General features: G+C 45.8%; 1 protein-coding gene across 7 annotated transcripts; it reads right to left on the minus strand.

Annotated features, from left to right (window-relative positions):
• Positions 1–194,337: 194,337 nt before the first annotated feature.
• fbln2 (fibulin 2) lies at positions 194,338–444,957 on the minus strand. 7 transcript variants are annotated; one of them, XM_086001702.1, is made up of 22 exons: positions 444,869–444,957; positions 444,151–444,260; positions 439,992–440,173; positions 437,280–438,554; positions 434,393–434,509; positions 397,179–397,361; positions 313,703–313,814; positions 298,176–298,305; positions 296,087–296,285; positions 268,373–268,579; positions 262,721–262,810; positions 261,021–261,122; positions 260,665–260,802; positions 256,597–256,731; positions 253,270–253,407; positions 243,355–243,498; positions 242,718–242,846; positions 234,691–234,816; positions 232,099–232,218; positions 226,520–226,648; positions 198,504–198,627; positions 194,338–196,102 (listed from the first exon to the last, which is right to left on the minus strand). In XM_086001702.1, exons 4-22 carry the CDS (start codon positions 438,421–438,423, stop codon positions 195,745–195,747), a joined length of 3,825 nt encoding a protein of 1,274 aa, XP_085857828.1. In that variant the 5' UTR covers positions 438,424–438,554; positions 439,992–440,173; positions 444,151–444,260; positions 444,869–444,957; the 3' UTR covers positions 194,338–195,744. The 7 variants fall into 7 exon arrangements, with proteins under 7 accessions (XP_085857828.1, XP_085857827.1, XP_085857826.1 ...); XM_086001701.1 differs by lacking the exons at positions 444,151–444,260; positions 444,869–444,957 and adding exons at positions 441,398–441,522; positions 443,176–443,469 and having other exon boundaries at positions 440,047–440,173; XM_086001700.1 differs by lacking the exons at positions 444,151–444,260; positions 444,869–444,957 and adding exons at positions 441,398–441,522; positions 443,176–443,469.
• Between the last annotated feature and the right edge of the window lie 131,759 nt (positions 444,958–576,716).

Consider the following 576,716-nt stretch of genomic DNA (forward strand, 5'->3'; position numbering starts at 1 on the left):
TTCGGGGTTGTAGTCCCGCCTCCATCGAGATGTGGCCAATCCATGCGATTTTAACTTGATTGACCTTGTTGAGCCCACCCAGCAGGCTCAGCAGGCCAATTAAGGGTCACCCGGCATCAGATGACATCACAGACTGAAATTTCATCTGTCAAGACATTTTGACAGATGAAATATCAGTGCTTCACAGCTGTTTAAAGCTGTCAAACACTGACAGTCTTACTTCTAACCTGAGTCCTTCTACACAGGCTCAGTTAGAAATCTCACCGGCAGAGAAAGCTGCAGGCTGTCACTTTTGACAGATCGCAGCCATTCTGCTTTCTGTGCCGGTTAGATGATGGACTCCCGAAACCTAGAGGAAGGAAGGCTGTAAAGGTAAGTACAGGTAATTTAAACTTCTTTACACACTTTAGACACACTTACCTTTGCACTCATGCACACATCACTCACCTGAACACTGACATCTCGACCCCACCAAGTCCTTCAACCCGACGGCCCGACTCCTCTAACTTGGCGTGGTTTGGAGCCGTCGGGAATCCCACACTTCAAGCTTTAAAATAGGGATTAGGCTAAAAACTGCCTGTTAACTACCTGTTAACAGGCAGTTAATTGGCACTAATCCCTTCCCGCCTAGAGTAGGCGGGTCCCAGTGCGGGGCAGGTACCCGCCTCCTTTGAAACTTACATGGAGGCTGGTTGGGGGCGGGATGGTGTTAGGACCCCCGAATTCGGAACTTTAACCCCCCGCACGCCTCCAATCCCGACTCCACGGGTCAATGAAAATCGACGCCAAAGTATTTATTTAATTTCACTGCCATTTCCTCATTCCCCATTATAAATTCTCCCATCTCTGACTGTAAAGGACCTACATTTACCTTCGCCAGTCTTTTCCTTTTCACATACATATCGAAGCTTTTACAGGTTGGAAACTTATATTGCCTCTTTACCCAACAGGGTCAGAAATAACAGTTTCTGAACTACGTTTTGCTCTTTTATCATGGAGGCCTGTTGCTTTTATGAATACATTCATGAAAAAGGTGCCAGGATTTTGCCACTTGAGAAACGAAATTTCGTTTCTTCCAGTTGCAAATGGTGCCCTTCAAAAAACTGCAGAAATGCAACGTAATATGCCATCTCCAGAGAACAAAATCATTAGCATTGCTTACCATTGCAGCACCATATATCAACAGGATTTTTGTTTTGATCAGTTGGGTTTCCATATGTGTCAGACACCCATCACTGTGTTTTAAGAGTCTCCAATTCAAGCTACGAAGAAATCTGTACCCATATATAAGGCTTTTTATTTTTTATTTTATTCGTTCATGAGATGTGGGTGTCCCTGGCAAAGCCAGCATTTATTGCCTATCCCTAATTGCCCTTGAGAAGGTGGTGATCAGCCGCCTTCTTGAACCGCTGCAGTCCGTGTGGTGAAGGTACGCCCATAGTGCTGTTAGGGAAGGAGTTCCAAGCTTTTGACCCAGCGACTATGAAGGAACGGCGACATATTTCCAAGTCAGGATGGTGTGTGACTTGGAGGGGAACTTGGAGGTGATGGTGTTCCCATGCAACTGCTGCCCTTGTCCTTCTAGGTGGCAGAGGTCATGGGTTTGGGAGGTGCTGTCGAAGAAGCCATGGTGAGTTGCTGCAGCGCATCTTGTAGATGGTACACACTGCAGCCACGGTGCACCGGTGGTGGAGGGAGTGAATGTTTAAGGAGGTGGATGGGGTGCCAATCAAGCGGGCTGCTTTGTCCTGGATGGTGTTGAGCTTCTTGAGTGTTGTTGGAGTTACACTCATCCAGGCAAGTGGAGAGTATTCCATCACACATCTGACTTGTGGCTTGTAGATGGTGGAAAGACTTTGGGGAATCAGGAGGTGAGACACTCGCCGCAGAATACCCAGCATCTGACCTGCTCTTGCAACTACAGTATTTATGTGGCAGGTCCAGTTAAGTTTCTGGTCAATGGTGACCCACCCAGGATGTTGATGGAGTCGGGGGGGGGGGGGGAGGGATTCGGTGATGGTAATGCCGTTGAATGTCAAGGGGCGGTGGTTAGACGCTCTCTTGTTGGAGATAGTCATTGCCTGGCACTTATGCGGCACCAATGTTACCTGCCACTTATCAGTCCAAGCCTGAACGTCGTCCAAGTCTTGCTGCATGTGGGCACGGACTGCTTCATTATCTGAGGAGCTGTGAATGGAACTGAACACTGTGTAATCATCAGTGAACATCCCTACTTCTGACCTTCTGATAGAGGGAAGGTCATTGATGAAGCAGCTGAAGATGGTTGGGCCTAGGACACGCCCTGACAAACTATTGCAGTGATATCCTGGAGCTGAGATGATTGGCCTCCAACAATCACAACCATCTTCCATTGTGCTAGGTATGACTCCAGCCAATGGAGAGTCTTTCCCCTGATTCCCATTGACTTCAATTTTACTAGGACTCCTTGATGCCACACTCGGTCAAATGCTGCCTTGATGTCAAGGGCAGTCACTCTTACCTCACCTCTGGAAGTCAGCTCTTTTGTCCATGTTTGGATCAAGGCTGTAATGAGGTCAGGAGCCAAGTGGTCCTGGCGGAACCCAAACTGGCCATCAGTGAGCAGGTGCCGCTTGATAGCACCGTTGACAACACCTTCCATCACTTTGCTGATGATTGAGAGTAGACTGATGGGGTGGTAATTGGCCGGATTGGATTTGTCCTGCTTTTTGTGGGCAGGGCATACCTGGGCAGCTTTCCACATTGTCGGGTAGATGCCAATGTTGTAGCTGTACTGGAACAGCTTAGCTAGAGGCACAGCTAGTTCTGGAGCACAAGTCTTCAGCACGACAGCCAGGATATTGTCAGGGCCCATAGCAGTTGCTGTATCCAGTTCGCTCAGCCGTTTCTTGATATCACATGGAGTGAATTGAATTGGCTGAAGACTGGCTTCTGTGATATTGGAGACCTCAGGAGGAAGCCGATATGGATCATCCACTCGGCACTTCTGGCTGCAAATGCTTCCATTTTTTGCATTCACGTGCTGGGCTCCGCCATCATTGAGCATGAGGATATTCATGGAGCCTCCTCCTCCCGTAGGTTGTTTAATTGTCCACCACCATTCACAACTGGATGTGGCAGGACTGCAGAGCTTTGGTCTGATCTGTTGGTTGTGGGATCACTTAGCTCTGTCTATAGCATGCTGCTTCTGTTGTTTAGCATGCATGTAGCCCTGTGTTGCAGCTTCCCCAGGTTGGCACCTCATTTTTAGGTATGCCTGGTGCTGTTCCTGGCATGCTCTTCTACACTCCTTATTGAACCAGGGTTGGTCCCCTGGCTTGGTGGTAATGGTAGAGTGAGGGATATGCCAGGCCATGAGGTTACAGATTGCGGTGGAATACAATTCTGCTGCTGCTGATGGCCCACAGTGCCTCATGGATGCCCAGTTTTGAGCTGCTAGATCTGTTCTGAATTTGTCCCATTTAGCACGGTGGTAGTGCCACACAACACGATGGAGGGTGTCCTCAGTGTGAAGATAGGACTTTGTCTCCACAGGGACTGTGCGGTGGTGACTGCTACCAATATGGTCATGGACAGATGCATCTGTGACAGGTAGATTTGTAAGGACGAGGTCAAGTAGGTTTTTCCCTCGTGTTGGTTCTCTCACCACCTGTCACAGGCCCAGTCTGGCAGCTATATCCTTCAGGACTCAACCAGCTGGGTCAGTAGTGGTGCTACCGAGCCACTCTTGGTGATGGACATTGAAGTCCCCCACCCAGAGTACATTCTGTGCCCTTGCTACCCTCAGTGCTTCATCCAAGTGGTGTTCACCATGAAGGAGTACTGATTCATCAGCTGAGGAAGGGCAGTAGGTGGTAATCAGCAGGAGGTTTCCTTGACCTGATGCTATGGGACTTCATGGGGTCGGGAGTCAATGTTGAGGACTCTCAGGGCCACTCTCTCCCAACTGTATACCACGGTGCCGCCACCCCGGTGGGCCTGGACATACCCAGGGCTGGAGGAATCTGGGACATTTGCTGAAAGGTATGATTCTGTGAGTATGACTAGTCTGTGGGAGAGCTCTCCCAATTTTTGGCACAAGTCCCCAGATGTTAGTGAGGAGGACTTTGCAGGTTCGACTGGGCTGGGTGTGCTGTTGTCGTGACTGAAGCCGGTTTTAATCTTATTATTGTTTTGTGTAGTGGTTTGTTATGCCATTTCAGAGGGCAGTTAAGAGTCAACCACATTACTGTGGGTCTGGAGTCACATATAGGCCAGGCCAGGTGAGGACGGCAGATTTCCTTCCCTAAAGGACATTAATGAACCCGATGGGTTTTTACGACAATCCGGTAGTTTCATGGTCACCATTACTGACACTAGCTTTTTATTACAGATTTATTTAATTAACTGCATTTAAATTCTCCGGCTGCCATGGTGGGATTTGAACTCACATCTCCAGATTATTAGTCCAGGCCTCTGGATTACTAGTCCAGTTCATAACCACTATGCTTCCCTTAGCTTCCCAATATGGAGCACACACCCTCTCCCTGTAAAGACATCTCAGCTACCTAAAGCCAGAGAGGTTATGTGCTGTATACTACCTATACAGCTGATACCAGCTTACTCATTGGGGCATTGGCTGAGCAGCATGGGAAGAATCACAGCACCAGTGACAGATCTACCCCTCCAGATTCTGCTAGTGAGCCATGCTGGCTGCTTTATCATCAATAATGTCCTGGAGTACTGCGAATCTGTCTGACTCAGGTATCGGATTTCCAAATCTGTCAAAGGGTTCACTTGGTTATGAAATTCCATCTCCGGATGCATCATGTTGGAGCCGCTTCAATCCTAAAGAAATCCTGACTCCCTTCCCCTTACCCAAAGAGACCCTAACAACACAAAGAGTATATAGCAATTGAGACAAGTGTGGGTTTGCACTTTTGCTAGATGGACAGCAGGGGCAGGATTTTCATTGGGCTGTGGAGGCGGGATTGGAGGCATGTGAAGGTTTAAAATTGCGAAATCGGGGGGCACGAACCCATCCCGCCTCCATGCCAGTTTCAAAGGAGGCGGATACCCGACCTGTGCTGGGAGCCGCCTCCCCAAGGCAGGAAGGGGATTAGTGCCAATTAACTGCCTGTTAACAGGTAGTTAACAGGCAGTTTTTAGCCTAATCCCTATGTTTATCCCTGAAGTGTGGGATTCCCGACGGCTCCAAACCACGCCAAGTTAGCGAGGCAGACCGTCGGGCTGAAGGGCTTGGAGGGTTCGAGATGTCCGGTGTTCAGGTGAGTGATGTGTGCATGAGTGCAGAGGTAAGTGTGTTTGGTGTGTGTAAAGTGTTTAAAGAAGTTTTACTTACCTTTACAGCCTTCCTTCCTTCAGGTCTCGGGAGTCCCTCATCTTACTGGCACAGAAAGCAAAATGTCCGTGAGCTGTCAAAATCTGCAGCATTCTGCTTTCTGTTCTGGAGAGATCTCTAAATCAGCCTGAGAGGAAGGAATTAACTTGGAGTACAGATTGTCAATGTTTGACAGCTTCAAAGAGCTGTCAAACGCTGATATTTCATCTGTCAAAAGCTCTTGACAGATGAAATGTCAATCTGTGACATCACCTGTTGCTGGGTGGCCCTTAATTGGCCTGCTGGGCGGGCTCAACAAGGTCAGTCAAGTGAAAATCGAGTGGGTTGGCCACAACTCGATGGAGGCGGGACTATAACCCCAAAAGTTGTAGTCCCGCCTCCTACACGCCTCCAGTATCAAAATCCAGCCCTAGGTAACAGGAGCTCTTCATAAGCGGCATGGTGAGAAGCACAACTCAGCATAAACGGTGTGAGTGCATTGCCACCATCCTCCTAACTACAGCGTGGTCACACATCATAGCCCACTGAATGCTGGTTCCACCATTTGGATGTGCTGCGTGCCTTTCTGCAATCCAATCATGGTAGGCACCTGGATATACAAGTGGCCACCTGGTAATGCCTTCCAGCAGTTGTTGTCCCAAGTCTCAGATATGCAATAAACATCTGTCTGCAGTATAATGGTAAAAACTACACAGGGCATCTTGCGTTGTGCCAGCCATTTTGCTGCTCTAGACGTCCAATTCCCGTGATGCATATCAGGCTTACACATCACCAAATTCTTAATCCAGGTCCTCATGTGAGGGGCTTTGGCAAAAAGCAGTGCCCAGCGTGAGGCAAATTTCCCTTCTAGGTTGCTTAGTGACAGGTCAGTGTAGGCTCGAGCTCTCTCTCCATACAAATCACTAAGGTTTCAATCCTGATTTTTTTACTGGGAGTCTAATCCAGCATAGAAAAAAAAAGTAAAACATATTGGTTAAGAGACCTAGTGCAATACACATCACTGGTGGTGCAAAGCTTCGGAATATCAAGAACTGGCCGGTTTACTGAAGTTCTTGGTTCCCACGCCCCAATAATTGGTTTGATTGCAGCTTTTAGGCCACTGGTAGTATTGTTTCATGTTAGGTTAGAATATGTGGTATGATATCAAAGTGAGCTTTAACACAAAGCGTATCATTTTTTATCTTTACGCTGCCTTAAAGATGACACATTTAGAAAATATGGTGCATGGTTATTGCACATACAATCCAAAGATTGTTCAAGAGAAAACTCCCTAAATTTACAATATAAAATGTAAAAATAAAAGATCAGTAAATTAGCACAGGTGAAATGTAGGAGGCACCCACAATAAGAAATAGAACTGCAGAAGTTTACAGCACAGAAGGAGGCCATTTGGCTCATTGTGCCTGTGCTGTCTCTTTGCAAGAGCAATCCAAAACGAATCCAGTGACCTAATCTCTCTCTGCATCATGTTATACAAATTAAGGGACGACACCCAAAAAGCTAAACTACCTTTTCATTTTTCAGATGCTGACAGACCTGGTTTTCTTTTAGCTTTTATTTCAGTGTTCCAGTGAGGAGCCCAGTTCTAGCATAGACTGTTGCAATGACACATTTTCCTATTTGGCAACACGCTGACTCATGCAGATGCTTAACTATTTTGTTATTTGTCCTTTCTATGTATTTAGCATGCAACACAACACATGGGATCACATACACTGTTATCCACACATCAAGGGAGAGGGGTTTTGTCTTTGGTTTTGCTGAGAGTATTGCGTAGGCTAATCCCTCTTTTGTATATGGTTTTTATCTTAAATTCATCTGGAATCCTTTTACAAGTTTTTTTGCCCAAACACACTGTTGCCAACACCTGTTTGCTCTGCACAAAATGGATATTTGCCATTATTTTAGTAGCTATTTATTTCCACGTCAGTTTCCAGCCGCCATTCTCAAGATGCCTTACCACAGGGTTTTGCTACTGATGGGATTATTGGATTCCAATTGCAACTACTGATCTACAATCATTTGCTTTCTGAAAATGTTTGCTTTAATGGAACAAAAATCTCTGTAAGGCAATTTTTCCCTACACTCTCTTTTTATGCTTGAAATGGATTTTCAAGTGCAGGCTGATTATTATTTAGTTTCCTTACTGTGGCATGCATTTCATCTAAAAAAATCTCCAGGTGAAGAATTTTGGTGCTAAGGTGAAGAAAGATTTCCTCTGTGGGTGATCTTTTTAAACAGGCTTATGATTACATGTATCACAGAGGAAATCTTTCACCATAAGGGGGAAATGAGGAGGTTTTTTTTTAAAACTCAGCGAGGTGTTATGATCCGGAATGCACTTCCTGAAAGGGTAGTAGACGCAGATTCAATAATAACTTTCAAAAGGGAATTGGATCTCTACTTTAAAAAGGAAAACTTTGCCGGGCTATGGGGAAAGAGCAGGGGGGTGGGACTAATTGGATAGCTCTTTCAGAGAGCCAGCACAGGCTCGATGGGCCAAATGGCTTCCTTCTGAGCTGTATGATTCTATGATAATCGCTCCAGTAAATTGCATGTTTGGCACTGCTCTTTGCATTGCACTGATACCAGGCATGCACTATGACTGCCAATCTTTGCATAAATCTGAACTTTAGCACCAACAGTGAAACCATCTGGAAATAGCGTTCTTACACTGCTGGTATTCGACATCATCTGAAGCAGAACTGCAGCCAGTATGCTGCTCACCTTTCAAACTTTACTTTTTTTAAAGTTTAAAAAGAAAGTTAGCAATTCACTGTACCACCTTTACTTTCCAACAACTAAAAACAGGTAACTGGCTCAGCTCTTTTAACCATGAGACAACTCACTGGCAGTTGGAAGCTGGTGCTCAATGCTCTGAACACACCTGTGGGGAGTTCGGGTTTCCACCACCTCCCCAGGATACAAGTCAGCAGTGTGACACTAGCTGCCTGCTTGTACCGCTCCTAAAATTGCAAGCGTTGGTGTAATATTACTGGAGCATAAAGCTAGGATTCAAGGAATAATAGATCTGCACACCGAGATAAAAATAAAGAGTAATAAATATAGAAAAGGACCAGGTAGTTAGGTTGAAAAGGAAATCTGAAGGCAATCAGTCAAAGCCTCCTAAGAAAATGAAGAAAACGCACTTATATCAATGAAGTTAAGAATAGGGTGAAAATTCTCAACTACAGAAATATAATATGTACAGGATAGAAAGCATATGACATCCAACATTGCATAATTAGCAGCCAATCAAATTATAGGATTTAAAGCATGGGCACGTATGATTAGCAATGAATAGCATATTAGACAAATGATTTCCAGGCACAGTTGTTACTATTCCAGGGTTTTATGGAATCCTCTCTCAATGGCTTAATGTAGTTCCCAAGAACGGACCTATCTCCCCATGATCTGCAAATTTTACCTTTTCTACTTTGCCTTTGCAAAGGTGTGTAGCTGAGGAGTTAACAATGACACCATTTGCAATAATTTTGCAATGTATTTAATGTGGTCTTGCACTAATGAACATTATTTGAAATGGCATTACCATACAGACTAGATATCGACACACTATAGCTATTAATATTTTCATTTACAATTAAATGAAGCACAATGATCAGCAAATACTAAGGGGGGAATTTTGCCAGCCCTGGGGAGGCGGGTATGGAGGTGGGACAGCCGGGAAAATCACATAAACTGGGAGCGGGTACCGAACCCGCTCCCAACCCGCCTCCGTGCCATCTTCCCGAGAGGCGGGTCCCCGAGTCGCACAGGGACCCGTCTCCTTGAAGCGGGAAGGGGATTACAGCCATTTAACTCTCTGTTAACAGGTAGTTAACAGGCAGTTAAGAGGATTATCCCCATTTTACCCCTGCAAGTGCGGGATTCCCGATGGCTGCCAGGGTCAGCAAGGCGAGCAGTGGGTCTGCGGGGGTGAGAGGGATCAAAGAGTCCACTGTGGAAGTGAGTGATGGGTGCAAGTGTAGAGAGGTAAGTATGAGAGGTGAGTGTAAAATTTTAGAAAAAGTTTACTTACCTTTGTTTCTTCCTGCAGGCTTCAACCCTTGGGGATCCGGAGGTGCCTCATTTCAACGGCAGAGATGACAATGGCTGCTGCATTCTCAGATGCAGCAGCCATCTGATTTCTGCTGAGGAAAGAGGTTTGGTGAGTCTTCAGTACAAGGACTCACCTTAGAACAGAGATTGTCAGTGTTTGACAGCTGAAACGTCATACGCTGATGTCCTCTGTCGCCGGCTTTCCCTTAATTGGCAGGCCAAGCCCGCAGGGCAGGCTTAACAAGGTCAATCAAGGGAAAGTAGCGTGGGTTGGCTGGACGTCGTTGGGGGCGGGACTAAAACCCGAAAACCAGCAGTCCCGCCCCCAACGTGCCCCCATTGACAAAATCCAGCCCATAGAGTACAATATCTAGTGAGAAAGTCCAAAATTAGTTCAATGCCCTTCACAAGAACATCCTCAAATTAAATGAGTCTCTGAAAAGTGTCAAATAATGAATTTCAGCCACTTAATCCTCTCACAAATCTCCAGTACGAGTTTGCTCTCGTGCATCTTTTAAGCTGGAAGTGACTATTATTTTTGGTTCTGAAAAATCAACAGTTTCACACACCCAGTAGGTATCAAAAAAGACTTTTGTTGACTGTTTTGAGGTCAAAGTTTTCAGGTAAACTCTACAATATTTCATACCATTCACAACACAGAACGGATTTCCCATCTATAATGCTGAATATCTTGAAAGAAATGAACGCTTCACATGTCTGTATCAACCATATAAAAATCTATTCAATGGAATAAACCATATGGAAAAATGCTTTATACCCCAACATGATATTTACAAAAACACCCCACCCAAAAAAGAATGCATAAAATATGCAAGCATATGGGCTGTTCGATTAACATAGTTCCAAAATAAATTTCCATAAATGACATTTAGTGCTTTTGCATACAATGCGGCCTGTCCCGCTCAGAATTCTCCAGCAGCTGCCAACGAAAGGAGAGTTTGTTTTATTTTAATTTAAATTTAAAAGCTTGGCCAAGGAGGTGGGTTTTAAGGAGGGTCCCGAAAGAGGAGGTTTTAAGGAGAGAATCTTGAGCCTGGGGTTTCGGCGGCTGAAGGCACGGCACCAAATGTGGGACAGAGATGGGGATACACAAGAGGCCAGAGTCGGAGGAACGGAAATTTTGAGGGGCATGCTTGTAGGACCCGAGGAAGTTCGAGATATAGGGAGGGGCCGGGCATGAAGGGATTTAAACACGAGGATGAGAATTACAACTGCGAGGCATTGGCAGACCGGGAGCCAATGTAGGTCAATGAGGACATGGTGATGGGCGAGCGAGACTTGGTGCAGGATAGGATACGGGCAGCAGAGTTTTAAAGTATTTTCTAAGTGTAGCAATAATGTTTCAAAGTTTGCAGTATTGATTACTGATGTTTAAATTAGTATAAAACCAACCACATCACCTGGCCTAACACAGAAGTCTCTGCTGTCTGTAGATTCAGAACAAAATAAGTATGGCTTGTAAAGAGTAGCACTGGCAGGGTAAGATCTGTTCTAGTAGTAGCCTATTGCATCTGAATATAATTTAGATTTTAAAAAAACGCACAGAAAGAAATTTTGATTTGGAGATTTCTTGATTACATGATTCTGTGAAACCGAGCAGGATGAATGCAAACAGTAGAGAGAGTGGCATCATCAACTGATCGCAGTTTTCCATCTTTCCCTAAACCTTGAAGATTAATTGTTCACCTAAAGGAAACATTTCTTACATTTGGAATACCGGGAATAACACCTATACTGTTTTCTTAGTCTGTGGTGGGTCTGTACTTGATTTGTTCACAAATATATACATCAACAATTGAAATTAAAAACTTTGAAATGTAACATCTGTTATAGAAAATTGTGAACTGCACCTTTTCAAAATAATTTTAGTTTAGAGTACTACAGATATAAATCTAACAAAAAAATGGGGTCATGTAGCTTTAAAGTGTGCCAATTTGGAAAATGACTGATTTAGATTCATATAGAAAATAGTTATAGAACGTTATTGCCATTTTATACATTTGAGCCAAGAACAGTCTATGTTGAAGTATTCTTTCAACGCATTTAATGCTTGACTGCAATATGGAATATAAAGACGCCTGAAAAAAAAGAGTGGCATAAACCACATCTACCTTAGGGCACATATACTAATGTTAACAAAGAATCATAATTTATTTTTCACTATTATGTGCATCCAAGATCTAATCTATTGGAAATAACAACAGAAAATGCTGGAAAAACTCAGCAGGCCAAGCAACATCCGTGAAGAGAGAAACAGAGTCAACGTTTCAGGTCGAAGACCCTTCTAATCTATTGGAATTGCACTTGGGCGCATAATTAGTATTATATACCAGAAGGAGATGGAAGCAGTCAAAATAATAGTTCAGAGACAACAATATTTGCCGTGTACTAAAACATCCCAGAAACTTTGGGGATTCAAACTCCAGATTAACGGCAGGGACAGTGACTACAGGGGGGGATTCAAACTCCAGATACTAGCAGGGACAGTGACCGCAGGGGGGGATTCAAACCCCGGATACCAGCAGGGACAGTGACTGCAGGGGGGAATTCAAACCCCGGATACCAGCAGGGACAGTGACTACAGGGGGGGGATTCAAACTCCAGATACCAGCAGGGACAGCGACTACAGGGGGGGGATTCAAACCCCGGATACCAGCAGGGACAGCGACTACAGGGGGTGGATTCAAACCCTGGATACCAGCAGGCACAGTGACTACAGCGGGTGGATTCAAACCCTGGATACCAGCAGGCACAGTGACTACAGGGGGGGGTGGGGATTCAAACTCCGGATACCAGCAGGGACAGCGATTCCGGGGGGGGGTGTGGGGAATGCCAACCCCGGATACCAGCAGGCAGAGTGACTACAGGGGGGATTAAAACTCCAGATACCAGCAGGGACAGTGACTACAAGGGGGATTCAAACTCCAGATGCCAGCAGGGACAGCGACTACAGGGGGATTCAAACCCCGGATACCAGCAGGGACAGTGACTACAGGGGGGGGGATTCAAACCCCGGATACCAGCAGGCACAGTGACTACAGGGGGGTGCGGGGATTCAAACCCCGGATACCAGCAGGCACAGTGACTACAGGGGGGGTTTCAAACGCCAGATACCAGCAGGCACAGTGACTACGGGGGGGGATTCAAACCCCGGATACCAGCAGGGACAGTGACTACAGGAGGGATTCAAACCCCGGATACCAGCAGGGACAACGACTACAGGGGGGGGATTCAAACCCCGGATACCAGCAGGGACAGCAACTACAGGGTGGCTTCAAACTCCAGATACCAGCAGGGACAGCGACTACAAGGGGGATTCAAACTCCAGATACCAGCAGGGACAAAAAATAATCCAGTAACAATCCAGCAGTCATCAAGATCTTCAGACTCGGATACAGTACGTACTTTGAACATTTGAAAGTGTGACGTCACGGTCTCCTCGTGTACGCAAGATAAGGGCTTTGTTATGCAAGGGCTCATGGGGTTGCGGGGGGTAAAATATTAGCATTGATAGAGAATTGGTTAACGGACAGAAAACAGAGAATAGGGATAAACGGGTCATTTTCTGGTTGGCCGGCTGTAACTAGTGGGGTGCCGCAAGGATCAGTGCTTGGGTATCAGCTATTCACAATCTGGCTCAGATGAAGGTGATCTCATTGAAACACAAGATTCTGAGGGGGATTGACAGAGTAGTTGCGGAGGGGTTGTTTCTCCAGGCTGGAGAGTCTAGGACTAGGGGGCATAGCCTCAGGATAAGGGGTCGGCTATTTATGACTGAGATGAGAGGGAATTTCTTCATTCAGAGGGTTGTGAATCTTTGGAAGTCTCTACCCCAAGGGCTGTGGATGCTGAGTTGTTGAGTATATTCAAGGCCGAGATAGATAGATTTTTGGACTCTAGGGGAATCAAGAGATATGGGGATCGGGTGGGAAAGTGGAGTTGAGGTCCAAGATCAGCCATGATCTTATTGAATGGCGGAGAAGGCTCGATAGGCCTGTCCTTTGGGAGCAAGTTATTTTGGACTGTCAATAAGTGTCCATTTTCTACAGGTGTCTGTTTATACAGATTTCACTGTATATAGTATCAGTGGTAACTGGAACATGCCACAGAAGTATGCAATTTCGGATATATAATTGCTCAGTAAACCATTTGTGAATCAGATCACAATGGGCCAGAATTTACAGTAGCTGACAACTTGCCTTTGCCTGTTTAATTTCTATGACCTTTTGCACAGCAAGTTGCTGTAGATTAGAGATCCAAATGACGCAGCGCCCAATACGGGGGGGGATCTGGGACCTGTGTGAACAGGTCAAGCAACTACACGACTCCTTAACCAGCCAACCAATCAGATTGAAGAATTGTTAATGAGAAGCACAGTGTCTGAACCAGGAAGTAGAAGTTAGAATTGTGAATTCCATGTCAAATCAGGTCCAGAAAGCGAAATAAAGTGAGGGAAAGAAAGGTTGCATTAAGAGAGGGGGGAAAAAAGAGACAAAAAGAAAATGTTTTTAAAGTATTAATTTTTGTTTAAAATCTCCAACAACAATTAAAATCTGAAGGAATGAGACTCCACACTTGTAAAAGTAAATTTTCAGTGCCAGAGGGGTTGTTTGCCAATGATTAAGACTTAACATGCCATTAAAAAAGGTACTCAGACTGAAATGGACAAGCCCAAACTTTCTGCAGTGAGTTTAGTCCGTATCTACCACATAAGTTCAATATATTTGAATGGGGAACCAGACAGCGAGATGCCGTTGTCGCACAGTTTGCAGAGGAGCGGCGCATCTCGGATAGCAACTTAGGGTTTTCACCTTTAACTGCGCATCTGCGCTCGCCTGAAGTAGCTGTCAGATTTGCACATAAATAACGACGAGGGCCGTCAGCCTCATCGTTATTTTTACAATAAATTCTGGCCCATTATTATTCTGCCTTCTGAAACCCACTACTTTTGTGAATTTCAGTAGGTCTGTATCAAGTGTCATGGATGAAATTCCTTCTTAACGCACCTGACCTCAGAATAATGCTCTGTGGCAATTGTATCGATGAAGGTTAAACTGTTTAAAATAAGCAAGTTAATGATTTTGTTAAAATGGAGCACAAATTAATTCAGAGGAATGTGTTAATGTGTTTGCTACTAATATCACACAGTGCTACTTCAAGGCATGGTTCTCTTGAGGACTCCAGTTGCAATGATGCTATAAATAAGTCTCAGTTTACAACATCAGAATCTTCTGACTGATTTGCAACCTTGTAAATTCTTTTCACAACTTCTTTTAGGCTCAATGTAAATTGTGTCATAGAAATAGATAATATATATTAATGTGTATATATTACATACAGGGGGAGATGAGGAGATTTTTTTTTTAAATGCCCCAAGTTATTACGATCTGGAAAGCACTGCCTGAAAAGGCGGTAGAAGCAGATTTAATAGTAACTTTCAAAAGGGAGTTGAATATGTACCTGAAAAGAACAAAATTGGAAGGCCTATGGGGAAGGAGTGGGACTAACTGGATAGATCTTTCAAAGAGCCAACACAGGCACAATGGGCTGAATGGCCTCCTTCTGTGTCCTATGATTCTAGGGGGGAGAAATTCATTATAGCCCAGAAATGGGCGGTAACTTCAGAAAAGTTTGAGATTTAGCACCAGGCACTAATGAATCACGCTGCACGCAAAATTAAGTCTCATCGCTCAAAGAAAGGATTGGAGTGCTAACTCAAGCACCAATGGCCTAGCTCAGTGGCGCTACACTCAAAACGCTAACCAATATCAGATGCAGTCTAATCGCAAGTCATCATTGTAACAGGCTCTTTCCAGTTCTTAAAGGGGAGGCTCATTGATGCTGCAAAACCTCATTCTCAGCATTGTTGGCTGTGAACCTGTGTCAGCAAGCAGGAGCATGCCAAGCCCAAGGAGCCAGATGAATCAAGCAGGTGTCATGATGGTAGATCCACGCCCCAGGGAGAGAGTCCACAGATTTTAGATCCAAACATTGGAGACGTTTGTGTCTGCTGTGCAGAGAAGGAGGACGGTGCTCTACCCGGCAAGTGGCAGAAGGCCCTCGCCGCAAGTTTTCCGTGCCATGTGGAGGAAGGTGGCCCAGCATGTCTTGGGCAGCACTGTGGTCCCCAGGACCCACACGCTATGCAGGAAGAAATTTAATGACCTCACTCAGGTGGTCAGGGTGAGTCAATGTTTCAACAAATGCTACATACCACCGTCTGAACCATAGTCTGTGCACACTTGCCAAAGCACCACACCAGCGCTCACCCACCAACAATCTCTACCTACCAACACTCACACCCACATCTCACACCTTGCACACAATGATAGCTATTCAACTATGGCAGGCACATCACCCAAACACATTGCTCCACACTCACACACTTTCCTTTCTCTTTCAGGCCAAGGTGTCTCACAACAGGAGGGAGCAGGAGCGCACAGGCGGGGGCAAGCCAACATCCAACCACTGTCTGCACTGGAAAATAGAGTGCTGGAGATTATTGTGTGCCAGGTGGTGGGTGCTGTGGCCACCGGCGACGTTGACCTCCTTGGGGACAACAACGCTATGTTCATCCCTACTCCTTCTTACATCCCACTTCCCCTCACCCCACAAGCCTTTCGCACTTTCCAGCTAATCATGCTGGATGCATGCATTTCTCACTTCCTGCGCCCCTCCCCTCACCTTAGCCTGACTATTATGTGCTTATGCTTTCAGATAATGAGCAGCCTGTCCCTGAGGGCACCGTTGAGAGTGAGGCGGGAGAAGAGGAGGAGGAAGAACACACCGCGTCACTGCATCTCTCACCTGCAGACACCAGCTCAGATACTGGCACTACGTGTTCTTTAGAGGCTAGTATAGTAGAGGGATCTGCACAGGGTGATGCACCGGGAACAAGCAGGCTGCAGCAAGGCCAGGGGGAAAGGGTAGCTCGGGTAGCCAGCTCCCCGGAGAGCGACATCGCACGCGAGTTCTGCTGTACAGGACTCAGATGAGGACCTCGATGGGAGGACTTTAGAAAAAGGATGATGGGCATACACACAGAGATGATAGGTGCAATGGCAAGGGTACCCGAGAGCCTCTCAGCAATGGTAAGAAGCGTGGAGGAGTCCGCCTCCAACATTGCACAAGGCTCTGCACACACCATGGAGCCCTTCATTTCCAGTCTGGAAAGGATGGTTGACTCCCAGAGAGACCATGGCGACCCAGATCTGATGCCGCGTGTGATGGGCGAACTGGCAGCTTCCATTGCAACACAAGCAGAAACGACGCAACGTCTTACTGCTGTAATTCAGTCTATGGTTGGTGCCATCCAATCTCAGACTGCTCTCATGCAGTCTCAGCTTGATGCCACGCAAGCTCTGACTACTGCCATTGTGGCTGGGTCTACCACCGTCGACCGGGGCTTTCACGTTGTCGCAGCAGGCCAGCAATCTGTGCTGCAACAGATTGCTAGGGATGCTGAGGTACTGCCCCAGGGAGTGGCAGTGGGTCAGTGGAGCAGGAACCTGTTGTCCTCTCTCAGGACGACAGCATTCCTGCTCCCACCGATGGCACTCTGCCATTGCCCTTGTCGCTGCCTGTCATCCAGCCAGCCCAGACTGCTGCTGCCCATGCTGAGGTGGTGCAGTCTACAGCAGGGCCTTGTAGGCCCAGAGCTGGTCGACTACGTCCTGCAAGGCCATCTGAAGTCTCCCGCACGGACACTCAGCAGCCTTCCGCCAGCCATGCTGCAGCCACTGGGCCAACACTTCGTAGGAGCACTAGAGTAGGCAAAGGCACAGTAACGAGAGGCACTAAAGGATTGCACAAGGGTGAATAGTTATAAAAACAGAAAATGCTGGAAATACTCAGCAGGTTAGGCAGCATCTGTGGAGTTTCAGGTCGATGAACTAGAAAAAGCTGGAGATGGAACAGGTTTTTAAGCAAGTGCAGGGGCAGGGAAAGGGGGGGGGAGGGGAGGAAAGAACAAAAGGGAAGGCCTGTGATAGGATGGAAGGCATTAAGAGATGGTGCAAGGCAAAAGGAGATAGTAATGGGACAAGTTAAGAAACAAAAGATGGCTCGAGATGAAGAGTAAATGGCGATGGCAGAATGAAAGACAGCTGCCATGTGGGAGAGAGAGAAAAAAAAAGGAAAAAAAGGGATGGGGCCGAGGTTATGGTCTGAAATTGTTGAACTCGATGTTGAGTCCAGAAGGCTGTAAAGTGCCTAATCGAAAGATGAGGTGCTGTTCCTCGAGCTTATGTTGAGCTTCATTGGAACAGTGTAAGAGGCCTAGGACGGTGAGATCACAGTGGGAGTGGAGCGGAGAATTAAAGTGAGAGGCGACCGGAAGCTCGGGGTCACCCTTACGGACTGAACGGAGGTGTTCCGCAAAGCGGTCGCCCAATCTGCGTTTGGTCTCCCCAATGTAGAGGAGACCGCATCGTGAGCAGCGAATGCAGTATACTAAATTGCAAGAAGTACAAGTAAATTGCTGTTTCACCTGGAAGGAGCTTTTTCCAGTTCTGACAAAGGGTCATTGACCTGAAACGTTAACTCTGTTTCTTTCTCCACAGATGCTGCCTGACCTGCTGAATATTTCCAGCATTTTCTGTTTTTATTTCAGATTTCCAGCATCCACAGTATTTTGCTTTTGTGTGAATAGTTAATATTGTTGTTGTAAATATGTGTTAACTGATTATTGATAAATTTATTAATTCAATTTGGATTATTTTTGGTGTGTCTCATTTCATCTTTGCGCTGTGATTGGGCTGGAATGATAGGGATCTGGTGAGCAACAGGGATCTGGGGTTTAATTTATTCAAACCGCAGTTTGATGAGGCGGTCACGGACTGCCCTTCCAGAAGGCCGATTGAGTGTCTGCCTCCTCTCTTGCTCCTGTTCCTCCTCCTCCTCCTCCTTGTCTTTCTTGTCCTCCTCCTGAGGTGGTCCCGCAATCCCTGGTGGCAAGTGCTGGGCCCTCATGATGGCCAAATTGTGCAGCGTGCAGCAGACGACGACGAAATGGGACACCCACTCAGCCGAGCACTGGAGGGCTCCTCCTGAGTCGTCAAGGCAGCGGAACTGTTGCTTGAGCACTCCGATGATCTGCTCGATGATGTTCCTGGTGGCAGCATGGCTCTCATTATATGAGTGCTGGGCAGGAGTGTTGGGGTTGCGGAGGGGAGCTTGATGTGGTGGCTGGAAGAGTGCTGGCACACCGATCTGGTGCAGGATGAAGGCATCGTGGCTGCTGCCAGGATAACGGGCATTCACATTGAGAATTCACTGTCCGTGGTCGCACACCAACTGCACATTAAGTGAGTGGTAGCCTTTGCGGTTACGGAAGATCTCAGGATTGTTATGCAGTGCCCGCAAAGTCACGTGGGTGCAGTCAATGGTGCCCTGCACCATGGGGAATCCCGCTATCCTGGCAAAGCCACATGCACGCTCGTCCTGCTTCTCTCTGGTGATGCGAAAGGAAATGTAGTCCCTTCTCCTACTGTAGAGAGCCTCTGTGACCTCCCGGATGCAGTGATGGACAGCGAGCTGCGAGATGTTAGCTATATCTCCTGTTGCAGACTGGAAGGATCCGCTGGCGAAGAAATTGAGGGCATCGGTGACCTTGACTGCTACTGGGAGAGCCGTGGTCATCCTGATCCGAGGCCTGAGGTCTGGTTGCAGGAGGTGGCAGAGTTCTGTAACCACCTCCTTGCTGAAGCGGAGCCTTCTAATACACTACTCCTAGCTCAATTGAAGGTAGGAGAAGTGCTGTTGGAATACCCTAGGAGGACAAGGCCTCCTGTTGAGAGCCCTCATGGCCCTCCTCATCCCTCTGGCCACATCTTTCTCGCTGCCTGCGCTCCCTCCACTGTAGATCCTGGAGGGTGAGGTCGACTGCCAGTACAGCCCCCATTATTGTAAATAAGTGTAGCACTTTGATATGTTGTGAGAATAAACATAACTAATTTTTAGTAGCCACAACGCTCTGGAGACTAAACAACCTTTAAATGACTGTGCAACAGTTTAATTCAATGTCAAACTGACAAGGAAGCAGTGAAACAGCACTAACCTGAGAGCTGCGACTCATTACACATGATCCCTTTAAGTAGCGCCCCTGGAGCTGGCTACCGACTGCTTCACACCTCCTCTCCCAGTCGCTGTCGGGGCGAGACGCTAAGGCAGGGGACAATAATCAATTTTGCAGATCGGGTGCCCAGTGAGCGTTGCACGCTCACTGTCGTCATGATCTGCCTGGTGCCGAAGTCCCCAGCGCTAACGTGTAGCAGCAACGCTATGGGGCTGCCGGATTTGGCGTACATCGTTGGATTCGCCTCACCATGGCGCTACTGCCTCGGCGCCCCTGCTAGGAGCTAACTGGAGACACTAAGGTACCGAATTTCTCCCCCTTTGTGTTCAAAAATACTTAGTGGTCACTTTGTGCTTTGATCTGATCCTTTTTAAAATGCTAATATACATCAGGTTTTCCTCAAATGGCTGCTTGGTTGAAGTTTCCCACTGTGTTAGCTTCGCAAAGTTAGGCTGCAAATGCAAAATGCTCTCAGTTACATTAATCTGACAGGACCAAATGACCTCTGATAGTTACCCCAGGCCTGCATTCCTTGATGCTTTGTAGGGAACGATATGGTAGCTGCAAATGTCCATGGGCTAAATTTTCCACCATTTATTACAAATGACCAAAAGCCCACGTTACATAACGTCAGCATTTGAGGGCTAACACTGCAGGAAATATAGAGAGGATGAAGAGAAATTCGCTCAAAACCTAACGTCTTATATCCTGAATGCGATCAAGTGACTCAAGATTTTAATTATTTTGAAAGGTTTAAAATTAGGAGGTGCAACATGATTTTTAAAAATGTCCAATTGAATAAATCAGCATTCCAATCTGAATATATCCCATCACAATTACATAGCTAAAAGCACAATACTGCAAATGCTGGAAATCTGAAATAAAAACAGCAAATGCTGGAAACACTCAGCAGGTCAGTCAGCATCTGTGGAGAGAAGAAGGTGGGGTTAACTTTTCAGGTCAATGACCATTCATCAGAACAATTCCATAGCTCTCAGTTACAGTGAAATCTCATTTGTAAGGCTTTGTTTTGTGTACAATGTCATGGGAACCTTCCCAAGCACACAAAATGTGTAGCTCCTGAAGGTCATATTAAAACAACACTATTTTAAAAAGGTACAATGTTGCTTCTTATGGTGAGTTTAAAAAATATATATAGCAGACAATAATTATGTTGCTCATCGCTTATATAATCTTATCATATCAAAAAATCACTGTAGTAAATGAGACCATCATTACATTATGTGGATTAGAAAATACAAAGTACTATTAGGGGGAGAAATTGGGTATAGCCCCGCTCGGGGCGCTAGAATTGGCGATGCACAAATTTTATCGCCAGGCGCAAATTATCGCCACCTCGAGCGATATTGGGTTGCTGCGCCCCTGAAGGTGATTGCGGCGTTGATTCAGGCGCTGCACGGGAGTCTTAAGGCGCTAACCCGGCGGCGCTACTCAATATGGCGGTGTCCGGGCGCAGCGCAGGTGCTGTCACTAATCGATTACCCCGAGGCATGCTGGCGCCGGCCAGCTCTTAAAGGGGCGGGTCAATTAGGATCAGCAGACACACGCTGCGCCTTGTAGGCCTCAAAATCGGCGCTGTGCTTTCTGTGGCGTTACAAACTTTGAGGATATGGAGAGGGTGAGGCAGAGAGCGGAGCGCTTTACCGATGGGGCATTGGATGCTTTGGTTGGCGAAGTGGAGCGCCGACGAGCTGTGCTGTACCCCGACAATGGCAGGAGGCCTCATCAGAGCGAGTACCGCAGGGCTTGGAGGGAAGTTTGTCAAAGAGTCACCTCAAGCAGCGTGGTGGCCAGGACTCCTGTTCAATGCAGGAAGAAGTTCAATTACCTCATTCGGGTCGTTAGGGTGAGTGCCTTTTTCGCCATCTTCTTCATCCCTCCATCTGCACCTGACATTATGGCCAGAGGATGCTCGAAGCCCCAATGGCCATCTGTCAGCCAGCATCCATGGCCCTTTCTGGAAACACACACGCACATTCTGCTCAATGCATAATGAAAGGGCTATTCTACCATGGGGGGCATGTGATGTCAGCTCAATGCATAATGGAAGGGCTATTCTACCATGGGGGGCATGTGATGTCAGCTCAGGCCAGCATGTTTCATCACTTCCCATCCTTTCTCCTGCAGGCCAAGCTGGCCAGGAACCGGAGGGAGCAGCATCGTACCGGTGGAGGCCCTCCTCAGCTGCTGACACTGACGGCCCTGGAGGAATGAGTCCACCAGATTGTTGGAGGCCGGATGACTGGTCCTGTCACCACTGGAGCTGCCGACCCCATTGTGCACAGCGATGGTAAGGTCATCACCTTTTGGAACTCTCTCCTTCCACTTGTTCCCCCCACCAGCATGCTTTTTCACTCTGGACCCATGTCAGAGCATTGAAGCACTCATGAATCCCTTGCTGCCACCCTGTCCTTTCGCTAAAGCCACTCTTCAACCTCCCTGCTTTCAGATGCTGCATCACCAGCTCGGGAGCCGGGCCCTCAAGCTGCCACTGCCACTGACTCCGGAGGCGACGAGCAGGAGGAAGCCGGACCATCCCTGCTACCCTCAGACGAGCCAGCCCCTCTGCAGACTGGGGAGACTACTTCCCTGGAGTGGAGCGGGGGGGAATGCTCTGAGGAGGAAACAGTTCCAGGAACCAGTGGGCTGCAGCAACGCAAGTGGGGTAGGGAAGCTCGGGGTCCATCTCCCCGGAGGGTGAGTCAGGCCGTGAGTACTGCTGCACAGAGCGCAGAAGAGGTGCGTTCCCTCGCAGAAATGAGCACCCAGGCTCGGCTCAGGCACACTGAGCTCATGGCTGCAGTGGCAAGGATGCCTGACTCCATCGAGACACTGGCAAGGAGTGTCCAAGACTTCGGGGCAGCACAGGCAAGGAGTGCGCAGGACTTCGGGGCAGCACTGGAAAGGAGTGCGCAGGACTTTGGGGCAGCACTGCAAAGGACTGTCAAGGACTTCGGGGCAGCACTGGAAAGGACTGTCCAGGGCATCGGGTCATCACTGGAAAGGACTGTCCAGGGCTTCACTGAAGCACTTGCACCTGCCACGCAAGTGCCGAGTGCTGCCACGCAATCACTTGCTGGTCTCATGCAGACGCATATTGACGCCATGTGACCAATGACTGCTGCCACCCTCGATGGATCAGGCGGTATTACCCGGGGCCCATGCAGCACCACCGCAGGGCATCAATCTGTGGACCAGCCAATTGGTGCGCATGCTGCGGTGCTGCCCCGTCAGAGTGCCAGTGTGTCGGTCGACCAGGGAGCTGCTGTCCGCTCTCAGGATGTCAGCATTCCTGATGCCACCGCTGGCACGTCTCCACTGCAGCTGCCACCACCTGCAGGACAGACTGCTTCCACCCATGCACAGTTGGAACAGTCAGCATCCGGGCCCTCCAAGGCCAGAGGTTGTCCAGGACGTCCCTCAGGGGCATCTGCGCTTTCGTACAGCCAGCAGGCCTCCCCCAGCCTTGATGCAGCCACTGGGCTCCCATTACGGAGGAGCTGCAGGGAGGGAAGGGGCCGATCTCGCAAGAGAAGTAGATCACCATCAAGGGGGAAAGAGTAGAAGGTGCTGCTGAGACGTCTTATTTGTAGAAATCAAGGCCGTGGATGCTGGTCTGAATGTTAGTTCTGTTATGGATAGTCTCCCAGGTGTGCGAGTCCCCTGGTCTGAATGTTAGTTCTGTTTTGGATAGTCTCCCGGGTGTGCGAGTCACCTGGTCTGAATGTTAGTTCTGTTATGGATAGTCTCCCGGGTGTGCGAGTCACCTGGTCTGAATGTTAGTTCTGTTTTGGATAGTCTCCCGGGTGTGCGAGGCACTTATGTGTTAGAGTGTTAGTTTTGCTTTCTGTAGCCATTGCTTTGTCATGTTGGAAGGAAGCACATTTTGCCAAATAAACAACTTTTTTTATTTACATTGCCCATGTCTGCTATTTACATTCATACTGCCCTTCATAGGCTTTGGGTTATCCGACCGGTTCCATTCGTGCTCCTCGAATGGCACCAAGCATTCCGTCAGAGGGGCCTAGAAGCGGCCTGTTATCAGCCTCTGACGGACGGCCCTTCCAGTTTGTTCCTCCCTCCCGTCTTGCTCCTCCTCCTCCTCCGCCTCCTCCTCCTCCTCCTCCGCTGGTGCTTCCAAGTCTGGTGGCATTGGCGGTGTGCGTAGGATAGCGAGGTTATGCAACATGCAGCAGACAACAATGAAGTGGGAGACTTGCTCTGGTGAGTACTGCAAGGCGCCTCCGGAATGGTCCAGACAGCGGAACCGCTGCTTCAACACACCGATTGTATGCTCCACAATGTTCCTTGTCGCCTGATGGCTCGCATTGAAGCGCTCTTCAGCAGGAGTGCTGGGCGAACGGAGCGGGGTCATCAGCCATGGGCACAGAGGATAGCCCTTGTCACCGAGAAGCCAGCCTCCTGGGTGAGCCGGGGCCTCGAAGAGGTCTGCAACTGAAGTCTGGCGCAGGATGAAGGCGTCGTGGCTGCTGCCAGGGAACTGTGCATTGACTGCGAGGGTCAGCTGTCGGTGGTCACAGACCAGCTGAACATTCAAGGAATGGAACCCCTTGCGGTTGCGGAACTCCTCCGGATTCAAAACAGGCGCCCGCAAAGCCACGTGCGTGCAGTCAATGGCGCCCTGCACCATGGGGAAGTCCGCTATTGCTGCGAAGCCCTCTGCACGCTCCCGCTGCTTCCTCCAGTGTCACAGGGAAGGAGATGTACTGCCGCCGCCTTTTAAATAGGGCATCTGTTACTTGACGGATGCAGCAATGCACCGCAAACTGCGATATGTTCGCGATGTCCCCAGTTGCGGCCTGAAAGGAGCCGGTCGCATAGAAATTCAGGGCAACAGTCATCTTAACAGCCACCAACAGAGAGGTCCTGCACCTTATCTGAGGCTGCAGATCTGGCTGAAGCAGGTGGTACAGCTCAGTCACCACCTCCTTTCTGAAGCGCAGCCTTCTAAGACACTGCTCCTCTGACATGTTCAGGTAAGAGAACTGCTGTCTGAAAACCCTGGCAGCGTAAGGTCTGGTGTGGCGACGTCTGTTGGCCCTCCTCCGTCTGGCCATTCCTGCCCCTCTCTCCCTGCATCTCTGTGCCCTTTCCAAATGGTTCAGCAGCAGGATGTTCCCCTCCAATGCAGCCCCCATAATAACAGTGCACAAGGAATTGAAAGCGTAGTAAATGCTCACCAGCAGCAAGGTGAAGGTCAGAAGGCTGAAGTTCCTCTGGCCAGCGCTGGCTCACTGGTGCAATGGCTCTCAGAGTGCAGCTCAGCAACTCTGTGAAAGTCTCGAGGAAGTTGTGCTCCCAAAATGGCTGCCGCTTTTATACCAGTGCAGTCCCCTTTAAAGAGCGCCCCCCAGCCCGAGAGCGACTGGGTAACGTTCCAGGTAAGCAGTCCTTATTAGCGCCAGGTGGAACGAAGGGGCGCACCACTGAATTTCCGGTCCGGGGCGCCAAAAGCGCGTTGCACACTGAAATGACTGATGTCATGATCTGCCTGCGCCCGCGAGCGGGCGCTAAGATTTAGCGCCGGTGCTAAAACCCACTCAATATAGCAAGAGGTGCTGGGTTCACTGCGCCCGGGTGAAAATTGGCTAACGCCCCACTTCTCGGCCTCTTTAGGCGCTAATCGCTGGCGCAACCAACCGAATTTCTCCCCCTATACCTCTATTAAAGAGAGTCAGCTAATTTGGGATAATTAAGCATATTCCCTATTCAGAAGCTGCTTTCTTTCGCTATCAGACAAAATGAACAAAGTTACATAAAGAAAGTGCCACCACCAAATCAATGAACTAAAGAGCAAACATGGAGTGTCTGTAACACATTTCACATTTTCGCCTATTCACATTTTTCAAAATAACAGCTGCCACAGCATAACTTCCACTCACTAGTTTGACATTTTTTTTACTTATTCGTTCATGGGATGTGGACGTCACTGGCAAGGCCAGCATTTATTGCCCATCCCTAGTTGCCCTTGAGAAGGTGGTGGTGAGCCGCCTTCTTGAACTGCTGCAGTCCGCGTGGTTAGGGAGGGAGTTCCAGGATTTTGACTCAGTGACTAGAGCCGGCTTCTTTGTGCGGGGCCCTAGAGCCAGCTTCTTTGTGTGGCGCACTAGAGCCAGCTTCTTTGTGCTGGGCCCTAAGCTAGCTACTTTGTACCATCTGATGGCTTTTTAACATTAAACATCAAATTTCACCCAAGTGACTACCCTTGTGACTATTTGTGCAGTATCTTTCTCTTACGCGTGCTCCTACATGGTGCTTCCCCTGTGGCTTCAGCAGATGTGGAGGCCCCTTGCTCACTTTCTTGCTGCTCCTGTCTCGACAACTTTGGCGGGCGTCCTCTGGGGTTGCGAACCTGTGAGGGCTCGCCAACAGTCTGCTGCTCCTGCGGCTGTGCAGGGGTTGAGACGCCGATCTCAGTTGGGTGTGGACTCTGGTGGGGCTCTGACCGAGGGCTCTGCAGTGGCATGGAAGTGTGAGCACTTGGAGAGGAGCCCCCACTTCCTTGAGGGGAAACATCCTCTCTGCATCTACCCTGTCAAGCCCCTTCAGAATCTTATCTGTTTCAATAAGCTCCCCTCTCATTCTTCTAAACTCCAATGAGTATAGGCCCACTTGCTCAACCTTTCTTCATAAGACAACCCCTTCATCTCCGGAATCAACCTCGTGAACCTTCTCTGAACTGCCTCCAATGCAAGTATATCCTTCCTTGAATGAGGAGACCAAAACTGTACGCAGTACTCCAGGTGTGGTCTCACCAACGTTCTGTACAGTTGTAACAGGACTTCCCTACTTTTATACTCCATTCCCTTTGCAATAAAGGCCAACATTCCATTTGCCTTCCTAATTACTTGCTGTACCTGCATGCTAACTTTTTGTGATTCATGTACAAGGACCCCCAGATCCCTCTGTACCTCAACATTTTGTAATGTCTCCCCATTTAAATAATAATTTTATTTTTTATTTTCCTACCAAAGTGGATAACCTCGCATTTTCCCACATTAAACTCCATCTGCCAGATTTTTGCCCACTCACTTAGCCTATCTGTATCCCTTTGGTGACCCCCCAGGATGTTGATGTTGGGGGATTTGGCGATGCTAATGCCGTTGAATGCCAAGGGATGGTGGTTAGACACTCTCTTGTTGGAGATAGTCATTGCCTGGCACTTGTGTGGCGTGAATGTTACTTGCCACTTCTCAGCCCAAGCCTGAATGTCATCCAGGTCTGGCTGCATGCGGGCATGGGCTGCTTCATTACCTGAGGAGTTGCAAATGGAGCTGACCACTGTGCAATCATCAGCGAACATCCCCACTTCTGACCTTATGGTGGTGGGAAGGTCATTGATGAAGCAGCTGAAGATGGTTAGGCCTAGCACACTGCCCTGAGGAACTCCTGCAGTGATGTCCTTGGGGCTGACATGATTGGCCTCCAACAACCATAACCATTTTCCTTTGTGTTAGGTATAACTCCAGCCAGTAGAGAGTTTTCCCCCCAGATTCCCATTGACTTCAGTTTTATTAGGGCTCCTTGATGCCACCCTCGGTCAAATGCTGCCTTGATGTCAAGGGCAGCCACTCTCACCTCACGTCTGGAATTGTCCATGTTTGGACCAAGGCTGTAATGAGGTCGGGAACCGAGTGGTCCTGGCGGAACCCAAACTGGACATCAGTGAGCAGATTATTGGTGAGTAAGTGGCACTTAATAGCACTGTCGACAACACCTTCCATCACTTTGCTGATGGTTGAGAATAGACTGATGGGGCAGTAATTGGCCAGAATGGATTTGTCCTGTTTTTTGTGGACAGGACATACCTGAGCAGTTTTCCACATTGTCAGGTAGATGCCAGTGTTGTAGCTGTACTGGAACAGCTTAGCTAGAGGCGCAGCTAGTTCTGGGGCACAAGTCTTCAGCACAACAGCCGGGATATTGCCGGGCCCATAGCCTTTGCTGTATCGAGTGCGCTCAGCCGTTTCTTGATATCACGTGGAGTGAATCGAATTGGCTGAAGACTGGCTTCTGTGATGGTGGGGACCTCAGAAGGAGGCCAATATGGATCATCCATTCGGCACTTCTGGCTTAAGATGGTTGCTTCAGCCTAGTCTTTTGTGCTTGTATGCTGGGCTCCACCATCATTGAGGATGGGGATGGACATGCTCATGGAGCCTTCTCCTCCAGTTAGTTGTTTAATGGTCCACCACCATTTACGACTGGATGTGGCAGGACTGCAGAGCTTTGATCTGATCCATTGATTGTGGGATCGCTTAGCTCTGTCTATAGCATGCTGCTTCCATTGTTTAGCATGCATGTAGTCTTGTGTTGCAGCTTCCCCAAGTTGACACCTCAGTTTTAGGTACGTCTGGTGCTGCTCCTGGCATGCTCTTCTGCACTCCTCATTGAACCAGGGTTGGTCCCCTGGCTTGATGGTAATGATAGAGTGAGGGATATGCCGGGCCATGAGGTTACAGATTTTGATGTAATACAATTCTGCTCCTGCTGATGGCCCACAACACCTCATGGATGCCCAGTTTTGAGCTGCTAGATCTGTTCTAAATCTATCCATTTAGCACGGTGGTAGTGCCACACAACAGGATGGAGGGGGTCCTCAGTGCGAAGACGGGACTTAGTCTCCACAAGGACTGTGCGGTGGTCACTTCTACCTATACTGTCATGGACAGATGCATCTGCGACAGGTAGGTTAGTGAGGACGAGGTCAAGTAGGATTTTCCCTTGTGTTAGTTCTCTCAGCACCTGCAGCAGGCCCAGTCTAGCAGCTATGTCCTTTAGGACTTGACCAGTTTGCTTAGTAGTGGTGCCATTGATCCACACTTGGTGATGGACACTGAAGTCTCCACCCAGAGTACATTCTGTACCCTTGCTGCCCTCAGTGCTTCTTTCAAGTGGTGTTCAACATGGAGGAGAACTGATTCATCAGCTGAGGGAGGACAGTAGGTGGTAATCAGCAGGAGGTTTCCATGCCCATGTTTGATCTGATGCCATAAGACTTCATAGGGTTGGGAGTCAATGTTATGGACTCCCAGAGCCACTCCCCCCCCCCCCCTGACTGTATACCACTGTACCGCCACCTCTGGTGGGTGTGTCCTGCCGGTGGGACAGGACATACCCAGGGATGGTGATGGATAAAGTCTGGGACATTGACTGAAAGGTATCATATTGTGAGTATGACTATGTCAGGTTGTTGCTTGACTAGTCTGTGGGACAGCTCTCCCAATTTTTGGCACAAGTCTCCAGATGTTAGTGAGGAGGACTTTGCAGGGTCAAATGGACTGGGTGTGCTGCTGCCGTGTCCGAGGTTGATACCAGTTGTTCCGTCCGGTTTTATTCTTATATTGTTTCTTGTAGTGGTTTGTTCCAACTGAGTGGCTTGTTAGGCCACTTCAGAGGGCAGTTAAGAGTCAACCCCACTGTTGTGGGTCTGTAGTTACATATAGGCCAGACCAGGTAAGGATGGCAGATTTCCTTTCCTAAAGGACATTAGTGAACCAGATGGGTTTTTACAACAATCTGATAGTTTCATGGTCACCCATTACTGATACTAGCTTTTTATTCCAGATTTATTTAAATTAAATGAATTTAAATTCCCCAACTGCCGTGGTGAGATTTGAACTCACGTCTCTGGATTATTAGTCCAGACCTCCAACATCACATAAGCATCAAATTTACACTGTACCATCTTGCCTCTACTCCTCTGTAATGAGCCATTTAAAAATTAGCTCAAATACGAAACTAAAATAAACAACAGACCGGATCTTGCTGGAAAATCAATGTCTGTTAACGATGTGTGTTAATGATGCACATCGTTTTATTAATATGCAAATTCAAGGGATTAAGAGATACGGTGTGAGTTGTGAATCTTCAGAATGTGCTGGTCGATTTATGCTGCTCCACCCTTTGCTTTGCACAAACAGCCTCTCACCCTTAGCCTCCACATCATTTTTAAGAACTTGCTGGATTTGCACATTATTGCCCATTAAACTAGCCACAGAAAGTTAAGCCTGGTAATTATCAGTGTAAGTACCTTTTTAACAATGTGATAATTGTTAATACAATGCCAATTAACCTCTCTGGCCCAGAATGGGAACAATTTAAAGTGTTTTATTTCATGCCTGCATGTAGGCAATTGTTGAGAGATTTTTAAAAAAATCAAATTTAATTTAAATTTTCTCTCTTGCTTTTCCTTTCTGTCTCTTGAACCAATCTTTCTTTCCCTCTCTTTATTCCTCTTTCTGTACCTGATTTGACTAATTCACCATCCTTCCCTCATCGCTCCTGTTTCTCAATCCTTAAATCTCATTGGTTAAAGAGATACACAATTGGTCCTTAGCTAAGGTCCCAGATGCCCTGTTGCCCTTGCCACGCCTTTATCAGCTCGCACTTCTAGCAAGTTACAGCGCAAAAAATTTTAGTTGGAGAAAAAAGTCTAACCAACAGGTGCCCTGCTGCAGCAAGACCCGGCCTAATATTTCTGACTATTTTGTACATGTACTTTTTTTGAATCTCTACATTAGAAGGGCTTGGTGTTTCAATACTGGTAACCATCTGTAATTTGTAGTAATGAAATGTTTGAAATAAAATTCACTATCATCCAGAAGTAGAATCATTATTAGTTGAGTGTTAGTCTGGGTCCAAGAGCCTCAGCGGCCCATAAAGAGAAATCCTTGTGAAGCTCATACTCCTGTCATGTGATTCAAGACAGTGATGGCAATGTATACGGATTAAACCTTTTAAATCTGCAGTAATGAAACAGTACAGTAAAGGCAAGTAATTGCAGTTATCATTTGCAAACAAAGGATGAGGATCGGAGACAGGTCGCAAATGTAATTCAAGGACTAGTAATGAATGGGATTTCAGATATTATGACAGATAGTAGAATAGTCAAATCCAGAATGGAGCAATAATGGCCTTTAATGGATGGGAAATAACAACAGTAGAGTCTGTAACGTAGGTTGGATGTCTCACTGAGTTGTGTCAAAGTTAGTAGAGGGATTATCGGATTAAAGATTTATGTAATTCTAAGGATTGAGAGCAGAAAAGAAGTGATGTTTTTGTATTTTTTCACATTAATGGTGAAGGTTTCCTCTGTGTGTTATTTCTAAAAAAAGTTGAAATTTATTTAGAAAGAATGGGTTTTCAAATTTGCACAAATGCATCAGAGGAAATCTTCCCTCCTCTAAGTGCTATAACAATAGGCGCAACTCTGACAAAGTAAAGTGTCTTTAAAAATTGATACTAGTAGTTGATGAGAGCAGAAAAGGCTAAAGAATTTATGCCAGGTGCCAAAGGACAAGGCACAGTCTTCTTGTAACCCAGTACATGCTTCAACAACCCCCAACTTGGCACATTATGATTTGCATGTTTGAACTTCTGTGTTCAAGGATAGAATTCAAGATCATAATGATATCTGGGAGAGGGGTCATAAGTCTGAGAAGTGGTGTGTAAAGCTTTACCACTGGTATTCCCTGTAAACCTTTTGCTTTGATACAGAATGTTAAAGATGCAGCAACTCTTGTGCATCGGATATAAATGCAGAGGGTTAGCCTAAGCACTACCAAAACTCATGCTAATGATTGGTAGAGAATTGATGCCTCTCTAACATTGTAGAGGGTGAACTTTAGCATGAAGTAGATCAGCCTTATTCAATCCTGAAGTCTTAATTGCTTGAAAGTTACTGAGCTAATGTACAAGAGTTGAGTGTCTCTGCAGTCTACCAAAAAGGGTGCTTTTTTTTCTTGGGATGTGGGCCACAATTTTATTGCCCATTCCTAGTTGCCCTGAGATGGTGGTGGTGTGCATTCTCCTTGTAGTCCTTCTTCTGATGAATTTTGACCCAGCAACAATGAAGGAACAGTGTTATATGACTAAGTTAGGATGTTGTGTGACTTGGAGGGGAACTTGGAGGTGATGGTGTTCCCATGATCTTGCTACAATATTCTATTATTGGGAAAACTGAAGTTTCAGTGATCCATGTCTAAAGTACATCTCATAGAAGATAGTTCAGCTTGTTTCAGATAACTCCTTTCTTCACTATAACTTGTCTATTCAAATATTATTGCATACATTTACCCCTAGCTGTTAAAAGATTCATGGACCAATTCACTATATCTTAATTTGCTGCTTAAGACATTCAACCATTAGACAGTAGCACTAATCGCAGTTTTGTATCTGAGCAAGCAGGAATATTATATCCTTGATTCTTGAAATGAACTGTACATTAATACCATAACACGAGAAGAGAAGAACACAAAATGGTGACTAGAGGAAAACTCAAGAAAGCTAAGATTTTCCAAATAAGAGAACGGTTTTGTGTGGAGAAACCTAATTGGGGAGGGGCAGAGAGAGTCACAATATAGTATTTCTAAGAGCAAAGTATCCCCACACTCACAAGCAGGAGGGATGTCTAGGAGGAGGCTGTTGCTGGTGGAACACAATCTTGAGGAATAAAAGGATTGGATCAGGAAAAGATTCAACAATGTCAAGAAAACCGTCAAGAAGATTTAATTCAGCTACCACGCTGAATAAACAACTGGTGGAAGACGCCAGAAAATGACAGCATCTGAAAAGGGGGCTACCCAGCCATTCAATTTGAAATGGTTGAAAAGGACTACAAAAGCAGAAGTGGAAGCCTCCATTTCTAAATAGTAAAGATTTTTCTGTACAAAATATACCCCAATTATGGTATGATAATCTGTCAGTGTAAAAGTAAAATAATACAAATACAGTCATAGATCATCAATAAATGCAAATATTCTTTATAGTTGGCATGGTTATTAATGTGATGTAATATATTCTTCATTTTATACTTTTCCCCCTTTCCACTGATGCGGCTCAGACACAGAAGGGACAAAGTACACTATACCACAACTTAAACATTACTCTTGTGGTATAAGCAGAGAATGTAGATCCTGAACTAACTAACTGTTCTACTGTTGTTATGAGTACTTACCTGGCACAGAGAGCGTCCACTACAAGAACAGCAAGGTAAATTGGAAAGACAGATTTGAGAGCAGAGACATCACAGGCCTGAGTCACCAGTGGAGGAGATGTTTGTAGCACAATGCAGTGAATCAAAGGTCAGAGAGTCTTGAAAGCTCCCGCTGCTAGTTACAGGCTGTGCCGGACTACAGGATGCTTCCAGTCTACTCCACTATGGAAGGAATGTCAATTAACATGGGGGCTGTAATTGAATCTTCAGTGACTCGTGGATTCAGCAATATAGGGGCAGTAATGCAAACTGTTGTGTTTTTTTGGCTGCAGTTGACGTGGAGTCAACTTTCCAAGCAGCTCTGAAGGCAGAGCTGGTATATCTTGGCAAGAGATTACAGTCATCTGAAAGGGGCATTTTGCAGAGCCCAGGGGTTATTTCAGAATGGTCTCCGATAGATGGTAGCCATCCAAATATGATGTCAGATGATATCATCCTGAAACTCCAGCCAGAAGATATTGAGCGCTCTGTGGAAACTGTTCAAAACATTCCGTACCCTGATTTAAGAGTAAGGAATCAAAGAATCAATGCACTTAAATCCCTGTTTTAACAAGCCAACCGTTTACATGACAATGAATGGCATGCATTTGTGTTCCTTGATCTACCCTCAAAGTAGTCAACTGTCAAAGGAAACATACATGTGAATCTTCCTGAAACACAAACATGCAGCTGTAGCAGAGGCATTTTGTGAAGACTTTTAGTGAAGAAGCAAGTCCATGTCGAGGTATCTTGTACTGGTAACACTTGCTGTCGTTTGGACGCATTGATTCTTTATGGATAGCTATGTCAAAATTCCCTTGCTTCAGATCTATGGCAGTTAGCTAGGCTCCTGGGCATAGTGCCTGAATAATTAAGTGTAGAGCAATCATCTTGAACTCATCCTTTTGTAGGAACTTGTTTGGATTTCTGAGCTCGCAGCTTGATTACAATACTCCTCTTCTGTTAGTAGTTATGAAGTAGGAAGAATGAAAGAACACTCCTTTCTTAGCAAATGCAAATACCTTGAATTAGGATTGGCACCCTTGAAAGTTTAGGAAATATTCCCTCAGTAGTTTCCAGGATTCTAGCATCAACAGTGATAGCTTCCCACAAACTGGAGAACCAGTATAAATGGCTCCCTACCACAGTGTCTGCTGTCAAAGACATTTGGCTGAAACTTTCTATACACCATTTTAAAAGGATAGACTAGAACTTGTTTTCATGGCTTTTGTTTTTTAAAAAAGATCTACCTTCTCTCCTCCCCACCCACCCCCCCCCAAAAAAATCCTGCTATCAATAGACAAGCTGACAACTAAGTTCTAATAATGGGTGGAAGGAAAGATCTTCTTTATCCAGTATCAGGTGAAAAGGATAAGTGCATGGCTGCAAAATAAAGAAAATTAGATTTAAATGTAACTTAAGGAATAACTATTTCACATTTATAGTTGTTAATTTATGGATCAGACTGCCATCTAGTGCAGTGAATGCAGAAAGGCCTCTGATTAAATTGTTTGAAATTCTAGCTAAGTTTGGCCTGTTTTTGACCACATTTGTGTTTAGTGTCATAAGCCATAGCTAATCTAGGGGTAAAGTTACGGAGTATGCATCCCAAAATTTGCATATGCATTTCATAACAGAAAATGATTCATGATTGCATGCACTGTGTTACAACATGTAAAATGTCTAGCTGCTGAGGTTTAGATTATAATGAGCATTGGGTATATACATTGTCTACAAACTATTAATACAAGTATTAGGCTGAAAACTTTCTTAAAACAGTTCTGTATTTAACAAGAATTTTTCAAAATTACTGTGGTTCAGAAATATTCTACTAATTTAACACTATCTCTGCTAAAACCCCTTTTGAAATGTGCTGCAGTTTTGAAATTATTAGATTTATTTTGCTTACATTCCTAACAAACATTTTACGCCTTAGCTGAGGATGCTTAGATGTAAAACTGCACCTTCTCTTAATCAGCTCATATCAATCCCACTTCAATTCAGTACGGATGACTAGAGTCCCATATATCACATTTTGAAAGCCAGATGAACTAATAAATATTGGACCAGACTTTGCAATAGGAATAACAGTGAGGCTTCCGCACAGGAGCAGTTAAACATGGAAATCCAATTTGCCCTGTTCCTCCACAAGATTCGTTACACCGGTATCTCACCGAGAGACTTGGCATTAAAATACATGAAAGGCATGAAGTTGTGGTACTTACCCATTAGTTACCCATAAACATCCCAGAAAAAGTTAAGGCTGGTGCATTCAGGTGCAAGTGAATTTTTACGGACGTGATACGATTTAGTTACTGCCAAACAACCTCTCTGGCACTGAAAATTTAATTTTACAAGTGTGGAGTCTCATTCCTTCAGAATTAATTAGTGTTGGAGATTTTTTTAAATTAAACATTTTTTTAAATTTAAAACTTTTTCTTTCTGTCCCTTTTATCTCTCTCTCTCGCTCTCTCAATCTCATCTTTCTTTCCCTCACTTTATTTTGCTTGCTGTACATGATTTTACATTAAATTAAATATTCTAATTTAGACTTCCTGGTTTAGATTCTGCGTGTCTCATTGAGGATTCTCCGATCTAATTGGTTGAAGAGACATGCTGTTGCTTTCCTTGCCCACACACAACACAGATCCCCTGTAGAGGGAGCCGTGCTGGAAATGGATCTCTAAGTTGCCGCGCAAAAGCCCACGAAGACCCTGTGCGCAGCTGTAAGCGTAATTCCTTTGTAGCTGAACGCCAAATCCGGGCCATTAAAAATTAATCTTCAATCTTTCAGTTGATCCGGTGATCCCATGCAGTTGCAGAATTTAAAATTGAACACAAAGTGTACACATGCAGTCCACATTAAAATGGTGTTACAGTGCGGCAGCTGACAGTAGGTATTACACCCACACCTACACAGTTAAGCATCATTTACAATTGGAGCAATGAATAGTTTCTTGAAGTGCCTAGCCATAGAAAATTAAATGATGCAGGGACCCAAGCAAAATAAAGGAGTGCAGTCCAGAGGATCACCAGTCTAAAAGGAGCTGATTGAAAATATATAGTAATGTAAGTCTAAGATAATAATTTGTGTTGAAATAAGTGAGCATATTTTTCTTGATCCAATCTGCTTTTTAAAAATATAACTAATGTTCACAAATCTTCAAAACTGGATATTAGCTAAAATGCTTAAACTGCATTATTAGCTTCTAGAATGGCCCTGAATTTCCAATCAGAGGCTTCCTGCGTACAGATGCCTCCGATCAGAAAAAAATCTATGCACTTACCTGCTGGCTCCATAGGTCCCGAAGCTTCCGATCCTGGGCCTCTCCACCACGAAATGTGCAGAGGCCCAGGTATCCCGTGGGCGCAGGCGGTTCGCAAGCGCCCCTGGGATCACGTGGGCCATGGGGAACCAATCAAAGAAGGGAATCCCCCTTCACACTTTTGACAGGTCTCTACGCACAGATCTATCAAAAGTATGAATGGGGATCACATTTAAAAACATAGTAAAACATTTTTTTTTTAAATTTTAAATCACATCTTTAAAATTAGTTAAAATTACATTAAATTAAATATTTTAAACAAAAATTAAACTTTTTGAAACAAATAATTAAAGTTTTTTTATGGGGCTAAAAATAAACTTACCTTTTTTAAAAGTAGTTTTAAATTATGAGTGAAAAAAATTCAATTTTTAATTTTTTTAAACTCTTACGCTGGTAAAAGCAGGCCTTACGTCTGCTTTTACCAGGCGTAAGATTTTTAAAGGTTTTCAGCGAGCAGAAAGCAAATGTGTTGCGTGTTCTTTTAAGACTTTTTGGCTTGTACGCACCTGTGGGGGTCGGAAAATCCGGCCCTATTTTATATTTTTTCTCTGATACTGTTAAGCCCACAGCTTGTGAGTTGCAAGCAGCACTTGCAGGGTTAATGTCTGCATCCACTGTCTTATCAATATATAATTGGTACTGATGCAACCTGTAATTACTATGCAAATAATCTAAATTTTGCACAAATATCTAAACTATAGCATTCAAACTGTGTGGCTATACATGCATGGATTTGAACGGAACCAAACATGCCCATTCTGGTGGTTGTCAAAAATCTACAACAAAATTAGTCAAGAAAATCATCAAAGGTTTGAAAGTAGAGTGACAGAAAATTAATGGTGCAATACGCAACCTGTTACTTCCACCTGAGAATGGAAAAAAATCCTAAAATGGACAGAATAAAGGCAAAATTCCTCCATAAATAAAAAAAAATAATGCTGTTTTTCTGTGTAATTGATGGCCCTCAAATAAAATCGCATTCTGTTATTTTATTAGCAAAGTTACTTATGGAAAAAAATCAGGTATTCCCTTAAAAGAGCAATTTTAGACTGACAGTATTACTTACAAATGCACCAATCAGAAATCATAATCCAGAAAAGTTCTATCAATTCCATATTTTATTTAGCAATAATGCTTAATCAAACCTTCCAAATCTGACATCCATTGTCTATTTGCCATACATAAAGCAAATGTATTAATTAGCTGCCTTCCAGAAAATCCGATTCTAAAAACTTCTTCAGTTCATGGATCCTCCAAAATCAATTTATAAAAATCCTTCCTCCATAGTTCCATAAATGATTCTTCCACATCTATGCTCGCAAAGTTTATATAAGGAGCCACCATCATCGTTTTGAGGGAGGGAGAAGATACCAGGACAACACTGAATGGGGGGGGGGGGGGGAGCACACCATCATCCTTGCGGGCAAGGGGTGTGGGATCCATTCCTTTGATGTACTGACAATCTTTGGCAAAACTCTCCATGGGACCATCTCTAGATTGCAATATACAAGCCAAAAAGTCTTAAATTGTACACGCAACACATCTGCAGCCTTGAATAAGTGCTGGCCTTTTCCTATCCCCACCATGCAGCCTGTGCATCAATGTGTGTAGTAAAATGACAATACTGCATCAGATTTCAGAAGGCTGCCAGTGACACACTGGTCAGAAATCAGTAGCCATTCTCCTCTGGGATAATTCAAGCCAGGTCTCTTTTGAATCCTCTGAAGGCACATATGTGAGGATGGTTGGGCCAGCAACCTATTCTACTGTGGATGGTGAGCCATTTCATCTAGAGTGGGATCTTTCTGAGTCATTATAGTGTGTTTTTTTAATTACGCTCCTCATTTCTTTGGCCAAGGCCTTTCTTATCTCCTCCATGTTGGTAGCACATTTGTATCTTGCATAAAACCTTACAACATGGTGCTTTTTCATCTGTGTACAACTCTTAAAGTTGTCTGAAATTTCCTGTCACACAAGGCATTCTTTAGTTCCCTGGGGCTTATCTTCTTGACTATATTCGTGCAGAAGGTGCCTTGGCTTGTACCAATTGAAATATAGATTGTATCAGAAAAATATTGTAACTGCAATCTATATTCAGAACAATACAAAATAGGTGTGTTGCATATATTTTGTATTACAGGTAGACTACCCTTTATCCGGACTTCCAAAAACCGAAACCCTCTAAAAACCGAAGGTTTTTTCGGTCAGCGTAAGTCGTGCGCACGACATGACCAGAGTGGCGCACGACTTACAGGCCTAGCCGGATAAGGGATAGTGTAGCATTTTTCCGCACTTCTGAAAACCGAAATCTTTATCCGCACATCCGAAACCAGAAAACCTCTGAAAGCCGAAAGTGGAGCAAAGCATGACTTCTGAAAACCGAAATGCGCACGACCACGACCCCTGCCGACCCCCACCCCCGACCCCCCGGCCGAACCCGACCCCCACCGACCCCCGACCCCCGACCCGTACCCCACCCCCGCCGAACCCCACCCAATTTCGGATAAGAGATAGTGTACCATCCTTTATCCACACATCCGAAACCAGAAAACCTCTGAAAGCCGAAAGTGGCGCAAAGCATGACCCGACGCTGCCGATGCTTGACCCACGCAGTTGTTATGCTGCTCTGTGTGATATTTGCTGCTCTCTTAGATATTTGCAGCTCTCTTAGATATTTGCAGCTCTCTTAGATATTTGCTGCTCTCTTAGATATTTGCTGGCTTTTAACAATTTGTGAAAATGCTAAAAAGAGCTGCAGATACCCCAATGGGTAACAGTGAGAAGCAGAGAAGGAAGCATCGCTCATTATTGATATCGCAGAAAGTGGAGTTATTGCAGAAGCTTGATCGTGGTGTGTCTGTGCGACATCTTACTGAAGAATATGGTGTGGGAAGTACCACCGTATATGACTTAAAGAAACAGAAAGACAAGTTGTTGAAATTTTACACTGACAGTGATGACCATAAACTAATGAAAATTAGGAAAACATTGCATAGGGCAAAAAATGAAGATCTTGACCGTGTGCTGATTGAGTGGATTCGACAACGCAGAGGTGAACGTGTGCCACTGACTGGTTTGATGGTCATGAAGCAAGCTAGAATATACCATGAAGAACTGAACATTGAAGTTGAGTGTGAATATTCAGAAGGTTGGCTGCATAAATTTAAGAAACGTCATGGGATAAGATATCTGAAAATCTGTGGTGAAAAAGCTTCTGCTGATCATGAAGCAGCTGAAAATTACATAGATGAGTTTGCAAAAATAATATCGGATGAAAACCTCGGTCCTGAACAAATTTACAATGCTGATGAAACAGCTCTGTTCTGGCGCTACGTTCCTAGAAAAACATTAGCAACGGCTGATGAGAGTGCACCAGCAGGTTTTAAGGATGCTAAGGACAGGTTGACTGTTCTTGGGTGTGCCAATGCTGCAGGCACACACAAGTTAAAGTTGGTAGTGATTGGAAAAAGCCAACATCCGAGATGTTTGAAAGGTGTATGCAATTTACCTGTGCATTATTATGCGAGCAGGAAAGCATGGGTAACCAGAGGAATATTTTCTCACTGGTTCAATAACCACTTCGTACCAGCGACACGAGCTCATTGCAGGCAAGTTGGACTGGAAGAAAACTGCAAAATTTTATTGTTCCTGGACAACTGCTCCACACATCCCCCTCCTGAACTTCTTGTGAAAAGTTATGTTTTCGGCATTAACTTTCCCCCTAATGTGACATCTTTAATACAGCCTTGTGACCAAGGAATTTTACGCTCCATGAAGAGCAAGTATAAAGACGTTTTTTTGAACTCTATGCTTGATGCAATCAACAGAGGCGAAGGAATCCAAAGCTTCCTGAAAGAATTCAATGTTAAGGATGCCATTTATGCAGTTGCTAATGCTTGGAACGATGTTGACAAACCAACATTAAAAAATGCTTGGCACAGACTTTGGCCTTCAACGATGTTTCATGAAGATGGACCTGCAGATGACGGGTTTGAAGGATTTCCTGTCAGTCAGGAGAAGATGATGATATCAAACCTCCTCACTTACGCCAAAGGTTTATCATCCGAAAGTGTAAATACGTTAGAGGAAGCTGACATCGAAGAAGTGCTGAACATTGACAATGATGCACCTGTTGTGAATTCGTTGAGTGATGGGGAAATTGCTGAAATGGTGTTAAATAAAGACAAGCATGAGGACAGTAGTGATGATGATGATGACATTGTGAACACAGGTGAAAAAATCCCCATAGACGATATGGTGACAATGTGTGATCAGTTAATTGCTGGCCTTGAAAAACGTGCATTTATCAGTGAGCAAGAGATTATGCAAGTTTACTCAATTAAAGAGAGACTGCTTAGACAGAAACCAATGTTAATGAGACAGATGACACTGGAAGAAGTCTTTAAAAAGGCTGTCTGTCGTAGTCATGCTTCATCACTTGAGAATCCTGTTCCTGGCCCATCTTCAGATGTCCAACTCCAACCTGATGACAATGATGACAACACTGATGTACCCTCTTCTCCAAGATCCTCAAGCCAGATGTAATGCTGCTTCATCACTTGAGAATCCTGTTCCTGGCCCATCTTCAGATGTCCAACTCCAACCTGATGACAATGATGACAACACTGATGTACCATCTTCTCCAAGATCCTCAAGCCAGATGTAATGTACCTTTATTGCATGTTTATGTACAGGTATTTAGCTTAGTTTGTACCTGTACATGTTTGAAGTTTTACTGAATGTTTTCCTTACAAATAAACTGTACTACAGTATTTATCCCTGTAACTACAGTATTTATAGTCGTTATTTTCGGATAAGGGATAGTGTATCCTTTATCCGCACTCCCGAAAACCGAATTACCTCTGAAAACCGAAGTGTTTTCGCGCACCTTCCGAAAACCGAAATTTTCCTAAAACCGAAACACGGCTGGTCCCGAGGTTTTCGGATAAAGGATAGTCTACCTGTACTTCATGATGAATCACAATGTATCATTGAGTATAAACACGCATTTGATATAGCAAATGTTATTATAAATTTAATACATTAAAATTTTGGCATATGTCTATTTTAATAAAGGCTGGCATTTATATCTTGCCTTAACACATCTCTTTAATATCTCAAAGTGCATCATATAAAATGAATTACTTTGAAATGCAGTAACATGTTATATAGGTAATCAAGACAGCTATTTTGCAGACAGTAAGAACTTACAAATAGAAATGAGAAGAACAGTCAGTTAATCTGTTATTGGTGGTGCTGTTTGAGGGAGAAGTGTTGGCCTGGATACATAGAAACATAGAAGATAGGAGCAGGAGTAGGCCATTCGGCCCCTCGAGCCTGCTCCGCCATTCAATGCGATCATGGCTGATCATCCAAATTCAGTACCCTGTCCCTGCTTTCTCCCCATACCTCTTGATCCCTTTAGCCTTAAGAAATATATCCAACTCCTTCTTGAATATATTTAATAAATTGGCCTCTACTGCCTTCTGTGGCAGAGAATTCCACAGGTTCACCACTCTCTGGGTGAAGAAATTCCTCCTCATTTCTGTCCTAAATGGCTTACCCCTTATCCTTAGACTGTGACCCCTGGTTCTGGACTCCCCTGTAGTGTATGTACCTTTAAGGGGAGAACTACTTTTTACAGCTCCTGTATACTGTAGTACCGGCAGTGACCACACCTGTATATAAACCCTGAGTAGGGATCTGTACTGTTAGTTTTAGAGTAACCCTCATCCAGTAAACACCTGTTGATTGTTCCCCTGCAGTCTCTGTCGAGTTATTGAAGGACACACAACATCAAGATACACGGATTTAACATTGGCGACGAGCAGATTCGAACCTACCTGCAACTCTGCAGAAGAAGGCCGATTCCACAAGCACGGGCGTCGACCATCCAACGGAGACTCCAGCGAAACGGGCTGGCAACAGGTACGGCGCAGACCCTTCCCGCACAGCGGCGGCTAGAGCCGACCGACGGCACAGGAAAAGGCCGAGCAGCGTCGACGGGAGCAGAGAGAGGGTAGAGCGCACAGGGCGCAGCCGCTGTTCAGGACTGAGCGGCATCAACGAGAGAGAGAGGCGGTGTTCAGGGGACGAGCAGCGTCAGTGGGGAAGAAAGGAAGCGTGGGAGACGCCATTTGAGCTGCAGCGGAGACGAAGGGAGAGCGCGGGAGATGCCATTTTGAGCCACAGCAGAGAAGAAGGGAGAGTGCGGGAAGAAAGGAAAGCGCGGGAGACGCCATTTTGAGCCACAGCGGAGAAGAAGGGAGAGCACGGGAGCTGCCATTTTTAGCCAGTCTAACCACACCCAGGGATGCCGAAGAGTGGCAGTGTCACAGCGTTCGACAATGAAGTCGAAGATTGGACGACATATGTCGAACGCATAGAAGTGTACTGCAAGGCGAATGAAGTGCCAGATGACAGGAAAGCGCTGGTATTGTTGAATTCAATGGGTGCAAAAACGTATGGCTTACTGCGAAACCTAGTAATCCCAGAGAAGCCAGTGGAAAAGGATTTTGAAAACATAGTGTCAATCCTACAGGACCACTTAGACCCCACACCGCTGCTGATAGCGGAAAGATTTAAGTTTCACAAAAGGAACCAGCATAAAGATGAAAGTAATGCTGAGTTTTTAATGGAACTGCGCAAGCTATCGAAACACTGCCAGTTTGGAATGGGACTAGCAGATACTTTAAGGGACAAATTTGTGTGTGGGCTTCAAAGTGGAGGAACCCAGAAACGGCTTCTATCAGAAAAGTATCTTACGCTGGACAAGGCTTTCAGCATGGCAGTATCACATGAAGCAGCAGCACGGGGCACGGCAGAGATACAACGGAGACCGCAAGAATATGGCACAAATGAAATGTCATACGGAACAGTGAAGTGCTATCGCAGCGGCAGAATAACACATGACCATAAGGATTGCTGGTTCAAGGACCAAGTGTGCAGACAGTGTGGAAAAATAGGACACATAGCAAGAGTCTGCAGGTCGGAAAAGAAAACCAGCAGCAAGAAATCCCCACAGGAGAAGTACAAGAAGGTACACAAGGTGACGGAGAGTAGCGCAGACGAACAGAAAAGTGATACAGACTCTGGAAGCAAGGAGCTGGGTTGTCTGAAACTACATAATGTGATCAAAACGGAGGATCACAAACTATCTGGGTCACGCTCAAGATAGCCGGAGTCCAAGTGAAAATGGAATTGGACACAGGATCAGCCCTAACAGTCATAAACCGAAGGGACTACAAGCAGCTATTCTCACATATACCCTTGAGAGATACAGAGATTGTCTTGAAGACGTACACGGGGCAAAAAGTCTACCCCAAAGGAAAAATAAGGGTGAACGTTATATATAACGGCAAGGAAACATCAAAATGGACCTATATGTATTGCCAGATGGAGGACCACCACTACTAGGACGTGCATGGATCCGGAAGATACAGCTAGATTGGCATTCCATACAAGCACTGACTGTAGATGCCAAAAAGGATGACGACGTCACACCTGGCTGACTGTCAAAAATGCTAACTGACGCACAAGAAGTGTTCCAGGAGGGACTCGGAACACTAAAAGGCATAACAGCGACGATCAAAATAGAGGAAAATGCAAGCCCAAAGTTTTTTAAGGCCAGACTGGTACCTTATGCGATCCGCCCAGCCGTCGAAGCAGAGCTGGAAGGTTTGGAACGTTCAGGAGTACTGTCCAAAGTGGACTGGAGCGAGTGGGCTACACCCATCATTCCTGTAATGAAGAGGTCGTTGAGTAATACGCCTGGGGAACCAAAGAAGGTTCGCATCTGTGGGGACTTTAAGGTGACAGTGAACCCAGTCCTTCACATTGTACAATATCCGCTTCCGCGGATTGAAAATATTTTCGCCTCGCTATCTGGAGGGAAATGCTTCACTAAGATTGATCTGGCCCAGGCGTACCTGCAAATGGAGGTAGAAGAAGCCTCGAAACAGTACCTCACGATCAACACTCATAAAGGTCTCTACCAATACAACCGGCTGGTGTTCGGGGTAGCATCAGCTCCGGCTATTTGGCAAAGGGCAATGGATCAAGTCCTGCAAGGGATTCCAGGGACCCAGTGTTATTTGGACGACATCCTGGTCACGGGCGAAAATGACAGTGATCACCTCGCCAACCTGGAGCAGGTGCTCACTAGATTGAAGGAATATGGGCTCCGAGCTAATCGCCACAAATGCGAGTTTTTCCAGAAGCAAATCTCGTATTGTGGCCACGTTATTGATGAAGAGGGGTTACATAAGTCCCCTGAAAAGATTGAGGCAGTAGTCAAGGCTCCAGCACCGGAAAATGTGTCACAACTGAGGTCGTTCCTCGGGCTGGTGAACTACTACCATAAGTTCTTGCTGAATTTGTCTACATTACTACACCCACTGAACACCCCACTGCAAACGGGGGTACCATGGAAGTGGAATGACGAATGTAAACGAGCTTTCCAGAAGTGCAAAGAAATGATCACATCAAAAGAGGTGTTGGCTCATTTCAACCCAGCACTACCAATTCGGTTGGCGTGTGATGCATCACCCTATGGCATTGGAGCGGTGCTGCCGCACAAATTCCCGGACGGGTTGGAGAGGCCAATAGCCTTTGCGTCTCGGTCACTAACCTCAGCCGAGCGTAACTACGCTCAGATTGACAGGGAGGCCCTCAGCCTAGTGTGGGGAGTGAAAAAGTTCAACCACTATCTGCACGGGCAGAAGTTCACCTTGCTGACTGACCACCAACCACTTGTCTCCATCTTTAATCCAAAGAAGGGCGTTCCGGTGATGACTGCGCAATGGCTACAAAGATGGTCCCTTTTTCTAGGGGCGAACCAATATGAAATCGAGTATAAGGGCACGAAACAGCATGGAAACGCTGATGGGCTATCACGCCTGCCACTGCCTACTGTGGAGGAAGCACCAGCAGTGGACCCTGTCGAAATATTTTATTCGACTATAATTGAACGCTTGCCAGTAACTAATGCTGATATAGAGAAGGAGACCTGAAATGACCCGACACTGTCTCGGGTATATGACTTGACGGTGAAGGGATGGCCAACACATGGCGACTCACTGTTGCCAGCATTCTCATCCAGAAGAGAACAGCTGTCAGTATGTCAGGGGATCTTGATGTGTGGATCCCGAGTGGTAATTCCACCCAAGTTAAGGGAGAGAGTGCTCAATGAGCTTCACGAAGGCCATCTGGGAGGGGTGAAAATGAAAAGCCTTGCTAGGGCTTATGTGTGGTGGCTGGGGATCGATCAGCAAATCGAGGACCTGACAAAGAGCTGCTCAGGATGCCAGAAGGCCCAAAATGCACCACCACATGCCCCTCTACACCCATGGGAGTGGCCCTCCTCTCCATGGCAACGGTGCATATTGATTTTGCTGGTCCATTCATGGACTCAATGTTTTTAATAACCGTGGATGCGCACTCAAAATGGCCTGAGGTGATCAAAATGTCCTCCACCACCACGGAGAAAACGATTGCAGTCCTACGGACCATATTTGCCAGGAACGGCTTGCCAGAGCAGATTTGCTCTGATAACGGACCGCAGTTTGTGTCCGAAGAGTTTCGGAAATTTATGAAAAGGAATGGGGTAAGGCATTACACATCCGCCCCATATCATCCAGCCACAAATGGATTGGCTGAGAGGTTCGTACAAACCTTTAAAAAGGCAGTAAGGGCCATGTGCGATGACGACATTCCACTGCAGCATAAGGTGGACAATTTCCTGTTAGCCTACAGAAATGCGACACATGCAGTCACCAACCAGACCCCGGCCATGATGTTCTTTAACCGAAGGTTGAGATCTCGTCTGGATTTGCTCAGACCAAATGTACGAAGAGATGTTGAGAATAAGCAATTCCAGCACATCAATGAGAAGCCGACAAGGAGCTTCAATGTAGGGCAACCAGTCTTGGCCCGCGACTACCGAACAGAGAAATGGCAACCAGGAACGATATGCACACGGCAGGGGCCACTAATGTACACAGTGGATGTTGGGGAGAACATTGTGAGACGCCATGTCGACCAGATCCTAGAGTCACAGGAACGAGTCAACCCCATGTCTCGCGTACCTGGTGATGAACCCGACATACAGGTAGCATCTACCCCAGAAACAGTGGCATCGGAAGCTGATGAACCAACCGACGACAGGGGGCCAGAATCGCCTCCGCACCAAGAGCAAGACACTCAGGAAAGGCGCTATCCAGAAAGGATCAGGAAGCTGCCCCAAAGACTGAATTTATAAATGGACTATTTTCAGTTAATGTTGCATGTTAAAAGTGTTAATTGTTAAATGAATGTTATGGTACTGTTAATCTAAAAGGGGAGGAATTGTAGTGTATGTACCTTTAAGGGGAGAACTACTTTTTACAGCTCCTGTATACTGTAGTACCGGCAGTGACCACACCTGTATATAAACCCGGAGTAGGGATCTGTACTGTTAGTTTTAGAGTAACCCTCATCCAGTAAACACCTGTTGATTGTTCCCCTGCAGTCTCTGTCTAGTTATTGAAGGACACACAACATCAAGATGCACGGATTTAACATCCCCGACCATCGGGAACATCCTTCCTGCATCTAGTCTGTCCAGTCCTGTCAGAATTTTATAAGTTTCAATGAGATCCCCTCTCATTCTTCTAAACTCCAGCAAGTAGAAGACCAACCGACCCAATCTCTCCTCATACGTCATTCCTGCCATCCCAGGTATCAGCCTGGTGAATCTTCGCTGAACTCCTTCTATGGCAAAAACATCCTTCCTCAGATAAGGCGACCAAAACTGCACACACTACTCAAGATGTGGTCTCACCAAGGCCCTGTACAACTGCAGCAAGACATCTTTGTTCCTGTACTCAAACCCTCTCGCTACGAAGGCCAACATACCATTTGCCTTCTTAACCACCTGCTGCACCTGCATGCTTACCTTCAGCGATTGGTGCACAAGGACACCCAGGTCTCGTTGCACTTCCTCTTCTCCCAATCTATTGCCATTCAGATAATAATCTGCCTTCCTGTTTTTAACACCAAAGTGGATAACCTCGCATTTATCCACATTATATTGCATCTGCCATGCTTCTGCCCAATCATCCAACCTGTCCAAATCATCCTGGAGTTTCTCGGCATCCTCCTCACAGCACACACGCCCACCCAGCTTTGTGTCGTCTGCAAACTTGGAGATATTACATCTAGTTCCCTCGTCTAGATCATTAATATATATTGTGACTAGCTGGGGTCCAAGGACAGATCCCTGCAGTACCCCACTAGTCACTGCATGCCACTCGGAAAAAGACCCATTTATTCCAACTCTTTGCTTTCTGTCTGCCAACCAGTTCTCTATCCAAGTCAATACCTTGCCCCCAATCCCATGTGCCTTAACTTTACATGCTAATCTCTTATGCGGGACCTTATCGAAAGCCTTTTGAAAGTCCAAATACACCACATCCACTGGTTCTCCCTTATCTATTTTACCAGTTACATCCTCAAAAAATTCCAGTAGATTAGTCAAGCACAATTTACCTTTTGTAAATCCATGTTGACTTTGTCCGATCCTGTCACTGTTTTCCAAGTTCTCTGCTATACTGACAAAACACCTTGCTCTTATTAATAGTACCATGGGATCAATCCAAACAAGAAGTTGAGGTGGGGAGAGGGGGAGGGGGGAACCTCTGATAATGCAGAGGTCTCATCTTGGCTCTTGTGAGTATAAGGCCCACTCCAGATTTTGAGCACACAATCTAGGCTGACAATTCAGTGCAGTACTAAGGAGTACTACATTGTCAAAGGTGCTGCCCTCTGCATGAGACATTAAACTGAGGCCCCTGTCTGCCTGTTCAGGTGGACGTAAAATATTTTATGAACTTTTTTTTTTAAAGAACAGAGTTCTGCCAGTGTCCTGAACATTCACCCCTCAACCAACACCACCAAAACAGAACAACATTTAGGGCTGGATTTTGCTGGAAGCGGGAAGAGGGACTGCTGCTTGTCGGGTCTAAGCCCCGCCTCCAGCATGTTCTGGCCAACCAGTGGGACTTTCCCCTGATTGTCCTTGTTAAGCCCGCCCTGCAGGCTCAGCAGGCCAATTAGGGGGAAGTCACTGACAGAGCACGTCAATGTCTGACGTGCCATCTGTCAAGACTTCTTGAAAGAAGAAATGTCAGTGTTTGACAGCTCTGTGAAGCTGTCAAAACACTGACATTCTGTGTAGTTTGATGAGCCCTTGTGTTCAGGACTCATGAAACCTTTCTACTTTGTAGATTTCAGATGACTGTTGGTTCGGAGGATCCAACAGCCAGTCTGTGAAATCTATAAGGAAGATGTCGGGACTCCCGATCCAGAGCGGATGAAGGCTGTAGGCAGAAACAAAGGTAAGTGAACATTTTCTAACACTTAACACCCACCTCACATACTTACCACTCCACACTTGAACCCATCACTCACCTCTACATCTTACTTTCAGGTCCCTCCGACCCCCGCAGACCTCCTATTCGACTCCTCCAACCCAGTGGGGTTCTCCGAGTTCGGGAAGCCTTCACCTGAAAAGGTAAAATGGGACTAATCCTTTGGGATTTAATCCCTTTCCCGTCTCGAGGAGATGGGACCCGAAGCAACACATCTTCCCGCCTCCTGGCAAAAGGGCACAGAGGCGGGATGTGGGCAGGTTTGCCATCCGCCCCCACTTTCTGCTACTTTACCGGCAGTTCCGCTTCCATACCCACCTCCTCGGGGCTGAGAAAATCCAGCCCTTAATTGCTGTTTGTGGGACCTTGCTGTGCACAAATTGCCTGTCGCGTTTGCTTTTACAATAGCAGTAATTACAATTCATGGGCTGTGAAGCATTTTGGGATATCCTGAGACTGTGAAAAGTTATCTTTAAATGGAAGTTCTTTCTTCGTGAGTACTGCAAAGAAAAGGAACATTAAAAAAAAATTTTTTTAAACATCTCTAACAACAATGTAGGAATGAGGCTGCACAGTTTAAATTGTTCCCTTTCTGAGCTGGAGAGGTTGATTGGCATTGCAGAAACATAAATTTCATTAAAAAGATACTTACGCTGTTAAGTACTAGCCATAAATGCGCAAATGCAGATATTTCATGAAACTCACGTGGAGGTTGAGGGCGAGATGCTGTTTTCGCGAGGCTAACAGCAGAGCAGCACAAATCGCCCAGCAACTTGTGGTGAATTGCTATTCACGGGGTATCTCATCCTCGCCACAAGTTGCTGGGTTATTTTCACACTACTAACAGTATGCACAGCAAACTTGCCGTTATTTTGGCATCAAATTCTGGGTCATTAATTCTTTAAGTTAATGAACAATTTTACTTTGCACTATTCACATTTGTAAATTTCTTATTTTATTACAGGAGCCATTTTTAAGTTGGGTGAGCTTCAGTCTATGAATTTGTTATTTATTACCGTAACTGTAAAGAGTATACTTAAACAAACATGGTATTCAGAACTAGATCATAGAGACCAAAACATGGCATGTCTCAGTACACAAAAACATCAGGACTAGCTACTTTGGAACATTATCAAATGTTAAATACAGGCATAGATTCCTTAATGAGTTCCAACAACAAGCTCTGGCATGACCTTCTTGATTTAGATCTTTAACATTATGAGAAGTTTTGTCTTTCATGCCAAAAATGTGTTATGAACTTTAAATCTCACCACATTGAAAATAGAACATTTTTCATCAAAAGTATTAGGATATAAACAGGGCTTCCTCACTTAAAAGTCATTTGGTTTTGATTGTAATTTACCATCATCTCCTGTAACTTTGAACTAATCGCAGTAAATAAAACAAAATCTGCACAGAACCAACTTGAACTAATCTCAAGCTTTTATTGGAAAACTTAATTTACTCCAAAAAGGTTCTGTGGCATCTGCTCATTCAATTCAATGAGGCGTGCAGGAGCAAATCACATCTATCCACCCTGAAGCAAAACGTTTAAAAAAATGTATCTTGCACATTATTTATAATGGAATATATCATCTTAAATTATTGGCTCTTCCTTCATATTTTACTACACAGCTTCATATTTGAAATCAAAAGCCACCTAGTGAGTACAATGTTGTCTTTAGATCCAAATGAATCTTCCCAATCTTCATAATACCACACCAAAGCTTCTTTCATTCTGATCCTCATTTCACCAAATAAAGAGGAAGAAAAGACTGATGAAAGTATGTAAATTAGACATTTTATAATATATTTGATTAAATACATCAATATTTTTAAGTTGCAGATTCCCACAGCCCCTTTTTGCCAACGAGGAGTCTGTGCGTGACAACAACATTCTACAAACAATACTTCATCGAATGCCTGGTACTGCTTGTAAATCTCAGAATGACCAACTGACTTAGATATACTCCGTTAGAAATGTGAAAAAATGTAAGGTTTAAATGATTTTGTTCCAAATTCAAAAAGTCAGAATTTACATTATAGCTGATTTTGACAATTTGCAATATTTTCCATAATCTACAAAATGTCAAAAACGATCATGTGCAGTTCCTGAAAATAAGCACAATTGGAAATAGGAATATCTCACAACAGTATCAGTGGAAAATAGGACTTTGTTAAATTTGGTTAATCTATTCCAATCTCAATTAGAAATCTAAAACAAAAGCAAAATACTGCGGATGCTGGAAATCTGAAATAAAAACAGAAAATGCTGGAAACACTCAGCAGGTCAGGCAGCATCTGTGGAGAGAGAAACAGAGTTAATGTCAGAACTCAGATGAAAGGTCATCGACCTGAAACATAGGGCTGGATTTTCCAAGTTCCGAGGAGGCGGGCATGGAGGCGGGACAGCTGGTAAAATCGGAGAAAGTGGGGGCGGATGGCAAACCCGCCCCATCCCGCCTCCTTGTCCTTTTGCCAGGAGGCGGGAAGATGTGCAGCTTTGGGTCCCGTCACCTGGAGGTGGGAAAGGCATTTAATCCTTTCCACTGCCTCTTAACAGGTAGTTAACAGGCAGAAAAAAGGATTAGTGCCATTTGACCTTCACAGGCAAAGGCTTCCCGACCTCAGAGAACCCCGTCGGGTTGGAGGAGACGTGAAGGAGGCACCTGGAAGTAAGGTGTAGAGGTGAGTGATGGGTGCAAGTGTGGGGTGGTAAGTATGTAAGGTGAGTGATAAGTTTTAAAAAGTGTGCACTTACCTAATCATAATCATAATCATAATCAACTTTATTGTCATTGTTAGTGCACAAGTGCAGTACAACGAAATGTAGGCTTGCGGCTCCCGAGAGTGTACATTTAGATTAAGACATTTAAACATTCAACATTCATTTGGCTTGTAATACATTAACATAAACATAACCATAATAAAGTGCATTGGCAGATGTGCAGGCTTTAGAGTTTATTTGTGGAGTTCAGTAGGATGACAGCCCTGGGAAAGAAGCTGTTCCTAAATCTGGTCGTTCGGGTGCGAATGCATCTGTAGCGTCTCCCAGATGGCAGGAGGGCAAACAGACTGTGGCTGGGGTGGGTAGGGTCTTTGATGATGGTCCGTGACCTCCGTAAACAGCGTTTCTGGTATATGTGCTCTATGGTCAGTAGCCGGGTGCCGGTAATGCGTTGGGCAGTTTTGACTACCCGCTGCAGGGCTTTCCGGTCATAGTAGCTACAGCTGCCATACCATACTGTGATACAGTTCGTCAGGATGCTCTCTATTGTGCAGCGGTAAAAGTTAGAGAGGATCAGGGGTGACAGGTTACATCCCTTCAGCCTCCTTAGGAAATATAGGCGCTGCTGGGCCTTCTTCACCAGAGAGGAGGTATTGAGGGACCAGGAGAGGTCTTCCGTGATGTGGACTCCGAGGAACTTAAAGCTGTCCACCTTGTTTTCTTTCTACAGCCTTTAGCCGCGCTGGATGGGGAGAGCTGATATTCTCCTTGTCAATTTCACATAATGGCTGTTGGATCCTCCGATCTTACAGACATATGAAATTTACAAAGTTGAAAGGTTTCTCATCAAACTAAAGAGAATGGCAGTGTTTGTCGGCTTCACAGAGCGGTCAAACACTGTCATTTCTTCTTTCAAGAAGTCTTGACAGATAGCACATCTGACGTTGACGTGATCTGTCAGTGACTGCCTCTCTAATTGGCCTGCTGAGCCTGCAGGGCGGGCTTAACAAGCTCAATCAGGGGAAAATCCCTCTGATTGGTCAGGCGAGGATGCAGGCGGGACATTGACATGACAAGCAGCAGCCCCGCCTCCAACTCGCCTCCATTCACAAAATCCAGCCCATGAACTCTGCTTCTCTCTCCACAGATGTTGCCTGACCTGTTCAGTATTTCCAGCATTTCCTGTTTTCATTTTAATTATAAATCTGTTCAAATACCACCGGAAAGAAGGATTGCACCCATGTCACAAAAATAGCGATGGGACATTGACAAATTCCCCTAAGTATCACCCAGATAGATAAACATAAGAACAGAAGAAATAGAAGCTGGAGTAGGCCATTTAGCCCTTCAAGCCTGCTCCGCCATTCAACAAGATTATGGCTGATCTTCTACCTCAACTCCACCTTCCCGCACTATCCTCATATCCCTTAATTCCCAAAAATGTATCGACCTCTGTCTTGAATATACTCAACGACTGAGTATCCACAGCTCTCTGGGGTAGAGAATTCCAAAGACTCACAACCCTTTGAGTGAAATTTTTTTTCCTCATCTCAGTCCTAAATGGCTGGCCCCTTATTCTGAGACTGTGACCCCGTGTTCTAGATTCCCCAGCCAGGGGAAACATTTTCTCCACATTAACCCTGTAAAGCTCCTTAAGAATTTTATATGTTTCAATTAGATCACCTCTCACTCTTCTAAACTCTATGGAATATAGGCCCAGTCTACTCATTCTCTCCTCATAGGGCAATCCCCTCATCTCAGGAACCAGTCCAGTGAACCTTTGTTGCACTCCCTCCAAGACAAGTATGTCTTTCCTTTGGTAAGGAGACCAGAACTGTACACAGTACTCCAGGTGTGGCCTCACCAATGCCCTGTATAATTGTAGTAAGACTTCTTTACTCTTATACTCTAATCCCTTTGTAACAAAAGCTAACATACCATTTGCTTTCCTAATTACTTGCTGTATCTGCATGTTAGCTTTCTGTGATTCATGTACAAGGACACCCAGGTCCCTCTCAATGCAAACATTTCCCAGTCTCTCACCATTCAAAAAATATTCTGCTTTTTTGTTTTTGCTACCAAAGTGGATAATTTCACACTTCCTCACATTGTATTCTATTTGCTATGTTCTTACCCACTCAGTCAACCTGTCTCTATCTCTCTGCAGCCTCTTTGCGTCCTCCTCACAGCTTACTTTCCCACCTAGCTTTGTATTATCAGCAAACTTGGATACGTTACACTCAGTCCCTTCATCTAAGTCATTAACATAGATTGTAAATAGCTGAGGCCCAAGCAGTGATCCTTGAGGTACCCCGCTAGTTACAGCCTGCCAACCCAAAAAAGTCCCATTTATTCCTACTCTCTGTTTTCTGTCCATTAACCAACCCTCAATCCATGCTAATATATCACCCCCAATCCCATGAGTCCGTATTTTGTGTAATAACCTCTTGTGTGGCACCTTTTCGAATGCTTTTTGAAAATCCAAATACACTACATCCACTGGTTCCCCCTTATCCATCCTACTATTTACATCTTCAAAAAACTCTAACAGACTTGTCAAACACGATTTCCCTTTCATAAAATCATGCTTACTCTGCCAAATCATATTACGAAGTGCCCTAATAATAGATTCTGGCATTTTATCTACTACTGATGTCAGGCTAACTGGCCTATAGTTCCCCGTTTTTTCTCTTCCTCCTTTCTTAAATAGAGGGGTTATGTTTGCTACTTTCCAATCCTTGGGGACTGTTCTAGAATCTAGGGAATTCTGGAAGATTAATACCCGTGCATCCACTATCTCTGCAGCTATCTCTTTTAAAACCCGAGGATGCAGGTCATCAGGTCCAGGGGATTTGTCACCACTTAGTCCCATTAATTTCTCCAGCACTATGTCTTTACTTATACTGATTTCTTTAAGTTCCTCATTCTCACTAGATCCTTGGTTCCCCATTATTTCCAGAATGTTTTTGTGTCTTCTACCGTGAAGACAGATACAAAGTATTTGTTTAATGTCTGTGCCATTTCCTTATTGCCCATTATAATTTCTCCTGTCTCTGCCTCTAATGGGCCCACGTTTACTTTCACTAATCTCTTCCTATTTACTTACCTGTAGAAACATTTACAATCTGTTTTTATGTCTCTTGCTATCATATTCTTTTTTCTCTTTCCTTATCAATTACTTGGTTTTCCTTTGCTGAATTCCAAATTCCTCCCAATCCTCAGGCTAGTTACTACTTGATGCGCTATCAATTACTCAAAAGACTGAGGTTAAGCGAGTAACTAACAGGCTTTTATTAACAAGAGAATGAAGGTGTGCCTCGAGTGGTCGACCAGTCCAGAATACAGAGGGACTGTGGAGCAGTCACCTTTATACCTGGACTCGTGGGAGGAGTCAGCTGAAGCATGTACAGACATGTACACAGTGGAATACAAACACCCACACAGGCAGGTATAACAGTGGTTTACCACATTCACCCCTTGTTTAAAAATGAGTCCGGCGGGGTGAAGTGTATTAAAAGTTTGTGTATTGGAGTCTCTCCGGAGGTCTTGTCTGCCGCTGTGATCGACGTGGCGATGGCAGGGGTAGTGAAGCTTCTGGCGTCGAGTCCCGCGTAGGCTGGGGCACTGGTGTGTAGTCCTCGTGCGTGTCGAGCAGGTCGCGGGGCCCAGGCGTGCCGTCTGCTGGGGTTGGATATTGGATCATGGGGGGGGGGTGGTAGTGGGTAGTGGGTTACTGGGGCCCCCGAGGGTGCGAGGTCTCGTATGGAGACTGTGTCCTCCCGCCCGTCCGGGTACGCAATGTAAGCATACTGGGGGTTGGCGTGGAGGAGGTCGACCCTCTCGACCAGGGGGTCCGTTTTATGGGTCCTCACGTGTCTTCTCAGTAGGACCGGCCCTGGGGACGTCAGCCATGGCGGTAGCGATGTCCCCGATGCGGACTTCCTTGGGAAGACAAACATTTTCTCATGAGGGGCGGCGTTAGTGGCAGTGCAGAGCAGTGACCGAATAGAGTGGAGCGCATCAGGGAGCACATCCTGCCAGCGGGAGGTCGGAAGGCCCCTAGACTTTAAGGCTAGCAGGGCGGCCTTCCAAACTGTCGCATTCTCTCTTTCCGCCTGTCCGTTCCCCCGGGGGTTGTAACTGGTGGTCCTGCTTGTGGCAATACCCCTAGCGAGCAGGTACTGGCGGAGTTCGTCGCTCATAAACGATGAGCCCCGGTCGCTATGGATATAGTTGGGGAAACCGAACAGGGTGAAGAGGTCGTTCAGACATTTAATGACCGTGGCACTGGTCATGTCCGGGCAGGGGATGGCGAACGGGAAACGGGAGTACTCATCAATAATGTTGAGGAAGTACACATTGCGGTCGGAGGAGGGGAGAGGCCCTTTAAAATCAACGCTCAGGCGCTCGAAGGGGCGAGTGGCTTTTATCAGGTGAGCCCTGTCTGGTCTATAAAAGTGCGGTTTGCACTCAGCGCAGACTTGGCAGTTCCTGGTCATGGTCCTGACCTCCTCAATGGAGTAAGGCAGGTTGCGGGCCTTGATGAAGTGGAAGAACCTGGTGACCCCCAGGTGGCAGAGGTCATTGTGGAGGGCCCGCAGTCTATCGATCTGCGCGCTGGCGCAGGTGCCACGCGATAGAGCATCCGGGGGTTCATTGAGCTTCCCGGGCCGGTACAAGATCTCGTAATTGTAGGTGGAAAGTTCGATTCTCCACCTCAAGATCTTGTCGTTTTTGATTTTGCCCCTCTGCTTGTTGTTAAACATAAAAGCAACTGAACGCTGGTCAGTGAGCAGGGTAAATCGTTTTCCGGCCAGGTAGTGCCTCCAATGACGCACAGCCTCCACAATAGCCTGGGCCTCCTTCTCAACAGTGGAGTGTCTGGTCTCCGGGCCCTGGAGGGTTCGTGAAAAGAAGGCCACGGGTCTCCCCGCCTGATTAAGGGTAGCGGCCAGGGCAAAGTCGGACGCGTCGCTTTCCACCTGGAAGGGGATGGATTCGTCCACTGCGTGCATGGTGGCTTTGGCAATGTCTTTGGCTTTGGCAATGTCTTCCTTGATACGGTGGAAGGCTAAGTGGGCCTCTGAAGTCAAGGGAAAAGAGGTGGACTTGATCAGCAGACGGGCTTTGTCCGCATAGCAGGGGACCCACTGGGCGTAATAGGAGAAAAACCCTAGGCACCTCTTCAGGGCCTTGAGGCAGTGGGGCAGTGGGGCAGTGGGAGTTCCATAAGGGAAGGCATCCAGTCGGGGTCGGGACCGATGACTCCGTGTTCCACAACACAGCCAAGGATGGCGAGGCGGGTTGTGCGGAATATGCACTTCTCCTTGTTATACGTCAGGTTCAGGAGTTGGGCGGTGCAGAGGAATTTTTCGAGGTTTGCGTCATGGTCCTGCAAGTCATGGCCGCAGATGGTCACATTGTCCAGATATGGGAAAGCGGCCTGCAACGCATTTTGATCGACCATCCGGTCCATCTCCCTTTGGAAGACGGAGACCCCGTTGGTGACGCCAAAGGGAACCCTAAGGAAGTGATAGAGGCGGCCGTTTGCCTCAAAGGCAGTATACTGGTGGTCCTCAGGGCGGATAGGGAGCTGGTGGTATGCTGATTTCAGGTCAATGGTCGAGAAGACGCGGTACTGCGCGATCTGGTTGACCATATCAGCTATGCGGGGGAGTGGGTAAGCGTCCAGCAGGGTGTAGCGATTTATTGTCTGGCTGTAGTCGATGACCAGGCGCTGCTTCTCGCCGGTCTTAACGACCACAACCTGGGCTCGCCAGGGGCTGGTGCTGCCCTCAATAATCCCCTCCTTCAGGAGCCGCTCCACTTCGGTTTTAATGAAAACCCTGTCCCCGGCACTGTATCGCCTGCTCTTTGTGGCGATGGGCTTACAGTCGGGGGTGAGGTTAGCAAACAGTGGGGGGGGGGTGACTCTGAGTGTGGAGAGGTTGCACCTGGTGCGCGGCGGGCAGTTTGGAAGCTGCTGGCTGTGGACTGTGAGTGGGGGGAGGGGTCCACCGTACGCCATCGTAACACTTTTAAGGTGGCACTGAAAATCTAACCCCAGTAGAACGGCAGCGCAGAGGTGGGGCAGGACCAGAAGTTTAAAATTATCGTACACAGTCCCGTCTACTAAGAGTGTCACCACGCAGTAGCTGCCAATGTCCGCCGACTGGGACTCGGAACATAAGAACATAAGAACATAAGAACATAAGAAATAGGAGCAGGAGTAGGCCAATCGGCCCCTCGAGCCTGCTCCACCATTCAATAAGATCATGGCTGATCTGATCCTAACCTCAAATCTTCTATCACTCTGCATCCACCCGAACCCATGTGATCTCCCGGGAGAGGCGAAAAACCAGATAAAGACCCAATGGCCAATTTGGGAGAAAAAAATCTGGGAAATTCCTCTCCGACCCATCTAGGCGATCGAAATTCTTCCAGGAGATCACTCTGTCCCTATATTTTCTACAGTACTTACCTTCTGTAAAGGCGATCTCCACCCCAGCCAGGAACAGGAATAAAACTATCTCCTGAAATCTAACAGAATTAGAACAGAGTAGGAGCAGAACAAGGCTACACGGCCCCTGGGCCCACTCCACTACCCACAGGGCCATGACCATTCCGAACCCAGACTCATGTCCAATTTCCTGCCCGCTCCCCGTAACCCTTAATTCCCTTTACTTCTGGGAAACTATCTATTTCTGTTTTAAATTTATTTAATGATGTAGCTTCCACAGCTTTCTGGGGCAGCAAATTCCACAAACCTACCACCCTCTGAGTGAAGAAGTTTCTCCTCATCTCAGTTTTGAATGAGCAGCCCCTTATTTTAAGATTATGCCCCCTAGTTCTAGTTTCACCCATCATTGGGAACATCCTCACCGCATCCACCCGATCAAGCCCCTTCACAATCTTATATGTTTCAATAAGATCGCCTCTCATTCTTCTGAACTCCAATGAGTAGAGTCCCAATCTACTCAACCTCTCCTCATATGACCACCCCCTCATCCCCGGGATTAACCGAGTGAACCTTCTTTGTACTGACTCGAGAGCAAGTATGTCTTTTCTTAAGTATGGACACCAAAACTGTATGCAGTATTCCAGGTGCGGCCTCACCAATACCTTGTACAACTGCAGCAATACCTCCCTGTTTTTATATTCCAACCCCCTAGCAATAAAAGCCAACATTCCATTGGCCTTCTTAATCACTTGCTGCACCTGCATACTAACTTTTTGAGTTTCGTGCACCAGGACCCCCAGATCCCTTTGTACTACAGTACTTTCCAGTTTCTTGCCATTAAGATAATAACTTGCTCTATGATTTTTCCTGCCAAAGTGCATAACCTCACACTTTCCAGTATTGTATTCCATCTGCCAAATCTCTGCCCACTTACTTAGCCTGTCTATGTCCCTTTGCAGGTTTTTTATGTCCTCCTCACTCACTACTTTCCGTCCCATCTTTGTATCATCTGCAAACTTTGATATGTTACACTCGGTCCCCTCCTCCAAATCGTTAATATAGATTGTAAAGAGTTGGGGACCCAGCACTGACCCCTGCGGAACACCTCTAGTTACTGGTTGCCAATCTGAGAACGAACCATTTATCCCAACTCTCTGCTTTCTGTTAGAGAGCCAATCCTCCACCCACGCCAGAATATTACCCCCAATCCCATGATTTTTTATCTTGAGCAATAATCTTTTGTGTGGCACCTTGTCAAATGCCTTTTGGAAGTCTAAATACACTACGTCCACTGGTTCCCCTTTATCCACCCTGTATGTTACTTCCTCAAAAAACTCAAGCAAATTTGTTAAACATGACTTCCCCTTCATGAAACCATGCTGAGTTTGCCCTAATAAATTATGTTTATCCAAATGTCCCGTTACTGTCTCCTTAATAATGGACTCTAACATTTTACCAACCACAGATGTTAGGCTAACAGGTCTATAGTTTCCAGCCTTCTGCCTACTACCCTTTTTAAATAAGGGTGTTAGATTAGCAGTTTTCCAATCTGCCGGGACCTTTGCTGAGTCCAGTGAGTTTTGGAAAATTATTACCAATGCATCCACAATCCCTACCGCTACTTCCCTCAAGACCCTGGGATGCAAGCCATCAGGTCCAGGGGATTTATCCGCCTTGAGTCCCATTATTTTACCAAGTACCACTTCCTTAGTGATTTTAATTGTATTTAGTTCCTCCCCCCCTAGAGCCCCCTGTTTGTCCAGTGTTGGGATATTCTTAGTGTCCTCTACTGTAAAGACTGATACAAAATAATTGTTCAGTGTTTTTGCCATCTCCATGTTTCCCACCATTAATTTCCCGGTCTCATCCTCTAAGGGACCAACATTTACTTTAGCCACCCTTTTTCTTTTTATATAACTATAGAAACTTTTACTGTCTGTTTTTATATTTTTTGCTAATTTACTTTCATAATCTATCTTCCCTTTCTTAATCAATCTTTTTGTTATTTTTTGCTGTCTTTTAAAGACTTCCCAATCTTCCATCCTCCCACTAGATTTGGCTACCTTATATGCCCTTGTTTTTAGTCGGATACTATCCTTAATTACTTTACTTAGCCACGGATGGCTATCTTTTCTTTTACACCCTTTTTTCCTCAGTGGAATATATTTTTTTTGGAAGTTGTAAAATAACTCCTTAAATGTACACCACTGGTCATGTACCGTCTTACCCTTTAATCTATTTTCCCAGTCCACTCTAATTAATTCCGCTCTCATACCTTCATAGTCTCCTTTATTCAAGCTCAGCACGCTTGTTTGAGATCCAACCTTCTCACCCTCTAATTGAATATGGAACTCAACCATGTTATGGTCACTCATTCCAAGGGGATCCTTTACTAGGACATTTTTAATTAATCCTGTCTCATTACACAGGACCAAATCTAAGGTTGCTTGCCCCCTGGTCGGTTCAGTTACATACTGCTCAAGAAACCCATCCCTAATACACTCAATGAACTCTTCCTCAAGGCTGCTCTGCCCAATTTGATTTGTCCAGTTAATATGATAATTAAAATCCCCCATAATTATAGCTGTTCCCTTATTACAAGCCTCAACTATTTCCTGATTAATACTCCGTCCAACAGAGTTGCAACTGTTCGGAGGCCTATAGACTACACCCACTAGTGTTTTTTTCCCCTTATTATTCCTTACCTCCACCCAAACTGTTTCACTATCCTGCTCCTTTGACCCAATATCATTTCTCTGTATTATAGTGATTCCTTCCTTTATTAACATAGCCACCCCACCTCCTCTCCCTTCCTGCCTGTCCTTCCTGATTGTTAAATAACCTGGTATGTTTAATTCCCAGTCATGGTCACCCTGCAGCCATGTTTCTGTAATGGCCACAAGATCATACCCATATGTCATTATTTGTGCCGTTAACTCATTCATTTTGTTACGAATGCTACGTGCATTCAGATAAAGAACTTTCAAATATGTTTTGTAACACTTAGTTCCTGTTTTTTCCCTTTTTAGTACTTTACTTTTTACTCCATACCTTCTGTCCCTTCCTGACCCATTCTGTTTTTTAATTCCCCCACTGCTACCTAAGTCTATGACCTTCTCTGTTGTCATTTCTATTATTTGCTCTCTAGAAACCTCCCCCCCACTAATTAGTTTAAAGCCCTCTCTACAGCCCTAGTTATATGATTCGCCAGGATTCTAGTCCCAGCACTGGCCAAGTGGAGTCCGTCCCAACAGAACAGCTCCCTCCTGTCCCAGTACTGGTGCCAGTGTCCCAAGAAGCAAAACCCATTTCTCCCACACCAGTCTTTGAGCCACGCATTTAACTCTTTAATTTTATTTATCCTAGCCAAATTTGCTCGTGGCTCAGGTAATAACCCAGAGATTATTACCCTTGAGGTTCTGTTTTTTAATTTGACCCCTAGCTGCTCATACTCCTTTAACAGAACCGTCTTCCTTGTCCTATCTACGTCGTTTGTACCAACATGGACCACGACAACTGGATCCTCCCCCTCCCACTGCAAGTTTCTTTCTAGCCCAGAAGAGATGTCCTTAACCCTCGCACCGGGCAGGCAACACAGCCTTCGGGACTCCCGCTCTTGACTGCAGAGAACCCTATCTATCCCCCTAATGATACTATCCCCTACCACTACAACATTTCTTTTTACTCCCTCCACTTGAATGGCCCCCTGTACCACGGTGCTGTGGCCAGGTTGCTCATCCTCCCTGCAGTCCCCGCTCCCGCCCTCACAGGGAGTAAGAACCTCGATCCTGCTTGACAAGAACAAGGGCTGCGTCTCCTTCAACACTACATCCTGGATCCCTGTACCTTCCTCACTCGTAGTCACACCGTCCTGTCCCTGACCACGGACTACATCTGCAGTAATTAACTTCATAGGTGTGACCATCTTCTGAAACATAGAGTCCAGGAACTTCTCCCCCTCCCTGATGTGTCGCAGTGTCCGAAGCTCGGTCTCAAGCTCCATAACATGGAACTTGAGTTCCTCTAGCAGCAAACACTTGTCGCAGATGTAATCACCGTTAGCCTCAGTGGGGTTCACCGGCTCCCACATCTCGCAACAGTAACACATCACCTGCTCCATTCTATATAATTAATTTAATTTCTTATTATTAGTTATGAAGACCCTGCCCGGATATATATGATAATATCACACCACTATTCAATAGGACTTACCAACTTAAAGGTATGAAAGAGAAGAGAAGGAAGAAAACCAACCAACCAGCTGATCACCAACCTCCTCCTTGAATACTGTCTGTGGAGCCTGTTTGGTTGACTCGTCTCGCTGCTCCGCCTCCGCAGTGCCGTCTAAGCCTGGGAGTGGGGAATAAAACAGAGCAAAAAACACACCCTCACCTCCCACTTATCCGAACTCTCCCACTTAGCAAAACTCCAACAGCACTCAATGCACAAAGCACTCCGTGCACTGCACTAGCCCCTCCCCTTTTATACCCGGATTCTACTTCCTGTTTAAACTGCCCAAGAGTTTAAAAAAAACCTTAAAAAATTAAACTTACTTCAAATAATTGACTTCTTAACACACTAAAATTCACAAAATACACTTAAATTATTTTTCTCCCACTTAGCAAAACTCCAACAGCACTCAATGCACAAACCATAGAAATCCGCTGGTGCGCAGGCAGGACTGGGAGAGAGCAACGCCGCACCGTGTCGGGGTGGATGAAGCTCTCCGTGCTCCCAGAGTCAAAAAGGCAGGTTGTTTCGTGACCATTTACCTTAATGTCCATTGTGGACCGGGCCAGTTGGTGCGGTCTCGCTTGGTCCAGCATAACGGAGGCCAGCGTAGGGGTCGGTGTGTCGCTGCGGGTATCAGATGAGGCGGTGTTGGGGGCCTGCTGCGTCCCGGCTGGCGTCCAAGATGGCGGCGTCCATGATCCCCATGTGGCTGGAGGTGTCCAAAATGGCTGCTGTTCCGGTGGTTCGCACATGGCTGGGGAGGCCCAAGATGGCGGCCCGCACGGCCCACACACGGCGCTGCTGGGGTTCGGGGTGGCTTTGGCCCTGCAGACGCTGGCGTAGTGTCCCTTCTTCCCGCAGCCCGAGCAGATCGCATTTTTCGCCGGGCAGCGCGCTCTGGGGTGTTTGGCCTGGCCACAGAAGTAGCATTTCTGGCCTTGGGACACTGCTGCGGTAGTTGGGCTGTTGCTGGGATGTGGCTGAGGTGGCACGGCACTATGAGACGGTCCTACCGTGTCCCAGGCTGTCGTTCCCCGCGGCGTCCATGGTGCAGAGGAGTAGGCATCCATGCCCCGGTAGGCTGCGTCCAATGATAGTGCGAGTTCAGAGGCCTTGTTGAGGTCGAGGTCACTCTGCTCCAACAGTCGCTGTCGGGTGTAATTGGACCTGTGGCCCGCTACAAAAGCGTCCCGGATAAGTTCCTCTGTGTACACGGCGGCCTTTACATCCTTACAACCACAGGCCCGGCCAAGCACAGACAGTGCCTGAAGGTATTCCTCGGTCGATTCCCCAGGTTGTTGTTTACGACTCCCCAGGAGGTGCCTGGCATACACCTCGTTCACATGTACTGGTCCTTGAGGAGCTTGAGAGCAGCCGTGTATGAGGTCGCGTCCTGGATGACCGAGTACGCTCGGTGGTTCACTTTGGAGGTCAGGACATCCAGTTTGTCCTCATCTGATTTGACCGTTGCAGCGGAGGTGATCAGGAATCTTTCAAAGCACCTAAGCCAGTGAGCAAACTTGGTGGATGCGTCCGCCTCCCGATGGTCTAAGTCCAGGCATGCTGGTGTGAGGATCTTCTCCATTATAAAAAAACCTTGTTAATAAAATTGATGCGCTATCAATTACTCAAAAGACTGAGGTTAAGCGAGTAACTAACAGGCTTTTATTAACAAGAGAATGAAGGTGTGCCTCGAGTGGTCGACCAGTCCAGAATACAGAGGGACTGTGGAGCAGTCACCTTTATACCTGGACTCGTGGGAGGAGTCAGCCGAGGCATGTACAGACATGTACACAGTGGAATACAAACACCCACACAGGCAGGTATAACAGTGGTTTACCACACTACTCTTTTTGGCAACATTATAAGCCTCTTCCTTTGATCTAATACTAACTTTAACATCTCTTGTTAGCCACAGTTGGACCACTTTTCCTGTGGGATTTTTGTGCCTTAAAGGAATGTATATTTGTTGTAAATTATGTATTAATTGCTTAAATGCTAGCCATTGCTTGTCATACCTTTTAATTTAGTTTCCCAGTCTACCTTAGCCAACTCGCCCCTTATACCTATGTAGTTTGCTTTGTTTAGATTTAAGACCCTCGTTTCAGATTTAACTAAATCACTTTCAAACTCAATATAAAATTCTATCATATTATGGTCACTCTTCCCTAAAGGCCCCTTTACGACAAGGTTATTAATTAACCCTTTCTCAGTGCACAATACTAGATCTAAAATACCCTGTTCCCTAGTTGGTTCCTCAACATACTGATCTAGAAAACTATCTTGTATACATTCCATGAACTCGTCCTCCACATTATTACTGCAAATTTAGTTTGGCCAGTCTATATGTAGATTAAAGTCCCCCATGATTACTGTATTACCCTTGTTATATGCGCCTCTAATTTCCTGTTTTATACACTGCCCTACATTACAACTACTGTTTGGAGCCTATAAACAACTCCCACCAATGTTTTCTGCCCTTTGCTGTTTCTTAGCTCCACCCAAACTGATTCTACTTCTTGATTTTCAGAGCCAAGATCCTTTCTCTCTACTGTCTTTATCCCATCCTTTACTATCAGGGCTACCCCTCCTCCTTTTCCATTTTGCCTATCTCTTCCAAAAGTTAAGTATCCTGGAATATTTAGTTCCCAACCTTGGTCACTTTGTAACCACATCTCCGTAATGGCTATTAGATCAAACCTATTAATTTCTATCTGCACTATTAATTCATCTATTTTGTTGCGAATGCTTTGCACATTCAGATATCGTGCCATTAGCTTTGACTTTTTTCTATTTTTCCCTGATGTCACCGTAGTCACTGATGCTCTTTGTTACTCTCTCTGTCCCTTCCTGACCCACTCTGCTTATTTTTACCCAAAACTCTGCTCTGCTCGAGAGCCTTGACATTTCCCTTGCTGCTTTTAAATGTACTTTTTCCTGAATCCTCCCGCCCCCCCTTCATCAGTTTAAAGCCCTGCAAAGCCATCAGAACTACTGTAACATCAAAGTAGATGGTACAATAATGCACATTAGATCTGTGAGATTTAGTAAATGATTTGTAAATCAACATTAAATATATAAAAAATCCTTTTGCCCCAAGACCATGCTTACAAATTACTGCTTTTTAGAATGACTGTTTAAGACTTACAGTTTTAAGGTACTGAGCAATTTTGACATTTTCTTGATTGTTTCAGTTTTAATTGACAACGACAACAACAACTTGTATGTATATAGCACTAGCACCTTTAACGTAGTAAAACGTCCCAAGGTGCTTCACGGGAGTGTTATAAAACAAAATTAGACACCGAGCCACACAAGGAGAGTTGAGGGCAAATGACCAAAAGCTTGGTTAAAGAGGTAGGTTTTAAGGCGTGTCTTAAAGGAGGAAAGAGAGGTAGAGAGGCGGAGAGGTTTGGGGAGGGGATTCCAGAGCTTAGGACCTTGGCAGCTGAAGGCACGGCCACCAATGGTGGAGCGATTAAAATTAGGAATGCTCAAGAGGGCAGAATTAGAGGAGCGCAGATATCTCAGAGGGTTGTGAGGCTGGAGGAGATTCCAGAGATAGGGAGGGGCGAGGCCATGGAGGGATTTGAAAACAAGGATGGGAATTTTAAAGTCTAGAGGTAAAAAAAGGCATGGATGAGGGTTTCAGCAGCAGTTGAGCTGAGCAGGGGCGGAGCCGGGTGATGTTCCGGAGGTGCAAATAGGCGGTCTTAGTGATGGTGCGAATATGTGGTCGGAAGCTCATGTGATCCTGTACGGCCTTTGCTGTTGACCTTCTTGCAAGTTTATGAATCAGATCTATAAAAATACAAATAGCTCTTATCCTTTAAATTAAAATTACTAATTGGGCAAATTTAAAGTAGCTTGAAAAACATTTGCTTCTTTTTCAGATGATAAGACTTTACTATGGATCATATATTTTCTAATATGAAGACAGACAGTTTTATGCATTTCCCTATTCTCTCAAGGTGTTAACTCAAGCTGGGGCATGGTTCCAAAGGCATCAGTAGCCCTCCAGTACCTTGCCCAGTAAGTACAATCCCTCACATGAATAATATACATTAGGAACCTGTTTCCACTTTCATATTCTTCACGTTAGAACTTGACACTGAACGTAGGCAGACTATTTATTCATGTGGGGCATCGCAGTCTGAGCCAGATCCTTTTCTTACCCGACATCAACTTGCGCATTTTTCCAGCAGAGGCCAATGGCTGGACATCACGAGCAGGAACTTTAGCTAACTTTTCCCCTTCCTAGTCCAAGGTCATAGAGGCTAATTGTGCCTCCTCTAATGATATCATGGCTGAGATCAGCTGACTCATTAAAGACCACTAGGGAACTGAAGTGTATAGTACAGGAGGATTTTATATATACACACACAAGAGAGAACGTTATCTACAAAAAATATTAACTCCAACCTTGGTCACATTTAAATGAGTAATATAATTTATTGACATTTAGAACCTATGTCTTAGCTTTTTGCATTATCTTATGCCCTGCGAGTAGGATTTAAAAATATAAATTATTCTATATCGCCTTGGAATTCTCTGTCAGACATTGCTAATGAAGTATTATTCACTGCTTTTACTTGCTGGCATCTGTTGTGATTTTCTCTTGTGTATATTAAAATCACCTTTGTCCTGTTTGTTTTATTTACATCAACGCGCTCTTGATCATATAAATCATAGGCCATTTATTTTCAAATACTCAGTGATATTTTGATATTTATTTTTTTGCGTGTTTTAGTAGATATTAATTAACGCCAATCAACCACATTATAGAGCGTAATCCATGCACTAAATCTTACGTGCAATGCATGCAACATAGAAAGGCAAGAGGCTGAAAAGGGAACAGTGAATCTCCAGTCCCCAAATACTCAAACTGCTTCCTTACTGTTCACATCCAGTAAATAACACTGCTTCGCCTCAAGCCTGCAGCTACCTGCCACTAAATCGACAGTTATCTCTGCCTATACACAGCGTGATCAGGAGCGGAAAGATTGGCCATATTATTTATTACACACATACTTACAAGGCACTTTTCTTTTTGGTTTCCATTCCAAATAACCAGGGAGAGGCAAATACACAATTGAGAAGGCCATTGTTAGTGGCAAAAAAATGGGTGTGTCATAACAGGTGCAAGAAAACAATGGCTGTCTGGCACAGGAGGTGCAAGATTACAGACAAAACTGTACATTCTGATGTGTGAATATGTAGTCTACAGGGATATCAATTTCAGAAACATGCAGGGGATTGCATGTACTATTTGTGAAATAATGTTTTTAAAGCACCTTATAAGACAAGACACCTGCAGTACACTTAACAGTGCAGAACAGGAGTCGTCGCACTGTATTTTTAGTCAACGCTGAAATGGAATCGCTTACAGCCTGGATATATTTCTTTCATCAGCTTGAAAGAATGGTTCAAATCAAATATAAAAAGGCAGCTTTTAGCTGACACCCACAGTACACAGTACAGAAAAAGTAAAGAGCTAGTTGTTGAAGGGGAAGTCTTTGGAAAATTTTGTATCTACTATTTCTCCGTGAGAGCTTCTTTGAAGCTCATTGTTTCAGGTAACAGGAATTTGGATTACCTCTTATCAGCGAGTGTAATTTTTTTGTGTATCAGGCATGACAAATTAAAGTGATGAAACTGTGCAATTTGAGTATTATGTGTTCATAATAGATCTACAGCCATAGTGGCACCATTGTTTTGTTAGTATACCCTCGAAAGACCATCAGTACTGGAAAAAAAATTAAAAGTGGTCTTTAGTTTCAAAGCTGCTTATAAGAGAGCACTAGCTTTAACTTTCACCAGACTGGATGTGGACAGTATTCTGGAAAGTATTGTGTCCATTTCCACAAATGCAGGGATGTTGATAATAAGCTGTCTGCTTCCTTCACTAAGAAACTGCTCATTGCTGTCAACACTGCAATTTGCTGTTATTCTGTCTGTCATCTTTCAGCTTCATTGAATTTCAATAATTTGCATATTCACAAAGGGCTCTGACAAAATGCAGGACGCTTTGTTTTTAAAGAGATTCTTTGAACAACTCTTCAAGTTAACAATACCAGCAACAGTCGTGCCAAAACAAAGGAAAATTAACCATTTCAAGGCTGCGAGAGCTTTTTTGTTTTAAATCGTCCTTCTTTCCTTCATGCTTATCCCTCATCCCTGCTCCCTGCTGTTCTGAAGGCAGTGCATCATGCTGTGGTTTGTTCCATGTACATGGCAGCCCTCTGCTATCTCACCCTAGTGACCACTTGAGCTAGGAAAAAAGACTTGCATTTATATAGCGCCTTTCACAACCTAATGTAGTCTCTCTCCAAAAATAAAAAAGCAAATTATTAATTAAATGGAGTGAGACTACATAATGCTGCGGTACAGAGGGATCTGGGGATCCTCGCACATGAAACACAAAAAGTTAGCATGCAGGTACAGCAAGTAATTAGGAAGGCAAATGGAACTTTGGCCTTTATTGCAAGGGGGATGGAGTATAAAAGTAGGGAAGTCTTGCTACAACTGTACAGGGTGTTGGTGAGACCACACCTGGAGTACTACGTACAGTTTTGGTTTCCTTATTTAAGGAGGGATATACTTGCATTGGAAGCAGTTCAGAGAAGGTTCATGAGGTTAATTCCTGAGATGAAGGGGTTGTCTTATGAAGAAAGGTTGAGCAGGTTGGGCCTATACTCATTGGAGTTTAGAAGAATGAGAGGTGATCTTATTGAAAAATTCGGTTGCTTTGCGCCTCCCATTAGCGCCCGGGTGCAGTGATGTTTGCGCCACTCGCGAAATTGACCAGGCATTTTGTGGCAGCGCTAAACACTACCGCCATGATCCCCTGTGCCCGCAGATCGTGACGTCAGTCGAGCATGCAACGCCCCGGACCGGATATTGAGTGGCGCCCCCTGCCTTTCCGCCTGCCGCTAGCAACGACAGGTAGAAGGGAATGTTTTGCAGTCAGGAAGAGACTGGGGGAGCACTATTTAAAGGCGACCGCTTCCTGCTTTTTTTTGGCGGTGACATTTTTGCACCACGCATTGAGAGAGAAACATCTGGAGAGATTCAACGCCATGTGAAGGAGCTTGGGGTACTGAGCAGCACTTTGCAGGTTCATTTTGATTTGACCTTCCTTGCATCGATTTAGAACAGACTATGGGGGCTGCACTCCAAGCTCTTTCCCTGGGCCTCTCCATTGTTCTTTCCAGCAGATTTGATGTACAGATCTCTCCAGGCCGAGATTCAAGGCTGCAATGAGCAGGGTGTGGATGGAGAGCAAGATCTGTAGTGTATGTACCTTTAAGGGGAGAACTACTTTTTACAGCTCCTGTATACTGTAGTACCGGTAGTGACCACACCGGTATATAAACCCTGAGTAGGGATCTGTACATTAGTTTTTGAGTAACCTGCATCCAGTAAACACCTGTTAATTGTTCCTCTGCAGTCTCTGTCGATTTATTGAAGAATACCATACATTAACATTCACGGATTCAACAGTGGCGACGAGTTGATTCCAACCAACCTGCAAATCTGTAAAAGAAGGCCGATTCCACCAGTGCGGGCGTCGACCATCCGGAGAGGACTTGAACATCGCAGAGGAGGCTGTGGAGAGCTGGGCTTCGTTCCCTAGTCGAGACGATCCAGTACAGCGGGCTGGCAGCAGGTACGGCGCAGACCCTTCCCAGACGGCAGCGGCTGGAGCCGATCGACGGCACACAAAAAGGCCGAGCAGCGTCGACGGGGTAAGAGAGAGGGTGAAGCGCACAGGGCGCAGCCGGGGTTGAAGACCGAGCGGCGTCAACGAGAGAAGGGAAAACGCGCAGAGCACGGCCGGGGTTTCAGGGGCTGAGCAGCGTCCGCGGGGGAGGAAAGAAGCGCGGGAGATGCCATTTTGAGCCGGTGGAGAAGAAGGGAGAGCGCGGGAGATGCCATTTTTAGCCAGCCTAACCACACCCAAGGAAGCAGAAGAGTGGCAGTGTCACAGCGTTCAACAAGGAAGTCGAAGATTGGGCAACATATATAGAACGTGTAGAAGTGTACTGCACGGCGAATGAAGTGCCAGATGCCAGGAAAGCACTGGTATTGTTGAATTCCATGGGTGCAAAAACGTACGGCTTACTGCGAAACCTAATAACCCCAGAGAAGCCAGTGGAAAAGGATTTTGAAAGCATAGTGTCAATCCTACAGGACCACTTAAACCCCACACCGCTGCTGATAGCCGAAAGATTTAAGTTTCACAAAAGGAACCAGCATAAAGACAAAAGTAATGCTGAGTATTTAACGGAACTGCGCAAACTATCGAAACACTGCCAGTTTGGAACGGGACTAGCAGATAACTTAAGGGACAAGTTTGTGTGTGGGCTTCAAAGTGAAGGAACCCAGAAATGGCTTCTATCAGAAAAGGATCTTACGCTGGACAAGGCTTTCAGCATGGTAGTATCACATGAAGCAGCCGCATGGGGCGCTGCAGAGATACAACGGAGATCGCAAGAATATGGCACAAATGAAATGTCATACGGAACAGTGAAGTGTTATCGCTGCGGCAAAACAACACACGACCACAAGGACTGTTGGTTCAAGGACCAAGTGTGCAGACAGTGTGGGAAAAGTAGGACACAGAGCAAGTATCTGCAGGTCGGGAAAGAAAACCAGCAGCAAGAAATCTCCACAGGAGAAGTACAAAAAGGTACATAAGGTGACGGAGAGTAGTTCAGACGAACAGAAAAGTGATACAGACTCCGGAAGCAAGGAGCTGGGTTGTCTGAAACTACATCATGTAATCAAAATGGAGGATCACCAAACTATCGTAAGGGGAACAGATAGGCGTTTCTGTGGCCGCAAACGTGACTCCGGGATGGTTTGTTGCCTCCCTGGGGCCAGGGTCATGGATGTCACTGAGCGGCTACAGGGCATTCTTAAGGGGGAGGGTGAGCAGGCAGAGGTCGTGGTCCACATTGGGACCAACGACATAGGTAGGAAGGGGGATGAGGTCCTGCATCAAGAATTTAGGGAGCTAGGTAACAGATTAAAGGGCAGGACCTCAAAGGTTGTAATCTCTGGATTACTCCCAGTGCCACGTGCTAGTGAGTATAGGAATAGGAGGATAGTGCAGATGAATGCGTGGCTAAAGAGTTGGTGTAGGAGGGAGGGTTTTAGTTTCCTGGATCACTGGGCCTGCTTCTGGGAAAGGTGGGACTTGTACAAGTCGGACGGGTTGCACCTGAACCAGAGCGGGACAAATATCCTTGCGGGGAGGTTTGCTAGCACTGTTGGGGGGGGGTTTAAACTAACTTGGCAGGGGGATGGGATACAGAGGGGAGCTGAAATAGGGGGTGATGTGCTGCCAATTATAGAGAAAAAAACAAGTCAGCTTGGTAGACAGGGCAAATATATAAGGGCAAGGCTGGATGGCATCTATTTTAATGCAAGGAGTCTTGCAAATAAGGTGGATGAACTGAAGGTGTTGATAAACACATGGGAGTATGATATTGTTGCTATCACGGAGACATGGTTGAGGGAGGGGCAAGACTGGCAGCTCAATATTCCGGGGTACAGAATCTTCAGGCGAGACAGAGGGGGAGGTAAAAGAGGAGGGGGTGTCGCAATATTAATTAAGGAGTCAATTACTGCAGTAAGGAGGGATGATATATTAGCAGGTTCCTCTAATGAGGCCATATTGGTGGAGCTTAAAAACAAAAAGGGGGCAAGCACTTTGCTGGGAGTGTACTATAGGCCTCCAAACAGTCAGGGGGAGATAGAGGAACAGATATGTTTCCTCCCACAGTCCAAAGATGTGCGGGTTAGGTTGATTGGCTATGATAAAAATTGACCCTTAGTGTTAGGGGGATTAAATACGTGGGGTTACGGGGATAGGGTGGGATATGTGTTGGTGTAGGGGTTATGGGGATCGGGTGGGATATGTGTTGGTGCAGGCTCGATGGGCCGAAATGGCCTCTATCTGCACTGTGGGGTTTCTGTGATTCTGTGATTCTGATTCTGAAATGTGCAAATAATAGGGTAATAATAATGGGGGATTTCAACTTCCCCAATATTAACTGGGATAGTCAAAGTGTGAAAGGCTCAGAGGGTGTAGAATTCTTAAAGTGCATCCAGGAGAGCTTTTTGAGCCAGCATGTAGAAAGTCCTACAAGAGAGGGGGCGGTACTGGACCTAATTCTAGGGAATGTGGCCGGCCAAGTGGAAAAAGTGCTAGTAGGTGAGCACTTTGGTGACAGTGACCATAATACGGTGAGATTTAAGGTGGTCATGGAAAAGGACAGGGATGGGCCGGAAATAAAGGTTCTAAATTGGGGGAAGGCCGATTTTAATAGGATAAGGCAGGATCTGGCCAAAATGGACTGGGATCAGCTACTTGTAGGAAAATCCGCATCGGAGCAATGGGAGGCTTTCAGAAGGGAGATTGAGATCATACAATGGCAACATGTTCCCGTAAAGGTCAAGGGTGGTTCCAAAAACCACAGGGAACCTTGGATGTCAGGGGATATACGAGAATGGATTAGGAAAAAAAGGAGGGCTTTTGGCAGATACAAAAGGCTAAAGACGGAGGAAGCCCTAGAGGAGTACAAAAAGTGCAGGGGGATACTTAAAAAAGAAATTAGGAGATCAAGGAGGGGCCATGAAATAACACTGGCGAGCAAAATAAAGGAAAATCCCAAGATGTTTTATAAGTATATTAAGGGTAAGAGGATAACTAGGGAAAAAATAGGGCCCATTAGGGACAAAAGTGGCAATCTGTGTGTGGAGCCGGAAGATGTAGGAGGGGTTCTAAATGAATTTTTTGCATCTGTTTTCACTATGGAGGAGGACGATGTAGACATAGAAATAGGGCGGGGGGACTGTGATATGCTCGAACATATTAACATCGAGAGGGAGGAGGTATTGGCGGTTTTAGCAGGCCTAAAAATGGATAAATCCCCAGGTCCGGATGAAATGTATCCTAGGCTGCTGTGTGAGGCAAAGCAAGAGATTGCGGGGGCTCTAACACATATATTCAGGACCTCTCTGGCCACAGGGGATGTGCCAGAGGACTGGAGAACCGCTAATGTAGTACCATTATTCAAGAAGGGAAGTAGGGAAAAACCGGGGAACTACAGGCCAGTGAGCCTAACATCAGTGGTAGGAAAATTATTGGAAAAAATTCTGAGGGACAAAATTAGTCTCCACTTGGAGAGACAAGAATTAATCAGGGATAGTCAACATGGCTTTGTCAAGGGAAGATCATGTCTGACTAATTTGATTGAATTTTTTGAGGGGGTGACTAGGTGTGTGGATGAGGGTAACGCAGTGGATGTGGTATACATGGATTTCAGTAAGGCCTTCGATAAAGTCCCGCACAGGAGACTGGTCAAGAAGGTAAGAGCCCATGGAATCCAGGGTGCCTTGGCACATTGGATACAAAACTGGCTTAGTGGCAGAAGGCAGAGGGTGATGGTCGAAGGTTGTTTTTGTGACTGGAAGCCTGTGGCCAGTGGGGTGCCACAGGGATCGGTGCTGGGTCCCTTGCTGTTTGTGGTCTACATTAATGACTTGGATATGAATGTAAAAGGTATGATCAGTAAGTTCTCGGATGATACAAAAATTGGTAGGGTGGTAAATAGCGAGGAGGGTAGCCTCAGTCTGCAGGACGATATAGATGGGTTGGTCAGATGGGCGGAACAGTGGCAAATGGAATTTAACCCAGAAAAGTGCGAGGTGATGCACTTTGGGGGGACTAACAAGGCAAGGGAATACACAATGAATGGTAAGACCCTAGGCAAGACGGAGGGGCAGAGGGATCTGGGTGTGCAAGTACACAGATCCCTGAAGGCGGCGGAACAGGTGGATAAGGTGGTAAAAAAGGCATATGGGATACATGCCTTCATTAGCCGAGGCATAGAATATAAGAGCAAGGAGGTTATGATGGAGCTGTATAAAACACTGGTTAGGCCACAGCTGGAATACTGTGTGCAGTTCTGGTCGCCACACTACAGGAAGGATGTGATCGCTTTGGAGAGGGTGCAGAGGAGATTCACCAGGATGTTACCAGGGCTGGAGCGCTTCAGCTATGAAGAAAGACTGGGCAGATTGGGTTTGTTTTCCTTGGAGCAGAGGAGGCTGAGGGGGGACATGATTGAGGTGTACAAAATTATGAGGGGCATAGATAGGATGGATACTGAGGAGCTTTTTCCCTTAGTAGAAGGGTCAATAATTAGGGGGCATAGATTCAAGGTAAAGGGCGGGAGGTTTAGAGGGGATTTGAGAAAGAACTTTTTCACCCAGAGGGTGGTTGGAGTCTGGAACTCACTGCCTGAAAGGGTTGTGGAGGCAGGAACCCTCACAACATTTAAGAAGCATTTGGATGAGCACTTGAAATGCCATAACGTACAAGGCTACGGACCAAATGCTGGAATATGGGATTAGATTAGACAGGGCTTGATGGCCGGCACGGACACGATGGGCCGAAGGGCCTCTATCCGTGCTGTATAACTCTATGGCTCTATGAGTCACTGGCCTAGAAATTCAGTTAAGGCCCGCCAGCAGGCTAACGCCCAAAAGTTAGCGCTGCGCGTGGAGCCAGTTGCGCGCGCCAGAAATTCACTTTTAGCGCCCCTAGTCGGAACCGGGCGCTGTTCCAGGGTGTGCCCGCCTCCGCTTGGGGCGCTGAAAGTGAATTTCAGCGCTCCAGCTGCCGCTGCGCCACCCGATGCGGTGCGGCAGGCTGGGGTACTGCAGGCCTCCTCCTTCTCTTAAGGAGGAGCTGCCTGCAGCCGTGAGATCGCCGCTGGATTCTGCCAGCAAATGAGGCCGGCACCACGGAGAAGTGCCGGGCTCGCGGGAATCAGCCACCAATGCCGCGGGGGGGGGTGGTGTAGGAGGCCGGGGAGGGAGGTGCGGGCAGGCGGCCGCCGAAAAAGCGGCCGACCGCACCTCCACCTTAAAGCGCCCCAGTAGCGCAGCAGTACGGCCCCGTTTTTCAAACGCTGTTTGCGGCCACTGCAGAAGAGGCGGCCACAACTAAATATGGGGTTTGGCCCGGAAGCGGGGCGGTACCGGGGCACTGCGCACACCGATGACGTCATCGGTGTCGGCGCAGCGCTACCGGCTACCGCCGCCATTACCGCAGTGCTGAATATCAGCGCACCCTCTTACACTGGCGCAGAAACCCTCTTTGGGCGAAAAGTGGGCGCAAAGCCTACTGAATTTCTAGGCCTATGACTCTATCTGGGTCACGCTCAAGATAGACGGAGTCCAAGTGAAAATGGAATTGGACACAGGATCAGCCCTAACAGTCATAAACCAAAGGGACTACAAGCGGCTATTCTCACATATACCCTTGAGAGATACAGAGATTGTCTTGAAGACGTACACGGGGCAAAAAGTCTACCCCAAAGGAAAAATAAGGGTGAACGTGATATACAACGGCAAGGAAACACCAAAAATGGACATATATGTATTGCCAGACGGAGGACCGCCACTACTAGGGTGTGAATGGATCCGGAAGATACAGCTAGATTGGCATTCCATACAAGCACTGACTGTAGATGCCAAAAAGGATGATGACGTCACACCGGGACGACTGTCAAAAATGCTAACTGACGCACAAGAAGTGTTCCAGGAGGGGCTCGGAATACTAAAAGGCATAACAGCAACGATCAAAATAGAGGAAAATGCAAGCCCAAAGTTTTTTAAGGCCAGACCGGTACCTTACGCAATCCGCCCAGCCGTCGAAGCAGAGCTGGAAGGTTTGGAACGTTCAGGAGTGCTATCCAAAGTGGACTGGAGCGAGTGGGCCACACCCATCGTTCCTGTAATGAAGAGGTCGCTGAGTAATACGCCTGGGGAACCAAAGAAGGTTCGCATCCGTGGGGACTTTAAGGTGGCAGTGAACCCAGTCCTTCACACTGTATAATATCCGCTTCCGCGGATTGAAGATATTTTCGCCTCGCTATCTGGAGGGAAACGCTTCACTAAGATTGATCTGGCCCAGGCGTACCTGCAAATGGAGGTAGAAGAAGCCTCGAAACAGTACTTCACGATCAACACTCATAAAGGTCTCTACCAATACAACCGGCTGGTGTTCGGGGTAGCATCAGCTCCGGCTATTTGGATGGGATGGCCAGCACATGGTGACTCACTGTTGCCAGCATTCTCATCCAGAAGAGAACAGCTGTCAGTATGCCAGGGGACCTTGATGTGTGGATCCCGAGTGGTAATTCCACCCAAGTTAAGGGAGAGAGTGCTCAATGAGCTTCACGAAGGCCATCTGGGAGGGGTGAAAATGAAAAGCCTTGCTAGGGCTTATGTGTGGTGGCTGGGGATCGATCAGCAAATCGAGGACCTGACAAAGAGCTGCTCAGGATGCCAGAAGGTCCAAAATGCACCACCACATGCCCCTCTACACCCATGGGAGTGGCCTTCATCTCCATGGCAACGGGTGCATATTGATTTTGCTGATCCATTCATGGACTCAATGTTTTTAATAGCTGTGGATGCGCATGCGAAATGGCCTGAGGTGATCAAAATGTCCTCCACCACCACGGAGAAAACTATTGCAGTCCTACGAACCATCTTTGCCAGGAACGGCTTGCCAGAGCAGATTTGCTCTGATAATGGACCTCAGTTTGTGTCCGAAGAGTTTCGAAGATTTATGAAAAGGAATGGGGTAAGGCATTATACCTCCGCTCCGTATCATCCAGCCACCAATGGATTGGCTGAGAGGTTTGTACAAACCTTTAAAAAAGCAGTAAGGCCATGTGCGATGATGACATTCCACTGCAGCATAAGGTGGACAATTTCCTGTTAGCCTACAGAAATGCGACACATACAATCACCAACCAGACCCCGGCCATGATGTTCTTTAACCGAAGGTTGAGGTCTCATCTGGATTTGCTCAAACCAAATGTACGAAGAGATGTTGAGGATAAGCAATTCCAGCACCTCAATGAGAAGCCGACAAGGAGCTTCGATGTAGGGCAACCAGTCTTGGCTCGTGACTACCGAACAGAGAAATGGCAACCAGGAACGATATGCACACGGCAGGGGCCACTAATGTACACCGTGGATGTTGGGGAGAACATCGTGAGACGCCATGTTGACCAGATCCTAGAGTCACAGGAAAGATTCCACCTCAGGTCTCGCATACCTGGTGATGAACCCGACATACCGGTAGCATCTACCCCAGAAACAGTAGCATCGGAAGCTGATGAACCAACCGATGACAGGGGGCCAGAATCGCCTCCGCACCAAGAGCAAGACACTCAGGAAAGGCGCTATCCAGAAAGGATCAGGAAGCCGCCCCAAAGACTGAATTTATAAATGGACTATTTGCCATTAATGTTACATGTTAAAAGTGTTAATTGTTAAATGAATGTTATGGTACTGTTAATCTAAAAGGGGAGGAATTTTAGTGTATGTACCTTTAAGGGGAGAACTACTTTTTACAGCTCCTGTATACTGTAGTACCGGTAGTGACCACACCAGTATATAAACCCTGAGTAGGGATCTGTACATTAGTTTTTGAGTAACCTGCATCCAGTAAACACCTGTTAATTGTTCCTCTGCAGTCTCTGTCAATTTATTGAAGAATACCATACATTAACATTCACGGATTCAACAAGATCGACCCTCCCCTTTAAGAACTGGCCAGCGCCAGTGTGTCTGTGTTCCATTGCTGACTGACATCACATGAGCTTCGCCAGCGCTCTGAGCTAGCGCCTTGCTCCTTGGTGTTAGTGCCTTAAGAGAGGTGTGTAGTGCCTGATTTAGTGCTCCAATCACCTCCAGGGGCGATAGAAGCCAAGTTTGCAGTCAGAGGCGATAACTAGCGCCAGGCGCTAAACTTTGCGCCCGGCCGATAACGGCGCCCCAAATGGGGCGATACTGAATTTCTCCCCCATAAGATTCTGAGGGGGCTTGACAGGGTAGATGCAGGGAAGATGTTTCCCCTTGTGAGGAAATCTAGAACTAGGGGGCACAGTTTCAGGACAAGGGGTCGCCCATTTAAAACAGAGATGAGGAGGAATTTCTTCTCTCAGAGGGTCGTGAATCTTTGGAATTCTCTACCCCAGAGAGCTGTGAAGGCGGAGTCACTGAATATATTCAAGGTGGAGATAGACACATATTTGAGCTGCAGGGGAGTCGAGGGTTATGGGGAACGGGCGGGAAAGTGGCGTTGAGGCCAAGATCAGATCAGCCATGATCTTATTGAATGGCGGGGCAGGCTCGCGGGGCCAAATCTGCTCCTATTTCTTATGTTCTAAGGACACCCCATTGCGCTTTACAATGAAGTACTTCTAAAGTGTAGTCACCGTTGTAATGCAAGAGTTTGTGTATGTGTGGGAAGTATTTCGACCCGAGGGGGTCATCACCTCAGGCACAGTAAAGCACTTCCAAGCCAGGATTTCTAGTTAGTTTGTGGTCAGGAGTGGGAAACCTGGCCAATTAGTTTCCCCCCTCGTTACAATAGTGTCTCGCAGTGTCACCCTGCCTCAGGATAAATCAGTGCTGTAACCTTTCTGTCGAAGAAGAAAACACAAGTAACAATTATTTAGCCTTTTTCAAAAACATTATAAATTAAGGAATGTCCTTTGCCACTGTATTTGCTTTTATTCTACTTTGAGCTGCACGTGATTAGAATTTGTTTTGATGATCCATGGGTTTTGAAAGCTGAAACAAATCTTTCAGCACCCAAAGATTAAGTCACATAAAAGTTTAAAACAATCTTCTGTATTGAAAAGAATTTCTAGGTTAACAACTTAATTACAGGTTCGATTCTCTAAGCATCTGCAGTAGATGAAAGTACCGTATTAATGGTATCTAAGGAGCACAGTGAAATCCGTATTCAGTAGAAATGATTTATTTCTGTCCAATCTCCCCACAATGTCCACATGACGATTTTATTCAGCTCTACTAAAACACCAATACCTACATAAAACAAATACATTGTCTACACAAACCAGGTCAAGGTTGCTGGCTAGTTCCCAGCTCAGCAAAACACAAAAAATAATTTTGCCCAAGATTTATCAATTAGGTTAATTTTCAGATTCTGATAATAAAAACAATCACATTCAGATTTCATCAGTTCCCCCTTTCAGTTTTTCAATGAGAAACAATTTTAGCTTAAATAATAGTTTAGTTCACCAGGAATTGTAGAATATCTCAGAGCAAACCATAAATTATCAAACAAGAAAAGCACTAAATTGATTTTTGTATACTGCTTCTGGGGAATATTTTTCAAAAACTGTAATGAAAGATCCTGGTAACCCACTTTAGGACCTTCAGTAGGCTTCTCTGCAGCTCCTTTATAAGTCCCATTGTTCACTGAATGAAAGAGAATCACTTCCAGGTACAGTAGGTGTTAAACCTTTTGGTGTATTTATATGATGATTAGAGGAATGCAATGCATAAAATGGTAATGCTGTCAATAGATGTCAGATAGTAGGATATCCTAATCCAATGACTGAAAGCAGAGCATATCTGAGTCAATATTTTTGGTCTGTGGCTTTGTGATGTTGACACAAAACAAAATCACAATAGTCCACTAGTCCTACAGACACACTGCTCGTTTTAACTATCAGCTCTATATAGCCCAATTTGCACACTGTTGACTGTAAGTGGGTCCCTCTATTCCAAAAACATTGATTAAGGTTGTGGCCATATGTGTCGGAGGTGTGCGAATATTTAACATGGCATTAAGGTAATCGGAATCTTTCAGCAAAAAGGAAGAATGGCAAGAAATGCCATGCCAAATGCTAGTGTTTACAGCTTGCTGACATGCAGCAATATAGGCTGACAAAAGGTGATAAAAGGTATGCATCTTGCTTCATTAGTGGGCGTGTATTCACTCTACGGGTGGTCCTCCGTTGCTTGTGTTCCACTGATGGGCACAGGGGCAAACCTTTTTAGAAGCTGTAGGAATTCCCTCTGGAATAAAGTAGTACAGTGACTCAAAGTCAGTTGGCAAGCAACTGGGGTGAGGATATGACTTACGAGGGAAAGGACGCAATTTACATTATTTTGGTTTTCTGCTTGTGACAAATTCTAATATGCATGAGTATTTTATATAGATCTCAAAGTAATAAACTCAAAGTGGCTCCTAACTAAGAATTCTGAGACAAAAACAAAATGGGGCTTCCTTCATGCGACTGCAAGATCAGCCCTCGTCTATCAGCCCTTGTTCCTTTTCTCCTTTCCCTGGCAGGCACGCTGCTCTACTACACAACAAAAGCAAGCATTGTAAATTAATAGCTGCGTTGGAACAAAATGTGACAGTTTGCAAAAACATTTGTGACATTTCTTGCAAAATCCTTATCTAATCACCTGCCTTTAAACACCAGCAATTGCTGAATGTCCCCTGTGTCTCTTGTTAAGCCAGCATTTCAATATGATTTGCCAAGCGCTTTTGAACAAAACAAAAAGCAGGTTCCAGAGACCCAGCAAATACCAGGCTAAAATAGCCCAACATTACCAATTGAACATGAAAAAAAGACAGCCAAGACAAAGGCCACCCCCTTCCCCCAATACTCCACTCCTTTACCAATATGTGGAAACAAGATGGTAAAAAAAATTTAAAAGTCAAGGTGGGTCCAACAGTAAGCTTTTGTCCCAGCTCCTGAAGGAAACAAGCTGCAGATTTATTAACTACAGATATAATTATCTCTAATTACATAGAATATACAGCACAGAAACAAGACATCCAGCCCAACTAGTTTGTGCTATACTCCACACAAGTCTCCTCCCATTCCATCTACCTCACCTCAGCCTTTCAGCATTTCTTTCTATTCCTTTTTCTATCATGTACTCGTCTAGTTCCTTTTGAAAGCATCTAAGCTATTTGCCTCAACCACTTACTGTGGTAACAAGTTCCACATGATAATGTAAGTGGTTTTCTCAGGCGCACCGAAAACACGCCTCTTACTACAAGTTCTGGACAATAGGGATTAGATGGACAGATCAGACTCGGACACCCATTTGAGCTCAACCATATTGGCCCAGAAATTCGGGTCGGAGGCTTCCCGCGGGTGCAAGCCTCCGACCTACACTTACCTAGTGCACCAGCCGTTGTGCTGTGGGCCCACGCGGGATTCCGATCCTGGGCATGCTCCAACTGCCGGCGCACAGTGCTTGCATATCCCAGGGGCGCAGTTAGTTTGAAGCGTTCCCTGGGATCACGTGGTCCATGGAGAGCCAATCGTAGCAGGGAATCTCTATTCATAGATTTGACAGGAAGAGCTGTCAAATCTATAAAATAGAGATCGGCCCCAAAACATAACTAAAACTTCAAATAAATTTTTTTTAAACATTTTTAAAATAACTATAAATTACATAAAATAACTATTTTAAACAATAATTTAATTTTTTGAAAAAATTAATTACAGTTTCTAACGGGGCTAAAAATAAACTTACCTTTCTTTAAAGTATTTAAAAATAACAAACCTGTGGAAAAAATGTTTTAATTTTATTTAATTCACCACTTACCTTGTTAAAAGCAGGCCTTGCGACTGCTTTTTTAAAAGCGTAGCTGCTGGAGACTTACCCTCCCGAAAAAACCTGCAAAAAAAACGGAAGTTCCAGGCGCACGCGCTGCCTCTCCGGCGCACGCGTTCGACCTGTGAACCCCTTCCTTTAAGGGAACGGAAGTTCCAGTTTCCCGCGCACGACACCGGCACTTTCGTTGGGCCTATGCGTGAGTACTCAGCGCATACTCACCTGTGGGGACCCGAATTTCTGGCCCATTGTGTTTAATAGGATTAACAATAACACTCGCAACAGTACAAAACAACACAACCCTGGCTTGTCCAACAAGCCATACCATGCTAAATTACCACAGTCTAATAAAAGAACGTGAAATAAACTAACACAGGACCCCAGCACTAAACCCCTCTAAGGTTTGGTTGGGACTTACAATTACCCCCTCACACAGCTAAGTGGTCTTGTGAATGTGTAGGCGCAGGCAATATGATCACCCAGATTGTCCGTTGCCTTGCTTGCAGCTTCTTCCTGTACGTCTCGCGCCTGGTTCCGTACCGCCGACGCGGTATCCAAGTCCCAGTTTGAGTCGAGGTCCATTGATGAGGGATGAAGAGCAGCGCTCAGCTTCTGGCTGTGTTCTGTCGAGCCGAGCCCCACTCTGGAGACTGATGCCGAGGAGAAGAGGGAGAGCGAGCAGCCCTGAATGGCTCCTCATATACCCAAAACCTCTTTCTCCCGCCAATACTGATCGATGTATTGACTCAGGTGATCTGTCTGGACCCCCCTGTGGCCTGGAGTGACTCATGACCTTTGAAATCTTTGTGAAAAATGATATTCTGTTTCCCCGCTCCCAGGCCTGAAGAGACAATGAGTGCTGATTACTGGATGTCTGTTGTTTCCTGAGTTGATGACGCCCATTAGCAGGTAATGGGTTTCAATCTCAAACCGAACTTGCTTAACTGGCTTATCTCCTGGAAGACAATGGCCTGGTCATCTCCTGCTTTCCACCAGTTTCGGTCGGGACTGTGCTTTATTGATGTGAGGGCATAGTCTCTGAGTTACCTCTCGGGGTATTGTTCCCAGTAATCATGTTAGATGGTGATGACGTCAATCGGCCTGGGTTCCCTTCCACCCAGCCTGTCAGTGTGAGATGGCCATTTGCATATGAATGCACCTTAGTCGGGTTAGCCTGGCTTGCAATCCTATTCCCTAAGCCACTCCCACAAGCTTGCCCAACAGTACAGTTCTTTCTTGGGGTTTTGGATATAAAATATGATTCATAAAAATGGCCAGAAAGCTGGTGCTACACTAATCACTCTCTAAGTAAAGAAATATCTCCTTATTTCCCGATTGGATTTCTTAGTAACTGTTGTGTTTGTACCGCTATACACAACTACATAAAATAATAAAGTAGCAGAGACTGAGAGTAACTTCAAGTGATCTTTACTGGGTAACTGGAACTTCGGCACTGACTGTACAAATCGATACGCGTCTGTTATATACGCTCGCAACTAAGGATATACATCCGCAATACAAAGTAGTCCCTTCAATGTTCTATACATTACACTTCCTCCCCCTTTAGTTTAATAGTATATTAACGCAAAATTTCTATAATTAACATACAGAGCCTGTCTTTACAGTAACAAAATTCAAATTCCAACATAACATTTTATTTTGTCAACAGCCCTTTTACAAGTCAAGTCTCTGGGGAGGCCTCCTCTGCCTCTCTGGGTAATGTCTCTCCAGATTCTTTTGCTTTGGGGAATGAGACTGTACAGGTACAGTTGCATTAGATGAGCTATCAGCACAGGTAGAGCTCTCAGCTGAGGATGAGGCTGGTGCTGATGTTAATGAATCAGGAGTGTCTGTTTCCATGTCAGGTGAGTCTGGGCGAGGTATAGGGGTGTTTTCCACCTGAACGTCCAGAATTTGGTCCACATGACGTCTCAAAATGTTCTCTCCCACATCCACAGTATACATCAGTGGTCCCTCTCTTATGGATATTGTACCTGGTTGCCACTTTTCCGTCCGGAAATCACGAGCAAGAACTGACTGTCCCACACTGAAGCTTCTTGTTGGCTTAGCATTCAAATGTTTGAACTGTTTGTTCTCTACATCACGACGTACATTCGGTTTAAGAAGGTCCATGCGAGATCTCAGGTTCCTGCTCAGAAACATCATCGCTGGAGCCTGATTAGTGGCTGCGTGTACTGCGTTCCGATAAACAAAGAGGAATTTGTCTATCTTGTGTTGCAGTGGTAGATTCTCGCTGTGCATTGCTTTGATGGCCTTCTCGAAAGTCTGTACGAATCTTTCTGCCAAGCCATTTGTAGCTGGATGGTACGGGGCAGATGTGTAGTGCTTGATTCCATTTTTCCTCATGAAGCTTTGGAATTTGTCAGAGACAAATTGTCGTCCATTGTCTGTGCAGATTTGTTTTGGTAGGCCATTTCTAGCGAACATGGTCCTCAGAACTGAAATGGTCTTTTCAGATGTGGTTAATTTCATTTTAATGACCTCGGGCCATTTGGAATGTGTGGTAAACCACGTTCACTATCGTTAGCACTGTTCACCACTGTTCGTTATAACTGTATCACTGACCACTATTGTATCACGGTACGAGGTCGCCTCTTGCCACACTGCTATACCTGGGATGACCACTGCCGACTCCGCCTTGGCTCCACCCACCAGGCCAGGTATAAAGGTGAGCGACTGGCTGGTATTCCTCCTGCTTGGATCGGATCACCCACGAGAGTGGGCTGTTATTTAGTCAATAAAAACCTTTAGTCACCTTCGTAACTCTTCGCCTTTTATTGGAGGAATTGATAGGTATATCAATTTTATTGACTAAATTTAATGATGTCCGACAACGAGTCACAACCGGCGGAGGAGCCACCAGCGCAGCTCCCAGGAGCACAGCCACACCAGCCAGCTTGGCTGCGAGCCCTCAGACCGCCGTACCTGGACCTGAACCCACGAGCAGCAAACTCAGCCGCAGACTTTAAACACTGGCTGGTCTGCTTCGAATCATACCTGAGAGAATCCAGCGTCCCTCAGGCATCCAAACTAAGTGTCCTGCAGGCACAACTGAGCCCGAGAGTATACACTCTCATCGAGGACATGACTACCTACGAGACCGCCATCAACCTGCTGAAACAGAAGTACCGGACCCCGGTAAACTACATGTACGCTAGGCACCTCCTAAGATCACGGCCGCAACAGCCAGGAGAATCAGTAGCCGAATTCTCACAGGCGCTATATGCACTCGCCAGGAACTGTGACTTTAAATCGGTGTCGGCAGCCGAAAATACTGAAGATAATATCCGCGACGCATTCCTGAAAGGCCTACGGTCCGAGTACTCACGGCAAAGACTGCTGGAAGCTAAAGACCTCAGCATGGAAAAAGCTGAAGCCCTCGCTATCTCCCTGGAAGTGGCCCACCAAGATCAGGAAGCATTCACCAGGTACTGCTCGCGACCCTGGGACTCGGGACCGACCCCTACCACAGCACCCTTCCCAGCGCCGCCCCCGGGACCTACCTCTGCGTCGGCGTCCCGGACCCGACCGGCCCTGCCACCCCCGGCACCGGCCCCGACATCGGGCATCCGCGATCGGGCCGCCGGCTGTTTTTTTTGTGGCCAGGAGAAGCACCCGAGGTCGCGCTGCCCAGCCAAGAACTCCATATGTAGAACCTGCCTGAAGAAAGGCCACTTCTCCAAGGCCTGCAGGAGCGGATCCTCAGAGGCCAGCAGTGCCGCATGCGAACTATGGGGGCGGCCATCTTCGTTTAGGGCAACTGAGGCCAGCATCCCCACACATGAGTCATGGGGGCGGCCATCTTTGTTTAGGGCAACTGAGGCCAGCATCCCCACACATGAGTCATGGGGGCGGCCATCTTTGATTAAGGCAACCGACCCCAATAGTGCCTCATGGGGCCCTACCTCGTGGGAGACGCCATTTTACTCACCACGCCCGACCGCCTCGCCCGCAGATGACAACGACTCGCTCAGCTACACACTAGCTTCCGTCACCCTGGACCAAGCCCGCCCGCACCATCTGTCCAAGTCAATGATGGACATCAAAGTGAACGGCCACGCCACGACCTGCCTGTTCGACAGCGGAAGCACGGAGAGCTTCATCCACCCAGACACGGTGAGCCACTACTCCCTCTCTGTCCTACCAACGCGCAGCCGAATCTCGATGGCATCGAGGTCCCACGCCACGGACATCAGCGGCTACTGTGTCGTGACCCTGTCGGTTAAGGGCACGGAGTATAAAAACTTTAAACTCCTCGTCCTCCCCCATCTCTGCGCTGCCGTCCTACTAGGGCTGGACTTCCAATCCCACCTCCAAAGCGTAACCCTAGCATACGGTGGACCCCTCCCCCCACTCACAGTCAACAACCAGCAAACGTTAAACCGCCCACCGCGTAACACCTGCAGCCTCTCCACCCTCAAGGTCCCGCCACCCTCTCTGTTTGCTAACCTTACCCCTGACTGCAAACCCGTCGCTACCAAAAGCAGGCGGTATAGCGCCGGGGACAGAGCCTTCATTAGCTCTGAGGTGCGGCGCCTCCTGAAAGAGGGCATTATCGAGGGGAGCAGCAGCCCCTGGCGTGCCCAGGTCGTAGTCGTAAAGACCGGCGATAAAAACCGCCTGGTCATCGACTACAGCCAGACCATAAACAGATATACCCAGCTGGACGCATACCCCCTCCCCCGCATATCTGACATGGTCAATCAGATTGCACAGTATAAAGTATTCTCGACCATCGACCTGAAGTCGGCCTACCACCAACTCCCTATCCACCCTGAGGACCGCCAGTATACCGCCTTCGAGGCGAATGGGCGCCTATACCACTTCCTTAGGGTCCCCTTCGGTGTCACTAATGGGGTCTCGGTCTTCCAAAGGGAGATGGACCAGATGGTTGACCAGAACGAACTGCAGGCTACATTCCCCTACCTAGATAACGTCACTATCTGCGGCCGCGACCAGCAGGAACATGACGCGAATCTGGAGAAATTCCTCCGTACGGCCCAACGGCTGAACCTCACCTACAATAAGGAGAAATGCGTGTTTAACACCACGCGCCTTGCCATCCTCGGCTGCGTAGTGGAGAACGGAATCATCGGCCCCGACCCAGAAAGAATGCGCCCCCTCATGGAGCTACCCCTCCCCCACTGCCCTAAAGCACTTAGGAGAACCCTGGGGCTTTTCGCCTACTATGCCCAATGGGTACCCAATTACGCGGACAAAGCCAGACCCCTCCTGAAAGCCACTTCCTTCCCCCTCACGGAGGAGGCGTGCGCGGCCTTCTCCCTCATTAAGGGAGACATAGCCAAGGCCACGATGCACGCAGTGGACGAGTCCATCCCCTTTCAGGTGGAGAGCGACGCCTCCGACTTCGCCTTAGCCGCCACCCTAAACCAGGAGGGGAGGCCAGTGGCCTTCTTCTCAAGGACCCTACAGGGCCCCGAGATCCGACATTCGTCGGTCGAGAAAGAGGCCCAGGCGATCGTGGAGGCAGTACGGCGCTGGAGGCACTACCTGGCAGGCAAACGATTTACCCTCCTCACCGACCAGCGTTCGGTGGCTTTCATGTTTAATAACAAGCTGAAGGGCAAAATCAAGAATGACAAGATTTTGAGATGGAGAATCGAGCTCTCCACCTACGATTATGAGATCTTGTACCGGCCAGGCAAGCTGAACGAATCCCCTGATGCCCTTTCACGAATGACATGCGCCAGCGCGCATATCGATAGGCTTCAGACCCTCCACGACCAGCTCTGCCACCCCGGAGTCACCAGACTCTACCATTTCATTAAGGCCCGCAACCTGACCTACTCCATCGAGGAGGTCAGGACCATGACCAGGAACTGCCAGACCTGTGCGGAGTGCAAACCGCACTTCTATAGGCCGGACCGAGCAAGCCTGATCAAGGCCACCCGCCCCTTCGAGCGCCTGAGCATCGACTTTAAGGGGCCCCTCCCGTCCTCTGACCGTAATGTGTACTTCCTCAACATCGTTGATGAGTACTCCCGTTTCCCCTTTGCCTTCCCCTGCCCCGACATGACCAGTAGCACGGTCATTAAGTGCCTGAATGCCCTCTTCGCCTTGTTCGGGTTCCCGAACTATATACACAGCGACCGGGGCTCCTCCTTCATGAGCGAGGAACTCCGGCAATTCCTCCTAGAGAGAGGTATTGCAGCAAGCAGGACCACCAGCTACAACCCCAGAGGTAACGGTCAGGTGGAAAGAGAGAACGCGACGGTATGGAAGGCCGTCCTCTTAGCCTTAAAGTCTAAGGGCCTCCCAACCTCCCGCTGGCAAGAAGTCCTCCCGACAGCGCTGCACTCCATCCGGTCATTACTTTGCACGGCCACTAACACCACCCCCCATGAACGAATGTTCGTTTTCCCCAGGAAGTCGACTACGGGAACCACTCTACCAACCTGGCTGACCGCCCCGGGGCCGGTCTGGCTGCGGAAACACGTGAGGACCCATAAAACGGACCCCCTGGTCGAGAGGGTGAACCTCCTGCACGCCAACCCCCAGTACGCCTACGTGGCGTACCCAGACGGGCGGGAGGACACTGTCTCCCTACGAGACCTCGCACCCTCAGCCGATCCGGAAACACCGCCACCACCCCCCCCAACCTCAGTCCAGGTAGACGGCATGCCGGAACCCCACGAGCCCTCGCCGACCACGCAAACACCAGCATCAACACCGGATAAGGCACCAGCACCGGATAAGGCAACACCACCGCTGCGGCGATCGGAGAGGCTTACGAAGCCTCCGGACAGACTGACCTACCAGAATTGGTAGTACACTTCACCCCGCCGGACTTAATTCTAAACAAGGGGTGAATGTGGTAAACCACGTTCACTATCGTTAGCACTGTTCACCACTGTTCGTTATAACTGTATCACTGACCACTATTGTATCACGGTACGAGGTCGCCTCTTGCCACACTGCTATACCTGGGATGACCACTGCCGACTCCGCCTTGGCTCCACCCACCAGGCCAGGTATAAAGGTGAGCGACTGGCTGGTATTCCTCCTGCTTGGATCGGATCACCCACGAGAGTGGGCTGTTATTTAGTCAATAAAAACCTTTAGTCACCTTCGTAACTCTTCGCCTTTTATTGGAGGAATTGATAGGTATATCAGAATGTGCATCGACTGCAATCAAGAACATGGAGTCCATGAACGGTCCAGCAAAGTCGATGTGCACACGTTGCCATGGTGATGAGGGCCATTCCCATGGATGGAGAGGGGCTTGTGGTGGTGCGTTCTGGACCTTTTGACATCCTGAGCAGCTCTTTGTCAGGTCCTCGATCTGTTTGTCAATTCCCGGCCACCACGCATATCCACGGGCAAGTCTTTTCATCTTTACCGTACCTAAGTGGCCTTCATGCAGTTCATCTAGCACTCGGTTACGAAGCTTGGGAGGAATCACAACTTGTGAACCGCACATCAGTGTTCCCCGACACACTGGTAATTGCTCCCTCCTAGCTGAGAATGCTGGAAACAATGAGTCACCATGCGCTGGCCATCCCTTCACAGTGATGTCATAAACTTTTGACAATGTAGGGTCATTGCGTGTTTCTCTTTCAATGAGGGAGTTTGTCACTGGTAGCTGCTCAACTATCGTTGTGTGAAATACCTCTGCTGAGTCAACTGTTGTAGTTTCCTCTAAGGTCGGCAGTGGTAAACGTGACAAACCATCGGCGTTGCCATGTTGCTTGGTCCCCTTGTATTCAATATCATACAGGTGAGCCCCTAAGAAGAGTGACCATCGCTGCAACCGTTGTGCCGTCATCACTGGAATGCCCTTCCTTGGGTTGAAGATTGAAACAAGAGGCTGGTGGTCAGTTAACAGTGTAAACTGTTGACCATACAAGTAGTGATTGAATTTCTTGACTCCCCACACAAGGCTGAGGGCCTCTTGGTCAATCTGTGCATAATTGCGTTCAGCTGTAGTCAATGATCTTGACGCAAAGGCTATTGGTCTTTCTGAGCCGTCTGGGAACTTATGTGACAACACGGCACCAATGCCATGTGGTGAAGCATCACATGCCAGTCGAATAGGTAAGGATGGGTCAAAGTGAGCTAGCACCTCTTCTGAAGTAATGAGTCTTTTACTCTCTTGAAAAGCTTGTTCACAGCTGTCACTCCACTTCCATTGTGACCCTGTCTGTAGCAGTGCATTTAGTGGATGTAACACTGTGGATAGGTTGGGCAACAACTTGTGATAGTAGTTCACCAGTCCAAGATATGATCTCAACTGAGACACATTTTCAGGTGTTGGTGCATTAATCACAGCCTCAATCTTGTCTGGAGACTTGTGTAAACCGTCCTTGTCAATCACATGTCCACAGTATGAGATTTCCTCTTTGAAAAACTCACACTTGTCTCGGTTCGCTCGGAGCCCATACTCCCGTAACCTGATGAGCACCTGTTCAAGGTTGGAAAGGTGGTCGTTGTCATTCTTGCCAGTGATGATGATGTCATCAAGATAACATTGAGTACCTGGGATCCCCTGCAGGACTTGGTCCATTGCCCTTTGCCAGATTGCAGGAGCTGATGCTATTCCGAATACCAGCAGATTGTACTGGTAAAGGCCTTTGTGCGTATTTATTGTCAGGTACTTCTTTGATGCATCATCAATTTCCATTTGGAGATAGGCCTGGGCCAAGTCAATCTTTGTGAAGTGTTCCCCTCTTGACAGGGAAGCAAAGATGTCCTCAATGCAAGGCAATGGGTACTGTACTGTGTGGAGGACTGGGTTAACAGTCTGTAATGAAATCTGTTTGTCTTGATCCTGTATTCGTTTTGCACTCATGTATATTACCCTCCCCCGCTGTGTATAGTTTCACTTCCTCTTTCCCGACTAACCTGGGAGGTTCCAGGTCTTGGCTCTTGGCTCCACCCCTGACTTCTCTTACATAAAGATCCCAGGATCTGTACGACTCATTCCTGTGAACCACTCGGCGTGTTGAGATGTTAGCTCTGATCTAAGTGATTAAAAGCCAACTTGTTTAAGTCTATAACTTCTAGTTTTGTGGTTATTGAAGGCCCATCAATTTTAATCACTAAAGAATATTAGGATGGATCGACTCCTAAAACCAGAGCGTCTGGACTTGGATCCACATTCTGCTGAAGCATCAAATCAATTTGGACACTGGCTCAAATGCTTCAAACTCTTCGCGGGGGCCTCATCCGCTAGCGAGGTAGATAAACTGAGTCTACTGACTACTCGCGTAAGTCATCGGATTTATTCGTTTATCCGGGACGTCACCTCTTACACGGAGGCCATCACTATCCTGAAGGCCCAATACCAGAGGCCGGTAAACGAAGTGTACGCCAGACATCTGCTGGCTACACGCAGGCAGCGACCAGAGGAATCAATGGACGATTTCTTACAGGGCCTAAAGGACCTGGTCCGGGACTGTAACTGCAAGGCCGTGACGGCCAACGCGTACTCTGACGAATTGGTCCGCGATTCCTTCATCACGGGCCTCAAATCGAATTATATCCAGCAGAGACTGCTGGAGAAGGAGGTCCTGGACTTAAAAAAGGCAGTGGCCACTGCGCGATCGCTGGACGTGGCCCAGAGAAAATCTAACTCTTATTCTTCCAGCCATGCAGCCCTCACCGCCTCGTGCGCGCCGAGGGGGCCGCCATCTTGGAATCAGCCATCTTCCCCATCCAGGTCTCAGACCAGCTCTACGCCGCCAGAGTCCCCACACAGAAGTTCACCCAGGAGCCCTACTACAGCGGCAATGTCTCGAGGCCCAAAATGCTACTTCTGCGGCCAGGCCAAGCACCCCAGACAACGATGCCCTGCGAAGGACGCTACATGCTTCAAATGTAAGAAAAGGGGGCATTTTAGCAAAGTCTGCAGGGGGAATCCGATTTCCAACTCCGTCACCACCTCGTGCGTGCTGTGCGGGCCGCCATCTTGGGATCCGCCATCTTTTCCCGACTCAACGGCCGCCCAGGGCCCAACAGTGGCTTCGATCACGGTGGATCAATCCAGGCCACACCCGTTGACAAAATCCATGATGGACATACAGGTAAACGGGAATTTAACGAAATGTTTAATTGACTGTGGGAGTACCGAGAGTTTTATCCACCCTAGCCTGGTATGACGGCACTCATTAACGGTAACCCCTACACGGAGCAGAATTGCTATGGCTACTAAGCCCCACACTTCGGACATTTTGGGCTACTGTGTGGTAACACTGACTGTAAAAGGCACGGACTACAAGGATTTTAAACTCCTCGTGATGCCAGAACTCTGTGTTAATGTAATCTTGGGCCTGGACTTCCAGTGCCACCACGAAAGTGTCACGCTAGCATATGGCGGGTCCCAGCCGCCACTCACAGTCTGTGGCCTATCAACCTTAAAAATCAGCCCACCCTCTTTATTCGCTAATCTCGCTCCGAACTGTAGGCCCATAGCGACCAAAAGTAGACGGTACAGTCTGGAAGACAGACACTTTATCTAGGCGGAAGTGGACAGACTCCTGCGGGAAGGCATTATTGAATGCAGTACCAGCCCGTGGCGTGCCCAAGTAGTCATAGTTAAAAATAGCGAAAAGAAACAGATGGTAATTGACTACAGCCAGACTGTTAATATTTATACCCAGCTGGACGCCTACCCTTTACCCCGCATATCAGAAATGGTCAACCAGATTGCGCAATACCGAGTCTTCTCGACTATCAACCTCAAATCCGCGTATCACCAGCTCCCCATTAGAACGGAGGACCGCCCATACACCGCCTTCGAGGCGAACGGGCGCCTCTACCATTTTCTCAGAGTGCCCTTCGGGGTAACAAATGGGGTCTCGGTCTTCCAACGTGAGATGGACCGCATGGTTGACGAGAATAAACTACAAGCTACCTACCCCTATCTGGACAATGTCACTCTCTGCGGGCACAACCAGCAAGACCACGATCTAAATCTTGCGAGATTTTTAAAAACTGCCCTAAAGCTGAATCTAACCTACAACGAAGACAAATGTGTCTTCAGCACAACCCGTCTCTGTATCCTCGGCTGTGTGGTGGAAGATGGGGTAATTGGACCGGACCCTGACCGATTACGCCCCCTAAAGGAACTGCCCCTGCCACACAATCCCAAAGCTTTAAAAAGGTGCCTGGGATTTTTTTCGTATTATGCCCAATGGGTGCCCAATTACTCTGATAAGGCCCATTAAATCGACATCCTTCCCACTATCAGCTGAAGCTCGGGAGGCTTTCACCAGTATTAAACAGGACATTGAAAGGGCTGCAGTGTGTGCAGTGGACGAATGCATTCCCTTTCAAGTCGAAAGCGATACGTCAGACTTTGCCTTAGCTGCGACCCTCAATCAGGCTGGGAGACCTGTGGCCTTCTTCTCCCAAACCCTTCAGGGACCTGAAATCAGGCACTCTTCTGTCGAGAAGGAGGCACAGGCTATAGTGGAGGCAGTGCGGCACTGGAGACACTACCTAGCCGGCAAACGTTTCACCCTGCTCACCGACCAGAGGTCGGTGGCTTTCATGTTTAATAACAAGCAAAGGGGGAAAATCAAGAATGACAAAATACTCAGGTGGAGGATCGAACTATCCACGTTCGACTATGATATTATGTACAGGCCGGGAGCCCTTAATGAACCCCCAGACGCCCTATCGCGGGGAATGTGTGCCAGCATTCATACGGACAAATTACAGGGTCTCCACAACGACCTCTGTCACCCAGGGGTCACCCGACTATACCATTTTATAAAGTCCCGCAATCTGCCCCACTCCATCGAGGAGGTCAGGGCAATGACCAGAGCCTGCCGCATCTGTGCGGAATGCAAGCCTCGTTTCTACAGGCCTGACCGTGCACACCTTATCAAAGCCACACGGCCATTCGAGCGCCTAAGCCTGGACTTCAAGGGACCCCTTCCCTCTGCCGACCGTAACGTATACTTCCTCAATATCATTGATGAATATTCCCGCTTCCCCTTCACCATTCCCTGCCCAGACATGACCAGTGCCACGGTCATCAAGTGTCTCTGTAATCTATTCTGCATGTTTGGCATGCCGAACTACATACACAGCGATAGGGGGACGTCATTCATGAGTGACGAGCTGCACCAGTTCTTGCTCTCGAAGGGGATAGCCACTAGCAGAACCACTAGCTACAACCCCCGGGGTAATGGGCAAGTGGAAAGGGAGAATGCTACTGTTTGGAAGGCTGTCACGTTAGCCTTAAAGTCAAAAGGCCTTCCGACCTCCCGCTGGCAGGAAGTCCTCCCAGACGTGCTCCACTCCATAAGGTCTCTGTTATGTACTGCCACTAACGCTACCCCTCACGAAAAGATGTTCGTTTTCCCCTGGAAATCCACCTCGGGCATATCTCTACCCGCATGGCTGACGTCTCCGGGGACAGTACTATTGCGGGAGCACGTGAGAGGCCATAAAACGGACTACCTTGTGGAAAAGGTACAGCTCCTCCATGCAAACCCTCAGTACGCCTATATCGAATACTCTGACGGGCGAGAGGACACTGTTTCCATAAAAGACCTCGCTCCCTCAGGGAGCGGAGAGAACGATGGGAGACTACCCGATGAAGACCTACACTACAAAGAGACAGGACCCAGAGGTATCAATACCCAACTTTAACCTGGAGGACACTGCAGATAACCTGGAAGACACTGCGGAGGCTCGGACAGCGGAGGAACCAGAATCCACTCCCCTAGAGGCACCCCAACCGGCTTTGCGCCGATCACTGAGAACTGCAAAACCTCCTGACAGACTCACTTATACCAACTTTTAAGAAACATCACCCCGATGGACTAAATCTATAGAAGGGGTGAATGTAATGAAATCTGTTTGTCTTGATCCTATATTCGGTTTGCACTCATGTATATTACCCTCCCCCACTGTGTATAGTTTCACTTCCTCTTTCCCGACTAACCTGGGAGGTTCCAGGTCTTGGCTCTTGGCTCCGCCCCTGACTTCTCTTACATAAAGATCCCAGGATCTGTATGACTCATTCCTGTGAACCAGTCGGCGTGTTGAGATGTTAGCTCTGATCTTAGTGATTAAAAGCCAACTTGTTTAAGTCTATAACTTCTAGTTTTGTGGTTATTGAAGGCCCATCACAGTCACTTTAAAGTCTCCGCAGATGCGCACTTTTCTTGGCTTTCCTGGTTTTGTGCTGCAGGTTTTCTTCATCACTGGAACTATAGGTGTGGCCCATTCACTCCAATCCACCTTGGACAGGACCCCTAACTGCTCCAAGTTCTCCAGCTCTGCTTCTACTGAAGGGCGAATTGCATAAGGCACTGGTCTGGCCTTATGGAACTTTGGATTTGCATTCTCCTCAATCTTAATTTTTGCTTTCATGCCCTTAAGTGTTCCTATTCCCTTCTTGAACACTTCCTGAGAGTCAGAGAGTATTTGTGACAGTCTCTCAGGAGTGGCGTTACTGTCCTCCTTTGCTGACACAAACAGTGCTTGGATTGTGTGCCAATCCAACTGTATTTTCCTGAGCCATTCGCGTCCCAGCAATGGTGGTCCTCCGTTTTCCACTACATAGAGGTTCAATTGCGGTATTTTTTTTTCTTTGTATGTCACTCTCACTTTTATTTTACCTTTGGGGCACACTCTTTGTCCTGTGTATGTTTTTAACAGTACTTTAGTTGGCCTTAGCGGTATGTGTGAAAACAGTCGTTTGTAGTCATGTACAGAGATCACTGTTAAAGCTGAGCCTGTGTCCAACTCCATTTTCAGCCTAACTCCTGCCACTTCTGGAGTAACCTATATTATTCTGTGATCCTCTGTTTCTTTCACACTGTGTAGTTTTAGACAAGCCAGATCCTCTTCCTCTGAGTCTGTGTCACTTTTTGCTTTATCTGAACTGTCTCCAGTCACGTAGTGTACCTTCTTGTATCTATCTTTGAAAGGTTTCTTGTTTTCAGTCACTTGGTGTGCCTTTGTATCAGTTTTCTGCTTCTTTGCTTTGCAGACCCTTTCAATGTGCCCTCGTTTGCCACATTGTCTGCAATCTTTGTCTTTAAACCAACAGTCATTGTGGTCATGTGACATTTTACCACAGCGATAGCACTTCTTTTCTTGTTTCAGTGACATTTTGTTAGTGGAATATTCCAGGGATTTTTGTTGACTTTCTAAAGCGCCATGTGCTGCTGCTTCCATTGAAATTGCAATACTTAGAGCCTTCTCCAAGGTGAGATCTTTTTCAGACAGGAGCTTCTTTTGTGTGTTCACTTTGCATACCACACACAAATCTGTCTCACAATGCGTCTGATAAGCCCACTCCAAATTGGCAATGTTCTGCTAATTTGCGCAACTTTGCCAAATATTCAAAAATGCTTTCATTTTTGCTCTGGTTCCGTTTATGGAATTTAAATCTTTCGGCTATGAGCAGTGGTCTGGGGCTTAAATGGTCTTGGAGTGTGTCCACTATTTGTTTGAATGTTTTGTTTGCTGGCTTTTCAGGGGTTAATAAACTACATAGCAGCCCGTATGTCTTTGCGCCCATAACACACAGCAAAACAGTGGCTTTCTTTCCTACCTCCACTCCGTTAGCCTCACAGTACAACTCCACTCTTTCAATGTAAGTTGCCCAGTCTTCAATGCTGCTATCAAATGCTGCAATCGTGCCAATCATCGCCATTTTTTTTTCCAAACCCGTTTTTCTTTCTTTACTAGTTAGCTAGCGTCATGCAAGTCCTGTGCACTTTTCACTTGACTTACGTATCCCCTGCCTAGCTTAGCAAGCGTGCTCCATTTTCTCTGCCTTCTCGCTCCTTTCTTCCAAGTTTCGGTGTCCTCTGGATGCGATGCCAGAATAGGAAGACGTAGGTTCATAATTCTCGTCACCAATTTGTTGTGTTTGTACCGCTATACACAACTACATAAAATAATAAAGTAGCAGAGACTGAGAGTAACTTCAAGTGATCTTTACTGGGTAACTGAAACTTCGGCACTGACTGTACAAATCGATACGCGTCTGTTATATACGCTCGCAACTAAGGATATACATCCGCAATACAAAGTAGTCCCTTCAATGTTGTATACATTACAGTAACTATCCGTATAATGTTCTTTCAGGAGAAGTTGAGAACAAATGGTTACTAAGAATGCCTTCCCAAGCCCAGTTCAGTCTGTTTTTCGAGAGATAGATTGCCAGTCATCGCAGGGACTCTGAACCTATTGTCTAGAATACTGGTAATCCAAAGAGTTTAAACAAATTATATCAAATAGATTTTTGAACCCTAATGACTTCTATAATGGGAGTCACAGATCACTTTGATTTTCATACTCCATATGCTACTAGTGGTATTATTAGCCAATCACAATCACTAGAACCTCTACATCAAATTGTAAGAAACAGTTTAATAAGTAAATCAATAAACTGAATTTTGTTTCATGTTCATGTCCCCCTGTTTTTCACCATATCAAAATTGTAAACAAAGCCCTTTGGACTCCAAAATTTGGCCAGTTAATCTGAACGTCCAATAGCAGAGGGCCATTGGGTTTATTTAAAATTTACAGAGTACAGTTTCTTTGTATAAGAAAGGGATACACAAACATATCCTCAGTGAGGTAGCAATGGACCAATAAAGTTTGCCATCAAAACATACAAACTGTATGGTAAGTTTTCCTTCCAAACACCTGTATGATAACTCTCTGTACTCACCCCAAATTATGAATACTTTCTGTCTCCATGTTAGATGCAATTTGTATTTTTGCTTGCAGTGTTCCTTTCCTAAAACTGACTAAATCCCCTTCATGTTTTTTTTCTCTTTGAGGTGATGCATTGGCCTCTCAGCCAGGACCTTACCAAGTGCTTGATAGCATTAACTCTAGGATTATCCTCCCCCTGCTGGATAGTCTCAGTGTTAGTCACACTGCACAGAGTCAGGGCAACTTTTATTGAGTGCAGAAACACCTTACCTAGGATTAGTGCTGGTGCTGGACTGTATAAATTTACATGAATTTTTTCTTCACTTTAAATCACAAACTGTCAACATCAGACAAAGGGCCAAGTTTGCAAATATTTGCACTTTGTCATGATTTTTCTAGAAAGCCATGTTTGTGTTGTGATTTATAGAAAAATGTTTGCTGTAAAACTATATTTGATTTGCATATTTTTTATCTCTTCATCTTCCCACTTGCTCACATATGAAAGAATTAGCATTAATATTACGTCGTTCACATCCTCAGACTGTGCCAAAGTACTTCACAGCCGACAAATTACTATTTGAGTGTAGTCACTGTTGTAATGTAGGCAAACACACCAGCCAATCTGAACACAGTTAGGTCCCATAGACAGCAATGAGGTAAATCACCACTTAATCTGTTTTCAGTGGTGTTGGTTAAGGAATAAATGTTGGACAGGACACCGGGAGAACTCCCCTGTTCTTCTTCAAATGTTACAACGGGATCTTTTACATCCACCTAAACAGACAGTTCGGGCTTCAGTTTAATGTCTCATCTAAAAGACAGCACTCCCTCAGTACTGCACTGCAGTGTAAGCCTAAATTATTAAACCTATAACCTTCTGACCTTTAAACCCAGTAGGTATTAATATATAAATATTATTTTAGACTTCAATGTAGGAGGCATAATTCAGAAGTTTGCAGATGATACAAAAATTGGCCGTGTGGTTGAGGAAGAAAGCTGTAGACTGCAGGAAGATATCAATGGACTGGTCAGGTGGGCAGAACAGTGGCAAATGGAATTCAATCCAGAGAAGTGGGAGGTAATGCATTTGGGGAGGGCTAACAAGGCAAGAGAATACACAATAAATGGTAGGATGCTGAGAAGTGTGGAGGACAGGGGGACCTTGGAGTGCATGTCCACAAATCCCTGAAGGTAGCAGGACAGGTAGATAAGGTAGTCAAGAAGGCCTACAAGATACTTTACTTTATTAGCTGAGACATAGAATATAAGAGCAGGGAGGTTGTGCTTGTGAACTGTATAAAACGCTAGTTAGGCCACAGCTGGAATACTGCGTGCAGTTCTGGTCACCACATTACAGGAAGGATGTGATTGCACTAGAGAGGGTACAGAGGAGATTTATGAGGATGTTGCCAGGACTGGAGAATTTTAGCTATGAGAAAAGATTGGATAGGCTGGGGCTCTTTCTTTGAAACAGAGGAGGCTGAGGGGAGACTTGATTGAGGTGTATAAAATTATGAGGGGCCTAGATAGAGTGGATGGGAAGGACCTATTTCCCTTAGCAGAGGGGTCAATAACCAGGGGGCATAGATTTAAAGTAATTTGTAGAAGGATTAGAGGGGAGTTGAGAACTTTGTTCACCCAGAGGAAGGTGGGGGTCTGGAACTCACTGCCTGAAAGGGTGGTAGAGGCAGAAACCCTCATTGCATTTAAGAAGTACTTGGATACGCACTTGAAGTGCTGTAACCTACAAGGCTACAGACCAAGAGCTGGAAAGTGGGATTAGGCTGGATTGCTCTGTTTTGATCGGCACAGACACGATGGGCCGAATGGCCTCCTTCTGTGCCGTAAATTTCTATGATTACTAATATATAAATACTTTGGTTTTATGAACACAAATTGAAATAGCGCCATTGCTGTGCAGCCCTCTTTCCCCTATACTTACTGTTTGAAAATATTATGTAAAGTAGTCAAAGAGGGAGAGCGAAAAATGTTACCTTTAATTCAATTTGTTTATGAAAAATCAGGATTCATTACAAAAAGTGTTAATATTTGATTAATTGCATGTAACTGAAACTCCAGTAATTACTTGAATAACTACATTAGGTTCCTTTGTAATTGTAGGACTGGTTAAGAATCATGCTAGTAAAGTAGCAACTCCAATCTCAGACTGCTGGTTTATTAAACCATAACCATTCAACATTTTTTTTTTACATCAGAATATTGAGATTGGATTGATGTCTGAACAAAAGTTCACTTTAAAAGACTATTCTTATTAGCAGACTGACCAACAGCTAATATTTTTAAGTATCGTCTCCGTTAATAGTTTCTTCATGCAACAAATTTGATGCTGTATTTTGCTGTTGCTGAAGGAAAGATCATCTCTTTTTAAAAGTATTTTTATGTGCTTCCTCTTTTTTAAATTCTCCATCCTGTATTACCTGTATTAACCAGCATCTTCCCAGATCCCAACAATTGTGCTGTGAATTCTCTTGCTAGGAAGTGCACAAGAGCAGCCTGGGGTTGATTCTGGCACCTGGTCTCTGCTCAGCACATCTCCACAGTGGCACAGTTGAATTCAGAAAGTCAGCATATGAGATAATTGTGGGGCATAATTCAATATTGCACCTGTCCACAGCATGGCACAGTGCTGGTCGAACAGGCTACGCCACCTCATCGCCTCTGATGCTGCATTTCCAAAATAAGGGTAGTTGCTGGTATTTATACTGACCTGCAGGAAAGGTCAAAAATCTTGACCTTTCTCATCCTGCTGTTTGTACATGTATTCCTCTTTGTGCTTGCAGGGCCTTTCACTACAAAGTGTGCACTATTTACCTTGGGGGAGATGGGGGTCACCATGATTTGAGGTTGAAATCAGCAGGTATGTGCAAGCAAAGGTCACATTTCTGTTCCCTCCAGACCCTTGCCCCGGATTGACATTAATTTAAAAACTCATTAGTACCTGCCATATAAGATTAGGTATATGGAAGACTAATCACAATGCTGGAATCGACATTAAAAAAGCACCATCATTTAGCGTTATCATAAAAACAACTTCTGAGCAATCCTGCTTGTTGCAGTTTGAATGTCAAACATCTGACAACAGGAAGTCAGCTGTAATGATTTATTAAAAATTATTTTTGTAAACCACCAAATCATCAATAAATTACTTCAAAAGCAAAGCAGATCAATGATTAGATTATACATACCCGAAGAATTGATATATATTAGGTAGGTAGCAAGAATGCAGTTATAAATCTGAAAATGGAAAGGTTAATACCGACTGAATTATAAAAGTCTACAGACAAACGCAGATTATATTCTAAAATGACATTATAAGATTTGAATCACTAGGTCATCAACAAAAAGTAAATAAATTGCCAGTATAACTCAGAGAGGCAGTGGAGGCACAATCAGTCAAATGGCCTCCTTCTGTGCTGTAGTATCCATGACGAACTTACACGACTACAAGATTAATTATTTCTTAATTATACAATTTGTCTCAGTCAAATATAGTTATCAATTATCATCAGTTCAATTTCATATTAATGCAAACATTCCCATAATGAAAACAATGCTATTGATTTTAGAAATGTAACATTACTTGAAAGTATAGCAAAATAAGTCATCTGCACTGTTAACTTTCTGGGTCTTTTCTAGCTTTCTTACTCTAGATTTGTCAGCTCTTGTATCTTAGATCACTCTTATAGGTGAGTTCCAACTCCTTGGGGGTGATTTTCATTCAGAAGTCGGGAAGGAGGCGGGACTACAGCTTTCGGGGTTGTAGTCCCGCCTCCATCGAGATGCGGCCAATCAACGCGATTTTAACTTGATTGACCTTGTTGAGCCCGCCCAGCGGGCTCAGCAGGCCAATTAAGGGCCACCCGGCAACAGGTGATGTCACAGACTGAAATTTCACCTGTCAAGATGTGTTGACAGATGAAATATCAGTGTTTCACAGCTGTTTGAAGCTGTCAAACACTGACAGTCTTACTTCTAACCTGAGTCCTTCTACGCAGACTCAGTTAGAAATCTCACCGGCACTGAAAGCTGCGGGCTGTCACTTTTGACAGATCGCAGCCATTCTGCTTTCTGTGCCAGCTGAATGATGGACTCCCGAAGCCTAGAGGAAGAAAGGCTGTTAAGGTAAGTACAGATAATTTAAACTTCTTTACACACTTTAGACACACCAAACACACTTACCTTTGCACTCATGCACCCATCACTCACCTGAACACTGACATCTCGACCCCTCCAAGTCCTTCAACCCGACGGCCTGACTCCTCTAACTTGGCGTGGTTTGGAGCCATCGGGAATCTCACACGACAACCTTCAAAATAGGGATTAGGCTAAAAACTGCCTGTTAACTACCTGTTAACAGGCAGTTAATTGGCACTAATCCCTTCCCGCCTCGGGTCGGCGGGTCCCAGTGCGGGGCGGGTACCCGCCTCCTTTGAAACTTACATGGAGGCGGGTTTTGGGTGGGATGGTGTCGGGACCCCTGAATTCAGGAATTTAACCCCCCGCACGCCTCCAATCCCGACTCCACGGCACACTGAAAATCGATCCCCTTGTGTTTTTCCAGACTATTTAAGATCTAGATAAGCTTTGGCAATATGCCCAGGATAACAAACAGATCAACCTTTCTGATAATTATTTTTAGTTACTCGAGTTATTCTATGCCCCCACAGGATCTCTCTCCCATCTTCAAAAGAGGTAGAGCATCACAACATCAGGCCTTGTCTTTTAGGTTTAAAGTATTATTTTGATGATAAACAGCGAACAAATAACAGTAATACACTACATTACATCCTTGTGAAGAAAACAATAAAAGTTCGCAATCTAAATGCTAAGCATTTCTTTTGTAAATAACATAGCAACATTGGAACAGGAGTAGGCCATTCAGCTCTTTAAGCCCATTCAATGAGGTCATGGCTGATCTGTATCTTAACTCCATCTACCCGCCTTGGTTCCATAACCTTTAATAACCTTGCCTAACAAAAATCTATCAATCTCAGTTTTGAAATTGTCAATTGACCTCGCCTCAACAGCTTTTTGGGGGGGAGAGTTCCAGATTTCCACTACCCTTTGTGTGAAGAAATGCTTCCTGGCATCACCCCTGAATGGTCTAGCTCTAATTTTAAGTTTATGCGCCCTTTTTCTGGACTCCCCCAACAGAGGAAATGGTTTCTCTCTGTTTACCGTACACTAAAGGCTGGATTTTCATTGAGGAAGCGTGTAGAAGGCGGGACTACAACTTTCGGCGTTGTAGTCCTGCCTCCATCAAGTTGTGGCCAACCCACGCGATTTTCACTTGATTGACTTTGTTGAGCCCACCCAGCGGGCTCAGCAGGCCAATTAAGGGCCACCCGGCAACAGGTGATGTCACAGATTGACATTTCATCTGTCAAAAGCTTTTGACAGATGAAATATCAGCGTTTGACAGCTGTCAAACACTGACAATCTGTACTCCAAGTTAATTCCTTCCTCTCAGGCTGATTTAGAGATCTCTCCAGAACAGAAAGCTGAATGCTGCAGATTTTGACAGCTCGCGGCCATTCTGCTTTCTGTGCCGGTGAGATGAGGGACTCCCGAGACCTGAAGGAAGGAAGGCTGTAAAGGTAAGTAAATGTAAGTAAAACTTATTTAAACACTTTACACACACCAAATACACTTACCTCTTCACTCATGCACCCATCGCTCATCTGAACACTGGACATTTTGAACCCTCCAAGTCCTTCAGCCCGACGGCGCGCCTCGCTAACTTGGCGTGGCTTGGAGCAGTTAATTGGCACTAATCCACTTCCCACCTCAGGGAGGCGGGTCCCAGCACAGGTCGGGTATCCGCCACCTTTGAAACTGGCATGGAGGTGGGTTGGGGGCGGGATGGGTTCGTGCCCCCCGATTTCGCTATTTTAACCCCCCCCACACGCCTCACGGCCCAATGAAAATCCTGCCCAATGTACACAACGTTGTTGTTCTTTTACCACTGTGGAAGCTGTGTTCAGTCTTTTAAAAGACTGGTTTCCCAATCAGACGTTCCTGCCAAGGAGCAACACTTGCAGATAATGAAGGTTGGGGAATTTTGGGCCTACAGCCCCTGACTTTACATCGGTTTAAATTAATGGATGGAAAATCAGGTACTGGGGCTCCAAAATATCCAACGCAGCTGTCCCAGGGCGCACCACTCCTCGGTGGCAGTACCAAGTCAGGGAATCAGGCCTTAAATCTCTTGGAAGTTCCAAACTGACTCTTGCAAACTGATTGGATCAGCTACAGTTCCTTAAATATTCTTGGATGAGTTGCCTGGACTTCCTGGATTTCAACAACTGTCGACCACATTTGAAAATAACTGGCTGTCATGCACAAACCGCAGTCTGTGCTTGTTCAAAAGTAGCTTCGCTTTTCTCTTACGATTTACGAGATAACTGACAAAACTTGCAACATTTAGAAATGCCCCAAAGTGCTTTACAGCCAGTAAGGTACTTTTCAAATGCAACTGCTTTGCTATGTAGGCAATTTATATTAAGTTCAGCTTGGGACAAGAATCTAACTGTACAAGTGTTTTTTTTGTTATCTCCTTATGACTAGTTACTGAAGAAAAGGGACCTCCACAAAGCTAAAAACAACACTGCTTCATTATTGTCACATTTTACACCATCAGGAAAAAATTCTAAAAGTCATCACCCTTTACCCAAAATCCTGTATAAATTATGATTACTGTTCATGTTGCAGTTTTCTAGGGATGAAAAACAAAGTTTTATAATATTTATAATTTGGGGATGTTTATAATTGTTATTACAAATTATTTCCTGATGCTTTCTCTTTAATTTTGTTGTTTTGCTAAATTGCATTAAAAAGTTGCAATACATGCATTCCTCAATAACATTTTATATTTAATCGTAATAGAGAAATGTACAGAAATATAATAGAATATTTGTAATAGTAAACATTTCCATGTTGACATAGAGTAGAAATTATCTAATAAAATAATAATTGAAACACAAGAACTAGAGAGTACCATCTATGACTTAAACATGGACCACGGTTAGTCAAAGCTTACAGTATCAAATTAACTCAAATTATCGGAGTAAGTAGAGTTATTTAAATAGTTCGATTAACTTTTTGGAACTCGGATCATTATCTGCAGATAAGTTAAATTTTAAAGTTTGAAACTTCAAACTCTAATACTGTATTTGAAAATATCTGGATAAAATGCTCAATAAATCATCCCACCCAGGTTGCGATAAGAATGAATTCTTGGCCTTACCCCTCAAGCAGTAGATAGTTATCACATCACTACACAGGTTATAAACAGGAAAAGGGCCAGCAAAGGAACTAGACCCTGACATGTGTATCCAGACTTTTGATCCTCTTTTTCCTGTTGGGCAAATTCCACTTCATCCCCACCTGCTTGCTATATCACTTCTCATCTATCATGTTGTTAAACTAAAATTGAACCTACCTTCATTAGGAAGAAAGAGTTAAAGGTAACGTGCATCCAAAGATTATTTATTCAAAACAAATATCATAAGCAGTTTCATTGGATCTTGCTAAATCAAAAGACTACATTATCAAAAGAAATGGTTTCTCATATGGGCAAATGCTAAAGTAAATCACAAATTATGAATTTGAAATGAAGAAATTGACATGAAAACAAACACAGGATACAATATGGGAAGGAAACAAGCTTCCACTCTATGTCCCTTAAGATATAATTAACCTGAACTGATAAGAAAACAACAATAAAAGGCAGCATGAGCATGAAAACATGGCGCAAAAACAGTGGCGTAGGTAATAACTGACTATAAACAGTGTCATAAAATAAGATTCAATTTAATAGGCTATACAGAAGAATTAGAAACAGAGAAAGTGACTCTAAAAGAGATGTCAATAGTAAGGCAACCCCGTAACTATAGCCCTGGAGTCTGAGACTCCTGGCTAACGGACCAAAGCTTAATATCCAGGTTCCAGGGCAGGGGAGGAAGTGGAATGGAATTACTGACAGGCCAGTTACTCGCACTCCTGTAATTAAGGATTGTAGACTAGATGGGGGAGGAGGGGCAGGAGGTGCGGGGGTGGGGTCAGGGAAAGGGGAAAAGAAATGGAGATAAAATGTAGACAGGAATCGGTTTATTAAAATCAGAGCCTTTTGAGGACGATTTTAACTCTACTCCTTGCCTCATTTGTGGAGCAGCGGGTGAGTTTCTCGCCCGCCCAGAGCTAGCAGGGCTAAAATCGAGGCTATAGTTTTTGCTAAAGTTCACCACAGTTGTATTGTTCTTATTACCCTATTGAGTTTGAAAAATGCCACAAAAGTTTTTTTTAAATAAAAGTTGTCTAGCATACCTGAATGGCAACAAACACAAGCAACTTTGTTCATCCATCATGCATCAACAGTACTGTTATACATTAATTCATTTGGAAAGATTAAAGATCCTGGAATTCCAACAGTTTCCATTCAGAAAGCTAGCATTCAAACATAAACATGATTATTTTCTGCCCTCTGATGTTGATCTTTGTGAGTTTCAACGCGGCCATTAAACAAGACGACCATCCCACTCTACAAGACACACCTCCTTTCAGCTGATGTCATGAACAAGAACTATGGAGATTTTAATAGTTCAGTCCAACCCACTGTCCTGTCTCAAAGGACGGTATGGCTCAGCTCCTTTTACTTACAAAGGAAAGCCTACGGTTGCTATGCAGAATTCTTTATATTGCTAATCATTTTGTTGCACATGCCTGTGCTTTCCTATTTAAATCACTTTCTTCACCAACAGCCTCCTCTTCCAACAGCTCTAATTAGAAGTGTACCAACTCAGTGACGACTGATAATTTGAAAAATTAAATTAGAATCTAATTGCCTTCTGAGGTGATGCATATTGATTAGAAAGAGGGACTGGTTTTAAGCAGCGGTGATACATAAATGTAGTTGCACATTTCTTGAACTATCTGACATATTCTTCTTGTGAAAGGGCAGTTTAAGCATTCTTATGTTATTTTGTAAATGTGCTCAAGCATGCACCTCATGAATATTCAAATAATTGGATAATGATGCAAATGAGGCAGCACAGCACATCTTTTGTATTGTCCCCATTACTGCCAAAGACTAGGAAAATAGCATGAGAGCTGTGTCGGACATCTCGCTGGCTGTGAAAGGCATTCTTCCAACAAAAAGCACATTGTGGCCACCAGTCATTGGACCATTGAAGATTTTTTTTTTTAATTTGCTTGACTTGTTTCACCTTGCATGGGTCTACTCCCTTGACTGGCACCCAGCTCAAGAGGCTTAGCCGACTCCCAGAAAAATATATTTTTTAAGTAACGTGTAATGGAACTGTGGAAAAGTGAGGTATAAAAGATACTTTACTTCTCCAACTGTTTCAAGCATCGGGCGCTTCGGCCCATTGAAGACATCACAGCCCCAAAAGTGCAAGGCTCTGGTGGTGTCATGAAGTCTCTTTAGGGGCAAGGATGGATAGAGAAAGGATATGCATCGGATTTGTAGCACGCTGCATTTCACAACAAATAAAAATGTCAAAGGGAGGCTGTGCAAGCTGGACAACACAAGTTTCATTGCTATCCCATACTGTAATTTATGTTCTTCTGTTGAACTGCACCCTTAGTGCTCACCTAGTCCATATAAATGGCAGGCTGACTAATCCACCGGCCTGGTCTGCAGGAGTTGGATTCTTACTCTTCCAAGGTTGATTCAAAATTTGCGGTTTTTTGGAAAGAGACTTGATATTTAGTTGCCTTGTGAACCTTGCATTAGACTCCTTTGCTTTAAAGAGGCATATATTTTGCACAGTGTCAGCTGTGACTCAGTGGGTAGCACTCTCGCCTGTGAGTTAGAAGGTTATGGGTTCCAGTCCCACTCCATGTACTTGAGCACAAAAATCTTGGCTGACACGCCAGTGCAGTACTGAGGGAGTGTTGCCCTGTCGGAAGTGCCGTCCCTCAAATGAGACATTAAACCGAGGCCCAGTCTGCTCTCTCAGGTGGATATAAAAGATCCCATGGCACTATTTCGAAGAAGAGCAGGGGAGTTATCCCCGGTGTCCTGGCCAATATTTATCCCTCAATCAACATAACAAAAACAGATTATCTTGTCATTATCACATTGCTGTTTGTGGGAGCTTGCTGTGCACAAATTGGCTGCTGCGTTTCCTACATTACAACAGTGACTACACTTCAAAAAGTACTTCATTGGCTGTAAAGCGCTTTGGGACATCCGGTAGTCGTGAAAGGTGCTACCGACCATAGAGCACATATACCAGAAACGCTGTCTACGGAGGTCACGGTCCATCATCAAAGACCCTACCCACCCCAGCCACAGTCTGTTTGCCCTCCTGTCATCTGGGAGACGCTACAGATGCATTCGCACCCGTACGGCCAGATTTAGGAACAGCTTCTTTCCCAGGGCTGTCATCCTACTGAACTCCACAAATAAACTCTAAAGCCTGCACATCTGCCAATGCACTTTATTATGGTTATATTTATGTTAATATACTACAAGCCAAATGTATGTTGAATGTTTAAATGTCTTAATCCAAATGTACACTCTCGGGAGCCGCAAGCCTACATTTCGTTGTACTGCACTTGTGCACTAACAATGACAATAAAAGTTGATTTGATTTGATTTGATTTGATAATTGCAAGTCTTTCTTTCTTTCAACAAGAGCAGTTCAGAGGCTAGGTATTCTGCGGCGAGTGTCTCACCTCCTGATTCCCCAAAGTCTTTATATTAATGCCGTCTCTATACCAAATTTTACCACAGTATTACTGCTTGTTCCTGCAAAGTGCTGAGAATGGGAATTTCCTTGGGGGCTCCTGTTGCTCTCCATCATGAAGACAAGTTCATGGGGAGGCAAGTTCAGATGCAATGACATCGGACTGGATTTTACTTTGATTTAATGCACATTTTCAGGTGGTTTTGGGGCAACAAAGTCAGTAAAATGAGATGGTAGTGGCTACCACCTCAACTTTGCCATGAAAGAAAATCACCAGAATTCTCTCCAGAAATAGAGCCAATCTCTTTTAAAGCCCACCACTGCATTTAAATGGAGATAAGTGATCGTGGCTAACTTTCCTGCTCCATTTTCACCAACTTCCACCCAAACCCAACCGTAATTATGACTGTCAATATAAAAATGGCAGTATGAGCAGCAGAGCAATATGCCTGACGCAAAGACCACATTGAGAAGGCCATGTTGTTCAGCTCTGCTGAAAATACGGTTGTGGATTGAGGACCTGGATCTCCCAGTGGGAATCCCTCTATTCCACTGTTTTGAAGAGGAGGATGAGAATATAGAAGAGGATAGATTGGAGGCTCTTAAAGATGTGAAGCAAAGAGGTTTTACTTCGATTTCTCTCTACATCACTCTGCTTCCCTCCTGTGGGCTTCCGACCTCATAAACGCTCCATCACCAAGGCCACCTACTTCCACCTCCGTAACATTGCCAGTCTCCGCCTCTGCCTCAGCTCAACTGCTGCTGAAACCCTCAGCCATGCCTTTGTTACCTCCGGAATTGACTATTCCAATGCTCTCCTGCCCAGCCTCTCATCTTCCACCCTCCATAAACTTGAGGTCATCCAAAACTCCGTTGCCCATATCTGAACTCGCACCAAGTCCCATTCGCCCATCACCCCCTGTGCTCGCTGACTTACATTGGCTCCCGGTTAAGCAACGCTTCGATTTTAAAATTCTCATCATGGTTTTCTAGTCGCTCCATGGCCTCACCCCTCCCTATCTTTGTAACCTCCTCTAGCCTTACAACCCTCCAAGGTCTCTGCAATCATCCAATTCTGCCCTCTTGTGCATTCCCCATTTAAATCGCTCCACCATTGGCGGCCGTGCCTTCAGCTGCCTAATCTCTAAGCTCTGGAATTCCTTCCCTAAACCTCTCCAACTCTCTCTCTTCCTTTAAGACACTCCTTAAAACCAAGCATTTGGTCACCTGTCCTAATATTTCCTTATGTGACTCAGTGTCAAATTTTGTTTGATAACACTCCTGTGAAGCGCCTTGGGACGTGTAACCACATTAGCGGTGATCTATAAATGCAAGTTGTTGTTATTGTTGGGGAGGCATACCAACAGGTGACTGACGGGCTGGTGGCATTTCCAACAGGAGAACAATGTCTGTACCAGTCAAAGTCAAGTTCCAGAGATGGCTGAAGGCATGGTCACCAATGGAGGTGTGTGGGGCGGCGGGTGGCGGGGGGGGGGTGCGGATTGCACAAAAGGCCAGAATCAGAGGAACACAGAAATTGGGGATGGGGTGGGGAGGGAGGTGGGGGTTGTATGGCTGGAGGAGGTTACAGAGATAAGGAGAGCTAAGACATGAAGAGATTTAAGCAGCGGAAGCTGCTCGCCGACAGCAGGTAGGTGGCGGGATTGGCTGTGGCTTCATCCTGTGGAGATCTTGTAATCGATAAGGAGGGGGGAGCGAGTCTGTGGCAGGTGAGGCCTAATCATTCCTTGTGAGGTTCAGAGCAGCACTCCTGCTCTTACAGGCCCCACAAGGAAAGTAAAGCAAAGTTGAATAACTTGCCTGTTTGGGCTTCTTCTGGCCCTGGATTCTCTTCACTGTCCACCTGGTGAGACAGCCACTGCAGCTTCCCACTCAGGCCACCGAGTTAAAATTGCCTTCCTGCCTTCCACCCTATCACAGACCTTCCCTTTTGTTCTTTTCTCCTCTCCCCCCTTTCCCTGCCCCTGCACTTGCTTAAAATCTGTTCCATCTCTAACTTTTCCCAGTTCTGACGAAGGGTCATCGACCTGAAACATTAACTCTGCTTCTCTCTCCACAGATGCTGCCTGACCTGCTGAGTAGCATTTTCTGTTTTTATTTCAGATTTCCTGCATCCGCAGTATTTTGCTTTTGTATTTTTGTTTGAGTTAAAATTGCAGCCGGGTTCCAATGACATACTCGGGACCCAACATGCCCATCTAAAAAAGGACCCCGCCGGCTTTCGGCAGATGTCCTTACCACCTGCTCAGTAGGGCAGGTTAAAATCTCAACCGCTCAGATCACAGCGGCTCCAGGGCACTAAGTGACCTGGGTGATTTAACTTCCCACCAGCCCCGTTTCTGCTGGGCACGTAGGGTTAAAATAACACCCACTTGGGGGTAAAGCATAGGTATAGTACATCATAAGAATTTTGTTACAAGAAACACACAAACTGTTAATCAACTGATCGTAAAAAAAAAATCATTGCCTATTTCCACAACAGACTGTATAAAGGCATTGACTCGTATAATATCATACACTGAATTCATGTTTGAAATATTTAACTATTTTGACTGTGAGTGTTTGATATATAAAAAAGCCCCTTGTACTGTAAGTTCATATCACTCTTAATTTGGATAGCAGAGATATATTTGGCACATTGCACAGCTTTGTGCAATGCTTATGATTGAAATGAAAGTAATTCCTCCCAGGAAATGAATAAATAGCAAGGTCACAGTTCTGGAACACACAGTAAATAATGTTACATGGCATTGACTAAAGTACATGATTTTATGTGACTTAATACCTTTGTGATATATATACTATGGAAGCAAGTAGTGACTATTTATTTGCCTGACCAGTTGATTTACCACATGCACGCCCTGCAGAAGTTGGCCACTGTGCTAAGGATGGATGATTGGGCTTGGTTCTTTCTGATCACTGTTGAATGTACCTCTTCACACTTCAGTGTAACAAGACTTGCCCACGCATTAATAAGTGACTAACAAGCCATTAACAATTTTCATTTTGTATTTCCTTCATAATTTCCTTTTCAGCACTTGGTCTATGGCAGGAATGCACAAAGTAACAAGAATAACACACATGGGAGTAAATTTACAATACTGATCAGCATTCCTCACCAGTTTACTCATTCCTTCCTTTCTGTGTTGGCACTTTAATCCCAGCCCCCCAAATTTCCTCAGGACTGGAACAGACGTAAAAGGCGCAGGACAGGTCGGGGCAGGAAATGGGGCAGTATCCGTTAACAACGGATCTCTATCTCAAGGTAGACTCGCTGGAAATCCACCCTGGGGTTGAGGGTGGTGGAAGTTCTATCTGCTGCAGTGAAGGCTTAACATAAAGGAGGAGACAGAACCGATGGGATGGCATCACTCAAGCGTTTCAATTTTGAATCTGACTTATACTTATACCATAAAAATACATCAAAAGAAACAGAAAATACAGAGCCGGTCTCGGTGAGGATAACAGGTGTATCTGGGTGCACCTGTGGAGGAAACTCCAGGCTTCCATCTCTATTAAACATTAATTTTATGGTCACCCATGATTAGAGGAAGCAATTTGTTGCAGGGAGGTGCTTTGCTGTTACTCACACCTGCTCACAAACCAGTGTTCTTACTGCACCTTGGACTTCTGCAATGCAAAATGACAGTAGTTGTGGCAGAAAATTACGCAAGACTTGATAAGTAGAAATTTGTCGGACTTGCGTAATTGTGCCAAGTCATTTGTCCTACCCATGATCTCTACCTTAAGTAAGATAAAACAGAAATGTAAAGAAAAGCCTGAAATCCCACTTGGGCTCTTACTGTCACAATTTATCTGAAAAACTATTTCTTTGGATTGGATGTTACTGTATTTCCAAAGAGGGTGTTTAATGTGAGCTTAGTTGAAAGAGAAAGACAAAAGAATTAAAATAGATTTCCTGAGTTACGCACTTTGAATTATTCTATTAATATAAATCTTTTAAGATAATGCATTGAGTGTACTAACTACCCTTATTATTCATGTTTCCTTGATCAGCAGTCTTACATTTGTGCCAAGTCCCCTTCAGTATCAGCAGATATTTTCCTTAAAATAAATTTAAAGTAAGCTTCTCCTTGGCTCAGCGCACTTATTCAGCGAGTAGCTGAGCCAAAAGAGATGAGGAAGGTTATAGTTTTGATACAGTCTGTGCTGAATTAGCTGGTTATAGCCGGGGTGCTGTATTTAGCCTCAATATTCCTTGGTTAGGGAAAGGAAATCAGTCAGAGCTCCAATTCCTATTCAACCAGAAGTGTAGCAAAGGGGGCAGAAAACTAGGCAGGACCCAGACATGCTGGGTCCCAGCTCTGGTCGTGAGTTTCCATCAGGCCCTGTTTGGGGCGGAACTTTTGTCTGCTCCAAACATGTCTCTCATGTCAGAGGATGTGTGGGCAAGGGAAGGGTATTTCCACACTGGGAATTTCCTCAGCCCTAGCCTTTCTAAAGCCCATTGACCTCGACGCTGGGACGAACATGGTACACAGGTCATTGGAGAGGCCAAAGTGTGGGGGTTGAGGCCTGGTTCTGGCCTGGTCTCACTAGCAGAATACTGGCGGCTTATAAAAGGGGCCACCTGGGCAGAGAACACCAACTTCTCCCAGAGTGGCTAGTGAGAAGGTAGCTAATGCCAATTCTCCCAGTTCATTTCTCCTGATGAACACCCATAATGGTGTAGGCACCTGCCACTTACATGTAAATTAGATGGCCTCCCCTGACTAATAATGTGGTGGGGCCAAGACTGGCACTCACTCCACCGCAGTTCCCCATGTAAAGGAGCCTGAGCCCCTATTTACAGTGGAAAATCCTCAGTTTGGTGGAGAATCCAAGATGACCACCAAAAAGATTTTCAAAGTAATCCGTATATTAAAAAAAAATCTTGCATCCAGCTTGTTTTCTGTCCATCATCATGAGATGGCAAGTCACTATGCACAGTGGACTATCAAATAAAAGAGACAAGTTTTAATTATAATTTCAACTGTATTTGTACTAAGCTTTTCTCTAAGTTGAGGTTGCAAGGTTCACTGTGTCCATTCTAACATTGTTCAAGTACTTTTCAAGTAAGTTAGAGAATGGCGATGTCTGTGGATTGATCTCCTTACTGAAGAGGAAAGCATAGGTGCAGAAATCTTGGACAGCAAATGGGAGGAGGAAAGTTACATATGAATTATGAAAAGTATGAAAGAGGTCAAACCTGAATTTAATCAGTACACAGCTACACAAGCCCTAAACTCTGGAACTGCCTCCCTAAACCTCTCCTTCCTCCTTTAAGACGCTCCTTAAAACCTACCTCTTTGACCAAACTTTTGACCACCTGCCCTAATTTCTCTTTATGTGGCTCAGTGTCAAATTTTTTGTCTTACAATACTCCTGTGCAGCACCTTGGGACGTTTTACTACGTTAAAGGTGCTATATAAATACAACTTGTTGTTGTTGTTGTTGTTGAAGTTACAGCAGGAGGCAGGGGGAAGCCTCACACAATTTCATAGCTTATTATTCTTTGATTTTTAGAAAGCCTTTGACAAACTTTCACATTGACAATTATTGGCTAAGACAAAGGAGATCATTTAGACTTTGTGCGATAGTGTGATACAGGTGATAGCAAATCGGCAGCCCGGTTTACATCTCTCCTGGTTTTTATTTCCATTGAAGTCAATGACCCATTTTAAACTGGCGCACAAAGTCAAAATTACCCCCAAAGAGTTGCAGAAAAGGGGGCAATGTATAACATTGGATCGAGAATTGGCTTGAAAACAGGAAACAGAGAACACCCATTCTGAAGAGTTGCTCTTCATGGCTGTTCTCTGTTTTCCAGCCAATTCTCGATCCAGTGTTGGTCTTGGGCTGCCTGCTGCTTCTTAAATATATATTAGTGGCTTAGATGGGAGTTTTGTAAGCTCCTGCACCTGACCAGTGAGCTGCATCAAGACGCCCGATTGGCGTCTGTCGCACGCTGGTATTATGGAGATGAGTCCCGAGACCGAATTTGGAGTGAGCCTCGTGTGTGCAGGTTCTAAACATGTCACTGATTTCGTGCCAGTTCCCGGTGATAACCAAAATTCTCAGCTGACGTGACCAAGTTCAGAAGGAATTTTGTAACTGGGCCAATAAACGATAGATGCAGCTCAATAAAACGATAGATGCCAAGCGCATGTCCTGAAAATTTGACACCTCCGGTTGCCCTAGAGAAGGACCTCTGCGGGTGGAGAGTTTCGCTTTCTAGAGAACCTCCGCCCGCAGAAAACCCTTAGAAATCTTACGCCTGGTAAAAGCAGGTGTAAGGCCTGCTTTTACCAGCATAAGAGTTGAAAAAAGTTTTTTTTTTAATTTCACTCATTTATCATTTAAAAATACTTTTAGAAAGGTAAGTTTATTTTTAGCCCCGTAAAAAACTTTATTTTTTTCAAAAAATTACATTTTTGTTTAAAATATTTAATTTATTGTAATATCAACTCATTTTAAAAATGTGATTTAAAAAAAAATTATTTAATGTTTTACAGTGTTTTTGGGGTGATCTCCATTCATATATTTGACAGGTCTTCCTGTCAAGTGTATGAAGGGAGATTCCCTTCTCCTATTGGCTCCCCATGGCCCACGTGATCCCAGGGATGCTTTCGAACCGCCTGCGCCTCTGGGATACGTGGGCCCTGCGCATTTAGAGTTGGAGAGGCCTACAAACGGAAGTATACGCACCTTGGGAGCCCTCAGGTAAGTCTGTAGATTTTTTTCCAGATTGGAGGCCTCCGCGCGCAGGAAGCCTCCGATCAGAAAATACGGGCCATTGTCATCTTGAAGTGACATCTTGCAGATGAAACGTTAAAGTGAGGCCTATTTGGATGGATGCACAATATCCCATTCCACAACTTAAAAAGCAGCAGGTGAGTTTTCCCAGTGTCCTGACCAACATTTATCCAACAACCAATACAGTTTAACTGGTCATTTAGCTCATTGCTGTTCTTAGGACTTTACTGTGTGCAAATTGGCTCCTGTGTTTGCCTCCATAAAAGTGACTAGACTTCTAAAATTAATTAATTGGCTACAACGTGCTATGGGGTGCCTTGATGATCGGACTCCAGCAATCGGCCGACCCCCTCACCTCCGCAAATTAGCCAAGCCCCTGCCCAGCAATCGGACCCAACGCTCCCCGCCCCCCCAACTCCCCACAAACTTTCTGACCCACGATCTCTCCGGGCCCACCCCTCCCCAATGTCCGACCCGCAATCTCTCCAGGGCCCCGCTCCAATATCCAACCCATGATTTCGCCCTCCCTCCTCTCTGCTCCCCGGCTGGTGATGCAGGCCTACCCGCCCAACAGCATCTCAATCTGGCTGGCTGCGGCTGGGAAATGGATTCAAAAAATGTTAAGTAGGCCGTGCCGTTAAATTCGGAAGGACCTCCGGGAAACCTGTACTTCCGGGTTTCCCGGCTGCTAAACCTTACCCCCACCCCACCCCCCCAACTCCCCATAAATATCGTCTGTGGGTCTGTAGTGCCTGAGACATGTAGGCCCAACACCAGTTTCTTCTATCAACCATATTGTTTCCCAGGTGGTGCCAGATTCTAGGAGGTCTTTCAATGCAGTTTTGATGGGTTATTCTTGGCTTTCCACACTTCCCTCTTCCATTCAGTGGCCATTTCAGAGTTAACATGATTATCTGAGATCGTGCATACTGAACACATGACCTAGCCACCTGAAGTGCTTTTGCTTTTCAAGTTGGCTTATTAACAGCCACTTTATTCTTTCTCTGACTATGTTGTCATTATTTTATCTGTTCAGCTGATCTGAAGTATCTTGCAAAAAGCATTCAATGTCAAAACTGCCAAGCTCCTTCTTTGTAGCCTGTGCCAATGCCAGGTTTCAGTGCCCTATAGCAGGGAAGATAAAACATTGCCTATTGTAAAGTCAAATCTTTGTTTTAAGGGATAGTTTAGTATTTCTGAAGATGCTATCCAGTTTGCTAAAAGCACTTACTGCTTTACCAACTTGTAGCTGATAACTCTCTTCCAATGTTAACATTACTGCACATTGTACCAAATAAGTGAAGCTGTCTACGTTCTGCTTTGTCTCCCCTCTGAGCTTGATCTTAGCATTGATATGCACATTAGGGTTCCAACTTTTATGGTTTTTGTTTCCTTCTGCATGATCTATAGTCCAAATGGAGACATGTTTTCTATGCATTGCCGATTCTGTTTCTGCCGATAGGGCTGCATTACCTGCAAGATCTAGAAGGCCAATTTTAATGCTGCTTGCCTGCCGGAAGGCAACTTGTTGACAAGTGCAGCCAGGGCTAGAAGAGATCCAGAAAGGTTAGCTGTTTTTATTTTTGTTTTAAGTTTCCTTGTGGGTCAAGAGTGTTAAGTCTGTGTGTTCTAGTTATTGTTAATAAGAATCACTGCACACAGACCACAAGAATAAATTCAACAGGTCTTTACTAGTCGAAGGTCAGGCTGAACTGCCCAATAAATCATTACACAGCACTTATATACCGGTGTGGTCACCACCGGTATTACAGTATACAGCAGCCAAGATAAAGTAGTGCATCTCTTAAAATAGTTCTCTTAAAGGTGGAACGGTTACATACACCACAATCCTCCCTTTTTAGCTTAACAGTATATATTCCCCATTTAACATAACATAATAACATATATACACAACTTCATGTAAAAACAGTTCACAGATTCAGTCTCTGAGGAGGCCTCCTGATCCGAGACGGATAATGCCTTTCAGGGGTCTCTGGTTCTCGTTGCTGGGGTGACTCATCTAGTTGATCCCCTATGGATAGGACATCATCATCAGGTATATTCACTTCTGAGGTAGATGCTTCAGGTTCACTAACTTCCTCCACGGTTGTCTCTGTCGTAACCATGGGCTCGACCCTTGTTCTCGATCCCACCAGTTGGTCAGCATGACGTCGCATTACGTTTTCACCAACATCTACCGTGTACATCAGGGGTCCTTGTCTGGCCCGAATTGTTCCAGATTGCCATTTCTCATTTTTATAGTCCCTGGCTAACACTGGTTGTCCTATTTCAAAACTCCGAGTGGGCTTGTTATTGATATGCTGGAACTGTTTGTTTTCGACTTCCCTCCGCACATTTGGTTTTAACAAGTCCAACCTGGACCGCAACCTCCTGTTATAGAACATCATGGCAGGACTTTGGTTTGTTGTTGCATGGGTGGCGTTTCGATATGCCAGTAGGAAATTGTCCACCTTGTGTTGCAGTGGAATCTGATCTTCGCTCATGGCCTTTATTGCCTTTTTGAACGTCTGTACAAATCTCTCGGCCAGCCCATTCGTAGCTGGATGATATGGGGCAGAGGTATAATGTTTCACCCCATTCTTCTTCAGGAATTTCTGGAATTCCTCTGACACGAACTGTGGTCCGTTGTCTGAACATATTTGCTCTGGCAATCCATTTCTTGCAAATATCGTTCTTAGCACCGCGATCATCTTCTCCGAAGTAGTGGTAGTCATTTTAATCACTTCTGGCCATTTAGAATGTGCGTCCACCGCAATTAAAAACATGGAGTCCATGAATGGACCAGCAAAGTCAATATGTACACGTTGCCATGGGGTTGAAGGCCATTCCCATGGATGCAGCGGTGCAATTGGAGGTGCATTTTGGACTTTTTGGCACCCTGAGCAGCTTTTCGTCAGATCCTCTATCTGTTGGTCGATACCCGGCCACCACACATAAGCCCTAGCAAGGCTTTTCATCTTGACTCCCCCCAGATGACCTTCATGTAGTTCTCTTAACTTAGGAGGGATAATCACCCTTGTTCCATACATCAATGTTCCCTGACAGATGGACAGCTGTTCTCGTCTTGCTGAGAATGCCGGTAACAGTGGACCACCATGGGCTGGCCATCCCTTTACTGTCAATTCGTAGACCCGGGACAGTGTCGGGTCATTCCTAGTCTCCCTTTCAATATTTGCATTGGTGACAGGTAAACATTCGATGATGGTCGAGTGAAATAACTCCACCGGGTCAACCGTCGGTGCCTCCTCCTCAGTAGGTAGTGGCAGGCGCGACAGCCCATCAGCATTACCATGCTGCTTTGTACCTTTGAATTCTATCTGATATTGATGTGCCCCTAGGAAAAGGGACCATCTCTGGAGCCTCTGTGCTGTCATCGCCGAAACACCCTTCTTAGGGTTAAAAATGGATACCAACGGCTGGTGGTCTGTCAGCAGTGTAAACTTCTGGCCCTGCAGGTAATGATTAAACTTCTTTACTCCCCACACAAGGCTGAGAGCCTCCCTATCTATCTGAGCATAGTTGCGCTCAGCGGAGGTCAATGATCTGGATGCAAATGCGACTGGCCTTTCCAAGCCATTTGGCAACTTGTGTGAGAGTACTGCTCCAATACCATAAGGAGAAGCATCACACGCTAAACGAATAGGTAGCGTTGGGTTGAAGTGAGCCAACACTTCCTCTGAGGTGATCAATGCCTTGCTTTTGCGAAAGGCCTTCTTACAGTCCTCGCTCCACTTCCATGGTACTTCTTTCTGCAAAAGAGCGTTCAGCGGGTGCAGCACCGTGGATAGATTTGGCAGAAACTTATGGTAATAGTTAATCAACCCTAGGAACGACCTCAACTGGGATACATTTTCCGGAGCGGGAGCCTTCACAACAGCTTCGATCTTGTCAGGTGACTTGTGCAGCCCCTCCTGGTCAATGACATGACCACAGTACGAGATCCGTTTCTGAAAGAACTCACATTTCTGGCGATTAACTTGAAGTCCATATTCCTTCAATCTGGTGAGCACCAGTTTCAAATTTGCAAGGTGTTCCTCATCGTCATCTCCTGTAATCAGGATATCGTCCAAGTAACATTGAGTGCTTGGAATTCCCTGTAATACCTGCTCCATGGCCCTCTGCCAAATTGCTGGAGCCGAAGCCACTCCAAAAACCAGTCTATTACATCGATACAAGCCTCTGTGCGTGTTGATTGTGAGATACTGGCGCGACTCTTCCTCGACTTCCATCTGTAAGTACGCTTGCGCCAGGTCTATCTTGGTGAAGTGTTTCCCGCCAGACAATGAAGCAAAGATATCCTCAATCCGCGGAAGCGGATATTGCACCGTGTGAAGCACCGGATTAACCGTGATCTTGAAGTCTCCACAGATGCGGACCTTCCCCGGTTCCCCTGGTTTGTTACTCGATGAACGCTTCATGACGGGAACAATGGGTGTGGCCCACTCACTCCAGTCCACCTTAGACAGTACTCCTGAACGTTCTAGCCCTTCCAGCTCAGCTTCCACAGCAGGTCGTATCGCATAAGGTACCGGTCTGGCTTTGAAAAATTTTGGGTTTGCATGCTCTGCAATCTTGATTTTTGCCGTAATTCCTCTCAGTGTTCCCAGTCCCTGTTGGAACACCTCTTTAGCCTCACCCAATATTCTGGACAATCGTTCAGGTTTGACATCTTTTTTTCCGGAATCTACCGTTATTGCTTTTAGGGAGTGCCAGTCCATATTTATTTTCCTGATCCACTCCCGTCCCAGAAGTGGTGGACCTCCCTCAGGTAGTACATATAAGTCCATTCCTTGGTGTTCTTTGCCCTTGTGTACCACCTTGACTTTTATCTTTCCGATGGGGTATACTCTTTGCCCCGTGTATGTCTGCAATACTATCTCCGTATCCCGTAGGGGAATATGTGTGAATAACCTTTTGTAATCTTGCTTATTCATGACCGTCAACGCCGATCCGGTGTCCAATTCCATCTTCACTTGGACTCCTGCTATCTGAAGTGTGACCCAGATAGTTTGTAGGTCAGCTTCCTTACTCACATTGTGAATTCTCAGACTACCCAGTTCCTTGCTGTTGGAGTCTGAATCCGAATTCTGTTCATCCGAACTCTTCTCAGCCACCTTATGTTCCTTTCTGCACTTTTCCTGCGGTGACTTTTTGTTGCTGGTCTTCTTTCCTGACCGGCATACTTTAGCTATGTGACCAAGCTTGCCACATTTTCTACATTCCTGATTTTTAAACCAGCATTGGTTCTGATCATGTGTTGTCTTTCCACAACGACAACATTTCGCTGTACCCAAAGCCATTTGATCTACGCTGAGTACCGCTGCCTTCAGCTGCATTTCCGCAGTGCCTCTCGCTGCGGCTTCGTGCGATGCTGCAATAGTGACAGCCTTATCAAGTGTAAGATCATTCTCTTCAAGCAGCCGCTTTTGTGTTCCTTCTTTCGACAATCCACACACGAATTTGTCTCTCAGTGCCTCTGTCAGTCTTTCCCCAAACTGACAGTATTTCGCTAGCTTACGCAGTTCAATTAAATACTCCGCGTTGCTTTCCTCTTTCAGTTGCGTTCTCGCATAAAATTTAAATCGTTCCGCTAACATCAGCGGTGTGGTGTTCAAATGATTTCTCAGGACAGCAACAATATTAGCGAAAGCCTGATCCGCCGGTTTAGCTGGTGATAGAAGATGCTTCAATAACCCGTATGTCTTCGCACCCATTGAGTTTAGTAAGGTTAGTGCTTTATCTTCATCTGATATTTTATTTGCCTTACAATAAATTTCTATGTGTTCTACATACGTGGCCCAATCTTCAACATCGGCATTGAAATCGTTGATGTTACCACGCTTAGGCATCCTCGCAATCTTCTTGAGAAACAAAAAGAAATTTTTCTTTTATTTTTTTTTCAAAATGGCGGTTTCCCGTGCTTGTCTTCTTCCCCCGCCTATGAAAATGGCGGCTTCCCGCGTTTGCCTTTCTCCCCCGCTGGCTGTAATGGCGATTGCCGTATTGCTGCGTTCGCCCTCGCCAGCGGTTCTCAAATCGTGCCTCCCAGCCCCTCTTGCAGTCCGGTCCTTTCCCCCGGCTGCGGCTGAGTTCTCCGCGGTTTTTTTTCTTATTATTTTTATTTTCTCCCACGCCTCGCGGCCTCGGTAGCTGCCTGGCCTTTTTCTCCGGTCGCGGTCGAGCTCTCTCTCGACGCTGTTGCGTCGCCCAGCCCGCTTGCAGCCCGGTCTTTTACACCGGCTGCGTTTGCATTCACCGCGGCTCCCGTGCCTTACGCTGCCCCAGTCTCAGCGCCTCTGGCCCCGACTTCTGTCCGGCTCTTTTCCCCGGCCGTGGTCGAGTTCTCCGCCCTTATATCCTCCGTTTTTCCCTCCCCTACTTCACAGCCAACGTGGCCGACTTGCTGCTCATCGCTGATCAGCTTACCCACCACCGTGTAGAAGGGATGATCACTGCCTGTTGCTGATGGAAGGCTTCGTGTCAGGATTCTTCCTTGCTCTTCAGACCCGAGTCTTTTCTCAGCAGGATGATGAGGGCGGATGCCTCTTCTCGACGCCCGTTAAACTGCCTTGGATATATCTCTGCCGCAGGGTAAGATCGTCATCGTCGCCACTGTTAAGTCTGTGTGTTCTAGTTATTGTTAATAAGAATCACTGCACACAGACCACAAGAATAAATTCAACAGGTCTTTACTAGTCGAAGGTCAGGCTGAACTGCCCAATAAATCATTACACAGCACTTATATACCGGTGTGGTCACCACCGGTATTACAGTATACAGCAGCCAAGATAAAGTAGTGCATCTCTTAAAATAGTTCTCTTAAAGGTGGAACGGTTACATACACCACAAAGAGGAACAGGAGCACGCCTCCAGATCCCACAAGGAAACCTTAGTCCTCCACTGCCCCATGCTTCCCCCCCGCCCCTCACCCCTCACCCCCACACTTATCTGAGTTCCTTTGGGTCTCTGGCGGCAGCCTCCTGGCCGGGTGTGGGCGGGAGACTGGGGCCTTTGCAAATAGCCCCCTGGGCCTCACACGGTGTTGGGCCGGATGGTTTCTCACTTGCCTCGGCCCCTGCTCGCACAACTCCTGGCCGGGATTTCAAAGTTCAAGGGCAGGATTTTCATTGGGCCGTGGAGGAAGGATTGAAGGTGTGTGGGGGGTTAAAATCGACTTCTCTTTCTTATCCTTTTCTGCAAACAATCATTTCTGCTGCTTTTTTTGGTCTGGATGACGTGATTTGCAGTTAAGTCTTCAATATTCTCAAGTTCAAATCAGTGCTTGAAAGTGGTTCTGTATTTCCACTCCAAAACTACAGTTCAATTCTGGGTTTTTTGGTCCCTCCACAGAGGTGGTGTGAGGTGTGATTTAAAATTTATACATGAATTCATGGAGTTCTTATGATATGCCTTTAAGAAGAGCTTAACAAGAATTTTTTTGGATAATTTAAATTGGCATATTTTAGTGTGCAAGTAGTTATAGAAATGGAACAAATATCTGGTACGGCTTTCTATTAGCCTGGCTTTCCAGTTTATTCGCATTGGCTTTTTCATTATAGTTAACGTGCAGAGTGAAATATAGCTTAGTTTACAATTGAATCACTATTTTGCCACCTGGTGGTCGAAGCATGTTCAAGTTCCATCTGCCCAACATTATATCCCTGAGCCTAGAAACTCGTGGTCGCAACGAAAGTTGCTGGTGTCACCGTGGCCTCGGGTGAGCGGTCGCCGAAAATGGTTGCGGCGGTAGGAGAGAAAAATTTGCGCTAGGGCCTAAAGATTTTTAGCCCAGCGCTAATTCACCATGTAATGCCCTCCTGGTGGCATTAGTGCAGGCATCTCTAGCAAAGTTGGTGTCCAGAAGCGGTGTTCCATCTTCCAACATCCTCTGGAAGTGAGGCAATGAGTTCGCTTGGCACTGTGGGACATTAAAAGGGCAATGCCTTCTGAACTGATAAAAATAAAAATGTTTTAAAAATGCAGTTTTCAGCCCTTACTGCCTTTTAAAAATAGTAAGCATTAAGAAGAATTCCCAAATGGGAGTCTTCAGCTCTTAAAGCTGAATTGCCTTCCACACTTAAAAAAATGCTAAAAGTGCTTCAGCACTAACACAAATGGCACAGCAAGCCAGGGAAGGGGCACCCAGGGTCTCGCACACAGTACTCCAGCTTTGTGCAGGGGGTCAACACTGCAAGAGAGACCCTCTACCCACAGGGGCCAGGAGGCCCTCCAGAAAGAACGATGTGGGACCACATCACCAAGGTCGCCACTGCCACCAGTTTCACTCCCATGGCCTGGCTCCAGTGCCCAAAGAAGCTTCATGACCTCAGACCAGTGGCCAAGGTCAGTGAATGCATTTTCAAAAGCTGTCTCCTACCAACTGCACCACTAGCCTCACCCACTTCTCAATACATGACTCCGCACTCCCCCCTCAATCACTCAACTACCAACAATTTGTACCAAACATGAGGCACACCTCCCATTCGTAGCTTCACCTCACCCCCTTGGAGAAGACGGTGCAGGCCATTCTTGGCAGAGGCATGGCTGAGCCCTTGGCCAGCAGCGGGGCTGAAAGGATACAAGGATACAAGATGCTGGTATCCTCGTACGTTATCCTCCTTCTCGCATGCACCTCTTGCTTTCTTGCCCTCCCCTCACCACAACTCCACCCTTGTGCCTTCCTCTTTTCACACACCCAAGAAATGCAGCCTGCCCAGCCAGTGGGTGACCAAGAAGAGAGAGAGGAGAGTGAAGAAGAAGAAGAAACACAGTCACTTGATTTCATACTCCCAGACACCAGCTCCTCAAGGTCGACCAGCAAGGCCATTTGCAGTGTCCCCTACAGAAAGTCAGCAGCCTTCCACCAGCCATGCTGCAGCCACTGGGGTAGCACTGTGTGACATCAGTAGGATAGGCAAAGGCAGATGCAAGCCAGTCACTAAGGGAATGCATAAGGGTGATGAGTTGGTTTCTTGATGTCATATTGGATAGATAGATGTATAAAGTTGGATTGGAAAGTTTGCTCTTTGGTGGCTTTTATTTCAGCATTGTGGCCAAAAGGAGGCTGTGATGGTCAGTAATAGAGGGAAGGTAAGGTGTGGGATAAATGTTGAAAGGAGAATTTGGGTTGTAGTCACTGGTACCACAGGCGGATGATTCCATCCTGAATATTCCGGCCAGAAAGGGACTGTTTGGGTTGCATCCTTCCTTCTGCTTCCTCCTCTTCTGCGTCTTCCTATTTGGCGTCTTCCTCTTCAGCGTCTTCCTCTTCAGCGTCTTCCTCTTTCCTTTGCTAGCGGTTGCTGTAAATCTGAAATAAAAGCATAAAATGTTGGAAATATTCAGCAGGTCAGGCAGCATCTCGACCTGAGCCGTGAACTCTGTTTCTCTCTCTATGGATGCTGCCTGACCTGCTGAGTATTTCTAGCATTTTCTGTCTTCTCAGAGGCCTTGCAAGAGTCCAGCAGCACTCCCTGCACACTTAAAAAAGCTTTTAACATGTAGTGGCTTGGTGCAATACTTCAATAAAATTTTAAAAACCCAGTCCGAAAGCTTAAATGCAAACTTACCTGAAAGATGTGTGTGTCCCTTTAAGCAGTGTTGACAGCGTCTTTTCAGAGCGAGCTTAGGACCCAGTGCTAAACTCAACGCTAAGTTCGAAGTTTGCATAGCGTGGCGTTAAGTCGGCGCGCCGACTGATGTCACACTCTCCTCATTGGCATCTCCAGGGCCAGCACTGCTATCAGCAGCGCTCAGGCCCTCACCAAACTGGCGGCTGCTGATTCCCGCGCCAGAGAAGGGCGTTAAAGCGGCGGTTGCCATTTTTCACCAGGATTCCAGCGCGAACGGGTGATGATAAGTAGCCCAATTTGTGGGCCCTAGAATTTTCACAGGGATTCTCCTAATCTCCCAATGTAACTTCAGTCGAAGATCAGTGGAAACCCTGGGGAAACAACGTAAATGGCCTTTCACATTGTTTCTGCTGGGCTTCTGCCAACCATTTGCTGAAGTTATGTTGGGAGATTGGCTGAACTCCGCAGGAGTTATATTGCTGCTAATGCCATTTGTTTTCCCCAAAACATTGCTTATGGCAAAATAACTTCAATTAAAAAAAAAAGTACATTTTAAATAACTAAAATTGAAGGCTTCCTTGTTAACTCCCAATAGTCATTACTTCCTGAGGATGTGCTTGTCAGACTGGACATGGGAACAAACATTACATAGTTCAGGTGACATACAGAAAGGTAGAGCCCGATAAACCATTAATAGTTCATGAGTTATTGGGTCATGGAATAACTTGGATATTGCACTGTTCCCCTCTAGGTATCTTTACAAAATGGTAACCAGCCTTTGTAATGTATGAAGCTAACTACAGGTTGAAAGATAGAGGTTGCTGCCTGATTGACGTACAGGAAACTTTCTGGTATCCGGCACGGACGGGACCGATGTGTTGCCGGTTCATCAACAATTCCGGATAACCGAACGCTATAGTAAAAGATACGGAGCTCAGAGCTCCGTATAAAGCAACAAACCCTGTGCTTCAAAACAATCGTCACAAGTTGCAAGTGTCTCTGTAGCTTAGCAACAGCTTCAGCTACACCCTTGCACAGCAACAAATCAATTAAAAAAAGTAACTAAAAGTAAAAAAAGTTACCTGAACCGACTCCTGAATTTTGCCGGTGGATAGAGCGTTCTGGTTATTTAGGGGCCGGTTAATCGAAAGTTTCCTGTAGTATGTGACATCAGCACATTAAGATCTTAAGATGCAGTATGTTGAAGCCCCAGTGTGCTGTTCCACAAAGTGATAGGACATGAGATTAAGGGCATGAGATCAAGGCCTGCAGCTTTGCCACATGACTAATTCTTAATTTTAGCTATGCCATCTGGTAGAGGCATAGATCAGAAGCCTGATGTTTCCTACAGGAATTGAGAGAGAATTGAGCATTGGAGTGAACTGCACAAAGAGATTATAAGACAGAGTGACTGGTGCAGGTGTGACAGCTGTGGCACTGTGTGTTAAGATTTCTCAAATGTTTTATGACTGTCAATGACTTGCGTATTATATCATGCACAGAATTCAATGCATTTGATATTACCATATTTGGATGCTTCCTTAACTCAGCAAGCCCATGCTCTCAGCATGCAAGACTTTTAACTGATGGTTTAAGGATTAAGATATCAAAAAGTGCTATTGAAGTTATTGACATAGAATGATTAGTACATGCACTTGCATAATATTGTTATCTACCCAACAGTAATCAGATCAAACTCTTCTGACAAAGAGTCTCTACCTGAACATTAACCTAGTTTTTATCCATTTCCACCATTTTCTGTTTTCATTTCAGATTCCCAGCAATTGCTGTTTTATTTTTGTTTTATATTAAAACTCTAAAGAGTTCCCTTTCAACACCGTTGGCAACAGTAATGATCACATGCATAACATGCTGGCACTTTTCAGTGAGCAAACAGTCAGTAGTTAGTACTCAGAAGGTGCTTTTATTATATTATATACAAGACCCGTGCCAGCGTTGGCAAGGGGTAAGGCACAGTTGACTGTAACCTAAAGGCAAGCCTGCTGTGATTTGTTCAGACACATAGTTGGGAAGATCCAATTTTTTACTGGAGCTTTCCTGCCGACTGGCCTCAGCGAATCTGGCAAGTTTAGCTTCTGGTTGCACACAGCTCTTGCATGGTACAAAAGCAGCAAAAGTGGCCCTTTGCGCGTGGGGTGTAGCATCTGACTATATGGTTAAAGATTTTCAATGAACAAGCTGAGCAGTAAATCATATTCAATACCGGATCGCTAGCCTTTGAATCTGATCCTTCATTGAAATCACAATCCTGAATTTGTTTTTGATAAAGGATCCACGCCCAAAATGCCAGCTCCTGATTTCTCCACAGACATGGCCTGACGTGCTGAGTGTTTTCAGCAGTTTCTGTTTTTGCTCCTTAAATTTGTATCTTGCAATTAAAGGAAGAGTACTTCATGTTGTGACGGTGTGATCACGAAGATCAATCTTTGCCTTCTTGTACTGCAGGAATTTATTGATGAAAATTTTCCATGTATTTTACACTTTAGCTCCCTAACAATACAGAGAAAATATTGAACTTGGAAGGTTCTTACCACACTGAGGAACAATTTCTGGCCCGGATTTTCCAGTCAGTGACGAAGGAACAGCACTCGCCGTTCACCACGCTGACAGCTGCCCACAGACTTTTCGCGGGTTTTTGAGCGGCAACTTACTGTCATTGGGCATCTGATCCAGCGCAGCGCCCTCTACAGGGGATCTGTGGCGTGTGTCAGTAGGAAAAGCAACAGCGTGGCTCTTCAACCAATCAGATTGAAGAATTCTCACTGAGTCACACCGAGTCTAAACCAGGAAGTATAAATTAGATTTAAATCATGGTACAAAAAGCGAAATAAAGAGAGGGAAAGAAAGATGGGATTAAGAAAGAGAGAGAGAGAGATAAAATAGAAAGAACGATAAAGTAAAAAAAAACATTTAAAACATGTTTTTCTAAAATCTCCAACACTAATTAAATTCTGAAGGAATGAGATTCCACACTTGGAAAATAAAATTTCAGTGCCAGAGAGGTTGTTTGGCAGTAATTATGACCTATCACCCTGTTAAAAATTCACTTACACCTGAATGTACCAGCCCTAACTTTTTCTACCATGTTTAGTGGGTAACTAGTGGGTAAGTATAGCAACTTCACGGAATTACATTGATTTCAATGCCGAGTCTCTCAGCAAGGTACTGTTATAATACAGCCTGTGGAGGAGCAAGGTAACTCAGACAGCAACATCAGGATTTCCACGTTTAACTGCGCATGTGCGGACTCCAGACGTTTCTGTCCGATTTACTCCATAGTAACAGTGAGTGCTGTTTCCCTCATTGTTATAATCAATGCAAAATCCGGGCCAATATTTTTCCTAATAAAATCCACGAGTTACTGAATATGCTCACTTACAGCCTTGAATCCATTTCTAAAAGCATATTTTTAAAGTGAAGTCATCACAGTGCTCACCTCCAAAGAAGTTAAATAGCTTGGAGAATAATCTGAAGCATCAAGAGTGATGCTGGGAATACAAATGTCCTGCTATTTGAATAATAAAGATATTTTTCGAGAGTTTTCCAAGTGTACTCTTAATTTAAAAAAACTTTTAGATGAAAGTTATCATTTGGAACCTGCTAAAAACATCTTTACTGTGCTCATCCTAAAGAACGTGTTAGGATCAAGAATACACCGAGCCTGTAAATACAGCATTCTGTTATAAAGTGATGTTTTTAAATGGAAAATTAAAATGACCCAAATCTGTCACAATGTAAACAGCGCAAAGGCAGTACAATAACCTTCAGCTCAGATCATTGAAACACACTTATTCAGTTGCCTGAAGCAATGTTTGTAATTGTAAATGTTTTGGAGATTCCTTGTACCCTTCCAGTCAGGATGTCTCTAGCTCATTTCCCATCAGTTGATAGTGTGACAAAGTATCTGGCAAACAGTCGAAAAAGGGACAGCTTCAGTGATAAAACTGGCAGGGGAAGAGAATAATCTGTCAAATCATGCAACTCCTATATACAAGGTAGGCAGCACATCAATACCCGGAAGTGTATTGAGTTTGACTTTGACTACTAAAAGGAAGGGCAGCCCTGCTTTTTACGTCTCAACTGTAATTGAGTGAGAGTACACTCTTCATTATGTCTGACCCTGTATTAGAAAGGAAATGCAGTAGATATTACACACAGCTTTAAAAAAGAGTGGTGAGTATTTCGGCAAACTATGCCAAAGTTTCACCTTGATTGACAACTGTTGTACGTGGGAAATGGCTATGGTTCCTGTGATAGAGTATATACAATGAATATCAAAGAATATGACAGTTTCTTTAACATTCCCACCTTGGCACACATATGCCACATTTACTAACCTCACACACTCAGTGTACTTCCATTAATTTATGGATTAATAGATCTGTCCTTGCAGTTTAAGATTCATCTGGACCATTGCCTAAGATAAAGTTAATTTCCAGTCCTGATTACACAAGAGCTCACAGTTTACATTATAAATTATTGCAATAAATCAAAGAGTGTTGCTTAAGAGATGACAGGTAGTGTATCATTGTGACAAACCTCACACCTCGATCAATCTCTTATCAGAGTATTGACTTAATGTCAGAAGTTTGTAATACATAGCAGCACCATTAGCACATCTTTTGGCAAATATTGACATAGGCTGCTCCATTCAAATGAGATCTTAAAGTAAATTCAATTGCTCACAAAAAAGGAAGGCAGGAAACATTTGGATACCCAGGGGATTAAATTGGATAATCCCCAAAAATGGGTGTGGGGATCACGGTACGCATTTATCCCCCACCCATTTCTTGAGCTGCAGACAACACATAAATTTGTGCTGCCTGCTCTTTTACATGATTGCTGCATGCAGCCAGTGCTACCCGCACTGATCATTGGCTGCATGTATTAGCAGGGGGCCTGATATCACGAGTGGCCAGCACGACTTAAAGGCAGCCTGCATCTCTTAAAGGGGAGGTTATTGTGGCTGCAACAAGTGGCGGGAGTTTTTTCAAAATTCAGTCTGGGCTCTGATACTTTGAGCAATGGCTGAACACATGAGAGAGTGAGCACAAAGGTTTTCAGACAATGCTCTGGAAGTTTTGGTGGAAGAAGTGGAAACAGGAGAGACATACTGTATCTGCAGGGAGGCAGGAGGCCTTCCAGACATATGCTCAAGAGGCAGTGGGAACAAGTAGCTGCGGAAGTCAATGCAAGGAGGGTTGCTCCAATAATACGGATGCAGTACAGGAAGAAATTTAATGATCTGACATGAGTAGTCACAGTGAGCGAGTTCATCTTCAAATGGCATATCTTACCAATTGCACCACCAGCCTCATCCACTGCTCAATTCGTTAGACCCCCATAACCCACCTACCAACAATCTCCATCAATCAGTACTCAACCCTAAAATTCATGCTTTATCTTACTCTCCCATGCTTAGTACTGTTGCAAGTTTCACACCCACAACTCACAGCTTGCACACATTGGCAGCTATTCAACCATGGCAGCCACATCACCCAACTATATTACAGGATACTCACTGGCACTCTTCCCTCTTTCTTGCAGGAGAAGACGGTGCATAACAGCAGGAAAGAACTGGAGAGGACAAGCGCACCCGCATGTTTAACCCGGTGGAGGAGACAGTGCTGGCCACCATAGGAAGGGGCGTCACTGAGGCTGTGGCCACTGGCAGGGCTGGAGGGATCGATGATGGGGGTATCTGCATATCTAATCCTCCTTCTCTCATCCCATTTCTCCCTCATCCCACAATCTCTTCTGACTCACAAGCTGGTGTAAGCATGCATTTCTTACTTTCTCTTCTCCCCTCACCACAATCCAACCCTTGTCCCTTTTTCATTTCAGATACTCAAGAACTAGAACCTTCCCAGTTAGTGGAGGAAGAGGAAGAAGATAGTGAAAACGAAGAGACACCATCACTCAACCTTATACTCACAGCCACCAGCTCAGAGACTGACACTGAGTATTTTAGAGGATAAAATAGAAGAGGGATCTGCATGTGGTGAGATACCGGGCACAAGTGTGCAGGAGCCAGGGCAAGGGGAAAGGATAGGGCAGGTGCCAGCTCATCAGAGGGCGAGGTTGCACACTAGTTCTGCTGCAGAGGAGTCGAATGAGGACTTTGCGCCAGGCTACAGAAGAAGGCTGGCCACCTCCAACGTGATCCCACCACCAAACGCATCTTCCCCTCCCCTTTCAGCGTTCCGTAGGGACCGCTCCCTCCGAGACACCCTAGTCCACTCCTCTATCACCCCCAGCACCCCTTCCTCTTCGCCCGGCACCTTCCCATGCAAGTGCAGGAGATGCAACACCTGCCCTTATACCTCCCCCCTTCCCACTGTCCAGGGCCCCAAACACCCCTTCCAGGTGAAACAGCAATTTACTTGTACTTCTTGCAATCTAGTATACTGTATTCGCTGCTCACGATGTGGTCTCCTCTACATTGGGGAGAGCAAACACAGATTGGGTGACCGCTTTGCGGAACACCTCCGTTCAGTCCATAAGGGTGACCCCGAGCTTCCGGTCGCCTGTCATTTTAATTCACCGCCCCATTCCCACTCAGACCTCACCATACTCGGGCTCTTGCATTGTTCCACGGAAGCTCAGCACAAGCTCGAGGAACAGCACCTCATCTTCCGATTAGGCACTTTACAGCCTTCCGGACTCAAAATCGAGTTCAATAATTTCAGATCATAACCTCGGCCCCTATTACATTTTTATATATATTTTTTTATCCACACCTTTGTTTTGTGCCCTTCCCCCTTTTTTTCTCTCCCACATGGCAGCTGTCCCTCATTCAGCCAGCACATTTCACACCTAATCTAGAGCTGTCTTTTGTCTCCACTAGTCCTATCACCATCTCGTCTGGTTTTGAATACCTCTTACTGTCTCTTCACTTCTCTTTTGTTCTTTCATCCCCATTTCCCAGCCCCCAAACTGGCCTTTTAATCGGTTTCAGTTCCTGTGTTTTTTCAGTCCTGACGAAGGGTTTCGACCTGAAACGTTGACTCTATTTCTCTCTCCACAGATATTGCCTGGCCTGCTGAGTTTTTCCAGCATTTTCTGTTGTTATTTTGGATTTCCAGCATCCGCAGTATTTTGCTATCGTACAGAAGACACACACCCAAATGCTTGATGCACTGGAATCCTGCCAAAAAGTCTGTGTTCAATGTCAAGGAGCATGGAGGAGTCCAGCATCAACTTGGCACAGGGCTTTGTACAGAGCTTGGAGACTATCCTTTCCAACATGGTCACCTCCATCAGTACACCAGTACATGGCCGATGTCACCGCTTCCATTGCAGCACAAACAGCTTCCATCAAAGATTTGAGTGCTACAGTGGAAGCTCAGACTGCTGCCATCATAGCTGTGGATACTTCTGTTCAAAGGGGCTTCCAGGGCATGACAGCAGTCCATCTATCTGTTCTCCAACAGATAAGTGGGACTGTTGAGGTACCACCCCGGGACAGTGGCAGTGGCTCCATGGAGCACAAACCTGCTGTCCTCTCTCAGAGCGACAGCATTCCTGCTTCCACCCCTGCCACTCCGCCAGTGCCCTTGCTGTTGCCTGTCAGCCAGCCAGCCCAGACTGCTGTAGCCCAGGCCGAGATGGTGCAGTCTGAACCTGGAGAAGGCCCAGAGCTGCTTGAGGTCGCCCTCCAAGGCCATCTGCAGTCTCCTCAATTGAAGGTCAGCAGCGTTCCACCAACCATGTTGAAGCCACTGGGGAAGCACCTCATAGGAGCACTAGGAGAGGCAAAGGCACATGGAAGACAGGCACTAAGGGAATGCTTAAGGGTGATTAGTTGATTTTTGTATGCATTATGTCCTGATCAAACTTGGATTGGAATGTGCACTTTTTGGTGGTTTTTCTTTTTGTGTTGTCGGAAAGAGAACGATGCGATGGTCAGTGATAGAGGAAAGGTAAAGAGTGTGGGACTCTTGATGGATGGGGAGGTGTGGTTGAGGTTATTTGTATCGCTCATTAATTATTTCATCACCCAGAGCCTGGGCAGAAAGGGGCTGTCTATGTTGTAGCCGCCCTTCCTTTTCCTGTTCCTCCACTTCCTGTTGCACTTTCTCCTCCTCCTCACCTTCTCGCCTGATAGGTGGTGGTAAAGGCTGTTGCTTCATAATGGCGAGGTTGTGCAGCATGCAGCATACTACCACAAATCTTGATACCAACTCAGCTGAGTACTGCAGGGCTCCTCCAGAGCGGTCCAGGTGGCGGAAGCATTGCTGAGGATGCCGATGGTGTGCTCTATAATGTTCCTTGTGGATTCATGAGCCAGGTCATGAGTGGATAACCCTTATCGCCCAGTAGCCAGCCTTTGACTTGCCGTGGTGGGTCAAATACAGGTGGCACAGAGGACTGCCACAAAATGAAGGAATCGTGACTGCTGCCAGGATAACGGAGATTCACCTGCATGAAGCGCCGCCTGTGGTTGCACACCAGCTGCATTGAAAGAGTGGAATCCCTTTCAGTTCATGAAAATGGCAGAGTTCAGATGAAGTGCACGCAAGACAATGTGCGTGCAGTCAATGGTACCCTGCACCATGGGGAAGCCTGCAATCCATGCGAATCCTTGTGCTCGCTCTGCCTGCTTGTCTCTGGCAAGAGGGAATGAGATGAAGCTGTCTCTCTTTGTATAGACAGTCTCAATGACCCCCCTTATGCAGCAGTGTACTGCAAACTGCAAAATGTTGCTTATATCTCCAGCAGCAGCCTGGAAGAAGCAACAGGCAATGCAGTCCTTGTCCTACTTTGAGGTTGCAATCGTGGCTGCAACAGCTGGCAGATTTCAGTCATGACCTCTTTAGTGAAGCGAAGGCATCTCAAGCATTGGTCGACACTGAAGTTGAGGTAGGAGAACTCCTCCCTAAAGACCCTCTGCGGATATGGCCTCCTGCTGAGAGCCCTTCTCCCCCTCCTCCCTCTTCCAGTAGCTTGTCCTGCTCTGCGTGGCCTCTCTTCAATCTCCCAGTCATACTCAATTCCAAGAGGAAGGCCTATCAGGCCACCCATGTCTGGAAGCAACTTGTTTCAGCACAAGCTTTTAAATCAACAAAAAGTACTTCAGCACCAACCAGACTGCTCCCTGTAGACTATTCAAGCTTTAGGCCAGTATAAGAAAGTTCCAAAAACACATACAATTGCACCAGCGGCCAGAAGAAATAATCCAGCAACTAACCTGTAAGTAGTTCATGATCCCTTTAAGTAGTGCTGGTGGGGGACCCTTCATGCCGTTTAACGTCGTGTTCAGCTGTACGAGGTTAAGACAGGCCATAGGCTGGAGCATGGCATTCGAAAATGGCAGTGCTGGCGTCAAATCAACATTGCACACTGCTTGATGTCATAAGCTGCCTGCTATGCATGCTGCCGGCAGTCGTTAGGTGCGCGCCTGCAAACACCTTTACCAAGATGGCGTCCGGTGCACTTCCCATCAGAAGTGAGCATGCGCATCTTGGATCCCATTTTCAGGGATTAGGATGCCGCGTAGCCCTTTAAAAAAGAGTGCCGCCGAGTCCAATTTCTCCTCCAGAGTGTTTTCAGTCAGTTAACACACCAATCATAAAAAAATTACACCCACTGAAATCACTTTATTATCTAATAAGGATGAAAGTAGACTCAAAATCAAAACTCCAAGTGACCTGAATGAGCTATTTCAGGTCAATTAATGAACAATAGCAATGAGCGATGGCATTAATTTATTTTCAGTGTTACACACATTAAAGATACAACTAAATGTTGATATTTTATTTATCTGATCACTAGACATTCTTGCTGACTTTGATTTTCTGTCACCTTAATTGACAATGCTTAACAAGCTAGCTTTATGGCCTAGAAATTTGATTGCGCCGCGCCCGTTTTACAGGCATAACACAGGTGCCTAAGGATACAATATGGCGTGCGGTGTGCACACGCTCATTCCATGTCAGAAGGGCACCTGCTGCCATATTGGAATCAGGCTGTTCAGTCGGCGTCCAGAGCACATGCTGGAAGTATTAAAAAGCCTTATTATAATATTAAAATAATGATCCTATGCTTGTTCTAGGACCCTTTTGTGAATTTGGTCTGCCATGTGATAAATTCACCCAGCAAATCATGGCACTAACATTCATTAAGCACCCTGCAACAGCACTATTTGTAGGTCTCATCCACTCCACACAGGTTAGTTGTTAGTTTGTCCTCTCAGGATTCAGGTTAACTTCTCTGCCTTTTATTGGTCATTTTCTGCATTCCACAAGTGAATTCTGACTTCAGGGGGCAACTTTGTGCTGGTGCTGGGCTGCTTTGGAAACAGTTTTATTCCAATCATGGGTGGTCTTGTAGCACTGCCTTTGGGGTTGGAGGATGAGGGGGAGCAGCGAAGGAGACAGGAGCAAGCAGGAGCAGCTGGGAGAAGAGGGAGGAGGAGGGCACTGCGCAGGAGGCCATACCCACAGTGGGGCTTTAGGGAGCACCTCTCATAGCTCAACTTCACCGAGGAACAATGCGTGAGGCGTCTGAGCTTCACCAAGGAGACTGTTACCGAGCTATGTCACCTGCTGCAGCCATAACTGGAGCCCCAAACCAGGGCATAGACAGCGGGCAAAGTGTGTACTATTTACAGGATGTACTGCAGAAACTGCCCAAGGCTTCTTCAGCAGCACTTCCCAAACCCACGACCGCCATCTAGAAGGACAAAGGCAGCAGATGCATGGGAACATCATCACTCCTACCTTCCCCTCCAAGTCACATAGCATCTTGACTTGGACATATATCACCATCCTTCATTGTCACTTGGTCAAAATCCTGAGACACCCTACCTAACAGCATTGGGGGAGCATTTTCACCATATGGACTGCAGTGGTTCAAGAAGGCAGCTCACCACCACCTTCTCAAGGGAAATGAAGAATAGGCAATAAATGCCAGCCTTGCCATCTTCCTCCAGTGTGTAAAAGGTGTACAGGTGGGCTCGACCTCTGGTCACCACCTCCTGCTATGTGTGACCTTCTCCTACAAGAAAGAAAGGAGTATGTTAGTAACCACCTTCTCAAGGGCAAGTTGGAATGGGCAATAAATGCTGGCATTGCCAGCAACGCCCACACCCTGTGAACGAATAAAAAAACCAGCCTTGTGAGCTGCCTTGAGAACGTGCCAGTCATGGTGTATTGTGCAGATGTTGTGGGCAAGATGTGAGATATGGGTAAGTGAGGGTTGCAATAGTGGTGAGAGTAGGAGGTGCAGACTGTGTGAATAGGTGAATAAGGAGGTGAAGTGAAGTACGATGCAGTGAATGTAGGAGACTGGAGGTCAGCAGGGGAGGGGAGTGTTGCGAGTAGTGGGGCTGCAGGTGATTGAGGTATAAGGAGAAAGTCATTGAGGGGAGAGGTAAGATTCTTACCTTGATAACTCTGATAAGGCCAATAAACCTTTTCCAGCATTACAGCCATGTCCTTGGAGCTAATCTCTTGGCATTGACCTCCTCAGCAATGTGTTCCCACTGGCAGTGGAGGTGTTGCCTGTAGGGCTTTCAGCTCCATGAGGAGCAGGAAGAGCAGGTCCTCCCTCCTCCCGCCTGGACCAGGGCTTCCAACGCTGCATCCGAGAACCTTTGTGCCCTCTCGACTTCTTGCAGCCATTTTTCAACCCCGTAAATGTCCCTGCTGTCTGCAGCCACAGTGCACCTCCCCTTTAAAGAGGTGTTGGATGCCTTTAAGTGGTGTCAGTAAAGCTCAATTTTGTCCCGCCCCCCATTTAGGCACACAGCCAATAAGTAGCACCGGTAGCGGTGGCTTCACACCTGGCCTATTATAAATTAAGTCCCAGCACAAATGTCACATCCCTGTGCCCACATGAACAGACACGTGCAGACCGCGCCTCAACCTCTGCATGCCCATTTTCAGGCACGATCAAATTTCTAGGCTTATGTGTTCTACTTCACAGCATTAAATAAAGCAACCTTGGGGTGGCTCTCAAGCGCCACCCAGTGACCATTAATGGTGTTGACAATAAATATGTGGAATAATTTATCCTAATAATATTGAAAGATCTTTATATCTGTGTGAATGTGTACCTGTATGGGGTGCCACTGTGGTGTTGTAGAGTCTCTTTGATCAGTCAGATAGGCAAACCAATGGTCATTGTCCCTTTAATCAATCACATTGCATTAAACACTGTCCACCAGCATATCAGCTGTTCTGATGTCATGTTTTTTCTGAATGCTGAGAGTTACTGAGTCTTCCTATTCAGACTTTGTAAAACTCCCATTTTATAACCTCCCATTTCCCCAACTTATTGAAAAGAACACCACAGGAGATCCACTAATTATATGTTAAATATTTCCATGTTTCTATCACAGTTTTGCATGAATTTCTAACACTGTTAATGTGCACATTTGTTTGTTTTTATGATTTTGCCCTGTATTTAGGCAGTTTAATTTTATTTTGTATAGTTATTTTTCCCAATTCAATATTGAATATTGTAATAATTTTTAAACATTACCTTCAGAAGTAAATATTATCTGTGGCTAATGTGCAAAGTCAAATCATAGACAATTCATTCAAATAGTAGAGAAGTAAAAAGAAACACAAATAAATTATCCCATGAACTAGAAAATACACTCTACCTTTATTTTGCCTGTGGCTGTTGATGTTTTCGTAGCTTCACAAGAGTGTGAAGTAGTGGAAGAATTCATAGGCTGAAGAACAGGCCACGACATGCATGCTCCTACCATCTTTATACCAGCCGACACGATGGTTAGGTCTATACTGCGGGAGGGTTTTATGAGCTCACACAACCCATAGGAACAAGAATAGGCCATTTAGCCCCTCGAGCCTGTTCCACCATTCAATGTGATCATGGCTGATCTGCGACCTAACTCCACATACCCGCCTTTGGCCCATATCCCTTAATACCTTTGGTTAACAAAAATCTATCAATCTCAGATTTAAAATTAACAATTGATCTAGCATCAATTGCCATTTGCAGAAAAGAGTTCCAAATTTCTACCACCCTTTGTGTGTAGAAGTGTTAGCTAAATTTCATTCCTGAAAGGTCTGGCTCTAATTTTTAGACTATGCCCCCCCTAGTCCTAGAATGGTGTGGAGATGCCGGAGTTGGACTGGGGTGGACAAATGTAAGAAGTCACACAACACCAGGTTATAGTCCAACAGCTTTAGAAGGAGCAGCGCTCCGAAAGCTTGTGATTTCAAATAAAGCTGTTGGACTATAACCTGGTGTTGTGTGACTTCTTACATTAGTCCTAGAATCACCAACCAGCAGAAATAGCTTCTCTCTATCTACCCTATCTGTTCCCTTAATATCCTGAAAACTTCGATCACATCACTCCTTGGCCTTCTAAATTCTAGGGAATACAACCCTAATTTGTGTAATCTCTCCTCGTAATTTAACCTTTGGAATTCGGGTATTATTCTGAACCCATACAGGTTCAGAATGAGGGGGGCACTCTCACCCACCGGACACGAGTATCCCATTGGATTCAGAGCCAGAGCTTCATTCTCCACTCACTGGGATTGTCTGGAGTGAACCCGGTAGGTCTGACTCAGACGTTGGAATGGTAGCAATAAGCCAAAGACTCGTGACTTGGCTGTGGTGAGGGAAGTTTGGCATGAATGGTAACTGCGTGATCAACTAAAATGACATTGTTATGAATTGAACATGTCTGCCATTAAAGTCAGGAGTCAGAGGTCATCCTTCTTTAATAAAATAACTATCCTGTCTTTTAAATATATTAAAATTAATATACCCTTGAAGAAAGCAAGGAGTTCTCCTGGTGTTCAGGAGAGACATGATAAGGAAATATATTAAGGCAAATAAAAAGTTCTCTTTTGTTTACCCAATCTGATTCATTTGAAATCAGTTATTATTCTTTTGGTAAGATTTATAAGAAGAGATTTTGTTGGGTCTGTGCTCAGGTGCTCTTTAAATGGAAGGAAAATCAGTCAGTCAGTCAGTCAGGTTCCCTTACGGGCTTTCGCTGCCACTCAGACAATTTCCCCATATTTGCAGTGCCCAGGCAATCCAGGGCACCTAGGCACAGATCCAGGGAAAATCGGCCCTATATTGTGGATGAGCTATAATTTGTATAAATCTGGAACTGCTTTATAATTGCTATTGGATAGTGTTCCAAACCACGAGACAGTGGAAAAACTGAAAAAAACCTATCAGCACTCACTTCATAATCATCATATCATTAAACATGTGTTATCTGAAAACACGACGTCAGTTTCCACATGTACACTGGTGACACCTGGCTCTACCTCACTACCACCCCTCTCGACCCCTCCACAGTCTCTAAATTGTCAGACTGCTTGTCCGACATCCAGTACTGGATGAGCAGAAATTTCCTCCAACTAAATATTGGGAAAATCAAAGCTATTGTCTTCAGTCCCTGCCACCAACCCCATTCCCCAGCCATTGACTCCATCCCTCTCCCTGGCAACTGTCTGAGGCTGAACCAGACTGTATCTGACCCCGAGATGAGCTTCCGCGCCATTACTAAGATCACCGGCTTCCACCTCCGTAACATCGCGCGACTCCGCTCCTGCCTCAGCCTTTGTTACCTCTAGACTTAACTATTCCAATGAACATCTGGCCAGCCTCCCATCTTCCACCCTCCATAAACATAAGCTCACCCAAAACTCTGCTGCTCATATCCGAACTCTCACCAAGTCCCATTCACCCTTCACCCCTGTGCTCGCTGACCTACATTGGCTCCCAGTTAAGCAACGCCTCAGTTTTGAAATTCTCATCCCTGTTTTCAAGCCTTGTGACGTAAGAAAACTACTAGGCACTTGGTCGGAGTATTAAACAAAGCTTTAATCAACTGTTTTTCAACATGGAGATCTAGTTGTGTCCTTCACTAGTTCCTGTTAAAGAATGTCCTGCACAAGCTGGGCCCATGCCTGAGTATTTATACTCTCCCTGGACAGCGCCATCAGCAGGCCGCCCAGTATTACTTCATAAGTCATTTCCACATGAATGACAAGATTCATGTCACCTTGTTCCTCCCTATCTCTGTAACCTCCTCCAGCCGTAAAAACCGCCGAGATATCTGCGCTCCTCCAATTCTGGCCTCTTACGCATCCCCGATTTTAATTGCTCCACCATTTACAGTCATGCTTTCAGCTGCCTTGGCCCTAAGCTCTGAAGTTCTCTCCCTAAACCTCTCTTTCCTCCTTTACAACACTCCTTAAAACCTAACTCTGATCTGCCCTAATATCCCCTTATGTGGCTCGATGTCAAATTTTGTTTGGTGAAGCGCCTTGGGATGTTTTACTATGTTAAAGGCGCTATATAAATGCAAGTTGTTGTTGTTGTTAGTGATTCTATATTATTAACCTAAAGTGACACTCGAGTTGTATCTTTAAAAATCACATTGAATAATCCTTACTTATGGCTACATTTTAATCGCACACATTAGCCAAGTATAGTGCTTTGGTTAATGCTGAAGATATTCAATGTTTTTAGAGCATTTAATACATTTCAATTAGCATAAAATATAAAAAAACTGAAAGGTAAACAAAAGTAAGCTTGAACTGAGTATTTCAAGGGTTAAACATATAGCATTTCAAAATAAGTTACTGTTCATTCACAATCTCTAATGATTATTCTTCGTGAACATTTCAATGTTTATTTAGCTAGGACTCCTTGAAGACATAACCTAAACTGTACAACTAAGTTTTGGCACTGCAAACTAATAATGTAAAGACCATATCAATATTTCTGTCAAAATCTGATTCCCACCCTTTCCTATGTTTATAATATGTTGGGAAGTCTACTTTACTCAAGGGTGTGACTTGCTGGTGATATTAGCAAACCAGATGCACAATCTATTGGTGGAATATGATCTTGTGCAACGCAAGTGGGATTGTGACTATTTCATCTAATATTAAAACCATAACATTCCACAAAATGTTGAATTTCATGCCTACATTTCAGTTAGTCACACAAATAGTTGACTGTTTCATTGTAACTCATTTGTTTGATATTACCGGTTACTATTATTATTGCTTGGCATGAGTTCTTTAAAATATTTTTGGAGGCAGGCTCGATTGCCAGCATGCTGTACCAGAGATTGGCAGGATGCAGATTCCCGCCTGTCATTTCCTACTGGGTAATTTCCTGATCTTGGATGTGGTGTCAAGAGAAGGCCCTGAGCAGGGATTAAGAATTTCCCAGAAAGGGAGGGAGTATCAGAAGCTGAGTCACCCAGGCTTCTTTGTGAAGCTTTTAGACAGTTACAGATTGCCTGCCCATTTAATAGTACTCATGGCTACATTTTAATCACCCACATTAGCCAAGTATGGCCAGAGATAAAAGAGGGCCAAATAACAAAACAAGGAAGAAGGATGTTTTTTAATGTTTATTTGTATAATCATTAGGTCTGTACATGTGACATTTATATTAAAAGCATGAAATATTCAGCAGAACTATATTGAACTACAACAATTTTTCTAAGCAGTACAATATCTAAACCTTTGTTATCATTAGAAAGGAAATTGTTTTAAATGAATATTTAAATTGTACAGGTAAATCTTGCATGGCGTTACTTATAAAAGTGAAGGTCATTCACGTGGAAGGCAGGAAAAATAAAAAGACTTATCTTCTGAAAGCCAAACAAAAGCAAGCCTGAAATCTGTATTTCAAGGCGTTAAACATGAAGCATTTCAAAATAAGTTACTGTTCATTTGTAACCTCTAATGATTATTCTTGCTGTACATTTCAATGTTTTTTTTACATTCGTTCATGGGATGTGGGCGTCGCTGGCAAGACCAAGATTTATTGCCCATCCCTAATTGCCCTTGAGAAGATGGTGGTGAGCCGTCTTCTTGAAACGCTGCAGTCCGTGTGGTGAAGGTACTCCCACAGTGCTGTTAGGGAGGGAGTTCCAGGATTTCGACCCAGTGACGATGAAGGAACAGCGATATGTTTCCAAGTCAGGATGGTGTGTGACTTGGAGGGGAACTTGTAAGTGGTGGTGTTCCCATGCGCCTGCTGCCCTTGTCCTTCTAGGTGGTAGAGGTGCTGTTTACTTAACTAGGACTCCTGGAAGACATAACCTAAACTGCACAACCAGGTTTTGGCACGGCAAACTAATAAAGTGAAGATTATTTCTGTAAGTCTTCTTTAATGTATGCAGGAGCCAGGAAAACATCATACATGCCCTTACTGCTGAGGGATTAAAAAAAGTAGTAGAGAGGGGAATGGAGCATTTAATGAAGACACAGATTGTAGCACAATCTGAGGCTCAGAAGATCAAAGCTCTGAGAACATAGCAGAAGGCAAGCCGAAGGACCTTGGAGTTGGCAGGCCTGTGCAGGAATTGTTACAGGTATTGGGGGAATGGGATGGGGAAGTTTTGTTTTTGTTTGGATTGTTCATTATTTGTGTGTTTATTACTGTATAAGTTTTGTTTAGCATTATATAATAGGGTTCAAGATAACTGCTGAAAGGATTTCAAAAAAAATTAGAGGTATGATTCGGATTTTTTGAGAGATTGTGAAATAAGTGCTTTTTAGTCAGTTTGAAATTTGAGCCAATCGGCATGCTGTGTGCCTACAAAGCTAACATCACTGCTTTTCGAAGAAAGAAACTTGCAATTATAAAGCACCAACACACCCCCACAATGTTCCAAATTGCTTCACAGCCAATTAATTGCTTTTTGTAGTGTATCCATTTTGTAAGCAAACACAACAATCAATATGCACTCAGCAACGTCCCCACACATAGCAATGAGATAAATGATCAATTGGTCTGTTCTTGGAGGTCTTGATTGAGGGAGAAATGTTGTTCAGTTTATTGAAAAACTTCCTTGATCTTCTTCGAACAGCACTATGTAATCTTTTATATCCATCTGAACAGGCAGATGGGGCCTCATACAAAAGACAGCACCTTTTGTTAATGCAGAGCTCCCTTATTACAGCACTGAAGTGTCAACCTAGATTATATGCTTAAGTCCTAGAGTGGGCCTTGAACACACAAACTTCTGACTCAAAGTCAACAGTGAGACCACAGATGCAACCCAACACTTACATTCATTGGGTGTAAAGCACTTGGAGACATTTCTGAGAGATTTCATAAGGCACTGTATACATTCAAGCCTTTCTTGTGTGCCCAAAGGATATGTCAGACACTTTGCCTTCTGCACGTCAGACAGGCACCAGATCAAACTTTAATTACAGAGAGTGGTGTAGTGGCAATTTTATAAGTGGGGGCAATTCAATTTTTTGATTTAGTCAAGCAATATTCAATTATTCATCTTTGAAGGTAAACATGAGAATTCACATTTTCCTGTTAAGTCATGGTGAAATATTCCTTATTACTGCCTTGGATATATCTTTTAGACATTGGTTTCCATAGACAGCTGTTTGGCACATTGTTAACCACTAAGTATTGTTGCTGGGCGTGCATCTCTTTGCCTTCTGAAACACGAGGCATCCATTTACGTAGGGAATACTACAAAGTGAGGTGTTTTTGTTATGATTATTATTTGGAATTCACAAACATCATTTCGACAGAAGCGATCATGCACAATTCGTAATTTACAGTGGATATTGCTGAAAATTGGAGTTTAGAGAAAACCAAACAGGGAAATATTGCAAAAAAGAAACTCAACCTTTGATGCATAATGAATTTAATCTACTTTGGGTAATTTGGTTCAAATTTTGTTTTGAAATCATTGCTGCACTTTTATTTTTACTTTTAAACTGTTTAATTTAGTTGCTGAAGGTAATGAGTAGCTGATTCAGGAAAGTCTCAAATTCAAACCCCCATTTATGTTGAGTTAGTTGATCTCAGCACCGTAGGCCAGGAAAGGTGAAGAAAAGCTGGAGTTCTGGCTCCTACTTGCTATCCAACAACCCCTACTGGAAGCCCACCTGTGAATGCCAGGTGAGGACAGGAGCAGCCTTGGCTCGGATTTCTTCCCCTCTATAGTGAAATAAGCCGCCAACACTTACTGTCAAGACGCACACTTGGGCAAAGTACCAGCGGGCACCCAGTCCCCATCAAACCATGTTCCAACAATAAGTTAAAGCCTTCAGGAGAGGAGAGATGGAAGCTGACAAAATTGGAAGGAAAAGAGGTTTCTTTTACGAGCCCATGTTCTGCTTAGTTCCATCCAACAACTTTAGAGTCAACCTAGTTAATCCACAATGAAGTCTCACAACCCAGAATCAGCATACAAAATTAGAAGAATAAAGCACATAGTTCTGTATGAGTTTCTTCAAACAAAAAAAAAACGGCACAACTCAGCTCTTTGCCCCATAGTTTTTCGTCCCATCTTTCGGGTGAGACGTTAAACCGAGGCCCCATCTGCTCTCTCAGGTGAATGTAAAAGATCCCATGGCACTATTTCGAAGAAGAGCGGGGGAGTTATCCCCGGTGTCCTGGCCAATATTTATCCCTCAATCAGCATCACTCAAACAGATTATCTGGTCATCATCACATTGCTGTTTGTGGGAGCTTGCTGTGTGCAAATTGGCTGCTGCGTTTCCTACATTACAACAGTGAGCACACTTCAAAATTATTTAATTGGCTGTAAAGCATTTTGGGACGTCCTGAGGTCATGAAAGTTGCTATATAAATGCAAGTCTTTCTTTCTGATAGTTACGCTGAAACTTTCCAGGAAATTCCGGGTTGTAGAGGACTATGTTGGTGAGTGAGTGAAAACGTTTAAAAAAAAGTTTATTTCTCTTGTATGAAGAGAAATGGTTGCCTGCATAACAATAGACACCATCATGCAAGTGAAGTGCTTTGAGGTGTTTCTGAAACAGGTTTCTAATAGCACAAGCTTTCTTAGTTGCTGTATTAGTTGGTAAAACAAACTTTAATTCCCGTCATGTGGTACTCAAGGGAAACTGACCACCGCCCACCAACACAAAAAAGTAAATCAAAAATATAAAAAGATAAGAAATAACTGCATTTCTATATATTATAATGAATAAGGTTCTGGAGAATTTTGTAAGGCCCTCTCAAGACTGTGTTTTATAATATCTATAAAAGGTAGTGAATTTCCCATAATTCAATATTGAAGGTAATTTAGTGGTAAAGCATGTCTCAAGTCCGATATGCTTTTTGGTCTTGCATCACAAACCTATTATTTTTTCAGGCTCTTTGTCATAAACTCAATATCCCATCACATTCTATGTCATAAAATCAATATTCATCTGATCCGCTGTCACATGGTACCATAGAATAACTGCTCTAAGTGAATTACAGCACTGCTAAAATTAGAAAAATAATTGCAAGGAAATTGCATCATCTGGTATAGATTATAAACAATAACAGATAATTCTTAGTGAATTTAAAGCTGTAATCCACTGTCGATATTACATTATATGACTGGATTGTGAACATGAAAATGTTTACAACTGCAAAAAGCTGCCCAAGGCCATGTATTATTGGACCAGAATTTGCAGCATGCCCCGTGAGTTGGATTTTTTTCCCCTCATCCTTCAGCTCAAAAAATGTTTAAGCTGCAAGTTGCTAAAAGTGTGAGTTGATAACGGCGTGGTGAGGGCATTTGGTACCTCGGCGAATGATGGGACCAAGACTTTGGGGTCGATTTTCCCGAAGCTGTCGGGAAGAAGGCGGGACTACAACTTTCGGGTTTTAGTCCCGCCTACATCGACGTCCGGCCAATCCGCGCGATTTTCCCTTGATTGACCTTGTTGAGCCTGCCCAGCGGGCTCAGCAGGCCAATTAAGGGCCACCCGGCAACAGGTGACGTCACAGGCTGAAATTTAATCTGTCAAGAGTTCCTGACAGATGAAATATCAGTGTTTCACAGCTGTTTGAAGCTGCCAAACACTGACAGTCTGAGTTCTAACATGAGTCCTTCTGCACAGACTCAGTTAGAACTCTCAGCAGCACTCAAAGCTGAAGGCTGTCACTTTTCACAGATCGCAACCATTCAGCTTTAAGTGCCGGCTGAGTGATGGGCTCCCAACGCCTACAGGAAGTAAGGCTGTTAAGGTAAGTACAGGTAAGTAAAAGTTCTTTACACGCTTTAGACACACCAAACACACTTACCTTTGCACTCATGCACCCATCACTCACCTGAACACCGACATTGCGACCCCTCCAACTCCTTCAACCCGACGGCCCGCCTGCTCTAACCTGGCGTGGTTTAGAGCCATAGGGAATCCCACACGACACCCCTCAAAATAGGGATTAGGCTAAAAACTGCCTGTTAACTACCTGTTAACAGGCAGTTAATTGGCACTAATCCCTTCCCGCCTGGGGTCGGCAGGTCCCAGTGCGGGGCGGGTACCCGCCGCCTCTGAAACTTGCGTGGAGCGGGGTTTTGGGCGGGATGGTGTCGGGACCTCCGAATTCGGGATTTCCCCGCCCCCCCCCACACGCCTGAAACCCCGCCTGACGGCTCCAGGAAAATCAACCCCTTTATCTCCTGAAACCACTAAATTTAAGGATACAGAAGCTAAGCTATTGTATAGGAGGTTTCTTTGAGGTGTTATATAAGCATCGGCCATATCACATTCAGTTACCATTGTTCATTTCAATTGGCTTTCTGAATTCAAGTCATCTCAAAGAAAATCATATGGGCTAAAGCGACAGTTTGCATGAAAGACAAATGCAAGTAGGAAACATTATTTGGGAGCCTTCAAAATATAAATTATATTAAGGCAGGCAACATATAGAGTTCCACTTTTGTACCAGTATCATATCAATTATCTGGGATGGTGTGCAACACTTTAGAAAAAAAATTTACAATAAACCTACAATAGTTTAAAAAATGTTTTTTTTTTAATTCGTTCTTGGGACGTGGGCGTCGCTGGCAAGGCCAGCATTTATTGCTCATCCCTAATTGCCACTCAGAAGGTGGTGGTGAGCCGTGTTATACAAGTAAGTAGCTTGCTAGGCCATTTCAGAGGACAGTTAAGCGTCAACCACATTGCTGTGGGTCTGGAGTCACATATAGGCCAGATCAGGTAAGGACAGCAGATTTCCTTCCCTTAAAGGACATTAGTGAACCCGATGGGTTTTTACGACAATCCGATAGTTTCATGGTCACCATTACTGATACTAGCTTTTTATTCAAGGTTTATTTAATTAACTGAATTTAATGCCGTGGTGGGATTTGAACCCACATCTCTGGATTATTAGTCCAGGCCTCTGGATTACTAGCCCAGTAAAATAATCACTATATGCTATGAAGCAGTGGGAATATTGGCCTAGAAATTCAGTAAGGCCCCGCCAGGTCTTTAGCGCCCGAAATTTAGCGCTCGCCCGGATTCCCGTAGCGCCCGCCTGAAATTCAGTCGTGACGGGCCAAGATGGAGGCGGGCGCTATTGCAGGGTTTGGCCGCCTCGCTTGGGGCGATGAAAGTCTATTTCAGGCGTCCAGCTGCTGTTGCGCCACCCGATGCGGTGCGGCAGGCTGGGGTACTGCAGGCCTCCTCCTTCTCTTAAGGAGGAGCTGCCTGCAGCCGTGAGATCGCCGCTGGATTCCCCCGGCAAATGAGCCCGGCACCACAGAGAAGTGCCGGGCTCGCGGGAGTCAGACAGCAATGCCGCGGGGGGGTGGTGCAGGAGTCCGGGGAGGGAGGTGCGGCCATGCGGCCGCCGGGAAAGCGGCCGGCCGCCCCTCCACCTTTATGCGCCGGCCCCTCGGAGCTGCAAGGCCCCGTTTTTCAAGATAGGGAGGGGTGAGGCCATGGAGGGATTTGAAAACAAGGATGAGAATTTTGAAATCGAGGCGTTGCTTAACTGGGGGCCAATGTAGGTCAGCGAGCACAGGGGTGATGGGTGAACAGGGCTTGGTGCCAGTTAGGACACGGGCAGCAGAGTTTTAGATGGCCTTAAGTTTACGTAGGGTAGAACGTGGGAGGCCAGCCAGGAGTGCGTTGGAATAGTCAAGTTTAGAGGTAACAAAGGCATTGATGAGGGATTCAGCAGTGGATGAGCTGAGGCAAAGGTGGAGACGGGCGATGTTACAGAGGTGGAAATATCAGGGAGATTTTGAAGCAGAAATTCCAGTCCCTACAGGTGTGTATGCGCTGTGTACTCATCTGTAGGGCCAACGGAAATGCCGGTTTCAGATATGCACTGCGCATGCACTGGAAACTGGCATTTCCGATCTGTCAAGAAAGCTCTTGACAGATCAGACGCCTGCCCTGGAGCAGGGCCTCTGCGGGTGGAGTTGAAGAAATTTAAAAAAAAAAAAATTTCCACTGATTTATCATTTTTAAATACTTTAAAGAAAGGTAAGTTTATTTTTAGCCCCGTTAAAAATTTTAATTATTTTATTCAAAAATTAACTATTTTAAACAAAAATTTAAATTTATGTAATTTATAGTCATTTTAAAAATGTGATTTAAAAAAAAAATGTATTTGAAGTTTACTTATGTTTTGGGGGCCGATCTCTATTCATAGATTTGACAAGTCTTCCTGTCAAATCTATCAATGGAGATTCCCTGCTCTGATTGGCTCCCCATGGCCCACGTGATCCCAGGGACGCTGCGAACTACCTGCGCCCCTGGGATACGCGGGCCCTGCACACCGGCAGTTTGAAGAGGCCCAGCAACGGAATTCTGCGCCTCCCGGGATCCCTCCGGTCCAGGCGGAGATTTTTCCAGATCGCAGCCCTCCGCCCGCGGGAGGGCTGCGGACGGAATTTCTGGGCCAAACGTTATGATTATAGTGCGCCTGGCATATAACTTCACATAGCAGTAACACTAATTAGACTGTCATGGCAAAGGTTAGCACACCCAAATCATGACTTGCCCGATTTCCTGTCCAATTATTATTAATGGGAAGAAAATGAAATGAGCAGTGAATCAGGCATGCTAACCTCCTCACACAATTTTCTGCTTCCGTCACATGAAGCTCTGTCCCGGGAATGCTAAACTGTTACACCTACCTGTAGTCTTGTTTCCCACCTCTCAAAATTCTGTTCCCATAGAGTTCCAACCCTAATTTCACAGTCTGAGGTCAAACAAATCAGCTGTGGTATACAATAAACTCTGACCATGCCTCTGTAGAACAAGGTTGAAACAGTAGTGGGATAGCGCTGAAGGCACTCACTCCGTTCTTTAAGTTGTTTTTTTAAGCTTGAACAGTTTTTGGAGACACAAGCCAACTAGGACAAACTGAAACTCTCACAACCTGATGAGGCAGAGAGCCTGGCCATAGATGCTGTAATCTCATCAGAAGAGATTGTACAATTTAACTTGGACACGTAAACAGGCGAGGTTCCAGGCCTTGATGGATTGCATTCAGTGCTATGAAATAAATGATCCTGGATCTTGGACATGAGCTAGAATAAGTCCTTCTGCTGCACACCCATAACTTCTAAACCATGCAGCAGAAATCTTTGGTTTGTGTCGGTTATGACTGCATTAGGATCTTGCTGTCATTGAAGTAAAGAGAAAAAACAAAGCCTTTTTTGTCTGTTGTTAGCACTAATTGAGACTGTATTGGGATGCAAATTGTTTCTAAATGGTCAGTCTCATCCATAGAGCTCTAATACTGTACATCATGCAATTTGATCTTTAATTTTCCTTGACTGTAGATTAAAGATATGCTCCCTGACAGAATTGCATACTTGCTCTTTGAGGACTGACATTGCACCTCTTCATTCTTTAAAGTGCATTAGTAAAAAGCTGACTTTGATTTGCAATAAAATAGAAGTCATACAGCTAAGAATTTTAGAGCGATATGCTATGACACCCCAACGGTGCTTAGTAAAATTAGCAGCACATCCAAGCAGAATGTCAGATGCTCTATTGAGAACTGGGGTTAATTGTACATTTATTTTGGTCCTGTCCCAGGTTTGCCAATTACAGAACTAATTTGCTATGTATTTGTGTTAAATTCCCCAGGGATCTAATCTGTTGTTTCTTGATAAATTCCCAATGCAGATAGAGCAGGGCAGCTCACTCACATTCTTACTGGGAATATACTGTTTGCAACTATCAGGAATGTGGTACTGTAGTTACAGAGAAAGATGAGGCTCCGTCAGTGGTTCTTGAGCTGTCTACGGGATTGGCCGGAAAATGCATTATCTAAGTACATAGGTATTTATAGCAGGACTTTCTTTAAATTAAAGATTTAGTCCCACTTTTTAGTGTTTGTTAGACTTCAATCTTTTTCCCTCACCAGATTTTTGACAGCAGTTTGTTTCCCTCCACTTTCTTGAGGTATAACAATGAACCACTGATTACTGTGAGCAGCCAGTTTTCTCAAATACAATGCATGCCTTACCAGTAAGGACAAGTGTTAGGACATGAAGAGCATTCTGGGATTTTAAAGATTTTATCTGGAAGGGCAGATGGTTAGAATTAATTGACCAACCTATGCATTTGATTCATTGCTTTTGACAGAGTTATTCGATATTATATTACATTTCAATGCAGACCAATATTTTGGTTTTTCCCTCAGAAGGGTACGTCTTAGTCCAATCAGCTAACCAGTGTATTTGGTTTGGGAAAGTTGATATGTGGTCTTTGCTGCATATTAACAGCATTCCTAACAATTAAAATAACCTAGTTTCGACAACTGGTGATAGATAATTCTTACCTTATTGGCAACACCGAACTCCCTCAATGTTCTCTCCAGCAAGTGACCTGGAATAATTCCTTAATTGGAGTTTATTAAAAGCTAATTACTTGGGAGGCTGGGAGAGAAGTGGCATTGTTTCACTGAGGGTAATTAGTGTTTGTTTCTGTCTCTGAGATAAATACGATTGGAGAACAGTGATTTGTCAAAATAACAGCTTGAATCAATGTTGGCTCAAGAGGGAAGTGAAATGGTTAATTTTTTAATTTTTTGAGGGAATACAACTTATATAAATATTTTGTGCCTTAGAACATGTGCCCCAGTGATATAGGCACCAGCATTCTGAATTGGGTGGGTTTCTGTGTAAACTAATTGCCTAACTTAGATTAGAACTAATGTATGAAAATATACAATTATAAACAGAATATGGTCAGTAGATACACATGTTTGAACAACAATTAACTGCAGGAAGAAGGAGATGTAACATAACAGTATAAGTAATTACACACCTTTGCTCCTCTGCAGTCCTGAGGTGGTGGGAGAGTACTGCTGCCTGTGTGCCAGCAGCCCTCCAGTATCTCACTCAAGTGGCCGTTGTTCATAGGTGAGGTTAGGCAGTGAGTACCAACAGGCTGTTTTACCACAGAGGGAATCACACCAAAGCTGTTCATGCCCGACATCTGTAATCAAGAGTCGGCACCAATGTTCCCTTTAAGCAGCACTCTGGAGCTCCCACGCAGCCGGCTCACCGGCTTTTAAATGGGGAAAAACCGCGCATGCGTGGTATTTTGAATGGGCCGTGCAGTCCCTTAAAGGGGCTGTGCATCCAAAAAAATAATTAAAGGTAATATTGGTAGGTACCCTGGTCGATTTACTCCTCCATCCCCACAAAGGGCAGCACGGTGGCATAGTGGTTAGCACTGTTGCCTCACAGCGCCAGGGACCCGGGTTCAAATCCGGCCTCGGGCGACTGTCTGTGTGGAGTTTGCACATTCTCCCCGTGTTTGCGTGGGTTTCCTCCGGGTGCTCCGGTTTCCTCCCACAGTCCAAAGATGTGCGGGTTAGGTTGATTGGCTATGATAATTTGACCCTTAGTGTTAGGGGGATTAAATACGTGGGGGTACGGGGATCGGGTGGGATATGTGTCGGTGCAGGCTCGATGGGCCGAAATGGCCTCTATCTGCACTGTGGGGTTTCTGTGATTCTGTGAACCCAGGGGTGCTGAAGCCAATTGTAACACCCGAACTGAATTCAGTGAACTCCGCACAGAGCAGGAGGTAAGCCTTGGGCCATCTGGTCCATTTAGTTTCATACTTCATCAGACAATGGTCTAGAAATTCGGTAGCGTTCATTTTGGGCGCCTTACCCGCAGAGTGCTAAAAGCCTGCCCTGAAATGTGGAGGTCAGAGGTGCGTCAGATGTTGGTCCTCGGGCCTCATTATCATGTAGATGGCGCAGCGGGAGGAGTCCGCGCAGGTTGAAGCTCCGATTTCCAGGTAAGTGATTGGGTTGCATAGGGTGGGTCTGGAGGAGGAACGGGTGGGCCTTGAAGTCCGTGATCGGAGGTTGAGTAAGAAGATTGCGGGGGGGCCTGCAGCACTGTTGGAGGGTCGGCATTGCTGGGGGGAGAGAATCGGAGGGCTGTCAGGGGTCAAGTAAGAAGATTGGTATGGGGGGGTCCTGCAATACTGTTGGGGGGTCGGCATTGCTGTCGGGCAGGGGCGGGTGGGATCGGAGGGCTGTCGGGGGTCGGTAAGAAGATTGGGTGGCCTGCAGTATTGTTGCGGGGGTGGGGGGTCGGTATTGTTGTCGGGGAGGGCTAGGAAGTTGGGGCCGGGGTCGGAGGACGATCGAGGAGCCCGGAAGTCAGAGTCGTGAGTGAGGTTGGAGATTTCGGGACCGGGAGTAGTTACCATTTTATTAATTCTGTGCTGTTTAGCGTTGGTTTTCCCGGGGTAACCATCACTGGCGCTGGCTGCCTCAGACACAAACCAAATTTGCAAGAGAGAGCAGAAGCAGCCGTTAGACCCCTTATTTTGCCTGCTTCAGACATGGGTAAACGACACCTCTTGTTTGGCCCTTACCAAAATGGCGTTGGGCACGACCCATGCGGAAGTGGGCGGAAGCAAGGTGGCCGCCTTTTTTTTGCCGAAACTAGCCATAACTGCCGGCGCTAAGCAGAGGGATTTTGTGGCCAATGCCTTTACTGACTGAACCATCAGGGAGTTCCATGCTTTCTATGGTTGAACAGCTACTGGCACAGGGAATCCTTGTAAATCAGGTCATTGTACACTGGAACATCCAACATGTGCCAGAAAAATAAAGCATGAATAATATCAACTTATAGGAATCGGGATTCAACAGAAGAGTTAACACTATGGCTTGGAAACATAGGTCAGGAACCAAATGATGGAGATTGATTTTTAACATGAACAGGTGGCTGATGTTACTATCTTAAGGACTCGACTATTGCAGAAATATGTTATGTGGGTTCAAAGTGTAACTATTTAATCAATACATGAAGTCTATGCAGGAGAGGGCAGTTCTGCTACTGTATTTCACTGGCAAGACATAAAAGGATGTTTCAAATAGCCCTGAGGTAGATTTAATATTAATGGAATGGCTCATGGAAAGCGTATGAGTTGATTACTGGAAACAGAAAGTTAATTAACTGGGGGATTTGAGTAATAGTTCTGTGAGGGAATTTGGCAGCATTTGTGTGAAAAGTCAAACGCTCAAATTTATTGTAGAGGATGGTGGAATAACCTGCCTGTGATAATAGAACAATGGTGTCTCACTTACCATGTTCTAACACTTGGACAAGGGATATCCCCATTACATGTGGCTGATGACAACCCGCCTCTGACACAGACAGAGTGGCCGCATCATGGTAGCTGGCTTCATTCTGCACAACTTGGCATTGCAAAGAGGACTGGAGTTGAAGGAGGCACCGCAATAAGAGGCTTCATCTGATGAGGAAGAATCGGATGAATGCGAGGGAGAACCACAAGAAGGGGGGGGGGCAGCAGAACGCATTGCAGCTAGACAGGCCAGGGTGGAGTTGATCGAGCAGCACTTGCAGTGACCTCCTCAATCCCCTTACCTGATGATATACCTATCAATTCGTCCAATAAAAGGCGACGAGTTAGGAACGTAACTAAAGGTTTTTATTGACTAAATAACAGAGCCCACCCTCGTGGGTGATCGGGTCCAACAAGGAGGAATACCAGCCAGTCGACTACCTTTATACCTGGGCAGGTAGGTGGAGCCATGGGCGGAGTCGGAGGTGGTCAGCCCAGGTATAACAGCGCGACAAGAGGCGACCTCGTATCGTGATACAACAGTGATAACGGTGATAACAATACAACAGTGATAACTATAGTGTAACGATAAAAGTGGTTTACCACATTCACCCCTTGTTTAGATTTGAGTCCGGCGGGGTGAAGTGTACTACCAGTTCTGGTATGTCAGTCTGTCCGGAGGCCTCGTAAGCCTCTCCGATCGTCGCAGCGGCGGTGCTGCATTATCCGGTGTTAGTGCTGGTGTCTGCGTGGTCGGCGAAGGCTCGTGGGGTTCCGGTATGCCGTCTACCTGGGCTGGAATTGGGGGGGTGGTGGGGGGGGGTAAAGGTGGTGTCTCCGGAGTGCCCGAGGGTGCGAGGTCTCGTAAGGAGACAGTGTCCTCCCGCCCGTCTGGGTAAGCCACGTAGGCGTACTGGGGGTTGGCGTGCAGGAGGTTCACCCTTTCGACCAGGGGATCTGTTTTATGGGCCCTCACGTGCTTTCGCAGCAAGACGGGCCCCGGAGAGGTCAGCCAGGTTGGTAGAGTGGTTCCCGTAGTCGACTTCCTGGGGAAAACAAACATTCGTTCATGGGGGGTGGCGTTAACGGCAGTGCAAAGTAGTGACCGGATGGAGTGCAGCGCTGTCGGGAGGACTTCCTGCCAGCGGGAGGTTGGGAGGCCCTTAGACTTTAAGGCTAAGAGGACGGCCTTCCATACCGTCGCGTTCTCTCTTTCCACCTGGCCGTTCCCTTGGGGGTTGTAGCTGGTGGTCCTACTTGCTGCAATACCTCTCGCTAGTAGGAACTGACGGAGTTCCTCGCTCATGAAAGAGGAGCCCCGGTCACTATGTATATAGTTTGGGAACCCGAACAAGGCGAAGAGGTCGTTCAGGCATTTAATGACCGTGGTACTGGTCATGTCTGGGCAGGGGAAGGCAAAGGGGAAACGGGAGTACTCATCAACAATGTTGAGGAAGTACACATTACGGTCAGAGGACGGGAGGGGCCCCTTAAAGTCGATGCTCAGGCGCTCGAAGGGGCGGGTGGCCTTGATCAGGCTTGCTCTGTCCGGCCTAAAGAAGTGCGGTTTGCACTCGGCGCAGGTCTGGCAGTTCCTGGTTATGGTCCTGACCTCCTCGATGGAGTAGGGCAGGTTGCGGGCCTTAATGAAGTGGTAAAGTCTGGTGACCCCGGGGTGGCAGAGGTCGTTGTGGAGGGTCTGAAGTCTATCACTTTGCGCGCTGGCGCATGTAATTCGTGACAGAGCATCAGGGGGTTCGTTCAGCTTACCTGGCCGGTACAAGATATCATAATCGTAGGTGGAGAGCTCGATTCTCCACCTCAAGATCTTGTCATTCTTGATTTTGCCCCTCAGCTTGTTATTAAACATAAAAGCGACCGAACGTTGGTCGGTAAGGAGGGTAAATCGTTTGCCTGCCAGGTAGTGCCTCCAGCGTCGTACCGCCTCCACAATCGCCTGGGCCTCCTTCTCGACCGACGAGTGTCGGATCTCAGGGCCCTGTAGGGTCCTTGAGAAGAAGGCCACCGGTCTCCCCTCCTGGTTAAGGGTGGCGGCTAGGGCGAAGTCGGATGCATCGCTCTCGACTTGGAAGGGGATGGACTCATCCACTGCGTGCATAGTGGCCTTGGCAATGTCTCCCTTAATGAGGGAGAAGGCTGCGCACGCTTCCTCCGTAAGGGGGAAGGATGTGGACTTCATGAGGGGTCTGGCTTTGTCCGCATAATTGGGCACCCATTGGGCATAGTAGGCGAAGAGCCCCAGGGTTCTCTTAAGTGCCTTAGGGCAGTGGGGGAGGGGTAGCTCCATGAGGGGGCGCATTCTTTCGGGGTCGGGGCCGATGAGTCCGTTCTCTACTACACAGCCAAGGATGGCAAGGCGCGAGGTGTTAAACACACATTTCTCCTTATTGTAGGTGAGGTTCAGCCGTTGGGCTGTACGGAGGAATTTCTCCAGATTCACGTCGTGGTCCTGCCGGTCGCGGCCGCAGATGGTGACGTTATCTAGGTAGGGGAATGTGGCCTGCAGTCCGTTCTGGTCAACCATCCGGTCCATCTCCCTTTGGAAGACCGAGACCCCGTTGGTGACACCGAAGGGGACCCTAAGGAAGTGGTATAGGCGCCCATTCGCCTCGAAGGCGGTGTACTGGCGGTCCTCGGGGTGGATAGGGAGTTGGTGGTAGGCCGACTTAAGGTCGATGGTCGAGAATACGCGGTATTGTGCAATCTGATTGACCATGTCAGATATGCGGGGAAGGGGGTATGCGTCCAGCTGGGTGTATCTGTTTATGGTCTGGCTGTAGTCGATGACCAGGCGATTTTTATCGCCGGTCTTAACGACCACGACCTGGGCACGCCAGGGGCTGTTGCTCCCCTCGATGATGCCCTCCTTCAGGAGACGCTGCACCTCAGAGCTAATGAAAGCTCTGTCCCCAGCGCTGTACCGCCTGCTCTTGGTAGCGACGGGTTTGCAGTCGGGGGTGAGGTTAGCGAACAGGGAAGGTGGCGGCACCTTGAGGGTGGATAGGCTGCAGGTGTTACGCGGTGGGCGGTTTAACCTTCGCTGGTTGTCGACTGTGAGTGGGGGGAGGGGTCCACCGTATGCTAGGGTTACACTTTGGAGGTGGGATTGGAAGTCCAGCCCTAGTAGGATGGCAGCGCAGAGCTGGGGGAGGACGAGGAGTTTAAAGTTTTTATACTCTGTACCCTTAACCGACAAGGTCACAGCACAGTAGCCGCTAATGTCCGTGGCGTGGGACCTCGATGCCATCGAGATTCGGTTGCGCGTTGGCAGGACAGGGAGGGAGTAGTGGCTCACCGTGTCTGGGTGGATGAAGCTCTCCGTGCTTCCGCTGTCGAACAGGCAGGTCGTGGCGTGGCCGTTTACTTTGATGTCCATCATCGACTTGGACAGGTGGTGTGGGCGGGCTTGATCCAGAGTGACGGAGGCTAGCGTGTAGGTAAGCGAGTCGTTGTCGTCTGCGGGCGAGGCGGTCGTCGGGTCCGGGGGCCCGGTGGCAGTCGGGCGTGGTGTGTAAAATGGCGTCTCCCACGAGGTAGGACAAAATGGCGGAGAAGATGGCTGCCCCCATAACTCACATGAGGCACTATTGGGGTCGGTTGCCTTGATCAAAGATGGCCGCCCCCATGACTCACGTGTGGGGATACTGGCCTCAGTTGCCGTGAAAGAAGATGGCCGCCCCCACAGTTCGCATGAGGCACTGCTGGCCTCTGAAGATCCGCTCCTGCAGGCCTTAGAGAAGTGGCCTTTCTTCCTGCAGGTTGTGCAGGTAGAGTTCCTGGCTGGGCAGCGCGACCTCGGGTGCTTCTCCTGGCCGCAAAAGAAGCAGCCGGCGGCCCGATCGCGGGTGCCCGATGTCGGAGCCGGTACCGGGGGTGGCGGGCCCGGTCGGGTCTGGGACGCCGACGCTGAGGTAGGTCCCGGGGGCGGCGCTGCGAAGGGTATTGCGGTAGGGGTCGGGCCCGAGTCCCAGGGTCGCGAGCAGTACCTGGAAAACGCCTCCTGGTCCTGATGGGCCACCTCCAGGGAGAGAGCGAGGGCTTCAGCTTTGTCCAGGTCGAGGTCTTTAGCTTCAAGCAGTCTTTGCCGTGAGTAGTCGGACCGTAGGCCTTTCACAAAGGCATCGCGGATATTATCTTCCGTATTTTCAACAGCCGTCACCGCTTTAAAGTCACAGTTCCTGCCGAGTGCTCTTAGCGCCCGTAAAAATTCAGCTACAGACTCTCCTGGCTGTTGCGGGCGGGATCTTAGGAGGTGCCTGGTGTACATGTAATTTACCGGGCTGCGGTACTGCTGTTTCAGTAGGTTGATAGCGGCCTCGTACGTAGTCGTGTCCTGTATGAGTGCGTATACTCTCGGGCTCGCTTGGGCGTTCAGAAGTCTTAGTTTGGATCTCTGCAGGGCGCCGGATTCTTCCAGGTAGGATTCGAAGCAGTCCAGCCAGTGTTTGAAGTTGAGGGCTGCGTTTGCTGCCTGTGGGTTTAGATCCAGGTACGGTGGTTTGAGGGCTTGCAGCCAAGCCGGCTGGTGTGGCTGTGCTTCTGGGAGGGCTTCTGGCTGGCCAGTAGTAGACATCTTTAAAATTTAGTCAATAAAATTGATATACCTATCAATTCGTCCAATAAAAGGCGACGAGTTAGGAACGTAACTAAAGGTTTTTATTGACTAAATAACAGAGCCCACCCTCGTGGGTGATCGGGTCCAACAAGGAGGAATACCAGCCAGTCGACTACCTTTATACCTGGGCAGGTAGGTGGAGCCATGGGCGGAGTCGGAGGTGGTCAGCCCAGGTATAACAGCGCGACAAGAGGCGACCTCGTATCGTGATACAACAGTGATAACGGTGATAACAATACAACAGTGATAACTATAGTGTAACGATAAAAGTGGTTTACCACACCTGAAAAGTCAGGAAAAAGCTCCTCAGCAATAATAGTCCTTTGGTTCCCCTTCACCACTCCATTGATTCTGCATTTAAAAACATTCAGCCAACCCCCAAGTCAATGATTTTCTGACAATGCAGACTGAGAAGCTAATGAGAAAATACTATAGACCAAGTTGTAAGTGCAGTAAAGGTGTTGATTTTAATTCTGAACACAGTGGCCAGAGTTTTCTCAAGTGGTAGGTTGGGGGTTGGGGGAAACCGGGGAGAACTGTTTCCCAGAGGCCCTGCCGACTTTAACAGCAGGGCCTGATTTGCATGCGAGGCCTTGGATTCCTGCCCGCAGCCAGCCAGATTGAGAGATGGGTAGGCCTACAGATGCGGAGAGGGAGCGAGGGGTTGGTCCGGGGGAGGGATTGCGGTGGGGGGGTTGGGGATCAGCGGGGTTGGGGTTCGGGGGTCGGCTGGTTCGAGGATTGGCAGTGGGGGGTCGAGGATTGGGAGGGGTAGGTCGGCCAGGGATTGACAGGTAGTGGGGGGGAGAGAGGATCGGGGTGGGGTGGGGGACGGAGGCCTCATGGTGGGAATCAGAGGCCTGGGGAGGTGATTGGAGACCTCTTGGTGGAGTCTCCGATCGTGGGGTGTGGGTTAGTTAGGGGTCCTGGATCCAGGAGGTAGGTATAAAGCCACTTACCTCCTGGATGCAGCAGTCCCCGCCTCGGTTTAACTGCCGGGTTTCACGAATTGTGTGAAACCCGACCACATGCAGTTAAATTCAAAATAGAGGTGAAAAAAGAGGCTTCCAGCCTCATTATAATATTTAAATTGACATTCCGCCCCCTGGGAGTGGGTTGATCACCCGCCCCCTGTCCCGTCCCATCCCACCTACGTTAAAACCGGAAGTTGGTGGGTTGGAGGTGGGATCAGGTCGGGAATCCCATTTTTAACAATTTAACTTCCCCTCCACCCCCCCCACCCCCCGGCCCCCCGCCACCGCTCAAAACCCGCCCGTTTTTTTTTAAGCGGAAAATTCCGGCCAATGCTGTAGTGAATTTTTTTCACTCATGTGATCAACCCATAGTGCTTTTCTTGAAAGGCGGTTAACTAACTCTCCTACGAGGTGCTCCACCAGTGCCTTTAGCAGCCAATTACATTCAGGTCACAAGTTGAACCAGGACTTGTGATTTGTATGGCTCAGAACCACATCTCTTGATCTATAATAAAATAAAAACAGAAAATGCTGGAAATACTCAGCAGGTCAGGCAGCATCTGTGGAGAGAGAAACAGAGTTAACGTTTCAGGTTGATGACCTTTCGTCAGAACTGGAAAAAGTTGGAGATGTAACAGGTTTTTAAGCAAGTGTAGGGGCAGGGAAAGGGAGGAGGAAAGAACAAAAGGGAAGGTCTGTGCTGAGATGGAAGGCAGGAGAGATTAAGAGACAAAAGGGATGCTGGTGCAAGGCAAAAGGAGATGGTAATGGGACAAGTTAAGAAACAAAAGATGACTCTAGATGAGGTGTAAATGGCAATGGCAGGATGATCAACAGCTGCCATGTGAGAGAGAAAAAAAATGATAGGGGCAGAGGTTATGGTCTGTAAAGTGCCTAATCGAAAGATGAGGTGCTGTTCCTTGAGCTTATGCTGAGCTTCATTGGAATAGTGTAAGAGGCCAAGGACGGAGAGGTCAGAGTGGGAGTGGAGCGGAGAATTAAAGTGACAGGCGACCAGAAACTCGGGGTCTCTTGATCTATGACTCACTAAACCATGGAGTGAATAGCTTTCAAAACCAAAAAAAAAAAAATCCATTAATTCTCCCATTCCCTGAGTTTGTATCTCACTAAGAATTTGTGCTCATCAAGCACGTACAGAGCTCAGAGGAGATGACCCTGATTTAGTTTGAACTCAGTGTGATGGCTGTTGTTTGTACCTTACTTCTACATTTTCAGTCAAGCAAATCAGAACACTTTTTATGACTAATTGCTTGCATTAGACCACAGGCAGATGGCAGTAAAGTGCAAGCGACAGAAGAAAGTACGTATATTTTAATAGGAAAAAAACCTATCTTCCTCTCCTGGATTGACTGACAATTTAAAAAAAGATGAGTAGTTTATTTTATATTATAAAAAACATACCATCAGAAACAGAAAACACCAATAGTAAATGCTGTCAAATCTGATTATTTTATTAATCCATATGGGCCCGGATTTTGCAGGGCCAATAATGGCATACACACAGTGCACGCCGTCGTAAGCCTTGTAAAAGGCCCCGCAAGTTCCGGGTTTCCGCATGCATTGTGCATGCACAAAAACCCGGAACTTGCGATCTGTCAAGGTTTGCCTTGGTTAATATAAATGCTAAATAAAAAATCATCCACAAACATTTAAAATTCGCTTATGTAAATTTTGGCCCAGATTAAAATATTTAATTATTTTTCAAAAAATTACATTTTTATTGTAATTGCTTCATTAAAGGGACTTTATAAAAATGGGAACATTTATTTTTATTAGAATTGTGTAAATTCTTTACTTATTTGGGGATTCCATTGCTTGTCATTAGGGGATTCTGTTCGGAAATGACTGCAATGGAATCGTCCTTTCTGATAGGAGGACCCGGCCCACGTGATCCCAGGGATGCTTCCAAACTGCCTGCGTCCCTAGGATCCGTGGGCCTTTAGGCAGGCGGTAACTTTGTATTTTTTTTCGGGGCGGAGGTGTACTCCAGAGGTACGCCTCCGACCACAAATTCCCGCCCATGATTCGACTTCTGCAGGTCTTTTGACGGTTGCAACTATTGGGTTACGCTTCCTTCTCCGTGTCAATAAATCATGAAATACTCCATCCAGACATTCAATGAACATTGGTCTTATCAAAATTTATTATTTCAACATTGTAACTTTAAAAAATACCAGAAAATATACAAGGGATCTGCATTTGAAGTGCTAATCTATTGTTTCTCTTACTGAGCGATCTACTGTGTATTCATTGTTAGATCCGTGTATCTTGATGTTGTGTCCTTCAATAATTAGACAAGAGACTGCAGGGAACGATCAACAGGTGTTTACTGAATGAGGGTTACTCTAGAACTAACAATACAGATCCCTACTCAGGGTTTATATACAGGTGTGGTCACTGCCGGTACTACAGCATACAGGAGCTGTAAAAAGTAGTTCTCCCCTTAAAGGTACATACATTACAATTCCTCCCCTTTTAGATTAACAGTACCATAACACTCATTTAACAATTAAATATCAAACTAATTACAATTAACACTTTTAACATGCAACATTAACTGAAAATAGTCTATTTATAAATTCAGTCTTTGGGGAGGCTTCCTGATCCTTTCTGGATAGCGCCTTTCCCGAGTGTCTTGCTCTTGGTGCGGAGGCGATTCTGGACCCCTGTCATCGGTTGGTTCATCAGCTTCCGATGCTACTGTTTCTGAGGTAGATGCGACCTGTACGTCAGGTTCCTCACCAGGTACGTATGGCCGAGACATGGGGTTGACTCGTTCCTGTGACTCTAGGATCTGGTCAGCATGGCGTCTCACAATGTTCTCTCCAACATCCACTGTGTACATTAGTGGCCCCTGCCGTGTGCATATCGTTCCTGGTTGCCATTTCTCTGTTTGGTAGTCGCGGGCCAAGACTGGTAGTGCTGGGTTGAAATGAGCCAACACCTCTTTTGATGTGATCAATTCTTTGCTCTTCTGGAAAGCTTGCTTACATTCATCATTCCACTTCCATGGTACCCCCGTTTGCAGTAGGGTGTTCAGTGGGTGTAGTACTGTAGACAAATTTGGCAAGAACTTATGGTAGTAGTTCACCAGCCCGAGGAACGACCTCAGTTGTGACACATTTTCCGGTGCCGGAGCCTTGACTACTGCCTCAATCTTCTCAGGGGACTTATGTAACCCCTCTTTATCAATAACGTGGCCACAATACGAGATCTGCTTCTGGAAAAACTCGCATTTGTGGCGATTAGCTCGGAGCCCATATTCCTTCAATCTAGTGAGCACCTGCTCCAGGTTGGCGAGGTGATCACTGTCATTTTCGCCCATGAGCAGGATGTCGTCCAAATAACACTGGGTCCCTAGAATCCCTTGCAGGACTTGATCGATTGCCCTTTGCCAAATAGCCGGAGCTGATGCTACCCTGAACACCAGCCGGTTGTATTGGTAGAGACCTTTATGAGTGTTGATCGTGAGGTACTGTTTCGAGGCTTCTTCTACCTCCATTTGCAGGTACGACTGGGCCAGATCAATCTTAGTGAAGCATTTCCCTCCAGATAGCGAGGCGAAAATATCTTCAATCCGCGGAAGCGGATATTGTACAGTGTGAAGGACTGGGTTCACTGTCACCTTAAAGTCCCCACAGATGCGAACCTTCTTTGGTTCCCCAGGCGTATTACTCAATGACCTCTTCATTACAGGAATGATGGGTGTAGCCCACTCGCTCCAGTCCACTTTGGACAGTACTCCTGAACGTTCCAAACCTTCCAGCTCTGCTTTGACGGCTGGGCGGATCGCATAAGGTACCGGTCTGGCCTTAAAAAACTTTGGGCTTGCATTTTCCTCTATTTTGATCGTCGCTGTTATGCCTTTTAGTGTTCCGAGTCCCTGCTGGAACATTTCTTGTGCGTCAGTTAGCATTTTTGACAGTCGTCCAGGTGTGATGTCATCATCCTTTTTGGCATCTACAGTCAGTGCTTGTCTGGAATGCCAATCTAGCTGTATCTTCCGGATCCATTCACGTCCTAGTAGTGGTGGTCCTCCATCTGGCAATACATATAGGTCCATTTTTGGTGTTTCCTTGCCGTTATATATAACGTTCACCCTTATTTTTCCTTTGGGGTAGACTTTTTGCCCCGTGTACGTCTTCAAGACATTCTTTGTATCTCTCAAGGGTATATGTGAGAATAGCCGCTTGTAGTCCCTTCAATTTATGACTGTTAGGGCTGATCCTGTGTCCAATTCCATTTTCACTTGGACTCCTGCTATCTTGAGCGTGACCCAGATAGCTTGAAGATCCTCCGTTTTGATCACATTATGTAGTTTCAGACAACCCAGCTCCTTGCTTCCGGAGTCTGTATCACTTTTCTGTTCATCTGAACTACTCTCCGTCACCTTATGTACCTTCTTGTACTTCTCCTGTGGAGATTTCTTGCTGCTGGTTTTCTTTCCCGACCTGCAGACTCTTGCTATGTGTCCTACTTTTCCACACTGTCTGCACACTTTGTCCTTGAACCAACAATCCTTATGGTCGTGTGTTGTTCTGCCGCAGCGATAGCACTTCACTGTTCTGTATGACATTTCATTTGTGCCATATTCTTGCGGTCTCCGTTGTATCTCTGCCGCGCCCCGTGCTGCTGCTTCGTGTGATACTGCAATGCTGAAAGCCTTGTCCAGTGTAAGATCCTTTTCTGATAGAAGCCGTTTCTGGGTTCCTTCACTTTGAAGCCCACACACAAACTTGTCCCTTAAAGTATCTGCTAGTCCCGTTCCAAACTGGCAGTGTTTCGATAGCTTGTGCAGTTCCGTTAAATACTCAGCATTACTTTCATCTTTATGCTGGTTCCTTTTGTGAAACTTAAATCTTTCTGCTATCAGCAGCGGTGTGGGGTTTAAGTGATCCTGTAGGATTGACACTATGTTTTCAAAATCCTTTTCTACTGGCTTCTCTGGGGTTACTAGGTTTCGTAGTAAGCCATATGTTTTTGCACCCATTGAATTCAACAATACCAGCGCTTTCTTGTCATCTGGCACTTCATTCACCTTGCAGTATACTTCTATGCGTTCGACATATGTCGTCCAATCTTCGACTTCATTGTCGAACGCTGTGATACTGCCACTCTTCAGCATTTTTGGGTGTGGTTAGACTGGCTTAAAATGGCATCTCCCGCACTTTCCTTTCTTCCCCGCTGCGGCTTAAAATGGCGTCTCCCGCGCTTTCCTTTCTTCCCCGCTGACGCTGCTCGGCCCTTGCACACCGGCTGCGCTCTGCGCGTTTTCCTGTGCGCCTCTCTCCCCCGTTGATGCTGCTCGGCCCTTGAACATTGGCTGCGCTCTGCTCTCTTTCTCGTTGACGCCACTCGGTCCTGAACACCGGCTGCGCCCTGTGTGCTCTACCCTCTCTCTCTCCCCCGTCGACTTGTGCACCAAGTTTAGGGTTAATGTAATATAAGCCAACATTGTAAAACAAAGCCATATGTTAGCACACTTATCTTGCCAACCTTGTGTAGCCCAGAAATTTTCTAACCACAGGTTAGACAGCATTAACTCATTCTGTCAACTCAATCCATGCTACCCTGATGCCTCGCTTAATTGCCGGGTAGCCCTCACCTGAATAACCGGCCAGCCTTCTCTGCATGGCGTCCAAAGCAATGTCCTTTGTCTGTCTCCAATCATTTTCTTCCCTCCATTGCAAGACAGCTTTAAGGATGACAGCAGCCTTTCAGAACTGCTCTCATTGGATGATCCATCTCCTGACCCATGAGGCACGCAGCCCAGCATGTTTCTGTGTGCTGGCAATGTCAAATATTTATCATAATGAGCTAGCCTGGCATTGCAGCATGAGGTTAGCAGGAAGCACCACAGGTGAACGCAGCCCTCAAAGATCAGCTGTCCTGGTGTTGCTATATTGAGACTCCATTATCTGTCCAATGCAGTTTTCATGCTCATTGAAGAGGGAGATTAGGGATTTAACATTTTTCTGTTTAAGTCAACTGTAGCACAAGACCTCCCTGTACATTACTTTAAGAATGGAATCTGTTATATTCTGTTACACCACTACTAAATAACATTAGCTCCATAATCTCAGCACTGCTGCTATTTAGCATTCTGTTAAAATTATGGCAAATGTTAACCCTTTCCTTCTCATTGGTGATGCCACCAACATTTCTTGGCACAGCTCCTGAAAAGTAACACTCGCCCATATAAATTGGCATTTGTTACCAACCTAATTTAAATATTTTCTGAAATGACACATGTGATAATGACACTGTAAGATGGTGAAGCATCATTTCTATTCTACTGGTATATCATAGAGGAGAAAAGAATTGCATTATTAGCACCAAACACCGAGAAAACCTACACAGAAAATCAATATGATTTTCAGAACATGAGTAACAGCAACAGTTCTGAAGATGAATACAAATGAGCTCCAGCTTCCGCATTCATTACAAGTTAAAAGCCTTTTTGCTGGTTGACTGTGACTAACTTCTTCTTCTACCACAAGCTGAATGGCTTAATTTCCACATTTTGGACCAATTTACTGCAATCATTTATGTATAACATGTAGTCAAATAACCTTATGAACCAGAAATATATTTAAATAAGACTATAAATATTAATTAAGTTACAACAATCTCCACATTGTGCTACTGAATTAACTCGTTTTTTTTTCTAATCCCTTGGCAAACAGTAGAAATAAAATCTTTTCCAGTTTACATTAACCTCATTGCACCAGTGTGGCATTTCCATTTCCCACATCAGGCATTCCTATGACCGCTCTGGGTAAAACTATCAATTAGTGCTGAGTAACTGCCATTGGCTCATGCCTTTTGGGAGCGGAACTGAACTGCCCAAATTCACTCCGCTTATAATAACAAAGGGAGGTATTTAAACCCAGGTCTCCGATGTGAAAGCATATTGTTCTAAGCAATTGTCCAGCCAAACTCTAATAAAATTCCTTCAATGCACTATTCTCTAAAGTAGGATTAGAACTGGCTAGAGATTTATCACATCTCAAATTAATATACCAGACCGGCTGAACTGGAAACAGCAGGAAATTAAAAAGTGTAATTTAAAAGAAGTAGATAGCAAAAAATAGATGAGTAAATACAGAAGTAGTGCAACTCGGAGTAGACGTTCTTTAATTGGCACTTAACGTTATAAAGCTCCAATAGTGTGGCCACTAGTACATCTCTAGTCAATTATTTAGAACTAGCATCTTGTCTGAAAATTAAAAGTATAAGGAGACCAAAAAAAGTCAAATATGAACAAGTACACACTCCTGGGTGAGATCATCAATGAATGAGCAAGTGGCCAATTATTAGGATACAGAGAGATTTTCTTGAACAGGTTATCTGCAACAATAGTGCATGATATCTTCAACCTCAAGCCCAAATGAATCATTCTTAGTATTTGTAGGGTCCAATGTAGCTGCTCAGCTTAATGCAGTGGGGAATACTACCCTAAGCAGCACCCAACCCTCCCTTCGCTGGTCTTCCACCCACTATGACCTCATAATAACATCTTGCATTTATATAGCACCTTACACATAGAAAAAAATCCAAAAGCGATTCACGGAGGCATAAGGAAAAAAGAAATGCCGAGCCAAAGAAGGAGATATTAGGAGAGGTAACCAAAAGCTTGGTCGAAGAGGAGAGTTCAAAGGGGAGGGAAGATGATTATTGTGAAGATGCAAAAGGGGATGCTTTCCTTCAATCAGTGCTTAGACATATTCTTGGGGCAGAGTAGAAGGAGCTATGATCTGTTTCTACTTCAGTATACCCGTTGCTGGGGTGCCTGAAGCGGAAAGTGTTCTATTCATTAACATCTCTCCCCTGATGAGCACAAAATTCACAAAAAAATATAAAACACCACTTCATGGGATTATGCAAATATTGAAATGTTGAAAGTAGTTACTCTGAAAATGGAATTATACAGATGCCAAACTGGAATTAAACAACAGTGAGGATGCATTTTCTTTTTACTCTACCTAATGTAGAAGCAGATTTCCCCTGTATAAGTACTAAAGATTTAGGCCCTGAATTTCGTTGGGTCAGGATTCTGGTGGCTATGTCAAGATTGAACCTGAAAGTGCCCTCCAGTGCTGGAGTTTGTGGGGTCAGTGGGAGGCCATCTCATCTGCATTAGCCAGGCAGGCTCTCCAGCACCTGCCTGCCCATGCCAGCTTCAAACCCTAGCATCCACCTGCTTGTTGGGAGAAGGGGATTAGCCCAGGCCTCCCTCTGACCCCAGCCATTATCTCTTCAGCCCCCAGAGCAAACATTTTTCTCAAGTCCTTACTGAGGATCATACGAACAATGACTGACAGGAAAAGACCTTCTGGTCTTTGTGATACCTTGTGTATCACAATAAACACACTCCACCCCACCCAAAAGCCATGTGATCTCCTGGGAGAGGCAAACACCAGATTAAAAACCCAGGCCAACTGGGAAAAGAAATCTGGGAAATTCGTCACCGACCCATCTAGGCGATTAAAACTAGTCCAGATGATCACTCTGGCTCTGAATTCTTTGCAGTACCTACCTCTTGTACGAGGTGATCGCCGCCCCAGTCAGAGACAGGTGCAGCTCTCGCTTGAAGGAATTCAGCAAATCAGTGTCCACCACACGAGCCGGCAGCCTGTTCCAGAGGTCCACTATTTTCTGGGAAAACAACCACCTCCTGACATCTAACCAAGATCTGGCCTTATTTAAAATTTTGACCCCCTTGTCCTCCCTAACCTATTTAATTGGAACAAACTGTCAACTGGAGCACAATCTATTCCCTTCATCATCTTATAATCAGATCACCCCATTGTCTACGCTTCTCTAAAGTGTAGAGTCCCAACTCTTTTAGCCTATCTTGATAACTAAGATGCTTTATACTGGGAATTAGTCTAGTGGCCCTCCTCTGCACCCTTTCCAAAGCCTCAATATTTTTCACCATGTGAGGAGACAAAAACTGGACACAATATTCTAAATGAGGCCTGACCAAAGTCTTTTACAGGGACAAAATAGTATGCCTTGTCTTATAATTAATTGTCCTATGAATGCACCCTAACATCCTATTCGCTGTAGCTATTGCTTCATGGCATTGCTCATGAACCTTTCGAGATACTTGCACTAGAATGCTCAGATCTTTCTTTCAAATCCGCAGCAGTAACTCCCAGCTTATGTCTCTGCCCCTGGACCTGCCACTGCCTGTCATTTGCCTTGTAAGGGGCAGACAGACATTTTATTTCTTACAAGGCAGGGAGGAAACTCCTGAAATGGCAGAGACTCGGTGCGACCAAGTTTCCGTTATTTCCCTGGGAGTTCTGCTGGTGTTATGGTGGGAGACTAGTGGAATCCCCTGTGGAATTTCAAGACAATAATTAAGGGCAGAGAATGTCATTTTGCTGGTTAAGAGAATAGATTGATTTCCTTGGATTGTCAGATAATTGAAACTCATTTGCAATACATTCTGGCCTAGAAATTGAGTTGGCGCCGCGCCAGGGCTTTAGCGCCGGAAATTTAGCGCCGGCGCTAAGTCCCCCTGCGCGCGCCAAAAATTCAGTAGCGCCGCGCCCAGACGGCTGTCGGCGCTACTGGCGGGCGTGAGCGCCTCCCAATGGGCGCTGACTGCCGCATTGCGGCGCTAATCCGGCGCTGCGGGACCCGATGCGGTGCGGCAGGCTGGGGAAGTGCAGGCCTCCTCCTTCAGTTAAGGAGGAGCTGCCTGCACCCGCCCGCTGTCCGTTCAAATATTGAAAAAAATGAGCCCGGCACCTCGAACAAGTGCCGGGCTTGCAGGCCAGACGCATCTGTTCCGCGGGGGGGGAGGGAGGTGCGGGCAGGCGGCCGGCGGGAAAGCGGCCGGCCGCCGCGCGACCTTAATGCGCCGGCGCTAACTCGGGGAAGACTCGGTTGAAAAAATCTTAGTTGCGGCTGCCACGGGCGAGGCGGCCGCAACTCAATTTCGGCGCTGGGGCCCGTCACCACGGCAACCGGGACGCTGCGCACACCGATGACGTCATCGGTGCCGGCGCAGCGCAACCGGTGTAACGCCGACGGAAGGGCCCCACTGAATTTTCAAACTGGCCATAACTGCGGCGCTAGGCCCTCCAGCGCCCCAAATGGGGCGCTAAGCCGACTGAATTTTCAGCCCTCTGTCTATAAAGACATTGGGCTGAAAATTCAGTCGGCTTAGCGCCCCATTTGGGGCGCTGGAGGGCCTAGCGCCGCAGTTATGGCCAGTTTGAAAATTCAGTGGGGCCCTTCCGTCGGCGTTACACCGGTTGCGCTGCGCCGCACCGATGACGTCATCGGTGTGCGCAGCGTCCCGGTTGCCGTGGTGACGGGCCCCAGCGCCGAAATTGAGTTGCGGCCGCCTCGCCCGTGGCAGCCGCAACTAAGATTTTTTCAACCGAGTCTTCCCCGAGTTAGCGCCGGCGCATTAAGGTCGCGCGGCGGCCGGCCGCTTTCCCGCCGGCCGCCTGCCCGCACCTCCCTCCCCGGACTCCTCCACCCCCCCCCCCGCGGAACAGATGCGTCTGGCCTGCAAGCCCGGCACTTGTTCGAGGTGCCGGGCTCATTTTTTTCAATATTTGAACGGACAGCGGGCGGGTGCAGGCAGCTCCTCCTTAACTGAAGGAGGAGGCCTGCACTTCCCCAGCCTGCCGCACCGCATCGGGTCCCGCAGCGCCGGATTAGCGCCGCAATGCGGCAGTCAGCGCCCATTGGGAGGCGCTCACGCCCGCCAGTAGCGCCGACAGCCATCTGGGCGCGGCGCTACTGAATTTTTGGCGCGCGCAGGGGGACTTAGCGCCGGCGCTAAATTTCCGGCACTAAAGCCCTGGCGCGGCGCCAACTCAATTTCTAGGCCATTATAATTTGTGGATATGAAATCCACCCAGATGGTGCAGCAACTAGAAATGCTAATTATATTTTAGTTTTACTCAATGTCACCAAATAATAATGAAGGTTTATTCTATTGCTGCAGTCTGCTTATGTTTCTGTGCTTCACATTAGCTAGAATCAAGAATGTGGTTGGCAAAGAACCAATCTCATCACTTAAAGCACTTTAATGATGTTGAAATGCTCTCACTGGACCTTAGAATTCTGAATGCGTGACAATGTTGCACCATCCGCTTTGTTGGTTGAATTAAATGATAATATTCATCCAGTAACACTTTACAATAAATGTCTTCTGTGTTGGATTGGAGGCTGAGGCTGAAGCGGACAGATATTTAAACTGAGAAAGATGCTTTTGCCAAGTGCAATCCCTGCAGAATGGAATGTTGCTGTTATCACGCTGGTACCAAGAGAGTGAAATAAATTGAAGCTTATACCAACAAAATAAACACGTTCAGGTTAATCTGAAAGATGCAACAAATAATTTGGAAATTTTAAACTATTTATTAAATTTGTTACAAAGCAATACACCTCCAACTTCTATAATAGCAAAATACTGCGGATGCTGGAAATCTGAAATAACAACAGAAAATGCTGGAAATACTCAGCAGGCCAGGCAGCATCAGTTCTGATGAAGGGTCCCAGACCTGAAACGTTAACCCTGTTTCTCTCTCCACGGGTGCTGCCTGGCCTGCTGAGTGTTTCCAGCATTTTCTGTTGTTATTTTACCTCCAACTTCTATCAGCATTCCCCACTACAGCACAGCCAGAGTTTCCTTGCTGGTGTGAATTCTGCTGCACATCTCTAATGAGCACTGACCCAGGAAAATGGGCCGGGGGCTGGGTGGACACGGAGGGGTGGGTGGAAGTACCACCTGCTGGACCTCCACCCCGAAGAGGAAAATCCAGGCCTTGTTGTCAGAATTTGGTAACGCATTTAGTTTGGTAATTTATTTATGATCATGAAGGTAATACATACTAGCCATGGTACAGTGTCCCATTTCAGACCCCTGTGTCAGTATCTAAACACTCCTAGGCCGGGTATAGAAACCTGCCTGTGCTCTGTTGCAACAATTTTTGTCTTTATCGCTTGGGCTTTTAAACATCACCTGGGCTAAGCACAGAAAAGTAAATCACTAGTTGCATGCAGACAACAGAATCTGCTGAATTTTCCTTCCATTGAAATGAATGGAAGAACAATACATTGGTTCAGTAAGAGGCGGCGATTCACTTCAGCAGGTTTTCCTTTCCACACTTTGCCCAGGCGTTCATGACAAAAGTTTACCCCAATATGTCTTACACCAACTTCAAAAAGAGCACCCCCTAATACAGGAAACTTTCTGATATCCGGCACTGACGGGACCGAGCTGGTGCCGTACCATCAAAAGTGCCGGACATACAAGCATTAATGTTGAGAGATACGGAACTGAAAAGCTCCGTGTGAATCAACAAACCCTGTTGCTTAGCAACAGCTTCAAAACAGTCGGCTGCAGCTGCAAGCGTCTCTAGCTGAAGCTGTTGCTATAGCTACAGACCTTGCAGTGCCTGACAGGGGAAAAAAAAGCAACGAGAACTAAAAAAACTTATAGAAAACGGCTCCTGATTTTTGCTGTTAGATCGAGTATTCCGGACATATAACCTCCGGATAAACCAAAGTCTCCTGTATACCAATGTGATATTGTCAATTTCTTATGACCTCTGAGGAAGATTGTTAATTCTTTTGTTTTGGGGATTAGTTTTCTTCTTTGACTATTTTCAATTTTTCCATAACACAATCTACGACAGAGTCAGTTGCCTTAGACTCGAGCTTTTTCCATTTATCCAGCCTTTATTGAGCTGCAGTACTGACCTTTGTACAATGGGGTTTACCGCAGTGTATGAAAATAGTTAGTGTTCGGTGGGGGGTAGGGGGGAAGCGGTGATTATTACAGTAAATGGACAATCTAGCTCCTTGGTTCACAGTTGGCATGAAGGGTGATTAGTCCCTGAATGTTTGGTAGTAATGTTCCAGATATTTTAGGTTCAATTCTTGAGATCACCATCACAGAAGATACAGATTTGGATACAGTTTTGTATATCTTTAAGTAATTTTCATCATAGTTTGGCACAGATGTGTAAAACTAGCCTTGTTCAAAAACCTGGGCGAGCATTTCCTCTGCACTAGTTGTGATGAAAATATGAACTTTTTCTTTATATTAAAAAAATGCATTTATGATTTTGCTACACGTTGAGCAGAGAGGTTATCTTCCGTTGATCAGCAATCCAACTAGTAACAATGAGTTCTAATTCAAACCATTATCATACTGACTAAGAATAATAGATTTTTTAAATCACAATAGTGTGGGTCCAATGCAGCAGCAGTTAAAACAGCAGCAGAGATTGCTGCTTCCTGTAATGAGGCAAGTAAGATTAATTGATTCATTTGCAAAGAGAAGTTGCTAAAATGTCTTCAAAGTCTTCCTGCAATTATGATTATTGATTTTGCTGTCTTCATGATAAATGGGTTGCTCAGTGTGCTTAATTTAAATTTTATTAGTTATTGTCACCTCCCTCGATGGCTCAATGGGTAACTGCACTACCTACTGTGGCACTCTTCCACACAGATAAGGAAGGTCCCAAGTTGGATCTGTGCTGAGTTAGTTGACATCAGTCAGTTTGCGAGTAGGAGTGTGACAACTGACATTAAGGGGGGGAATTTTTTAGGGGGTCAGTGGGCACGTTTGGTGGCGGGTTGGGTGAGAACTTTTTTTTGACAGAAGGTAGGGAACCCGCTGTTAACCCGCCGACATGCTAGTTTCCCAGATGGTGGGTCTGCCCTCGCTGAACAGACCATTACCAAGCGGTGAGTGAGGCAATTTCGATGAATAAGAGATTGTTAACAGGCACTTAAAAACTATTTTAAGCTCACCTTTAAATTTTACAAGTTTGTCCATGGGTTCCCCACTGCTCGGGGATCATGTCAGGTAAGCAGGTCGGGAGTTGCGTCACCAGGATATCATTTTTTTACTTGACAGCTGCAAATGTGCTATAGAAGCTCCCATCTCACAGCTGTTCACTTTTCCAGGTCAGAAGCTGTTGCTTACTGCATTTGGAAGACAGATTTAGCTTAATGCAGGTTGCAAGTGTTTGGAGCAAACTCTCTATCCAGTGTCACCTCATTGGAACAATCGCTTTCGCCATTGACAGATTGCTCTGTCATCTTAACTTCACCTGCCATTTATTAAATCAGCATCGGTGCCCTTGAAACTATCTCACCTTGGTCCTCACAATCCCACCACAATCAGCCCAAACACCAGCAGCACCAGGCACACCAGCAGCACCAACAACAACACCAACCTTTTCCGCAATCAACTGATGCTGCACAGGACACAAGGCATCAGCACCCGACCACATTGCTGCCCAGGAGACCAGGGATGGCCTCACCATGGCCAGAATTACTTCACTTGACACTGTACATCCTGGCTGCCACATGATGCGCTAGGTTGGCACCACTCCACACCAACAACATAAAGCATCCCTACAATGCCCAAGCCATTCCTTTCACAATCATCACCATTGCGGGGGTACCGTTATGTCTCACCATTCACTGCAACTCACTAAGCCACTTCCAAAGGCTCACGCAGATCTGTCCAAGAACGCAAAGGGATCGATTTTCTGCCAGCCGTCGGGCGGCTTTCCAGGCGGCCGGGGGCCGAAAATCGCCGAAAAAGCGGGTCACGACCCCCCCCGCCTGATTCCCCGCCCCGTCCGACTTTCGGACCGCTGTTTCTCCGCGACCCACTTCAGTCCCAGCTGCTGCTGGCGGGACTGGTCGTCGGAACACTAATGACCAATTATTACCTTGTTGAAGTAGATTTTCTGGGGCCGTTGCGAATTTGGGGCTTTCCCCACCTGAAACACACCTGCGGGGAACCCCGCTGATGAGACCTGGCGTGAAAACAGTTGGCTTGCTTGCTTGCAGCTGCAGGTCAATCGGAGAAGCTGCGATTTAAAGGGACAGCACTTGTATGTTGAAGGACCTTGTTGTTGCAGGTTTGGGGCTACTTCTTCAAGGCTTAGGCACAGCTGTGGAAGGTTGGAGCCTCACACACTTCTCCAATGTCCTGGGAAGCCCCTCTCACCACCCTCACTCAGTGCTTCCTCAGAGGAGGCATCTACGAGAAGCATGGGACGCCTTTTTTTCCTTCCCTTCTTGCCATTAGAGGATCTCCAGCAGCAGAGGCGGCAGCCGCAGAACCAGGAACAGCAGGATCAGCAGCAGGAGCACCAGGCTGCTGCTCACTCACCTGAAGCTGCACAGGCCAGACGGGGCCAGCGCTTGGAAGTGGCTTGAGAGCACCTTGCTGCGCTTCAGGGGGCCATGGGGACCCGTTTCTGCACTGGCAGTCCTACTCAGAAGGACTTCCATGAAGATCTGGTTTCTCTGTTCAACAGATAGCCAACGCTCCTCAAGAGATGTCATTCTCTTATGAGCACTCACCGTGTTTTCCGTACCCTGGCGAGTTATCTCCTCCATGGAGGTTGCCAACCTTTCCATGGTGATGCGTTCATGCGCCAACGACTCCACAAAGGCTCTGCTCATGGTTGCTATGGACTCCTCCATTCGCTCCACACGCAGCGACCCTGGAGACAAAACCTGCCAGAGACTCCTGCATCTGTGCATGGAGATCCATCACCTCTTCTCTTGTGGATGGACCCAGAGGCAGAGGGTCGACATGCAGCGCAGCTGAGCTGAGCTGGCAGAGTCCTGCGCCCTCTGATGAGGACTCTCCACTGCTGTCCCTGTCTCCAGAATCTGCTGAGGCTCACTTGTGAGCTGTGAAACACCAGGTGACAACACTACTCTATGTCCCGAAGGTCCCCCCGAGGTGTGAGTGTCTGCGCTGGTGCTGGGTGCGCTTACTTCTGCTGACGCTGCGCCCTCAGAGGTTGGAGCTTCCTCTGAGGAATCTGGCTGCACAGCCTCTTCCTCCTCCACAGTGAGGACGGGGGCTCTGGATGGTACTGTGGGGGAGTAAAGGAAGGAGTTAGAGATGTAATGCCAAGGTTCTTCTGGTGACTCCCAGTGAGTTGGCATCTGCTGACACCTGCATCCATGCAGCATTGGTCTCAGTGGGAGGCCTCTTCCTCCCTGACCTAGGGAAGAGGACCTCCCTGTGGGCCCTAACCCCATCCAATAATGCCTGCAGTGAAGCCTCGTCGAATTTGGAGGCAGCTTGGGGTTTGGCACTGGCCACAGCTGCTGCAGGCTCCTCTGCCATCCTGTATGGTTCGTTTGGAAGCCTTCAGAGGAAGCAATGCTTGCTATGGGCCTTGAAAGCACCACGAATGATGACATCATACTGTGGGGATTTATGACTCGAATTGGACAATAAGCAAGGCTTCCCACATGCTGGGAATTAATTGGCCACTTGAGGGAAAATTGCGTGGAGCTGGCTGACACTTTTTTATGCGTCAGAAACCCCACATTCGGGGAAACCTGACCATTCCCCACACAAGCCAAAAATCGGGGCCAAAGTGTTGAAAATAAAATTTAAATGTTTGACAGCACATTAACAGAAACTTCACATAAACATTGGCTAAAACACCCAAGTGCCTACCCTTGTGTTGTTAGTTGGCATGATTGGACTAGGATGAGGGTGAGTGTGAGGGTGGCTAGTGAGATGGGGAGGTGATAATGTAGATAGAGAGGGATGGGTGGAGGTACAAGGTAAGTTGGTGTGAATAAGGATGTGCAGGAGTAGGGTAGGGAAGGCAGAGTGATGAGGATGTGATGAGTGGCACAGCAGGATGAGGTTGAGTGTGGTTTTGCATTAACGTTTCTTGATCTACTGGGATCATTGAAAGGTTTGCACCACTGCAGCCTGGTCCTCCTGATGACATCCCTGCTTGTGCCCTCCTGTGCAATGTGCAACCAGGCTGCGTTGCTCTCCTGGCGAGGTCTCTTCCACCCATGGGAAGGGAAGAGGACCTCCCTGCGTGCTGTGACTCCCTCTAAGCATATGGAGGGAGTCATGGGAGAGCCTGGGTGCAGCCGTGCAGCTCTGTGCAGTGTTTGCAGCACCTCAATGCTATAGAACACAGACAGCATAACTGTCAATTAATTTGCGCATGGTCCCTTTAAGGAAACCAGCTGATGCCGCGTCAAGTGACTTAATCCGGCCCGCTTCCTTCAATTGGTCAGCAAACGTGCTGGGTGGGCTTAACTAGCCCAATCAACGTAAGATCACTTTGGACGGCGGGCTGGAGCCAGCAGCAGGGTCGCAACCCGCCACCGACCCCGGCCTCACCGGACCCGCCGAGGTAGCGGAAATCACGGCCTAAGTTTCCTCAGGCTAGAGAGAGAGAAAAATAGCTGGGGTCCTTGCTGTTGATTGCTAGCCAGAGATCCCTGCTGGAAAGCATGTTTGCATCAGTTGAGGACAGGATTGGAATTGGAATAAAAACAGAAAATGCTGGAAATACTCAGCAGGTCAGGCAGCATCTGTGGAGACAGAAACAGAGTTAACATTTCAGGTCGATGACCTTTCATTAGAACTGGAAGAAATTGCAGATTTAACTTTTTAAGCAATGTTCCCCCTAAATTTTTTTGGGTGCATAGCCTCTTGAACGGGGTGCGTGGCCCATTCAAAATTCCGCACATGTGCAAAATCTCCCATTGGAAAGTTGGCGAGCGGTGCGGCCGCGCAGCTTAGTGGGAACGTTGTTTTTAAGCAAGTACAGAGGCAGTGAAAGAAGGAGCAGAGGAAAGAACAAAAGGGTAGGTCTGTGATAGGGTGGAAGGCAGGAGTGATTAAATGACAAAAGGTATGATGGTGCAAGGCAAAAAGAGGGTGGTAATGGGACAAGTAAAGGAACAAAAGGTGGGTCTGGAGGAGGTGTAAATGGCAACAGCAGAATGAATAACAACACCTGCCATCCAAAAAAATGGGAGCAGTGGTTATGATCTGAAGTTATTGAAATCGATGTCGAGTCCCAAACGTTGTAAAGCGGCTAATCGAAAGACGAGGTGCTGTTCCTCGAGCTTCATTGTAATAGTGCAGAAGGCCGAGGATAGAGGGCAGAGTGGGTGTGGGACGGAGAATTAAAATGACAAGCGACCAGAAACTTGGTCATGCTTGTGGACATGAATGGAGGTGTTCAGCAAAGTGGTCACCCACCCTACGTTTGGTCTCCCCAGTGTAGAGGAGACCGGATCGTGAGCAGCGAAATCAGTATAATAAATTGAAAGAAGTACAAGTAAGTCACTGTTTCACCTGATAGGAGTGTTTGGGGCCCTTGCTGGTGGGGAGGGAGGAGGTAAAAGGGCAGGTGTTGTACCTCCTGCACTTGTACGGGAAGGTGCCATGGGAAGGAGAGCGAGGGTTGGAAGGGTGGACCGGGTGTCACGGAAAAACGGCACAGGTTTGGGTTTGGCTGTGATGTCCACATGATCAAATAACCTACCAATATTCATTGTCTAGGATCAGTCAAATTACTCCTTAACCTTCTATGTTCCAGGGAATACAAGCCTAGTTTATGTAATCTGTCCTCAAAATCTAACCCTTGGTGGGGAAAGGATGTATGGAAATTGATGTAATAGAAAAATTGGGGCACAGTAGCTTAGAGAGCATTGGGGGTTGAGAGCTGTAGGGAGGGGCTGGAGCTTAGAGTTGTCGAGTGGGAGGGTGCAGGACTTTGGAAGTATTCTGAAGGCCTATTAACCACTTGGGTGGGGTGGGGGGGACAGAAATCTGGGAGTACCACAAGGGAGGGGGATTGTAGGAGCATTATAGGAAGTCTAGAAGCAGCGTGTTTGGAAGGGCATCTGGGAGCAATTCTGGGAGCAATGCTGGGGCAAGGTATGAAAGCAAACATTTAGGAAATTGCTCTGATCTGTGACATCAACATGACTGAGGAGCAGCAGTTATCCATTTTAGGAATTTTTAATTGTCTTCACCAAATAGAGCAGCCATTATCTACTCCAGGGGGATAAACTAAACATCCCAACAACAAACAATTACAAAGCACACTGAATGTTGCAGACCCAGATCCAAACCATTTTCCACAAAATATCCAAAACCAGTTGTTTTGTTTGTCTGCATAACAACAATCACTGCTTTTCAGAAGTAGATCGTTGTATGTGATGTGCTTTGAGACGTTTCTGAGAGATGTGATAAGATGCTTCTATAAACACAAAGGGGGAAAAACTCCGTTGATTAGTGCCTCCCGTTAGGCGCTAACAGGGCGCAAAGCAACTAGCGCCCGGGCGCGGCGATGTTTGTGCCGCTCGCGAAATTGACCAGACATTTTGCGGGGGTGCTAAACACTACCGCCACAATCTCCTGCGCCTGCAGATCATGACGTCAGTCGAGCGTGCAACTCCCCGGTAGCGCCCTGGACCGGATATTGAGTGGCGTACCCTGCCTTTCCGCCTGCCGCTAGCAACGACAGGTAGAGGGGAACGTTTTGCAGTCGGGAAGGGACTGGGGGAGCACTATTTAAAGGCGGCCTCTTCCCGCCTTTTTTTGTCGACGACATTTTTGCACCATGGATTCAGGGTGAGAGAGAGAGACTCCTGCAGAGATTCAACACTGTGTGAAGGAGTTTTGGGTAATGAGCAGCACTTTGCAGGTTCTTTTTGATTTGACCTTCCTTGCATCGATTTAGAAGAGACTATGGGGGCTGCACTGATTTGGGGCGTCATCCTGCACCTGCAGAATCGGAGGCATCAGAGACGCAGAGAGAGAGTGGCAAACATGGCCAGAGGGAGGCGGGCCAACAGGCCTCTGCACAGGAAACCTTACCCTCCCAGGGTATTCCGGGAGCAATTCTCCTACATTCATTTGTCTGAGGAGCAGTGTTTGCACAGGCTGCGCTTCAGCAAGGAGGTGGTCACTGAGCTCTGCCACCTGCTGCAACCAGATCTACAGCCTCAACTGAGGACCAGGACGTCTCTGTCGGTGGCAGTGAAGGTGACAGTGGCTCTGAATTTTTATGCCAGCGGCTCCTTTCAAGCATCTACTGGGGACATCGCCAATATCTCCCAGTTCGCTGTCCATTGCTGTATCCCGGAGGTGACAAATGCCCCGTATAAAAGGAGATGCCAGTACATCTCTTTCCCCATGACCCAGGCCAAACAGCATGGATGCGCATGTGGCTTTCTTGGATCGCGGGCTTCCCCACAGTGCAGGGCGCCATTGACCACGCATGTGGCATTGCGGGCACCGCATGAAAATGCAGAGGTTTTCCGAAACTGCGAGGGCTACCACTCCTTAAATGTACAGTTGGTCTGTGACCACAGACAGCTCATACTCGCCGTCAATGCCCGCTATCCTGGCAGCAGCCACGATGCTTTCATCCTGCTCTAGACTAGTGTGCCAGACCTTTTCCAGGCACCGCATCACCTAAGTGGATGGCTCCTCGGAGACAAGGGTTATCCACTCTGCACCTGGCTGATGACACCGCTCCGTAACCCCAACACCCCTGCCGAGCTGCGGTATAATGAGAGCCATATCATCACCAGGAACATAACTGAGCAGAAGATCAGCATGCTCAAGCAACGATTCCGCTGTCTGGACCACTCGGGAAAAGCCCTGCAGTACTCTCCTGAGCGAGTCTCCCTCTTCATAGTTGTATGCTGCATTCTTCACAACCTGGCAATCCTGAGGACCCAGTCAATGCCACCAGGGATTGGTGCACCACCGGAGGAGGAGGAGGAGGATGATCAGCAGCAGCACCAAGGTGGGAGGGAGGCCCACAATGTTACCACTGCAAGGCTCGTCCCGTCCCGTCAACGGCTGATAACAAGCCGCTTCTAGGCCCCTACTCAGAAGATGGCTTCTGGCATGGAGAACAACATCATGGAAAGCAACCCGCACCCACTATAGCCGGCCAAAGCTGCTGTAGGAATTGCCAAATTCCTATCTAAGAACTGAGGTCGACTCAGGCGATCAAACAAACAAGTTTTAATGCAGAACTAACGAATTTAAACAGTTTGTCAAGATCGATACAGGAGAACCACGAAAACAGGTCTTTGCTGGTCGGAGGCTCCACGAGGACTGCCAGGGCGGTCCCGTGGATGGCGTCATGACGTCATCACATTTCTCCCGCGCTTGGGTGGTCACGTGATTAGTGGCATGACGTCATCGCGTTTACCCGCGCTTTGCCGCAGTCTTAAAGGGACCGCGCCCCGTGCATGCAAACAGTATGTACAAACACAGAAATCACTAACAGACTGGTGCAGGCTTAGGTTGGAGTAAAACCTCGTTAAAGGGAATTATGTACAGTTGCTCAAAGTCCCTCAGTGGCTCTGCCACACTGCAATGATTCCAAAGGCCAAAAATGTAAATTTTGAATACAACAACTTTTTTCTTTAACAAACTCTGTGTGTGTCATTTATTCAGGACAAATCACAGAAGTCACAGATCACAGAAACCCCACAGTGCAGATAGAGGCCATTTCGGCCCATCAAGCCTGCACCAACACATATCCCACCCGATCACCATAACCCCTACACCAACACATATCCCACCCTATCCCCGTAACCCCATGTATTTAATCCCCCTAACACTAAGGGTCAATTTATCATAGCCAATCAACCTAACCCGCACATCTTTGGACTGTGGGAGGAAACCGGAGCACCCGGAGGAAACCCACGCAAACACGGGGAGAATGTGCAAACTCCACACAGACAGTCGCCCGAGGCCGGATTCGAACCCGGGTCCCTGGCGCTGTGAGGCAACAGTGCTAACCACTATGCCACCGTGCTGCCCTTAGAAACAAACACAACACAACAAATCAATTAATTAGAAACAAACACAACAAATCATGAATTAAGAGAACTGGTTCTCACAAGCTGGAGAAAAGCGCCAAAACAGTAAACTAATGTAATCAGACGAAACTCGACCTTTACTACAAACATTCCCATCATTTATTTAGACCTCCTACTGTTTGCCCTTCGAGGGTGATCTCCATCCCCTGCGCACTTCCCCCCTTCCCACCCTACAGCTCCTCTGTAATGGGGCCCCAGTGGCTGCAGCAAGGCTGGCGAAAGGCTGCTGAATGTCAGATGTAGAAACTACAGATGCCCTTGAAGGATGCCCTCGACCAGCTCTGGGCCTGGAGGCCCCGGCTGCAGACTGCACCAACTCTGCATCGGCGACAGCAGTCTGGGCTGGCTGTGTTGCAGGCAGTGACAAGTGCAATGGGAAGTGACAGTGTGGGAGCAGGAATGCTGTCATCCTGAGAGAGGATAGCACCTCCCTGCCCGACCGACACGCTGGCACTCTCGCGGGGCAGTACCTCAGCATCCAGAGCAATCTGCTCGAGCACAGATTGCTGGCCTGCTGCAGCACCGTGAGAGCCCCGGGGCAATGTGGCCGAACCAGCGACGATGGCAGCAGTCAGTGCTTGCATTACATCAATCTGAGACTGCATAAGAGCAGTCTGAGATTGGATGGCAGCAGCCAGTGACTGAATTGCAGCACTAAGCCGTTGCGTTGTCGACCTGTGCTGCAGCGGAGTATTGCACACTCCTTGTCAGTCCATCAATGCTTTCGGGCACCGTTGCCATTGCATGCTCAAGGTCTGGCTATTCATTTCTGCGATGACGCGCTCCTCCTCTGCGTCTAGTACAGCAGGACTGGCTTGCCTACTCGCCCTCCAGGGAGATGGCCCCCGAGCTTCCCTACTCCCATGGCGTTGTTGCAGCCCGCTGGGTCCTGGAGCTTCGCCCTCATCAGACCCTACCCCCCTGCTCCCCTCCATGGAAGGCGTGGTCCCAGTGTGGGCATGGGCTCCCTCGGGAGACGCAGGCAGTGAGGCTCTGGTTTCCTCTTCCTCCTCACCTGGGGCGTCGCTGCTACTGGTTGGTTGAGGGACAGGCTGCTCAGCAGGTGGTTCACTCTCTGAAAGCAGGGAGGTACAAGAGTGGTTTTAGCGTCAGGACAAGGGGGCAGTAAGGGAGCAAGGACTGGAGACATTTAGTAAGTTGGATTGAAAGTGTAAAAAGCTGGTGTTGTAAGGAGCAAGTGGAATGAGAGAGGAGAGAAAGCTGATGAACTTACCATTGCTGTCCCCAAGGGGGTTCGACCTCCAGCGGCCACTGCACCTATCACTTGGCTGGCAACGATCCTGTGCATGCGCGCCTCCAAATCGCTGAGGGTCTGCAGCTCAGCCGGCCCTCCACCCGTCTTGCTGCTGCCGCCTGTTGTGAGATAGCTTGAGATAGCTTGGTCTGCAAGAAAAAGGACGGCGTCTGAGTGAATGTGCAGCCATGTGCTTGCCTGATGTGCCTCCCATAGTTGAATAGCCCTTAATGTCTGCAAGGTGTGGACTGTGCGTGTGTGTTTCATGAGATGGCCATAGGTCTTGGATGAGTGTTGGGCATTTGGGGTTTTTAAACCCTCTGGGAACAGAGTGAAGTTGAGATGGAGGGATGTAGAGGTATTGAAAAGCAGCCATTCACCCTGACCACCCGAGTGAGGTCGTTGAACTTCTTCCGACATTGGGTGTGGGTCCTGGGCACCATGCTCCTGGAGGAGACGTGCTGAGCCACCTCCCTCCACACTCTTCTATATTCGCGTGGCAATGGCCTCCTGCCACTCTGTGGGTAGAGTACTGACCTTCGGCACTCCACTGCGTCAACCAGAGCCACCAAGGCCCGGTCGCTGAAGTGCTGAGCTCATTCCCGGGACCTCTCCATTGTTCTTTCCAGCAGAATTTAAGTACAGGGCTGACCAGGCCGAGATTCAAGGCTGCAATGAGCAGGGTGTGGCTGGAGAACAACATCAACCCTCCCCTTTAAGAACTGACCGGCGCCAGTGTGTCTGTGTTCCATTGCTAACTGACATCACCTGAGCTTCACCAGCACTCTGAGGTAGCGCCTCGCTCCTCAGCGTTAGTGCCTTAAGACGGGTGTGTAGCGCCTGATTTAGCGCTCAAATCACCTCCAGGGGCGATAGAGGCCAAGTTTGTAGTCGGAGGCGATAATTAGCGCCAGGCGCTAAACTTTGCGCCCAGCCGATAATTGCGCCCCAAACAGGGCGATACTGAATTTCTCCACCAAAGTCTTTCCTTTTGGAGGGATTGGATTTAATTTAAGAAACTATTATCTCAATAAACTTGATTAAATTTTTTTTAAGATATGGGAGAGTGGAGTCTGTGAACACTGACTTTCTATAATTGGAACCAGGTGGTGGAGAGATAGCACCAGTTGCAGTCCTAGATGTACTGCCTCAAACCTACCTGGATAAATGATCTCTTCATTTCTCAATCTCCAAACTTCAACCATGCCATTTCCACCTTGTTGCTATTTGTAACCAGGCTTGATGTTTATTTGGACTTCATTTAACTTTCGCTGCTCACTTTCATAGAAACATAGAAGATAGGAGCAGGAGTAGGCCATTCGGCCCCTCAAGCCTGCTCCGCCATTCAATGAGATCATGGCTGATCATCCAAATTCAGTGCCCTGTCCCTGCCTTCTCCCCATATCCCTTTAGCCTTAAGAAATATACCCAACTCCTTCTTGAATATATTTAATGAATTGGCCTCAACTGCCTTCTGTGGTAGAGAATTCCACAGGTTCACCACTCTCTGGGTGAAGAAATTCCTCATCTCAGTCCTAAATGGCTTACCCCTTATCCTTAGACTGTGACCCCTGGTTCTGGACTTCCTGGTCATCGGGAACATCCTTCCTGCATCTAGTCTGTCTAGTCCTGTTAGAATTTTATAAGTTTCAATGAGATCCCCTCTCATTCTTCTAAACATCAGCGAGTATAAGCCTAATCGACCCAATCTCTCTTCATACGTCATTCCTGCCATCCCAGTTATCAGTCTGGTGAATCTTTGCTGCACTCCCTTCATGGCAAGAACATCCTTCCTCAGATAAGGTGACCAAAACTGCACACAATACTCAAGGTGTGGTCTTGCCCTGTGCAACTGCAGCAAGACATCCTTGCTCCTGTACTCGAATCCTCTCGCTATGAAGGCCAACATACCATTTGCCTTCTTAACTGCCTGCTGCACCTGCATGCTTACCTTCAGCGACTGGTGCACAAGGACACCCAGGTCTCGTTGCACGTCCCCTTTTCCCAACCTATTGCCGTTCAGATAATCTGTCTTCCTGTTTTTGCCACCGAAGTGGATAACCTCGCATTTATCCCCATTATACTGCATTTGCCATGTATCTGCCCAATCACCTAACCTGTCCATCCATCACCCATGACTCTAATAGTTTTTGATGGCCTCCATATGCCACTACTCAACAAGCCCTCAAATATTTATAAACAGGATGATGAATGGACACTGTAAAGTCTGTGGGTTATATGGTGAATTAATGCACAGACTACAAGAGTAACTTTAACAGGACTTTACTATTCGAAGGTCAGGGCGAATCTGCCCAATAAATCCTTACACAGCACTTATATACTGGTGTGGTCACTCCCGGTATTACAGTATACAGCAGCCAAGATAAAGTAGTGCAACACCTAAAATAGTTCTCTTAAAGGTGGACGGTTACATACAATAGTTCTCTTAAAGGTAGAACGGTTACATACACTACAATCCTCCCTTTTTAGCTTACAACATACTTATTCCCCATTAAACATAACATATATCCAACTTCATGTAAAAACAGTTCACAGATGTAGTCTCTGCGGAAACAGTTCACAGATTCAGTCTCTGCGGGAAACAGTTCACAGATTCAGTCTCCGCGGAAAACAGTTCACAGATTCAGTCTTGGTGTAGTCGGTTCACGTTGCTGGAGTGATTCATCCAATAGTCCTTCACTGGACTTAACAGCTTGAACTTCCGTCACTTCTGAACCAGCATTGTTGACTTTTAAAAGCTTGAGTACCTTGGGAAGTTTTTCTACTTCCAAACTGATTTGGCTCCGTACGGAGAGACCACGTGCGTGACCTGGTAGAGGTGATAATGGTTCAGATGGTCATCATCTTCTGCTTCGTCTTTTCCTTTTCTGTTTCTTGGAGACTCTCTGGGCTCCACTGTCAGCTGCCAGCTGCATGCACCGTTCCTCCTTCTCGTCCTCCTTTTTCCGTAGTAGCGCCACCATCTCCCGATGTTCCTTAGACTTTAGGTGATTCTTCATGGTTTCTGCACTTTGGGAGTTTTCATCACAAGCTGGGCAGAGCAGGTCATCGTAATATTCGGTGTCGTCCAACAGGTCATGGTAATATTCGGTGTCGTCCTGAGCTAGGCCAGCGAGAGGGTCTTCTATTTCCTCCATACCCAGCTGGACGTTAGCCAGCTTTTGTTCCAAATCCAGACATCTTTCCTGAAGAGACTTCTTCATGCGTTCAGTTTCATCCAGCTTTTTCTGGGCTTCCTGCAAGTCTTTTACTAATGACCTCATTCGTGATTTCAATACTTCAACTTCATTGGGAGATTGATTGATTGTATTATTCAATCCCTCTACTGGAGCAGCTGTTTCAGCATTCTGTTGTTCAACCTTGACGTGAATCAGCGTACTTTTGGCATCCAAGGTTTGCTCTGCTGCCATCTTCTCAGTCTGTGTTGCAACCTCAGCTATTCCAATAACTTTTGGGAGCTCCAAACCCCTCTCCTTTGAAGATTTAGACTCATGTCCAAATTGTTCCCATTTCAGAGTCTTGTCCCTCAGCATATGAAGGAGTTGGCTGACCGTTGACTCTTCTGACCTCATCCGTTTCCCAGTAGCTGCAGGGCTGTTTATAACCTTGCCCTGGGGCTCCTTTGCTGTTTCTACTTCGCCATCATCCGCAGCCTCCACCATTCGAATTTCCACAAATGAATCGTTCGGTGATGCTGCACCCAACTTCAGTAGGAGCTCGGAATTCATGGCGACCAACTCAGCCTTTTCTGCCTGCAATCTGCTAACAAGTGCCTTCAGTTGCTGAACATCTTGCTCCACCAGATTAGAGCATGCACCTTCAGAAACCGAATCAGCTTTGATTCGTTTGGCCTCCTTGCGCAGACGGTTTGTGTGCTCCTGCTCCCTTTTCTCCCTCAGCTGTTTCTGTTGTCTTTCCAGATTCTCCCACTCTGTGTCAAAGAACATTTTCATTGCTTTTATCTCTTGCTCGAGACGGCAACTCAATTGTTCTAATTGCTGTTGTAATTTGAAATGGAGTTGAGTTCGAGCCCGGTGTTCCTCAGACTTGTGCATGTCTGTAAACTGGACAGACTCAGAATTCTCTGCCAAACTATGTTGTTGTTGTTCAGTGGAATTCTGTTCTGAAACTTTGTTCTCCTTTGAAGCATTAGTGTTTATGCACTCCTTCGTTTTTCCAACCTTAGTCAGCAAGTCCATTTTAGACTTGTCTTTCGCACCTGGGCTGGTCTTGTCGTCATCCGTTTCAGAGTCTGAGCTGATTGTCTTCACCGAGTTCTCACTCGTTATTGCTTTTAGGTAGTGCCATTCCATGTTTATTTCCCTGATCCACTCCCATCCCAGAAGTGGTGGACCTCCCTCAGGTAATACATATAAGTCCATTCCTTGGTGTTCTTTGCCCCTGTCTCTCACCTTGACTTGTATCTTTCCCATGGGGTATACTTTATGCCCCGTGTATGTCTGCAATACGATCTTGGTATCTCTCAAGGGTATATGTGAGAATAGCCGGTTGTAATCCCTTCGATTTATGACTGATAGGGCTGATCCTGTGTCCAATTCCATTTTCACTTGGACTCCGGCTACTTTTAGTGTGACCCAGATAGTTTGTAGGTCAGCTTCCTTACTCACATTGTAAATTCTCAGACTACCCAGTTCCTGGCCGTTCGGGTCTGAATCCGAATTCTGTTCATCTGAACTCTTCTCAGCCACCTTGTGTACCTTGCTGTACTTTTCCTGCGGTGACTTTTTTCTGTTGTTGGTCTTCTTTCCTGACCGGCATACTTTAGCTATGTGACCAAGCTTGCCACATTTTCTACATTCCTGGTTTTTAAACCAGCATTGGTTCTGGTCGTGTGTTGTCTTCCCACAACGATAACATTTTGTTGTACCCGAAGTCATTTGATCCACGCTGAGTACCGCTGCCTTCAGCTGCATTTCCGCAGTGCCTCTCGCGGCTGCTTCGTGTGATGCTGCAATAAGGACAGCCTTGTCAAGTGTAAGATCGTTCTCTTCGAGCAGTCGCTTTTGTGTTCCTTCCTTCGACAACCCGCACACGAACTTGTCTCTCAATGCCTCTGTCAGATTTTCCCCAAACTGGCAGTATTTCGCTAGTCTACGCAGTTCGACCAAGTATTCCACGTTGCTTTCCTCTTTCCGTTGCGTTCTCGCATAAAATTTGAATCGTTCCGCCAACATCAGCGGTGTGGGGTTCAAATGATCCTTCAGGGCAGCAACAATATCAGCGAAAGTCTGATCCGCTGGTTTAGCTGGTGATAGAAGATGCTTCAATAGCCCGTATGTCTTCGCCCCCATTGCGTTTAATAAGGTGAGAGCTTTATCATCATCTGCTATTTTATTGGCCTCACAATATATCTCGATGCGTTCTACGTACGTGGCCCAATCTTCCACCTCGGAATCGAAGTTGTTGATGTTACCATGCTTAGGCATCTTCACTATCTTTTTGAGAAACCACAATGAATTTGTTCGTTACTTTTTTTTTTCCAAAAATGGCGGTTTCCCGCGCTTGTCTTCTTCCCCGCCCACTTTCAAAATGGCGGTTTCCCGCTTCTGTCTTCTTCCCCGCCTACTGGCGGCTTCCCGCGTTTCTTCCCCTGGCGGGAGGGGTAAGCTTTCCTTCGGGCGACGACCGCTGGCTTTCGGAGTTCGCAGCCTGCGCGCCGGCTTCAGTGCGTTCCTTGTTCCCTTTTCTCGGCCGGCAACCGGCGCTGGGGGCAACCCGTTGGCGGCGAACAGTTCCAGCCGCTGGGCGGAATCTCGCTCGGTCTCCCTCGCTCGGTCCCGTTCCCCCTTCACTCGGGCTCTGTCTCTCCCTCAGCGGCTTCCAATCGCGCCTCCCAGCCCTCTCGCAGTCCGGTCCTTTCCTCCCCCGGCTGCGGCCGAGTTCTCCGCGGTTTTATTTATTTTTATATCTTCCCGCGCCTTACGATCCCGGTCGCAGCGCCTCGTGGCCTCGGTAGCTGCCCGGCCTTTTTCGCTGGTCGCGGTCTAGCTGTCTCACGACGCTGTGGCGTCTCCCAGCCCGCTTGTAGCCCGGTCTCTCACACCGGCTGCGTTCCCGCTTGTAGCCCGGTCTCTCACACCGGCTGCGTTCCCGCTTGTACCGCGGCTTCCGTGCCCTACGCTGCCCCAGTCTCAGCGCTTCTGGGCCCGACTTCTGTCCGGCTCCTTTCCCCCGACCGTGGTCGAGTTCACCGCCCTTATCCTCCGTTTCTTTTTATTTTCCCCCTACTCACAGTCAACGTGGCTGACTTGCTTCTCTTGGCCGATCGGCTCACTCACCGCCGTGGCAGAAGGGACAATAACAGCCTGTTGCTGATGGAAGGCTTCGTGTCTGAATCCTTCCTTCTTCCTTGCTCTGCAGACTCGAGTCTTCTCTCAGCAGAATGACGAGGGCGGGTGCCTCTTCTCGACGCTCGTTAACTGCTTTGGATGTATCGCTCGTTAACTGCTTTGGATGTATCGCTGCCGCAGGGTAAGATTGAACTCGTCGCCACTGTAAAGTCTGTGGGTTATATGGTGAATTAATGCACAGACTACAAGAGTAACTTTAACAGGACTTTACTATTCGAAGGTCAGGGCGAATCTGCCCAATAAATCCTTACACAGCACTTATATACCGGTGTGGTCACTCCCGGTATTACAGTATACAGCAGCCAAGATAAAGTAGTGCAACACCTAAAATAGTTCTCTTAAAGGTGGACGGTTACATACAATAGTTCTCTTAAAGGTAGAACGGTTACATACACTACAGACACCAAGAAAGGTCAGTGAAAAGGAGAGCAGAGGCCCAGGCCTGTGTCGAGAGGGAGCTGAATTTTTAATGACAGCTGAAATTTAATTTTGGTAGCTATCCTTTTCATCCCTGTTGATTGGGCTTGGTTCAGAGCTCAGCAATTATTCTTGAGAAATCACAAAAGCTTCACTCAACATTTCTTCTGTTTGCTATTTGTAGCAATATCATAAAGACTAGTATAATGAACACATTTACAATTTCACCACAAATAGTGAACACCAGAAATATTCCTTTTGGAAGTATTAGTGCATCTAACTGGACCTGTGATCCTAGGTAAATTTAAGTAAGTATGTATGTGCCAAATGCTATGGGTAGATGCTTTTCATATATTTGCATTGTGTTTTACAGTGTTGCAACAATGTAAGATACTGGATCAGTGACCGATCATAATGAGGTCTGTTGCTTTGCAGATGGATCATAATGGTGTCCTCATTTGAGTTTTATGACTGCTGTACCGATGGATAGAATGCCACTGTAAACATTTTATGTTGAATATTTGTGCTCCTCAAAATAGTATCAAGTTAGAGTCAAACTTGAACTAATTTTAAAATTCATTGTCAATTCAAATTTCATCCAAGGACGCAAGACATTATACAAATAGGTATACAACTGTTGTCAAGCTCACTTAAAGTTGCATCATTATTTTGGCAAAATAACTGTGAATTTACCAGATTTGTTCAGAGAATTGTGCACTGACATCTATACATTTATTTACAAATTAAGCTATCCGTGTATAAAAGGCAAACCACAACAGGTCACGGTGCTGCAGATGTAATATTGGTTGCAATGCAAACTTTCTTGGCAGCCAACAAATTAACTCTAATGCAATGTTTGGGTTAGCAGGAGTTCTGCATCAAGCACCATCATATAAGCCTTAACTCACAATTAAAGAAATGCACCATTGTGGCGGAACCACCAGAGGATTATGGACAATTGTATATAATTCCTTTTACAGCAATGTAGTACAGCTGGGGGCTGCACCTTTAATGTATCTGTTAACTGTACTAGGGCTTCTTTCCTGTACTCCACGTGATGACGTCATCCCATCCGTCACGTGATCTCTCAACGGCGGGAAGAACGTGATGACGTCATGATGTCAGAGCTCGGAACCTTCTAGCAGTAGAGCTCGGAACCTGCCAGCAGTTGAGCTCGGAACCTGCTGGCAGTTGAGCTCAGAACCTGCTAGCAGTTCCAGAGAGGCTTTCAAGCAGACCAGACCTATTTGCATTGTATCCTACAGTTTCCTGTACAGCTTCGTTTGTTCATTAAATGCTATTGTTTTTGATTTTCTGAGTTGATCTCAATTCTTTGGCTAAGAACCCCAGTTCCTACATTGGTGACCCTGATTTCTTCGAACAATTTTCGTTGAAGTTACATCATGGACATGAACGCCGTCACCCTCAAACTGCCGCAATTTTGGGAGCAACAAGCGGCCGCGTGGTTTTTCCAGGCAGAAGCCAATTTGCAATCCGGGGAGTAGCAGCGGATTTGACCCATTATTATTACGTGGTCTCCGCCCTCGACAGCGCCACAGCCTCGCGGGCCGTCAGCCTCCTCGAGAGTCCACCGAACGATGGCAAGTACGAAGCTTTAAAAGCACGTTTACTGCAGATTTTCGGTCTGTCCAAGTCGGAACGCGCTCGCAGACTTATCTCCATGCCCGGCCTCGGGGACTCAAAACCCTCAGAGCTCATGAGCCAAATGCTCACGCTTTTGGGCTCGGAATCGCAAGGTTTTCTATTCCGCGAGCTGTTTCTCTGTCAACTACCAGAGCCAGTACAGACGGCCTTGGCCAATTCCGCGATCACAGATTGTGCTGAACTCGCCGCGGAAGCGGATAAAATATTCACCATCTCACAACAATCTTGTGCAGCCACGAGGTGCCAAAACTATGCTGAACTCGCCGCAGAGGCGGATAAAATATGCTCCTGCACACAGCCATGTTGTGCAGCCATGAGGCGCCCATCCCCCACAAGAGCGAATCCGACTCCTCCTCCTGCAGGCTGGTGTGCATACCACGCTCGTTTCGGCATTGCCGTCCGCCCTGCAGTTTCTCACCAAAAAAAAACCTACCTCAAACCAGCAGTTTCTGAGAAGATCAATAAGGCCTAAGGGACGCGCCGGAGTTGCGATGGCCATCGGGTCCGCAGGGAAACTCCTATACATTACAGACTCCCTGTCAGGGCGACGTTTTCTCTGTGATACTGGCTCCCAGTGCAGTATCCTACCAGCGTCAAAGCTAGACCTTCAATCCGGCGGTCAAGGTCCCCCCCTCGAGGCAGCCAATGGTGTGGCCATTCGCACGTTCGGAAAGCGTAGGGTCCAGTTGAGTTTTGGCGGCCAACGTTTTGTTTGGGAGTTCATCACGGCGAAAGTCTCACAGGCCATCCTGGGGGCAGATTTCTTCTGTGCAAACGGGTTTCTCGTCGACGTCCGACACTGCCGGCTAATCACTTGGTCCCCTGCCACCAAAGCACCGCGATGTCTTGGTCAGTTGCCTGTGCAGTCCCATCTCCAAATGAGTTCTCTCATCTTCTCAGTGAGATCCCTGAGCTCACCAGGCCCACATTTTCTTCTTCAGTCGCGAGGCACGGTGTGGCACACCACATTACCACGACAGGATCCCCCGTTTATGCGAGAGCTCGAAGACTGGAACTTGGTAAACTCGCGGCCGCCAAGGCGGAGTTCCATACAATGGAACGCCTGGGTATTATTCGACGTTCGAATAGTCCTTGGTCCTCGCCATTGCACATTGTTCCTAAGCCGGGCGGCGGATGGCGACCATGCGGTGACTACAGACGCCTGAATGAGGCTACCACACCGGATCGGTACCCAATTCCTCACATTCAGGATTTTTCGGCCCATCTGGCAGGGAATTCCATCTTTTCCAAAGTAGACTTCGTCCGAGGCTATCATCAAGTGCCCGTGCATCCTCAGGACGTCCCCAAAACTGCCGTCATCACACCTTTCGGGCTCTTTGAGTTCCTTCGTATGCCGTTTGGGCTGAAGAATGCAGCACAAGCCTTCCAACGTCTCATGGATTCAGTGTTGCGCGATCTGCCGTTCATCTTCGTCTACCTAGACGACATCCTTATTGCCAATAACAGCACGAAAGAACACATTACGCACTTGCGTACCTTTTTTTCTCGTCTCAGCCAACATAGCCTTATTATCAACCCGGCCAAATGCCAGTTTGGGTTGCACAGCATTGATTTTCTGGGACACAATCACCTCAGAAGGCGCCGTCCCGCTGGCCACGAAGGTGGAAGCAGTCACCTCGTTCCCTCTTCCTCAGGCCGTCAGGGCCCCCCAGGAATTTCTGGGAATGGTCCATTTCTATCATCGGTTCGTCCCCAAGGCGGCATTATTGATGCAGTCTTTGTACGAGGCCCTCAGAGGTAAATCGGGCAAAGGCCCGATCGATTGGACACCCCAGATGGACCAGGCTTTCCTCGACACTAAGAACGCTTTGGCAGCTGCGACCATGTTGGCACATCCCCTTCCGGGCACAACCATTGCCCTTACCACTGACGCATCTGATTATGCCATCGGGGCTGTACAGGAGCAGTGGGTCGACGGCACATGGCAACCACTGGCTTTCTTCAGCCGCCAATTGCGGAAGAACGAACGCAAGTATAGTACTTTTGATAGGGAGTTGTTGGCATTGTTTCTGGCCATCCGCCATTTTTGCTTCCTACTGGAAGGACGCCCATTCACGGTTTTTGTAGACCACAAGCCACTTACTTTTGCGATGGCCAAGACAGCGGAACCATGGTCGGCACGGCAACAACGTCATCTTACGTACATATCTGAATTTACAATCGACATACAACATGTCTCGGGCAAAGACAACCTGGTGGCGGATTGTCTCTCCCGCGCCCAGCTCCACGCAGTACACCTGGGAGTCGACTATGTTGGTTTGGCAAAAGAACAGAAGGCAGACCCTGAAGTGCAGGCATACCGGACCGCACCTTCCAGCTTACTAGTGGCTGATGTCAGTTTCCAGGCCGCAGGGACCACACTCCTGTGTGACATCTCGATGGGCATCCCACGTCCAATCGTTCCAGTCGAATGGCGCTGGAGAATTTTCGACACTATCCATGGGTTGTCACACCCTGGCATGAGAGCGTCACAACGACTCATGGCAAAGAAATTCGTCTGGAAGAGCATGCATCTCGACGTCCATGACTGGACCAATACCTGCGTGAGTTGCCAGAAGTCCAAGATACAACGCCATGTTAAGGCCCCAGTCGCCACTTTTCCGGTTCCGGAGCGTCGATTCGACCATGTGCACGTGGACCTGGTTGGTCCTCTCCCTTCCTCTCGCGGGTACGCTCACCTCCTCACCATGGTAGACCGCACCACCAGGTGGCCAGAGGCAATTCCTTTGGTTGCCACCACAGCGGCAGATGTCTCCAGAGCCTTCATCTCGTCGTGGGTAGCTTGGTTCGGGGTACCGGCTGACATCTCCTCCGACCGGGGGCCTCAATTTACCTCTGAGCTTTGGAACGCCATAGCTCAAGGTTTGGGCACCAAGCTTCATCGTACCACCGCCTACCATCCACAGGCGAACGGTCTGTGTGAAAGATTCCACAGGTCCCTTAAAGCCGCAATGCGTGCTAGTCTCTGTGGGCCTAGTTGGGTGGACAGGCTCCCTTGGGTGCTGCTAGGTCTTCGCACGGCGCCTAAGGCCGACCTGCATTCTTCTTCAGCAGAGCTGGTTTACGGCCAACCACTCAGGGTGCCTGGCGATTTTCTTCCTCCTCACACGGAACCCTGGTCCCCAGCTCAGCAGCTCGTCAGCCACCAGGAAGCGGCTAGGAATTTCATCCCAGTGCCTACGTCGCATCATGACCTGCAGCGCTCCCATGTCCCGGTGGATCTTAAGAGCGCAGAATACGTGTTCATTCGGCAGGATGCTCGCAAAAACCCGCCCAAACCGCCTTACACAGGTCCGTTCCGCGTCATCTCGTCAGGTGACAAGTCCTTCACAGTCGACGTCGGCGGTAAGCCTGACCACGTCTCCATCGACCGGTTGAAACCGGCGCATCTGGATCTGAGCGAACCAGTCATCACCGCTCAGCCGCCTCGTCGTGGTCGTCCACCGTCGACTGCCGGTCCAGTACAGCCACAGTCATCCGCCGAGTCACCAGTGCCCGCCTCACCGGGTCGACCACAGCCGGCCTCTTCTCCTCCGCCTGCAGCGTCATCCCAACCACAGCCAATGGCTAGTTTGTCTTCTAGCGCTCTGTTCCAGCTGCCGGGGTATCGCAGTCGGTCGGACAGACTCGTCAGACCCCCTTCTCGCCTTACCTTCTCTGTTAAAAGCAACTCTGGGGGGACGCATGTGGCGGAACCACCAGAGGATTACGGACAATTGTATATAATTCCTTTTACAGCAATGTAGTACAGCTGGGGGCTGCACCTTTAATGTATCTGTTAACTGTACTAGGGCTTCTTTCCTGTACTCCGCGTGATGACGTCATCCCGTCCGTCACGTGATCTCTCAACGGCGGGAAGAACGTGATGACGTCATGATGTCAGAGCTCGGAACCTTCTAGCAGTAGAGCTCGGAACCTGCTAGCAGTTGAGCTCGGAACCTGCTGGCAGTTGAGCTCGGAACCTTCTAGCAGTTCCAGAGAGGCTTTCAAGCAGACCAGACCTATTTGCATTGTATCCTACAGTTTCCTGTACAGCTTCGTTTGTTCATTAAATTTTATTGTTTTTGATTTTCTGAGTCGATCTCAATTCTTCGGCTAGGAACCCCAGTTCCTACACCATCATCATTTTGCAGTTTGTGTAGCAGAGATTAAAAATCAAATAACCATATTACTTTATAAGGTGTGAGTGACGTACTCTCGGCCCAATCCAATAGATTGATATATGTGAGTGGAAATTTATTTCATCCAGTTTTTGGGCATGAAATAACCTGGCATGCTGGGAGTATACGCCAGAAGCCAAAGGCCCAAGACACACCCAAAATTGGGCCTCAGGCCGCATCAGCATATTTGGGTGAGCTGTGGATGCCAACCGGGCAACCAGAGGCAGCTTGCCGCTTCCACAAGGATAAAGTTGGGCTGGCTGTCTCCACGACAGCAACCCTCAGGTAGGTCCTGGAAGGGGGGAGCTGGAGGCGATCGAGAGGTGTGTGGGGGCAATCAGGAGGGGGCTGATCGGGAGGGGGCCAGGCGGGGGCTAAACGGTCTTCAGGACTGCTGTGGTGCTAAGTGGATCACTCCAGCTCCTTTCGCTGCCACACTCAGTTAAGTATTTCATTTTGGAAACTTACCTTTTTGGCGGCGGCCTAGGATCGCTCGTTAGGCCGCTTGTAGACATGGTTATCCGGAACGCAACAAGCCCTTTGCCGGCTGCATTCAGGATAGCCCAATTTCTGGAACGGGACCTCAAACAGGCGTGAGACCCCCAATTTGCATATGCCTGTTTCGGACATGGGCCCTGGATGCTTACACTGGAGCCTTTACCAATGTGGTGCACTTTTGCCGCAGAATGTGCCGCGCACACCTCCCGCCATATTGGACAGTTGGACACCGTTTTACATCTGTAAAATTCAGTAGATTTCTAGTTCATGATATCTACACAGAACTGTATAAAATATTAACAAAGAACATAGTAAATACTTTTATATAAAGACTTACTTTATTTTCTATTTGGATTCTATGCCCATGTTTAATAAAAGTTCCTTACATGGCTAAGGGCAGCAACATGTTTAACCCTTTGAGGGTTATTAAAACAGAATAAACTTTCATATGACAGCAAACAGTCTCAAGTTCCAACATTACAAATTAGAAAATGTGTAAACATTATTTTAGCTTTTAGATTTGCTGTACATTTTAAGTAAATATCAGCTGTGCTTAGGAAAGTATGACCTAATGGCTGAGAAAAACACTTCTTAGAGCACCATAATCAAGATTATTTCATAAAGATAGTTTCAGCAAAACAAAAAAGAGAGCAAATCTATTCCAGTTTGTTGAAGTATTCTGGGTTTGTGCAAAATATTATTGAATTTAACACCAATCATTTCTTTCAATGTTTCTACATGCGATTTGCAGTACAGTAAGTTCTAAATCCCCTTGACGGCCAGAAATCTAATTAGAGTTGTCCAGAATAGAATAAAAAGAAATTGAATTCAACCACTAAAGCCACGTGGGAAATGTAACCAGTCAACAGGTTTGAGGCCTTCGAGAAGTCGTTCCACATTAAGATTTTCCAGTTGCATGTTCCACTTCAAGAAACATTGGGGTTAAAATTTGTATTGGGCGTTGGCGCAAAGCAGGTGATAGCGAATCGGCCGCCTGTTTTACATCCTCCCTATTTTCTTTAAAGAAACGGGCTGCCGATTCATTATCGCTGTTTTGCACTACCGCCCAATGTAAATTAATACCCCGAGGTCCTTGTTCATTATTTTTCAGGGAGATAGAAGAGCTACTTTTATTTTATTTGTCATGATCACTTCCCACACAGGTGATTGCCATCACTGCAAAATGTGCTTGTGAACAAATGAGAATCTTTTTTTTAACTAAACACACTTTCATGAAGGCAGTGCCCTTCAATCTGTTTAATCTTTGTACCTTGTTAAAAATCTGCTTCTTTTTAACATCTATCTTGCTGAAGAATTTGAAATGAATATAGATGCGAGATTGTGAACCCTCTGTCGGATTTGTCCCATTTACCATTGTGACTAGGCACCCCTGTCTCTAGTGATGTGATTCAGATATACTGTGCTCCACATACATACAGCACAGTGTAATTAAGTTACTTTACAAATATCAGTATATATTCTGGTTGCAACAAATGAGAGATACAGTGAATGCAATTCCCTTGGTGACTTTAGATTCATTGGGCGTAATTTTGACTTTGGGTGAATGTATAAAACGAGTGATATTGATTCAGCTGCCGGGTTTTCATTTCCATTGACTCCAAAATCAAAATTAATTCCTCCCATTAAGTCTATTGGCCTTGTGAGCATATTAGTGTCGAGCCATAAACAAGTTATATCATGTACAAAGGGTACAGTGATTGCTTTAGAAAGGATGAGCTGCAACAAACACATAAATTTTAGCAAGGAATGAAGTGAATATTCCTTGGCGCCAGAGTTTCATTTCAACGTCAAGCAAGAAATCTTTGGACGCCATGAACTGCCGTTGCACATACACAATCCCAGTGTGAGCATTCAGCTTCCGTGTACTGAAGTAATTTTCGGCATTTCCTTTAGTAATGGTCAGGACAATGTTATCTCCTATATATGCAGGCGATGGCGCGATGCGGAAAATGGTGCTTGGAATCTGGACGTTGGTTGGAAAGGTCAGCTGATAGTAGGTGATTCTGACTGGTATGTTCTGGCAATCCATGTAGCTCGGGCACATTATGCGTTCACAGCGCCTGAGAAGAAAAGGCCGAATTATTTACTATTGCGTAAGTAATAAAACAAGAACAAAAGTTTCCTCACTAGATCGTGCAGCACACAAACTTAGGATGACGTGTAAAACAGCTGGGAAAGCATTGCACAAAAAGGCCGAATTATTTGCTATTGTGTAAGTAATGAAACAAGAACAAAGTTTCCTCACTAGATAGTGCAGCACACAAACTTAGGATGACGTGTAAAATAGCTGGGAAAGCATTGCACAATCAGGAGCCATTGTTACTGCTGTACAGAACATAAAATAGACTGTATGAAGTAATTAGCACAGTTATGACCCCAGGCTGCTCAACCATGTGCAAAATAAATTCAAATTAAATTAAGTAGTCACTTGTTCCATTGTACAAACAAATTCTTTTGTCAGAAAATTTGGAAATGTGAGCAATGGCCACAAAATTCCCTTGACCGGTGCTGATGGATAGGGTTCTGGAAATGATTCAGAACGTCATAGACTCATGTAGCACTGAAAGAGGCCATTGGCTGTGCTGGCTCTCTGAAGGAGCTATCAATTAGGCCCCCTCCCCCGCTCTTTCCCCATAGCCCTGCAAATTTTACCTTTTTAAGTAGAGAGCCAATTCCCTTTTGAAAGGTTGTATTGAATCTGCTTCCACGACCCTTTCAGGCCATGCATTCCTGATCGCAACACCTCGCTGAGTAAAAAACAAATTCTCAGCTCCCCACCCCCTAGCTTTTTTGCCAATTATTTTAAATCTGTGTCCTTTTTTTCTTCTTTATTTATTCATGGGGTGTGGGTGTCGCTGGCAAAGCTAACATTTATTTCCCATCCCTAATTGCCCTTGAGAAGGTGGTGGTGAGCCGCTGCAATTTGTTACTGACCCTCCTGCCAGTGGAAACAATTTCTCCCCATCTACTCTATTAAAACCTCTCATAATTTTAAACACCTCTATTAAATCTCTCATTAACCTTCTCTGCTCTAAGCGGAACAATCCCACCTTCCCTAGCCTCTCTAGATAACCGAAAGTTGTCGTCCCTGGTACCATTCTAGTAAATCTCCTCCGCACCCTTGCCAAGGCCTAGATGTCCTTCACAACGTGTGGTGCCCAGAATTGGACACAATATTCTGGCTGAAGTCTAACCCGTGATTTATAACGGCTTGGTACTTTCATGAAAGGAAAGTAGACATAGACATTATGGATCACACTAAAAGAGACCAATTGTCAAAGACAGTATTTTTGTGCTACAAAGATTTGCCCAAGTTTTTATATATAATGAGTTCCAATATACAAACACTGTGCAAAATGATTGGGCATTTTTGATATAGTATAAATGCACTGTCTCATACACTAACTGGGGCTGGCTCACACCTGATGAATGGTCACAAAGGAAGGTACTCGCTCATAAAGAAACATTTGCCAGGAATTCAACTCGCACCCAAAATGGACGTAAGAACTGGTGGAGTGACGGCTCTGTGCTGGAGGCAAATTTGGCTTCGGACCTCCACTTAATGCCACCGGAGAGCTGCGGGCACCAATTGGGCTCCTTGCTGCAGCTCATCGGTCAGGAAGAGCAGAACATCGGCCGGCTCCTGCGCTGAGCCAACCAGCAGGTCGGGTCTGGGAAGGCGGGGAAAGAGAAGGCGATTGCGAGGAGGGGGGGGGGGGCCTCGAATGCGCTGGCAGCGGGCCGGAGTTTTTTGTCGGCCAAAGAGGAGCACTTCTGCTTCTCCTGGGACCACAGAAATAAAAACTGAGGCTGGGTGGTTTTTGATCTGCCTCCAGCAAGCCCCGCTAATTTGTACATGAATTTCACCTTCTGGGTCCTACAACGCCAATTTGCATATTTAAGGCATAATTCCTATTTCCAGCAGGCGTCCTGGATAACTAATAATCACCTGAGCCATTATGGCGTTGGGGGCAATTTCGCCATGGTTTTGGTGCGGCAGATCGTGTGTAATCTCCGTTCTCAAATTCACGACATGCTCTAAACGGAAACAGGCCGACCGATTCCACCAGGAAGAGATCGGAATGTCGGGAGTAGCACTTTGGATGAGTGCCATACTTTGGATTCTCATTCAAAGATGATTTTAAAACTTAAAATCGCCACTCAGTTGATGTATTTGTGGATTCACCGGAGGGAATGACCACTGCCACCATTCCTCTCTGCAGCGTATTCTAATTACAAACACTGGAAAATATGGAGGAAATTATCCACGGTGAGATCAGCACGCTAAATGGCTACATTTTCAGTCTTGGTCGCTGATCTTACCATTACAGGAAAATCCAGCCATTTCACATTTCTACAGTTCTTACCTTTCTATACCAATTGCAGAACTAACGAAAAACAATTTGATCATCCAGATAAATCTCAGATTCGCTTCATTATTGGAAACAGTTGAGCACTTACATATCAGACGCTTTTCTGTAGTTTGGTGGGCAATCCACTAATGGGCATCTGAACCCACCTTGGATGTTGAAGCAGGTTTCAGTTGATGTGCAATTGTGTGTTCCGATAGCACATTCATCAATGTCTGTGGGAAATGACACAAAACTGTCAGGTTCAATGGTTTACTTCAAAGGAAAACATGGATGCTGAAATTATTATGTGATCAGATGACAGAATATACATTGCTGTTGAACTTGCCACTGTCCAAGTGAATTGTATTAACACCAGAGCTCAGTTGACGTCGACATAGAAATGCTAAGATATATTAGACTGATAGATATTTAACAACCATTAAAATGACTCATCATACTTGGGTCGACATTTTAGGCTTTGTTTATTATTATAATTGATATTTATTGGGCCGTATTTTCCGATCGGAGGCTTCCCGCGTGCGGAAGCCTCTGATCTGGAAAAAATCTATGCACTTACCTGAGGGCTCCCGAGTTGTGGATAGTTCTGATGCTGGGCCTCTCCAACTCCAAGTGTGCAGGGCCTACGTATCCCAGAGGCCCATGCGGTTCGCTAGCGTCCCGTGGATCACGATTGGAGCCAATCAAAGAAGGGAATCTCCCTTCATACACTTGACAGATAGACCTGTCAAATATATGAATGGAGATCACCTCAAAAACACTTTAAAACATTAAATAATTTTTTTTAAATCACATTTTTAAAATTAGTTGAAATTGCAAATTAAACATTTTAAACAAAAATGTAATTTTTTGAAAAAAATAATTAGTTTTTTACAGGGCTAAAACTAAACTTACCTTTTTTAAAATGATAAATGAGTGAATTTTTAAAAGACTTTTTTCAACTCTTATCCTGGTAAAAGCAGGCCTTATGCCTGCTTTTACCCGGCGTAAGAATTCTAAGGGTTTTCAGCGGGCAGAGGTTCTGCAGAAAGCGGAACTATCCGCCCGCAGAAGCCCTTCTCCAGGGCAGGCGTCCGATCTGTCAAGAGCATTCTTGACAGATCGGAAATGCCGGTTTTCAGTGCATGCGCTTTGCATGCCTGAAACCAGCATTTCCAATGTCCTTATGGGTGTGTACACAGCCTGTTGTTATTCAACCTGTAGGGATCGGAATACCCGGCCCATTGTTTTGCAGAATGTTGAGGAACTCTTTGTGACCCAGTGGGGTCAATTTTAACACTGGGTGGGTTTTGGGAGGGCCAGGGGTGGAGCAAATGCAAAACACACTCGTTGCAGAGAATTTTAGGCCCAAGTATTTTAAATCCCAGGCCTTATTTAAATATGACATGCGGTTTTCCACCCAATTTGTGGCTGAGTGGGAAAACCACTTTTTTAGCGCAACATCTGGCGGGCCCTGCAGAGATCTATTTAAAGCAGGAATGCACCTCTTAAAGGGAGGTTGCATTCCCTGCTGTCTGGTTCTGTCTAGAAACTGGAAGAGTGGGAAGAATGAGCCACAGGAAAGCAGCCAGATTCTCAAAGGATCCTTGAAGGTGCTGTTGGAAGAGATGAGGGTGAAGAAGGAAGTCCTGTATCGCAGCAATTGAAGGAGGCTTCCCAAATGTGATGTGCACCAGGCATGTAGCGAGGTGGCAGAGGTTGTAAACTACAGGGCCTTGATTTTCATTGGGCCATGAGGCGGGCTTTTAGGCATGCGGGGTTAAAATCGCAAAACCTAGGGGTCGCACCTATGAATTCCACAGGTTCACCACTCTCTGGGTGAAGAAATTCCTCCTCATCTCTGTCCTAAATGGCTTACCCCTTATCCTTAGACTGTGACCCCTGGTTCTGGACTCCCCGACCATCGGGAACATCCTTCCTGCATCGAGTCTGTCTAGTCCTGTTAGAATTTTATAAGTTTCGATGAGATCCCCTCTCATTCTTCTAAACTCCAGCGAGTACAAGCCCAATCGACCCAATCTCTCCTCATACGTCATTCCTGCCATCCCAGGTATCAGCCTGGTGAATCTTCGCTGCACTCCTTCCATGGCAAGAGCATCCTTCCTCAGATAAAGCGACCAAAACTGCACACAATACTCAAGATGTGGTCTCACCAAGGCCCTGTACAACTGCAGCAAGACATCCTTGTGCCTGTACTCAAACCCTCTCGCTACGACGGCCAACATACCATTTGCCTTCTTAACCGCCTGCTGCACCTACATGCTTACTTTCAACGACTGGTGCACAAGGACGCCCAGGTCTCGTTGCACTTCCCCTTCTCCCAATCTATTGCCATTCAGATAGGACTTCCTACTCAGAAGGACTTCCATGAAGGTCTGGTTTCTCTGTTCAATAGATGCCCATCGCTCCTGAAGAGATGTCATTCTATTCTGAACACTCACCATGTTTTCCATACCCTGGCGACTAACCTCCTCCATGGCCGTAGCCGTCCTCTCCTCTACCGTAGCCAGCCTTACCACGGAGGCAGCAATCATTTCCACATAGGTAGCCATCCTTTCCGTATTGATGCGTTCATGCGCCAATGACTCCCCAAAGGCTCTGCTCATGTTCGCAATGGACTCCTCCATTCACTCCACACTCGCAGCGACCCTAGAGACAAAGCCTGCCAGAGACTCCTGCATCTGTGCCTGGAGTTCCATCACCTCTGATCTTACGGATGGACCCAGAGGCAGAGGTTCGACATGCAGCTGAGCCGAGCTGGCAGAGTCCTGCGCCCTCCGATGAGGACTCTCCACTGCTGTCCCTGTCTCCACAATCTGCTGATGCTCACTTGTGAGCTGTGATACACCAGGTGACAACTCTACTCTATGTCCCGAAGGTCCCACCGACGTGTTGAGTGTCTGTGCTGGTGCTGGGTGCACTTATTTCTGATGACGCTGTGCCCTCAGAGGTTGCAGATTCCTCTGAGGAGTCCGGCTGCTCAGGCTCTTCCTCCTGCACCGTGGGCTCTCGATGGTCCTGTGGGGGAGTCAGGGAAAAAGTTAGAGATGTGATGCCAAGGTTACATGCACATTGCATTTTGCAGATGATCATAAGTCCATATGATGTAGCTTCAGAATCATTATCAGCGACTCATGCAATGCCAATGAGAGAGATGGAAAACTATTCTGTCACCAGCTTGCGGGGATGCTCCTGCCTGTCCTTCCCCAAAGTCCACATCTCGGTCAGCCCCGGCAATCTCCAGGACGCCTTCCTCCCAGGGGGTGAGCTGGGCTAATGAGGGCGGCTCTCCTCCTGTCCTGGCTCGTTCTCTCCTGTTGTGAGCTCTCTTTTCCTGCAATGAGGGAGACAAGTGGAGGTTGAGTGAGAGTGAAGTAGTGAGTGCAGAGATTGCATAACATAAATACTTAGAAGGAGACAAAGATGGAGTGAGGTTGCAATACCAAGGGCCCTCCCCGTGTGTTGTTAGTTGTGTTTAAAGCATCAGAGTGAGAGGGAGTGTGAGGGCTGCATGGTGGTATAGTTCTGTGAATGTGAGCATAGAGAGAGAGGGACTGGGTAAGGGTGCATGGATGTGAGTGTCTAGTGGGATGTGCAGGAAGGGATTGCTGAAGCTGAGTGCTGGTGAGGAAAGGCAATGGGATCAGATTCAGGGTGATGGAAACAGCATACAGTACTTACTTTTCCAGTGCGAAGAAGGTCATGGAATCTTTTCCTGCACTGCAACCATGTTCTTCGTGTTAGCCCCAAGGAGTTGACTTGACCTGCCACCTCTAGCCACACAGCCTTGGTCTGGCTGGGAGGCCTCTTCCTCCCTGAAGAAGGGAAGAGGACCTCCCTGTGGGCCCTAGCACCATCCAATAATGCCTGTAGTGAAGCTTCATCAAATTTGGGCGCAGATCTGGCCCTCCCGCTGGCCGTTCCTCCCGCAGGCTCCTGTGCCATCTTAATGTTGAAAGTTGGAAGCCTGCAGAGGAAGCAAGGCTTGCTGTGGACCTTAAAAGCAGCAGCAATGATGACGTCATATTCTGCGACTTTCTGGCTAGAAATACTCAATTGCCAAGGCTTCCCACACGTGGGAAATCAATTGGCCAATTGTGTTAAATTTGCATCAATCTCACAGACCCATTTACAATCATGTCGGAATCGCTAAATTTGGGGAACCCGTCAATTCCCTGCACCTGAACTAAAATCGACCCCCAGAAGTGTATTCCCGATCACCTGGATCTAGTGCAGGAAGCACTACAATGACCTCACAAGAATAGCAGGAGTGAGTACTGCTCTCTCTCTCTCTCTCTCTTTCTCTCTCTCTCTCGCTCTCTCTCAAGAACACATGTCAATAGTCCTTCACGTGCCCCCTCCAGCACTCTGATTTAATCCCTCCCCTACATCACTTCCCTCAACCCATGGCAAAGATATAACATGCCACCTCTCATTTTCAGTCCAAATACACACTCACCTCTTCCTTGCTTCTTTCACAGCAGCCACGAGCAGCATTCTCTTCTCACATGGAAACCTTTGCAGAATCAGCAACTTCCCTCATTACTCCTTCTTCACTCCACACGCCCACCCTTGATTTTCATTCAAGACCTCTGTAACCTGCTTGTATCTTGCTTCTAATCCCACTTAGCACATGCAATGCAAGCAGAAGCCCCACACATATGCACTCTCCCTTGTCATAGAGTCATAACAGCACAGGAGGAGGCCATTCGGGCCATCGAATACATGCTGGCTCTCTGTAGAGCAATCCAGTCAGTCCCATTCCCCTGCTCTATCCCCGTGGCCCTGCAAGTTTATTTCCTTCAGGTGCCTATCCAATCTCCCCTTGAAAACATTGAGGGGGAGAAATTCAGTATCGCCCCGTTTGGGGCGCCATTATCGGCCGTGCGCAAAGTTTAGCGCCTGGCGCTAATTATCGCCTCTGACAGCAATCTTGGCTTTTATCGCCCCTGGAGGTGATTGGAGTGCTAAATCAGGCGCTTCACACCTGTCTTAAGGCGCAAAGGCCGAGGAGCGAGGCGCTACCTCAGAGCGCTGGCGAAGCATGGAAGGGCAAATCAAAATAAACCTGCAAAGTGCTGCTCAATACTCAAAGCTCCTTCACACAGCGTTGAATCTCTCCAGAAGTCTCTCTCTCTCTCTCTCTCAGAATGCGTGCTGCAAAAATGTCACCAACAAAAAAAGGCAGGAAGCAGTCGCCTTTAAATAGCGCTCCCCTAGTCCCTTTCTGACAGCATAACGCACCACTCAACCTGTCGTTGTTAGCGGCAGGCGGTAAGCAGGGGGCGCCACTCAATATCCGGTCTAGGGCGCTAACGGGGCATTGCGCACTCGACTGACGTCACAATCTGCCGGCGCAGGAGATCATGGCATTAGTGTATAGGGCCGCCACAAAAAATGTCTAGTTAATTTCGCGAGCGGCGCAAACATCGCCGCGCCCGGGCGCTAGTTGCTTTGCGCCCCATTAGTGCCCTCTTAAGGCACTAACGGGAGGCGCAAACAACTGAATTTTTCCCCGAGTGTTTCCGCTTCCATCGCTTCCGTCGACAGCAAATTCCAGGTCATCACCACTCGCTGCGTAAAAAAGTTTTTTCTCACGTCCCCCCTGTATCTCTTGCCCAAAACTTAAATCTGTGTCCCCTAGTCCTTGTACCATCAACTAGCGGGAACAGCCTTTCCCCATCTAGCCTATCCAAACCCACCATAATCTTGTACACCTCTATCAAATCACCCCTCAACCTCCTTTGCTCTAATGAAAACAAATCCAGCTTCTCCAACCTGTCCTTGTAGCTAAGATCCCCCATCCCTGGAACCATTCTGGTAATTCTCCTCTACACCCTCTCAAGGGCCTTCACAGCCTTCCTAAAGTGTGGTGACCAGAACTGGGCGCAATACTCCAGTTGTGGCCTAACCAGCGGTTTATAAAGGTTCAGCATTACTTCTCTACTTTTGTACTCAATACCTCTATTTATGAAGCCCAAGATCCCATATGCTTTGTTAACCACTCTCTCAATATGTCCTGCCACCTTCAGGGACCGATGCACAATAACTCCCAGGTCCCTCTGTCCCTACACACTCTTTAAAACTGTGCCATTAAGTGTATATTGCCTCTCCCTGTTCCTTCTGCCAAAATGCATCACCTCACACTTCTCTGTATTAAATTCCATCTGCCACTTTTCTGCCCATTCTGCTAGCCTTTCCACGTCCTGTAGCAGTCGATTGGTGTCATCATCACTGTTTGCCACACCCCCAAGTTTGGAGTCATCGGCAAATTTAGAAATTCTACTCTGTATTCCAATATCCAGGTCATTTGGTGGCCCCAGCACTGACCCTTGGGGAACACCACTGTCTACCATCCTCCAGTCTGAAAAACAGACACTTACCACAACTCGCTGTTTTCTGTCCTTAAGCCAATTCCTTATCCAAGCTACCACTGACCCACCTATTCAATGAGCCTCAATTTTTTCCTTGATTATTGTTTCTAAAACTTTACCACCACTGATGTTAAACTGACCGGCCTGTAGTTACTAGGATAGTCCTTACACCCTTTCTTGAACAATGGTGTCACATTTACCACTTTCCAATCCTCAGGCACCTCCCCTGCATCTAGGGAAGATTGGAAAATTATGGCAAGCCCTTCTGCTATCTCCTCCCCCAATTCCCTTAGCAACCTGGGATGCAAGCCATCTGGATCAGGTGACTTGTCCACTGTAAGCATACCTAGCCTTTCTAGTATATCCTGTCAATCAATTTTCACCCCTTCTATTGCTTCTACTTTTTCCACTTCAACGATTTATTTTGTCAGCATCCACCTCCTTCGTAAACACCGATACAAAGTATTCATTGAATATTCTAGCCTTGCCCTGCGCCTCTAAGCATATTATCACCTTTTTTGTCTCTAATAGGTCCCACCTGCCTCTTACTACCCACTTACTGTTTACATGCCGGTAGAAAATTTTTGGGTTCCCTTTTATGTTAACCGCCATTCTACTCTCATATTCTCTCTTTGCCAATCGTATTTTCATCTTCACATCCCCTCTCAACTTACTGTATTTGGTCAGGTTCTCCCTTGAAGAATTCACCTGACATTCATCATACACACACTTTTTTTGTTTCATCATCTTCTCTATCTCCCTCGTCATCCAAGGAGCTCTTACCCTTCACTCTTGTTGGAATGTACCTAGCCTGTACTTGGAACATCTCCTTAAAGATCACCCATTGTTCTGTTACAATTTTTCCCATCAGTCTTTGGTTCCATTTGACCCTGGCTAGATCCTTTCACATTCCATTGAAGTTAGCCCTATTCCAGTGTAGCCAAGTGGGAAAATGCAGTGAATATTTAAGTCCACTAGATGGCGCGGTTCATTTTCCCCTTTAGAATTTGAAAAAAGGAGAAAAGGATTAGGGGTTGGGGCCATGTGATGCCAAAGGAACCTCCCCTTTCTTCACAGCCTCCATTTTCTAGATCCAGCGTGAGGGATGTGCTCTGAGGAGAGTTGGGCAAGCCACTGCCGTATTTTATCGACTGTGTTTTATGTATTTACAATTTCATCCTAAACCTAGACCCAAGTTATTAATACAGAATAAAAAACCCCAAAAACGAGAGTTCGTGTCCTGTGCTGCTCCATTTCGCCAGGCTACACATTTTGGTACCAGGAGTGGGGTCTGTTAGCTTGGAGTTTCTCAGGCTTGGGAAAGTTACATAAAATACAGCAGTGGGGGAAGAGCGGTGTGGTGCCAAGTGGACCTGGAGACGGACGGAGAGTGCTGCCTGGGGTTGCTAAGGAGGACCAGACCAGACAGACGGGATCCAGAGGGCGCCAGGACCAATCTGGGAGAGGACCCATCAAGGCACCGAGGAGGGACACCATTGGAGAAGAATCGTCGCAGCGGCCATCCCATTCAGTGACTGTCAGGGACTTGTGAACTGAGTCAAAATGTTAGACCCTCCTGAGGAGGCGGGTGGAGCTCACAATTCGGATGGTGAGGACAATACCTCGAGTGTGGGTGAGGGCAACCAGATAGATCAACTCAAGGCACAGATTTCAGAGTTGAAAAAAAACCATGACCAAGCAATGGAAATTATTGCCACTCTAGGTAATGGGGCAACCAAGTCATATGTGTATGTACCCAGAGAGCGTCAGATCCAACCATTCAGTGGTGAGGTATCTAAAGATAGTCGTTCAGTTGATGAGTTCATTGAAGAGGTTGAATGTGTACTACGAGCTAGAGATCAGACTCCTGCAGAGCAGGTAGATTTCATTCGATCTTTGTTGAGGGGGGCAGCCCTACAGGAAATTAGGTTACGGTTGGGTGGAGAGTCTAAGCAGCCCAGTGACCTGTTCAGTTACCTAAGGGGGGCTTTCACCGAAAAACGCAGTGAGTCCCAGCTGTTAGAAACTTTCTATGGACGCAAGCAAGAAGAGGGTGAAGATTTCCGAGAATACTCACATGCACTCTCTCAGATTATTAGAACTTTGGTAAAGCAATCACCTGATGCTGTGCCGGACACAAAACGGGTTGTCAGAAACAGATTTGTTGATGGTGTTAGAGATCCCTCACTCCGGAGAGAGTTGCGCAAGTTTGTATGAGACAACCCCCAGTCTACCCTGTTCGATGTACGTGAGGAAGCTGTCTTATGGTCCTTAGAAGACCAGCCCTGTAGCACTAAAGTTGCAAAGAGCAAGAATGTAGTGTGTGACAGTACGGGGAGGGATCTTCAGTGTTCTGCCATTGGGGTACCAGGCAGCCAGGCTGTCACTTTACAGGATGTTCTTAAAGTGGTGGCGGAACAGGGTAAAGCTATCGGGGAACTAACAGAGGCAGTACGGGGTCTTGCTCTACAGAAGGAAAACACGGGTAATGACAAGGTTGGGAAACCTAGAGCCAAGCCAAAGTTCACTGATGAAGGTCAGCCTATTTGCTTTAAGTGTAACGGGGCGGGGCACATTGCCAAACAGTGTCCTCAGAAGCACGAGGTAGCAAACACATCCACCAATGCTGGCTGTGGTGCAGGAAAACTAACTCCCTCGATTGCCATGAGCCGGACAATGCGAGGAAAACCTGCAGGCTCTCAGAACAGTACTGGTATTCGTGACAGATTTCTTGACCGTGCAGTAGGTAAATGTCCAGTAGTAGATCTCAAGATTGGGGGGGTTACTGCTAACTGTTTACTGGATACCGGGAGCCAAGTCAGCACTATTACTGAAGTTTTTTTCAGAGAGCACTTACTTGGGAGGGATGAGGATATGCTGCCTACAACCGGGTGGCTTAAGATCACTGCCGCCAACGGGTTGGACATTCCCTACTTGGGCTACCTTGAGTTAGACGTTGAAACTATGGGCATAACCTTACCCGAATGTGGTTTCCTGGTAGTCAAAGAGCATCAGCAGTCACAGCCTGCAGCACCAGGTCTTATTGGTATGAACATCATCAGCCGATGCAGACAACTAGTTCATGCTGAGTTTGACACTACTCTAGGGGGAAAGTTGGATTCAGATTGGAGGGAAGCATTTCAGCAAGTACAACAGTGTAACATCACTCCAAAGTCATCTTCTGTCCGTGTAGCTGGTAGGGGTGCTGTACATGTGCCTGCGTCTTCCATAGCTACAGTCTATGTAAAGGGACTTAAAACTCAGTCAGGTGGCAGCACTAAAATGCTGTTGGAGCCAGGTAACACACCATTGCCAGGTGGCCTGGTAGTTGTCCCCACTCTAGTTGAATCAAAGGGACATTTATTTCCAGTGCAGGTGGTAAATTTCTCTGAGGAGGATGTGTGGTTAAGCCCCAGGACCAGGCTTGGTATTCCGACTCAGGCAGAGTGTGTAGACAAGGACTCCTGTGAGGTGCGATTTCAACGCATCTCCGCTGACACAGAGGAAGTAACTGTTGGCAGAAAAGAAGGACAGATGACAGACCAAGACATTCAGTTGCTTTTGGACAAACTACACATAGGTGGCACACAGGGCCAACAAGCAGAGTTAGGTGCACTTTTAGCCAGGTATTCGGAAGTATTTGCTTTTAAGGATGAGGACCTAGGCTACACTGATAAAGTTGAGCATGAGATTAACTTGGTAGATGACGCACCAGTTACAGAGCCATACCATCATATCCCACCTACACTGTACAAAGAGGTGAGGGACCACATCACTAAGCTTTTAAGAAAGCGTGTCATCCAGGAGAGCAATAGTTCATACGCTTCACCCATAGTGGTAGTTCGTAAGACTGATGGAGACATACGACTATGTGTTGACTTTAGGAAACTAAACTCAAAAACCAGACGTGACGCATTTCCTTTGCCCCGCATTGACGAGAGTTTTGATGCCCTTCATGGTGCAAAGTTCTTCTCGACCATTGATCTTGCAAGTGGGTACCACCAGGTTGCTGTTCGTGAAAGTGACAGGCCTAAGACTGCTTTTACAACTCCTTTTGGCCTTTTTGAGTACCTCAGAATGCCTTTTGGTGTCTGTAATGGACCTGCGACTTTTCAACGACTTATGCAAGCGACTATGAGCGACTTAGTGTTCCACATCCTATTAGTGTATTTAGATGACATCCTTGTGTTCTCTCAGACCTTCCCGGACCATTTAGAGAGGCTTGAGACAGCTCTAAGACGACTGAAAGAGACAGGTTTGAAAGTAAAGCTTGAAAAGTGTCACTTCCTGCAGCAGGAAGTCAGGTTCCTTGGGCATCAAATTTCAGGGGAGGGTATAGGGACAGATCCAGAGAAAATTGCCGCCGTAAAGAAGTGGCCGGTCCCCAGTACAGTCAAAGATCTGAGGTCATTTCTTGGTTTCTGTAGTTATTACAGGAGGTTCATTGAGGATTTTTCTAAACGAGCTGGCCCTCTCCATGACGTAGTCAATGCATGCCTTAGGGAAGACAGCCCAGCAAAAGCAAAACGGTTGTTTGAAGGTTCATGGACAGCTGCGTGCCAAGCTGCTTTCGAACAGCTGAAAGAAAAGCTGATCAGTGCTCCAGTGTTAGGTTACGCAGATTTCACTCAGCCTTTTATTGTAGAGACGGATGCCAGTAACCTAGGATTAGGTGCCATCCTCCACCAGCAGCAGGGAGATAGGAAGAGAGTGATAGCATATGCCAGTAGGAGGCTCCGGAATGCTGAAAGAAATGACAGAAACTACAGCAGTATGAAACTAGAGCTCCTCGCCCTCAAATGGGCTGTTTCAGAGAAATTTCGAGGTTACCTTCTAGGTTCCAAGTTCACTGTCATAACAGATAACAACCCCCTGTGTCACCTTTCTACAGCTAAGTTAGGTGCTGTTGAGCAAAGATGGGTGGCTCAGTTAGCTGTTTTTGACTTTGACGTCAAGTACCGCCCAGGCCGCTGTAATGCAGCAGCAGATGCCCTCTCTAGGCAGCCGTTAGCAGGGGAGCCCGAGTCAGACAGTGGGGATGCAGACTATGATGGTTGTGTGGCCATATGTAATGTCACTCACAAGGGAACAGCTCTAGGACCAGACTTAGGGACAGCAGGAGTCAAGTGCTGTAAAGTCAGACAGATCCGTGTTTCGGACGCAGAAGAAAGTACTGAGCGTAGTGAGTTGCAGGGTAACACACCAACACTTCCCGGTTACTCTAAAGAGGAACTACGTAAGTTTCAGGACACAGACCCCACCCTCAGCGTGTTTAGGAAGTTTTGGGGTGAGCAGCGAAGGCCAACTTACAAGGAGAGGTCGCAGTTATCCAAGCTAGTATTATCCACGTTAAAGCAGTGGCCCCGTATTTGTGAGCAAGATGGTTTGTTGTACCGTGTAATCGAGGATGTCCATGTTGGTGAGTGTCACCAGCTACTACTGCCCTCTTGTTTGAAAGAAGTCGTGCTTGAAGGTGTGCATGATCGTATGGGCCATCAGGGAATAGAGCGCACACAGAACCTTTTGAGACAGAGATGTTTTTGGGTTGGGATGTATGAGGATGTGGAACAGTGGGTCAAGAAATGCGAGAGGTGTGTTTTGACAAAAATGCCCCACCCTAAGATACATGCCCCTATGAAATCATTTCTAGCCTCCCGGCCCCTTGAAGTAGTTGCTGTAGATTTCACCATGCTGGAACCGGCCTCCGATGGTCGTGAGAATGTGTTAGTGGTGACCGATGTTTTCACTAAATTCACACAAGCCTTCCCTACTCGGGACCAAAAGGCTGATACCACGGCAAAAGTCCTTCTCAAAGAGTGGTTCATGAAGTATGGGGTCCCAGAAAGATTGCATTCAGACAGAGGTCGAAATTTTGAGAGTGAAATCATTGCCGAGCTGTGTAAGCTTTATGGTGTAAAGAAAACCCGCACTACCCCACACCACCCAGAAGGAAATGCTCAATGTGAGAGATTCAACAGATCTTTACATGATCTTTTGCGTACACTGCCTCCAGAAAAGAAGCGCCGCTGGCCTGAGCACTTATCTGAGTTGGTGTATGCCTACAATGTAACACCCCATGCTACGACTGGCTACTCACCGTACTATCTGCTTTTCGGGGTTCATCCACACCTTCCTGTAGATGCTTTATTAGGTCAGGAGCAAGTGTTAGACAAGAAACATGAGTGGTTGGTTGTCCACCAAGAGCGTTTGAAGGAGGCACATGCAAGGGCAAGAGAGTACACTGAAAAGAAATCAGCTCAAAGAATTGAACTTAACAAAGACAAAGTGTACTGTCCAACCATTGAGGTGGGTCAGTTGGTATACTTACGACACAGGCCTTTGGGTAGGAACAAAATTCAGGATGCTTGGGGTCCTACTGTGTACAGAGTGGTGGGGGTACAGGGTACTACACATGCAGTTGAGCCTGTAGAGGGCGGTCCTTTAAAAAGGGTCCATAGAGTTAATCTTAGGCCATGTGTTACCCCTGTCCCTGAGCCTAGGCGGACGAGAACCAAGTCCCCTGTCACCGTACCCCCTGTCACTCTTTTGACAGAATCGTTGCCAGAGCCCTCTGATACTGAGTTTGTTGTGGTAGAGGAAGTCACCTATCCAGAGTTAACTCAGGAGGAAAAAGTAAACAATGATCCTGTTGGTAACGCCCAAGAGGTACAGGAATCAGAGGCTGTTTCTGAGCCAGAGCATTCAGATCCTTCTGAGTGTGGGACTGAGGTTGAGGTACCCATTCCGGCTCCTCGCAGAACTAAGAGAGCCAATGCTGGGGTAAACCCTAACCCATACCACTTGCCTCAGTCAGCCTGTAATGCAGTCTCACTCAGTCCTGAGGTGTTCTCTCATGTTTTATCGAGTCTGGGTACTGCATTTTTTCGAGAAGCTGTAAAAGAAGTGAAAAACGGGTGCTAAGTCACCGAGGACGTTGACTTTAAAGCAGGGGAGAATGTAGCCAAGTGGGAAAATGCAGTGAATATTTAAGTCCACTAGATGGCGCAGTTCATTTTCCCCTTTAGAATTTGAAAAAAGGAGAAAAGGATTAGGGGTTGGGGCCATGTGATGCCAAAGGAACCTCCCCTTTCTTCACAGCCTCCATTTTCTAGATCCAGCGTGAGGGATGTGCTCTGAGGAGAGTTGGGCAAGCCACTGCCGTATTTTATCGACTGTGTTTTATGTATTTACAATTTCATCCTAAACCTAGACCCAAGTTATTAATACAGAATAAAAAACCCCAAAAACGAGAGTTCGTGTCCTGTGCTGCTCCATTTCGCCAGGCTACACCAGTTTAGAAGTTCCACTCTAGATTACTCCTTGCTCCTCTCCATTGCTAATCTAAATCTTATGATACGATGATCACTTGTACTCAAATGTTCTCCCACAGACACTTGGTCGACCTGGCCCACCTCATTCCCCAGCACCAGATCCAGCAATGCCTCATTCCTAGTTGGGCCAAGAACATATTGGTCAAAGAAATTCTCCTGAACACATTTCAGAAATTCCTCCCCCTCCTTTCCTTTTACCCTAGCATTATCCCAATCGATATTTGGGTAATTAAAGTCCCCCAATATCACCAGCTCTTGCACATCTCTGCGATTTCCCTGCAGATTTGCTCCTCTATCTCCCTCTCACTATTTGGAGGCCTATAGAATACCCCCAATAGTGTGATCATATTCTTTTTGCTCCTCAACTCTAACCAAATGGATTCTGTCCTTGTCCCCTCAAGAACATCCTCCCTTTCCAACACTACAATGTCTTCCTTAATCAGCACTGCCAGCCCACCTCCCTTTTTTTCCTTCCCTATCTTTTCTGAACCCCTTGTACCCTTGAATATTAAGTGCCCAGTCCTCACCTTTTTTAAAGCATGTTTCCGTTATTGCCACAACATCATATTGCCACACGGCTAATTTGTGCTTGTAGCTCACCAACCTTATTCACCACATTTTGTGTATTTACGTACACGCATTCTAAACCCATTTTTGAATTTTTCGTAGTTTTTCTTAGTCTGCTCCTATCTAATGTGGTACTACTACCGCCTCTAGTACTATCATCTCTAGTACTATCCAACACATTCACTCTTTTATGCACCTTATTCCTCTTTTCTACTCCTGTATGCTGGTGCCCATCCCCCTGCCAAGCTAGTTTAAATCCTCCCCAACAGCACTAGCAAAACTCCCCGCAAGAATATTGGTCCCGGCTCTGTTGAGATGTAACCCGTCCAGCTTGTATGGGTCCCACCTTCCCCAGAAACGGTCCCAGTGCCTCAGGAATCTAAAGCCCTCCCTCCTGCACCATCTCTCCAGCCACACATTCATCTGTTCTAGCCTCCTAGTGGGAGACACTGAAGCCCTGATTTTAACTCGGGGCATGAAGCGAGTGGCGGGGGTTGGGGGCAGGGCAAGCAGGAAGCTCTCATCAGCATAAGGCCCGGGGAATCTTTACTCCTGGGCCTCATTTCAATATGGTTGACTGGCTGCCCACCCGATCATGTCGGGAAATGGGCAGACCGCCCACTTTCTCCACGGGATTTCCGCCGAGCCTCCCAAGGCCTATTTAAAGCGGGAATGCTAATTAATTAAAATGATTACCAGCAATGGTTCAACACAGAGCACTGTGGACCTCCACTCGTGACCAGGCCTCATTCAGATCCACTCCCATTAATAACAACCCTCTGCCTACAAGATTTCAACCAGTTATCTGTCCAGTACAATAACCTTTAATGCAATACCTTTCTGGAAATCAAGTTATATATCAACAGAATGCCATTATTCACTGTTCTGGTCATTTCTTGTAAGAACTCCATAAGGTTAATAAAGCAGAACCTATGCTTCTGGAAGCCATGTTGGGAATTAAAAATCTCAAAGTGATCATAAATTATATCCCACAAAATGTTTTCTAACAAGCAATGCCAAATTCTGATTATTTTTCCCCCCTTCTTAAATGATGGGACCCCATAAGCCTCTTTCTCATCAATGGAAATCAGGCCAGACCATGATGAGATATTGAATATATGAGCCAGTGGCTCACAAATGCTATTCCCCATTTCTTTTAGCACTCTGGGATAAATGGAATCAGGTCCAGCAGCACTATCCGCTTTAAGTACTTTAATATTAACTGAATCGATTTCTGCAGTTCGATCTACTGAAGCAATTTTAGTAGCACATCTATCCTGTACTACCAGGAATGTAGTATCACCTTCAGAAGTGAAAAGCAGTGCAAAGTACCGATTTAGCTCATTGGCCATATCTTTATCTTCATACCTAACCTGCCTTGATAAATCCCTCAAATAAACAATGGGCTGGATTTTCATTGAGGAGGCGTGTAGGAGGCAGGACTACAACTTTCGGGGTTGTAGTCCCGCCTCCATCGAGTTGTGGCCAACCCATGCGATTTTGACTTGATTGACCTTGTTGAGCCTCCCCAGCGGGCTCAGCAGGCCAATTAAGGGCCACCCGGCAACAGGTGACGTCACAGATTGACATTTCATCTGTCAAAAGCTTTTGACAAATGAAATATCAGCATTTGACAGCTGTTTGAAGCTGTCAAACACTGACAATCTGTACTCCAAGTTAATTCCTTCCTCTTAGGCTGATTTAGAGATCTCTCCAGAACAGAAAGCTGAATGCTGCAACTTTTGACAGCTCGCGGCCATTCTGCTTTCTGTGCTGGTGAGATGAGGGACTCCCGAGACCTGAAAGAAGGAAGGCTGTAAAGGTAAGTAAATGTAAGTATAACTTCTTTAAACACTTTAGACAGACCAAACACACTTACCTCTGCACTCATCACACACCGGACATCTCGAACCCTCCAAGCCCTTCAGCCCGACGGCCCACCTTGCTAACTTGGCGTGGTTTGGAGCCGTCAGGAATCCCACACTTCAGCAATAAAAATAGGGATTAGGCTAAAAACTGCCTGTTAACTATTTGTTAACAGGCAGTTAATTGGCACTAATCCCCTTCCCGCCTCAGGGAGGCAGGTCCCAGCACAGGTCAGGTATCCGCCTCCTTTGAAACTGGCATGGAGGCGGGTTGGGGCGGGATGGGTTCGTGCCCCCCCGATTTCGAGATTTTAACCCCCCACACGCCGCCAATCCCGCCTCCACGGCCCAATGAAAATCCTGCCCAATGAGTCTAATTGTTTTCTGACTTCTAACACACTGAAAAAAGCCTTGGTATCACTACTACAATTGGACTACTCTGCTTTTTTTTAATTAGCTTTCCTAATACTGGCTTTAGTTGACCTCAGCTGTTTTTTATACTTGTTACTAAGCTTGTGACAATTGAACAGCCCTATTTCGTCATTTAGGTTATCACTTTAACTATGAACTCTTGTTTTTAAACTTAACGATATATAAGGCTTCCTTGTCCATCAGCACTGATTTAAATATATGCTTACCTAACAGCATATTCACAATGTAACTTTCCTAAATCTTCCCTCATACTTTGGGGGCGATTTTTCCCAATGGAGGCGGGTTGTGGTTTGGGTGGGTTCCAAACTCGCCTCCACTGAGAGGTGGGAAAAAATTGCGATTTTCCCCTGATTGGCCACTTGATTTCAGAGGTGTGGATTGCCCTTGGTCACTTAGTGTTTTGGGTCTGAAACTTGCCTCTGCTGACATCACTTTTCCAGCCTGATTTAAGGGCTGCTTGCTGCCTTGGATCATTCCACATGATTTCTGTCAATGCCGCACCACCTGCAACATATTTTGAGAAACCACTATGTCCAATTCCAAGGCAAGGGCCTCCCCGAGGTTCTCGGATGAAGCACTGCAAATGTTGGTTGAGGGGGTGAGAGCTAGCAGGGAGGTGCTCTTCCACTCACCTGGGAGGAAGAGGCCTCCCAGTAAACCAAGGCTGTGTGGGTCCAGCTGGCAAGGGACATAGGCCTAGAAATTCAGTATAGCCACGTTTGGGGCGCTACAGCCGGGCGGCCGCTAAAGTTTGCGCCCGGCGCAACTTAGCGCCACCTTCGCCGATATTCAGTGGCATCGCCCCAAGAGGTTGCTGCTGCACTAAAACAGGCGATGCACGACTATCATTAGGCGCTAAGCCGGCGGCCCGGGGTGATACCCCCGAGGGCGGGTGCAGTGCAGGTGCGGCGAGTTGCTGATTGAAGGCAGACACTCTGGCGCCGGTGAGCTCTTAAAGGGGGAGGGTGGATTTGTTTGGCTGCCACGCCCTGCACACTGCAGCCCTGAAGCAAGGCCTGACCACTGCTGCTTGATCTGTACAACGCCCAGGACAATGGAGAAGGCCAGGGAGAGAGCGCAGCGCTTCAGCGAGGGTGACCTGAGGGTGCTGGTTGGTGCAGTGGAGCGCAGGCGCCATGTTCTGTTCCCTGAAGGTGGCAGGAGGCCGCTGCCCAGCGCCTATTGGAAAGCCTGGAGGGAGGTGTCAAACAGGGTGACCTCCAACAGCGTGGTTGCCAGGACTCCTGTACAATGCCGAAAAAAGTTCAACGACCTCACTCGGGTTGTCAGGGTGAGTACCCTTTCCAGTGTCCTCCTCATCCCTGCATGTGCACCTCAGTTTATGGGCAAAGGGACCTGAAAGCCCTAATGCCCAGCCCTCATCCAGCAGCTATGGGACTGTCATGAAAATCACTTGCACATTCAGGACTTTACACACTGTCAGGGCTATTCCACCATGGGAGGCAGTGCAGACAAGATCAGGGCTTCACACTGTACTTAGAGGCCGTCCTTTCTCTTGCAGGGCAAGGTGGCGCACAACCGAAGGCAGCAGCGTGAGACCGGGGGAGGTCATCCTGACCTCAAACAGCTTTCCGACCTGGAGCAGCGTGTGGAGCGCATTATGTCAGGCCGGCTGATTGGCCCCGTCGCCAGTGGAGATGCCGACCCTGTTGTGGGCCCCAATGACCTCTCTCTTTCCACTTGCGCCTCAGAACAGCATCCTTTGCCACTGTTGGACCAATGCAGTGCATAGCAGCACTCATGCCTCCCTCGCTGCCGCCCTGTCCTCACTCTAAAGCAACTCTTGTGCCTCCCTGCTTTCAGATGCTGAATCGCCAGGTGAGGAGGCGGGCCCTCAAGTTGGCACTGTGAGTGAATCGGAGGGCAAGGAGGAGGAAGAGGAAGCCGGACCATCAGTGCCACCCACAGCCGAGGCAGCCCATGGCGATGATGGGGACACGTCTTCCCTGGAGGGGAGCAGGGGGAAGGGTCGGAGGAGAGTGAAGCTCCGGGGCCCAGCGGGCTGCAGCAACGTGGGAGGGGTGGGGAAGCTCGGCGGCCTTCTCCCCGGAGGGTGAGTGCGGCGTCCAGTCCTGCTACGGTGAGCGCAGAGGAGGTGCGGCTCCTAGCGGAAATGGCCGCCCAGGCTGAGCGCAGGCACACTGAGCTCATGGCTGCAGTGGCAAGGATGCTCGACTCCATAGAGTCACTGTCAAGGCATGTGCAGGAATTCGGGGCAGCACAGGCCAGGAGTCTACAACAATTCAGTGCAGCACAGGCCAGGAGTCTGCAACAATTCAGTGCAGCACTGGCCAGGAGTCTGCAGGACTTCGCGGCAGCACAGGCGGCTTCTAGCCAAGTGCTCAGTCGTGCCGTGCATTCACTGGCTGGTGTCATGCGGACACAGACCAGGGCCACACGGGCACTAACTGCTGCCACCCTCGCTGGATCGGCCAGGCATCGCCAGGGCACTCGCCGCGCCGCAGCAGCCCAGCAGTCTGTGCTTCAGGAGATTGCTGCGCATGCTGCAGTGCTGGCCCGTGCGAGTGCCAATGTATCAGGCGACCAGGGAGTACCTGTGATCTGTCAGGTTGGCAGCATTCCTGCAGCCGAAACTGTCACTCCTCCATTGCAGCTGCCACCAGCCGCTGGACAGACTGCTGCCGCCCAAGCAGAGTTGGAGCAGTCAGCAGCCGGCCCCTCCAGGCCCAGAGCTGGTCCAGGCCGACCCCCAAGGGCATCTGCCGTCTCGCCATCTGACCGTCAGCAGCCTTCCCCCAGCCTTGCTGCAGCCACTGGGGTCCCATTGAGGAGGAGCTGCAGGGCGGGCAGGGGCCAGTCACGGATGCGAAACGCATCACCCTCGCGGGGGAAAAAGTAGAAGGTGTGGCCAAATGTTTTGTTTCACTTGTAAAGGCCGATACTGGTGTCTTTGTTTTACTTGTAAAGGCCGAGACTGGTCTATTTGCCTTTTTGGAAAGGCCGAGACTGGTCTATTTGTTTTTTTGGAAAGGCCGAGACTGGTCTATTTGTTTTTTGGGGGGGGCTTCTCTCCATTAGTTTGTTATGTGGGAAGGGCACAGAGGTATCAAAGTAATAAATTTTCTGAAATCGCACTGTCCATGCTTTCTTTTGGAAGTCCTGGTTGCCCTGCTCGGCTGAGGGCTTGTGGAGCGGTGACATTCATCTTGTGCCACAAGCCATTCCCTGAGAGGGGGCCTAGAACCGACGTGCAATAAGCCGCCGACGGGCGGCCCTTGCACTTTCTGCCTCCCTCCTGTGCTGGTCCTCCTCCTCCTCCGGTGGTCCTCCAATGTCTGGTGGCAGTGGCTGAGTCCTACGGATAGCCAGGTTGTGCAGCATGCAGCACACGACAATGAAATGGGAGACTCGCTCAGGCGAGTACTGTAGGGCTCCTCCGGAACGATCCAGACAGCGGAACCGTTGCTTCAGGACGCCGATTGTTTGCTCAATGATGTTCCTGGTTGCTTGATGGCTGTCATTGTATCCCTCTTCAGCAGGGGTGCGGGGCGCATGGAGCGGGGTCATCAGCCAGGTGCACAAAGGATAGCCTTTGTCCCTGAGAAGCCATCCTCCTGGGTGAGGCTGGGCCTGGAACATGTCTGCCACAGAAGTCTGGCGCAGGATGAAGGCATCGTGGCTGCTGCCTGGAAAGCGGGCATTGACAGCTAGGATGAGCTGCCTGTGGTCACACACCAACTGCACGTTGAGCGAATGGTAGCCCTTCCGGTTGCGGTAATCCTCGGCATTCTCTAGAGGTGCCCGCAAAGCCACATGCGTGCAGTCAATGGCGCCCTGCACCATGGGGAAGCCCGCTAATGCTGCAAAGCCCATTGCACGCTGTTGCTGCTTGTCAACGGTCATGGAGAAGGAGATGAACTGACGTCTCCTTCTGAAAAGGGCATTGGTCACCTGGCGGATGCAGCAATGTACCGCAAACTGGGAGATGTTGGAAATGTCCCCAGTAGCGGATTGGAAGGAGCCGGTGGCATAGAAGTTGAGAGACACCGTCACCTTCACTGCCACCGGCAGAGACGTCCTGCTCCTCAGCTGTGGCTGCAGATCTCCGCGAAGCAGGTGGCAGATCTCAGTGACCACCGCCCTTCTGAATCGCAGCCTCCGAACACACTGCTCGTCAGACATGTTCAGATATGAGAACTGCTGGCGGTATACCCTGGGTGGGTAAGGCCTCCTTTGCCGACGCCTGTTGCCCCTTCTCCGTCTGGCCATGACTGGCACTCTCTCACGGCGTCTCTGAGCCCTTTGAATGCAATGGAGAAGCCCAACGTTTCCACCCATTGCAGCCCCCATTATATGTTTCCAATCAATGCTATGGCTCTGAAGTTAAAGACAAGTGCAAAGCTGTGGCCTGAAGCCACAAGTACCTGTGCGAGTGTTGAGCCAAACCAGAAAGCTCTCTACCTTTGTCTCTCTCCAAAGATCCGTCTCTCACAAAGAAGGAGTGTTGCAAAATGGCTGCCATTTCTACTGCAGGAGGAGTGCCCATTAATTAGCGCCCCCCGCGCCCCGCAGCGACTGGGAACCGTTCCCCTCTACCAGTCGCTAGGGGCGCCAGGCGCACAATAGGCCGGCGCCACTGAATTTCCGGTTTGGGGCGCACAAAGGGCGTTGTACCATGAAATTACGTCAGGATCTGTGCGCGCAGCTGAGCGCGCGCAAAGGCTTGGCGCCGCCGCTAAATCTTAACTGAAGTTGGCGAGAGGCGCAGATCGCGCTGCGCCCGGGCGCTAGCCGCTTAGCACCCCACATCTCCTCCTCCTAAGGCGCTAGCGGCTGGCGCAAACAACTGAATTTCTAGGCCATAACCTCCAGATCTGTGTGCAGATTGGGTGAATGTTTCTGTGTATTGATGAAATGCCATTCTGTTATTTCACTTTAGGCAGCTCCACATTGCGGGCTCCGCGACACTTGCGTTGTCAAGTTGGTGGCCAGAGTGAAAGGACTACTCCTCAGAATCGGTTTCATTCTTGGACACACGAATCTCCATCAAAGACGGACACCTCAGTACTTCACTCTACCGCAAACCCACGGACAACCTCACGATGCTCCACTTCTCCAGCTTCCACCCTAACCACGTTAAAGAAGCCATCCCCTATGGACAAGCCCTGCAAATACACAGGATCTGCTCAGATGAGGAGGAACGTGATGGACACCTACAGACGCTGAAAGACGCCCTCGTAAGAACGGGATATGACGCTCGACTCGTCGATCGACAGTTCCGACGGGCCACAGCGAAAAATCGCATAGACCTCCTCAGAAGACAAACACGGGACACAACCAACAGAGTACCCTTCGTCGTCCAGTACTTCCCCAGAGCGGAGAAACTACGCCATGTTCTTCGCGGCCTTCAACATGTCATCGATGACGACGAACACCTCGCTAAGGCCATCCCCACGACACCACTACTCGCCTTCAAACAGTCGCCTAACCTCAAACAGACCATCGTTCGCAGCAAATTACCCAGCTTTCAGGAGAACAGCGACCACGACACCACACAACCCTGCCACGGCAACCTCTGCAAGACATGCCAGATCATCAACACAGATACCATCATCACACGTGAGGACACCACCCACCAGGTGCATGGTACATACTCATGTGACTCGGCCAACGTTGTCTACCTCATACATTGCAGGAAAGGATGTCCCGGAGCATGGTACATCGGTGAGACCATGCAGACACTGCGACAACGGATGAACGGACACCGCACAACAATCGCCAGGCAGGAGTGTTCCCTCCCAGTCGGGGAACACTTCAGCAGTCAAGGACACTCAGCCTCCGATCTTCGGGTAAGCATTCTCCAAGGCGGCCTTCGAGACACACGACAATGCAAAATCGTCAAGCAGAAACTGATAGCCAAGTTCCGCACTCATGTGGACGGCCTCAACCATTATCTTGGGTTCATGTCACGCTACATGTAACCCCACCTGACGTACAGTCATCCAGACTCGAGTCGTCGTCGGCTTGTTCTCTTGACACAGATGCGGCCAGGCCTGCTGTGATTTCCAGCATAAAAATTTTTTTTTGTTTTATTTGTTTTTTGTTTTTCATGCAGACCCCAGCATCTGCAACATTTGACCCCTTGTGACCCCACCTCATTGTTCGTGGATGTAATGTTTTCCTGACTGACCTGTTTGGACACCATCCACACCTTTGATTGCTGTGATTATCTCTCTGCCGAGGTGTGATAAAGGGCAGTTAGAAAGATTACCTGTAATCATCTGGCAGTGTTCTCTGACTATATTTGCTGTGCCTATATGCATCTCTTCACTTCACCTGACGAAGGAGCAGCGCTCCAAAAGCTTGTGATTTCAAATAAAGCTGTTGGACTATAACCTGGTGTTGTGTGACTTCTCACAGAGTGAAAGGAGGCCAGAGAGTCATGTCCATTGTCTATCATGTCTTAAGATGGAGCCAAGGACATGTGCCAACATGGGCAGCCTATGCAAATCTAGCCAGGATAAGTGCATCCCTTGCATCATGGACAGCCATGGGCTCGCATGCTGCTACTGGTCGATAGACTGGCGCTCGGTCCTCCTCATCATCATCCTCATCCGAGGAGGCTCGGAACTGAGCCACTTGCTCATCAGGAAGCTGCAAGCCATGACACTGTGCCATGTCGTGCAGTGCACAGCAGACCACGACCATTGTGGAGACCCTGGCTGCCGAATACTGCAGGGCTCCACCTGATCTGTCAAGGCATCGGAAGCTCATCTTCAACAAGCCAATTGTTTGCTTGATGATGGACCTGGTCGAAGTATGGCTGGCGTTGTAGCACTCTTCAGCCTCGTTAGCTGGCCTCCTGATCGGCGTCATTAGTCACTTCTTCAGGGGGGAACCTTTGTCACCAAGGAGCCATCCGTTAAGTTTATTTGGCGGATTGAAAAGTGGAGGAACACTGGAGTGCCGCAGGATGAGTCATGGCAGCTACCACAGAACTTGGCGCAAACATGCAAGAACCCCTTCTTGTTGTTACACACCAGCTGTATGTTGAGGGAGTGGAAGCCCTTGCGGTTGACAAAGATAGCTGGGTTGTGATGAGGTGCCCTAAGGGCCATACATGTGCAGTCTATGATGCCCTGCACGATTGGCAAGCCTGCCATATTTGCAAAGCCAAGCGAATGCGCGGTGACGCTTGCTTGATCCCTTGAGAAGCGGATGTAATTGTGGGTCTTTGCGAAAAGGGCAACAGTAACCTGCGTGATGCAACTGTGGGCGGCCGACTGGGAGATGCCGCTGATGTCCGCTGATGATCCCTGGATGAAGCCTGAGGCAAAAAAGTTGAGTGTGGTGGTGACTTTGACAGCCACTGGTAAGGGGTGTCCACCCGCTCCTCTGGGCTCCAGGAGTTGGTGCAGCAGTCTGCAGATCTCTCGGAAAACCTCTCGCGAAAGCCTCAGCCTCCTTTGGCACTGCTGCTCACTCATGTTGAGGTAGCTCATCCTCTGTCTGTAAACCCTGTGTTGGGGGTATCTCCTACGGCGACGTACTTCCATGTGCTGGTGCATTCTGCCCTGTGCAGCATCAGGTGGCTGAGCAGGTGGTTGGGGCTCCTGCTGCTGTTGCTGCTGAGTTGCCTGGTTCTGCTGCTGCCGTGGCTGCTCCTCATCCGAATCTGAGCTCCATGGTGAAAGAAAATGAATGGTTCCCATGCTGCTGGCAGATGCCTCCATTGGGAAAGCGCTCCGTCCAAGTGGGGAGAGGGTCTTCCAAGGAGATCCCACAGTTGAGAGATAGAAGATGCAGCACCTCCGACTTCGGTAGGCCTGCTAAAAGTGCTGAAAGACCTTTTGAAGCAAAGTTCTGCCACCTGCAACTAATCCCCGATGAAAGCTCCGTTTTAATGGTGGAGCTGCAGCTGTGAGGAGACCACCCACTTGTCAACACACCAGGTTTAGCTGGCATGGTTTAGGAGGGTCGTGGAACACGCTGAAAATGTGGAAAAATAACGAGGGCCTCTCAAAATAGGATTACAGAGGCCCTTAATTACCATTTAAGGGTCTTAACTACCTCTCTGGACTGCTGGAGGCGGGACCGAATCGCACCCATCAAAACCACCTCCTGCAAAATTGTGCGGAGGCAGGTTCCGAACCCGCACTCAGTTTTTGCGATTTTTTTTTTTTTCCCCCCAACTGTCCCGCCTCCAAACCCGCCTCCTCAGGGCTGGGAAAATCGCCCCCATAGTTTCCAACAATCCATGTTAGGAGCGGGGACAACTCACTTTTCCGTCCCCCACTCTGCTCCGCTCCATTCATGCAGTTTCTCAGCAACTAGCGTTTCTTGGCTGACTCCTGCTCCATGCACAGAAGCTGCACATTCTGAACTTTATGAAGCAGGAGTCAGCCAAGAGCGAGAGACCATAATTAAGGAGCCAGTACACACATGGAGCAGGTATGGCGAAGCAGCAACAGCAGCTCCCACACAGAAGTTGTTCTAGATGTTATATTCAAAATGATTGCTTTCCTAAATTAATTCACTTGTACACAAATGACTGCAGGATTCAATTTACTATAAGTTATCCCAAAGCATATAAAAGGGAAGTCTCAAAACACAAACACTACAGTCATCATAGCTGCCAATGTTTTGGCCCTAGGGGAAGGGTGAGTACATGCATATGCCAAAGGTGAATTTATCACCTGAAGGTACTTTACCAGAAGCTATAATCTTAGAACATAAGTGAAACTATCTATTTCTCCCATATATGCACATCTGTTCAGTACAAAATCCCGATTCCAACCCAAACACTGCATACATCAGGGGTGAAAATTATCTTCTCTCTCACACAGAGAGTGTTATCTCACTGACTGTGCCAGAATATTTTTAAAAGTATGAAACACAAATTATGCATTTATTAATTCTTTGTATGTGGTGGGGCATCTGGCTGAGGAGATTTAACAGTAAGCAGGAACTGCATAGAGGGAGGAGAGACTTGTATTATTTTAAGAATTTGAAGATTACTCAATTATAGTTTTAATTACTTCTACCCAATTGGAGGTACCATAACTGGTGTTTTTATCTATCTGTCTGTCTATATTGCAAGGAACTTGAGTTGGAATATTTTCTTTTCGGTGTTTATTTGAAGGCTGCACAAGGTGGTGGGAAGTGATAAACAGCCACAAGGCAGGGTATAGAGAAGGGAAGAGCAGCAACAGTTCTAATGGTAATGGTAATATAACAGGCATCAGCCAGTCTACCATGTATCCCTGTGCTATTCAGATGATCAATCATGTCATTGTATTTGTTCCCTAATGAGCAGTGAGTATTAACAACAAGCTGCACTGTACTACATAATAGTGCTGCATTCCAGAGAGTCCTGGTCCAGTAGATTGCAGTCGTGCAGAATTTTCACTTCTTCAATAGGTTAAATTGTTTTCTGCAATGGGCAAGGGCACCATTCAGTGTAAACAGGTACTGTGCTACCAAAAATATTGCCAAACCGGCATTAACTGACTTCCCTGGACCCTGGAATTATGCCAATTGATCTCACAATTCCCTCTCCAAATAGTTTGGGATAGATCCGAGTCTTGATAACTGCGTGTAATAATGGTTACCACCTGAGGCCATGCTGAGAATTCTCAAAACCTGCTGAACGGAGAGGTGATCAAAACTTTTGGCATGTTTAAGATATATTCAACTGCCTTGACAATTCTCGTGGAATGGTACATTATAGTGCTCAAAGTCTACTACATCTTTACAGCATCTGTGAATCCCAGAACTTTTCCCACACGCACTATGGGATTGTCTTTGCAACTTCTCATCAATAAACATCAGAGTTCCATGTTCCTGTTTCTTTTTTTTAATGAATTGAGACAACTAGGTAGAGGGCCAAGAACCACAGTACGATAAAAAGGTTAAAAAGAGTAAGAGACATGGTAAGATTAATCAAGAAATATTATCTAGATGAAACTAAACTTGGGTTTGAAATTCTGCAGATTGTAGGAGGACAGATAGCAGATGCAGAAAATACACATGGTACTCTTCAAAGTACTGGAGCATGCACCAAAATAAGGTCATAAATCTAAATGGTGTCAAACTCCACCATTGCAAAGATTACACTTTTGTGTACTTTATTGTTTTTTGCCTATACAATGCAACTTTAGTCATGACAAGTCATGCCCTACTGCATTCCCATTATAACTAATTATTTTCACAAGTCATAGGTAAGACCATTGGGTTTCAGTTTTCACAGAAAAACAGACTGAACTACGGAATGTAAGCCCAAAGACCAATAAAAACCCTGAAATCCAGTCTAATAAAAAGGAATTTATCTTATTCAGTCACCTTGAAGCAGAGGCCTTTATTCAGGGCCATTTTCACATTTAGTTGTCAGTTTTTTGGAGGCTGTCAGCTTTTCCACAATTTATAGGTTGACATGTTTGTTCATAAGGGAAAATTTAGCCTTCCTGAGATCAGGTACTAACATTAAATTATTAGCAACATTAATTTGCCTCACCAACTGAAATCTAACAATACAATGATTATTGTTTCCCCAGATTGTCCCATACAGGAAGATTGGATATCTTTCCAGAATCACTACTAAATAATAAATCTAATCAATTGTCCTGTCTAGTACTTTCCCCAACATGTTAACTGAGAAAGAAGTGACTTGCTTTTACATAGTACCTTATTATCAGGATATCTCAAAATGCTTTACAACCTATGCAGACAAATAAGGAAGCACAGTGGCAGAGTTCGGGCCGCAGCCAACTTTGATATGCAAGCAATCAACAGGAGGTGTAATATTAGAAAAGGGTTGGGCTAAAGTTACAACTGCTCATATTCTACCAACGAATGAGGTGCTGCTGTGGCCTGGCCGAAGACTTGTGATGCCAATTAAATGATAGTGGAGACTGTGACTGAGACTTGAAGCCCCTGATTGGGACGATGTACTAGAAATACCATGGCATTTTTTACACTTTAATTTTTAAAAATGCTGGATTAAAAACAATGCTGGCTTAAAATAAAGCCCTGGATAAAAATTTCACGTGTAGTGTTTTAGTGAAAAGAGGACATCTTGCAGCTGAGACATTCTATTGAAGGGGAAATGAGCTCTGCTATTGCAAAACTTATTTTCTGGGGAGGGGGGGGTAATTTCTGACCAGGAAAATTTGATTTTTGACCCCAAAAGAAAGGATTCTGGTAAAAATTTTAGACTAATTTTGTTCAGAAATCAGATATTGCTCCAACTGTCAGCCCATGAAATGACAACAACTCAAACAGAAAGGGTGTCTACCGAGCTTTCATTGCAACATTTTCCAACATCAGACTTATCAAACTGCAGAGGAGGAATTAAATCCCCCTTAATAATTTTTGTTAGAACATACAATCATGAGAAAGTGAATATTTAACTACAGTACCAGAAACTCTATTTACACTGTATAAAAAGATACCTTAATGATCACATAAATTGTACAATGTAAAATAATGTTCCAAGATAGAGAGGATTCAGGGGCGTGTGTGTGTGAGAAATTAGAACCAAATGAGGAAGAATCCTACCTCTGCATGTTCTTCCATTAGGTGACACGGTATAACCAATCTCAGGACAGGCACAATTATAACTGCCAGGGACGTTCAAGCAGCGGAATGTACAGAGTGTGCCTCCACTTTGTGCACACTCATCAATATCTGAAATGAAAATTTGCTTTAGCAAATACAACAAAGGATTCAGAGATATTCGGAGAGATTCGACCACTAGGTGGCAACAGGATCTAAGTTCTTGATTGCATATTCACACCGAATATATGCACAGCAGTATTACACAATGGAATTATTTAATTAACAGTGGTTATATTTATGAAATCAATTTGTCTTGATCTTGATACACCTAAAGAAAGTGGCCCTAGTTTATTTAGTATTTTTTAATCTTCAATGAAAATGGAAATGCTAGAACTACAGATGCACATTTTGCTACATTGGTATTAGGACTTTGTTTTTTACTTGAAAATATTATCTTTCATTGCAATTGGTTGAAATACTGAAATATTATTATTGCAATTCGTTGAACATTTAAAGATAATTTTCCCCTGAGACACCAAGCCCACAGTTAATCAGAAACTTCAGGCTGTTCGGTTTGCGTGTTTAGCCAGTTTCTATCTCTATTGTCTAGCTAATATACTAAAGATTAGAAATGTATTCAGCAATTGTTTGGTTAATGGAATAATGTTAACGGTCTTCAGTAGAACAGGTCCTGAAAAATCAGATCAAACCCATGTGCATTAATGCATTGTGTCAATATCTACTGTAAAACAGAAAATCGACAAGCTACTGATTTAATTTTCTGTTGGCTTATGATTTCTATTTAATGAAATGACACATTAAAAATAATGATTACAGTATATTGTACACAATTTGTATCATTGAAAACCTGATAAATGATTCAATATTGTAGCACAATGTAAAAGGAGCTCATTTATATACCAGCAGTAATATTAGAAAACTAATTTATCAAAAACATTAGGCAACTATAGCAACATATTGTCGATGGATAGTAGGCCTGAAATCTCCATGCCATAAAAAAAGCTAGCTTGTCTCCGCCATGAATTTAGTTTGTGACAAAGTTTTGATCCTGGGCCAAACGTGTTCATTTTTCCAAGCAGGTCAGAAGCCAGTTACTGTATGCTACAATGCATCTTTATTTTAAAATAAAGAAAAAAGACGACTAATCTTTGTTTCTTTTTGCGGGGGAGAATGCTGAATTTTGTGCTCCACAAGGTAATGGATATGAGTCCTGGGAATGGAAGATTTTTCCACTTTTTATGATCAAGGGCAGCGTCAAAAGCTTCCAGGTCAAGTACCGTGAGGATTGGAAGCAAAGTTGAGCAAACTCTACACTACCCCAACAATGTGCCTTCAGCTGAAAAGAGAATTTTGTACTGTGCCAGCATTTTGTTTTGCCTGGCCAGTTATGTGTTGTCTCGTTTGAGCCCGCAAGGACACTATGGAAAGGGATGTCGCCTAGTTGAGGAGGTATGTGTCATTGCCGAAGAAGTGATGTCAGTTTTTTTTGTCTCTAAGGCAAATAGAAAGGAATCCTTTGCTGACATGGTGTTGTAAAACATTCGGCAATGCAACCAATCTGGACATTGGGACGAGGGCCATTACCCAGAGTATCTTCCTGTGAAAGAGGAACATTGTGTGCTGGGCTAATTGGCCATGAGAGAGGACTGAATTGTCATCCTAAGGGAGCAATTCTTAATGTTGGTACACGAGGACACCAAGGGGTGGTAAAAATGAAGAAATGACTGAGGTTGAAAGTGTGGCGGCCAGGAATGGATCGGGACACAGAACGGGTGGGCAAGCATTGCCATGGCTGCCAAATGGTAGGATAATTTTCTCCACCTGAACCATTGGTATGAAGCAGACCACCACATGGACCACAGTAAGATCTGGTGGCAGACTTTATGGGAGCTCTACCAAGTGGCGAATATTTGCTGACAGTTGTGGACTTTGAGAGTAGGTTTTTCAGGTCAAAGTATTGAAAGAAATTACGATGGCAAACATAGTGAAGGCAATGAAGGGGATCTTCATGATAGAAACATAGAAACATAGAAGATAGGAGCAGGAGTAGGCCATTCGGCCCCTCGAGCCTGCTCCGCCATTCAATGAGATCATGGCTGATCATCCAAATTCAGTACCCTGTCCCTGCTTTCTCCCCATATCCCTTGATCCCTTTAGCCTTAAGAAATATATCCAACTCCTTCTTGAATATATTTAATGAATTGGCCTCAACTGCCTTCTGTGGTAGAGAATTCCACAGGTTCACCACTCTCTGGGTGAAGAAATTCCTCCTCATCTCTGTCCTAAATGGCCTACCCCTTATCTTTAGACTGTGACCCCTGGTTCTGGACTCCCCCACCATCGGGAACATCCTTCCTGCATCTAGTCTGTCTAGTCCTGTTAGAATTTTATAAGTTTTATAAGTTTTAATGAGATGATGTATGGAGCGTGGCTTTCTCTGCAAACCAACAATGGTAGGCAATTTCAAATAACAACAGAAAATGCTGGAAAAACTCAGCAGGCCAGGCAACATCCGTGGAGAGAGAAACAGAGTTAACGTTTCAGGTCGAAGACCCTTCTTCAGAACTGAGAAAAAAGCAGAAAATGAAACAGATGAAAAAGCAAGTTGGGGGCTGGGAAATGGGGAAGGGGATGAAAGAACAAAAGGGAAGGTCTGTGATAGGATGGAAGGCAGGAGCGATTAAGAGACATTAAGAGATATTCAAGGCGAGACGAGATGGCAATAGGACAGATTAAGAAACAAAAGATGGCTCTAGATGAAGTGTGAAATGCGCTGGCAGAATGAAAGACAGCTGCCATGTGGGAGAGAAAAAAAAGGAAAAGGCACAAACCAAAAGTGTGGATAAAAAATATATAAATATGATAGGGGCCGAGGTTATGATCTGAAATTGTTGAATTTGATATTGAGTCCGGAAGGCTGTAAAGTGCCAAAACGGAAGATGAGGTGCTGTTCTTCGAGCTTACGCTGAGCTTCCGTGGAACAATGCAAGAGCCCGAGGATGGTGAGGCCTGAGTGGGAATGGAGCGGTGAATTAAAGTGACAGACGACCGGAAGCTCGGGGTCACCCTTACGGACTGAACGGAGGTGTTCCGCAAAGCGGTCACCCAATCTGCGTTTGATCTCCCCAATGTAGAGGAGACCACATAGTGAGCAGCGAATACAGTATACTAGATTGCAAGAAGTACAAGTAAATCACTATTTCACCTGGAAGGGATGTTTGGGGCCCTGGACAGTGGGAAGGGGGGAGGTATAAGGGCAAGTGTTGCATCTCCTGCACTTGCACGGGAAGGTGCCGGGCGAAGAGGAAGGGGTGCTGGGGGTGATAGAGGAGTGGACTAGGGTGTCTCGGAGGGAGCGGTCCCTACGGAATGCTGAAAAGAGAGGTGAGGGGAAGATGCGTTTGGTGGTGGGATCATGTTGAAGATGGCGGAGGATGATGCGTTGAATGTGGAGGCTGGTGGGGTGAAAGGTGAGGACAAGGGGAACCCTATTGTGGTTCCGGGAGGGAGGGGCAGGGGTGAGGGCAGAAGTGCGGAAGATAAAACGGATGAGGTCGAGGGCCGTGTCAACCATGGTAGAGAGGAATCCTCGGTTGAGGAAAAAGGAAGACATGTCGGAAGCACTGGTATGGAAGGTGGCATCGTCAGAGCAGATGCGGCGGAGACTGAGAAACTGGGAGAATGGAATAGAGTCCTTACAGGAGGCGGGGTGGGAGGAAGTGTAGTCCAGGTAGCTGTGGGAGTCAGTGGGCTTGTAGTGAATGTTGGTCAATAACCTATCCCCAGAGATGGAGACAGAGAAGTCGAGGAAGGGAAGGGAAGAGTCGGAGATGGACCATGTGAAGGTGAGGGAAGGGTGGAAATTGGAGGCAAAGTGAATGAAATTGTCTAGTTCAGAGAGCAGGAAACGGCACCAATACAGTCATCAATGTACCGGAAAAAGAGGTGAGGGAGGGGACCCGAGTAGGACTGGAACAAAGAGTATTCCACATATCCCACGAAAAGGCAGGCATAGCTAAGACCCATGCGGGTACCCTTAGCGACACCTTTGATTTGGAGGAAATGAGTGGAATCAAAGAAGAAGTTGTTCAATGTACAAGTTCAGCCAGGCGGAGGAGGGTGGTGATGGATGGGAACTGGTCGGGCCTCTGTTCAAGGAAGAAGCGGAGCGCCCTCAGGCCATCGTGGTGGGGGATGGAGGTGTAGAGGTAGGCAATTTGGGGCTGAAGAGTTTAAACAAATTTTTGGCGGTATATGGTGTGGAACATCGAACTACAACTCCGTACTAACCACAGACTAATGGTGAGGTGGAGCAGCTAAGCAGTACACAACTGAAGGCAATACAAGTGGCACAGGCAGAAAAGAAAGACTGAAGCAGGAAATGGAGCACCCCACAGGCAACAATGGTATGATTCCAGCTCAGTTAAAGTTTGGATATGAGCTGTGCAGGAAGTTGCCAGATCTACGGCACAACACCACCACTCTTTGAGCCACCATGTGAGTGAGGGTAAGGTTGGCAGTCACGTTTTGGTGAAGGTGCTGAAAACAGGTAAACTGACAGTGAATTTCAAAGCCCAACCCTAAAGTGTGGTGAGGAGAGATGGAGGAGAACTAACCATACAGTCACCAGCTGGGGTGAAGTTTACTCGTAAAGTAGCTGGTGGGATACGTGGATAATCAGGCAGGGATCCAAGCAGGAAAAAGAAACGTGTTGAATGGAGGTGGAAGAACAGGGGCCAAATGAAAATCGCAAAGGGAGACCAGAGGCGAGTCATCAGGAAGGGCCTTATGTAGAGAGACCATCGCAGTCGCAAAAGCTCCCTTGTCACTTCATGGACTTTGTGAAGCAAAAAGGGAGGGACGTGGCGTACTGTATAGTATTAAGCATGTGCGGGTCGTGTGGGAAGTTCTCTGAAAAGAAATGATGACAAAATGGTCAAAGGGTGTTCACCATTTTGTTTGTGCCATGTGGCTGCTGTGTGTATATTAAAACTACATAATAATTGATCGTTTTATATGAAGTGTCTAATCACTCCAATAGTATCAATACTCTACACTGATGTGTCATCATGTCAATTTAACCTAGATTGACACCTATAAAGAGAGATGAAAGGACTGTATTCTAACACCTTGTGTCAAACAGTCCCTCAAATTTAATCAACCTTCATTTATTGTGTTACTATTTTCCCTGTTATTTTTTTTGCATGTTTTCCGCTCTTCCTTCATCCAAATTAGTTCAATACCTTCACGCTACTCTCATGAGCAATACAGGAAAGCATTCTCTCCCAGTCAGTAACCTCTTTCGCACATTAATTGAGATAAACCAACTCCTACATTGCTCTAGAGGAGAAGCTCAAATGTAAATGTCAATTAAGATTGTCATCCAAACTATGATCTCTTGTTCGAAAATAAGTGCTCTAGTGTTATAGCTACACTTTAACAGCTACCTTTTCTTGAGCATTTGGGTGAAGACTTTGTAGTTGGTTTAGCGCCTTACTTAGCCATGTAAAGGACTATTGAAATAAGAATTATTTATTTTTTGCTTTGGTTCTCCTTACCCTCACAGGAATGTCCATCTAGTTCACTGAGTTGGTAGCCTTGTCTGCAATAGCACTGGTAGGAGCCATAGATATTGGCACATTCCTGACCGCATAGGTTGTTCCCACATTCATTTATATCTACAGAGAAATATATGCAGTTAGATAAAATTGCCCAATCATCTTCATTGTTTCTATGCTATATGGTTTTGTTCTCTGTTTAAATACCATTCCATATTGGGATCAAAACAAGATCGCTCAGCAATAACCTATAAAGGTTGTGGCATCAAATTTCTCCAAATAAAAATCACCTTGTGACTTCTGAGTAACAGTTTTGAGAATTACAATGAAGGATTTCATAAATAAGTGTAACTTTAACATCAGACTACTGAAATGAACTCCGACTTCCTAATTTTGTTGTAGCAAACAAATATGCCATGGTGGCAGTAGGGGCATGATAATTGGCATCAATGCCCCTGGAATAGGAAGAGGAAAATCTGCCTGTGTCCCTGCTCATGATCACTATCCAGGGACCCTTGCTGAAAGTGCACATGTGTAACCTTCAGCTGAGTGGAGGATCCGGTTCAGCTTTGATGGTCCCCTGCCGACACGAATTGTCAAGGCTCACAGGTGAACAATGGCCACTTGAGCAAGTTACCAGAGTGACAGGCACGTGTGGAACTGTACCCCAGCAAACAGTCAGTGACTTCATGAGAGGAAGGGAGGGCAGAACATTGGAAAATAACAAGGATACAAATTCCATACTTTTGAGATAAATAAGCTGCTGTGATATCCAACACCAACAACAATTTGCATTTATATAGATCTCCTCACACAGAGGAAACCCACTCATTTATATAGAGCTCCTCACTTAAAGACTCTTTGTGCTCCTCCTGGCCCCACAAGGATAATTTGGCCTCTTCCTCACCTGATCATGGTCTTGCCAACCCCCCTCCCCAAAATCTGTACTTACCTTGCCATGGACCATCTCTATGGCTCCACGCTGGTGGCCTGACCCACTGATGGTGACGTCATTCCCACTGGCTTCAGGCGAGAGTCCGTGTTGAGGCATGTAAATGAGGCCCAGGAGCAAAAATCTCCCGGACCTCATGCTCCGGGGGACAGACGGAGCGCTGCCAGCTTCAGCCCCTAACACTCCTGGTTGTCCTCGCAAGTTAAAATCAACTCTAAGATGGCACTTGAAGAAAGCAGCAGGGTTTAGGGTGGGTTTCCCGAGGAGGGGAGTGATGACAGTTATTTTCAATGAGGTGGGGACAGTGTCAGATAAGAAAGATTGGTGATATCTGCAAGCATAGCAATGAGATGTGGAAGTTGAATGGTCAGGAACTGGGATGGAATAGGATTGAGAGAGCAGGTGGTGAGCTTCATGGATGAGATGAGTGACCTGAGTGCTGAAGTGGGGGTAGTGGAGAAAAGGCAGAGAACAGGAAGAGTGAGGGCACAGTTAATTGAAAGGCAAATGATGGTGTTGAAAGGCCGAGGGAATGGGAGGGCCAGGCTAGGATTAACAGAGGAGGTGTAATGGGGAGGAAGAGGACATTACACCGATGGAGCTGGCTTTGAACACAAGGAAGTCCTTGAGCTCCTTGCATTTTGAGTCTGAGGTGAGGTGGGTTATTGCTTGAGGGTTTGGGAGTTGTAGGGCATTTTGGCCAGGGAGAAGCAGAGAGGATACAACTTGAGGCGGTGCAGCCAGAGCTGATCGTGGGGAGACAAGCCAGATGAATGTTACATTTGTTCTAGCTTACCACTTTGTAATTTGAGGCTGAAGAGGTGGCAGGAATAGTGGGGTGGGAGACACTTCAGGATCTGAAAGGAACAAGACCCTGGAAGGTGGAGGTGAGGTAGTTATAAATAAGATTGACAAAAATGTTGATATCATCACAGGGAGCTGGCTAGAAGCAAGGGAGGACAAATTAGAGAGGGTGTTAAGGAGAGAGTTTTGGGGTCGTTCTTGCATGGACTGAATGTGACAGTACAGCATAGGGACAGGCAGGGGATATGTAGGAAAATGGAATCTGGCATTAGTTGGAGACCATCTTGTCAATGATGGTGACCAAGAGGGTCTGAGGTTACTTGAGATGACAAGATTGAGTGGCCATGAGTGTACATGTGGAAGGATTTTGGGCAGGATCGCAGAGGAGAACCCCACCCAATATCTCCAAAGCTTCTGTAAGAAAATGAAGCAGGAGATGGGAAATGACAGTGCTCACTTCTTCTACAGGTTCCCTGAACATTGCTACAGAAGTTTCCTATAGAGTTTAGAAGCCCCTGACTATCCAATATTTGGAGTGATCATTAAGAACTTTCTAAACTGAGACCAGGAAGAGGTGAACCTCCAAGGGTAAAGGAAATTGAACTGTTAATTGAAGATTACACAATAAAATGGTACAGAGAGGTATCAAAAATATTCTTTTCAGTGAGTGACCTTATCAGAGACAACTTTAAATTAGGCATTGTACTTTTCATAAGCGTACATTCTTTACCAAATTATTTTCTAACACAATTGCTCAATATGTTTACGGTGCACATGCTGGCTTATGTTTTCACTGCTATTGCTTTTACCATTGACCAACACAATGATTAAAATACCTTCACAGTTCTTGCCATCAAGAGCTAGTTTGAATCCAGTGCTGCAAGTGCAGTAATAGGACCCAGGGGTATTCTCACAAGTGTGTGCACACAGTCGACCAGGGTAGCGCCAACATTCATTAACATCTGCCAGAAGCAAGTAAGATTCAATGACAGGATAAAAATGAGATCGTGCAAAAGCAGAAATTTACCAATCCGATTCAATAAAGGTGCCTTTCATTATTCATTTCCAGCTCCAGCATCCAATTCTCCTGGAAATTTGAATCTATCTGGCCTCAGTGAAGCTGACGACATTAAGATTAAATGCCTGTGCCCTTTCAGGTACATTAAGCATTTTAGTTGTTACACAGATGGTCATAAAAAAGAAATCAGAGACGAGGCGAACAGACAAACACTCATTTGGTAAGAACATGCTGGATTGCCATCAATAATGTATTATTTCTCTGCCACGGTGTGTTGCAGTAAACTTATTTTTGAAACAGACCAAGTAAATGGTTTCATTTATGAGAGTAATTATAAATGGAAAAGTCATTTGTTAGTAAGTGTTTGGAAAAGTTCATGTCCAACCAAAAATTAAAAACATCCATCAGTTTAACTGTTGCGTTGATTGATCATCTCTTTTTGCACCGCCCACGTTAAGTCCACAATCACCAAAGTAGTGAGGTTCAAAATGTATTTTACATAAAAATTACTTTTCATAGATGATAAAATAATTTTGCACCTCAATAGATGGAGAAATGACCTAACAATTCAGAAGAATAATTTCACTTATAATAACTACTGTGTCATGTAAGTGGGATGGAGTGTAAATGTAAAAGAATTGTACAGTTGAATGATGTACATGGGTGAATATTTATCCAACTGGGCCTGACTGAATGACACACAAATGACAAAATCATAGTGCATTAGTTCCATGCATTAGGTAAATCACGCCCAATAGAACCTGGAGTGCTTTCTCTTTATACTTTCTCTTCGTATTGTTAGTTTAAAAAGTAATTTAAGAAAAAATGGAAGATTTTCAGAAGTCCTGGGGCTGAGCTTGTATCACTACCTAGTTGGGTGTAATGTGCATCATGAGCGTAGATTCATAGACATTTCAGTAGCGAAGAGGCCACTTGGCCCATCATGCCTGTGCAAGTGCTAGCTCTATGGGCTGAATTTTACCAGACCTGAGGAGGCGGGTTTGGAGGCGGGACTGCTGAGAAAATGGGAAAAATTGGGAGCGGGTCCCAACCCGCCTCCGAACCATCTTCCCGGGAGGCGGGTCCCCGACTCACGCAGGGACCCGTCTCCTCGAGGCAGGAAGGGGATTAGAGCCAATTAACTGCCTGTTAACCATGTTAAAAATGTTTCACCATTTTACGTCTGCTGATGCAGGCTTCCCAACGTCAGGAAACCCCGCCAGGGTCAGCAAGGCGAGCAGTGCGTCTGCGGGGGTGAGAGGGGTCGAAATGTCAGCTGTAGAGGTGAGTGATGGGTGCAAGTGTGGACAGGTAATATGAGAGGTGAGTGTAAAGTGTTGGAAAAAGTTTCCTTACCTTTGCTTCCTTCTGCAGGCTTCAACCTTTGAGGGTCCGAAGGTGCCTCATCTCAATGGCCGAGATGACAGAATGGCTGCTGCATTCTCAGATGCAGCAGCCATCTGCTTTCTGCTGAGGAGAGAGGTCTTGGTGAGCCTGTGTGCAAGAGCTCACCTTAGAACAGAGATTGTCTGTGTTTGACAGCTTCTCAAAGCTGTCAAATGCTGACAATTCATCTGTCAAAAAATTTGAGACAGATGAAGCGTCATACACTGATGTCATCTGTCACCGGCTTTCCCTTAATTGGCCGGTAAGCCCGCCGGCTTAACAAGGCCAATCAAGGGAAAATAGCATGGGTTGGTCAGACGTCGCTGGGGGCGGGACTGAAACCCGGAAACCAGAAGTCCCGCCTCCAGCATATCTCCATTGAGAAAATCCAGCCCAACGTTTGAGGTATGTACTTTAATCCCAGTTCTCCATTGCAATGGTAGCCATGGAAACGAGCATTTGCTATTGATTTCTTTCAGTTAATACCATTGGAAGATGGGCTATGATTGTACAATGCACAAGTGCAGCAAACTTATCATTGAATAGTTTTGTGTTTGTAGCAAGATTTTGCATACTGGCACCTGGCTTCCTTTTCAAGTAGTTTTATTGTGAAAGTAAAGAGTTTCCAGAACTTGTATCCACCTGGTGTCATCTAACCTGGTAATAGACCCCAACCATTATATAACCACTATAATTCTGGTTCAGCACACTATTGAATAGTTTCCATTAAATACAACAGTCTGCATGACTGACTGGTGAAAGGTAAAGTGCCATTGCAATGTCATATGAATTATGTCACTTGGCATTATTGGGTGTGCACCCATTGGAAGTGAATTATTTGTACAATAATCTTTTAAAGTGTTGAAATAAATAATCCGAAGTGCCATTCTTTGAAAGCACGACAATGGTCCCAGGCAGTATTGCTTCCAGATTTAAGGTTTATTTTTACCAGCTGTTAACAGCTAGTGGCCAGGTTTTTTATTTCCTTTTTCCCCTCTAGTACTGGCAAAAAGTAGCTACCACCATGGATCATAAAAGCTGGATAAGGGTAATTTTGCATGGTGGTGGTCCTGTTGGACCTTTACCCAAATTTTCACATTGATAACACTGGAGATGAATCTAACTAGAAGCTGTCGGATCAAACAAAACTGTACTTGGCAAAGCAGAATTCTGGGCAGGTCTTCAAACTGCATTTGATACATGTTAACGACTATCCTGTTGCCACAAAGGCAGAGTTTCTCTCCTTTCTGCAGTGCTTAGAGCTGTTGATAAAAATGCCTCTTACAATACACGGAGTCTGCTGGGTGGATATTTAAATATTTATATATGTAAGCTACCATCATAACGTGAAAACCATTAGAAAGAGGCAATACTGGAACTGTCATTGGTGATAACCTGTCACTGGTAGCCAAGTGCAAAATGCGGTCCATAGGATATTATTCTGCAAGTGAACACTACTTTGTCTGTGACCCAGTCAGAGTGGAGGAAGTTTAAAGATTCAACTTACCACCTGCCCCAGGAGCACATCAAAATCATGAATCTGCCTTGTGGGAAATCAGGGTGAAATTCCAACCTCGATTTTCCACAGGGGCTAGATTACCAGCATGATTGTGGTGAGGCGGAAATGTAGTTAGTATAAGCGCTCACACTACTGTCTCTTCCAGGACCAGTGTGATTTGTATAACTCGGGCAAGCCCCAGGCATTGTAATTGCTTTTGATTGAGAGCTCATTAATTTGGGGCAGGAAGAAGAATGCTTCTGAAGACTTAAAACATTATAGTACCTTAAATGGGCAGGCATCATCAGAAGAGTTTTTCATACTGACCGCCAAGACTGGTTGCATAGATGTCTTAATGGACTGCTGCAGACACAGGGCCACCAGATTTAATAATGCAGTTGTGGATGTGCTCCTGAAAAATGTTACAGACAGAAAGGAGACCCTCTTTGGAATGGAGAGATGGAGAACTCCAATGAGGGTTGTTCAGGGACAGTGGCGGGAAGTAGCCAGGACTGTCAATTCCACCACTCCACATGCTGCTCCTCATCGCAAGAAAAATGTCTAAAGACCTTACCAGGTCAGACAAGGTAAGAGGAGTCAGCTGTACCTTCTAACAATGCACTGCACCAACTATGTTTGCTTCTTACACTGACCTCCCTTCACACTCTATTAAAGTGCTGGAGTTATTTACTAGCAATGCCCCTTACAACTCTATCTTTCAACTGGAGGTGTTCCTTCACTCACTGTCTTTCTTCCAATCACCTTAGTGAAAGTCTCACATGCAATCAAGGGTCCTGAATTTTCATGGAGCTCTCCTGATTTCCCACCATAACTTCCGCAAAAACCTTTGAGAAACGTTTAGTCATTTGTTCTGTTTCTCTGGGGTTTCCACCAAGTTCCCACTACAGAACATAGGGGTAGAAATTCTGATCAAATCAAATCAACTTTTTTATTGTCATTGTTAGTGCACAAGTGCAGTACAACAAAATGTAGGCTTGCGGCTCCCGAGAGTGTACATTTAGATTAAGACATTTAAACATTCAACATACATTTGGCTTGTAATACATTAACATAAACATAACCATAATAAAGTGCATTGGCAGATGTGCAGGCTTTAGAGTTTATTTGTGGAGTTCAGTAGGATGACAGCCCTGGGAAAGAAGCTGTCCCTAAATCTGGTCGTACGGGTGCGAATGCATCTGTAGCATCTCCCAGATGGCAGGAGGGTGAACAGACTGTGGCTGGGGTGGGTAGGGTCTTTGATGATGGACCGTGACCTCCGTAAACAGTGTTTCTGGTATATGTGCTCTATGGTCGGTAGCCGGGTGCCGGTAATGCGTTGGGCAGTTTTGACTACCCGCTGCAGGGCTTTCCGGTCATAGTAGCTACAGCTGCCATACCATACTATGATACAGTTCGTCAGGATGCTCTCTATTGTGCAGCGGTAAAAGTTAGAGAGGATCAGGGGTGACAGGTTACATCCCTTCAGCCTCCTTAGGAAATATAGGCGCTGCTGGGCCTTCTTCACCAGAGAGGAGGTATTGAGGGACCAGGAGAGGTCTTCCGTGAAGTGGACTCCAAGGAACTTAAAGCTGTCCACCCTTTCCACCACAGCACCATTGATGTGGATGGGGGTGTGACTTCCGCCTTTAGACTTCCTGAAGTCCACAATGATTTCTTTGGTTTTCTTGATGTTAAGGGCCAGGTTGTTATCGGCGCACCACTTCACGAGATGCTGGACCTCCTCCCTGTAGGCTGACTCATCGTTGTTGGTTATCTGGCCTACTACCGTGGTATCATCCGCAAACTTGATGATGGTGTTGGAACCATGAACAGCCATACAGTCGTGGGTGAAGAGGGAGTAGAGGAGGGGGCTCAGCACATATCCTTGTGGGGCCCCCGTGTTCAGGGTTGGGGGGGGGGGAGGTGTGGTTACCTAATTTGACAGACTGGGGTCTGTTTGTTAGGAAGTCCAGGGTCCAGTTACAGAGGGAAGTGTTCAGGCCAAGTGTTTGGAGTTTGGTGGCCAGCTTGTTGGGGATGATAGTGTTGAATGCTGAGCTGTAGTCTATGAACAGCATTCTGATGTAGGTCTCCTTACCATCTAGGTGATTCAGTGCAGAGTGTAGAGCAGTTGTGATTGCGTCCTCCGTTGATCTGTTTGCACGATAGGCAAACTGGTGTTGGTCAAGAGAGGCGGGAACACTGGCTTTGATGTGAGCCAGGACCAGTCTCTCGAAACACTTCATTATGATGGGTGTGAGTGCGACAGGTCGATAGTCGTTCAGGCACGTCACAGCCGTTTGTTTTGGCACAGGAATAATGGTAGCGGTCTTGAAACATGTAGGGACTACTGCCTGGGCCAATGACAGATTGAAGATGGCGGTGAAGACATCAGCCAGCTGATCAGCACATTCCTTGAGTACCCGTCCAGGGATGCTATCCGGTCCAGCAGCCTTTCGTGTGTTCACTCCGCGTAGAACACCCCTTACGTCGGAGGTCGACAGAGTGAGCACCTGGTCTTCCGGGGGTGGCAAGGCTTTGGTAGCCGGCTCCCTGTTGTCCCTGTCGAAGCGAGCGTAGAAGTTGTTAAGCTCCTCCGGAAGGGAGGCATCGCTAACCGGGGGGCTGGTGTTTTTGCTCTTGTAGTCAGTGATGGACTGGATGCCTTGCCACATGCGCCGGGGGTCCGAGTTGTTGTGGAAATGATCCTCTATCCGCAGTGTCTGTTTCCTTTTGGCAGTCCTGATACCCTTTTTTAGGTTGGTCCTAGCTGCACTGTAAGCCGCTGCGTCGCCAGATTTAAATGCTGCATCGCGTGCTTTCAACAGCGAGCGGACCTCTCCGTTCATCCAGGGTTTCTGGTTGGGGTATGTCCTGATATTTTTATGGGATGTATCTGATGTAACCACCCCTGTCAAATTTGCCACTCCCAGACCAAGATTTTCCACCTATTAAAGTTAATGGACTGAAAATCATAGGCTGGGAATGTATAATATGTGCTCCCGGTGTGCGGCAGGAACTGGTGCATCAAAGTTTTAAATCCCTAATTGCATCTGTCATCCCCCCTTCCATTACAGCTGCATGCAGACACCTGAGTTTTACTTCATCTCTTGGTAACCAAAGATAATTCTCAATTTTTGCATTCTCTTTAAAGGAGAAGAAAGACCATAACAGCCAGGAGAGATTTGTGACAAATCTCAGACTGCTTACCTCTTATGAGTTGAAAGCCATGCACTTCTTGAGGAAAGAGGCCATTGAGGGTGTTGGAGATGGTGAAGTAGGAGGGCATGGACCAGCTGAGGATTCATCAGTACATTCTACTTCTCTTCCTATTGTACCTTTCATTCATTGTCAGGGTCCCGTATCATGAAAATGTCACGCTACTCCTTTAGACATGCCATGGGAACAAGGCACAGGCCTTTCAGCATCTGGCAATGGCAACACTTAACAGCATGTGCCCTAACTCGTGGCCAGAGACGTACACTCCAGGGGAGTTAGATAATGAGGAAGAATGGAATGCACTGGGTGAGACACGGAGCCCGAGTGAGCAGTAGTGGAGCACGGAGGAAGATGTTGCTGGCTGAAGAGTCAGGAGGAGTCACCTCTTAGACCCCGTAGTTACAAGAATGATGTTGGCAAAGCATCAAGAATTGGTGGGAAACATATCAGAGTACTATGAAGGGCAGTGCAAGTGGAGGAGTTTACTAGCAGCACACTGCAGGACCAGTTACCAGGACTGTAGTTTGTTATGGAGCATGTGGCAGCTCCAGGGATATCTGCAGGGGACCCTAAGAGCAGCCTTTCCATCCTGCATGGATGCTCAGACTTCTTCCACGGAGGCCTTGGATGCTAGATTGGAAAAGCTGTCTCTTCCATTTTAGGCAGGTTTAGTGATTGGTTGTGAACAGATATTACACAGGATTAGGGTTAAGAGCTCAAATTCACATACTGTCATGAAGGAGAAGCACAGTGGTGAGAAGCAATAGGCGCTTATGTACAGAACCACAATGTAACTAGAAAATAGTTTGGTATATTTTTCTAAGTCATTTTCAGTAATTTAAAATCGGATTACTCACATGTGGTGGATTGACTTAAAATGCTAACTTTTTGTGATAAACCCGGCCCGATTGCGCAGATTTTGTGTTCGGCAAATGCAAATGAGTTTGAGCGGAAACTTGGGAGAAAAAAACTCTTCAAAACGGGTACAATTTTGGGCGCAATTTGCGCCGGAATCGCCGATTGCGCCCAAAGCGGAAACTCTACCCCAGTATGATTGGCACGCAGCATAAGTGAGGTGGAAATGACAGAAAATGGGGCGCATTATGTCACCATGCCATTATCACCTCATTTACACATACATCTGTCAGAAATGATGACAGAAATTCAGGTAATTGACCACCACAAATTACCCCAGTTACTGATCCAAAATCACACTTCTGTGTCCCAGCACAATGTGATATACTGCATTGGAGTGCTAATATGCTGTATCATAGTGCTGCCAATATACAGCAGTAATTATTTTCTGTGTGCTGTTACAAATAGACCATAGACATCATGGTGAAAGGTTTGTTTGTGCACAAACTAGTGCGGGACCCAAGCTGGTCAAACTGCTCAAGCCTGCTGCTTTTAAGAGTTCACCCTGCCTTACAATACTGCAGTGCTGGGACTCTGCCAAAAGCGGCCGTCAGCAGAATCTGCGATCTGCAGATTTTTTTTTGTTGCAGAAATATTTTCTGCAAATCTTGACTCCAAAACATAGGCCTTAGATCACAGGCCTGTGGAAGTTTCCACTGCAATAGGAGTAAGAGGATTAGCATTCCAAATTACAGCTATTTACAATGGCTGGAAGCCGCCAAATACATGTGGTGTGTTATGGAAACGACGCTATCTTTGTAGGGTCTCAGGATATTTGCATTTTCTAGAATAATGTGGAATACCAATACAAACATTTTACATACCAATGCATGTCCTGCTGAGAGAGTTGTACTGATAACCACTCTTACAATCACAGCGATAGTTTCCAGGTATGTTCTGACAGACTTGTCCTTCACCACAGCGATGCACCCCACTCTGACATTCATCAATGTCTGCGCAAACAAAGATTCATAGGGTTTACTACAGTGGAAACACTAATTGCCCTATCAAATCTTTAAAGTACAGTGGGCCAGAACTTCGGGTCCCCACGGGTGAGTGCGCGCTGGGTACTCATGCATAGGCCCAACGAAAGTGCCGGTTTCGTGCATGCGCGGGAAACCAGAACTTCCGTTCCCTTAAAGGAAGGGGTTCACATGTCAAACGCGTGCACTGGAGAGGCAGCGCGTACGCCTGGAACTTCTGTTTTTTTTGCAGCTTTCTCCGGGAGGGTAAGTCTCCAGGAGCTACGCTTGTAAAAAGTTGCAAGGCCTGCTTTTAACAAGGTAAGTGGTGAATTAAGTTAAATTAAAATATTTTTTCCACAGGTTTATTATTTTTAAAGGATTAATACAGTTTGTCTACATTTCAGTGACATTGCAAAGAAGGGCTTTTTATATTTCTAAAATGTAACATGAGAATTTTAGGTACATGGATTCACAGAGTGTTACAAAATGTACTTACCAATACACCGGGTACCATCAGGACTAGCGTGATAACCCCTTCCGCAAGTGATGAAATTTCTTTGGCAGGTGTAAGACCCAACAGTGTTAATGCAATTGAACCCAGGTTTGCAGGGCTGAGCTAAAGCAGTGCACTCATTAACGTCTGTAATGAAAATTAATAAAAACAATTAATCTCTTTGTCCTAAAATGCCAGCCCTCGTAATCATAAATCAGTTCATTAACCCTTGAATAGTTCAGTGAAATGTTGAGCAGTGACCCTCAGTAAATGTTCAGTTACATGCTGTTGTTTCATGTAACAGAGTGCACATTGTAATACACTGATTTTATTACACCATTATCTTTCTATTGTTTTAACATGCATCTTGTTTTTTCTCATTTCATTTCAGACTGCATGAAGATTACACATTAATTTGTTTTTCCCTGTTTGCTGCTATTTTTGAATCAGCATTAATGCTTAAAAAGAGACAATCCGAGTCCACAACTGTACAATGAGCATTGTGCTCAAGACAATGTTTGTAATACACCGCCTTAGAGGCAGTGTGATGAAGGTTCACTAGATTGATCCCTGGGATGAGAGGGTTGTCCTATGAGGAGAGATTGAGTAGATTGGGCCTATACTCTCTGGAGTTTAGAAGAATGAGAGGTGATCTCATTGAAACATATAAGATACTGGCCTAGAAATTCAGTTGGCGCCGCGCCAGGGCTTTAGCGGCGGAAAGTTAGCGCCGGCGCTAAGTCCCCCTGCGCGCGCCAAAAATTCAGTAGCGCCGCGCCCAAACGGCTGCCGGTGCTACTGAAGGGTGTTTGCGCCTGAAAATGGGCGCTACCTGCCGCATTGCGGCGCTATTCCGGCGCTGCGGCGCCCGATGCGGTGCGGCAGGCTCGGGAAGTGCAGGCCTTCTCCTTCAGTTAAGGAGGAGCTGCCTGCACCCGCCCGCTGGCCGGTAAAATCTTCACAAAAATGAGCCCGGCACCTTGGGGAAGTGCCGGGCTCGCAGCCCAGAAGCATCTGTTCCGCGGGGGGGGGGTGGAGGAGTCCGGGGAGGGAGGTGCGGGCAGGCGGCCGGCGGGAAAGCGGCCGGCCGCCGCGCGACCTTAATGCGCCGGCGCAAACTCCTGTAAGACTCGGTTGCCAGAGTCTTAGCTGCGGCTGCCACGGGCGAGGCGGCCGCAACTCAATTTCGGCGCTGGGGCCCGTCACCACGGCAACCGGGACGCTGCGCACACCGATGACGTCATCGGTGCCGGCGCAGCGCAACCGGTCTACCGCCGATGGTAGGGCCCCAGGGAATTTCTGAACCGGCTGTAAGTCCAGCGCAATGACCTCTAGCGCCGCAAAATGGGCGCAAAGCCCACTCAATTTCTAGGCCACTGAGTGGGATTGAGAGGGTAGATGCTGAGAGATTGTTTCCCCTGGCTGATGAGTCAAGAGCTAGAGGGCATCATAGTCTCAGGATAAGGGGTCGGCCTTTTAAGACTGAGAGGAGGAGGAATTTCTTCACTCAGAGGTTTGTGAATCTTTGGAATTCCCTACCCCAAAGGGCTTTGGATGCTGTGTCGTTGAGTATATACAAGGCTGAGACAGATAGATTTTTGGACTCTAGGGGAATCAAGGGATATGGGGATTGGACGGGAAGGTGGAGTTAAGGTCGAAGGTCAGTCATGAAGGGCCGTATAGCCTACTCCTGCTCCTAATTCTTATGTTCTTAAGCATCAGTACTCCTGAGTTGTCTCTAAGTGCTTTTATTTTTAAGCCTAGATTCTTTTTCATGTTATATAACAGTGGATATTTGACATATTAGTTACTATTGTTGTTCTTGAATGTCAATAGGCAAAGTTTGTTAGTTATTATAATGTCTGGCTCTCTTTCAGTAGTTTGAGACAATCTCCTGTATTTAAGGCGGCAGTCACACATGCACATACCTGACTACAATAGTGCAGGTGGACTGACAACTTGAATTACATACATCATCAAGGGTACAATGTTTGTAGAGTCATGTGCTGCACATTGTACTCCCGAGCATCAGCATGCAATTAATCACAAATCTATGCACATTGCATCCAAATGCTATTTGGTGCTGATTGAAGGATATGATGCAGGGAGTTCCTGTGAAAAAGTACAAACAGAGCTGGAACCAATGTCCTCGCAGGGTGGTGGGGGAGGGTTGCTACTGCTGTTGAGGAGGGTTTAAACTAATTTGGCAGGAGGATGGGCACCAGGATGTAACATTAGAAAGGGGAAACAGGATGTAACATTAGAAAGGGGAAATAAAGTGCTCAAAGGATTGGGAGAGGCAGAGAGCACTAGAGTAAGAAATAGTAAGGTATTAGGTGGGGTCCGACTAAGCGAACACAACAAGGTCTAAGATAGGTTTACAGTGCATGGGTGTAAATGCATGAAGCGTGGTAAATAAGGTTGGTGAGCTGCAGGCACAAATAGCCACATGGGAATATGATGTCATGGCGATAATGGAGAGTTGGCTCAAAAAGGGCAGGATTATCCCTGGATATAAGATGTTCAGGAAAGATGGGGAAGGAAAGATAGGAGGTGGGGTGGCAGTATTGGTTAAGGAGAATATTACAGTGCTGGAGAGAGAGGATGACCTGTGGTGGTCAAGGACAGAATCTATTTGTTTCGAGTTAAGAAACAATAGAGGTGCCATTACACTACGAGGTGTATTCTATAGGTCGCCAACTAGTGGGAAGGATATAGAGGAGCAAATTTGTATGGAAATTACAGAGAGGTGGAAGAACTATAGAGTAGTAATAATGGGGGACTTCAATTATCCTAATATAGACTGGGATAGTAATAGTGTAAAGGGCAGAGATGGGCAAGAATTTCTGAAGTGTGTTCAGCAGAACTTTCTTGATCAGTACTTTTCTGGCCCAACGAGGAAGGAGGCATTGCTGGATCTGGTTCTGGGGAATGAGATGGGTCAAGTGGAGCAAGTTTCAGTAGGGGAACATTTAGGGAACAGTGATCATAGTATCATAAGGTTTAGATTAGCTATGGAAAAGGACAGGGAGCAATCTAGAGTAAAAATACTTAATTGGAGGAAGGCAAATTTCAGTGACTTGAGAACAGAGCTGGCCCGGATAAATTGGAATCTAGGTTGGCAGGCAAAACTGTAATCGAACAATGGGCTGCCTTTAAAGAGGAGATAGTTTAGGTACAGTCGCAGTACATTCCCACGGGCAACTAAAGCCAGAGCCCCCTGGATGACAAAAGAGTTAGAGAGCAAGATGAAGCAGAAAAAGAGCACGTATGACAGATGTCAGGTTGAGAATACAAGTGAGAATCAGGCTGAATATAGAAAGTTCAGAGGGGAAGTGAAAAAGAAAATAGATTGACAGCTAACATAAAAGGGAATCCAAATGTCCTTCAATAGGCATATAATATAAACAGGAGGGGTGGGACTGATTAGGGACCAAAAAGGAGACCTATACATGGAGGCAGAGGGCATGGCTTGAGGTACTAAATGAGTACTTTTCATCTGTCTTCACCAAGGAAGAAGATGCTGCCAAAGTCATAGTGAAAGAGGAGGTAGTGGAGATACAGGATGAGATAAAAATTGATAAAGAGGAGGTACTAGAAAGGCTGTCTGAACTTGAAGTTGATAAGTCACCAGGATCAGATGTGATGCTGAGGGAGGTTAAGAAGTAAATCGCAGAGGTACCGGCCATAATCTTCCAATCCTCCTTAGATACAGGGGTGGTGCCAGAGTACTGGAGAATTATAAATGTTACACCCTTGTTCAAAAAAGGGTATAAGGATAAATCCAGTAACTACAGGCCAAACAGTTTAACCTCAGTAGTGGGGAAAATTATGGACATGAAAATCAGGGACAAAGTTAGCAGTCACTTGGACAAGTGTGGATTAATCAAGGAAAGCCAGCATGGATTTGTGAGAAGGATAGTGATAGACTTCAGGAAGACATAGACAGGCTGGTGAAATGGGCGGACACATGGCAGATGAAATTTAATGCAGAAAAGTGCGAAGTGATACATTTTGGTAGGAAGAACGAGGAGAGGCAATATAAACTGAAGGGTACAATTCTAAATGGGGTGCATGAACAGAAAGACCTGGGGGTATATGTGCACAAATCGTTGGAGGTGGCAAGGCAGGTTGAGAAAAAGGTTAAAAAAGCATACGGGATCCTGGGCTTCATAAATAGAGGCATAGAGTACAAAAGCAAGGAAGTTATGATGAACCTTTATAAACCACTGGTTGGGCCTAAACTGGAGTATTGTGTCCAATTCTGGGCACCGCACTTTAGGAACTAAAGTGGCAGGGGGTTGGGAACCTGAGCAGGGAGACAGAGGAAAGGGAAACAGGGATCAAAGCAAAAGATAGGAAGGAGAAAAACAAAAGTGGCAGTCAGAGAAATCAACGGTTTAAATCAAACGTGGCCACAGTAAATAATAATTCTAATAGGTCTCACAGCGTTAAAAAAACAAGCCTGAAGGCTTTGTGTCTTAATGCGAGGAGCATTTGTAATAAGGTGGACGGATTGGCTGCGCAAATAGAGGTAAACGAATCCGATTTGGTTGGGATTACGGAAACGTGGCTCAAGGATGGCCAAGACTGGGAACTCAACATCCAGGGGTATTCGATATTCAGGAAAGATAGGCAAAAAGGAAAGGGAGGTGGGGTAGCATTACTGGTTAAAGAAGGAATTAATACAATTGTAATGAAGGATATTAGCTCTGATGATGTGGAATCTGTATGGGTAGAATTGAGAAATACTAAGGGGAAAAAAACATTAGTGGGAGTGGTATATAGACCTCCAAACAGTAAGGCGGAGGTTGGGGATGGCATGAAAAGGGAAATTAAAGAAGTGTGCAATAAGGGCACAGCAGTCATCATGGGTGACTTTAATCTACATATAGATTGGGCCAACCAAATTAGTAACAATACTGTGGAGGAGGAATTCCTGGAGTGTTTACGGGATGGTTTCCTGGACCAATATGTCGAGGAACCAACCAGAGATCAGGCCATCTTAGACTGGGTATTATGTAACAAGAAAGGATTAATTAGCAATCTTGTTGTACGAGGCCCCTTGGGTCTGAACGATCATAATATGATCGAATTCTTCATTAAGATGGAGAATGAAGTAGTTGACTCAGAGACTAGGGTCCTCAATTTAAATAAAGGAAACTACGATGGTCTGAAGAGCGAGTTGGGTAGGATTGATTAGGGAATGGCACTCAAAGGGTTGACGGTGGATAGGCAATGGCAAACATTCAAAGACCGACTGGATGAGCTACAGAATTTGTTCATCCCAGTTTGGCATAAAAATAAAACAAAAAAGGTGACTCAACCGTGGCTAACAAGGGAAATTAGGGATAGCATAAGATCCAAGGAGACGACATATAAATTGGCCAGAAAAAGCAATAATCCTGAGGATTGGGAGCAGTTTAGGATTCAACAAAGGAGGACAAAGGGATTAATTAAGAAAGGGAAAATAGAATATGAGAGTAAGCTAGCTGGGAACATAAAAACCGACTGTAAAAGCTTTTATAGATATGTGAAGAGAAAAAGATTGGTGAAGTCAAGCGTAGGTCCCTTGCAGTCAGAATCAGGGGAATTTATAATGGGAAACAAAGAAATGGCAGACCAACTAAATTCATACTTTGGTTCTGTCTTCACAAAGGAGGACACAAATAACCTCCCAGAGATGCTGGGGAACATAGGGCCTGATGAAAGGGTGGAACTGAAAGAAATCAGTATTTGTAGGGAAATGGCATTAGGAAAATTGATGGGACTGAAGGCCGATAAATCCCCAGGGCCTGATAATCTACATCCCAGGGTACTTAAGGAAGTGGCCCTAGAAATAGTAGATGCATTGCTGGTCATCTTCCAGAACTCGATAGACTCTGGAACAGTACCCATGGATTGGAGGGTAGCTAATGTTACCCCACTATTCAAAAAAGGTGGTAGAGAAAAAGCGGGGAATTATAGACCAGTAATCCTGACATCGGTAGTGGGGAAAATGCTAGAATCTATTATAAAAGATGTAATAGCAGAGCACTTGGTAAGCAGTGATAGGATTGGACAAAGTCAACATGGATTTACAAAAGGTAAATCATGCTTGACTAATCTACTGGAATTTTTTGAGGATGTAACTGGTAAAATAGATAAGGGAGAACCAGTGGATGTGGTGTATTTGGACTTTCAGAAGGCTTTCGATAAGGTCCCACATAAGAGATTAGCGTGCAAAATTAAGGCTCATGGGATTGGGGGCAAGGTATTGACTTGGATAGAGAACTGGTTGGCGGACAGAAGGCAGAGAGTTGGAATAAACGGGTCGTTTTCCGAGTGGCAGGCAGTGACTAGTGGGGTACCACAAGGATCGGTCCTAGGACCTCAGCTGTTCACAATATATATTAATGACCTGGACGAGGGAATTGGATGTAATATCTCCAAATTTGCAGACGACACAAAGTTGGGTGGGAGGGTAAGCTGTGAGGAGGATGTCGAGAAACTCCAGTACGATTTGGGCAGATTGGGTGATTGGGCAGAAACATGGCAAATGCACTATAATGTGGATAAATGCGAGGTTATCCACTTTGGTGGCAAAAACAGGAAGGCAGATTATTATTTGAATGGCAATAGATTGGGAGAAGGGGAAGTGCAAAGAGACCTGGGTGTTCTTGTGCACCAGTTGCTGAAGGTAAGCATGCAGGTGCAGCAGGCGGTTAAGAAGGCAAATTGTATGTTGGCCTTCGTAGCAAGAGGGTTCGAGTACAGGAACAAGGATGTCTTGCTACAGCTGTACAGGGCCTTGGTGAGACCGCACCTTGAGTATTGTGTGCAGTTTGGTTGCCTTACCTGAGGAAGGACGTTCTTGCCATGGAAGGAGTACAGCGAAGATTCACCAGGCTGATACCTGGGATGGCAGGAATGACGTATGAGGAGAGATTGTGTCGATTGGGCTTATACTCACTGGAGTTTAGAAGATTGAGAGGGGATCTCATTGAAACCTATAAAATTCTGTCAGGCCTGGACAGACTAGATGCAGGAAGGATGTTTATGATGGCCGGGGAGTCCAGAACCAGAGGTCATAGTCTAAGGATAAGGGGTAAGCCATTTAGGACTGAAATGCGGAGACATTTCTTCACCCAGAGAGTCGTGAACCTGTGGAATTCTCTGCCACAGAGGGCGGCAGAGGCCAATTCATTAAATATATTCAAAAAGGAGTTGGATATATTTCTTAAGTCTAAAGGGATCAAGGGATATGGGGAGAAGGCAGGGACAGGGTACTGAATTTGGATGATCAGCCATGATCTCATTGAATGGCGGAGCAGGCTCGAAGGGCCGAATGGCCTACTCCTGCTCCTATCTTCTATGTTTCTATGTTTCTATGTGAAGGCCTTAGAGAGGGTGCAGAAAAAATTTATGAGAATGATGATGGACTTCAGTTACGTGGATAGAATAGAGAAGCTGGGGTTGTTCTCCTTCGAGCAGAGAAGGTTGAGAGGAGATTTGATAGAGGTGTTAAAAATTATGAGGGGTCTAGACAGAGTAGATAGAGAGGAACTGTTTCCATTGGGAGAAGGGTCGAGAACCAGAGTTAAGGTGATTGACAGAAGAACCAAACGCAACATGCGGAAAAACTTTTTTACGCAGCGAGTGTTTAGGATCTGGAATGCACTGCCTCAGAGGGTGGTGGAGGGAGACTCAATACTGGTTTTCAAAAGGGAATTGGATAAGTACCTGAAGGAAAAAAAATTGCAGGGCTGGGGGAAAGGGCGGGGGAGTGAGACTAGCTGAAGTGCTCTTGCAGCGAGCCGGCACGGGCTCGACGGGCCGAATGGCCTCCTTGTGTGCTGTAACCAGTCTATGATTCTGAAGTATTTTTCTCCAAAAGTAAAATTGGTTTTGGGATGGCAGAACTCCATTTCAACATAACTAATTACTCTTGATTTTTTCAGTGACCTTCATACTTGCATAAAATCAGCATTTTGTTGCTATTTTATGGATAAAATTTTGACTTGATTTTACGTCAGCCAGGCAATGGGAATCAAATGGCAGGACAGACATGTCGTTGCCTCCCTGCACAGCTGTAGCATTTTCTCGGCTGCAGATAGTCAAACCGATTCAAAGTCTCCTTTCCTGTGAATTAACTCTTGCGCTGAATGACAATTTTTATCCCCCAAGAACAAGTTTGCACCTCTGTGGTGAACTGAAAATATACTTTGTGCTGCTTAGAAGTGGACTAGAAGATGTCAACGATAAACATAATGGAATCGCTTTCATTTTTAATAACAATGTTGTTTCCTATTTCTTAAATTTGGATTATTTCAGAACATTTTAAAAAAGCATTAAGATTTGCTCATGCTTTCTGAAGTTACAATTCATTAAACCTTACCTTTCATGATAAGTTTTGGACAAAATAATGGCCCAGAGTTTATGGGGCCTATGACCGGGGCCTATTACAGCGTACATGGCCACAAGTGCCCTGCAAGTTCCGGGTTTCCGCATGCGATGCGCTGCACATACGCGAAAGCCCGGAACCTGCGATCCGTCAATTTTCCATCTGACAGATCATCCGCATGCGCAGGAAATGGACATTGGCTGGCGAAGAGTCGGGCTATTTGCCCAACTACTGCCCAGTGAATGCCCACGAAACTCTGACACCTGGTAAAAAGCAGACGCAGGGCCTTCTTTTACCAGTGTAAGGGTGTGAATAACTATTAAAATAAACATTTTTTAAATCATTTAAACATTCAAAAATCTTTAAAATTTAGCTTAGGTCATTTTTGGCCCCTTTAAAAATGTTTACATTTATTTTTATAAAAATTAAATTTTTGTTTTAAATGTTTAATTAAATTGTATTGTTATTAATTTTAAACATGTGCTGATTTATTTTTATTTAGCTTGTGTGAAAGAGTGTTTTTTATGTCATTCCTATTATGCTTATCGGGATTCTGTACCTAAATGGGCATCCCCCTTGGTGATTGGTTGGGCCAGCCCACGTGATCCCAGGGACGCTTGCGAACCGCCTGCGCCCCCGGGATACATGGGCCTTTACACAGGCCTACGCCTGCAGGTCCAGGACCACGTGTCCGAAGATACGGAGACACCAGATAGGTGCGTACTTTTCTTGCAGATCAGAGGCATTTGCCCACGGGAAGACTCCGACCGCAATTTCAGGTCCAATATTGCACTTTTAGTAAGCAACATCCACCTAAACATAGCACCAAAAATCATTCTTCATCAAGTTTGGCTTAAAAATCAAGTGACTGCAGTATGCACACTCACAAATGAAACACAACCAAGTCAATCTGCAGACATCTAGGCCTTGGTTAGCTGGTATACCATTTCAGCAGCTTTTTTTGCTGTAGGGAGTGGGTTTGTTTCAGCATCATAATGCGTGATCTTTAAAAATAATTTTTAAAATCAGATGTACTGGAATTCCCCAGGGCTTCTGACAGTCTAAGAGTTACATCTTGCATGTGGGAGGAATGATGGATCTGCCTGAAGCCTTTCCATTATAAATTAGAAGTAAATTGAGAAAAATGAACGACAAATTAGGTTAGAATGAAAACATATTCTATCGGTATTATACCGTGAAGAATTCCAGCAGCATTTCTTCACCAAATTAAACAAAACTCAAATTAAACAAAACTCAAATTATAACGAGTCCTGTAAATTTGTGGAGTTGAATGCACCTCCACAGTTCTGCTTCACTATAATCAGTGATAGAAATTTACCCAATTTTGATATCAGTGCTTCAAAAAGTGCACACGATGGGTTAACCGAACAAAAATTCAACTGTTGGTTTTAATGTCTACAAAATTACTTGGATGTATGACTCCATAAAATATTAAACTGTATTCAATTTTTAATTAAACTTGTTTCTTCATACAGCTCCGTTAAAGCGCTTTTTGTTCCCAGAAAGTCTATTACCATGGCAGTTGTCTCGTGAATCCTGCAGAAATCCCTCAGAACAACGCATTTTTAGATGACAACGGAATGACCCTGGAGTGTTCTGACATTCATAATTTACTGCGCAGTTGTGATTGCCTCGCTCACATTCATTGATATCTGAAAATGGAAAAAGAGAGCGTCAGCATCCACTGCTCTGCACTGTGCTAATCATGAAGGGAGGCAGTGCTGTGTTTGTCTGATTCATCAGGCAGAGGGATACTAGCACAAGAATTACCCAGGCACTATCAGGCCGCTTCCTTTTTCAGACACACAATCATAGCAAGTAACACTGAAGCAAATTTAGATTTTTCTTAAGCAAGAGCACTAAGTAACGAAGAATTTTTACAGCTAAATGTTTTTTCTGACTGGGATTTTGTTTATTATCCTGATTCTTTATTAGCTAATTGGCATTTTCCTTGCGATGCATTTCTAGATTTAGCATATATAGGTTTTAATATTGTTATGTTTTGTACATTTTTATGCATGGTAAATAATCAAATTGACCCTATCGTAGGTAATATCTTGTTGCCATATTACCTAATGGTATTTTTTGTAAGGCTCAGTTATTCTGATGACCCATTCCCCACAGATCAGTGATCTATCCTGGTGCACCAAGTATGTATTCTGGGTTTGGCAGTTACCCGTTGGTTCTGTAGATAGAGCATTCAACCACAAGGTGGAGTTGGCGCCCTAATTTGAAAGTAAATGCAACTGCAGGACATTTTGCTCGGGTAATTACTGCAAGTAGAATTGCCGCACTGGTTTAAGTAAAATCATTAAATATGTTTCTGGCAGACTATTGCTTATACACTGTGAAAGGTGGGTGACCAAACTAGGGAATTTACAATTCTGCAATTGCTTCCCTGCTGCGCAAAATACAACGGGGGCGAAATTGGGTGCCTTTGCGCCTCCCGTTAGCGCCCCTGGGGTGCTAACGGGGCGCAAATGGCTTTGCGACCAGGCACGGCGCTGACATCGATTCCCGCCATATTCAGCGGGGGTTTTGCGGCGGCAATATGGCGTTGCGCCCCGATCACCTTCGCCCAGAGATCGTGATGTCATCGCCCCGGTAGCGCCCCAGACCTGAAATTGACTTCCGCCCCCTGCAGCAGCACCGGTCGAAAACACCAACAGCTGCAAGAGGTGTGTGTCGGGCGGCCGGCCACTTCGGGGGCGATGATTAACGGCGAGGTGGCCGAGGTAAGTAAAAAAAAACTTACCTTTCTTGTTCGAGTCTGGGCTAGCAGTCTCACGTATAGTTATATTTGTTTTTACAGTTAACTGAAAAAAGGTGGTGTAGAGTTCCTACCATTACGTTAGTCTTAGGTGTGCCAAGACTGAGCCTAAAAAAATGGCAGAGCCCTATTAGCAGTGCTTTATGATATCACATGCGACAAGCAGTTAAAATTAAGCAGCTCCATTCCCAACAATTCCCGATTTATAACAGCACTGTTTTGCCATCAGATGAGGCTCCCACCAGACTCAGGCGGGAGCCTCATGAATACATGCTAATCGGGATCGTATGACGTCAATAGGACCCCATGGAATTTTGCCTGGGCCCTGAGCGGGAAAGCCATCATGCCTCTCCTATCAGGCTGAAGCAGGCCGTCAGCTGGTGGGAAGGACAAAGAGACCCTCCAAGTAAGTGGAAAAAGTTTCCTCTGTGGGGCCTGGAGGTGTGCTCCTCCTGAGATAATTGGCCTCCAACAACCACAGCCGTTCTTCCTTTGTGCCAAGTAATACTGCAGCCACTGGAGAGTTTCCCCCATGAGCCCCATTGATTTCTGTTTTACGAGGGCTTCTTGGTGCCACTCTCAGTCAAGTGCTGCCTTGATATCACGGGCAGTCACTTTCACCTCACCAATGGAATTCAGCTCGTGCCCAGGTTTGGGTCAAGGCTATAATAAGGTCTGGAGCTGAGTGGTCCTGGCAGAAGCCAAACTGAGCATCAGTGAGCAGGTTATTGGTGAGTAAGTGCTGCTTGATAGCATTATTAAAGACTTCTTCCATCACTTAGCTGGGAATTGGTTGATAGGGCAGTAATTGCCTGGGATGCATTTGTCCTGCTTTTTGTGGACAGGACATACCTGGGCAATTTTCCATATTGTTGGGTAGATGCCAGTGTTGTAGCTGTACTGGAACAGCTTAGCTAGCAACGTGGCGAGTTCTGGAGTACAGGACTTCAGCACTACAGCTGGGATGTTGTCGGGGCCCATAGCCTTTGCTGTATCCAGTGCACTCAGCTGTTTCTTGATGTCACGTGGAGTGAATCAAGTTGGTTGAAGCATGACAACGGTCATGGTGGGGACCTCAGAAGGAGGCTGAGTCATCCACCGGGCACTTCTGGCTGAAGATGGTTTCAAATGCTTTAGCCTTATCTTTTGGGCTTATTATCTGCTGGGCATTGCCATCATTGAGGAAAGGGATGTTCACGGAGCCTCCTGCTCCTGTTAGTTGCTTAATTGCCCACCACCATTCACAACTAGATATGACAGGGTTGCAGAACTTTGACTGGATCCGTTGATTGTGGGATCGCTTAGCTCTGTCCATAGCTTGCTGTTTAGCATGCATTTAGTCCTGTGTTGTAGCTTCACCAGGTTGGCACCTCATTTTCAGGTATGCCAGATGCTGTTCCCGGCATGTTCTTCTACACCCCCTCACTGAATGAGGGTTGGTCACCTGGCTTGATGGTGATGGAGGAGTGAGGTATATGCCCGGTCAAGAGGTTACAGTTTGTGGCGATAACCCATAGCGCTTCATGGATACCCAGTTTTGAGCTGCTAGATTTGTTCTTAATCTATCCCATTTAGCACGGTGGTAGTTCTACACCACACAATGGAGGTTGTGCTCAGTGTGAAGGCAGGACTTGCTCTCCACAAGGCCTGTGCGGTGGTCACCCTACCAATGCTGTCGTGGACAGACTCTCACCACCTGCTGCAAACCCAGTCTGGCAGCTATGTCCTTCAGGTCTCGGCCAGCTCGGTCAGTGGTGGCAGTGCCAAGCTACTCTTGGTGATGAACGTTGCAGTCCTCAGAGTACATTGTTGGTACTCAATGTTTCCTCCAAATGGTGTCTAGGTAATATGGCAATAACATAATACCTTTAAACTGAAATCTAATTTTCAAACTGACATGATGGGATTGAACTCAAATTCTCTGGATTATTAGTTCAGGCCTCTGGATTACTAGTCCAGTAACATACCCATTGCACTACCATACACGGTGAATGTATATTTGCATACAACAAGAAAAAAACCCACAGGTTAAGAATGTTAAATGTCAAAATACTTCAGACTTATTTCAAACCTTGGCAGTGATCATCCATTTGTTCATAGCCTGTTCCACAAATAATCGTTTTCTGGCATCTGAAGGAACCAATTGTATTAATACAGATTTCCCCAAATTTGCAGTTCTGCGACTCCGTCAAACACTCATTAATATCTGCAGGAAAACATTACAAAGCAGAACTGTCACAATGTTAAGATATTGAGTCTCACATTTTCCACTTTTAAACTTACAAATAAATCCATGAGAAATAAATGTGGACTCTGCCAGTCAAAAGTATCTGGGTTTTGCGGAAATTGTTGGTTTCATTTGCAAAATACTGAATCCACAAATCCTGAGTGAGAACTTTAAAAAAAAACACTCTAAAGATGAAAATTATTCAAGAAAGAGTTAACATAAAATGTGAAGAAACTGGAAAACAGATAGGCCCTGAACTTCCTGGAGGTTCCCACCAGCCCGAGCCCTAGCTCTGTGATCCCATCCCAAATCTCATGGAACAGGGTCATTTGCTTTGGCTGGTGCAAACTACCGCCACCTGCAAAGGTAGAGCAACGGTTCCTACTCACAGAGTCTCTGCCTGAAATCGCCAAAGGACAATGAGGCTGAAGTAAACACTTGCCTTTTTGGAGTCTTTGGCTCAAAAAAGAGCCATTTTGCTTCTAGACAAGGTAATCAGGAGAGTCTGGTAATGGGGTGTTTATATCCAAGCTGTAAAATTGATAAACTGTATCCCAGTGTAGCAGATAATCTAATATATGAGAACAGGTAAAGCTGCATTGGTGATGGAGGAACCAGAACTCATTTGTCTAACATTTCAGATAGATACAGCAGCTGTATAAACAGCATACTCCGTGAATGCTGAATGCCTCTCTGCACATGCCATGCAGCTCTTGTATGATTCACACACTATTGTTCGTTTCAAATGGACTGTTCTGTAGTTCTAAATCAGCTTATGTGGGTACTTTTAACATATTACAGTCTGATGTTGAATAATATGAGCCAGGCTAAATGGGCTGTAGATGATAAGATCATAGGTCAGGCTATGTTTTAGAAAGTGCAGCAGAGTGTAAAAGATTCAGTCTATGTAGGGTTCCATTTCTGGTGCTACAACTCCATAAAAGTTACTTCCTATGGTAACTTTTTTTGCTCATATAAAATCCAAAGTAACTAGCTTTTATCTAATTCTACAACACGCCTATTGTGCACGTGCAAGCACATGCGTGTGTTTCTGTGTGTATGCACATAGAATATATTCTTAAGTAATCAATACACCTTACATAGTAGATTCAGTCAAAAACATAAGTTGAGGTGTACATAGAAAAGGAAGGAAACTAATGTTGTAAAAATCCAGTTATTTGCAAATCTGAAGACTGCACCAGTCAGCAAGGACTCAGCAAGCAGCCATCTGGCATTAAAATCTGTTCAGGCTGTTTACAGAGCAACTTCAGATAATACAGTGATAATGAGCTCGGGAGTAGGGGGAGCCACAGTGTTGGTTGTGGTGTTAAATATGAGTGCTAGTCTGACAAAGGAAAGCAGAAAATAAAAATGAAAGATATTAAACTTGCATTCATTGGTTCTTTGTCTCAATCACAGGTAGGTAAAACTGGAAAGGTTATTGTTGACATATTCACAAATCATATTCAAATCTCAAACATTTAATTCTTATTCAGTAATTTTTAAAATTACAAAATGTTGGTACCATTTTTCCATATGGCTGACAGCGTATGTATGGTTCTGAGAAGGGCTTTCTGTACTCTGCAAACAGCATGTTTAATGTAAGCTATGTAAAAGTCCGGCGCTGACAAATGCTAATGGATTTGTTATGCTTAATTTGCTTTTTTTAAATGGCCTTGTGCTGGGAAGAAAGAAACCGATACTGTGAATTACTTCATAGTACCACAGTACAAATAAAAGTGCAAGGATTTCTCATTCTGCAGCTGAAACAACCACAGAATTGCAAATTGCATTGCAGCACAACTCACCAAGTAAAATAAACATGTTTGTAATTTGCAATAATTGAACTTCGGCGAGTTGAAATTAAAATGCGAAGGCAAATGAATCCCTTCTCAGTTTCTTTGGTAAAATGATTTTTGCAATACTGCTGTAATACCAAGTTGATTAAAACCAGATGGGTGGTCAGAGTACTGTGGAAACATTTTTATTTCCATACCCGTGAGGTCGCAGTTATTCGCCTACGTGGACTGGAACTACTCTTGTTTAGTTGGCTCTTTGCTCCCACTAATTCACATTCCCTTCCCCATCCTGCTGGTAGCCCAGGTATAACTCTTTCTCGCATTGAGTAATGGCAGCTCGTGCAATAATCAATTCTTCTACCATGATACGAAAACCCGAAAATGTAAATCTTATGTTTAAATTGCCAGTTATTGTACAAACTAAAAACCCACACACAGTGCTTCAATTCCATATCCAAGTTCTAATTACATTTGATTCTTACTCCGTAATCTGCAAAATAATGAAACATTGATGTTCGTTCCCCATATGGCAGACATCTTAAGTCTATTGTATATTTTTGAACACCCATCTGGTATTAATCAACCTGGTATTACCGCAACTTTGCATATTCATTTTTACCAAAGTACTTGTGAAAGGATTTATCTCCTTTGCATTTTTCTATCAATGTGCAATCAATGCACATTACAAATGTGTAATTTTATTAAGTGAGTTACGCTGCAATTCAATCTGTACACAACCAATGTGATAAGCATTGGTTTTATTATTGTACAACTGCTGCAGTAAATTTCAACAAGTTTATAATCAAGTCAATGTAGCTAAGGATTCATACAAATTCCTTTACTTGTTGTTAAATTAACCCATGTTTAGGATTAATCCATACTTGGTGAATTTTCACGTGAACAGCCAGTTACCACTGAACGAGTTGTGAGCCAACTCAAATGTATTAAAACATCCACTGCACTCATAATATTCCCTATTGATTCAGATATAAAATGTGCGGTCTCATAAGAATCATAAAAATTGATTTGTTTAGCAATCCTTTTAATTATGTAGAAAGAGTATTGAATGGCTGACTGTGATATGCTGCATGCTTTCACTTGTGAGGTGATCTTTATTCATTTACAATTTTATCAATTCTAAGTTGTTCAGTCAATTCATTCAGAGGAATGTTTATTGTAACTCCATTAGACAGAAAACATTGCAATGGGTATGGTGTGTAGGTTTAATGTTAGACCATGTACAGTATTATCAGGAGTAGGCATAATATTCGGCCATGATAAGCACTATCAGTAGATATAATATTAGGGCATACAAAGCATTATCTGGAGTAGGCCTAATGTTAGGCCATGGAAAGCATTAGCAGATTTCACAAGCCTGAAATGTCTAAAGGTTTAGCCCTTACACGAGAAGAGGTTATCAGAGCAAGAGCTGCTTTATACTGGGGGCAAAAACTGGATCTATGAGTCTGCTGCTTGCATCAAGGAACAGTTTACCAGGAGAAATACCGAAAGCTGACTTGCAGACACCAGCCTCGAGGAATCCAAACTAAAGCAGCGCCAGTATGAAAGCGGCTAAAAATAATGTATGGAAAGCTTATCGCAGCAGGTTCTTCTGCATTGTTCATCTGCACATGGTCGGAGTTACCAGGTCTGGCCGATACACAAGACAGAACGAACGTACTTGCATTCATATAGCGCCTTTAACGACCTCAGAACATCCCAAAATGTTTCACAGACAATGAAAAACTTTTTAAGTGCAGTCACTGTTGTAATGTAGGGAAATTTATCCTACAAAAAAAAGGTGCTGGGGTAGAATTTCTGTGGAGCTCAAAATCTCCGCATCTCCCGCCATAACATTGTTGGGAATCTTACCCATTACCAGGAGTATAAATGGCCATTTAGGTTGTTTCTCCAGGCTTTCACTGATCTCCCACCAAAGTTACAGCAGGAGATTGGGACGACCCCCGCAGAAATTCCCGACGTCTGTGTCTTGATCAGATATACCTGATTCCACATGGAACAGCAGCTACAGACTTTAATCCAGATAAGTAAATGAACAACAGACAGCAGTTTGTTTGAAGAACGTACAAGTGACGGAGACTTCTGTTCTTACCAACACATTGGTTGTTTGCATTTAAAACAAAGCCATTCTCACAGATCTTTGCAGGGATACACTGGAATGTTCCTTGGGTGTTCACACAGGACTCTCCTCTTGAACAGTTGTGTCTGTCCATTATGCATTCATTCACATCTATAATCAGCAAATTACGGCAGACAAATTTTAAATTACAGTATTATTAAATAATTACAATGAAAAGTACAAAATGTCTGTACAATATTTGTTCATAACATATAATCTGCCTTTGCAACCTCCAGCAAAGCAAATGCAAATATAATAACTTTGACATCAAACTAACCAAAGATTTCCGATTATCTTTTATATTCTGCAGGATGTAAACATGCATTTACCTTCACACGAGATCTGATCTGTCATCAGTCTATAACCAGAGAAACAGGAACAAATAATATCCCGTCCAACCTGTGCGCAGTAGTGCATGCATGGACTGGCATCTGTAAGAAAAAACTTTCATTTTAACTTGAGAGAGAACAGATGATGCATCCAAGTAAACTCCAACAGTCATCAGAATTCCTTAAAGGAAAACTTTCTTCTGTTAGGAGAGATATGTAGTGTATTGCTGCACACTCTTACAGTAACTCAACTGTGCCTACCACACTAGTAGCTCTGATCAGCAGCGATGTGTGATGATACGCATGACTGTATCAGGACAGTTGGAGGTAAGTTGAGTAAGTTCGAGTTTCTTGAGCCACGATTTTATATGTGGTGTGAGTTCGGTGTGGGGACAGCAGGATGAGTATTAAGCTCGCCTGGTCCCGAACCACTAGGTGGGCATCCCGCCCGATCCCAGTGGGAATCAGTACCTGGCCAGCAGTCAGGAGCGGGATTTTGGGAGGCAGAAATTTGCAGCGGGGACCCTCAGGAACAGTCCTTGGCAGTCAGATAAGTCGAGGGAAGGTGTTGGTGGTGGAGAGGCCCAAGGATTCCTTGTGGGGCCCGGAAGAGCGCTCCTGTTCCATCTGGCCCACAAGGCAACCATAAAAAATGTAGAAACTTTACTTTCTCAGACCTCGATTGGGCCTGCTTCTGCCTGCCGCCATTTTTCTCTGGCCATGGCTCGTGCCACTGCACGTTAAAATTGCATCGGGGTCCTATTTAAGTCAAAAGACCAGGACTTTACATATTTATGAAGGCCTCGTCTGCCTGAAGCATGCCAGTTAAAAGTGGTGGCGCGCATAAGTGCTATGCCAACATGGGGGTGGGGGGCGAGAATGCTGCCATTATTTTAACCGCCCACACAGCACTGTTTTCATCAGATGACGGGGGGTTAAAATGAGCCCTTTGAAGTTCTTTGCTGGAATCTTCCACTTTCGCATCCTCTTCAAGGCTGGTTTGACTCTTTCTCGAAGATTTGACTATAGTGATAGCTATTTTTTGATTGACTGTCATTGGCAATGATAATCCTACATATTCATTCCAATAACAGAAATAGCAATTCCACAACCCAGAAATTAAATGTTCAGGCCTGTTTCTTTCAGCTGGGGGTGGGGGGAGAGATGAGGGAGGGAAAGTGCACTTATCAAAATAAAATGATGGAAGTTACAGTGCTGGGAAACTAATTTTTACCTTTTGCAGGATTAGTATGAATCCTGGAAAGCTTCCTTACATCCACCATAACATCAACATGACTTTTCCTTTTGCTCTCTATCCTACCCATTGCTAAATCGAAGGAAGTATTTTTTTGCTGTAACAATTGAAACGATAGGGCACAAACTAACTTAATTTAGATCTTTAACATTTACCCATTTCTGTGGCTATACTGAACCCTAAGTTATAGAAGGAAAAAGACAATATTCAAATTTGCTGTGTCACCTTATTCCATTGCTATTTGTGACTAGTAAGAAATATTTTGCTTCTTCTGTAGCATGTGTTTAATAGACATCTTTCCTGTAACCCCTGCAAACATTTTAAATCCTAATAAATGAAACAAATGCCACACCCAATAAGTTAGCTGTAACCCAGCATGTTCTATTTTTCTGTAAGATTGCTTCCAAGTGTGAATTTGAAGGTATTGTTCTTGATACAAGCCTACCTCCACAACGATCCACTTTAACAGTTGTTAGAGTTTGTGATACTTGAGTAGTCTGTGCTTCCTTGAAACTGTTTTCCTCATCTTCATATTCTGTATCAAAGTATGGACACATAGACAATGAAATAACTACTATCATAACACCTCACTATACTACAAATTTCAAACTTTAAAAAATGTTGTATTTATGCCATACATCAACAAGGAAATTAATGTATAAAAATGCTATTAAAAATGATCCACTATACTAATTTTATTCATCACTCAGTGGTACAGATTTGGTACCAGTGTCATCAGGGAGAATTTTAACTGGGAGCGAGGCGAGTGCCCGTTCGCAGCAATTTTAACTCCCAGGCCTCATCTGCATGCCACCAGTCATCTGCCCTCCCGAAATGGGCGGGAAACAGCAGGTGGCTAGCGGGCGGGAGCAGATGTTCAGGAGGCCACCAGCTACCACCAGTGGATGCTCACCGGCAAGAAGGTAAGTCACATTGAGGGTGTTTAAGGAGGGTTTTAAAAGAGGACGGGGGGGAGCCCAGGACAGGAAAGGTTTAAACTTCCCTTGAGCAGCTCAGAGGAGCAATCCTGCTCCTCCCGGAACCACAAGGAAAGTAAAAAATATCTTACCTTAAATCGCCCTCATTAAGTCGGTTGTAAAAGCTGAAAATAGATTGGGAATTAAAATATGTCTCAAAACTAGACCTGTCACCTTTTTCCTCCATTGCATCCAGTACATGAGTAGCAGTCCAACATTCATACCAGCCGGTCGTGGGTAATATGAATGTCAACGATCTGCTATATAATACATTGTAACAAGACCATGAAAAAACTAAGAATGCTGGTAAAATGATTCAGGTTTTTAAAATATGGATGGGAATTGCATAGAAAACATGATTCATTGTTACAGAACCAAGAATAATATCCCTCTATAGATGATTTCTTCCAGATGAGTAAGGAGCGAAATTACAAAGTAGAGCACAACAAAATTATACTGGCCCGTATTTTCCGATCGGAGGCTTCCTGCGAATCTAAATGGGGTAGACAAGTAAAGGGATCTCGGAGTACAAATACACAAATCACTAAAAGTATCGACGCAGGTTAACAAGGCCATAAAAAAAAGGTAAACCACGCACTAGGGTTTATTTCTAGAGGGATAGAATTGAAAAGTAGTGAAGTTATGCTAAACTTGTCTCGAACCTTGGTTAGACCACACTTGGAGTACTGTGTGCAATTCTGGTCGCCATATTATTAAAAAGGATATAGAGGCACTGGAGAGGGTGCAGAGAAGATTTACAAGAATGGTACCAGAAATGCAAGGGTTTGCCTATCGGGAAAGGATGAACAGGTTGGGTCTCTTTTATCTTGAAAAGAGAAGGCTGAGGGGTGACCTAATAGAGGTCTTCAAAATCATGAAAGGTGACGTAAGAAAACTACTAGGCACTCGGTCTAAGCGTTAAACAAAGCTTTAATCAACTGTTTTACAACATGGAGGTCTAGTTGTGTCTTTCATTAGTTCCTGTTATAAATGTCCTGCGCAAGCTGGGCCCGTGCCCGAGTATTTATACTCTCCCTGGACAGTGCCACCCACAGGCCGCTCAGTTGATTCATGTCAAAAGGTTTTGATAAGAGTAGATACAGAGAGATCGTTTCCACTTGAGGGGAAGAGCAAAACTAGAGGCCATCAATATAAAATAGTCACCAAGAAATCAAATAGGGAATTCAGAAGAAACTTCTTTACCCAGAAAGTGGTGAGAATGTGGAACTCGCTACCACAGGGAGTGGTTGAAGTGAATAGTATAGCTGCATTTAAGCGGTGGTTAGATAAGCCCATGAGGGAGAAGGGAATAGAGGGTTATGCTGATAGAGTTAGATGAGGAAAGACAGGAGGAGGCTTGAGTGGAGCATAATTGCCGGCATGGACTGGTTGGGCCGAATGGTCTGTTTCTGGGCTGTATCTCCTATGTAATCCTATGTCTCTTCTGATTGCACTGCCCATCCTGGTTTGGTAGCATCTGTAAATTTGACTAGCTTGCATTGAGTTTCTGAATCCATCGTTTATGTAAATTCGAAACAGTAGTGGTTCTGGGGTACACCACATCACTCTCCCCACTCTGATATAACTCCATTAATGAGTACTCATTGGGTGAGTTTTCAGGCCTCCTGCTTGGTGGAAACAGGACAGTACTGCCTCAAAGGTGGCCACCTAGTAAAAGGACGAGTTAAAGTGGAGGATATTGCAGCCCTTCAAACGGTCCATTAAATGCTCTCTCAGAACAATTTGACTTGGTCTTGATTTTAGAATTTTATGATGGGGCCTCAGCTTAATTCCTTTAGCTGGGAGTCAGGAGTTGGCAGAGAAGTTTATGTAAAGAACAATACATTGCAGACCCGTTATTAAGATCTGATGTAAGTGAAAGCTTGATTTACCATCTCAAAAGTAAGGTTATGTGAGTTAATGGGCCATATTTTGCTGTGACAAGGCATCTAACGGTGTCTGCCGTTATTTAGACTTGCCCCTGCATGTTTAGGCTTTAAGATTTTTTGCATGCCAAGTTGCTGAACGTGCGAGCTGATAACATCACAGCGAGTGAAACAGGGCACCTCGGACCTGAGTGAACAGGGCAAGCAATTGTGTATCTCCTTACCCAATCATATTGAAGGATTGTGAAATTACAGCACAAGGACTGAGAAGGAAGTATAAATTAAAGTGGGTGAATTCAATGTCAAATCAGGTACAGAAAGAGAAATAAAGAGAGGGAAAGAAAGACTGGATTAAGAGAGGGAGAGAGAAAAAAAGACAAAAGACAAAAAGGAAAAGTTAAAAAAAAATTAAAATTCTAAATTTAAAATCTCCAGCAATAATTAAAACCTGTAGGAATGAGACTTTACATTTGTAATAGTTAATTTTCAGTGCCAAAGAGGTTGACTGGCTTTGATTAACACTTATTGCGTCGTTAAAAGGGTACTTAGACAGAAATGAACAAGACTTAACTTTCTGCAGCAAGTTTAGTTCGTATCTACCGCACTATTACAGCAACTTCAGACCGTTCAATGCATTGCAATGGTGAGGCAGTCAGCGAGATGCCGTTTTCATGAAGCTAACGGCAGAGCGGCGCAAGTTGGACAGCAACTTTTGTATATCTATGTTTAACCGCGCATCTACCCCTCGTCTGAAGTTGTACCATTTGCGCATTTATAACGGTGCGCGCCATTGGCCTCGCTGTTACTTTGGCAGCAAAATCTGGGCCATTGTTACTGAACTGAAAGCAATTAGTTTGCAGGCTCACCATAATTTCAAGCTCTGCAACTAATCTATGAGATTCATGTGATCATTTATTCGGTTAAATGGGACAAGTATTTATGTCATTGGGACCCTACTTAAAACAAATGATTTCCTCTTCATAATATATTTCAGGTATTACATTTATGCTCTGTTTAGCTTTAAGAAGTCATAAATTTGTGTGTGCACATAAATATGTGATAATTCTCCTGAGGCAAAGATTTTTTTTTTCCATTTCTCACTCAGTGCATCTAATAAATAATAGCAGATGAGGCAAAAAAAAACTCTCCGTCCTCCAAACACATTACAATTGCATCAGTGTTGACATATCAAGTTCCAATATTCAATATGCGTACGAATCTTTTGAAAAAGCTTGTTAAATTATCATAGAATCATACAGCACAGAAGCAGACCATTCAGCCCATCCTGAGGCTGTGAGATATCCAATTAGTCCCACATCCCTGCTGTAGAATCATGGAAATTAGCGGCAAGTTTAGAGTAGCACATGCCATGGCCTCAAGCCAGCTGGGAAAACTGCCCTAAAATATTTTACTCGACAGCTATAGCCTTTTGAGAGAGGGGTCTTTCATCTTATCTTTCTGGGTCACATTTAAACCAAGGACACAGAAAAGCGCAGAATGACATTACGTCATGCTGGCATACCAAGATCTTCTTTTGTAATGTGTGCTGTTGTGTTGGGGGCACTTAACTGCGTGTGGGCAGCCTCAAGCTGTTTCCCACTGGAAAGGCATTCAAAACAAGAATTCACAAATGGCAATCAAGCCACGAACAAAGGGGAGATATTCGAGATAGCACAGTACTCTCTTGGCATTATCATTTATTCAGCCTTATGTAAAATACAAAGAAAAAGGCAATTACTCAGGTTAAACAAAAATCTGCAATTGTTACCATCTGTCTGGCTATGATACAAATCTTAGATCTAGTCAGCAGGCACTTTCGCATAATCTAAATCTTGGAGAGAGTACCAAGCAAAATTGTGCAAACTTTTATTAAAAATATACAGCAAAGCATAGATTTTGTGAGTTATGCCCCATGATTTCAGGGCAAGCAGGGGCAGGAAATGGGGTTTGCCGGATCTTCACCCACTTTTTCGTCTGCCCAATTTTCTGACGTTACTTCTGCCCAATGACAGAAATGCTTGCTATAAAGTACTGACATGGTAATGTCATACATCTCATTTTCCATCATTACCATTTCAATAAAGGTGATTTAAATCCAGCAGTAGAGGAGGAGCATGGCACCAACCCTCCAGTACCCCCACAACAGAATATATAGATCAAGGCACTCCTCGTCCTACTTGATACAAGAACAATGCTTGTGGGGGATGCACTTCACAAAGGAAGCCAGCATTGAGTTATGCCACATGCTTCAACATGATCTACAGCCCATCTCCTCCACAGGCACCTGACAGCATCCCTATAATTAGGTCCTTTGTCCAACCAAACATCTGCTGTGCACAGGTATATAAACTAGTCAAGGAGGCATTGTTTGCTAGAACAAGCTAGGTCATTTACTTCCCAATGGACAACTGGAAGCAACAGAATGGTGAAATTTTACAAAGTGGCAGGAGTCTCCCAGATGCAAGGAGTCACAGATTGCACCTACATGGCCAGTACATGTTCTCATCATCAACGCCATCACCTGATTATAGAGTGGCACCAAAGACATCAGAGCACCCAACTGGAATAGTGAAGGCATATTTCAGGTGCCTGGTAATATCATTAAACATAGTGGGGTGCTAAGTTGCAGTGTGTTCTGACGTAACTGCTGCCATTCACTGCCCTTGCCATCTCCTGCCACTATCACTGTGCTGTTTTGCTTTGGGACCTGTATCTCTCCAATCCAAGTAGAGCGGCTCTTTGCCTAACTTCATGAAAACGGGGGCCTGCTGCTACCTTCCTGAACTAGGATCTCATCCCTCCTACAAGTCTTACAGACATTCCTCAGGTGAGTAAATTGAGGTTGAGCGCCAAAACTATTTTTCCTGGAGTGGCCCCTTTAATCTAATGCAGGGCTTTAAATTCAGCAGCAGCTTAAAGGGGCTACTCCAGAAAAATCAATTTGATCCTGGAAAATGCACTTTGATCAGCCCACTTGATTTCCAGCTGGCATGAATTGCACTCTGCCAATATTTGACTTCAGTTTTTGCCCGATCAGAAAATCTAGGGTCAAGTGTCTAACTTGCATTAGGTCAACTATGTAAAACATTAAGTGCATTGGCAAGAATAGAAAAACCTGACACATGTTATCATAAGATTTTCCCATGAAAGGCGCACTCTTTAATACAGCTAAAGGCTTGGTCCTAATGGCAGCAGAAGGTAACTTTGAGAACAGTAAACGTAGATTCCCCTCACCTGACTTGCAGTTGTGTCCATCTGCTTGCAGTGTATATCCTGTGAAACAGGTGCACTCATAGGATTCCACTGTTTTGATACAGAAATGCTGGCACAATTGTCCGGGATACATTGAACATTCATTTAGTTCACCATCAGTTATAAAGTTAAATGTGGCCTCGTCTTCACTCACAGAATGAGCTTCTTTATGACTTTCTGTTTCTAAAACTAGAGAAAAGATATAATCAATGATTTAGCTCACAAACTTCATCCAGAAATGTGGGAAACACCTTAAAACTGGGACAAACAAAACTGCTGCCAGAATTGCTCGAGACACTCTGGAAAAACTCATGCTGCAATGCCTCCTGGTGACCAGAACATGCAACTACATTAAGACAGGTAACAGTTTACATAGGAAAATTACTGTTTACACAAAAGTGTTACCAAAAATCATGACAACAGAAAGTGCACAAGATATATGTGTGTATATAAGCAAAATTATACTTATTTAACTAATACAAAAAACAGTGCATGGTTTATCAGTTTAACAGTTTTACCCATAAATGTATTTATTTTTCTGATCAATTGCCAGGAAATGATATACTTTCTGTTTTGAGCATTCAATGTTAGCATCAAGCATTTCCTGTTCAGTTATAGTGCAGTTAGCTGGAGATTAAAGCACTCTCTACTGTTCCCCAACAATGTGCCTCAGCTTAATCCTCAGGGGAGCAACAGTGTGACATTTTCTATTTCTTCCGCCAGTTATGCTTTGGCCTCTGAACAATACTAGAAATTTAATTCCAATAGCTGCCAAATCAGCGTCAGTTTTGTGTTGTGGATCCATGCTCACTAGGAACTGGGGGGAATTTTAACTCTCTCTGCTTGGTGGAAACAGAACGGGCGAGCAGTTAAAATGGAGCAACTCCATTTCCTGCTCTGTTCCTTGCGATCTCCGATCTTAATGCCATTGGTTTTGATGGCAGATTCAGACGGGAGCTTCATGCATAAAAGGTCACTGGGGTCCTATGACATCAATAGGACAATAATGGCATTTTAACTGGGCCTGAGCCCGGTCAGGCTGAAGCAGGTAGGAAGGATGAAGAGATCCTCCAGGTAAGTGAAAACATTTTCTTTGTGGGGCCAGGATGCTCCTCCAGGCCAGTGAGTGTGTTTGGGAGGCCGGGGTGAGTGAGTATGCTTCACACTCGCCCTGGCCTCCCAACCCTGACATCTCAAAACCCACTCGTGATTAAAATCAGCCCCTAGATTGAGACTACTCAAAGCCACTTCATGTGACAACCTTACAGATGGAAGACACAGGAGACATTTATTCCATCAGCCGACGTTGGAACAGATTCCAGAGTCAAAGGACAGTGTCTAACCTGCTGCACCACTCTGTCTCTTCTCCCTCCATTCCCAGCCCCAACAACTTTACTCTGGCCAGCCAAGTTACATTCCCAAGTTAACATTATGAAATCCTGTATGAAGGCACTTTGAGTTTTTTTTCCTTTGAATGATGCAAGTTCTTCATAATTTTCATATTCAATCATTTCCTTTCAGTTCATGTGTTGCTATTGTGTATTGACGCCCATGTCTCACATCACAAAAGGGTGTAACGTATCCAGGCTTAGAAATAATGTAGAACTGTTGGAAATACCCTGATGCAATTTCTTTGTTACAGCTAAACTGGGAAAATATGTGTAATGATCTGAAATATTATATGATTCTTCAGGATTCAAAATAATCAATGTGCATCTCGTTGATTGAAACTTATCTGCTTGTGCCTCTTTCCTTTTGCAGGCTGTGAATTTGCTGGGAAATAGTTATCAGCTGCAGCTATTTTCCAGTGCTGGCACTAAGGGCTAGATTTTCAGTTGCTTGCGCCAGCAGTTTGCGCCTTAAGAGAAGTGATTTTCGGGCGCTATGTGTGTAGCGCCCGGGCGTAGCGCAGTTTGCGCCCCGCCCCAAATTAAGTTGCCCGTTAGCGCTGGCGCAAAGTTTAGCGGCCGCCCGGATGCGCGCGCAGAAAATGACGTCACATCCTCGTGCAACGCCCTTTGGCCGCCCCGAATCCAAACTTCAGTCGGACCGCCCCATTGTGCGGCTGGCGTCCAGAGCGTTTGTAAAATGGAACGCAACACACCCTGGGGAGCGCAAATTAAAGGGCACTCCTCCTGCACTATAAATGGCAGTCTGCATGTGTTGTGTGGACGGATCCAGTGTGTTGTTGTGCACGGTGTATTTATCATCTCCTCCTCCTCCTCCTCCTCCTCCTCCTCCTCTTCCTCCTCCTCCTTCCGTTTTCCCCCCCAGACTCTGCCTTTGAAAAAAACACATGCACCCTTCCCCTTTAAGAGCTCACTGGCACCAGAGTGTCTGCCGCGAGCTCGGGTGTTGCGCTCTGCACCGCTGGCTTAGCGCCTGAAGATAGTAGTGGAACGCCTCTTTTAGCGCTCCACCAACCTCTTAGGGCGAAGCCACTGAATTTCCGGCAACGGGGCGCTACTTTGGGGCGGGCGCTAACTTCGGGCGGGCGCTAAGGTTAGCGCCCCAAAACTGTCTATACTGAAAATCTAGCCCTATATGCCTTTATTGGAATGTATGAATTTCATGAAGTGGCAAGTACAGGAAAATGTGATTTTCTTTAAAGAAGGAAGTATCACATGGTTGGAGACCAAACTGCTGAGGACACTCTCCAGCTGTCCAAGAAAAAAAAGGCACATTTCTTTTGTTATTTTTGTATAACAAGGGGGAGAAATTCGGTTGTTAGCGCCACCGATTAACGCCTAAAGAGGCCGAGAAGTGGGACGCTAGCCAATTTCCGGGCGGGCGCAAGGCGCCTAACGCCTCGCCCCATATTGAGCATGCATTTAGCGCCCGCTCATGGGCGCAGGCTGATTATGACATCATTTGAGTGTGCAACGCCTTTTGGGCGCCCCGGACCGGAAATTCAGTGGCGCCCGGCGCTAATAGTGACAGCTTACCTGGACCTTACCAAGTCGCTCTCGGGCTGGAGGAGCGTTATTTAAAGGGGACTGGTGTGGTTTAAAAGCGGCAGCCATTTTTGGAGCACAACTTCCTCGAGAGCTACAAAGAGTTGCTGAGCTGCACACTGAAAGCCATTTGACCACTGAGCCAGCGCAGGCAGATGATCTTCAGCCTTCTGGCCATCACCTTGCTGTTGGTGAGCCTTGACAATGGGGAACCTTCCTGTGGGCACTTATTATGGGGGCTGCATTGGAGGGGAACGTCCTGATGCTGAATCATCTGGAAAGGGCACTGAGACGCTGGGAGAGGGGGGCGGGCATGGCCAGACGGATGAGAGCCAACAGGCGTTGCCACAGCAGACCTTACGCTGGCAGGGTTTTCCGACAGCAGTTTTCCTACATGAACATGCCGGAGGAGCAGTGTGTCAGAAGGCTGCGATTTAGAAAGGAGGTGGTGACTGAGCTGTGCCAGCTGCTTCAGCCAGATCTGCAACCTCAGATAAGGTGCAGGACATCTCTGTCGATGGCTGAGAAGATGCCTGCTGGCCTGAACTTCTACGCGAGCAGCTCTTCTCAGGCTGCGCGTCAGAGGCTGATCAGAAGTAGCTTATAGGCCCCTCTCACGGAATGCTGCTGCCATTCCAAGAACAGGAATGGAACCGGTCTGATACCCCCAAGCCTGTGAAGGGCAAGATGCATGTAAATAACAGGCATGACCATTGTAAATGAAGAAAGTGTTTCATTAAACAAAATGTGGTTCCTTCAAACATGAGAAAGCTATGGCAACAGAAAGCAAAACTAATACACTGACACATAACTGCCTCTCACACCCGAGAGACTGTCCAAAACATAAATCACATTCCGACCATCTTCCTTGGCCTTGATTCCACTGCGCCAACCAAAGCATCCAATGCCCCATCAGTGAGTCGTTCCGCCCTCTGCCTCACCCTTTCCATGTCTTGCTAGGCTGGTGCGCCACAGGTAGGCTCCCACCGCTTTGAAGGCCTAAAGGCAGTGAGTGTGTCTGGTGATGCCAATTGACCTGCCCCTTTAAGAGCTGGCCAGCGCCACTGTGTCTCAAGGAAAGTGATTATTGACAGCACCCTCGCTGCGCCCCTCCGCCGCAAAATTGGGTTGCGCCACCGGGTTAGCGCCTTAAGAGTAGTGTGCAGCACCTGATTTAGCGCCGCAATCACCTTTAGGGGCGCTGCAACCCAGTATCGCGCCAGATGGCGTTAAATCGCAACTGGCGCTAGGCTTTGCGCTTCGCCAGAACTAGCGCCCCAAATGGGGCTATACCCAATTTCTCCCCCCAAGTGTTCTTTCAATCTGTCCTCATCACTGCTCATTCAAAAACAATGGAAAATTTGAAAGCAGCCTGTATTACACGAGTCTGCCTCCATTACTCTATTCTATCTTTATGGATGCTAATCCATTACTGTCAATGTGGAGGCCATTGGGAAAATAGCTCCACACTGAAATGAAGTACTTTTTTTGTATTGGTTCGACTCTAAATGCAACACTAATTTCTGTAAAATAGCCCAACTTTGTTGTATTTTCATCAAAGATGCTCCTTCTTGAATTAAAATATTGTCACATAACAAAAACATGGATACTGCAAAAAAGCATTTTTTAGTGCCAACATCAATTTAAAAAATATTCCAGCTAGATTTTAAAAAGAGTACTTGTCATTTCCAAGCATTTGATCATCCATTGTTGATGAGAAAGAGCTTTCATTTATATAGTGTCTTTCACGTCCTTAGGATGTCTTAAAGCACTTCACGGCCAATGAAGTACAGGAAACTCTCTTTTAACTGGCAAAATTCAGGAGTAGGTTCAGGTAAGTTTTACTTCATATTAGTGGCAGTTCCTGGATCTGTGGCTGTGTAACTGGGGTTCGTGCACTTGCTCCTAAGCAACAGGGACGCTTGGTCTATGGCCGGAGTTCCTGCACATGTTGCTAAGCAACAGGGAAGCCTGGATTTGTTGCTGTGTACGGAGCTCTCATACCTTTTAAACTATACCTCTCTGTAATCTGGACTTTTTGATAAACCGGCACCACGCCGGTCCCGTTGGTGCAGGATAATAAAGAGTTTCCTGTACCTTTGAAGTCTGGTCACTGTTGTTTTGTAGGCGAAACTAGCCGCAATTTGCACACAATTATATTCAGACTTCCTTTGTTTCAAATGTTCTCATATGAAAATGTATTTTATTAGTGACTGGCACTTTTGTTCAGTGTATGTTATCCTGTGCTATTTTTTTAGGTTAAATTTAAAATAAAGTCACGCATTTTACATTTAAATTCTCTTCTTATTTAATGGAAAGTCTTTTCAACAATAGTACCTCAAAAGCTTTATCTCTTTAACTTTGTTCCAGGATAACATAATAGAAAACCTCCTCAGAAATAATGAGATTTCATAATAAATGATTCTATATCACCATATCTGTTGCCTTTACATCTTTTCATCTGTACGTTTCATAAGCACTGGTTCAATTTTTAGTATTTTCTTTCTAGCCCTGAGAATTTACAGTTGCTCCATTTTTCTGGTTTTGACAATCTAAGCTAAGAAAAACAATCTCGTGCATAATTTTGCCCTTCTGTTCGTTATAGGTACAATTAAAATCATGCTAATAACCTGGATTACTGCAGGATTTCATGTAATGTACATCAAAGACTGCTTTCCACTGGTGTTTGGAATTTGACAGAACCTCCTGCCAACATGTATACATTTTTCTCTTTTCATTAGGTTCCACCTCAGAGCGAGAGCCATGGTATTGTTTCCAACACAATTTTCTTTTTAATCATGCAAACAAGGACCACCTGTGTAATGACTTATGCCACCAGATTGATGTAACAGCGTATTTCGTATTTCTAACTGAAATTGCGGCCCAACCTTTCTCTCCTCATACAGAAAAGCTGACAATTTGTATTTTAAATATATATACAATTTCTTTAGTTACTTTTTGATTTTTATTAAATTTTCCTTGCAGTGAGCTGCAGTAACACAGTGGGGTAAATTTTCGTCTTCGCTGCATAGGTGGAACTCTGGCAGAGCGGATTGCCCGCCTGGTATAAAACCCGTCCATTGAAAGCGACGTGAACAGAATTAGTGTCAGTTAGGTCATTCTCAGAATATCTGTAAATGGAAGCCAATTTTTTTCCCACCAGCAACATCCAGTTTCAAAGAGACATGCATGAGTTTACCAACGGTGAATAATGATTTTTTTTTACAGAAAACTGGGGTAGAGTTTCCGCTAGGTTACGCTGGTTTAAAAAATATTGCGCTGGAAGTCAGCTCCGCCCACAAAACTGGCCACACCCCCAAATCAAATTTATGACCATGGCGAGTTTCCGCCAGTTTGTTGCCCTTCGAGGAGGCTCTTCAAATTAGACTTTTTTTTTCCGGCACAAGTGTACTAGTAGGCACCTTTTTAAAAGCTTTTAAATATTAAAAAATATTTAATTTACTAAGAAACTGACTAACGTACACCAATGAAACTAGTAAATGGTTCTGTATATTTTTTTTAAGTCATTTTCAGTTATTTAGAACCGGGTTACTCACAGGTGCTGAACTAGACACTGATTAAAAATGCTGATTTTTGGTAATAAACCCAATTTCAGCTGTATTAATAAAATGACACCAGGTTACCACTCTTCAATATATCAAGGAATATTTTTTAATTCAAGGGGAAAAAGGTAAACAATTACATACTACAGTAAAAAGCTGCCCGATTGCGCTGGTTGGAGGAAGATTTTATGTTTGTGAATATGTAAATGAGTTTGATCTCGGCGGGGGGGAGGGGGTCCGATCCCCAACCCAGGGGTGTATGATCCCCAAAACAGGGCGTCAGATCCCAGGAGGGTCCGATCTCTGACCCCAGAGGGGCCCAATCCCTGACCTGGGGGGATGGGGGGTGGGGGAGGTCTTTGCATGGGTCCAATCCAAGGGAAGAAAGTAAGGTTGGGGAGCACTCCTGCTCTTCCTGGCCCACAACCAGTTCTGTAAAGGCATTTACATTTTCCCTGAAGCTGTCCTCACTTCCCTTGAGCTGCCGGGTTTCCTGAGGTCCAGGAAGCCCGGCCAGCCAGGGTTAAATCTATAATAAAAACAGAAAATGCTGGAGATACTCAGCGGGTCAGGCAGCATCTGTGAAGAGAGAAACAGAGTTAATGTTTCAGGTCGATCGACCTGAAATGTTAACTCAGGCAGCATCTGTTTCTCTCTTCACAGATGCTGCCTGACCTGCTGAGTACCTCTAGCATTTTCTGTTTTTATTTCAGATTTCCAGCATCTGCAGTATTTTCTTTTTGTATTAGTGTTAAATCTATAAAACAGGTTACATCTGAAACTGCCAGATTAAAATATTTAAATGGCCAACCCACCTCCTGGGAACGGTTTGGCTGCCCACCTCTTGTCCCACCTCCGTTAAACCCGGAAGTGGGCGGGATGGGGGAGGGGGTTAAAATCCACCCTTTTGTCTTTTCTAATTTTCTTTCAAATATTTCTATTTCGCCATTTGTTCCATTCGCACCTTGTTTGATTTTTTTTTAGCTTTTATGTAATTTTCTGTGTAACACTCAGCAAAGGTCCTGGCAGACTGGAAAACTGCTAATGTAACGCCCTTATTTAAAAAGGGCAGTAGACAGAAGGCTGGAAACTATAGATCGGTTAGCCTAACATCTGTGGTAGGTAAAATATTGGAGTCCATTATTAAGGAGACAGTAACAGGACATTTGGATAATCATAATTTAATAGGACAAAGTCAGCATGGTTTTATGAAGGGGAAGTCATGTTTGACAAATTTGCTGGAGTTCTTTGAGGAAGTAACATAGAGGGTGGATAAAGGGGAACCAGTGGACGTAGTGTATTTAGACTTCCAAAAGGCATTTGACAAGGTGCCACACAAAAGATTATTGCTTAAGATAAAAAATCACGGGATTGGGGGTAATATTCTGGCATGGATAGAGGATTGGCTATCTAACAGAGGCAGAGAGTTGGGATAAATGGTTCATTCTCGGACTGGCAATCAGTAACTAGTGGTGTTCCACAGGGGTCAGTACTGGGTCCCCAACTCTTTACAATCTATATTAACGATTTGGAGGAGGGGACCAAGTGTAACATATCAAAGTTTGCAGATGATACTAAGATGGGAGGGAAAGTAGTGAGTGAGAAGGACATAAAAAACCTGCAAGGGGACATAGACAGGCTAAGTAAGTGGGCAGAGATTTGGCAGATGGAATACAATACTGGAAAGTGTGAGGTTATGCACTTCGGCAGGAAAAATCGTAGAGCAAGTTATTATCTTAATGGCAAGAAACTGGAAAGTACTGAAGTACAAAGGGATCTGGGGGTCCTGGTGCACGAAACTCAAAAGGTTAGTATGCAGGTGCAGCAAGTGATTAAGAAGACCAATGGAATGTTGGCTTTCATTGCTAGGGGGATAGAATATAAAAATAGGGAGGTATTGCTTCAGTTGTACAAGGTATTGGTGAGACCGCACCTGGAATACTGCATACAGTTTTGGTGTCCATACTTAAGAAAAGACATACTTGCTCTCGAGTCAGTACAAAGAAGGTTCACTCGGTTAATCCTGGGGATGAGGGGATGGACATATGAGGAGAGGTTGAGTAGATTGTGACTCTACTCATTGGAGTTCAGAAGAATGAGAGGCGATCTTATTGAAACATATAAGATTGTGAAGGGGTTGGATCGGGTGGATGCGGGGAGGATGTTCCCGATGATGGGTGAAACTAGAACTAGGGGGCATAGTCTTAGAATAAGGGGCTGCTCTTTCAAAACTGAGATGAGGAGGAACTACTTCACTCAGAGGGTGGTAGGTCCATGGAATATGCTGCCCCAAAAAGCTGTAGAAGCTACATCATTACATAAATTTAAAACAGAAATAGACAGTTTCCTAGAAGTAAAGGGAATTAAGGGTTACGGGGAGCGGGCAGGAATTTGGACATGAGTCTAGGTTCGGATCGGACATGGCCCTGTGGGTAGCGGAGCGGGCCCAGGGGCCGTGTAGCCTGATCCTGCTCCTATTTCGTGTGTCTAATTCTGTTAGATTCAGGAGATGGTTCTGTGATAGTGGATTGGCGGTTAGGATCAGATCAGCCATGATCTTATTGAATGGCGGAGCAGGCTCGAGGGGCCGATTGGCCTACTCCTGCTCCTATTTCTTATGTTCTTATGTTCTTATGTTCTTATTTTATAAAATATTGTCCCGAAATTTCCTGGGCCTTTTCAGCATAAGGACGTGTAGCGCCTGTTTTTTTGTGAAGAAGTTTGCCTGTAACTGATTTACGTCAGTCTTATGTCGAAACAGGGGTACAGGCAAATTTCCTCAATCGCGTGCTTCGTTTGTGATTCGTCCACCAAACCCCTTTGAAGCTCTCTTACATATCTGCACTACCAGCACCCGCACCATGCAAAAGACAAGCTTACACAAGTTTCCTACATTTACACCAGTAACACACTGGCATAGATTTACACCAAAAAGTGTCGGCGCATCATGGCCCAAAGTCACCTGATGTCAGCGTAACTAGCACTTCTGGAGTTTGATTGCAATTTTCTTCACTGGGACCTGCACTATACTTAACCAAAGTGCTGTCACTCTCAGTGCACTCAAAACCTTTCGGACCCCTGGCCCTCATAGAATCATAGAATGGTTACAGCACAGAAGGAGGCCATTCGGCCCATTGAGCCCATGCCAGCACTCTGCAAGAGCACTTCAGCTAGTCCCACTCCCCTGCCCTTTCCCCATAGCCCTGCACATTTTTTCCCTTCAGGTACTGTGGTAAACCACTGTTATACCTGTCTGTATGTGTATGTGTATTCCACTAGGTACAGGTCTGGACATGCCTCGGCTGACTCCTCCCACTATTCCAGGTATATAAGTGACTACCTCCCAGTCACTTAGTATTCTGGACGGGTCGACCATTCGAGACTAGACCTTCATTCTTTAGTTAATAAAAGCCTGGTTGTTATTCGCTTAACCTCAGTCTTTTGAGTAATTGATGGCGCATCAATTTTATTAACTAAATTTTTTATAATGGAGAAGATCCTCACACCAGCATGCCTGGACCTGGACAGTCGGGAAGCGGACGCTTCCACCAAGTTTGCTCACTGGCTCATGTGCTTCGAGGCATTCCTGACTGCCTCCACTGCGGTCGTAACGGATGCGAACAAACTGTCTGTCCTGATCTCCAAGGTGAACCACCGAGTGTACTCAGTCATCCGGGACGCGACCTCGTACACAGCCGCCCTCCAGCTCCTCAAGACCCAGTACACGCGCCCTGTGAACGAAGTTTACGCCAGGCACCTCCTGGGGAGTCGCAAGCAACAACCTGGGGAATCGACTGAGGAATACCTCCAAGCACTGTCCGTGCTTGGCCGGGCCTGTGGGTGTAAGGCGGTAACGCCCATTAAGTACACGGAGGAACTGATCCGGGATGCCTTCGTAGCAGGCCACAGGTCCAACTACACCCGACAGTGACTGCTGGAGCAGAGTGACCTCACCCTCGACAAAGCCTCCGAAATCGCACTAACGCTGGACGCAGCCTACCGGGGCATGGATGCCTACTCCTCTGCACCGTGGACGCCGCGGGGAACGACAACCTGGGACATGGTAGGACAGCCCCATAGCACCATGCCACCCCAGCCACAGCCCAACAACGGCCCAACCACCGCAGCAGTGTCCCAAAGCCAGACAGCAGTATCCCAAGGCCAGAAATGCTACTTCTGTGGCCAGGCCAAACACCCCAGAGCGCGCTGCCCGGCGAAGAATGCGACCTGCTCGGGCTGCGGGAAAAAGGGACACTACGCTAGCGTCTGCAAGGCCAAAGCCACCCCGAACGCCAGCAGCGCCGCGTGTGGGCCGTGCGAGCCGCCATCTTGGGCCCCCAACAGCGCCGCGTGTGGGCCATGCGGGCCGCCATCTTGGGCCTCCCCAGCCATGTGCGAACAACCGCAGCAGCAGCCATCTTGGACGACTCCAGCCACATGGGAATCATGGACGCCGCCATCTTGGACACCAGCCGGGATGCAGCAGGCCGTCAACCCCCCCCCATCTGATACCCGCAGCGACACACCGACCCCTACGCTGGCCTCTGTTACGCTGGACCAAACGAGACCGCACCAACTAGCTCGGTCCAAAATGGACGTTAAGGTAAACGGCCATGCAATAAACTGCCTTTTTGACTCCGGGAGCACAGAGAGCTTCATCCACCCCGACACGGTGCGGCGTTGCTCTCTCCCAGTCCTGCCTGCGCACCAGCGGATTTCTATGGCCGCCGAGTCCCAGTCAGCGGACATTGGCGGCTACTGCGTGGTGACACTAGTAGTAGACGGGACTGTGTTCAATAATTTTAAACTCCTGGTCCTGCCCCAACTTTGCACTGCCGTTCTACTGGGGTTGGATTTCCAGTGCCACCTCAAAAGCGTTACGATGGCGTACGGTGGCCCCCTCCCCCCACTCACAGTCCGCAGCCAGCAGCCTCCAAATTGCCCGCCGCGCACCAGATGCAACCTCTCCACACTCAGAGTCCCACCCCCCCCACTGTTTGCTAACCTCAGCCCCGACTGTAAGCCCATCGCCACAAAGAGCAGGCGATACAGTGCCGGGGACAGGGTTTTCATCAAAACCGAAGTGGAGCGGCTCCTGAAGGAGGGGATTATTGAGGGCAGCTCCAGCCCCTGGCGAGCCCAGGTTGTGGTCGTTAAGACCGGCGAGAAACAACGCCTGGTCATCGACTACAGCCAAACAATAAACCGCTACACCCTGCTGGACGCCTACCCACTCCCCCGCATAGCTGACATGGTCAACCAGATCGCTCAGTACCGCGTCTTTTCGACCATTGACCTGAAATCAGCGTACCACCAGCTCCCCATCCGCCCCAAAGACCGCCAGTATACTGCTTTTGAGGCAAACGGCCGCCTCTACCACTTCCTTAGGGTTCCCTTTGGCGTTACCAACGGGGTCTCCGTCTTCCAAAGGGAGATGGACCGGATGGTCGATCAAAACGCGCTGCAGGCCACTTTCCCTTACCTAGACAATGTGACCATCTGCGGCCATGACTTGCAGGACCATGACGCAAACCTCGAGAAATTCCTCCGCACCGCCCAACTCCTGAACCTGACATATAACAAGGAGAAGTGCATATTCCGCACAGACCGCCTCGCCATCCTTGGCTGTGTTGTGGAACACGGGGTCATCGGTCCCGACCCGGACCAGATGCGTCCCCTTATGGAACTCCCACTGCCCCACTGCCTAAAAGCTCTGAAGAGGTGCCTAGGGTTTTTTTCCTACTACGCCCAGTGGGTCCCCTACTATGCAGACAAAGCCCGTCCGCTGATCAAATCCACCTCTTTTCCCCTGATGGCAGAGGCCCGCTCGGCCTTCCACCGCATCAAGGAGGACATTGCCAAAGCCACCATGCACGCAGTGGACGAATCCATCCCCTTCCAGGTGGAAAGCGATGCGTCCGACTTCGCTCTGGCCGCCACCCTTAATCAGGCGGGGAGACCTGTGGCATTCTTCTCACGAACCCTCCAGGGCCCGGAGACCAGACACTCCGCGGTCGAGAAGGAGGCCCAGGCTATTGTGGAGGCTGTGCGTCATTGGAGGCACTACCTGGCCGGAAAACGATTTACCCTGCTCACTGACCAGCGTTCAGTTGCTTTTATGTTCAACAGCAAGCAGAGGGGCAAAATCAAAAATGACAAGATCTTGAGGTGGAGAATCGAACTTTCCACCTACAATTACGAGATCTTGTACCGGCCTGGGAAGCTCAATGAACCCCCAGATGCCCTATCGCGTAGCACCTGCGCCAGCGCGCAGATCGATAGGCTGAGGGCCCTCCACAATGACCTCTGCCACCCGGGGGTCACCAGGTTCTTCCACTTCATCAAGGCCCGCAACCTGCCTTACTCCATTGAGGAGGTCAGGACCATGACCAAGAACTGCCAAGTCTGCGCTGAGTGCAAACCGCACTTTTATAGACCAGACAGAGCCCACCTGATAAAAGCCACTCGCCCTTTCGAACGCCTGAGCGTCGATTTTAAAGGGCCTCTCCCCTCCTCCGACCGCAATGTGTACTTCCTCAACATCATTGACGAGTACTCCCGTTTCCCGTTCGCTATCCCCTGCCCGGACACGACCAGTGCCACGGTCATTAAATGTCTGAACAGCCTCTTCACCCTGTTCGGTTTCCCCAGCTACATCCATAGCGACCGGGGCTCATCGTTTATGAGCGACGAACTCCGCCAGTACCTGCTCGCTAGGGGTATAGCCACAAGCAGGACCACCAGTTACAACCCCCGGGGGAACGGACAGGTGGAAAGAGAGAATGCAACAGTTTGGAAGGCCGCCCTACTAGCCTTAAAGTCTAGGGGCCTTCCGACCTCCCGCTGGCAGGAGGTGCTCCCCGATGCGCTCCACTCGATTCGGTCACTGCTCTGCACTGCCACCAATGCCACCCCTCACGAGAAAATGTTTGTCTTCCCAAGGAAGTCCACATCGGGGACAGCGTTACCGCCATGGCTGACGTCCCCAGGGCCGGTACTACTGAGAAGACACGTGAGGACCAATAAAACGGACCCCCTGGTCGAGAGGGTCGACCTCCTCCACGCCAACCCCCAGTACGCTTACATTGCGTACCCGGACGGGCGGGAGGACACAGTCTCGGGGACCACTGTAACCCACTACCCATTACCACCCCCCCCCACGACACCCTCGGGGACCGCTGTAACCCACTACCCATTACCACCCCCCCCCACGACCCGATATCCAACCCCAGCAGCCGGCTCGCCTTGGACCGTCACACACGAGGACTACACTCCAGTGCCCCAGCCTACACAGGACGCGACGCCGGAAGCTGCACCACCCCTGCCGTCGCCACGTCGATCACAGCGGCAGACAAGACCTCCGGAGAGACTCCAATACACGAACTTTTAAATACACTTCACCCCGCCGGACTCATTTTTAAACAAGGGGTGAATGTGGTAAACCACTGTTATACCTGTCTGTATGTGTATGTGTATTCCACTAGGCACAGGTCTGGACATGCCTCAGCTGACTCCTCCCACTATTCCAGGTATATAAGTGACTACCTCCCAGTCCCTTAGTATTCTGGACGGGTCGACCACTCGAGACTAGACCTTCATTCTTTAGTTAATAAAAGCCTGGTTGTTACTCGCTTAACCTCAGTCTTTTGAGTAATTGATGGCGCATCAGGTACTTATCCAATTCCCTTTGGGAAGCTACGACTGAGTTTGCCTCCACCACCCTTTCAAGCAGTGCATTCCAGATCCTAACCATTCGCTGTGTAAAAAAGTTTTTCCTCATGTCGCCTTTGGTTCTTTTGCCAATCACCTTGAATCTGTGTCCTCTGGTTCTCGACCCTTCTGCCAAGGAACAGTTTCTCTCTATCTACTCTGTCTAGACCCCTCATGATTTTTGAAAACTTCTATCAAATCTCCTCTCAACCTTCTCTGCTCCAAGGAGAACAACACCAGCTTCTCCAGTCTATCCATGTAACTGAAGTCTCTCATCCCTGGAATCATTCTCGTAAATCTTTTCTGCACCCTCTCTAAGGCCTTCACATCCTTCCTAAAGTGCGGTGCCCAGAATTGGACACAATACTCCAGTTGCGGCCGAACCAGTGTTTTATAAAGCATCATCATAACTTCCTTGCTTTTGTGCTCTATACCTCTATTTATGAAGCCCAGGATCCCCTATGCTTTTTTAACCGCTTTCTCAACCTGCCCTGCCACCTCCAACGATTTGTGCACATATACCCCCAGTGTAGTGTATGTACTTTGCAGAAGGAACTATATTCTGCAGCCCCTGTATACTGCAGTACCAGTAGTGACCACCCCTGTATATAAGCCTGTGTAGTAACTTTGCATAGTTAGTTCCAGTTTGTCTCCACTCAGTAAAGACCTGTTATAACCAACTCCTGCAGTCCGTGTCTCAATTACACACAGACATAATACTGGCGACGAGCAGATCCGAACTTACCTACAGTCTGCACCACCTCATGGGGATCCATCCCTGAAGCGAAGTTGTCAGAGGTCGAGGCCAGAAGGAAGAAAGAAAAAAAAAAGAAAAAAAAAATCAGAAGAAACGGGCGTCGACCGTGGGCAACCGCCTCTGATTCATCGGAGTGAAAGATTTGCAGGAGAGGCTGTCGAGAGCGGGGCTTGGTTATCCTGTCAATGGTGTTCCAGCTAATCGGGCTGGTGGCCTTCCTGGGCTGCGGCGGGCTAGAGCTCGATCGGATGGTTTTTCAATGGGGCCGAGCAGCGTTGTCGGGAAAAGGAGAGAGAGAGAGAGAGGGTGGAGCACACAGGGCGCGGCTGGTGCTATGAAGCCGGGCAGCGTACAGACCCGAGAAGAGGGAGGAAAGTGTCCCGCAGGGTTGCTCCGACGACGGGGAAATAAAAGAAATTAGAAGCGCAGAAAGCCGCGAGGAGCTGCAGTTTGCCACGGGAACCGCGGAGAGCGGCGTTAGCAGCAGCGCGGGGGGAAGTGCGCGAAGACCATAGGGCATCGCCATCAAGGCATAAAACACCAGCAACAGCGCTAGCAGCAGCGGAGAAGACGGAAGTCGCGGGAGGCGCCATTTTGTTAAATCGGGGAAGAAGGCAAAGCGCGGTAGGTGCCATCGTAGATTTCCAAGATGCCGAAGACTGGCAATATCACTGCCTTCGATAATGCAATAGAAGACTGGACCACGTATGTGGAAAGAGTCGAAGTATATTGCGAGGCAAACGAAGTAGCTGATGAGAAAAAGGCATCGTACTACTAAACTTAATGGGCACAAGAACGTACGGCCTTTTGCGGAACCTGATTACTCCAGCCAAACCGATGGCGAAGAGTTTTAACGAAATTGTTGATATCCTACAGGAACACCTAAATCCTACACCGCTGCTGATAGCAGAAAGATTTAAATTCCACAGGAGAAATCAGCATAAAGATGAGAGCAATGCTGATTACCTTACGGAGCTACGCAAGCTATCAAAGCACTGCAGGACTGGCAGATACCCTACGGGACAAATTTGTCTGTGGACTCCTGAGTGAAGGAACCCAGAAGAGGTTACTCTCAGAGAAAGAGCTGACGCTAGATAAGGCTTTCAGCGTGGCAGTATCGTACGAAGCAGCAGCAAGGGGAGCTGCGGAAATACAGCAAAAGCCACAGGAATACGGCACCCACGAAATGACACGGGGATTTGAAAAATGTTATCGCTGCGGCAGAACAACCCATGACCAGAAGGACTGCTGGTCCAAGGACAAAATATGCAGGCAATGCGGAAAGATGGGACACATTGCACGAGTTTGCAGGTCTGGGAAGAAGACTAACAACAACAAAAAGGCTACTAAGGAACAGTACAGGAAAGTACAAAAAATGACGGACAGTAGTTCCGAAGACCAGATGAGCGATAGTGAATCCGGGAACAAGAGACTAAGCTGTCTCAAACTTTACAACGTAATCGCAAAAGAGGATCACCGAACCATTTGGGTCACCCTCATGATAGCAGGGTCCCAAGTCAAAATGGAATTGGATACAGGATCTGCCCTGACCGCCATGAATCGACGAGACTACGAGCGGCTATTCTCACACATACCCTTGAAAGAGACATCCATTGTCTTGAAGACATATAAGGGGCAAAAAGTATACCCCAGAGGGAAAATAAGGGTGCCTGTCGAATACAACGGCAAGGAAATACAGAAATTGTATCTGTACATACTGCAAGATGGTGGACCACCGTTATTGGGACGTGAATGGATCAGAAAGATAAGTTTAGACTGGCACTCCATTCAGGCACTGACGGTGGCTGGTAAAAAGGATGACGACGTCACACCTGGACGATTGTCAAAAATCTTAGCTAATGCCAAAGAGGTATTTCAACAAGAACTGGGAACTCTTAAAGGTGTAACTGCCTCAATAAAAATAGAAGAGAATGCAATTCCCAAGTTTTTCAAAGCAAGACTGGTACCATATGCAATTCGCCCAGCCGTCGAGGCAGAGCTGGAGAATCTGGAGAATGCAGGCGTGTTATCTAAGGTAGACTGGAGCAAGTGGGCGACACCCATCGTTCCTGTCATGAAGAAAACGTTAAACAATAAGTCTGAGGAGCCAAGGAAGGTTCGCATCTGTGGGGACTTCAAGGTGACGGTGAACCCAGTCCTTCACACAGTACAATATCCTCTCCTGAGGATAGAAGATATTTTCGCCTCACTATTTGGAGGGAAGCGTTTTACAAAAATTGACCTAGCACAAGCATATTTGCAGATGGAGGTTGAAGAATCCTCTAGGAAGTAGCTCACGATAAACACTCACAAAGGTCTTTACCAGTACAATTGACTGGTATTCGGAGTAGCATCAGCTCCGGCGATATGGCAAAGAGCGATGGAACAAGTCCTGCAAGGGATTCCGGGGACTCAGTGTTACTTGGGCGACATCCTAGTGACAGGTGAAGATGACAGTGAACACCTTGCCAACCTAGAGCAGGTGCTCACTAGACTAAGAGAACATGGGCTACGAGCCAATCGCCCCAAGTGCGAGTTTTTTAAGAAACAGATATCGTATTGTGGCCACGTGATTGATGAAGAGGGGTTACATAAGTCCCCTGACAAAATTGAAGCGGTAGTTAAGGCTCCAGTGCCTGAAAATGTGTCGCAACTGAGGTCATTCCTCGGATTGGTGAATTACTACCATAAGTTTTTGCCGAATTTGTCCACAATTCTGCACCCACTGAACGCCCTACTACAAACTGGAGTAGCATGGAAATGGAGCGATGAATGTAAGCGGGCCTTTCAGAAGAGTAAAGACCTAATCACTTCAAGAGAAGTATTGGCTCACTACAACCCATCACTACCGATAAGACTGGCGTGTGATGTGTCTCCCTATGGCATTGGAGCGGTACTGTCACATAAATTCCTTGACGGTTCAGAGAAGCTTTTGCGTCACGCTCGTTAACTTCAGCCGAGCGTAACTACGCCCAGATTGACAGAGAGGCCCTCAGCCTGGTGTGGGGGGTGAAGAAGTTGAATCACTACCTGCACGGTCAGAAATTTACTCTACTAACTGATCATCAACCTCTTGTCTCCATTTTCAACCCTCAGAAATGCGTCCCGATAATGACAGCACAACGGCTACAGAGGTGGTCCCTTTTCCTAGGGGCACACCAATATGACATCGAGTACAAAGGAACTAAACAGCATGGGAATGCTGATGGATTATTCGCGCCTACCGTTGCCGACGGTGGAAGAAGCACCTGCAGTGGATCCAGTGGAGATATTCCACTCGACCATAGTCAAATGTCTACCTGTGACGAATGCAAACATAGAAAAGGAAACACGAAATGACCCGACACTCTCCTGGGTCTATGATTTAACGGTGAAGGGATGGCCAGCACATAGCGAACCACTGTTGCCAGCATTCTCGCCGAGAAGAGAACAGCTGTCAGTGTGCAGAGGAACCTTGATGTGCGGATCCAGAGTAGTAATTCCACCCAAATTGAAGGATAGAGTGCTCAATGAGCTTCATGAGGGTCATCTGGGAGGGGTAAAAATGAAGAACTTAGCCAGAGCGTTTGTGTGGTGGCCGGGAATCGATAGAGAAATTGAAGAGATGACCAAGAGCTATACAGGATGCCAGAAGGTCCAAAACGCCCCACCACAAGCCCCTCTACATCCATGGGAGTGGCCCTCATCTCCATGGCAAAGGGTGCACATTGATTTTGCTGGTCCATTTATGGACTCGATGTTTTTAATTGCGGTGGATGCACATTCAAAGTGGCCAGAGGTAATAAAAATGTCCTCAACCACCACAGAAAAAACTATCACAGTCTTACGAACCATATTCGCCAGAAATGGGCTGCCTGAACAGATTTGCTCCGACAATGGACCACAGTTTGTGTCTGAAGAGTTCCGGAGGTTCTTAAAGAACAATGGTGTTAAGCATTACACATCCGCCCCATATCATCCAGCCACCAATGGATTGGCTGAGAGGTTCGTTCAAACATTCAAGAAGGCTATCAAGGCAACGTGTAATGAAGACATACCCCTACAACACAAGGTGGATAACTTCTTGTTTGCCTACCGGAATGCGACACATGCGGTTACCAACCTAACTCCAGCCATGATGTTCTTCAATCGAAGACTACGATGCCGCTTGGATTTGGTTAAGCCAAACGTCAGAAGAGATGTGGAGAACAGGCAGTTTCAGAATATGAATGAAAGGCCGACCAGGAGTTTTAAGATAGGTCAACCAGTTTTGGCACGGGACTACCGCACAGAGAAATGGCAGCCAGGAACGATCTGTACACGGCAAGGACCTCTAATGTATACCGTGGACGTTGGAGAGAGCATTGTAAGACGCCATGCTGACCAGATTCTAGAGTCACTGGAAAACGTCAATTCCACACCACGATCCGATACACCTGGTGATGGAACCGAAGTACCAATTGTATCTACCGCAGAATCGGGAATATTGGAAGCAGACGAACCCAACAACGACGTTGATTCCGAATCAACTCTGCCAGAAGAACCTGATACCCCAAAGAGGCGTTATCCAGACAGAATCAGGAAGCCTCCTCAAAGACTGAACTTATAATTGCTTAACTTCAGCTAATGTATATGACAACTGTAATTGTAAATATGTTATTTAATTATTAATCGAATGTTATGTACTGTTTAGCTAAAAGGGGAGGAATTGTAGTGTATGTACTTTGCAGAAGGAACTATATTCTGCAGCCCCTGTATACTGCAGTACCAGTAGTGACCACCCCGGTATATAAGCCTGTGTAGTAACTTTGCATAGTTAGTTTCCGTTTGTCTCCACTCAGTAAAGACCTGTTATAACCAACTCCTGCAGCCCGTGTCTCAATTACACACGGACATAATACCCAGGTCTCTCTGTTCATGCACCCCCTTTAGGATTGTACCCTTTCGTTTATATTGCCTCGCCTCGTTCTTCCTTCCAAAATGTAACATTTTGCACTTTTCTGCATTAAATTTTATCTGTCTCGTGTCTGCCCATTTCACCAGCCTGTCTATGTCTTCTTGAAGTCTATCACTATCCTCCTCACTGTTCACTATACTTCCAAGTTTTGTTTCATCTGCAAATTTTGAAATTGTGCCCTGTACTCCTAAGTCCAAGTCATTAATATATATCAAGAAAAGCAATGGTCCTAGTACCGGCCCCTGGGGAACACCTTCCTCCAGTCCAAAAAAAACTTCACCACTACTCTCTGTTTCCTGTCACTTAGCCAATTCTGTATCCATGCTGCCACTGTCTCTTTTATTCCATGCGCTTCAACTTTGCTGGCAAGCCTATTATGTGGCACTTTATCAAACATCTTTTGGAAATCCATGTACACCACTTCAACCGCATTACCCTCATCAACCCTCTCTGTTACCTCATCAAAAAACTCGATCAAGTAAGTTAAACACGATTTACCTTTAACAAATCCGTGCTGGTTTTCCTTAATTAAACTACATTTGTCCAAGCGACTGTTAACTTTGTCCCTGATTATCATTTCCAAAAGCTTCCCCACTACCAAGGTTAAACTGACTGGCCTGCAGTTGCTGGGTTTATCCTTACACACTTTTTTGAACAAGGGTGTAACATTTGCAATTTTCCTGTCCTCAGGCATCACCCCAGTATCTAAGAAGGATTGGAAGATTATGGCCAGTACCGCCACGATTTCCTCCTTAACCCCCCTCAGCATCCTAGGATGCATCCCATCCAGTCCTGGTGACTTTTCAACTTTATGTTCAGACAGCCTTTCTAGTACCTCCTCTTTATCAATTTTTATCTCATCCAGTTTCTCCACTACCTCCTCTTTCACTATGACTTTGGCAGCATCTTCTTCCTTGGTGAATACAGATGCAAAGTATTCATTTAGTACATCAGCCTTGCCCTCTGCCTCCATGAGTATGTCTCCTTTTTGGTCCTGAATCGGCCCCACCCCCCCTTTAAACCCGTTTACTATTTATATGCCTGTAGAAGACTTTTGAATTCCCTTTTATATAAGCTGCCAATCTATTCTCATACTCTCTCATTGCCCCTCTTATTTTCTTTTTCACTTCCCCCTGAACTTTCTATATTCAGCCTGATTCTCTCTTGTATTCTCAACCTGACATCTGTCATATGCGCTCTTTTTCTGCTTGATCTTACTCTCTATCTCTTTCATCATCCACGGCGCTCTGGCATTAGTTGCCCTACTTTTCCCCCTCGTGCAAATGTACCTCGACTGTGCCCGAACCATTTGCTCTTTAAAGGTAGCCTTTTGTTCAATTACAGTTTTGCCTGCCAATCTTTGATTCCAATTTACCCGGGCCAGATCCGTTCTCAACCCACTGAAATTTACCTTCCTCCAATTAAGTATTTTTACTCTAGATTGCTCCCTGTCCTTTTCCAAAGCTTATCTAAACCTTATGATTCTGTGATCACTGTTCCCTAAATGTTCCCCTACTGACACTTGCTCCACTTGACCAATCTCATTCCCCAGAACCAGAACCAGAACCAGATCCAGCAATGCCTCCTTCCTCTTTGGGCCGGAAACATACTGACCAAGAAAGTTCTTATGAACACACTTCAGAAATTCTTGCCCATCTCTGCCCTTTACACTATTATTATCCCAATCTATATTAGGATAATTGAAGTCCCCCATTATTACTACTCTATAGTTCTTGCATCTCTCTGTAATTTCCTTGCAAATTTGCTCCTCTATATCTTTCCCATTCGTTGATGAATATAGTAGTGTAATGGCACCTCTATTGTTTCTTAACTATAACCAAATAGATCCTGTCCTTGACCACCACAGGACATCCTCTCTCTCCAGCACTGTAACATTCTCCTTAACCAATACTGCCACACCACCTCCTTTTTTCCTTCCCTATCTTTCCTGAACACTTTCTATCTAGGAATATTTAAAACCCAATCCTGCCCTTTTTTTGAGCCAGGTCTCAGTTATCACCACAACATTATATTCCCATGTGGCTATTTGTGCCTGCAGCTCACCAACCTTATTTACCATGCTTCGTGCATTTACACACAGACACTGTAAACCTGCTTGTATTCTCTCTTCGCCTGACCCCACCTAATACCTTACTATTTCTTACTCTAGTGCTATCTGTCTCTCCCCTTCCTTTCTGCACTTTGTTTCTCCTTTCTAATGCTACATCCTGGTGCCCACTCCCCTGCCAAATTAGTTTAAACCTTCCCCAACAGCAGTAGCAACCCCCCCCCCACACCCCCTCCCAATTCCCCCCCCCCCACCACCCCATCCCGCCCCGCCAGGACATTGGTTCTGGCTCTGTCGAGGTGCAACCCGTCCGGCCTGTACAGGTCCCACCTCCCCCAGAACCGGTCCCAATGTCCCAAGAATCTGAAGCCCTCCCTCCTGCACCATCTCTCCAGCCATGCACTCATCTGCCCTCACGCCTTTGGAAGGACTATAAGCTGAAATGGCCTTCCTAATGGGCATATCCCTGTTCTGCATAATAATAGAAGAGGAGGAGCAGCAGAGGCGAGAGGTTCTGAGTGTGAGGCGCCGTGGTGGACGACAGCAGTCCACTTGCTATTACCCCTATTGGTGCCGTGCATTTGAGCTTATTTTATGCTGGTTTTTATACTCCGGTGTAGGCAAATGAGCTCCACAGGAAATTTGGGTGTAAGTTCCTTTCAGCAAGATTGGATGTAGAAACAGGTGAAAATTTCAGGGTAATTTTGGCGAAAACAGGATTGAGGACATTCTGGCCATTTGTTTTTTCGTTTATGAATCTGTCTCTTTTAAAGTTATGTATTTTTTACAGTCTTAGAAATTGAGCGTCCCCTTGCATTTTCTCCTATCATTGTGAATGCCTCTGTAGGCAAGGATGTAAACTCAGCCTCCACTCACCTACTCCCTAACAACACTGTGGGGTTAAAATTCCAACTTCAATGGGGCCACAAAATGGGTGGAGACAGATCTGCCGCCCGTCATATACTCCGCCCAATTTTACTTTCCATTGACTTTCTAGCTATTCCACAGCAGGGGCCCTGGATTCTTACTTTATGGGAGCTGTCTACAGAGGAGAGCTTAGCAACAAGCAAAAGCACATTCTGCAGCCTTTTGTGAGTGTGCAGAACACCCTGTATGGTACCTCGGTGACTCTGCAGAATTGCACTACCAACATTCCTGGAGCAATGTATGAGAGATTTGTAAATGAGTGCACTAATGAGCGAGTGGCAGCTCCACAGGAATCTGTAAGGGAGCCCTCGAGGCTAGCTCCAAAATGCAGCCATTGTTTCTCTCAGTAACGCTCTGCCTGCGGCTATTAGTGCTGGAGCTTAAATCTATAATGCCGTTACTTCTGGATTGGACATACACTGTGCAGAGTTTACACCATGCATCTACCTCAGGAAACAGAATTAAGACACGGATATCTGTATCACAGGCTTTATAAATAGGGAAGAATAGTTTGCAAACTATCTACTTTAAAAAAAACGGAATAAGCAAAACAGATATGTAACCATTTAGAACTTGATATGGCTTAAGCCTTATTAAAACATAAATATTTCTTAACTTTGCAAATAAAGACAAATGGTTATTTAATTATAATAATATTCATTAACAACTCATTATTGATTTATTTTCAGTAAGCTGCTTCTGAAGTTCATACATTTCTGACTACCAATTTCATACAGCACATTATAAGAGCACAAATATATGCACATTGAATCCTGACAGCTTTTTAAACTGCCCTACACAGTGCCAACTATAACAAATGGACTGTTGTACTATACTCCACACAGTCACAGGCCTCCGAGTGTAAATTACTGTGTAACAATGAAAGCCTTTACTGCTCCTTTCCACCACTTCAGGATATAAACATGAGCCAATCATTCTCAACACCAATCACCTGAAAGGATTCGCAAATTTCATGTCTCCCCTGAAGATTTACTTCTGGCTTATTGGAGAAACCCTGGCTGGACTGAGTTTAAAATCCAGGGCTCCAGGGCCCAACAAGATGGCTACGGTCAACCTCATGGCCAAAGCCTGCAAAGTTCAGGTTTGGACTGACAAAGAAGGAATGTTCCAGAAATTAGAAGGCAGACAGGCCTTCTGCATTTATGTATGAGAAGCAAACAGTGGCATTCGGGCCTCTGATTAAAACCCATCAAGGCCGTTTGCACAGATAATCAACGGGTAATAGCTGCATTCAGACCTTCGTTAGCTGACTTCAACACTGTTTGGAAACGATCAACGGGGCATTAAAACTGGAATGGCCCCATCACAAGACCAGTTACACAAAGGAAAACACTTATGGGACATTTAAAAACCGATTAACCGGCCATCCAGGTGGATGGGCCCAGAATGGTTTCCTTTGTATAGACTTCAACACATCCAGGTCAGACAAAGAAACAAGCTGATCTGGCGAGTGATAAGGGCTCCCAGAAAGGGGTATAAGTAGTCCCTCGGGAAGCCATCTCTCGCTCTCTCTCGCCTGGACTCCGGTGCCCTGCCTTACCATCAAGAAGATCAACGACGAAGAGCCCGTCCAAGGGAAGCAGGATACCCGCAGTTACATTTTAAATCACTGGGGTATCTCTGCTCTGGGCGGTGAAAACCCTAAAGACATCGTCAGGCAACGGGGCACGGAGCAGGCGTTCTAACATCCGAGACTGGTGAGCATAAACTTTCTGGCCCATCACAAGACAACTTAGATAGGTGTAAAGGGTGGGAGTTAAGGGGATTGCTAAAATTGTCATTTTAGTCATTTTCCCTCGATGTGTCCGTTTCTCCTCCCCCGCTAAGTGTAATTGTGTTACATACATAGTGATTTTCTCTGTATAGTGTTTATTTTTCCCTATTTTTAATAAACATTGGTTTTCTTTGCACCAAACCACTGGTCTCGTTTTGTTTATATCGCTGCTCGTAATAAGTCCGGTGGTCAGAAGCAGAGGGGAAACGATTCGAACTGCACGGGGCTGGAGCAGCTCAGATACGCCTGACTGGCCAGACACAAAACCCCAAACCAAAACCCCCTACACACCACATGTACTGTTCTTTAGCGCAGCAACTGTGTATCAGAGGGAATGCAGCAGCCTTCCATGATGGTAAGCCCCCACAGACTAAAGCAATTATCTTGTCTTAAATTATCAAAACTAACTTAAATAAACTATTATAATCATTGAACGTGTGAACAAAAAACATAACGGAGTTGACTTGCATATAGAGCGTATATCAGGCAGGCAGGCGGAGGGCAGAGTGATCGGACAGCCCACCCGATGGCCCTAATGAGAAACTGTAACCATCATCATGGTCAAGCCTCGTGAATGTAATCTGCGAGCTGAAACTGCTCAACAAGCACTGACGGTACCCCACCGATGGGGGATTGTGGGGGTGGGGGTGAGGGTCGGGGACACACAGGAAATACAGCAGGTCCTCGGCAGAGCTGAGCTAGCAGTCAAATCTTAAAGAAGGGTGGGGAATCCCAAGGTGCCACTGAGCAGCTGGCAGGAAGATTTTTGAGCATGAATGCTCCTCCTCACCCCACACAAAAAATTAATGTCATAAGCAACGTTCCCTATAAGCTGCGCGGCCACGCTCTCTGCCAGTCCCGCGCAGCCCGGGACCGGCTTTTGCAAAGTTAAAGTTCACGCATGCATGAATCTGTAAATGGGCCGCGCACCCAAAGAAAATGATGGGGAACATTGGTCATAAACTTTCTTTTGGGCTTTCGGGAGCGACCTCCAGAAATCTCTTTAAGGGCCGTTGGTTCAGCAGCTTATACAGTATTAAGTACCATTGGGTGGAGTGTGCACACACATGAGAATTGCGTCGGTGTGCTGGCCAGACATCGAGGCCTGCTTGAAAGTCGAGTTGGCCAGTGGGTGGAAAATTTTAAACATTTAAATTTGCCTGCTTTTTCAGTGTTAATGGGGCAGTAGGCAGACAAAAATCACCTTAAAGTTACTCAGTGGTTTATGGAAAAACAAATTATCAATGAGTCAGGTCTACAAATAAACCTTTTATTGTGCTTATAAGTTATGTGCCTAGTGTCACTCTGCAGTTAAGGTTCTATTCAGCCACAAAATCTCCTTATGTAACCTGTATGTTTTCTATTATCATAGAATCATAGAAACTTCCAGCACAGAAGGAGGCCATTCGACCTGTCTTACCTGTACTGGCTCTTAGAGTCCCACATTCGCACTTTTTGTCCATAACCCTGTAAGTTCCTCATCCTCAAGTACCTGTCCAGGATGGGTCGGCAGCAAGCCAGAAGTTTTTTGTGCACTCCTGGCGAAGCCTTTTGGGAGAGGCCCCCTGTGGTCTGTTTAGAGCCGTCGGTTAGGCCTCTGAATGTCTGGGACTTGCATACGCCGCGCATGATTCACCCATTTCACCTTGAAAGTTGTAAACGGAGTCTTACAACATTCCGATTAGCATTTTTAAACAGCCTCCTGCCTGTTTTGGGCGCGAGTGCTGCTGGTCCATTTAAAGGCCTGCCTGAAAGTTGATTCAGGTCGGTAAGATCGCCAACGGATTTTCAACAACAACAGCAACATCTTGCATTTACATAGCGCCTTTAACGTAGTAAAACATCCAAAAGGCGCTTCACAGGAGCATTATCAAACAAAGTTTGACACCGAGCCACATAAGGAGATATTAGGGCAGATGAAAGAGGTTTTAAGGAGCGTCTTAAAGGAGGAAAGAGAAGTAGAGAGGCTGAGAGGTTTAAGGAGGGAATTCCAGAGCTTAGGGACTTGGCAGCTGAAGGCGTGGCCACCAATGGTGGAGCGATTAAAATCGGTGATGGTCAAGAGGCCAGAATTGGAGGAGAGCAGATATCTCGGGGGGTTGTAGGGCTGGAGGAGATTACAGAGATAGGGAGAGGTGAGGCCATGGAGGGATTTGAAAACAAGGATGATAATTTTTAAATCGAGGGGTTGCTTAACCGGGAGCCAATGTAACTCAGCAAGCACAAGGGTGATGGGTGAACGGGACTTGGTGTGAGTTAGGACATGGGCAGAAGAGTTTTGGATGAGCTCAAGTTTACGGAGGGTAGATCGTGGGAGGCCAGCCAGGAGTATGTTGGAATAGTCAAGTCTAGAGGTAACAAAGACATGGATGAGGGTTTCAGCAGCAGATGAGCTGAGGCAGGGGCGGAGTCGGACAATGTCACAGAGGTGGAAGTAGGTGGTCTCAGTGATGGCATGGATATATGGTTGGAAGCTCATCTTGGGGTCAAATATGATACCAAGATTGCAAACAGTCTGGTTCAGCCGAAGACGTTTGCCAGGAAAGGGATGGGGTTGGTGGCTAGGGAATGGAGTTTGTGGCGAGGACTGAAGACCATGGCTTTGGACTTCCCAATAGTTAGTTGGAGGAAATTTCTGCTCATCCAGTACTGAATGTTGGACAAGCAGTCTGACAATTTAGAGACAGTGGAGGGGTCAAAAGAAGTGGTGGTGAGGTAGAGTTGGGTGTCGTCAACGTATATGTGGAAATTGATGCAGTGGTTTCGGATGATGTCGCCGAGGGGCAGCATGTAGATGTGAAATAGGACTGCCGGTTGCCCACTTATCAGGCGAGAAATGGGCGGCTGGCAGTCAAAGCTCTCCCTCAATGTCTTTTGCAATCTATGACTTATCCCTTTTATGATAACTGACATTTAATATTTTATGATGTTATCATGCTGTTTTAGTTTCCTTTAGGTGAAACTCAATTGCAAAACTATACTGTACCTTGCTCAGGAACAAGAGTTGTCTCTGGCAGTGGCTTTGGCTTGAGCCACCTTCTCACTGGAAGGTGAGTGAGGTCTTCAGCTCCCTCACAACAGCTTAAAAATGCCTGACTACAAGGGTAGCCCAGACTTGGCTTTTCTTCACATCTTCCATATTGGCTCCGAAATGTAATTCCTAACGTGCAGCAGTCACAGCATTTCTGTAAGGAGAATTAGATAAAAGCAGATATAAATAAATCATTGCACTACTAAACCAATATTTGATGGAGAAAATTATTTTAGTTTGTTTATTTCTAGTTTCCGACTGCCGACCAACCATGAGTCAACTTTCAGACAGGCCTTTAAATAGGTGCCCCGCACTCCCACCCAAAACAGGCAGGAGGCTGTTTAAATATGCAAATTGGAGTCCTAATCCTGTTGTAGGACCCTGATTGCAACTTCCAAGATGAAATGGGCAAAGCATGCATGGCGCATGCAGGTCCCAGCCATTCAGTGGCCTATTTGATTCTATTTAGACTCCTTGGGCCCTGGGCAATTTGATCTAGTCCTCCTGGCGAGGACTGATCACACGTACGGCACACCCTTCAGCGCCTATTTTTTGAGGCCTATGTGTAGTGAGTGAGTTTGTTTGAATGGAGAACTTCACTGTTAACTGTGAGGTAGCTCTGAACACTCTCAGCTGGTTCCCTTTATAAGGAGGCGTACCTAGAAATGCAGCGCTTCCTGGGTAACACAACATTCAATTTTTGTTGAACCATTTAGTATATTCCGCAGCTATGACAAACAAACTTTCAGGCATTTATACCATCAAGTAGCTGCTTAAAAAGTGTTAAAAGTACCATTGCTACAGGTGCATTGTGATTGGCTGTAAAGCCCTGATTTTAGCTCGGGGCACTAGTGGGAGCCGAGTCAGGCGGCCGACCATCTGGCCCAACCCATAGGAGATCAGAGCGCGACTTCGCCATTTAAATTAGGCCCCCACTCCTCTGAGGTGGGTGGCCTTCCCGTGCCTGAAGGAACAAGACTAGGCCATTCAGCCCCTCGGGCCTGTTCTGCCATTCAATTAGATCATGGCTGATCTGTATCTAAACTCCATCTACCCGCCTTGGTTTGGTAACCCTTAATACCCTTGCCTAACAAAAATCTATCAACAGAACATGCTGGAAGCACTCAGCAGGCCAGGCAGCATCCGTGAAGAGAGAAACAGAGTTAACGTTTCAGGCCTGTGGTTCTTCAAGGGTCACAGACCTGAAACGTTAACTCTGTTTCTCTCTCCACGGATGCTGCCTGGCCTGCTGAGTGCTCCCAGCATTTTCTGTTGTTATTTCAGATTTCCAGCATCCGCAGTATTTTGCTATTGTAAAAATCTATCAATCTCAGTTTTAAGATTTTCAATTGAACCCCAGCCGCAACAGCTTTTTGGGGGAGAGAGTTCCAGATTTCCACTACCCTTTGTGAGAAGTGCTTTCTGACATCACCCCTGAACAGCCTAGCTCTAATTTTAAGGCTTTACCCACCCCGATCAACTTGAATTTGAATCTTTTTAATATTAAGAGACAGCCAAGCTTCCTACATGTGTGCTTACATTTCAGCAAAGCCACTTTTTGGAGGGCACTGTGCCCCATGCAGCCACCAGTTTAACTTGGGTCTACAGTCCATGGACTGAACTGTATAAATGCCAACCCGCAACCAGTACTGTAGTATAACTACCATCTAAGTGTATCTTTGGGCTGTAAATGTAATCCTTTCCAATAAAGTGATAGATTGTTGCTGGTTTTGTATTACTCTGCAAGCTACCAAATAAAGATTTTCAAAATGGTCTGCCTTGTATAGCACAACCCCTTTTGTAACAGTTTACAACAGTGACTACACTTCAAAAGTACTTCATTGGCTGTAAAACGCTTTTGGGACATCTCAAAATCATGAAAGGCGCTATATAAATGCATCTTTCTTTCTTCTTTTAGAACAAACAACTGCATTTCATGAAATCAAAACACTTAAGTAGCTTCATAACACAGCCTGTCTTCTTAAGAGCAACATAAATTGTTAAAATACTTTGTGAGGAAGATAAATTGCTGCGTAATACTTGCCTTGTATATATCTGCTCCGCAGACATCACTTGGGTCTGCATAGCAGTCTTCATTTTCTTTTGCAAAGTTCATACCAACTAAGCAGCTATGTTCCTCCATGTATGAGACACAACACTGTTTCTGGGCAATTCTGTTACAAAACATAGGCACGTTACGGTCAGAGCAGTGTTTTAATTAAATTACACAAATGAAGTTAGCAAAATTATCATACTGTACAAATCAAGTCTGCTAGTGGCAGGGACATAAATATTCATCAGTTTTGAAATCTCAAAAAAAATATCAAATTGACAGTAAGACAAGATACTAACATTCATGCGACAGAGTGCAGTAAACAAGGGAATCTGAGGCAATAAAGTTAATTCCTCTCAAGAAGAAATAGCACTGTCCATCTAAGCTGCTCAATATCGCCCAGATTGTTCCCAACTAACAGAGCCCTGTCAAGACTTCACCAAATGTAACAACAGGCCCACAGTAATCAGTGGGGACCACCGTCAGCAATCTTAAAACAATGATCTTGATTATGATAACTGTAATATGCTTGGGTAGAACAAATGAGGGACAGAGACACAATGGGCAGGATTTTCATTGGGCCACACTGGGACCCACCTCCCCGAGGCGGGAAGGGGATTAGTGCCAATTAACTGCCTGTTAACAGGTAGTTAACAGGCAGTTCTTAACCTAGTCCCTATTTTCATTCTTAAAGTGTGGGATTCCCGACGGCTCCAAGTTAGCGAGGCGGGCCGTCGGGATGAAGGGCTTGGAGGGGTCAAGATGTCCGGTGTTCAGGTGAGTGATGGGTGCATGAGTGCAGAGGTAAGTGTGTTTGGTGTGTTTAAAGAAGTTTTACTTACCTTTACAGCCTTCCTTCCTTCAGGTCTCGGGAGTCCCTCATCTCACCAGCACAGAAAGCAGAATGGCCGCGAGCTGTCAAAAGTTGCAGCATTCAGCTTTCTGTTCCGGAGAGATCTCTAAATCATCCTGAGAGGAAGGAATTAACTTGGAGTACAGATTGTCAGTGTTTGACAGCTTCAAACAGCTGTGAAATGCTGATATTTCATCTGTCAAAAGGTCTTGATAGATGAAATATCAATCTGTGACATCACCTGCTGCCGGGTGGCCCTTAATTGGCCTGCTGAGCCCGCTGGGCGGGCTCAACAAGGTCAATCAAGTCAAAATCGCATGGGTTGGCTACAACTCGATGGAGGCGGGACTACAACCCCGAAAGTTGTAGTCCCGCCTCCTACACGTCTCCTCAATGTAAATTCAGCCCAATGAGTTGCTAGTCCATGTGCTTGATTTACTAGGCCAGAATGAACTGAGCATGCTCACACCAAACCATGTGATAATACATCACACTGCTCTCCCCCTTAAAAAAGTGTATGTATTCCCCTCTCAAATACAACAAAGCTATGGTTCCACCTTTCTCAGCATTACATGTACCACATAACAAAGACTCCTGGCTTTTTTTCTTTTAAATGAACTACAAATCCAGTTTATTAACAGGTTTGCGAAGCCTTCCTGAGCTCCTTACAGAAGGTTATGGTGTTGAAACAATTTTCGGGCTGTTTTGTTTTGGTTCTGAACGCAAAGATGATCCTGTTTCTATCTCAGACTTGTTTGAACCTGGTACTTCAGTAACTGAAGTCTGAGCTGAGTCAAACTTGTGTATGAATTCATGATCAAGTGGTTCACGATCATGTCTTGGTTCATCTTTAGCAGAGATCATTTGATCTACATGAACACTTCGGATTTTGTCACCAATTTCAACCATATATCTCTTGGTTCCACCAACCTCTACTATGGTTCCTACATCCCACTTGTGTGAACTCGACTTGCCAGGTGGACTGAGAATACAAACACACTCGTTATGTCTGAAACTGCGTTCTTTCTGATTGGTGTCGTCATAACGTTTCTGACTCGACTGTTTCTGTTCAACTCTTGAGGCCAAATTTAGTTGAACAAGACTCAATCATGTTCTCAATCTGCTCTTCATCAAGAGTTCTGCTGGGGTATATCCAGTTGCAGTGTGCAGAGTAGTTCTGTAATTCAGCAAGAAATTTTCTAAACGTTGCTTCATGCTGAGTCCCGAACAACCCTGCGACACTTGCTTTTTGAGAGCTTCTTTCACTATTCTGACTGACCTTTCGGCTGCTCCATTTGAAGCTGGATGATATGGTGGTACGAGAGTGTGTTTGATACCGTTCCATTTCATGAACTCTTGGAATAGAGCAGAATGGAACTGAGGGCCATTGTCAGAAACAAGCTCTTCAGGAAAGCCATGACGTGAAGATAGACTTCAATTTATCTATGGTACGTTCAGTTGTAGTATTTTAACCCATGTGTTTCACTTCAACCCACTTTGAGTGACTATCTACAAGTACCAGGAAATAATCATTTGTTTTCTCACAGAAGTCTACAAGTACTCTCTGGAAAGGCCTACCTGCCCATGACCAAGTTTTGTAGTAGAGTTTTGGGTGGTTTGTTTCTGCAATTTTGGCAAACGCTACATTTGCTGACAAGTGATTCAGGATCACTGTCAAATCCAGGCCAGTAAACAAAGCTTCTTGCAATTGATTTCATACTGACGATCCCTGGATGTTCAGTATGAAGTTCGGCCAGAATTCTATCTCTCAAAGAAGATGATACCACCACTGTTTCCCCACTTGATACAACCTTGCTCACAAGACAATTCAGTACGACGGTTATGGAATGGTTTCAACTCTGTGTCCAGACACTGATCAGTCCATCCATTCAAGGTATTTTCTTACACTTTTTTTTAAGTACAGAGTCTTTTTGAGTCTTTGTCAACTGCACCTAGCATGAAAATCACACCTTCACTCCCAACACGAGTCTTCATGTGGCAACCTGGACAACGTATCTGCAATTGCGTTTTGCTTTGAAGTGAGATATTCAATCGTGTAGTTATATTGTGACAACAACACTGCCCAATGTTGCATTCTTGATGCGGCCATTGCAGGGATGGCAGATTTGGGCCCCAATATTGCTAGGAGCGGTTTGTGATCGGTTATCAGGGTAAACTTTCTGTCGATCAGGAACTGTTGAAATTTCTTGATTCCAAACATTATGGCGAGTGCTTCCTTTTCAATTTGCGCATAGTTTCTTTCGCTCTTTGTGAGGGTTTGCGATGCAAACGCGATTGGTTTCTCTTGGTCATCATCCATTACATGGCTTATGACAGCTCCCACACCATAGCTGGAAGCATCAGACGCTAACTTAAGCTCAAGCTCTGTGTCATAGTGCACAAGGAGAGCATCACTAGAGAGACTTCTCTTACAAGCGTCATAAGCTTCCTGTTGTGCTTTCGTCCACTTCCACTGGACATCCTTCTTGAAGAGCTCATGCAATGGAGCTAACATGGTCACTAACTCAGGTAAGAAACGTGTGTAGTACTGGACCATTCCAAGGCAAGATCTTAACTCAGACGCGTTCTGTGGCTTTGGAGTATTGATGACAGCATCAACCTTTCCTTTACTGGTTGCAAGCCATTTGCATCAACTATCAGACTAAGCTACACAACCTCGGGCTGCACAAAAGCACATTTGCTCCTTTTCAATTTGACATTGAGAATTCAACCTTTGAACACTTTTAGATTTTCTTCCTCGCTGCTTGTTGGGATCAGCACATCCTCTTGAGTGCATAAGCAATTTGGAACTCCTTGCAAAATCTTATCCATCGTAGTCTGGAAGACTTTTGGGGAGGACTTTACACCATATGTCAGCTTGGTGTATGAGTACAGTCCCTTGTGTGTATTGATACTGAGATACTGTTGACTCTCTTTGTCAACATTCAGCTGAGTGTAAGCATGCGACAGGTCAAGCTTGGAGAAAACCTTTGACCCAGAGAGTGCTGCATACAAATCTTGCGATGTAGGTAATGGGTACTGCTCATCGTCAACTGCTTGGTTGATAGTAACTTTGTAATCACCGCACAAGTGTACAGTTTTGTCTGCTTTGGGCACTACCACAATCGGGGTAGCCCATTCACTTTTGTCAGTTTTTACTAGCACTCTGTTCTCTCTCAATTTCTCTAGTTCTTCCTCCACCTGATTTTTCAACTCAAGGCAGACCGGACTTGCCTTACAATAGACAGGCTTCACATTGGACTTGATGTGGATATGCGCATTATACCCAGTGATGCCCTCATAACTGCCTGTCAACATGCTTTCGTACTTGTTCAGCATTTTGTCAAGTCGCTTCTTTGAAGCATCTACACTGATAAAGCAGTCCGCTGCCATGTCAATACATATATCAATATACTGATCATTGATCAAAAGTTTTGTAAGGAAGTCTTTCTCACAACTGCTAGTGTTGCTGCTAGTGGCAGATACTGTAGTTCTTCAACATCAGGTGTGTTCACTTCAATATTGTGAACTCTTCCCTTTTGGTGTCGCTGCTTTGCATTGCCATTAGAATGGTTCTTACTTCCTGCTTTCGATCTAGCTCTGCAAGCTGTTGAAATATGGCCTTGCTTCTGGCAGTGAAAGCACTTCGCATTTCTGTATTGGCAGGACTGTGGTCAGTGATTTCCATTGCAGCGATAACAATTCACTGAACTGCTCTCACCGACAGGCTTTTGACTCGGTCTCACAGCTTTACGTTCGGCGGTGGCTTTATGACTGTAGACCTCAGCTGCACACGTCACTTGAGTTGGATGGAGCTCCTTAGCATTCTTAGACACCATCTCCATAGATAGGGCAATTTTGCATGCTATATCAAACGTTAGGTTCAGAGTGTTCAGTAATTTGGACTGTGTGCGCTCATCCACCAGTCCACACACAGGCTTATCTCGCAACGCACAATCCAAACATGTGCTGAAGTTACAATGCAAAGACAGGTTTTTAAGAGCTACAATGTACTCATTGATGGTTTCACTTTGTTTTTGGTTTCTGGTACCAAACTTATAGCTCTCTGCTATTTCTAACGGCTTTGGGTCAAAATGGTCCTCGAGGTTCTTGACAATGGCTTCAAACGACACATCCTTCGCTTTCCCTGGCGTGAGTAGGTTTATCAACATTCTGTAGACATCTGGCCCGATCTCCGTTAGAAAAATTGCTTCCTTCCATTCACAAATTACTTTATTTTGAGCTTAAACATTCTCATCTGCACCTTCGGTCTCAATAATGTTATTGGCCTTAAAAAATCTCCATCCGCTCAATGTAAGAACTGAATGGTTTGCGAGTTCAGTCATACAAGCCGAGGCTTCCGATGAATCCCGTAGGCGCGGCCATGATTGTCCTGATCCCACCGAAAAGTGATTCCGCACACTACCTGTGTACATGTGAGAATCAACGCTGCTGTTGCTGTGTATACATACACACAAAGGTGAAGCACAGACAATTCTGCATGAGCATTAATGGTAAAACAGCGCAAAAATTCAGTTTAGGTGTCACAAGTTCACCTATACTTGTCCACTCGAAGGTTGAACACTGTGTACTTCCATGATCCCTAAAAATGGCTTTGGGATCCCATCCTCATCGCCAAAAATGTAACATACTTGGGTAGAACAAATGAAGGACAGAGACACGTGAGTTGCTAGTCCATGTGCTTGCTCTATTAGGCCAGAGTGAACTGAGCATGCTCATGCCAAACCATGCGATAATACATTACAACAACGGACTGACTTTTTAACTAAAACATCTACCTATACATTTGATTGCATTGAGGCAGAGAGTTATTGGTAACCAATGGTCTGATTTCCTGACATCTGCTCCCTGCGACACTGCTCCCTGCTGGGAGTCCTGGATAGCAGAATCATATGCTGGATACATATGGAATTACAGTCAACTATATACGCAATTCAAAATTTACAAAATGTTACGGCTGGTTAATTTACTGTGAGTCATATTTGCACAAAGTATGTAACAGAGTCATTTGCCAAGCAAATATGGCACACACACTCGCTATTCATTCGTTTAATCACATCATTTACTGTATCCTGTAAAGGCATGAATTACCAACAGAGCACTCCCTTCAAGATTCAAAGTATTCAATCAGGATAGTTGGATTGTTACTATTTGATTGGCTAGGATTGGATTGCATTCAATTTTTATATCCAATCACACGACCAGGTTCTCATACTTTCTGCCAGGATTAAGTTGCCCTCAGGTGAAATACGATGCTCCTTGTTCACCATCAATTTTACACTGTTCAATGAGTAAATGCAAAACTGTTTTAACAGTTTCAAGCTGAATTCTCAATTCTTTTAAAGGTCATGGAAATATCGCTTGCTATGAGTTTTTATTTTTCATTTCCATAAGAACAGATTTTTTCTTGTAAAATTCTAAGCTAAAAAGTGAAACAAAATTCGTAATATGACATGATAATACAATGCATTACAAACAGCATAATTTTCAAAGTCAAGTTCAGTGGAGACATCCTTTTCTAGAGATACTTCATACTCCTGGCTCCTGTACGCGTATTGATGTAGTCTTTATCAAGATTACCAAATTCTTCAATGTAAGTTATAATATAAAAAATAATAGGTAAGGGAAAACATGACCGCAAACAAAGGCATTTAATCAACTTTGTTGGATGATCCTAAATATTTTTTTTAATACATAGAATGGATCTGTTGTGAATTTCAACAAGACCTATCATGACCATTCAGCAACCAAGAAAGTAAGAAAGCTTGGGACAAGGCAGGGACATTTGGCCCATTTAGCCAACTGCTTCAATAATCTACACATGACTACATCAATAGCAGAACTCCCACCCCTCCCCAAGATTTCTAGACTTTCTTCCTAACCCTCATGTGAGTCAAACAGATCTATTAATATTTCTATAACCCTCAGTCACATTTCCCCTTTTTAAAGGTAGCAATCGACCCAGAAATAACTTAAGGTTTGTTTCACTTACCCATTTTCTAATGTGAACAGATACTTCTGAATCTCTAACATTAGTCAATGTTTGTCAAATTCTCTTTTAACCAGAAAATATTTAACAAATGCAAGAGCTTTAATTGTTCTGATGTGTCTATGTTTTAATTCAAGAAATATAATTTTCATTACAGACACAAAACAGCAATAAAAACCGATCTTGCTCTTTCAGGTGCCAACTGACCTGCTGTACATTTCCAATATTGTTAACAACAACAACTTATATTTATATAGCGCCTTTAACGTAGTAAACGTCCCAGGACACTTCACAGGAGTGTTATCAAACAAAATTTGACATCGAGTCAAAGTGATAGTTTTTAAGGAGCGTCATAAAGGAGGAAAGAGAGGTAGAGAGGCAGACAGGTTTAGGGAGGGAATTCCAGAGCTTAGGGACTTGGCAGCTGAAGGCACGGCCGCCAATGATGGAGCGATTAAAATCGGGGATACTCAAGAGACTAGAATTAGAGGAGCGCAGATATCTCAGAAGGTGGTGGGGTTGGAGGAGATTACAGAGACAGGGAGAGGCAAGGCCATGGAGGGATTTGAAAACAAGGATGAGAATTTTAAAATCGAGGAGTTGTTTAACCGGGAGCCAATGTAGGTCAGCAAGCACAAGGGTGATGAGTGAACGGGACTTGGTGCGAGTTAGGACACAGGTAGCAGAGTTTTGGATGACCTCACATTTACAGAGGGTAGAATGTGGGAGGCTGGCCAGGAGTGCGTTGGAATAGTCAAGTCTAGAGGTAACAAAGGCATGGATGAGGGCTTCAGCAGTGGATGAGCTGAGGCAAGGGCAGAGTTGGGCAATGTTACAGAGGTGGAAATAAGCGGTCTTAGTGATGGAGCGGATATGTGGTCGAAAGCTCATCTCGGGGTCAAATATGACACGAAGGTTGCGAACAGTCTGATTCAGCCTAATACAGTTGCCAAGGAGAGCTATGGAGTCAGTGGCTAGGGAATAAAGTTTGTGGCAGGGACCGAAGACAATGGCTTGATATAATTGGGATTACGGAGACATGGCTCCAGGATGACCAAGTCTGGGAATTCAACATCCAGGGGTATTCAATGTTCAGGAAGGACAGGAAAAAAGGAAAAGGAGGTGGGGTAGCATTGCTGGTTAAAGAGGAGATTAACACAATAGTAAGGAAGGATATTAGCTCTGATGATGTGGAATCTGTATGGGCAGAGCTGAGAAATACCAAGGGGCAGAAAACGTTAGTGGGAGTTGTATACAGACCCCCCAAACCCCCCAAACAGTAATGCGGAGGTTGGGGAGGGCATTAAACGGGAAATTAGAGATGCGTGCAATAAGGGCGCAGCAGTTATCATGGGTGACTTTAATCTACATATAGATTGGGCTAACCAAATTAGCAACAATACTGTGGAGGAGGAATTCCTGGAGTGTATATGGGATGGTTTCCTGGACCAATATGTCGAGGAACCAACTAGAGATCAGGCCATCTTAGACTGGGTATAATGTAATGAGAAAGGACTAATTAGCAATCTTGTTGTGCGAGGCCCCCTGGGGTGCAGCAATCATAATAAGATAGAATTCTTCATTAAAATGGAGAGTGCAGTAGTTGACTCAGAGACTAGCGTCCTGAATTTAAATAAAGGAAACTACGATGGTATGAGGCATGAGTTGGCTAGGATGGATTGGGGAACGTTACTTAAAGGGTTGATGGTGGATAGGCAATGGCAAACATTTAAAGATCACATGGATGAACTACAGAATTTGTTCATCCCTGTTTGGCATAAAAATAAAACAAAAAAGGTGATTCAACCATGGCTTACAAGGGAAATTAGGATAGCATAAGATCTAAGGAGAGGACATATAATTTGGCCAGAAAAAGCAGCAAACCTGAGGATTGGGAGCAGTTTAGGATTCAGCAAAGGAGGACAAAGGGATTAATTAAGAGGGGAAAATAGATTATGAGAGTGAGCTTGCAGGGAACATAAAAACTGACTGTAAAAGCTTCTATAGATATGTGAAGAGAAAAAGATTGGTGAAGTCAAGCGTAGGTCCCTTGCAGTCAGAATCAGGGAAATTTATAATGGGGAACAAAGAAATGGCAGACCAATTAAATACATACTTTGGTTCTGTCTTCACAAAGGAGGACACAAATAACCTTCCAGAGATGTCGGGGAACATAGGGTCTAATGAGAGGGAGGAATTGAATGAAATCAGTATTTGTAGGGAAATGGTGTTAGGGAAATTGACGGGATTGAAGGCCGATAAATCCCCAAGGCCTGATAATCTACATCCTAGAGTACTTAAGGAAGTGGCCCTAGAAATAGTAGATGCATTGCTGGTCATCTTCCAAAATTCTATGGACTCTGGAACAGTTCCCATGGATTGGACGATAGCTAATGTAACCTCACTATTTAAAAAAGGTGGTAGAGAGAAAAGGGGGAATTATAGACCAGTAAGTCTGACATCGATAGTGGGGAAAATGCTAGAGTCCATTATAAAAGATGTAATAGCAGAGCACTTGGAAAACAGTGACAGGATCGGACAAAGTCAACACGGATTTACAAAAGGTTAATCATGCTTGACTAATCTACTGGAATTTTTTGAGGATGTAACTGGTAGAATACATAAGGGAGAACCAGTGGATGTGGTGTATTTGGACTTTCAGAAGGCTTTCGATAAGGTCCCTCATAAGAGATTAGCGTGCAACGTTAAAGCACATGGGATTGGGGGTAAGGTACTGTCTTGGATAGAGAACTGGTTGGCAGACAGGAAGCAAAGAGTTGGAATAAACGGGTCTTTTTCCGAGTGGCAGGCAGTGACTAGTGGGGTACCGCAGGGATCGGTGCTAGGACCCTAGCTATTCACAATATATATAAATGATCTACACGAGGGAACTAGATGTAATATCTCCAAGTTTGCAGACGACACAAAGCTGGGTGGGCATGTGTGTTGTGAGGAGGATGCAGAGAAACTCCAGTATGATTTGGACAGGTTGGGTGATTATACTGCATTTGCCATGCATCTGCCCAATGTGGATAAATGCGAGGTTATCCACTTCGGTGGCAAAAACAGGAAGACAGATTATTATCTGAACAGCAATAGATTGGGAAAAGGGGAAATGCAACGAGACCTGGGTGTCCTTGTGCACCAATTGCTGAAGGTAAGCATGCAGGTGCAGCAGATGGTTAAGAAGGCAAATGGTATGCTGGCCTTCATAGCGAGAGGATTCGAGTACAGGAGCAAGGATGTCTTGCTGCAGTTGTACAGGGCCTTGGTGAGACCACACCTTGAGTATTGTGTGCAGTTTTGGTCACCTTATCTGAGGAAGGATGTTCTTGCCATGGAGGGAGTGCAGCGAAGATTCACCAGACTGTTATCTGGGATGGCAGGAATGACGTATGAGGAGAGATTGGGTCGATTAGGCTTATATTCGCTAGAGTTTAGAAGAATGAGAGGGGATCTCATTGAAACTTATAAAATTCTAACAGGACTAGACAGACTAGCTGCAGGAAGGATGTTCCCGATGGCAGGGGAGTCCAGAACCAGGGGTCACAGTCTAAGGATAAGGGGTAAGCCATTTAGGACAGAGATGAGGAGGAATTTCTTCACCCAGAGAGTGGTGAACCTGTGGAATTCTCTACCACAGAAGGCAGTTGAGGCCAATTCATTAAATATATTCAAGAAGGAGTTAGATATATTTCTTAAGGCTAAAGGGATCAAGGGATATGGGGAGAAGGCAGGAACATGGTACTGAATTTGGATGATCAGCCATGATCTCATTGAATGGCGGAGCAGGCTCGAGGGGCCGAATGGCCTACTCCTGCTCCTATCTTCTATATTTCTATGTTTCTATGTTTCAGTCTTCCCAATAATTAGTTGGAGGAAATTTCTGCTCATTCAGTCGGACAAGCAGTCTGACAATTTAGAGACAGTAGAGGGGTGAGAGAGGTGGTGGTGAGATAGAGCCGGCTGTCGTCAGCGTACATGTGGAAACTGACGCTGTGTTTTCGGATGATGTCGCCGAGGGGCAGCATGTAGATGAGAATATGAGGGGGCGAAGGATAGATCCTCGGGGGACACCCGAGGTAATGGTGCGGGAGTGGGAAGAGAAGCTATTGCAGGTGATTCTGTGGCTACGATTGAATAGATTCTGGTTTCCACTTCATATTTCCAGCATTTATGGTTATTCATGTTATCTGCAGTAAACGCTGAATTCTCCTTTGAACTCTTAATTACATTGTAAACAAGGCAAAAACAACCTGTCTTCAATTTAGTCAATAAGTCAAGGCTCCACTGTGGAGCTGTATATAATGTAGCCTGCTGGATAAAAGAGTTTAAAGTATTTTGAAAATTCCAGCTTCTGTGCAAATTTTAATATGTTGTCCAATAGAACGTATCTTTGAGAATTTGTTATATTATGAATAATGATGTGTGTGAAAATATTATTACAAAGAAATTATAAATCCATTAGAAGTTGCCTGGCTTGAATGCTAATGGCAGTTTCACTCCTAGGTTCTTGTATCTCACCTGTTAATCTGTTTTAATTATTTAACAGCATAGTTAGTTCTGCAGTTCTTAGTGTGATTGCCTTTTCAAGAATATTATAAATCATCGACTACTAGCAAATTCACAGACTCACTGCACTTGGGAAATGGAATTTTTCAATGACTGGTGAATTTTTGCACTTATTGAATTGAAAGCTATTGATTTTGTAGAATAAAATACTTTTTCAGTGTTGGCACTCAGTGTCAACATTAGGCACGGCCATATTGTGTTGCACAGGCAGCTACAGAATGATGTTGCCCATCCCCAGTCACCAGAAGGTGGAGGAGGCCAAGTAGCATCATCCATTTAGCACTTGGCTGACGATACTTGCAAACACTTCAGCCTTGTGTCTTGCACTCGTGTGCTGGGCTCCACCATGACTGAGGCAGAGGAGCCTCCTCCCCTTGTTAGTTGTCTGGTTGCCTACCATCATTCTTGACTGGCTGTTATAGGGCTACAGAACCTTGCTTTGATTAATTGGTTGTGGTACCTGTGTGCTCTATCTATAGCCTGCTGTTGTTGTTGATGTTAGCATGCAGGTAGCAGTGTGTGATACTTCATTCTAAGGTACGCCTTTTGCTTCCCCTGGCATGTCCTTCAACATTTGGTATGTCTCCTGCTTGCTGGTGATTAAGGAGTGGGGAACATGCCAGCCATGAGGTTACAAATAGTGGAGGTATACAATTTTGCTACTGCTGATAAACCCCCCACAGTGCCTCATGAATGCTCAGTTTTGGCTGGAAGACCTTTCCTTAGGGGTCGATTTTCTGGCCGCCGTCGGGCAGCTTTTCATGCGGCCGGGGGCCGAAAATCAGCGAAAAAGCGGGGCGGACCCCCCCCCCGCCTGATTTCCCACCCCGTCTGACTTTCGGACCACCATTTCTCCACGACCCGCTTCAGTCCCGGCCGCCGCTGGCGGGACTGGTCGTCAGAGCACTAATGACCAATTATCAGCTTGTTGAGGTAGATTTTCCGGGGCCGTTGCAACTTTGGGGCTTTCCCCACATCAAACACGCCTGCGGGGAACCCCGCTGATGAGACCTGGCGTGAAGCTTGCCGGCTTGCTTGCTGTCAGCTGCAGGTCACTCACAGAAGCTGCGATTTAAAGGGACAGCACTTGTATGTTGAAGGACCTTGTTGTTGCAGGCTTGGGGCTACTTCTTCAAGGCTTAGGCACAGCTGTGGAAGGTTGTAGCCTCACACACTTCTCCAATGCGATCTCCTGGGAAGCCCCTCTCGCCACCCTCACTCAGCGCTTCCAGAGCGGAGGCATCTACGAGAAGCATGGGACGCCTTTTTTTCCTTCCCTTCTTGCCATTAGAGGATCTCCAGCAGCAGCGGCAGCAGCAGCAGAACCAGGAACAGCAGGATCAGCAACAGGAGCACCAGGCTGCTGCTCACTCACCTGAAGCTGCACAGGCCAGAAGGGGCCAGCGCTTGGAAGTGGCTTGACAGCACCTTGCTGCGCTTTAGGGGGCCATGGGGACCTGTTTCTGCACTGGCAGTCCTACTCAGAAGGACTTCCATGAAGATCTGGTTTCTCTGTTCAACAGATGGCCAACACTCCTCAAGAGATGTCATTCTCTTATGAGCACTCACCATGTTTTCCATACCCTGGCGAGTTATCTCCTTCATGGAGGTTGCCAACCTTTCCATGGTGATGCGTTCCTGCGCCAATGACTCCACAAAGGCTCTGCTCATGGTCGCTATGGACTCCTCCATTCGCTCCACACTCGCAGCGACCCTGGAGACAAAACCTGCCAGAGACTCCTGCATCTGTGCATGGAGATCCATCACCTCTTCTCTTGCGGATGGACCCAGAGGCAGAGGGTCGACATGCAGCGCAGCTGAGCTGAGCTGGCAGAGTCCTGCGCCCTCCGATGAGGACTCTCCACTGCTGTCCCTGTCTCCAGAATCTGCTGAGGCTCACTTGTGAGCTGTGAAACACCAGGTGACAACACTACTCTATGTCCCGAAGGTCCCCCCGAGGTGTGAGTGTCTGCGCTGGTGCTGGGTGCGCTTACTTCTGCTGACGCTGCGCCCTCAGAGGTTGGAGCTTCCTCTGAGGAGTCTGGCTGCACAGCCTCTTCCTCCTCCACAGTGAGGATGGGGGCTCTGGATGGTACTGTGGGGAGTAAAGGAAGGAGTTAGAGATGTAATGCAAAAGTTCTTCTGGTGACTCCCAGCGAGTTGGCATCTGCTGACACCTGCATCAATGCAGCATTGGTCTCAGTGGGAGGCCTCTTCCTCCCTGACCTAGGGAAGAGGACCTCCCTGTAGAACCTAACCCCATCCAATAATGCCTGCAGTGAAGCCTCGTCGAATTTGGAGGCAGCTCGGGGTCTGGCACTGCCCACAGCTGCTGCAGGCTCCTCTGGCATCCTGTATGGTTTGTTTGTAAGCCTTCAGAGGATGCAGTGCTTGCTCTGGACCTTGAAAGCACCACGAATGATGACATCATACTGTGGGGATTTCTGACTCGAATTTGACAATTAGCAAGGCTTCCCTCATGCTGGGAATTAATTGGCCACTTGAGGAAAATTGCGTGGAGCTGGCTGACACTTTTTTATGTGTGTCAGAAACCCCACATTCGGGGAAACCCGACCATTTCCCACACAAGCCGAAAATCGGGGCCTTAGTCTGTCCCAGTGATAGTGCTACACTACATAATGGAAGATGTCCTCAGTGTGGAGAAGAGAGTTTGCCTTCACAAGGGCTGTGCAGCAGTCACTTCAACCAATGATATTATGGATAGACATGTCTGCGACGGGTAGGTTGGTGAGGACAAGGTCAATAGGTTACTTTTTTTTATTACTCGTTCCTGGGACGTGGACGTTGCTGGCAAGACCAGCATTAATTGCCCATCCCTAATTGCCCTTGAGAAGGTGGTGGTGAGCCGCCTTCTTGAACCGCTGCAGTCCTTGTGGTAAAGGTACTCCCACAGTGCTGTTAGGGAGGGAGTTCCAAGATTTTGGCCCAGCGATGATGAAGGAACTTCCTTGTATTGGTTACCTCACCACCTGAACTGCTCCACCCAGTGCCCTTGCTTCCCTCAGAGCTTCCTCCAAGTGATGATCAGCATGGAAGAATGCTGGTCAGCAGGAAGTTTCCTTTCCCTTGTTTTACGTGAAGTTAATATTGAGGACTCCCAGGGGCATACCCACTTTACTGTATACCACTGTGCCCCCCACCTCTGGTCTATCCTGCTAGTGGGACAGGACATATGATGCAATGATGATGGATGAGTCTGGGATGTTGGCTGATAGATATCATTCTGTGAGTATGACTATATCAGGCTGTGACTTGAGCAATGTGTGGGACAGCTCTCCCAATCTGGGAACCAACCCCCAGATGTTAGTGAAGAGGACTCTGCAGGGTTGATCTGGGCTGAGATTGCCTTAGTAGCAATTGTTTGCAATCAGATGGTTTGCTAGACCACTTCAGAGGGCATTAAAAGTCAAGTACGTAGTGTGGGTCTGGAGTCACACGTAGACCAGACCAGGGAAGGGTGGTGGACTCTCTTCCCTGAAGGACATTAGTGAACCAATTAGGTTTCTAAGACAATCCAGAATCTTAAATGGTTATTTTTCTGGTGCTAGCTCCAAATTACGAGATCTACTGAATTCAATTTTACAACTTGAACTCATGACATTCAGTTTGGCTAGTCTAGTACTATAGTTACAAGGCTATCATACCCTATTTACAATACCAGTCACCCTTATAAAAGTTCCAAATGAGATTGCCAACTTAGTACAAAGGTGTGCTGAACTGTGGTCAACTTTATACCATAACCGTGTCCAATAGGAACAAGACTGAGACTCTGTACCTCAGTTCACACTGGAGCCTTACAGGTGGCAGACTAGGAACTTTCATTTTGTCAGTCTGGACTGTATTCAAACATGAGCCCCTAAAGGATAGTGTGCTGACACAACACACCATTTTTGAAAAAATAAAAATGCTTATAAGTGGATGCTCTAAGGAGTTACATGATGGAATATTTAATGTAGATAGTGTATTTTAGTTATTAAAAAGATTGAGCTTTCTATCTTTTTCATGGAAGGAAATATGCACCAGTCATTTAGTATAGTTTGTACAATCCAGGAGCACACATACCTGCAGGTAGCAGTGTCAAACCTCCTCACAGGAATATCGAAGCACTGACCATTGTTTGCAGCCCATTCTTGCCCAGCAGCACAGCAAGTTTCAATCACATCTGTTCCAGAAACTAAAGAGAGAAGTGTTTTTTTTATCTTTTTAACCACATACATTTCAATCAATTATACAGTAATACATTTCATAAAATGTAACAACAGAAAATAGAAAATATAAAGTCCAGTGGGGATTATTTGTAAGCTGTTCTGCTATCTGAACTTTGTGGTTTGCCATACAGGCCACATTGTTCCCTGACTGAGAGGCTGTTCCCAGGCCTTTGCTGTTGAAACATTTGAGCCAATTCCAATGGCTGTCAGAGGAGTTTGAGTTAAATTACCTCAAATTTCCCTTTGCTTCTCTCCCTCTGAGAAAGCACCTGCCTCTGCTTCCTGCCTCTCTTGATGGACAACATTGACCTCTTTGTCGTACTATTAAAAAAGCTTTATACAATGACCTCAATTATTATGGGGGAGTGGGCGTTAAGCCCAGGGCAGGCAGTGTACCCGGCGAGTTCAGGGGGCGTGGAGTTTCTGCCATTTTAATGCCAGGGCCTCATTTGAATAAAAACTTCCCGGATCCCGCCCAACACCCGGAAAGTTTCAGTGCCTGGCTGGTGGGCAGGAGCGGAAATTTGACCGCAGGAGGCCACAGCCGGGGACCCGTGGGAACTGAATCACCACCACGAATATTACGGCAGCTCGGAATGCAGCGGTGTGGTGGCAAGTTTAACTCCTTGCTCGACCCTTTCCTGCCCATCGGGGTGGAGTTTAAAATCGAGGGCTGCGTGTCTAAGAAGTCAGCGTATCACTTTTGTACATTTTAAATCCAAGTTCACCCTGGTGTCACACCATTTGGCTTTAGTGGGCTTGGAATTCAGATTGGCACCAAACTCCCAAGTTGTACTGACAATTTTGTTACTGTGTACCTAACTCTGCTTCACATCAATACAAAAGTGGCACTATAACTGCAATTTAAGTACAAATAGTTATTTTTATCAAGTCACATTTGCTTTCTAACTGAAACATTACGACATTCCTGTTAGAGGCAATTGTGTTGTCGCAATACATTCAATTTATTCAGACCTAGTGAATATAATCAGTTTTCACCTCATCGTATATTGTTATAGTCCTTGTATAAATTGTAAATAAGTTTATGGAACTTTCACAAAATATATATGTATAAAATATAATCATTTAATACTTTAGGTGCTATACACAATCCTATAAAAGCAGCATTAGCAGCCTGCTTTCGGGAGTAAAATGTTTGAACAAGAAAGCAATCTAGCATGAAGACATCCTAGCAAGGTTAGCTTCTACAACCTATCGTGTGCACTGTCATTTTCCCAAAAGGGAGAAGAGTTTTACTGAAACCTTCTCTATATTTGCTACAAGTCCCACTTTTCACTGTGTGACCAGTTGCACCATAAAGAGTGATGGATCTCCCTAATATAGCTAAAGCAAAACACTGCTCCATCTAATAGCCAAGGCAAGCAGTGAGTTGCCAAATTCAGATATCAGCAGCTAAGTCAAAGATTTGAACCCAAACCTCTGAATGGAAGCGTGTTGATCTTGTTTCCATGGGAACTTTAAACTGAAATAGACAAATTAGCCCATGCTTCCACTTCTGCCACAGCTGTGCAATCTCAAAGAGTTGTACAATGCAAAAATAACAAGAGTATCTTTACAATTTACAGTACCTGAAAGACTGGAAAGGGAACACAAAACCCAGGTAAATGTTACTGCATTGGAACAGTCCATTTCTCCTGTTAATTAGGTACTTAAAATCCTAATAGCATGCTGAGGAAATAATGAGAAATGCCTTTAAAGCCAATTGCAGCACTCTTGTCTCTTGCTACTTTCTTGGAAAAAGCTGCAGCTTCTATCACTGTGTATGCACATCCAACTGTTGTGTATGTACCTTTAAGAGAGAACTGATTTTATACTGTAGTACCGGCAGTGACCACACCTGTATATAAAGCCATAGCAGGCTTCTGTACTTTCAGTTTTCAGCATACCCTCTGTTCAGTAAACACCTGTTATTATTGTTCTCCTGCAGTCCGTGTGTTATTGATACGCGGACACTACACTGGCGACGAGCAGGTTCGAACTCACCTGCAGTACTGCATCACCTCACGGGGGTCTTTCCCTGAAAAGAAGCTTCTTGGAGGTCGAAGTCAGAGCAACGGGCGTCGACCGCGGGCAACCGCCCAGTGATCCATCGGAGTTCGGAGAATCGCAGGGGAGGCTGTGGAGAGCTGGGCTTGGCTCCCCAGTCAAGGTGCTCCAGCAAATCGTGCTGGTAGCAGGTAGTGCACTGACCCTTCCGGACTGCGGCGGGCTCGAGCTCGATCGAGCGGCTCTGCAAAGGGGCCGTGCAGCGTCGTTGGGAGGAAAAGAGAGCGAGAGGGTGGAGCGCACAGGGCGCGGTCGGTGCTCAAGAACCGGGCAGCGTAGAGAAAATAAAATGAGGGGAACAAAAAGAGAGACGCGCCGCAGCCGCGGGGCGCCGCCATTACCCTGTAGAACGCTAGGAGCAGCGTTGGCAGCAAGGGGAAGAAGGAAAAGCGCGGGAGGCGCCATTTTATTTCATTGGGGAAGAAGGAAAAGCGTGGGAGGCGCCATTTTAATCCATTGGGGAAGAAGGAAAAGCGCAGGAGGTGCCATTTTAAACCACACAAGATGCCGAAGAGTGGCAGTATCACTGCTTTCGACAATGAAATAATAGACTGGACCACGTATGTGGAAAGAATTGAAGTGTACTGCAAGGCAAATGAGGTGGCCGATGGAAAGAAGGCATCGGTATTATTAAATTTGATGGGCGTGAGAACATACGGCCTATTGCGGAATTTAATTACCCCAGCTAAACCAATGGAGAAAAGTTTTGAAGAGATTGTTAATATCTTACAGGAACACCTAAACCCTACACTGCTGCTGGTAGCAGAAAGATTCAAGTTCCATAAAAGAAACCAGCACAAAAATGAAGAGCCTAGCCAGGGCGTTTGTGTGGTGGCCGGGAATCGATAAAGAAATCGAGGATATGACCAGGAGATGCACAGGATGCCAGAAGGTCCAAAACGCTCCACCACAGGCCCCGCTACACCCATGGGAGTGGCCCTCATCTCCATGGCAACGGGTACACATTGATTTTGCTGGTCCATTTATGGACTCAATGTTTTTAATCGCCGTGGATGCACATTCGAAATGGCCAGAGGTCATCAAAATGTCCTCCACCACCACGGAGAAAATTACTGCAGTCCTATAGACCATCTTCGCCAGGAATGGCTTGCCAGAACAGATTTGCTCCGACAATGGACCACAGTTTGTGTCTGAGGATTTCCGGAGGTTTCTGAGGAATAATGGGGTAAAACATTACACATCTGCCCCATATCATCCAGCCACAAATGGATTGGCTGTAAGGTTTGTTCAGACCTTTAAAAAGGCAATAAAGGCGATGTATAATGACGACATACCACTACAACACAAGGTGGATAATTCCTTGTTTGCTTACCGGAATGCGACACATGCAGTCACCAACCAAGCTCCAGCCATCATGTTCTTCAACCGAAGGCTAAGATGTCACCTGGATTTGCTCAAACCAAACATAAGACGAGATGTTGAGGATAAGCAATTCCAGCACATCAATGAGAAGCCAACCAGAAGCTTCAAGATAGGGCAACCAGTCTTGGCCCGCGACTACCGAACAGAAAAATGGCAGCCAGGAATGATATGCACACAGCAGGGACCACTAATGTACACAGTGGACATTGGAGAGAGCATCGTGAGATGCCATGCTGACCAGATTCTAGAGTCACAGGAACAAGCCAAACCCATACCACGAGCATGTGCACCTGGTAATGAACCCGAAGTACAGATTGCGTCTACCTCAGAACCAGTGGTATTGGAAGCTGACGAAGCAACCAATGACAATGAGCCAGAGTCGACTCCGCCGCAAGAACAGGATACTCGAGAAAGGCGCTATCCAGTCAGGATCAGGAAGCCTCCTCAAAGGCTGAACTTATAAATGATTATTTCAGTTGATGTATACAGTACAGAGAGAATTGTAATTGTAATTAGTTATTACTTAATTGTTAAATGAATGTTATGTACTGTTTATCTAAAAGGGGAGGAATTGTTGTGTATGTACCTTTAAGAGAGAACTGATTTTATACTATAGTACCGGCAGTGACCACACCTGTATATAAAACCATAGCAGGGTTCTGTACTTTCAGTTTTCAGCATACCCTCTGTTCAGTAAACACCTGTTATTATTGTTCTCCTGCAGTCCGTGTGTTATTGATACACGGACACTACACCAACTACTGCACCTTAGTCCTTGTGTCACAATCTCATGAACTTGAAAACAGCTTTTACAACTATACCACTTGTGACTACTAATTAGGGCCCACAAAAGGGGAAGAGAAGTTCAAAGGATCTTACTGGTTGTGTGATACGCTGCTCCTTGTACTGAATTCTTCAAAAAAAATAGTCACCTGTTAATACTTGTGTATGTTGAATAAACAGAACCATTTTTGGTTACTGGCGGGGAGTGTTCTAACTTGCACCAGAGTATGATAAATTTCTCAGAGAAAGAAAAGAAAGACTTACATTTATAGTAAAAGCTATAGTTTGTAATCCAAGTATTTGTGATAGAAAGTTATGCAGTAGCTAAATGCTTTTCTGCTGTTGCAAAAAATGTTTCGAAAAGTAATTAAACCTCATTTTACTACTAGCTGGAGAAATAGGACTCAAAATTTCAATAGCACAAACCATTCCAGAGCATTGATCTAACTGCCAATTCCATCAGCATATTACTGGAACAATATGCTATATTTTGCCAATTATATTCCCATGGTTGATGTTTAAAAAAATCATATTTAACAGACAATTTAAAAGCTTAGTTTCCAGAAAGCAATCAATTGCAGATTGATTTTGGCAAGTCAATATAAAGCAAAAGCAGTACAATTTTATAACAACTGAGAGCATCCTAGGACATAACATAAGAACATAAGAAATAGGAGCAGGAGTAGGCCATTAGGCCCTTTGAGCCTGCTCCGCCATTCAATAAGATCATGGCTGATCTTCTACTTCATCTCCACTTTACTGCACTATCCTCATATCCCTTGATTCCCTTAATATTCAAAAATCTATTGATCTCTGTCTTGAATATACTCAACGACCAAGCCTCCACAGCCCTCTGGAGTAGAGAATTCCAAAGATTCACCACCCTCTGAGTGAAGAAATTTCTCCTCATCTCAGTCCTAAATGGCTGACCCCTTATTCTGAGACTGTGACCCCTAGTCCTAGATTCCCCAGCCAGGGGAAACATCCTCCCTGCATCTACCCTGTCAAGCCCTGTAAGAATGTTGTATGTTTCAATGAGATCACCTCTTATTCTTCTAAACTCTAGAGAATATAGGCCTAGTCTACTCAATCTCTCCTCATAGGACAATCCCCCCATCCCAGGAACCAGTCTGGTGAACCTTCGTTGCACTCCCACTATGGCAAGTATATCCTTCCTTAGGTAAGGAGACCAAAACTGTACACAATACTCCAGGTGTGGTCTCACCAGGGCCCTATATAATTGCAGTATGAAGTCTTTACTCTTATACTCAAATCTTCTTGTAATAAAGGCCAACCTACCATTTGCTTTCCTAATTGCTTGCTGCACCTGCATATTAACTTTCAGTGATTCATGTACAAGGACACCCAGGTCCCTCTGAACACCAACATTTCCCAATCTCTCACCATTTAAAAAATATTCTGCTTTTCTATTTTTCCTACCAAAGTGAATAACTTCAAAACATAATGCAGGCCCACAGACACTGCAGTTGAGCAATGCAACTAAATCCCTTTTCCTCACCACCTGAGGTTGCTACCCCATCAGTGCTGTCGATGGCACATACGAACATACGAATTAGGAGCAGGAGTAGGCCACTCGGCCCCTTGAGCCTGCTCCGCCATTCAATAAGATCATGGCTGATCTGATTACTCCACATTCCCGCCTACCCCCGATAACCTTTCACCCCCTTGCTTATCAAGAATCTATCTACCTCTGCCTTAAAAATATTCAAAGACTCTGCTTCCACTGTCCTCTGAGGAAGAGAGTTCCAAAGACTCATGACCCTCTGTGAGAAAAAGATTTCTCTTTATCTCTGTCTTAAATGGGCGACCCCTTATTTTTAAACAGTGACCCCTATGCACCGCCCAGGAGTATGCAAATACCCTTGATCCTGGGAGTCAGAAACACCTTCATGGGATGAGCAGGAGTTCTACCCTGCTCTAGGTCTGACCCAAAATACCTCAGAATTTCTGAACAAGGATATCTTCATTCCAGTAATTAAGACTGGGTTTGAACCTGGATATCAAAGGCTGAAGGGCAATGTTTTAAATTCCTGGATCATCTGTGTTCCCAGGTTGTCTTTGTTTTTTAAAAGAAACATAATTAAAATTACTAACACTCTTAGTCTCTCAGAAGCATGCACAGTGCCAGTTAAGTTACCTCAGTTTTGCTTGGGGGCTGAATATTTTGCGGCATTCTCTTGCTCATCTGCCGGGGAAATTCAAAGCCATACTGGCAGATTATCAAACCATTTTCCCTTGCTAAACATAGGATGTCTTTTTTTACTGCCTTTATAGTGCACGTTTGAAACATAAGGCACATTCACCAGTGCTGGAGACCCAGTGAGGAGCCATGCTCACAGGAAGCACAGCAAACTGAATGGTCTCTGTGGTGTTTTAGCCCTCTCTCTGATCCACGCTGCCTTCAAACACAGCTCCCCAATGGGAATGTGAGATCGATTAATTTATCAATTAATGGCCTTTGGCAGTATTGGTAATACATAATAGTAGATTTTCAAACCTGCATGGCCGCAGGATTTCCTTTGGTACCATATTTTATTGTAATTTCTGAAACTTGGCATAATTTTAACAAGAAAGAAAAATTTCAAAAAGGAAACCTTGACATTCATCAAAGACTCCCATCAACTATTGTTCACTGATCCAGTGCCATTTATTGACTCAATTATTTACTTTTGAACGCACTTTTAATGATGTATAATAAACAGGAAGATTAAAATTGATGCGAACAGGACTCTGCTGTATAATTTTCAAGTTATTTTGGCCAGCATTTTCATCCCTTTTCTGATTTTGTCTCCTGATGGTGTTGCCTTGTGTTGAATGCAGATCTTTGGGTGCCAGGAGCCTTCAGCACCTTGCCCAAGTGTCATGTTTCATGTGTAACCTTAGGCAGTGAGGCACCATAACTGAGCCCAGCCCTGTCCCCACCTGATAATCCATGCACGCACACTTTCCAGCAGGAGTCAGTAATTAGCAATCAATAGTGGGAACCCTTGCTGATTTTCCCTTCCCTGGTCCAGCGACACCAAGGCCCCGTTGCTACCCTGATTGATATAAGCTAATTCAGCAAAGACAAGAGATGAAACCAAGATCCCTCCTGATATCACTAAGTGCTTTCAATATCATTGAGGCAACTAAGTAAATCATTGGGAAAAAAACATGCTGTCCCAACCCATCTGGTTCCCTGGTGTCCTTTTAGGGAAGGAAATCGGCCGTCCTTACCCAATCTGCCGTATATGTAAGTTCAGTCCCACGCCAACGTGGTTGACTCTTAATTGCCCTCTGAAGTGGCCTAGCAAGCCACTCAGTTGTATCAAACCTCTGCAAAGAATAAAACTGGATGGACCATTCTGGTGCGACCTAGGCACCAAATTAAGACTTGACGAAGGCACACCCAGTGCTGTCGTCAACTTTGAAACGGTAGGCCCCGGAGCAGCATCAGTGCGGACCTGTGTGGGAAGCGGCGGCAGTATTTAAAGCGACCCCGAGGTGGCAGAGCAGCAGGTAGACCCCGGAGCGGCATCAGTGCGGACCTGTGTGGGAAGCGGCGGCGGCAGCAGTATTTAAAGCAACCCCGAGGCGGCAGAGCAGCAGGTAGGCCCCAGAACTGCATCAGTGCAGACCTGTGTGGGAAGCGGCAGCGGCGGCAGTATTTAAAGCGACCCCGAGGCGGCAGAGCAGCAGGTAGGCCCCAGAGCGGCATCAGTGCAGACCTGTGTGGGAAGCGGCGGCGGCAGCAGTATTTAAAGCGACCCCGAGGCGGCAGAGCAGCAGGTAGGCTTACTAATCTCCAATCTCAGCTCCGAGAGCGGGAGAGAGAACTAATAAGTAATCGAACTGTGATGTCACCGGAAAGCAGGTAAGTGATTGGTTGGTGAGTATTTCTCTCTTTCTCCTTTTTACAAGCTTAAAATTTGTGTTTCATAGTTTCTAGGGTCTCTGTGGTGTAGTGGGGACAGTTGGTAAACAAGGGCCATTGAGTATATCATTTAATTGTAGTGGGATTGATTTGAATTAATTTAAATTAATTAAAGGGTAAGTCATGTCAGGACAGCCCGGCCCCGTAGTTTGCTCCTCCTGCACTGCGTGGGAAATCAGGGACACTTCCTGTGTCCCTGACGACCATGTGTGCGGGAAGTGTATCCAGCTGCAGCTACTGGCAGACCGTATTGCGGCGCTGGAGCTGCGGATGGATGCATACTGGAGCATTCGCGAGGCTGAGGACGTCGTGGATAGCACGTTTAACCAGTTGGTCACACCGCAGGTAAAGGTTGCAAAGGCAGAAAGGGAATGGGTGACCAGCAGGCAGAGTAGTAGGCACAGGCAGGTAGTGCAGGAGTCCCCTGGGGTCATCCCCCTCTCAAACAGATATACCGCTTTGGATACTGTTGGGGGGGATGGCTTATCAGAAGAAGGCAGCAGCAGCCAACTTCCTGGCACCAGGGGTGGCTCTGCTGCACAGGACGGGAGGAAAAAGAGGGGTAGAGCTATAGTGATTGGGGATTCTATTGTAAGGGGAATAAATAGGCATTTCTGCGGTCGCAAATGAGACTCCAGGATGGTGTGTTGCCTCCTTAGTGCAAGGGTCAAGGATGTCTCAGAGCGGCTGCAGAACATTTTGGAAGGGGAGGGTGAACAGCCAGTTGTCATGGTGCATATAGGTACCAACGATATAGGTAAAAAATGGGATGAGGTCCTAAAAGCTGAATATAGGGAGTTAGGAGGTAAATTAAAAAATAGGACCTCAAACGTAGTAATCTCAGGATTGCTACCAGTGCCACGTGCTAGTCAGAGTAGAAATAGAAGGATATTTTAGATGAATACGTGGCTACAGGAATGGTGCAAGGGGGAGGGATTCAAATTCCTGGGACATTGGAACCGGTTCTGGGGGAAGTGGGACCAGTACAAACCGGATGGTCTGCACCTGGGCAGGACCGGGACTGATGTCCTAGGGGGAGTGTTTGCTAGTGCTCTGGGGGAGTGTTTAAACTAAAATGGCAGGGGGTTGGGAACCTGAGCAGGGAGACAGAGGAAAGGGAAACAAGGATAGAAGCAAAAGACAGGAAGGAGAAAAACAAAGGTGGCAGTCAGAGAAATCAAGGGTTTAAATCAAACATGGCCACAGTAAATAATAATTCTAAAAGGTCTAAGAGCATTAAAAAAACAAGCCTGAAGGCTTTGTGTCTTAATGCGAGGAGCATTCGTAATAAGGTGGGTGAATTAGCAGCACAAATAGAGGTAAATGAATATGATATGATTGGGATTACGGAAACATGGCTCCAGGGTGACCAAGGCTGGGAACTCAACATACAGGGGTATTCAATATTCAAAAAGATAGGTAAAAAGGAAAAGCAGGTGGGGTAGCATTGCTGGTTAAAGAAGGGATTAACACAATTGTAAGGAAAGATATTGGCTCTGATGATGTGGAATCTGTATGGGTAGAACTGAGAAATACCAAGGGGCAGAAAATGTTAGTGGGAGTGGTATATAGACCCCCAAACAGTAATGCGATGGTTGCGAATGGCATTAAAAGGGAAATTAGAGATGCGTGCAATAAGGGCATGGCAGTTATCATGGGTGACTTTAATCTACATATAGATTGGGCTAACCAAATTAGTAACAACACTGTGGAGGAGGAATTCCTGGAGTGTATACGGGATGGTTTCCTGGACCAATATGTCGAGGAACCAACTAGAGATCAGGCTATCTTAGACTGGGTATAATGTAAGGAGAAAGGATTAATTAGCAATCTTGTTGTACGAGGCCCCTTGGGTCGGAGCGATCATAATATGATAGAATTCTTCATTAAGATGGAGAGTGAAGTAGTTGACTCAGAGACTAGGGTCCTGAATTTAAATAAAGGAAACTATGATGGTATGAGGCGCGAGTTGGGTAGGATTGATTGGGGAATGGCACTCAAAGGGTTGACGGTGGATAGGCAATGGCAAACATTCAAAGATCACATGGATGAACTACAGAATCTGTTCATCCCAGTTTGGCATAAAAATAAAACAAAAAAGGTGACTCAACCGTGGCTAACAAGGGAAATTAGGGATAGCATAAGATCCAAGTAGAGGACATATAAATTAGCCAGGAAAAGCAGTAAACCTGAGGATTGGGAGCAGTTTAGGATTCAGCAAAGGAGGACAAAGGGATTAATTGAGAGGGGGAAAATAGAGTATGAGAGTAAGCTTGCAGAGAACATAAAAACTGACTGTAAAAGCTTTTATAGATATGTGAAGAGAAAAAGATTGGCGAAGTCAAGTGTAGGTCCCTTGCAGTCAGAATCAGGGGAATTTATAATGGGGAACAAAGAAATGGCGGCCCAATTAAATACATACTTTGGTTCTGTCTTCGCAAAGGAGGACACAAATATCCTCCCAGCGATGTCGGGGAACATAGGGTCTAATGAGAGGGAGGAACTGATAGAAATCAATATTTGTAGGGAAATGGTGTTAGGGAAATTGATGGGATTGAAGGCCGATAAATCCCCAAGGCCTGATAATCTACATCCTAGGGTACTTAAGGAAGTGGCCCTAGAAATAGTAGATGCATTGCTGGTCATCTTCCAAAATTCGATAGACTCTGGAACTGTACCCATGGATTGGAGGGTAGCTAATGTAACCCCACTATTCAAAAAAGGTGGTAAAGAGAAAATGGGGAATTATAAGCCTGACATCGGTTGTGGGGAAAATGCTAGAGTCCATTATAAAAGATATAATAGCAGAGCACTTGGAAAACAGTGACAGGATCAGACAAAGTCAACATGGATTTACAAAAGGTAAATCGTGCTTGACTAATCTACTGGAATTTTTGAGGATGTATCTGGTAAAATTGATAAGGGAGAACCAGTGGATGTGGTGTATTTGGACTTTCAGAAGGCTTTCGGTAAGGTCCCGCATAAGAGATTAGCGTGTAAAGTTAAGGCACATGGGATTGGGGGCAAGGTATTGACTTGGATAGAGAACTGGTTGGCAGACAGAAAGCAAAGAGTTGGAATAAACGGGTCTTTTTCCGAGTGGCGGGCAGTGACTAGTGGGGTACCGCAGGGATCGGTCCTGGGACCCCAGCTATTCACAATATATATTAATGATCTAGACGAGGGAATTGGATGTAATAGCTCCAAGTTTGCAGATGACACAAAGCTGGGTGGGAGTGTGTGCTGTAAGGAGGGTGCCGAGAAACTCCAGGATGATTTGGACAGGTTGGGTGATTGGGCAGAAGCATGGCAGATGCAATATAATGTGGATAAATGCGAGGTTATCCACTTTGATGTCAAAAACAGGAAGGCAGATTATTATCTGAATGGCAATAGATTGGGAGAAGGGGAAGTGCAACGAGACCTGGGTGTCCTTGTGCACCAGTCGCTGAAGGTAAGCATGCAGGTGCAACAGGCGGTTAAGAAGGAAAATGGTATGTTGGCCTTCGTAGCAAGAGGGTTCGAGTACAGGAACAAGGATGTCTTGATGCAGTTGTACAGGGCCTTGGTGCGAACACACCTGGAGTATTGTGTGCAGTTTTGGTCACCTTATCTGAGGAAGGATGTTCTTGCCATGGAGGGAGTTCAGCGAAGATTCACCAGGCTGATACCTGGGATGGCAGGAATGACGTATGAGGAGAGATTGGGGCGATTGGGCTTATACTCGCTGGAGTTTAGAAGAATGAGAGGGGATCTCATTGAAACTTATAAAATACTAACAGGACTAGATAGACTGGATGCAGGAAGGATGTTCCCGGTGGCCGGGGAGTCCAGAACCAGGGGTCACAGTCTAAGGATAAGGGGTAAGCCATTTAGGACTGAGATGAGGAGGAATTTCTTCACCCAGAGAGTGGTGAACCTGTGGCATTCTCTACCACAGAAGGCAGTAGAGGCCAATTCATTAAATATGTTCAAGAAGGAGTTAGATATATTTCTTAAGGCTAAAGGGATCAAGGGATATGGAGAAGGCAGGGACAGTGTACTGAATTTGGATGATCAGCCATGATCGCATTGAATGGCGGAGCAGGCTCGAGGGGCCGAATGGCCTACTCCTGCTCCTATCTTCTATGTTTCTATGTTTCTTTGCTAACATTTGGGGACTGGTGCCAAAGCTGGGAGAGCTGTCCCAGAGACTAGTCCAAGGCTTCTTCAGCAGCATACCCATGACCACCTTCACCTAGAAGGACAAGGGCAGCAGATGCATGGGAACAACATCACCTCCAAGTTCCCCTCCAAGTCATACACGATCCTGACTTGGGACATATATTGCTGTTGCTTCATCATCGCTGGATCAAAATCATGGAACACCCTACCTAACAGTATTGTGGGAGCACATTCACCACGCTGACTGCAGCGATTCAAGCAGAAGGCCCATCACCACCTTCTCAGGGCAGCTAGGGATAGGCAATAAATGTCAGCCTTGCCAGCAACAGCCGCATCCCAAAAATGAATATATATATACTTCCTCACAAAGTCTTCTACTGTCAAAGATTTTGGGCTATTTCCTTCATAAGATATACATCTATCTTTCCTCTACCATCTTCCAGACCCAAAAAGTAAGCAAGCATATACAGAATTTAACTCTCTGTAGTCAAACTTTGCACAGAAACATTCATTAAATGGTGGCAACAAAAACATTCACTATTTATAACTGTTTCTTAATGTTGTATCTCTCCTTTGTGTCAGCTAACTTACTTGCTTCTGCTCCTAAACTATTCCTACAAGGTGCTACCTGACTGAGATGCGGTTGAGTGGTATGTGACTGAGGGGCTTCCCCTGCAAACTTAAAGGCCTGAGGTGACTGTGAAGCTGCGGTCCCACAGGGACCACCTTCTGGCAGCCTTTCTCATGTTGTCACATGTCTGAAGCTCCCTCATGTGCAAGCATTGTAGGGGGCCTTAAGGAAGCAGGAGAGACATCCTACTGGTGCTGTGCAATGGCTCTGAGATGCTACTAGCCCGTGTCATCACAGATAGAATAGTCCCAAAGCTCTGTGAAAGTGTCCTGTCCAAAGCATCTATTCATGCAGTCATAGCTGCCACTCTGAAAACCATCATAGTCCTTAGTACTTCGTCCTGGCACCTTGTATTGCAGCACTCTTAGTTGCCATTCCAGAAGTCATCAATGCTCCTCAAAGCTCTTCCTGGAATCTGGTTGGCCACAGAAATCTCTCAGACTACCGCTCTCTCCAGGGTGTGGTGCAGGTCATGAGAAACTTCCTGCAATGTGTTGCAAATGTGGATAGTGGAGTCCTCCAACTTGAACATCATCTCAACCAGGGGCAGAAGTGGGTGATGTTACAGAGTTGAAAGTAGGAGGATATGGGGTTGGAAGCTCTGCTTGGGGTCAATGTTTCATACAGCGTGGTTCAGCCTGAGACACTGGCCTGGGAGTGGAATGGAGTCAATGGCAAGACTATGGAGTTTGTGGTGGGATTGCCAAAGGCATAGCCTTTGATCTTCCCAATGTTTAGCAATGATGTCACTGGGGCCCGATTACTATATTAGCATGAGGCCTGAGCGAGCAAGCAGACCAAACCTGCTGGGTGCTGCAAAAGGACCAAAAGAATAAGTTGTTTTACATTTTTTTTAGGTTTGTTTGTGGGCCAGGAGGAGCAGAAGTGAGCCTTGACCCTCTGCTTCCTGGGGCTTCCCCCTCCACTCCCCCGACCGTATTCGCAGTTAGCAAATCTGAACGATGACAGTGTTTAGGTTGGTCACACGCCTCAGATCCCAACCCCCACACTGATCGCGTCCTGAGTTAAATCTGACCCCTACAACTTTGTGTGAATTCATCTGCCCCAAATTTAACACCTTCCCAATCTATAAGACATTAGTGAAGTAATCCCTGAGGACTTAAGAAAATTGAGGAAAACTGGCATGAAACTGAGACAGACACAGTGGGAATCAAAGTAAAAATAGCATTACTATTTTTTCAATAAATTGAAGGCCAAAACTTTTATCAGCCACAGATGTTGGCTGATGTTAATGTATCAATCAAAGTTTTGTACTGCTGGTGCCATCCAGAGAACATAATACTATCTGAAAATAATATTTTTGAACTGTGCTGCATTTGTTCTGATCCAGGTGGAGTTAAGTGTTCAATATTGAATACTTCGTCCAGCTAATCAGGCGCCACTTTGAAAGTCACTAGGCTTGGAAGGCAAAATTAGATTCCAATACTTGTTATGTCCGATAAACACTCACGTTGGTTGTAATGTCCGAGGATCAATAATACTCAGACTGCAGGAGAACAATAAAACAGGTATTTACTGAACAGAGAGTAATTCAAGACTGAAGTACAGAAGCCTGCTATGGCTTTATATACAGGGGTGGTCACTGCCGGTACTGCAGTATAGAATCAGTTCTTCTCTTAAAGGCACATACACAACAATTCCTCCCCTTTTAGATAAACAGTACATAGCATTCATTTAACAACTAAATAATAACACAATTACAATTTTCTCTGTACAATATACATCAACTGAAATAATCATTTATAAGTTCAGTCTTTGAGGAGGCTTCCTGATCCTGACTGGATAGCGCCTTTCTCGAGTATCCTGTTCTTGCGGCGGAGTTGATTCCGGCTCATTGTCATTGGTTGGTTCGTCAGCTTCCAATACCACTGCTTCTGAGGTAGACGCAATCTGTACTTCGGGTTGATTACCAGGTGCACCTGCTCGTGGTATGGGTTTGGCTTGTTCCTGTGATTCTAGAATCTGGTCAGCATGGCGTCTCACGATGCTCTCTCCAACGTCCACTGTGTACATTAGTGGTCCCTGCTGTGTGCATATCGTTCCTGGCTGCCATTTTTCTGTTCGGTAGTCGCGGGCCAAGACTGCTTGCCCTATCTTGAAGCTCCTGGTTGGCTTCTCATTGATGTGCTGGAATTGCTTATCCTCAACATCTCGTCTTATGTTTGGTTTGAGCAAATCCAGGTGACATCTTAGCCTTCGGTTGAAGAACATGATGGCTGGAGCTTGGTTGGTGACTGCATGTGTCGCATTCCGGTAAGCAAACAAGAAATTATCCATCTTGTGTTGTAGTGGTATGTCGTCATTATGCATTGCCTTTATGGCCTTTTTAAAGGTCTGAACAAACCTCTCAGCCAATCCATTTGTGGCTGGATGATATGGGGCAGATGTGTAATGCTTCACCCCATTATTCCTCAGAAACCTCCGGAAATCCTCTGACACCAACTGTGGCCCATTGTCGGAGCAAATCTGTTCTGGCAAGCCATTCCTGGCGAAGATGGTCCTTAGGACTGCAATAGTTTTCTCCGTGGTGGTGGAGGACATTTTGATGACCTCTGGCCATTTCGAATGGGCGTCCACAGCGATTAGGAACATTGAGTCCATAAATGGACCAGCAAAATCAATGTGTACCCGTTGCCATGGAGATGAGGGCCACTCCCATGGATGTAGCGGGGCCTGTGGTGGAGCGTTTTGGACCTTCTGGCATCCTATGCATCTCTTGGTCATATCCTCTATTTCTTTATCGATTCCCGGCCACCACACAAACGCCCTGGCTAGGCTCTTCATTTTTACCCCTCCCAGATGACCCTCATGAAGCTCATTGAGCACTCTATCTCTCAACTTGGGTGGAATTACCACTCGGGATCCACACATCAAGGTCCCCCGGCACACTGACAGCTGTTCTCTCCTTGGCGAGAATGCTGGCAACAGTGAGTCGCCATGTGCTGGCCATCCCTTCACCGTCAAACCATAGACCCGAGAGAGTGTTGGGTCATTTCGGGTTTCCTTCTCTATACTTGAGTTTGTAACAGGTAGACATTCGACAATGGTCGCATGGAATATCTCAACAGGGTCCACTGCAGGTGCTTCCTCTACCATAGGCAACGGTAGGCGCGACAGCCCATCAGCATTTCCATGCTGTTTCGTACCCTTGTACTCTATGTCGTACTGATGTGCCCCTAGAAAAAGTGACCATCTTTGCAGCCGTTGCACCGTCATCACCGGAACGCCCTTCTTTGGGTTAAAAATGGAGACCAGGGGCTGATGATCAGTCAGTAGGGTGAATTTCTGCCCGTGCAGATAGTGATTGAACTTCTTCATCCCCCCCCCCCCCCACCCACACCAGGCTGAGGGCCTCCCTGTCAATCTGGGTGTAGTTACGCTCGGCTGAGGTTAACGAGCGCGACGCAAAGGCTATTGGCCTCTCTGAACCGTCAGGGAATTTGTGTGACAGCACCGCTCCGATGCCGTAGGGAGACGCATCACATGCTAACCGAATCGGTAGTGTTGGATTGTAGTGGGCCAATACTTCTTTTGAAGTGATTAGGCATTTACATTTCTGAAAGGCACGCTTACACTCATCACTCCATTTCCATGTTACTCCAGTTTGCAGTAGGGCATTCAGTGGGTGCAGAATTGTGGATAAATTCGGCAAGAACTTATGGTAGTAGTTCACCAACCCGAGGAACGACCTCAGTTGCGACGCATTTTCCGGTGCTGGAGCCTTGACTACAGCCTCAATCTTGTCCGCCGACTTATGCAACCTTTCCTCATCAATCATGTGGCCACAATACAAGATTTGTCTCCTGAAGAACTCGCAATTGGGGCCGTTGGCTCGTAGCCCATATTCCTGTAATCTCGTGAGCACCTGCTCCAGGTTGGCAAGGTGTTCACTGTCATTTTCGCCCGTAACCAGGATGTCGTCCAAATAACACTGGGTCCCCGGGATCCCTTGCAGGACTTGTTCCATCGCCCTCTGCCAAATAGCCGGGGCTGATGCTACCCCGAATACCAGTCGATTGTACTGGTAAAGGCCTTTGTGAGTGTTTATCGTGAGGTATTTCCTAGACGCTTCTTCCACCTCCATTTGTAGATACGCTTGGGCCAGATCAATCTTTGTAAAGCGTTTCCCTCCAGATAGTGAGGCGAAAATATCTTCTATCCGTGGAAGTGGATATTGTACTGTGTGCAGGACTGGGTTCACAGTTACCTTGAAGTCCCCACAGATGCGAACCTTCTTCGGTTCCCCAGGCATGCTGCTCAATGATTTCTTCATTACAGGAACGATGGGTGTGGCCCACTTGCTCCAGTCCACCTTGGACAGCACACCCGAATGCTCCAGACTCTCCAGCTCTGCTTCAACGGCTGGGCGGATCGCGTAAGGTACCGGTCTGGCCGTAAAAAATTTTGGGTTTGCGTTATCTTCGATTTTTATCGTTGCCGTTACTCCTTTTAGAGTCCCAAGTCCTTGTTGGAACACCTCTTTCGCGTCAGTTAGAATTTTTGACAGTCGTCCAGGTGTGACGTCATCATCCTTTTTATCAGTCACAGTTAGCGCCTGAATGGAATGCCAATCCAATTGTATTTTTCGGATCCATTCACGTCCCAATAATGGTGGTCCTCCATCTGGTAGTATATATAGATACAGTTTCTGTGTTTCCTTGCCGTTGTATTCAACTGGCACCCTTATTTTTCCTCTGGGGTAGACTTTTTGCCCCGTGTATGTCTTCAATACAATGGACGTGTCCTTCAAGGGTATGTGTGAGAATAGCCGCTTATAGTCTCATTGATTCATGACAGTTAGGGCCGATCCTGTGTCCAATTCCATCTTTACTGGGGACCCTGCTATCATGAGGGTGACCCAAATGGTTCGGTGATCCTCCTTTGCGATCACGTTGTGTAACTTTAGACAACTTAGTCTCCTGCTCCCGGAGTCCTTATCACTCTCCTGATCTTCCGAACTACTGTCTGTCAATTTCTTTACTTTCTTGTACTTTTCCTTAGTAGTTCTTATAGTGTTGGTTTTCTTTCCCGACCTGCAGACTCTTGCTATGTGTCGCATTTTCCCACATTGCCTGCATACTTTGTCCTTAACCCAGCAGTCCTTCTGATCATGGGTTGTTCTGCCGCAGCGATAGCACTTTTCTGCTCCATACGCCATTTCGTTAGTGCTGTATTCCTGTGGTTTCTGTTGTATTTCCGCAGCTCTCCGTGCTGCTGCTTCGTAGGATACTGCCACGCTGAAAGCCTGTTCTAGCGTCAGGTCCTTTTCCGAAAGTAGTCGTTTCTGGGTTCCTTCACTCTGGAGCCCGCAGACAAACTTATCCCGCAAGGTGTCTGCCAGTCCTGCTCCGAACTGGCAGTGCTTCGATAACTTGCGTAGTTCCGTAAGATAGTCAGCATTGTTCTCATCTTTGTGCTGGTTTCTTTTATGGAACTTGAATCTTTCTGCTATCAGCAGCGGTGTAGGGTTTAGGTGTTCCTGTAAGATTTAACAATCTCTTCAAAACTTTTCTCCATTGGTTTAGCTGGGGTAATTAAATTCCGCAATAGGCCGTACGTTCTCGCGCCCATCAAATTTAATAATACCGACACCTTCTTTCCATCGGCCACCTCATTTGCCTCGCAGTACACTTCAATTCTTTCCACATACGTGGTCCAGTCTGCTACCTCGTTGTCGAAAGCAGTGATACTGCCACTCTTCGGCATCTTGGGTGATTTAAAATGGCGCCTCCTGCGCTTTTTCTTCTTCCCCAATGTAATAAAATGGTGCCTCCCGCGCTTTTCCTTCTTCCTCAATGGAATAAAATGGCGCCTCTCGCGCTTTTCCTTCTTCCCCTTGCTGCCACGCTGCTCCTAGCGTTCTACAGGGTAATGGCGGCAACCCGCGGCTTCAGCGCGTCTCACTTTTCCTTCCCCGTGTTCTATCCTCGCCACGCTGCCCTTTTCTTGAGCACCGACCGCGCCCTGTGCGCTCCACCCTCTCTCTCTCTCTCCCGACAACGCTGCACGGCCCCTTTGCAGAGCCGCTCAATCGAGCCCGAGCCCGCCGCAGTCCGGAAGGGTCAGCGCACTACCTGCTACCAGCACGACTTGCTGGAACACCTCGACTGGGGAGCCAGGCCCAGCTCTCCACAGCCTCTCCTGCAACTCTCCGATGGATCCCTGGGCGGTTGCCCGCGGTCGACGCCCGCCGTTCTGACTTCGACCTCCAAGAAGCTTCTCTTCAGGTAAAAGATCCCCGTGAGGTGATGCAGTACTGCAGGTGAGTTCAAACCTGCCCGTCGCCAGTGTAATGTCCGAGGATCAATAATACTCAGACTGCAGGAGAACAATAAAACAGGTATTTACTGAACAGAGAGTAATTCAAGACTGAAGTACAGAAGCCTGCTATGGCTTTATATACAGAGGTGGTCACTGCCGGTACTGCAGTATAGAATCAATTCTTCTCTTAAAGGCACATAAAGAACATTGGTGTGGTAATATAACGGGTGCATTTATTTCAGACGCTCTGGTGCATTCTCTCTGGATACAACTTTCAGTAAAAGAGGAGACCTGAAGGGTAATTGCTACACTATGCTTGCTCCCATCAAGACGCCCTCTAGTGTTCAATTATCAATATGCAAGTACAATACATATCAATATTATTCACACAACCTCCTGTAGACTCTCCATTTCAGATCTGAAACCTGTCACAGAGCCGCTCACCTGACATCTATGGGCTTGTCAGTGAGCAGCTCCATGGGGCCCAGCAGGGATTCCATTCTAGTCCAGGTCTACACATTGGTCGGGAACTGCTTGTACCTGGAAAACTTACTGCTGGCCAAATGGTCAACAGCAGCAAACTCTATTAGCACACAGCAGTATTTATATATACACATAAAAATGATCATAATTTATTTTAACTTATTCAGAGCTTTGAATGCCATTAACAAAAACTTCTAGCAGTAAGATACAAACAGAATATAAAAACGTTCACTTTTAAGTGGCTTTGTTTTTTAAGCACATTGAGGAACTGGCCATAAATAATAGAATGTGGGTTTAACCCTATAATTCCTCACACACAAGTTCCTAATCTCAGTCACAACATCTGGTTTTGCTGTCAAAGTGAGGTCGTTCCCCAAAAGAAGAAAGGAAATATGAAGATATTTTATTTTGGCCTAAGACAAATAGCGCATGATAGCCAAAAGAGGCTGGAGTTTCACTCCTCCTATACTGCAATGTCCAGAAACAAGGGGAAAGATTTTCAGGTCTCCCGCCCGGTGGAAACAGGGTGGTAGTCAACGTTCCCTCTAAGCTGCGCAGTCACGCAGCTCTCCCGCGCAGCCCGGGACAGGCTTTTCCAATGTTAAGTTTCTCACGTGTGCGAAACTGTGAATGGACCGCGCAGTCCCATAAATCAGCCCTATCAAGGGGCCACGCACGCAAAAAAAAATTAGGGGGAACATTGGTGGTAATGCCCCGAAAATGCTGGGGTCTGACTCAACGCAGCATTCACGCTGACGATGTGGCCAACGCCATATTCCTAAGGGCCGCCCGCAGCGTCCGCCTGAGTCAGGCAGCAGGCCCGTTCAATATGCAAATCATGTTGTTATGAAGTACATAGTGTTAGATCCGTGTATCTTGATGTTATGTCCTTCAATAATTAGACAAGAGACTGCAGGGAACGATCAACAGGTGTTTACTGAATGAGGGTTAATCTAGAACTAACTATACAGATCCCTACTCAGGGTTTATATACAGGTGTGGTCACCGCCGGTACTACAGTATACAGGAGCTATAAAAAGTAGTTCTCTCCCTTAAAGGTACATACATTACAATTCCTCCCCTTTTAGATTAACAGTACCATAACACTCATTTAACAATTAAATATCAACTAATTACAATTAACACTTTTAACATGCAATATTAGCTGAAAATAGTCTATTTATAAATTCAGTCTTTGAGGAGGCTTCCTGATCCTTTCTGGATAGCGCCTTTCCCGAGTGTCTTGCTCTTGGTGCGGAGGCGATTCTGGACCCCTGTCGTCGGTTGGTTCATCAGCTTCCGATGCTACTGTTTCTGGGGTAGATGCGACCTGTACGTCGGGTTCCTCACCAGGTACGTATGGCCGAGACATGGGGTTGACTCGTTCCTGTGACTCTAGGATCTGATCAGCATGGTGTCTCACAATGTTCTCCCCAACATCCACTGTGTACATTAGTGGGCCCTGCCGTGTGCATATCGTTCCTGGTTGCCATTTCTCTGTTCGGTAGTCGCGGGCCAAGACTGGTTGCCCTACATTGAAGCTCCTTGTTGGCTTCTCATTGATGTGCTGGAATTGCTTACTCTCAACATCTCTTCGTACATTTGGTCTGAGCAAATCCAGATGAGATCTCAACCTTCGGTGAAAGAACATCATGGCCGGGGCCTGGTTGGTGACTGCATGTGTCGCATTTCTGTAGGCTAACAGGAAATTGTCCACCTTATGCTGCAGTGGAATGTCGTCATCGCACATGGCCTTTACTGCTTTTTAAAGGTTTGTACGAACCTCTCAGCCAATCCATTTGTGGCTGGATGATACGGGGCGGATGTGTAATGCCTTACCCCATTCCTTTTCATAAATCTTCGAAATTCTTCGGACACAAACTGTGGTCCGTTTTCAGAGCAAATCTGCTCTGGCAAGCCGTTCCTGGCAAAAATGGTCCATAGGACTGCAATAGTTTTCTCCGTGGTGGTGGAGGACATTTTGATCACCTCAGGCCATTTCGAGTGCGCATCCACGGCTATTAAAAACATTGAGTCCATGAATGGACCAGCAAAATCAATATGCACCCGTTGCCATGGAGATGAGGGCCACTTCCATGGGTGTAGAGGGGCATGTGGTGGTGCATTTTGGACCTTCTGGCATCCTGAGCAGCTCTTTGTCAGGTCCTCGATTTGTTGATCGATCCCCGGCCACCACACATAAGCCCTAGCAAGGCTTTTCATTTTCACCTCTCCCAGATGACCTTCGTGAAGCTCATTGGGCACTCTCTCCCTTAACTTGGGTGGAATTACCACTTGGGATCCACACATCAAGGTCCCCTGGCATACTGACAGCTGTTCTCTTCTGGATGAGAATGCTGGCAACAGTGAGTCGCCATGTGCTGGCCATCCCTTCACCATCAAATCATATACCCGAGACAGTGTCGGGTCATTTCGGGTCTCCTTCTCTATACCAGCGTTAGTTACTGGCAAGCATTCAATTATAGTCGAATGAAATATTTTGACAGGATCCACTGCTGGTGCTTCCTCCGCAGTAGGCAGTGGCAGGCGTGATAGCCCATCAGTGTTTCCATGCTGTTTCATGCCCTTATACTCAATTTCATATGGGTGCACCCCTAGAAAAAGGGGCCATCTTTGTAGCCGTTGCACAGTCATCACCGGAACGCCCTTCTTTGGATTAAAGATGGAGACAAGTGATTGGTGGTCAGTCAGCAAGGTAAACTTCTGCCCGTGCAGATAGTGATTGAACTTTTTCACTCCCCACACTAGGCTGAGGGCCTCCCTGTCAATCTGGGTGTAGTTACGCTCGGCTGAGGTTAGTGACCAAGACGCAAAGGCTACTGGCCTCTCCGAGCCGTCCGGGAATTTGTGCGACAGCACCGCTCCAATGCCATAGGGTGATGCATCACACGCCAACCGAATTGGTAGTGCTGGGTTGAAATGAGCCAACACCTCTTTTGATGTGATCAATGCTTTGCTCTTCTGGAAAGCTCGTTTACCTTCGTCACTCCACTTCCATGGTACCCCCGTTTGCAGTAGGGTGTTCAGTGGGTGTAGTACGGTAGACAAATTCGGCAAGAACTTATGGTAGTAGTTCACCAGCCCGAGGAACGACCTCAGTTGTGACACATTTTCCGGTGCTGGAGCCTTGACTACTGCCTCAATCTTTTCAGGGGACTTATGTAACCCCTCTTTATCAATAACGTGGCCACAATACGAGATCTGCTTCTGGAAAAACTCGCATTTGTGGCGATTAGCTCGGAGCCCATATTCCTTCAATCTAGTGAGCACCTGCTCCAGGTTGGCGAGGTGATCACTGTCACTTTCGCCCGTGACCAGGATGTCGTCCAAATAACACTGGGTCCCTGGAATCCCTTGCAGGATTTGATCCATTGCCCTTTGCCAAATAGCCCAAGTTGATGCTACCCCGAACAGCAGCCAGTTGTATTGGTAGAGACCTTTGTGAGTATTGATCGTGAGGTACTGTTTCGAGGCTTCTTCTACCTCCATTTGCAGGTACGCCTGGGCCAGATCAATCTTAATGAAGCGTTTCCCTCCAGATAGCGAGGCGAAAATATCTTCAACCCGCGGAAGCGGATATTGTACAGTGTGAAGGACTGGGTTCACTGTCACCTTAAAGTCCCCACAGATGCGAACCTTCTTTGGTTCCCCAGGCGTATTACTCAACGACCTCTTCATTACAGGAATGATGGGTGTAGCCCACTCACTCCAGTCCACTTTGGACAGTACTCCTGAACGTTCCAAACCTTCCAGCTCTGCTTCGACGGCTGGGCGGATCGCATAAGGTACCGGTCTGGCCTTAAAAAACTTTGGGCTTGCATTTTCCTCTATTTTGATCGTCGCTGTTATGCCTTTTAGTGTTCCGAGTCCCTGCTGGAACACTTCTTGTGCGTCAGTTAGCATTTTTGACAGTCGTCCAGGTGTGATGTCGTCATCCTTTTTGGCATCTACAGTCAGTGCTTGTATGGAATGCCAATCTAGCTGTATCTTCCGGATCCATTCACGTCCTAGTAGTGGTGGTCCTCCATCTGGCAATACATATAGGTCCATTTTTGGTGTTTCCTTGCCGTTATATATAACGTTCACCCTTATTTTTCCTTTGGGGTAGACTTTTTGCCCCGTGTACGTCTTCAAGACAATCTTTGTATCTCTCAAGTGTATATGTGAGAATAGCTGCTTGTAGTCCCTTCGATTTATGACTGTTAGGGCTGATCCTGTGTCCAATTCCATTTTCACTTGGACTCCTGCTATCTTGAGCGTGACCCAGATAGTTTGGTGATCCTCCGTTTTGATCACATTATGTAGTTTCAGACAACCCAGCTCCTTGCTTCCAGAGTCTGTATCACTTTTCTGTTTGTCTGCACTACTCCCCGTCACCTTATGTACCTTCTTGTACTTCTCCTGTGGAAATTTCTTGCTGCTGGTTTTCTTTCCCGACCTGCAGACTCTTGCTATGTGTCCTACTTTTCCACACTGTCTGCACACTTTGTCCTTGAACCAGCAATCCTTATGGTCGTGTGTTGTTCTGCCGCAGCGATAGCACTTCCCTGTTCCGTATGGCATTTCATTTGTGCCATATTCTTGCGGTCTCCGTTGTATCTCTGCCGCGCCCCGTGCTGCTGCTTCATGTGATACTGCAATGCTGAAAGCCTTGTCCAGCGTAAGATCCTTTTCTGATAGAAGCCGTTTCTGGGTTCCTTCACTTTGAAGCCCACACACAAACTTGTCCCTTAAAGTATCTGCTAGTCCCGTTCCAAACTGGCAGTGTTTCGATAGCTTGCGCAGTTCCGTTAAATACTCAGCATTACTTCCATCTTTATGCTGGTTCCTTTTGTGAAACTTAAATCTTTCTGCTATCAGCAGCAGTGTGGGGTTTAAGTGGTCCTGTAGGATTGACACTATGTTTTCAAAATCCTTTTCTACTGGCTTCTCTGCGGTTACTCGGTTTCGTAGTAAGCCATACGTTTTTGCACCCATTGAATTCAACAATACCAGTGCTTTCTTGTCATCTGGCACTTCATTCGCCTTGCAGTATACTTCTATGCGTTTGACATATGTCGTCCAATCTTCGACTTCATTGTCGAACGCTGTGACACTGCCACTCTTCGGCATTTTTGGGTGTGGTTAGACTGGCTTAAAATGGCGTCTCCCGCGCTTTCCTTTCTTCCCCGCTGCGGCTTAAAGTGGAGTCTCCCGTGCTTTCCTTTCTTCCCCACTGACGCTGCTCGGCCCTTGAACACCGTCTGCGCTCTGTGCGTTTTCCTGCGCGCCTCTCTCTCCCATTGACGCTGCTCGGCCCTTGAACACCGGCTGCGCTCTGCGCGTTTTCCTGCGCGCCTCTCTCTCCCATTGACACTGCTCGGCCCTTGAACACCGGCTGCGCTCTGCTCTCTCTCGTTGACGCCGCTCGGTCCTGAAAAGCGTCTGCGCCCTGTGCGCTCTACCCTCTCTCTCTCCCCCGTCGACGCTCCTCGGCCTTTTTCTGTGCCGTCGGTCGGCTCTCGCCGCCGCTGTCCGGGAAGGGTCTGCGCAGTACCTGTTGCCAGCCCGTTTCGCTGGACCACCATGACTGGAAAGCCAAGCCTGGCTCTCGACAACCTCCCCTGCGATGCTCAAATCTCCGCTAGATGACTGGGGGGTTTCCCGTGGTCGACGCCCGTACTTCTGGACTCGGCCTTCTTCCACTGTTCTCCAGGAGCGAATCCCTGGGAGGTGATGCAGAGTTGCAGGTAGGTTTGAATCTGCTCGTCGCCAATGTTAGATCCGTGTATCTTGATGTTATGTCCTTCAATGATTAGACAAGAGACTGCAGGGAACGATCAACAGGTGTTTAGTGAATGAGGGTTACTCTAGAACTAACTATACAGATCCCTACTCAGGGTTTATATACAGGTGTGGTCACTGCCAGTACTACAGTATACAGGAGCTGTAAAAAGTAGTTCTCTCCCTTAAAGGTACATACATTACACATAGGATCCCTATTGCCATTTTAGGACTTGACTGGGTGGAGCTCCGTACAGTTTCAGCTGGCAATCCAGCAGAAGAGGAACCCAGAAGGTAAGTTTGAATTTTATTTGCGGCGCAGAATGCACAGGAGACGGGCTGGTGGCTTAACACTAAAGCCCATTTCCACATGGACACGTGGGTGAGTCACTGACAAAGGAGGGTTGGGGCACAAAGCACAGGTGATGTTCAAGATGGAAACAAAAAGCATCAGAATATGATCATTTCCTTGAATTTTATGGAAACAAAAGTGTAGAGTGACCACATAACCTATAAAGTTTCACACAGCTTTGATCATAATCCAGTCGTTTAACAAGTACCCTGCAGCTGCTTTATCCTCTATGACACCATTCCTCCTGTGGAGGTAATAAAATAAACTTTCTGACCGCATCTAGTTGTTAGATTTCTTGCAGATGTTTCCTTATTCTGTTTACTATCTTGCAGTCATTGCAACATGTGCTGCGCTTTGATCTTTAACTTATGCCCATGTAAAACCAGTAACAGTAAATTCTGAAATGAAATCGTAGACAATACTTATCCAACTGTTTCCTACATTGCAATTAATTTTTATTAATTGCTCAGGTGATTTCCACACTCTGACCTGATCTCTCCACACAACAGCTGAGCTTTCTTTCATGTTCTTGAGCCTGAACACCTAGCTGTGGTAAGGACAAGTACAGCGCTTCACTGTAACCCACGCAGAAGTATCTTTATGTGGTCCACCCCTTCATGAGTGACTTTTATTCTCTACAGCGACTTTTAATCTTTTCATTGATACTCTGGGGGGGGGGGAAATTTGCCCGCGTTGCACACGGTTCCTGGGCGCGAATTGAGTGCTTGGGGGGGATGGATTTCAGACAGTGGTGTCCTGTGCTTAATTCCTTCTGGAAGTGCTCCGCCGACTTCCAAGTGTCCAGGGTGCCCACCTGAAATAAGCAGTAGGCCCCTTGAATATGCTAATCACGGGTCTAACACCTGTTTTAGGAGCCTGCTGCCAAATTCACCAGAAACTGGGCGGAGCATGCACTGTGCACGCAGTTTTTTCCAGATCTACTGCAGCCTAACCAGCGGTCCTTCCGATTTTTTCTTACTTACCTCAATGTGGAGCCACAACGGTACCGTTGGCCGCTGCAGGCCTGCACCCACCCTTCCTCCCCCGAACCTACCTACAGGCCAGCTTGGCATTGACGGTTTTGTGAAGGACCCAACCGGCGAGTTGCATCGAGACGCCCAATCGGCCTCTGCAGCTCGCTAATTTTATTCTTCTAGGCGCACCACCCACTTCGCACCGGTTTCAGGCCCAAAACCAATGTCTCGCCATCTGTGTTAATGTTAAGTACTAATATTGAACCTTGGATTAATGGGTTATTTATACATTTTTGTAACATAAAGAAATGTTCCATGAGTTTCACGTGCTTCATATACACAACCACAAACATGATTGTACATACTGCCATTTAAAACTGCATAGTTCTGCAGATTAAAAAAAATTCCTGTTGGCATAGCATTAACCCTTAGAAGATGACAGTAGCATTTCCACCCAATAAACTAGAAATGTGAGAAACTCTCAAAATTTCCTCCACGCCAGGCAAGTATCAATACTTTGGGGGAGAGTTCATCCATTTGTAGCAAAATTGTGAACAAGTTCTTTATCTGCATGTTTACGATATCACTACAAGTGGCAAATGGAGCAAATCTTCCCGACATAAGATTCAAAAAGCAACTGAATCTCATAAAGTACACACAGCCACACAAATATAATTGTTAAATACATGATCCAATTATTAAAACGGATGGGATGTCCTGAGGTCGTGAAAGGCGCTACAAAGCCTATTTCTTTAATGCAGATATTTTTATACCATGAAATCCTTTCCATATTTGTCCTAGACTTTCTGACCCAGCAGGAATCCCACTGGATCAGTGACGTGGTGAGCTCCGCACCCATCTGTCTCACGCCCTGTTGCTGCAGCAGATACTGCCACATTGGCCCACATGCGGTCCAGAACTGCACCTACGCCTCCTTTCCATAGATACAGATACTGCTGGGCCTAAGGTTGGCGTATACGGAAGGATTCCTAAGGGAGCCTGGGAACATCACTGGACAAGTCCTCGAACTACTGTTGGAATGTGACAGCAGAGGGGGCGGCGGGGAGGCAGGAGAAGCACCAGCCCTTTTCAACTGGAATATGCCGTGACTTTGTGAATGGAGCTGAAATCCTGCTAACCCAGGTTCCACTTTAAATTCCAGTACCTCCACCTGTATTTGATCAGAGTTCTGCCCCCAAGAAGGAGCCAAAACAGAAAAATGGAAGTGATTTCCGGCAGTAAGCTCAGGGGGCCGGGCCTTTCTGTCACTGTTTCTTTGATCTGAACACGATTGTTGGCTCATTATCAATCCAGGGTATCCATTCCTCTCTGCTATAGAAAAGTAGGAGTGAGGTCAGCAGACTGCTCCTGATTGTGCTAAGAACTGAGTGTACCTGAAAACTTCCAAATACATGGTAATGGACTGTTAATTGAACTGGTGTGACTTTTCGTAATTTAAGTAAATATATAAAAGTATTATCCATATTTCCATCACAAGGTGATGAAGGCCATTGGGCTCATCTTTATTAATCCATCCAGAAAGAATCCATACTCCCCATTATGTAAACCCTAAAGGATCAGTGAAATGTTGAATAAATAACCTCAGTAAGCCCTTTTGAAAGGTGAGCTTGCACATTATTTATGTAAGAATATTCTTTCTGAAGTTGAAGAATGGCCACACGTTCAGCTGTCAGTTGCATCTGTTTTAAGTTTGGATTGAGGCAGGGTGTCGTGTTAACGTTAGTCAGCTACTAGTTTATACCTGGCTACTGCCCTCGTCTTACTGCAGTTTAAGGCTGATTGGAGCTGATGTCGGTGTCAGTCTGCAGCTAACTTGCTTATTATCACTATCAAGAGAGAAAGAATGGATCAGATTCCACCCTCCCGTAACAGCGTGAGATGGTTATGTTAGCTCAGCTGGAAAATAATGATCATTTGCCAAGAGGAACTTGGCAAAAAAAACTTTAAAAGGCCATTGAAATATCCGAAGTATTTTGCCTAAACAAAAGATAATGGGGGTGAAATTCATCTTAGATAGCTGTGCAAAGCAGGCGCTAGCGAATCGGTAGCCCGTTGGCCCCACCATTTAACATTACTATAGATGTGCTGTTATAGAAATAAATGTGTGCACCACAGTACTTAACAAAGCACAGCTGCTTTATGAGATTCCAGAGTATTTAATATTTATATTATACATTTAGATGCATGTACAGTTTATGAATATCAAGGGGGTGAAATTATTTAGATCAATAAAGTTAGCAAAAAGGTTGGTATCAGTATAACATGGCATTTCTTTTTTATTAATATTTTAATAATATTTTGCATTATTGTAGAATTTTCTGCTAAAATTAATTTCTAGGCTCAGTTTCAGAAATAACAAATACTGCGATAAGAAGTCACTTTTGAAGTTTGGTTAAAACTTAAGCATTTTAAAGTTGTTAGTCTCCAGTAATTGCCCAGAGACAGTGCCAAACCGTAATTCCCCATACTTTGCAGAAATCAGCTGTTACATAACAGAAGAATTGCCCCGAAAATCCACAGGTGGGGTTGGGACATAGCCAGTGGTGCCAAGATGCACCTACCCTGGACCTCCACTGCTGGTCTTCAAATTTGGCAAGGTTGGTGGAGGCAAAGACAAAGATTTCTTGTAAGGAGTCCGTATTGAAATATATATATATTTTAAAAACCTTTGTCTTTGGGGGTCCAGACCTGGACCCCAGGTGAGGCCCACTGCCATAATTTGGCAGGTAGTTATACCTGGTCACACCAGGCATGCTTCCACCGATCTTACAGCAGATCTCTCTGAAGGCTGGGAAAGCAGGAACACCCGATGTAGGAAGTCCCCACTCCTGGCTCTGCCTCATCTTAGAACAGTGGCCTTGTTTGGGGCACTTCTAGAAGTGGCCTTCTAGTGCACTCCCACCGCTGTAGCACCAGAAGAGCTGTGGATCTTTTGCCCCAAGATTTTTTATTCTGCTATTGGTTATTTGCAGATGATACCAAACTGCAGGGAAGATGGAGCTTACACTGAGGAAGAATGCAACATAATTTTTTTTTATTCGTTCCTGGGATGTGGGCGTCACTGGCAAGGCCAGCATTTATTGCCCATTCCTAATTACCCTTGAGAAGGTGGTGGTGAGCCGCCTTCTTGAACTGCTGCAGTCCATTGGTTGGGCCTAGGACACTGCCCATCTGTGGAAACATTCTCTCCACATCTACCATGTCTAACTGATTCATAATTTTAAAGACCTCTCTCAGGTCACCTCTAAGTCTTCTCTCTTTTCTAAAGAATAAAGCCCCAACCTATTCAATCTTTCCCTAAAGCTGTAATCTCTCAGTTCTGCTACCATCCTTGTAAATCTTTTTTGCACTTTCTCCAGTCTTCTATGTCCTTTTAATAGTATGGAGACCAGAACTGTGCACAGTATTCCTTAGAACACCCTGACCAGGGTCCTTTACAAGTTTAACGTAACTTCACTACTTTTGAATTCTATATCCGAGAAATAAATCCCAGTGCTTTGTTTGCATTTTTAATTGCTTTGCGATGCTCCTTTTAATGTTTTGTTCACCTGTATCCCTAGATCCCTGCTCTTCTACCTCATTCAGTTTCTTATGTTCTAAGGTGTAGGTGATGTTTCTATTTTTCCTACCAAAGTGCATCACCTCACGTTTATCTATGTTAAAGTTCATTTGCCATTTACCTGGCCAGTCTGCAAGTTTTCTAATGTCTTCTTGTAAAGCTCTCCACTGGCTGGAGTCACAACCTAGCACAAAGGAAGATGGTTGTGGTTGTTGGTACTCATCACCTCAAGGAAAAAAAAATTCACCTACGACATTCAAGCTTGGGCTACATGCAGGCATGGACTGCTTCATTATCTGTAGAATTGCGAATGGAGCTGAATACTGTACAATCATCAGCAAACATCTCCACTTCTGACCTTATGAGGAAGGGAAGGTCATTGATGAAGTAGCTGAAGATAGTTGGGCCTAGGACGCTGCCCTGAGGAGCTCCTGCAGTGATGTCCTGGGGCTGAGACAACAACCACAACCATTTTTCCTTGTGCTAGGTATGACTCCGGCCACTGGAGCATAAGCATTAGCCACATTACATTTCTTAAATTATACAATTAAAATGCTTCAATATTTCTTTCATCAGAAGCTCCTGAATTCAAATTAACATCTTTACATCCTTGCAACTGATGTTTTGCTTGTTATCAATGTCAACAGTACACACACATCCTCACAGCCAAGATTGAAAGAAAAGTGGAAACAGTCCAGGAAAGGAGACTTCCTGTCCATGGTTTTGGTTTAGTGACTGATGAAAGAGTCTATGTAATGAGTTTTTTTAATCAGCTCATAACCTCGCTATTATATATGTCCTTCAGCTTTAAGTCAAGCTAATCTCTTAGCCTACAATAAGCAAATCTGATCCTGGTTAAACCATGGAGCAGCACTGGCCGTTGCAGATAAGTTCCCAGATTATTTTTCTGCTTATGCAGCAATTGAAAGCATGCAGTGGAACATTTATTAATAAAAGCAACAGAAATTTGAAAGTTTCAGTGCTAAATAGCCAGGAGGAAAAAACTTACTATCTGTACACATACCTTCCCCGGCAGACCAGAGTGCATTATTTCCTCTGTATTCCTTTACTGACCACTGACTCTTGAGTCATTTAGGTCGGCTGCCTGAAGCAGGCGTTAAGCTTCTTAAATATGCAAATTGGGGTCTTATGCCGGGTGGGGGAGCCGGAATGCAAAATTCAGGTACAAATGGTCGGAGCTTGCCTAGTTGCACCAGGTATTGAGGAGCCTTAAAGGACATGGGAGACTACTGAAAAAAGGCCCAAGAATTTTTCTGTTTTTATTTTTGTGGACCCAGGAGATCACCCTAATGCCATTTTTATGTCATTCAATGCTGCCACTGCTACTTTCTCAACCCACCCACAAATCATGAATGGCAAAGATGGTCAAGCAACTAGTTACACCGCTATTTAAAGGGGATCCTTAGCTGAGTCAGGGAAAGCTTGAAGCAGGTCTGGAACCCATTGTTTCTTCAGTCTCTTGGGTGTTTTGAGCTTCAAAGGCTTCCATCAGTTTCATCTCTTTGCTGCTGTGAATGCCCATAAAATTTTCCTGACTCTGAAATCTGCCGCTCCATTTAATGTCCAATGCTTCCACCCTGCGCCTTTAAGCTGCCGCTACATGTTTATAATGAACGCCTGCTCTGCCTGACTCCCTGCCCTTCCAAACAATGAGCTGTCTGAAAGCAGCACAATTAGTGCTGGCAAGCTTGCCTGCTCCAATTTAAATGTGGCCCAACCACCAAAATCAACTGGGCTTCCCACCGATCTCATTGGGCGGGCAGAGCAGTCACCATCCTCACCGCCCACCTGCTCTGGGCCCTACACCAGAATCAACTCCGCTCTTTCCTCTGCCACTTTGCAGTTTGGTCGTGAGAACGTTGTGCTTAATTTATGCTAATTTTTGCACACATTTTGGAATTAAAACGAACCAAACTGCTGAATGTTTTCACAGCAGTGACATACAAGGTTTGTTTTTCTCACCCAGATGTACCCTTTGATCCTGGTGGTCAAGGGAACTTCAATTGTCATAGGCACCAGCAGTGTGGAAAGGACAGAAACAGCTTGTCTTTGGAATGAGGTAACTTTGGCCAATTAACAAGAGTTGAAAAGAGGAAAACTTACATTTTATCCCCAAATAAGATGGTCCCGGGTCATGAGCACATGTCTGTGAAGACTTGTAAATCACAAATTTCTAAAATGAAGGCCTCACTCAGTAAGACTTAAAGGCCTAGAAATTCAGTTTGGGCCCGCCAGCTCGCTTGCGCCCAAAAGTTACCGCTGCGCGCGGAGCCACTTGCGCCCGCCGGAAATTCAGTTTCAGCGCCCCAAGTCGAAGCCGGCCGCTATTCAAGGGTGTGGCCGTCCCCGCTTGGGGCGCTGAAACTGAATTTCGGCGCGCTAGGTGCCGCAGCGCCACCCGCTGCGGAGCGGCAGGCTGCGGTACTGCAGGCCTTCCTCCCTCTCTTAAGGGGGAGGTGCCTGCAACAGCGAGATCGCCGCTCGCTAGTGCCGGCAAATGAGCCCGGCACCACGGAGAAGTGCCGGGCTCCCGGAAAACAGCCGGCAATGCCGCGGGGGGGGGGGTGATGGAGGAGGCCGGGGAAGGAGGTACGGGCAGGCGGCCGCCGAAAAAGCGGCCGGCCGCACCTCCGCCTTAACTCGGCCCACTAAGGCTGCAGGACGGCCCCGTTTTCAGATCGCTGTTTGCGGCCGCTGCGGAAGAGGCGGCCGCAACTAAATATGGCGGTCGGGCCGGTAGCGGGGCACTGCGCACACCGATGACGTCATCGGTGGCGGCGCAGCGCTACTGGCTAACGCCGCCATTACCGCAGCGCTGAATATCGGCGCAATCTCAGCAAGTGGCGCAAAAGCCCTCTTTGGGCAAAAACTGGGCGCAAAGCCTACTGAATTTCTAGCCCAAAGTGCTTTCCTGCAACATGGAGGTATAACATTCAAGGTATCATTCAGTTGCTTCACTGGGTAACATTACATCAGTGGATTATGTTTTGTTGGGCAAAAAATCTGTCTGTTGTTACTAGGCAGCATTGAAATGATCTCAATCCTTTTTATTCAAAACATTCTCATCTCTACTACTGACCTTAGGCTAAAACATCAGAGCTCACTGTGTCATAGCAATGACATAAATTACATAGATTTCACAGCACAGAAACAGTTCATTTGGCCCCACTGGTCTATGCCAGTGTTTATGCTCCACATGAGCCTCCTGCCACCCTACTTCATCTTACCCCATCAGAATAACCTTCTATTCCTTTATCCCACATGTATTTATCTAGCTTCCCCTTAAATCTATGGTATTCACCTCAACTGCTCCTGAATTCCTTACTGGATTTATTAGTGACTGTCTTACATATGTGACAGTGACCATAATTCGGTGAGATTTAAGGTAGTCATGGAAAAGGATAAAGATGGCCCAGAAATAAAGGTTCTAAATTGGGGGAAGGCCAATTTTAATATGATAAGGCAGGATCTGGCCAAAGTGGACTGGGATCAGCTACTTGTAGGAAATTCCACATCAGAGCAGAAAGGAAATAGAGAGAGTACAGTGTCAACATGTTCCCGTAAAGGTCAAGGGTGGGACCAACAAGTCCAGGGAACCCTGGATGTCAACGGATATACAAGAATGGATTAGGAAAAAAAGGGAGGCTTTTGGCAGATACAAAGGACTAAAAACAGTGGAAGCCCTAGGGGAGTATAGAAAGTGCAGGGGGGTACTTAAAAAAGAAATTAGGAGAGCGAAGAGGGGGCATGAAAAAACACTGACAGGCAAAATAAAGGAAAATCCCAAGGTGTTTTATAAGTACATTAAGGGCAAGAGGATAACCAGGGAAAGAGTAGGGTCCATTAGGGACCAAACTGGCAATGTGTGTGTAGAGCCGAAAGATGTAGGTGAGGTTTTAAATGAATATTTTGCATTTGTGTTCACTATGGAGAAGGACGATGTAGGCATAGAAATCAGGCAGGGGGATTGTGATATACTTGAACAAATTAGCATTGAGAGGGAGGAGGTACAAACGGTTTTAGCAGGCTTAAAAGTGGATAAATCCCTAGGCCCAGATGAGATGTATCCCAGGCTGCTGTGTGAGGCAAGGGAGGAGATTGCAGAGGCTCTGACACAAATTTTCAGAACCTCTCTGGCCACAGGGGAAGTGCCAGAGGACTGGAGGACAGCTAACGTAGTACCATTAGTCAAGAAGGGTAGTAGGGATAAACCAGGGAATTACAGGCCAGTGAGCCTAACATCAGTGGTACGGAAATTATTGGAAAAAATTCTGAGGGTCAGAATTAGTGTCCACTTGGAGAGGCAAGGATTAATCAAGGATAGTCAGCATGGCTTTGTCGATCATGTCTAACCAATTTGATGGAATTTTTCGAGGGGGTGACTAGGTGTGTGGATGAGGGTAGTGCAGTTGATGTAGTCTACATGGACTTCAGTAAGGCTTTTGACAAAGTCCCACATGAGAGACTGGTCAAGAAGATAAGAGCCCATGGGATCCAGGGCAACTTGGCACATTGGATCCAAAATTGGCTTAGTGGCAGAGGGTGATGGTCCAAGGTTGTTTTTGTGACTGGAAGCCTGTGTCCAGTTCTGCACCACAGGGATCGGTGCTGGGTCCCCTGCTGTTTGTAGTGTACATTAATGATTTAGATATGAATGTAGGAGGTATGATCAGTAAGTTCGCAGATGACACGAAAATTGGTGGAGTGGTAAATAGCGAGGAAGGCAGCCTCAGGCTACAGGACGATATAAACGGGTTGGTCAGATGGGCAGAACAGTGGCAAATGGAATTTAACCCTGAAAAGTGTGAGGTGATGCATTTTGGGAGGATTAACAAGGCAAGGGAATACACAATGAATGGTAGGACCCTAGGAAGGACAGAAGATCAGAGGGACCTTGGTGTGCATGTACATAGATCCCTGAAGGCAGCAGGACAAGTAGATAAGGTGGTTAAGAAGGCATATGCGATACTTACCTTCATTAGCCAAGGCTTAGAATATAAGAGCAGGGAGGTTATGATGGAATAACAACAGAAAATGCTGGAAAAACTCAGCAGGTCAGGCAACATCCGTGGAGAGAAATTTGAGTTGATGTTTCGGGTTGGACCCTTCTTCAAGTTTTGAAGAAGGGTCCAACCCGAAACGTCAACTCAAATTTCTCTCCACGGATGTTGCCTGACCTGCTGAGTTTTTCCAGCATTTTCTGTTGTTATTTCGGATTTCCAACATCTGCAGTATTTTGCTATCGTACGAGGTTATGATGGAGCTGTACAAAACGCTAGTTAGGCCACAGCTGGAATACTGTGTGCAGTTCTGGTCACCACACTATAGGAAGGATGCGATTGCATTGGAGAGGGTGCAGAGGAGATTCATCAGGATGTTACCTGGGCTGGAGCGTTTCAGCTATGAAGAGAGACTGGACAGGCTGGGGTTGTTTTCCTTAGAGCAGAGAAGGCTGAGGGGGGACCTGATTGAGGTGTACAAAATTATGAGGGGCATAGATAGGGTAGATAGAAAGGAACTTTTCCCCTTAGTAGAGGGGTCAATAACCAGGGGGCATAGTTTCAAGGTAAGGGGCAGGAGGTTTAGAGGGGATTTGAGGAAAAACTTTTTCACCCAGAGGGTGGTTGGAATCTGGAATTCACTGCCTGAAAGGTTGGTAGAGGCAGGAACCCTCACAACATTCAAGAAGCATTTAGATGAGCACTTGAAACGCCATAGCATACAAGGCTACGGACCAAGTGCTGGAAAATGGGATTAGAATAGATAGGGCTTGATGGCCGGCACAGACACGATGGGCCGAAGGGCCTCTTTCTGTGCTGAATAACTCTATGACTCTATATGATGCCTAGTTTTGGACTCCCCACAAATGGTAACATCTTCTGTACGTCTACCCTATCAAACCCCTTCATAATTTTAAATACCTCTATTAGGGCAACTCCTCAGCCTTCTTCTTTCTAGGGGAAAGAGCCCCAGCCTGTTCAGTCTTTCCTTTTAGTTATAACTTTTCAGTTCTTGAATTATCCTGTAAGTACTTTTTGCACCTTCTCCAGTGCCTCTATATCCTTTTTGTAACAGGGAGACCAGAACTGTTATAAGTATAAGACATAAGAAATAGGAGCAGGAGTAGACCATTCGGCCCCTCGAGCCTGCTCCGCCGTTCAATAAGATCATCACTGATCTGATCTTGGCCTCAACTCCACTTCCCTGCCCGCTCCCCATAACCCTTGACTCCCTTATCTTTCAAAAATCTGTCTATCTCCACCTTAAATATATTCAATGACCCAGCCTCCACAGCTCTCTGGGGTAGAGAATTCCACAGATTCACAACCCTCAGAGAAGAAATTCCTCCTCATCGCCATTTTAATGGGCAATCATTTATTCTGAAACTATACCCCCAAGTTCTATATTCCCCCACTTAGACTACACTTGGAGTACTGTTCACAGTACTCTAAGTGTAGTCTAACCAAGGTTCTATACAGGTTTAACATAACGGCCTAGAAATTCGGTGGGCTGCGCCACCAGTTAGCACCCAAAGAGGGCACTTAGTGGCTTTAGTGCCACTGGCCACGCCCCCCGCAAAATTTTGCGGGGCGCTAATGGCAGCGTTAGCCTGTAGCGCTGCGCCGCCACCGATGACGTCATTGGTGTGCGCAGTGCCCCGCTACCGCCCCGATCGCGATATTGGGTCGCGCCCCCCGCTGTAACACCGGTCGCAATCTGCGAACGGTTCAGGGGGGCCGACCTGCGGCGGTAGTGCCACTAATTAAAGGGGAGGTGCGGGCGGCCATTTTTTTTGCTGGCCGCCTGCCAGCACCTCCTCGTACTGCCGTCCCCGGCCTCCTGAGCACCCCCCCCCCGGCAGTGCCGGCTGTGTCCCAAGAGCCCGGCACCTCTCCTCGGTGCCGGGCTCTTTTGCCGGCACTCGCGATCTCTGATCGCGCTGGTGCAGGCCCCTCCCCTTTAAGAAGGGGAGGAAGGCCTGCAGTACCGCAGCGCGCCTGTGGCGCTGCAGCACGTTGCGCTGCGATATTCAGTTTCAGCGCCCCAAGAGGGACGCGGGGCACCTCGAGCAGCGCCCCGCTTCCGTTTGGGGCGCTGAAACTGAATATCGCGCTAGCGCAATTGGCTCCTTCCGGGGCGGAACTTCCGGCGCCCAGGCGAACTTGGGGCGCCACCAAATTTCTAGGCCAACCTCTCTGTTGTTCAATTCTATTCCTCCAGAAATAATGTATGATAAATGCATCTCAAATAATGGGTTGCAGCAAATCTATTCAAATGGTATTGCCTCACAAAACACTGACTGAAGTCAGCTAACAGATTAGCAACTTTACATAGGCAATGATGAATGAAAGAGCTTGTGTGTATGTATGTTCAAGGTAATTGTTTTAACACATAGCTTCAGCTTCATACCAGAACAACTATGGTTAAAAACTCCAGAGCGTAAATTGTTCACTTGTACAGTCCCAGTGCAGAGCTCCTGCACCCGGAACATTGTGCACACATAGCTCCGAATTTTTCATCCAGTAGAATTAATTTTAATGGCTGGAAAATTGTAGGTTGCCCATACGCAATTTCCCAATGTGTGCTCCCAGTGAGTGAGGCTCCCTGCTGGTTGCACACAAATGGAATTTGTACATTCAGAGGTACAATTGTTCCATTGTACAATTCGGTTCATGGTTACTGTTTAATTCCACATCCTGCTGCAGTTCTGGAAATTTTCAAAATCATCATCAATGATTCAATTGGGTGTGGCTGAATGATACAGACCAGAAGGTCCTGAGTTCAATTACTAGTCTATGCTAAGTTAGCTGGTCTCAGCCAGGGTGACAGTCGGGACATATAAATGGGGCCACTGGGCAGTGGAATAACATAGGCAATCAAATTGCTATTCAGTGACCCCCTGCTGGGAGATACAAATAATCGAACTTCGGATGAAAACGGTATGAGCCTTGGACGTGATTCATCCACAGTCATATAGCCTGCCATTGTTTGTATTACATTTTCTCAGAAGTTTCCTCCAGTGGCTAGAGCACTTCTTCAGAGAGGGATTTGACTGGCGCTTCCTACAACAAATATAAATCGCTTAGTTTGAGTCTGGCTATGAACTTTGGTAACCTCAATAACTAAGGCCTTCACATCAATAAGGGACAGATGTAAGTGGATTTATATTTTAAAAATCAGACTTTCCATGTCCAATTTACATCTTTGAAATTTGCAGACAGACCACCCAAAAACCTGCAGGGGTGGCAAACGTACAAATGGGCAAAATCTTTATGCCGATACAGCCAGAGAGTGTAATTACATTTCTCAAATTCAAGCACTCAGTGAGTATACTGGAGGTTTTTCAATGTTGTGATCAATCGCACAATGGTCTCAGTATTATTTGAGGGCACCACCATTTGTTTAAAGAGCACAGAAACCTACATGTTTTGATGCCTGATAAGGAATTAGAGGGGAGAAGAGATCATTATAATTATAAAATGCAAAAAGTGCAAAAACAATAGATCATTTTAAGCTAAGCTTTAATTATGTCAAGTTAATCCAAATTATAGGAGTAAGAAAGTCCATTTTGGATTGAGAATACAAGTGCTGTTGGCCAAGTAGCAGTTGCCTCAAAGCATATGGTTTGTAGATGAGCTTGGAAATAAATAACAAAGCTTGGAATAATACTGAACCAAGTGATGATTCACTCCTTGGCTTTTAAAGTGAAGCATTATTGAAACCTAAAGTTTCCTTAGAGGCTATTAGCACAGTTCAAATAGTTTAGGCAGAGGAAATAAAATTGTGTTAACTATTTAAATAATAATCCGAGCCTGACAAAAGATGGCTCTTCTAATTGTTGTTGTTTTATCATTCTTTTGTTACCTATTCTGTTGTATCAGTTTTTCAAACACCCAACTGCCTATTCTACTGTTAGGGTTCTATTAGATTAGAATCAGATACCAGCTATCAACCTTATTCTGGGATTTGTGTTCTTCCCATAACCAATCCCTACCTCTCTGAACTGTGTCCCACTCTATTGACATACACTCAACATTTCTCCTCCTAGCATTTCTTCCATTACGTATCATTGACTTATGAGGCTCTTATTGCATTTCCATTTAAATTAATGGACAGAAAATCAGGCAGACTCCATTATGTGCATGTAATCCTCCCACCCAGTAACGATCTATACTCTGTGACCAGACGACCCGTTACATCCAAGCGCAATAAGAGGAAAACATGCTCCATAATGTGGTGTCATAACTGGACAACCCTACAATGTCAGACCAGATCAATATCATCTTCTACTGTAACGAGACAACAATGACATCACAGGACAACAGGATCCATAAAACATACAAGCCAGAGGTTCAAGTGATATTCTTATTTCACTTACAAAACCCTCTGAGCTTCATTATACCACAACAAAATACTCATTGAAAATAATTATATGAGTGAGGAACTAGAAAATCATGACGGTCTCTATCCCATACAAAATATCAAGAGAAGAAACAAATTAATTTAATTTTATCTGCACATTTTCAACTTCTTAAGCAACTAATTTTTTTTCAAAACATATGGGGAAGAGAAGGTAGACAGATAAGCAAAGCTGAAAAAACTCAACAGAGGTAAAAATCGGGAAAGATGTAAAACGGGCTGCCAAGTTGCGATCACCCATTTTACACAAAATCAAAATCTACCCCCTTGGATCTTGACTGTAGCTCTCAACATTGGATGTTATTATTTCCTAACAAGATAACTAGATTCAGTTTATTTTGGCACTGTACAGCAGCAAAATTCATGTAAGTCCCATGATGTAGTCAATGGTCAGTCAGTGCATCTGACAACTCTAAGACAGTGGAGCAGGCTGATTCTGTCCTGCTATCCATCACACAGCTCAGACCCACACTTTCAAATCCATTCATCAGTAATAAGGACCAGAAATTCTTTCTGTATTTTTGCTTTTTTTTTAAATAAGTTGTCACTGGTCCAAAGATCAGTACATCGGATGTTACAAGGATTAGAAAAAGACAAACAGGAAAAACACAACTGTCAGTGGTTTATCCAATATAAATAGGAAATTGGTATATTCCTGGCCAATATATGTTCTGTAAAGCTATTAGTTAAGCTAAAAACTGGGGATTCAGGGTAAATCTTGTGAAAGGATAAGAAATTGGGTAGAAAACAACAGGCACTTGTTGGAGGAGTCACATCAGGATGAAAGCTAATACTGAGGGGCTGCCCCAAGGATCGGTGTTGGGATCACTACTGTTTCTAATTTACATCAATAACAAGGATTCAAGAACTTACTGCAAATTGGTCACAGTTTCAGATGACTAACCTAAAAATTTCCATTGAAATCAAAGGAGGCAGAAGTGACACCATGGCTGGAATATTCCCCTAAAAAAATGGGTGGGTATGGAGCGTGGGGGCAGTTAAAGTGTTAAAAATGGGATTCCTGACCTAAACCCACCTCCAACCCGCCCACTTTCAGTTTTGCCGGAGGCGGGATGGGGGGAAGGTGACCAACCCACTCCCAGGGGGCGTTACCTCAATTTAAATATTGTAATGAGGCTGGAAGCCTTTTTATCCCCGTCCATTTTGTGTTTAACTGCCTGTGGACGGGTTTCACAGTATTTGTGAAACCCGGCAGTTAAACCGAGGCGGGCACTGCTGCATCCAGGAGGTAAGTTGCTTTATACCTACCTCCAGGAACCAGGGTCCCGACCATACCCACCCCCCACAATCGGAGACTCCCCCCACGAGGCCTCGATCATCCCTCTCTCCCAGACCTCTCCCCCCCCCACAAACGATGAAGATGAGGCCGGCCTCAATCCTCTCTTCACCCCACTCCCCCGCTGATCCCCAGCCAACCGCCTCCCGCCACCCCCCCCTCGCGATCCCTAACTGCTCCCAATCCCCCCCCGCCCCCGGTGATCCCTGGCCGACCCCACCCCCCCTCCCCCTGGTGATCCCTGGCCGACTCACCCCCGGTGTTGACCCCTTGATGATCCTCACTGATTCTCTCCCCCCCGCCGATCCTCTCCCCCCTCTCGATCCCCGACCGCTGCTGATCCTCAAGTCAGAGGGCGTGTGCTCAAAATATACAGTGTTCTGCTCATGCTGCACCTTAAACATTGCACCCAGTTGTTGTCATTGAGAAACTAGGGTGACGTTCAGACGCTGGAGGCAGTGCAGAGTAGACCTGCAAGCCTCATACCTGGTGTCAAGCATCTGAGTTATGAAGAAAGATTGGAGGAACTTGGGCTTTTCAATCTGGAAAGGAGATGCCCGAGGTGATCTTATAGAGGTACGGAAGACAGGCAAGTACTGGAAAAGGTAAATCTGGAATAGTACTTCATTCACAGGAGCAGGACAAGGAACACAGGTTCACACTAATAAAAGGTCAATTTAAGACTGATATCAACAAGTTCTTCTTTACACAAAAAGTGATCAACACATGGAATGGATTTCCAGATAAAGTCATGGAGGTGAGAAATCTAGAATTATTTAAGAACCAGTTAGAGGCAGCAATGGGGGTCTTTCTGGATGAATGAATTAAAATGGATTAAATGGCCTTTCTCATCCATAAGTATCTTGTGACCTTGTGAAATGGAATAGATACACTGCACTGGGAATAGGTGATCTTATATTGGATTCTGCTCTTCGGCGCAAACTGTAAGTGTTTGAACTTATGACTTATCTGTCAACTTTGTCTCAGGTGAATAGGTGGAAATCAGTGACTGATATTCAATTCTTTGATTTCCATGTTAAAGCCTGGAAGTTCCGCTGTGCGACACTGCGACACATAATGCATTTGTATCAAATTATTCTGTCAGCTATTTTAAGGTATTAAAATAACTGGCAAAGGAATTTGATACAAACTTGGAAGCGTGTCATGATAACAGCGTCATCTGCAGCAGTTTATATTTGAATTTGTTCCTTTTGAGGCGTTAATGTATGCGTGTTTGACAACTGAGGGAAGTAGATCAATTCATTAACTAGTCCGGCCCAGCAGGACTCTCTTAAAACGGTTAAGTCCAGATTTTCCATTGAATACTCCCAATTTTTGAGTGGTACTCTGGCAGCCAATATCGGAAAATGAAGTCCCACGTCACACCTCAAGTAATGCAATGAGCTGACCTTGGAAACCTTGCAAACTTCCATTTTGTCTAAAATCTGCCAATAATTATTGTGGCATTGTAGCGGTTCATGTAGATCGCCACTAAATAAGAGAGTTTGACTTCGACGAACTATAAATAAGTTGTTTATTTACAGGAACAGGCTAATTACAGCAGGTAAGATAGCAGGTAAGATGGCTGACTGTAGGAGCACCGTGGTGTAGGTCTTGTCCCAGCGGGGACTCCACGAGGACTGAGTTCGCAGTCCTGTGGGGAGCGTGATGACGTCATCACGTTTGTGTTGTGACGTCATCACGTTGTTCGCGTTTCCAGCGCTTAGGACGTCACGTGATGCGCGTCGTTGCGTCGCTGGCCGTTGAGGCCGAAGTCGGGAGGCCGGGCTGTGCCGGTGCTTGCCGCAGGAGCGGAAGATCGCGTCGCTCCCGTCGGCTGGCTGTTGAGGCCGAAGACGCTAGGCCGGGCTGTGCCGGTGCTTGCCGCGGGAGCGGAAGATCGCATCGCTCCCGTCGGCTGGCCATTGAGGCCGAAGACGCTAGGCCGGGCTGTGCCGGCGCACGCACATCACGTTGTATATGACGTGACGTCAGCGCGCTAGGGCATGTCTTAAAGGGGCAATGGCCCCAACAGGTAAGTTAAAAGGGCAACGGCCCCAAAAGGTAAGTTAAAGGGAATTATGTGTCTTTATGTAAGGTACAACCGGTGGTACCGCCACATGGGCCCCCCCAGAATTCGCTTTAACGAAAGTCCAAGGATGAAATGGTCTGACGAGCTGGTGGTCACGGCGGTCGTGCTGTCTCGGTATGAAGATGCTGCTCGTGAGCGGATCCTTACGCGCATCGTGGCGAATAAAACGTATCCGTCAGGTGAAGGACCGTGGAGACGTGCGAAACAGCAGGCCTTGTCAGAGTGACGGGCAGGTTGGGCGGACACGGGTGATGTCTCCGTTGATGTTGAAACAAGTCCTTGTTCCGATGAAATCTGCAGGAACGCCGACGGGCGATCCAGGAGGACTTGACTGGTGAGGTCGGTGAACTCGCCGACAGGTGAGCGAAACCTTCGGGAGGCTGGAACGCATGGAACGGTGCGTGCCATAGTGCTACGACGATAACATAACGGAGGGTGAAGAGTTGCTGCATTGATCAGTGATCGGCGAGGCCAGCAACTTTCACGTGGCTGATCGTGGCCGCAGGATGCCCGTTGGACCTGTCCTCGATGTGTGCAGCTTCAGTAGATGTTTGCGTTTTCTAAAGGGAAAACTGGATAAAGGGCAGCAACGGTCCAGGTTATTGTTGCTTTCGGGCGGGGTAAACTCTGCCTGGAGGGCGGCAACACTTGAAACTGTTGTAGATTTAGGAGAAAACAGCCGGGAGGGCGGCACGCCTTTTGTTCACGCCGAATCGTGTAGTAGGTAACACAACCAGCAGGCTGAAGGGCTGGTGCGTCGTCGGCGGAGAAGGAGTCGTCGGTGTTCACGAGGGATGGGTCCTCGTGCGCGAGGAGTGCGCCCTCGTGTTTTGCGGGGGTGAGTCCTCGTGGTATCCCCGCGGGGCGCGCTCCGATCTTGTGGGCCCGAACATGCTGTACCCCGCGCTTGGAGAGATGTATGCTTGCTGTTGCTTTGGACGTAGAGGCGGACGATCCGTGTGGCGATAGAAGAGTCGAATACGGAGACCGTGAGCACGTGCGTGGTCTGTGCCGCATCGATGTTCTCGGCGAACAGGGCTTCTACCTTCATAAAGCACGAGGGAGACCGTGGCTCCCTGGATTGCGGTAGCGACAGCGGAACGGCTGATGCTTCCATAGCGTGCTTCGTTTGTGAAAGACGTTCACAAACCCACCAACTGTAGCGCTGGTGGACGACGGTTGCCGTTGGTCGTGCTCTACCTCTGTGAGATCGTTCGTGAAAAACGGGCTCACCTCCAAGCTGCGCTTCCTTTGCGAAGACGTTCGCAAAGACGGGGTCACTTTTGGTGGAATCGGTGTTAGGCGGTTGCTGTTCCGTGGTTGTTCGTCGGTTGTGCGTTGGTCGTCTTGTGGGAAGACGAGGGTCAGGCTGCGCGTTGCTACCGTGAAAATCGTTCACGGATACGGGTTCACCAATTGTAGCATTGGAATTGATAAGCTCCCGTACGCACGTTGTTGGGTCACCAATGTAGCGGTTCGTGTAGATCGCCACTAAATAAGAGAGTTTGACTTCGACGAACTATAAATAAGTTGTTTATTTACAGGAACAGGCTAATTACAGCAGGTAAGATAGCAGGTAAGATGGCTGACTGTAGGAGCACCGTGGTGTAGGTCTCGTCCCAGCGGGGACTCCACGAGGGCTGAGTTCGCAGTCCTGTGGGGAGCGTGATGACGTCATCGCGTTTGTGTTGTGGTGTCATCACGTTGTTCGCGTTTCCCGCGCTTAGGGCGTCACGTGATGCGCGTCGTTGCGTCGCTGGCCGTTGAGGCCGAAGTCGGGAGGCCGGTGCTTGCCGCGGGAGTGGAAGATCGCGTCGCTCCCATCGGCTGGCCGTTGAGGCCGAAGACGCTAGGCCGGGCTGTGCCGGTGCTTGCCGCGGGAGCGGAAGATCGCGTCGCTCCCGTCGGCTGGCCGTTGAGGCTGAAGACGCTAGGCCGGGCTGTGCCGGCGCACGCACATCACGTTGTACGTGACGTGACGTCAGCGCGCTAGGGCGCGTCTTAAAGGGGCAATGGCCCCAACAGGTAAGTTAAAAGGGCAACGGCCCCAAAAGGTAAGTTAAAGGGAATTATGTGTCTTTATGTAAGGTACAACCGGTGGTACCGCCACAGCATAAATGATGCCAATATCTGAAAATTTAAGCTTTAACTTCTAAACATCATTACTGCTCCTCTTTAGTTCAGAATTCAGATTTCACCTCCGTTTCAGTCCCTCTAATTGACAGTCAAGCTTTGAGTTTAAGTCGGGCCGGCTATTGTGTGAGCAGCAAACTAAATCGACCTCAGCAAGATGAGGCCCGGAACATTTTAACTCCTGGGGCCCGGGACATTTTAACTCCTGGGTCTCACCTGCATAGGCCTCATGAATCTCCCACCTGAAACCGCTGGGAAGCCTTCCCTGATCGACAGGCGGAAGTGGAATATCGGGTGGCAGGAGGCCACCAGCAGGGACGGAAGGAACGCTGCCCATAGTGGCCGGGAGGGGGTCGCCGATGACCTCTTCATTTTTAAAGAAGGTCCCCGCCAGTTTCCGGCGGGGTGTCCCTCATGCCTGGCCTTGCAGTCGGTGTGGGGAAGTGGGGGCCCGAGGCAAGGGAGGCCTAAAATTTCCTTGTTAGCCCAATATTTTGCAACTAATAATTCAAGTAAAATGAAAAAAAAAACACAATTCTTTTTTTAATGCTCCTATGTTGGTTCTCCTGGGATGCTCACAGCAGTGTCCAGGAGTTAATCTTTAATGATACTCCAGGAAAATCCAGGTAACCCTACCCATGGATTGTTTTTACTGCCTGCCCACCCACCCAGTTTCCACCAAGCGGGCAGGGTTAATATAATCATCTCAGACTCTGTGTGGCGGGAAATGCTGTCTCACTACATACAAAGAAGAAGTTACCAAAAGTTAAAGTTTTATAAATTATTCAACTGTGGTCCAGGCATTCCATTTGCTTTTCTTTTATCAGTTGTTTGACTGGCACTACAAAGATGTAGTTTAGAAACACTTTGAGGGCACCACTGAAAATCTTATTAATACCTTTCATACGAGTATTACAGCTGTGTAGCTCTCCAAGAATATGTATCTGACCTGTCAACGTCAGAGAAATGTTTTGGTGACATTTATAATCACAATTATAAATGACACAGATTGCAAGCCTATTTAAAGAAATAGCTTTGTTTTAAGAATGGCACACATGAATATAGATTACTTTTTAAACCAAAGTGAGTGACCACCATTCCTAATGAACAAATCTGGGGGGATAAATTGTGGCGTGCACGTTACTCTCACCAGAAGAGGCTGGCCGGAGGACCACCCAAAATTGGTCCCCAGGTCTCATCTTAATATTTCAGATGAGTTGCCAGTGCTTGTCACCCCTCTGGGGCTCTTCAATTTTGGACCGCCTACCTTTAAAACCATAGTTTAGGTGTGATACGGTTATTATTTCACAATCTTCTCATAGTGAACCAAATTAAGAACCAAAACAAGAATCAGTTTTAGAAAATGAGTAGTTATCACTACCCTCAATTCCCTTCCTCTCTCGCCACCCCATAATTCTGCTGAATAATCAATGATTACACTCGTGGAATCTGTAATGTATGTACCTTTAAGGGGGAGAACTACTTTTTACAGCTCCTGTATCCTGTAGTACCGGCAGTGACCACACCTGTACCCTGAGTAGTGATCTGTACAGTCAGTTGCAGTTTGAACCCTCATTCAGTAAACACCTGTTGATCGTTCCCTGCAGTCTGTTGTCTGATTATTGACATTAAGATACACGGATATAACATTGGTGACGATGCAGATTCGAACCTACCTGCAACTCTGCATCACCTCCCAGTGATTCGCTCCTGGAGAACAGTGGAAGGAGGTCGAGTCCAGAAGCACGGGCGTCGACCACGGGCAACCGCCCAGTCATCCAGCGGAGATTTGAGCATCGCAGGGGAGGCTGTCAAGAGCCAGGCTTGGTTTTCCAGTCACGGTGGTCCAGCGAAACGGGCTGGCAACAGATACTGCGCAAACCCTTCCCAGGCAGCGGCAGCTAGAGCCGACTGAGCGGCACAGAAAAAGGCCGAGCAGCGTCAACGGGGTAGAGAGAGAGGGCAGAGCACACAGGGCACAGCCGGTGTTCAGGACCGAGCGGCGTCAACGGGGGAGAGAGACGAGAGAGAGCAGAGCGCAGCCGGTGTTCAAGGGCTGAGCAGCGTCAATGGGGGAGAGAGGCGAGAGAGAGCAGAGCGCAGCCGGTGTTCAGGACCGAGCGGCGTCAACGGGGAGAGAGACGAGAGAGAGCAGAGCGCAGCCGGTGTTCAAGGGCCGAGCAGCGTCAACGGGGGAGAGAGGCGCGCAGGAAAACGCGAGGCGCTGCCATTGCCACGAGGACCGCAGAGAGCGGCATTGGCAGCAGCGCACGAGCAGCACATGAAACCCACAGGGCATCGCCATTTGCCGAGAGCGGCGTTGGCAGCAGCGCGGGAGACGCCATTTTAAGCCGCAGCGGGGAAGAAAGGAAAGCGCGGGAGACGCCATTTTAAGCCAGTCTAACCACACCCAAAAATGCCGAAGAGTGGCAGTATCACAGCATTTGACAATGAAGTCGAAGATTGGACGACATATGTCGAACGCATAGAAGTATACTGCAAGGCGAATGAAGTGCCAGATGACAAGAAAGCACTGGTATTGTTGAATTCAATGGGTGCAAAAATGTATGGCTTACTACGAAACCTAGTAACCCCAGAGAAGCCAGTAGAAAAGGATTTTGAAAACATAGTGTCAATCCTACAGGACCACTTAAACCCCACACCGCTGCTGATAGCAGAAATTTATAAGTTTCACAAAAGGAACCAGCATAAAGATGAAAGTAATGCTGAGTATTTAACGGAACTGCGCAAGCTATCGAAACACTGACAGTTTGGAACGGGGCTAGCAGATACTTTAAGGGACAAGTTTGTGTGTGGGCTTCAAAGTGAAGGAACCCAGAAACGGCTTCTATCACAAAAGGATCTTACGCTGGACAAGGCTTTCAGCATTGCAGTATCACATGAAGCAGTAGCACGGGGTGCTGCAGAGATATAACGGAGACTGCAAGAATATGGCACAAATGAAATGTCATACGGAACAGTGAAGTGCTATCGCTGCGGTAGAACAACACACGACCATAATGATTGCTGGTTCAAGGACAAAGTGTGCAGACAGTGTGGAAAAGTAGGACACATAGCAAGAGTCTGCAGGTCGGGAAAGAAAACCAGCAGCAAGAAATCTCCACAGGAGAAGTACAAGAAGGTACATAAGGTGACGGAGAGTAGTTCAGACGAACAGAAAAGTGATACAGACTCCGGAAGCAAGGAGCTGGGTTGTCTGAAACTACATAATGTGATCAAAACGGAGGATCACCAAACTATCTGGGTCACGCTCAAGATAGCAGGAGTCCAAGTGAAAATGGAATTGGACACAGGATCAGCCCTAACAGTCATAAACCGAAGGGACTACAAGCGGCTATTCTCACATATACCCGTGAGAGATACAAAGATTGTCTTGAAGACGTACACGGGGCAAAAAGTCTACCCCAAAGGAAAATAAGGGTGAACGTTATATATAACGGCAAGGAAACACCAAAAATGGACCTATATGTATTGCCAGATGGAGGACCACCACTACTAGGACGTGAATGGATCCGGAAGATACAGCTAGATTGGCATTCCATACAAGCACTGACTGTAGATGCCAAAAAGGATGACGACGTCACACCTGGGCGACTGTCAAAAATGCTAACTGATGCACAAGAAGTGTTCCAGCAGGGACTCAGAACACTAAAAGGCATAACAGCGACGATCAAAATAGAGGAAAATGCAAGCCCAAAGTTTTTTAAGGCCAGACCGGTACCTTATGCGATCCGCCCAGCCGTCGAAGCAGAGCTGGAAGGTTTGGAACATTCAGGAGTACGTTGAGTAATACGCCTGGGGAACCAAAGAAGGTTCGCATCTGTGGGGACTTTAAGGTGACAGTGAACCCAGTCCTTCACACTGTACAATATCCGCTTCCGCGGATTGAAGATATTTTCGCCTCGCTATCTGGAGGGAAACGCTTCACTAAGATTGATCTGGCCCAGACGTACCTGCAAATGGAGGTAGAAGAAGCCTCGAAACAGTACCTCACGATCAACACTCATAAAGATCTCTACCAATACAACCGGCTGGTGTTTGGGGTAGCATCAGCTCCGGCTATTTGGCAAAGGGCAATGGAACAAGTCCTGCAAGGGATTACAGGGACCCAGTGTTATTTGGACGACATCCTGGTCTCGGGCAAAAATGACAGTGATCACCTCGCCAACCTGGAGCAGGTGCTCACTAGATTGAAGGAATATGGGCTCCGAGCTAATCGCCACAAATGCGAGTTTTTACAGAAGCAGATCTCGTATTGCAGCCACGTTATTGATAAAGAGGGGTTACATAAGTCCCCTGAAAAGATTGAGGCAGTAGTCAAGGCTCCAGCACCGGAAAATGTGTCACAACTGAGGTCGTTCCTTGGGCTGGTGAATGACTATCATAAGTTCTTGCCGAATTTGTCTACCGTACTACACCCACTGAACACCCTACTGCAAACGGGGGTACCATGGAAGTGGAGTGACGAATGTAAACGAGCTTTCCAGAAGAGCAAAGCATTGATCACATCAAAAGAGGTGTTGGCTCATTTCAACCCAGCACTACCAATTCGGTTGGCGTGTGATGCATCACCCTATTGCATTGGAGCGGTGCTGTCGCACAAATTCCCGGACGGCTCGGAGAGGCCAGTAGCCTTTGTGTCTCGGTCACTAACCTCAGCCGAGCGTAACTACGCCCAGTTTGACAGGGAGGCCCTCAGCCTAGTGTGGGGAGTGAAAAAGTTCAACCACTATCTGCACGGGCAGAAGTTCACCTTGCTGACTGACCACCAACCACTTGTCTCCATCTTTAATCCAAAGAAGGGCGTTCCGGTGATGACTGCGCAACGGCTACAAAGATGGTCCCTTTTTCTAGGGGCGCACCAATATGAAATCGAGTATAAGGGCACAAAACAGCATGGAAACGCTGATGGGCTATCACGCCTGCCACTGCCTACTGCGGAGGAAGCACCAGCAGTGGATCCTGTCGAAATATTTCATTCGACTATAATTGAATGCTTGCCAGTAACTAACGCTGGTATAGAGAAGGAGGCCCGAAATGACCCGACACTGTCTCGGGTATATGACTTGACGGTGAAGGGATGGCCAGCACATAGCGACTCACTGTTGCCAGCATTCTCATCCAGAAGAGAACAGCTGTCAGTATGCCAGGGGACCTTGATGTGTGGATCCCGAGTGGTAATTCCACCCAAGTTAAGGGAGAGAGTGCTCAATGAGCTTCACGAAGGCCATCTGGGAGGGGTGAAAATGAAAAGCCTTGCTAGGGCTTATGTGTGGTGGCCGGGGATCGATCAGCAAATCGAGGACCTGACAAAGAGCTGCTCAGGATGCCAGAAGGTCCAAAATGCACCACCACATGCCCCTCTACACCCATGGGAGTGGCCCTCCTCTCCATGGCAACGGGTGCATATTGATTTTGCTGGACCATTCATGGACTCAATGTTTTTAATAGCCGTGGATGCGCACTCGAAATGGCCTGAGGTGATCAAAATGTCCTCCACCACCACAGAGAAAACTATTGCAGTCCTACGGACCATTTTTGCCAGGAACGGCTTGCCAGAGCAGATTTGCTCTGATAACGGACCACAGTTTGTGTCCGAAGAGTTTCGAAGATTTATGAAAAGGAATGGGGTAAGGCATTACACATCCGGCCCGTATCATCCAGCCACAAATGGATTGGCTGAGAGGTTCGCACAAACCTTTAAAAAAGCAGTAAAGGCCATGTGCGATGACGACATTCCACTGCAGCATAAGGTGGACAATTTCCTGTTAGCCTACAGAAATGCGACACATGCAGTCACCAACCAGGCCCCGGCCATGATGTTCTTTAACCGAAGGTTGAGATCTCGTCTGGATTTGCTCAGACCAAATGTACGAAGAGATGTTGAGAGTAAGCAATTCCAGCACATCAATGAGAAGCCGACAAGAAGCTTCAATGTAGGGCAACCAGTCTTGGCGCGTGACTACCGAACAGAGAAATGGCAACCAGGAACGATATGCACATGGCAGGGGCCACTAATGTACACAGTGGATGTTGGGGAGAACATTGTGAGACGCCATGCTGACCAGATCCTAGAGTCACAGGAACGAGTCAACCCCATGTCTCGGCCATACGTACCTGGTGAGGAACCCGACGTACAGGTCGCATCTACCTCAGAAACAATAGCATTGGAAGCTGATGAATCAACTGATGACAGGGTGTTAGAATCGCCTCCGCACCAAGAGCGAGACACTCGAGAAAGGCGTTATCCAGAAAGAATCAGGAAGCCTCCCCAAAGACTGAATTTATAAATAGACTATTTTCAGTTAATGTTGCATGTTAAAAGTGTTAATTGTAATTAGTTTGATATTTAATTGTTAAATGAGTGTTATGGTACTGTTAATCTAAAAGGGGAGGAATTGTAATGTATGTACCTTTAAGGGGGAGAACTACTTTTTACAGCTCCTGTATCCTGTAGTACCGGCAGTGACCACACCTGTATATAAACCCTGAGTAGTGATCTGTACAGTCAGTTGCAGTTTGAACCCTCATTCAGTAAACACCTGTTGATCGTTCCCTGCAGTCTGTTGTCTGATTATTGAAGGACACAACATTAAGGTACACGGATATAACAGAATCCTCTAGCAGTCCTAAAATGGAATGCTACAGATTCATGGAATCCTAGTGAATTTCAAAGACTCTCAAACCTTAAAAGTAACATTTTTATTAATATTCTCAGGTTAGTAATTTCATGTAGAATTGGGGGGAAAAAGTGTGTAAACGAAATACAAGGAAACTGTGTAGTTGCAAAAACTGGCCGGAATTTCCTCAGTACAATTTACTCCAAAATTACGACGAAATTGACTCTGCTTTCGAAACTTGTCGACAGCAACTAACACTGAAATTTTCTGAGAATCTCAATAACATTCATTTGTGTAACAAGGTTCTGACATAAAACCAACGTGAATCAGTTACACACAAAGCACAACTTTGCTCTTACGCCGGAGTTACTTTCCATGAGGTTACGGGCTAATGTTGCAAAAGTTTTGCAAATCTTCCTGGTCCCTAACTGAAAAACATTATTTAGTCAGCTGAACTTTAGTTTCAATGCTGACATGAGGCAACACTTGGAACTATCAGCTAATGTCTAGTCCAGTTTTGGGACAATTATCTTGTTTAGTTGGGTTGGACCAGATTGCCTAATATCCAAGTCTAATTGGCTGAACTGTCATTTAAATATATACAGTTGTTTGGCAGCAGAGCAAAGGAAACCTTGGCATGGTTGTAAAATAACCAGGAAGTTACATTTGCGAATCTTAGTTTCACTGCTAAAGCCAAGCCCCACAGAGATCACAAAACCAACCCTGCATTGGTAACAAAGCTATTTCCACAGTCCTGGTGCAGTGAGGCAAGACATGAGAAATATGAATGCATACTCCTCAAGGACTTTATGACTAACAGTGGCATACTTAGATGGAAAGAAATAACCATGTATGCGTAGGTCACAGAGAATGTAGCTATTGATTTATTCTTTCACTTAGAAGAAGCATTACCCAAGCACTTCTGATAATGAATCCTGTCTTGGGATGACAAGTGGTGGATAAAATGTACACTATATAAGAACATAAGAAATAGGAGCAGGAGTAGGCCATACGGCCTCTCAAGCCTGCTCCGCCATTCGTTCATGGCTGATCATCGACCTCAACTCCACTACCTGCCCGATCTCCATCTCCCTTGATTCCCCTAGAGCCCAAAAATATATCTATCTCAGCCTTGAATATACTCAAAGGGGTCGATTTTGTGGAACCTGTCGGGAAGAACGCGAGACTTCCCCTTTCGGGTTTCTGACCCGCCTACTTCAACGTCCGGCCAATCCATGCGATTTTCCCTTGATTGACCTTGTTGAGCCCGCCCAGCGGGCTCAGCAGGCCAATTAAGGGCCACCCGGCAACAGGTGACGTCACAGACTGAAATTTCATCTGTCAAGATTTCTGACAGATGAAATATCAGCGTTTCACAGCTGTTTGAAGCTGTCAAACACTGACAGTCTGATTTCTAAGCTGAGTCCTTCTATGCAGACTCAGTTAGAAATCTCAGCAGCACTAAAAGCTGAAGGCTGTCACTTTTGACAGATCGCAGCCGTTCAGCTTTAAGTTCCGGCTGACTGATGCGCTCCCGACGCCTAGAGGAAGAAAGGCTGTGAAGGTAAGTAAAGGTAAGTAAAAGTTCTTTACACACTTTAGACACACCAAACACACTTACCTTTACACTCATGCACCCATCACTCACCTGAGCGCCGACATCGCGACCCCTCCAACTCATTCAACCTGACGGCCCGCCGCTCCAACCTGGCGTGGTTTGGAGCCGTCGGGAAACCCACACGAAACCCCTCAAAATGGGGATTAGGCTAAAAACTGCCTGTTAACTACCTGTTAACAGGCAGTTAATTGGCACTAATCCCTTCCCACCTGCTTTTGGCGTGTCCCAGTGCGGGGTGAGTACCCGCCGCCCCTGAAACTTACGTGGGGCGGGATGGTGGCGGGACCCCCAAAGTCGGGATTTCCTCCCCCCCCCGCCACATGCCTGAAACCCTGCCTGGTGGCTCCCCGAAAATCTAGCCCAAAGACTTAGCATTCACAGCCTTCTGGGGCAGAGTATTCCAAAGATTCACAACCCTCTAAGTGAAGAAATTCCTCCTCATCTCGGTCTTAAATGCCCGACTCCTTATCCTGAAACTATGCCCCCTAGTTCTAGACACTCCAGCCAGGGGAAACAACCTCTCAGCATTTATCCTATCAATCCCCTTCAGAATCTTGTATGTTTCAATGAGATCACCACTCATTCTTCCAAACTCCAGAGAGTATAGGCCCATTCTATACAACCTCTCATCATAGGACAGCCCTCTCATCCCAGGAATCAATCTAGTGAACCTTCGTTGCACCGACTCCAAGGCAAGTATATCCTTCCTTAGATAGGGAGACCAAAACTGTGCACAGTACTCCAGGTGTGGTCTCACCAAGGCCCTGTACAATTGTAGCAAGACTTTCTTACTCTTATACTCCAACCCCCTTGCAATAAAGGCCAAGATGCCATTTGCCTTCCTTATTGCTTGCTGCACCTGCATGCTGGCTTTCTGTGTTTCTTGCATGAGGACACCCAAATTTAAATGTTTCTCACCATTTAAAAAATATTCTGCTTTTCTATTCTTCCTACCAAAGTGAATAACCTCACATTGCCCTACATTATACTCCATCTGCCACCTTACTGCCCACTCACTTAGTCTATCTATACCCCTTTGCAGACTCTTTTGTGTTCTCCTCACAGCTTACTGTCCCACCCAGCTTTGTATCATCAGCAAACTTGGATACGTTACACTCGGTCCCTTCATCTAGGTTATTATTATAGATTGTAAATAGCTGAGGCCCCAGCACTGATCCTTGTGGCACCCCACTAGTTACAGCTTGCCAACCTGAACAAGATCCGTTTATCCCTGCTCTCTGTTTTCTGTCCGTTAACCAATCCTCTATCCATGCTACTATATTACCCCCAACCCCATGAACCCTTATCTTGTGTAATAACCTCTTAAGTGGCACCTTATCGCATGCCTTTTTTAAATCCAACTATACTACATCCTCAAAAACTTGAATACATTTGTCAAACATGATTTCCCTTTCATAAAACCATGTTGACTCTGCCTAATCATGTTATGATTTTCTAAGTGCCCTGATACCATTTCCTTAACAATGGATTCCAGCATTTTCCTGATGACTGATGTCAGGCTAACGGGCCTGTAGTTCCTGGTTTTCTCTCTTCCTCCTTTCTTGAATAGCGGTGTTACATTTGCTACCTTCCAATCCGCTGGGACCATTCTAAAATCTAGGGAATTTTGGAAGATCAAAACCAATGCAGCCACTTCATTTAGAACCCTAGGATGTAGGCCATCAGGTCCAGGGAATTTGTCCCATTTAAGTCCCGTTAGTTTCACTAGTACTTTTTCTCTACTTATATTAATTACATTACGTTCTCACCCTCATTAGACCCTTGGTTCCCCACCATTTCTGGTATGCTTTTTGTGTCTTCTACTGTGAAGAAAGATACAAAATATTTGTTTAACGTTTCTGCCATTTCCTTATTCCCCATAATAATTTCTCCTGCATCAGCCTCTAAGGGACCAATGTTTACTTTTGTTACGCTCTTCCTTTTTACATAATTGTAGAAGCTCTTACAATCTATTTTTATATTTCTTGCCAGTTTTCTCCCATATTCTATTTTTTCCCTTTTTATCAATTTTTTGGTCATCCTTTGCTGGTTTCTGAAACTCTCTCAATCCTCAAGCTTATTACTATTCTTCGCAAGATTATAAGCTTCTTCTTTCAATCTAATGCTATCCTTAACTTCTTTAGTTAGCCACGGATGGATCACTTTTCCCGTGGAGTTTTTGTTTCTCAATGGAATGTATTTTTGTTGAGAATTAGGAAATATTTCTTTAAATGCTAGCCAATGCTTATCTAACGCCATGCCTTTTAATCTATTTTTCCAATCTACCTTAGCCAACTTGCCCCTCATACCTATGTAATTGGCTTTATTTAAGTTTAAGACTCTAGTTTCAGACTTAGGCAAGTCACTCTCAAACTTAATGTGAAATTCTGTCATATTATGATCACTCTGCCCCAAAGTTAGTGCTATTGAACTCCTATTGAACTCTGCAAATAAACTCTAAAGCCTGCACATCTGCCAATGCACTTTATTATGTTTATGTTTATGTATTACAAGCCAAATGAATGTTGAATGTTAAATGTCTTAATCAAAATGTACACTCTCGGGAGCCGCAAGCTTACATTTCATTGTACTGCACTTGTGCACTAACAATGACAATAAAGTTGATTATTATTATATTATTATTATTACTATATCAAACCCCTATATCTCTATTTGTGTCATTAGTTCATCTATCTTGTTACGAATGCTTCATGCATTCAGATAAAGAGCCTTTAATTAAAATGTTTTACCATTATTCCCAGATTTGACCTTATTCTCTGGTACACTGCCACCGTTAAACTCTCTGGGGTAAAAATTGGGTAGCGCCCCTGCTACCTTTGCTGTGAAAAAGTTAGCGCCCCCGTGGCCAATTTTCCCAGGTAGTGCACCGAGAGGGAGGAGGGGCACTACTGGAAGTGCCCCGCGTCCCTCTTGGGGTGGTGCGAGCCAAAACTGCGGCGCTATGTGGCGCTGTGGCACGTCGTGCCGCGGTACTGCAGGCCTTCCTCCCCTTATTAAAGGGGAGGGGCATGGTGAAGCACATCCCCGCGCCCAGCTGGGCCACCAGGGATTGGGAGTGCCGGCAAACGAGCCCGGCACTCAAGAGGACCAGCCGGCACCCCGCGGGGGGGGTTCACGGGGGCCGGGGACAGCAATGGGGGCAGGTGTTGGCAGGTGGCGAGCAACAAAAATTGGCCTCCTGCCACCTCCCTTTAACTAGCGCCACCCCGGCCGCAGGTAGGTCCCCCTGGCCCCGTCGGACATAGCGTCCGGCGGTAAGTCGGGGGGCGCCACCCAAGATTACAGCCAGGGCACTGCGCACGGTGATGACATCATCACTCACGGCGCCAACGGTTAGCGCCACCGCTAACCTCCCGCTGAATTTCACAGGAGGCGTTATGGTGCCACACTCAGGCACTCGTTGATTTACGCCCCGTTAGCGCCCAGCGGGAGGCGCAAATCAACCAAATTTAGCCCCCCCGTCCCTTCCTGTCACACTCTGCTTATTTTTACCCAAATCGCTACACTGCTCTATTGCCTTGACCTTTCTCTTTAGATTTCTAAATTTCCCCTCACCTGACCCCTCCCACCTCCCCCTGCTTTTTTAGTTTAAAGTCAGGTAATGACAAGAGAAGGCCCAGCTATCTTCCACTGATCTTCAACAGTACCAATATTGCTAAACCCCACAACATCAACTTTTGAGCTGTCACCAATGATCAGAAGCTTCACTGGACCAACCACATCAACACTGTGGCTAAAAGAGCAAAGGAGAGGCTGGGTACTCTGTGATGAGTGGCTCTCCTCCTGGCACCTCACAGCCTCACCGCCATCTACAAGACTCAAGTCAGAGTGTGATGGGTGCAGCTGCAACAGCACACAAGATGCTCAAAACCATCCAGGACAAAGTAATTTTCTTGAATGACCCCTGTGCCACTGGACTCAGTATGCACCCCCTGCATGGCCAGTGTACTGTAGCTGCAGCATGTACAATCAATATTATATAATTCAGGAACTCACCAAGGTTAGCTTGACAGTACCTCTCCTTGCGAGCTCTACCACTGAAATGGATGAGAGCAACAATGTCATGGGAACATCATCACCTCCTAGTTCCCCTCTAAGTCAAACACAATTCTGGTGAGACCGGTATAAAAACCGGAGAGAGGCGAGGCCCGGGACCAGCGGGAGCAGCGTGGTGAGACCGGTATAAAAACCGGAGAGAGGCGAGGCCCGGAACCAGCGGGAGCAGCGTGGTGAGACCGGTATAAAAACCGGAGAGAGGCGAGGCCCGGGACCAGCGGGAGCAGCGTGGTGAGACCGGTATAAAAACCGGAGAGAGGCGAGGCCCGAGACCAGTCGGGAGCAGCGTGGTGAGACCGGTATAAAAACCGGAGAGAGGCGAGGCCCGGAACCAGCGGGAGCAGCGTGGTGAGACCGGTATAAAAACCGGAGAGAGGCGAGGCCTACCAACTCAGCAGCGGGGAGAGAGGTAAAAAGTAATCAGTGTGTGACGTCACCAGGGAGCAGGTAGGTGATTGGTTGGTGAGTATTTCTCTTTTTTCAATACAAGCTTGAATTCTGTGGTGTTAAAATTCTGTGGTGTAGTGGGGATAGTTGGTAAATAAAGCGCCCTAGAGCATACCTGTAACTGGGGTATTGAATAAATTTTAAAAATTAATTAAAGGAGTAAGTCATGGCAGGAGAGTTCAGACCCGTGTTCTGCTCCTCCTGCTCTATGTGGGAAGTCAGGGATGCTGCCAGTGTCCCTGACGACCATGTGTGCGGGAAATGCATCCAGCTGCAGCTACTTGTAGACCGCATTGTGGCGCTCGAGCTGCGGGTGGATGAATTTTGGAGCATGCGCGATGCTGAGAGGCTCGTGGATAGCACGTTTAGCGAGTTGTTCACGCCTCAGGGTAGGGCAGCACAGGGGGTGACCATCAGGCGGAGCAACAAAGGCAGGCAGGTAGTGCAGGGAACCCCTGCGGACATCCCCCTTTCAAACAAGTATACCGCTTTGGATACTGTTGAGGGGGATGACTCACCAGGGGAAGGCAGCAGCAGCCAACTTCCTGGCACTGGGGGTGCTCCTGCTGCCCAGGAAGGGGGGAAAAAGAGTGGGAGAGCAATAGTGGTAGGGGATTCTATAGTAAGGGGAACAGATAGGCGTTTCTGTGGCCGTAGACGTGAATCCAGGATGGTTTGTTGCCTCCCTGGTGCCAGGGTCAAGGATGTCACTGAGCGGCTGCAGGGCATTCTGGAGGGGGAGGGTGAACAGCCAGTGGTCGTGGTCCACATTGGTACCAACGACATAGGTAAAAAGAGGGATGAGGTCCTGCAGCAAGAATTTAGGGAGCTAGGTGAAGGATTAAAGAGCAGGACCTCAAAGGTTGGAATCTCTGGATTACTCCCGGTGCCACGTGCTAGTAAGTATAGGAATAGGAAGATAGAACAGATGAATGCGTGGTTAAAGGGATGGTGCAGGGGGGAGGGCTTTAGTTTCCTGGATCACTGGGTCTGCTTCTGGGAAAGGTGGGACTTGTACAAGTCGGACGGTTTACACCTGAACCAGAGGGGAACCAATATCCTTGCGGGGAGGTTTGCTAGCACTGCTGGGGAGGGTTTAAACTAACTTGGCAGGGGGTTGGGGTACAGAGTGGAGCTATAGTAGGGGGTGATTTACAGCCAAATACAGAGGGAAAAACAAGTCAGCTGGGAAGGCAGAGCAAATATGTGAAGGCAAAAGAGAATATGGCAGGGCTGGAAGGCATTTATTTTAATGCAAGGAGTCTTGCAAATAAGGTGGATGAACTGAAGTTGTTGTTGAACACATGGGAGTACGATATTGTTGCTATCACGGAGACATGGTTGAGGGAGGGTCAGGACTGGCAGCTCAATATTCCGGGGTATAGAATCTTCAGGCGAGACAGAGAGGGGTGTAAAAGGGGAGGGGGTGTTGCAATATTAATTAAGGAGTCAATTACTGCTGTAAGGAGGGATGATATATTAGCGGGTTCCTCTAATGAGGCCATATGGGTAGAACTTAAAAACAAAAAGGGGGCAAGCACTTTGCTGGGAGTGTACTATAGGCCCCCAAACAGTCAGGGGGAGATAGAGGAACAGATATGTGGGCAAATCTCAGAAAAGTGCGAAAATAATAGGGTAATAATAGTGGGGGATTTCAACTTCCCCAATATAAATTGGGACAGTCAGAGTGTGAAAGGCTTAGAGGGTGCAGAATTCTTAAAGTGCATCCAGGAGAGCTTTTTGAGCCAACATGTAGAAAGTCCTACAAGAGAGGGGGCGGTACTGGACCTAATTCTGGGGAATGTAGCCGGGCAAGTGGTGGAAGTGTCAATAGGAGAGCATTTTGGCGACAGTGACCATAATTCGGTGAGATTTAAGGTGGTCATGGAAAAAGACAAAGACGGCCCGGAAATAAGGGTTCTAAATTGGGGGAAGGCCGATTTTAATATGATAAGGCAGGATCTGGCCAAAGTGGACTGGGAGCAGCTGCTTATAGGAAAATCCACATCAAAACAGTGGGAGACTTTCAGAAGGGAAATAGAGAGAGTACAACGCCAACATGTTCCTGTAAAGGTCAAGGGTGGGACCAACAAGCAAAGGGAACCTTGGATGACAAGGGATATACAAAAATGCATTAGAAATAAAAGGGGGGCTTTTGGCAGTTACAAAAGACTAAAGACGGAAGAAGCCCTAGAGGAGTATAAAAAGTGCAGGGGCATACTTAAAAAAGAAATTAGGAGGGCGAGGAGGGGCCATGAAATAACACTGGCGAGCAAAATAAAGGAAAATCCTAAGATGTTTTATAAGTATATTAAGGGCAAGAGGATAACCAGGGAAAGGGTAGGGCCCATTAGGGACCAAAGTGGCAACCTGTGTGTAGAGCCAGAGGATGTAGGCGGGGTTTTAAATGAATTTTTTGCATCTGTGTTCACTATGGAGAAAGACGATGCAGACATAGAAATCGGGCAAGGGGACTGTGACATACTTGAACATATTAGCATCAAGAGGGAGGAGGTGCTAGCGGTTTTAGCAGGCCAAAAAGTGGATAAATCCCCAGGCCCGGACGAGATGTATCCCAGGCTGCTGTGGGAGGCAAAGGAGGAGATTGCAGGGGCTCTGACACAAATTTTCAGAACCTCTCTGGCCACAGGGGATGTACCAGAGGACTGGAGAACAGCTAACGTAGTGCCATTATTCAAGAAGGGTAGCAGGGATAAACCAGGGAATTACAGGCCAGTGAGTCTAACATCTGTGGTGGGGAAATTATTGGAAAAAATTCTGAGGGACAAAATTAATCTCCACTTGGAGAGGCAAGGATTAATCGGGAATAGTCAGCATGGCTTTGTCAAGGGTAAATCATGTCTGACAAATCTGATTGAATTTTTCGAGGGGGTGACTACGGGGGTGGATGAGGGAAATGCTGTGGATGTGGTTTACATGGACTTCAGTAAAGCTTTTGACAAAGTCCCGCATAGGAGACTGGTCAAGAAGGTAAGAGCCCATGGGATCCAGGGTGCCTTGGCGCGTTGGATCCTAAACTGGCTGAGTGGCAGGAGGCAGAGGGTGATGGTCGAAGGTTGCTTTTGTGACTGGAAGCCTGTGTCCAGTGGGGTACCTCAGGGATCGGTGCTGGGTCCCTTGTTGTTTGTGATCTACATAAATGATTTGGATGAGAATGTAAAAGGTATGATCAGTAAGTTCGCAGGTGACACGAAAATTGGTGGGGTGGTAAATTGCGAGGAGGAAAGCCTCAGGCTACAGGACGATATAAACGGGTTGGTCAGATGGGCGGAAAAGTGGCAAATGGAATTTAACCCTGAAAAGTGCGAGGTGATGCATTTTGGACGGACAAATAAGGCAAGGGAATACACAATGAGTGGTTGGACCCTAGGAAGTAAAGAGGGTCAGAGGGACCTTGGTGTACATGTACATAGATCCCTGAAGGCAGCGGAGCAGGTAGATAAGGTGGTTAAAAAGGCATATGGGATACTTGCCTTCATTAGCCGAGGCATAGAATATAAGAGCAGGGAGGTTAAGATGGAGCTGTACAAAACGCTGGTGAGGCCACAGCTGGAGTACTGTGTGCAGTTCTGGTCGCCTCACTATAGGAAGGATGTGATTGCTTTGGAGAGGGTGCAGAGAAGATTCACCAGGATGTTACCTGGGATGGAGCGCCTCAGCTATGAAGAGAGGCTGGACAGGCTGGGGTTGTTTTCCTTGGAGCAGAGAAGGCTGAGGGGGGACCTGATTGAGGTGTACAAAATGATGAGGGGCATAGATAGGGTAGATAAAGAGGAACTTTTCCCCTTAGTGGGGGGGTCAATAACAAGGGGGCATAGATTCAGGGTAAGGGGCAGGAGATTTAGAGGGGATTTGAGGAGGAACTTTTTCACCCAGAGGGTGGTTGGAATGTGGAATTCAATGCCTGAAAGGGTGGTAGAGGCAGGAACCCTCACAACATTCAAGAAGCATTTGGATGAGCACTTGAAATGCCATTGCATACAAGGCTATGGACCAAATGCTGGAAAATGGGATTAGACTGGACAGGGATGGATGGGCGGCGCAGACACGATGGGCCAAAGGGCCTCTTTCTGTGCTGTAAAACTCTATGACTCTATGACTCTTTGACTCTATATTGAGCTGGATTTTGTGAATGGAGATGTGCTGGAGGCAGGTCTGCTGCTTGTCAGGTCTCAGTCCTGCCTCCATCAGCCTCTGGCCAACCAACGGGATTTTCCCCTGATTGACCTTGTTAAGCCCACCCTGCAGGCTCAGCAGGCCAATTAGTGGGAAGTCACTGACAGAGCACGTCAACATCTGATGTGTCATCTGTCAAGACTTCCTGAAAGAAGAAATGTCAGTGTTTGACAGCTCTGTGAAGCTGTCAAACACTGACATTCTGTGTAGTTTGAAGAGCCCTTGTGTTCAGGACTCATCAAACCTTTCTACTTTGTAGAAATCAGATAACTGTTGGTTTGGAGGATCCAACAGCCACTCTGTGAAATCTACAATGAAGATGTCGGGACTCCGGAACCACAGCGGCTAAAGGCTGTAGGCAGAATCAAAGGTAAGTGAACATTTTATAACACTTTACACTCACCTCACATACTTACCACTCCACACTTGCACCCATCACTCACCTCTACATTGCACTTTCAGAACCCTCCGACCCCCGCAGACCTCCTACTCGACTCCTCCACCCTGGCGGTGTTCTCCGAGGTCGGGAAGCCTACATTTGAAAAGGTAAAATGGGACTAATCCTTTTTTCTGTCTGTTAACTACCTGTTAACAGGCAGTTAAAAGGATTTAATCCCTTTCCCGCCTTGAGGAGACGGGACCTGGGGCAGGACGGCTTCCCACCTCCTGGCAAAAGGGCACGGAGGCGGGATGGGAGCGGGTTTGCCAGCCGCCCCCACTTTCTGCAACTTTACCGGCAGTTCCGCCTCCATACCTGCCTCCTCGGGGCTGGCAAAATCCAGCCCATAGAATCATAGAATGATGCAGCACAGAAAGAGGCCATTTGGCCCATCGTACCTGTGCCGGCTCTTTGAAAGAACGATCCAAATAGCCCCATTCCTCTGCCCTTTCCTGTAAATTTTTCCCTTTCAAGTATTCATCTGATTCCCTTTTGAAAGTTATTATTGAATCTACTTCCACCACCCTTTCAGGCAGTGCATTCTAGATCATAACAACTCGCTGCGTAAAAAAATTCTCCTCATCTCCCCTCTGGTTCTTTTGCCAGTGACCTTAAATCTGTGTCCTTTGGTTACCAACCCTTCTGCCAGTGGAAAAAGTTTCTCCTTATTTACTCTATCAAAACCCTTCATGATTTTAAACACCTCTATTAAATCTCCCTTTAACTTTCTCTGCTCTAGGAGAACAACCCCACCTTCTCTAGTCTCTCCATGTAACACATCACTGTCCTTTCATTGTCACTGGGTCAACGTCCTGGGATTCACCATCTACTGCCATTGTAAGAGCACGTTCACCACAGGAGTTACAAGTTCAAGGAGAAGACCCATGACCACCTTCTCAGGAAAACCAGGGATGGGCAATAAATACAGCTTTGCCAATGTTCACCACCTCTCCAGGATGAATAAAAAAAGATGTGCCATTAGTGGCTTTACAAGAGTCACCCTGGAGTTAATGGGGATTTCACAGTTACATCGAATGTACAGCACAGACACAGGCCATTTGGCCCAACTGGTCCATGCCAGTGTTTATGCTCCACACAAGTCTCTTCACACGCTACTTCATCTAACCCTATCCGCATATCCTTCTATTCCTTTCTCCCAACACGTGCTTCTCTAGCTTCCCCTTAAACGGATCTATGCTATTTGCCTCAATTTGCCTCTGAGTCAGAAGGTTGTGGGTTCAAGTCCCACTCCAGGGACTTGAGCACATAATCTAGGCTGAGGGAGTGCTGCACTGTCGGAGGTGCCGTCTTTCAGATGAGACATTAAATCGAGGCCCCGTCTGCTCTCTCAGGTGGATGTAAAATATCCCATGGCACTATTTCGAAGAAGAGCAAGGGAGTTATCCCTGGTGTCCTGGCCAATATTTATCCCTCAACCAACATAACAAAAACAGATTATCTGGTCATTATCACATTGCTGTTTGTGGGAGCTTGCTGAGCGCAAATTGGCTGCCGCGTTTCCTGCATTACAACAGTGGCCACACTTCAAAAAGTACTTCATTGGGTTAAAGCGCTTTGAGACGTCCGGTGGTCGTGAAAGACGCTATATAAATGCAAGTCTTTCGTTCAACTACTCCTTGTAGTAGCACGTTCCACATTCTTACCACTCTTTGGGTAAAAAAAGTATCTTCTGAATTCTTTATTGGCTTTATTAGTAACTATCTTCAATTGATGGCCTTTAGTTTTGGACTCCCTCACAAGTGAATAGGTCATCTCTACGTCTTGACTTCAACCAATAATTCCAAACTACCCTCCTACATTCTCCTTCTGAGCTGGTCAGCTTTCTACTTGTAGAGCTAACTGCCTGCTTATGTCTCTGCCTGTCTTTATCACCCTGTGTTCACAGCCAGCAGGGCAGGCCTGCCCAACCATTCCTGTTGAGCACCCAGGACCAGACATTTCCCAACACAAGGTAAGGTGTTTGGTGGAGAGAGAAATAGAGTCAACGTTTCAGGTCGAAACCCTTCGTCAGGACCTGAGTCTTGACGAAGGGTTTCGACCTGAAACGTTAACTCTATTTCTCTCTCCACGGATGTTGCCTGGCCTGCTGAGTTTTTCCAGCATTTTCTGTTGTTATTTTGGATTTCCAGCATCCGCAGTATTTTGCTATCGTAAGGTGTTTGGTGATTGCTGTGAGAGACTGTTGTTTTGTTCATTATTTACAGTAAGATGAAACAACATGAAAGCTCAGGGCTTTAGCATTATAACCACCTGACGTAATAAAGACTCACTATGCACTTGGTTGTACATAAAGCAAGGCTTTAATCGACTTGTAACAAAACATGGAGGTCTAGTTAGTAGTCACTAGCTTCCTGTTTCCAGATTGTCTCTGGCCAAGGTGGGCCCACGCCCGAGTATTTATACTCCTCGGATGGCGCCCTCAGCTGGCCGTTCAGTAGTACTTCCTGAGTTACTTCTTGTAGAAGTTGCGATTTATGACACCACCTTTGTCTGCTTTTCTACAAAAAAAATTGTGTGAATACACTTTGCTGTAAAATGCATTTAAAATTGTCTTTTTGCCCCCAAAGAAGCCATGAATTGTAACACCAAGGTTTTTTAGTAAGTATACAGATAATTAAGTATACAAGTTATGTTTAACTTGTATAGAAACTTGATTGGAGCACACTTGGAGTACTGTGGAAAGTTCTGAGGGGAAAAATTGAGTTGCGCCCCCTTTGGGGCACTAACTTCGCCAGGGCACTAAAAGTAGCGCCCTGAAAAAAATTAATGCCCCCGCGACCGAAATTGAGTGGTAGCCCCAAGAGCCCCTACTGGAAGTGCACCACCTCCCTCTTGGGGCGCTGCGAGGGAATATCGCAGTATTTCAGGCCTTCTTCCCCTTCTTAAAGGGGAGGGGCCTTGTGCAGCGCGACCCGGGGCCCAGCTGGGCCACCGGAGATCAGAGTGCTGGCAAAAGAGCCCGACACTCAAGAGAAGTGCTGGGCTCACGGAGTGCAGCTGGCACTCCACGGGGGGGCGCATCAGGAGGCCAGGGACAGCAGAGGGGGCAGGTGCTGGCAGACGGCCAGCAACAAAAATGGCCACCCGGCACCTCACCTTTAATTAGTGCCACCCCGGCCGCAGGTAGGCCCCCCTGACCCCGTTGGACATAGCGTCCGGCGGTAAGTCAGGGGGCGCTACCGAAGATTGCGGCCGGGGCGTGAGCGGGGCGATGCGCATGGCGATGACGTCATCGCTGGCGGCGCAGCGCCGCGGGGTGCTAACGGTTACCACTTCTGCTAACCTCCCGCTGAATTTTGTGGGAGGCGTTGGCGGCGCCGTGTCCGGGCATTAGTTGCTTTGCGCCCTGTTAGCATCCTCTTAGGGCGCTAATGGGAGGCGCAAAGCAACCGAATTTTCCCCCCTGGTCTCTATATTATAAAAAGGACGTAGAGGCATTGAAGAAGGTGCAAAAAAGATTCACAAGGATGATACCAGAACTGAGGGGATATAGTCATCGGGGAAGGCAGAAAAGACTGTGGCTCTTTTCTCTAGAAAATAAAATACTGAGGGGTGACCTGCTAGGTCTTTCAGATAATGAAATGGTTTGATAGGGTAGATGTAGAGAAAAGATTTCCACTTGTGGGGGAGACCAAAGCTAGATGCATCTGTCCATGACAGTATTGGCAGGAGTAACCACTGTACAGTCCTTGTGGAGACGAAGTCCCGTCTTCACACTGAGGACACCCTCCATCATCTTGTGTGGCACTGCCACATGCGTTAAATGGGACAGATTCAAAACAGATCTTGCAGCTCAAAACTGGGCATCCATAAAGCACTGTGTGCCATCAGCAGAATTGTATTCCACCACAATCTGTAACCTCATGTCCTGGCGTATCCCTCATTCTGTCATTACCATCAAGCCAGGCGACCAACCCTGGTTCAATGAGGAGTGTAGAGGAGCATACCAGGAGCAGCACCACGAGTATCTGAAAATGAGGTGCCAACCTGGTGAAGCTACAGCACAGGACTACATGTATGCTAAACAGCAGAAGCAGAATGCTATAGACAGAGCTAAGTGATCCCACAACCAACGGATCAGATCAAAGCTCTACAGTTTTGCCACATCCAGTCGTGAATGGTGGTGGACAATTAAACAACTAACGGGAGGAGGAGGAGGCTCCACAAACATCCCCATCCTCAATGATGGTGGAGCCCAGCGCATGAGTGCAAAAGATAACCATCTTCAGCCAGAAGTGCCGAGTGGATGATCCATCTCGCCCTCCTCCTGAGGTCTTCACCACACAGATGCCGTCCTCAGCCAATTCGATTCACTCCACGTGATACCAAGAAACGGCTGAGCACATTGCATACAGCAACGGTTATGGGCCCCGACAACATCCCGGCTGTCGTGCTGATGACTTGTGCTCCGGAATAACCGCTCCTCTATTCAAGCTGTTCCAGTACAGCTACAACACTGGCATCTATCCGACAAGGTGAAAAACTGCCCAGGTATGTCCTGTCCACAAACAGCAGGACAAATCCAATCTGGCCAATTACCACCCCATCGGCCTAATCTCAATCATCAGCAAAGTGATGGAAGGTGTCATCGACAGTGCTATCAAGCGGCACCTACTTCCTACGAATAACTGGGGTTTCACATCACAGCCTTGGTCCAAACATGGGCAAAAGACCTGAATTCCAGAGGTGAGGTGAGAGTTGCTGCCCTTGACATCAGGGCAGCATTTGACCGAATGTGGCACCAAGGAGCCCCAGTAAAACTGAAGTCAATGGGAAATAGGGTGAAAACTCTCCACTGGCTGGAGTCATGCCTAGCACAAAAGAAGAAGGTTGTGGTTGTTGGTGGCCAGTCATCTCAGCCTCAGGACATCACTGCATTCCTCAGGGCAGTGTCCTAGGCCTAACCATCCTCAGCTGCTTCATGAAGTGGGGAAGTTTGCTGATGATTGCACAATTCCATTCACAATTCCTCAGATAATGCTCACATGCAGCAAGACCTGGACAACATCCAGTTTTGGGCTGATAAGTGGCAAGTAACATTCGTGCCACACCAGTGTCAGGCAATGACCATCTCAAAAAGAGAGACTTTAACCACCTCTCCTTGACATTCAATGGCATTGCCATCATCGAAGCTCCAACCATCAACATCCTTGGTGTCACTATGAACAAGAAACTTAACTGGACCAGCCACATAAATACTGTGGCTACAAGAACAGGTCAGAGGCTAGGTATTCTGCAGCAAGTGCCTCGTCTCCTGACTCCCCAAAGCCTTACCACCATCTACAAGGCACAAGTCAGAAGTGTGATGGAATACTCTCCACTTGCCTGGATGAGTGCAGCTTCAACAACATTCAAGAAGCTCGACACCATCCAGGCCAAAGCAGTCTGCTTGATTGGCACCCCATCCACCACCTTAACTTTCACTCCCTCCACCACCGGTGTACCATGGCTGCAGTGTGTACCATCTACAATTTGCACTGCAGCAATTCACCAAGGCTTCTTCGGCAGCACCTCCCAAACCCGTGACCTCTTCCACCTGGAAGGACAAGGGCAGCAGGTGCATGGGAACACCACCACCTCCAAGTTCCCCTCCAGGTCACACACCATCCTGACTTGGAAATATATTGCAATTTTTTCATCGTCGCTGGGTCAAAATCCTGGAACTCCTTCCCTAACAGCACTGTGGAAGTGCCTTCACCACACAGACTGCAGCGGTTCAAGAAGGCGGCTTCTCAAGGACAATTAAGGATGGACAATAAATGCTGACTTTGCCAGCGATGTCCACATCCCGTGAATGAGTAAATAATTTAAAAAATAAGGTTCAGTACATGAACTGCTTAAAATAATTAAATAAATAAGATTTATTTCCATTGCAGGTATAATTCTTGAGTTAATTCCAATTACCAGTTGTACCACTTACGATAAAAGACCTTTTAAGGACAGTTTCCTTCCATATACCAATATTTGAATCATATAGTAATTTTAATTTATACAAACAATTACAGCTAAGCATATTTTTATGGAAAAACCAATATGAAGGCATTGACACATAAAATCTAATTAAAAAACAATAATTTTGAATATTGTAAATTAGTTTTGATGGTTTTAATACATATTTATCACTGTAGGTTCTCCTGCCATGCAGGAGTTAATGCATCCCGGCTGGAGAATCTCAACAGACGCACAAACCTCCTATTATTCAAGCTGAACCTTATTTGCACCAACAATGAAATCTATTCATCATTGTGTCAAATAAAAGCCCAGGAAATAATAAAATCTATAAACATTACTATATAAAATATTGTTGGATCAACCCGACAGCTTCTGTTACAGTTCAGTACTGTGTGTCAAAATTCCCCTACAAGACAACTACTGTACTGACAATGGCAGTACATAATAATTTTCATCGGGTTTGGATTTGTTGCTATCCTTAAATCTCAACTGCTTCATTAAAATCAGACTTTCAGGTTCTATGGGCTATCCCAGTTAAAAATTTATGCTGCTGCTTTTAGAACAGGACAGATCAGAAACTCTACCAGCAGGTTTAACTCTACCAGTACAAGTAGATTTAATTCTACCGGTATCAGTAGGTTTAAATGCGCTTCTCAATAATTTTGTGTTTGCCATTTCCCCTGTAGCTACTATCAATCAACACAATCAAAGCTCTTGTCAAAACAGAATTGCAGCCAAAATTGCACACGCTCCAGTCCTACACTTATTGAATTCCTGATCTCAGCCATACCACTGTGGGAAGTGCTAAGCAAGGGCCAAATTCTCAGCTATGGAGACAGAGGGGCAGTCATCTCATACCACTATCAAGCACCTCCTACAGGCCAGTTTCAGCAATACCAGCCTAGGGTTAGCTCACACACTTGTCTGATCCCTCAGTGAAGAATGCGACATTATACAAAGTGAAACTCACCTTACAAAATGCAATATTTAGAATGGCTCTGCAACACACTGATGTTCAATTGGCTTAATTTACATTGAGGCATCAAGAACAAGTAATTTATGCGTATAGCCAACCACCAACTATCTATACTTGCATTTTGATTAGAAATTTCTGCCCCTATTTAGTGGTACAAGTATGAAGCTCATCTTATATGTGAATAATGATCAATAATATAGCTGGGACACACACTCCCCAGTAATGTTGATGTACAATGGCGACAATGCATCAAACAGTTCAACATGCTTTACAATCAAATTACATATTCTTTTGGAATGAGCCTTGTAAAAGGTAGGAAATGTGATTTTAATGTGGACCAGTGTGGTAAACCACTGTATTGTATATTGCCACCTCTGGGTGGCGCTGTGTATGGAGGCATGCCTCAGCTGACTCCACCCACCACTGTGTGGGTTTCGTTCAGACTTGTTCAGTCACTCACGAAGAAGCATGGTCTCTTCTTAGCTAATAAAAGCCTTATTCATCTCTTCTTTCGACTCATCATCTCTTCTTCGACTCATCACCTTTTATGAAGTAATTGATAAGCGTATCAATTTTATTAGCTAAAAGTTAAATGGCGACACCTGAGGAGCAACAACAGCAACGGATACAGCAGACATTGCTGAGAGCCCTCAGACCACCACGCCTGGACCTCGACCCTCAAGATGTGGGTGCATCAGCCAAGTTTGAACACTGGCTGAGCTGCTTTGAATCCTTCCTCGCAATCTCACAGGTTACAGAGGAGGATCACAAACTGAAAATTTTGACCGCCCAGGTGAGCCATCAAGTATATATGCTAATCCGGGACTCTAATACGTACGTGGCAGCCCTCGAGCTACTAAAAGGGCAATATACGCGCCCAGTGAACACAATTTACGCCCGACACCTCTTGGGATCCCGCAGGCAGCAACCGGGAGGGGCCTCCAGTCAGACCACACCCGGCAGAGACTGCTAGAAAGCAAGGAACCCGACCTGAAGACGGCCATTGCCCTTGCGCTCTCGTTAGAGGAGGCCCACCGAAACCTCGAGGCATACCCCCGTAACGGCGCCGAGACATGGCAATCGAAACCGTGGGACACGGGACCGCCGCCCCCGGCACCAACCGCTGCAGCGACCCAACCGAGACAGCAGCCTCCGGTAAGAACTGCTTCGATGCCCAGTAACCAGGCCCAAAAATGCTATTTCTGTGGCCAGTTAAAACATCCCAGAGCGCACTGCCCAGCTAAGACAGCTACCTGCTCGGGCTGCGGGAAGAAAGGCCATGACGCTAACGCCTGCAAGGGGAAGCCAGCCAGCAGCGCAGCGTGCGGGCCGTGGGAGCAGCCATCTTATCCGCCATTTTGTGTACCCCCGGCCGCATGGCATCCGCCGCCATCGTTTCCAACGCACTCAACCGCCATTTCGTCACCGGAACCGACCACCGTCTCGGCGGATGACTATAGTGACTCACTAAGCCACATACTGGCCTCCGTGACGCTGGATCAAGGCCACCCTCACCATCTATCCAGCTCCATGATGGATATCGCGGTAAACGGCCGCGCCACCAGTTGCCTGATCGACAGCGGGAGCACAGAGAGTTTCGTCCACCCCGACACGGTACGTAGCCACTCCCTCACGATTCTGCCAACGCACCATCGCATTTCTATGGCGTCCAAGTCCCAGTCAATGGACATCAGCGGCTACTGTGTGGTGACCCTGTCAGTAGGGGGCACTGAATATCAAAAATTTAAACTGCTAGTCCTGCCCCGTCTTTGCGCTGCCGTCCTGCTAGGGTTGGATTTTCAGTGCCACCTTAAGAGTGTCACACTAGCATACGGTGGACCCCTCCCCCCACTCACAGTCTGCAACCAACAACTTTTAAATCGCCCGCTGCAAACCACCTGCAGCCTTTCCACATTAAAAGTCCCCCCCCCTCCCCTGTTCGCTAACCTCACCCGCGACTGTAAACCCATCGCTACCAAAAGCAGGCGGTACAGTGCCGGGGACAGAGCTTTTATCAGCTCTGAGGTGGAGCGGCTCTTGAAGGAGGGCATTATCGAAGGTAGCACTAGCCCCTGGCGAGCCCAGGTTGTAGTCGTTAAAACCACTGCAAAACGCCGCATGGTAATCGACTACAGCCAAACCATAAACCGGTACACCCAGCTGGACGCGTACCCCCTCCCTCGCATATCTGATATGGTCAATCAGATTGCGCAATACAAAGTATTCTCCACCATCGACCTTAAGTCAGCGTACCACCAGCTGCCCATCCGCCATGAGGACCGCCAGTATACTGCCTTCGAGGCAAACGGCCGCCTCTACCACTTCCTTAGGGTCCCCTTCGGCGTCACCAACGGGGTTTCGGTCTTCCAAAGGGAGATGGACCGAATGGTTGACCAGAACGCGCTGCGGGCAACCTTCCCCTATTTGGATAACGTCACCATCTGCGGCCACGACCAGCAGGACCACGACGTTAATCTAGCAAATTTCCTCCGTACGGCCCAACGGCTGAACCTAACGTACAATAAGGAAAAATGTATGTTTCACACCAAGCGCCTGGCCATCCTCGGCTGCGTGGTGGAGAACGGAGTCATCGGGCCCGACCCCGACAGAATGCGCCCCCTAATGGAGCTACCCCTTCCCCACTGCCAAAAAGCACTGAAGAGATGCCTGGGGTTTTTCTCCTACTATGCCCAGTGGGTGCCCCTCTATGCAGACAAAGCCAGGCCCCTCATCAAAGCCACCTCCTTCCCCCTGACACCAGAGGCGTGTGCAGCTTTCACTCTTATCAAGAACGATATCGCGAAGGCCGCAATGCACGCGGTGGATGAGTCCATCCCCTTCCAAGTGGAGAGCGATGCCTCCAACTTCGCCCTAGCCGCGACCCTTAACCAGGCGGGCAGACCCGTGGCCTTTTTCTCAAGGACCCTCCAGGGCCCCGAGACGAGACACTCCTCCGTCGAAAAGGAGGCCCAGGCTATTGTAGAAGCGGTGCGTCACTGGAGGCATTACCTGGCCGGGAAACGATTTACCCTGCTCACTGACCAGCGTTCAGTAGCTTTTATGTTTAATAATAAGCAGAGGGGTAAAATCAAGAACGACAAGATCTTGAGGTGGAGAATCGAACTCTCCACCTACAATTATGATATCTTGTATCGGCCAGGGAAACTCAATGAGCCCCCAGATGCCCTATCACGTGGTACATGCGCCAACGCGCAGAGTGATAGGCTGCAGTCCCTCCACAATGACCTCTGCCACCCGGGGGTCACCAGGTTTTTCCATTTTATCAAATCCCGTAACCTGCCCTACTCCATCGAGGAGGTCAGGACCATGACCAAGAGCTGCCAAATCTGCGCCGAGTGCAAACCGCACTTCTATAGGCCGGACAGAGCAAGCCTGATCAAGGCCACCCGCCCCTTCGAACGCCTGAGCGTCGATTTTAAAGGGCCCCTCCCCTCCGCTGACCGCAATGTGTACTTCCTCAACATAGTTGATGAGTACTCCCGTTTCCCCTTTGCCATCCCTTGCCCAGACATGACCAGTACCACGGTCATCAAGTGTCTGAATGACATCTTCGCTCTGTTCGGGTTCCCCAGCTATATACATAGCGACAGGGGCTCATCGTTCATGAGCGACGAACTTCGGCAGTACCTGCTAACAAGAGGTATCGCCACGAGCAGGACCACCAGTTACAACCCCCGGGGGAACGGCCAGGTGGAAAGGGAGAACGCGACGGTTTGGAAGGCAGTCCTCTTAGCACTAAAATCTAAGGGCCTTCCGACCTCCCGCTGGCAGGAGGTCCTCCCTGCAGCGCTTCACTCCATTCGGTCACTGCTTTGTACTGCCACTAATGCGACCCCTCATGAGAAAATGTTCGTTTTCCCCCGGAAGTCTACATCGGGAACCTCGCTACCGGCATGGTTGACTTCTCCTGGGCCCGTCCTACTGCGGAGGCACGTGAGGACGCATAAAACGGACCCCCTGGTCGAGCGGGTGCACCTCCTACACGCCAACCCCCAGTATGCCTGGGTGACATACCCAGACGGGCGGGAGGACACGGTCTCCATACGAGATCTCGCACCCTCGGGTACCCCTGAATTACCACCGTTATCCCCCTTACCACCGTTATCCCCCTTACCACTGTTATCCCCCACCACCCCTCCCAACCCAACCCCTGCAGACGGCATGCCAAAGCCCCAGGAATCTTCGCCAACCACCCAGACACCAGACCCGACGTCGGATGCTGCAACACCACCGCCGCCACCACGACGATCAGGACGTCAGACAAGGCCTCCTGATAGACTTAACTTGTAGTACCCTTCACCCTGCCGGACTTCACATTAAACAAGGGGTGAATGTGGTAAACCACTGTATTGTATATTGCCACCTCTGGGTGGCGCTGTGTATGGAGGCATGCCTCAGCTGACTCCACCCACCACTGTGTGGGTTTCGTTCAGACTTGTTCAGTCACTCACGAAGAAGCATGGTCTCTTCTTAGCTAATAAAAGCCTTATTCATCTCTTCTTTCGACTCATCATCTCTTCTTCGACTCATCACCTTTTATGAAGTAATTGATAAGCGTATCAACCAGCTACTACATGCTACCACCAATGTACACCAAGACAATTGGAGAGCGGGAAGCACAGATGGTATTTTAAACTTAGTTATTCATTAGAAAGTTGAGAGCAGACCGCTGCTGGAGAGAAGCAAAATGGCAGACTAGGAGCTGGTGGAGTCGAGCCTACAGTACTGTTATGTTGACCCTTGTCTTATACATTGTTCATAGACTTTTTGGAGAAGGTTTGGGCTGCAAGTACCCAGAGATTATCTTATACATGGGTGGCCTTATAAGTGGGTATATACGGTAGTAACATTTTACAGTGTGTTGTCATGTGTTTGTTAAGCACTAATTAGGTGACAGAACTGAAAAATTAGATGCCATTAATTTATTTATTTGAAAATTAGGTGACATTAATCAACGCCATGTAGAAATTAGGTGCCAAAATTTGTTACCCTGAATAAATGATTTGGAATATATGAATAATACACATTTCTGTGTACTAAACCATCCAAATAAGTGTATTGCAGTCAGTTACTATGGATTTGACTTTGGACAATGGATTTTCATTTTGTTCCACAATGCATTCTTTGAAATTTGCATATCTGTGAACCACAGGCTCGCAAATTAATTGTTCTTTGTTGTTTTACAGCATTATAAAATTCCACGTAGAATCTGTGAAAGCATTTTTTATTAAAGGCTGATTGTGTGCTCATCGAAGTGAAGGAAGTTCATGCTGAGGGATGCAATACTGTCCCATTTTCACACATTTAGGTACTGAAATTCCTGGGCCGGGGAAGGCACTGCTACCACAGGAGACAGGGTAAGAGGGCTGGAATTTGGAGTGGAATCCCTTTCTGTCAGGTCTCCACACCTTTTCTTTAGGAGAACAAGTTCCTCTAGAAGTGGGGGAAGATGATTCATGCTGACATCAGAAGAGGCAGGACCAGTGGACTGACAACACCCACAGCAAATCTTGTCAGGTCTACTTTCTTTGCCCCCAATACAAGTAGACCTGTTGGAAATGGAGCCCAAAATCCCAGTTGCCTAGCAGGAGTTGATTTCCCAGCAATTGATTTGAAAACTCAGTGATATTAGGATGCAGCAACTGGAAAATTGTTCCCTTTTTTGGGAAAATTAGCGATCTTTGCCTGGAACAGCCTGCGCTCCCAATAAAGCGGCAAGGAGTTACAGGAAAATTCCTACCCTTGGGGCAGAAGTGTAGGCAAAATGGGAAATGGGGCAATGCAAAGGAAACATCCTTAGGATTTGTGAATGGGTCAGAGGTAGGTCTGACTGGCAGGCCGAAGTCCTGCCCTGTGCACTACTGGCAGCGAAGGAGAGCTCCTGGTATTTCAACGCCTCAATGTCCACATCAATTGCTGCTTCTTCAGGTTCAGGATTGTTTGATACAAGACAAAGCTCCAGCTTCAGAGCATGTTATTACTTCTCAAATCAGCCACCCTAATAGCATGAGTGAAATGTTATGCCAGTGGATGCCAAGTTGTGCTGTGGGCCCAGGTCTGTTAGGAATTAGTTTGAAACCCAAGAGTCAGTCTGGGTACATGGAGCTTGTGTGTTACTTTCTTCTAAATGGGCGAGTTGACTTTTTGTCATAATAAATGAACTGCTACCAAAAATTGCAGAACTGCACATTTTTGAAATGTTTGATTCCTGAGAGAGCAATTTTGTTCGCAGTCACAAAAAAGTAGCCAATCATGATACACCTGCAATCTTTTAACATGTAACAGCTAATGAGTCACTTAAACAATATAAATGTTGACAAGTTATTTAATCCAGCTGTGAAGTACACAACTGTAGTTGAGGATAGCTAAACTGCAGCAGTTAAATCCCAATTTACGACAAAGCACTGCATGCACACATTCACTTTTACTGCTTGTATTTAAAAAAAGCTGCACTGAAGGCCTGGAAAGTAGGTCTTAAAAGTTACAGCAGAATGGATTACAGAATGCAAAGGAGCAGATTGCCTCATATTGCACCAGTAGGTACAGCAAGAAAGGACTGCCTTCATCCTATGAAGAGCAGTGTTCAAAATGCCTACCTGAAGGTCACCAAGTGTGTGAATGTAGTTTTCCAATGTAAAAAATGGTTTTCAGGGCTCAGAAGGATAGCCAAAGTAATAATACAAAAAATTTGCCACAAAGGGGGAGAAATTCGGTATCGCCCCGTTTGGGGCCCTGTTATCGTCCGGGCGCAAAGTTATTGCCTCCAACTGCAAACTTGGCCTCTATCGCCCCTGGAGGTGATTTGAGCGCTAAATCAGGCGCTACACACTGTTAGATCCGTGTATCTTAATGTTGTGTCCTTCAATAATCAGACTGCAGGGAACGATTCAACAGGTGTTTACTGAATGAGGGTTACTCTAGAACTTAATTTACAGATCACTACTCAGGGTTTATAGACAGGTGTGGTCACTGCCGGTACTACAGTATACAGGAGCTGTAAAAAGTAGTTCTCTCCCTTAAGGTATATATACATTACATACATTACAATTCCTCCCCTTTTAGATTAACAGTACCATAATACTCATTTAACAATTAACATTTTTAATATACAATATTATATGAAAATAGTCCATTCATATATTCAGTCTCTGGGGAGGCTTCCTGATTCTTTCTGGATAACGCCTTTCCCGAGTGTCTAGCTCTTGGTGCGGAGGCGATTCTAGCACCCTGTCATCAGTTGATTCATCAGCTTCCAATGCTATTGTTTCTGAGGTAGATGTGACCTGTACGTCGGATTCCTCATCAGGTACGTATGGCCGAGACATGGGGTTGACTCGTTCCTGTGACTCTAGGATCTGGTCAGCATGGCGTCTCACAATGTTCTCCCCAACATCCACTGTGTACATTAGTGGCCCCTGCCGTGTGCATATCGTTCCTGGTTGCCATTTCTCTGTTCGGTAGTTGCGGGCCAAGACTGGTTGCCCTACATTGAAGCTCCTTGTCGGCTTCTCATTGATGTGCTGGAATTGCTTACTCTCAACATCTCTTCATACATTTGGTCTGAGCAAATCCAGACGAGATCTCAACCTTCGGTTAAAGAACATCATGGCTGGGGCCTGGTTGGTGACTGCATGTGTCACATTTCTGTAGGCTAACAAGAAATTGTCCACCTTATGCTGCAGTGGAATGTCGTCATCGCACGTGGCCTTTACTGCTTTTTTAAAGGTTTGTACGAACCTCTCAGCCAATCCATTTGTGGCTGGATGATATGGGGCGGATGTGTAATGCCTTACCCCATTCCTTTTCATAAATCTTCGAAACTCTTCGGACACAAACTGTGGTCCGTTATCAGAGCAAATCTGCTCTGGCAAGCCGTTCCTGGCAAAAGTGGTCCGTAGGGCTGCAATAGTTTTCTCCGTGGTGGTGGAGGACATTTTGATCACCTCAGGCCATTTCGAGTGCACATCCACGGCCATTAAAAACATTGAGTCCATGAATGGACCAGCAAAATCAATATGCACCCGTTGCCATGGAGATGAGGGCCACTCCCATGGGTGTAGAGGGGCATGTGGTGGTGCAATTTGGACCTTCTGGCATCCTGAGCAGCTCTTTGTCAGGTCCTCGATTTGCTGATCGATCCCCGGCCACCACACATAAGCCCTAGCAAGGCTTTTCATTTTCACCCCTCCCAGATGACCTTCGTGAAACTCATTGAGTACTCTCTCCCTTAACTTGGGTGGAATTACCACTCGGGATCCACACATCAAGGTCCCCTGGCATACTGACAGCTGTTCTCTTCTGGATGAGAATGCTGGCAACAGTGAGTCGCTCCACTTCCATGGTACCCCCGTTTGCACTAGGGTGTTCAGTGGGTGTAGTACGGTAGACAAATTCGGCAAGAACTTATGGTAGTAGTTCACCAGCCCGAGGAACGACCTCAGTTGTGACACATTTTCCGGTGCTGGAGCCTTGACTACTGCCTCAATCTTTTCAGGGGACTTATGTAACCCCTCTTTATCAATAACGTGGACACAATACGAGATCTGCTTCTGGAAAAACTCGCATTTGTGGCGATTAGCTCGGAGCCCATATTCCTTCAATCTAGTGAGCACCTGCTCCAGGTTGGCGAGGTGATCACTGTCATTTTCGCCCGTGACCAGGATGTCGTCCAAATAACACTGGGTCCCTGGAATCCCTTGCAGGACTTGTTCCATTGCCCTTTGCCAAATAGCCAGAGCTGATGCTACCCCGAACACCAGCCGGTTGTATTGGTAGAGACCTTTATGAGTGTTGATCGTGAGGTACTGTTTCGAGGCTTCTTCTACCTCCATTTGCAGGTACGCCTGGGCCAGATCAATCTTAGTGAAGCGTTTCCCTCCAGATAGCGAGGCAAAAATATCTTCAATCCGCGGAAGCGGATATTGTACAGTGTGAAGGACTGGGTTCACTGTCACCTTAAAGTCCCCACTGATGCGAACCTTCTTTGGTTCCCCAGGCGTATTACTCAACGACCTCTTCATTACAGGAACGATGGGTGTAGCCCACTCGCTCCAGTCCACTTTGGACAGTACTCCTGAACGTTCCAAACCTTCCAGCTCTGCTTCGACGGCTGGGCGGATCGCATAAGGTACCAGTCTGGCCTTAAAAACTTTGGGCTTGCATTTTCCTCTATTTTGATCGTCGCTGTTATGCCTTTTAGTGTTCCGAGTCCCTGCTGGAACACTTCTTGTGCGTCAGTTAGCATTTTTGACAGTCGTCCAGGTGTGACGTCGTCATCCTTTTTGGCATCTACAGTCAGTGCTTTTATGGAATGCCAATCTAGCTGTATCTTCCAGATCCATTCACGTCCTAGTAGTGGTGGTCCTCCATCTGGCAATACATATAGGTCCATTTTTGGTGTTTCCTTGCCGTTATATATAACGTTCACCCTTATTTTTCCTTTGGGGTAGTCTTTTTGCCCCGTGTACGTCTTCAAGACAATCTTTGTATCTCTCAAGGGTATATGTGATAATAGCCGCTTGTAGTCCCTTCGGTTTATGACTGTTAGGGCTGATCCTGTGTCCAATTCCATTTTCACTTGGACTCCTGCTATCTTGAGCGTGACCCAGATAGTTTGGTGATCCTCAATTTTGATCACATTATGTAGTTTCAGACAACCCAGCTCCTTGCTTCCGGAGTCTGTATCACTTTTCTGTTCGTCTGAACTACTCTCCATCACCTTATGTACCTTCTTGTACTTCTCCTGTGGAGATTTCTTGCTGCTGGTTTTCTTTCCCGACCTGCAGACTCTTGTTATGTGTCCTACTTTTCCGCACTGTCTGCACACTTTGTCCTTGAACCAGCAATCATTATGGTTGTGTGTTGTTCTGCCGCAGCGATAGCACTTCACTGTTCCATATGACATTTCATTTGTGCCATATTCTTGCGGTCACCGTTCTATGCGTTCAACATATGTCGTCCAATCTTCAACTTCATTGTCGAACGCTGTGATACTGCCACTCTTCGGCATTTTTGGGTGTGGTTAGACTGGTTTAAAATGGCGTCTCCCGCGCTTTCCTTTCTTCCCCGCTACGGCTTAAAATGGCGTCTACCGCACTTTCCTTTCTTCCCCGCTGCGGCTTAAAATGGCGTCTCCTGCTGCCAACGCCGCTCTCGGCGGTCCTCGTGGCAAATGGCGACGCCCTGTGGGTTTCGTGCGCTGCTCCTGCACTGCTGCCAATGCCGCTCTCTGCGGTCCTCGTGGCAATGGCAGCGCCTCGCGTTTTCCTGCGCGCCTCTCTCCCCCGTTGACGCTGCTTGGCCCTTGAACACCGGCTGCGCTCTGTGCGCTCTGCCCTCTCTCTCTCCCCCGTCGACGCTGCTCGGCCTTTTTCTGTGCCGCTCGGTCGGCTCTAGCCGCCGCTGTCCGGGAAGGGTCTGCGCAGTACCTGTTGCCAGCCCGTTTCGCTGGACCACCGTGACTGGAAAGCCAAGCCTGGCTCTCGACAGCCTCCCCTGCGATGCTCAAATCTCCGCTGGATGACTGGGCTGTTGCCCGTGGTCGACGCCCGTGCTTCTGGACTCGACCTCCTTCCACTGTTCTCCAGGAGCGAATCCCTGGGAGGTGATGCAGAGTTGCAGGTAGGTTCGAATCTGCGTCGTCGCCAATGTTAGATCCGTGTATCTTAATGTTGTGTCCTTCAATAATCAGACTGCAGGGAACAATTCAACAGGTGTTTACTGAATGAGGGTTACTCTAGAACTAACTGTACAGATCACTACTCAGGGTTTATATACAGGTGTGGTCACTGCCGGTACTACAGTATACAGGAGCTGTAAAAAGCAGTTCTCTCCCTTACATTACATACATTACACACACCTGTCTTAAGACGCTAACGTCGAGGAGTGAGGCGCTACCTCAGAGCGATGGCGAAGCTCAGGTGATGTCAGTTACCAATGGAAGATAGACAGACTGGCGCCGGCCAGTTCTTAAAGGGGAGGGCCGATGTTGCTATCCTGCCACACCCTGCTCATTGCAGCCTTGAATCTCGGACTGGAGAGACCTGTACCTCAATTGTGTTGGAATCACTAATGGATAGGCCCAGGGACAGAGCTCGGCGCTTAGGAACCTCAAAAGTGGTGCTGAGGGCCAAAACTCCTTAGGACAGTATTAAATCTTTCCAGAAGTCTCTCTCCCTCTCAACCTGCGTGTACCAAAAATTTTGCCGACAAGAAAAGGCAGGAAGCGGCCGCCTTTAAATAGCGTTCCCCAGCCCCTTCCCAACTGCAAAACGTTCCCCTCTACCTGTCATTGCTAGTGGCAGGCGGAAAGGCAGGGGGCGCCACTCAATATCCGGTCCGGAGCATTGCACGCTCGACTGACGTCACGATCTGCGGGCGCAGGAGATCGTGGTGGTAGTGTTTAACGCTGCCGCAAAATGTCTGGTCAATTTCGCGAGCGGCACAAACATCGGCGCGCTTGGGTGCTAGTAGCTTTGCACCCCATTAGCGCCCTAAGAGGGCGGTAACGGGAGGTGCTAATCAACCGAATTTTTCCCCCAAAGAGTCTTCTCTCAACCTGGTGCAGCTTTACTGAGGCAGCATGCAACCCTTAGCTCTTTCACATATACAGACAGATGCCCATTTTGCTGCAGGGCAGACTTTATTGCTAGCACTGAAATATGGGGTTGGGGTATTCTTTGATTTACCAGCCGTTTGCCTTAAGTCCGCCAACAAAACCTTGCACCAGAATTGTTCTCCAGAAATGAGAAACTTCTGCTTACTGCCTGTATAAGACAGAAGTCAATATTTCCCTGCCAGCGCCCAGCTCCCACGAGTTGCAAGCATCTACAGAAATTAATCCAGAGTTCTATGTGGTCAAGCTGATCAACATTCATCTAAAAGGTGCCAAAACATCCATTCAACCAATCGACAACTACTTCTAAACACCGTGTTTACCCTTTGTGTGAGCTACCTTGCTGGCTCGCGCTCATAGTCTGCTATGAGGAGCTCCCCAAATAAGGTTGAGTGGTGGATGGCTGGGATGATTCTCCCAGAGCCTTCGAGGTCTGGGGCGACATTCGTCTCAGAGAAGCAGTGGTCTCAGAGGGACCAATTTCTGGCAGCCTTTCTAATGCAGTGTCAAGTGCGCTGACCCATATTTGAGCCCCTTCATGTGAAGACATTAGAAGGAGGCTTAAGGAAACAAGTTCAATGCCACACTCTGTAACCACCCTTGCAGCCCACTGGTGCAGGGCGAAGACTCTGAGGAGTTACCAGTCAGTGTCCTAACAGACCAAGTAGTCCCAACCACTTCTTGGAAACCCTGTGTAAGTGTATCATTCAGGTTGACCCTCAAGGCACCTATTGAAGTAGTGGTAGCTGCCACTCCTGAAGGCACCACTGCCTTTACTATCTCCTCCAAGCACATCGCTGCTGCAGAAAATCTCTTGCATTGTCATTTTCTCCAGAATGTTCTGCACGTCATGACAAGTTTCCAACAATGTTGCAGATATATGTAGTGGACTCCTCCCACTTCGCCATCATTTCAACCATACGCATGGAAACCGGCGCCACTGCCTGCACGTGCAACCAATGCTCCCTAATCATAGTTCTTCTCGTAGATTTGTTAGCAAAATTGAAGCCCATGGGATTAAAAGAACAGTGGCTGTGTGAATATGAAGTTGGATAAGGGACAGAAAGCAGAGAGCAGTGGTGAATGGTTGTTTTTTAGACTGGAGGGAAGTGTGCAGTGGTGTCCCCCAGGTTTCGAGGTTGGGACCACTGCTGGTTTTGAGTTCGATTAATGACCTGGACTGGTGTATACAGGGCATAATTTCAAAGTTTTCAGATGACACAAAACTTGGAAATGTAGTAAACAGTGAGGAGGATAGTAATAGACTTCAGGAGGACATAGACTGGTGAAATGGGCAGATACATGGCAGATGAAATTTAACCCAGAGAAGTGTGAAGTGATTTATTTTGGTATGAAGAATGAGGAGAGACAATATGAACTAAATGGTACAATTTTAAAGGGGGTGCAGAACAGAGAAAACTGGGAGTGTATGTACACAAGTCTTTGCAGATGGCAGGACAAGTTGAGAAGGCTGTTAAAAAGGCACATGGGATCCTTAGATTTATAAATCGAGGCATAGAGTACAAAAGTAAGGAAGTTATAATACAGGAAACTCTTTTTTTATCCGGCACCGACAGGATTACAGAGAGGTATAGTTAAAAGGTACGAGAGCTCCGTACACAGCAACAAATCCAGGCTTCCCTGTTGCTTAACAAGTGCAAGAACCCCGATTACACAGCCACTGATCCAGGAATGGCCACTCAGTGGAGTGGGACTAATTGGATAGCTCTTTAAAAAAGCCGATATGGGCACAATGGTCCAAATGGCCTCCTTCTATGATTCTATTCTATTTTCAACATTGGACCCCCGAAGTCTGGGTCCTTTGTCAAGGACAGACATTTCGCCATCTTCCATGGAGGAACGGCATTCTCCCTCTCTTCCATTCCCAGGAACTCATGCTCAGTATTGTGCCAAGATTTTGCAGGTCAAAAACCCCTTTTAACTTACTGTCTACTTCCTCGTGAGTGGGTTTCTCTGAGCTGGTGCTGGAGTAGGTGAGATGCCATGATGGAGTTGGGGAGGTTGTAGCAGGAGTTGTAGCTCCCGAAGTGGCAGAAGTGGCAGCAGTTGTGAATCTGGAAGAACCCACGTGGTCATTGGAGTAGTTGGCCTCTTTCTCCAAGGCATCCCCTATGATATTAAGCACAGAAGAGCTTGTTTAGTTGTGCACACAGTGAAGAAGAAATAGCAAGTGAGTGTAAGGACATTATCATACTTCAAGAAAGCACATGAAGCTGACACCATACTTGATGAGCCTGGACCTGCCTTTACCAACCTTCTCTTGCTACCTCACCTCCAACCTTGTTGCCTCTCACAGCCCCTCCTGTCTGTCTACTTATTATTTGCAGAGCTTCCTCCTCATGTGGACTGAGGGCTTACAGTGTTGGCATTCCTCCCCCAGTTGCAGTTCTGGACAAGCAATTAGATGTAGCACCAAGTTCGGTATTAATAGACAGACATCATTTAGTTTCACAAAGGGGAAGCACTGGGGTAAAACAAACTGAACAAGTATACACCTCACAGTAATATGGTGAATAAAATAAGGTTCAGTTTATTTACACTGTGTCCTGAGTTCACTCAGGATTGGGGTAGAATAAGGTAGCCGCAGAGGAATGGATTGGCATCAGAAAGCAATGGTGAGGATAATATATTGGTCCACTTCATTGTACACATATAAACAGGACAGGCACTTAAGTGAAATCACACTGATTAGATTCTGCCTTAAGACTCTTTCTATCTGCATATTGGGTTCTTCAGGCATGTTTTCCAGCTTGGTCTCACTGTCCTCTGCCAATAGTTGTGACTGGGCCTCCTCTTTCACCTGACAGATGGATATGCCTCTTTGTATAGCAGGCAAGTTGTACAATATGCAACAGACTACTATGATTTTGAGACCTTGGTGGTGCTATACAGCAACCCATAGCTTTCATGAATAGGAAAGGATTCCCTCCCATTAATGTGCAGGTGGTCTGTGACCATATGCATAGAATTCTGTGCATGAATGTCCACAGTGCTGGTAGCAGTCATTCCATGTCCATTTTGCACCAATCTATGGTGCAACTTGAAGGGTCAGAAAGACTGGACGTATGACGTCCACTCTAATCTGTCCTGGTAATAAAACATTGTTGAACTCTTGTTTGTGGCTTTCTCAAGGAAGTCATGAGCCAGGGATAAATAGAATATCCTTAGCTCAGAAGGAACGATTTGTCCAGTCTGCCTGTACCTTCAGGTAATGATAGCTCCACAAATTGAGGTAAAATGAAGATATTATGACTACTACAAGGTTAGCAGACATTCACATGCATAATGTTGCACATTTTGTAGTTCTAGCTGCATATTAATATATAATAATGGAAGCTTGTTCTGTTCACAAAGACAAATGGGATTGGGAATTTGAATCCATATAGCCAAATGTGTGCTATCAATAATGTTGTGCACTATGGGGAAAACTGCCATAAGAAAAGTGCAATAAACTCTTGTTCTGCTGACTACTTTCCATTGGGAAACTGACGGGAGTTTGCCCTAGCAACGAGATCTCTTTCCTCTGCTTTATGGATTGGTGCACTGCTGACTGAGAAATTTGCCAAATATCCATGGCTGTTGCTTGAAAGGATCCAGTAACATTCAAGGTCAAAGGTCAAAGAGTTGCTGTGGCCACTATGTGTAATGACATCATAAACACATTAGTTACATGTAGTGACATCATAAACACATTAGTCTACAAATACTAGTGGCATTGCAGCAGCTTGGGACTTCCAGTTACCAATTTGCTAATCCCCACTGGAGATTACAAAGTCGGTTCATTATCACATTGGAGGCATGCCAGCTGTATAACTTCAGCATGCAACGCTATAGTTATATCAGGGTGGAGGAGGAGGGGAGAACCAAGTTGGGATGTGGGAATGCAACCTAACAAGTCTCCTAACAAGCCACACTGGAAGGGGGAGGGGAACTGAGGCTGCAGTTGCTCATTCAGGCAATGGCAGCACTGGAGGAAGGAACACAACTGAACAGCAGCAAGGACAGAGAGACCAAAAAGAAGTGCCTTCAGTTTTTGGGAGTTGGGATCTTGATATTCTTTTGGCTGAAACTCAATCCAGGAGGAAGCAGCTGTTTGGGGTAGGGGACAGGAGATCTATAAACCAGAGAGTCTAAACAATCTGGAGGGAGCTAGTAGTGGTGGTTTGTTCCACAATGCTAACCCCTGGGACTCCTCTGTAGTGCAGGAAGAAATTTAACCAGAGAGTCACCAGAGAAGCCAAGGTAAAGTACCTGTTCCCTATAACTCTTCCTTGCATTCTATTGAAAGGTGTGTCAGCCCTTCATTAATTACCTTTACTGTGATATACTGACCTTTATCATAATCCTGGAGGGACATGCATGAGCAGGCCTCGCAACACTTCTGCTGTGTAGGTCACAGCCCCAGTTAGAAGCTGATGGGTGGAGTTGTCATAACAAGAGACACTGCCCTACTTTCACTGTTAAAATCATGTCCCCTTCAGTTTTATACTCCCTCACAGGAAAAGGTCCACCGTAATAACTGGGAATCACCGGTTACATGTGGTTGACAGTATAAGGCCACTCACACCACAAGAAGAGGAGGCGCTCCACAATGCTGGAGAGGCAGACAGCCAAATCTATCATAGATGGAGATGTTGAAGAGCCAGTGGCATGTACAGGTTTATCACGACCATCAGCTACCAGCCAGATTCAAGACTTTAGGATCCTGACACCCAGGCATGCAACCTGATAGCTTGCCTTCAGATGCAGCCGATGAAATATCCAGTAACTTGCCTAAAATGCTAAAATCTTTTTTTGTCCCCCCACATGAGTCACAGCAAGACACTGCTGATGGGGAGGAAGTTGAAACTGGGCAACACACTTCTGCCTCTGCCTTACCCACACTAATTTTACCCACGCTGTCCTTCACCCTTTCTCTCGGACTCACCAGCCCAGAGAAATTCACCGTATACAGATGCAAGTAACATCTGGCGCAGTAGTGGCAGAAATGACAGATCATAGAGTCATAGAGTTATACAGCACAGAAAGAGGCCCTTCGGCCCATCGTGTCCACACTGGCCATCAAGCTCTGTCTATTCCATTCCCATTTTCCAGCACTTGGTCCGTAGCCTTGTATGCTATGACGTTTCAAGTGCTCATCTAAATGCTTCTTGAACGTTGTGAGGGTTCCTGCCTCTACCACCCTTTCAGACAGCGAGTTCCAGATTCCAACCACCCTCTGGGTGAAAAGGTTTTTCCTCAAATCCCCTCTAAACCTCCTGCCCCTTAGCTTGAAACTATGCCCCCTGGTTATTGATCCCTCTACTAAGGGGACAAGTTCCTTTCTATCTACCCTATCTATGCCCCTCATAATTTTGTACATCTCAATCAGGTCCCCTCTCAGCCTTCTCTGCTCTAAGGAAAGCAACCCAGCCTGTCCAGTCTCTCTTCATAGCTGAAGCACTCCAGCCCAGGTAACATCCTGGTGAATCTCCTCTGCACCCTCTCCAATGCAATCACATCCTTCCTATAGTGTGGCGACCATAACTGCACACAGTATTCCAGCTGTGGCCTAACTAGCATTTTGTACAGCTCCATCATAACCTCCCTGCTCTTATATTCTATGCCTCGGCTAATGAAGGCAAGTACCCCATATGCCTTTTTAAACACCTTATCTACCAGTCCTGCTGCCTTCAGGGATCTATGTACATGCACACCAAGGTCCCTCTGATCCTCTGTCCTTCCTAGGGCCCTACCATTCATTGTGTATTCCCTTGCCTTGTTAGTCCTCCCAAAATGCATCACCTCACACTTTTCAGGGTTAAATTCCATTTGCCACTATTCTGCCCATCTGACCAACCCATCTATATCATCCTGTAGCCTGAGGCTTCCCTCCTCGCTATTTACCACTCCACCAATTTTCGTGTCATCTGTGAACTTACTGATCATACCTCCTACATTCATATCTAAATCATTAATGTACACTACAAACAGCAAAGGACCCAGCACCGATACCTGCGGTACACCACTGGACACAGGCTTCCAGTCACAAAAACAACCTTCGACCATCACCCTCTGCCTCCTGCCACTAAGCCAATTTTGGATCCAATGTGCCAAATTGCCCTGGATCCCGTGGGCTCTTACCTTTTTGACCGGTCTCCCATGCGGGACTTTGTCAAAAGCCTTACTGAAGTCCATGTAGACTACATCAACTGCACTACCCTCATCCACGCACCTAGTCAGACCCTCAAAAAAATTCAATCAAATTGGTTAGACATGATCTCCCCCTGACAAAGCCATGCTGACTATCCTTGATTAATCTTTACCTCTCCAAGTGGAGACTAATTCTGTCCCTCAGAATTTTTTCTAATTTCCTTACCACTGATGTTAGGCTCACTGGCCTGTAATTCCCTGGTTTATCCCTACTACCCTTCTTGAATAATGGTACTATGTTAGCTGTCCTCCAGTCCTCTGGCACCTCCCCTGTGGCCAGAGAGGATCTGAAAATTTGTGTCAGAGCCCCTGCAATCTCCTCCCTTGCCTCATACAGCAGCCTGGGATACATCTCATCTGGGCCTGGGGGTTTATCCACTTTTAAGCCCGCTAAAACCGCTAGTACCTCCTCCCTCTCAATACTAATTTGTTCAAGTATATCACAATCCCCCTGCCTGATTTCTATGCATACATCGTCCTTCTCCATAGAACACAGATGCAAAATATTCATTTAAAACCTCACCCACATCTTCTGGCTTTACACACAGATTGCCACTTTGGTCCCTAATGGGCCCTAGTCTTTCCCTGATTATCCTCTTGCCCTTAATATACTTATAAAACACCTTGGGATTTTCCTTTATTTTGCCCGCCAGTGTATTTTCATGCCCCCTCTTCGCTCTCCTAATTTCTTTTTTAAGTACCCCTCTGCACTTTCTATACTCCTCTAGGGCTTCCACTGTTTTTAGTCCTTTGTATATGCCAAAAGCCTCCCTTTTTTTCCTAATCCATTCTTGTATATCCCTTGACATCCAGGGTTCCCTGGGCTTATTGGTCCCACCCTTGACCTTTACGGGAACATGTTGGTGTTGTACTCTCTCTATTTCCTTTCTGAAAGACTCTCACTGCTCTGATGTGGATTTTCCTACAAATAGCTGACCCCAGTCCACTTTGGCCAGATCCTGCCTTATTATATTAAAATTGGCCTTCCCCCAATTTAGAACCTTTATTTCCAGTCCATCTTTGTCCTTTTCCATGACTACCTTAAATCTCACCGAATTATGGTCACTGTCACCAAAATGCTCTCCTACTGACACTTCTACCACTTGCCCAGCTACATTCCCTAGAATTAGGTCCAGTACCACCCCCTCTCTTGTAGGACTTTCTACATGCTGGCTCAAAAAGCTCTCCTGGATGCACTTTAAGAATTCCACACCCTCTAAGCCTTTCAGACTCTGAGTATCCCAGTTAATATTGGGGAAGTTGAAATCCCCTACCATTATTACCCTATTATTTCTAAATTTCTCTGAGATTTGCCTACATATCTGTTCCTCTATCTCCCCCTGACTGTTTGAGGGCCTATAGTACTCTCCCAGCAAAAGGCTTGCCCCCCTTTTGTTTTTAAGTTCTATCCATATGGCCTCATTAGAGGAACCTGCTAAGATATCATCCCTCCTTACAGCAGTAATTGACTTCTTGATTAATATTGCGACACCCCCTCCTCTTTTATACCCCCGTCTGTCTCGCCTGAAGATTCTATACCCCGGAATATTGAGCTGCCAGTCCTGCCCCTCCCTCAACCATGTCTCTGTGATAGCAACAATATCGTACTCCCATGTGTTCATCAACACCTTCAATTCATCTGCCTTATTCGCAAGACTCCTTGCATTGATATCATCCCATTATTTATATACATTCACCTGTGGCCCCTTCTTCCATTTACCACATTTCCACCAAAATTTGCTGCATATCATCGATGGGGCAAAGCTCTGGTAATTCTGAGTGCACCTTAAATTCCATTTCACCATATTTACGCTGAAAAGATTGTCCAATTTTGAGGCGATTCTTTTTGAATGCCCTTCATGATGTTGCTACATTTACCAACCAGAGCAGTTCCAAAGGGCTTTCATTAAAATATTCTACTGATCATGTGAGAAGAGACACAATTTTTTGGTTTCAAGTAAAATTCTGCGCTCCAACATTATTTCAATTCAATTCAATTCAATTTTATTTGTCATATATGCAGCAGACGTGTGTACTGCACAATGAAATGTTGATTTTTACGAGTCCTCCCATATTGAAAGAATACTATTCCTGCACAAAACTGCATAATTAGCATGATGACAAAAATACCACCTGTTGGTAAAGAAAATTGGCTGCCGCGCATGGAAAATTTAAATGACTGCAGTTAAATTTCACAATGTTTTGGAAACAAGGAAAGAGAAAAGTGCTATGTACAAGTACTGCGGTTAAGAGGATTGTGACACTTCTCAGGCTTCACTATTGAAGTTCATGGGACTTATCTAACTAACCAAATTAGCCTCTCAAATGCACTGGATAATGCTTGGGCTGAGGCATGTTCTAACACCAAAGAGTTAAGGTGATGTTAAAATCCATGAAAACAGTTAAAGACTATCTCAGATATGTTTGAATGTGTACTCAAAAGGACATTCACTTACGCTGGCCTAGAAATTCAGTAAGGCACTGCCAGCTTTGCGGCCAGTTACCGCCCAAAGAGGGCTTCTGCGCCAATAGAGGAGGTTGCGCTGATATTGAGCTCGGCGGTAATGGTGGCGGTAGCCGATAGCGCTGCGCCGGCACCGATGACGTCATCGGTGTGCGCAGTGCCCCGTTTCCGCCCCGATGCCGGCCCGACGCCCATATTCAGTTGCCACCGCCTCCTCCGTGGCGGCCGCTACTAACATCCGGAGACCAGGGCCTTACTGCAGCCTTAGTGGGGCGCATAAAGGTGGAGGTGCGGCCGGCCGCTTTTTCGGCGGCCGCATGCCCGCACCTCCTTCCCCGGCCTCCTCCACCACCCCCCCCGCGGCATTGCCGGCTGCTTTCCGCGAGCCCGGCACTTCTCCGTGGTGCCGGGCTCATTTGCCGGCACAATCCAGCGGCGATCTCCCCGTTGCAGGCACTTCCACCTTAAGAGAAGGAGGAAGCCTGCAGTACCGCAGCCTGCCTCACCGCATCAGGTGTCGCAGCGGCACCTAGAGCGCTGAAATTCAGTTTCAGTGCCCCAAGCGGGGGCGGGCACACCCTGGAATAGCGCCCGGTTCCGACTTGGGGCGCAAAAACTGAATATCTGACGGTCGCAACTGGCTCCGCGCCCAGCGCTAACTTTTGGGCGCTAGCCAGCTGGCGGGGCCATAGTGAATTTCTAGGCCGCTGTGTTTTAATACAGGAATCTTACCAAGTTACAAAATGAGAGTTATACGTAGCATACCTACAAAGTTCAGAAATGCTGAAGAACAACAGACATATCTCTAAAAAATCTAACGCAGTCTAAAAACAACATACAACTTAAAAACAACCATGAATAAAGTGTATTTTAACTCCTGGGACTCATTAACATCTGACTGGAGGGCTTCCCAACCGATCACATCAGCCATGGAAAGCCCGCTCATGTTCTGGCTGTAATTTCCGGCCAGCCTCCAGAGGCCTATTTAAAGTGGAAATGCGCCACTTAAAGCAAGGTTGCATTCCCATCCGGCAGATTGTTCTGTGAGATGGCTGGAGGAAAATTTTCTACAACAATGAGTCAGAAGCAAAGTCCCAGGTGTTTTGAAGCCTCCCTGGAGTTTCTTAGTGGGAGAGGTATGGGCGAGCAGAGATGTACTCTTTCAGATGAGTGGCAGGAAGATTGCAAAGATGACATACATCATGCCTGGAAAGAGGTGGCTGAGGTCATCAGCTCCAGTAACATCACCCCCCAAGACTTGGATTCATTGCAGGAAACATTTCACTGAACTGACAAGAGCAGCAAGGGTGAGTGCAGCTCTTCATTTCTCCATCTCGCTCAATAACACCTTCCCCCCAGCACAATTCCCTCCTCTGCATCACATCCTTCACCATCCAGCACTAAAGCACCTCTCATTCTCAGTCCAAACGCATGCTCACTTCCTGCTTGTCCCCTTCCCAGCAGCCACTAGCAGAATTCTGTTCCCACGTGGATAGCCTTTGCAGGATAAAGAAATCCTCTGATGACTCCTTTCTCATTTCACACTCCAGCCACTTGCTTTCCCATCCTGCTTACATCCTACTTCTTCTCCCTCTCAGCATACGCATACAAGCAGAAGGCCCACACATGTGGACTTTCCTTTTGAGTATCCACTCACAAACTCTTGCCCCCGCTTTCTGCGGAAGAAAATGGCACACAAGATGTAGGAGAGGAGTGCGACCAGGGGTTGAACACCAGCCTGATCATCCTCTCCATGCTGGAGCAGTAAGCTCTCAAGACAGTGGCACTTTAGAGCTGCACACATTAGAAATTTTGAACCTGGTGGGCTTATCTGAACCAGGTCTCTGACTATTACTTGTACCCCGTCATGTACCTCATAAAAATGCACATTCAGCCAGCTTGACAACATCAAGCTACATTGTAAAGCCTGTCATCTGCTATTGTGCAGTCTTTCAGTGCCAGGCTAATTCTTGTCCTTTTTTCTTTTCCCTTTAGGTGCTTCCCAGCAGCAAGAGCCTCCAGAAGAAGGCACCTCAAAGGAGGACAATCCTTCTGAGGAGGCACCGTCGTGTGTTCCACACTTCCCAAGAACCAGCCCTTGATTGGCAGCCCATGTAGGTTATAATGTGAGTTACCGGGATCTGTGAATGGTGACGCATCCTGCACAATTGTGCAGGAGAAGGTACTCGTGGCACAGACAGCTCCCTGGAGCGCTGCTGAGGAGGACAAAGATATGGACTTCAGGGGCCCAGCTATGAAAAGAAAGTTGCTTACTTCGCATAAGCAGTTATATCTGGAAGGTCTGCCAAGGAGTTTCAGCACGATGGCGGAAAGTATGGATGAATCCGTATCCAGCTTGTGTAGTGTCATCTAGCATGGCATCAGCACTCTACAGTATACCTTGGAGTGTGTGACCACCTCCGGGGACACTGTAGCCGAGCCCTCACAACAAGAGTCTATGTCACCAGCCTTTGCAGCTTTGGTGGAAGCTCAAAGAGTCGCCATCCAGACTTTGGGATCTGCTTTGGAGACATTGATGGACCAAATAGGTAAGGGCTTTCAAGGAGTCGTTCATTTCCTACTGTCTGCTCTCTCGCAGAGCAGTGGGGCTAGTTAACAGCAGCTCCATGGGAGTAGCAGTGGTGCACTGGCCCTCTCTCAGGATGTCAGCACATTTGCTCCTTCGCACCCCCTCAACCAATACCCATCATGGTGCCAGAGAGCCAGCTGGGTCAGACTGCCTGGGCAGCAGCCAGAGTGCTGCAGTCTGCAATCGGGTCCTCGGAGGCCCGAGCTCCCAGCAGTGCCTTTTTATAGCAACTTCTGAGCCTGCATTGTCAATATGTTATTCATATAAAAGTTGGTGAATGGTTTCAGTGTTCTTAAATGCAGGATTAAGGCAGTGGTGAAGGGAGTAACAAGGATTGTTAATGCAGAGGGGCTTTGTGTAACCTTTCAGGAAAGGGGAATGAGCAGGTTACTGGAAGCACTGTTCTATCAACTGATCCCAGGCCTCTTTGCTGCAGTGCGTTGTCCTCGCCTTCTTCGGCTTTCCCTTCATCTTCATCCAATTCTTTCTCATCAGATGATGACTCTTCCTGTTGCTCTGCCTCCCCCAACCCCTCTGTATTGTGCAACATGCAGCAAACAACAATGATTTTTTGTGGGTTATATAGTAGGGAACCTCCAAACCTCTCCAGGCACTTGAACCTTTGCTTCAGTAGTCTGCTTAATGATGTTCTTGGTTGCCCCATGGCTGTGATTGTACCTGAGCTCTTCAGGCATCCTGTTTTTTTTTTTATTCGTTTATGGGATCTGGGTGTCGCTGGCAAGGCCAGCATTTATTGCCCATTTCTAATTGCCCTCGAGAAGGTGGTAGTGAGCCGCCTTCTTGGACCGCTGCAGTCCGTGTGGCGAAGGTACTCCCATAGTGCTGTTAGGGAGGGAGTTCCAGGATTTTGACCCAGCGACGATGAAGGATCGGCGATATACTTCTAAGTCAGGATGGTGTGTGACTTGGAGGGGAACTTGGAGGTGGTGGTGTTCCCATGTACCTGCTGCCCTTGTCCTTCTAGGTGGAAGAGGTCGAGGATTTGGGAGGTGCTGCTGAGGAAGCCTTGGCGAGTTGCTGCAGTGCATCTTGTAGATGGTACACATTGCAGCCACGGTATGCCGGTGGTGGAGGGCATGAATGTTTAAGGTGGTGGATGGGGTGCCAATCAAGCGGGCTGCTTTGTCCTGGATGGTGTCGAGCTTCTTCAGTGTTGTTGGAGCTGCACTCATCCAGGCAAGTGGAGAGTAGTCCATCAGACTCCTTACTTGTTCCTTGTAGATGGTGGAAAGGCTTTGGGGAGTCAGGAGGTGAGACACTCATCGCAGAATACCTAGCCTCTGACCTGCTCTTGTTGTTACACTGTTTACGGAGGGGTGTCCAGCCATATGTACAGGTGGTAGCCCAGGTTTCCAAGCGGTCATCCCTTACATTCCAGGAAGAGTGGAATAATGGGAGGGTGGATGAACGTTACAGGATGATGGAATCATGACAGCTGCCTGCAAAACTGGCAGTGACTTGCATGATCCTTCTGTGGTGATCACACACCAGCTGGACATTAGTTGAGTGATAGCCCTTCCTGTTGACTAAAGCCTCTGGCATATTTTTCTGGTGCCTTGATGGTTACATGAGTGCAGTCTATAACACGAAGGAAGCCATCTACTGCTGCAAATCTCAAGAGTTCTCTCATTTTGAGTGTTGGCGTTCATGGGAAAGGTGATATATTGCTTGGCCCTGGCAAATAAGGCATTGGTGACCTGCTTGATGCAGCAATGCACTGCAGACTGGTAGATGTGGGTGGTGTCTCCTGTAATAGCCTTGGAAGGAGCCTGAGGCGAAAAAGTTCAGGGCAGTGGTGACTTTGACAGTCACTGGCAAAGCATGGCCACCCGGGCCAGCAGGCATCAGGAGTGCACAGGAGCGGCATCCTCCCTGGTGAAGCACAGCCTCCTGATGCAGTACTCCTCAGTCATATCCAAGAAAGTAGGCCTTGTGGGATGGGTAAGGCCTTCTACAAACAGCCCTCACCCCTCACCAGTTTTCTTATAACAGGCCCAACTGGTACTTGTCCTCACTATCAAGACTGGTGCTGCTGCTCCTCTTCCTCCATCCAAAGCAATGAAGCAAAAATGGCACCCTTGACAAGCAGTGAGAGCTTAATCAGGGTAAGTAAGGCAACAAAAACCCAGAAACAAGCAACCTCCAAAAATTCCTTGGCAATCCACTATCACATCTCTATCATATCTATGATCTGAGTGCCTTTTTAAATAGTGCTTCCAATCAATAGTGCCTGATGCCAATCCCACAAAGTTTTACTCAGCATGTTTGCCGCTGGGCAGGGCTTCTGTCCCACCCAGTTAAAATTACAATGAGATCCTAATTACATCATAGGACCCCAGTTTGCATCCATTCAAGAGGCCCCCACCTGCTTCTGGCCATCCTAAATGAAGTGAGCAGTTAAAATGGTGGCCTCCGCAATTACAGCGGGAACAGGGTGGTAAGTTGAGTTGATTGATTTTAGCAGCCCTCCCTGCCCCATTCCTAATATTTTTTGTACAGATTCATCATCACGACCTAGCTATATATAAACCCTAGAATCCCATTTGCCCTTTATATGGCTTTATCCATTTGCAATCCTGCTTTTAAAAATCTAAGTACATGTACCCCATAAATCTCCCTGTGCTTTCACTCCACTGATAATTTTATTGCTTGGGTTATATTCCATTGTATGTTAATTTTACCAAAATGTACTACTTCACATGTAACTGCACTAAACTGCATTTGCCACATATCTCCCTATTCCCTAACCTATGTCCTTCTGAAGTCTTTTTCACAGTTTGCCATGTTTCCTAATTTAATTATGTACAGTCTTGTCACACACTCTAAGCTAGCTTTATTAAATCACACAATGATAACTATTTGTTACCTTAGTTATTACAACTGAAAGAATGTTACCTCTGTGATAAAGTGACCTGTAAAACATTTTACCATATTTGTAAAGAGAGAATGAAATAACTGGACTGGTGGTATGAGGACAGTTAACACATTGCTGCATTTATCTGGCTCAACTAATCTGTTAATTTAGTTCATATTTAAAAATTGTGACATTCATGCTTGAAAAGCTCCCATTACAGCAAATCTTGCATTAGCTGTAACAAAAGTTGCCTCAGCAGCCAACAGGGTTTTTTTTTAGCAAAAGTTCTCAAAAGCAGGCTGTTACTTGTTTTGGAATGAAGCCTGTTTAAAATTGCCATTAACACAGAAGTATTTCCCCTTTAAACATCAGGAAATTATGCAGAATTGCCTGTTCCTAGTGTAAGCTTGATCAATGAGACCCATCTGAGGCATTTTGTTAAAATGCTATTTATGAACGGTTTCATCTTCTTTAATGTGCAACATTAACATTTTTGTCTTCTTAATTACTGTGAAATAAGTGTTGGCTCAGTGAGGGAGAACATTTTGGAAACTTGAAAGTCTGGAAGCTTTATACTCATGTAAATCAGCGCTATAAACTGTGAAATGCATATCTAAAATGGGGCCTGCAGGGTCTGATAGAAACCCAGAAAAAGCATTCAGTTTTAAATTTGGTTTTGCAGCTCAAGCATATGGTTTTAATCTCAACCTAAATATTTAATAAGAGCCTGCAGCAAACACACATCCATCTCTATGTCTATATTCTGTAATCTATGTAGAACAGTAAAGGGTCAACAGTATTTGCATTTCAGCAAAGCCTGTGGCTCCACCAGGCCTCTCAATTATTGCTCATTTGGATGTGACTCACTCAACAACAGCTTGTATTTATATAGTGCCTTTAACATAATGGCCCAGGATTTCCTGGAGACGTGCACGATTGTAATGGTCCACCTATGTCATACGGCCCCATTGTACAGAGCAAAAGAAAGAGGAAATGATGGCATAAGTGACTTACACCATTACTTATGCCATGCCTTAATTTCCTGGGACTATGCCCAACCTCTGGAACCCCTCAAAATGAATCCTTACTATAGAAATGATGGAACAAGATCCAGTGCACATTCCATACACATACAAAATTAATAGTATCAAATGGCAGTAACAATAAAATAAGTTTTTTTCCAAAATCCTAACAATTCACATATGGTATAATTGCACAGATTGTGCTTTGTCTCTGACAGTTTTCCTTAATTCAAAAAAAATTCTGCAAGGCTTATTTGTTAATTCAACTATGTCTGGAGGACCACAATGGGCAAACATGTGTAAGCAAAGGAGATTGGGGTGTTGCGGGGTGGGGGTTGCGGGCAGAGGAGCAGGATCTGCAGTCAGTCAGTAAGCTTCAAATTAAGGTTCCAAGTCCTACACCTTTGTGTCAGCCCGAGATTCCATTAATAAGAACCCAGGTAGTATGATGTGGCTCGGGATTATTTCACCAAGGTATAACTGATGTACTCCCTGGTCACGAAGTTAAAAGCCCATGGGATCCAGGGCAAAGTGTCAAGTTGGATTCAGAACTGGCTCAGAGGCAGGAAGCAGAGGGTAATGGTTGATGGGTGTTTTTGTGACTGGAAGGCTGTTTCCAGTGGGGTTCCACAGGGCTCAGTACTAGGTCCCTTGCTTTTTGTGGTATATATCAATGATCTAGACTTGAATATAGGGGGTATGATTAAGAAGTTTGCAGATGATACTAAAATCAGCTGTGTGGCTGATACTGAAAAAGGAAGCTGTAGACTGCAGGAAGATATCAATAAATTGATCAGGTGGGCAGAACAGTGGCAAATGGAATTCAATCCGGAGAAGTGTGAGGTAATGCATTTGGGGAGGGCTAACAAGGAAAGGGAATATACATTAAATGGTAGGACAAAGGGATCTTGGAGTGCATGTCCACAGATTCCTGAAGGTAGCAGGCCAGGTAGATAATGTGGTTAAGAAGGCATACAGAATGCTTGCCTTTATTAACCGTGGCATAGAATACAAGAGCAGGGGGGTTATGCTTCAACTGTATAAAACACTAGTTAGGCCTCAGCTAGAGTACTGCGTGCAGTTCTGGTCACCACATCACAGGAAAGATGTGATTGCACTAGAGAGGGTACAGAGGAGATTTACAAGGATGTTGCCGGGAGTAGAGAATGTTAGCTATGAGGAAAGACTGGATAGGCTGGGTTTGTTTTCCTTGGAACAGAGGAGGCTGAGGGGAGACCTTATTGAAGTGTATAAAATTATGAAGGGCCTAGATAAAGTGGCTAGAAAGGACCTATTTCCCTTAGCAGAGGGGTCAAAAACCAGGGGGCACAGATTTAAAGTAATTGGTGGAAGGTTTAGAGGGGATTTGAGGGGAAATTTCTTCACCCAGAGGGTTGTGGGGGTCTGGAACTCACTGCCTGAAAGGGTGGTAGAGGCAGAAACCCTAACCACATTTAAAAAGTACTTGGATGTTCACTTGGGATGCTGTAACCTGCAGGGCTACAGACCAAGAGCTGGGAAGTGGGATTAGGCTGGATAGCTCTTTGTTGGCCGGCGCGGACACAATGGGCCGAAATGGCCTCCTTCCGTGCTGTAACTTTCTATGATTCTATGATGTTCCACATTTGTTCAATGTAAAATTGTGTTTTTCTTCTGGAAATGAATAATAAGAACATAAGAAATAGGAGCAGGAGTAGGCCATATGACCTCTCAAGCCTGCTCCTCCATTCAATAAGATCATGGCTGATCGTTGACCTCAACTCCACTTTCCCGCCCTATACCCATATCCCTTGAATCCCTTAAAGTGTCCAAAAATCTATTATCTCATTCTTGATTTAGGCAAATGATGTTGTCAGTAGCCTTGAAAATAGGTGGTAAGTCATGGGGAGTTTTATCCACAAACACATAAAAATCTGTTTCTGCATCATTCCATGTGATCGTACCAAGGAATCCAGGAAAGAATGTTTGGAATATTTAACAATTGACGGTAGGCACGTGCAACTTCTGTTTTCTCTCCATAATCAATAATCAGTTTAAATTCATTTATTCACAAAATAGTTATTTTTGGTGAGATGATACAACAGCCCCATTTCTATATTGTGGTAATACAATAAAACTGATGTGCATTTCAGAAATGTTCAATATAGGATGAACTATTCATTTATCGTGACTAATTATTAGCAAATTATATTTTTGTGTTATTTATGCAAATATTTTGGCAGTGCTAACATAGCTGCGATGCAGAAAACCAATTTCTGCGGATGTAGCAAACAATGGCTTTTGGCTGCACCGCTTCTGATTCGCCGCTATCCTCGCGGCAACGTTTTCAAATTACAAAAGCAGGAAATTTTGGAATAAGTTCACAATGCCGAAATTTATGGCTACGTCACCAATCTCGCTGTTGCAGGAAATCCTGGACCAATAAAACATCCTACGGTCCTTCACTTAGGAGAGATGTGGATCGAGTGGTAGAAGATTTAGGAGATTTAGCCAAAGGCACAGTGGGTTTTGAGAAGGTTTTTAAAGGTAGGGAAGGAAGTAGCAAGGCAAAGAAGTTTAGGTAGGGAATTTCAGAGGGTGGAGCCAAGGTGGGAGAAAGTTCGGTCACCAAAGAGAAACCCAGGGAGAACGCACAGGCGTCCAAAGTAAAAGGATTGTAGGGTGTGGGATGCAGAGTTGCAAATTCATGTAGGCAGTGTGGGGCGAGGCTGCGAAGGGGTTTGTAAACAAGGATAAGGATTTTGAAATTGGTACATTGGGAGATAGGGAATCAGTGGTGAGCAAGAGCAGGGTGATGGGTAAGCGGGAGATGTGGGACAGGATACGGACAATGGAACTTTGGATAAGTTGGGAGCTTGTGTAGGGAGGAGCTATGAATGCCACGAAGGAAGGGGTTCGAGAAGTCGTCTTGCGGGAATGAAAATATGGTTAATGGTTTTAGTGGAAGGTGGTGAGACAGGATCGAAGTCAGCAATGTTGTGGAGGTAGAAGCATCCTCTTTTGGCGACGAATATGATAGGAGGTTTGAAGGCCAGTTCAAGGTTGAACAGGACATAGACGGTGCACACCATCTGGTTCATCCTTAGTAACTAGCAAGGAAGGGGATAGAGTCAGTAGCAAGAGCATTCTTAAGTTTTGCAGGAGTCAAATAAGATAGCTTTAATTTACCCAGTGTTCATTTGGAGAAAGTTTTGGCTCATCTATGACTTGATGTCAGAAAGGCAGCCTGGTAGTGCAGAGATATTTGTGGAATGAATGGTGGTGGTGGAGGAGAGGTAGAGCTGGTGTCATTGGTAGACATATTGAAACTGATTCTCATGAGCAGCATGTAAACATGGAAAAGGTGTGTATAAAGCATAGATCCTTGGGGTGCCTCTCAATGATAGTGTGGGGGTGGGACGAGAAGTCATTGCTGGAGATGTCCCAATAGAGCCAGGTTAATTAGGAGTGGGATTACAGATGAGAGGCAGTGAATGTTTAGCCAATTTTATTATGCATTTCATTCTTGAAGAGTTTGTGATCGGTTTCATTCCTTAATTCTAAGTAAATCTCACTTCTAACATTTCCCTGATGTTGATAATTCTTGGTTGACTAGTTATAGGTAAACACTATCAATGTGTTACTACTTAATATAAGAATCTTTGTCAAACTATTGTGTGTTGCAATTCACATTTGTCTATTCATTTTTAAAGTACTGAATACACCAGGAAAATAAAGGTTATCTAAGCAAATCAAATATTTGGCTTCAGTTTGGGTCTGAAGTCTTTTGCTGAAATTCAAAGGAACTTAGAATGCTCTAATCAATCCTGGGGTTTATGCCAGCTGTAAAACCAAGGGTAGCAAATTATATTGTTAAACCAGTGTGTGGTGACTAATGCTGTATGAACTCTTGAACTAGAATGATTGAAGAAAGTAGCAGCACAACCACGCATTTAAGAATGAATTTTCCTTTTGATAAATTCTTCTCTAATGTGCTGCCTGACTGGTCAATCAGTTGCAGGACTGCAACAGTTAAGATCATACAAAGGTCTTCAAACTATAGCAGGCTTTTTCCTATTTAAGTTCTGTAGTTAAAAGCTGGGATTCGGTTTTTAGATTTGTATTACTGTTGCATTAGCTATTTACCATACACACCATAACAGTGGTGCAAATAAATACAACAAACTCATAAAATCTTGCAATTTTACAGGACAGAAGGAGGCCATTCAGCCCATCGTGCCTGTGCTGGCTCTCTGAAAGAGCGATCTATTCATCTCATTCCCTGGCTCAGTGGTAGCACTCTAGCCTCTGCGTTAGAAGGTTGTGAGTTCAAATTCCACTCCAGGACCTGAGCACATAAATACAGCCTAACCCTTCAGTGCAGTACTGAAGGACAGCTGCATTGTTATAGAAGCCATCTTTGTCATAAAAAGTTTAAACTGAGATTTAATACCATGTGCTTTAATTTTATCAACAAGCCTTCTATGTGGCACCTTATTAAACGTCAGTTTATTTCCATTATCAATATACTCCTATATTTTGTAAAATATTTAATATTCACGTTATTTATTCCATGAATTATTGTTTGTGATTGATTTATTTTCAATAATCTTGTTATAATTTAGTTATTGAATCAATGGAACATTTCTGTTTGTTGACCATTTGCTGTAATTTTGCTTTATAAATAAAACGCACTGTCCTTGTGCTATGAAGTGGATGATGTTTAAGCCGGATTTGGAACTCTAACAAATATAGGACATGATACATCAGTGGTAAGACTAGCTGAGATGCAAAAATCAAAATACGTTCCAGCAGAGAAAAATGAAATGCAGTGGTGAGTGTAGGCAGCGGAATCATGGCTCCTTGCTTGCACCGCTGCTGAAGTACTATTGGTAAAACAAGATAGATTACCTGAAGGTACTGCATTTAAGAAGCATAACATTTTTCATCTGCACTCACGAGTGGGAGCACGCCTACACTTATACACTGTTTCCCAGCAAACAGCATTTATTGTCCTCAAACATATTACTTAAATGTTTTCCAATGTTTCCCCACAATTCGTTCACTGTAAACTGTCAGCCAATGGCTCAGTTGGCTCGCATCCTTGCCTCCGAGTCAGAATGCTGAGGGTTCAAGTCCCACTCCAGAGACTTGAGCACTCCAGTGCAGTGCTGAGGGAGTGCTGCACTGTCGGAGATGCCATTTTTCGAATGAGATGTTAAACCGAGGCCCCGTCTGCTCTCTCAAGTAGATGTAAAAGATCCCATGGCACTATTTTGAAGAAGAGCAGGGGAGTTATCCCCGGTGTCCTGGCCAAGATTTATCCCTCAATCAACATCACTAAAACAGATTATCTAGTCATTATCACAATGGGCCGTATTTTGCAACCCCTACGGGTACGTACGAGGTGTGTACGCGCCTGTAGGGCTGCACAAGTTCCGGGTTTAGGCATGCAAAGCGCATGCGCTAAAACCCGGAACTTGCGATCTGTCAAGAATCTTGACGTAAGGCGTAAGGCCTGCTTTTACCAGCATGTTTTAAAAATTAGAAAAATAAAATGTTATCACTCATTTATACATTAAAAACCCTGTCCAATAAGATAAGTTTATTTTTAGCCCTGTTAAAACATATAAGAGGAGAAATTCGGTATCGCCCCGTTTGGGGAGCAATTATCAGCCGGGCGCAAAGTTTAGCGCCTGCCGCTAATGATCGCCTCCGACTGCAAACTTGGCTTCTATTGCCCCTGGAGGTGATTGGAGTGTTAAATCAGGCGCTACACACCTGTCTTAAGGCGCTAACGCCGAGGAGCGAGGCGCTACCTCAGAGCGCTGGCGAAGCTCATGTGATGTCAGTTAGCAATGGAACACAGACAGACTGGCGCTGGCCAGTTCTTAAAGCGGAGGGTCGATCTTGCTCTCCATCCACACCCTGCTCATTGCAGCCTTGAATCTCGGCCTGGAGAGACCTGTACATCAGTTCTGCAGGAAAGAACAATGGAGAGGCCCAAGGAAAGAGCTCAGAGTGCAGCCCCCATAGTCTCTTTTAAATCGATGCAAGGAAGGACAAATTAGAATGAACCTGCAAAGTGCTCAGTACCCAAAACTCCTTTACACAGCGTTGAATCTCTCCAGAAGTCTCTCTCTCTCTCTCTCAGAATGCATGGTGCAAAAATGTCGGCAGCAAAAAAAGGCAGGAAGCGGCCATCTTTAAATAGCACTCCCCCAGTCCCTTTCTGACTGCAAAACGTTTCCCTCTACCTGTCATTGCTAGCAGCATGCGGAAAGGCAGGGGGCGCCACTCGATATCCGGCTGGGGTGCTACCGGGGCGTTGCATGCTCGACTGACGTCACGATCTGCGGGTACAGGAGATCATGGTGGTAGTATTTAGCACCGCCGCAAAATGTCTGGTCAATTTCACGAGCGGCGCAAACACCTCCGCGCCCGGGCACTAGTTGCTTTGCGCCCCATTCTTAGGGTGCTAACGAGGCGCAAAGCAACCAAATCTTTCCCCCATCATTTTTTTTCACAAAATTAAATTTTTGTTTAAAATATTTAATTAAATGGCATTTTAATTAATTTTAAATATGTAATTAAAAAAAAATTATTTCATGTGTTCGTATATTTTTTAAGTGCTCCCCATTCATACTTCTGCAAAGATGAATGGGGATTCCCTTCTTTTATTGGTTGGGCCGGCCCATGTGATCCCAGGGGCGCTTGCGATATGTGGGCCTCTGCCTGTGCGGACCCGGAGAGGCCCAGGTTCACAAGCCGCCATACCTCCCGGGCCTCCAGGTAAATGCATAAATTTTTTACAGGTCAGAGGCATCCGCCCGTAGGAAGCCTCCGATCGCAAATGCTGGGTCATTGCTGTTTGTGGGTGCTTACTGTGCACAAATTGGCTTCCGTGTTTCCTACATTACAACAGTGATTACACATCAAAAAGTAATTCATTGGCTGTAAAGCGCTTTGGGATGTCCGGTGGTCGTGAAAGGCGCTATAGAAATTCAAGTCTTTCTTTTCCTTCTTTTAAATAATATTGATCCATTGTCAATTAATAGGAGGTAAATGCCAATGACTTACAAAGGCAATTTTTACAAAACCATGTCCGTTTTGAGATTGATCCTGGCACAATTAGGCCAGGCTGTGATCTCTTTTTCTGTATTCTTTCATTACCCCATTCTGGCTTGCACTCCATCCTATGCTGTATGCCCATAAATAACCGCCTATGCCTCATCTGATAATGTAAATTTATGCCCTTGTACATGACTTGTACTCTTTGACATGCCTCACTCACAGTGGCCGGGTTACACCCGTTAGCCAGAGATTTCTTTTGAACACAGAGCTTCAGTGACCATGCACAAGCACATTCAAGTTCCAAGCACATAATACATTAGCTATTTCAAAAGAAATTAGAAACATCCCATGTGTGCAGCCATATACCCAGCCACACACGTGGTGCTCCAACATGCTGTTCCACAGATACCATTTACTAAACCATGTGCCTGAGTTAGATTTCATCATACAGAACGGCCGATCATGATAACGTTTTATAGTGCAATGAAAAGAAATGGCTTTCTACATGTAAAATGTTTGATTAGAACCAGGCTTTGAGCTTATGGGAGTAGTTTTGATGTGGGACTGTGTTGTATTACAAATGATATCAAATATGACTTGGAATATACAGTATCCTTCTGTGTCTAACAGTCCAATATGATTTCAGCTGTGCAATAGTATTTGTAATTATTTTGGTATTCCTTTGAGATTAGCAAAACCAGCTGCAAAGACTGGAAGTAATCTTCCAGCTCTACTTTTGCCAGCGTATTACTTAGAGACTTGCAACTTACAATGAATTTACCTGATGAAAAATTGCTCTTTGGTTCAACTAATGAAGGCACAAAGCTCACCACCTATACAGGGCCTCACGAACTGACCTGACTTAACCTTGAATACCAGTTAAGGTTGTCCAACAACTGATCGCAAATCACATTGGAACCTCGTCCCCAGAAAAAAAGTTTCTTATTTCCCTTAGTTTAATGAATCATTTGATTGTAGAGAACTATAGCACGCCTATGGAGCTTTCATCCTGTTGGATGTCTGGCCACGAGTCTTACTCCAATTATATAGGGCCTTGGTGAGACCACACCTGGAGTACTGTGTACAATGTTGGTCTCCTTACCTAAAGAAGGATATACTTGCCATAGAGGGAGTGCAACGAAGGTTCACGAGATTGATTCCTGGGATGGCGGGACTGTTGTATGAGAAGAGATTGAGTAAACTAGGCCTGTATTCTCTTGAATTCAGAAGAATGAGAGGGGATCTCATTGAAGCATACAAAATTATTACAGGGCTTGATAGGATGGATGCTGGGAGAATGTTTCCCTTGGCTGGGGAGTCTAGAACCAGGGGCCACAGCCTCAAGATAAAGGGTAGGCCATTCAGGACTGAGATGAGAAGATAGCAAAATACTGCAGATGTTGGAAATCCAAAATAACAACAGAAAATGCTGGAAAAACTCAGCAGGTCAGGCAACATCCGTGGAGAGAAATTTGAGTTGACGTTTCGGGTCGAACCCTTCTTCAAAACTGGAAAGAAAAGAAAATAGATCGAAGGCAGGGCTGCGATCGGACAAAAGAAGTGAAAGAGACAAAAGTAGTAGAAGAGACAATAAAAGGTGTTCGAAGCCAGACGAGATGGTAATAGGCTGAGATTAGGTGTGACGTGTACTGGCAGGGCAAGATCACTTCTTTTGTCCGATCGCAGCCCTGCCTTCGATCTATTTTCTTTTCTTTCCAGTTTTGAAGAAGGGTTCGACCCGAAACGTCAACTCAAATTTCTCTCCACGGATGTTGCCTGACCTGCTGAGTTTTTCCAGCATTTTCTGTTGTTATTTCTGAGATGAGAAGAAATTTCTTCACACAGAAGTCGATAGATTTCTGACTAGTAAGGGCATCAAGGTATATGGCGATAGGGCCGGTGAATGGAGTTGAGGCAGAAGATCAGCCATGATCTCATTGAATGGCGGAGCAGGCTCGAAGGGCCGAATGGCCTACTCCTGCACCTATTTATTCTGTTCTTATGACACTATCAAGCCTGATAGCAAAAGATTCTTCAAAAAAAAGTCCTAGCATTTTGGCGCAACAGTAGTACTGAACACTGAATAAGAATAAATGTTGTATTTTTGTGTTGAAGGCACTTGTGAAGACCTAATGTAGGGATTGCTGTACACTAGGATGTTGAATTGTCAGTATTTGTTCATGCTCTTTCAATGTAGCTTTCATCCTGCTTCAGAGTCAATTCCATTTATCTAATTGCCATATTTTTCTGCTCATAGAAACAATAGAGGGATATTGTATTAGTCGTACATAAAGTTGACCTTGGTAGCACATGAAGGTTTCACAATAACAACCTGAGGTAAAATGTCAAGAATCATTGGAACTGGTTATACTAACATTGTTAAACATGGGAGAAAAGTATCAGACCACCAGTAAAAAAATATTGATAAAAGCTACACAATACCCTTAGCGTGAAACAATCACCATTAGATAAATGAGCACAAAACAGTAAATTCGCATTTTGTATGGTTTTCCATGGAAGTGAGACCTGATCTTCTGCTGGCCCTCTAGATCAACATAATGGGACATTTTTGAGATTATTTGTGAAAAAATAAATGTCAACTTTTTCTGTGGCTCATTAATATTTGTTGAGTAGAAAATGTTTGAGATGTTTGGTCCTCTCAGCCTTACATTAGCTAAATAGGTTTGCCATTAACTCCTGAAATAAAATCTTTACAGTACCAAAAACATGCGGTCTACAAAATGTAGCCTAACAAAATTATCCCTGTAAACTAGGGCGTTAGTAATGAGTATGGGCAAGGAGAAGCATAGCCTCAACCAAACTTCAATCCCGTGCATGACCAGGAAAACACTAGAACTGTCACTTTGGCTTCAGAATTTAGGAAACCTGAATTTAAAGTAGATAATGATATTATCTGATAAGTGAAATGGCCTAAAAACCATCAATGCTTAATGAGTTTGCTATCTTTTATGGGTCACGTATTCTTAATTGTATTTTCTGCAACAAAAATATAAAATTGATTTTTTTCTCAACAGGAAAAGATGTCAAACAACCATGACAATGGACTTTGGTGAAAGATGTGGTGGAAGCTGATTCTGAGTGGAATTTATGCTGATCAACAACTTCCTAAGCACAACAATCCACAGATTCAAAAACAAGCCCTTCATTTAATGGTTGCATATTTTATTCATTACCCTTTTCCTTGTTGGAAAAGCCTATTTGAATTCCTTCAAAAGAAAACAGAAGCATTATGTGATGCCTGGAGGTGAAAACTGGAAATAAACAAAAGTTGACATTATAATAACACAAGTAATCCAAATCACAGATATAGTAACAAGAGTCTGTTCCAGTACTAAAAGTTAACAATTTAGGCAAATTGTAAGTGGACAGATTTTCTTTAAATCATTGTATAAATTCTGGAAAGAATGTAGATTTGCAATTCAAAGTTGCTACTGGAACAAATTTGAACTGGTTGGGAGCAAATGTTTTAAACAGTGAAAGTGAAATTACTCCACATGTTAAAGCCAGCAAAAACACTACGTACCTGAATATGTAGCAGTTTGATGTGTTAGCATTAACAGAATATCAGTACACTATTCCAACACTCTCAAAATTTCACTGTGGTCCAAGACCATTGGAAAAAAGAATATCAGGATTCAATCCTACCCAAAAGAGCATGTCCACTGCCAACAACAGAACTATCTCAACCCTACCAAAGAGCGATGTGTGAGGAGGCAGCAGGAGAAAGCCTGACAGAATTTCTCAAAAGATACGGCATTTCTAGCACGTCAATTGCACCCGCATGGGCATGCAAGTACCTGTCCAACATGCATAGTCATCATCCACAGAAAAGCATACCACCCGATCATTGTGCAAATGGTTTCCAGGGAGTGCTTTCGATGCTCATACATTAAGGGAATAATGAGTTTCCTGCTTATTTCAGAGTAAGTTCGCAGATGACACAAAAATTGGTGGAGTGGTAAATAGCGAGGAGCGAAGCCTCAGGCTACAGGACGATATAGATGGGTTGGTCAGATGGGCAGAACAGTGGTAAATGGAATTTAACCCTGAAAAATGTGAGGTGATGCATTTTGGAAGGACTAACAAGGCAAGGGAATACACAATGAATGGTAGGACCCTAGGAAGGACAGAGGATCAGAGGGACCTTGGTGTGCATGTACATAGATCCCTGAAGGCAGCAGGACAGGTAGATAAGGTGGTTAAGAAGGCATATGGGATACTTGCCTTCATTATCCGAGGCATAGAATATAAGAGCAGAGAGGTTATGATGGAGCTGTACAAAACGTTAGTTAGGCCACAGCTGGAATACTGTGTGCAGTTCTGGTCGCCACACTATAGGAAGGATGTGATTGCATTGGAGAGGGTGCAGTGGAGATTCACCAGGGTGTTACCTGGGCTGGAGCGCTTCAGATATGAAGAGAGACTGGACAGGCTGGGGTTGTTTTCCTTAGAGCAGAGAAGGCTGAGAGGGGACCTGATTGAGGTGTACAAAATTATGAGGGGCATAGATAGGGTAGATAGAAAGGAACTTTTCCCCTTAGTAGAGGGGTCAATAACCAGGGGGCATAGTTTCAAGGTAAGGGGCAGGAGATTTAGAGGGGATTTGAGGAAAAACTTTTTCACCCAGAGGGTGGTTGGAATCTGGAACTCACTGCCTGAAAGGGTGGTAGAGGCAGGAACCCTCACCACATTCAAGAAGCATTTAGATGAGCACTTGAAACGCCATAGCATACAAGGCTACGGACCAAGTGCTGGAAAATGGGATTAGAATAGACAGGGCTTGATGGCCGGCACGGACACGGTGGGCTGAAGGGCCTCTTTCTGTGCTGTATAACTCTATGACTCTAAAGACAAGTTGGATGGTTGACTCTTTGAGGTATGGGTCACTTCTACCCACCCCACTTCTACACAGCCCTCTACCCACCCCGCTCTCCCCCACCACCACCACCGCCAGCAAATAACGCAGCACATTCAAGAGGCAGGAGCATAATTGAGCAGACATTTGTTGTGTTGAAACAATGGTTCTAATGTTTGGACCACACCAGATGTGCCTGGTGCTAGACAATGCTCCCTGGAGTGAATTGACAGGATGATAGTGTTTTGCTGTATACAGCACAAAATAGCCATTGAAAGAGGCATGTGCATGTTTGTGGAAGAGGAACTTCATTACATCAGTTGTAAATTTCTCTTTTATCAGTTTGAGCTGCCTCTGTCTCTACTGTCAGATTATACCTTGAAGTAGTGTTCTAGATTTGCAATTTCCTATACTATTCACTATCGCATGTGCCTCTGTGTGAATCCCTGTCAGTCATTTTCAAGGCTTAAAAGTCCAAATTCATCCAACCTTTCTTCATAACTCAATCTTCTGACATTAGGATGCCTTGTAGCTCCTCTGCACTGCCTCCAGGCTTCAGTGTCTCCCGTGTGTCTCAGTGATCAAAACGCAAATTGTGTGGTCTGATCACAGCAGTCTACAGTTTCAGCATGACCCTTCCCCCAGTTTATATGGGACAATTTTCCTATGACCTCCTCATCTGGGTGCTAGTCACCAAAAGTGCTGTACCTGACCAGACCTGAAAGCACCATGATTTACAGATTCAAGTCATTTATGAGTCCCTATCTGTCCCCCACCCCCACACAGAAAGGGCCTAGTGCCTGGAAGAGGGTCGAGGAAGTCCGCCACTGCTGAAGGTGTGAGAGGTGTGAGTAACAATGGCTGCCATGTTTGGGAAATTCTGGCTATCCTCCAAAAACAGAAGGGAGGAGGCATTCAGCAAGGATCGCTGGCCTGATGTCCATGTAATATCAAAAGACAGGCTCACCTTTGGAGCTTGCTCGAATGCTGCTTGTTCTTCTCCAGTTCTCTGAGGGACTAGCCATAGGGCCTAAGGCCTACTTTTTCTGGGTGCCCCTTAAATGAGTGCCCCACTGACGATACAAGAGGAAAATAAGGTAGGAGGGATGGAAACACCCTGTCCTGTTCACTTACCTTGCAGGCCTTAGCCTGCACTATTGCAGGTGTAGACATTCTAGCCCGGCCTCGGGGGAAGTCTGGAGTGTGGAGACCCAGCATAATGGATCTCTGCCACTTTTTCCCAGGCTTTGTGCCTGGGAAATCAGCATTACCGGACCCAAATCAAAGGAAAATCGCTCCTTTACTGCTTTAGCAATATAGTTCAACATTCTATTTGCTCTGTTGATTGCTGCTCCACAATATGCCAAAGCTACTAACACCCCTAAATCTCATTCAACTTCACCTTTTAGTTAATTTGACTCCATTCACAGCATATGTATATTAGATTTTTAAATTTATATTGAAAGCACTCCATATCTGATCTGCCAATAAGTTGTCTCATTCTTCAGTACTGTTTCCATTTCAGCATCCAAAGGTTATGCTGAGGTTTGCTTTGGCACTGTTATGATGCAATTGGGTCAAAATTGAACAATTCCTCTGTAACTGACTGAAAAGCTAGACTTCAAAATCCACCAATCAGGAGTCTGCTCTAATGTAATGTTTCCCTGGTTCTTCAAAACACTGATTGAGAAAAATAGTGCTGGGGATCTGTTGGAATCAGTACTTTGTTTTATTGCCTCTGACTGGTTGCATAACTGTGTTTACAGTTTTTATGCTTTGGTACATGGAAAATGACTTTAGTTTGTTAATTAAATTATTTATGTACAGTGGATATTTAGCTTATTACAATTCTAGATGATCACTTTTTGAGTCATCGCTAAAAGCTTAAATCTGTGAGATAGGCTTAACATACAACTCATATACATACTCAATTTTCCTGACCTTTGGCCTGGTAATGGCCATTTCCTGAGTGCAAAGTTGAGGGAAGAAGGCAAAGCCACATCTCACTTGTACTCCACCCCCTTTAAATTGCCAGAGGCTTTCTGGGGCTTCTTTGCGGGTGGGAACAGAGCTGAGTCTGCCATCACAGCCATGTAAATGAGATATAAAGGGGCATTCCTATCTCACTGTCCTTCTCATTGTTCTGTTGGGAACCCAATCTGAGGGGCTTCTGAAACCAGGCGTTGGGCTAACACCAGGAATCCAAATGGACCAGAGGGTCTGCAGAGGTACCAGGAGCAGTTCAAAGATTGAAGAGGAGTCCACCATCAGTGGACAGGTACTTCACCACCCTCTACTCCAGATGAGCTTAGGGCCTCTGGACCCTCTGGCTGTGCTAGAGCTTCCTCATTCTGTTTAACGTACTACGGCCTTGCCCAGAGGGCAGACCTGCACCGGGGGGTACCAGAACCATGTTAATAGCCTAACTAGGAAACAGCATTACCCTTGGACTTGGACAGGCACAGCATTCCTGTCCAAAGGTGGGGTAGAAGGAACCATGAAAATCAGCCCCAGATAGTCTTATTGTAGGCCTTTCTAAAATACACAGATTGTGTGGGGTTAACATTATGACTTAGTGTAATAGTATGTCTAATGCAATTGTGATGTTTTCATTAAAATAAAGTGTGACAAAAACGGGGAATTATAGACCGGTAAGCCTGACATCGGTAGTGGGGAAAATGCTAGAGTCCATTATAAAAGATGTAATAGCAGAGCACTTGGAAAACAGTGACAGAATCAGACAAAGTCAACATGGATTTACAAAAGGTAAATCGTGCTTGACTAATCTACTGGAATTTTTTGAGGATGTAACTGATAGAATAGATAAGGGAGAACCAGTGGATGTGGTGTATTTAGACTTTCAGAAGGCTTTCGATAAGGTCCCGCATATAGGACTAGTGTGCAAAGTTAAAGCACATGGGATTGCGGGTAAGGTACTGACTTGGATAGAAAACTAGTTGGCAGACAGGAAGCAAAGAGTTGGAATAAACGGGTCTTTTTCCGAGTGGAAGGCAGTGACTCGTGGGGTACTGCAGGGATCGGTGCTAGGACCTCAGTTATTCACGATATATATTAATGATCTAGACGAGGGAACTAGATGTAATATCTCCAAGTTTGCAGACGACACAAAGCTGGGTGGGCATATGTGCTGTGAAGAGGATGCAGAGAAACTCCAGTACGATTTGGACAGGTTGGGCGATTGGGCAGATGCATGGCAGATGCAGTATAATGTGGATAAATGCGAGGTTATACACTTTGGTGGCAAAAACAGGAAGGCAGATTATTATCTGAACGGCAATAGATTGGGAAAAGGGGAAGTGCAACGAGACCTGGGTGTCCTTGTGCACCAGTCGCTGAAGGTAAGCATGCAGGTGCAGCAGGAGGGTAAGAAGGCAAATGGTATGCTGGCCTTCATAGCGAGAGGATTCGAGTACAGGAGCAAGGATGTCTTGCTGCAGTTGTACAGGGCCTTGGTGAGACCACACCTTGAGTATTGTGTGCAGTTTTGGTCGCCTTATCTGAGGAAGGATGTTCTTGCCATGGAGGGAGTGCAGCGAAGATTCACCAGACTGATACCTGGGATGGCAGGAATGACGTATGAGGAGAGATTGGGTCGATTAGGCTTATATTCGCTAGAGTTTAGAACAATGAGAGGGGAATCCCATTGAAACTTATAAAATTCTAACAGGACTAGACAGACTAGATGCAGGAAGGCTGTTCCTGATGGTGGAGGAGTCCAGAACCAGGGGTCACAGTCTAAGGATAAGGGGTATGCCATTTAGGACTGAGATGAGGAGGAATTTCTTCACCCAGAGAGTGGTGAACCTGTGGAATTCTCTACCACAGAAGGCAGTTAAGGCCAATTCATTAAATATATTCAAGAAGGAGTTAGATATATTTCTTAAGGCTAAGGGGATCAAGGGATATGGGGAGAAAGCAAGGACAGGGTACTGAATTTGGATGATCAGCCATGATCTCATTAAATGGCGGAGCAGGCTCGAGGGGCCGAATGGCCTACTCCTGTCTTCTATGTTTCTATGTAATACTGTGGAGATGCTGTTAATATAAGGGTTAGAAGTTCAAAAAATATAATAACGTAGCTATTATATCATAAAAATATATAAATATTTTGAAGGCTGGAAAGCATTTTCAGTATTCAAAGGGATAGCTCAAAGCTGAAGTGAGCATGGCAAATATAAAAGTAAATGAAAAACCCTGTGAAAAAGAGTTTAATGGAGGCCTCTGACAGCAGAAAACCAGCATTGCAGCTACGTTGGTAGCATGAGAGCTCTGGTTCTAAGATGAGCTGAAAATGGAGGATACTGTAAAGTCGTTCCTGGATATAGGAATTTCTTGCATTAGTGTCCAGGACTGAGAACTCTTGATCCCTGGTCCATCACATACATAGTGAGATTTGAATTGTATTACTGCAGTTTTTGATTACTCATCATGAACAGAAAGGAATTCTATTAAAAAAGAGATGTTATTAATGTAACACACCTTTTTATCTAACAATTTGAGAAAGCACATTGGTCTGCATTTGGCTAAGTTGATCAAATACTTAGAACTGCAAAACCAAACAACAACAACTTGTATTTATATAGCGCCTTTAACGTAGTAAAACGTCCCAAGGCACTTCACAGAAGTATTATAAGACAAAAAATTTGACACCGAACCATATAAGGAGAAATTAGGGCAGGTGACCAAAAGCTTGGTCAAAGAGGTAGGTTTTAAGGAGCGTCTTAAAGGAGGAAAGAGAGGTAGAGCGATGGAGAGGTTTGGGCAGGGAATTCCAGCGCTTAGGGCCTAGGCAACAGAAGGCACGGCCACCAATGGTTGAGCGATTATAATCAGGGATGCTCAAGACTGGACACAATAATCTAAATAAGGCCTGACCAAGGTCTTTTACAGGGACAAAATAGTATGCCTTGTCTTATAATTAATTGTCCTATGAATGCACCCAAACATCCTATTCGCTGTAGCTATTGCTTCATGGCATTGCTCATGAACCTTTAGAGATACTTGCACTAGAACGCTCAGATCTTTCTTTCTCCACCTTCTTTAAAGCTTTTAAATCCACAGCAGTAACTCCCAGTTTATGTCCCTGCCCCTGGACTTGCCACTGCCTGTCATTTGCCTTGTAAGGGGCAGAGATTCTAGTTCTTACAAGGCAGGGAGGACACTCCTGGAAATGGCAGAGACTCGGTGCAACCAAGTTTCCGTTATTTCCCTGGGAGTTCTGTTGGTGTTATGGTGGGAGACCAGTGGAATCCCCTGTGGAATTTCAAGACCATAATTAAGGGCAGAGAATGTCATTTTGCTGGTTGTTAAGAGAATAGTGTAGGAACGGAGGTTCCTAACGAAAAGACTGAGTTCGACTCAGGCAATTGAACAACGAACTTTAATGGAACAAAACAGGTTTAAACTGGAAACTGCTGAGATACATCGAATACAGGTCTGTTCTCTCTGAAGGCTCCATGAGGACTGCTGGGCTGGTCCAATGGCTGACGTCATGACGTCATCACGTTCTTCCCGCCATTGAGGGATCACGTAACGAACGGCATGACGTCATCACGTTAAAACCGCGCTGTAAAGGTAACTAGGCAGAGTACAGTTAAACAGTGTAATTAAAGGTACAGACACAGGCTATAACTACATTGCTGTTAAAGGAATTATGTACAACTGCTTTGAGTCCTTTGGTGGCTCCGCCACAATAGATTGATTTCCTTGGAATGTCAGATATTTGAAACCCACTTGCGGTGCATTCTGTCTATAAAGACATTATAATTTGTGGATATGAAATCCAACCAGATGGTGCATCAACTAGAAATGCTAATGACATTTTAGTTTTACTCAATGTCACCAAATAATAATGAAGGTTTATTCTATTGCTGCTGTCTGCTTATGTTTCTGTGCTTCACATTAGCTAGAATCAAGAATGTGGTTGGCAAAGAACCAATCTCATCGCTTAAAGCACTTTAATGATGTTGAAATGCTCTCTCCGGACCTTAGAATTATGAAAGCGTGACAATGTTGCACCATCCGCTTTGTTGGTTGAATTAAATGAGAATATTCATCCAGTAACACTTTACAATAAATGAGAGGCGGAGAGGTTTAAGCAGGGAATTCCAGGGCATATGGCCAAGGCATCAGAAGGCACAGCCATCAATGGATGAGCGATTATAATCAGGGATGCTCAAAAGGGCAGAATTAGAGGAGCGCAGATATCTCGGGGGGTTGTGGGGCTGAAGGAGATTACAGAGATAGGGAGGGGCGAGGCCATGGAGGTATTGGAAAACAAGGATGAGAATTTTGAAATCGAGGCGTTGCTTAACCGGGAGCCAATGTAGGTCAGCGAGCACAGGGGTGATGGGTGAACGGGACTTGGTGTGAGTTAGGACACGGGCAGCCGAGTTTTGGATCACCTCAAGTTTACATAGGGTAGAATGTGGGAGGCCAGCCAGGAGTGCATTGGAATAGTCAAGTCTAGAGGTAACAAAGGCATGGATGAGGGTTTCAACAGCGGATGAGCTGAGGCAAGGGCGGAGACGGGCGATATTACAGAGGTGGAAATCGGCGGTCTCAGTTATGCTGCGGATGTGTGGTCGGAAGCTCATTTCAGGGTCAAATATGACACTAAGATTGTGAACAGTCTGGTTCAGCCTCAGACATGTGAGGGAGAGGGATGGAGTCGGTGGCTAGGGAACAGAGTTTGTGGCAGGCTCCGTAAACAATGGCTTCGATCTTCCCAATAATTAATAGGAAAAAAATTCTGCTCATCCAGAACTGGAGGTCGGACAAGCAGTCTGAGAATTTAGAGACCAAGGAGGGGTCGTGAGAAGTGGTGGTGAGGTAGAGCTTGGTGTCGTCAGCGTACATGTGGAAACTGATGCCGTGTTTTCAGACAAACGCCAACACCAACATAATGCCTATGCTACACTTCTTCTATGACGATCTTACAGCTATTGCCCAAGTCAGTGTTGACAAAGAGTAAGTATTCACCACAAGAATAAAGCCCTGCATGTCCCTGTTCTCTTCTTGTGACAAATCTGCAAATCCTGTACTGCAACAAAGCACCGCTCCCCACGATGCTACTGATCGTTAACACGAAGACCATGGCCCGGAATTTGAGGTGGGTAATGACAGAGAACTGTCAACGTTCACCATCAATACCCCTCTGAAACTGACCGCAACTTCAGGATTTAGATCATGCACATCTAAATTTGGAAATCCTGAAGCTGCAGTGAGTCATTCACTGCTACGACACAAGCTGCATTGTATTCCACCCCCCGGCCATAGCCGGCAATCAGTGTAATCAGTGTAATCAGTGAAACTGAGGAAAACTTGGGCTTTTCCGCAGTAAAAACGCTGTTAAATACCCCATTAAATGTTAAGCCTCGTTGGAATAGGTGTAACTGGGGTTTTAACAGCGTATTGGCTACTGAACAAACATTACTGCCCTGAAAAACTAATTTTTTATTTGTGGAGTGTCAAATTTCTCCATTATGGTAAAAAGTACAATTGTTAAAAAATTTTTTAAAAAATGTTTGTTTTTAAAAGTTTGTTCCTGATATTTCAGCTTCTACCTGATCCCCATGTGAATGTCCCAATCTTTATTTGGCTCTCTGTAACATTTTTTAAAAGTCTGAACAAAAGCAGCTTCTCATTTTCTGGTTGTCTGTCTGTGAGAATGTGATTGGCTGCTTACACAGCTTGTTGACATCACAGCAGCTCGCATTAGGGATTCCCCATTAACTTGCGTTGATTTCAATTGAACATCGAAAAAGGCAAACCTCTCGCCACAGAGATCACGAGGGCAGCTTTTTTCGGGGCCCACGGCAAGCACCTTTACTTCGCTGCTGACTGCAATTTTCAGGCCAATGAACTGAGAGATGCAGCAAATGCTTCTGCCACCGGCAAAGATTCTGTATTAATTGAGTTGAGGCAGTGCCAAATCATTTCTTACCAAATATGATGAGAAGAAAATCTAAATTTATTTTGTTATCCAATCAACAACTATTTAAATCTAAGCTACTGGAAATACACTGCCCTTTAATGCCTCCCATACTTTGTGGCAAGTACCCATCACTTGCCCTCCAGAGTATTTTATCCACCATATGGAAAGTAGCACTAGCAATGTCTAAAGTTAGAAATTGTGGCCAGAAATAGGCCTAACAAATTTACATGTTGTTAACTTGTCATGGAGCTAGTTAAACTTTCTGGGGGAGAAATTCGGTGGGTTAGCGCCTCCCGTTAGCGCCCCCGGGGGGCGGTAACAGGGCACTAACAACTTACTGCCCGGGAGCGATGAGATTAACGACTCCCGCTAACTTGGCCGGGAGGTTTGTGGCAGCGGTAATACGATCGCCACGATCTCCTGCAACCGGTTCCACCCCCTGCAGCATCGCCGGGCGAAAACACCGATAGCTGCAGGAGGCGTTGTTCGGGAGGCCGGGCACTTTGGAGGCAGAAGTTAAAGGGGAGGTTGCCGAGGTAAGTAGAAAAATTTGTAAAATGCTTTTTTTCAATTCTCTTGGGCCACGATCAATCAACTCGAGAAGCTGCTGGAGTGCATGGGGCTGATCCGGCCAGATCGCGGCTGCCGTCCAGCATCAGCTAACTGGTCCCAATGCAGAGCCTGCAGCGACAGCCCTTCCCTTTAAGGGAGGGAAGGAGCCTCGGATCGCACAGCACTGCACGGGACATTGTGCAGCGCTGCACCACTACCGCCCCGCCTGCGTCCTTTAGCGCTTTAGGAAGGAAGTGAAGCGCTTGATTTAGCACTCCACTTCTTTCCTGGAGCGCTAACACCGAATTTAGAAAAAGCTGGGAATCATTAGCATCTGGCACTAATTTTCAAACGTTACCGCCCTCAAACGGGGCAATACTGAATTTCGCCCCCTCTAGTTCCACAACTCAGTGGTACTCTAAATATTCTAAGAATACAAATAAAACACTAGTGCTGGCATGAGGCCAAGAGTTTTCCTCTGATAACTTGGAAACGTGTCCCACCCCTCCCCAGTTTCTTCCTGAGTTGACAATATATTTATATTAACAGTAAGTCACGGTATAGAATTTATACGCCTCCTGACAAATTATTAAAATATATATACATATTGATTTTGCAGTATAAACTGAGGTAGTTTTGGGGACTGTAAGTACTTAAAAAAAATATGCCAAGCCTGAATAAATTACAAAAGTTAAAGCCAGTGATTAACAAAGAGTCTTCAGTGATCCTGTTACCACATGAGTGGAATAGAAAGTTGACATGATGACTAGTTGAAGCAGGGGATGCAAATTCACAAATAAGAACCAACTCCCCAGGTAGCTGTAGGGTCAAAAGGGTGAATTTACTACTGCAGTAAGGGATTTCAAGAACTAAGGATTTTTGGCAAACAACTGTAGTTTTCTTTTGGATCTTTTATCAATGCCTTACGACTGGTATGAGAAACTAGATGGAAAAAGCATAGTTAACGAAAAACTGTCTAACCCACAAAGAATGACATGTGTTCAACTGTGTTAGATTCACAGAGGTTATAACACACACAGAGCCTCTTTAACTTACTCAAAGGACTTGAAACATTCCCAGTGTCACAATTCCACACTGCTTCCTTCATCAGTGTTCAAATTAAGCAACTATAAAATGGTCCCATTATAGTCTTCTTTACTATCACAGATAAGAAGCAATATTTTACTTCAACAAAGAAAGAAAGAAGAAAGAACTTGCTTTTATATAATGCCTCTCATGACCTCAAGGCATCTCAAAGCGTTCCACAGCCAATGTGGAATCTTGGCTGCTGCGTTTCCCTACATTACAACAGTGACCGCACTTCAAAAGTATTTCCTTGTCTGTAAAATATTTTGGGACATCCTAAGTTTGTAAAAGACGCTATATAAATGCAGGTCTTTTCCTTCCCTTTCATATTACCACACTCTCTGTAATACCGTGTGCCTTCTATGAGCTTCCTCCGCATCTGAATCTTTGTGGCCTCTCTGTATAGCTGGGCCACCAGGGATCGGGAGTGCAGGCAAACGAGCCCGGCACTCAGGAGGAGTGCCAGGCTCACGGAGAGCAGCCGGCATCCCGCGGGGGGGGGGGGGGGGTGGCTTCACGGGGCCGGGGTCAGCAACGGGGGCAGGTGCTGGCAGGCGGCTAGCAACAAAAATGGCCGCCCGCCACCTCCCCTTTAACTGGCGCTGCCCCGGCCGCAGGTAGGCACCCCTGACCCCATCGGGCATAGTGTCCAGCGGTAAGTCAGGGGGCGCCACCCAATATTACAGCCGGGGCGCGAGCGGGGCGCTGCGCACGGCAATGATGTCATTGCCTAGGCGCAGCGCCCTGCCGCGTGGTGCTAACGGTTAGTGCTGCCGCTAACCTCCCGTTGAATTTCGCGGGAGGTGTTAGCAGCACCGCGCCCAGGTGCTAGTTGATTTGCGCCCCTTAGGGCACTAACGGGAGGCGCAAATCAACCGAATTTAGCCCCCATAAGTTATTTATTTGTTGCTTTTAATTCAGCTACTCCTCCACAGCTGATTTGTTGGAAACATTGGTGGCCCATTTATAAATGACACGGGGAACTAGCATGCAGAATGGACATGCTCCATATCTAAATGAAAGGCCAGTGCTCCTCGCTCACTGGGAACGGTGCCATGGCACAAGGTGGATGGAGTCTCAGTTATCCTGAACTCCCACCCTCCTGACTTATGCAGCTACAACAAGCACTGGAAAATCTAGTTGTACTCCCATATAAAGACTAGACACGTGAGTGTAGAACTGCTGGCACAAATGGAAGTAAACTATTTTATACGGCGGGGGTGGGGCGCTCATTAGTTTCACTCAAAATAAATTAGCCCCATCCTAACTGAATTCTGATTTACTATGCCTAGGAAAACAATTTTGACTTGCATACTCTAAATATCTAACTCTGCAGAAAAATGCAGGCACTTATTTCAGTCAATAGTTTTCTTTTGATTTGTTCTGCACTCACAATGCATATTATTCAATGGCCAATGGTCAGTAAGCTTACCCTACGTGCTCTTTGCTGTCACACCAAAAACCCTTTAAATCCCATGTAACTGGTGCTACTTACATGTGACAATATCGATTTGGAAATGAACCCAGTAAAGCACATTAATTCTTCATCACTGCTGGACAAGCAGAAATATCTATGTACATAAGCTGTTGAAATGTGGACTCAATCCAAAGTAGATTTGTTAATGACCCTTCCTGGTATGCATTTGTTGATTTAAAACTAAAGATATTGGAGTTTATAACTACCTTTATCAGGGAGAGCTTTGGATTTAACAGGTATAATACATGCACTTGTATGCTTGATTCTGTTAAATGTACAAGAGTTACCAGCAAATGTGAGTACAGATGAGCTTTTTTTCATTTATATTCCTTCAAAGTAATTAAATGACTAGAAGCATTCTGAGGAGTATAGAGTTAAAAATCGTTAGCTACTATGCTGTGCAAACAGTGATGGAAGGTTTCCATGATCAGTCTATCCCATTGCATAAATGGGCATTGTTTAAATAATAAATTTTTTCAACTTCTGTCATTTCTTAGACAGAATATGGGGTCAATTTTGCACGTTCTAACTGTGGCTGTGTTTAATAGAACTGGAGTCTTGGCAGGATTAAGTTACATAAATCTCAGGAAATGACTGAGAATAGCATGAAAAGTGAAGCACAATGAAAGCAGTACCTCCATAGGGTGCTTTGTTAGCTGGAATTGTACAAGTCTTTCAGTGTTCAGTTACCTACATTTCAAACTGACCTTTGAGTATACTGCAATGTGGTATTTAAAATAATAAAAGGCTAAATATAAAAAAACACATCTTAACACAGTGTCAAATGTCAAATTTCATTTCTGATTTGAGCTTCCACCTAACCTTTTTTTTTAAAGTGAACAGCAATGACTGGCAGTACAATACTTCTCTTTTCTCTCTCTAATAAACCCAGCAATCTTTAACAGGCAGGCTGAGCCACATGAATTTAGTTTTATTTGGCAATTTGGATGGTATTTGTCACCTGCCAGTTGTCATATTTAAGGTCTGAATACTGACCTGTTGGAGGATCTACGTCCTTACTTGCTCTGGGGAGGGGAGCCACACTGGTGAGTGGTGGATCATCAGGAGGAATACTCTGTACAAGCTGGTAACTGAAATTATATCCTACATTTCCTGTCAGAGGGAAAAAAAATGGTTAGATTTCGAAATGAATCTTGCATGTATGTGTGCATTAATATGTTAACTGAACTGTATGATACAAAGTATAAACACATATAGAGTTAAATCCTCAAATTATAACAAGGTAACTGCATGCGCAAAGACATATTTCTATGAACTAGGTAAAAATAAACAATTTATGAATCTAGCACCTTTTAACTGTTTATTCATCAATTCAACAAAGGCAACAGCATTTCACCAAAATTGTTACTCTCAAATTAAAATAAAACTTTTATCAGATTCTGACTGACCTATTTTTATTTCAGACTTCCATATTCATGTCCTTTCATTATTTCTTATTATCTCTTTTGCTGTCTCTGGTATTCTGGAGTGGATTGGATATATTTAATATGCCTGGCTGGTAACGGGTAGAATTTGTTTTTGGATAAGGAATTTGAAACAATGAGGGTGAATGGGTCATCACATGCTACACTGCTTGGATCAGGTATACCTGTACCTGGCATTTACTGTACTATTGATGAGGTGCAAACTGTTTAATGTACTTCAGGTGCAAAGTTACATTTTGGTAAGCAGTGTTAGACCACTACTACCTAACATGGGAGAGGAAATCTCACAATGCCTCAGCTTTGCACTGACTGCAGTATAACTCAAAAGTTCTGAAGTGAAGTTAAAGAAATTCCAAGGCAGTTGATTATGTATTTTTCAATTTTAGCAGAGGGCCCACTGTTAACATTAAATTTAACTGACCTACGTGTGCAACACTGCACATGTGGGCTTTCAATGCTCTATTTTCCTCATCCGGGCAGTAATGCAGAGACAGCAGTGTAACTCAGCTCTGCTGACTCTCCATCACTCTAAACAGATACCAGTCTCAAATGATTACCTGTAGTATAACACTCGTAATTTCACATAATGTTGAAATTCAATTTTAAATGTTGCATGACTGCATAACCACTATTCCCTGACATTGAGTGATAACATAGCTTTTCAGCTGTGGCTCAGTTGGTAGCACACTCGCCTCTGAGTCAGAAGGTTGTGGGTTTGAAGTCCAGGGAGTTGAGCACATAAATCTAGGCTGACACTCCAGTGCAGTGCTGAGGGAGTGCTGCACTGTCAGAGGTGCTGTCTTTCGGATGAGACATTAAACCGAGGCCCTATCTGCTCTCTTAGGTGGACGTAAAAGATCCCATGGTGCTATTTCGAAGAAGAGTTGGGGAGTTATCCCTGGTGTCCTGGCCACTATTTATCCCTCAATCAACATAACAAAAAGAGAATATCTGGTCATTATCACATTGCTGTTTGTGAGAGCTTGCTGTGCGCAAATTGGCTGCCGCGTTTCCCACATTACAACAGTGATTAAACTTCAAAAGCACTTCATTGGCTGTAAAGCACTTTGAGACGTCCGGTGGTCATGAAAGGCGCTATATAAATGTAAAGTCTTTCTATTTTTTCAAGACTATTTTACTCACATTAGTGCAAGTACACCCTCATAGGGCAAAACTGCTTGGATTGTTTTGAAGTATTTCAGTGGAACTCTTGCACCTTTAGTACATCGTAAAGAATAGTATGAAAGTAATTTAAATTCAGAAAAATAATGTTTTTTTTAACTGCAGACATAAACATTCCCAATTAGTGACCAATACTCTTTAGATTCAAATTTTCATTTCTAACAATAGAAATTAAATCTTAAAATTTGAGAAAACCATTCATGATTGGATGATAAAGTCACAACTTACTTCAGTGAATTGTTAGGTATTTACCTGGGGAGAATAGAAGGAAGAACCCTATTTATTACCTGTTTTGGTATATTTGACTAGGCATAATAATATCAAGAAACGAATGTAATCTTTATAATGGTAAATATTACACTTCCAAATGAAGACCAACTATGTGAAAACAAATCATTATAGGCTACTTTTCACAGTGCCAAAACCATCAGTGCACTTAGTATTATATTTATTACCTACCACCTGTTACTGATGTTAAGGTTATGCATTTATCTGTCATTAACAGGATAAAGTTTAATGGATGTTTTATCAATTAACATTTCATAAATCCCATTTTCTTGTCCTTGTGCTTCTAATAAAAACAAACGTGAGAAATAAAATTCTCTGGGTTCCCAGATTTATAGGAAAGGGTGAGGCTGCTGCTCTAGGATACGAAGTTAATACACAGAGTTTACCCTGGATCGCAGCCACGCTGCATATTTCAGCAAAGGGCAGTTTCCAGGCCTGATATAATGATCATTAAGTGATAGCAAACTAAGTGATGGATGCCATTTTCTGCATTGTTACCTGCAACAATTTTCCAACAAAGCACATGAAAGCATAAAGAAAAGTAACTGTAATTGATTTACCGTCCTCATGCCTTTGCATGGGAATAATATGCTCTCCTTTTTAAAAAACATTTTTATTGCTTTGTTCCTATTTTCTCCCTCTTTCGTTAGCTCTCGCCAAACATCTTAGTCTGGGCAGTGGACAATTGCCTTGTCTGTGTAGCACTTCCTGGATGCCATCAGTACTGCTCAAGAAGGCAGTAGCCTTGAAGAGTTTGTGAAAGGAATCTTTTCCTTCCCTCCTGGCAGCCAGTTCCCATCACTCTCCAATGAGAATACTGGAACACAAAAGCAGGACTACTAATGTCAGTCGAAGCTGGAATCCCAACTCAGATTTGCTAGTTGGGAGACCAATGCACTATCTCTGAAGTTACCCGAATGTTTTTAATAGACTGTGACTATCAAATAAGTTTTGTTCTGTAATCTTACCTTCATCCAAATCTGGGCCTAGTTTAATGTTATTAGTGTCCTCCTCTTCATCAAAGGGATAATAGAACAATGTTTGAGGCTGTTTGTTTGATACTGCGCTATCATCTTCCTTAACAGCAATTGGAGGTTGCTTTGTGAGGCTAAACTTAACTGTAGGAAACACATGGTCTGTTTGCTCCACTTTAGTTTTCCTGCCTTTTATCTTTTCCTTTGTGATCTGCTCGCTTTGAAGTTCTTCTTCTTCTCCTCGTGTGTCATTCATTTCCTTTGCAAGTGTAATGGGTTGGACAGTTGTAACAATTGGGGTTATACTGGTGATATCTGGTACCTCTGTGGTATAAAATGGACCGTGGGGAATAATAGGAAGAACATGGTTTTCTTTGTAATCATAGTCGTCATTTTCATCATCATCGGTGTCTAAGTTCCTACTGGCAGACTTCTGTTGGCTGCTATTAAATGGTGCAAACTCTTTGGACTGTTTAGAAGATTCCTTAAGGAAGTGCTCATTATCCAGAGGCTCTTGGTCATAGCTATATTGGTCTTCGTAATGCCGCGTTGGCTCTTCATTCTCATTGATTACTGGATAGACAGTCTTCATCTCTTGATTGGCGTCACAGTCTGGAAGAGCGTAGCACATTAAATCACCACCAGAATTGGGACAATGGCAGACTTTACATGGTGGCATGTGAAATGTGTGCCCTGCTGTGTATTTCTGACTGCTATGAAGACACCCCACCTTGGCACATTGTTGACAGCCTTCAACTGGTTCCAAAACTTCAATGCAGTTCTGCGGAAGCTCAGGGCAAGGAATGAAATAACAACTTATCTTGCCTCCTCCACTGGGACATGCACACTCTGTACTTCCAAAATCAACAAAATATGAAGATCCTTCAGGTACTTTCCCACCCTTGAAGCCACCATTAACACAGTCATAATACTGGTAACCCTCACATGCACAACCATATTGCAGGCAAGAAGCACAACAAGCTCCAGGTTCCAGCACCTCCTCAATACAGTTTTCTAGCAAAGGGCAATTCACACCAGTACAGTCCTTTTGGGCTAGACAGCTGCTATAGTATATCAGCAGGCAGAACCAAATCCTGAGATCCAATAATTCAAATATTTCCAGTCTCTGTGTAGCCATAGTCGTTCAGGGACCTCACAGATAATTGAAACTTTCAGGAAAAGATTTAAATCCTCTTGACTTTTGTTTTTATAGAAACTCCAGGTCTGGTTCCAAACTGTAGATTAATTCTTTGCTTTCTCTTCTTAAACCTTGGATTTATGAAAGAAAGGTTTGTTAGAGACTTTGCAGACTGAAATCTCCCATGCAAAATAGAAAAAGCCTTGATGCTTAGGGTAAGAGCTAACCATTGGTTGGTGCAATTGAAACTGATGGAACCCATTAAACAGAACCTAAGGGACTGTCTCAAAGTATGTACTTCTTGGCATCTCTCAACTGCACATAAATCAACATTTCATTCATCTGTTACAGTATCGCATCTACTTGATGCATAACATCAGATTTGCTATTATTAGCAGTTTATTCCATACAGTACAGTGCTTCTATACTCTATGGTGCTAATTAAAGAGTTATTTCTTATTTTCCTTGTTTTACAGGTTTGAGTGAGCAATTCATCAATTAATTTAGACAATATCCAAAGGAAACATAGATATTTTTGTAAAATGCAATTTCAGATCCGAGGAAAGTAATTGCAGGTTTTATTAAATTAAAACCTCTTATGGTATCTAAAATTGATATAATATTGTTTTCCAGCCACAGATGCAAGATTTCGTTTTGAATTATTCAACTTAAATATCTACAAACACAATTTCTTTCTACACTGTGTGTGTACATGGATGGAAGCATCTCTTTTGACAACGGATTCAATGACTTGGAGAGCGTTTAATTCCAGCAGTATTCCTTCAACATTTTAATATAACAACAACAACTTGTATTTATACAGCGCCTTTAATGTAGTAAAACATCTCAAGGTGCTTCACAGGAGTATTAAAAGACAAAAAATTTGACACCGAGCCACATAAGGAGAAATTAGGGCAGGTGACCAAAAGCTTGGTCAAAGAGGTAGGTTTTAAGGAGTGTCTCAAAGGAGGAAAGAGAGGTAGCGAGGCAGAGAGGTTTAGGCAGGGAATTCCAGAGCAACAGAAGGCACGGCCACCAATGGCTGAGCGATTATAATCAGGGGTGCTCAAGAGGGCAGAATTAGAGGAGCGCAAATATCTTGGGGGGTTGTGGGGTTGGAGGAGATTACAGAGATAGGAAGGGGCGAGGCCATGGAGGGATTTGAAAACAAGGATGAGAATTTTGAAATCGAGGCGTTGGTTAACCGGGAGCCAATGTAGGTCAACGAGCACAGGGGTGATGGGTGAACGGGACTTGGTGCGAGTTAGGACACGGACAGCCGAGTTTTGGATGACCTCAAGTTTACATAGGGTAGAATGTGGGAGGCCAGCCAGGAATGCATTGGAATAGTCAAGTCTAGAGGTAACAAAGGTAATACTTGAAAAGTAACACCCTAATGTGCAGAAATCCGCTGAGTGTGGATCATTCACTAAGGATTATATTGGTGGGGGCAAGGGGGGCTGGTGGTGGGGTTGGAGGATAAATAAATTTAAACCTTAAAAGTGTCATGCAGATTGTTATATAATGAAGCCGCTCTATTCAGTTGTGGAGAGTTAAAACAAACTTACTACCAAAGCAGAAAACGCTGAAAATACACAGCAGGTTGTGACAAAATCTCTCCACCTGAATTGTTAACCTTCCTTCACTCTGTTCAGATGCCGACAGCCCTGTTGTGTATTCCCAATATTTCTGTTTTAATTTCAGGTTTCCAGTATTTGCAGTTTTGTCTTTACCTTCAAAGTGATATGACCTGAAAATTAAATGATAAACTGCCAATTACATAATCAACAATCATCATAAATGTTTATAAATTAACGATAAGCTGGCAATTACATAATCAGCAGCATTATAAATGTTTAGAAAAAATAATGATAAGCTGCCAATTACAGTACATAAATCAACAATCACAAATGTCTATAAAAAATGATAAACTGTCAATTACATAATCAGCAGTCACCATGTTTCAATCTGTGTCTTAAAATGCTCATGAAGTAGAATTTTGACATATCAGTAGCTCAAAAAAAATAATTTATTCAAGTTCTGATCTCTATCTTCTTTAAAACTGCTAGAGTTTTGTGCAGTTCATGAACATGGACCTGAAAATGATTCATGTTGCCTGATTTGAATTGGTGAGATAGTCTTGGGGGGGGAAAATTCAGTTGTTTGCGTCTCCCTTTAGCACCTTAAGAGGGCGCTAATGGGGTGCAAAGCAACTAGCGCCCGGGTGCGGCGATGTTTGCGCTGCTCGCGAAATTAACTTGACATTTTGCGGCGGCGCTAAACACTACCGCCACGATTTCCTGCGCTGGCAGATCGTGACGTCAGTTGAGTGCGCAATGCCCCGGTAGCACCCTGGACCGGATGTTGAGTGGCGCCCCCTGCCTTACCGCCTGCCGCTAGCAACGACAGGTTGAGGGGAGCATTTTGCAGTCAGAAAGGGACTGGGGGAGCGCTATTTAAAGGTGACCGCTTCCTGCCTTTTTTGTTGGTGACATTTTTGCTCCACGCATTCTGAGAGAGAGAGAGAGAGAGAGACTTCTGGAGAGATTCAACGCTGTGTGAAGGGGTTTTGGGTACTGAGCAGCACTTTGCAGGTTCATTTTGATTTGCCCTTCCTTACTTCGCCAGCGCTCTGAGGTAGTGCCTCGCTGCTCGGCCTTTGCGCTTAAGACAGGTGTGAAGCGCCTGATTTAGTGCTCCAATCACCTCCAGGAGCAATAAAAACCAAGTTTGCAGTCGGAGGCGATCATTAGCGCCAGGCACTAAACTTTGCGCACGGCCGATAATGGCGCCCCAAATGGGGTGATTCTGAATTTTTCCCCCTTGGAGTCTTATAATGATTAACAGTCAGTCATTCAGACCAGTAACATTGTTGAGTCTTATCTTGTGTGTTAGTATTGTTACTTTAAGTTTGGTAATGTCTGTCAAAGATACTGTAATCATTTGTCTTAGATATTCCCTGTTATTAACTTACGTAGATGTTCGGAAAAGTCTGTAAAAAGTGATTCCCGGAATTCTTTTACATTTTTGATTAATAGATTGTGATGCCGAAGTATCCTTCTTGTGACTATGCCATGTGACAAATAAAATCTATCAAAGCTTTTGGGATTAAAAAAACATCCTCAATCATATATAAAACAGCCTTGCATATTTGGTTATCAACAACTAAACAAAAATTTTGAATTTAAATTTTAAAATACATTTAATAGTGTCATTTAAAATAGTTCAGGAATGTTTTTGGAAACCACACCTTAGCTGCAATTACATTAAAATTGTGATCACAGTGTACAGTTATTTTCCAATTTTCAAACAATAAACCCTGAGCCACAGTCTGTGATTGCCTGAATCCCTCGTGCTTGTGTATTTGTGCTAGATTTGGAAAAACCTCACAGAAACAGAATTATTATTCCTGTGGATTTATGCCTTTAGCAATGATTTGGCTCATTAATGCCTCATGCACAGACCGTTGACTTCAGACATTTATTTCACAAAGGATTATGTGTATGTTCTAAAAAAGGGTATCGCACAGCATTCTGAGAGATTGATTGCTTCTAATAATGTAAACATTATGACAAATCCTCAGTGAGACGCACTGGAAGATTTGAAACGGGAATCTAAACAAATGGGTTTTTATTAAGTTTCCAGGTTCAAAATGGGGAGACACCTTGCTAAAGAAATTGTAACAGCATCTGCTTTGTAAAACAAACCAAAACAGTACAACTTTTCTCATTTAGCACTGCTACATTTTTTAAAGGCATCGCTTAGTTTGGGTTATGCAGCAGCTGCCGTGCTGCAGAAAATAAAGATTATTCCCTGACCACAGCAAAAGGGGTTTTTCCCCCCCTTCACCAGCTGCTTTCTGCAAGTGCCATAACCGCTCTGAAATGCATGTGATCCATACAGTCACACTGTCAGTGACTTGTGAAAGAGGGAGTGCAGAAAGAGCTGCAGCTCTCACTATGAACAGAGGAATGCTGTCCATGCTGACCATTTCTGTAGAGGGCAGCAGTCAAATCCACTCTTACTGATTTCTAACACGTGAAAGCTTTTATAGAAATTGCTTTCAAGTAACTTAATTACTCATACTTTAAAAGTCAATACAATCATTTATCCAATTTTAAACTTAAAATCCCATAAATCCAAGTTTATATGGTCTTTCCTTTTAATAACAAAGTGTGCCTCCTGCATTTTTTTCCAAATAGACATTTCTGGTTTAAGTTCATTGCTCTCTATAGGCTAATAGTATCTCTGATTTAATAGCACTAAATGACGCAACATTGGGAAAATCTCTCACTTATTTATATACGTCTCTGGCAGTGGTCTACAAAAAACCTGACGAAGGAGCCGCGCTCCGAAAGCTTGTGACTTCAAATAAAGCTGTTGGACTATAACCTGGTATTGTGTGACTTCTTATATACATAAAACTGGATTGCTGCACTCCAGTAGTTTTAACATCGTTAAAAATGTTATCATTAACATTGGATTTCTTTTAAACAGAAGAAAATTTTATTTTAAAGACAATAAAAATTTGGGAATAAACAAATCTATGTTATAATTCCACAGAGACTGTTAGAAATCCATACTCAGGATAAACTGAAGAAAACCTGAGAGCAAACCAGGCACATGGCTACAATGATGACTAACACTAGTTGTTAAAAGCAACAGGGCGGATTTTCTCCTCATTCATTTACATCTAAACTGAGTGATTAAAATCAGCTCACAACATATAATTCAGAAGCCATTTCATACAACCTGTCCTTTGCGGTCCTCAATTGATTTCCAGTTGCTTTATTATTCCTGAGCCAATGAACCAGCTATTTCTTTATTCCCAATACAATATAAGGTCGTGTGGTTTCAGAGTCCCGCCTTGGAAGTGCCTAGACTCTGTGCACTGAATAGAGTGTAACCTGAGCAGTCAAAAGTTCCATGACTGTAGTGGAGTTTTACCTCCTGTGATGTGTGAGGAAACAGTTTAGAATTTCAAAGGAGCATAGTTGTTATCAGTCCAATGGGACTCAGGTTTAATCGGAAGCAGTGTTTCTGCATGGTCACTCTGTCTGCACAGTGTAGATTGAAAGCAGATATTGCCCTTAAAACTACAGTGACTTTCTCATTAACACACAACTGGGTGCTAGTTCTCCCAGAGGTGCTGTTTGAACACAACGCTTGACAAATAAGGCAGAGAAAAAACACATCTCTAAACTGGGGAAGCTGTAAGGTTAGCTTCTAAATAAGAATAGCTTCTTATTACTTAGAAAGGAAGTCTAATTCTTTGGTCATTTAGAAAGCTGCCTCCGTGATTTAAGTTAGTACAACTGTGCAGCTAAGGCTGCAACAGATTATTTTAACAGACAGGATTGGAAAGCTTAGCTCTCCCTTTTGCACAGCTAACTCAAGGCACAACGCTTTTTACAAACAAAAGATCTTTACAGAAAACAAACGGTATTAAATCACTTCTAAAGTGGTTAAAAACAGGCTTTACCCATGTTAACTCCCTGCCCTATTTTAAAATGAAAAGTGCATGAGCAGATCAACAACACAGGTTCTGCAAATTAAACTGTAGCTTTAAATAATTTTTTAGTTTAAAGCTTTCACTGGTCTATGCTTTTCTATTTCCTTAACTGTAATAGCATTCATTTCAACGTATCGCTCTTCATTCCTTAACATTTGTTTGGCCAGTTCATAAAACTCTCTCAAAAGAAACATCAGCATAAAAGCAAGACTTACCCGTTCCAGCAGTGTATGCTGTGCACAGTATGAAAATCTTGACGTGTTTTAACAGGGTGGGACCAAATCTTCAACCTCAACTGACCAACAGCAAGGGCTATTTGTTCAACCTGAAACCAAAGAAGTTTCTCATCAATCACAGTTGCTTACCTAATGTGCTGGCCTGCTGTCAGACCCTTTTAATCTCCCTCACCCCAACTCATTGTCTGCTATTAGACTTTTCTTTGAGCTGCATCCCATAGTAAACTGCCTTCTCCCACATTAAAATGTTTCTGTAGCCAAGTACTACCCAAAGGATTATGTGACGTTATGGGTGTTCCTATATTTTTTGATATTCCAATCCAGTAATATTTGCCATGACCTGTATATCTGTGCTCTGGAAACAGGAAGTTAAGGAAACTTTTTTAAAAAGAATTAAGATTCTTCTACAGTGCTTGCATTTTGATTTCTAAAAACACAAACCAGTAGGAATATGCAAGGAATAATGCTACACCATCTTGACAGCTTTAAAACAGGGGAGATGAAAGTATTTTAAATATTAAACCAGGAAAATTTCCAAACCACAGGTGAAAATTGACAGGAAAGAAAATTGTTAATACTTATATACCCAGGTTCAACTAACTGAAACGAAAAAAAACTGTGCTGTGGTTACAATAGCCAAAGAATCATTATGTTTTTATAAAACTTTAATATTTAAACTAACAACTTTCTTTCTTACCGCTCTGTAGGGATCTGTGTGATCTCAAAGCTTGTGCACTTTAATCCATCTGTTGGTCCAAATAAAATATTTCAAAATGTTATTCCATCCTGATTCTTGGGGACCAATTATGTGCTGAGAGTCTTTTGGTATGCAGGGTCCCTACAGAACAGTCAGCAACAATATAGCAGATGGTCGGCAAGCAACCACTGCTCGAGTGCTGAAGTGTCGTTCAGCATGACTAGAAAGAAACTCCTAAATTAGTCTCAGATGCCCTTCAAACTGCACTGCGGGAAGGTTGGCATTTCTGATTTTAAAAAATCTTCTCAACATCGTCATATTTTATGAAACCTGTAACAAGAAATTACAAACTGTTTTTATAAAAGTCCACTGGGGCTATAAATGTTAAATGATTCAAGGACAGAGATCTGCGTTAACTATGTCACTATGTATGTGAAAATAAACAATGCAAAGCACAGACTGAGACCAAATTTACACTCAAACTGTGTGGCTGCCAAATTTACATGCTATCACACAAGTGAGATATGTTGAGTACAACTGTGATCGCCAGTAAAAATATACATAATAGTCCTTTTTATATTGTTACTAACACATTTCAGACATTCCAGTTGAAAACTATCTGACGTTTCATTGGGTCACTATGATTCGTAAACTGCACGTTTCATTATTCTGCTGTATGGAGATCTGCAAAAGCTATATCTGATCTTATCAAACATCTTAAAAGGTTCTTTGTGACAGAATTCTGATTTAAATGATCAAATATTTCTCATTATATCTTTTCTTTTGAATGGTAGCTAGGCCTAGGATGTTTAAAATGGACGCCATGCCTACTTTTTCTGATAAGATTTCATCGCTCCTTTGTCTTGATGCATGGGCCTGGGGGATGCACATATGAGGCCTGGGTCAACATTGAAGTGTGAAAAGGGCCAACCTGCCTTTATTTATGTCTTTCTCTGTAAAAATTCCTCATCAGCTTTAGAATATTTGTCCCCCGCTCCCCCCCACCCCACCCCGCCACCACATGCTAGCTGACATTGTAAATGGTTCCCTCTGCTCAAATACTGTTCCCCTTTCCTTCAAAACAGCTGTCATCGTCCTCTCCTCAAAAAAACCACACTGGACCCCTCAGACCTTTCAAACTACTGCCTGATCTCCAACATCTCTTTCCTTTTACAACGTGCTGTCGCCTCCCAAAATCCATGTCTACCTTGCTCGCAACTCCATGGGGGCAAAATTGAACCCCATCGTGTCTGTTTTAAGGGTGCAAAACGGGGACAAAAAGCACCATTTTTGTGGGGCTATGTCCCAATCTAAACAGCACCCGAAGTACATCTGATGCTGTATTGGTTCAGGCGATATATAGGCTTCCCTGGTGGCTGCTTGAAATAAGTGTTAGACCCCTTGCATGTGATGATAAGTGGCCTGACGCCTGTTTCACGACCCCGATCCTAAATTCGGCAGGACTAAACTGAGCGCTTACCGGGAATGCTCTCCTCAGTTTTTCGGGTTCTTCCACAGCCAAACTAGTGGTCCTTAATGGGACCGCTGGAGGCTGCCAACAAAATGATAAGTTTTTGAATTTTAACTTATCTTAATACGTAGCCAGGAGAGTCAGGAGATCTCCTTCTGGCTCCACAGCACTAATGCAGCCACTGCTGACCCGCGCTAACCCACTTCGTGTTCTCCCGTCCCTCTCCCAGGATCTATCTGAGGGCCACTATCAGCATCGCAGCCGGCCCAAATTGGTATCCTCGAATCCGGCGAGCTGCATCCGAAGGCCCGATTGATGTCCGTGGCTCACCGGAATTATTTGATGAGGCCCAAGGCCCAATTTCAGACAAGTCACAGGCTTCTGGCATGAAGCATGCTGACAATTTCATACCTAAAAATAAGCTGAAACAATTTTCTCCCCCATGTTTGAATATTTTCAATAAGGTTTCCATCTCAGCAACAGTATTGAAACAGCCCTGATCAAAGTCCCAAATTACACCCTCTGTAACTGTGGCTGTAGTGTATGTACCTTTAAGGGGAGAACTACTTTTTACAGCTCCTGGACACTGTAGTACCGGCAGTGACCACACCTGTATATAAACCCTGAGTAGGGATCTGTACTGTTAGTTTTAGAGTAACCCACATCCTGTAAACACCTGTTGATTGGTCCTCTGCAGTCTCTGTCTATTTATTGAAGGACACCATACATCAAGATTCACGGATTTAACATTGGCGACGAGTCGATTCGAACCTACCTGCAACTCTGCAGAAGAAGGCCGATTCCAGGGGCACGGGCGTCGACCATCCGGTGGAGACTCCAGCGAGACGGGCTGGCAGCAGGTACGGTGCAGACCCTTCCTGGACAGCGGCGGCTGGAGCCGACTGACGGCACAGGGGAAGGCCGAGCAGCGTCGACGGGGTAAGAGAGAGGGTAAAGCGCACAGGGCGCAGCCGGGGTTGAAGACCGAGCGGCGTCAACAAGAGAGGCGCGCAGGAAAATGCACAGAGCGTGGCCGGTGTTCAAGGGCTGAGCAGCGTCCGCGGGGGAAGAAAGGAAAGCGCGGGAGACGCCATTTGAGCCGCAGCGGAGAAGAAGGGAGAGTGCGGGAGACGCCATTTTTGAGCTGCAGTGGAGAAGAAGGGAGAGCGCGGGAGATGCCATTTTTGAGCCGCAGCGGAGAAGAAGGGAGAGCGCGGGAGACGCCATTTTGAGCCACAGCGGAGAAGAAGGGAGAGCACGGGAGACGCCATTTTTAGCCAGTCTAACCACACCCAGGGATGCCGAAGAGTGGCAGTGTCACAGCGTTCGACAATGAAGTCGAAGATTGGGCGACATATGTAGAACGCATAGAAGTGTACTGCAAGGCGAATGAAGTGCCAGATGCCAGGAAAGCACTGGTATTGTTGAATTCCATGGGTGCAAAAACGTATGGCTTACTGCGAAACCTAGTAACCCCAGAGAAGCCAGTGGAAAAGGATTTTGAAAGCATAGTGGCAATCCTACAGGACCACTTAAACCCCACACCGCTGCTGATAGCAGAAGATTTAAGTTTCACAAAAGGAACCAGCATAAAGACGAAAGTAATGCTGAGTATTTAACGGAACTGTGCAAGCTATCGAAACATTGCCAGTTTGGAACGGGACTAGCAGATACTTTAAGGGACAAATTTGTGTGTGGGCTTCAAAGTGAAGGAACCCAGAAACGGCTTCTATCAGAAAAGGATCTTACGCTGGACAAGGCTTTCAGCATGGCAGTATCACACGAAGCAGCCGCACGGGGCGCTGCAGAGATACAATGGAGACCGCAAGAATATGGCACAAATGAAATGTCATATGGAGCAGTGAAGTGTTATCGCTGCGGCACAACAACACACGACCATAAGGATTGTTGGTTCAAGGACCAAGTGTGCAGGCAGTGTGGAAAAGTAGGACACATAGCAAGAGTCTGCAGGTCGGGAAAGAAAACCAGCAGCAAGAAATCTCCACAGGAGAAGTACAAAAAGGTACATAAGGTGATGGAGAATAGTTCAGACGAGCAGAAAAGTGATACAGACTCCGGAAGCAAGGAGCTGGGTTGTCTGAAACTACATAATGTAATCAAAATGGAGGATCACCAAACTATCTGGGTCACGCTCAAGATAGACGGAGTCCAAGTGAAAATGGAATTGGACACAGGATCAGCCCTAACAGTCATAAACCGAAGGAACTACAAGCGGCTATTCTCACATATACCCTTGAGAGATACAGAGATTGTCTTGAAGACGTACACGGGGCAAAAAGTCTACCCCAAAGGAAAAATAAGGGTGAACGTTATATATAATGGCAAGGAAACACCAAAAATGGACCTATATGTATTGCCAGATGGAGGACCACCACTACTAGGACGTGAATGGATCCGGAAGATACAGCTAGGTTGGCATTCCATACAAGCACTGATGGTAGATGCCAAAAAGGATGACGACGTCACACCTGGACGACTGTCAAAAATGCTAACTGACGCACAAGAAGTGTTCCAGGAGGGACTCGGAACACTAAAAGGCATAACAGCGATGATCAAAATAGAGGAAAATGCAAGCCCAAAGTTTTTTAAGGCCAGACTGGTGCCTTATGCGATCCGCCCAGCCGTCGAAGCAGAGCTGGAAGGTTTGAAACGTTCTGGAGTACTGTCCAAAGTGGACTGGAGCGAGTGGGCTACACCCATCGCTCCTGTAATGAAGAGGTCGTTGAGTAATACGCCTGGGGAACCAAAGAAGGTTCGCATCTGTGGGGGCTTTAAGGTGACAGTGAACCCAGTCCTTCACACGGTACAATATCCGGTTCCGTGGATTGAAGATATTTTCGCCTCGCTATCTGGAGGAAAACGCTTCACTAAGATTGATCTGGCCCAGGCGTACCTGCAAATGGAGGTAGAAGAAGCCTCGAAACAGTACCTCACGATCAACACTCATAAAGGTCTCTACCAATACAATCGGCTGGTGTTCGGGGTAGCATCAACTCCGGCTATTTGGCAAAGGGCAATGGATCAAGTCCTGCAAGGGACTCCAGGGACCCAGTGTTATTTGGACGACATCCTGGTCACGGGCGAAAATGACAGTGATCACCTCGCCAACCTGGAGCAGGTGCTCACTAGATTGAAGGAATATGGGCTCCGAGCTAATCGCCACAAATGCGAGTTTTTCCAGAAGCAGATCTCGTATTGTGGCCACGTTATTGATGAAGAGGGGTTACATAAGTCCCCTGAAAAGATTGAGGCAGTAGTCAAGGCTCCAGCACCGGAAAATGTGTCACAACTGAGGTCGTTCCTCGGGCTGGTGAACTACTACCATAAGTTCTTGCCGAATTTGTCTACAGTACTACACCCACTGAACACCCTACTGCAAACGGGGGTACCATGGAAGTGGAATGACGAATGTAAACGAGCTTTCCAGAAGTGCAAAGAATTGATCACATCAAAAGAGGCGTTGGCTCATTTCAACCCAGCACTACCAATTCGGTTGGCGTGTGATGCATCACCCTATGGTATTGGAGCGGTGCTGTCGCACAAATTCCCGGACGGCTCGGAGAGGCCAGTAGCCTTTGCGTCTCGGTCACTAACCTCAGCCGAGCGTAACTACGCCCAGATTAACAGGGAGGCCCTCAGCCTAGTGTGGGGAGTGAAAAAGTTCAACCACTATCTGCACGGGCAGAAGTTCACCTTGCTGACTGACCACCAACCACTTGTCACCATCTTTAATCCAAAGAAGGGCGTTCCGGTGATGACTGCGCAACGGCTATAAAGATGGTCCCTTTTTCTAGGGGCGAAGCAATATGAAATAGAGTATAAGGGTACGAAACAGCATGGAAACGCTGATGTGCTATCATGCCTGCCACTGCCTACTGCGGAGGAAGCACCAGCAGTGTACCCTGTCGAAATATTTTATTCGACGATAATTGAACGCTTGCCAGTAACTAATGCGGATATAGAGAAGGAGACCCGAAATGACCCGACACTGTCTCGGGTATATGACTTGACGGTGAAGGGATGGCCAACACATGGCGACTCACTGTTGCCAGCATTCTCATCCAGAAGAGAACAGCTGTCAGTATGCCAGGGGACCTTGATGTGTGGATCCCGAGTGGTAATTCCACCCAAGTTAAGGGAGAGAGTGCTCAATGAGCTTCACGAAGGCCATCTGGGAGGGGTGAAAATGAAAAGCCTTGCTAGGGCTTATGTGTGGTGGCCGGGGATCGATCAGCAAATCGAGGACCTGACAAAGAGCTGCTCAGGATGCCAGAAGGTCCAAAATGCACCACCACATGCTCCTCTACACCCATGGGAGTGGCCCTCCTCTCCATGGCAACGGGTGCATATTGATTTTGCTGGTCCATTCATGGACTCAATGTTTTAATAGCCGTGGATGCGCACTCAAAATGGCCTGAGGTGATCAAAATGTCCTCCACCACCACGGAGAAAACGATTGCAGTCCTACGGACCATATTTGCCAGGAACGGCTTGCCAGAGCAGATTTGCTCTGATAACGGACCACAGTTTGTGTCCGAAGAGTTTCGGAAATTTATGAAAAGGAATGGGGTAAGGCATTACACATCCGCCCCGTATCATCCAGCCACAAATGGATTGGCTGAGAGGTTCGTACAAACCTTTAAAAAGGCAGTAAGGGCCATGTGCGATGACGACATTCCACTGCCGCATAAGGTGGACAATTTCCTGTTAGCCTACAGAAATGCGACACACGCAGTCACCAACCAGACCCTGGCCATGATGTTCTTTAACCGAAGGTTGAGATCTCATCTGGATTTGCTCAGACCAAATGTACGAAGAGATGTTGAGAATAAGCAATTCCAGCACATCAATGAGAAGCCGACAAGGAGCTTCAATGTAGGGCAACCAGTCTTGGCCCGTGTGGTGATTATTCCTTGTTTAGTAAAAGTATTGTGATTGGTTGTTTGTTAACTGCCTTGGAATATATGTTGTAATCTCATTGGTAGTTGATGTCACATGATGTGTGGTGGCCACCTTAAATTCAGTTCTTTTCCAGCTTTGGTTGGGACTGGATGTGGAAAGATGTGCTGCAGATTTTAAAGTTAATAAAGCCTAGCTTTTGAAGGCAAATCTATTCTTTATTTCAATTTATTAACTTTATGTTAGAATGGAGCGATATCTTCAACCAGAACGATTCAAGGCTGACCCTAATTCTGCTGGAGTGGATGATAAATGGAAACATTGGTATTGTACATTTAAAAACTTTTTGGGCGTGTTGGATCAAGAGTCTCTAAATAAGCTGAATATGCTGATCAACTACATTGCTCCGGATGTATATATAAATATATTTTGGACTGTAAAACTTATGAAGTGGCTATTTCTACATTGGAAAAGATTTTTGTTAAACCAAAGAATGAGGTATTTGCACGTCACCTTCTATCTGCCCATAGGCAGCAGGTGGGAGAATCTTTGGATACTTATTTACAAGCACTTCGGTGCCTTAGTGTTAACTGTAATTATAAGGCCGTGACGGCTGAAGAATATAAGGAAGAATCGGTACGGGATGCTTTTATTAATGGATTACTGTCTAGATCAATTCATCAGCGGTTGTTAGAAAATAAGACTTTGGATCTTAAAAGTGCTTTTGAGCAAGCTTCTACATTGGATGTGGCTCAGAGAAGTTCGGATTCTTTTGCTCTTTTTAATCGGCCTGCGACTATGGTTTCGGCAGTTTCGGATGAAAAGGAATTATGTGGACTTAATGGGAGTGGTTTACTAGATTCTGAAACAGTTTCTACTTCGGCGGCTGTTGCCTCTAGGATTCAGAAGTGTTATTTTTGTGGGAATATCCGGCACCCTCGTCTGAAGTGTCCTGCTCGGGAGGCTGTGTGTAGTAAATGCGGCAAGAGAGGTCATTATGCACGCGTGTGCAAATCATCAGGTTCAATTACCTCCTGCTCTCCTGGTGTGGGAGGGCCCTCCTCTACCACCTCCTCCTCTGTGACTATTCAGCCTTTAGATAGGGCGTTCATTGCATCAATTTCTGCTGCATTTGCTCATGGCCTAAACAAAGCTATAGTTACGGCTCAAGTTAATGGGTTGGAAGTGAAGGCCCTTATAGATACGGGCAGTACTGAGAGTTTTATAAGTCTTCAGTTTGCGAAGGAGAAGCATTTGAAAATTTCGCCTGTTACGTATCAGGTGTGTATGGCTCAGACGACCCTTACTTCACAAATAGCTGGTTGTTGCTTTGTGAAAATGATTCTTCTAGGTAATACGTATACTGATATACGCCTATCTGTTTTGCCTAATCTCTGTGCGGATATTTTGATTGGACATGATGTGCTTCAGTTACACGAGTCTCTTAGTCTTTCATTTGGAGGGACTAAGCCACCTTTATCTATTTGTGGATTAACCTCTTTATCCATTTCTCCATTATCACTTTTTTCCAATTTGATGCCGGATTGTAAGCCAATTGCTACCAAGTCAAGAAGATATAGTAGTCAGGATAGAGAATTTATTAATTCTGAAGTTCAACGTCTCTTATTGGAAGGAATCATTGAACCTAGTTGTTCGCCTTGGCGAGCACAGGTAGTTGTCACGACTAACGAGAGACACAAGAAACGAATGGTGATAGACTATTCCCAAACTATTAATAGGTATACTCAATTAGATGCGTACCCTTTGCCTAAGATTGATGAGCTTATCAATAAAGTATCTCAGTATAAGGTTTTTAGCACTATTGACTTAAAGAGTGCTTATCATCAGATTCCTATTGTTAAGAAGGATCAACCATATACGGCCTTTGAGGCTGGTGGAAAGCTGTATCAGTTTTGCCGAATACCATTTGGTGTTACTAATGGTGTTGCTTGTTTTCAACGGGCAATGGATGCTTTTATAAGTGATAACTCCCTCTCTGACACCTTTTCATACTTAGATGACATCACAGTGTGTGGCAAATCAAGGGTGGAGCATGATTCTAATTTAAAAAGATTCCTTCAAGCTGGTTTAACTTTTAATAAAGAGAAATGTATCTTTTCGACTACTGAGGTAAATCTATTGGGGTATATTATCTCGGGAAACAAGATTAAACCAGATCCAGAACGTCTGCGACCATTGATTGATTTACCTTGTCCTACTAATTCTAAGGCTTTGCAACGAGTTGTTGGACTGTTTTCTTATTATTCTAATTGGATTGCAAATTTTTCACGGAAGATCCGGCCTCTTATTCGGGTTACGACATATCCTCTATCATGGGAGGCCAGGACATGTTTTGAGAATTTTAAAAAGGATATTTTAGGAGCAGTTGTGCATTCTATTGATGAGCAGGTTCCTTTTGTGATCGAGACAGATGCTTCTGATTTTGCAATTGGGGCTACTCTGAACCAAAATGGAAGACCTGTGGCCTTTTTCTCGCGTACTTTGAACAATAGTGAAAAAAGACATTCTTCAATAGAGAAAGAGGCATACGCAATAGTAGAAACATTGCGTAAATGGAGACATTATTTATCGGGGCGACATTTCACGTTGGTAACTGATCAAAAATCTGTGTCCTTTATGTTTGATGTTAAACATTTTGGAAAGATTAAAAATGATAAAATAATGAGATGGAGGATTGAGTTGGCATGTTACCATTTTGACATAGTTTATCGTCCGGGGAAGGATAATGTTGCTGCTGATGCACTGTCGAGGGCTTATTGTTCTGTGATTCACGGAGATACGCTTATTAATCTTCACAATGCCTTATGTCATCCTGGGGTTACGAGGATGATACACTTCGTACGCAGTAAGAATTTGCCCTTTTCAGTTGAAGACGTCAAGCGGATGACTTCATCATGTTCTATCTGCGCTCGGTGTAAACCGAATTTCTTTAAGCCTCAACGAGCTCATCTTATAAAGGCTACTTCACCTTTTGAACGTTTGAGCGTCGATTTTAAGGGGCCTCTTCCTTCAACTACTCAAAACCGATATATTTTTACTGTTGTGGATGAGTTTTCAAGGTTCCCTTTTGCTTTTCCTTGTGCAGATGTATCAGCTGCTACAGTTATCAAATGTCTGACTCAACTTTTTGTCATCTTTGGGATGCCTGCGTATATCCATTCGGATCAGGGAAGTTCTTTTATGTCTTCCCAGTTGAAGGAATACCTTCAGAGTCGGGGAATTTCTACTAGTAGAACTACCCCGTATAATCCCCAGGGTAATGGACAGTGCGAACGATACAATGGGGTGATCTGGAAGGCAGTTATGTTGGCTTTGACATCCCGGAACCTTAAGAATACACAGTGGGAAATGGTACTGCCTGATGCCCTGCATTCCATTAGATCATTGCTTTCAACGGCTACTAATGTGACCCCCCCATGAAAGGCTCTTTAACTATCCGCGGAGATCTACTACGGGATATTTGGTACCTTCATGGCTTACTATGCAGGGACCTGTGCTGCTTCGACGCCATGTTAGATTGTCAAAATATGATCCTTTAGTGGAGGAGGTGGAGCTGTTGGAGGCAAATTCCCAATATGCTCATATTCGATTCCAAGATGGGAAAGAAAGTACCGTTTCAATTAAAGACTTGGCTCCTTGTGGTGGCCAGCCCTCTTCTGAGGATATTAACAATAGTCATGATTTAGATAATGTGGATGCTGTTACAGATACTACGAATGTCTCCAATCCAATTGCAGATAATTATACTTCTATTAGTCAGCCCTTGATGGATGTTTATGACCGTCCCAGTTTACCTTCTGATGGGATTTCTAATCCGGAAACCGTTGAAAATCGGGATATGGATAGCCTTCCTGCTGAAGATACTTCTGTGCCTTCTGGTGTGGGAGGGCAAGGAATTTCACCAAGGTTAAGAAGGTCGACACGAACAAGATATCCGGTCGACCGATTGAAAATGGACTTTTAAATTGATAGTAATGTTTTAAAATTGTTGAAATATTATATTATATTGTTTTAGTTGAGAGATACTTAATACTTATGTGCAATGTTATTATTTGTTGTTGTTCACTTAGTATTGTGTCATGTAAACAGTTTTACTCTTGTTGTGCATAGTTTTAGTTGTAAATAATTAATTATAAATTGTAAAGGTTATTTAGGTTGGAGTATATTTTAAAAGGAGGGGTGAATGTGGTGATTATTCCTTGTTTAGTAAAAGTATTGTGATTGGTTGTTTGTTAACTGCCTTGGGATATATGTTGTAATCTCATTGGTAGTTGATGTCACATGATGTGTGGTGGCCACCTTAAATTCAGTTCTTTTCCAGCTTTGGTTGGGACTGGATGTGAAAAGATGTGCTGCAGATTTTAAAGTTAATAAAGCCTAGCTTTGGAAGGCAAATCTATTCTTTATTTCAGCCCGCGACTACCGAACAGAGAAATGGCAACCAGGAACGATATGCACACAGCAGGGGCCACTAATGTACACAGTGGATGTTGGGGAGAACATTGTGAGACGCCATGTCGACCAGATCCTAGAGTCACAGGAACGAGTGAACCCCATGTCTCGCGTACCTGGTGATGAACCCGACATACAGGTAGCATCTACCCCAGAAACAGTAGCATCGGAAGCTGTTGAACCAACCGACGACAGGGGGCCAGAATCGCCTCCGCACCAAAAGCAAGACACTCAGGAAAGGCGCTATCCAGAAAGGATCAGGAAGCCACCCCAAAGACTGAATTTATAAATGGACTATTTTCAGTTAATGTTGCATGTTAAATGTGTTAATTGTTAAATGAATGTTATGGTACTGTTAATCTAAAAGGGGAGGAATTGTCGTGTATGTACCTTTAAGGGGAGAACTACTTTTTACAGCTCCTGTATACTGTAGTACCGGCAGTGACCACACCTGTATATAAACCCTGAGTAGGGATCTGTACTGTTAGTTTTAGAGTAACCCTCATCCAGTAAACACCTGTTGATTGTTCCTCTGCAGTCTCTGTCTATTTATTGAAGGACACCATACATCAAGATTCACGGATTTAACAGTGGCCATGGTACATTATCCCCTGCTTGTCCTCCTCGACCTCTCTGTAGCCTTTGACATGGTCAACCACATCATCCTCCTCCAACACTTCCGTTGTCCAGCTCAGTGGGACTGCCCTCACTAGGTTCAACTCTTAACTGTCCAATCGTAGTGAGAGCTACTCTAGCAATGGCTTCACTTCCCATTACCTCTGGAATCCACGAAGGATCTATTCCTGGCTCCCTTCTCTTCATCAACAACAACAACTTGTATTTATATAGCACCTTTAACATAGTAAAACATCCCAAGGCGCTTCACAGGAGTATTAGAAGACAAAAAAAATTTGACACTAAGCCACATAAGGAGAAATTAGGGCAGGTGACCAAAAGCTTGGTCAAAAGAGGTAGGTTTTAAGCAGCGTCTTAAAGGAGGAAAGAGAGGTTTAGGCAGGGAATTCCACAGCTTAGGGCCTAGGCAACAGAAGCCATCATCTACATGCTGTCACTTGCGAACATTATTTACAGATATGGAGTCAAGCGCTACATATACACTGAACACCCAGCTCTACCTCTTCATCATCACTCTCAACCCTTCCACTGTCTCAGTGCTGTCAGACTACTGGTCCAACACTCCGTCTTGGGTGAGCCACAATTTCCCCTAGTTTAACATTGGCTTCAGCCCCCACCACAAACTCCATACCCTTGCCACTGATTCAGTCCCCTTCCCCAGCCCCTGTCTCAGACTGTTTGCAACCTTGATACCCTATTTGACTCCAAGCTGAGTTTCTAATCCCAAATCCTCTCAACAACAACTTACGTTTATATAGCGCCTTTAACGTAGTAAAACATCCCAAGGCGTTTCACAGGAGCGTTATCAGGCAAAGTTTAATCGAAGAGGTAAATTTTAGGGAGCAACTTAAAGAAGGCGAGAGTGAGGTAGAGGTGAGGAGGGTTATGGAGGGAATTCCAAAGCTTCGGGCCTAGGCAGCTGAAGTCACGGCCTGTATTGATGGAGCAAAGGAAATTGGGTGTGCAAGAAGCCGGAATTGGAGGAGCGCAGAGATCTCGAAGGGTTGTAGGGCTGGAGGAGGTTACAGCGACATGGAGAGGCCATGGAAGGATTTGAACACATGATGAGAATTTTAAAATCGAGGCGTTGCCAGACCGGGAGCCAATGTAGGTCAGTAAGCACAGGGGTGATGGGTGAGCAGGACTCTCCATCACAAAGATCGCCTACTCCACCTCCACAACATCACTTACCTTTGCCTCTGCCTCAGCCCATTTGCTGCTGAAACTATTGTCCATGTCTTTTTCACCTCCAGACTCAACTAGTCCAGTGATCTCCCATCTTCCACCCTTCATAAACTTCAGCTCATCCAAGATTCTGCTGCCTGTATCCTATCCCGCACCAAGTTAAGCTTGCCCATCACTCCTGTGCTCACTGACCTATGCTGGTTCCTGATTCCCCAATGCCCAAATATTTAATTCTCATCCTCGTGTTTAAATCCCTTTGTGGCTTCTCCCCTCCCTATCTCTGTAACTTCCTCCAGTCCTACAACCACCCCGCCCCCCCGTCACCAAACTCTCCTTTCCTCCAACTTTGGTCTCTTTTATATCCCTCCTTCCTTTGCCACACCATTGGTGGTCGTGCCTGCAGCTGCTTATGCCCCATGTTCTGGAACTCCATCCCTAAACCTTTCATTCTCTCCATCTCCCTCTCTTCCTTCAAAACGCTCCTTAAAAACCATCTCTTTGACCAAGGCTTTGTTCATCCCTCCTAATATCTCCTTCTTTAACTCACAGTCCATTTTTGTCTGATTATACTTTTGAAATGCCTTGGGGGGAGGTTTCTATGTTGCAGGTGCTATATAAACGCATATTGTCATTTTTGCTGATTGGCCAGATGACATAGACTTGCAAAAATGTTAATATACGCAACATTGTCACGATGAGAGGAGACTCATAATGTTCGTTTAGGATTAATTTAATTATAATTCCTATCAAGTGTTGCATGATTCAAAAATCCTCCAGGTGTCAAAAGCCTGTTAGGAAGGGTCTGAGCCTACTTCAAAGAAAAGATTCTTTGGATCTGAGGTTCCAGACACTACTTGGATCAAATACAATTACTGCAGTCTTTTGCCACGTCTCCAGTTTACTCAGTTCAATCTAATTTCCAAGCAATTGTGGTGAGATAGAATTCCATGAGAACAAAGATATGCACTTACACTAACAGCTCATCAACAGATTCTGTTTAAGGGCTCTATATAAAAAAAGGTCTGTGAGAATTCAAAATGTTTTGTTGTTTTGATTTCAGTATTATTTTATTACCCGATTTAACCTGCTTCTGTGTATATTCTGTTCTCTTAATAAACTGTACAGTAGTTTTAGCCTGAACTATATGGCTTGTCTATCTATATGAATGTATGGGCAACTCATTCACCGCCCCATTCCCACTCGGACCTCACCGTCCTCGGCCTCTTGCATTGTTCCACGGAAGCTCACCGTAAACTCGAGGAACAGCACCTCATCTTCCGATTAGGCACTTTGCAGCCTTCCAGACTCAATGTCGAGTTCAACAATTTCAGATCATAACCTCGGCCCCTATTACATTTTTACTTATATTTTTTATCCGCACCTTTGTTTTGGCCTTTCTCCACCCCCCCCTTTCTTTTTTTTCTCTCTCCCACATGGCAGCTGTCTCCCATTCTGCCAGCGCATTTCACACCTAATCTAGAGCCGTCTTTTGTCTCCATTAGTCCTATCACCATCTCATCTCGTTTTGAATACCTCTTAATGTCTCTTCTCTTTTGTTCTCTCCCAGCCTGGCCTCTTAATCTATTTCATTTCCTGTGCTTTTTTAGTCTTGACAAAGGGTTTTCACCCAAAACGTTGACTCTATTTTCTCTCCACAGATGTTGCCTGGCCTGCTGAGTTTTTCCAGCATTTTCTGTTGTTATTTCGGATTTCCAGCATCTGCAGTATTTTGCTATCCCACTATGTTTCTGGTGTATAGCCCACTGGTACCAGGTTTGATTGTTGATCCTGGGCACGTTGAGCTTTGACTCATAAGAGGCAGAGGCTGCTATGGAAGCTGCTATGGAAGCTGCCACTTGCAACAAGCTTGAATAAAGAGCACTGGGAGAGTGTCCAAATCATAATATTCTGGTTTAAATTTTAGTTGATTATTATGCTTTATGACAGATGATAGCGTAACTCAGTAACTTTTTGTTAAATGCCTCAAGGCAAATCAATGTCTTGCTTAAGGGCCTCACACTGGAATGCTCCAACACATGGCACCACGGAGCACATGGGTCTTCATCTGAAATTCCCTAGACAGTATCCTCCTCATTTCAAACATGCCACTGTGGACTGTTGCCAAGTGGAGACATGCACTTACACTAAAAGCTCATCAATGGATTCTGTTTAAACGGTTCTTTATATAAAAAAAAAGGACAACTGCCAAGAAAAAGGTAAAAGTTAAATCGAGTAATAATTTATTTTATTGAGCCCTTTCACTTGCTGTAGGGAAACTTGGATAACACTGTTTTCTAATACCATTCCATTGCCTTCTTTTCCTGGAAACAGGAAAAGGAGAATAAACATAAATGAAGCCCAGCTTGGTCAACATCTCGGGAGTACGAAGGTTAGAAATGGAGGTTCTAAGGCATGTGCAGTAGTAAATTTGCTGAGGGCCACAGGTGAAAAGGAGATGGGTCATAAAACGTCCCGTACTGTATTATTGTATTACTGCTACATGAGAATATGCCAACCACAATACTAAACAGAGTCATGTATGACTAGAAGTTGTACACCCAATCACAATGCCAAAACAGTATAATTTGGCCCATTATGCCATTCATCTATCAAACATAACAAAGTTGTTGTTAATTTTGAAGCAACTGTTTGAAAATGCTGCACCCATGTTCAAGAAAGGGGAAAGAGATAAACCAGGAAATTGTAATCCAGTTAGTCTTATCATGGTTACTTTTAGAATCCATAAAACAATAACTTCAATTTCCTTTTATATAGCACCTTTTACAGAAAGAAACCGCCCAAGGTACGTGACAACTGGGTGTAAGGAAAATGGAAGCTAAGTAGGAAGGGAGAGAATAGAAGGTATGACTAAAAGCTTGCTCAAATACAGTATATGGGTCTAGTGGATGTTTTTAAAGGTGGAGAGAGAGATGGAGATGTGGAAATATTTAGGTAGGAAGTTCCAAAGGAGGTCCAAAGTAGATGAATGCTCTGACACTAATGGTAGAACAACCAAGCTGGGGGGGCGGGGGGGGGGCGGGAGGGGGAATGGACAAAATCCGTAGAATGGAATTCTCGGGTTGGGATATAGGGCTGCAGAGATGGGGCAAGGCCATTGCAGGATTTATAGACAAGGACAAGAATTTCAAACGTGATTCACTGGGAGACTTGGAGCCAATGCAGGTCAGCAAGGATAGGAGTATGGATAAATGGTCATAATGCAAGACAGGATGGTTAGGATTTTGTGGTGGGTAATGACGGCGAAATGACCATAACTTCAGGATTTAGCGTGTGCTAAACACAGAAATCCTGAAGTTGCAGTCAGTCATTCACTGCTCCGACATACGCTGCGCTGTGGACCCGCCCCCCATCACCCCGCCAATACCTCCCGTTCCCCCGCCCCCCATAGCCGGCAATCAGTGGAACTGCCAAAATGTAATCTTTTTGCAGTAATATCACTGTTAAACATCCCATTAAATGTTAAGCTTGTTGGAATAGGTGTAACTGGCCCTGAAAAACTAATTTTATATTTGTGGAGTGTCAAATTTCTCTACAACAACAAAAAACACTTGTATTTATATAGCGCCTTTAATGTAGTAAAACGTTCCAAGGCGCTTCACAGGTGTATTATAAGACAAAAAATTTGACACCAAGCCACATAAGGAGAAATTAGGGCAGTTGACAAAGAGGTGGGTTTTAAGGAAGTCTTAAAAGAGGAAAGAGAGGTAGCGAGGCAGAGGGGTTTAGGATGGAATTCCAGAGCTTAGGGCCTAGGAAACTGAAGGCACGGCCACCAATGGTTGAGTGATTATAATCAGGGATGCTCAAGAGGGCAGAATAAGAGGAGCGCAGATATCTAGGAGGGTTGTAGGGCTGGAGGAGATTACACAGATAGGGAGGGGTGAGGCCATGGAGTGATTTGAAAACAAGGACGAGAATTTTGGAATCGAGTCATTGGTTAACCGAGAGCCAATGTAGGTCAGCGAGCATAGGGGTGATCGGTGAGTTAGGACATGGGTAGCCAAGTTTTAGATGGCCTCAAGTTTACGTAGGGTAGAATGTGGGAGGCCAACCAGGAGAGTGTTGGAATAGTCAAGTCAAGAGGTAACAAAGGCATGGATGAAGGTTTCAGTAGCAGATGAGCTGAGGCAAGGGTAGAAACGGGTGATGTAACAAAGCTGGAACTAGGTGGTCTTAGTTATGCCGCGGATATGTGGTTGGAAGCTCATTTCAGAGTCAAATATGACACCAAGGTTGTGACCAGTCTGGTTCAGCCTCAGACAGATGATAGGGAGAGGGATGGAGTCAGTGGCTAGGGAACGGAGTTTGTGGCGGGGACCGAAAACAATGGCTTCGGTCTTCCCAATATTTAATTGGAGAAATTTCTGCTCATCCAGACTGGATGTTGGACAAGCAGTCTGACAATTTAGAGACCGTGGAGGGGTCGAGAGAAGTGGTGGTCAGGTAAAGCTGGGTGTCATCAGCGTACATGTGGAAACTGACGCTGTGTTTTCGGATGATGTCACCAAGGGGCAACATGTAGATGAGAAATAGGAGGGGGCCAAGGATAGATCCTTGGGGGACACCAGAGGTAGCGATGCGGGAGCAGGAAGAAAAGCCATTGTAGGTGATTCTCTGGCTACGATTAGATAGATAAGAATGGAACCAGGCAAGTGCAGTCCACCCAGCTGGACGATGGTGGAGAGGTGTTGGAGGAGGATGCAGTGGTCAACCGTGTCAAAGGCTGCAGACAAGTCAAGAAGGACGAGTAGGGATAATTTACCTTTATCACAGTCACAAAGGATGTCATTTGTGACTTTGATAAGTGCTGTTTCGGTACTGTGGCAGGGGTGGAAACCTGATTCGATGGATTCAAACATGGAGTTCTGTGAAAGATGGGCACGGATTTGAGAGGCGACAACACATTCAAGGACTTTGAAGAGGAAAGGGAGGTTGGAGATGGCACGGTCGTTTGCAAGGAGAGGGAGGTCAAGGGTTGGTTTTTTGAGGAGTGGAGTGATGGCGGCAGGTTTGAAGGAGCAGGAGACAGTACCTGAGGAGAGAAAACCATTAACAATGTCAGCTAACATGGGAGCCAAAAAATGAAGTTGGGTGGTCAGCAGTTTGGTGGGAATAGGGTCGAGGGAGCAGGAAGTGGGTCTCATGGACAAGATGAGTGTGGAAAGATCATGAGGGGAGATCGGAGAGAAACTAGAGAAAGATGCTAGTTCAGGGCTAGGGCAGGGGCAAACCTTAGGGGATGTTTGACCCAGTGGGCTAGGGGAAGGAAGGGAAGTCGCAGAGGCAGCTGATCAGATGGTTTCAATCGTAGAAGTCCATGAGCTCCTCGCGCTTGTTATAAATTACTAGATCTAAAAACTTTTTTTTTTTAAGTTTGTTCATGATATTTCAGCTTCTCCCTTAACCCCTTTGTGTTTGTTCCAATCTTTATTTTGCTCTCTGTAACATTTTTAAAAAGTGCAGATAATCAGTGCTTTTCATTTCCTGGTTTGCTGTCTATGAGAATTCTTCAATGTGATTGGTTGCTTAGATAGCTTGATGACATCACTGCTGCTCTATGCTAGGAATTCCCTACTGACAGCACTACAATCAATTACATGCCAAGGAAGCTAAAATTCTCACCACAGGGATCACAAGATCTCTGGACAGCTTTCTTCGAGTTCAGTGGCAATCATGGCGATATTTACAAGCTGGAGTTTATGGAGGGTGGGGGATGGCAGACCAGCAAGTAGTGTTAAAATTGTTTAAATATGGAAGCAAAAAAAAGTATGTATAACAGTTTCAGCGGTGGAGGACTGATGTAGGGGTAGAGGCAGGCAATGTCGTAGAGATGTAAGTAAGTGATCTTGGTTATTGACATGCAGTTTAAAGCTCAGCTCAGGGTTGAACAGAATGCCAAGATTACAAATAGTCTGCTGAGAGAGTGAGAGTGTAGCCAAGGATTGATGAGTGGTTTGGACGGTTTTAACTCTTCCCATGTGGGTGGGGAAGGGGCGGGGGAGGGGATTAAAAGTGACCCAAATGTGTTTACAGAATTGTGTAGAACTAATCTTCATATTCTGCTTTCTCATGAAGATATGTAATATCGCATTGGCTTAGCATTAATGATAACACCTGCTATATCCATTTTTAAAAGGCAATCCAAGCAAAAGGGAATGGTAGCATAGTGGTAATGTCACTGGGCTAGTAATCCATAAAGCCTGAACTAATGATCCAGAGATGTGAGTTCAAATCCCATCAAGGCAGCTGGGGAATTTAAATTCAGTTAATTAAATAAACCTCAAATAAAAAGCTAGTATCAGTAATGGTAACCCTGAAACTATTGGATTGTTGTAAAAACCCATCTGGTTCACTAATGTCCTTTAGAGAAGGAAATCTGCCATCCTTACTTGGTCTGGCTTATATGTGACTCCAGACCCACAGCAATGTGGTTGACTCTTAATGCCCCTCTGAAATGGCCTAGCAAGCCACTCAGTTGTAACTAACCGCTACAAAACAAAATAATAAGAATGAAACCGGACGGACCACCTGGCATCGACCTCGGCACCGGCTATGGACAATGGCTCAACCAGCCCAGTCAACCCTGCAAAGTCCTCCTCACCAACATCTGGGGGCTTGTGCCAAAATTGGGAGAGTTGTCAAGCAAAGGCCTGACATAGTCATTCTCACAGAATCATACCTCTCAGCCAATGTCCCAAACTCCTCCATCACCATCCCTGGGTAGGACTGACCCACCAGGGGTGATACAGTCGAGAAGGAGTGACCCAGGGAGTCCTCAACATTGTCGCATGGGCAAGGAAACCTCCTGCTGATTACCACCTACCGCCCTCCCTCAGCTGATGAATCAGTACTCCTCCATGTTGAACACCACTTGGAAGAAGCACTGAGAGTAGCAAGGGCACAGAATGTACGCTGAGTGGGAGACGTCAATATCCATCACCAAGAGTGGCTTGGTAGCACCACTACTGGCCGAGTCCTGAAGGACATAGCTGCCAGTCTGGGCCTGCGACAGGTGATGAGTGAACCAACACGAGGGAAAAACCAACTTGACCTTGTCCTCACCAATCTACCTGTCGCAGATGTATCTGTCCATGACAGCATTGGCAGCAGTGACCACCGCACAGTCATTGTGGAGACTGAGGACACCCTCCATCATTTTGTGTGGCACTACCACCATGCTAAATAGGATAGATTCAGAACAGACCTAGCAGCTCAAAACTGGGCATCCATGAGGCGCTGTGGGCCATCAACAGAATTGTATTCCACCACAATCTGTAACCTCATGGCACGGCATATCCCTCACTCTACCATTACCATCAACCCTGGTTCAACAACGAGTGTAGAAGAGCATGCCAGGAACAGCACCAGGCATACCTAAAAATGAGGTGCCAACCTGGGGAAGCTGCAACACAGGGCTACGTGCATGCTAAACAGCAGAAGCAGCATGCTATAGACAGGGCCAAGCGATCCCACAATCAACGGATCAGATCAAAGCTCTGCAGTCCTGCCACATCCAGTCGTGAATGGTGGTGAACCATTAAACAACTAACGGGAGGAGGAGGCTCCAAGAATATCCCCATCCTCAATGATGGTGGATCCCAGCAGGTGAGTGCAAAAGACAAGGCTGAAGCGTTTGCAACCAACTTCAACCAGAAGTGCCGAGTGGATGATCCATATCGACCTACTCCCGAGGTCCCCACCATCACAGAAGCCAGTCTTCAGCCAATTCGATTCACTCCATGTGATATCAAGAAACAGCTGAGCGCACTGGATACAACAAAGGCTATGGGACCCGACAACATCCCGGCTATCGTGCTGAAGACTTGTGCTCCAGAACTAGCCGCGCCTCTAGCCAAGCTGTTCCAATACAGCTACAACACTGGCATCTATCCAACAATGTGGAAAACTGCCCAGGTATGTCCTGTCCACAAAAAGCAGGACAAATCCAACCCAGCCAATTACCGCCCCATCAGTCTACTCTCAATCATCAGCAAAGTGATGGAAGGTGTCATCGACAGTGCTATCAAGCAGCACTTACTCACCAATAGCCTGCTCACTCATGCCCAGTTTGGGTTCTGCCAAGACCACTCGGCTCCCGACCTCATTACAGCCTTGGTCCAAACATGGACAAAGAAGCTGAATTCCAGAGGTGAGATGAGAGTGATTGCCCTTGACATCAAGGCAGCATTTGACTGAGTGTGGCATCAAGGAGCCCTAGTAAAACTGAAGTCAATGGGAATCAGGGGGGAAACACTCCACTGGCTGGAGTCATACCTAGCACAAAGGAAGGTGGTTGAAGGTCAATCATCACAGCCCCAGGACATCACTGCAGGAGTTCCTCAGGGCAGTATCCTAGGCCAAACCATCGTCAGCTGCTTCATCAATGACCTTCCCTCCAACATAAGGTCAGAAATGGGGATGTTCGCTGATGACTGCAGAGTGTTCAGCGCTATTCACAACACCACAGATAATGAAGCAGTCCATGTCCACATGCAACAAGACCTGGATGATGTTCAGGCTTGGGCTGAGAAGTGACAGGTAACATTCGCACCACAGAAGTGCCAGGCAATGACTATCTCCAACAAGCGAGAGCCTAACCACCTCCCCTTGACATTCAATGGCATTACCATCACTGAATCCCCCACTATCAACATCCTGGGGGTCACCATTAACCAGAAACTTAACTGGACCAGCCACATAAATACTGTGGCAACAAGAGCAGGTCAGAGGCTAGGTATTCTGTGGCGAGTGTCTCACCTCCTGACTCCCCAAAGCCTTTCCACCATCTACAAGGCACAAGTAAGGAATATGATGGAATACTCTCCACTTGCCTGGATGAGTGCAGCTCCAACAACACTCAAGAAGCTCGACACCATTCAGGATAAAGCAGCCCGCTTGATTGGCACCCCATCCACCACCTTAAACATTCACTCCCTCCACTACCGGCGTACCGTGGCTGCAGTGTGTACCATCTACAAGATGCACTGCAGCAACTCGCCAAGGCTTCTTCAGCAGCACCTCCAAAACCCGCGACCTCTTCCACCTAGAAGGACAAGGGCAGCAGGCGCATGGGAACAGCACCACCTCCAAGTCACACACCATCCTGACTTAGTAGTATATCGCCGATCCTTCATCATCGCTGGGTCAAAATCCATGGAACTCCCTACCTAACAGCACTGTGGGAGTACCATCACCACACGGACTGCAGCGATACAAGAAGGCGGCTCACCACCACCTTCTCAAGGGCAATTAGGGATGGGCAATAAATGCTGGCATTGCCAGCGACGCCCTGATCTTATAAACGAATAAAAAAATTAAAAACTGACCTAAATGAGAAAAATTCAGATGCTATCATGAGACCTGTAAAGACATAAATCGAGCAATCAATTAAATCACACGTAGACAGAGTCTAATATGGTAGGATAGCTTTTTATTTTTATTTCTTAGATTAATACGGATGAGATGTAAAACTGATGCGCTATCACTCATTTTACACTATCGCACAAGTCCAAAATCAGTGTAAAAACACCATAATCTAGATAAGCGGGGAAATTGGGTGGAGCCCATTTATGCCAGGTCTCCACTCCTTTTTGAACAGTTGGAATTTGCACAGCATTTGATGGTAGGCACTTAATACGCCCACCACAAATGGGTGGGCATATTATGCAAATCAGAGAATTATGCCATATGACATCATTCCTGCCATTTGCGCCCTAGCAACGCTGGGTGCAAGGGATGCCTGTGTAACCAGCGTTGCTAAAGCCATCTGAGGGATTTAAAATGTCACCGTTTCTCTACTGCTATTGATTGCAGAATAGTCAATAACACGGAAACCCCCAATTTCAAAAGTGTACCACTTTTTTTGCAATCCTCAGGCACTGAGCTAACCCACTTACACCACGGCAAGGCATTGCAGCAAGTTTTCTCCTTCCCACCAGAGGCGAGTGCTCCAGCTGTGTAATAAATGGAGCGGGGGTCCATCTGAAATATGTAAATATCCCCAAACTGAAAGTGGGCCAGAGTCAGGGGCAGAAGTAATGGGCGGGCGGAAATCCTACTCCGCAAAGGATCTACCACCATTGTGACTGGGAAGTTTGGTACAAAGCAGTTTGGATTTTCTAAATTTGTAGAATATAAATCAGGTTTCAAGATCTAAACTGCTTCCTCCGGGGAATGTCACTTCTCTTTGCTCCAGTATCTGGTTGGGTCCTGACTCCAGATTCAAGCAGCGTTAACACTATAACTGTAACATCAGTGCAAAGTAAAACCGTTACAGTTATAGGGCACACTTAATTTGCAACAAGTCATTAGTGAGATGCCAACACTTTACACATCTGTCAGACATACATTTTTTTACAATGGAACAAACCAGTTCTTCAGATCAAAGGAGATACCTGCTATTCAAATCAGAGCCCATCTGCAATTTAAATCAATGAACCCTTTTGCCCTAACATCAGAGACATCATTTGAACATTAAGGTCAAGGAAACAAACACTGGCTTTATTGCCTGCTGTGTCTTTCCAGCATTTTCTGTTCTTATTTCCGATTTCTAGCATTTAGAGTTCTTTTGGTCTCAGTGGAATATGATCCTTGGAGTCAGTCCTTTCTGCAGTGAGAAGTCAAAGCTACTCACTGGGATTATGCTGAGCTCCCTCATATCATTCCCTTTTCCTAGTGAGTGGAATTAGCAGTGACAGGGAATGTCACAGTGACAGTGCAAATAACTGATCCCATGTAGTAGCCAGACATCTTAGCTCTTATCAATGCAGTGAAACAAAACAATCGCGCACCAGAAAAAGCAGGGAGCCAAACAGTAAATAGAATAGGCTCCAAAGTGGCTGCAGAGTCAAGTGTGCAACTCAAAGTACTGTAATATTGGTCTGTTGCAGACACAGTTCTGTCTCTCATGACTCAAAGAAAGAGGGTAAATGGGTTGAATGTTACTTTGTATCTCAATATAAAATTAAAATATGCAGATGGCTTCCTGTCTTATTCGTTTTGTTTCTGAGAATCATTTTTGATAAATTCACCAATTGTAACTACAAACCTATATGTATATGTACGTGTTCATATATATTATATATATATATATATATAGAGAGAGAGAGAGAGAGAGAGAGAGAGATAACACATTTACATAAGTACATACATTCTGGGCATAGGGATTCCAGGCTATTTCTTGGAAAATCTGCACTAATGGCATCACATTTATTAATACTTTCATGTGATCATCGCCATGCATTAAGGATATAAAGCACACCGTCAGCCTTTGGTGCTATTGAAGGTGTCAGTTCATGGTGACGCTATCTGCTTCAACAACTAACAAGAAAAAACAGCACATTAAATAGAAAATATGTCTATTATAATAGTAACAAATACAAAACGCACTTTTAAGGCTGTAACTTTATCTCAGGATTTAGATGACAGTTATTAATCCAGTTAATCACAACTCATGACAACATCTGAGCCTGTTGATTAGATTATAGCTTTGTAATCACTCCTTGTATTGTGTACTGAATTTACCCAGAGCATTCACTCTAAACAGCTTTTAAATTTAGTTTACATCTAAATTAAAACTCCTTTGGAAATGGAGCTTCAGCTTATTTACTGAGCATTGGGTGTAACAAAGGCATTAAGATCGATAGTAAATTCCTCCTTCAATGACCTGGAAAGAAAGAAATGACCTTGTCTGTGGTATGTGATTTACAACATGACAGGAAAAGGCCCACTCTTTGAAAAAGGAGTTCTCTTAATTTTGAAATAGACTTGACCGGTTTTCTCTGATTTTAGGCTATATTGTCATCAGTATTTTTGCCATCAGGATTTTGACCGGAAACAGGGGGGGATTAACACTCTTTATTGTGATGCACATTCTTTATCAATACCACTCAAAATATTTAAATAGGACATCCTTCTAAAAATCATCATACTGTAAAAGTTTCTGATGCTCGTGATATTGGAAAGATCACATTAAACTTTCATCTATCATTACAACATTTGCAAGCCAGGTTCCAATTCTCTTCTTTTTTTGATGGGAGTGCGCTTTTTAGGGTTTTCATTTACTCCATTTAAATGTAGCTGGTCCATCTCCCGGCGCCTTCCCGCTATAAGTGGCAGGGAGGGGGTTTCAGGAGGGTCTCCTGGGAGGTAAGGGGAGTCCGGGGCAGAGGAGGCCGCGACTTTCCTTGTGGCGCCTGGAGGAGCACTCCTGCTATTCCTGGCCCCACAAAAGAAAGTTTCACACTTACCTTGGAGGGCCTCTTCGGTCGGTAGACCAGCTTCGGCCTGGCAGGAAAGACGTGGCGGCTTCTCCACTCATGCCCCAGCTCAGACGTAATCGGGGTCCTACTGACGTAATAGGACGCCAATTTCCATAAGTTCCTGAGGCTCCCATCTGCTTTAGGCGGGCGCCTCATCCACCTGCAGAACCCCGCATGTTAAAATCAGAAATGGCGGTTTAAAAGTCAAGTTCCGTGCAGGTAAGCAATCTGTCCGTTTTTCTCTGCTCACCCGCCCAGTTTCTGCTGGGCGACTAGGGGTAAAATCAACCTGCATAATGTTATTTGGTGAACATACTCTCAGGCATTTAATATTTGAGAACTGTAGTTTATTTTGATTGTTTGATAATCTAATATGGAAGGCCCCAGTGGGGAAAAACGAGCTGATGTGATCAGGTTTCTTCGGAAAAGTTGTTTTAAAATTTTCCTTCTGTCGAGTTCGAGTTGGTGGAACCACAGCTGAGATCTTCCTACATGTATAATGTTTGGTTGTGGGGGGAGCAATCACAGCTTTTAGTACTCAAGAAAGATGCTTGAAAAGTTTTTCTTTGAAAATTTGTCTCTACTTCAAACCAAAAGTTCTTGCGTGCTTGCTGTCAATAAAATATGTTACACATTAATGAAATGCCAGCACATTTTTCAGAGCATGAAAGACAAAGAGCTTTCCAATGAAAAACAGAACCAATAAATTAACATACAATTCAAATCTACCAAATTTAGCACATTATGTTCAAAAGGATTCATAGTGAAAATGCAGCAATGTGAAATGTGCTTATGTTCTGAATTAAAACTTGTTTACGGAGTGAAATTTTTTCACAGAGAGCTTTAAACTACCTCAAATCCTGGCTGATTGTCTGGTCTGCTAACGACACAGCACTGGTGATACTGTCCAATCAAATTCATGTATTGTTTCAGGAAACAGGTGTTGCATAAATGGTGGGAAAGGTAACAATTTGTTTGAATCAATGACCCAACTTCCTGTGTAAATATGTAAATGACATACATGACCTGGGATACAGAAAAAGCAATTGGAATTTCAGGTAAATAAACTCGGAATGTGAAGAGATAAGTCCTGAAACCCTGGCACATAACTCAATGTTAAATGTGTATAAATATTTGACTAATTTGATTAAACACAGGGCCATCGCTGGACTTCCCTTGTCTGTAATCCAAGTAGTGTTATCAAACAGAGATTAGAGCATCATAAAAAGGTAAGACATTGAAACACGTGATCGATTCAGGCCAGAACATTTTCATCCATGGTATTATAATACAGCTGTAAAGAAGACTGGCACAATCGTTGGAGAGCCTTTAGTTGCTGAAATAGAGCTGTGCAAAATATCTGTAGCAAACCCAGAATATGCATTGCAAACTTTTTATTGGAAACTTATGAGGACCACCAAAGTAATTTTCAGATTGTTGCACTGTGGGTTTCCAAACTGATTTATGATCAAAAAGAGGAAAAGTCTGTGATGAGAGATTTACAATAATAGTTTTTAATAAAAAGTTTGCTTCTTCTTTCTGCTGAAATACAGAAACACCATGGCATGTCAGAAGCTGTACTGATTCAACTTCTACAAAAAAGACTGTTATGTAAGTTGTTATGATCTGGAAAGGGTGGTGGAAGCAGATTCAAAAGCAACTTTCAAAAGGGAATTAGATATATACATTAAAAGGAAAAGTCTGCAGAGCTATGGGGAAAGTGCAGGGGAGTGGGACTAACTGGATAGCTCTTTCAAAGAGCTGACAGAGGCACAATGGGCCGAATGGCCTCCTTCTGTGCTGTATGTATGTTTCTACATATAGCACAAGCCATAGGTTTTCCACAGATCATCAGATACCTGTCCATCTTATCAGATTTCTGTATATTTCTAACTGTATACAAATGAAAAATTGATGCTGCCTCACCACAGTAGATCTAACACTTGCTGGTCTATATGGTATTCATAATCTTATGCTGTGGCCATACAATTTCAGACCACTGTGCTCAAGCTCCAGATTTTCCCAGTATATTCTGCCAATGTGATCAAGTCTTTCCTCAACTTGATCGCGTACTCCACTACATTTATATCCCAATCAGTGAATGTCCCTGATCAAGCCTCTTTGATTAACAAAAGGTTCATCTGTTCAATGTCCCTATAGTACCTCCCTATATGAAAACAAGAGATAGTCATTTTGATGCCAGTCACAGGTTGTATACACAATGTATACACAAGAATGGATAGCTAGCTGGCTGCGAGACAGAAAGCAGAGAGTCGGGGTGTAGGGTAGCTATTCAGAGTCACAGAAGGTAGAAAGTGGAGTCCCACAAGGATCAGTGCTGGGACCACTGTTGTTCATAATTTATATTAGCAATTTAGACTTTGGAATCAAAAACAGAATTTCTAAATTTGCAGATGATGCCAAATTGTGGGGATAATCAATACTGAGGAGGACTGCAACAAATTACAGGAAGACATTAATAAACTTGCAGAATGAGCATATAATTGGCAAATGAATTTCAACACAGATAAATGTGAGGTATTACATTTTGGTAAGAAAAATAAGGAGGTCACATATTACTTGGAAAATAAGAATCTAAATGGTGTCGAGGAGCAGAAGGATCTGGGAGTACAAATACACAAATCACTAAAAGTAGTGATGCAGCTTAATAAGGCCATAAAAATAGCAAACCAAGTACAGGAAACTTTCTGGTATCCGGCACTGATAGGACCGAGCTGGTGCCGTCCCATCAAAACTACCATAGAAACCAGCGCTAATGTTAAAACATACGGAGCTTTTGAGCTCCGTGTGAATCAACAAACCCTGTTGCTTAGCAACAGCTTCAAAACAGTCGGCCACAGCTTAAAAGCATCTCTGTAGCTAAGCAACAGCTTCAGCTAGACCTTGCAGAGCCTGACTGGAAAAAAAAAGCAACGAGAAGTAAAAAAACTTATAGGAAACGGCTCCTGAATTTTGCCGGTAGATAGAGCTTTCCGGACATTTAACCTCCGGTTAAATGAAAGTTTCCTGTACTAGGGTTTATTTCTAGAGGGATAGAATTGAAAAGAAGAGAAGTTATGCTAAACTTGTATCAAACCTTGGTTAGATCACACTTGGAGTGCTGCGTACAGTTCTGGTCGCCATATTCTAAAAAAGATTTAGAGACACTGGAGAGGGTGCAAAAAAGATTTACAAGGATGATACCTCAACTGCGAGGTTATACCTATCAGGAAAGGATGAACAGGCTAGGTCACTTTGCTTTGGGATGACCCAATAGAGGTCTTTAAAATTATGAAAGGTTTTGATAGAGTAGACAGAGAGAGAGTGTTTCCATTGTGGGGAAGAACAAAACTAGAGGCCATCAATATAAGATAGTCACCAAGAAATCAAGAAGAAACTTCTTTACCCAGAGAGTGGTGAGAATGTTGAACTCACTACTACAGGGAGTGGTTGAAGCGAATAGTATAGATGCATTTAAGGGGAGGCTAGACAAGCATATGAGGGAGAAGGGAATAGAGGGTAATGCTGATGAGGAAGGATGGGAGGAGGCTCTAGTGGAGCATAAATGCTGGCATGAACTGGTTGAGCCGAATGGCGTGTTTGTGCTGTATGTTATATGTAATTCTATGCAAGATCCATGCATCTAAGAGTGATAATGGATATATTGGCCTTGGAGGGAGTGCAGCGTAGGTTTACCAGAATGATACCTGGACTGTTACAAGGAGAGATTACACAAATTACGGTTGTATTCCATGGAATTTAGAAGGTTAAGGGGTGATCTGATCAAAGTTTTTATGATTTTAAGGGAAACAGATAGTGTAGTTAGAGAGAAACTATTTCTGCTGGTTGGGGATTCTAGGACTAGGGGGCATAGTCTAAAAATTAGAGCCAGACCTTTCAGGGGTGAAGTTAGGAAACACTTCTACACACAAAGGGTGGTAGAAGTTTGGAACTCTCTTCCGCAAACAGCAACTGGTGCTAGATCAATTGTTAATTTTAAATCTGAGATTGATAGCTTTTTGTTAACCAAAGGTATTAAGGGATATGGGCCAAAGGCGGGTACATGGAGTTAGGTCGCAGATCAGCCATGGTCTCATTGAATGGCGGAACAGGCTCAAGGGGCCAAATGGCCTACTCCTGTTCCAATGTTCCTATGATGGCATAAAGCTGTTTGATGTGGCATCTTCTCACAGCTGCATGACTAACTGGGACATAAAGTTAGTAATCTGTTTGGACAGAAATTTTTAAGGAAACCCAACTCATGAAAGCATTATTCATTAGGCATTGGCACATCTGCCTCAATTGACAGTAGTTTACCGGTTCTGTGGCATTGGTTACATATCCTACAATAGGTTGCAACATTCTTGAAGGTATTCAGGCAACAAAAATGTAGTAGCAAATGATGTTTCATGAACTTTGGAAATGCTAATTGCCAGTGAGTTGAATGTTGTGGGCACTTTCAGTAATTCTTTACAATATGTCAGAGGTTCCATCAGATACTGGAATGCTTCTGGGCTCCTGAAACTTGAGCTCCATTGTACCCCCTACCACCCATTAGCCAATCAAAATGGATCATTTGCATTACTTTAGTTAATACTTCAGATTTTGTTTCTAAAATACCATAAATGTGGGCATTCTGGTCTCCTGATACCGATCATTTTGTACTTGATGCAAGGACATTAATGTGAAGCTACATCCTACATGATATAAATCTGATATTTTACAATAACTAGCTGTGAGTACTGTTTCATATTCACACAGTGTGCAGTATGTTCAAGCCTCACAGGGATATTTAGCCCTCCTGAATAGATCCTAGGTTAACTTCCATCAACATTCACTTACTGTACTTTGCATTCTTTCCTAAAACTATAACAAGTACCATCCCTGTAGTTATTCCTTTAAAGTCTGTTGGTTTTTCAACATTAATTCTCAAATCCCTGAAAGATTTTGCTGTAGGAATCTAATGGCATTTGCCATTAGTTAGACACAGCAAGGGAAACAAGGTATCTGGGACCTGAGTGAACAGGGAAAGCAACTGTGTATCTCCTTAACCAATCAGATTGAAAGATTGTGAAAGTAACAGCTCGAGGACTCAGAAGGAAGTGTAAATTAGAATGGGTGAATTCAATGCCACAGAAAGAGAAATGAAGAGAGGGGAAGAAAGGTTGGATTAAAAGAGAAAAAAGACAGAAAGGAAAAGTACAAAAGAAAATTTTAATTTGACATTTTTAGAATTTCCAACAACAATTAAAATCTGAATGAATGAGAGTCGCGCTTGTAAAAGTTAATTTTCAGTGCCAGAGAGGTTGTTTGGCAGTAATTAACACTTATCACGTCATTAAAAGGGTACTTAGACTGGAATGGGCAAGACTTAACTTTCTGTGGGAAGTTTGTTTCGTATCTACTGCATAAATTCAGTAACATCACGCCACTCAATGCATTGCAATGGTGAGCCAGACAGCGAGATGTCGTTTTCGCAAAGCTAACAGCAGAGCAGCGCAACTCGAACAGCAACTTTTGGATATTTGAGTTTAACTGCACATCTGCCCCTCGCCTGAAGCTGACGTACCATTTGCGCAGAAATAACAGCGAGAGCCATCAACCTCACCGTTATTTTGATAGGAATGTCTGGGCCAATGCATTTTCTCCCTTTATGGGCCGTATCACTGCACTCCCGCTGATGTGGTCTGTAGCCATCATGATCATGCTGTTCCTGTTTTTCTTTCTCATTTGCTATCTGCAACAAATAGCAATACCTTACATGTATGAAACATACAAATGTCATATTACTCCCTAGCATTACAACTCCCATTATGTTTTGCGTGTATCCAGAATACAGGATAGATGACTCTATGAAAAGAAAAGCTCCCAGAAATTCTTTAAAGCTGTGAGTTCTTAAAATGACTTAAGGTTTGAGAATCAAAACATAAACCGTTTTTTTTTTTACTGAGGTTCAAGATATTGAGCACTCCAATCAGAGTTATCATACGCAAGGTGGAAAAGTTTAAAATATGCATATTAAGTAAATCTCAGTCATTTATTGTTAACTCTTCCAGTTTTCGGGAGAAGAATTAATAACCACTCAGGAATTAAGCAAATGTAAAATTATTCAATTCATTCTTTTAAAGTTTCTTCCAGCGTTAACAAGGATAAATTATATATCTCTCGCCACTGCTTTCTGCTCCACTGCTCTTCCATGCAAAAAAAACTCAGCAGAACAATTATCAAAGCAAACATAACTAATGTATACCATTACCCCATAATTAACAAGATCTGCCATTCCATGCAGTCACACAGAACTATACCAAACTGATAATTAAACCCTGAAATGGTTACTTTTTTGTATTGACTGAGTATATATATTCAGTTTCATTATTTTTCACTAATTATCACAGTACCCGATTTCAGATTTTGTATACATGTAAGTTTGATTCCTACGGTGGGCTAATTTAGGGCAGTTGTTGACTCATTTATATGAATTATTTTGTGCCTTATTTTAACCCAGACATTCACCCAACAAAAATACATTACTTAATGTCTACGTTAAAATAACAGAGAGAGTAATTTATAAGAACATGTTAACGGAGGTGCCGGAAGTAGTGCATAGAACTAATTAAACCAAATGGTTTATTCATCGAGTTACTTTCTTTTCACAATCTAAGGATTTCCTGCTTTTGATTTTTTTACATAAATTTAAATCAGCATTTTTCGAATATGCTGAAAGTAATCTCAGGGTGTTGATCTGCGAATATATTTTTGCACCATTTTAAGAAAACATAAAGACGTGTAAGAAGGAGCCATTCATCAACACGTCATCACTAATCTTATCAGTGAGTTCTAAAAGCTTCCTTTGACTAATGCTTCTTTAAAAGCTGGCATTGCAAATTACAGTTTTAATTACTACCACTGACAAAACACATAGCAAGAGATGGAAAGAAGTTTCCAAGCCAAATGAGGGGAAAACAACAGAAAACACTCAGACATGCTCTCTTGCACGGAACTTGGAAAAAATGTAAAGGTCTAACCCCAGTCACATGATTAATTTACCAACTCATGTGCAAGTCAACAACAGCACACAACAAAGACCTCTTTCCTCACAAATCCTCCTCTAATTCGCAGCTACACTTAAAGCAGTCATTTTGTTCATTCCTATGTCCGGGCAAGATGGTGTAGATGAAAAGTGTTCATTAATAGCTATATCTATTCAAATATTGCTTATTGTGCAGTGAATTATTGAAATAACAGTAAACTTGGAAATAAAACAATCAGTGACAACATTCGTATTAGATCATTCCCTTATTTTACACATGCATTTGAATGAACTGTGGAATTAAAGGCACATCAGGTTGTTAAAAGATATTGCTTGGATTTATAGGGTAGAGAATTGTTGTGTTACTAAAGGTAAAGTAGGTCATTTGGCAGAGCATTATTTGGACTGTCTTGTAAAAAATAAAATAACCTATTAAAAGGTGTATTGAAACTTGCAGCCCGATTAAAATTAAGAAGCATTTACAAAATTTAAAAAAAAACTGTATTAGAAGACAGTGGCCTAGATTTTCAGTGCAGACAGTTTTGGGGCGCTAACCTTAGCGCCCGCCCGAAGTTAGCGCCCGCCCCAAAGTAGCGCCCCGTTGCCGGAAATTCAGTGGCTTCGCCCTAAGAGGTTGGTGGAGCGCTAAAAGAGGCGTTCCACTACTATCTTTAGGCGCTAAGCCGGCGGTGCAGAGCGCTGCGCACGGCAGACACTCTGGTGCCAGTGAGCTCTTAAAGGGGAAGGGTGCATGTGTTTATTTGCAAAGGCAGAGTCTGGGGGGGAAAAGACGAAGAAAGACGAGGAGGAGGAGGAAGAGGAAGAGGAGGAGGAGGAGGAGGAGGAGGAAGAGGAGGAGGAAGAGGAAGAGGAAGAGGAGGAGGAGGAGGAGGAGGAGGAGGAGGAGGAGGAGGAGGAGGAGGAGGCCGGAAACATAAATACACCATTCACAACACACTGGTTCCTTCCATTATAGTGCAGGAGGAGGGCCCTTTAATTTGCGCTCCCCAGGGTGTGTTGCGTTCCATTTTACAAACGCACTGGACGCCAGCCGCACAATCGGGCGGTCCGACTGAAGTTTGGATTCGGGGCGGCCAAAGGGCGTTGCACGAGGATGTGACGTCATTTTCTGCGCGCGCATCCGGGCGGCCGCTAAACTTTGCGCCGGCGCTAACGGGCAACTTAATTTGGGGCGGGGCGCAAACTGCGCTGCGCCCAGGCGCTACACGCATAGCGCCCGAAAATCACTTCTCTTAAGGCGCTAACTGCTGGCGCAAGCAACTGAAAATCTAGCCCAGTAATTTTAATTAATTTCACCATTTGGGTACTCTTACTACTGGAGATGACAAGTCACTTTGCATCAGATGACCGACCATATAGAACACCCCAAGCTAAATCAGACATTACACGGGTCAGGAACAATGATCAGCAATTGATGCTTTAACATCACAAAAGGGTCATTATTTCAGGGTCAGTCTGAAGGTTTAAGGAAAAATAATTTCAACAAAGTTAATAACCAGTCGATAAAACAATTCTAAAGAAAGCATATTAAAATGTGTCAAAGCTCTATGAAATATACAGAGAACAGTTTTATAGTTTCATTTTTATAGATTGTAAAATAAAATTGTTGGAAAGGATTCATAACAACCTATATAAGCATAGAAAATAAGTTGAGGATGATAAATGTAAAATGTACCAATTTCTAGAGAATGAAATAAAATTTCTGCACAAGAACTAGTGACCTGAAACATAAGTATTCTGACATATAGCAATTCTGTAGAAACAGGTTTAAATTGCAAAGTTTACAAAGATGAAATAATCTGCTTTTAAATATATTTTCACACTTTACGTAAAGACTGCATGAGAATGTATAGCATGAAATTTCTCCAATGGATTACTTACATAGAATTACATAGAATGTACAGCACAGAAACAGGTCATTCAGCCCAACTGGTCTATGCCAGTGTTTATGCTCCACACGAGCCTCCTCCCACCTAACTTCATCTAACCCTATCTGGATATCCTTCGATTCCTTTCTCCCTCATGTACTTATCTAGCTTCCCCTTAAAGGCATCTATGCTATTCGCCTCAACCACTCCTTGTGGTAGCGAGTTCCACATTCTAACCACCTTCTGAGTAAAGAAGTTTCTCCTGAATTGGATTTATTAGTGACTATCTTATGTTTATGGCCCCTAGTTTTGGGCTTCGCCACACTTCAATGCACCCCTCAGTGTGGCACTAAACCACACAGGTTAGCACTTCCCAGATTCCATCCCTGGCCTGCGCTGAGTTAACTGATCGCAACTCGGGCAGCAATATGGGAGCTGCAGTTGATCCCTGTGCGAGAACGGGAACATATCAGGGTCCCCATTCATGATCACTATCCACTGGTCCCTGCTAGAAAGTGTGCATGTGCAGATGTCAGGCGAGGTCGGGAATGGCTTTGGCTGCGATGCCATTAGCCTACTGATACTAATGGACTAAACTCACAAATGAAACCTGGCACTTGGTGAGATGATGAAGGCCTGCTGGTGCCTGTGGAACTACACACCAGAAGAGTTACCACTTTGAGGAGAAGAGCGGAGAAATTGAAAAAGGTTTACGAAATCATACAGAGTTGTGTTTTTGTTCATTTTTTTCTTCCCCCATTTTTATTTATATTTGGGGATAATTTTAACTTTCGGCAATGGTGTGAAAAAGGAGATAGCAGATCAGATTGCAGTCAATGGAAAGAAAAGTCGGGCGGGGTGTATAAGGTGCCTGATCTGATATTGCCCATTTTACACCTTTGCCATTACCCCCTGGTCTCTAATGCTACATACTATTCATCTTTTGAGAAGGTGGACAAAGAGCCCGCTCACAGGCCTGAGCCAGTGTTGCTCCATCACCAGTTGAATGAGAGTGGCCCAGGTTGATATTGTTATGTCTAACTTCCATTCAGACAGCTCAGCTGAGATCAGGAGCTGAGTATGGTGAACTTCCCTCTACCACAGTATGCAATGCATTGCAACACCAAGCTCCTGTATCGCCATGATGCTTTCATATGGATAGAATAGGAAGTGATTATAATTTTTTCAGCAGGTAAACTCCTTTGGCTCAGTTAGGAAATGGACAACCCTGTGTGTTATGAAGCCATATAGACCAGTAAAGTTTCATGTTTCATTCTTTGTCTGTGCTGAGTTACCGTACATCAACAGGATAGCAGCAGATGTGCAGCAATTGCTCCCAGCACCACTAAGTAGGAAGGGAAAAAATCAGCTCGGGTTCCTGCTTCTGATCGGTATTCAATGACCCTCGATGGAAAGTGTCCGCATGTGTGGATTGAATTGTGTTTCCCATCATTCTTAAGCAACCAGAGGCTATTTATTTTTGTGATTCATGCACAAGAATGGCCACTTGGATGAGATATCTAATACCTGCTAGTTCTCTTGGAACTCCACATCAGCACAAGTCAGTACGTTCAAGAGAGCAGGGAAGCAAATATACAATGCAAGTGAGGAATGATCAAGAAGAAAATGGTCTCACGAAGCTATCTATAATCTTTGAGTGAAAATTGTCAAGTATGTAGGTGGTCTATACCTTGAAAGTCAGAGATAAGATTGAGGGACGTAAACGTGTACAGATAAAATTGTGAGAGTTTACAGAATAACTTCTGCAGCAAGAGGCAATAGATACAAGATGAAACAATGAACAATTTAATCCCTGCCCATCAGAATTTACTTCAAAAGGTATTAGAGTGACTAAGCTTTCATAAAAATGCAAATATCCAGTCTAAAAAAAACTATAGTGACTGAACTCGCAATAAAGCCTAAACACCATGATTTGCACCTGCTTTTCATAACCACAGCAGCTATGAAAGGTGCGCAGATAAATTACAGTGGGCCGGAGATCAAAGTGAGGGGAAACCTGTTCTGACATCACCAGTCTCGGTCAGGGGGCAACAATTGCAGCAGAATCAAGTCAAATGCCCAAAGTCACATCAGAGGTTGAAAAAAACGTTGGGCTTAGGTGTGAGCATGTGACGTCCATCAGAGATGTGAATCTCATGATAGTAGGTTCGGTAAGAGTGGCATTCTGAGAATGTAGACCTTCACCCAGCTCACATACCACAGGGTGATTGAGGATAATGCTGAAGAGTGGTGTTTGTAGTGTTGTGTGGAGCCTTTCTGCAAGTTATTATATCGAGCCAATCCTATAAACATCAAACAGGAGCCGGGTCCGTGCCTGCTCAGGGGAAATGATTTGCTGTGGCATGTCATTTGATAACGTTCAGAAACTAGCATTTTCCTTGCCTTGGAGACATTTTGTACAAAACTATTTGGGCAGCAAACTATGCCACTTGCATTAAAATGGCACAGTTTAGTTCCCAAATGCACAATTTGACATAAAATTCACTGGATTTTGTGCCACTGGCACAACCAATAAACATTTAGCAGACGTTCTCCCCTGCCCATGCTCCTTTTGAAGTTGCACTCCCTGTGCTCCTGTATAAAGCCCCGATGCCGTTGCCCTTTATAAAGGCCTGTTTGCTGACTGACTGAGAGAGCTGCCCAGCTTCCTCATCTTTCCCATGCTGCTCCCCGCAAGGCTGTAGAAAAGTAGTGAAAAGAAAACTGGTGAAGAGGCAAAAAGAAGGGGGAAAAAGCAAGAAAGAGAAGTGGTGAAAAGTAAAGAAGGAAAGAGAAAGACAAAAGTGAGAGAGGAGGACAAAAAGTGAGGGAGAGTGAGAAACAGAAGTTGTGGAGAAAGAGAAAAAGAAACACAGAAGTGAAAGAAAAGAGAGAAAGAAACAGAACTGAAGGGGGAGAGTGGAGAACAGAAGTGAAGGAGGGCGAGACATACTTTCCACACTTGCCAGTATCCTTAGTCAGAGCCATGAGAAGCTAAAACCTTTTAGCTGGGGCCCATACCAAAAAAGTTTGAGAAGTGTTGAAACAGATAGTAAATTTGTACAAATTTACTATCAAGAATAACAATTGATTTTGAGTACGCCTGTGAGCGGGTGGTTGTGTGGGTGAGCCTCCAGTGTCCATGTTTAGCCATGGTTGTGCCTTTGGGTTGTACCATGCTAAATCATTTCTTCTATAACATAATTTATCCCCTACTTGCCACTAAAAGCATAATGGGGGAGAAATTCAACTCATGGGTCCCTTACTTGCGCTTAAAAAACGGGTGACCACCAGATAAAAATTGGTTGGAGGAAAGCATCTTGGCCGCCCCTTTGACACCCAAGGCCCACCTGATGCAATGTTGAAGTTGGCCTGTAAATGGGGGAGCAGCCTGCCCACTGAAATTTGCAGATTAGAGGGTGGCAAATGTAACCCCACTATTTAACAAAGGAGAGAGAGAGAAAACAGGGAACTACAGACCGGTTAGCCTAACATCAGTAATAGGGAAAATGCTGAATGTCTATTATAAAGGATGTGATAACAGGACACTTAGAAAATATCAATGGGATTAGACAAAGTCAACATGGATTTATGAAAGGGAAATCATGTTTGACAAACCTACTGGAGTTTTTTGAGGATGTAACTGGTAGAATAGACAAGGGAGAGCCAGTGGATGTGGTGTATTTGGATTTTCAGAAGGCCTTTGATAAAGTCCCATATAAGAGGTTAGTGTGCAAAATTAAAGCACATGGGATTGGGGGTAATATACTGGCATGGATTGAAAATTGGTTAACAGACAGGAAACAGAGTAGGAATAAATGGGTCTTTTTCAGGGTGGCAGGTGGTGACCTGCAGGGATCAGTGCTTGGGCCCCAACTATTCACAATATATATCAATGATTTGGATGAGGGAACCAAATGCAATATTTCTAAGTTTGCTGATGACACAAAACTAGGTGGGATTATGAGTTGTGAGAAGGATGCAAAGAGGCTTCAAGGCGATTTAAACAATTTGAGTGAGTGGGCAAATACATGGCAGATGCAGTATAATGTGGATAAATGTGAAGTTATCCACTTCGGTAGGAAAAACAGAAAGGCATTATTATTTAAATGGTGATAGATTGGGAAATGTTGATGTACAAAGGGACCTGGGTGTCCTTGTACACCAGTCACTGAAAGCAAACATGCAGGTGCAGCAAGCAGTTAGGAAGGCAAATGGTATGTTGGCCTGCATTACAAGAGATTTTGAGTACAGGAGCAAGGATGTCTTACTACAGTTATACAGGGCCTTGGTGAGAGCACACCTGGAGTATTGTGTGCAGTTTTGGTCTCCTTACCTAAGAAAGGATGTACTTGCCATAGAGGGAGTGCAGCAAAGGTTCACCAGACTGATTCCCGGGGTGGCAGGACTGTCGTATGAGGAGTGAGTGGGTCGACTAGGCCTGTATTCACCAGAGTTTAGAAGAATGAGAGGGGATCTCGTGGAAATGTATAAAATTCTGACAGGGCTAGACAGACTGGATGCAGGGAGGATGTTTCCCCTGGCTGGGGTTTCTAGAACGAGGGGTCACAGTCTCAGGATATGGGGTAGAACATTTAGGACTGAGATGAGGAGAAATTTCTTCACTCAGAGGGTGGCGAACCTGTGGAATTCTCTACCACAGACAGCTGTAGAGGCCAAGTCACTGAATATATTTAAGAAGGAGATAGATAGATTTCTAGACACAAAAGGCTTCAAGGGGTATGGGGAGAGAGCGGGAATATGGTATTGAGATAGAGGATCAGCCATGATCCTACTGAATGACGGAGCAGGCTCGAAGGGCCGAATGGCCTACACCTGCTCCTATTTTTCTATGTTTCTAAATCGGGGTCCTATGCCGGTTGCAGGACTCTGATTGCAAAATGCCTGCTCTGCTGAGTGGTACCAGGCGTTGAGTGAACGAACTAGCAGTCCGATTTTCTGCCCTCACACAACCAGCAAGCTACAGTGCGATGCCAATTTGATGTTCATGTTTCTCTGGTGACATTTGAGGAGGCCACTTGGTTCAAGCTTCACACCAGCATGAACAGGCCAGTGAAGCGGCCACTCTGCCAACTTTGCGCCCGTTTTGGGTGGAGGTCTAATTTCTCAGTCCATCATTCTAAAATCCTGAGTTAGGAATAGGTTTCAGAAAGTTGGCCCCATTAACTGCAGGAGCAACAGCAAAAGCAAAGCCAGTGGCAACCAAAAAACATAGCTGCTTTGACTGCCTACCAGCAAGTACAATTACTCTGTCTGTACAATAAAGTTTGGAGCATTTGCCACTACCCTGATTTCTCTACATAATAATATGAAACTAGCATTGAATCAGCTTTAGTTTGCTCTTATAAGTGAGATATAGAAACCAGTGCTCTGACAACATAACAAACATCACACTGTCCTCATCTTCAGAATTATTATTTTTGTCTCTGCTCCCCTCAATAGCCTGGAGAGGGTGAGGTCAATTGTAGCAACTCCATTGGTCCCAGACTGAGCACAGACCTGGGATTAAAACTGGGACGATATGGCCATTATGGTTCAGTACCACACAACACAGTGCATTTGCCAGCTCACCAATCAGAGAAGCTAACAATCATAGAATCATACAGTAAAGAGGAGGCCATTCAGCCCATCATGTCTGTGCCGGTTCTTTGAAAGAGCTCTCTAATTAGTCCTGCTCCCCTGGTCTTTCCCCATAGTCCTACAATGTTTTCCTTCTCAAGTATATATCCAATTCCTTTTTGGAAATTACCTATTGAATCTGCATCCACCACCCTTTCAGGCAGTGAATTCCAGATTATAACAACTCCCTTTGTAAAAAGAAAAGCTCCTCATCACCCCTCTGATTCTTTTGCTAATTATCTTAATTCTGTGTCCTCTGGTGACCGACATTCTTGCCAGTGGAAGGGATCTTTTTGAAAATATAAATTAATTTAGGAGATTAGTGCATGGTCAGTTTTCAATATAGTGAATTAGAATTTAGCATTGAGCTTGAAACAGTGGAGCAACTGAAGAAGACCGGGGTACCAGTGATGGGAACATCATTAGATTCAGCAGCTGGAGCAAGAGATAATAAAATGAATGTGCCAGGTTTCAAAAGAGCTAATCTACAAGAAAAAAAGACTTGCATTTATATAGCGCCTTTCACAACCACCAGACATCTCAAAGCGCTTTACAGCCAATGAAGTACTTTTGGAGTGTAGTTACTGTTGTAAAGTTTGAAACGTGTCAGCCAATTTGCGCACAGCAAGCTCCAACAAACAGCAATGTGATAATGACCAGATATTCTGTTTTTGTTATGTGGATTGCAGGATAAATATTGGCCACGACACCAGGAATAACTCCCCTGCTCTTCTTCGAAATAGTGCCACGGGATATTTTACATCTACCTGAGAGAGCAGACGGGGTCTCAGTTTAACATCTCATCTGAAAGACGGTACCTCCAATAGTGCAGCATTCCCTCAGCACTGCACTGGAGCGTCAGCCTAGATTTATGTACTCAAGCCCCTGGCGTGGGACTTGAACCCACAACCTCCTGACTCAGAGGTGAGTGTGCTACCCACTGAGCCACGGCTGACACACAACAAGACAACACAAGACAACACAGGAAGAACTGGAGAGAAAAAGCATTCTGAAACAACAGAGTACTTTTCAGGATGCACTTGAGGTGATTTGGCTGAAATCTACGTCATATAGAAGTCATTGTCTAAAATTAAACCTAAATGGTTAAATGGGCGATAAGGCTTCAAGCATAAAGATACAATAAAAATGCCGCAAGTAATTTAAGAAAAGGGGGAAAGAAAAAATCTGAAAATCTACGAAGGCAGAGTAAGAGACGCAAAAAGCTTAATCAAAGATGAAAAAGACGAATGGAAAAGCCAATAACAGTAAGACTTACAGGAAAACAAATGAGAGTTTCTAGACACATTAGCAGCAATACATTGAAGAACAAATAGGCCCTTTAAGGTAACAAGAAAGGCAACAGAGTGAAGGAGTATAAATGTATATTTTTTGACAATTCTTCTGCAGAGAACACAACAGGAGCATTTCCAATTTAGTAACTAAAGTAAATGGAAACATTCAAGCTCATGAGTAAATAATGGTCATCAAATTTGTTAGATCCGTGGTTCAGTGGATAAATAATCACACAGATGCTGTACATTAACAAATAACAGGTCTTTACTGGAGGAGGGTAATCTCTAGACTGGGGTACAGAGGTATGCGCACAGCTTATATACCGGTGTGGTCACTGCCGGTACTACAGTATACAGGAGCTGTAAAAAGTAGTTCTGACTTAAAGGCACATACACTACAATTCCTCCCATTTTAGATTAATAATACCCCCTTAATATTCAAATAACAATTACATTTTTACATGTACATTCAATAACAAAAGTCCATTTATAGATTCAGTCTTTGGGGCGGCTTCCTGACCCTTTCGGGATAGCGCCTTTCCAGAGGTTCTTGTTCTTGGTGCAGAGGCGATTCTGACCCCTTTTCATCGGGTAGCTCATCGGGTTCCACTGCTACTGGGTCTGAAGTAGATGCTACCGGTATGTCGGGTTCATCCCCAGGTACTCGAGACATGGGGTTGACGCATTCCTGTGATGCTAAGATCTGATCGACGTGGCGTCTCACAATGTTCTCCCCGACATCCACTGTGTACATTAATGGCCCCTGCCTTGTACATATCGTTCCAGGTTGCCACTTCTCTGTTCGATAGTCCCGGGCCAAGACTGGTTGCCCTACATTGAAGCTCCTTGTCGGCTTCTCGTTGATGTGCTGGAATTGTTTGTCCTCAACATTTCTTCGCACATTTGGTCTGAGCAAGTCCAGACGAGATCTCAACCTTCGGTTAAAGAACATCATAGCCGGGGTCTGGTTGGTAACTGCATGTGTCGCGTTTCGGTAGGCTAATAAGAAATTGTCCAGCTTATGCTGTAGTGGAATTTCATCGTCGCACATGGCCTTTATCGCCTTCTTAAAGGTTTGTACGAACCTCTCAGCCAATCCATTGGTGGCTGGATGATACGGGGCGGATGTGTAATGCCTTACCCCATTCCTTTTCATGAATTTTTGGAACTCGTCGGACACAAACTGTGGTCCATTATCAGAGCAGATCTGCTCTGGCAAACCGTTTCTGGCAAATATGATCCGTAGGACTGCAATCGTTTTCTCTGAAGTGGTTGAAGACATCTTTATCACCTCAGGCCACTTTGAATGAGCATCCACTGCTATTAAGAACATTGAGTCCATGAATGGACCAGCGAAATCAATGTGCACCCGTTGCCATGGAGAGGAGGGCCACTACCATGGGTGTAGAGGGGCATGTGGTGGTGCATTTTGGACCTTCTGGCATCCTAAGCAGCTCTTAATTAGGTCTTCGATTTGTTGATAGATTCCCGGCCACCACACATAAGCCCTTGTAAGGCTTTTCATTTTCACTCCCCCCAGATGACCTTCATGTAGCTCACTTAGCACTCTCTCCCTTAACTTGGGTGGAATCACCACTCTGGATCCACACATCACTGTCCCCTGGCATACTGACAGCTGTTCTCTTCTGGATGAGAATGCTGGCAACAGTGAGTCACCATGTGTTGGCCATCCCCTCACCGTCAATTCATATACCCGTGACAGCGTCGGATCATTGCGAGTCTCCTTCTCTATATCCGCGTTTGTTACTGGCAATCGTTCAATTATCGACGAATAAAATATCTTGATAGGGTCCACTGCTGGTGCTTCCTCCACCGTAGGCAGTAGCAGGCGCGATAGCCCATCAGCGTTCCCATGCTGTTTCGTGCCTTTATATTCTATTTCATATTGATTCGCCCCTAGAAACAGGGACCATCTTTGTAACCGCTGTGCAGTCATTACTGGCACGCCCTTCTTAGGATTAAAGATGGAGACAAGTGGTTGGTGGTCAGTCAGCAAGGTAAACTTCTGCCCATGCAGATAGTGGTTGAATTTTTTTACTCCCCATACTAGGCTGAGGGCCTCCCTGTCAATCTGGGCGTAGTTGCGCTCGGCTGAGGTTAGTGACCGAGACGCAAAGGCTACTGGCCTCTCCAACCCGTCTGGGAATTTGTGCGACAGCACCGCTCCAATGCCGTAGGGTGATGCATCACATGCCAAACGAATTGGTAGTGCTGGGTTGAAATGGGCCAACACCTCTTTTGATGTGATCAATTCTTTACACTTCTGGAAAGCTCGTCTACGTTCGTCATCCCACTTCCATGGTACCCCTGTTTGCAGTAGGGTGTTCAGCGGGTGTAATACCATAGACAAATTTGGGAAGAACTTGTGGTAATAGTTTACCAGCCCGAGGAACAACCTCAGTTGTGACACATTTTCCGGTGCGGGAGCCATGACTACTGCCTCAATCTTGTCAGGGGACTTATGTAACCCCTCTTCATCGATGACATGGCTGCAATACGAGATCTGTTTCTGGAAAAACTCGCATTTGTGGCGATTAGCTCATAGCCCATATTCCTTTAATCTGGCGAGCACCTTCTCCAAGTTAGCAAGGTGATCACCGTCATTTTCACCCGTGACCAAGATGTCATCCAAATAACACTGGGTCCCTGGAATCCCTTGCAGGGCCTGATCCATCGCCCTTTGCCAGATAGCCGGAGCCGAGGCTACTCCAAACACCAGCCGGTTGTATTGATAGAGACCTTTATGGGTGTTGATCGTAAGGTAATGTTTCGAAGCTTCTTCTACCTCCATTTGCAAGTACGCCTGGGCTAGATCAATTTTGGTGAAGCGTTTACCACCAGATAGCGAGGCGAAAATATCCTCAATTCGTGGAAGCGGATATTGCACCGTGTGATGGACTGGGTTCACTATCACCTTAAAATCCCCACAGATGCGGACCTTCTTTAGTTCCCCAGGCATATTACTCAACGACCTCTTCATTACAGGAACGATGGGTGTAGCCCACTCACTCCAGTCCACTTTGGACAGTACTCCTGAACGTTCCAACCCTTCCAGCTCTGCTTCAACCGCTGGTCTGATTGCATAAGGCACTGGTCTGGCCTTCAGAAACTTTGGGCTTGCATTTTCCTCTATTTTAATTGTTGCTGTTATTCCTTTTAGTGTTCCTAGTCCCTCCTGGAACACTTCTCTTGCGTCAGTTAGCATTTTTGACAGTCGTCCAGGTGTGACGTCGTCATCCTTTTTGGCCTCAACCTTCAGTGCCTGTATGGAATGCCAATCTAATTGTATCTTTCGGATCCATTCACGTCCTAGCAGTGGTGGTCCTCCATTTGGCAATACATATATATCCATTTTAGGTAGTTCCTGACCTTTATATGTCACTTTCACCCTTATTTTCCCTTTGGGGTAGACTTTTTGCCCCGTATACGTCTTCAAGACAATCTCTGTAGCTTTCAAGGGTATGTGTGAAAATAGCCGCTTGTAGTCTCTTTGATTTATGACTGTTAGAGCTGACCCTGTGTCCAATTCCATTTCCACTTGGACTCCGTCTATCTTGAGTGTAACCCAGATAGTCTGGTGATCCTCCATTCGGTTACATTATGTAGTTTCAGACAACCCAGCTCCTTGCTTCCGGAGTCTGTGTCACTTTTCTGTTCATCTGAACCACTGTCCATCATCTGGTGTACCTTTTTGTACATCTCCTGTGGAGATTTCTTACTGTTGGTTTTCTTCCCAGACCGGCAGACTCTTGCTATGTGTCCTGCTTTCCCACACTGTCTGCACACTTGGTCCTTGAACCAACAATCTTTCTGGTCATGTGTTGTTCTGCCGCAGCGATAGCACTTCCCTGTTCCATAGGTCATTTCGTTGGTGCCTTATTCTTGCGGTCTCCGTTGTATCTCTGCAGCGCCCCTTGCGGCTGCTTCGTGTGATATTGCCATACTGAAAGCTTTGTCCAGCGTAAGGTCCTTTTCTGATAGAAGCCATTTCTGGGTTCCTTCACTTTGTAACCCACACTCAAACTTGTCCCTTAACGTGTCTGCTAGTCCCGCTCCAAACTGGCAGTATTTCGATAGCTTGCGCAGTTCCGTTAGGTACTCAGCATTGCTTTCGTCTTTGTGTTGGTTCCTTTTATGGAACTTAAATCGTTCTGCTATCAGCAGCGGTGTGGGGTTTAAGTGGTCTTGTAGGATTTCCACTATGCTTTCAAAATTCTTGTTTACCGGCTTCTCTGGGGTTATTAGATTTCGCAGTAACCCATAAGTTTTTGCACCCATGGAATTTAACAGAACCAGTGCTTTATTAGCATCTGGCACTTCATTCGCCCTGCAGTACACCTCAATACGTTCCACTAATGTCGCCCAATCTTCGACTTCATTGTCGAACGTAGAGATACTGCCACTCTTCGGCATCCTTGGTTGTGCATTAGCTATCACCAATGGCGCCTCCCGCGCTTCCCCTTCTTCTCCGCTGGCACAAAATGGCTTCTCCCGCGCTTTCCTTCCTTCCCGCGCTCGCCCGTCTTCTCCGCTGCGCCTTCACAAAATGGCATCTCCTGCGCTCTTCCTTATTCTCCGCGGCTCAATGGCGCCTCCCGCGCTCTCCCTGCTTCTTCGCGGCTCAATGGCGTCTCCTGCGCTCTCCCTGCTTCTCCGCAGCTCAATGGCGTCTCCCCTTGCATCGCCCCGCGGACCCTGATCAGCCCGTGATCCCTGGCTGTGCTCTGCGCATTCTTCTCTTGATATTTGTCGACGCCGCTCAGTCTAGAACCCGGATGTTTCTTACCCTCTCTCTCTCCGGTTTGCAGTATTTTTCCTCGACGCCGCTCGTTGATCAACCCCCGGCTGCGCCCTGCTCTCTCCACCCTCTTTCTTACCCCGTCGACGCTGCTCGGCTCTCTCTCTGCCATCGGTCGGCTCCAGCCGCCACTGCTCGGGAAGGGTCTGCTCTGGACCTGTCGTCAGTCTCTTACTGCTCGTTGTGGCTGGGGAACCAAGCCCGGCTCTCCACAGCCTCCCCAGCGAAGTTGGATCTCTGCCTGACTGCTGGGCGGTTGCTCGCGGTCGACGCCCGTGTTCCTGGACTCGACTATTTTTTAAATATTTTTTTATGTTGCAGGTAGATTCGAATCGACACTCGTCACCACTGTTAGATCCGTGGTTCAGTGGATAAATAATCACACGGATGCTGTACATTAACAAATAACAGGTCTTTACTGGAGGAGGGTAATCTCTAGACTGGGGTACAGAGGCATGCGCACAGCTTATATACCGGTGTGGTCACTGCCGGTACTACAGTATACAGGAGCTGTAAAAAGTAGTTCTGACTTAAAGGCACATACACTACAAAATTAAGTGATCTTTAAGAAAATAAGTTGCTTAATTTAAAATACCAAGCCCAGAATGTATCCAAGAATACTAAAATAAATTCTAGCAGAAGAAGGCAGTGTCATTTATTTGACTTGTGCATTCAATCAAAGTGGAAATAGCTGATATGATTCCAGTCTTTACAAAGGAGCAGGAACATTACCACGGAAATTATTTGTCTTTAGGTTCAATGAGAATGATTGAAAAAATGGAGTCTATTATAAAGTTTAGGAGTATTTCACACAAATACAGGCAATAAATATGAGTCTATGGCGGAGCCACTAAGGGACTCCAATCAACTGTATATAATTCCCTTTAACAATATGTTAGCTACAGCCTGAGTCTGTATCTTTGTATATACTGTTTGCATGTACAGAGCGCAGTCCCTTTAAAAGCGCGGGCAAACACGATGATGTCACGCCGTTCATCACGTGATCCCCACCGGCGGGAAAAATGTGATGACGTCATGACGCCAGCCACGGGACCGCCCTAGCAGTCCTCATGGAGCCTCCGAACTGACTAGACCTGTATTCGTAGTTCTCTTGCAATTGTTTGTTAAACTCAGTTCGTTTTACATTAAACATCGTTTGTTTGATCACCTGAGTCGACCTCAGTCTCTTGATAGGAACTAGACATTCCTACATTGGTGACCCCGACTTTTGCGAACGGTTTTCGCAGAAGGAACGAAGCATGGAAACAAACGCCATTGCATTGAAGCTACTGCAATTCTGGGAACAACAAGGGGCCTCGTGGTTCATCCAGGTCGAAGCCCAGTTTGCACTACAAAACATTGTTGCGGATCAGACCCGTTACTTTTACGTGGTCGCCGCGCTAGACAGCTCCACCGCCTCGCGGATCGTCAGCCTGCTTGAGAACCCCCCGAACGACCGCAAGTATGAAACAATCAAGGCGCGGTTGTTACAGGTCTTCGGGCTCACGAAGTCGGAGCGCGCCCGCTGACTGCTCGCTATGCCCAGCGTCGGGGACTCCAAGCCGTCTGAGCTCTTGAGCCAAATGCTCACGCTCCTTGGCTCCGAACCGGAATGCTTCCTCTTTAGGGAGCTGTTCCTCAGTTAGTTACCGGAGCAAGTACAAGCTGCCCTAGCCAGGCCCGAAGTCACAGACTGCGCAGCGCTTGCTGCCGAAGCAGATAAGATTTTCGCGGTGATGCAGCAGTGCTGCGCTGCCACAAGGCGCCCATCCCCCACAGACGCCGCCCCAGCTCCTCAACCTTCGGGGCTGTGCTTCTACCACGCGCGGTTTAGCACGAAAGCTAGATGTTGCCGCCCTCCCTGCAGCTTCTCTCCCAAAAAAACCAACAACTGCAAAACTGGCGAAAGAAGAGCGGGTCTGACGGGTGTCCCGCGGCTGCAATGGCAATCGGAAATTCTGGCAAGCTGTTGTTCATCATCGATTCCATCTCCGGTCGGCGATTCCTATGCGACACCGGCGCACAGTGCAGCATTATACCCGCGTCCGCTATTGATGTTCAAGCTGGGAGGCACAGCCTCTCACTCGAAGCGACTAATGGCGGAGTTATCCGGACCTTCGGCAAATGGCAGGTCCAGGTGTGCTTCGGCGGCCAGCGATTTGTTTGGGAATTTGTTACGGCCAGGGTTTCACAAGCCGTCCTCGGCGCGGATTTCCTGTGCGCCAACAGCCTCTTAGTCGATGTGCGGAACCGGCGGCTGATCAACGCGGCCACGTTTCACTCCATTCCTTGCCACCGTGGTACCACCATGTCGCGCACCGCCTCCTGCGCTTTCCCAACTCCGGACGAGTTCGCTCGCCTGCTCGGAGAATTTCTGGACCTGACCAGACCTACGTTCTCCTCTACGGCCACGAAGCATGGTGTGGAACACCACATCACTACCACCGGCCCCCCGGTCTACGTGCGGGCCCAGCACCTCGAACCCGGCAAGCTGGCGGTCGTGAAGGTGGAGTTCGCTACAATGGAACGCCTGGGGATTATTCGCCGGTCCAATAGTCCCTGGTCTTCGCCTCTCCACATAATACCGAAACCTGGCGGCGGATGGCGGCCCTGCGGCGACTATCGGCGAATTAACGACGCTACCACTCCTGATCGATACCCGATCCCCCACATTCAGGATTTCTCTGCCCATTTGGCTGGGAACACTGTGTTTTCCAAGGTGGATCTGGTCCGAGGCTACCACCAGGTCCCGGTACACCAACATGACATGCAGAAGACCGCTGTCATCACCACATTCGGCCTTTTTGAATTTTTGAGGATACCTTTTGGTTTGAAGAACGCTGCCCAGGCCTTCCAGCGCCTCATGGGCTCCGTGCTGCGGGACCTCAAGTTCCTTTTCGTCTATTTAGATGACATCCTCGTGGCCAGTCGAAATAAGGAGGAACACATCGCGCACCTACGCACCCTCTTTCGTCGCCTCAGCCAACACGGCCTGATTCTCAACCCGGCCAAGTGTCAGTTTGGTCTGCCTCACATTGATTTCCTGGGACATCGCATTACATCGGAGGGAGCGGTGCCTTTGCAAGCAAAGGTAGAGGTGGTAACATCCTTTCCGCGCCCGCAGACCATCAAGGCCCTGCAGGAGTTCCTCGGGAGAGTAAATTTTTACCACCGCTTCGTGCCTAAGGCAGCTCTGCTGATGCAACCCCTGTACGAGGCCCTCAAGGGCAAGTCTGGCAAGGATCCAGTAAGCTGGACGGTCGACATGGACCGGGCGTTTGTTGACACAAAAAGTGCCCTCGCCAACGCGACAATGCTGGCGCACCCGCTGCCAGGTGCCACCATCGCCCTTACCACTGACGCGTCAGACTACACCATCAGCGCAGTGCAGGAATAGTGGGTAAATGGAACGTGGCAACCGTTGGCGTTCTTCAGCCATCAACTACGACGAAACGAGCGGAAGTACAGTACCTTCGACCGGGAGTTGCTGGCTCTTTTTCTGGCCATCCGCCATTTCCGGTTCTTGCTGAAAGGACGTCCTTTCACTGCTTTTGTAGACCATAAACCACTAACGTTCGCTATGGCCAAGACCGCCGAACCGTGGTCAGCCCGACAACAACGTCAGCTCACGTTTATCTCCGAGTTCACTACTGATATTCAGCACGTGGCCGGTAAAGACATACCTGGTGGCAGATTGCCTCTCTCGCGCGACCGTTCATGCAGTCCAGCTCGGCATCGACAATGCCCTCATGGCTGCGGATCAAGCCTCGGATCCAGAGGTGCAAGCTTACCGAACCAGCCCCTCTAGCCTCCAAGCGGCCGACGTCAAATTCCATGCAGCGGGCAACACGCTTCTTTGTGACGTCTCCGTAGGAGATCCTCGCCCCATCGTACCGGTCACCTGGCGCCGAAAAGTGTTTGACGCCATACACGGGTTGTCACATCCTGGCATGAAGGCCTCGCAAAGGCTGATGTCGTCCAAGTTCGTTTGGCGGGGCATGCATATGGATGTCCGCGACTGGGCCAACACCTGCGTGGTCTGCCAAAAGGCCAAGGTGCAGCATCACGTCAAATCTCCATTGGCCACTTTCGCTGTTCCGGAACGATGGTTCGATCACATGAATGTGGACCTGGTGGGGACACTTCCACCTTCTCATGGGTTTACACATACCCTTACGATGGTAGACCGCACCACTAGATGGCCAGAGGCAGTTCCCTTGTCATCCACCACTTCGGCAGACGTAGCCAGGGCATTCATCTCCTCTTGGGTCGCCCGTTTCGGGGTACCAGCGGACATCTCTTCTGATCGTGGACCGCAGTTTTCCTCTGAGCTCTGGAACGCAGTGGCTCAGGGGCTTGGCATCAAGCTACATCGCACCACAGCCTACCATCCACGGGTGAACGGCCTGTGCGAATGATTTCACAGGTCGCTCAAAGCCGCACTGAGGGCCAGCCTTCAAGGCGCTGGATGGGTGGACAGGCTCCCATGGGTCCTGTTGGGTCTTCGCACAGCACCCAAGGAAGATCTTCGCTTGTCCTCGGCAGAGCTCGTCTATGGCCAGCCGCTACACGTACCAGGAGATTTCCTTCCGACTCCAACAGAGCCATGGTCCGTATCCAATCAACTCATCAGCCACCAGGAGGCAGCCAGGTGTTTTGCACCAGTACCAACGTCGCATCATGGCTTTCAGAGCTCCCACGTCCCAGCAGAGCTGAAGAACGCCGAGTATGTGTTCATCCGCCACGACGCTCATCGGGATCCGCTCAAGGCCCCTTACACTGGTCCTTTCCGCATGCTAGAGCCGGGAGACAAAACTTTCTCGATGGATATCGGAGGTAAACTGGACCACATTTCGGTTGACCGGTTGAAGCCGGCACACTTGGACCTTGACCGCCCGGTCGAGACCGCACAGCCGCCAAAACGTGGCCAACCGCCCACAGTTGCCGTGCCAGATCAAGCGCAACCACCCGCCAGCCCGCCCGCCGTCCAGCAGCTTCCACTTCAAGCGTACAGAAGTCGCTCTGACAGGCTTGTCAAGCTTCCTCGCCGTTTCACTTTTTCTGTTAAAGACAATTCTGGGGGGTCGCATGTGGCGGAGCCACTAAGGGACTCCGATCAACTGTATATAATTCCCTTTAACAATATGTTAGCTACAGACTGAATCTGTATCTTTGTATATACTGTTTGCATGTACAGAGTGCGGTCCCTTTAAGAGCGCGGGCAAACGCGATGACGTCACGCCGTTCATCACGTGATCCCCCACCGGCAGGAAAAACGTGATGACGTCATGATGCCAGCCACGGGACTGCCCTAGCAGTCCTCGTGGAGCCTCCGAACTGACTAGACCTGTATTCGTAGTTCTCTTGCAATTGTTTGTTAAACTCAGTTCGTTTTACATTAAACATCGTTTGTTTGATCGCCTGAGTCGACCTCAGTCTCTTGATAGGAACTAGACCTTCCTACAAGTCAATGTTTTATCAAAGGAAGAACTTGACTAACAAATTTATAACATTGTGGCGTTGCCACATTGGGGAAACACTGTGTGTATGTAGATAAACCTGTATAATCCCCTTTGAACTGCTGTATTCCCCTTCCCCCACAAGACAGTGGCAAGCTGAGAGGAATAAGGCATGTTCAGACTTGCCTGCTGCTGAGAGAAGGAAAACCAATCAGGTTCCAGCAGGTGACCAATCCATGAGTCATTACAGGCTCGCGGGCTTTACGAATTCAGTACTGTATTGTGAGAGTTGGAGTAAAGACCTATTTCTTGTGGCTCGCTGTGTTGCCTATTTCTTTACGCGGGAGACTGTAGTCTCCCACAACATCCTTTGAAAATTATCTCTCATATTGGTTTAGTGGGTAAATGCATTACCCTGTGTAGTACTTGATGTAAGAAAAAGGAGGCTTACCATCAAGTAACTTTAAAGTAAGCTTTAAGTAACTTATAAACACACTATATACAAGAGAGGTCTTTACCATGCCTCTGGTAGAAGCCTCTTACAATACTGAACAGACCAGTATTTATACCAGTCCAACAGGAAGTGACACATGACAGGAAGTGAGGTATGTACACAGTTCATAGTTCATAGTTCACAGTTCACAGGAAGTGATGACATAACTTCCCGGAAGTTATTATTTTTATCACATTCTTCCCTCCTGCAGGTTTAGGAGGCTGTGGTCTACCTTTTGGTCCGCAGCCGCCGAACAAGGAAGAGTCGCACCCGTTTGGATTCCCGTCGTAGAGGGTCGCTGGTCCGCTTACATGCGGTTGGCCATTGGTCAGAGTCCGTGTGGCCTGGATTGCCCTGTGAAGGGTCGGGGAGATCATGGCTTCGAGTACGAGCCCCAATAGGTTCAAAGTCAGACTGCCTCTGTTCAGAGGGAGGTGCAGAGCTGGTCTGTGGCAGACCAGTACTTTCATGCGCGGTACTGGGAGGGTCGCAACCTTGAGCACGGGGTTCTACCGGCACCAAGCTAGTTGGTGTCCGATCAGGATCCTGGAGAGGGGTACCCGATAGGTCCCAAGAGTTTCCTGGTGAAATGCCATCACCCGATGTCCCACTAGGTCCTGGTGGGCAGGGAGCCAGATCCCGTAATGATACGGTAGATTCTCGGCCGTCGGAATATCGTATGTTTGCATAGGTGGGGTTGGCATCGGTTAGTTCGACCTCGTCTACAAGAGGGTCATTTTTAGACGTCCGAACGTATCTTCGGAGTAATACAGGTCCAGGAGTAGTTAGCCATGACGGGAGTGATGTCCCATGAGATGAGCGACGCTGGAATCCAAAGAACCGCTCATGAGGTGTAGTATTTGTGGCTGTAGAAAGCAGGGACCGTATAGAGTGCAATGCATCCGGAAGTACTGTTTCCCATTGCTGGTCTGGTAGGCCCCGAGATCTTAAAGCGAGACGTACGGAATTCCAGATGATACCGTTATACCTCTCTACCTGCCCATTTCCGATGGGATGGTATGGTGTTGTTTTGCTTGTAGCAATTCCCCGTTCTGAGAGGTAGTCCTTGAGTTCCCTCGACATAAAGGATGGACCCCGATCTGAGTGAATATAAGCCGGCATGCCACAGAGAGAAAATACCTGCTCAAGGCAGCAGATTACTGTGGACGCCAGCATATTGGAGCAGGGGAAGGCAAACGGAAAACGTGAATATTCGTCGATCATGGTGAGCAAATATGTGTTCCGAGTTGAAGAGGGCACTGGGCCCTTAAAATCGATGCTAAGTCGTTGCATCGGTTGGGTTGCATGTATGAGTATACCATCTGAGGGGCGGAAGAACTGAGGTTTTAATTCCGCACAAAGCCGGCATTCTGAGCATATTTTCTTTACATCTCCAGTGGAAAAAGGGAGATTCCGTGATCGTACGAAATGTAGCATGCGCGTAACGCCAGGATGACACAAACCATTGTGGACATCCATGAGAGTGGAGGATGACATAGTGGAGCAGAATGCCCGTGTGAGGGTGTCCGGGGCCACATTCTCCTTGCCAGGCCGATAGAGAATGGTATAACCAAAAGAGGCCAGTTCCATCCTCCAAAGTTGTATTTTATTATTCTTAATTTTGGTTCGCTTTCGATTATCGAGCATGAAGGCGACTGATCGTTGGTCCATGATCAATGTAAAGTGCTGGCGAGCTAGAAAATGGTTCCACTTCCGTACTGCCTCTATGATGGCTGTGGCTTCTTTCTCAACCGGAGGATAATGTAGCTCGGCACCTTGTAAGGTCCTGGACATAAATGCTACAGGACGACCTTCCTGATTCAGAGTAGCCGAGATCGCCACCTCCGAGGCATCACATTCAACCACGAAAGGGAGATTCTCATCAATGGAGTGAAGAGCCGCTTTCTCCAACTGTTTTTTTGAGAAGGTTAAAGGCTGCAACAGCCGCTGTTCCCAGTGGAAATGATCTAGCATGCAGCAAGGGTTGGATTTTGTCCGAAAAATGAGGAATCCATTTAGCGTAGTATGCAAACAGACCGAGAGCCCGACGTAAAGAAGCCGGATTCTTAGGTGACGGGAGCTCTTGGAGCGGGCGAAGTCTTTCTGGGTCTGGCTTAATGATACCATTGCCTACGCAGTAGCCAAGGATGTTGATGGTCGGTTGCGACTCAACAGATTTGGATTCATTCAGGGTCAAATTACGGCGATGGAGGGCGTCCCGAAATTTTTGGAGGTTGGAGTCGTGTTCCTGTTGATCGTGACCTGCAATGGTAATGTTATCAAGATAGGGAAAAGTGTCCCTTAGGCTTTCCTGCTTAACCAGGCCATCCATTGCCCGTTGAAAGACAGCCACTCCATTAGTAACCCCGAATGGGAGGCGACGAAATTGGTACAGCCGTCCATTAGCCTCAAAGGCTGTGTACTGCTTATCTGAGACCTTCAAGGGTAACTGATGATAGGCACTTTTTAAATCGTAAGTTGAGAACACTTTGTATTCGGCCAGTTTATTAACCATATCATCAATGCGTGGCAATGGGTAGGCGTCCAAGTCGGTATATTGATTGATGGTTTGCGAATAATCGATGCATAGTCGCTGTTTGTGAGGTTTTAGAGGGTTCTTGACAATGACGACTTGAGCCCGCCAGGGCGACGAACATGGTTCAATGATATCCTCTGCTAGAAGTCGAGAGATTTCAGCCGCAATAAAAGATTGGTCTTCCTGATTAAAGCGCCGCGATTTCGTTATTATCGGTTGGCATTGAGGCGGAATACTGGCAAATAATTAGGGTTCATCAAGTGAAGCTGCTGATAATGCACAAAATGGTAATTTAGACGGTATATTAGAAATAGTAAGTCCGGGTTTGGATCCACCAAACTCAATGGTGAGTTTCTTATGCTGTTTTTGGAAGTCCAGTCCTAAGAGGAGATCACTACATAAGTCCTTGAGCACCGAAAGTCGGGTGGAGGGATACATACGACCATGAAGTGTCATATCAACAACACAAAAGCCGGAGATTCTGGTATTAAGTGATGACTGGGCCATCGCAATTGCCTGGTCCGATGGGAAGACATGTAGTTTCAATTTCGCAACAATCTGTTCCTTAATGAAACTATCAGTACTTCCTGAGTCAATTAAGGCATCTAAGGTATGCCCTTTAATTGAAATTTTTGTGGCTGCATGAGACAGGTTCTGTGGGCAAGCAGCTGTAATTGGTGTTGTTGCACAGAGAGTGGCTGAAACTCTCGGTGTGCTTCTTCGGGAGAGAGCTCGAGAGGAAGCTTGATAGGTCCTAGCTGGAGCATCTTGATAGGCCCTAATTGGGGCAGTTCGGTAGGCCTTAGCTGGATTGGCCCTCGTAGAGGCCCTTGATAGGCAAACTTTAGCAAAGTGTCCTTTTTTCCCGCAATAACTGCAGATTGCATTGCGAGCAGGGCAGGTTTTCCTAGGGTGAAAAGCATCTCCACAAAAGAAGCATTCCTTCCTAGATTGCCAAGAGGCTGCTAAAGTGGGGTCGTCCTCCTCTTCTTCATCAGAATTATCAGAATTAGATTCCCCCATGATAGGGTTCACCTGAGACCGCTTGAATTGTCTGGTTGCAGCTACAGCAGCAGATCGAGATCTGGGCAGCTGATAGAGGTCTGCATTTCTCTTTGCCAAATCCAGTGAACAAGCTAGGTCAAAAGCTTTTTGTAGCTCAAGTGTTTTACTTTCTAGTAGACGCTGGCGTATAAATGGAGAGGCAATCCCGCAGATGAAAGCATCACGAATCATTTCTTGGCGGTACAGCTCAGCTGAGGCTGCCTGAAAGTTACAATCTACGCTGAGCCTGCGAAGTTCTTGCAGGAATTCATCAATTGATTCCCCTGGCCCTTGTCGGGCTGTGGCCAGTAGATGTCGAGCATAGACCTCATTTGGGGTCTTGGCATACAGTTTCTTAAGTGCCCGAATCACCTGATCGTAATTATCCCATTCATCAACATATTCGAACACTTTTGGGGTCACATAATTGATAAGTATCTTCAATCTAGCAGGAGCATCCGCTTCACATTCATCCAGAAAATTCTCAAAAGTACGGTACCAATGCTTCCATACCCTGCCAGCTGCTGGTGCATTCGGGTCCAAGTCCAGACGAATAGGTCTAAGGATTTTCTCCATGATGGGTGGTTCCCTGGATCCTTAATTCCGAGTTTGTCCGAAGGTCTAGTATTTGTGAGTGTAAATACTAAGTTACTTAAATTGATGTAAGAAAAAGGAGGCTTACCATCAAGTAACTTTAAAGTAAGCTTTAAGTAACTTATAAACACACTATATACAAGAGAGGTCTTTACCATGCCTCTGGTAGAAGCCTCTTACAATACTGAACAGACCAGTATTTATACCAGTCCAACAGGAAGTGACACATGACAGGAAGTGAGGTATGTACACAGTTCATAGTTCATAGTTCACAGTTCACAGTTCACAGGAAGTGATGACATAACTTCCCGGAAGTTATTATTTTTATCACAGTACTCAAACATGCAAACAAAGACGTTTTTGTGTCCGATCCCTAGTCTTAGGTGGGGCATAGGTATTCTCCCTTTAGCCTTATTATCCCTGTGCTAGGGATGGGAAATGTTAAAATATCAACTATGGTTCCCACTTTGAACACGATCCAATGACCCCTGTTGGAAATTGCTGTGTGCGCACATCAGGTGAGAACCAAATAGTGCTCAGTTGTGATGCCATGCAAACATTCACTATCTAGGTTCCTACATAGAGAATGGCCACTTAGGCAAGCTAATTAAAGCCTGACTTTGGAACAATGCATGAATCAGCTAGACTCGTGATTTCTGTATACTTCCCAACATGGTCTTCTCTCTCTCAACCTTGATTGCTTTGTTGCTCTATACTGTTGAGTTTAGAGGTAGGTGTGGCAGAATTTGCACTTGAAACGGTTTCCCTGAACATCCGGTGCGTTCTGATGAAAGGTCATCGACCTGAAATGTTAACTCCGTTTCTCTCTTCACAGATGCTGCCTGATCTGCTGAGTTTCACCAGCATTTTTTGTTTTTAATCAAGTGTGTTGACCGGGAGAGCAGAAATGTGATCACTGTTGTAATGCAAGGACCTGAAAATTATGCAGATATATCATAAGAGGTTGCTATACAGGGTGATATGGCCAGGTTATGGAAGGAATATAAGAACATAAGCAATGTCAACAATAAGAAAAGGCCAATCAATGTTCATTCCTCTAATGCCCTATCTCTCCCAATATAATGTATTGAACTGCATTTAGAATATCCCTGATGTTTTTAACCTAGATCTTCCATTCAGCTGTCACGCCAATGCAAATGTGGTGGGAGAGGGGAACTTTAATCCATCACAATGATGCATCTGTGACCTCAGCCGATGTTTCTGCATCTAACATTGTTAGGGTGCAAACAGCAGAAACTATTCTGTATGATGCATTTCCATTATTTGCAAAGCATTTTAATACATGACCCCTGTGTCTTGTTTTGCACACTTTGTACAAAAATAATAAATTGCAGGACAACGGAGTATTACAGTTTAAACTCTTTTAATGAAGCATCAGGTCTGTAAGCTTTCTCAATCAATACTGCACCGCGTGGACAAGATGGAGTCAGGGCCCCTGGGTCTTCTAAACAATAGCAGTCCTTACAGATGCCTGCAGGCCAATGACAACTCAGCATGTGATCACATGTGAATATAATAGGTATTCCTTACAGATGCCTGCGGGCCAATGATAAATCAATATGCAAATGTTACATCCCCTTTCTTTTAAAAAAGAAAAATGTTATGCATTACTTTTGAACCTTTCTTCTACATAATGTTCTCAGTAGCATCAACATATAAGTAAACTCAACATTTAACTAGCACTGAAAACATCTCAAAGTTTCAATAACGATGTACTTTTTTTTTTAGGGCAGCGATCCGCCTACACCCTTTGACAGTTCACAAGTCAAGGATAACTCTAGGCTTGACCTCTCGTCGGAATGACGGTGTTGTTCCTTGGTGTTCAGGAGGTGCCTGCGATTGCGGCGGTACACCTGTCCTTCTGGGGTGCGGAAGTGATACGATCGCTCAGTGTCAGCTGGCTAGATGACGACTGCTGGCTTCCAGTAGTCATGCTCCTGGATTCTGACAGATTCTCCATTGTGCAGCGGCGGCAGTAGTCTAGCTGACCTGTCATAGTATCTCTTTTGGTGTTGCTGTCTTTGTACACGTTTTGCATGCACTTGCTTGCAGCTGATGACCTGCCAGGGCCTCTCTGGGATACAGTGAGGTATCATGGGCTCTTTGACATTTGATGGGCGGCGTTCTAGACAAATGGAACATTTTCCGACAATGTCCTCAATTTATTTGCACATTCCGGGCCAAAACATAATGTCACGTGCTCTTTGTTTGCATTTTTCCATGCCCATATGTCCAGCATGAATTTTTGTCAACCTCTTCTGAGACTGGTAGGAATGATGATTTTCTCCCCTTTGAAGACGATTCCGTTGATTTGTGACAGTTCGTCTGTGGTTCCAGAATTCAGATATGCTCTGAGGGCATTTCCTCCTTCCTCAGGCCATCCTTCATGTATGATGTTGTTCAGCAGTGTGAGTTGTGCATCTTTCTCTGTTCCTGCTCAGATTTCTTTCAGTTTTGAGTCACTCACAGGTAAGCTGTTGTACACCATGTGCACCTGCACATCCATGCCTTTCACTGAGGCTGCTGTCCTGGTAGCTAAGAGACTTTCTGGAGAGCATGCCTGCAACAGGAATGTCTTTGCCTGGACGGTGAATGATTGTGAAGTTGTACTTCTGTAGCTGAAGGGTCATTCTCTGTAGCCTTGGTGGGGCTGCGGCTAGTGGTTTCCTCATGATTGACTCGAGGGGTTGTGGTCGGATTCCACAATGCCTTGTTGGCCATAGACGTACTGGTGGAAACGCTTACATCCAAACAGGATTGCATATCGCTCTTTCTCGATTTGAGCATAGTTGATTTCATTGTCTGAGAGAGATCTGGAAGCGTAGCCAATGGGCTTTCCTTCTTGCAGTAATACAGTGCCTAGTCCGTACTTTGACGCGTCCACTTGTAGTCTGAGCTCTTTGTTGGGGTCGAAGTAGGCAAGAACTGGTCCTGGTTCTCTGATGATTAGGTCTTTCATTTTCTGAAATGCTGTGTCATGTTGTTTGTCCCACAGGAACTCATTGGATTGTTTGAGCAACTGATGCATGGGTGCGTTGATTTCGGAGAGGCTCAGGGCAAACTTGGCTAAGTAGTTAACCATGCCTAGTACTGTCTCTAGCTCTGCGCGGTTCTTCGGCGGCTCCATCTTCTTGATGGCAGAGATTTTCTCTGGATCCAGCTTAATGCCATCAGTTGAGAGGCGATGCCCGAAATAACTGATCTCGGTGGATCCGATTATGCTTTTCTCGGGGTTGAGCCGGATACCTTTCTCCCGTGATCTTTGGAGCATCGCGCGGAGGTTCCTGTCATGTTCCTCTCTGTTCCTGCCATAGATGAGGATGTCGTCTACGATTGCGACTACTCCGTCGAGGCCTTCATAGGTTTCGTCAATCTTCTGCTGGAATTCATCCTGAGCTGAGATAAGACCAAATGATAAATGCAGAAATCGGTAGCGTTCAAATGGTGTTTTGAACGTTGTTAGCTTAGATGACTCTTCCATGAGCTTGATAGTCCAGTATCCTGATCGTGCGTCCATTACACTGAAGTAACGTGCTCCCACTAGCTTGGGTGTGATGTCATCTAGCGTTGGTAGAGGGTAGTGAGGGTGTTTGATAGCCTTGTTCAAATCTCTGGGGTCGAGACTGTTATGTTCATGTAATAATCAGACACAGACTGTGGAGAACGGTACAACGGTGTTTACTCAACGTGGCTCAGACTGCAACTGATCTGTACAGATTACTACTCAGTGTTATATACAGGTGTGGTCACTGCCGGTACTGCAGTATACATGAGCTGTAAAACATAGTTCCCCCCCTTAAAGGTACATACATTACAGAGACAGACTCTGAGCTTGCATGTACGTGGTTTCTCAACCACTACTAACGCGTTGACCCACTCTGTCGGTTCTGTTTCCCGGACGATGATTTCTGTATTCTCCATGCTCTGCAGCTCCTCCTTCAGGCGACTACATAGAGCAAGGGGTATCCTTCTCGGTGGGCAAACCACAAGGGTTGCTGCTGGGTCAAGGTGAATAGTGCATTCACCTGGGAATAGTCCGATTCCTTTGAAAACGTCAGCAAACTCCTCCATGACTGTCTGCTTATCAACTGGTGCTGTCAATGATAGTATTAGCTTGACGAGGTCCATGTCTAAACATGCCTTTAGACCTAGCACTGGAGGTGCTTGAGTGTCAACAATGTAAAAGTTCAACTTCATGTCGCTTTCTTTGTATTTGCATTTCATCACACATGTGCTTTTTACATTGAGCTGCTCACCCCCCTAGCCGGTCAGTCTGTGTGAGGTGGGCTGTAGCTCACACTCATCCTTCAAGCTGTGATACTCACTCAGAGGAATTACGTTAACCTGAGATCCAGTGTCTAGTTTAAACTTAAGCTCTTTGCCCTGTTTTCCTATCTCAATATCAGCAAAAGCTTGCTCAGTCTCTGAAATCTGTTTTTTCTGTGACACAGAATCAATAAACAGTTCCTCTGCATTTGGCTCTCTGTCTGGCATTTGGCTGTCACTCACTGTGTGTACTGCTTTTCCAAAAACAGTCTTGCAAACTTTAGCAACGTGGTTCCGTTTACCACATTTAGTACATTGTCTTCCTTTGGCAGGGCAGTACTCCTTTTCTCCATGCATCTTGTTCCCACAATATCCACAGTTTTTGAAGCGTTTTATGTCTGTGTCGCCCATTTTTAGAACTCTCTCTGTTCTTTCTGTTCTGAATAACGCTCTCTGGGCGGTGTTCTTTGGTGTGTATCTATTAACTGCATGCACTGTCTGTTCACTCGAGCTGCTCGTGGCGCTGGTTATGGTTTTCAACTGTGCTTGGGCTATCACATATGCCTCAAAACGGTCAAAATAACTTTTCAGTACCTTTGCTTCATCCGCGGTGAGAGACCATGTGTTAAAAATGTCTCTCCCTTTTTTCTCCGATCCACAAGAGTAGGTAGCTGCATCTTTTTTCCTCCCCTTTGCTTTTCAGTGGACCCGAGAACATCAATTCCACGTGTTGCTTGAACTTGCACCATTCTCTATGTAAGTTCAAAGATCCCCAATTCATTCGAGGTAAGGGAGCTCCAGCGATGTCCATTTCAAATCCCTGTTCTGACACCATGTCTTGTTTTGCACACTTTGTACAAAAATAATAAATTGCAGGACAACTGAGTATTACAGTTTAAACTCTTTTAATGAAGCATCAGGTCTGTAAGCTTTCTCAATCAATACAGCACCGTGTGGACAAGATGGAGTCAGGGCCTCTGGGTCTTCTAAACAATAGAAGTCCTTACAGATGCCCGCAGGCCAATGACAACTCAGCATGTGATCACATGTGAATATAATAGGTATTCCTTACAGATACCTGTGGGCCAATGATAAATCAATATGCAAATGTTACACCCTATATTGCCAGATATATTCTACATCTTCCCCTCACCCATCACTTTTAGCAGGAAATCCCAGAAATGATGAGGAAAAAGTGCAGGAGCCAGTGGAATGATTTCACTGCTTCCCTTGCATAACTTCAGTGGAAAATCTCGGCCTTTGTCTCTACTATGCTGTCTAGCTGACCATTTCAAACATTCACCACTCTACAAACAAAAATGTTCTTCCCAATATCTGATTTCAATTAGGAGGAACCTCTCCATCAAACAGTAATAAACCCCCATGCAGGTCTAGCAGAAAGAGTTACCATGAGTGGTATGAGGTATATCCAAGAGTGAGGGGTGAGTACGACAAATTTTCTCCCACTTTTAGCATTTGCTTAAAACTAAGAAATGCACTGAATGTTCAGCAGTTGATTAGGCTGGGGAGTTGCAACTCATTAATCCTGTGAGCCTCGCAGAGAAGTCGTCTTGAGGATTTGAATGTGTGCTGGAAGTTGAGCTTCACTGTTGCAAGACCCCCACTAGCAGCTGGGCCCCACAGGCAGCAGACGCAGGGCTAGAGTTCAGGCATGTGACCTCGATTGTCAGAGTGCTCGATTCTATGAGGCTGGGTATGGGATGGCAGGAGGAGGCCGCACTCGCTATGCAGGCCTCATGTAAATGGCTAAGATATTCAAATAATGAATTTCACAAGCTCAGGCGAGGCTTCACCCACAGCATTAGCCTCACAGGTAAAAACTGCGTCCATCAGCATTAAGTAGGCTGAACAACTAGAAACTGCTTTGAGATTTTTAAACGTTTCCAGTTGTTCAGAAATAAAACCAGAAAATGCTGGAAACACTCAGCCGGTCAGGCAGCGTCTGTGGAGAGAGAAACAGAGTTAACGTTTCAGGTCGATGACTTTTCGTCAGAACTGAAAGAAGTTAGAGATAGAACAGGTTTTAAGCAAGTGTAGGGGCAGGGAAAGGGGGGAGGGGAGGAAAGAACAAAAGGGAAGGTCTGTGATAGGGTGACAGGGCCCTCGACCGTGTCTGTTCCATTTCCCACACTTCTGTCCTCACCCCTTCCCCTCCCTCCCAGAACCACAATAGGATTCCCCTTGTCCTCACCTTCCACCCCACTAGCCTATACATTCAACAGATCATCCTCCGCCATTTCCGCCATCTCCAGCGTGATCCCACCACCAAACACATCTCCCCCTCCCCTCCCCTTTCAGCATTCCGAAGGGACCGTTCCCTCCATGACACCCTGGTCCACTCCTCAATTACCCCCAACACCCACTCCCCTTCTCACTGCACCTTCCCGTGCAAGTGCAAGAAATACAACACCTGCTCTTTTACTTCTTCCCTTCCCACCGTCCAGGGCCCCAAACACTCCTTCCAGGTGGAACAGCGATTTACTTGTACTTCTTGCAATGTAGTATACTGTATTCGCTGCTCACAATGCCGTCTCCTCTACATTGGGGAGATCAAACGCAGATTGGGTGATCACCTTGCGGAACTCCTCTGTTCAGTCCACTCCACTCCTACTCTGACCTCTCTGTCTTCGGCCTCATACACTGTTCAAATGAAGCTCAACGTAAGTTCGAGGAGCAGCGTCTCATCTTTCGATTAGGCAATTTACAGCCTTCTGGACTCAACACTGAGTTCAACAAATTTCAGATCATAATCTCTGCCCCATTTTTTTGGATGACAGCTGTTGATGATTCTGCCATTCCCATTTATACCTCTTCTAGACCCATCTTTTGTTCCTTTACTTGTCCCATCTCCATCTCCTTTTGCCTCGCACCATCATCCCCTTTGTCTTGTACTCTCTCCTACCTTCCACCCTATCACAGACCATCCCTTTTGTTCTTTCCTCCCCTCACCCCTTTCACTGTCTCTGCACTTTGCTTAAAGCCTGTTCTATCTCTAACTTTTTTCAGTTCTGATGACAGGTCATCGGCCTGAAACATTGGCCGCGATTTTATTTCAGGATGCGGCTTGGAGTCGAGTTGCTGGTGGCCGGGGTCCAGACCCACTGTCGGCTGGATCAGCTCCGGTTTTGACATTTTTATTCAATTGCCTTGTTAAGTTCATTGGGGCGCGCTGGCCGGCCCAATGACTGGGATCGGGTCTGTTGTCCGCCTCTGATGACGTCATTATTGCAAATGCTTTTAATGGTCCCATGCAGCCTGAGCCTTTCAGTTCTTGATTCTGCTGGTTTGTGCATGTGTGAGAGCAAGAATGAGTGCTTCCAAAGGCAAGGCAGCTCCACGCTTCAATGAAGTGTCCCTCCAAGCTCTTGTTGAGACAGTAAGAGGGCACAGGGAGATTCTCTTCCCTCCGGATGGCCGGAGGAAGCCTCCTCGGTAGACCAAGGCAGCTTGGTTGCGCATTGCTGAGGAGGTCAGCGCAAGGTCCGTTTGTTCACACACCTGGATCCAGTGCAGGAAACGCTTTAATGATCTTCTGTGATCATCAAAATTGAGTATCACGTCACACTTACCTTCAATCTGCTTCCCTTCTCTTCTCATCACCAGCACTCTGCTTTGTAAGCCTGCTCCTCCACATCCCACCTTACCCTTACTTCCCTTGCACCCTTACCTATCCATCTCTCTCTGTACTGAATCACTTCACCATCCTACTATGTACCCCTCACACTCACTCTCAAGGTTATGCATTGACAACAACTAACGCCGCACAGGGAGGCAGCTTCCTCTTGGCACCTCACTCCATCTTGGTCTCCCTCTTAGCTTCTATGTTAGGGATTCTTCACACTCACTCCATCACTGTGGTTGAAACTCCGCTTGTGTCCCTCCTTGCAGGAAAAGATAGCCGACAATAAGAGGGAGAGAGCACAGACAGGAGGAGGCACACCAACTGTAGTGTATGTGCTTTGAAGAAGGAACTATATTCTGCAGCCCCTGTATATTGCAGTACCAGTAGTGACCACCCCTGTATATAAGCCTGTATAGTAGTTCCAGTTTGTGTCTCCATTCAGTAAAGACCTGTTATAACCAACTCCTGCAGTCTATGTCTCAATTACACACGGACGTTACACTGGCGACGATCAGATCCGAACTTACCTACAGTTCTGCACCACCTCACGGGGATCCACCCCTGAAGCGAAGTTGTTGGAGGTTGAGGCCAGAAGGAAGAAATCCAAAAAGAAAAAAAAACAGAAGAAACGGGCATCGACCATGGGCAACTGCCCTCTGATTCATCGAATTCGAAGATTTGCAGGAGAGGCTGTCGCGATCTGGGCTTGGTTATCCAGTCTATGGTGTTCCAGCTAATCGGGCTGGTGGCAGGTAGTACACCGATCCTTCCTGGGCTGCGGCGGGCTAGAGCTCGATCGGGTGGCTTTTCAACGGGGCCGAGTAGCGTTGTCGGGATGAGGAGAGAGAGAGAGGGTGGAGCACACAGGGCGCGGCCGGTGCTATGAAGCCAGGCAGCGTACAGACCCGAGAAGAGGGAGGAAAGTGTCCCATAGGGTCTGCTCTGACAACGGGAACAGTAATTAAAATTAAAGAAATTAGAAGCGCAGTTTGCCACGGGGACCGCGGAGAGCGGCGTTGGCAGCAGCGTGGGGGGGGAAGTGCGCGAAGACCATAGGGCGTCGCCATCAAGGCATAAAAACACCAGCAACAGCGCTAGCAGCAGCAGAAAAGACAGAAAGCGCGGGAGGCGCCATCTTAATCCAGCGGGGAAGAAGGCAAAGCGCGGGAGGCGCCATCTTAGATCTCCAAGATGCCGAAGACTGGCAATATCACTGCCTTCGATAATGCAATAGAAGACTGGACCACGTATGTGGAAAGAGTCGAAGTATATTGCAAGGCAAATGAAGTAGCCGATGAGAAAAAGGCATCGGTACAACTAAACTTAATGGGCACAAGAACGTACGGCCTATTGCGGAACCTGATCACTCCAGTCAAACCGGTGAAGAGTTTTAACGAAATTGTTGATATCCTACGGGAACACCTAAATCCTACACCGCTGCTGATAGCAGAAAGATTTAAATTCCACAAGAGAAATCAGCATAAAGATGAGAGCAATGCTGATTACCTAACAGAACTATGCAAGCTATCAAAGCACTGCCAGTTCGGAGCAGGACTGGCAGATACCCTACGGGACAAATTTGTCTGTGGACTCCTGAGTGAAGGAACCCAGAAGAGGTTACTCTCAGAGAAAGAGCGGACGCTAGATAAGGCTTTCAGCGTGGCAGTATCGTACGAAGCAGCAGCAAGGGGAGCTGCGGAAATACAGCAAAAGCCACAGGAATACGGCACCCATGAAATGACATGGGGATTTGAAAAATGTTATCGCTGCGGCAGAACAACCCATGACCAGAAGGACTGCTGGTCCAAGGACAAAACATGCAGGCAATGCGGAAAGATGGGACACATTGCACGAGTTTGCAGGTCCGGGAAGAAGACTAACAACAACAAAAAGACTAGTAAGGAAAATTACAGGAAAGTACAAAAGATGACGGACAGTAGTTCCGAAGACCAGAAGAGTGATAGTGAATCCGGGAACAAGAGACTAAGCTGTCTCAAACTACACAACGTAATCACAAAAGAGGATCACCGAACCATTTGGGTCACCCTCACGATAGCAGGGTCCCAAGTCAAAATGGAATTGGATACAGAATCAGCCCTGACCATCATGAATCAACGAGACTACGAGCGGCTATTCTCACACATACCCTTGAAAGACACATCCATTGTCTTGAAGACATATACAGGGCAGAAAGTATACCCCAGAGGGAAAATAAGGGTGCCTGCCGAATACAACGGCAAGGAAATACAGAAATTGTATCTGTACATACTGCAAGATGGTGGACCACCGTTATTGGGACGTGAATGGATCAGAAAGATAAGTTTAGACTGGCACTCCATTCAGGCACTGACGGTGGCTGGCAAAAAGGATGACGATGTCACACCTGGACGATTGTCAAAAATCTTGGCTAACGCTAAAGAGGTATTTCAACAAGAACTGGGAACTCTTAAAGGCGTAACCGCCTCAGTAAAAATAGAAGAGAATGCAATTCCCAAGTTTTTCAAAGCAAGACCGGTACCGTATGCAATTCGCCCAGCCGTCGAGGCAGAGCTGGAGAATCTGGAGAATGCAGGCATGCTAACTAAGGTAGACTGGAGCGAGTGGGCGACACCCATCATTCCTGTCATGAAGAAAACGTTAAACAATAAGTCTGAGGAGCCAAGGAAGGTTCGCATCCGTGGGGACTTCAAGGTGACTGTGAACCCAGTCCTTCACACAGTACAGTATCCTCTTCCGAGGATAGAAGATATTTTCGCCTCACTATCTGGAGGGAAACGTTTTACAAAAATTGACCTAGCGCAAGCATATTTGCAGATGGAGGTTGAAGAATCCTCTAGGAAATATCTCACGATAAACACTCACAAAGGTCTTTACCAGTATAATCGACTGGTATTCGGAGTTGCATCAGCTCCGGCTATATGACAAAGAGCGATGGAACAAGCCCTGCAAGGGATTCCGGGGACTCAGTGTTACTTGGACGACATCCTAGTGACAGGTGAAAATGACAGTGAACACCTTGCCAACCTAGAGCAGGTGCTCACTAGACTAAGAGAACATGGGCTACGAGCCAATCGCCCCAAGTGCGAGTATTTTAAGAAACAAATATCGTATTGTGGCCACGTGATTGATGAAGAGGGGTTACATAAGTCTGACAAAATTGAACTGGTAGTTAAGGCTCCAGCGCCTGAAAATGTGACGCAACTGAGGTCATTCCTCGGATTGGTGAATTACTACCATAAGTTTTTGCCGAATTTGTCCACAATTCTGCACCCACTGAATGCCCTGCTACAAACTGGAGTAGCATGGAAATGGAGCGATGAATGTAAGCGGGCCTTTCAGAAGTGTAAAGGCCTGATCACTTCATGAGAAATATTGGCTCACTACAACCCATCAATACCGATAAGACTGGCGTGTGATGCGTCTCCCTACGGCGTTGGAGCGGTACGGTCACATAAATCCCTCGATGGTTCAGAGAGGCCGATAGCTTTTGCATCACGCTCGTTAACTGCAGCCGAGCGTAACTACGCCCAGATTGACAGAGAGGCCCTCAGCCTGGTGTGGGGGGTGAAGAAGTTCAATCACTACCTGCACGGACAGAAATTTACTCTACTAACTGATGATCAACCTCTTGTCTCCATTTTCAACCCTAAGAAGGGCGTCCCGATAATGACAGCACAACGGCTACAGAGGTGGTCCCTTTTCCTAGGGGCACACCAATATGTCATCGAGTACAAAGGAACTAAACAGCATGGGAATGCTGATGGATTGTCGCGCCTACCGTTGCCGACGGTGGAAGAAGCACCTGCAGTGGATCCTGTGGAGATATTCCACTCGACCATAGTCGAATGTCTACCTGTGACGAATGCAAACATAGAAAAGGAAACACGAAATGACCCGACACTCTCCAGGGTCTATGATTTAACGGTGAAGGGGTGGCCAGCACATGGCGAACCACTGTTGCCAGCATTCTCGCCGAGAAGAGAACAGCTGTCAGTGTGCCGAGGAACCTTGATGTGTGGATCCAGAGTAGTAATTCCACCCAAATTGAAGGATAGAGTGCTCAATGAGCTTCATGAGGGTCATCTGGGAGGGGTAAAAATGAAGAACTTAGCCAGAGCGTTTGTGTGGTGGCCGGGAATCGATAGAGAAATCGAAGAGATGACCAAGAGCTGTACAGGATGCCAGAAGGTCCAAAACGCCCCACCACAAGCCCCTCTACATCCATGGGAGTGGCCCTCATCTCCATGGCAAAGGGTACACATTGATTTTGCTTGTCCATTTATGGACTCGATGTTTTTAATTGCGGTGGATGCACATTCAAAGTGGCCAGAGGTAATAAAAATGTCCTCAACCACCACAGAAAAAACCATCACAGTCTTACGAACCATATTCGCCAGAAATGGACTGCCTGAACAGATTTGCTCCGACAATGGACCACAGTTTGTGTCTGAAGAGTTCCGGAGGTTCTTAAAGAACAATAGTGTTAAGTATTACACATCCGCCCCATATCATCCAGCCACCAATGGATTGGCTGAGAGGTTTGTTCAAACATTCAAGAAGGCTGTCAAGGCAATGTGTAATGAAGACATACCCCTACAACACAAGGTGGATAATTTCTTGTTTGCCTACCGGAATGCGACACATGCGGTTACCAACCAAACTCCAGCCATGATGTTCTTCAATCGAAGACTAAGATGCCGCTTGGATTTGGTTAAGCCAAACATCAGAAGAGATGTGGAGAACAGGCAGTTTCAGAATATGAATGAAAGGCCAACCAGGAGTTTCAAGATAGGTCAACCAGTTTTGGCCCGGGACTACCGCACAGAGAAATGGCAGCCAGGAACGATCTGCACACGGCAAGGACCTCTAATGTATACCATGGACGTTGGAGAGAGCATTGTAAGACGCCATGCTGACCAGATTCTAGAGTCACTGGAAAACATCAAATCCACACCACGATCCGATACACCTGGTGATGAAACCGAAGTACCAATTGCATCTACCTCAGAATCGGTGATATTGGAAGCAGACGAACCAAACAACGACGTTGATCCCGAATCAACTTTGCCAGAAGAACCTGATACCCCAAAGAGGCGTTATCCAGACAGAATCAGGAAACCTCCTCAAAGACTGAATTTATAATTGCTTAACTTCAGCTAATGTATATAGCAACCGTAATTGTAAATATGTTATTTAATTATTAATCGAATGTTATGTACGGTTTAGCTAAAAGGGGAGGAATTGTAGTGTATGTACTTTGAAGAAGGAACTATATTCTGCAGCCCCAGTAGTGACCAACCCAGTATATAAGCCTGTGTAGTAACTTTGTATAGTCGTTCCAGTTTTGTCTCCATTCAGTAAACACCTGTTATAACCAACTCCTGCAGTCCGTGTCTCAATTACACACGGACGTTACACCAACCCTTGTAACTTTGACAAGTGCTGAGGAGGCAGCGCACAAAATCGTCAGAGGGGACGAGGATCTGGAAGTGGGCGATGGAGAGACGGGTGCACTAGACGAAGCTGGTGACATAGAAACATAGAAAATAGGAGAAGGAGTAGGCCATTCGGCCCCTCGAGCCTGCTCCACCATTCAACGAGATCATGGCTGATCATCCAAATTCAGTACCCTGTCCCTGCCTTCTCCCCATATCCCTTGATATCATTAGCCTTAAGAAATATCTCCAACTCTTTCTTGAATATATTTAATGAACTGGCCTCCACCGCCATCTGTGGCAGAGAATTCCACAGGTTCACCACTCTCTGGGTGAAGAAACTCCTCCTCATTTCAGTCCTAAATGTCCTACCCCTTATCCTTAGACTATGACCCCTGGTTCTGGACTCCCCAACCATTGGGAACATCCTTCCAGCATCTAGTCTGTCCAGGCCTGACAGAATTTTATAGGTTTCGATGAGATCCCCTCTCAGTCTTCTAAACTCCAGTGAGTATAAGCCCAATCGACACAATCTCTCCTCATACGTCATTCCTGCCATCCCAGGTATCAGCCTGGTGAATCTTCGCTGAACTCCTTCCATGGCAAGAACGTCCTTCCTCAGATAAGGCGACCAAAACTGCACACAATACTCAAGGTGCGGTCTCACCAAGGCCCTGTACAACTGTAGCAAGACATCCTTGTTCCTGTACTCGAACCCTCTTGCTACGAAGGCTAACATACCATTTGCCTTCTTAACCGCCTGCTGCACCTGCATGCTTACCTTCAGCGACTGGTGTACAAGAACACCCAGGTCTCTTTGCACTTCCCCTTCTCCCAATCTATTGCCATTCAAATAATAATCTGCCTTCCTGTTTTTGCCACCAAAGTGGATAACCTCACATTTATCCACATTATAGTGCATTTGCCATGTTTCTGCCCAATCACCTAACCTGTCCAAATCATACTGGAGTTTCATGACATCCTCCTCACAGCATACCCTCCCACCCAGCTTTGTGTCGTCTGCAAATTTGGAGATATTACATCCAATTCCCTCGTCCAGATCATTAATATATATTGTGAACAGCTGGGGTCCTAGGACCGATCCTTCTGGTACCTAGTCACTGCCTGCCACTCGGAAAACGACCCGTTTATTCCAACTCTTTGCTTTCTGTCTGCCAACCAATTCTCTATCCAAGTCAATACCTTGCCCCCAATCACATGTGCCTTAATTTTGCACGCTAAACTCTTATGCGGGACCTTATCGAAAGCCTTCTGAAAGTCCAAATACACCACATCCACTGGTTCTCCCTTATCTATTTTACCAGTTACATCCTCAAAAAATTCCAGTAGATCAGTCAAGCATGATTTACCTTTTGTAAATCCATGTTGACTTTGACCGCTGCTTTCCAAGTGCTCTGCTATTACATCTTTTATAATGGACTCTAGCATTTTCCCCACTACCGATGTCAGGCTTACCGGTCTATAATTCCCCGCTTTTTCTCTGCCACCTTTTTTGAATAGTGGGGTAACATTAGCTACCCTCCAACCCATGGGTACTGTTCCAGAGTCTATTGAGTTCTGGAAGATGACCAGCAATGCATCTACTATTTCTAGAGCCACTTCCTTAAGTACCCTGGGATGTAGATTATCAGGCCCTGGGGATTTATCGGCCTTCAGTCCCATCAATTTTCCTAACACCATTTCCCTACAAATACTGATTTCTTTCAGTTCCACCCTTTCATCAGACCCTATGTTCCCCGGTATTTCTGGGAGGTTATTTGTGTCCTCCTTTGTGAAGACAGAACCAAAATATGCATTTAGTTGGTCAGCCATTTCTTTGTTCCCCATTATAAATTCCCCCGATTCTGACTGCAAGGGACCTATGCTTGACTTCACCAATCTTTTTCTCTTCACATATCTATAAAAGCTTTTACAGTCAGTTTTTATGTTCCCTGAAAGCTTACTCTCATATTCTATTTTCCCTTTCTTAATTAATCCCTTTGTCCTCCTTTGTTGAATCCTAAACTGCTCCCAATCCTCAGGATTATTGCTTTTTCTGGGCAATTTGTATGTCCTCTCCTTGGATTTTATGCTATCCCTAATTTCCCTTGTTAACCACGGTCGAGTCACATTTTTTGTTTTATTTTTATGCTAAACTGTGATGAACAACTTCTGTAGTTCATCCATTCGGTCTTTGAATGTTTGCCATTGCCTATCCACCGTCAACCCTTTGAATGCCATTCCCCAATCAATCCTACCCAACTCGCTCCTCAGACCATCGTAGTTTCCTTTATTTAAATTGAGGACCCTAGTTTCTGAGTCAACTACTTCATTCTCCATCTTAATGAAGAATTCGATCATATTATGATCGCTCCGACCCAAGGGGCCTCGTACAACAAGATTGCTAATTAATCCTTTCTCGTTACATAATACCCAGTCTAAGATGGCCTGATCTCTGGTTGGTTCCTCGACATATTGGTCCAGGAAACCATCCCGTAAACACTCCAGGAATTCCTCCTCCACAGTATTGTTAGTAATTTGGTTAGCCCAATCTATATGTCGATTAAAGTCACCCATGATGACTGCTGTGCCCTTATTGCACGCTTCTTTAATTTCCCTTTTAATGCCATCCCCAACTTCCGCCTTACTGTTTGGAGGTCTATATACCACTCCTACTAATGTTTTTTTCCCCTTAGTATTTCTCAATTCTACCCATACAGATTCCACATCATCAGAGCTAATATCCTTCAATACAATTGTGTTAATCCCTTCTTTAACCAGTAATGCTACCCCTCCTCCCTTTCCTTTTTGACAGAATAGAGTTTCATCCCTCTCATTTACATTTAATGATTGACTGCAATGGCATATGATGTTCATAGAGATTCCCTTTGTATCATCTGCACAAAAGGATGTGTCTGCTACATCAAAATCAGATGTCTAACTCATGCCTTTACTCTTCCACAGGACCATCGAGCGCCCCCCTCCCCACTGTCCAGGAGGAACAGCTAGACGACTCCTCAAAGTGACCTGCAGCCTCTGAGGGAGCAGCGTCACCAGGACTCAGCACACCCAGCACCAGCGCAGAAACCTTGGCGGGTCCTTCGTGACATAGAGTAGTGTTGTCACCTGGCATATCACAGCTCACAAGTGAGCATCAGCAGATGGTGGAGACAGCGACAGCAGTGGACAGTCCTCGTTGGAGGTTGCAAGACTCTCCCAGCTCTGCTCAGCTGCATGCAGACATTGCCTCTGGGAGTTTCCAGAAAGAGAGTGGTTCGAGAACTCCAGGAACAAGTGCAGGAGTCTCTGGAAGGGTTTGCCTCCAGGGTAAGTGCGAGTGTGCAGAGAATGGAGGATTCTATCTCTAACATGTGCACTGCCATTGTGGAGGCAATGGCGCATGAACGTACCTCCATGGAGAAGATGGCAACCTCCATGGATAGGATGGCAACCTCCATGGAGGACATATGTCGCCAGAGTAATGAAAACATGGTGACTGTTCAAAATAGATTGTCATCTCTGGAGGAGAGATGGGCAGCTATTGAGCAGAGGCACCGGAGCTTCATGGACGTCCTTGTTATGAGGACTGCCCGTACAGATACGGGTCCTCATGGCCCCCCTGATGTGCAGCAAGGTGCTCTCCAGCCACTTGCTAGCACTGAAGTGCAGCTGACCCATGAGAGGGATGTTGGTGGCAGCCAACAAGGAAGTGTGGGCTCCTCTCCAAGTGCTTCCACAACCATGCCACTGCGGAGCCCTCGCTCAGGGACCCACTTTGCACACCCAACTGAGATAGCCATTTCAGCCCCTGCACAGCCGCAGGAAGAGCAGACTGTTGAAGAGCCCTCCCAGGCTCCCAAACCCAAAGGACGCCCGCCAAAGGCATCTAAGCAGGCGCAGCATCCAAGTGAGCAAGCTGCCTCATCATCTGCTCAAGCCACAGGAGAACCATCATGTAGAAGCACGCGTAAGAGGAAGATAAAGCACAAATAGTCACAAGGGGACTCATTGGGTGTTTTGTCTTGATTTTTCTTCTTCTACTTAATAGTTTGCATTGTGATCCTTTTGTCAATGAAGTAAACAAAAGTGATGACAAACAGTTGAATGTCTGGCCTATGTGTTCTGGGAAATGGCAAATGCGCATTGAGGGCTCAGGGCGACTTGAATTTGTAATGATGATGGTGAAAGTGATAAGAAAGAACCGGTTATAGCAGAGATGATGTGTGACATTGGAGGAAGGTCGCCTACAATTAGAGAGCCATATGGTAGCCACCTATGGTTGAAGAGTAAGCTTATGTGAATGTGGCATGGCAGAGTGCATCCCTTGCTTGATGGGCAGCAGTGAACTGAAGGGATGCTGTATTGGTCACAACAGGGCCCGCAAGACACTCCTCCTCCTCCTCCTCCTCCTCTTCTTCCTCGTCATCCTCCTCTTCTTCCTCGTCCTCCTCCTCTTCTTCCTCGTCCTCCTCCTCTTCTTCCAAGGAAGCTCTGCGCTGAGCCACGAGGCTGCTGCTCCTCCGATTATGACAACCAGGATGAGAGGAAATAAATGGAGCCCATACCGTTGGTAGATATCTGTCAAGGAATGGAGGTTGTGAGTGCTCTGACAAAGTGGCCAGAGGGTGTTCAAAGGAGCTGACACAGCAGATGGATGTCAGACTCTAACCTCACAAGGTTAGTTGAGCACCAGAATGTCTCCCAAACCTCAAGCCACTAAGTTGTGGCATGTGAAAGAATGAGATATTGCAGGACCACTTTAAAGCTGCTCAAGCAGTTGTCAACTATTGAGGTTCGAAGTGAACACGCCTCCATTCACCAGGCGTGTTTTGTTGAAGGCATCTTGAAAAACCACAAAAATATGATCAGCCCTTTAAAATAGGATTAACCAGGCAGTTAACGACCTGTTAACTGCTTTAACAACCTGTCCTGCCGTTTGGTGTCGGATCAGTTCCGGAGCGGAACTTCCGAAAGTTTCATGGAGGTGGGTTCGCAGCCCGCCCCCAATTTCTCCGATTTTCGTGACAGACCCGCCTCCAAACCCTCCCCCCCTCAAAGGAATAAAATTTGCAGCCATTAACTCTGTTTCTCTCTCCATAAATTCTGCCTGACCTGCTGAGTACTTCCAGCATTTTCGGTTTTTATTTCAGATTTCCAGCATCCGCGGTATTTTGCTTTTGTTTCAGTTGTTCAGGCTGGATTTCAGAATTCTATATTTTCAGTGGGAGCATTCTGCAGCCCATACTGATGGACCACACCACTCCCGCCTGGGCATGTCAAAGAAAACTTCTCTTTGTTGCCTTTGCTTCACAAAACAGGCTGCCACAGAATTGTATTATTTGCTGCACAGTGATTGGTACACAACAACTGGATCAGGATGGCTCCTCCTGCAGAAATGAGGGCTACCACAGAGTGACATTTTTATGTTACCACATCCTTCCAAGCCACCCAGCAAGACAACTGCCACAACAGGCAGTCTGCAGTGCACACATGTCACAAGCAAGTGACAAGGATGAGAGGGGAGTTTTTCACACAGAGGGTGGTGGAGGTCTGGAGATCACTGCCTGAAAGGGTGGTAGAGGCAGAAACCATCATCACATTTAAAAAGTACTTGGAGAAGCACATGAAGTGCTGTAAACTACAAGGCTACGGACCAAGAGCTGGAAAGTGGGATTAGGCTAGATAGCTCTTTCTCGACTGGCACAGACACGGTGGGCTAAATGGCCTCCTTCTGTGCTGTAAATTTCGATGATTCTATGAATTGCTTTGTTTGCAAGGGGCAACACCTTCAACATATTTCTTCTGGAAAGGAGGCACCAACTGGACAGGACGTGTAGCTTTCACCAGTAGCAAGACTGTGGGCACCAGGACGCTTCATATCAACCCCATAACCTTACAAAAAGGGTTCGGATTCAATTACAGCTCAGACGGTACCTGACTACCAAAATAAGACCGCGCTCATCAGTGGCCATTATCCAGGAAGTAGCCACAATGCCTCCATTGTGTGGCAGGCCACAGTGCCTGCATTATTTGAAGGGGGAGAACCACTGGGTGGATAGCTGTTAGAAGAACAGGGCTATCCTTTGTATCCATGGCTGCTGACTTCTGTGAGAAACCCCCTAAAAGCAGAGGAGCGACTTGGGCTGGAAGCTGAAGCATCTGTTTGCTGTTCTTTGACTGTCACCTCCACTTACAAGAAACTTAGTGGAACGTAACTGGGAGGGGTGCAAAACAGGCTGCGAATCTGATCCCGTCAGTCTCCCGCCAGCTGGGTTAGGTTAAAGAAAAGTTTTTATTCAATCTCATGATGTGGCCATCGTTGGCAAGGCCGGCATTTATTGCCTATCCCTAGTTGCTCTGAGAAGGTGGTGGTGGGCCTTCTTCTTGAACCACTTGTAACTGTATGATACAACTGAGTGGCTTACTAGACCACCTAAGAGCCAACCACATTGATGTGGGACTGGAGTCACTGGGTAAGGAGAGCATATTTCTTTCCCCAAAGGACATTAGTGAACCAGTTGAGTTTTACAACAATCCGACAGCCTCATGATCACTTTTACCGATACCAGCCTTTTATTGCCAGAATTTTTTTTTAAACTGTATTCAAATTCTCAAACTGCCATGAGGGGATTTGAACTCAAATTCTTTGGATTTTTAGTCCAGGCCTCTGGATTATTGGTCCAGTAATTTAACCACTACACTACCATACCTCTACCAATATTCATGTTATTTCAGATTCTCTCTTCTTATCTTGAAGATCCTGACTGCTGCTGAATACAGTTTCATACATCACAGCAACCCTCCAGTATGTTGCCCAAGTATCCGTTCTTCATGTATGAGCCGGACAATGAATGTCAGGAGGCTATTTGAGCATGGAGGACATCACAGCCAAGCCTGAAATTACCCTTGACATAAATCGTGCCATTCATGTAGAACTGGCTTATGAAATATACTGGGCAGCCTGCTGGTGGCACTGTCCAGGGAGAGTATAAATACTCGGGCATGGGCCCAGCTTGCTCAGCGACATTTTGTAAACAGGAACTAGTGAAGGATAACTAGACTTCCATGTTGTGAAACAGTCGATTAAAGCCTTGTTTAATACTCTGACCAAGTGCCTAGTAGTTTTCTTACGTCAATCCTCATCCACTTTACAGACACATAATTACACCTGGCCAGGGTCACTGAACAGCAATAGGCAGGAACAATCCTTTCCCTAGCATTGGGAGTTGAGGCCGACTGTAGCACCCCAACCATGATCCTGGTTGAGATCAGCGGACGCAGCTGATCAAACCGGGATTATTCTGGTCTGTGTGGTTTAGTGCCAACCATGCATTGTTTTACCCACTAAGCCATTAGAGGAGCTGCAGTACTATTCACATTTTAACAAGATTGATTCTCCTTGTGTTTTTTAAGGTTTGTAATTTGTACATTACAACAACGACTACACTTCAAAAGTCCTTCCCTGGCTGTAAAGCGCTTTGGGGCATCCTGAGCTCATGAAAGGCACGAAATAAATTCAACATTTTCTTTCTATAAAATGACATCATTTAATTCCTGTAGTCCATCACTGTAATAATACTCTTCAACATTCAAGTCATAGCCAAAAGTCACTGGAGAGTCCTGCACCAGTCAGAGTCTATCTCATCAATGTCTTTTATTTAGTTCAATTATTTATTTATTCAATCTATTTTCAGTAGCTCAAAACTAAATGCTAACTATAAGCTGGCAAGTAGTGCAACTATTAAAAAAATCATCCTATTCAAGATTTTAAGGTACTGTATATTGATGGAAACTAATCTTTAAAAAAAAAAATCTGATTAATGAGGTTGCTCCTTACTGCTGCTGGATAATGTTGAAACGTGTGGTGCGATGAAGTATGACACTTAAGTGATTTCATAAGCCCCACAAAAATGCAAAAAGGCTTATTCGGATGATCATAATAATCCCAAACAGTATTGTGACAGCCTGCGTACCATTTGGCAGAGGGAGACAGCAACAGAACTTATGCAAGCAGTCAAAACATCTGCTGGCCACATCTCAGTAACAAATCAGGAATATAAACATTTCTATCCTGTAGACTGAAACAGCATTTCTTTTATTTCCTTTTAAAATTTTCACCATTTAAAAAGAATTTTCTTCCCCCTAGAAATTCGATGGCACCTGAAAATGGCGTGCCTGCTTAAGTTGTGAGGAGGATGCAAGGAGGCTTCAAGGGTATATAGACAGGCTAAGTGAGTGGGCAAGAACATGGCAAATGAAATATAATGTGGAGAAATGTGAAGTTATCCACTTTGATAGGAAAAATAGAAAAGCAGAGTATTTTTTAAATGGAGAGAGATTGGGAAATGTTGGTGTTCAGAGGGACCTGGGTGTCCTTGTACACAAATCACTGAAAGTTAACATGCAGGTAAAGCAAGCAATTAGGAAAGATAATTGTATGTTGGCCTTTATTACAAGAGGATTTGCGTATAAGAGTAAAGAGTAAAGGGTCCTGGTGAGACCACACCTGGAGTATTATGTACAGTTTTGGTCTCCTGACCTAAGGAAGGATATACTTGCCATAAAGGGAACTCGTAATATTTGTGCTATCTGCTTATCATCACTCAGGCGTGTAACCAGTGCTATTCGTTGGCTCCACGCTTGTTTGGCGGGTTGGATATCGGGCCTCTCTGATGCCACTTAAAGGCAGCCAGTACATCTTAAAGAGGTGTACCCTGGCTGCAGAAGAGAGAAATGGCTGCGGCAAGCACTGTGAGGGCACCAAGATTCTCAGATGCTGCCTTGGAGGTCCTGTTGCCAGCAGTGGATGGGATGAGGGAGATCCTCTTCCCCCAGGACACTGAAATCCCACTAGGCAATAACTCTGTCGCCAGTGGGAAGAGGTGGCAGAGGAATTGAATGCCAGGATCTTAGCTCCAAGGATATGGCTACAATGCTGGAAAAAGTTGAAAGACCTCAGAGAGGTGCCAAGGTAAGAATACTGCTCTCTTACTCTCTGCTGAGACCTCCACTACCTCCAGCCTCACTACTCACAATACTCCCCTTCCCCACTTCCCTTCCCTGTCCTACAATCACTGCACTACACCTCCTTCTCCTCCTACTCCTCATACACTCACAACTATTGCAACCCTAAATTCCCCACAACTCACAGCTGACGCACTACATACCAGCTATTCTTCAAGATAGGCACATTCTCTAAGCACCTTACAAGGCTGCCACTAACACAGTCTGTTCTTTCTTACAGGAGAAGGTGGTGTGCAACTCCAGACAAGAAGCTCACACCGGAGGAGGCTGAGCCTGCCTGCACACCCTCTCTCCACTCGAAGTGATGGCCATGGCGACTGGCATCGCTGGAGGAGACATTGTGCAGGGTTTTTTCGTATCTTATCCTCTTTTTCACTTTTTATTTCTATCTCACCCTACACACTTTGCATGACAACTTGCAGATGCTTTCAACAGTTACTTCTCTCTCTGTTCTCCCTTCAAATTAAAAGTTAACCTTTGTCCTTCTTTTTCATTTCAGGCGCTGAAAATGCGGGCGTCACTCTTCCAGTGGAGGAAGAGGATGGCCGCCTTCTTGAAAATGTGGCATCACTCAACCTCACCATTGCAAGCAGCAGCTCAAATATTGGCATCAAGCATACTTTAGCGACTAGGTTATAGGAGGGGGTCTTCACATGGTGAATTACCGGGCACAAGCGTTCAGGAGCTAGGGCAGGGGGATAGGATGCCACAGGTGCCAGCTCACCAGAGGGCGAGATCGCATACCAGCTCTGCTGCAGAGGACTCAGATGCTGAATTCGAGGGCCCAGCCTACCAATGGAGGTTGAAGGGCATATACCAGGAAATGCTAGGTGCACTGGGCAGCCTGCCAGTGAGCTTGCACACAATGTAACAGAGCATGGAGGAGTCCAGCTCCAACTTGTATAAAGGCTTCATGCAGGGCATGGAGACCATTCTGTCCAACATGAGTGAAATGGTCAGCTCCATGAATACAACAGTGGCGCCCACCATCACGCAGCCTCTGTTGACAGCTCACACTGCTGCCATGGAAGTTCAGTTGGCTGCCATCTTGGTTTTTAGGGCCAGCGTTGAACGGGGCCTCCAAAGCGTCACATCAGTCCTGCACTCTATTGTCCTCTCTCAGGGTGACAGCTGCCTGCTCTCCAGTCACCCACTCCACCAGTGCCCTTGTTAGTGCCACACAGCCAGCTGGACCAGACTGCTCCAGCCAGGCTTAGAAGCTGCAGATTGCATCCAGGCCTAGAAGGTCCAGAGCTGCTCGAGGTCACCTACCACAACCATTTGAAATGTCCTCAATGGAAGCTCAGTAGCCTTCCACCTCCCAAGCTGAAGCCACTGGGGAAACACTTCATAGGAGCACTCAGATAGGGAAATCAGCTCACAAGGGTGATTCATAATTATTTCTGTTCACTGTTAGATAGAGATGGAGTTGGATAAAACACACAAAAACAACATCTAGAAGTTAACTAGCAGCCTGAAATGACAAACCAGCAACTAACCTGTAAGCATTGCATGATCCCTTTAAATAGCACCGTTAAGAGGCCCAAATGGCCAGTCAGCATTACAAGTTGCTGGGCAGGTTCAGCACATGGCAAGTTAGGTGCTTGTGTATACCAAAATCAGAAAAGGACCCTGCTTTACATAACTTATTCATTGTTTTAAATAGTTCTGGTGTGCGTTCTTGACACCAATGGAGAAGCCCGATCCAGTATGGCAGGTGGCGCCATTACGGCTGGAAATATACATGTGCTTCGTGTTTGCCATATTGGAGGCATAGCTTTTCATTTAGCATATGAAAAACAAGTGTCATCATATTTCTAGGCCCCTGAGTTATAAATCATTCTCTGGCTAAGAATACCAAGAGACAATCTACTCACAAATCACAGCTAATCAACTATCAAGAAATTATTTACAATATCTTGGATCAACTTTCCACCACTTTTATTCCTTGTGGAAATATCTCACCTCAGCTTAGCACCTCCCACTTGTGTAATTCTTCTTAGGCAGTCCCTCGGAACCGAGGATGACTTGCTTCCACACTAAAAATGAGTTCTCAGGTGACTGATGAGTCCAATGCGGGACCTACAGTCTCCGTCACAGGTGGGGCAGACGGTGGTTGAAGGGGAGGGTGGATGGGGTGCTTGGGTTGACGTGCACTCCTTCTGCTGTTTGCGCTTGGCTTCCGTTTGCTCCCGGCGAAGAGACTTGAGGTGTTCGGCGCCTTCCCGGATGCTTCTCCTCCACTTTGTACGGTCTTGGGCCAGGGATTCCCAGGTGTCAGTGGGGATGTTGCACTTTTTCAAGGTGGCTTTGAGGGTGTCCTTGAAGCATTTCCTCTGCCCACCTGGGGCTCTTGCCATGCTGGAGCTCCGACTAGAGCGCTTGTTTTGTGAGTCTCGTATTGGGCATGCGGATGATGTGGCCCATCCATCGGAGCTGATCGAGCGTGGTCAAAGCTTTGATGCTGGGGATGTTGGCCTGAGCAAGAACACAGATGTTGGTGCGCCTATCTTGCCAATGGATTTGCAGGATCTTGCAGAGGCAGCGTTGGTGGTACCTCTCCAGTGCTTTGAGGTGCCTGCTGTACTTGGTCCATGTCTCTGAAGCATACAGGAGGGTGGGTATCACAACTGCTCTGTAGACCATGAGCTTGGTGCTGGGTTTGAGGTCCTGGTCTTCAAACACTCTCTTCCTCAGGCGATCGAAGGCTGCACTGGCAGACTGAAGGTGGTGTTGGACTTCGTCATTGACGTCTGCCCTTGTTGAGAGTAGGCTCCCGAGGTACGGAAAGTGGTCCATGTTGTCCAAGGCCTTGTCATGGATCTTCAGGAAGATGGAGAATGAAGTAGTTGACTCAGAGACTAGAGTCCTGAATTTAAATAAAGGAAACTATGATGTTATGAGGCGTGAGTTGGCTAGGGTGGATTGGGGAATGTTACTTAAAGGGTTGACGGTGGATAGGCAATGGCAAACATTTAAAGATCGCATGGATGAACTACAGAATTTGTTCATCCTGGTTTGGCATAAAAATAAAACAAAAAAGGTGACTCAACCATGGCTAACAAGAGAAATTAGGGATAGCATAAGATCCAAGGAGAGGACATATAAATTGGCCAGAAAAAGCAAAGCTGCGGATTGGGAGCAATTTAGAATTCAGCAAAGGAGGACAAAGGGATTAATTAAGAGGGGGAAAATAGAGTATGAGAGTAAGCTTGCAGGGAACATAAAAACTGACTGTAAAAGCTTCTATCGATATGTGAAGAGAAAAGGATTGGTGAAGTCAAGCGTAGGTCCCTTGCAGTCAGAATCAGGGGAATATATAATGAGGAACAAAGAAATGGCAGACCAATTAAATACATACTTTGGTTCTGTCAACACAAAGGAGGACACAAATAACCTCACAGAGATGTCGGGGAACATAGGGTCTAATGAGAGGGAGGAACTGAATGAAATCAGTATTTGTAGGGAAATGGTGTTAGGGAAATTGATGGGATTCAAGGCCGATAAATCCCCAGGGCCTGATAATCTACATTCTAGGGTACTTAAGGAAGTGGCCCTAGAAATAGTAGATGCATTGCTGGTCATCTTCCAAAATTCTATAGACTCTGGAACAGTTCCCATGGATTGGAGGGTAGCTAATGTAACCCCACTATTTACAAAAGGTGGTAGAGAGAAAATGGGGAATTATAGACTGGTAAGACTGACATCGGTAGTGGGGAAAATGCTAGAGTCCATTATGAAAGATGTAATAGCAGAGCACTTGGAAAACAGTGACAGGATCGGACAAAGTCAACATGGATTTACAAAAGGTAAATCATGCTTGACTAATCTACTGGAATTTTTTGAGGATGTAACTGGTAAAATAGATAAGGGAGAACCAGTGGATGTGGTGTATTTGGATTTTCAGAAGGCTTTCAATAAGGTCCCGCATAAGAGATTAGCGTGCAAAGTTAAAGCACATGGAATTGGGGGTAAGGTACTGACTTGGATAGAGAACTGGTTGGCAGACAGGAAGCAAAGAGTTGGAATAAATGGGTCTTTTTCCAAGTGGCAGGCAGTGACTAGTGGGGTACCGCAGGGATCGGTGCTAGGACCCCAGTTATTCACAATATATATTAATGATCTAGACGAGGGAACTAGATGTAATATCTCCAAGTTTGCAGATGACACAAAGCTGTGTTGGCGTGTGTGCTGTGAGGAGGATGCAGAGAAACTCCAGTATGATTTGGACAGGTTGGGTGATTGGGCAGATGCACGGCAGATGCAGTATATTGTGGATAAATGCGAGGTTATCCACTTTGGTGGCAAAACCAGGAAGGCAGATTATTATCTGAATGGCAATAGATTGGGAAAAGGGGAAGTGCAACGAGACCTGGGTGTCCTTGTACACCAGTCACTGAAGGTAAGCATGCAGGTGCGGCAGGCGGTTAAGAAGGCAAATGGTATGATAGCAAAATACTGCAGATGTTGGAAATCCGAAATAACAACAGAAAATGCTGGAAAAACTCAGCAGGTCAGGCAACATCCGTGGAGAGAAATTTGAGTTGACGTTTCGGGTCGAACCCTTCTTCAAAACTGGAAAGAAAAGAAACTGGATCGAAGGCAGGGCTGCGATCGGACAAAAGAATAAAAGAAACAAAAGAAGTAAAAGAGATTAGAAGCTAGACGAGATGGTAATAGGCTGAGATTAGGTGTAAAGTGTACTGGCAGGGCAAAAGATAGCTGCCAGGTGTGAGAGAGAAACAAAAGGAAAGCGGGGGGGAAAGGAGTGGCACAATTACAAGAGAAAATGAAATGGGGGCCGAGCTTATGATCTGAAATTGTTGAACTCGATATTGAGTCCGGAAGGCTGCAGAGTGCCTAATCGGAAGATGAGGTGCTGTTCCTCGAGTTTACGTTGAGCTTCCGTGGAACAATACAAGAGGCCAAGGACGGTGAGGTCCGAGTGGGAATGGAGCGGTGAATTAAAATGACAGGCGACCGGAAGCTCGGGGTCACCCTTACGGACTGAACGGAGGTGTTCCGCAAAGCGGTCACCCAATCTGCGTTTGGTCTCCCCAATGTAGAGGAGACCGCATCGTGAGCAGCGAATACAGTATACTAGATTGCGAGAAGTACAAGTAAATCGCTGTTTCACCTGGAAGGGGTGTTTGGGGCCCTGGACAGTGGGAAGGGGGGAGGTATAGGGGCAGGTGTTACATCTCCTCCGCTTGCACGGGAAGGTGCCAGGCGAAGGGGAAGGGCTGTTTGGGGTGATAGAGGAGTGGACTAGGGTGTCTCGGAGGGAGCGGTCCCTGCGGAATGCTGAAAGGGGAGGGGAGGGGAGGGGAAGATACGTTTGGTGGTGGGATCACTTTGGAGGTAGCGGAAATGCCGGAGGATGATCCGTTGAATGTGGAGGCTGGTGGGGTGAAAGGTGAGGACAAGGGGAACCCTATCGTGGTTCCGGGAGGGAGGGGCAGGGGTGAGGGCAGAAGTGCGGGAGATAGAACTGACATGGTCGAGGGCAGTGTCAACCACAGTAGAGGGGAATCCTCGGTTGCGGAAAAAGGAAGACATGTCTGAAGCACTGGTGTGGAAGGTGGCATCGTCAGAGCAGATACGGCGGAGACGGAGAAACTGGGAGAATGGAATAGAGTCCTTACAGGAAGCGGGGTGGGAGGAAGTGTAGTCCAGGTAGCTGTGGGAGTCAGTGGGCTTGTAGTGAATATTGGTCGATAACCTATCCCCAGAGATGGAGACGGAGAAGTCGAGGAAGGGAAGGGAAGAGTCAGAGATGGACCATGTGAAGGTGAGGGAAGGGTGGAAATTGGAGGTAAAGTGAATGAAATTGTCAAGTTCGGGGCGAGAGCAGGAAACGGCACCGATACAGTCATCAATGTGGTGTATGTAACCTGTTCCACCTTAAGAGAACTACCTTAAGAGATGTACTACTTTCTCTTGGCTGCTGTATACTGTAATACCGGTGGTGACCACACCGGTATATAAACGTTGTGTAGTGATTTGCTGGGCAGTTCAGCCCTGACCTCCGAATAGTAAAGACCTGTTAAAGTTATTCTTGTTGTCTGTGTCCAGTGATTTATAATAAACGTAACTGGGACACACAGACTCAACAGTGGCGACGAGTCCGATCTTACCCTGCGGCAGTTTTACATCCAAGGCAGCTTCGCCCTCAGAACGGGCGTCGAGAAGAGGCATCCGCCCTCATCATCCTGCTGAGCACCACATCGCATGGGAGGCATCGAGAACCCGGGTTAAAAAGAAAAATTCTGACCACGAAGCCCTCCATCAGCGACAGGCAGTGATCATCCCTTCTACCACGGTGGTGGGTCAGCCGATCAGCAACACGAGCAGAAAGTCGGCCGCGTTGGCTGTGGAGTAGGGGAGGGAAAACGGAGGAAAAAGGGCGGAGAACTCGACCGCGGCCGGTGAAAAGGGCTGGGCTGCAATCGGGGCCGAGAGGCGCAGCGACTGGGGCAGCGTTAAGGCCACGAGAACCGCGGAGAACTCAACCGCAGCCGGTGTAAAGGACCGGCCTGCAAGTGGGGCTGAGGGGCGCAACAGCAGGGGAAGCGTGAAGGCCCACGGGAACCGCGGGGGAGCAAAAAGCAGCGTCGGGGAATTGAGAACCGCTGGGGAGGCGAGAACGGCAGCAGCACGGCAATCGCCATTGCAGCCAGCGGGGGAAGAAGGCAAACGCGGGAAGCCGCCATTGTAGTCGGCGGGGGAAGAAGACGAGCGCGGGAAAAACCGCCAAGCGCGGGAAGCCGCCATTTTAGTAGGCGGGGGAAGAAGACAAGCGCGGGAAGCCGCCATTTTGGGAAAAAGAAAATTTAAAGAAACTTGCAAGGATGCCTAAACATGGTAACATCAATGCTTTTGATAGCGATGTCGAAGATTGGGCCACGTATGTAGAACGCATGGAAGTTTATTGTAAAGCAAATGAGGTACCAGATGATAAGAAAGCACTAACCTTATTAAACTCAATGGGTGCGAAGACGTACGGGCTATTGAAGCACCTTGTATCACCAGATAAACCGGCGGATCAGACTTTCGCGAATATTGTTACTGTCATGAAAAATCATTTAAACCCCACGCCGCTGATGATAGCGGAACAATTTAAATTTTACAGAAGAACGCAGCTGAAAGAAGAAAGCAATGCTGAATTCTTAATTGAACTGCGTAAGCTATCAAAGTACTGTCAGTTTGGAACAGGACTAGCAGATGCGCTGAGAGATAAATTTGTGTGTGGATTGTTAAAAGAAGGAACACAAAAGCGACTGCTAGAAGAGAATGATCTTACATTTGATAAAGCTGTCACTATTGCAGCATCGCACGAAGCCGCAGCGAGAGGCACTGCGGAAATGCAGCTAAGGTCATCGGAACTCAGCACCAATCAAATGGCCTTGGGTGCCATAAAGTGTTATCGTTGTGGAAAGACAACGCACGATCAGAACCAGTGCTGGTTCAAAAATCAGGAATGCAGAAAATGTGGCAGGCTTGGTCACATAGCTAAAGTATGCCGGTCAGGAAAGAAGACCAGCAACAAAAAGTCACCGCAGGAAAAGTGCAGAAAGGTACACAAGGTGACAGAGAACAGTTCGGATGAACAGAAGTCAGATTCAGACTCCAGCAGTAAGGAACTGGGTTGTCTAAGAGTACACAATGTGGGTAATGAAGCAGACCTCCAAACTATCTGGGTCACACTTCAGATAGCAGGAGTCCAAGTGAAGATGGAATTGGACACTGGATCGGCATTGACGGTCATGAATAAGCAAGATTACAAAAGGTTATTCCCACATATTCCCCTACGGGATACGGAGATTGTATTGAAAACATACACGGGGCAAAGAGTATACCCCATCGGAAAGATAAAGGTAAAGGTGGTCCACAAGGGCAAAGAAAGCCGAGGAATGGACTTATATGTGCTACCTGAGGGAGGTCCACCACTACTGGGACGGGAGTGGATCAGGAGAATAAATATGGACTGGCATTCCTTAAAAGCACTAACGGTAGATTCCGGTAAAAAAGATGTCAAACCTAAACGATTGTCCAGAATATTGGACGATGCTAAAGAGGTGTTCCAACAGGGACTGGGAACACTGAGAGGAATTACGGCAACCATCAAGGTTGAAGAACATGCAAACCCGAAATTTTTCAAAGCCAGACCGGTACCTTATGCGATACGACCTGCTGTGGAAGCTGAGCTGGAAGGGCTAGAACGTTCAGGAGTACTGTCTAAGGTGGACTGGAGTGAGTGGGCCACGCCCATTGTTCCCGTCATGAAGCGTTCATCGAGCAACAAGCCGGGGGAACCGGGGAAGGTTCACATCTGTGGAGATTTCAAGATCACTGTTAATCCGGTGCTTCACACGGTGCAATATCCGCTTCCGCGGATTGAGGATATCTTCGCTTCGTTGTCTGGCGGGAAACACTTCACCAAGATAGACCTGGCACAGGCGTACTTACAGATGGAAGTTGAGGAAGAGTCACGCCAGTATCTCACGATCAACACGCATAGAGGCTTGTATCGGTATAATAGACTGGTTTTTGGAGTGGCATCGGCTCCAGCAATTTGGCAGAGGGCCATGGAGCAGGTATTACAGGGAATTCCAGGCACACAATGTTACCTGGACAATATTCTGATTACAGGAGATGATGATGAGGAACATCTTGCAAATTTGGAACTGGTGCTCACCAGATTGAAAGAATATGGACTTCGAGTTAATCGCCAGAAATGTGAGTTCTTTCAGAAGCGGATCTCGTACTGTGGTCATGTCATTGACCAGGAGGGGCTTCATAAGTCTCCTGACAAGATCGAAGCTGTTGTGAAGGCTCCCGCTCCGGATAATGTATCCCAATTGAGGTCGTTCCTAGGGTTGATTAACTATTACCATAAGTTTCTGCCAAATTTATCCACGGTGCTGCAACCGCTGAACGCTCTTTTGCAGAAGGGAGTACCATGGAAGTGGAGCGAGGACTGTAAGAGGGCCTTTCGCAAAAGCAAGGCATTGATCACCTCAGAGGAAGTGTTGGCTCACTTCAACCCAACGCTGCCTATTCGTTTGGCTTGTGATGCTTCTCCATATGGTATTGGGGCAGTACTCTCACACAAGTTGCCAAATGGCTTGGAGAGGCCAGTCGCGTTCGCATCCAGATCATTGACCTCCGCTGAGCGCAACTATGCTCAGATAGATTGGGAGGCTCTCAGCCTTGTGTGGGGAGTAAAGAAGTTTAATCATTACCTGCAGGGCCAAAAGTTTACGCTACTGACAGACCACCAGCCGTTGGTATCCATTTTTAACCCTAAGAAGGGTGTTTCGGTGATGACAGCACAGAGGCTCCAGAGATGGTCCCTTTTCCTAGGGGCACATCAATATCAGATTGAATTCAAAGGTACAAAGCAGCATGGTAATGCTGATGGGCTGTCGCGCCTGCCACTACCTACAGCGGAGGAGGCACCGACGGTTGACCCTGTTGAGTTATTTCACTCAACCATCATCGAATGTTTACCAGTCACCAATGCAAGTATTGAAAGAGAAACCAGGAACGACCCGACACTGTCCCGGGTCTACGAATTGACAGTGAAGGGATGGCCAGCACATGGTGATCCACTGTTACCGGCATTCTCAGCAAGACGAGAACAGCTGTCCGTCTGTCAAGGAACATTGATGTATGGAACAAGGGTGATTATTCCTCCTAAGTTAAGAGAGAGAGTTCTAAAGGAACTGCATGAAGGTCATCTGGGGGGAGTCAAGATGAAAAGCCTTGCTAGGGCTTATGTGTGGTGGCCGGGTATCGACCAACAGATAGAGGATCTGACGAAAAGCTGCTCAGGGTGCCAAAAAGTTCAAAATGCACCTCCGATTGCACCGCTGCATCCATGGGAATGGCCTTCAACCCCATGGCAACGTGTACATATTGACTTTGCTGGTCCATTCATGGACTCCATGTTTTTAATTGCGGTGGACGCACATTCTAAATGGCCAGAAGTGATTAAGATGACTACCACTACCTCGGAAAAGACGATCGCGGTGCTAAGAACGATATTTGCAAGAAATGGATTGCCAGAACAAATATGTTCAGACAACGGACCGCAGTTCGTGTCAGAAGAATTCCAGAAATTCATGAAGAAGAATGGGGTGAAACATTATACCTCTGCCCCATATCATCCGGCTACAAACGGGTTGGCCGAGAGATTTGTACAAACGTTCAAAAAAGCAATAAAGGCCATGAGCGAAGATCAGATTCCACTACAACACAAGGTGGACAATTTCCTACTGGCATATCGAAACGCCACTCATGCAGTGACAAACCAAAGTCCTGCCACGATGTTCTATAACAGGAGGTTGCGGTCCAGGTTGGACTTGTTAAAACCAAATGTGCGGAGGGAAGTCGAAAACAAACAGTTCCAGCATATAAATAACAAGACCACTCGGAGTTTCGAAATAGGACAACCAGTGTTAGCCCGGGACTATAAAAATGAGAAATGGCAATCTGGAACAATTCAGGCCAGACAAGGACCCCTGATGTACACGGTAGATATTGGTGAAAATGTAATACGATGTCATGCTGACCAACTGGTAGAATCGAGAACAAGGGTCGAACCCAGGGTTACGGCAGAGACAACCGTGGAAGAAGTTAGTGAACCTGAAGCATCTACCTCAGAAGTGAATGTACCTGATGATGATGTCCAATCCATAAGAGATCAACTAGATGAGTCACCCCAGCAACGAGAATCAGAGACCCCTGAAAGGCGTTATCCAACTCGGATCAGGAGGCCTCCTCAGAGACTGAATCTTTGAACTGTTTTGCATGAAGTTGTATATATATATATATATATGTTATTATGTTAAGTTAAATGGGGATATACACTGTTAAGCTAAAAAGGGAGGATTGTGGTGTATGTAACCTGTTCCACCTTAAGAGAACTACCTTAAGAGATGTACTACTTTCTCTTGGCTGCTGTATACTGTAATACCGGTGGTGACAACACCGGTATATGAACGTTGTGTAGTGATTTGCTGGGCAGTTCAGCCCTGACCTCCGAATAGTAAAGACCTGTTAAAGTTATTCTTGTTGTCTGTGTCCAGTGATTTATAATAAACATAACTGGGACACACAGACTCAACAATCAATGTACCGGAAAAAGAGGTGAGGGAGGGGACCCGAGTAGGACTGGAACAAAGATTGTTCCACATAGCCCACGAAAAGGCAGGCATAGCTAGGACCCATGCGGGTACCCATGGCAACACCTTTGATTTGGAGGAAATGAGTGGAGTTAAAGGAGAAGTTGTTCAATGTGAGAACAAGTTCAGCCAGGCGGAGGAGGGTGGTGGTGGATGGGGACTGGTCGGGCCTCTGTTCAAGGAAGAAGCGGAGCGCCCTCAGGCCATCCGGGTGGGGAATGGAGGTGTAGAGGGATTGTACGTCCATGGTGAAAAGGAAGCGGTTGGGGCCAGGAAACTGGAAACTGTTAAAGTGGCAGAGGGCGTCCGAAGAGTCGCGGATGTAGGTGGGAAGAGACTGGACAAGGGGAGAAAAGGTAGAGTCAAGATAGGAAGAGATAAGTTCCGTAGGGCAAGAACAGGCTGAAACGATGGGTCTACCAGGGCAGTCCTGTTTGTGGATCTTGGGAAGGAGGTAGAAGCGGGCTGTGCGGGGTTGGGGAACTATGAGGTTGGTGGCAGCAGGGGGAAGATCTCCAGAGGAGATGAGGTCAGTGACAGTCTTGGAAACGGTGGTTTGATGTTCGGTAGTGGGGTCATGATCCAGGTGGAGGTAGGAGGAGGTGTCGGAGAGTTGGCGTTCAGCTTCCGCTAGGTAGAGGTCAGTACGCCAAACAACAACAGCACCACCCTTGTCAGCGGGTTTAATGACAATGTCAGGGTTGGATCTAAGAGAATGGAGTGCTGCAAGTTCAGAGGGAGGTAGGTTGGAGTGAGTGAGGGGAGCAGAGAAATGGAGACGGCCGATGTCACGGCAGCAGCTAGCGATGAAAAGATCTAGAGAGGGTAAGAGGCCAGGGGGAGGGGTCCAGGTAGAACGGGAATTCTGCAAGCGGGAGAAAGGGTCAGTTGTGCGGGGGGAAGACTCCTGGCCAGAGAAGTGGGCACGGAGACGAAGGCGGCGGAAAAAGAGCTCAACATCGTGCCGAGCTCGAAATTCATTGAGATGGGGGCGTAAGGGGATGAAGCTCAGGCCTTTGCTGAGGACTGATCGTTCAGGGTCAGAGAGTGGAAGGTCAGAGGGGATAGTGAAAACGAGGCAGGGGGTGAGATTGGGAGAAGGGGGGTCAGAGGAAAGTGAAGGGGAAGAAGGTTCCGGAGGGGCGTTGGTGTCCAAGAGTTGATGAAGCTTGCGATCCTTGACATCGGAAAGGAAGAAGAAAAGTTTTTTGTTGAAGCGTCGGATGAGTCGAAGGATGAAATGGAACTGTGGACGCGGACAGCTTTGAGATAGAGTGCGCCGGTGTTGCTGAAGAGAGAAGTCGAGTGTGTTCATGTGGCGCCGCATGGCGTTGAGCGTGGATCTCAGGATGCGGCGAGAGCAGTAGTTCAAGGAACGATGAATATCTTGGAGATATTTGTAATCTTGGGTGGATCCGAAGCACGAAGGGTGGAAGTTTAGTTGGAATCCACGTGGAATAAGTCGGAACCGGAGACAGTTGCTGAGGAAAATGATGTGGCTGTGAAACCGAGTCTTGGCAGATACCTGATCAAACACGAGAAGGGAAACTGAAAGTAATGAAAATGGCATGTTGGCCTTCATAGCAAGAGGATTCGAGTACAGGAGCAAGGATGTCTTGCTGCAGTTGTACAGGGCCTTGGTGAGACCACACCTTGAGTATTGTGTGCAGTTTTGGTCACCTTATCTGAGGAAGGGTGTTCTTGCCATGGAGGGAGTGCAGCGAAGATTCACCAGACTGATACCTGGGATGGCAGGAATGACGTATGAAGAGAGATTGGGTCGATTGGGCTTATATTCGCTAGAGTTTAGAACAATGAGAGGGGATTTCATTGAAACTTATAAAATTCTAACAGGACTGGACAGACTAGATGCAGGAAGGATGTTCCCGATGGCGGGGGAGTCCAGAACCAAGGGTCACAGTCTAAGGATAAGTGGCAAGCCATTTAGGACTAAGATGAGGAGGAATTTCTTCACCCAGAGTGTGGTGAACCTGTGGAATTCTCTACCACCGAAGGCAGTTGAGGCCAATTCATTAAATATATTCAAGAAGGAGTTAGATATATTTGTTAAGGCTAAAGGGATCAAGGGATATGGGGAGAAAGCAGGAACAGGGTACTGAATTTGGATGATCAGCCATGATCTCATTAAATGGCGGAACAGACTCGAGGGGCCGAATGGCCTACTCCTGCTCCTATCCTCTATGTTTCTATGATAATCGGGGAGCAGTACTGTGTGGCGGGGGCAGGTTGGTAGAGGACCTTTGTCTTACGGATGTTTAGTGAAAGGCCTATGCTCTCGTACACTTCGGTGAAGATGTTGACAATGGTTTGGAGTTCGACCTCAGAGTATGTGCAGACGCAAGCGTCATCTGCATACTATAATTTGATGATAGAGGATGGGACAACTTTGGATCTGGACTGAAGGCGACGGAGATTGAACAGTTTCCCGTTTGTTCTAGTGTAATAGCCAAGATAAGGAACTCACTATGGGGGGAGGGCGCTGGGCACAGGTGATTCATAATCCTACCACTTTCTACCTGTAAAATTAAAAATATTAAGCAATAATTGTTTCATTATATTGTTGGACAAAATTCAATCAACATTGTTGGAATTAAGCTTTTATGTGAAGTCAATGAATGGTGAGCATTTTTCTGGTTTCCAGTGTATGTTCACTGATTTCCTTCCATGTTCCTTCCTTTCTGGTCCATCTTACACCATGAACCATATAATCCCAAAAGAATGTCCTGTGACAAAAATATGATAATTTTTACAGAAATATGATATTTTTACAGAAATATGATCATTTTTGCAGACCTAGAATCAGAATACCATCTCCTGCTATGATAATATTTTTGAAATGTTTCAGCTGTGGCTTAGTTGGTACTTTGGCACACTCACCTCTGAGTCAGAAGGTTGTGGGTTCAAATCCCACTCCAGGGACTTGAGCACAAAAATCTAGGCTGACACTCCAGTGCAGTGCTGAGGGAGTGCTGCACTGTCGGAGGTGCCGTCTTTCGGCTGAGACGTTAAACCGAGGCCCCGTCTGCTCTCTCAGGTGGACACAAAAGACCCCATGACATTATTTCGAAGAAGAGCAGGGGAGTTATCCCCAGTGTCCTGGCTAATATTTATCCTTCTCAAGGGCAATTAGGGATGAGCAATAAATGCTGGCCTTGCCAGCGACACCCACATCCCAGGAATGAATATAATAAAATCAACATAACAAAAACAGATTATCTGGTCATTATGACATTGCTGTTTGTGGGAGCTTGCTGTGTGCAAATTGGCTGCAGCACTTCCTACATTACAACAGTGACAACACTTTAAAAAGCATTTCATTGGCTGTAAAGCTCTTTGGGACATCCGTTGGTCGTGAAAGGCGCTATATAAATGCAAGTCTTTCTTTCTTTCGGGCTCCCCCGCTGTAAGTACCGGCATGGTCCCACAGAACCCTAAAATTTATGAAAGGTCGCAATACAACATGATTTGCAACCTCATATCTTTCAGTAATTAGATTTTTTATTGTACTGTTTATTTAGCTGCAGGCATCAAGTAAAACAAATTCAGCCTTTAATGGTAAGCAGCAACCCTTTGAGAGCTGCTGACTCCTCTGATTTTATGACACCGAGCCAACTGCACTACAGGCCTATCTCTCTGTGTATGCTTTCCATGTACAAGAAGCATATTGGAAGGGGTTTGTCTCACAAAATTTGGCAAGGTGTGCCTTCCCCACTGTCAGCACAGGTGTCAGCAATGGTGTCCACAACTCCAGTTTGGTTATAGATCTAACATCCATCCTGTGTCTTCTTTGAAAGAAAACTGATGAAGCTCCTTAAATACTGAAAGTGATCAAAATCCTGAAACTGGCTCAGTCAAAGGTTTTATAAAGGGTTTTCGAGACACCCTAGATAATGAATAGAATTTCTGAAGATCAGTCCTTTTAGCTTAACTGAGCACCCTGTCTCAAAATATATTTGTAAAAAGTGCTAATTATAATATACATTGATTCCTGCAAGGAAAAGGTTTCCTTTTTTTTCCAATCTACACTTAACAGCTGGGCTTTATCTTAGAACTGAAGTCTCTGAAAAATCAATGGAGCTGGTTTGTCCTTTTCCATTGAAATCAGGTCCTTGAATCTAATATGCCAGATTGGCAGAAGTACCATTTACAACAGCTCCAGCCCCTTTACAATTAATATTTTTTTCTGTGAATAATTGTGCCCTATTAAAGCAGACCGCCATACAAGACGTCACCAACAGTCAAAATCATTTATTTTTCTAAGTGCTTTGAAAGAGAGATGATTCTATTTCTCAACCTGTTGGGATGTAATTAAAAACCATTGTAACTTCTTTGTTAAGTTTTCTCTTCGGTGAACTGCAAGTTTCAAGTATGGTAGAAATCTTCAAAATATTACTCGTGAAGTTCAACACCAAGCTGGTTATTTGAACATCAGTACAGCGGATTGTAATCTGAGATAATAGGCCCAAACAACCTGAATAAATCAACCAGAAACCGACTCCGATGACAGAACTAAATCTAAAATCACAACAATATTATTGCTGTGTGGATTATCTGGCCCACTGGCAGACCAGTAATCGGGTACAGTGGGTTTCCTGACTGCCACAGCAAAAGCAGTCTGATCCCACCGATTCTTCTAAGGACAGTTTCATTGTAATATTTTCAGCTAGCTCCTGGATCGTAATATACCTCCCAATGGGAGTGGACTGATTCTTGGGTGGGATATCTGGTGCTGCTGCAGGAAAGCACTGCATAAAATAAAGGCATTGTGAATATACCTTGTAATCAGGCTTTGACGTGCATTATTTTAAGATGATAGTCAAGAGACAAACTGCATATTCACGGAGTAGCAGTCCTTGGAGTTCATGAAGACAACCAAACTGTGAACAGGGGCCTAGTGGGCCATGGGTGCCATCATTGACACTCTGCATGCGAGGAAATCCTACCATATGGAAATATTTCACAACAATCTTATGCTGCTGCTAGTTATCTACAGGGAATGTGATGAACTGGTTTGCTCTTGCAAACAATACATCAGTCACCTGCTGTATACACCCGAGCAATGCTGTCTGGCTTATGTGTCTGGTGTCCTTTGTGGTATCCTGAGGTATAGAAATTTATGGATGTTTTATGTTGACAGCTACTGTCAGTGCCGTGCCTCTGGTGGGGTTTGGCTAGAGGTCAATTTTGAAGAGATCGGAAAGTCTCTGAAGAATGGACTCAGTCAAGAATATTTTTGTGGACTTTATGGGATTTTTCTGAGGGTATTTTCCCTGTTATGGGATCGCCCTGTGCAGATACGTGAAAGACTGGTTTGTTAAAACTCCAGAAAACGCATGGCAGTTGGCTGTGACAAAAGAACTGTCTGTCATCCAGTATGTATGGGTTTGCCCGACAGTCCTGGAAAAAGGAAGGGGGCCATTGAACTTGATTAGAAAAACCACTCTAATATGCAAAGCACTTCTCACCTCCATCTCAGAAGAGAAGCAGAACAATGAACCCACTGGCCTCAGCCAGCCAAAAGGGAGCCAGTTTTTTTTCCCCAACACAAAGACCGAAAGATATGTATCCAATACGCATGGGTCCAAGGATGACTCATCACAGATTAAGCACCGGAGTGCTCAGAAGCAAATGGGTTTTAAATATTGGCAGGAAAAGATAGGGACTACAATAAAGATAGACTCTTTTCCACCATTCTCTCTCTCTCTCTCGCTCCCTGCTCCTACAAGATTGAACTAACAGGTAGTCCCAGAGAAGCCGACGAGCAGAGCGATCGAAGCCGACCGCGTGTGGGGGTAAGCATAGTCTCTCAGAAGTGAAGCTTTTGGGCTATTCCGAGGGTGGGAGCTTCGTTTGGTTCAGCCAGGTGAAGGGGTTTATGCGACTGGGTAATTCGTTGTTAGGGGTGGAATTATAGTCTGTTAAATCTGTGAGTTGTTCAAGTAATTAATACTGAGACTTAATCAGTAACAATAAAACAGGTCTTTACTGGTTGGAGGTAGGGACTATACGTAGGTCTTTACTTCATGCCCACAGGCGGGAACTGAGGGGAGATCAGTACCCACAGTACTATTTATACCCCTATGGCCAGGAGTGGTACTGCGTATCACTACGCCCAACAAGTAGTGCAGTCCTGTCCATAGGTTCAAAGTAGCACACATATTACATACACAACATTCCTCCCTTCCTAGCTTTACAGTCATCTCCCCATTTAACATAACGTAATAACATATATACATATATAACTTCAGGTTTACATAACAGAATAACATAGATACATAGATAACTTCATGTCAAAACAGATCACAGATTCAGTCTCTGCGGAAAACAGTTCACAGATTCAATCTCTGTGGTGTAGTCGGTTCACGTTGCTGGAGTGACTCATTCAATAGTCCTTCCATGGATTTAACAGTTTAAACTTCCGAACTGAATTGGTTCCGTTCGGAGGGACCACGTGTGTGATCTGGTAGAGGTAATAATGGTTCAGATGGGTCATCTTCTGTTTCGACTTTTCCTTTTCTGCTTCTTGGAGACTCTCTGGGCTCCACTGTCAGCTGCCAGCTGCATGCGCAGTTCCTCCTTCTCTTCCTCCTTTTTCCGTAGTAGAGCCACCTTCTCCCGATGTTCCGTAGACTTTCGGTGCTCCTCCATGATTTCTGTATGGTGGGAGTCGAAGTTACAAGTTGGGCAGGACAGGACATAGTAATATTCGGTGTCGTCCTGATCTAGGCCAGCGAGAGGGTCTTCTATTTCCTCCATAACCAGCTGGGCGTTAGCCAGCTTTTGTTCCAAGTCCAGACATCTTTCCTGAAGAGACTTCTTCATGCGTACCTCTTCATCCAGCTTTTTCTGGGCTTTCAGCAAGTCGTTTACTAATGACCTCATTTGAGATTTTACTACTTCAACTTCTTTTGGAGATTGATTGATCGGACTATTCAATCCCTCTACCGGAGCAGCTGTTTCAGCGGTCTGTTGTTCTACGTTGACGTGAGTCAGCGTACTTTTGGCATCCAAGGGCTGCTCTGTTGCAGTCATCTCAGTCTGTGTTGCCACCTCAGCTCTTCCAATAACCTTTGAGAGCTCCGAACCCCTTTCGTTTGAATATTGAAGTTCGTGTTCAAGTTTTTCCCATTTCAGAGTCCTGTCCTTCAGCATATGCAGGAGTTGGCTGACCGTTAACTCCTCTGACATCAGACGTTTTGTGTGCTCCTGCTCCATTTTCTCCATCAGCTGCTTCTGTTGTCTTTCCAGATTCTCCAACTCTATATCAAAGAACTCTTTCGTTGCATTCAACTCTTGCTCACAACGGCGAAGCATTTGTTCTAATTGCTGTTGTAGTTTGAAATGGAGTTGAGTTCGAGCCCGGTGTCCCTCAGAAATGGGCACATCAGTAGACTTGCCAGACTCAGAATCCACAGTTAAACTATGTTGTTGTTGCTCAGTGGAATTCTGTGCTGAAACTTTGTCTTTTGCACCTGAGTTGGGCTTACCATCATCCGTTCCAGAGTCTGGGCCGACTATCTTCACCGAGTTCTCACTCGTTATTGTTTGTAGGAAATGCCAGTCCATATTCATTTTCCTAATCCACTCCCGTCCTAGTAGTGGAGAACCTCCTTCAGATATCACATATAAGTCCATTATTTGACTGTCTTCGCCCTTGTGGACCACTGCAACCTCTATTTTCCCGATGGGGTACACTCTTTGCCCCGTGTATGTTTTCAATATAATCCCCGTATCCTGTAGGGGAATATGTTGGAATAACTTTCCGTAATCTTTCTTATTTATGACCGTCAATGCCGATCCAGTGTCCAATTCCAGTTTTACTTGGACTCCTTCTATCTGAAGAGTGACCCAAATTGTCTGGAGGTCTGCACCCTTACCAGCGTTGAGTACTCTTAAGCTAGCCAGTTCATTACAGCTTAAGCTAGCCAGTTCATTACTGCTAGCGTCTGAATCGGACTCCTGTTCGGTCACCTTGTGTACCTTTGCGTATTTTCCTTGCGGTGACTTCTTGTTGCTGGTCTTCTTCCCTGACCTGCATACTCTAGCTATATGTCCAAGCCTACCACAAGTTCTACATTCTTGGTTTTTAAACCAACACTGGTTCTGATCATGCGTTGTCTTTCCACAACGATAACATTTGCCAGAACTCACACCCAATTTGTGTGCACTGAGCTCCGGTGACCGTAGCTGCATTACTGCCGTGCCTCTCGCTGCGGCTTCGTGTGCTGCTGCCATAGTGACCGCCTTCTCAAGCGTCAGCTCATTCTCCTCGAGCAGTCGCTTTTGTGTATCCTGTTTAAATAAACCACACACAAATTTGTCTCGAAGTGCCTCTGTCAGTCCCGTTCCAAACTGGCAATATTTCGCTAATTTACGCAATTCCAGCAAATAATCAGCATTGCTTTCATGCTGTAGCTGCCTTCTGTCGTAAAATTTAAATCGTTCCGCTAGCATCAGCGGCGTGGGGTTTAGATGATCTTTCAGGACAGTAACAATCTCATCGAACATCTTATCCGCCGGTTCATCTGGTGATAACAGGTGTTTCAATTGCCCGTATGTCTTCGCACCCATTAAATTTAATAATGTTAGAGCTTTATCTTGGTCACGAATTTTATTGGCCTTACAATAATTTTTTACTCTTTCAACATATATGGCCCAATCTTCGAGGTCACTATCAAAGGTGCTAATATTCCCGTGTTTAGGCATTGTAGATTTGCAATTTCTCAGATTTTTTTTTTTTACTGCTATCCAAGATGGCGGCTTCCCGCTCTTGCCGTCGTCCTCCGCCCACAAAATGGCGGTTTTCCCGCGCTTGGCGGTCTTCACCCGTCCCCCAACGCCGTCTCCCTTCAGCCCCCGAGTGCGGCCCTTATCTTCGCCGCGATCGCCCGAGTGCGGCCCTTATCAGCGGATGCGATCGCTGGATCGCGAAGCGGCTCTCGGCTCTTATCAGGAGATGCGATCGCTCTGTTGAAACGCCTCCCGCTCGAAGCGGCTCTCGCGCCCTATTCCTCCAGCTCCCCCAGCCCTGTTCGTGCGGCCAACGCGGTCGACTGCCTGTCGCGTCGCTGCCCGGCTCAGACAACGGCTTACCCACCACCAAGCTGGAGAAGAAGCTGACGGTCGCCGATGGAGGCTCCGAGGTCAGGATGTCTTCCAGTGGGGTGGAGAGGGTGGAAACCTCTCTGCAACGTCCTGGCTGTGGACGAAGCTGCCGTGGAGTGACTGCCGCAGGGTCCGAATCAGACTCGTCGCCAGTGTTAAATCTGTGAGTTGTTCAAGTAATTAATACTGAGACTTAATCAGTAACAATAAAACAGGTCTTTACTGGTTGGAGGTAGGGACTATACGTAGGTCTTTACTTCATGCCCACAGGCGGGAACTGAGGGGAGATCAGTACCCACAGTACTATTTATACCCCTATGGCCAGGAGTGGTACTGCGTATCACTACGCCCAACAAGTAGTGCAGTCCTGTCCATAGGTTCAAAGTAGCACACATATTACATACACAACATAGTCCACCATAGCAACAAGGGAATGACTGCTTGTTATAGTCCCCAGTTTTGTACTGTATGCATGTTGATTGTAATCTGGATTTTATTCTCCACAGGGATAGAGATTTTGTTTAGTAGTGCATGTTTTAGCCAGTGTATGTTAGACCAAATAAATACAAGTTTGATTTTTCACCAAAGTATTCCTGTCCGTGACTTACAGTATTTCATTTACACTCTGAATAAGTACTCGCTGGAGTTTAGAAGAATGAGAGGGGATCTCATTGAAACTTATAAAATTCTGACAGGACTGGACAGACTAGATGCAGGAAGGATGTTCCCGATGGCCGGGGAGTCCAGAACCAGGGGTCACAGTCTAAGGATAAGGGGTAAGCCATTTAGGACAGAAATGAGGAGGAATTTCTTCACCCAGAGTGTGGTGAACCTGTGGAATTCTCTACCACAGAAGGCAGTAGAGGCCAATTCATTAAATATATTCAAGAAGGAGTTGGATATATTTCTCAAGGCTAAAGGGATCAAGGGGTATGGGGAGAAAGCATACCCCTTTCCAGCCATGATCGCATTGAATGGCGGAGCAGGCTCGAGGGGCCGAATAGCCTACTCCTGCTCCTATCTTCTATGTTTCTATGTTTCGATAATAATTCCCGGGTATAGAACTTTCGTAAGGCGGGAGTAATTCAAACCGTCCGTCTAGCAATTGGGCTAGGATCAAAAATCGTTTACATCTCTTGGCGACCGGTGGCAGAACCTGGGTTAAAGGAGTGTAAATCAGTCATGGACAGCGTTTCTGGCGAAAGATTCCAAATGGAGGAAAGGATTTCTTCATGTGTTTAAAAAGGTTAACGTCACTAAGAAGTGGCTGCTAGGTTTGTTGCGTGCTGAGCGTCCGGTGGACGCAGCGGCAGAATGGACAGAGGGCAAGGAGCATAGGCGCAGCATTGAAAAGGCGATATGGCTCATCTGCCTACAAAGACAAGTGCAACTGCTAGATAAGCAGGTTGCTAAGTTAGAGGCAGAGCTCAGGGAGTCCAAGGCACAGTCAGACGCAAGGGCTGTAGTAGGGAGCAGGTTATGCATGGAGCTAAGGGATGAGAAGCAGGGAAGAATAAGCCAGGAGAAAACCTTCCGTAACCATAAGGAGTTCCTGCAATGCCAGGTAACTGAGGCAAAGGGGAACGAGAGGGTGGTTAGGGAGGAGAACGCTCGCTTGTCGAGTGAGGTAAAGTTGTTGGGAGAGCAGTTGAAGGATATTCAGGTGGCATACAGCGTCACCAGCACTGGAGGGTTTGATACGGGTAATCATGGTCCTTGCCAGGAGCAGATCCGGAATTTGACCGATGCTCTATCTAAGGCCAAAGGGATGGTCTGCTTGGTAGCTGCGGGAGTGGCCCGGGTAGATGAGGAAGAGCAGGAGGGAGATAAGGAGGACTGTAAGGCAGAGGAGGACGCTCGACCACCGCCCGAAGTGCTGGGACCAGGACCCATGTGCCCTGTCCGGCAGCGGAAATACGGTGCGCCCGTAGACGGTCAAGAGCAAGGGGCACTGCAGAGTGACTTCATGGTCCTGTATATGACCCCCCAGCTGCAGGCAATGGTCTCTAACCTGACCAAACTGATCAGCACAGGGGACCCATCTGTCCATTTTACGGATGTGGAGCGGGTGGGGGGGGGGGATCTATAATTGTAACGAAGCTGAGACAACCAAATTACTTTTATTTTCCCTGGATAGTAGGTGGTATCAGTCGCTCTCAGCGGGTAGCAAGAGGGGGCAGGGTACGTTAGAGGGGATAAAGGATGACATCCTAGAGGCTATGGGCCTCAATGAAGGAAGTCCCTTCTCCCGAGTGGAAAGGACACTGCAGTCAGCTGGGGAGGCACCGCAGGCTTTCGCAGACAGGTTTTGGCACGTCTACCGGAGTGCCTGTGCAGGGGTGCTCGACCGGGCGCAGCTGCAGGGGGAGCCTAGGGCTCATTGGCGGAGGACCCTGGTGGCGAACAGCCTGCCCAGGCTCAAGGCCAAAGCAGAGGGGTGGTTCGATTCCAGGGATCCCCAGACCACAGAAGAGAGCATGATCCGGCAGTTAACTCGCTCTTTTAAGAATGGTAGGGGTGAGGATGACAAACCAAAGGGCAGAGTACATGAGTTAAAGCCTAGTGGAGGCAACATTAGAAGAGAGTGGCGCCAGGAAGGGGGTAGCTCAGAGAAGAAGCAAGGTTTTTAGAGGTGCGGGAGTAAAGAGCACTGGAGGAAAGACTGCCCAGTCTCTGACAAAAGGAGCGGGAAAGGGGATCCTCCAGCGCCAGTGCAGAAAGCCGCAGCTGTGACAGGAAGTAGCACTGATCCGTTTGCGGTATTAGTGGCTGCTCTCCGCGCAGTCTTTCCGGCAGGGCAGGGTAGGGTGGATGCGGCAGCAGGCAGCGTACTCCCGCTGGAGCTTCAAGCACCATTGTTTATGCGGATAACCCGACCACATCACCTCTATCGAGCAGGGTCCCACATAACTTAGTAGGGTTCACCAGGAACGAACAGGCTGGGTCCTTCTCCGTCCCGCTAGCCATCTACTGTAAGTACTGTAGAAAATATAGGGACAGTGATCTCCTGGATGAGTTTCGATCGCCTAGATGGGCCGGAGAGGAATTTCCCAGATTTTTTTCTCCCAAATTGGCCATTGGGTTTTTTATCTGGTTTTTCGCCTCTCCCAGGAGATCACATGGGTTTGGGAGGGATGTAGAGTGATAGTAAATTTGAGGTTAGGATCAGATCAGCCATGATCTTATTGAATGGTGGAGCAGGCTCGAGGGGCCGATTGGCCTACTCCTGCTCCTATTTCTTATGTTCTTATGATCTGGGTACACTCCATACGGAGTGGAAATATGTCCTGATGCGGTGGGAGCGGGAGGGAATAGGCATTTTGGGGGCAGACTTCATACTGGCCCACAAGATATTGGTGGATTTCCGGAATCACTGTCTTTGGGGGGCAGTATGCATGGGAAAGGAGAAGGAAGTGATAGTTATACCAGGGAAGCAAGGCAAGGGAACCATGTGTACGATGAAGCCCAAGGGTAGTTATGACCTTGAACTTTTGGTCACTTCTACCCCGGCGGAGTACATAGCGGATGTGCGAGCCAACCTCACGGCATTCGCTACACACAAGTACGACTGTGGGAGGGTAATGGGGTGGAGGTTGTAGTGATCAACAACATGTCATTCTATAGTAGACACTAGGTGGAGCCGGAGAGCTGTATATAGCTGTATGTATAAGACTACACTACCCAGCTGTATGATATTAAGACTATATTACCCATGAGGCACTAGGCTACCCACAAGGCAGCAGTCAAGATGGAAGCCTCTGCAAGATGCTGTACAAGTCCACATGTGCTCAATAAAGCAACTAGCAAAAGCTAGCTGTGTTCATAATAAGAATGTCTATTTATTAATGAACATAACATGGTACCAGGGTGGTGAAGATCTGCTGAAAATTGTGAAAAGCGACATGGAGAATTTGAAGCCACCAGAGCGTTTGAATCTTGAGGGAAATGTTGACTACAACTGGCGGATTTTTAAACAACAATTCGAACTCTACATTGCAGCCATCGGATTCGGTACGAAGCCAGACGCAAGGAAGATAGCGTTGCTGCTTACGGTTGCAGGCCCACAGGCGATAGAGGTATTTAATACATTTGTATTTAATCCAGCGGAGAACAGAGAAAAATTAGAAGATGTGCTAAAAAAATTTGATGCACATTGCTCTCCCAAAAAGAATGAGACGTATGAAAGATACATCTTCCGTTCTCGGACACAGCAACAAAATGAGACTTTTGATAGTTTTATAACTGATCTGAAACTGAAAGCACAGACATGTAATTTCTCTGAGCTCAAAGCATCCATGATTCGTGACCAGATTGTGTTTGGTATTCATGATAAAAAAGACAGGGAACATCTGTTGAGAGAAACCGAACTAGCATTGGAAAATGCTGTGACAATATGCAAAGCCAGCGAGTTAGTTCAAAAGCATGCGAAGACTTTCAGTGAAATCAATAATGATGCGATTGTAGTAAGTGCTGCTGTCGGTGCTGTGTCCTACAAGGGGAAGAAACGTGGGCAGAACAGAAATGAAAAGCAATCAGAGGATGAAATTTTTAATTGTAAACGCTGTGGTTACAAACACCAGTTAAGACAATGCCCAGCGTTTGGAAAAATGTGCACAAAGTGTAATGGAAAGAATCACTTTGCCAAACAATGCTTTTCAAAAGTACAAACTAAGAAAGGGCAACAAGTTAATGTAATTGAGGACACTGATTTAAGTGAGACATTTTTTGTCGGAATGGTGTCATGTGACGATATCAAAAAAGACACAGAAAATGTGCAGCCCTCAGAAATGGACAATGCTGAACATAAAGTCAATGCAGTAAAAGTGGACAAATGGATGATCCCACTGCAGGTAAATGGAGCATTAGTTACCTTGAAACTAGACACTGGGGCAAAAGCAAACTTAATCAGTATGAGTGACATTAACAATATGAAAGAAAAGCCCAAAATACAGAAAAAGTCAGTACTACTGAAGAACTATAATGGACAGAAAATAGATAGCTTAGGTGTATGCAGACTTAAAGTGACAGTCAAAGACAAAGTGCATCATCTCATGTTTTCTGTTGTGGCTGAAAGATTTGATTCGATACTAGGTGACAAAGCTTGTGAAGACTTAGAACTGGTCAAGAGAGTCTACCGTATAAACTGTGCCATAAGCAGACCAGATGACTCAGGTGATGAAGCAGAGAGCCCATCAAGGATGAAAAGGCCAAAGGGTATCCATATCTTCAAAAAGCCTAGTTTCTCCAAGAAGAAAGAAAAAGACTTTAAGGTCAAAGAGAAGCCAAAGGAAGAAAAGCACAAAGAGAAAAAACACAAGGAGAAAAAGTCCAAAGATATAACCGCAGCAGATGTTGTTAAGCAGTGGAAAGAGAAAAATAAAAAGAAGAAGCCTGCACCAGAGCAGGAAGCAGTTCCGGTGGATACTCCTTCTTCCCTCAGGCCAATCTTTGGTCTTCCATTAGCCGAGGCTGCTGAGAGGACTATGCTGTATGATGAGATCCAGCTGCCAGCAGTTTTTCGAGAGTGCATTGACTACATTGAGAGTTATGGCATGAAGAGTGAAGGAAACACTGAAACCCTCTCCAAGCAAAGATCGCAAGGAGACCTCGATCTATACAAGAGCAGATTGATGACAATGCCGCAACTGCATCTTGTCATTCACCGCCAGAAAAATCTCATGAAGACACATCAGACTTACCCGTGTTGAGAAGATCCACACGTGAAGTAAAAAAGCCTGATAGTCTTAATCTTTGAGTGCAATGTAAAGCTTTGAAAATGTGTTGACTGTTTTGAAAATGTTTATGTTTCTAGAGCACTAACAAAAGTGTTACTGATATCATCTTTATTGTTTTCTTGAAAGTTGATTGATATTGATTTTGTTAAACCTCAAAGAAAGGGGGATGTAGTGATCAATAACATGTCATTCTATAGTGGGCACTAGGTGGAGCCGGAGAGCTGTATGTATAAGACTACCCAGCTGTATGATATTAAGACTACATTACCCATGAGGCACTAAGCTACCCACAAGGCAGCAGTCAAGATGGAAGCCTCTACAAGATGCTGTACAAGTCCACATGTGCTCAATAAAGCAACTAGCAAAAGCTAGCTGTGTTCATAATAAGAATGTCTATTTATTAATGAACATAACAGAGGTCAGAGTAGAAGGGGACCTCATGGCCCGACCACAGAAACAGTACAACTTCCCCAGAGAGGCAGAAGCGGATTTAGACGGCAGTGGGATCACTGGTTGAGCAGGGTGTGTTGAGACCCATAGCGACACATGTGAACTCTCCAATTTGGCCGGTTAGGAAACTGGACAATTCATGGAGAGCCATTGTGGACTATCGGGTTCTTAACAAGAACATCCCAGCCTGTGCCCCCACCGTCACAGCCGTAGCCGACCTGATTGCGAGTATCCCAGCATCCGCGAAAACATTCACGGTGCTGGACATTTCGAACGGATTCTGGTCTATCCCTCTCAAAAGGGAGGACCAGTATAAGTTTGCATTCACTTTCAAGGGTCAGCAGTACACATGGACCTGCCTTCCCCAAGGGTTTCACAGCAGTCCTTCTATTTTCCACCAATGTATGGCCAACTGTTTAAAAGGGTTCAGCAGACCGCAGCAGCTTGTGCAGTACGTGGATGACCTGCTTTTGTTCTCCAACGAGGGGGAGGAGCATGGCCCCCTGCTGGCTGAGCTGCTGAGTCTGTTAAAGGAAGCTGGGTTTAAAGTTAATCCCAAGAAAGCACAGATCGGCCAGCAGGAAGTAAAATTCCTCGGGCTGACAGTGCGTGCTGGGGAGAGGGCCATCGATGAGGCGAGGAGGAAGGCGGTACAGTAGCTACCTGCCCTGACCACGGTAACAGGGGTAAGATCCTTCCTGGGACTCACATGGTACTGCAGGGATTTCATAGAGGACTATGCCGCTACGGCAGCTCCTCTACTCCGGTTCCTCCACAAGGGAGTGGGATGAGGACTGCATGGCAGCTTTTAGTCGTCTGAAGGGAGATCTGCAGATTGCACCGGCTTTAGGAGCGATTGATGGGGGAAAGGAGTTCTTTTTGGAGGTAGCTGCCACAGGGGACAGTTTGAGTGCAGTGCTGCTCCAGGAGATCACAAATCTTCACGGGGGCGTCCCCGGTAACTCTGTTAACCCATCATACGCCCACTCAGATGCTTCTGGATGGGAGGATAAAAGACGGCACAGTGAGCAGTGCACGCATTGCTCGCTGGACTTTATTGCTCTCTCAGATGAATTTGAGTGTGAAAGGCCTCCGTGAGCCCAAGCTCGCCGCAAATTTGATCTACCCAGGGATGGCCCACAAATGTTCTGTTGAAGGGGTTTGGGACATAGACATAGGGTTTCGGGCTGGGATCCATCCCACGGGCCACGAGATCTATGTAGACGGGTCCAGTACAGTGGTGGCCGGGGAGCGACTCACTGGATGCGGGATTTTTGACCCAAAGGCAGGCATTGCCAAGGCCATTAAACCCCCGAGCACCATGAGCGCCCAGCACGTTGAACTGTCGGCGGTGGTGTATGTGGTTACCCACCCCGAAGAGTTCCCTACACCCGACATGATTTGCTCGGACAGCATGTTCACTTGCAATTCGTGTACAGAATATTTAGCCATTTGGTCTCATCGCGGGTTCACATCTGCAGACGGGAAACCCCTAGCAACCAAGCCATTGTTGCGACAGATCTTAACATCGACAGGAACCCAGGGGGATTTCTATATCCACAAAGTCAAGGCCCATTCTAAGACAGAACCCCGTGCGGAGGGCAATCAGCAGGCCGACGTGCTGACCAAAGAGGGTGCTCGAACGGGCACGTTTTGGGATCCATATGGGTCGAGTCTGGTAGCAGCGATCAGAGACAGAGGTGGGACCCAAGGGAATGCAGGGGTAGCATTGGCCCCGGACCTAAAGATGGTCCAGGCACAGGATCCCGCCCTAAAGACTGTTCTGGAGACGCTGGCTAAGGGAGATAAGGTAGAGGGTCCATACGGAGTGGCAGGTATTATGGTAAAGGAAGGGATGGTTTTCAGAGGGGAACAGTGGGTAGTTCCGCGGCAGCACCAGAGGGAATTCCTTCAGTTGGCCCACGAGGGTCCAGGAGCAGAGCACCCCGGGCCGGAGACCACCTGGCAACGGGTAGAACAGGCAGGATGGTGGCCACAACTGAGGGAGGACGTCTGCGACTTCTGTGCGGATTGCTTGGTGTGTGCTGCAAACAACCCTGACCCCCAGAAAAGGAAGTTATCCATGGGACACACTGAGAGTGGAGGGACCATGGCAGTCCATACAGGTCGATTATATCGGCCCACCGCACAGGGGGGTTAAAAGTACCGCCTGGTCCTGGTGGATGTGTTCTCCAAATGGGTAGAAGCCTTCCCATGCCGAACAGCCACAGCTTTGGGGACCGCAAGGATTCTAGTGAGAGAAGTGTTCTCTAGGTGGCGGCTACCACAGTATGTGGAGTCCAATCAGGGGAGTCACTTCACAGGGGCAGTCATGCAGGTGACTCTGAAGATGCTAAGTGTAGAGGGTAAATGGCACGTCGCACACAACCCGCAGTCATCAGGGATTGTGGAGCGAATGAATAGGACCATCAAGGAAAGGTTACGGAAGGAGACGGGAGACTCGCCTAGAAAATGGGCGGAGGTCTTGCCGTTAGTTCTGATGGGGGTCCGAGCCAGCCCGTCTAGAAGCACAGGGTATTCCCCGCATGAGCTCGTGACTGGCAGGGTCATGAGAACGCCCAGCCATGCACTGGCCCTGGTTCTCACGGAAGGTCAGTTGAGAGAGGTGAAGCGGAACAGGTTTGTTAAGAATTTGCTTGAGCGTCTCAGACAGATCCATTGGCAGGCTGCCAGTAACATGGGGAAGCAACATCGTAGAAATCATTTATTGCTTGAGCCTCAGAGGCACCACGAGTGGAAGGTCGGAGATCAAGTATTGGTTAGAAACTTCACCAAGGTAGGGACTTTTGAACCGCTATACACGAGACCATACAGCATCGTGGATAGGGCGAGTCTGATGGGTCAAAATACCCCGACGCACTAAGTGGTTCCATATCAATCAGTGCAAGCTTTTTAACCTTGGGGAAAGAGCTGATAAGAGGAGGAAACAGCAGGGAGTGGTGAGCTGCACTACAGGTGTGGGTCTCCAGCCCATAATCTGGGACTGTGAGGAGCCCACAGAGGGTCCAGTCGTTCCGCCTGTGGGGGCAGGAGTGTGAAGGAGTGCCAGGATCCCACGGCCAAAAGTACCGTGGACACCTCTGATGTGCCTCAATAATCCCGAGACTCGATGTTAGCGAAACAAAACAAGGCTTTTATTAACTTAGAAGATAACACGCAGTGGAGAGAGGTGTCTTCCATCTGGAGGTCAGCAGTACTGGATATGAGGCCAGACTGCTTGCTTACATAGAGGCCAGGTATGGGCGGAGCCCTACATACAATACATTCCATACATTCCAATATACAATACAATGGTGAGGAGGAACCTGAAACCAACCACAGTCACAGGCAGTGATGATATACAATACAATGGTGAGGGGAAACCTGAAACCAACCACAGTCACAGGCAGTGATGAATGGAATATTTCATCACAACCTCCTTACACACCGGTGAACGAAGGAAGCCGGAGTCGTAAGAGGCGCAGGGTCGAGGAGACCTAGTGTGGCCACCCGGAGATGGGTGGCGCTGTACATAACTTCTTTCTCTCCTGTCTGTTGCCTTAGCTTGTCTGTATAGTTTGGATTTTAATCACGTGTAGCTGCATCTGGAAAGGTGAGGCATCACCCAAGGACAATGTTGCATTCTGTGTGTTTCAGGGAACGCCTAAGCCAGCACGAGTCACAGGGGCGACACCGAGGAATCGGTTGTCTTCGGCGGCACCGGCGGAGACGGACCCACCGTGACCACTGGAGGTGGCTCGAAGGATGGGGCAAGCATCTATCTCCACGAGGGAAGATGGCCTGGATGGCTGGGGTCGAATTCCACCCGGTATTCCAGCCATGACGAGTTCACCCATGGTGAAGCGTCCGTCCCATGCCCGGGAATAGGGGTTACCGCCTCCCGGGTTAGGGTAACAGAGGGTAAACGGGTGTGCCTTAGCTGTAGGGGACACATTCCACTGGGAAAGTGGTGGCGGCTCAGGAAACTGAGCGTGGATACAGGGGTCCAGACAGCTGACTGGGAAAGACTAAGTAATGACACGTACCGGACGATCACGGGTTCTCAGGGAGGAGTGAATGTGTGTTGGGATAAGTGGTGGGAATCCGAGGAAGGGATTTATGTGTGTATGTGGGGGTCGGAAAAGATCTGCCCAGCGGGTGTGTCAATCGCGTTTAGCAGGTGATGGCAGGACGCCGGGGGTGGGATCGGTTGGGATCGGAGTGTGGACTCCCGTGTAATCCCAAAACCCCCAAACACCATCAAAGCCACAGAGCTCATCTCATACGCCAGGAAGCCCCCGCCCAGAGCCCCGACGGTACAGACGACTGTAGATGGGTGTCCCACCACCACCAGGGGTCCAGGGAATGGGTTGGTGTTAATCCCTGCTGACAAAGTGTTGTTTCAGAATGTGCACTATGCCGTGGCATCCGTGATCCTGAACCTGACTGAAGTCCATCTGCCTGTGTGGTGTCCAAGGAAGACAGAGAAGCTTTATGAAGCTCTGTTAAAAGTGATTTTCAGGAAATTTATGAACTGGACTATGGAAATGTAGAGAAAGAACAGCTTTATAATCTGAATGATGGGGGTAGTGTGGGGTCCGGGAGGCAGAGAAGAGGGACCTGGAACGATATAGCCACAGCGTTCAGTACAGGAACGGGTATTATTAATAGTATGGGTGATGCACAACTCCAGATGCAGATCATTGGGTTAAAGAACCAACTGCGTAAGATTCTAGGGGAAGAGGATACAGTGGTGGGTTCAGAGCTTCATGAGGACCAGGCAATGACCGTTCATTTAAAGGAGGTCATTGCAGAGCTGGAGAGGCACAAAAAAAACTGTCAATGATTTGATACGGGAGGACAGGAACGCCTCTGAGCAGGCTGCACGGAATGAGGTGTATGTGTTGTATGGAGCATGGTTGCTGGGCGATGGCCGCAGTAACCTGGAGGAGCTGAGGCAAGGTTGCGTCCCTTCATGGTTAAGCACCAAGCATCTCGCCGCACTGCACCCGTATAGCAATTCATTGAGCCCGTGCCAGCTTCGTTTAGCATCTGAAGCATACCCTGTCCCTGTAGATTGTGGGCAGCCCAACCATACTGACGTAATAAAACTCACTACGCACTTGGTTTGAGCATAAAGCACGGCTTTAATCAGCTTGTTTCTGAACATGGAGGTCTAGTTGTACTTCACTAGTTGCTTGTCTTACAAAATGTCTCAAACAAGCTGGGGCCGACGCCCGAGTATTTATACTCCTTGGACGGCGCCACCAGCTGGCTGTCCAGTGTTATTTCATGAGTAGTTTCTTGATGGTGATGAGGTTTATAACACATACTATGTGGAGCATTTCGGGTACCCGATTCCTTTTCTGCCGGAACATCTTACTGAGTTAATAAAGACCATTGAGCTCTCCCAGAAACATTTTTACACTTTAGAGCAAAAGACAGTAGAAGTGGGGGAGGAGATCAAGGGGCTTGTCTCACCACCATGGTGGGACATCGGTCTGAGTATAGAGATTCCCCCCAGGATTTGCATCTGTTCCCATGCATTAGTTATCATACAATTGTTGCTTGTAAGCTATTTGTTTTACACCAGCTGCAGGTGACGGAGCCAGATGCTCCAAGCGCGGTGGCAAGGGGTGTTAGATTGATCCGGAAAGGTGTAATTCGATTTGTGTTGATGATGGTTTCTCCCTGCAAGACTTGTAATGTACCAAAGTTCTGTAAGCAAGAGTATTGTGTTCTGGTTATAGTTTTGCACTCTGTATTGCGCAATGTGCGCTGTTGCATTTTTGTAATGTGTTACCACCTGTCAATGCTGTACTGTGTGATGTGTGCGGTGACATTTTTGGTAACGTCCTGTGGATCTTATTAATGTTCTGTATTTTGACTTGAAGTTTGTCAGTGGGAATTGGAACCCAGATGTTTGAATGTGTTAAGAAGCTGTTTCACTGATGTTTTGACCCGGTAAAAGGGAACTATGACACGCAGTAAGGGGTACAGTTCCAGGGTTTTAAAACGTAAAATCAGGGAAACAGTTTCACTGGTGGGAGACTTTGGCCATTGCTCTCTCATCGAGTGATGCTTTGTGGAAAGAAAAGCATCAAACGGGGGACTGAAGAGATCGCAAAGTCTCTGAAGAATGGACTCAGTCAAGAATATTTTTGTGGACTTTATGGGATTTTTCTGAGGGTATTTTCCCTGTTATGGGATCGCCCTGTGCAGATACGTGAAAGACTGGTTTGTTAAAACTCCAGAGAACGCATGGCAGTTGGCTGTGACAAAAGAACTGTCCGTCATCCAATATGTATGGGTTCGCCCGACAGTCCTGGAAAAAGGAAGGGGGCCATTGAACTTGATTAGAAAAACCACTCTAATATGCAAAGCACTTCTCACCTCCATCTCAGAAGAGAAGCAGAACAATGAACCCACTGACCTCAGCCAGCCAAAAGGGAGCCAGTTTTTTTCCCCAACACAAAGACCGAAAGATATGTCCCAGACTTAGGGCCATTAATCCAATATGCATGGGTCCGAGGATGACTCATCACAGATTAAGCACCGGAGTGCTCAGAAGCAAATGGATTTTAAAGATTGGCAGGAAAAGATAGGGACTACTATAAAGGTAGATTCTTTTCCACCACTCTCTCTTTCTCTCTCTCGCTCCCTGCTCCTACAAGATCGAACTAACAAGAAGTACCAGAGAAGCCGACGAGCAGAGCGATCGAAACCGACCACGTGTAGGCGTAAGCATAGTCTCTCAGAAGTGAAGCTTCTGGGCTATTCTGGGATGGAAGCTTCGTTTGGTTCAGCCAGGCGAAGGGGTTTATGCGACTGGGTAATTCATTGGTCATGGTGGAATTAGAGTCTACCATAGCAACAAGGGAATTACTGCTTGTTATAGTCCCCAGTTTTGTACTGTATGTATGTTGATTGTAATCTGGATTTTATTCTCCACAGGGACAGTGATTTCGTTTAGTAGTGCATGTTTTAGCCAGTGTATGTTAGACCAAATAAATACAAGTTTGATTTTTCACTGAAGCATTCCTGTCCGTGACTTATTTCATTTACACTCTGAATAGTAATTCCCGGGTATAGAACTTTCGTAAGGCGGGGGCAATTCGAACCGTCCATCTAGCAATTGGGCTAGGATCAAAAACCACTTACAATTTGCAGTAAGTGACACAACTCTGTCATAGCGTCTCGTGTGAAATACAACCTATGGATACAGAGTGTTTTTTAGACAAATCCCGGTTGTACTGGTCTCACGAGACGTACTCTTATCCAGTTATCCAGTCAGCTAAACACTCATTCAAATAACTCCTCGAGAAACAGGGTGCGGTTTTGAAGCTTTACTTGAATAAAATTGTGAAACTGTAAACAAAGACAAAGTATGTTTTGTACACAAAGCTGAGTACTATACATTAGATGTTACATAAGATACCAACATGTTTATGAAAACAGAATAGACTAACCGTATAAGTAAATAGCACTGAAGCTAAACCTCAGTAGCTAACAGCTAATAAACTTCTATGGACAAAGTATTGTCAAAATACTATACCGACAAAGTTGTTATCATGTTACTAAACAAGGATACTCACAGACATTGCGTCTTGCCTGGCGTATAAGGAAGGATGGAGGAGGATTCAGAATGCCTGCCTCATGTGGGCTTTGTTCACAACTCAGCAGAACACTCCCTGGAATACTACTTCCGGGGCAAACAGGAAGAAGGTCAAATAACACAGTGCTATACAATAACTACCACTAGAGGGTGCTATCTGCATGTAATAAGTCCAGAACACCGGTAAATACTATAAGTTGGAGGGTAATGCCGGGGGAAGGCCCTGAGAATCATTAAAGATGTGAGCCACCCCAGCCACAACCTCTTCGCCCTGCTCCTGTCCGGTAAGAGACACCAAAGCATACGGTCTCGTACCAGCAGGTTTCGAAACAGCTTCTACCCCCAGGCCATAAGACTCATGAACGTATAATTTATTAGTATTTATTACTGTTGTTTTATTTATTATTACTGTATTTCTATTAGTATTTTATCATTGTTATGCCATATTTATTCCAATGTTGGGAGGACTCGTAAAAATCAACATTTCATTGTGCAGTACACATGTCTGCTGCATATATGACAAATAAAAATTGAATTGAATTGAATTGTAATGTGGATGCAGTAAGTATGCCTCTGGTTCAACCTTACCTGCTGGACATCCTACCATTGATCCAGTGATTGCTTCAAAAGTAATCCATTGGGTAAAGTGAGTTGGGACATCGTGAGGAAGTGATAAGGCATATAAATGCAAGTTTTTTCTTTCCTCTTCTTTTTACCAATTAACATAAATACAGAAGGATTCCCATTGGGACATCCTTGCTGTCAGTTGAAATGGCCTGCCAAAAAATCTGGCAGTGCCAAACCTTTATCACAACATTAACCATAACAAAGTAGTGCCAAAAAACAGACATAAACTACCAACAATATACTTATACTGCAAACTCAAAATCTCAAAAATAAGAAATGTCAATATACCTTTAAACCTCCTGTGCTATCACTACAACCTGTTCGAAGATGGGTATCGTTAAGCACAGTGCAATCCCAGGGCCAAAGATTAAAAAATAACATCTGCCTGTATTTCTTTCCGATTAAATTCCGACCACCCCAGCTGCCTGCCCTCATTTATTGGGATGCACGTTATGGGTGGCGATCTGGTGAGCACGATCTCCACTGCAGCTTCTGCTCCCCCATCATCCCCAAGCTCATAAAATGTTTATGTCTTATTGCCTGAGGTAGAAGAAACCCTTCACAGCTCCACTTCTAATTTCTTCAAGGCTTTCTACTTTTCAAAAAGGAAGCTAATGTCAGGTAGATTTCATGTTGATGGTTAGTTACACCCCCAGTGACATCGCATTTTAATAACTTGTCATAGGCCGAGTTTAAATTTCTTGTTCCATCATGATTTGGCACTCTTAAGACTTACAAGGATATTAATAAACTTTATTTGTAATGGCATAGAACAATACTTAACTAAAAGACTTTTCAGTTCACTGCAAACTGCCAATTTAAAAATATTTATGTTGCCAGTGAGTCATGGACATCTAAATTGAGACTGTCAATGAGTCAAATTATAATGCAATTTTTGGGCTGTTAAGTCAGACATATCTAGGGGCTAGGTAGAGTTGGAACGTAGTCGCCATGAATAAGTTGGGCAATTGAGAGACAGCTGAATAACCAAAATATGTTCCACAGTCTGCACTCTCAGCGAGCTGACTTTTTTTTTACAGTAAAAGAATATGTAGTTTAACCGCTGAAGCATTCAAATTAATCTTGGGTGCTGTATCTTCATGGGAAATTCAAAAGGCTCCATTACTTCATAATGTGAAATGAACAATTGAATAGAAATAGAAATACTAAAACATGCAACATTGGATTGAAATGAAGAAAAGGTTTTTGACTTGGGGCGGAGTGGGGTAGCACCAAGGTAAGTCCTTTCCACTGATTAAAAGGGGCAAACTATGAAATATATAAAATCTATGGCTATGTTAACTGTTAAACCTAGACTTTCAGATTAACAGGGTCGATTTTTATTTGACTCGGTTGGCATTAACGAGGCAGTAAAGACCTCAAAATAGGGTCAGCAGCCTCACATTATAAAGTAAAAACCTGACGATGCAGCCAGCTCCATATTGAAAAAGGCCTACCACTGAAGAGGCCCAGTAAAGGCAAGTTTGGAATTATTTTTTGTGGGGCCTGGAACAGCAGAAATGCTCCTCCTGGCCCCACAAAAAAAATCTGGGTCGCTGCCGCAGATTCCCCTCAGCGATTACGACCCTCCCACCAGCCCCCCCCCAATTAAAACATATTAACATGTCAAGGCCAAGTAGTGTCATGGCAGCCATATGCCGCTGTATCATCCATGGACATGATATTATTCACATCACAATTTCTAGTCATACCTAGAGAATGTGGATTCTGCCTCACCCAGAGGCTTAGAGCTGACAGTGACTCAGATTTAAGCTGACCAGTTGTATCTCACCAATATTAAAAATGCAGAAACTGCCTTATGATTTGAACTATGACAGAACTGCTGTTCATCACAGCTCAATCCTTCTGATGGCAGCTTACTAGTGGGGCCCTGTGCTGCTCTACACTGGAAAAGACACCAGTCTCCCTTGCAGTTGTGCTGTGGAGCTGCTGGTTGATCTGCGTATCCTCTTCATCTTCCTGTTGATGAAGCCACTCCTTGCTAACTTCTTGATGGCACTGTGGATGATAAAATGGTCGAGAACAAGCGTATTTCTCGATGGGTCCCGTTGTTTAGAAATTCGACACTGCACCATCTTTAACTGCCAGTGTGGGAGCAGTCTGAATTGTTCACCGAGTCTCCAGGCCCTGCTGTAATAGTTGGCACATGCCAGTGACAACCTCCCTACTTAGTCTCAGCCTGTCGCAGGCATTGCTCCACTGAGTCCCAGATAGCAGACCACGGGTTGGTAGACTTTGTGGCCATGGGAAGGGTTTTAAGAGTCCTTCTGTGATGCCCCCGAGCTGTAAACTCCTTTTGCTGCTCAAGCATTTCATGAGAGCTTGGTGCTAGCGGCTGTGACCAACTGAAACCGAGTTAACAACAGAAAATGCTGGAAAAACTCAGCAGGCCAGGCAACATCCATGGAGAGAGAAATAGAGTTAACGTTTCAGGTGGAAACCCTTTGTCAACCCTTTGAAACCGAGTTGTTGCTGAACTCTCCTTAGAGAAAGAAAAAGATCTTTTATATAAAAAGAAAGATATGCATTTATAAAGCGCCTTTCACAACCTCGGGACGGCGCAAAGTCCTTTACAACCAATTCAGTACTTTTGAAGTGTAGTCACTGTTGTAAGGTAGGAATCGCGGCAGCCAATTTGCGCACAGTAAGGCCCCACAAACAGGAATGTGATAATGACCAAATAATCAGGTTTTTTTTTAAATGATGTTGGTCGAGGGCTAAATATTAGCCAGGACACTTTCTAATGACCCTGGGGGCAGTGGGGGGAGGGAGAGTTCTAAAGTACTTCACTTCCATGGAATTACCTTTCAAAGTGTAGTCATTCTTATTATCTACGCAAATGCAGCAGCCAATTTTGCACACAGCAAGGGCTTAGAAACAGCAAATGAGATTAGTGACCACTTAAACTGTTTGTGATAGTGTTGGTTGGGGGACGGAAAGCTGTTCGAGATACCAGGAGAACTCTCTGCTCTCCTTCAAACATTGCCTTTTTACATTCACCTGAACAAGCAAACATATTCCAGATGGAATGTCTGCATAATACTTTCTGATCCCAAAGGCAATGAAGCAGAATATTTATCCATCCTCACAGCTCCACTACTCAGCCCTGGCCTGCTGCCCTCCGCAAACAACACCTTCTCTTCCTGCTCTTGATGCTCACTCCCCTCTCCCAGCATCTGCTGCATCACAGGATCCCTTGTGTCTTGTGAAATATTTGATTATTTTCATTTGTAACCTCCAAAGTGGCACAATAATTTCAGATTCTTTTAAATATCCTAAATTTTAAAAATGATGCCTGCCAAGGAACCTCATATCATATGTGCCTGACACATTTTGAACAGATTGAGGTAGATTTTCCTCTTCAGCATCAGGGTGTAAGAGCTTTTCAGATGGATGGAAAATTGCAAGCAGCTTGAGCCCAATTTTGTAATAAGGGCTTCTTCCACACCAACCTTTAATGCACAGATGCTGAAAAGAAAACATCAGCTCCATTATCTTAAAAACGCTTTCTACATTCAACTTGAAGTTAAATTGTTTGACTTTCAAATACTTTTAGAATCTATTTCTAGATAAAGTCGATCTTTTCCTCCAAACTTTTCAGGTGTGGTTGTAAACCTCTCTCTTATAAACAGAAAACTTAACAGCTGTCTGTTTTTTCAATAAATGGTACTAATAAAACAGAATATTCTCCCTGTGCCTTTAAAATGCCAATTTGTGATTTCCTTTCCTCAGGCCTGTAAACTGTAGACCTGTAAATGAAAGAATTTATGAAAAAATATGTTTCACATCTGGACTTTGTACAGATGGACAACTTCCCTCCCCCACCATGTAAGTCTGTCACTTGAACAGCAATGATCACATAATAAGTGAAGTACAATGCTATCATCGGATTTAGAAGACTTTCTCGGCAAATAACAACCAAAATTAAATGCATACATTACACTGAAATCTAAGAAGACTTGTTCTACAATAATAAAAAGCCAAATGCAGAATAATGAAAGGAAATGAAGCTAACCAACACGTCATTCCATCTGATGTTTATTTTACAATTGTGTTAATACTTTTATTTGACTGGTGGATTTGGATGTGATAGATGTGTCTACAGAAAGATTTTTTTTCTAATTATTTATGTTCCATTACATCATTTTGTGTCAGATTCTGAAGCAAATAATTTATCTGGTGATTAAGCTCCAGGAGATATTTTGCTTCCTTCACTGTGAGCTGCATTGACAAAGTTTCAGAAATGTGTAATTCTGCATATTGACCCCAGATGTGTGTAGCTTCCTGAAGGCATATTAATTCAAAATAATTCAAGGCTGTCACCAAAGTTTACTCTGTAAATTGTATATAATTCAGCAGATCCTAGAGGCCCACCGAATGCTTTAAATAATAAGTACAAGCGATTGTTGTGGAACGCAAATGATCTGAACTCAAGTAAACTGAGAAGCATTTTGGGTACCATTTTCCCTGATACTCAGGGAACAACTTATAGTAATCACAATTTTTGAATGATAAAAAATGATTTTACAAATATAGCTTAAAATAGATCGTACAGGCCTGCAAGCATTTATTTCTCCCAATGGCTTGTGTTTCAATGACAGCTCAAGCAATGATATAGTGCCGATTTTAGAAGTGGATGGACGGTGCAGTATTAACAGGATTTATGATCTAGGGAGCTTTGGGGTGGTGGCGACAGTTGTCGATAAGCCAGAACTTTCTCCAACTTAAAAGTAGCAAAACTCTGCTCTTTGGCTCTCACCAAAAGCCCTGCACCGTAGGCCCAATTCTATGTCCCACTCTGGTTCCTCACTTTGGTTGAACAAACTGGTGTGCAACCTTGGTGTCCAATCTGACCCTGATCTAAGCTACAAATGCCATATTTTATTCACCATCAAATTGTCTATTTCCATCTTCACCAAATTTACTGTTCCTGTAATTACTGAAACAGATGGTCTTAATCACACAACAGATTCACGGATTCACATCTTTTGTTGTTTCCCCAAACATCAGGGCCTAAAAATTCAGTTGCTTTGCGCCTCCTGTTAGCGACTTAAGAGGGCACTAACGGGGCGCAAAGCAACTAGCGCCCGAGCGCAGCGCCACCAACGCCTCCCGCGAAATTCAGCGGAAGGTTAGCGGTGGCGGTAACCGTTGGTGCCCCATGGTGCTGCACCGCCGGCGATGACATCATCGCCGTGCGCAGTGCCCCGGCTGTGATCTTCGGTAGCGCCCCCTGACTTACCGCCGGACGCTATGTTCGATGGGGTCAGGGGGGCCTACCTGCGGCCAGGGCAGCGCTAATTAAAGGGAAGGTGCCGGGCGACCATTTCTGTTGCTGACCGCCTGCCAGCACCTGCCCCCTCTGCCGTCCCCGGCCTCCTCTGAAGCCCCCCCGCTGAGTGACGGCTGCGCTCCATGACCCCGGCACTTCTCTTGAGTGCGAGGCTCTTTTGCCGGCACTCCAATCGCTGGTGGCCCAGCTGGGCCCCGGGTCACGCTGCGCTAGGCCCCTCCCCTTTAGAAGGGGAGGAAGGCCTGCAGTACCGCGGCGCGACGTGCCGCAGGGCATGGCGCTGCGGCACGTAGTGCCGCGATATTCACTCGCAGTGCCCCAAGAGGGAGGGGAAGCGCTTCCATTAGCCGCGGGGTGCTACTTTTAGCGCCCCGGCGAAGTTAGCGCCCCAAAGGGGGCGCGACTCAATTTTTCCCCCCAGGACATTTAAATAATGGAATGCTGGTAACACAGTTGCTTGTATTATATTTTGGTTACTTAGACCAATTTTAAGTGCTCGTGGTGGCTGTAGAACATCCTGAACTCTTTAAGGGACTCCTAGCATTTATGCTTATCATTCTGGCAATTTCACACTGGCAAGAGGAAGAGCAGCAAAGGAAGGAGAAAACAGAGCTGCAACTGCAGGGTCAGCATATAGAGAGGAGGCATGCTCACAGGTATCCGAATCTTCCCAACAGAGTTTATAGGATGTGACTTATGGTGTCCCCCAGAGATCTGTACTGGTGCCTCAGCTTTTCACTATATTTATCAATGATTTAGATGAAGGAATAGAGAGCCGTATATCTAAGTTTGCTGACAACACTAAGTGTAGATGGGAGCAGAAAGTTGCACAGGGACATTGACAGATTAAGTGAGTGGCAAAACTGTGGCAGATGGAATTCAATGTGGGAAAGTGTGAGGTCATCCACTTTTTACCTAAGAAAGATAGGTCAGAGTATTTTCTAAATGGTGGGAAGCGAGGAACTGTGAAGGAGTAGAGAGATTTAGTGGTCCATGTACAGAAATCACTAAAAGCCAGCGGACTGGTACAAAATTAATTTAAAAGGTTAGTGGCATGTTAGCCAATATCCCAAGGGGGCTGGAAAACAAAAGGTGGAAGTTATGTTACAGATGTATAAATCTCTGGTTAGACTGCAGTAGGACATAGACATACTGGTGAAATGGGTAGACATGTGACAGATGAAATTGATAGAATCATAGAATGGTTACAGCACAGAAGGAGGCCATTCAGCCTGTTGAGCTCATGCCGGCTCCCTGCAAGAGCACTTCAGCTAGTCCCACTCCCCTGACCTTTCCCCATAGCCCTGCAAATTCTTTCCTTCAGGTACTTGTCCAATTTCCCTTTGAAAGCCACAATTGAATCTGCCCCCACCACCCTTTCAGGCAGTGAATTCCACATCCTAACCACTCGCTGCGTAAAAAAGTTTTCTCTCATGTCGCCTTTGTTTCTTCTGCCAATCACCTTAAATCTGTGTCCTCTGGTTCTCGACCCTTCGGCCAACAGGAACAGTTTCTCGCTATCTACTCTGACTAGACCCATCATGATTTTAAACACCTCTGTCAAATCTCCTCTCAATCTTCTCTGCTCTAAGGAGAACAACCCCAGCTTCTCCAGTCTATCCACATAACTCATCCCTGGAACCATTCTTGTAAATCTTTTCTGCACCCTCTCTGAGGCCTTCACATCCTTCCTAAAGTGTGGTGCCCAGAATTGGACACAATACTCCAGTTGAGGCCAAACCAGTGTTAAGAACATAAGAACATAAGAAATAGGAGCAGGAGTAGACCAATCGGCCCCTCGAGCCTGCTCCACCATTCAATAAGATCATGGCTGATCTGATCCTAACCTCAAATCTTCCATCACTGTGCGTCCACCCGAACCCATGTGATCTCCCGGGAGAGGCGAAAAACCAGATAAAGACCCAATGGCCAATTTGGGAGAAAAAAATCTGGGAAATTCCTCTCCGACCCATCTAGGCAATCGAAATTCTTCCAGGAGATCACTCTGTCCCTATACTTTCTACAGTACTTACCTTCTGTAAAGGCGATCTCCACCCCAGCCAGGAACAGGAATAAAACCATCTCCTGAAATCTAACACAGAATTAGAACACAGTAGGAGCAGAACCAGGCTACACGGCCCCTGGGCCCACTCCACTACCCACAGGGCCATGACCATTCTGAACCTAGACTCATGTCCAATTTCCTGCCCGCTCCCCGTAACCCTTAATTCCCTTTACTTCTAGGAAACTATCTATTTCTGTTTTAAATTTATTTAATGATGTAGCTTCCACAGCTTTCTGGGGCAGCAAATTCCACAAACCTACCACCCTCTGAGTGAAGAAGTTTCTCCTCATCTCAGTTTTGAAAGAGCAGCCCCTTATTTTAAGATTATGCCCCCTAGTTCTAGTTTCACCCATCATTGGGAACATCCTCACCGCATCCACCCGATCAAGCCCCTTCACAATTTTATATGTTTCAATAAGATCGCCTCTCATTCTTCTGAACTCCAATGAGTAGAGTCCCAATCTACTCAACCTCTCCTCATATGACCACCCCCTCATCCCCGGGATTAACCGAGTGAACCTTCTTTGTACTGACTCGAGAGCAAGTATGTCTTTTCTTAAGTATGGACACCAAAACTGTATGCAGTATTCCAGGTGCGGTCTCACCAATACCTTGTACAACTGCAGCAATACCTCCCTGTTTTTATATTCCATCCCCCTAGCAATAAAAGCCAAAATTCCATTGGCCTTCTTGATCACTTGCTGCACCTGCATACTAACTTTTTGAGTTTCGTGCACCAGGACCCCCAGATCCCTTTGTACTACAGTACTTTCCAATTTCTTGCCATTAAGATAATAACTTGCTCTATGATTTTTCCTGCCAAAGTGCATAACCTCACACTTTCTAGTATTGTATTCCATCTGCCAAATCTCTGCCCACTTACTTAGCCTGTCTATGTCCCTTTGCAGGTTTTTTATGTCCTCCTCACTCACTACTTTCCGTCCCATCTTTGTATCATCTGCAAACTTTGATATGTTACACTCGGTCCCCTCCTCCAAATCATTAATATAGATTGTAAAGAGTTGGGGACCCAGCACTGACCCCTGCGGAACACCACTAGTTACTGGTTGCCAATCTGAGAACGAACCATTTATCCCAACTCTCTGCTTTCTGTTAGAGAGCCAATCCTCCACCCACGCCAGAATATTACCCCCAATCCCATGATTTTTTATCTTGAGCAATAATCTTTTGTGTGGCACAATGTCAAATGCCTTTTGGAAGTCTAAATACACTACGTCCACTGGTTCCCCTTTATCCACCCTGTATGTTACTTCCTCAAAAAACTCCAGCAAATTTGTCAAACATGACTTCCCCTTCATGAAACCATGCTGAGTTTGTCCTATTAAATTATGTTTATCCAAATGTCCCGTTACTGTCTCCTTAATAATGGACTCTAACATTTTACCAACCACAGATATTAGGCTAACAGGTCTATAGTTTCCAGCCTTCTGCCTACTACCCTTTTTAAATAAGGGTGTTACATTAGCAGTTTTCCAATCTGCTGGGACCTTTGCTGAGTCCAGTGAGTTTTGGAAAATTATTACCAATGCATCCACAATCCCTACCGCTACTTCCCTCAAGACCCTAGGATGCAAGCCATCAGGTCCAGGGGATTTATCCGCCTTGAGTCCCATTATTTTACCAAGTACCACTTCCTTAGTGATTTTAATCGTATTTAGTTCCTCCCCCCCTAGAGCCCACTGTTTGTCCAGTGTTGGGATATTCTTAGTGTCCTCTACTGTAAAGACTGATACAAAATAATTGTTCAGTGTTTTTGCCATCTCCATGTTTCCCACCATTAATTTCCCGGTCTCATCCTCTAATGGACCAACATTTACTTTAGCCACCTTTTTTCTTTTTATATAACTATAGAAACTTTTACTGTCTGTTTTTATATTTTTTGCCAATTTACTTTCATAATCTATCTTCCCTTTCTTAATCAATCTTTTAGTTATTTTTTGCTGTCTTTTAAAGACTTCCCAATCTTCCATCCTCCCACTAGATTTGGCTACCTTATATGCCCTTGTTTTTAGTCGGATACTATCCTTAATTACTTTACTTAGCCACGGATGGCTGTCTTTTCTTTTACACCCTTTTTTCCTCAGTGGAATATATATTTTTTGGAAGTTGTAAAATAACTCCTTAAATGTACACCACTGATCATGTACCGCCTTACCCTTTAATCTATTTTCCCAGTCCACTCTACTCAATTCCGCTCTCATACCTTCATAGTCTCCTTTATTCAAGCTCAGCATGCTTGTTTGAGATCCAACCTTCTCACCCTCTAATTGAATATGGAACTCAACCATGTTATGGTCACTCATTCCAAGGGGATCCTTTACTAGGACATTTTTAATTAATCCTGTCTCATTACACAGGACCAAATCTAAGGTTGCTTGCCCCCTGGTCGGTTCAGTTACATACTGCTCAAGAAACCCATCCCTAATACACTCAATAAACTCATCCTCAAGGCTGCTCTGCCCAATTTGATTTGTCCAGTTAATATGATAATTAAAATCCCCCATAATTATAGCTGTTCCCTTATTACAAGCCTCAACTATTTCCTGATTAATACTCCGTCCAACAGAGTTGCAGCTGTTCGGAGGCCTATAGACTACACCCACTAGTGTTTTTTTCCCCTTATTATTCCTTATCTCCACCCAAACTGTTTCACTATCCTGCTCCTTCGACCCAATATCATTTCTCTGTATTTTAGTGATTCCTTCCTTTATTAACATAGCCACCCCACCTCCTCTCCCTTCCTGCCTGTCCTTCCTGATTGTTAAATAACCTGGTATGTTTAATTCCCAGTCATGGTCACCCTGCAGCCATGTTTCTGTAATGGCCACAAGATCACACCCATATGTCGTTATTTGTGCCGTTAACTCATTCATTTTGTTACGAATGCTACGTGCATTCAGATAAAGAACTTTCAAATATGTTTTGTAACACTTAGTTCCTGTTTTTTCCCTTTTTAGTACTTTACTTTTTGCTCCATACCTTCTGTCCCTTCCTGACACATTCTGTTTTTTAATTCCCCCACTGCTACCTAAGTCTATGACCTTCTCTGTTGTCATTTCTATTATTTGCTCTCTAGAAACCTCCCCCCCACTAATTAGTTTAAAGCCCTCTCTACAGCCCTAGTTATATGATTCGCCAGGACTCTAGTCCCAGCACTGGCCAAGTGGAGTCCATCCCAACGGAACAGCTCCCTCCTGTCCCAGTATTGGTGCCAGTGTCCCAAGAAGCAAAACCCATTTCTCCCACACCAGTCTTTGAGCCACGCATTTAACTCTTTAATTTTATTTATCCTAGCCATATTCGCTCGTGGCTCAGGTAATAACCCAGAGATTATTACCCTTGAGGTTCTGTTTTTTAATTTGACCCCTAGCTGCTCATACTCCTTTAACAGAACCGTCTTCCTTGTCCTATCTACGTCGTTTGTACCAACATGGACCACGACAACTGGATCCTCCCCCTCCCACTCCAAGTTTCTTTCCAGCCCAGAAGAGATGTCCTTAACCCTCGCACCGGGCAGGCAACACAGCCTTCGGGACTCCTGCTCTTGACTGCAGAGAACCCTATCTATCCCCCTAATGATACTATCCCCTACCACTACAACATTTCTTTTTACTCACTCCACTTGAATGGCCCCCTGTACCACGGTGCTGTGGCCAGGTTGCTCATCCTCCCTGCAGTCCCCACTCCTGCCCTCACAGGGAGTAAGAACCTCGATCCTGCTGGACAAGAACAAGGGCTGCGTCTCCTTCAACACTACATCCTGGATCCCTGTACCTTCCTCACTCATAGTCACACCGTCCTGTCCCTGACCACGGACTACATCTGCAGTAATTAACTTCATAGGTGTGACCATCTCCTGAAACAAAGAGTCCAGGAACTTCTCCCCCTCCCTGATGTGTCGCAGTGTCTGAAGCTCGGTCTCAAGCTCCATAACATGGAACTTGAGTTCCTCTAGCAGCAAACACTTGTCGCAGATGTAATCACCGTGAGCCTCAATGGGGTTCACCGGCTCCCACATCTCGCAACAGTAACACATCACCTGCTCCATTCTATATAATTAATTAAATTTCTTATTATTAGTTATGAAGACCCTGCCCGGATATATATGATAATATCACACCACTATTCAATAGGACTTACCAACTTAAAGGTATAAAAGAGAAGAGAAGGAAGAAAACCAACCAACCAGCTGATCACCAACCTCCTCCTTGAATACTGTCTGTGGGGCCTGTTTGGTTGACTCGTCTCACTGCTCTGCCTCCGCAGTGTTGTCCAAGCCTGGGAGTGGGGAACAAAACAGAGCAAAAAACACACCCTCACCTCCCACTTATCCGAACTCTCCCACTTAGTAAAACTCCAGCACCACTCAATGCACAAGGCACTCCGTGCACTGCACTAGCCCCTCCCCTTTTATACCCGGATTCTACTTCCGGTTTAAACTGCCCAAGAGTTTAAAAATCCCTTAAAAAATTAAACTTATTTCAAATAATTGACTTCTTAACACACTAAAATTCACAAAATACACTTAAATGATTTTTCTCCCACTTAGCAAAACTCCAGCACCACTCAATGCACAAGTGTTTTATAAAGGTTCATCATAACTTCCTTGCTTTTGTACTCTATACCTCTATTTCTGAAGCCCAGGATCCCGAATGCTTTTTTAACCGCTTTCTCAACTTGCCCTGCCATCTTTCAACGATTTATGCACATATACTCCCAGGTCTCTCTGTTCATGCACCCTCTTCAGAATTGTACCCTTTAGTTTCTATTGCCTCTCCTCATTCTTCCTACAAAAATATATCACTTTGCACTTTTCTGCATTAAATTTCATCTGCCACGTGTCCACCCATTCCACCAGCCTGTATATGTCTTCTTGAAGTCTATTACTAGCCTCCTCACTGTTCACTATGCTTCCAAGTTTTGTGTCATTTGCAAATTTTGAAATTGTGCCCTGTACACCCACATCCAAGTCATTAAAATACATCAAGAAAAGCAGTGGTCCTAGTACCGACCCCTGGGGAACACCACTGTATACCTTCCTCCAGTCCAGAAAACAACCATTCACCACAACTCTCTGGTTCCTGTCGCTTAGCCAATTTCGTATCCATGCTGCCACTCTCCCTTTATTCCATGGGCTTCAACTTTGTTGGCAAGCCTATTATGTGGCACTTTATCAAACGCCTTTTGGAAGTCCATATATACCACATCAACCACATTGCCCTCATCAACCCTCTCTATTACCTGCAGAGAAGTGTGAAGTGATGCATTTTGGTAGGAAGAATGAGGAGAGGCAATATGAAGGAAATGATACATTTTAAAGGGGGTGCAGGAACAGAGGCCTGGGGTGTATGTGCACAAATCTTTGAAGGTGGCAGGATAAGTAGAGAAGGTTGTTAAAAAAGCATATGGGATCCTTAGCTTTATTAATAGAGGAATAGAGTACAAAAACAAGGAAGTTATGCTCAACCTTTATAAAACACTGGTTAGGCCTCAGCTGGAGTATGTAAGATATTTAGATTCACCCTTGTCCTCCACCCCGTCAAACAGTTTCCAAAGTCCAGACCCGTCAAACAGACTACACAAAACCTAAGGATTCAGGAATAAATCCACCTCTCTCGCAGAGGCAACTTCCCTGTCACATACATAGTGACTAACTCATCCATTGTCTTTGTCATTGTCTACTCCAAATGGATTTCTGTTCAGATGCCAAAATCTGTAAGACGTTTAAATTCGCCCTTGTCCTTTAACCCGTCCAACAGTTTCCAAAGTCCAGACCCATCGAACAGACAAGACAAAATCCAAAGATTCAGGAATAAATTCCTTTACTTAAAATCAGCAAGAGGTTATAAGCAAGCTCACATAAACTGCTGCATATAATACTCCCGATTATATCTAAGCATACACAGGTTTATTCCCTTGGAGAATACTTCCTGGACAGTTTATTCCCTAACACCAGTGAGTGGTCAATTCAGCGATGACAGACGTGCGACTTTAACTGGCAACTGACCAAGTTGCCCCCGACTGCAGCAGCTCTGAATGTCTTTTAATAGCATCTTTTATACCTTAAAACTTGGCAACCCTCCCACTGTGTACGTGTCTCTAACTATATGGACAATGGTCATCAGTTGTTTTTCAGTTCTTCTTATCAATGGTTCATTAAGCCTTCAAGGCTGGTTACATTTTATAGTCTGAAGATGTTTCTGTTTTTGCACTGATTCAACAGCTCAATAGTCTGTTCCCACAGAACTTTCAAAGTCTGTTTTCCTTATCTGTTGTAAGAGAATTGGCAGCTTTCACAGCTTAAAACCATAGCATCTCAGCAACCAGTCTCTTGGCCTCACGAAGCATGATGGTACATAAAATGTGGTCAACTTTCAGGTTTGGTCAAGTTATAGCAAAATTTACAGCAAATACAGTCCACGCTCAAATGGCTGTGCGCTCGAATCTTTGGGTCACAGGCACTTACAACTTGTAGGTGTCATTGTTGTCTTCTTCCTTCAGCATCTTCTGCAACAGCTTAACCCACTCCTGCTGCTTGCATCTCCTGTTCACTTGACCAGTTATCATTAGTAAGTATAACACAATTACCAACTGAACAATGACCAAAACGTGGGAGATAATTCTTATCCAGGGATGAACCTCGATACTCACACCAATATCCTACCAGGACGAATCGTCCCCAACCTTAAGGATTGCTTTATGCAGTTCACGATTTTCTTGGGTGAAGGTATAAAAGTGCTTTTGGGACTGACTAACGTGTCTCATTAACTCTAGGTGTTCTTGGCAGATGTGGAATGTCATAGCCAAACTGAGTCATGTACTGGTGTAATTGCTCTATTAGCTCATCTGTTACATCGATAACTACTTGCCTATGCGAATATATACTTAATAAAACCCGCGTCCCAAGTCTCACAGGTTGGACTCGGGTAATGCAAAAAGTTCCCGCCGCAATAGCACAAGACAGGTTGTTACCGTACCGGTATTCCCGGTGTATGGTGGTGACACAATATTCACCCTCCCCTCGATACGCAGATCGTACGGGAAAATGCTGTCCCGCAATCACTTTCATGGTACAGTTCCATGCTATCCCATCCCAATCAAACCCGCACACAGGGGCTACATGTTCTACCACGTCATATAGGCAGATGAATGTACTCTGAGCTTGAGCGCACCCGGTAAGATCTGGGGCCATCCACTCGGGTCACGTACTTCGGAATTTCGTCATACCTTATTAAGTGATCTCTCTGACGTACTCCTATGTTCTCCACATGGAACAGAGGATTTGGGGGTCGCCTTTTTAGGCAAAATGGGATAGTACAATACCATCCCTAACAGAGTGACATTGTTCTGTTCTTGCAAATGGCATTCATATTTCACCGGGTACACCTGTACCAACCCCCTGATTTTACACATATTCATGGTAAATTGCTAAGTGGACATTGCCCTCAGGTGTCAATCAGTCACCCACGAGGGTAGCTTCCCCTCAGCAATGCTCTGCAGGTTTTCACGGGCTTGTTCCGCTAACCAAGATCCATACATTACACAATCATACTTTCACGCGGCCTCACTAGGGGCATTCCAATCCTCCTTTAAAATTTGATTTATCTTTTTAGCCTGGGATTCTAAATATTTAACCATATCCTGCAGATGAAAGATCATAATTTGGTCCTCCTTCAATTCCTTTTGTTCCAGACCATTAATTTTATTCAAAATTTCCCTTAAACGATTTTTAACCGCCTTTACGGATTGTTCCAAGCTGACCAAATGTAAGCTATTAACAAGGGAGGTTTCAGTATTAAAAACAGTTGCTGCATCATTTATCAGACCCCGTCACCTTCTGATATGGTCCCCTTTAATCTCTTAACCGACATCGTTTTCTTCAATGATCTCAGTAATATTTTCTCCAAAGTTATTGTTAAATCCATTACCCTCCTTAGGACCCATGTGATATAATGGCTCTAATTCCACCAGTGTTGTGCTGGCCCTCTCCCAAAATCCCTCCGTTAATTCCCACATCATCCTCCCATATAACCGCGCTGTCTCTGGCTTGCACCAGTTCGGCAGTCCCACTTCAGTCAGATTCAATATTAATGGCACCACCTCGTGATGCACATCATAGTACAATATCATCCGAGTTGGGATTACCACTAGCCCATTTGTCGGTCCTGGGGTGTGTTTAGGGCAAGTGACCTGGGTTGTATTTTGTCCTTCCCGTGATTGTGTTTTATTCATAGGGAGGAGAATTTTCGGTCGAACTTTTAATTTTACTGCATGTAAAACCGTACTTCCATCACCACATCCCCTTATGTGATAGGTGCTAATACTGGTATCGTTGCTATACCATTGATAGAGTTCCTTAGCTCTATTGTGGGTAAACATTGTACAACTGGTCACATCCCTTTCAATCATGGACAAGCCATCCGAGTCATCCAACTGGAACCCATCTGTCGCCCCACTTGGGCTTACACGTCCGTAAATTCCCTCATGAATTTTTCACCATCGGGGCCAACATAACAGAGTGTCTCTCACTGCTCGGGATTGGGTCAGGCTTCCGACATTCCCCTCAGGGTTCCCTATCTGATAATACCATGAATGGTCACCTGGTACTGCTTGTAAGAACCACACCCTTGGCCCGGTGGGGCAATTGTTGCATTTTATGCATACCCCACTACCTTCCTGAGCCTCATAAGTGGTAAACCATACTGTCCCTGAATACGTGGTTTCGCAATCACCTTTGATGTACCAGAGGGTAATGTTTAGAGTGGCACCTCGGGGTGGTGTCTCCGGGGCAACCGTAATCGAACTATTATCGGGAAAATAGTTAGTGTTGGTCCAGTATGCCGAATAGGCTGATGTGGAATCTTCGAGATAGAGCAGAATCCCGATCATTGGCCAGAATAATTCCTTCATTTTATTTATCTTCTTGCCTGTGGGGATAAGGGGCAAAAATGGAGTGTTACTCCTGGCCTTGCACCCTATGCACATCCATTAGTTCAGGCTCTCATTACTGATGTATGTTAAAAAAAAAATGGGGCTTAATACTTTTCTTTTTCTGCATTGGGCAATTTTCCCACTCCTACCACTGATGATACTTCAAGGGTGTCTTTTTATTTCTTTTACTACGCCGCCGTGGGGTAGGAGGGGTCTGTTGGACTCGTCTGCGGACAGGAGGCCGTTCCGGACCTGGGGATGAGGAGGTTTCTACAGCTCACATGTGCTGTCCACCTTCATTTGAACCATACTGTACCTGAGGAGGCATCCTTTCAGACGGGGGCGATTCATTGGGTGGGGGTGTCCCATTAGGCACCCCTTCTTCATCATCCCACTGGAGAGGATAAATCCGGCTCACCATGCTCATGGCCTGCTAGTAGGCTGAAAAACTTCATCTGATTAATATGAAACTGTGGTAAACCACTGTTTGTATTCCACTGTGTACATGCCTGTACATGCCTCGGCTGACTCCTCCCGAGTCCAGGTATAAAGGTGACTGCTCCACAGTCCCTCTGTATTCTGGACCGGTCGACCACTCGAGGCACACCTTCATTCTCTTGTTAATAAAAGCCTGTTAGTTACTCGCTTAATCTCAGTCTTTTGAGTTATTGATAGCGCATCAATTTTATTAACAAGATTTTTATAATGGAGGAGATCCTCACACCAGCATGCCTGGACTTAGATCATCGGGAGGCGGACTCATCCACCAAGTTTACTCACTGGCTTAGGTGTTTTGAAAAATTCCTGATCGCCTCCACTGCAACGGTCAAATCGGACGAGGACAAACTGGATGTCCTGACCTCCAAAGTGAACCACCGAGTGTACTCGGTCATCCAGGACGCGACCTCGTACGCGGATGCTATCAAGCTCCTCAAGGACCAGTACACGCGCCCAGTGAACGAGGTGTACGCTAGGCACCTCCTGGGGAGTCGTAAACAACAACCTGGGGAATCGACCGAGGAATACCTTCAGGCACTGTCTGTGCTTGGCCGGGCCTGTGGCTGTAAGGATGTAAAGGCCGCCGTGTACACAGAGGAACTTATCCGGGACACTTTTGTAGCGGGCCACAGGTCCAATTACACCCGACAGCGACTGTTGGAGCAGAGTGACCTCGATCTCAACAAGGCTTCTGAACTCGCACCATCATTGGATGCAGCCTACCGGGGCATGGATGCCTACTCCTCTGCACCGTGGACGCCGCGGGGAACGACAGCCTGGGACATGGTAGGACCGTCTCATAGCGCCGTGCCACCCCAGCCACATCCCAGCAACGGCCCGACTACCGCAGCAGTGTCCCAAGGCCAGACAGCAGTGCCCCAGGGTCAGAAATGCTACTTCTGTGGCCAGGCCAAACACCCCAGAGCGCGCTGCCCGGCGAAAAATGTGATCTGCTCGGGCTGCGGGAAGAAGGGACACTACGCCAGCATCTGCAGAGCCAAAGCCATCCCGAACCCCAGCAGCGCCGTGTGTGGGCCGTGCGGGCCGCCATCTTGGGCCTCCCCAGCCATGTGCGAACCACCGGAACAGCAGCCATTTTGGATGCCTCCAGCCACATGGGGATCATGGACGCCGCCATCTTGGACGACAGCCGGGACACAACAGGCCCCCAACACCGCCTCATCTGATACCCGCAGCGACACACCGACCCCTACGCTGGCCTCCGTTATGCTGGACCAAGCGAGACCGCACCAACTGGCCCGGTCCACAATGGACATTAAGGTAAATGGTCACGAAACAATCTGCCTTTTTGACTCTGGGAGCACGGAGAGCTTCATCCACCCCGACACGGTGCGGCGTTGCTCTCTCCCAGTCCTGCCTGCGCACCAACGGATTTCTATGGCCTCCGAGTCCCAGTCGGCGGACATTGGTGGCTACTGCGTGGTGACACTCATAGTAGACGGGACTGTGTACGATAATTTTAAACTTCTGGTCCTGCCCCACCTCTGCGCTGCCGTTCTACTGGGGTTAGATTTTCAGTGCCACCTTAAAAGTGTTACGATGGCGTACGGTGGACCCCTCCCCCCACTCACAGTCCGCAGTCAGCAGCTTCAAAATTGCCCGCCGCGCACCAGGTGCAACCTCTCCACACTCAGAGTCACCCCCCCCACCACTGTTTGCTAACCTCACCCCCGACTGTAAGCCCATCGCCACAAAGAGCAGACGATACAGTGCCGGGGACAGGGTTTTCATTAAAACCGAAGTGGAGCGGCTCCTGAAGGAGGGGATTATTGAGGGCAGCACCAGCCCCTGGCGAGCCCAGGTTGTAGTCGTTAAGACCGGCGAGAAGCAGCGCCTGGTCATCGACTACGGCCAGACAATAAATCGCTACACCCTGCTGGACGCTTACCCACTCCCCCGCATAGCTGATATGGTCAACCAGATCGCGCAGTACCGCGTCTTCTCGACCATTGACCTGAAATCAGCGTACCACCAGCTCCCTATCCGCCCTGAGGACCGCCAGTATACTGCCTTTGAGGCAAATGGCCGCCTCTATCACTTCCTTAGGGTTCCCTTTGGTGTCACCAACGGGGTCTCCGTCTTCCAAAGGGAGATGGACCGGATGG

This window comes from Somniosus microcephalus, chromosome 11 (assembly GCF_052327205.1).
Source record: "Somniosus microcephalus isolate GS21.2 chromosome 11, FLI_Smic_1.0, whole genome shotgun sequence".
In the NCBI taxonomy this organism is placed as follows: Eukaryota; Metazoa; Chordata; class Chondrichthyes; order Squaliformes; family Somniosidae; genus Somniosus; species Somniosus microcephalus.

What these genes read in the sequence shown, in the direction of transcription:
- fbln2 (XM_086001702.1), bottom strand. Translation starts at nt 438,423, where the DNA reads ATGGCTACACAGAGACTGGAAATATTTGAATTATTGGATCTCAGGATT. An exon ending in GGACGTAGATCCTCCAACAG is followed by an intron (nt 397,362 to 434,392) that starts GTCAGTATTCAG and finishes TTAATATCATAG; the next exon opens with GGGATGCCTTGGAGAAAGAG. An exon ending in TACAGAAAAGCGTCTGATAT is followed by an intron (nt 196,103 to 198,503) that starts GTAAGTGCTCAA and finishes TTTTCTTCTCAG; the next exon opens with GCGCTGTGAACGCATAATGT.